This window comes from Alligator mississippiensis, chromosome 2 (assembly GCF_030867095.1).
Source record: "Alligator mississippiensis isolate rAllMis1 chromosome 2, rAllMis1, whole genome shotgun sequence".
Taxonomy (NCBI): Eukaryota; Metazoa; Chordata; order Crocodylia; family Alligatoridae; genus Alligator; species Alligator mississippiensis.
This window is the reverse complement of record NC_081825.1, coordinates 237483148-237888560: the sequence shown is the minus strand read 5'-3', so window position 1 is coordinate 237888560 and position 405413 is coordinate 237483148. Positions and strand designations below refer to the sequence as shown.

Here is a 405413-nt window from a genome sequence, read left to right as displayed (position 1 = left end):
TTTGATTGACAAATGCTTTAACTGAAGATGGGAGAAACACTACCATTAAATTGAACAAGCAAGAGTCAATGAAGAAAAAAAAAATCTTCATTTCAATCATGTGGCCTCAAAGTGAAGCAAGTTTGCACATTAAGCAAATGTACATTTTCTATATTTCCCTATTCATTTTGGTTTGGTTTGGTTTGGGGTTTTTTGTTTTTTTTGGGGGGAGGGGGAGGGGGGCAGTTCCATTTATTTGTTGCTTTTAGAAATGGAGGACTTAAAAGTTAACAAAAACGATAAACTAACTCATTTCTGAGTGAGACATCAGCTTCCCAGTATGACAGTTCAAATGTGGAGTCAGCACATTCAGTTCAGAGTAAATGCCGCACATGTGAACAGCAGAGATTCCCAAATACTTTGTTGTTTCAATTAGACTGTAGAGCAAAGTAAAGCAATTCCATCTCACATGGCAGCAGCATCTCACATTCATTTTATTTCTTCACATTTATAAGTTGCCTACATCTTGAGAACTAGATGCATCACAGACTTCCTCCAACACAAACACTTTAGTAAAATCATCTTATAAATCTCTTAAAAACATACTACCTCAAAAAAATCTAGGCAACTTTAAAAAACAGCCTACATTCCAACCTCCTTCAAACACCTTCCCTTCATCTTCCATAAGAAGTTCTGCGAAAGTAGATGAGTTCTCACAAAACCTGGACAAAAATCAAAGGGTCTTGTGGACCAGGTTGTAGTGGCAGGAGGGAAGCAATTTTCAGAGTCAAGGATTCTTTACCGAAAATTCCCAGCACCTTCCCCAACTACGCTAGAGGACTGTTAAGTGGAACTGCTCTAGAAACACCTAGGAAAGCACTCTCTGTTTGCTGACAAGGTTCCTTGGGTGAATTTGATATCTTTTATTAGACCCACTCAAATGGTTGGAGAATAGTTATTAAGCAAGCTTTCAGGTTCAAAACCCCTTTGTCAGGCTAAGGAAGTTTCAGCAGTTGGCGTGTGCTCTTCCTGGATGGAATGAAAAGTAAAGAAGCCAGGGGCTGGGCTGGGGAGTCAGTTGCCAGCATATTATAATGTATCAAAAATCCAATGTCTATGTTTAGTCCATGATCTCTAGTATCCAGCAGGTTGATGAAATGGAGCTCATAGGCTCGTCTCTGGGAAGTGCTGTGTAAGTTTCCCTTGAGGATCAGGACTGAGAGATTGGAGAGAGAGTGGCCCTCCTGTGAGAAATGTGCCCCCACCGGTAATTGGGTGTTTCTGTCTTTGATGGATTTCCGGTGTGCGTTCATTCTGGTGCGCAGTTGTTGTTTGGTCTCTCCTACATATTTTCCTTCAGGGCATTTGGTGCATTGGATGAGGTATATTACATTTCTGGAGGTGCAGCTGTAAGATCCTGGGATGCTGATGGCTCTTTTGTGGGGTGTAGTAATTGTGGGGGTGTGTGGGCAGGCTTTGCATTTCTTGTCCTGGCACGGTCTGGATCCTTTTGGTGTGTTCTGGGCTTGAGGAAGTTTGCTTCTGGTGATGAGGTTGGCGAGGTTCGGTGCTTGTTTGAAGGCTAGGACGGGTGGCTCTGGGAAGATCTTTTTAAGAATAGGGTCTCTTTCTAATATGGGTTGCAATTTTTTGAGGATTTTCCGTACAGGTTCAAGGGAGGGGTGATAGGTCATAACCAGCGGTGTGCGATTTGTGGGGGGTTTTCTTCTGTACTGCAGCAGTTCTTCACGTGGTACCCAGGTGGCTCTTTCAAATGTGCGATCTACCTCTCTGGAGGAGTGTCCTTGCTGGGTGAAAGCCTTTTTAAGATTGGTGAGGTGGCGATCCCAGGTGTTCTCTTCGGTGCAAATGCAGTGGTATCTGAGGGCTTGGCTGTATATCACAGCTTTTTTGGTGTGTTTCGGGTGATTGCTGGTTCTGTGCAGATATGTATGTTGGTCTGTGGGTTTCTTGTATACTGTGGTCTGTATTTTACCCTTCTGGATACTGATCATTGTGTCTAAAAAGGAGATGGTGGTGCTGGAGTATTCTAAAGAAAGTCGGATGGAGGGATGGTGACTGTTGAATTTCTGGTTGAACTCAATCAGAGATTGCAGGTTCTCAGTCCAAATGATGAAGATGTCATCAATGTATCTTAAGTATAGCAAGGGTTTGATGGTGCAGTTCTTAAGGAAGTCTTCTTCCAGGTGGCTCATAAAAAGGTTGGCATACTGTGGGGCCATTTTAGTGCCCATAGCTGTTCCCATCACCCACCCAACCTGTTTAAAGGTTTCATAGTCCAAACACTGAACACTTTAAAACATTACATGAAGCAGATATTAAAAAGAAATAAATAAAAACCTTTTAGGCTTAGATGCTTGAATTAGGCTGTAGAATAATAAGCCCACTTTATCTAGGCCTCAAAATATAGGACTCTGTTAGCAAACCAAATTCTTCCTCCATACCTTGCCATAGTGTTTGATTTGGATTCTATCAACATCTCACACCTGACATCCAAATGTCAACTCTTACATGAGTCACTGAAAAGAACAAATGTTTCTAGAACACCATTATACCTGTGGTTGTGGCAAACACCAAGAGAAAAATTGCATTCTCCCTAAAACACACATAGGTAAGTGAATCTGAACATGCATTTGGTAAAAAAGAACTATTACTGTTATCTCTTTGGGCTTTGCAAACTCTGTAAAGGCACAGAAGAGTAGGAGAGGGAGAGAAAGAGAAAGGTTTCCACCATATCTGTAGTAAGTTTTCAGTGCTATGCGTGCCTCTCCCATTCGAGGAGGTAGCTTGCAGCAGCCACAGCCTCAGTGTTGCTGTTTGAACCATATGCCTTTGGTGCATCACAGTCCACTTGTATCCCACACCAAGAAGATTCTTAGGTCCTGATGCCCTTCTTTAACTTCCTCCTGTGCAGAGCCAAATGGAGGGCTTTGAAGAGTGTGTCCTTGTTATTCAGAACATTGTAGCAGTTCACTCCTACCAGCCTATCAAAATCATATGGCTCAAAGGTAAAGTTTAGTGTACGATAGGGAGAATCTTTATTCTCAATGACAAAGTCACCAAAGGATCTCTCATCTTCTGACTCCCGTTCTATTCCTGTAGCAAGAGAAAAAAATGAATTCTGAAGGTTTTCCTCAAACCTTTTAATGGGATACAGCAGAGAAAGTCACAGAATAACTAAACATGTATTGAATCTGGGTCATTCTTCCGGCTAGTTTTGTCTCTCCTTGGCAGACAATGTCAAATTACTAAACTGTTACTGAAAGTAGTAAGGCAGACAAGATTCTTTGGGTAGATGTAATATCTTTTATTAGAACAATTAAATAGTTGGGAAAATTGTACTTTGCAAGCTTTCAGGCACAAACATCCTACTTCAGGCATAGAGAGAGAGTCAGCTGGTGAACTGTGTGCACTCCAAGGTAGAATAGGAGCCAATATGTAAAATGCAGGTCTTTAAAAATGCAAATGCATGGCAGTGAGGATCGGAAGGATGGGAGACAATAGGTGAGAGACAGGTGGGAGGGGGGGAATGGTGCACTAATGATACAGGAATATAGGCGGTAAATTGCAGACAGGTCACCTGGAGTTCAGTTATAATGTGCCATAAATCCAATCTCTATATTTAGTCCATGATTTTCTGCATCCAGTAGATTTATTAAGTGAAGTTTGTAGGCTTATCTACAAAAGATATTTTGTAAATTCCCTTTGAGGATTAGAACTGAGAGATCAGAGAGACAGTGGTTTTCTTGTGATAAATGTGCACCCACAGGTAATTGGGTATTTTTGTCCTTGACAGATTTCCAGTGTGCATTCATTCTGGTGTGCAGTTGTTGTTTGCTTTCTCCTACATATTTTCCATCAGGGCATTTGATCCACTGAGTGAGATGTATTATATTTCTGGAGGTGCAGGTGTAAGATCCAGGAATGGTGATGGTTCTGTTGTGGGGTGTAGTTATTCCGGGAGCCGTGGAGATGTGTTGGCAGGTTTTATACTTCTTGTCCTGGCATGGTCTGGATCCACTTGGTGTGCTTTGGGCCATAAGAAGTTTGCTTCTGGTGATGAGGTTGGTGAGGGTCAGTGATTGTTTGAAGGCTAGAATGGGTGGTTCTGGAAAGACCTCTTTAAGAACTGGGTCTTCTTCTAATATGGGTCAGAATTGTTTGATGATTTTCTATTTAGGTTCCAGGGAAGGATGTCAAGTCATAACTAATGGTGTGCAATTCATGAGGATTTTCTTTTTGTACTGCAGCAATTCTTCATTTGACAACCAGGTGGCTGTTTCAAAAATATCATCTCTCTCTCTGGAGGGTGTCATTGTTGGGTGAAAGCCCTGTTGAGATTTGTGAGGCGATGACCACAGGTATTCTCCTCAATGGAAATTTGATGGTATAGAAGAGCTTGGCTGTAAATTACAGCTTTTTTGGTGTGTTTAGGGTGATTGCTGGTTCTGTCTCACATCTATTGTCTCCCATCCCTCTGATCCTCATTGCCATGCATTTGCATTTTCACAGACCTGCATTTTACAGATTGGCTCCTATTCTACCCAGGAGAGCACACAATTCACCAGCAGACTCTCTCTATGCCTGAAGAAGGATTTTTGTGCCTGAAAGCTTGCAAAGAACAATTTTTCCAACTATTTAATTATTCTAATAAAAGATATCACATCTACCCAAAGAACCGTGTCTACCTATGTCCTTAGATGGACATAGCCAACACAGCTACAACCAACAACCCTAAAGCATAACTGAAGTAGTAACACATTTGCTTTTTAAAATCATAGTAATTAAAGTGTTTAACATCCCAGCAGTAAATCCAAGAGACCCTATTGAAGCTAGTGTGTAAGAGACATGTTAGTAATTATGCGTCAGAAGGAAAAAAAAAAAAGAGAACTTATAACCTAGTGGGCAGGGGTCCTTAGATATGTTTAAAAGAAAGCCCCATATTTTCTATGCTCTCTAAACTTGATTTTAAAATGGATCTTAGAGGGCTAAGTAGACAAGAAGTATTTGTATTCTCAAGTGAAATAATGGCTCATAAACCCTAAATTACAAGGTTTGGGGCAAAAGCTAAGATATTATTTCAGTCCTCCTAATGCAAATACAAGTACCATTATGCCACCAAATGAAAAATTTTAAACCATAAAGATTAGGTTACTGCTAACCATCATACAAGGCAAAAATATTCCATGGGGCAGCCACTAGTTCACAGATAAACAATTAAGTATCTAGCTAGATTCTTCCACCCCTTAACCAGCTTTTGAGACAGATAACAAAGTTGTTACTGTTCTGGCTGTAAGAAAATAGCAGTTTATTAAGTTAAAGGAAACTAACAATGGTAAAGAGTCGAGCTTTTACAGTTAGGAATGTCCAGGCAGTCCCAACACTCTGTCTAGCTAAGCATACCTGAATGCTGTAAAGAATCTGCACACACTTTCCCTTACCTGGTGCTTTGTATTTCTGGAACGTGTCATTCACCAATGGAAAGTGAAGCACTATAGGAGCCTTTGGGTCCTCATCATCCATAAACATATAACACTCCTTTGGCTTCTTTTCGTCTTCCTTGCTCAAGATGATTTTTGGAAAGGGGATTTCCCGTTCTTCACAGTATTTCTGAGTCAAATTTAAGACCTATGATCAGAAAACAAATCTTAAGAGTTATTTCAGCTACGTCTAACCATAATGCATAGAGGGAGGGCATTAGTGAAAAATTTCAGCCCCCTAGTCAGCAATGCTATCAAGTGCTAAAGAGCAAGGGTGTGGGGGGAGGGCTGGAAAGGAACATGCACAAGGAACAGGGAAGAAGACTGAGTGGCAGAGCAGGACAGTGCAGAATATGAAGAGTTGCTGCTGGTATCACCTCTAAAGCGGGCAGCCACAATTAGGGCTGGTGCCCCACTGATCCGGCCCTAGTTACACTACTGTTTCTGATACAAAACAATAGCAAAAGCATTAAAAACCAATCTATTCAGTGAGTTGTGTGCTCACTGCAATAGGACTTGACTCCTAAATGCTATGGAAACAAGTTTACATAGAAAAAATAGCTACTCCAGCATCAAAGTGACACAGCTGGAGTAGACATAAAACACACACTGGAATAACTTTTTCTGGAGTAAATATACATCTTGCCTCCTCAGAAGTAACTATATTTGAGAACAGCATTTTCTCTGGCATAAGTGCTACGTGTCACGTGTTATCTCCAGAGGAAATTGACAACAGCCCAGAATAAATGCATTGTATGCCTGCACCCTGTTTACTGCCTGCCTATCTGACTTTTGGGTCAGTTTCCCTAGATTATTTCTATCCCAAACATCTTTCATTCCCAGAATCTGTCTAAACAGATAAAATGATTAAAATGAGGAATGAATGATGTGGGAAAAGATTAATTTAGTTTCCTCAAGGAAACAGAACAAACAAAAGCCAAAATACAGCATAACATTTGAGACAGAGAAATATGCAAATGAGCAATACAGTATTTATATTGTATTATAAATTTTATACAATTTATACAATACTTATATGGTGAAATTCTAGCCCTTATTCCAGGCCTCTGAGGAATTTTAAGCTGTGTCTGCCTATACACATGCCTATACACATGCTTGGGGGTGGAGGAAGTGTTTTAATGAGAGCAGTTCCCAGAGAGCCACTCTAATTAAAATGCCTCACCGTTGCATGTATTATGCTCCCAAGGGCTTAAAAATGGCTGCAGAATGCTTTACCTAAACCTCATTCAACGAGGTTTAGATAAAGTGCTCCAGTGGCCATTTTTAAACACACGGGAATTGACACATATGACGATAAGGCCACGCTGGAGCTTTCTATTTAGAACACGAACCAGCACATGTACAAGCAGCCATTGGCTCTGACACAAAGGGGGGGAAATCTAAACAATAAGCTAATATCTAAACACTGCATCACCTTTAAAACTCTCTCAAAGGCACACTTCAATTTCATTTTCATTTAATTCAAACAAAGGAAATTCCCAGCTGGTGCCTGGGGTATACATCTGTTTTTCTAGAAGTATTATAAATGAACTACACACTTGAAAATTACAGAAATGTTGTATATCCACATTCACAGTTAAACTTGAAAGGAGACTTTCAGAAGACACTCTGATTTCTTTCCTCAATAAAACCAAATGATACAATGTTTCTGTAATTAATATGCAAATGTAACATTGGAATGTTAGAAATATATCATCTGACACATTTGTAGAAAAATGGGATACTGTTTTATTACCTGTTTCTAGCAATAAAATAAGTAGTTTGTTATGAAATGATGGAACAACTGTTATTACTGAATCTCATGGATCTCCACTTCTATAAACATATAGTGGACAGCCGCTGAGAAATGTCTTACTAGAACCAATATTTACATTGATGAGATAGTTGGAAATAAACAGATTATATCTAGCATACTTTGCTAAAAATTCAAATCAACTTTTTAAGCTTACATATGCTGAATTTGGCTATGTTAAAAAACGTTTTAAAACACACACTTGCCTGATCCACAAACAGCATGTGGAGAATAATAAACAACTATCCCCGTTGCTTGCTCACCTAATAACGCATTTTGCTGAAGAATTAGAGTTGCACAATTACATACTACATATACTGCCAAAAGAGTCTTCCATTAGATGAAGTAATAGCAGTTTATGCTTTTTTCAAGCAGAAAGAGTGGAATTCAAATCACCAATGTCACTGTGAAGTTCCAAATGTGGAGTTATGCTGTAGTATGAATTTCACAGTGAAGTGTGTGATGTGACAGTTGAAGATCTAAGTGACCATAAACTTGCTAAAATATGTATTTTCTCCATAAAAGAGCATATGTCAAAACATCTATGACTGCTTCACGTAACCATTACTAATATACGGTCCCATGCTTTTCCCTTTGTCTAACTGGGCTCAGATCTCACCTCAAATGGAGCTTCCCAAGAATAGTTGAATGAGACAATAACATCTACATCACGCTCTGACTGGAGCACCAATGGGAAGGGAGAGTTTATAGAAAAGCCACCATCTACCAAATACAGGCTGTCTTCCATGGGAGTCAGCTGGTTGGGGAAGGCGTCCAGATGAGTGCCTGAAAGGTCCCCAAGAAGTTACATTAGTTATCAAAACACTTCTAGTTACCCTTCACCTAAACAAGCAAATGAAGCAGCCACTGAAACTTTTAGAAAAATTATTTAATACACATGCTATAGTCCCACATCAAAATCAGGTCTGCCTTCTGGATATTGAGGAAGCAAAGCAGAAAGCAGATGTCTACCACCTGCTACTTCGTATCAGACAATTTTTCAGACTAACTGAGTCAGATCTTCTATTGCAGTATAAATAGGCAGCACTCCATTGATTTCAGTGAAGCTGAACCAAACTTATACTAGGAGGAAATTCTCCCCATGTGGTGAAGTAACACATGATTTTAAAATACTAACTGAATATTCAAAACACAGCCCAATTTCTTTCATGAATAGCTACCTTTCCAGGCCACAAACTTCTTGATGTTGACATAATCCCTGTGAAGATACAGCCCTTGCATGAAGTTGAAGGTTTCACCACTGGTGAAACGGGACTTGAAGAAATCCTGAAAAATTTGTAGCAAGGGTCCCCCTGGTATAACTAGACGAGTCTTTAACCGTGTTGGGTCCCGAAAATGGGATCTTCGGCAGTCATCTAGGAAGAACACAGAAATTATCAGAATATATTTCAAAGCATACTTATCCAAATCCAACATTAAGCAGCAAATCTATTCACCTACAAAAGTTTAATCTATTGATGGAAGTCTTTTCCCACTCCCCCATCTCTGGCCCCCACCCAAAGCATCTGGGCACAATAGAATGAAGTCCAATCTACTTAATTACATATTCAAGCTTCATAATATGCATATCTCATTTAGGTTGACCTGCATGAGTCATGCAATAATTTCTAACTCATTTCAGTGAAACCTTTGCCAACTTGTGATCTTACGGATTCTGTTGCACAAGGGGACAATGGTCACCATGAAACATTCAGAATTCACTATGATGTTCTTATACCTGCAGTGGGAAGTAGCGTGGTGAAATCGACAAACACAGAGAAAGAAAGTCTACCTATGGGACTTATATGGCCCCTATCATCAGGGTAAATGAACAACTGACAATTGTTAATGAAGTTATTCTCTTAGCACCCTCTGAGAAATTTTACATGTTGAGGAACTAAGGCACAGGGAGACAAAATGATTCAAGAGTTGTACACAATATCAACAGCTTAGTAGGGGAATGAAGTTAGGTCTTCCAAATAGCACTGGAGCATTCTTCTTGTCCTTTCAGTTGAGGCATTGGACTGGGATTCAGATCTGGTTCCGTTCCCAGATCTACAAACTTTCTGTGTGACCTTAGACAGGTCACCTAACCTCTCTGCACTTCTGAACCTCAGGTCCCCATCTGTAAAACTAAAACCTTGAGTAATATGTTCCTACCTCAAAGAGGCATTGCCAAAGATTATAGTCACAGTGTCACCTTTAAGAACAAATATTAAACGAGAGAGAGAATGCAGGTATTGAATAATCATTGTAAACCATAAGGAAAAAAAGGAAAAGGTGGCGGCCCAATGAGACATGGCAAAGCATAGGAGAGAGAGAAATGAAGAAGTATGGAAGAGCGTGTCAATTTTAGAAAGAAGAGAGGCTGACAAAGGAGCAGAGACACTTCCTTGTAGGTTCTATATGCTACACAGCATGAAGGACAATAAGCAGTGCATGTCCTTCCGAGAGATGCTCCATGATAGGAGACAGTGGGACTCGGGTGGTTTTAATTTTCCAGCTCCACCACCCCTACTCTTCCCTTGAAAACGATAAAGGACTTCTTCAATTTTGATATATGAATGTCATGTGATTTTGCTGAAAAATCAAGACCTCTGGAAGCAGCTACTAAACAGGTATTTGGACTTTCTTACCTATGACTTTGATGACATCTTTTAGAGGCTCTAGAAAGCTAAGGCCCATGCCAACTACTTTCAGACAAATATCATCTAGGCTTGCAGCAAAGGCACTTCCCCACATTCCTGCAGAGAGAAGGAGGGGTGAGGGCAAGAGAGACAAGGAAGCATTGATACCACAAATAAGCTTCCCAGACCCAGTGCATTTGCTGGAAAGGCCTAATGGGCTGCTGATCACTGCCTCCAGACAGGTCTCATGCAGGACAGCTCCTCCAGGCCCTCACAGCATGTGCACTACACAGCAACCTTCAAAAACATCTTTCTATAATAAACACACAAGTAGCTAAGGTTAGCAATAGCCCCTGATCTAAAACCATAAATTGCGGTTTTACGATTTTCATGGAAACTAGAAAAAACAACGGTTTCCACAATCACCATGAAAAATGGTGTTTTCTGCGATTGTATGTGGAGTCACACACAAAAAAAAAAGCTTACTGAAATACAAAGAAAGTGCAGCAATCCCTCTAACCCTAGAGCATGATGTTTGAGAGAGAGCTACTAAGAGGCTGAGCTAGAGACAGACTCAGTGAAGGTGCCAGTTGGGAAAGTGAAAGGGCTTCAGTGCCATCTTTTAAGAAGCCAGATGCAATGCTGCAGTCTGAAGATGACTGACTGGCCTCAGTCAATCAGCAGCAAGAGGCGGAGCCTCTGGGGCTCCTTAGCCAATGTGGGGGGAGGGGGGCTTGCCACAAAAAGACCATGAAATCAGCTCCACACAGCACGAGCAGACCATAAAAATTCCTTCGTCTCGCTGCAGTTTAGGTAGACCCCTACTCATAGAGTCACCACAGCTCATAGAAGCGTCCCTCTGACATCTGACCGGACTCTGACTATGTGGCATACTGCAATGTAACAAATGGGGAAAACATACCCTACACTACCATGGACACATTGCTGCAACATCTCCCATGCTCTAAGATAGGGGGAAGCAACCTTTTTTAGTAGCCATGGCACAAATTAGGCCTGCACCCTCCCCAAGTGCCATTCTTATCCCCTTCTCTTGCCAATCCACAGTTCTGCTTTGTTCCCTACCACATCTGCCACTGTGCTGCCTTCCTCCTCACCAAGCTGCTACACGCTACACACAGGGGCTGCCCATACCACAGGTTGGCCACCTCTGCTCTGAGATAAGATCCAAGAGACTGTACTACTGTTAAAATAGCTTAACCCTACTGGTTAACCTTGACTGCATCATGTGAAGAAGAATATTGTATTTTAAATAAGCTACAGCTGTTGAGAAGCACTGTTCCTCATATGTTCTTCATCTGGGGACTAGCAAATGTGTGAAACCTAGCAAAAACCTAATTTCTATATTTTCAATCCTGGCAGCCATTTACAGAAATTCATTCTCAGGAGAAAAACCATTTCTTATCTTTCAATTCAAGATCCCATCCCTCAGCACCCAACTGTCCTCAAACTTCTTGGTTTAAGCCCTGACACTCATCTGCATCCAACAGAGACCACAGTGCAGCCCAGAGGAATAAGCTTCCCCAGGGATCTTAGGCAACTGATTCCATTGGTCTCTTCTTTACACACAGAGGAATGGGGTTAGCCAATAATAGGTCACTTCTCTCTGCCAAGGATAGTACTCTTTTGAGCAGAGATCGTGCCTGAAAAGCAGAAAGTCAGGCAGAGAAATAATGCCACTCCAGTGTTGCCGTATATTTTTTAAACAGATAGCAGCTGCCAGCTGGTATACAACTACTGATTTGCACTAGCCCCAGCACTCCTAACCCTCACCACCACAATCACCAGTGAGCAAAGGATACCTTTAAATAACAGGGAGTAAAACAGTTAACATCAGGTTTCAAAATTAACTAATTGACATGAACAGTATAGACGGGGTATGTTATTATTTCATGATGTCTGCTTGCAGACCAAGGAAGTCTGGATTGTACTTGGTAACATATAGATGGACTTTTTTGCAATCATTGGAGAAGTTTGGCATATTTAACCTTTCAAATTTTCCAGCCATGGACAAAATAAGATAGGGGCTTATGTTCCTGAGTTTCTAATCTTCCGCTCCAAACCACTAATTTCAGATCATACCCTGTAGATAGCAAATCCTGGGCTCTGGACGTTTCTGGATTAGCTGGCCCATGAAGAACTCACTGTCAAAGTCTTCTGTGTGGACAAAGGCCCCGTACTTCCGGAATCCAACCTCATATGGAGTGAACTCACACCATTCTAAAAGCAAGGACAGCAAATCAATGGCAACCTCAGGAATGCAATCAAGTCATCTTTACCTCTGCACATATAAATGACTGAAGAAGAACATCCCTCTGTTTCTTCCAGCAGTGCTCACAGAAAATTTTTTCCCCTTCTTTCAGTGAATCACACATGCAGTGGAACTGGCAAAGCTGTTCTGCACAGGAACGTCACAGATTTCAGATGCTTCCATGAAGGATCCATGAGAAAGGTAGCCCCTGTCAATGAAGCTAGGAGCTAGGATTTCTTAGTGTCTATCACGCTGGTGGCAGTAGAAGCAGTATGACTGTCTAAATCAACATTTTTCAACCTTTTTAGATTTAAGGCACCTCTCCAAAAGTGCTAGTTCTTAGTTTCCACTCATTTTTTAACTATAGGAAAAGAACAGGGCAATTCTGCTGTTGCAAAGAACTGAAGATGACTTCAACAGGTCAGAATGCTTTAAAGTTATTGATGCCTACTTTCCTCTGGGTTTATCTTGTGAATTGTGTTTGCATACCTAACATTGCTAACATTGCAATGCACCCTTGAAAAGACATGAAGGTACCCGAGAATGCCATGGCACCCTAGTTGAGAATCACTGGTTTAAATGCTTAATAATGAACATGTAGTGAAGCACCTGAATAAGAATGCTCAGTAATTAGATGGTTTGATAAATACTTTGCAGTACTGAAGTTTTCATATATTTATTGATTGAATCATTAAGGTGTGAAACAGCTTGTGACTATTTTAAAACAGCAGCACAGAGTGTTATTGAAGCATGTCAGTACTGAGCAGAGTGCCACATCATTACTCATACCTTCAATCCATAATTAATTATTTATATTTCCAACATCTAAACTTTCTGAAATTTGTTTGAGCCATTTACTCAAGCCTAATATCTATTTTATCATGAAAAATGGATTAATTAAGGATGCTATAAATGTCCTTGGCTCCTGTTTAATACTAATCATCAGAAGATGTCATTTTACAGATAAGGAGACTGAAGCACAGAGAGTGCCCCAGGTCACCCAGCATTCCAGTGACAGAGCTGGAAAAAGAGCCCAGTCTAGCAATCTATGCAGAGGCCACATCACCTGCCAACTCAGACTAGTAGGTTTGCAAGAACAATCTAGTTAAGATAGTTCTAAACAATGCCATGAGTATTGCTAAAGATCAGTGGCACAGCAACACAGCTGGGCACTAGCAACTTCCAGTTGCCACTGGTGTTGCTGTGGCAACTGCAAGGCTGCCAGCAGCATTTGTTTTTTCACCCCCACACCTTCAGCTCAATGCCCAGGACAGTTGCCCCACTGGGGTTACACCACTGTTGAGGAGAGAAATATTGTTCTCTTTCCAGGTTCTCAGTTCCACTAAATCCTGCCAATTCTTCCTATATAACATTTTGAGAATATCGTCTTTTTATGTGTCCTTACCTAAAACTCTGGTCTCGTTATCTTGTGTATCTCAACTTCTTTTTCTCTTGCTTCGATTATTCCTCAAATTCAAAGTGACAGGTTCATCACATAGATTATGTCACCCTTTCTCCTTATAACCCTGCACTGAGATCTTCTCTATTGCAGCAAATACAAACTACTTGACTTGACTTCCACACCTTTCATAGGCTAGACTCATGCTAGCCATCTTCTTTCATTGACCCCTAGGAGGCTGACTGCCCAGAGAGCAGGCCCACAGAGCCAGCTTCCACCACCCCTCATTAGCTTTACATAAAAACCTTTGGGTTTGCTCTTTCGGAAGAAGCTCCTCAGAAACATCTGCACAGCTTCTCTGTTGCCCTTCATCAAATCTTGCATGCTTACAACAAGCCTGGTAGCAGCTCAGCAACTGCAGTGCTGGAACAACTGATTGGTATCATGCCATCATTTCCTTAAGCTTACCCTTCTATTGTTTCTTATCTTTTACTTTAGATCAGTGCTTCTCAGCCACAGTGCTGCAGCACCTTGTGGTGCCTTAAGATCCTTTCAAGGGTGCCACAAGATGCCATGCAATGTTAGCACTGCTGGGTGTGCAAACATGATTCATAAGATGAACCCAGAGATTTTAAACAGGAATTCGTTGTGTTAAAAAAAAATGGGGCTGCTGTGGTGTTCCTGAGTTCTTTGCAACAAAAGAATGGTTCTGTTATTCTACAGTCAGAAAGTGAGTGAAAAGTAAAAGCTGGAATTTTTTGAGGGGTGCCTCAAGCCAAACTAGGGGTGCCTTGAATCTAAAAAGGTTAAGAGACAATGCTTTAGATTATAAACCCTTTAAAAGCAGACAGCATCCTTCACGGCTGTGTTTGTACAACACCTAGCACAAAACAGTCCTAGTACGGTTGGGCCCCCTAATTTTGCTACAGTACAAATAATCATGGTATTATGTGTGAAGTGGGGTAGGATGGTAAAGAGAGTTAGATAACTGGGGCTCCAGAGGCATGCCTAAGGGCCTCACTCCAGATTTAGGAGGATGGCTGCCCTCAAGCAGTCCAGCAGTAAAGAGGCATGCAGTCATTTTAGGCTCAAAAGTTAAAAGATGACTGAACATCATACTAGCCACATCTCTCCTTAGCTGTGGAAATCAGTGAGCTTTAACAATGTTAGCCTAAAGGGCCACTACACTCAGAACGGACCTTTGAAACTTGTATATGCTGCCAACCTCCCAAAACACAGTAACGTAACTAAGGCAGGGCAACTGAGATCTCAGTCTTATTCTTATTCATTGACACGCTAGTCTCAATTTAGGTGGGGTGGGGTCAAAAAAATAGTTGCTGGCAGCACAGTGACAACCAGAAGCTGCCATTCTCTGGTCCCCGACTGCCTTGTTATGCCTCTTTCAAAACGTATTGTTATGCATGAATCCTACATAAAAATCAAACATTGGACACTACAGAAAAAGAACAAACCAACCAGGTCCCAAATAATAAAGTGCATCAATAATGATCACTTTATTTACCCTGTGCTAAGATCAAGACAAATAAAGTTGAACTATTTTTGTAGTGTACTGTTGTTCACACCTGCTGAAGAATTTTGGCACTCCCTATGAAAATATTTAGGGCAACCAATTTAATCAATCTTTGCTGAGGAAAATGTATGAAGATCCTGAAGCTGAATTACCACTTTTATCATGCTAAGAGTTAGGTTATGAACTACTGGCTGATCTCTCATTACCCAATCATCAATGAATCAGAAAAGAGTGGTTACATTTTGGTAGGAGGAAATGATTTACAGATGTTATAATTAGAAAAATAAACCTTCCTTGTTTATACCTGCAAAGTCATCACCACTAATATTGGGTCTCACATTGATAGCTGCATAGATAGGATAAGGATTCTGGGCCAACTCCACTGCTTTCTGTTGATCAGACAACTTTGATGGGTCTTCCTAGTTACAAGAAGGAAAGAAAAACATCTTTTTTGTTGTTATACTAAAGCACCTGTACCCACACTCCTGTATTCTGGGGCTCTCTCACACCCCACTCTTGCCCATAACTGTTTCACTAGCTCTGAAGTTCCTCTTCATTTGAGCGTAGCCATCATCTAGGTTTCCCAGCATACTTGGAACTAGCCAAGTGTTCTTCACCAGCCAATCACTGCTTTAATCAAAATCCAGTTTGCCATTTCATCTACACAGCAGTGTCGGCCTAAATCTTTTTTTGCAAAACTACACTGAATGCATCTTTCCACTTTTTTAAACCTTAATATAAAGTAAATGGCTAACAAAATAACCTCAAATAAAAACCTAACTTGCATATCATCTGTAGATCTCAAACTGCTTTAAAGGGGTGGTAGTATTATTCCCATTTTATAGATATGGAAACTGAAGCAGAGTGAGGTGAAAAACCCTCATGTTTGTGCCTTAACACCTCTCATCTCCAAAACAATTCTAAAAAATGTAAAGAAAGCCAAAGAGAAATAAGATTCTGGAAATGCACAATAAGTGGCTATGTTGAATTTCTTATTTGAAGGTAAGAAGACATTTCAAAGCCTAGAATTCTTTACCTTCTGCTGCAGAAAATATTCTACAATAAGGCCCCACAAGTCTGTGAAAGAGACTTTGCGTCTGTCATTCTCCATTGAGTTCAGTTCCTGGAAATAGTATTTCAGTCGTTCTGGAGAAAATGCCCCAGCTTTGCTATTTGATACATTATTCCGGGCTCTGATGATTGCATCTTGAAGATCCTTTTGGGACCAATCAGCATCTTGATACAGTGTAGACAAACACCTAAACATTTACATCAAAAAATCAACATGGAAATTAAACACTGGATTCAAGTTAGTTACTATTGCAAAATTGAACTGAAAATTAGAAGCCTGACATCTTAGAAGATTACAAACTGTTAAAAAAAAATGCAAAACTTAAGGCTCTCCCTCTGCCTGAAGAAGGGTGTTTTGTACCTGAAAGCTAGCAAATAACAATTTTTCCAAATATTTAGTTGGTCTAATAAAAGATATCACATTTACCGAAAGAACCTTGTCTGCCTCCGTCTTTAGACCAACGTGGCTACAACCAGCACCCCTGAAAGTTAAAAAGTGTAATTTTGTATTTTCAAATGTACTGGGGAAGATGAGACCAAATGTCACTGTATCACCCTGCTTGCTAACTGCTCACAACAAAGATGTTCAAAGACTAGATGAGCTGATGTGAATCTATTTATAAATATTACCTACCTTGCCCTCACAACAACCTCCAAGAGCTAGGTGAGCAACTAGTGTGACATCACAGCAGAAAGCAGGATACAAGTTTTGAACATCACAAAACTAAGAATACCAGTTCTGAAAACTTGCTTCTAACATGAGTAACTGGATCTTGTCAGAAGTCTGGCCTTGAGTCAGAAAGGTGTGGTCCAAATTATTGAGTTTGTGAAAGGACATTGCATGGGAAAGACCTAGATTACACCTAAGCCTCAAGAAAGGACTGCTCCTTCAGGTTGCACAACTCCTCAATGGCACTGCACAGAAGAGGAGTCCTGGTCTGTGTACACATACTGAAGGGCACCATTAGGCTTTGTGTTCTGAAAAACTAAGAGTTAAAGAGGACAGAATTCAAAACAATCTTGCTTACTAGGGATACCTCAAATGTGGAGAAATGCCAAAGATGGAGAGCTGGCATAGCCAAGTCCCATGTCAGTTATGTCCATGGCCTTTCATGCAGGAAAGAAGTGTAACCAGAGAGTTCTGCCCACTGGTTATCTGCAGCTGACAAATGGACATCAGGAACCACAACTAGTTGGCACATATTAGAGCAGCCCCCCAAATCCCTTCAATCCATGAAACAGCCCCCAAAAAAGAATCAGACAGAGAATAAGCATATCTAACTTTCTGACCCTCCTCTCAAAACAGCATTTGTCTCCATATATTTACGCTGCTATATGCAGTACTGTATGTATGTAGAGAAGAGGAAGAGAAAAGCCAAGCATTTATTTACATTGTCAATTATTTTCCATCAGACATAAAGGCAGAGAAGTTGGGAAGCGCAAAAGGCAGTTGGGCAATCAAGCCCTGATGTAACTCAGTGGAAGGTGGACATTTACTTCCTGACTTTGCCTTAAAAATGTCTCCCAAAGTATTTGCTTTCTACATTAAATTTAGGTATATTCTGCTCCCAGTTTTCACCCAGCTACTGTTGTTTTTAATTCACTGATAGTAACATGCATTTAAAATAGGAACAGATCTCTTTCTTAACTTCCTTTTCCCGCTATAATATTATGAGTATTGATATCAGGTAGAAAAATTATATTTTGGCCCTACCATTTTTCTAAAGAGAAGATGCATTCAGCTTAGTGTCCCTCTTGGATCTACATTAACGCATCCAGCTAAAAGTTTCAGGAACCAGCGTTGCATTTTACGTACCACGTAGAGCCTGAAATTCCACACACATATGTTGTGCTGTCCAGAAGGCCTAACTGCTGAAGGCCTGATAGGCTGCCATAGAGTGATGTCAGTGCTCTGGTCCCACCCCCAGATCCCAAAACTGCTACAACAGGAACCTGCAGAAATAAACCAAAACCAATATATTTACATAGCCTTTCTTGATTTGCTATTTATTTTTAAAATAACTTTTTACTTGTCTTAGAATAAGACCCATCAAGCACAGACACTTCTACTCCTATTAATATATCAATTAATTTTATATTTGAATTTAATCATTTCGGTCAATAGCTGTATTATAAAAATATTGTACTAGCCAAAGAGTCAGTCACTTGCTAAAATGAGGTGCAAGGTATACTGCCCACAGATATGGTCCTTTAAATGTGTGTCTTGTAACTCTCCATGAAACACAGTTACAAACAACAACAAAAACACAAGCCATTTCTACAGGAACAGTATTTAAAGACCCTAAGCAGTGATCAGAGCTTTATTGTATCAGGCACAATACACAAAACACACTCTTCCTGCTCACTCCTACATTTCTAATCCCATCAAATTGGCACAAAGGAAGCTGCATATATGGGCATAGTTTGGCCCAAAGGCTGATTTTATTTTAAGCTTAAAGAATTCAAAACATAAGATGCAGCAGCTCTAGATAAGAGAATCCAGAGAGAGTCTGACACCTTGAACATCTAGACATTTTCATCAAATTTTTGGAAAACTTTTAATAAAATAATTTTGTGCATTTCCTAAAAGGAAAATTTAATAAAATAAATGCAGATATAAAGAGATTCTGTAACCTGGAATTCAAACTTCATATTTCTCTAGTGAGAAACTCAAAATAGGACACGTTATAGGTGTCCCTCATGTATGAAGAAAGCTCTGTTGTTTATGTGCAGAGTCCTACATTGTTATCCTGAAGACTAATCAAGCATAAATGAGCCTGCAAACATCTCCAAAGTTATGCTGCATACCTCATCTTTCCCAGGGGTCTCCCTTAAGTTAAGGGCCGTCTTCAATGCTTCAGCAACTACTTGCTTCCTCTTGTCCAAAAATTCTCTCTCTTGCTTACAGAGGTCAAACCCAAGGCGTATATCCAGATCCCAAGGGCTGATGTCAGAAATTGGAGTTGGAAAGAAAAATCATTAAAGGGGACTTGAAAGCTCTAAAGCACCTCATGAAAAAGGTGCTTACCAGTCTTTTCTCAGCAAATATTCTAGACTTTTGGCTGAAACATGGCATCAGAACACAAAATCAACATTCACATAAAACCAGAAGTATATGTATCTACCAACAATAAGAGAGTCCCCTGGTTAAAAGTGAACTTTACCACTCTATTATCACTATTTTATTTTGTGACAAATTAGATCATACATAAATGCCAGGTTTCAGTTGTTTCATATAAGAGTATGAATTACAGTTGGGCTTCAGAGATTGCAGAGGAAAGAGAAGATTCTTGGTAAAGAGAGAAAGAAAGTCACTAAGAGGCTGGGAACACTGCGTTGAAGAAAGACAAAGGAGGTTTTGTCATACATAAGTGACTGGCTCCATACCTCCGGAGTTAGAGCACTAGTCTTGTTAACCAGGGATTGTGTCATAACTCATAAGGCAAGTTCAGCAAGAATTTTAGCAGATTCAGAAGAAAAAACACCTTTCTATTGGCTTGTAGAGGAGAGTTGGGGTCAGGAACTAATGGAAAGAGAAAAAGGTAATTTAGGCTAATTCGTATCTCTTTAAAATGTTACTAGAAAAGATATGGACTTAGCCACTCATTATCCAACTACTTTTGCTTCTATGTGCTATCCCATTCCACCAGAGTTCTCCTATTTCAGATTGTAAACTCTGTGCCAGGGATGGCATCTGCTTATTTGCCTGTACAGTGCTCAGTACTTTATGTTATTATATTTAGCTGCCTATTTATAGTCCTTGCTCCTTGGAACACATGAACATTTTGTTCAGGTTTCAGGTCTTTTCCCAATACCAGTGCAACAAAAAAAAAATGTTTACAATAAAAATTAAAATGGAATTTGACTAGCAGAAAAAAATCTCCAACAGGATTTTATTTTTAAAATCAACCTGCACAGACATCTGGCAAACTGAGTGTATGACAGAGATAAATTAGTCACCCATGTTGTTTGCTAAGAGAAAGAAGACCTTTCCTTAAAGGATATATCAAGAATATATGAGGCTCTGACTCACCTCACTTCAGAAGTCATGCTGAAATCCAAACACTGTCCCTGTAAAGTGCAACAAATTCCTTGTTTTACAAGGTCCCATTGAAGGGCATAGAAAATGTGTTCAACGTTGTCTTCAAATATTCTACAAGTTCAACATGTCTACTAGCAAAGCCAAATATATAGAATACATTTTTTCCCCAATATCTATTTTATACTTAGGACCATAGGGAAGTAAGAATGGAAGGGACCTCACAAGTTCATCTAGTCCACCCCCTGTTCCAGGCAGGATCATCCCTAATTAAGCCATCCAAGCCAAGAGTCTGCCCAACCTACCCTTGAAGATTTCCAAGGATAGAGATTGCACAATTTCTCTAAATTACCTGTTCCAATGCTTGACAACCCCCATAGTCAGAAACTTCCTCCTAATCTCCAACCTAAATTTCCCCTGCTGCAGCTTGAGGCCATTGCTCCTTGTCCTGTCCCCCGCAGCCACAGAGAAAACTCAACTCCATCCTCTCTATAATTGCCTATCAGGAATTATAATGAGAATGGAGATGGACTACATACACAAGTATTACCCTGAAGGAACATGGATTTGGAGAATATATACTTTTTCTGTGAACATTTTGCTTTACTCCCTTCTTGCAAAGCCTATTTGTTTCTTCCCTTACTTCTACAAAACGTACGAGCACTAATGTTTTTCTCAAAAGGAACCAGCCCCCAAAACACCACTTGTGAGAATGATTCTTGAACAATCTCTCCAAGAAGTGTCTTTTCTTGAGGTATTACATTTTAAATTTCAGTAAACACTAATCACTCAGTAATCCTTCAGTGAAGATAGTGTTTTTAAACCAAACTTCAGAAGTGCTTTTTATTAAATATTGGAACAAATGGCACTTTATTCCAAGATTATTAAAACATGCAAAAAAAATTCATGTTACCTCTCCAAGAGGAACAATCATGTCTACTTTCTGTCCAACAGGAAGTGACTTAACTGGTACAACCCCTGATCCCAAAACTGTGGTCTGCTTTTCTATGTCATGGCTCATTCCATCCTATTAGTAATAAAATAATAACAAAAGGGTAATGATTAAATAATGATAAACCATAATTATAAAATAATGATAAGAGATGTAATAAAATCTCTTATGATAAAATTATAAAAAATTATAAAATTATTAATAATTGTGATAAAACATAACATTATTCTAATAAATAGTTATAATTTCAAAAGTGTTTTCAAATTCACAAAAAAAAATGTTCTTGGAATCATTGATTTTATCTGTAAAAATATAAAAGGCAAATGAGTGTCACAAAATAGAGTTCTTCGCACCCTATGGCTAGGGACAAAAATTACACACAAACCGGTATAAGCGATTGGAAACCAGTTCAAATCTGTAACACAACGGAAGGTCAGTGCACATAAACCACTTTCAAAATGGCTGAAACCAGTTTAAGATAAAGCTAGAAAAATGTAATATCAGACTTAACTAATTTAGGTTAAATCAGTTATTGGACTTCTGTCCCAGATCCCTTCCAGATTCAAGTTCACTCGCAGTCCCCCAGAATCTGAGGATGCTTTGCACCTCCCCTGCCAACCCCACCTTGCAGGGTGGGTAGACTAGCCTTTGCCCAACTTGTCTTCTGCAATTTAGCAGGGAGGCATGCTCTAGCACCCCCACCTCCCCCAGCTTCTTGCCTGGGCCACTGCAGGCATTTCCAGAATCAAAACTGAATGTCTGTTCATTTGCTTATCAGTTCAATTTACACAGCTTAGACTAGCCTGTGAAAATTGAATCAATTCAACCTTGGGTTTGTTGACTGTCTACACTTAGCTCACAAGTTTGCTTCAGCTAAATCTTTATTAAAATAAGCCTTAAGTTGTCACCAACCATCAACCACCATACCTGTTCTCTGCCAAACCTTCTCTGCTATGACTTATTTCACTCATTCCAAAACCTTACATTACTTAAACAGTTTTTTTTTGGGTGGGGGGGTTTATTTACTTACTTTAAATCAACCTTCCACAAAAAATGTTCCCTTCATCCAAATGTGGAATTTATCTCCAAAAAATATATGAAGTCTAACATAAGCAGCAAGCAGTACTGCTTCATTAACAGAAAGAAATCTCTACTGAGAATTTGCAAACTTAGGGGTTCCCCCTTCCCCCAAAGATATATTAGAATGGATTTTCATGGGGATAGCAAAAGATATATTCCAAATACAAATTTCAAGTCCCTGCTTCAAAACCCAGAGGCATTAGAGCTGTTCAAAGAAAAGGCCCCCATATGTTTTGTTTTTAGGGGGGATTAAATGTTTTTTCCCTTACCTTGCTTTGAAAAAATCTGAATCGGGTATGCAGAAAATTAAGCAGAGAAAAGCACTAAAAGCACGTTTAGTGTAAGACAGACCCCTGGCCTGAAAAAATTTCAGTCTGAACAGTCAGTTTATAGGGGTGTGTGAAGCAGGCCCTATTTGATTTAGATTCAGCCCAAATCAGGGACAGTGATTCAATTCATTGATTGAGATCACTGTCCCTGATTCGATTTGGCCAAATCTGAAGATTCGATGAATCAGCAATTCAAACATAGACACAGCTTTAAATGTTTTTTTCTACATACCTCAAGGTTCCAGCATGGCTTGTGAACACTGCGATGCTGAGGTCCACAGAGCGTCCCACAGGAGTGCAGGGGGGGAGGAGGGGAGAGGGAGCCCTCCACGTGCTAGGTGGCAAACTCAGAAGTGGACCAAAGTACTTCAGGTCCACTTCTGGGTCTGCCAGGAGTGCACTGGAGGGCACCCCCATGCCTCCCAGCTCAGGAACTAGCCATGGGGGAACCCTGGGTGCCTCCCCAGATCCAGGAGGCACCAGTTGCAAAGCCAGAGAGGTGCAGGGGGCCCCCAGCATGCTCCCTGGGTGGACCCGGAAGTTGACCAGAAGGAAGTACTTCTGGTCCACTTCCGGGTCTGCTGCTGAGTGTGCTGGGGAGCACCCCACACTTCTGTGGGATACTCCATGAGCCCTAGCATCACAGCATTCACGAGCTGCCTGCTACCTAGAGAAAAAACATTTAAAGCTGTGTCTATGTCTAAATCACCAAATCTTTCCAAATCAATTCACAGTGTTCCGATTCGATTCAGAGAGATTAAAGGATCCTCTGATTTGATTTGGATTTGAAGATTCAGCCACCAAATCGGGCCAAATCTCTGCCAAATCGAATCAGGGACCGAAGCTTCGCACAGCCCTATTATTTTAGCAAAACTACGGGCAGCTTGAGAACAGGGCCTTATAGTTTTATAATAGGTAGCTTTACCAGCATCACACAAGCTATTTCTACTATTTCACAAGAAATTAATTTTAATGCACACTTTAACAATGGTATTCATTTATCTACCTAAAAGTGGTAAACTAGATTTTAATTTGCATTGAACTCTGGAGCAGTTTTGGGCCTGGTGAGTAAAATTCTAAGTCAACACAAGTTGCTCTCAAAGACATATCCATAAATCAGGACCCCAAGTTTCTGGAGAGGTTTGTTCCAAAAGTGGATTGCAACCTTACCAAGTGTCAACACATTTGCTTACCTGTAAGAAAGATGTGGTTTGTTCCAGCTCTACCTCCAGGTCTGGACACATTTCTTTGTCTACATGAAAAACAAATGGTATCCCACAATCTTGATTATCATCAGGTTTCAAGGGAAAGCACAACTGCTTCTCATATGCCCCAGGCATAGACAGCTTGACCTGACAATTCCCTGAAAACAGAAATGAGAAATTTAGACCTACAGCAATCACTGAAACATGGCAAAAGCCAGAAAATATTATTAAAAACAGTCAGACAAGAGAGACAAAACCAGAGCTTTTGTCCATGTGGCATTCCATAGAGGAGATATAATATAATTTCACGTTAATTCCAGATTCAGTAAAAGTCACTTTTTCAAAGAATCCAGTAGAAGAAAATATGTATAGTAATGAGCGAAGCCAAGTTCCTTAGAATTTGATGGCAAGAAAAACTCTCAGAAAAAAATTCAAGCGACCCCAAACAAAAGTAAACATCTGCCTTGACATTCACACACAGCCTTACCCTGGTCTTTCTGCTTTGACTTATCTTGGTTGATTGTGCCTTTCAGACAAAGGGAGGGATGAGCCTACATGAAAAGAATGACATCTCTGGTTATGAGGCTTGGTCCATTTCCCATTGAGATATAACCAGCAACTAAAGGAACTAAATTACACCTATAACCTGTCATCCTTTAGCTAAACAAAGATTTTGGAGATTTTCCTTCAAGCGGATAGAATTTGAACATTTTTTTCCTGGGGGGGAGGAAGGGGTTCCCATTTGAAGGCAGTGGGGTTGTTTGCTTTTGACCAAGTAGTATGCTCTTCTCCTAGCACTTATAACTTCCTCCCAACCCAGTCTATGTAGCTATAAACTCTCAGAATGCAAGCAGACTTTTTTTTCTCTCTTATTTAAATATGAACACTTGCTGAAATATATTTACATCTAAATGCCTGCCAAATATCAAACACTTTCTTGTCCTAGAATTTGGGAAAACTAAAAGCTTCCCTGATCTGTAGGGATCCCAGTGAGAATGGAAATTAAATACAAACAGCAAAAGCTGGTTTTGCACATGCCAGGGGAAAAATAGGTTGCTAACTGTCCTGAAGTTCATAGGTAGTGAACAGGCAGAGACTCTGCAAAGCACCTCTTATGCTTTATAATAAAACTCCCTCCAAAATTCAGAGAGACCACATAAAAATCAAACCTTCTGCCCCCAAGTTCCAGATTCAGCTCCCAATCCTGCTGTGATTTATCCTGTCTATTACTGCCATTCAGAAATGCATGAAAGGAATGAACACTGATACAAAAGAGAGGGCCTTGCAAGTGTCCAGCACTGGGGGACAGAAGAGTCCACAAAACACCCACCAATAGTTCAAAGGCATTGCCTTGAACAACATTTTTTTTGGCTATGATATTCTCATCCCTATCTTGGAATCACAATTTCCACAAATTCAAATTACACATTATCTTTACACAAATCAAATATAAGAGGGAGATGTGGGCCGTACAGAGGTATATGCATTTTGGTCATCTAACTTGGAAGTGCTCATGTCCTCTCATGTCCTGTTTAATCTACACAAAGTAACTATTCCCCAAACATAACCAACTGACTTTCACTCACCACAAGGACTCCATTTGTGAGGATCTCAGTAGGGGCATCTGAGCTGCAAAAGGAATGAGCTGTATGAACGTATTTATACTTTAATTTGCCCTTTGACCTTTATTTTGATGCCTCTCACTCCACTTTCCAAACTGGTAGTCTTTGAGCACCTGGAGCAAAAGGACTATGCTCACAGTCTATAGTCCAACACAAAGAATGACAGCTCATGGTCACACCTGTGGTGCCTGCCACTCAAAGAGCCTAAGTAGACAGCAGATATAGCCTGCAGGTGACTGTACTCCCCAATCAGGAGTCACAAGGCCAGGAAGAAACTGCCTGATTGGGGAAGAGGGCTCAGCTGCTAGCAATAAGAGCAGGCTTGAGCAGTAAAGATGGCAGCAGTTGCTGCAAGCAGCTGCAGGCAGAACATCACCTGGCTGAAGCTGCTGCTCAAGAACACCAGGAGGACAGGGTAGAAACTATGGGGATGGCAGGAGGTTCCTGGTCCTGGGGTATGACCTAAAACTACAACCTGCTAGGGTTGGATGGTGTCAGGGGCCTGCTTCTGGCAAAGAAACTTCCAGGAAATGCCACACCTGTGCCTACCTAGTGAAAGGCAAGTATGGGGCACCAGAAAGCCTCAGCCCCCACTGCCTTGTGGGTTACCCCATGGAGGGGAAAGGCTAGGGGAGCACACCCCAGCAGAAAAGCACAGGGACCCAAGCCCATCGAGTGGAGCCTGAGGCAGGGTCCAGGTAAGTTGACAGATGACTGAGACCCAAAGGGGCGTAATGCCCAAAAGGGTCCAGGTAAGTCGATAGACCCCAGAGGCCTGAACAACCATAGGCTGAGTTAGGAGAGCCCAGGTAGGTCAACAGATGCCTGCAGCCTAGAGGCCCCAGTGAGGGGCCAGAGTAGGAGGGACCCAGAAGCCATGTAGAATAGGGCCTTAAGACTGTCTAAAGGGCTGAACATAAACTGACCAGAGTAGTGGCAGCTAGCAGCTGTGTAAAGTAGGGCCTTAAGACGGTCTGAAGAGCTGCATGTGGGCTGACTGGACTAGCCGCAACTGGCAGCCATATAGAGTAGGGTCTTAAGACAGCCCAAAGGTCTGCATACAAACTGACCAGAGTAGTTAGAGTAGAGGCCCCAGTAAGGGGGCATGACTTAAGGCTCAGGCACGTCCAAGGACTCCTGAGGCCTAGCTGGACCAGAGTGGCTCAGTAAGGGGCCAGGGGAGCGATAGTAGAATTTGGATGTCATCTGCATGGCCTGGGACAAATAACTTATTGTCTACATCAAGGCATGGCAGGTTAGCGTAGGTGGGCAGACTGCTTAGTTGGGGAGGTGGGCCATCATAGCAACAGGTAGAGCTGTGCGAAATTGCAATGAGTGTTTCATTTCAATGCATACAGAGCTCAAAACAGTAAAAACAAAACAAAAGGCTTCAAAATAGCTGTGAAATGAAATGAGGACACTCGGAATGTTTTGAATGTTTCAAAACGTTTTAAGCTTCAAAGCAGCCCAGTGGTGGGAGGCAGGGGAGAGCTAGGGCTGCACTCGGAGCGGCTCCGCCAGCCCCATGGAGCTCAGCCCGGCGGCGAGACAGCCAGTGGCAGAGCCACTCCAAGCACAGCTCTGGCTCCAAGTGCAGCCTGGGCCAGTGACTCTTCCCTGCCTCCCGCTGCCAGGGTCAGCTCCGTGGGGCTGCGGAGCCTCCCACAGCCAGGCTGTGCTCACCAAGGCTGCCCTCTGAGCGGCTCCACCACTGGCTCTTCTGCTGCTGGGCTGAGCTCCATGGGGCTGATGAAGCCGCTTCAGTTGCAACCCTGGCTCTGAATGCAGCCCTGGCAAGCACAGCCTGATGGCTGGAGGCTCCACAAACCCACAGAGCTGAGCCTGGCAGCAGGAGGCGGGGGAGAGCCACTGGCCAGGGCTGCTCTCAGAGCGGCTCTGCCACTGGCTCTCCCGCCACCGTCCGCCGCCAACCTGAGCTCCATGGGGCTGGAGGAGCCACTCAGAGCACAGCCCTGGCTCTCCCCCACCTCTCACCACTGGGCTGAGCTCCATGGGACTGGCGGAGCCACCCGGAGGGCAGCCCTGGCTCTCCCCTGCCTCCCACCACTGGGCTCAGCTCTATGGGCCTGGCAGAGCCCCTTGAAGCACAGTCCTGACTCTCCCCCATCTCCCACCACCAGGTTGCACTCCAAGCGGCTCTGCCACTGGCTCTCTGCCACCTCCCACTGCCATGCTCAGCTCCATGGGGCTGCAGAGTCTCCAGCCACCAGGCTGTGCTTGCCAGGGCTGTGCTCGGAGCCAGGGTTGCGCTCCAAGCAGCTCCGCCAGCCTCACGGAACTCAGCCCAGTGGCGGGAGAGCCAGTGGTGGAGCCACTCGGAGCACAGCCCTGAGACCCAGTGGCAGAGCCACTCATAGCACAACCCAGCAGCTGGAGGCTCTGCAGACCCATGGAGCTAAGTCTGGCGGGAGCCAGTAGAAGGCAGTGGAGAGCCAGTGGCAGAGTCGCTCAAGGAGCAGCCCTGGCTCCGAGTACAGCCCTGGCTCATGGCTCTCCCCTGCCTCCTGCCACCAGGCTCAGCTCCATGGGGCTGCAGAGCCTCCAGCCACCAGGCTGTGCTCACCAGGCTACAATTGGAGCAGCTCTGCCACTGGCTCTTCCGCCACTGAGCTGAGCTCCGTGGGGCTGGCAGAGCCGCTTGGAGTGCAGCCAGGCAGCGGGAGATGGCGAGAGCCAGGGCTGTGCTCTGAGCAGCTGCACCAGCCCCACAGACCTCAACCTGCCCTTCCAGCGCTGCCAGACTCCTCCTGGGAGTGCAGGCCCCAGATCTGTATGTGGGGTGACAGGAGGCTGCCACTGCTGCCAGCAGCAGCAGCAGTCTTCCTGGCACTGAGCCCAGCACTGGTCCCAGGTGGCAACGGCAGCCTCCTGTCATCCCAGGCACAGATCCAAGGGCCCACACCTCCCAGGAGGAGTCTGGCACAGTCCCACAGGCCTACCAGGGGCACAGGCCCCCAGATTTGCATGTGGGATGACAGGAGGCTGCCACTGCCAGCAAGTGACATGAGTTTTGCTTTAGCAGCTTGAGATGCAGTTTACCAGAAACACTTGCAGCTATCTCCTTGAAACTTGGTAGGCTTTGTGCCCTCAGAAGGGGCTACCATCATACAATTTTCATCTGAATCAGGCAAGAAATGACAAAGTTATAGGCATTTTCATGATTCCCCATTATAGCCTATGGGCGAAACATCAAAACACGCTGAAACAGTTTCGACGAAACGAAACAGAACAGTGCTTCAAAATGACAAAACAAAACACTGTCCCTTCAAAACAAGTCGAAATGAAATGGTGCTGTTTCACACATCCCTAATGACAGGCCCCAATGATTTCCTTGTTACAGTTTTGCTCACAGAAACAGAAAATGTTCACTATTAAAAGAGCAATTGCTCCCTGGCTTTACATAACTGTCATGCATCCTCCCATTCCCATCACCAGCTAAAGGCTAGACAGAAGAGAAGGTAAGCTCTAAAAGAGGGGGATCAAATATACAAGAAAGTATTCTGTATAGGTACATGCATATCTAAACAGTACAAGACAGCACCTGGCAGGGATACTGGATCTAGCTCTGCAGACACTCTCCCCAAAGCTGGAAGCAAAGCAACCATGTCTACACAGAGCAGCATCCAAGCTAATTAGCTCTCTCAAATCCTCCTTCCATGTAGACATACACAAACTGTACTGTAAGGTTAACTAAGCAGGTAACTTTCAGCTGCTGATTAAGGCTTCATACATGCATTCAAATAATCTGGGAGAAATTCTACCAGGAGAAAAAACCTGAAAGTAAATGCTCAGGGACACTGGAACAGACATTTGAATGCTGAGCCTTTGAAGAGTACAGAGCTTGCAGTGTTGATGCTACACAGCCGGGGGGACCCTGTGCACACATCTCAGTGGGCTGTACAGGCTCCTTTGGTCTGCTCAGAGACAGAATAGCAGCAGTATACACAGTAGCCTTGATTGGCTGACTCAGACAGCCTAGACACCTTGCATCTCCCTCCAGCACAACATGGGCATTGTGAAGGAAGAGGGTGTTCTGCTCTCTGCTGGGCTAGAATAGTAGAGTCCAACCTGAGTAATACACTGTCTTGAAGTGGGGGTGGGGGAGCAGGGGAGAAGAGAAGAGCAGAAGCAAAGCAACCTGGCATGCTGGAGTTTTGTGCTGTGGCTTCTCTCAGAAAGGTAAGTTGAACAAACATTCACTCTTCCATGAGAAAATCTTTTAGAAGCGATTTAAGCCTGGCTGTTCTAAGATAATTTTTCTCCTGGAGCAGCCATTTTTGCTGTGGGACAAAAATCCTGAACATCCATATACATGTGATTTCTCCTGGAACTGCAACAACTCTCCCAGGCAACACTGACAGTATCTATGCATGTGCTCTGAGGTGGTGGGGAGGGTGCTTTAATTAGAGTGGCTCTGAGAGATGCTCTACTTAAAACACCTGCAGCATCACGTGTATTCAGCATCCTATGCTTCAAAATAGTGGAGGCACTTGAACTAAAATTCATTCAACAGGCTTTAGTTTAAACAACGCTACTGCCATTCTGAAGCATGGGGACACTGAATACATGCGACATGGAGGCTGCCAGAGCACGTTAGTTAACACGCTCCAGCAATCTCAATTAATTGAGTCTGCTCCAACGTGTACTGATTAGCAAACATCAGAGCAGACATCCAGCACGTATATTGGTGCCCTAAATATCTGTATGTGCCTTAGGCTTTATTTGTTTAGCTTTAGGCTAAACTGACTCTGAGCAGTCTGGGAGAGCCCATCAGGCTTACTCTGGACAATATGAGAGCCAATCAGGGCTGTCATGTGTACCATTGCCATCTGTTGCCATGCAAAATGAAGGAGCCTGCACAGCATGCTGGTGTGTGCACAGGGGGCCTCTGGCTGCACAAAATCGGAACTGAAAGCTCTCTGCTCTTCAGGGACTCAGCAATTTGAATGTCTGTTCAGACATCTACTGGAGAACAAACCCAGCAGAACTCTTCCAAATCACTTGAACATGTAAATGCATCTTATGACTCAACTTTTCTGAGCTTCACTACCCATTGCATGCTGCAATATAGGAATTCAAATTACTGGAATCTGTTGCGATGCTAGACTAAAAGAATAATATCCCTCATGTGTTGATGTCTGAAGGCTGAGGAAGTTGCAGCCTTGAAGACATTTGTTAATCGCCTTTGGTAATAAGCTCAAAAATAATTCATAGAAATGTAAAGAATTTCACCCACTCTTGTATGTGGGAGACTATTGCTGTACTATAGAAAATATAAATAAAACAATATATTAGCAATGATTATTTTCACTAAGCAGTGCATTTAGATTCAAACTCACCATTTTTCTAAATAGAACTCTACATCCAGCTCTTCATTATCCTTTAAAAGGGAAAAAGAAAAATCATACACAAGTTCATAATTAAAAAGGCAAGGCAAGGTTTTACCCAACAGCTTTACCTGCAAGATATCTGCACATTAGATTATGTATTCTCAAGATTCTAAAGTATAATTATCTTAAGTGTGACTAAGGAAAAATAATGAATTACTTGGCTAGCCTGGTATCTTTATGTCGTCACATCTGCTTACTTTCCTGGCAGGCAATTCCTACTTGTTTTGCATTAGCATTTTTAACTAATGCAGCAGTGATTGCACAAGTACTGCCAATTTCGTTTAAAAACCATGCATTAGAGCCTTAGCATCATAAGACTGGCCCCCAAATCATGAGTTTTTTAAAAGTTTATGAAGTGTTTTTCTCCTCCCTTCCTCTCTTTCCTTGTGTGGGTGCAGAAAAATGATAGGAAGTGTTGCCCATTCTCTCACATTTGACTGACATGATGTTGGCCTCTTCTACAGAAGTTTTTAACCCCAATGTGCCAAGTTCCCATCATTTTTCCATCCACATCTGCCCTAGTGCCTATGTATTCTGGCCCCCACCCTTTCCTCTGCTTCATTTGTTTGCATTATTAATCATCATGGTAAAAGGAAGGCAAGTATATATTCTGCCTGGGCTTGTAAGTTTTCAGATCAGTATGCAATGCTGCTGTATAATAATGAAGGGATAAGAATAAGGTAGAAGCAGGGTGACACAGATTACCTTATTTTTCCAGTGATTTGATTTACTCAAATAAAAGATAAGTCAGTCCATCCATCCCACATCAGCATGGAGGAAAAAGACCTTCATTTTACATTTGCATACAAGGAACCCTCATTAAATACACTGTCTATCATTAAACTGCTGCCAAAAGCAGCATGTGTTCAATAATGGAAGCCAACCATGAAGTTGATTAAATGTAGCCAGCATAACTATAATTTTAATGGCCCCATGCTGGGCAAATATGTTTCTGGGAACCTACCACGAGGATTTTTATTTTTATTTTTTTACATAATATATTTCATGTTCCAGGTCAAATCAGCCAAATCAATTCCAATCGTATCAACTGAGCAGAATGTAATCATTGCAAAAACCGTATCAATTGAGCAGGCAGAACTCAGTCATCCTAAACACCATGTATGGAGCTACCACCAGCAGGCTCTCACCTAGGACTTCAGATGCTTCCAAATCCTTTGGCAGGCATCCTACATGCAGGACTAAACCTGGATGCTTGGGGTTTGGATGCCCCAGAGTTTTGCTTGACCTCAACCGTATGACTTCAGGAGCAAGCTAGGGAAGAGTCTCCCATTTCCATAAAGTCAGTGTATAGCCAAGATCTTCCCACTGGAAGTGAAAGTGGGAGGCTAACTATGCATTACCTCGGCCAGGGGAGTACTCTCTGCCAAGTAGGAAAACCACCTTAGTGGTCATGGTATTTTCCCTTTGGGTGCTTGCCACTTTAAGGGCTGAGGCAGACAGCCAACAGGTGCCTGATTAGGGTGGCCATGTTAAGGCCCAGCTTATATAGGGGGAGGCAGCAGTTTGCTGACAGTGGCCATGAGAGAAACATCAGCCAGCAGAGCTATGGCTCAGGAACATCCTGGCTGTAAGGGCAGGAGCTATGGGGATGGCATTGAGGCTCCTGGTTCTGGGCATGACCTAAAACTGCCCCCTTCCAGGGTAGGTAGGCCTGGTGGGACTGCCTGTGGCAGGGCAGTCTCAACTAAATGCTAGGACCACTAACCTCCCAGGTAAAAAGCAGGTAGGGGAACCTTAGCCTCAGCCCCCACCATCTGGTGGGTAATCATGGGAGCTGTGGGAGTAGTAGAGCCAGGTATGGTCATTTCTAGGTGCATGAGCCCAGTGGGGATGCAAGATCCTGGAGGCCCCAGAGAGGGTAGTTGATGAACATGGTTTGAGGCCCCACACAGAGTAAGGCTGAACTGGGAGTAGGCCTGAAGGACAGTCCCAGGGGTACGCTGAGTAGGGCTGACCTGGGAGTAAGCCTGAAGGCCAGCACAAGGGCCAGCCCCATGAGTAGCTAGTTGTAAGTATGATGAGCAGACCCCAGGGTGGGGCATGGTATAGAGCTGCCCAGTGAGGAGCTTGGTGCAAATGCAGCCCAGCATTGGTCTAAGGCTATGCCACATAGAGTAGGGGAACTCATGGGAACTGAAGTTACTGTGTGGTGGTACCAGGGAGAGAGTAGCTATGCCTGAAAGCCGATGAGGGGTTGCTCAAGAGGAGCTAGGGCTGTGGAGCGTGGCCCAGGATGGGTGGTATGCAAGAGACCCCTGTGAAAGGAGGGACAGAGTAAGTGTGAGAGTGAATGGAGCCCATTTATGGACTGAGCTTCCCCTAGCCTCAGGCCAGGGGAAGTAATCATAACCTGGATGCCAGCTCCGAGGCATGGGTCATGGTATAGGGAAGGTTTGGAGCTATGGATAGTGCCCCTGGCATTGGGGCAAAGAATGGGCAGCCTCCCACTTAATAAATCAAGTTAACAACCAAGTTGTGGCAGATGAGACAGAGCAGACTGCCCTCGGCAGCTGGGCAAACTGCTTTGGGATCTGGCCTTGAAGCTACCCTGTCACAAATAGGTTACTACAAAGCATCAGAATGAGACAAATGATAGTGCCCATTGAGTGCAGCCCTCCCCCTCAGTGCCGACTCTTTTTGAAGTCATAGTGAACCGATACACCAAACATATTTTGACTTCCTCTTCACTCCCAGAGCTGAACTGCATCTTTCTTTCCCATTTCCAATTATTCCTGTTTTTTCACCAGCCTTAAATGTCTGGCAAACATCACCAAACCAGGCCCAAACAGTTCACCCAGAATCCCTCTGTCACCCTCAGTTTCTTGCATGTGATTAGTGTGGCCCTGTCCTCCGTGAGGTGGAGCTAGACCAGGCTGACCTGCATCTCATCTGCATATCAATTTTTGAAGGATCCCAGGACTCATGATAAGAACACCCAGTTCCGGTCATGAGTGGGAGGATAATTAGCCCATGGATCCTTTGTGGGGAGCTGAAGAGGGAGGGGGAGAGAAGAAGGGTATCTGGAATACACATACATACTGAACAGGGCTGAGCTGAGGGGTCATCATGGCTTGAAATGATGCTGATGCTGCTGGGGCCCAGCCCAGTGAACTACAGGAAACCCTCGCTATTCACAGGTTCAGCATTCATGGTTTCAAATATTCGCAAATGCCAAACCCGCATTTTAAATACACTTACAGGAGCTCCTCAGGAGCTCCGCACTTGCTGCTGTTGTGCTCCCACCGCTGCCGGAGCCGTGCCCCCCACCAGCCACCAGGGGCACCGTGTTCATGAACGCAGACTGCATTCATGAACACAGTGCCTTATTCATGGATTTTGCCATTCGCAGGGGATATGTTCTCGTATCCCCCGCAAATGTCAAAATCACCTATATATGGTAAATTCATGAGCCTTTTGGATTTGCACTAATACCATGGATAGCTTGTAATATATAGAGGTACAAAAGTGCTGCTTAGAAGTGTTTATGGAGTACCTGTGCTAAAACTTGCAGGGGTTTCAGAAAAGGCAAAATGCATCCATTGTGGATTAACTAAATCTATGGGTACCTGTAGTAATTTGTGAGTGTTTTCAAAATTGCCCCTCACTTCTGTCATGACCCAAAGGGTATGATTTTGTGAGTGCTTCGGCACTGCAGAATTATTTCCCTCCACATGGAGCTTTCTTTGCACGGTGCAATTCTCAGTTGCAGAGAGAGAACCCCGGTGCAAAGGAGTTCCCGCCACCCGCATGCAAATTTGTGTCCCACTATTGGCCGTTTCTAAATTATTCCCACGTGGCGGCTAGCGATTGGCTTGCTAGCCGTATAAGAGGCTAGAGCAGTTTCCACCCAAGTTGGAGGACTCCACAACCATCTCGTGGAGGAGGAGAAGGAGGACTTCACATCTCGTGAAGAACTCTAAGCGCGCTGTGGAGCTTAACGAACCCAGCGTGTGCCTTAAGAAGAATACAGGGGACTGATCAACCTCTAGCCTCTCCCCATCGCCACCTGATCCCTTGACGTACCCTTCCCTGCGCGCTTTCGTGGATAGTCACTTTTTGGACTCTCATCGTGGTATCCAGAGCTCTGTCCGGGTTTAAGAGGCTCGAGTTTTCTACGGGCCTTGTTCATGAAAGTTTTCTTTTCGTTTGTAACTGCAACGCAAGCAAGTTTTCCTGCCTGCACCGTGACCATCTACAGTGTAAGTAAAATAATCTTTAATCAACCGCTACGCATCCGTGCCTAATTCTAGTCCGCCGTGCCAAATTCCCCGACCCACGTGCTAGGGCTGCTGGCCACAGCCCACCGTGCGCCCCCCGAAACTCTTGGACCGCTCCCGGCCCGCACATGGCGACAAGGATGGGATCCGGGGAAAGCATGATGGAGCTAGAATTAGTTAAGAACTGCCCTTGGCGCAGTGGAAAACGCCAAGTAGAAAACTTCATGGAACTGGAGGTGCATATTGCTTACCACCAGGTGGGCAGAACGGGTGAGAGGTATATCAGCGGACGCCTTTCACTGAAGGGAGAAGAGGGAGCTTCCGAAGACGGAGCCCCAAGAGAGAGGGAAGCGTATCTGCACCCCGCGGCATTCGGGTGTATAATGAATAATGAACGGGTCCTGTTTAGGCCCCTTGACACTGTGTCCCTCGCCAGAGTCAACCCGGCAGGCGCAGTAAACCCGACCCTCACCCGGGAGTGTGCCAGTTGCCTAAGATGTGCTTGGGAGAGTGAAGAACCGGTGCTGATCGACCGGTTCGCCCCCTTTATGGTAGCGTCTAGATTGAGGGGTCGTGAGCTTCCATCCAAGCTCCGCGAAGACCTGGAAACGGAGGGACGTGCCGCAGATGAGAGGGCGGCCCCACAATGCGACAAGGGGGGAATGCTAACTGCAATTTTTCATACTGTAACTGATTTAATGCAGAAGAATTTAAGTTTGAAAGCCCAGCTGCGTATGACCGTTCAAGCGGTCAAAGAAGCGGCTGCGAAAGAAAATCTTGAGACGCCACGCCAAGATGGCGCCAAGCCAGAGGGAGACCGCGTGGAAGAACCGGAAGAGAAGGGTGGAGCTTCGGAGGAACCCACGAGAGTTCAGCCGGCGACCCCGCCCACCGATGCAGCGTCGTTTCCGGCGACCCCACCCACTGACACAGCGTTGCTTCCGGCGACCACGCCTTCTTGCCGACGGAAGGGAGAATCGAGCGGAGGAGTGCATCCGCCCCTCCTGCCTGAAGCAATAACAGCAGCAGTGACTCCCGAAGTAACAGATCAGCCTGTAGCAACAACCAGCCGAGTTGCTACTACCTATTACGCTCGCACCAGAACTGAACTGCAGGAGTTGTGCAGAGAATCAAGAATCCAACCTGAAGAAACTCTAGCTGTATGGTTGGGACGTTTGGGTGGAACTTGGGTCTGACCTGCTGAACCAGGAAGAAGCAAGCTTCTTGGTCAGACAAGCTTCATGGAGTAGAGGACATGTCACTGACATCGACATGGTGGCGTTTAACGTTCACTGGCCTATTCCACTGCCAGCGCTTGTTGCAGGACTGATCGGTCAAAAAGCCCATGCATGGCATGACGGACGGCCAGAACATACCGGCGCAGAGCAACTCATGCTAGCGATTATCGGAGTCTCGTACTGTGCCTGAAACCCCAGAGCATGTGCACTAGGACTGACATCACTCAAGTGAATAAGACCATGGCCTCACCGTCATCTACAGAATCCTGGAACCGTTCCAGTGACCATTCACAGCATAGATAGTTGTCTTGAGGTTTATGGGCAAAAGAACATCGCTATCCTCCAGATTCTACTTAACCCAATGGTGAACCAACCCGTGAGTAATCTTCTTCGTCAGTTGTCACGACTGCGTATCCTGATGGAGCCAAGAATACCTAGTGATCGGGAACATCGACACCCGACCGAGGCTCAAGGCGCAAGACATTGCGAATCCGATCTTCCATCGTTGCCACAGAGAACACCAGAGGAGCGATACATGTTTGGATTTCTCCTACAGCGTTCTGGACTCAATAAGTGGCAACTTTGGATTTTAGGGGACGCAGGCCAATGGCAACTGGCCTATGAGTTAGGTTTCCATTATCTGGAAGAGCTAGATGACGGCTCCTCAACGATTTCATCCAGTTGAGTGTGCAAGAGACCTGTATTATATGTTTTAGAAATGATAGTGTGGTTCCATGTGAACTTTGTAAATATTAGTGAAATAACTGTTTTAAGAGAATTCTTTTCACAGATCCGGAATTTAGAGTGCATGGCGGAGAGAAGCCCCAAGAAGGATAACATCATCGGCAGAAGTGAGGGCTTGACGCGCGACTTCGCCATGACACCCACTGAAGCCCTGATTGTGCAGTTTTTTGTTATGAATCTGGTTATGTGTGTATGTATTTGTGCCGGTTATTATTTGATTCAATCCCTGGAAGACGAACTTCTTACGTTAGCTGATTTTGTGTTTACCCTTTTAGTTCAACAACCCGTTATAAGAGCTACTGCCGACCCGAGTGACAAGCATGTGATATAATTCAGCTGTGCCTTCAGCAAGGGGGGGATGTCATGACCCAAAGGGTATGATTTTGTGTGTGCTTTGGCACTGCCGAATTATTTCCCTCCACATGGAGCTTTCTTTGCACAGTGCAATTCTCAGTTGCATAGAGAAAACCCCGGTGCAAAGGAGTTCCTGCCACCCGCATGCAAATTTGTGTCCCACTATTGGCTGTTTCTAAATTATTCCCACGTGGCGGCTAGCGATTGGCTTGCTAGCCATATAAGAGGCTAGAGCAGTTTCTGCCCAAGTTGGAGGACTCCACAACCATCTCGTGGAGGAGGAGAAGGAGGACTTCACATCTCGTGAAGAACTCTAAGCGTGCTGTGGAGCTTAACGAACCCAGCGTGTGCCTTAAGAAGGATACAGGGGACTGATCAACCTCTAGCCTCTCCCCATCGCCGCCTGATCCCTCAACGTACCCTTCCCTGCGCGCTTTCGTGGAGAGTCACTTTTTGGACTCTCATCGTGGTATCCAGAGCTCTGTCCGGGTTTAAGAGGCTCGAGTTTTCTATGGGTCTTGTTCATGCGAGTTTTCTTTTTGTTTGTAACTGCAACGCAAGCAAGTTTTCCTGCCTGCACCGCGACCATCTACAGTGTAAGTAAAATAATCTTTAATCAACCGCTACGCGTCCGTGCCTAATTCTAGTCCGCCGTGCCGAATTCCCCGACCCACGTGCCAGGGCTGCTGGCCACAGCCTGCCGCACACCCCCGAAAGCCTCGGACCACTCCCGGCCCACACAACTTCCATGTGCTCACAGACAGCAGGGTCTAACAGTAAGCAGGTGGGGGGGGGGGGGGGAGGGCTACAGGTGACACTAACATTGTTTCATTACAGTTCGGGATCAAACAGTGCTTTAAACTTGAAAGTTCTTAGTAGTGAAATTGCACAGAAGTGAACAATGAGCATTATTCTCAGAGATGTGTCAATCTGCTGTGAACCCAAACCCTTTTGAACCTCCATAACTATGTGATAATAATTTGATTAGTTTCTACCTGACACCTGCATTTGTTTAGATTTATTTATTCAGCAGGTCATACTCTGAACTCATTAATGCCTTTCATAACCTTCTGTAGACTTGGACCAATTTTCCTTTTATAGCAGAGCACCCAGAGAGCACTTAGATAATGGACTATGAACTGCAAGTCAGGAAACAAATGTAGCTTCTGACTCAACAGCACTGGAACCCCTACCTCCATTCTAACATTCTTTCCTTAACAGATTTAGAAAGTAACTGGTGACAGGGTGAGTGGGACTAACCTCTGGGTTTAGCTTGAAAACACGCTTTAAAGGCTGGCCTGGCTTTATACCTCCCACATCAAAGACAACAGAAGTAAGCTCATCGCTGATCAGAACATCTTTGTCAAAAAGGGTCAACTCCAGGATGTTCTAAAACAAAACATAATGCAAGGGATGAACAGAGAAACAGCAAGCAAGGCAGCCACAAATATATCTAAACAAGTAGTAATTAACACGCCTTATATCTAAGAAGCACATTGATGGATCAAAGCAGTCCTGATTCCTCTTTACTGGTATTTGCTTTACTATCTACAGTTTATAACACTCCTTTTAAAAGATGGTAAAATTTCCTGAAAAAACGTAAGTCCTTCCCAACAATTTTACGTTCTCCTATTTGTAGTTAAGCTGTGGTCAGCCAGAAGTAGTCAGACAGAAGTGTGTGTGTCAGGGAGAAGGATTTCTGCTCCTGGCCTTCTACCCTACAGGGATTCACAATGATTTCTATGCATTGCTCACATGACTTAGCAGAAGGCATTCCAAACAAGTTAGCTCAGTGCTGGTTTTCCTGAGAAAGAAACAGCAACTTCCTCCCCGTCTCAGTAATCCAGAATAAGTAAACAGGTAGAGCAACCAATCATTTCCTGATCATCAGTGCCACGGGACAGTGGCAAGCCCAGAGGATATTAATTGAAAGGTGCTTAGCTGATAAACAGCAGGTAAAAGAAGTCAAAAGACAAAGTCCAATTGCCTATTAAAGGTCTGAGCAATATCAGTTTCAAGAAAACTAGCCTGAACTCAAGATATATTCTGGCATAGCATTCTCACTTGACCTGTTATATTACCTGAATCACTGGGATGTTTGGGCAAGTACAGCCATGAGACGACAATAGCCCTAGGGTGAGAGAGTGTATATCCCACAAAAGTTAACCTGAGTTTGTTAAGGAATTTCCTGAAACGATTGTGTCAGAATCAAGCAGCATCCTAGCTTGCTCTTTTCCCTAAATTACATCAGGTTGGTGGGTGAGGAACATACCTTCTTAGCTGTGCTTTTCAAAATTTTGAGCATTGATGAATCATCTCTTGAGGTGGCTCTAGCTGATGATGTAGAATAAAATGGGTACTGAGTCAAAGGTGCCTACTGATTCATGTGAGACATTACATGCAATGGCCCCCTTTTTCTGGTAATAAAAGTCCTTTATCTTTCATAGCACCAAGTAATCTGACTTGCTCCATATCAAATGGCTCTCCTTACCTTGACAGCACTGTGGATTCTATATTGGAAGGTTTCATTCCACTCTGGATCACTGGAGTTGTCAACAACCTGAGTCTGAGAAGTGACTGGAGATGCAGCTGGTAGTTTCAGTTCCACATAGCAGTCTGCCTTGGATACTGGAGTAAAGGGAGCAGAAAACCAGCATCAGAACTAATGTAATCAAATGCATTTTTCCACAGCAGCTCACTGTTCTCCATACCTTTACATGTGCAACATTAAGAAGAAAACTGGATTGGAAGAGAGAGAGCTTTTAAGATGTAAATATCTTAAACAGCAGCAAACCTGTTTTTTTTCTATAAATAATTTACTTTTCAGACATATCCCTATACAAAGGACCTTCACACAAAGGAACACTGCTCAGAGAAGGACAAGTGCTCCAAAAAAATTTGCAACACAAGGACTTTTGTGGGCGAAATCTTTTACTCATATCATATTAGTTTATTTTATTCAGGATATTGATATATTTTATTGGAATAAAATTAGCAAGCTTTCAAATGCAAGACATTCAACATCATTCTAGCATCAATCCCAAAAAAAGCTTATCCTTCTGAAGCAACTGCACCACTGTTTAGCCATTAAAGCTACACAATTCCCACATTTTTTTAAAATATATCAGGGACAGTCAACCTGTGGCTTGTGTGTCACAAGTGGCACAGGCAGCCTGTGTGGCATGTGACAGATGGGAAGTGGACAGGCAACACAGTAACAGGTAAGTCAGGGAGCAAAAAACAGCAGCAGATGGGGTAGGGACACAGGGCAGTGAATAGAAATCAGAGCAGCTGATTAGGAAGAGAAAGGAGGTGACAGTGGTACTTGGAGAGGGTGCAGAGCTAATTTGTGGCAGGATGCCAAAAAGATTGACCCCACTCCCACTCCAAACCAATTTATATCATGCTTAACACACATTTGTATATGCAGTGGTGCTCAGGCCCCATCAGTATAATACCAGAACTAAAAAAAATGTTCAATCAGAGCTACATGATATGACGACACTACAACCAACACTCATAATGGGTAATATATACCAATTATCTCCTCTCCCTAACGTGGGCCATAAAGACTGAACCTGTCACAAAGAAAATAATACTACCACCTAGATCCAAGCTTATTGTGTATGAGAGAACAGACTCAATTCTGCCATTAAGGTCAAGGAATTACACACAGTGGAACTACAGTAAGTCACAGAGGAAAGTTAAAATACCCTGACAATCCATATTAAATCTATCTTACCAGATATGAAGACACAGGGACCTAGTTTTTACAAAAAAACTCTGAAAGCAGAATACGATAGAGAAAAACCAGTATAAACAACAAATTATTTTATAATCCCTACATAATCCAGTTTTAGGCAACTGCCAGCTGGCTTCATCCCATGGTTCACTCCCCATGGCACAGCTTTCTCAGATAGCTGCAACCTTCCATAGAAATTGCAAAAGATTTACCTTTCCCCATCCCCACAAATCATCAAATCTGTCCAAGAGAATAAAACTCTCTCTTCCCAGCCAGAATATCTTCCAGCTAAGCCCCTGCTGGGGTCAAGAATGAAAGTTAAACAACTCGCATTTCCATCCCCAAAATCATTTTTGGATCACTAATCTAATCTACTCTAACTGGACAGAGCCATAATAAAGATTTCTTTAGACTTTGTTATTGTGGAACTTAAGAACAGGATGGCAGTGGAATGGGCTGCCTGAATAATCTCTTTTACTGGAGGTTTTCAATAAGAGTCTGGGATGGTTCTGGAACAGCACATTTTGTTCCCAACCAGGAGTTAGAATAGATGAGCCTTGAGATCCCAGCCATATTTCAAAGCAGCAGTTCAGCAGCTATATAGACACTCAGCATTTAAATTCCCCTGGTTTGGGATGCAGCAAGAGATAGGTTCTGCTAGGATCAAAACCCAGACTCATTAGAAAGCTGACAATGACAGCCAAAAGAATCTTAGGGCACCTATACACATGCCCGGGGGGGGGGGGGGGGGGGGGGGGGGGGGGGGGGGCACTTTAATTGGAGTGACTCTCAGGAGCCTCTCTAATTAAAACACCCGCAATGTCTCATGTATTCAGCATCCCATTCTTCAAAATGGTGGCAGGGGCACTTTAACTAAAGCGTGTTCAACCAACCAGGTAGGTACTTCAGAGGTGCCTCAGTATCCCCAGGAGCACCAGCATACCCTGACCAGTCTCCTTGTCTCTAGCAGTAGCAAGCATCTAATGCTTAAAGGGAAGGAGAAAAATGAATGCACAAAAGCCAAGTTACACATCCAGGGGGAGAAAAAAATCCTTCCTGGTCCCCTACAAGTGACCAACAGAAGCCATAAACCATGGGATTAATTAATTTAATATAATATAAAATACAGTATGGACAGATGCAGGAAGGCTATTCAAGCTGCAGGAGCCAAAGGAGACTTATCCATTGCCACAGTGGTGGGACTGCATGAAAGAGCCAACACAAGGCCAGTGTAGGATATGTAGAGGGAGCAAAGAAATAAGAGGTCTCAAAGAATTGCATCTCATTCTTATAGATAGTAAGGTTAATTTCAACCCTGGTCTACTTTCAACCCTTAAAATGCACATGGAAAGGTTAAAATTAAAAGTTATGTGTAAATATCCACTGAAAGGCAAGTGAGCAGTAGGACTGCAGAGTTATAAACCAGAGGGAATGCTCACTGTTCTGTCTTTTGTGCTGCATACAACTTTAATCTGCATAATATTTGGTCAGGTACTTACACAGATCTGTACCCTTGATATTTCTGGCTCGGAGGATTTTTACTGTGAGATTGTAGTACGGGTGCTTTTCACGCTGAAAGAGACAAGCAGACTGTTACATTCAGCCCCAATCACCTTCCAGCAGCATGTTAATATCAAGCTGGCAAAACAAAATAGAACCATCAGCTCACACAATGATAACTGAGTCTCCCTCTTGAACTATGAGCTACCTGAAATAGGTTTTATTTTCCATAAAAGAGCAAAAGCAGAGCACTCCATTGGAGGGAGGCTGAGGATGAAAAAAAAAAAAAAAAAGAACTAAAGAAAAGCACATGGTTTTATCCATGAAAATGATCCTTACATATTTTATGTTGAGAAATTCTAGCACATGCATGCTTTGAAAGGGGAACTTGAAATTTGGTTAAGCATTGCCCAAATGCCAAGGAACAGCTTCTTGCTGTTCCTCTGAAAGCCTGCCCAACAATGGAAAATGTATATGGCCTTGCAAACTGTGATTCCGCCCCCCAAAAGTGCTCAATAAAAACCTTTGGAGTCTGGTATATCAGCTGGGAATGTATCTGGCACTATGCATGTTTAAGCACAGGGCTCAAGCTGGTAAAAGCCCCTGCCTCACTTGTATTGAGCTTTGAATTGACACAGGCATTGAATGAGGCATGGGGCTGGCATGAAGGTAAAGTATAGTGTTGTGATGCAATGCAGTCAAATGCTGCCCCAGAGAATAGGATTCAGTCATGGTCTCTGCCACTCTGCAAGGCAAGCCACTGGTTCAATCCAAACTTTCCAAAGGCAGTTGCCAGTTATGCATATCTGTCATTTTCTGGGTGCTCAATGTGAAATCCTGGGGTCCAATCTGAAAAAGTTCTACTTACATCACGTGAAGTCAAGGGAAGCTGTGCTTTGAATATACAAGTACTACATATAATATATATGCACATGTGCTCAGATATACATAGAATGTATCAAGTACTATGGAAAAAAGTGCCTACTTGCCATCTGATATTAATGGACACTTTTGATATTAATCTTTATATCTCAGTTGCCTCTCTGTAAAATGGGAATACTGCTACCCTCCTCATCTCCCAAGATTGCTGTAAAGATAAATCACTCAGTGCATGTGAAACACTCGGATGTTATAGTGATGAATCATAGAAAAACAGTGCATAGTAAATAAAGACCGGGACTACATATTGTATAAAGTAGGAGGAAACAAAATATTGAATAGCTGCTTATTAAATTCTGTGTGCACATGAAGGGGCCAAATTAAGGTTGTATAGACATCCTTAACTTGTGGGGAGGTGTAGGTTAAATGTTTCTCTTTGCAATCCTATGAAATTTTCTTGGTGCAAAATACACGCACATACACAGCATGCCACACACAGATCTCATCCCTTCCACCCAAAGGTCAAACCTTTTCTTTGAAGCTTTTCCTACTAGTTTATAACCCAAAAGTTATATATGTAAACCCAGCCTGTGAGACCTCTCCCCATCTCTGTAACAGACCAAATATTTGATCTAAGTTTAAGGAAGGATATATAAGGCTTCAAAGAAGGTTATGTTCTCCACCTTTCTGGTGTAAAATTGCTGCTGCCCTGTCAGCTATTAAATAGAATGAAGATTTTTTTGCAGAAGTGCCTGCCATTCACCGGTGACCGGAAATTTCCCATTTGTGTTCCATTGTGTTGACAAGAAGGAGGTCACACAATGCCACCACAAGAAGCAGTAACACCACACCTTGATGGCAGAACCCATATAACTTTCACCCCACCCTGGAAGTTGTTGTTACTGTATATTTAACCATAAGTTGCAATGAAAATAATGTTGATCCTTCCCCATTGTCTGAGAGAAAGGATATTTCTCAACTATCATCACTTAGCTAACACTTTCCAGTTCAAGGACCACAAAAGTCATATTAAAGACTGCAGTGGAGCAGAGAGATTTCAGTCCATTTCTAGTCCCGGGCTTTCAAATAAACAGGAATTTTCCTGAGACTATTCTAGTTAGACTTCATCTGAGGCAAAGCAGTGTCATAGTACATTACAAGGGGCGTTTGCAGAGTGAGGCTGCAAGGGGAGTGTGACGACATCAGGTAGGCACAGCCTGTGCCCCACAGGGTGGCAGGTATGGCAAGAACATAGGACTGCACATAGAGCAGCTGATCCATACGGGTCCTTGTGCAACAGGTGCAAGTGACTGACAGGTCTTGGAACTGAATTTGCAGGTACTTTCCTCAAAGATGGGGATAGTGCACAGAGGGTGAAATTCACCCTTTCATGAAGTAAAAGATCTTGTAGAGAAGACCACACAGCACCCTGTATTGAACATGTGCAAACACACCACATCCCGAAAGCAAAGAATGACTGTACCTCTGCACCCAGACTAAGGCTGGAAATCATGGGCAGTCAAGGATTGCATCCCAACCAGTGATTTACCACCACTGCAGATCTAGTGGCCTTTTTGCAGTATATGCCCACAATTCCTCTCTCTACTTAGTATACGTGGGATCAGAGCAGGGACCTGCACAAAGCAAAAGGGTTCTCAAACTGTTTAATATAAAGGCACCCCCCTTTTTCTTAACCTCTCTGAATTGAATGGCAACACATTTCAAAAACTTATTTCACACATTTTTTACTATGGAAAAAAATTATAGAGCAATTCTTCCATTTACAAATAACTCATTCTGACCTGGTGTGGTCTTTCTGTTTTTGACACTGCTGATTCCTGTTTGAAATCTCTGAGTTTAGCTTGTAAATCATGTGTAGGTGTTTATCATGGCCACCCCAGTTGAGAATCATTGTCATAAGGGCACAGAGGATTCCCTTCACACACACACACACACACACACACACTTCTCATCAGAGGCCAGCAAAAATTAAATTTTCAAACAATAATCCACACATAATCCTACTTCTTTTGGATTCAAACCTAAAATGTACTAAACAAGCAAGTTTATTTGAGGAAATTTTGGGTCCTGAAAATCTTTCATTCTTTAAATCCGTCTCTGGGTAAACAGTTTTTTTGGAGATGGAGTTTCATAACAAAACATGCAGCACATGGCCATGACAGATCTTGCAGGCTGAGTGAAAAGCTAAGCAGTTCAACAGCACTGAAAAAGCTGTCAGGTTTGCTCAGTTGCAGTTAGCTGGATTTGATTGAGCCTGAAAGTTAAATTTAGTAGGTCTGAACCTCAGGAAACCAGGAATATTAGTGTTTGTTGAAGCTGCGGACAAAGTCCAAAGGGCAGAGTCTCCACAGCTTTTATTCTTAACAGCATTTCATTTTAAGATAAAGTTTCTTTGGAAGCTATTTGATCAAATCAGTGAGCCTCTAAAAACATGACAGCTAACTGTCAACCATGCCCTTTAGTGCCTGCACTACCTCAGCTTTCATAGGCAAGAGACTAATTCAACAAATTATATTTTACTATAAGCCTTGCCTTTCACCTTCCTTAGTAGGCACCACTGTAAAGGAAACCAACTGCAGATCAGGTGAGGATTTAATCAGGTGAAGCCTTATCATACTTGGTCTAATTTAGATCATTAGTTCCTGTTGGCCTAGAAAGTAAGAAAAATGAACCCGATTCCAACCCAGAGCCTACTGGGAGAAAGTTGCAGCATTGTTCTGGTCAGCCAACACAGACTTAGGTGGGATTTTCAAAAGCAAGTCATCACCAAGCACTATTTAAAAATGTCATTGCAAATTTCCAAACAGTCTTTGATTTAAAAAAGCAAGAGCCTGGAATTTAAGAATGGTCAGTAAACCTAGCCACTAGCATCACCCCGTCATTATCCAGGCTCACTTTTCTTGAGCTCTTTCTAGAGATTATAAAGCACCTTTGGGGTTTGTTTATTTTTTTTTTGGGGGGGGGGGGGGTGTTGTGGGGGTGGTGTTATCATCTTAAAGACACAAGGATGATGGTATGTATATACAAGAACACCGAGTTGCATTTTAGGGATGCTTCTTAGGATTCTTAGGGTGGCCGTAGCGCTTCTTAGTCAGTGCGTAGAGAAGCTTAAAGTAAAAGAAATGCTAAAGTTTACCTTACCCTCCAGTGATACAGTCCAGTGTCCTTCCTCTTTTTCTTCTGGAAAAGCACAGCTGCCAGGAGTGGCAGCATTCGGGGTGACATTCGGCTAAGCCACAGTTCATTGAATATAGGAAACATAACACGCTCTACATAAAAAAGGAGCAAGAGCTAAAAATCACCAAGTCTAAAAATCACCTGAATTTGACTGGCTGCTTCTTGCTATAAAGGAGCCTGCTCCACCTTCACCTTGAATTACTGGCACATAACTATGCTCCAACTGAGAAAAGCAAATGCTCAGTAGGGGTGTGGCTTGGAGTTGCCAAATAGTCAGGTTCAGAGCCTCACTAGCAGGTTTTTCAAATACTAATGAGAGATAAGGACACCAAATAAAAGACTAAGAGGAAGCAGCAGCAGTGACTAAAACAAAAGTCTCAAAAGCCACAGGTCTGGGTTTTCCTTGTGACTTTGGGCAAGTTGCAACCCTGTACTTCAGTTTCTCTGCCTACATACTCATTGCTATCATTGCAGTAAAGTACTGTGTGACCTGCTAATGGATGGTGATGGTTATTATTTAGTCCTTTAATAATTATCCCAAAATACTCAAAGGGATAAGGTACATATTTACAAGTCTATTATGGAGATGAGAAAAACAGTATGTAGAGGAAGAAGTCATTGGTTTAAAAATAACCACTTCAATACCCACAATTCTGAAGTTTGGGATTTTAATAAAATTAATAGCGGAAAACAGAAACAAAGTGGGGAGGGGGGCTTAGAAACAGAGCAGAAGTCAAGCAAGATTCATTTGTCACAGTGATTCCAGGGAGACTGCTCAGGTAAGCAAGTCAAGTGCTATTTGACACCTACTCAGTATGGTCCCAATTCAACACGCACCGATTGCTCTCAAATTAGTAATGGTTGGGTTAGGCCTTATGAAAATGAGTAAAACGTCAGTATTGGAATAGTACCATACCAATGCCACATGGATATTAGTTACTTAATTTCCTGAATTACTGATAACCTTATAAATGGGGAAAAACAACTGTAATGCTAACTTTAAAGCCATCAGGGATAAGGACAGACATTACACATAAACTGATTTAAGTGATCAGAAACTGGTTTAAACCTGTAACAGAACAGACATTCAATGCACATAAACATTTCAGGGCACCATAGCCCCCGAGGCAGAGGGGGCAGGGAATAGGGTTAGTCTCCCCTCCTCCGCCACCAGAAGCCAGGTCTGCCTGCCGTCACCGCCACGCATACTCCCTGCAGTGGAATAAGCCCCTGCTGTCCCTCCACTGGATGCCAGAGGGAGGGGGAATAATGTGCAGCCCCCCAAAGGGCCCTGCCAGCTGGCATCTAGCCATGCCCCTGCCCTGCCACTGCAGTGGGAGAGGGCTGGGCCTTTGATGGGGGCAACAGCCCCTGTCATAATGTCAGGGAGCATGAGCCCCTTCCCAGCAGAGGTGCTGCACCATGGGGCTGGCAGAGCTGCAGCAGGCTGCATGTGGCAGCACCAGGGTCTGGAGAGGGCCAGAGCCCTCCCAGCCCACCCAGCACCATCGCACTCTGCTGCAGCTTCCCTCGACCGCAGTGTGGCTCTCTGCCAGGAAGGGGCTTGTGCTTGGGGGAACCGTGACAGGGGCTGCTGCCCATCATGGTCACTTGCCCCTTACTGCTCCAGTGGCCGGGGAGGGGCGGGAGCACAGCCAGACGCTGCCAGCAGGGCCAGAGGGGGCAGGGGAGGAGGGAAGGGCAGGGAGCGAGGTTATTCCCTGCTCTGCCCCCAAGACACCTCAGGTGGATCTGTCCGACCCGGCCACAGCTGCCACTTGGTCTGCACTTGAGGTCAGCCCTCCCCCAGCAGGAGGGGGTTTATTCCATTGGACACTGCCTCGAGCACAGACCAAGTAGTGGCTGCGGCAGGCCCAGGGGAATTAAACCCCTCTCTGGCCAGTTCAACCTGGACTGGCCACACTCCCACACCACTCTCCTGCAGCCAGGGCATGCTGTAATGCCCCCCAGATCCTGGCCTGAGCAACTGCAGGCATGTTTTCACAGCTCCTCAGTCCAGAGAGAATGTCTGTCCAGTTACAAACCAGTTCAACTTAGGCAGGTTAGACTAACCTGAAAAGGTTGAATCAATTCAGGCTCCGGCTTTTTGAATGTCTGTCCCTAGCCCAGGTGATTTGACAAGCCTCAAACTTCATTCTCTAGTTAAATAAAAAAAGACATTGGAGAGCTGTACTGAGAATTCATCCACTTGTTTTCTTTATAACCACAAGTAATGCTACACGGATAACAAAAGCAGGGCAAGCATTTTAGGTCTCGTTTTAGAAAACTTGTGGCAATATAACTACACCCAGTTCAAAGTGGACTGAGTTAGGTGTGTCTATATTAGAGAGTAAGCTATATTTAAACTTACCTAATTTAAAATGCTGAATTACTGATGAACTTTAAGTGCCTCAGGCAAAAACCAGAGAGGCAAGGGAGAAAGCATGCTTTTCCAAATGTTCATTACAAACTACACTTCAGACTGATACTTTTAAATTTGAAGAGGTCCTTCCCTTCTTGGTTTAAATAAAATGAGTTTATTTACTGTCATGAATTTCATCAAATCCATTTTACATGTCACAGAACCATAAAATACTAGGGTTGGAGGGGACCTCAAGAAGTGACCTAAGCCAACCCCCTAATTTCCATGGCATCTTTCACTCAAAGATCCCAGGGTGCTCCAAAAGGTACACACAGGAATTCCTCAATCACTGAACTTTTTCCTACATTGCTAAACAAAACATTACTAATGCTACTGGATTAGGCGTTCCCAAATAAACGGGCTGCTGACTGCTGTCATTGGTTTTAAGCATTCATACAGTTCCATTCAACCCCATCTAATCAACCCTGTTAAAAACACTGGTAGGCCATCTAAAAGCTCTCAAAATTTCTAAACCCTGTGGAGCTAAATCAATGTTGGCTACACTGAGAAGTGTTGAGACTAGTATAGACTGCACCTGCAACTCAGACACTCAGGCTCCTTCTACACATAACAGGAAGTGTGCAACTACCTAGTTAATTGCACAATTACTGGGAGACCAGCTACATGTGCAAAGTACCTACCTCGCCATAAAAAGCTCCAATCAACTACAAAGTTAGACCTTGAAAATGTGTATTAACTGTATAGCTGGTCACTAGCAAGCTTTAATTTGTACATCTAGCAGGGTCTCCCCTCCCAGCAGCAGGGGTGCGCCATGCCCAGTCAGGGGCGGGAGTCCCACAACAGAGGGGACTTTCAGCCCCACCAGCTGCTGACTCTGGGTTGAGGTAGCACCACTTCACAGAGTCCCACAGCTGCAGACGCTGGGTCCCAGAGGCACACCTCCTGGTGCTGCGACCCAGCTGGATCCCAGCAGCTGTTGGGTGTGGCTGCAGTCTCCCAGCCCTGAGGCTGTTCTGAAGGAAGGAAGGTACCTGGTAAGTTTTAATACCCTGTTGATTAGATAAGTGCTGTCTGACTCAGAAAAGGGTTTTTTTTTAATAAAATTAAGAGGTTCTACCATTAAACATTAGAAAAGTATCCAGGCACATAAGATTGATGGATGCTACTCTATTTTTCACCTCACAACATCTTCCTGACTAGGTAGCACACAGCCGCATTCAGGTCAAATTAAATTTCTCTAAACTAGTTTCCCCAGAATGGAGCATAACAGGCTTACATATCAACATAGGAACTGGTCCTGCATTAAAGTTCTTCCTAAAAATGCCTTTTAATTAGGACTGAGACAGAAAACTGGCTCAAATGTCAAGGGCCCATAACATTTCTATAACCTACACTTTCTTGGCTGCACAAAGAACACAATCTAAACTGCTCTGCCCTGGTCCCTGCTATCTTCTCCCCTTCTTCTACTTCAGCTACTTTCAAGGTCTGCACCTGCCTCTAGAATTGTGCATAAGAGGACACATGGCACCATACCCAAAAAGGTATTTTAAGTAACTAACTCAGGTGGAGTTTAGGCACCTAATACCGTTTTGAACCTGGACCATAGTTGTGAGATCACTCAAGAGTTTTGAGAACAGTAGCCAGAGCAGATCAGTGTATATAATCTTAACTGAAGAGGCATTTACATTAATCACCACACTGACTGGTGAATGGCTATCAGCCACAGTGCAAGGATTTGCATGCTGTGGGCAACATGACCAAGCTATGTGTGGCCTTGCTCTTGAGAAATAAGTAGTCACACAAATGCTATTTTTTACCAACACAAAGGAAATCGTGATTGACAAATAAAGATTCCACTCTTAATACATGGTAGGGGTGTGAGATTTTTATTGAATAGCAGTATGCAAAAGGGCTATGTCTGTGGAGAGAGGTACTTAGCCAGGTTAGTCTGAAGTCAGGCAGAAGGCAGAATAGATCTGCACCTTTGCTAGGCCTATGCCCTACATACCTAGACAAACCTTCAGACACAGAAAACAGATCCAGCCAAATCTTATTGTCAGAAAAAAACTAGCTATGAGAGAAGGTGGCCATGCAATCTGTGTAGACATTCCTAGAAGTACCAGAATCACCTATAAAGTATCATCCTACTGGGAGACTGTCAACACAGATTCATCTAGGTGACTTGACTTAGCTGTGTAATTGTTCGGAGATGGGCACAGAGTCCTGCCTAATAATGGCTGCAAGACAGTCCTACCAAAATTAGCCTTTGAGCTGGAGAACTCTACTGAGGAACAGTCTTTTTATAAATGTGTGAATGCAGCTCCACATAACTGCTCCTATATCTGAAATGTTGTAGAACAGCTTAAAAACAGGCAACAGATGCTGGCATGTTTCACAACACCTGCATAAAGCTATGTAACCCAGGAGTCTGACACATGCCTTCACGGATTTGAAGGAGTAGTGGCAAGACAGAGATGAACCTCACAGACTAAATAAGAGATGCATACATTTTCATGAGCCACAGCTCGCATCAAGACCACCTCTACCTTGACTTCTCCCTGATTTCAGACTAACATAGCAAACTAGAGGAGATACTAGAAAAGGAAGGGGGCATGGACTCTAAGGAAGGTGGAAGTTTGTATCTTCTGGCAGCAAAGAAGTCAGCATTCCCATGTGCAGTGGCTTGCCTGGAGAACAGATATGGAGCGCTAGCAACAGAGAAAGAACAGCACATTCCATTGGTAGAAGAGGCCAGGCCAGGAACACCCAAGGTGGGGAGTTTCAAGACCACTGCCACAAAGAGAAAGTGATGGGTGGTGGTGGTTGGAGACTCCCTTCTGCAGGGGACGGAGAGATCCATCTGCCAGCCTGACTCGTTGCCCTGGGAGGTCTGCTGCTTGCCTGGAGTCCAGATCCGAGATGTCAAGGAAGGATTACTGAAACTCGTCCAACCCGCTGACTACTACCCCATGTTGCTCATCCACATGGGCACCAATGATACTGCTAGGGGTGACCCTGAGTGGATCAAGAGTACTACAGGGCCCTGAGTGCAAGGGTGAAGGGGATGAGGGCTCAGGTGGAGTTCTCCTCTATCCTTCTAGTCAAAGGGAAGGACCCTGGTAGGAGAGGATGCATCCTCCAGATCAATGCATGGCTGTGCAGGTGGTATCACCAGCAGGAATTCAGTTTCTTTGACCATGGGATGTTGTTCCAAGAAGAAGGATTGTAGCAAGAGCTGGGGTCCACCTGATGAAGAGAAGGAAGAGCAGCTTTGTAGACAGGCTCACTAACCTAGTGAGGAGGGCTTTAAACTAGATTTGCTGGGGGATGGAGAACAAAGCCCTGAGGTCAGTGGGAAAGTGGGGGACCTGGAGGAAGCAGATGCAAGAGGGGGCAGCAGGGAAGGCCTCATTCTTCCTGAGAAAGTAGGGCAATCGTCTAGTCACCTCAGGTGTCTGTACACAAATGCAGGGAGCCTGGGAAACAAGCAGGAAGAAGTGGAAGTCCTTGCACAGTCATGGAACTACATTGTGATTAGAGTAAGAGACTCGGTGGAAGCTCACATGACTGAAGCAGTCATAGATGGGTACAAATTGTTCAGGAAGGACAGGCAGGGGAGAAGAGAAGGAGAAGTTGTGCTGTATGTAAGAGAGCTATATGATTGCTCAGAGCTCCAATATGGAACTGGAGATGGGCCTGTCAAAAGTCTCTAGGTTAAGGTTAGAGGGGAGAGCAACAAAGGTGATGTTGTGGTGTGTGGGTGTTATAGACCACCAGACCAGGAGAATGAAGTAAATGAGGCTTTCTTCAGACAACTATCATAAGTTCCCAGATCATAGCCCCTGGTTCTCATGGGAGACTTCAAATGCCCTGACATATGCTGGCAGGGCAATACAGCAGTACACAGGCAATCCAGCAAGTAGAACTGTGCTAATTTCCACCTAGTGAAAAAGTATAGTAAGTGAAAAGGGTCAAAACTAGGGTTTACCATATTTCTAATTCCAAAAAAGGGGACACCTGTCAGGGGGCACACCTCGCTCCCAAACCAAACCCCTTGGTACTGCCAGTGCCCATCAACTCCTGACCTGCAGCCCCCTGGCACTGCCAGTGCCTCTCACTCTTGACCTGTAGTCCCCTGCTCCCCACCCCAGCAGCATCGCCTGAGGCTGCCCATCCAATGCAAGCATGAGCACCAGCCCCTGTGCTGTTGGCCCAGCCATGGAGCTCCCCACCACCCTCAAAGGGCCCCCCCCACACCATTCCCTTGCTGGAGAGGCAGGAGCCTCACCCTGCCCTGCCACAGCCCTGGTGCCCAGATAGCTTGACCCTACCTGGCTGCTTGCTGGCCACTTGTGTGCGTGTACAGCCAGACAGCAGCAAGAGAGGGGCTGCTTTTCCCCAGCACGCACAGCTAGGCAAGCAGCAGCAAGGGGTGGGGGGGAGGGTGCTTTTCCCCCAGCACGTACAGCCCAGCAGCAGCTATTAATGCACCGTAAAAAAATAATGCACCCATTAATGGCGATTGACAGCCCTAAATTTAATGAATCAGGGCACAAACTTTACAGCTGGGGCAATGGAAGGAGTCTGTGTGGTCCTTCAAGTAAAACGTCTAAGAATGTCCGTCTACCACCCCCCAGACTGATGGGCTGGTAGAGCACTTTAACCACACTTTAAAGCATATATTATAGAAGTGCATATAGGGCAATCCCAAGAGATGAGATCAGCTCTTGGCCCCATTAATGTTTGCCATTCAGGAGGCACCCCAAGTCTCCATGTGCTACTCGCTGTTTGAGCTAGTTTACGGCCATCAGCCACGGGGTTTGCTCAAGGTAGCAAGAATGCTGGGAACAGAAGCCAGAAAGGGGAACATACATAGCAAGGCACCTGACAGAGTTAAGGGAACACCTGACCTGGGCGCAGCAGATAGCAAAAGAGAACTTGGGACATACCCAAGCCCAGCAAAAAGAGCACCATGATCAAAAGGCAAAGGAGCAGATTTTGATATTAGCAACTGTGTCTTGGTCTTTTTATGTGACCATAACAGTCGCCTACTGGCCAAGTGGCAAAGGCCATTTGAAGTGATGAGATGCATGGCCCCAGTTGATTATGAAGTCACATGACCAGGCCAACAGCTAGAGGCAAGTTTATCATGTTAACTTATTTAAACAGTGGCATGGCCGTGAAGGGTACCAATGACGCCATACCCTGACCAGGTAGAACTAGGGCCCTCTAAAGAAGAGATGGCATCCCCAGAAGGGGTGGTCTTTGGAAAATATCTGTCCCTAGGTCAGAACCAACTCCACAGACGTGTTTCATGCTGAACCCAAAGAAGCCAGGGGGAAAGTGCACCACATAGCCACACCTGAAGGGTGTGTGATACGCGAGAGCTGGAGTCGGATTCCCCAGCAGCTCCATGAAGCAGTGAAGTCGGAGCTGACAAAACTGCTAGACAAAGGAATAATCTGGGAGTCCTGGTGCCAGTGGCACCAGGCACTGGTCCCACTGGCCCACTATCGGGCGCTGGTCAGACCGCAGTTGGAGTACTGCGTGCAATTCTGGGCGCCACACTTCAAGAAGGATGCGGATAACCTGGAGAGGGTCCAAAGAAGGGCCACTCGTATGGTTAAGGGCCTGCAGACCAAGCCCTACGAGGAGAGACTAGAGAAACTGGACCTTTTCAGCCTCCACAAGAGAAGGTTGAGAGGCGACCTTGTGGCTGCCTATAAGTTCATCACGGGGGCACAGAAGGGAATTGGTGAGTATTTATTCACCAAGGCGCCCCCGGGGGTTACAAGAAACAATGGCCACAAGCTAGCAGAGAGCAGATTTAGACTGAACATTAGGAAGAACTTCTTCACAGTTCGAGTGGCCAAGGTCTGGAACAGGCTCCCAAGGGAGGTGGTGCTCTCCCCTACCCTGGGGGTCTTCAAGAGGAGGTTAGATGAGGATCTAGCTGGGGTCATCTAGACCCAGCACTCTTTCCTGCTTATGCAGGGGTTCGGACTCAATGATCTATTGAGGTCCCTTCCGACCCTAACATCTATGAATCTATGGCATAGCCCCCTAGTTGTGGTGCCCAAGGAGGATGGAACCTTGAGGTCACTCATAGACTTCCAGAAATTGAATGCGATGGCCAAGTTCAACACTTCTCTAGCATTTCATTGATGCTGGGCATCAGAAAAGGTGGGCCAGGCCTGGTTCATATCCACACTTGACATGACCAAGGGGTACTGGCAAATCCCCATGGCCACCACTGACCAGGAGAAAGTTGCCTTCAGTAAACCCTGGGGATTATTTGAACTCCAGCACGTCTTTCCATCTCCACGACATAGCAGCCACATTCCAGAGGCTCATGGACTGTCTTCTAGCACTACACCAGGCTTATGCATCCGTGTATATTTTTTCAGAGACCTAGGACCAACATCTGGAGGCTTTTCAGAGGGTTCCCAAAGAACTGCACAGGACAGGGCTAACTGCTAAACCCACCAAATGCAGATTAGCCAGTTGGAGACCTAATACCTAGGATTCCAGGTTGGGCAAGGTCAAAATATATCCATTACAGGATAAGGTCAGGACCCTAAGTTTCTATGAAAGGCTACAAACCAACGGGCAAGTCCGAGCTTTTTGGGGATTTGCCAACTATTACCACAAATTCATCCCAGTTTTCAGAGATAACCACACCCCTCACTGACTTGACTCAGGGCCATCAACCAGACCAGGGTCAATGGACAGCCGTGGCCCAGGAGGCATTTGAGAAGGTCAAATGGGTGTTGTCAGAACCCTGGGCTATACACCTCAAAACTTCAGTAAACCACTTGTTTCACAGACCAATGCCTCAGGGGTCGCAATAGGGGTCATCCTAATGCAGGGAAAAGACCCTGGGTACCGTAGCTTATGCAAACCGTAAGTTGCTTCCCCACGAGTGTTGGTACTCGACAATTGAACAAGAATGTCTGGCCATCCAGTGAGCTGTGGAATTATTTCGATATTATTAGTGCAATCCTTTGCCCTCATAACCAATCACACCACCCTTAGATGCCTAGTCAGCAAAGACGGATAATACTCGAATCACACAGCAAGTGTTGTGCTACAACAGTGATCCCCAACCTTTTTAAGTAGATGACCTTTGGCATTTGAAAGCAAGCCAAGATCTACCGTGTGCTGCCACCACCCTCTCCTCCCCACCCAGCAGATAAGTCTGTGGGAAGGGAAGGGTGGGCAGATCAAGGCAGAGGGAGAAAAAATTATTTGTGGGTGCGCCTCCCCAGCAGGTAAGTCCTACCTGGCTGGGGCCTCACTTAACTTATCCCTCCTCCTGCCTCTGCAGCACTGTCCCTCACTGAGGGGGCCTCAATCTAGCCCCAGCCCCTTCCCTTCCCCACAGACTGACCTGCTGGGCTGGACCAAATGTGTGCATGCACGCAGGCACTCAACCCCTCACCCCAGCCTCGGATTGACTCCAAGAGGGTCTGAGATCTACTCGTGGATCAAGATCTACTGGTTGGTGACCACTGTGCTACAAGCTTATTTTACAATCCAGCACCGGCCCAGCAAGCAGAACGTGGTGGAAGATTTTCTCTCTCACTGGCACCAAATCAAGCAGACACCCAGAGGACCAGAACCTGGGTTGGGGGGGGGGGTGTTTGCAACAGGCCCCCTCCTGACTTACCCTACTTACCTTGTTGCCGTCATGGCCAGCACAGCTGGCATGCCACAGCTGAAGGGTCCATCCCCAATTGGCCCAGAGCCTGGTGGCTGCATGCAAAAAGGCAGCCCAGAGACCAGAAGCCTGGTGGGAAGCGTCTGTGCACTGGAACCGGCACCAGACGTGCTCCCTGCCACCAGAAGCAACCTAGTGCCACCTCAGTCAGCCAGAGAGCCTGGAGCAATGGCCCAGGCCAACCTGAACCTGGAGACGACCAAAACTGAGGGGCATCCAGGCCCCAGCCAGAAGACTGCCTGGAGGGAGCTGGATGCAGCTTCGGCAGCACAGCCAGAGTCAGACGTACTCAGTGGGACTGAGCAATCCAGACAGGAGCAGCAGAGTCAGCCAGCCTGCATAAGACAGAAGCTGACACCGAGAACGGTCAGACAGGGATGGGAGAGGGCAGCCTGGCAGGCCCTGAGGGTAGCCATTGAGGGTGAACCCTGGAAGGACACCCCACTACACCCTAGTTGCCCTGCAGTCCATCCACACACAAAAAGTGCACCAGTGGGGGACATCTGCCTCATTTGGCCACAATCAGGCCCAGCGGGGAACATGCACAGCCCTGGGACACCTGGCCAAGAGTCTATCAGGGAAAGCCCCAAGGAAAAGAGGGCCCAAGTAAAAAAGAGGGAAGGAAGAGCCAGGGAAGCAGACGCCAAAGCCCTGGTGCTTGAGATCAAGCAGCTCAGTGCAAGGGGGACAACAGTGCCCTGCTCACCACTCCGGCTGAGCCACATTGAATTATATTTTCTTGTGTTGGTCTTTTTCTTAAAGTGTGACAGAATTGCAGAAAAAATGTATTTCTAAATACTTGGAGAAGGTGTTTAGGAACAGTCAGCATAAATTCACCAAGGGCAAGTCATGCCTGACCAACCTGATTGCCTTCTAGGATGAGATAACTGGTAGGAGTGTGTGAAGCAGGCTGAATCTCCGCCAAATCAAATCAGGAATCGAAGCTTCGCACAGTGCTAATAATTGGGTCTGTGGATGCAGGGAAAGCAGTGGACATAATATATCTTGACTTTACCAAGGCTTTTGATGCCGCCTCCCACAGCATTATTGCAAGCAAGCTGATGAAGAATGGGTTGGATGAATGGACTGCAAGGCAGACAGAAACCTGGCTGGGTTGTCAGGCTCAGTGGCTAGTAATCAATGGCTGTGTCTAGTTGGCAGCCAGTATCAACTGGAGTGCCCCAGGGGTTGGTGCTGGGGCCAGTTTTGTTCAACATCTTAATGATCTGGAAGATGGGATAGACTGCACCTTCAGCAAGTTTGTGGATGACACCAAGCTGAGGGTGTAGTAGATGCACTGGAGGGAAGGGCTAGGATTCAGAGTGACCTAGACAAATTGGAGGATTGGGCACCTATCACCTTGAAACTTGGCAGGCTTCATGGCCTCAGCAGGGGCCACCACCCCTGCAGCTTTGACCCCACTGTGGCTTAACACATACACGTGACATGTTTTGCTTTCAAGAATTTGGGGTGTAGTTCTCCCCGAACCCCTTCTCCTATCTCCTTGAAATTTGGCATGTTTCATGCTCTCAGCAGAGGCTACCAGCCCTGCACGTTTCATCCAAATCAGACAAAAACCAACAAAGTTATAGATATTTCATTGATTCCCCATTATACCCTATGGCCGGATCTCCGAGGCAGCTCTGAAGCTTTTCCGAAGCGGTTCCAAAGCTCCGAACCACTTCGGAAAGCCTAACGAAGCCAACACTTCGATCCAGACATGCTGCTTCAGATGCCAAAGCATCCAAAGTTTCTCCAGATCCGAAGCACGGTCCGAAGCCTTGCACAGCCCTACCAACTGGCTCTTCTGAGGAAACTTGATTTTTTGGAGGAGTGCAAACAACCACTGATGGTGATAAAGAAAGTCTAGTAAGACCAAGTGATTAATTACAGGCAGGAATAGTGCAGAAGCACACTAACCCCTCAGAATCCTCTTCTCATTCTGCCAATTACGTGACAGTAGACACAAAAGAGGCTCAAGCTTTTTGGCACCGTGACACACGTAAGAAGGTAGTACCTGTGGTCTCCAGTCATGTGGCATGGTCTCTTCTGGACTAAAGGCTTAGTAGGTAAACGGAAATGATTTAGCAACCCTACCTTTGAAGTCATAGATTCCTACAGGAGGAAAGAGAAGAGTCAAACCTCACAAATCTTGCACAGCTCAACCAGTTTCTATCACACACACAGTAAATGGAAAACAGGATGGTTTCACAATATTTATTACAATATATTGCTTTGAACAAACCTGCTGTATGGTTAGTAATTCCAAACCATAAGAACTGACAGAATTAATTACAGCACAAACCACATCTCTGCAGAAGGTATGCAATGAAAGTGAAGAGGCATATAACCTTCACTGTGAAAGAAGAGTACATTGAATGCCCCTAGTTTAGTGGCAGAAGATGGATCAATCAAACTAGTCTCAGCAATATCAGAAGTAATTGCTTCTGCATGCACACTGTAGGGCCTTAATTAATAACCTCCTTTCACTATCACTGATCTGTAAACACAACTCCCCCAAACCATCTTCCTCCTGTACCTGAACTAGTATATAAACATCTATACAGAATGTGCAAATTGAATACAAGTGTATTTTAGGCCCTCTTCTTCAAACAGAAGACAAACAAAGTTAAAAACAGTAACTCAGACTCAGCACAGGTATTCCCCCAATCCATACAGAAAGACATCACTAGCAGTAGTGCCCAAGACATCCAATACATTAGCAGCCATGACTGTGTAATAAAATATCCAGGGGAACATGGATAAGTTATCCAGGGAAAGCATCATTACATGGGGCAGGCTATTTAACTCCGTGTACAAGTTTGCAGTATCTACCACAGGTAATGTAGAATAGTTTGCATCCTACAAAAAAAGCTGCCTTCCTCCTCACCTCAAAAAATGTAAAAGTAACAAAGACTTAAGTAAACAAATGATGTTACTAAGATCCAAATACATTGTGGGCAGATGGATTTTTGCTTCATGCTTTTACCATCTTACTCTGCTGTTTGGAGAAAGAAAGATTTTAAAAGAGCAAGTGTAATAGTTATATGCCATGCTCCACATAATTTAATGGGTCAAATTTGTACAATATTGTTATGCTGGGACACTGAGTCAGTTACCCAGTTAATTGAAAATATGTGTCCTGCTGCCTTAGACCTCACTGCTGTTCAGATTCTTCCTACAGTAAATGAACAGTCTAGTACCCTTATATCAATTTGCTATAAAGTGTGTGGAAAAATAAGTTAGACAAAAATATTACCATCTATAAAGGAGTATGCTACAACCCAGTTTCTGTATTTAGAGACCTCTGGCCAAAGTGAAAAGGAAAAAAAAAAAAAAAAAATTCAAGAACAGTACCAGCCTGAGCAAAACTGGATTAATCTAAAGCACTCAAAATACTGCCAGAAATACAAACTGTATGTTACTTCAGTGCTGAAGTGTAAACTGGAGACTGAAGAACTTTTTACATATACAGGAAAAACAAATGCAATCTAGAAGCTCAAGCAATAGCTATAGTTCATTCCTTGTTAAAAGCATTACTTTCAGAGGATGCTTGTCTTGTTTCGGTACAAGTGCAGATATGAACTCTCCCTTTTTCACGTAGTCTCTGCTACTTTTCAGAACTTCTGCTCATGCTGGGAGTTACAGCATACAGTGCAAAAAGTACAAGTTAATTCTGTTTACATACCTCTAAACAAAAAATTCACCAGTGGAATCTATCATGTGTGACCCATCTCCCATGTAAAACTTCTGTAAATCAGAAGGTGAGAGCATACACACCAAGCTTGAAAGGTAATACTCCCTTGGCACACATCTAGTTATTCCAAATATTGGGAGAACGAGGAAGTTAGACATGCTAGTTCTAGAAGTACCAGGCACAAAAGCCTTTCCCCAACCCCAACAGACTTTGTGGATTAAAGTAGATTTCAATGCAACGCTGATACAGCTGCAATGATTTAAGGATATTTCCCCCTTTGAGGGATAGCAGTATGAGCCACAAACAAGGCCAAATCAAAAAGGTTTTACATTAAATAGAAAAAAATTACTTTAAAATTTGACCTCATTGGTAAATACTTAGATGCGCCTGAAAACTAATTTGAAAGATTCGGAGTGCAATACAAACTCATTGCTGGTCCATTTCCATTCTTCCTCATCTCCAAGCGTGAAGAGACGCAATACAGTTGCCAGCACTTTAACAATAAGCTTAAAAAAAAGTCAATTTTCTATTAAGTCTATATTGCCAAGTTATAGGTGTAGTCCATCCACAGATATTCAAGAGAAGTCATTTGTAAGTTGCTCCTGGCAATAAGCTTCAAAACTCCGGAAAGGCATCATTTCACTTCTGCATGTCAGATTAATATTGTGATCATGTAAGTCTACTAAATCCATGAGCACGTAGTCAGGTGTCCACTGCATTGACTTCTTTGGAGCAGAAATAATGTACAACTATTGCATTAGGATATCTGGCAAACGCACTGTGAAGACAGAACAGCATACAAGTTAAATTGTCAATATAAGCAAAACCCAGGTTTTTCTTTCTTCAGTATACAAATGATTGAAGTTTGATTTGTGCTAAGGGCAGAAAAATGCCCATGTAAAACTGGCACCTTCTTACTGGTCTAAGATTGCACTGTATTGGCAAAATCTGAACTAAACCAACTCAGCTGGATCTTACTGTAGTGTCACTCAAATTCTTCTCTTCAAAAGGTTCATCTGGGGGGAGTGGGGGAGGGAAGGGAATCACTGCTACAGATGGAATCACCCAATTATCACGTTTCTAAATCGAAACTGACCTTCAAAAAGGTTTAGCAAGGTTCAAGTTAACCAAAATGAACTATACAGCACATACTAACCCTAACAATATGGCATTACAGTGATCACCTAGAGGCAGCACCACCTCTGTACTTGAAGGGGAAAAATGGATCACACACGCCAATAAGTCAGTGATCTTTTGGACAACTAACTACACTCATTAAACAGCCTGTAATGAGATCTAGTCCCTATATGATTCTGAATGTCATGACTCAGAGAAAAGGAGCTTACTCCCACCAAAAGTAACAATAGCTGAAAGTAGTCAAGTAATGCAACTGACTTGAATTAGAGCTCAAATCACAGAAAGGGATGAAGAAAAAGCAGCAAGTGGAATGCAAACATCCACACCATACAGACTGCAAACGTAGTCCCAAAAACTCTAGGGATAAGGCAAGGAGCAAGAGACGGGAAATATTACCAGAGGTCTCGAGACCACTCAGATGCAATGATAACCATCAGCATCTGAAACGCAAGTTGGTTAGGGGGCAGAAGGCAGCAATCACCACAAACATGTTTCAGATTGCAGAGTATTTCTCTCAGACCATCACAGCTGTGCAACTCTCAGCTATGAAGAATTATGTAAAGAAACTATGCACTACCCCCAAGAAGGTCGCTGCATGTGAACTCAATTTATGTTCATAAAGAGCTCTGAGCTCCAAGTTCGGAAGTTACTTGTTATGCAGTCAACACGTTTAGTAAACCTACCATCTACTTGTTTCACCATCCTTGTAGGAACAGTCTCATGACCTCAGTGATCTATTAGAGATGTGAAAATCCTTTGGAAAATTCAGAAAGTGTATTTTTTGCACAAGTAGGAAGAACTTTCTCACAGTTCACCTTTGCTGCATCAAGAGCTTAGGCAGTTTTAACCACTGCTATAAATACTATTTCCAATTCATCATATGATCCTGGAAGGTCAACCCTGAGTTGTCTGCTCTTGATTTCTATGCCTTGACTTACTGGAGTTGAATCTATAAAACGAAATCAGACTCCTTTTTTCTGTACAAAGTCCTTTGAGAAACACATCACTCACCTATTCCCTATTTTCTTCTTACACACAGTGCACACCTTCTCCTCTGTGATGATACATTTTACCTGCTGATGCAAGATTCTCTCCTCCTGAACCTACAAAAGAATGAGAAGTTGGTTAGAAAACAATACTGCACCACAATCACCTTGCCATATTGGCCAATCCATCTTTATATTCCCCGATCTCTTGAAATGTGAGAGTTGTGATGTACTACTTAGCATGTATCTGCTAATTTTGGCTACACCATAGCATCATCTAGAGAACAGGTTTTTCCCATATCTAAAAGGAAAGAACTTTTTAGTCTTTACATAAATTTCTTGGAAAATCACTCCATAATACATGATGCATAGGTAGGTACATACCCTAAGGAATTCTGCATGGAGAAGATTCTTGAGTACTTGATTGAATCGCTTCTTCTGGGCATTTTCCTCAAGGACCTTTTCTAGGAAGATTCTAATTTCGCTAATTTGTGTATTTGCTGGGAGCAGATTTATTGCCTAGTATAGACAAGAATGAGTCAGAAAAGGAGCATAAAAGAACCAAATTGGGAGAGTCATTTTAGCCAGATTCTTTTAGGAACTGAACATACACCTATTCCTATATCTTTTATTCTGCTCCCCCATGTTGTACAGATATTCACACCACATATGCCAAAAGGCTTCTTTACCTTAGTGGTATCCAATTTGCTGTGGTGCAATTCCAGAACCTGCAAGGCAGCTGGGAGATTGGTTTCAGGCTTTGGCAGTTCCATCTTGATTGGCCCCACACAATGAACACTAGGAGGTGATAGATACATTCGGAGCAGAGACAGATACACCTGTTTAACACAAATAAAATGAATGCACTGAAATATGGTAAGCATATACTGCTGTATTCAGGCTATTATGAGAGACCTTTGCAAGACACCATAACACAAGTCAGATAAGAATTTTAACAAACAAGATGTTTGCTTGTGTAGCTCTTATATACTAAACAATTTTCAAGTCTTTTACTACTTGTGTTTTATGCTGTAAGGAAGATGCAAAATGATACCTTTCCTCCCTCCACATAGGCTGAGAGCATTTGGACTGAGCTATTGTCTTTAGACACCAAACCAAGGTACATGGGCTTTTTCTTTTATTTTTTTTAAAACTGCTTCATCAACAGGCCTCAGAAGTATGAGTTCTGGATTCTGCCCCAACTTGTATATCATCAGAATTTTGCCCAGATACTCCCAAACAGAAGATGCACAAAACGTACATGAAACTGTATTGAGGATCCTGCCTGCCTGAGTCATTCTAAGCAAACTTCTACAAGAGGCAGTATTTTAATAGGCAGTCAGATGACATTCAGACACTTATCTCATAAAAAAGCAAGAATTTGAAAATAAAGCTACTCACATCTTTGCTACCATCTTTGTTTCTGTCATAATGTTTGTGGCAGTAACTAGAACAGAGAAGAATTAAGTGTAAAGGAGAGGTAGTGTTAAAAGGCAAAAGCACATAAGGCTAGGGACAAACATTACACAAACTGGCTTAAGTGTTCAGAAACTGGTTTAAACCTGTAACAGAACAGATGTTCAGTGCATAGAAACCAGTTTGAAAATGGCTGAAACCAGTTTGAGATAAACCTGGTTGAACGTAGTATCAGACTTAACTGATTTGGCTCAAACAAGTGCTACGTCTCAGCTGTGTGTTCTTGGGAACCCTGGCACAGGATGCAGTCTGTCTGACTCACCCCCCCTCCCTCCCCTCCTCTACATAAATGAAACTGATCAAGATACAGTGAGAGACACACCTAAAACCCTCCAGATAAGGGTGACAAGAGTGAAACAATTGCCCTAGGTCTCATTTGCATCCGAGATGGAACCAGATGACCATTCATTTACATGAGAGATGGAGAACAGAAAGCCTGAAGCAGAGACTGCAGTGAATTCTGGGACCTGAAAAGCAGGGGAGCACTGCATGATGGGGAATCTGTGCTCCAAATGTTAATCAACCCATGTTCACACACACACAGCTCAGCATTTATCAGACCAGTTCTAATCTGGATTTACTAAGGACTTTCCCCCTCCCAGACGCGCACACACCTCTAAGTTTAATAGGCATCTCGGGCCGTACATTCCCTGGTCCCACTGTGGGAGGCCTATTTAAACTTGATTGACTAAAACTCGGTTGCCAGGTTAGGGAATGCTGAGGCAAGAGACTGAGTCAGAGGGGGTATGGGCAACATCTGAACAACGGTTAAGGGTTCATCACAGCGTCCAGCCCGTTTGGAGCCCTAATCTCAGGTGTTGTCATACTTTTCCCGAGACGACTGGTGGGAGTCCTCTCCACAAAAGGTTATGAACACCCCAATAATTGTCTTAAGTCTGTTAAAAGACTATAGTAAGATCTGGAAAAGTCATGCTAAGCTGAGGCTTGTTCACAAGTAAAAATCCAAAATCCTGATGCTGCAAGCTATCTATTGTTTCTGAAGAAACCATGAGATATCCCATCAGTATATCTGCCATCCATAGGAATTTCAAGCTGGCTCCCAAGTATTTGGGTTACTCCCTAATCTTAAGTGTTTCCTGATTATCAATCAGTTTCTTGAGATGTTCCAAACCAGATAAACCCCTTGTCAATAGAAAAGACAATGATTTACACAATTAAGGATGCTTCGAAGCAGCTGAACTGAGGGTATACAAATCTGTAAAAAGTGTGTGTGCTTCAAGAAAAAGAAGAGAGAAGTGCTTCAGAAGAAAGAAAGAAGAAAAACTCCTGTGCTGACACCATCCCCTGTTGTTCTTGGGACGCTGGAAGAACAGATCATCTCCCTTCAAGGACTGTGCCTGTCAGCTCTGCAGCCTGAGTACCTTGGACTGGTGAGATCCCAGCTCTTTCTCTCTCTTTTCACTCTAGGCATAAATTTCTGAACCTGAACTGTATTAGTTAAAGCTTGATCTAAGTTTCCCCAAATACTTAGTGAAACCAGGGTAGTATTGTAATTGTTTGTGTTTGTTTTTCTTTTACATGTCTATTACTATTAGTACCATTATATATTTCATATACTTTGCAATAAATAACTTTTATAGTCAAACTGGTAGTGACTGGGTATATTTTTCCTTCTCTGCATCTCTTTCCTCTCGTGGTCTGCAGCTACACTTCTTTTACCTAAACTAAAGATCCCTGTGAAGCCCCAAAATACTGTGGGGTCTGCTCATCCAGAGGCCAAAGATTGGGACGTGCTGAGTTTGAAACACTCAAGGGGATCAGCTTGTACAGGCTGATTGTCCCAGTTTGACTCAGACGTGCCCTTATGAACTGAATGCTGGCCCATGAGGGCGTCAGCTGGACACCCAGCCGGATTCAGAGGGATTCTGTTCACCTGTGTGCTTGTGTCTGACTGCAGTTTATTGTTGCTCTGATGAACTGATTCTTGGCATATGAGGGTGTCAGCCTGTCCATGCTGATCAACCCAGCCGGGTCAGGCGTGTCACGTTAATCTGTGTGTGTTTGCGTGTATGACTGATTTGGTGACTGGAGGAACCCAGTCCCATTGAAACTGAGTCCTGCAAGATAGCTCCACTGAGGGTGAGGGCTTGCAGAAGGGAGAGATACAGCTCCATATAGTAACACAAGCAGCACATTGACAGAATTACCAAGACCCTAGAAACTGTCCCTAGTAAATGAGCATACCCCAAAGTAATGGGCAAATCTGGTAACACAAGTTTATGCAATATCTGTCCCAGACCCCTTGCTGGTTTAAAGTTAAACCAGAGTCCCCCAGCATCCCAGCATGCTCTCTGGGCTGGGAAGGGCTCTCTGCTCCACAGCAGGGCTGGCCCCTCCCCTCTGCTCCCTGGCTGGAGCTCAGCACAGACTTGCAGGCACAGCAGGGTCTGCCTGGCTTCCCTGTGTCCCCCTCCCTTCCCTCCTCCCCACCACTCACTGCTTAAGCAGAAATCCCTTCCTCCTCTCTGCCACAGCAGGGACCATAGCCAGTATCCTAGCTAATGCTACAAGATGTCTCTGTGTGAGTCTCTCTCCAACTTTACTGGGATAGGCAGACAGAACAGTGACCGCTTAGGGCCTTTGGAGCTAATCAACAGGTCAGCCAGTAAGCTGTTTAAGAAGTTTGAAGTAATGAGGAGAGAAGCTATTGTTTTGCTAATCGGGTGATAAAGACTGTTATCAGCCCTCCCCCCCGCCCCCCACCCCGGTTTGCTTGCCTGTCAGTTTGCTGCAGACAGTATGTTGAAGCAGGGAGGGAGATTGAAAAGCTCTGTATCATCAACAAATATATGTATTGCAAACCCCCCTTGCCTCAAGAGTGCTAGCCTGGGCCTGGGGGCTACCAATACTCCCACCCCTTAAGCAGCCAGCAAGGAAAAGCCTGGGACTATGCAGGCAGACCTCCCTAATGAGAGAATCCTGCTAGAGCCTGGCTAGGCCCCTCTCAGCTCAGCTCCCTGCAGAAGGAAAGGGAGCACTGCTCTAGCACCCCCTGGCTTCTAGCTTGAGCTACTGCAGACATGTGCCTGAATTTCATCAGTCCAGAGAGAATGTCTGTCCAGTTTCAAACCAGTTCAGCCTAGTCAGGTTAGACTAACCCACAAAGATGGAATCAATTCAGCCTCAGGCTTTTTGAATGTCTGTCCCTAGCCTAAAAGTTATATGTACTACACTCCAGATAGCTCAGACTTGCTAAATTAAGTAATTATAACTAAATAATGACCAGTTAATGCCAAATGAAAAGTGTCTTTTTAAAAATGCTCTGGCTCCATGTGGTTCTGGAGAATAGGCAGTTTTAAGTCTAAAGTGCCCCTCATCTCAGCCCAAGCCATTACTATAGAGCCTCATTCTACAGAATAATGAAAACAAAAAAACCCAAACCAAAGAGACTCTTCTCAAGCTGGCTATGAAGACAGCCTGGAAAGAAAGATATCCTGGGGCAAAATAATCAGTAAATGGCAATCATTTCAAACACAAAGGAAAAAATAGAGTGATTATAACTACATGCTGCTTGATTGTTTCATACTGGGGTGAATGACTCCCAATATCTCTTCAGTTAAAAGTTACGCAAAGGTTTAAAATTTACCAGGCCCATTGTTTAGGTACCAAGGAACCCTAACCTGTTTGAAACATACCTACCAGTAATTAGGTGCTAGTTAATTTTATTTTCAGCAAAATTAATTTAGTCTATCCAAAAAAGATAAGATATATCTAAGGCCTATCGAGAACTATTCATAGCTAAATGAAGGCAAATAACAAGTAGACACCTGCTGAGAAACTGACAGAGGAGCTTATGTTCTACACAGTGAAAAACTGAAAGAGCCTATCAATGACATTAAACTACCTGTAATTTAAGATTGAGCGAAATCCATGTAACGACAGAAGATTCCCGATTGGGGCATTCGAACAAATGGAAGGCCAGTCCCTCAAAAAGGCTAGCAATGCAACTTTGATCAGACAATGTGTAAAGGGCAAGCTCAAACCAACAAGCAAGCAAGCAAGGAAGACTGCAGATCCCAAAGGGTTAGAGAGCCTGTCATGCTCCAACCACATGTCCAATTCTCTTCCTCCCACAGAGAAGAGAGCAAGCCAGACCTTAAGAAATTATATTAAGGGAGACTTACTTTTCAGCCATTTTAGTATCCTTCAGAATGTGGACATAAATGAAGAGGGCTTGTTCATGCTTCCCCATACGACCCAACAATAGGGCACGCTCTTCCAGGAGCCCTGGGTCAAGAGAATGAATGATTAATCTATCCCTGCTTCAGATATGACCAGACAACCAGCTCCGTTATGGAAAAGAACAAGCAACTGGGCAAGGTTGTGGACAGAACCAGCAACAGAGTTAGGAAAAGTCAGACCGATGTCTGAACAACGGGTGAAATGATACCGACTAGATCAGGAGTGGCCAACCTTTAGCACAGGCAGTTTGCATGTGTAGAACACAGCAGAGTAGGAAAGGGACAGGCAGCAGGGGTTAACAGGGGCGGGGAAACACAAAGCAGCGCAGCAAACTGGACAGGGGAAAAAGATCAGAGTGGTACTCGGGGAAAGCGTTGGGTTAATCTATGGCACACCTGTCAAAAAAGTTGTCCCCCACTGGACTAGATGACATCAGAGTTCCTCGACACATTTATGAGTTCCTCAAACTATTTATTTTAATGCTTAGCACCAATATTTTCTATTACATATATTCTCCCCAGCAACAAGCTTAGGATGCTCCAAACTCCAATGCTTGTTTGGAGCGAATGAAGATCACCTGTTTCAGAGGGAAGCCAGGCATTACCTCATCTCAGGCCAACACAGATGTAAAAGGGGAATCCCACTGTGCCCAGTACTTACTGGTAGACAAGCAGACTTTTGACAACTACTGACCTACTAGTTCTTTTCCATTTCTAGTTACCATGGTCTTTTTAAAGGAAGAACAATTGAGATTTTGCTGTGCAGATGAGAAACTAGGGTTCCGATGGAAAGAAACTAGCTTTGCGTGACTAACCACTCACCATCAAAAGGGAAGTCACTGATAAGCTGGCTAGGTTCATAGCAACTAGAAATCTCAAGAAAGGTAAGGAGCTTTCCCCGGTATTCCCCCAGTTCTCCTTCCTCTTCTCCAGCAGGCAGTGGAGTTTTATCTATAGAAGACAGACAAAAGAAAAAAAAAAAACCCAAAAGTTAGTATTGTACAACTTCGCCATAATAATGTGGAAGAGCAGCAAAGTATATATCTTCCCCAAATTAGTCTGAGTAAAGATTCAAATGCTGTTTAAACTGCCCTGGGGACGAGGTGCAGAAGAAAAGCTATTCATGAACTTTACAGAGCAGAAGAAAATAGACTTTGATTATATGCCATCAGAGAAGATAGGGCAGATTATGAAGTGAAGAATGTTTCCCTTTTTGTAACTTGTAAGGATTCATGTAAGTCATCTCAACTCCATAAGGCCATGACAATAGTACCTTCTATTTCCTAGAATTCCTTTAGCATAAGAAATTAAAACCTCCATATGCTTTCACTATTTGTGCAGTCCTTTCAAATTGCAGAACTGTGTTCTTTTTTTCCCCGTTGATGTGCAATAGTGAAGGGAATCTTTAATTTGGGAGATCTTAAGACTACTGTCCACAACTTCCCCTTCCTGTGTCATTGCCAACATGTTGCTGCAGAGAAAAGAGGAGCATAGAGGGATGTACCTGGAGGGAAGGTGCTGAGATATTCCTTCATTAACCCCTGCACTCTCTCGCAGTACAGCTGGATCAGGCAGTTGTGGAAGTCTGAGCCAGTCTCCTCCCAGACGTAGACGATGTGTTCCTATGAATGCACACACATGTTCAAGGTAAAAAAATGCTTCCTCTTTCTCCAGAAAGTGCTTTAACAGACTGTAGATAACAATTCTATACTCTTATAAGGCAGCTTATGGGCACATGTTGTTTGAAGCACTCCAAGGCTGCGTCCACACATGCATGGATGTTTGGTTCCCTGGGGACAACTAACGGCAGCGCACCTTGTGCTACTGCTAGTTGCCCCTGGGGAACACCCATGCCGCACATGCTCTGACATTAGGCAACTTACCCCAGGTGGGGTAGAGAAGGCTGAGGCCAGCACTGGGCTGGCCCCAGCAGCCTTACTGGGGGTTCTGGAAGCTTCCCGGAGCTACAACACTGGCGATCCTGCTGCACAGAGCCTAGCTGGCAGTAGCCAGCCAGCCAGGCCGGCCAGCAGCCAGCCGGGCTCCAACCTCAGGTGGCACACACTGCTACAGTGTGCGCCACTCCACCTTTTTCCCCCCCCAGATATCCAGAGGCCAAAAAAAGACACCCTCCATGCTGCTCCCTGGCAGCACAGAGAACAACTGAATGCCCAGTATGTGGTGCAGCACAGCCACACTCGTTTGGACGTAGCTCCAGTGTCTCTGAAGCACTACAAACACCATGGGTGTAGATGTTCACACCCAATTAACCACTTCAGTAAAGGCCACAGCACTTCCTAAAACATCTCAGCACATTCCAGAAGAGTGACAGAGGATTGCTTACTCTCCCAGCATCCCACACTGCCATCTCACAGCAGGAGGAAGATCAAAGCAGAGAAGCAATAAGCACTTCCCTGTGTGCTTGGCTCTCCTATGGCACCTCTATAAACCAGCCCAAGAGGCGCGCAGAGATTCCTGCTCTTCATTCCCCTGACGAGACAACCACTGCTATGTGCTTTCATGGACATTTTGAAGTGCGCTGGGGATTGGAGGTAAACGCATGGAGCTGAAACAATCCAAATACAGAGCAGGATTTGGAGCACTTCAGATTATTTTCTGTCCATATCCACAGGAGCTATTTTTAGCCTTCTCAAGTCCCACTCAACTTCCACTTCTGATTACCTGCATTTTTTTTGCACCTCAGGGAGAAGTTAGTGCTCTCCACACAAACTGCAATGTTCTGGGAAACTGAACAATCACGTGACACACAAAGCACTGAAAGCCATATCTTTTTACGCTCTTACCAGGTACGGAATAGCCAGATTTTTAAAGTTTTCTATCAAGAAGCTGAGCACTTTGTCCCGTGGCAAGGCTTCCACTTCAGGGAGGTCTTCTGTAAATATCTGCCAAAAACAACATTTCTACTTAGGCTGATTTTACATAGGTCTGTAGTCTCAGTGTTCTGCAGTGCAAGGATCAAAAATACTGCACTGTACTTCACAAGTCCACATCAACTATGGGAGGCAGTAAAGAACCAGAACAGCAGATTTAACCTCCGTTTCTGATATGAAATAGCGCACAGAAGAGCCACAATAATTGCTCTACTGCTGCCCAAGGTAAAACATAACACACCCTTTCATAAAGTTACCCACTTCTAACCAAGAACAGGAACAGGCAGCCCGTTCAAAAGCTGTAATAGACAGAAATAGCAAATGTCTCTTCTATCTGTATTTAAATATACAGAATGGAATTCCATACTGCATTCTTCTTGTACAAATTTTTTTGTAGCACATGTTCCTCTTTCAGATGACAATGTGGATAGAAGAGTTCCAGAACAAACACAACTATTCCAATAAGTTCATCCTTAAGACATCAAGACAAGGACATGAAGGACCACACTTCCTTGGTCCATTACCAGGCATGTCATTTGCTACAGGATCTATATTGATCATAAAGTAAAAACCTGAACTTTCCACTGAAGTTCTAAAGCAATAACTGGACTCTCACACCCAGCTCACCAAGCCGAAGGAAAAAAAATGATCAAATGCCACTGTTCTAGATGGGTGTAGGTAGTATCTGTGTTGGTCTAAGGATATTAAGTTGGTCTAATAAAAGATATCAGATTCACCCAAAGTACTCTGACTGTGCTAGATGCAATTTCAAGAAATAAGATATTTGCTGCAGCCATTCTTACCTTCAGCCCATCTTCAGGGAAGTCTCTGAGCACCCAGATAGAATAGGAGAATACCAAGTGCAAGTTCTCTGAGCCTACAGAACAAGGAATAGAGATTGACTACATGAAAGTAAAATTGAATTTGTCTTTATAGTTTGCATTTTCACAGCTTGAAAAAAATCACCATGAACAACGAATTTCTTTTAAAATAAATTAAATTATTTTCACTTTTAAAAAAAAAATTTTTTTTATTCTAATCTTAATGATAACCCTGATAAAGACGTTGGCTGTGAGAGGTAACTGTAAAGGAAGATGCAAAACCTGGAAGCAAAACACAGACCAGGTGTAAGGTGAAAATGTTTTCTACATTCTACTGCTTAAATGATATCCATCTAAGCAGAAGAAAAACTAACCTTCTAGGAGAAAAATGAGAGGACCAAGTTAAGACAAAGTTTCCTGCTTGAGGTACTCTGCAAAGAGAAGGCCAGTCAAAGAAGGATGGTGATGCTAGAGAGCCCAAATCAACAAGTGAAAGAAAGATGCAGGTCCCAAAAAGGTTACAAATGCCCATAAGCAGATCTAGAATTTTGAAGAAGGGGTGGTACATCTTCACATGTAACACAACACTTATTTTTCTCCAATTAGAGGGAAAACTAGAAGCTTTAGTGATATGCTAGGTGCCTAGCACTATATTATTCACTTTGAGATCAAAGCAAAACCAAATTAACTTTATTGGAACGTGCACTAATTTGCTAGATAATATATTCAGTTTAAAAAAAATAGAAATTAGGCAAAAAACCAGTCAACAGATATTATTCTACTAGGCCTTTGGTCATTATAGGTAAATGAACATCTCTTATTCAGGATTTATAAAACTAAATCTGGTAGGTCTAGAGCATCCTGACAGTGACTCCAATATTTAGTCAGTCTTGTTTACACCTGAGTTAGTAGTACCATACCCAAGTTAAGGTTTCTAGCTAGAGTCTAAAACAGACCAAAGGGCAGTGCAATAGAAGAGACAGGAATGGCTAAGACAGCACAATTTAAGAAGAAAGGATACTGGAACTTCCAGAACATTAAAAAAAGAAAGAGGTTCATTAATATCTGTGGAGTGAAATTAGCAGTAATCAGATAAGATTTTAATGAAGCATGAAGTCAATTAATTCCCTTTGTGCTGCCTAAATAGAAAAGCCACTGTTCCTCCTAGGCAGTTGGTTTTAGTTCAGGTAGAGCAGAAGTCAAGAGGTAGGGGTGCACTTGCACCACTATACCTGTCCTGGATCCCACCCCTGATGTTGTGTTCCACCTGCACATACCCGGCCTCCCGCTCACAGAGAAAGACGCAAGACAAGCTTTGCCAAAAAAAAAAAAAAAAAATCTTCTAGGGAATAAGTTGACTACACTAGCTGCAGTCCTTTGGGAGGAAAAGGAGAACCCACATACACAATGCATGAAGGGACATGCAGAGCAGTCTTTAGTATCCTATACACCAAAGCCAGGATGATTAAGAACTGTTTGTTGTTATCACGAATTCTCCCTGCTTGCTGCGACTAAAACCCTGAAGATCAGCTGGCCGACATGTTAAGTCTACGATTCTAATCTGTCAAGCAAGCACTAAGCAAGCAAAAAAGAAGGGGCTGCAACACTCACAAGTGGTTTCATTTGTGTCCAACCTTCTGGCAACTCAGATGCTAATAGTTCGATAGGAAACAAATCAGCGCTCTAACTGATTAAACACAGTATGACACTAGATCAGCATTACCCAACCAGTATGCCACAGCACAATGGTGTGCCGTCAGGCACGTCCAGGTGTGCTGCGGCATATTGGGCTGGAGCCGTCCCCCTGCCTACTGCTGCTGCAGACACAGAGAGACAGGGAACATGGCTCCAGCCCAAAATGCCATCCAGCTGGCCATGCGCCATGACCTCCTCACCAGCGTCTGGCTGGCCATACACCAGCCCTGCCCCTGGTCAGTGTCCAGCTGGCCACATGCAACCCCCCTCCCCGCCATTCTGCATCCGATGTGCCACAGTGCTTTTTTATTTAGGTAAGTGTGCTGTGGGACTTGTCTACAAAAGATGTTTTGCAAATTCAAACAAGCACCGAACCTCATAGTTTCATAGTAGCTAGGGTCAGGAGGGACCTGAACAGATCATCTAGCCTGACCCCCTGCCACAGGCAGGAATGAATGCTGGGTTCACAAGACCCCAGACTGGCGATCATCCAACCTCCTCTTGAATTTGCCCAAGGTAGGGGTGAGGACCACTTCCCTGGGAAGCTGGTTCCAGATTTTGACCACCCTAACTGTAAAATATTGCCTTCTGATCTCTAACCTAAACCTATTCTCCGTCAGCTTATTACCATTGTTCCTCATCACCCCAGGTGGTGCTGGGGAGAAAAGGGCTCTGCCTATTTGCTGTTGATCTCCCCTGATGAGTTTGTAGGCAGCCACCAGGTCCCCCCTCAGCCTCCTCTTGCTGAGGCTGAACAGGTTCAGGTCCTTCAGTTTCTCCTCGTAGGGCCTGTCCTGCTGCCCTCTCACCAAGCAGTTGGCCCTCCTCTGAACCCTCTCCAGGCTCGCCACATGCCTTTTGAAGTGCGGCGCCCAGTACTGGACACAGTACTCCAACTGTGGCCTGGCCAAAGTCACATAAAGGGGGAGTATCACCTCTCTGAACCAGCTTAAGATGCACCTTTGGATGCATGACAAGGTATGGCTGGCCTTGCTGGCTGCGGTCTGGCATTGGCGGCTCATGTTCATCTTGGGAATCCATAATGACTCCAAGATCCCTTTCCGCCTCTGTGCTTTCAAGAAGGGAACTCCCCAGCCTGTATGTATGCTGTGGATTCCTTCTCCCAAGGTGCAGCACCCTGCATTTCTCTACGTTGAACCCCATCCTATTCTCGTCTGCCCACTTTTGTAGTCTGTCTAAATCTAGTTGCAGCCTCTATCTCCCTTCAAGTGTGTCCACCTTGCCCCACATCTTAGTGTCATCAGCAAACTTGGACAGCAGGCTTTCCACCCCCTCGTCCAAGTCACTGATGAAGATGTTAAACAGTGTGGGCCCGAGGACTGAGCCCTGGGGTACCCCACTGCTCACATCTTGCCAGGTTGAGCAGGGGTCATCACGGAGCCCTTGGCCCGGCTGTATGAGCATTTGTGGTCATCTGGCCAGGTGCTGGGGGATTGGAAACTGGCTAATGTGGTCCCAATTTTCAAGAAAGGGAGGAAGGAGGACCCAAGTAACTATAGGCCTGTAAGCTTCACTTTGGTGCTTGGGAAGATCTTGGAGAGAATCATCAAGGAGCACATCTGTGGGGGGCCTGCAGGGAAGATCATGCTCAGGGGCAATCAGCATGGGTTCATCAAAGGCAGGTCCTGCCAGACCAGCCTGATTGCCTTTTATGACCAGGTAACTAAATCCTTGGATGTTTCTGTCGCCATGGACATAGTCTTTCTAGACTTTAAGAAGGCCTTTGACACTGTCTCTCACCCCATCCTCATCAATAAATTAAGTGACTGTGGAGAGACTGAGGGACCTGAACCTGTTCAGCCTCAGCAAGAGGAGGCTGAGGGGGCACCTGGTGGCTGCCTACAAATTCATCAGGGGAGATCAACAGCAAGTAGGTAGAGCCCTTTTCTCCCCAGCCCCACTTGGGGTGACAAGGAACAATGGTAATAAGCTGATGGAGAATAGGTTTAGGTTGAGATCAGAAGGCAATATTTTACAGTTAGGGTGGTCAAAATCTGGAACCAACTTCCCAGGGAAGTGGTCCTCGCCCCTACCTTGGGCAAATTCAAGAGGGGGTTGGACGATCACCTGTCTGGGGTCTTGTGAACCCAGCATTCATTCCTGCCTGTGACAGGGGGTCAGGCTAGATGATCTGTTCAGGTCCCTCCTGACCCTAGCTACTATGAAACTATGAAACCCATCCACCACTACTCTCTCGGTGCACCCCATCAGCCAATTTTTTACCCATCCAACTGTGCAGGCATCAATGCCACAGTCACTTAATTTATTGATGAGGATGGGGTGAGAGACAGCGTCAAAGGCCTTCTTAAAGTCTAGAAAGACTACGTCCATGGCGACAGCAACATCCAAGGATTTAGTTACTTGGTCATAAAAGGCAATCAGGTTGGTCAGGCAGGACCTGCCTTTGATGAACCCATGCTGATTGCCCCTGAGCATGATCTCCCCTGCAGGCCCCCCACAGATGTGCTCCTTGATGATCCTCTCCAAGATTTTCCCGAGCACCGAGATGAGGCTTACAGGCCTTACAGACCTCGCTAACCTCATCACGAGAAGCAAACTTCCTACAGGCCAAAACACACCAAATGGATCCAGACCATGCCATGACAAGAAATGCAAAACCTGCCAACATATCTCCAGTATCCCCACAATTACTACACCCCACAACAGAACCATCACCATTCCTGGAACTTACAACTGCACCTTCAGAAACGTTATACAACTCATCCAGTGCACCAAATGCCCTGATGGAAAATACATAGGAGAGACCAAACAACAACTGCGCACCAGAAAGAATGCACGCTGGATATCTATTAAAGACCAGAACACTCAATTACCTGTGGGAGCACATTTCTCACACGAAAACCACTCTCTCTCCAATCTCCCAGTCCTGACCTTCAAAGGGAATTTACAGAACACTTTTTGTAGACAAGCCTACAAACTTCACTTCGTAAATCTATTGGATATAAAAAAAAAAACTCATGGACTCAATATAGACACTGGATTTATGATACACTGTAATCTGCCCAACATCTGACTCCCCTGGGACCTCTCTACTTTTACCTGGCTGCTACATCCCCCTTCCCCCACAGCCCCAGCCTGTGTCTCACTCCCAGAGACCTCAATTTGCATTTTTCACTGACTAGCTTTCTTGCCTGCATCACATGCCAGCCTCTGGCTTCTTTACTATTCATTCAATTCAGAAAGAGCACACACACAAACTGCAGATGCTTCCTCAGCCTGACAAAGGGTTTTTGCTAAGATATACTTCTCCATCTATTCAGTTGGTCTACTAAAAGATATCAGACTGACCCAAAGAACCTTGCCCATCTTGTGTGTGTTAAGGCAGAACAGGATGAATGCAGCAGGGATTGTAGCCTGTAACAGGGGGCCTTCCCAATGCTGGTTAGATCTCAGCCTGCCCACCGGATTCTGGGCCAACTGCCTGTCCCTCTTTCACCTCCCACAACTTGATGGAAAACTGATTCAGATGTTACCCAGTCAGGAGGCTGCCCATTTACACCCCTGATGTCTAAGGGTGACATCCATTCTGCAGCTCCGTACCTCCCCCAAAATGCGACCCATGCTTCGCAGATGGCATCCCAAGCAGTTAAGCTCACCTCTCAAAGATCTGACAGGTCTGGGCTTTCCCTAGCCAGGACTGTGCGTGTGCGCGGTGGCTGGAGATTTTCAGGTGACCCCTGCCTGCCTTTCACCAGGGAGGTTCATGGTCCTAGCATTTCCAGGGGCACATGCGCATGTGTGCGTGTGCATAAAATGTCTTCTATCTGCTTACTATATCTTGTACCTGTAATATATTGGAAAGGTGTATCCAATCCTTTCCAAGAAGAGAGACTAGCAAGAGACTGACTAGGAAGCCAGCCACTGCAGCCAGTACCTCTCACACATTGTTGCTTCCAGACAGACAGCTCACAAGAAGGAGAGAAAGGTTTCACACAGAGCCTTATATGCTATTTCTACATCCCTCCCCCACAGCACTGTGATTAGAAGGGAATTCAGGGAAAGATCAATCACTGGCCAGCTACAGATGTCAATATCAGAGCAGTCTTTCCCTCTCTCCCCTTCTCAGTTTGTTTCCCTGAAGCAAGATCGCCTTCTGAAATCGCCAAATATTTTCCGAATCGATTCGGATGCTTCAAATCAATTTAGAGCTTTTAATGGGTCTCCCAATTGTATTTGGATTCAATGATTCGGCCACCAAATCAGGCTGAATCTTCTCTGAATCAAATTGGCAACCAAAACGTTGCACAGCCCTAGTAAGCACCGTAATCTTTTTTTTTTTTTTTTTTTTTGTACATGCCACTCCATTCACAAAAGTTATTGGAGGGTTGCCTTGAGTCCAAAAAGGTTGAGAACCACTGCCCCAAGACCTAGAAGTCCTAGTGAAGAACCAGGTCCACTGTATTAGGTTCTGTAAAACACAAACACACAGACCCTCCCTGAACTCAGTCTGCTTAGTTTGATTGTTTTCTTTACACAGAAGTGTGGAACCCAAACCCATGATATTTATTTGATGCTTTAAAAAGGGCCAGTCTAATATACTGAAAGTTATGGACCATATCAGCTGGGAGAAAGAATGAAAGAAAGAAACAAAAAAGAGCAAACAAACAAAAACTGAAATGCCAGGACTAACTGAGTACAGTCCAAGGAAATTTTCCAAGATTCCCCCAAACCTTAACTGTTTAAAAACAGCACTGCTAGCTGGAAAGTGAACGTAGTTTTAAAAAATAGTACCCAAAATGGGTAAAGGGAAGACACATAAGAAGTTAGCAGCTATGAACTATGAAAAGTAGGTAAGGGAAGTACAAAGATAAGAAGATCAGTGGACAAAACAGTAAAAGTCCTTCAGTAAGGAACTAAAGGAATCTAACAATGGAATTGATCTATTAAGAGAGAGTAATGGTCGATTCAGCAACACACTAAGGGCAGAAGCAGTAAACGTTTCTGTTCAGTATCTGGGGAAAATCCAAATTATATATTGCCATCATACGGAATCAAAAGAAACGCTTTCTATTCCAACAGTAACTCAAGAAAGCCAAGTTAAAATATTTGAATCAGCCAATTCAAATAATTTGTATCTGAAAGTTTTAAAGAAGCTGGGTGAAGAACAGTATGGATCACTGATTTTCAGTAAGTCCTGAAGCACTGAAAAAAAAAAGTTCCAAAGGCTTGGAAGAAAATTAAATATTATAATACTTCAAACGGCTAAAACGGATTACCTGGATAGTTAAGCCTGTCAGTGCTCCCAGGCAAAGGTACAGGAGGATTTATAAAGGACTTGATCAATCAAATCACAGCAGGCAAGTGCCAAATCAAGACAGATTTATAAAAGAGAGTTTTTGTCAGGCTAATGGTGAGATAAAGAGTTGTATTGACTCTATGTCAGAAAACAAGTAAACCTAAACTTCTGCAAGGTGGCTGACATGATAGTATGTGACATCTTAATTAATACACTGGACAAAAAATAAGATTTAAAAAAAAAAAAAAAAAATCAATATGGCACTGTAACAGGGGACCCGAAATCTGTTACTCAGCCAAGGGGAAAGAGAGGGCAACAGAGATCGAAACATGGGAACAAATGGTCTGGACTGGAAAGACCTGTGTCACAGAGCTCCTAGCCCCTGTGCAGGCTGAGGAGGAAACAGGCAATTGGATGGGAGAATGAGCTCAAAGCCAGAGAGGCTTTTCAGGGGGCAAGGGAAGCCACACGGCAGCTTTTGTATGACAGGCAACAGTTTTCCAGAGGCCCTACGCTGAGTGCTCAGGAGGCATCAGGTGTCACATGCCAAAGAGGCTCACTCTCGCCTGCCGTTTTTGTTTTCCTGGAGTAAGATGACTTTTGTTAAAGCAGTAGTTCATTTCCTTTTGATGTTGTGTTTACCCAGTGAGGAAAGGGGTTTTTTTTTTGTTAAAGCCACAGCTTACTTCCATGTTGAAGTTAATCAGCAGACTGGAAGTAGCAGTAAGGGGTGAGTGCAGAGGCAAGGCACCTGCTAGGGCAGGATGTGGGGCTGTGAGGGCCAAGGGTCAGAGCTCAAGGGGGCAAAAAACAGGGCCAAGACCCACAGTCTGAGAGGGGCTGGAGCTCTGGGCCAGTGCTATGGCCCTAAGCTAAAGGAGCCCAGCTAGAGAAAGGGGATAGAAGCCAGGATGGCCAAACTGTATATTGAGGCAAAGTGCCTCCTAAGACAGGTAACTGATGAAACTAACACCTGCAAGGCATGCACATGACTCAGCAAATGGGCGGATGAGAATCTGATGGTGTTCAATGCTGATAAATGCAAGGTTCTCCACCTTGGGAAGAAAAACCCGCAGCATCCTTATAGGCTCGGCAGTGCTATGTTGGCTAGCACTAAGGAAGAAAGAAAGAGACTTGGGGGTCATCTTTGACCACAAGATGAACATGAGCCTGCAGTGCGATGCTGCAGCTAGTAAAGCGACCAAAATGCTGGCTTGCGTCCATAGATGCTTCTCAAGCAAATCCCAGGACGTCATTCTCCCGTTGTACTCGGCCTTAGTGAGGCCGCAGCTGGAGTACTACGTCCAGTTTGGGGCTCCACAATTCAAAAAGGATGTGGAGAAGCTTGAGAGAGTCCAAAGAGCCACGCGCATGATCAGAGGTCAGGGAAGCAGACCCTACGATGACAGGCTGAGAGCCCTGGGGCTCTTTAGCCTGGAAAAGCGCAGGCTCAGGTGTGATCTGATGGCCACCTATAAGTTTATCAGGGGTGACCACCAGTATCTGGGGGAATGTTTGTTCACCAGAGCACCCCAAGGGATGATGACTAGGTCGAATGGTCATAAACTACTACAAGACCGTTTCAGGCTGGACATAAGGAAGAATTTCTTTACTGTTCGAGCCCCCAAGGTCCGGAACAGCCTACCACCGGAGGTGGTTCAAGCGCCTACATTGAACACCTTCAAGAGCAAACTGGATGCTTATCTTGCTGGGATCCTATGACCCCAGCTGACTTCCTGCCCTTTGGGCAGGGGGCTGGACTTGATGATCTTCCGAGGTCCCTTCCAGCCCTAATGTCTATGAAATCTATGAAATGACTATGAGGGCTGCTGGTGGTCACAATTATTGCTTGTAAGGCTCAGTTGAGGTTGTCTCAAAGGAGTCTCATCCCATAGGATTTAGGGGTAGAGTAGCGCGGAGGATCACACCCTGAGAAAAGATACCTAGACTACCCAGTCTCTGTCGACAGCATCCCTTATTAAAAACCCTAAAGATCAAGTCATGGCAGATGAGAAGTAGGAGGCAGAAAGAGAAGACCGAGGAGCACAAGCAGGCTGGTTTGAATGCTAGAGCAAACACTGAACAGATTGCCTTGAGCCTGCTACAGGAATGCTTTAGGAAGTCGAAAAGTTTGGTCTCAGAACCAAGCAGACATGGTACCAGTAGGCTCTGTCGGTCTGTCACTATTTACCAAGTGACCTAGAAGAAAGATTAGAAGAGTGGTAAGTAAGGAAGACAGGCTGCTGATGACAAAAGCACATCTGGATTCACTGGGTAAACTGGACATAGGTAAACAATATATGCACTGATGCAGCTAAAGCTTACCTCTGGGAATAGAAAGGTACCCTCTATCCTGGGAAAGTATTACACTGAACAAAACAACAAAACAAAACAAAAAAAGAATTATGTCATGGGCATAATTAGCTGAGCACAAGTTTTCAGAATGATGCTGTGGCCAATAGGACTGTAATCCTTGGACAGAAAAATACTGAGTAAGGGGAGAGTGGTTAACACTGCTGCTGCAGTTGGCTCTGCTGTGACTGTTACAGGAATACTGTGCCCAGTTCTGGTGCTAAGGTTTCAAGAAAGATGTTGAAAAACTGGACATATAGGAAATACAGCACATATAGGAAATACTTTACAAATGGTTCTTCAGTCTAGCAGATATACATACAGCAAGAACAAATGGGTATGAGCTCACAATATACAAAACAAGCAATAAAGCACAAATTTTAACAATGTGGACAAACAAACACTGAACAACTAAGCCAAGTCTGTGGTGAATTCTGCATCATTAGCAATTTCTAAAATTAAAATGGGATGTTTTTGAAAGAGAGACGCTAGTTTAAATTGTTTTTTTATTCACAGAAGTCCTGCGGCCTATGCAATGCAGGTCAAACAAGATGACAATGATCCCATCTAGCATTACAAGCTACAAAAATGTAGAACAGCAATACACAAAATTGAAGGAAAGAAGATGAGAAGTGTCCCTTTAAAAGGGAAATTCTCAGCATCCTCATGGTCTGCACTTACCCAAATGCTGTAGATATTGCACTGTCCTCTCATGACCCTTCAAAGGTGAGTTGGCTTTCTTTGACTGATCCACTAATACCTGCAAAGCTTTTAGCAAAACAGAGATGTCAGTTCCACACGAATTATCTTTCAGTTTCAGAAAGTTTCCTCAAACTGTTTCCAAAAGACTTGGGGGGAAGGGGGGGGGGGGGGAGATATTTTTGCCCTCCCCACAATGCCAGCAGAACACAAAATGTATGTTGGGAAGGAACATGCCTGTGCATACCTGCTCACAGGCTTTGTTGCACAAAAAAAAGTCCAGGTAATGGCATATGCCAGGCCCAACATGAATGAACACATGCCAAGCTGACTTAACAAAAAATAAACAATCAGTAGAGACTGACACTATGCAACCATTCACAAATACTGGCTATAAGTTTAAAAATGGATGAATGGGTTCCTGCCAGAAAGGAATTAAGATGCAAACATATGCTTCTATTCACTCCTCAATTCCACTTACCTTTTTCATGCAACCCCTTCTTCTCATATAGTATTATCAGTTCACTGTATTTATGTGCCTTTTTCAACACATGTTCACTCTCTTCAATGTGGCAGTGATTGTTCTCCAAGCGTAGCAATGGTGCCACAAGGGCTACATTTGTCTACAAGGAAGAAGGGGAATTGGGTACTTGATTCACATACTGGGTACACCCCAAGCTTATGGTTAGCAACAAGAGTCAATAGCATAGGAAACAAATATTTGATAGTAAGTCTTCTACTGTGTCCCTGTTGCATGCAATTCCACTTTGATGTCCGGGGGGAACAGAGGGTGGCCAGTGGCCGATACATCAGTATTACTTCCCTCCCTAGGTTGGAGGCCACTTTAAAGGAGCCTAGGGGGAAACCCAAGCAAACACCCTCAGGAGTAAAGATCTCCAATATTCATCTGGTTAGCTGCGGAAGATTTAATTAAATGAAAAATACACTTATTTCTCTCTGCAATCTGAAAGGGCCTTTTCCCACTGAAACTGTGTGTTCTTAATGAAGAAAAAGCCAAAACCAAATTAAGATTTACAGAGAGCTTTTAACTCATGAAGTGATCAAGGGTCAAATCTGAAATGAATTTATTCTTTATCCTAATTCCTCCATCCCAAATCCCCAGTGGATGTTGCATTTTACACACAGACACAGTCCAGGTCAGGCATGGAACTCACATGCAGGTAACACTTCAGCAGCGTGGTGTCAATTATCTGCAGCAGCTTCTTTTTTGATTTGATTGTGGGTGTTCCCTCCATGAGGGGTGAGGTGCTAGATTGGTGGTCTGAGTCATTCAGCTTCTTTACCAGCTGACTTCTTTTCTGCAAAACACAAGATAGGATTAAAAAGAAAGAAAATCCATGTACTTACCTGTCAATATCACTTGAAAGGAAAAGGCAGCTTACCTAAACCACCCTTATGATTTTCATCAGACATGCCCACCACTTCTCTTATTGTGCATCTCAGTATAGATTCAATATGTCAATTACATGACTCAATTACATGACTTGAACAACTGGAAATATAGTTAAAATAGCATTCTTACACCCACTGCCAGACCTTCTCCCAAGCCAAAGCTTAAGAACAAGTATTCTTTGTAGTATGTTCTTGTCAAAAGAAGGGAAACTGCAGTACAGAATTGATAATTACTTACTGCCATTAGAGAGGTAATCTCCAAAACATCAGTTTTACATTTTCAGGCAAGCACACTGTTAATCTACGTTAACTTTTACACTATAAAAGAAGTCAGGTAAGACTTCAAAACTGCCAATGGCCCTTGGTGGTATCCTCCACTAGATGTGACAAGTTAGCTAAAAGAATTCAACATAAATAATTAAGAAAAATAACTATTTTTCTAAATCCAGGAAACCTGAAAACCCACTTTCTAAAGGTTGATGGGTAATGGCACTTACTTGTGTTAGGTAGTCTATGAGTGCTAAGTGTGCCTTCTCAAGCTCAGCCCCAGAGAGCACTGGCAAAGGGTTGGGATACTGCAACTGCTTTCTATAATCAGTAGGAAGCAGATCAGGATACAAACCCATTACGTGTGTAGGATCTAAGCAAAAACACAACCACACACAATCAGTATTTGTGATTCTCACAAAATCTTGCTTTTCAAAATCCTGTATTTTTACAGAATTAGTGATTAGAGTTGTTCAGCTACAAACCTACACTACATAACACTTGTCAGACTGGCAACCAGCTATCCCCATATTACACAACAATGATGGATAAAACAAATGAGTATCAGTTTCATGGAATTTATTAACTCCCATTAGTTTACAAGAATTAGGACTCTTAGAGCTCTTAATCTTTTTCTCTAGACACTAGAGATAAAATTTTCAAAAGCTGCTTGCTTTTTTCAAAACTGAATCTGGCACTCATATCTCCTCAGAAGTCAATGGGTTATAACCCTCTTGAGTCTCCCAATAAACACTAGTGCAGGGATGCAGTCTAAAGTAACTATTCATTCATCCTTTTCTATACTCATAACTCAAAGAATTCCCCATGATTGTTGTTTGCTCTCACTCCAAGACCTCCACGTCTGTCAAACAGGAAATTGAGCACAAGGTCATTGCTTTTTTTTAGCAGTAGATGATGCTGAGACGGCAGGAATTGGAAAGCCTACAGACACCCCTTAGTAATACTTTTGATAGGGCATTAGGGGATTTCAACACCAAAAAGTATCTCTGCATAAGGAAGATGGAAAGATATTCTGAACAAGTGATGTGGATTAGGCTAAAGCCACAAAGGCACTTTTAATAAGGAAAAAGTGCACTCATACAGGAAGTTAGTACAGAAAAGCTATTCCAGGCTATTTCCCCATGTACAAAAGCCTGAATAAATTCATCACCAAGTTAATGACAATGGTGGTTTTCTTCCCCCCCTCCATTCTAAGTCAAATCCAGAAAGACTTACAGTAGCCTCCCCTTTCCAGAACTCCTCAATTCCAGCCCATACCAAGTTACCTGTACCAAGCTTGGCAAAAACTTGCATGGAATCATCAAAACGCTTCTGGCAAAAGAGGTTGAAAGCATACAGGTTCTTAATGTGATGAATTTGTTGCCGCTTCTCGCTATCTGAATCATCCTTCATTTCCTATACAAACACAAAAACTTATGAACATCAAGAGTTCTTGTGCTTAAATACAAGTTAGAGAAATATGGAGCAAACACTGACAGGTCTTGAAATTAAATTTCAGTGAAACCAGTCTGGGATTTTCCCAAGTCTCTTTCAGTCTCTGAAACAGAAATGCTTGCTGAGGACAGGCAGAACTAGTAGTAGCCTGATGCAAAACAGCCAAAGGGGCAAGTGATTGAGGAAGAGAAAGACATTTAATCACATTAGAGCTAGTGACAAATGCTTCAATAGCACCCAAGATCAAAACCTTATGATAGTGGCCAGAGCACTGCCTTCCCCCCTCAGTGTCTGAATGAATAATCTTCCCTCCATCCATGCTTAGGGAAAGAAGAAAGAAACACAGTCAAAGGCTTTCCATTTGCTGAGGCAAGGACCGCCACTGCCTGTGTTTATATCATGCTTAACACAGTGGGGCCCTAACCTAGTTAAAGCCTGAAGGCCAAACATGTCAAATGGACTGATGGATTTATTGCCAATAGGGCATTTCCACATTACTTATTTAAAATAGCAACCAAGTTTGGAGCCCAAACTGCATCTGGAAGATTACTGTAGCAATCTAGATAATAGATACACTGTTGTCTACCCTCATCCTCAGACAACCTGAAACAGTGGCCCAGGATTTAGAACTTTCCTGTCTATGCTACGATGCCTAGTGAAGTTAAGTTGCATATAGACATTTGTTTCTAAATAGGAAGAAATTTCTTCTGGTATAAAATAGCCCAGAAGCTGGAAAGCCACACAAAACCACCTATAATCCTCCTAGGCAAGACAAGTTTCGGTAAGCTTTGCTGCAGGGGCATCGCACTGCAGACAGGCTGACCCCGAGCAACGTGGGCCGAAGCAGGGTAATTTTACCAGGCAGCAAGGCTCCCACAGCAGCCTGCCTCACCCTGCACTGCTCCCAGTCAGCTGGACAGCAAGTGGAAACTGGCAGGGCCGGAAGGCAGACTTGGGGAAGGCTTCAGCATACCAGGCTCCGGGTCTTCCAGTTTTTCAAATTGTCAACCGGGCTGCTCAACTGAACAGCAGGGCAAGGCAAAATGAAGCCAGCACAGACCTGGCTTGACACCCCAGCCACTTAGCTGAGTAGGGGGCAGGTCACAGGTCAGGGGGGCCATGCTACCTGCACTCTGTTCCCACTACACAGGAACTGAGCAGGGGGAGTGACATAACAAAGCTCTTATCTACTTCTCATGCTGGGAATTTTTATGTAAAAAGCAGACAGGGAGCAGCTGGGACTGCTCCTTCTTTCCCCCAACTTCCCTCCAGTTTATGGGGAGGGAGTTTTGGGGGAGGCAGAGCAGCAGCTTCCCACACTTCCCTCTGCACTGGTCTCTGACTGGGTTGACCAAGCTCTCGAGAAGGCACAGGAGCCTCTCCTTTGGCTCCCATGCCTGGTCCCCAGGAGGAGTGAAGCCTGAGGAAAGGGTGCAGACATCTAGTCTCCCATGAGCACTGTAAATCTGGTTGCTCCTGGGTTATTTTTTTCTTGGGGTAGCCATTTTTGTTCTGGGAGAAAAAGCTTGAATGTCTGCACACTTCTGGTTTCAACAGGGAGAATGGCAATTCTCCATGTAGAAATGGAACATCTGTATGTGGCTTAAGTATAAGCACTAACTACTTGGTCGCTTAATTTTGCAGAGAAAAAGAAAAAGGATGGAGATCTCTCGCACAGAAAAGGACAGAAGCAGCAAAATGGGCATGAGGCAACATCTCTGTGCAAAACTAACTGCAAGACATTACTGAACATAACTAAGTAGTTTAGTGATAACTTAAAGGCCCATTTCCTGTCTTTCTCTATGAAATGCTGCATTTGCCATTCAGAAAAGTCCATATGAAGCAGGGAATATGTAATCCTGGTTATACCCTGGCCCAAGAATTATAATTGTAAACTGAATTTGCTTCCCCAAAGACTAAGTTTGACACTTTATTCTAGACACTACAACAATGTAAGGCAAATGAGGGTACACTTTTTTTTTTTATACCACAACATTAAAGAGAGTTGTCCCATTTCCCTGCCAATATACCAGCCTTGATTTAAAGGCTCAAAAGCAGGGGTACTCAACCCCTGGCCTATGGGCCAAATCTGTTCCACAGAACTGATGTCATCTGATCTGCAGTGTCCCATAGGGTCCAGAAATTTGACAGCAAGGAAGCAGTGGCAATTAGTGCCAGGCCACTTCTGCACAGTAGGATCAGACCCAGCTGGACCAGTGCCACATGCCCACAGACCAGATCCAGCCTGCACACTTACCTGTCACCACTCATCTAGCCCACAAAACCAAAAGGTTGGGCACCACTACTGTACGCAGTACACCAAGTCATCTAGATCTGTGGGCAGATGGACCAGGTTCTCTGTCTACTCAGATCAGATATTTCAAGAGACATATTGAGGAATGTAGCCACACCAGAAGTAGCCAGTTTGGCATATTTTTACCATGGCCGTGAAGTTGGAAGATATGTCACCTAGGACCTCTAAAAGGACCTCTGATCTCTCTTAGAAGAATAAATCAGAAAGGATTTAAAAATTCACTGGGTTTAGGGTTACACAAAGAAGAGGGAGTAACCTCTAGTCTTCTATACATACACTATACAGTAGGGTTTTTTGTTGGGGGTTTTTTGTTTTTTTTACTTATTTCTTTTAGTGCAATAGTGCTCAATATTTTGACCCTGCAGGCCAAATGAGTGGCATGGGGCCCATCTGTGGGCTAAACTGGGTGCTAGGGCCCAGTGCTGCCTCCCCTGCATCAAGATTGGGTTTCAGGGGCCACCCAGGCCTACATGTTTCTAGAGCCTGTGGGGAACCCTGCAAGCTGGCTGGCAATGCTGGGGGTAGATCTGTCCCATGGACTGAAGGTTGAGAAACCCTGCTTTAGTTGTATGTCACAGCACCCTGTCCTGCTTTGTTTTAGTGAAGCAAGGATGAAGTTATGATAGCCTTGGAACCCATACAGGCCATAGCATCTTAAGAAGTCTATGGCATTTTCAATGGATGGACTGGTGACCTGCACAACTGCTCAGAATAATCATGGTCATCTAAAAAGAGTCACAAAAATGGTTAAATGGTTTGAGTATAAGGTTTGGAAGCCTTGATTGACCAAAAGTCTACTGAGAAAATACCATGTTCTTTATAAAAGTCTAGGGGAAAAAATCATCATCATAGGAAGATATAGAACCCCAGTCTATAAAATCAGAGAACTGGCAACAAAAGAACTACAGCCAAGAGCCCAGGAGTTGCAACATAGCTAAAGAATTAGCCAAGAGGAAACAGTTTGTGCAAGGCCCACAATAGGGAGGTTAGATATCAGGATAGCAATAGCAGTTGGTAGCAGCAATACCAATCAAAACATCAAAGAGATTCTGCTGTATGCTTCTATACCCAGAAACAGAAATACACTGCATTTCACCCCACCTCCTTGAGAATAGCTACTTACTGCCAATTGTAGAGCCAGTTCAAATTGCTTGTCTTGTAAAAGCTGTTGTATCTGGGTTGCAATGGAGACTGGAATAAGACGCCAAACAAAGTGATTGCTGGCCACATATACAATATTCGTACTACAAACAGAAGAGGAAGAAGAGGCCAGTTACCAAGATGCACCAGTTAAGCATGAGTACTATCCCAGTAGACAGTTTCTCAGAACAGGTTTGATGCAACCTTGTCAGTGCTCACCTCTGACCAAGTGGAGGGCAAATATACTGTACACAAAAAATTACCAGGATAAACTAAATCAAAAAGAATTTAACACTGAGAAATGAGGATGCAAATGTGCTTGGTGTCAAACTGCTGCAGAAGGAAAAAGTACTGCAAAAACATACTAGTATAGTCTACAGAATGCAAGAGAATGGAAGAAAATAGTGTCACCACCTACCCAATAACTGTAAATGCAGCACAGCTTTTTTGGGGAGGGCTGATTATTAGGGCTGTTAACCACAAGCCATCAAGTCTGACTACAAATCTAGAGACAGAGTAATGACAGTACTCCTAACACTGTTTTAGTTCCAGTTTGGCAGGGAACAGTTCATAGAAATTGTCAAAGAGGAAAGAGACAAGGGATATGAATAGAATGAAAAAAAGAAATGCTCTCTTACCCTCCAGAGGTGATGAAGCGTGGTCTCTGCAGTTCGATACTCTGCACCAGCAGTCGTGGTTCAAAGGTACGGATCTCTACGTATCTTGGCAGCACTGCAATGATGTACGGAGGCTGATGTTCTATTTGGGAGATTAAACAAGCAGACTGATATTTCTCCAGTATATGCTGTAACAGGCTATGACTCACAGAATAACTTTTTATGAGAAATTTCTAGTAAATTGTGCCTTTTACCTCCCCCTTAATCCATCACAGAGAATGATACAAGAAATTAAAAATAATTTGTTGGTAGATTACAGGTGTTTCTCTCTTCACCCACCCCACTACATGGCACTCGAAAGCTCACAAAAGCCTCAGCAAGGTTTTACTTCCAGAAACACTTGGCACTTACATTCTGCCTTTCACATGTGAATTTCAAACAACTTTGCAAAGGAGGATTATCTCCATTTTACCATTAAGGAAACGGAAGCAAAACAAAATTGAGAGCAAATAGAAGAAACAGAAATACAACGCATGCAACTCTGCTCAAGACGGACAGAAATGAGGATATACTACTGAGCACTCAGATGTTCTTAATAAGAGAAATTGCAAGACAAAAACAAAAATCTTATACGTTAAGGCTGTTTGCAGATGTTAAAAAAATGTGCTTTAACAGAAGCAGCAAAGTGTAACCTTGACCCGGCTCTGCAGCACCTGTATCTATAAGGTGCTTCAGTGGGGCTTTTTGGCACTTTTATCAATTCAATCAGCTATTAGATAAAAGCACCAAAAAAGCCCTGCTAAAGCACCTGATCTATACAAACACTGGATGAGCCAGATCCAACTAACATGCTGCCTCTTCTGGGCATATGCTGGGCTCTGCGCAGGAGCAGGCCAAGTTTAAAATAAATCACCGTTTTGTTTTGGGGTGGGTTTTTTTTGTTTGTTTGTTTCTAACATCTACAAGCAGCCTAAGACAGTAAAACTTTAGTTTGGTTCCATTCATAAGGGACAGAAAGCTGATCTCTAAAAACCAGTCACCTTTGAATGTCTGATAAGGAAAGGAAAGAAACTGCTGCTAAGTCCTCACCCATAGCTATGGGAATATCTGTCCAATTCAAGGCACACTTCTGGGTACAGACCCCCTCTTCATTAAGAACTACTGTTAGATCATCTTGGCCAACTGCAACTTTTCTGTCTGCTAAAGGGGCAACCAATGGCTCAAGCTGCTTCCCTGTTGGGAACAGTTCTTTGATAGATCCTTTTCCATCCACCTATTAGAAAAAAAGAAAGCAAATAATGAATGCTATGGAATGGGCCTGAACTCCCAATTCTAGATAAAGTAAACAGACAAAAAATCAAAGTCTTAGTATAGTCATTAATAAGACACAAAGATAATTTTGAAGGCTACTATGACATTTCTTATGCCTCAAAAAAATCTTATGAGCACTCCATTTATAAAAAAGTTTTTTCTTCTTACTATGAAGAAGCCTTCCCCTATCAATACTGTCAGCAGCTGATGTTTTTCTTATAAAGACTGCAGTCTGATATCAGTACTGTTGTACTATATAGACATCAAAACACCTAAAGACATTCTACTTTAAAGTAACAAGATTTTTACTTGGTCTCCCCTCTAACACGTAAATTAAGCCTGAGTTGAGTCACAAATTTAGATACTTAAGAGAAACTGTCAAATTGAAACTGCAATTTTGACTTAAGGACTAAAATAATTTTGGTGCCTTTACTGTAGTTCCCCAAACACCATCACAATTTTAAAAAACAGTGTTGAAAAGGCTTTCTGGGTTACTATCACAAAAGATATTTCCATCACAAGCTAGCAATTTATACACACCAGATTTAGACCAACCGCTGCTCAACCAAAACGTGTTTCATCTACAGTTCAGTCACAATAATCTTCAGTGTTACTTGCAACAGTAAAAACATTTTCTCATTTTCTGATAGAGGAGAAGTTAACAGGAATGCAACTTAAAAACTTCCTTCCTCAAAAAACATTCAAAGCAAGTCAAACAGTGCGGGTTTCAATACTTGTTTACCATAAGACCAGGCACCTTCCCGAGACCTGTCAGTGTATTTTCCTTCAAGTGATTACTATCCCCTTACATATTCTGTTCCAATTCCTGTCCTTACCCTGATCAGATAATAATCTCTCTTGAAGCCCACACAAATAGAGTTTTCACACCATGCCATAGACTTGGGCACATCTGGTACACTGAAGTCCCCCTGAAAGGTAAACGGAAAACAAATTATATTGGCTGCTTCAGGACCTAATGAGCTTTTCCTTTGTGTTTTAAATTTGTGGTCAGAAAGTTTAATAGTCCACATTTGACTACTTTAGCATGAGGTATATAACCTTTTCTTCTCTCTTACTCAGTAGGAAGAGACTCCTTTAAGACTGAAGTTCTACACAGAGTAATGTTTATGTACACCTTACATCACAGAATCTCAGGGGAACTTGGAAGGGGCTCTGACGGTCCTCCACCCCAACCACCTGAGGCTGCAGGATGTGCTGATCCTAAACCATCCCAGACAGGTGCCTGTCAAGCCTCTATGCAAAATCACTGGGAGTTTAAGCTTCCTAGAGTAGCTTGTTCCATTGTCCTATCATTCTTAGATGTGATGTACTTTGAGATAGACACACACACACACAAATAATTCTAACATAATATTTAAAGCAGAAAATGGCAGAGTTAAATTCATTTACCCACTGAGATCTTCTTTAGCATCACTCCCAACCTTGGCTGCTCAAGGGAACAGCATCCAGCTAGATTGCCAGAATGCCAATCAAGGCCTAGCTCAACTGTGACTTTCTAGAAGAATTTACCTGGACCAACAGAACTAAAGGACAAGAAGTAGTACAGGCACATTTTGCCTTTATACCACTACTAATGATCTTTAAGAGTGGAGTCAGCCTTTTGGTTCTTGTACCTACTGTTTCCAATTATGCCCTTTCACTTTTAGTTATTTCTTCTTTGTTAAGCTAGCATCAGTGGTAGTTAAGCTATTCAGAAGCATAAGATAGTACTCATTGTGAATTGTACCAGGGATTATATAGCAAATATTGAAGACATTTTCTATCAAGGACTCTTCTACAGTCTAGTTACCGCCACCACAATCTCACCTGTAATTCATGGAATTCCCTGTCCTTCCAGAAATAAAGCTGTAGCTTCTTTCGTACTGCCACACACATTCTCAGCACCTCCTCCCCTGTATCAGAGTGCTATGAAAAAAACCAGCCCAACATGAATCAGTAGTGGTGAAAAAAAACAAGGATGAAGACAACAGGACCATAATCCTCAATTGAGATCACAACTGACAAACTGAAGAGCAAAACAGCAACTGAGCAACTAAGCAAACCTTCATGCTTCCTAGACAGCACTGCAGATCCTTTTCTCCTCTAAAAAGTTTTCATAATAAGAAATGCACTGGGACGAGAGTGCTGAATTCCAGCCAGAGACCAGAAACATTGAATATCAGCATCACAAGGTTCCCCCACTTGCTATTCTTTACAAACCTTATTTTGAGACCACCTGTTATATAAATAGACTGAGCAGATTGTACACAAACCTTTGGCCCAAAGGAACTATCAATTCTAGTGGTCATCTCTGCAATGTATGTAATTGCACCACGTCCTAGAAAAGATTTACCAATCCTTTTCCTGTAGTCCAGCCAACTTTCAAATCAATTACTCAGTTGTGACCCAAGCTATTCAAATTACCCAAATGATTGAAGCTACATTTGAACAGCTCATGAAAAATACCACTTTCCTTTGGCCACTATCCCACCATCTACTTCCACTATTTTTCCCCTGTAGCCCCCACACAGTATTTTTACAAAGGCAGGCAATTCCAAGTCCCAAAGACCCTTCAACCAATAAGATAAGACAACAGAAATACACAATTCTGGTGATGGCTTGCTGTCCCAAGACAGCCTTCCACCATTAAATGATTAAATAAATGAATGGCATCAGTGTAGAGTATGAAGGGGGAGAAGGGGAGGGCAAGCAGCAATCTTAATCAGTTCTGAAAAGCAGTTCCACATGCAGGGAAGCAGACAGCCTATTGTGTGATGCTGCAATCCCTCCCAGTCAGTATTATCTTCAGAGACAAGGACAGATAAACAGAAAACACCAGCATTAGCCAGGACCTTGAAAGCAAGGACAAGCTACTTTATGGGGAAGGAAGAGGGGCAAAAATGGAGTGATACAAAGAAAGGGTGATAACCATAACAATGACAAAAAATAACATGTTTAATGGCTATGCTTTCTATTTCAACAAGTTAGAAAAGCTTTTTGACAAGAGACATCATGTTCCAGCAAGTTCAACATCCACATGCAAAAACAAACACTAATAATGAACTCTACAAAACCTTATATTTTTTTTATGAGATTGGGTGTTATATTTAAACCTAGGAGTTAAATACCAGAAAATATTTATGCTTGCCTACAGAGGCCAAGATCCCTATGTAGAATAAATCTGCACACTAGAAAATACCAACTTCAGTCTCTTCTGCCTGGGATGAGGAGGGTGGACAGAAATTACACCGGTAAAGTGATGAACTGACTTAGGGGGGAAAAAGAGCACTTTTGAGAAGACCGTAGGCATACAGATGAAGAACCTTATTCTTATGGAACACTGTACAGGCTTGATCTGCCATCAACCAATTCCCAGAGGCTTACTGTATCAACAGTTTTGAAAAAAAACTTGTGGTAGGAAAATTCAGACAATAGATGGAATGGAAGTTCCATTCCCTGATTAAACACTACATGAGTCAGAATGGGGAACTGAAGAAAGCTCTCAAATAAAAAAAACCCTTTAATATTTTCATCCCACAATAATAGAAATTTAATTTTTAGAATTGTACTCTGTTATGAAGTGCAAGAAGCCAAGGTCACATTTTAAAACCTACTGCCTATGACTCTTATATCCCTGGTTAGGCACATGGAAGGGAAGCCTGATTTTCAGAAACGCTCAACCGTGAATATCTGTCATGGAGAAAATGTTCACAGAATATAAAATACAGCACAGCTCACTTTAATTTCACATGCAAAATCCTCCAAGCAATATGAAAGATAGTCCTCATTACAAAGCTGATCAAACATCTGTAACAGTAGCTGCCTGCATTTACCTGTAGGTCACAAGTGAAGAGAGATGCACCTTTTGCCTTAGAGACTGCAGTGATTTGTTGAAACGTCAACAGGTCGTGGACATAAATGTTATTTTCTGTTTTAAACAGAAGCAGAAATATTTTTACTAAGTTCATTTCTATTTCAGACAAACTATCACAGAAGACATTACAAATATAAACAAACAGCTTTACAAAGCAAATGAGAACTCGCTAGCAAAACTAAGGATTGCAGGATAGAAGGGGATATTTTTCAGGCAATCTGAAAAAAAAAGTGAGGCACAAATACAAGATGGCCACCTGATTGCATAAGCTCAGCTGCTGAAGAGAAGACTCTCGCACCACTTGTGACAGGATTGCATGAAGGAGCTGAAAACAAGTGCTAATTAGACAAAGAAAGTGGGAGAGAAACAGGAAGGCAGTGCAAATCAGAGTGTGTTCATGACAGAAACTCCTATAAATGCAAGCCATTTTGAACTAGCTCGAAGTTAGCAGACAGTGAAAAGTCAAAGGTTGGGTGTGTTATGGTCAAGATTTTGTACGCACGAGGACGCAGGCAGCAGCATTCTACACATGCTGGGGTCTGGAGAGCTGGGGCTTGGAGATCATAAAGAAGGGAGTTGCAACGTAAGTAAAAAAAGACACAGGAAGATAATAGGGTTAAATAAGCATAATAATGCCAAGCAAACTTAGAGCTTTCTCATGGTGGTAAACCAAGTCATCTACCTATCAATCCAAGCTGGTGTTACAAGTTGAGAGCAAGTTCCCCCCACCCTAGCGTACTTTGGACAAAGATATTGTAAAAAAGGATTGTTCAGTTTTGAAGTCAAAATCAATGAACCTTCACATACAGCACTAAGACGACTCAGTCGTGCATAAGTTACCCAACTGTCAGTGCTGTTTCCCCAAGTATCTTCGGCTGCTTAACAACAGAAAAGCTGCCTTTTAACCTATGCTGCACAATGCTCCCCATGACAAGTCAGAGGCCTGAATGCCAGAATCAATGGCTTTTCAACAATCAGACCATAATACAGGGGTGCAGAGGGGAACCCACTAGCCCAGAAGGGTGGAAGACGGTTTTACGCATGTGCCAAGGCTGATTCAAGTGTGAATTTTTCAGTTTTCTTACAAACACAATGCTGGATTTATATACAAGGGGCTGGGAAGGCCATGCTTGGCCAACTACACACACACACACACACACACACACACACACACACACACACACACTTCACGTAGTATTAACATTTTCTTCACTTACCTAACAAACTGATGAGAATTTTAAATTGGGAAACAACATGAATCTGAAAGACAGAATCTGTTTAAAGCAACTCCTTTACAAGCCAAATACACATATACTCACACACAAGCGCACATGCATACCCTCTGCTCCACCGGCCTTAAAAAGATGCAATTAGTCTAGGCAAATTGTTTGATATTCATTCTTTTTTAAGGGTAAAAAAAATAGAGATGAGGCTGCAGATTTTTTTTATGGAATATTCCTATATCTGCTGTGCAACCCTTCACCTACACCCAAGAAGCACCAGAAGACTAGTGTTTATAACCCACCCTGTCAAGGAAGCTCATGGATCCCTATGACAGGGGTCAATCATGTTTTAGTATCTTACCAACAGAAGGATGCACGTAACTACAAGATCATTTGCAACAAAAAGGTGGTGCTCTTCTGTGTAGTGATATAAGCAGTATGCTAACAGCTATGAAAAATTTAAATAGTCATAAAAAGTACATAACTACTACTTCTATACTAGCCTGTACTGGGAGGAACAACATGCATACTTTCATTGCATCTTTCATTCATGGTTCTCAACTGCTAATGCTTTTATCCATACCAGCAACATATTATTATTTTGCAAATGCATCAAAGTGACTGAACAATTTGTTAGCCATCACAGTGCTTTACTAGCAGTTGGAAAGGCTCCTGGCTTTGCCAACTCCCAGCTAACCAAGAGCTTAAACTCTCTTATACTGTAGGAAAAGGCTGAGGCAAGCTCATGGCTGGTCCTCTCTCCGCCACTCCCAGCAACTTTTCTTCTTTAAAAAAAAAAAAACCCTCAAGGGATTTCAGATGAGCATATTTCACTTCAAACCCTCTCAGCTGAAACCACTGGAAACTTCCCTCCCAGTACCAAGAACTGCTGTTTCATACCTGTTGAATTCTTTTTGAGAAGTTCTTGTTGGACTTCTCTAGTGTCACTTCAAACCTGTTGCAACCTACCAAGAAGAGGTTAGAGATCAAACAAAATCATACATGCCTTTTTAGGGCAAGAGTTTACAAAGTAATACATCAATCTCATAGAGTTTTAGTAATGAACAAACTAGACAGCTAATACCAGAAAAATTACTAAAGAAGTATATGCCTTTCTTTTACTTAACACTTAGGAGACCTGAGAGTTTCATATATATCCAGGTGATTAAGTCTGAGCGTAGTCAAAATTCATGAATATCCCACGATTAGCAAAATCATTGCCCTTTATACTCAAATCATGATAAAATTTACTATTTTAAAATCCCAAGATATGAAAACAACCATCAAGCACTTTTTATCCACACCAATTACCAGCAACTCAAATCTCTAGGGGACACATTACTGCAAAAAGGACAAAGAATAAAACACTTCACTACAAGGGTTTAAAAGGAGTTTTATGGATACAAACTTACAGCCACTTTCTGATGACATTCTCTCTCCTGGTATTGATGCAAAAAAGGGGGAGAAATTTACCAAGTCAGACAAGCACTAACAACTCACATCTAGCACAATGTGATTGGAACAGACTGCCTATAGCATGGGCAGAGCAACCTGAATTCAGAATTAGACATCCAACTGACTATAAAGAAGCAGTATCCTTCTAAGAGCTGAGAGTAGACATCCCAAGCCCTTTTGTTTAGTTCTTTGCAAAGCAAAACTGAACTAGGCTGAAGTGTTTAACTCTGAACACTGCCATGTAATTCGTAGATAATGTGAAATGTAGATGTTAAATTTGAGTAATATTACATCTGATAAAACATCCTGAACAAGCTACGGCAGTAGTTCTCAATTTTTTCAGGGCAATTTTCAGTGGTTCTCAACCAGGCGCCGCTGCTACCAGGAAAACTGCCCTGTGCAACTGCTGCACAGCTAGACTGGGAAGGGCTGTGGCCTGTACTCATGGTCCTACGGCATTAGGGTTCTCCGATAAGCCTAGCACAGACACAAGAGCTGCTCGTGCTGCCATCTGACCTGTCATCTCATGTCCCTGAAACAGACAGGCACACAACAGATGGAATTATTCCATGACCCTCAGACCAGAAAGAGTTGCAGCCGGAGTCAGCTCTCCTGCCTGCTTTAGGTTATCAAAGAACCTTAATGCAGGAGGAGCTCATGTACATCGGAGCCCTGTACATGAATCTGGCAGTCATGGCAATAGCACCTGCAGAACAGCACTCTCATTGAGAACTACTAGACTAAGGCCACCTGTTACCAATTCCCCGAAAGACAGAAAATGAAGTTCTTACTTAGTGTCCAGTAGTAAGATTCTGAACTGTTAGCTTTTGACAAATACTGACAAAATTAGTAGGCCTTCCTTTAATTCTGTTGTCCCTTTTCTACTTTGCCAATCTAATCCATTCATAACATGGAAAACGTATTGATCTGACTACTGATCACCAACAGACTATATAGACTCTGTTTGAGCTATACACAGGTGGTATTGTATTTATGTACGTATTACACTAATTTACTGTAAATTCAAATACGGGGAAAGGCATTATAGCTCAAGTATTAGATGATGTAATACTGGAAGAAATTCTGAGAAAGGGTCATTTTTTAAGTAAACATGAAGCTGTAGATGTCTCTTCCTTTTACATTTCTGTTACAGTACAGTCACACACCTATTCATTATGCTTCTATCAGTTAATACTAAAAGAATAAGACACCAGCATAATAAAACCAAGTGTTTAAGAAGAAAAACTGCACAATGTTATTTTGTTACTCACCTATATCCTTTCTGATCCTATAAAGAAGGAGATGTCCTTGCTTGGTGCCAACAAGAAGCCATTCCTCTACAAGAGAAGAAAAATCTTATCACTGACAGTGGGGTGGGATAAAACAAGTTTGTTTAATTATAAAGCCTTTGTCAAAGGTGAAAAAAACATAACAGTCCTGATTCTACTCAGGGAACTGTGCATGGCTCTTCAAATACTTTTGGGCAGAACTGTGGAAATATGTAGTAAGTTTCATTGTGAGAAACATTTCCAAGAATCAGGAAGCAAGTATGAAAATATGATCATGATATAGATAGCCACTTGCTCACAATCAGGGATCCTTGTTTTCAGTTTAAAAATTGCAAATTCTCTGATAAAAAGCAACCCTGATATGCCAGTGCCCTGCCCATGCCATTGCCCCTCACCCACAGCCCCACCGAGGCCTGTTGGTGCCCCTCACTCCCCACCCACTGCCCCCCAGGTCCTCCAGCCCTGCCAAAGGGGGGCCCCAGCTGCCAGGTCTATGGGGCCAGGGACCCAGGTCTGCAGCCCCCTGCAGCAGCACTGCAACTCTGGCTGCTGCCTGTGAGAGGCAGCAGGAGCAGAGCGCAGAGCCCAGCTCCCACTCCCCCATGAGCAGTACTGGTGGAGTGGAGCCTGTGGGGTTGTGGATGCAGCCTGCCCCTAGGGGCTCAGGCTCCTCGCCCTGCAGCCCTCCCACAGGGCCTCAAAAGTCCAGCAGACAGGATTCAGCAAAGCAGGACAAAACGGAGCTGGGAAGCTCAATACCATCACTGGGAGCTCCGTGCCACCCTGGCAAGGCGCCCCCTGCCCACCCGGCAGCAGCAAAGAGCACAACTCAGCACTACCACCCCCACTGCTACCAGGCAGGCAGGGAGCACTTTGCCATGGTGGTGCAGGATTCACAGCAACAGCATCAAGCTTCCTCACCCTGCTCTGCCCTGCTACACCAGGTCCCACCCACTGGATTGCAGAAGCCCAGGGAGGAGGGCAGCAGGGCAGAGAGCCCTGAGCCCGCAACAGGAGCCTGCACCCGCCCCTCACACAAGTCTGTGGGCATGTGCCCCCCCCATGTCCCCCATCTGGAAGTGCACACAGTAGCAGGAAGCCAGTCCCCTTCCTTCCCCCCACAAATGAGTCACCCATGGCTCCATCCCACTCCCTGGCCAGGACCCTGCAGTCGTGCATTTCAGCCCTGGACCCCAAGCTCCACGCACTGCCCAGGCTGGCCAGCACCCCTAGCCCTGCCCAGCTTCCTCCCTCAGGGGGCTCAATTCCCAGGTCTCCCCTCACCAGACTTACCCATGGGGAGCTGCTCTCCAGGCTGCCTGGCAGCCACGTGTATATAAACATGCGCACATGCACATGGTGATCACCCTCTTTCTGCTCCCCCCAGCCCCTTGCCGGCTGAAACTCTGACAGCCTGCAAGGGGAACCCCACCATTTCCTGTGTTTTTCTCTTCAAAATGAGAAAAATCCAGGTTTTATTGCATTTTTCTGTCATGAACAGAAAACCCAGATCCCTGTTCATAATGAAGTAAAAGCACAAAAGCTCTGCATCCTTCATATCAATGCACATCATCTGTGTTTAACTATTTTTCGAGCACTAGAGGAAGATTTTGGTGATGTTTAACCACTATATCAGATGGTACAAGGAGAAAAAGTCAGAAGACAAATATAGATTCAAAGTTGAATTTCTCAACTGTAGAAAACAGTTGTCAAACATATCTGAGATGAGACTTCATGAACTATTCAGTTATAAGATCATAGAAAAACAGGACTGGAAGAGACCTCAAGAGGTCATCTTCAGTCCAGAGGTAGCCAACCTGCAGCAAGCACATGTGCCATAGGCAGCACAGGCAGTCTGTGTGGCACATAGAAACCCAGCAGTAGAAAACTTGGGCGCAAAGCAGAAAACAGAAAATCACAGAGCAGGAAGTAGAAAGCAGACTCACAAATTGGGTAGGGGCACAGGACAGGGAACAGAAAGCAAAGCAGCCAACTGGGCAGAGGAAGGGATACAAGTGGCACTCTGGGAGGGCACTGGGCTCATTTGTGGCACCTTCCTAAAAGGTTGGCTCCCACTACCTAAGTTAAATCCTCTACCAAGGGCAGAATCATCCCTGTTTGAGCCAACACAAGCAAACATCTGTGTAGCTTGTACTTAAAAGACTTCCACTGACAGAGGTAATTACACTTCTTTTAGCAAACTGGTCCAGTGCTTAACCAACTTTGTCATCAGGCAGTTCTTCCTGACATTAATCTTAATTGTTATAATTTAGACCCATTACTTCTTGCCCAGTCCCCAATGGATGCAAAGAGCAACTAATCTTCATTCTCTTTATAAGCAACAGGGGTTTTTTTATATTTGAAGACTTCTTAAATCCCTCTCCCCATCTTGACTCATAAATAGTACAAATTCTCTCTCATATCACATTTTCAATGCCTCTAATTCTTTTTATTGCTTTCCCCTGCAGTCTACCACAATTTATCCATTCTCAGTATAGTGCCCAAAACCATGCAGTACTCCTAGTAAGACCTCACCAGTGCTGAAGACGGTAAAAGAATCATTTCACATCTTGCATACAACACTTCTTAGCAGCTTATTTTTGGAACAATATGACAGTATTGATACATGTTCAGTCTACTTTAACCCTTGGATCTTTTCTGCTGTACAGCAGCCCAGCCAGGTATTCCCTATGCAGTGTATGTGCATTTGATTCTTCCTTAAGTGCAGTATTTCACACTATTTGGGTTGGTCTAATAAAAGATATCAAATTCACCCAAGGAACCTGATTTTGGACAAGTTTTCCAATTTAGTACAGTCATTCTGAACCACAATCTCATCCTCTAAAGTGTTGCAAAGCCAACCAGTTGGTGTCATTTGGAGTCTGTACACTCAATTTCACCCCCAAGTCACTAGTGAAGGATATTAAACAGTACCAGCTCCAGCACAAACCCCTGGGTGGGGGGCGTCTGACATACTGATACCTCTTCCGGATTCAACACTGAGTCACTGCTGGCTACTCATAAGGCATGATCATTCAGCAATGTGCTCACCCTATGGTAGTTTTATATAGATGTTATTTATTTAGCTTACTTTTGAGAATGTCGTGGGAGACAGTGTCAAAAGCCCTACTTCAAGCTGAGGCATTTAAAAAAATACCCCCCCATCCACAAGGCTCACTTGCCTACTGTCGTATCTGAAGGGATTACATTAGCTGTACCAAAACAGTATTTAACTTGCCGATAACCCCAAAAGTAGAATTTAAAAGCAGGACTTTTGCAGAGGCTGCGACTGGTCTCAGGAGCTTTGGACGGGCTGGAATCTACTAGCAAGTCCGCAAAGCGTGGTTCCTCCAGGAAATCTATGTAAGCTTTACATTTCCACAGGCCCTCAGCTAGAAACCCCAGTTTATAATAGCAGAAACTTTTAGCGAGTGGCCAAATTCATCCCTTCCCAACACCACAAGCAGGTCACGCTTTTGTATGGCCTCCCTACTGTGGAGAGGGGTCATAAGGCTAGAACTAGACCTCATCTCCAGCACTGCCTTCCTTCAAAATAAAAACAAAACAAAACATAGCTATGACTTCAATGAAGAGATGAGCAACTTTGTTCTGGAGCAAAGCATTTCAGGATTCACGTTCCCTCTGCTCCACCATGCGGGACGCGGTCACAACCACCTCCCTGCTGACTGGAAGACCCTCCGCTCCCGCGCTGCGGCCCACTGGGCTGCACGGCGCGTGTTCGGCCTGGCGGCAGAGCACTCCCAGCCCCCCTTTAAAGCTTCGACAGGCCTGGGGGGTCCCGACCCGACCCGTCGGCAGCCCCGGGGCGGGGAAGCGCCCCCAGGCCGAGCTCGGGGACCGGCGCCGCGCCGCGCTCACCCCAGGCCGCCAGGCAGTCGATTTGCAGCGGCAGCTTCTCCAGGATCGGCACCGGCTCGAAGGCGTCGTGCATGGCGGCGGGGGGGGGCGGGACACGGGGCCCTGCCCGCTCCCAGCAAGAGCCCCAGGTGGGGTGGAGGGGGCCGGCGGGAGCGCGCAGCCCCAAGCACCCGCATCCGGGCCCTTCCCGGCAGCCCCCGCGGCCCACACGCCCCGGCTCCGCTTCCGCGCCCAGGCCCCGCCCACCCTGCCCTCAGGGCTGGAGGGGGCGGGGAGCAGGAGCGCCCCCGTCCCGGCCGCCCAGGAGTGACGTCACTGCGAGCAGCCCCGCCCTCCGCGCGCTGGGTTGCGGTGCGGCCGCCGCCTGGCAGCGACTGGGGCAAAGCCGGAAGTGTCGTGATGCCCCTTTGTAAGTCACCCGCCGTGGCCTGCCGGCAGTGCCCACTAGTCGCCACCTCTCCTATGCTGCTAACTCATGGTTTTTGGCATTGTTCTCAAAGTCTGCGCTTCGGGAACGTGAAAACCTTAGCTCTTTCATGTATATGTACGTGTATCCATACACGCATATATATATATATATATATATACACGCATGCATACACACACACACACACACACACACATATAAATAAAAGAAAGCTAAGTTTTTCACATTCCCAAAGCACAGACTTGAAGAACTGTACCACACACCATGAGTTGGCAGCACTGGCCCTCGCACAGGGCGCGCTGGCACCAGAGCAGGTCTGTGAGCAGGGGCATGGAGGGGCTCCCCTGCGAGGCAAGGAGAGCGGCTAGGCCTGCCCGGCTTAGACAAGAGAGGCTTGAGGGGGGCAGGATCAGGGTTACAGGCAGAGAAAGGAGAGGGGTTTTTTTTACTGACTCTCTTCCAAGATGAGTGAAGGGGTCACACCGTGAAACCCGTAAGGAGCAAGTTTAAAACTAACCCAAGGAAGTTGTGTTTCACAGGGCGCATCACGCAGTACAGAGCTCCTCGCTGTCCCGTCGTGGTGGGAGCAGGAGCCGGGTTCCAAAAGGGCTGGGACAGTTCTTGGTGGGAAGGGGCATCAGTAGCTATTGAGCATGGGAGTGAGGGGCACGGCCTCTGACTCAGAGCTTCCTCGACTCTAAGTGCTGGAGGATGCAACTGAGAGGGGAACAGTGACAAAACCCTGGTCCTTCCCAGATCACTGCCTTTCAGCATCCACTCTGCTGTTTTGTGACACAGGAGACTGGCTAAGATAGAGCTATAATCTGACCCAGTACATGGCAGTTCTTATGTTATAGCGCACACTGTCCCTTCTGCAAAAGCTGCACGCTGCCCTTCACCAACACCATGTCTGTTTTGGGGTGGCTTTGTGTGAACCAGAGGGAGCCACCCTTAAGCACAGCAAGGGAAGAGGGAGGTGCTGATGGTAATATGGACAACCACTAAGGCCGAGTCCAGATGTGTATGGCACCACTAGTTGTCCCTAGGGAATGCCTGTGCTATGAGTGCTTTGGCACATGACACGTTACCCTGGGTGGGGTAGGGGAAACAGGCCAGCACCGTGCTGGCCCCAGTAGCTTTAACTGGAGTCCTGGGGCTGCAGCAGCAACAATCCTGCTGTGCAGAGCCTTGCTGGCAGCGGAGTGTGGCTCCAGCTGCCCAGGCTCCAGCTTTGGATGACATTTTTTTTTTTTTGTCTTCTGCAAGTTTTTTTGATCCCTAGATATCCAGGGGGTAAAAAAAAAACCCTCTGTGCTGCTCCCTTGCAGCACAGAGAACAACTGAACATGCGGGATGTGATGCCTCAGAAACGTCTGTGATGCCACGTACCCCAAAGCTGCACTCGTCTGGACGTGGCCTTAGAGGCAGAAGATCAGTTAAATACAAAGAAACCAGTGGGGAAGGAAGCATGGGGCTGAAGTTGGATCTTTGGTCCCAGTTCTCTATTCCCAGTTCCTTTTCCAAGGTTTCTCTTTCCACAACTAGAGGTTGTTAGCAATGAATGATACATGGCTAGGCTTGGCAGGATTTTATTCTCATCAGTAAATGTTGATAAACGGCGATTTCACCTCACGCTCACTGACTGAGGAAAAATATTTCCATCATCAATAATCAGAAAGGGAGAAGAACAGAAGGGAGTCACAGGCCAGAGTACAGAGGGCCAGTCTCTTCAAGGAGGAAAACAGCGGGCAGCCTAATGCAGCATTTCTCAACCCATGGGTCACAACCGGAAAATGGGTCCTAGGAATATATGGAAGAAGGGTTGCAAACAAACTTTAAAAATGGATTCTCCTTTGAAGGAGAAAATGTGAGAAACCATTGCTTTTCTCTTGCAGGCTGACAGAATTCCAGCCTGCAAGGGGCTGCTTGGGGCACCCCATGCCCCACACACCTACCCCCTGCCCCACACACTTGGGAGCTGAGGGAAAGGGGGGCAGTGGGTCAGGACTGGCCTAATGACTCCTCAATTAAGCAATTAGCTGCTTGTTCACAGGTGCAGTGAAGCTGATTGGAGGGAGATAACAGGTTACTTAAACCCCACACCCCAAGGGGGAGAGAGTATTCCAGCTGGACTAGAAGCAGCAGCTGTGGAGGAAGGCATAGGGAAGCAGTGGTAGGGAGGCCCGTCACCAGAGTGGGACAACTCAGCTGCAGAGAACCCAGGAGAAAGTGTAAAAAGAGATGAAGCAGCCTACTGGTGAGATTGATACATGGAGAGAAAGACTCTCGTTAGAAAGAATACACGTTTTGGTGTTTTCTTGGCCTTTTCATTGTCTGTTTTTTTTAATTTTTTTAAGTTAAATTGTTTATGTTGATTTAATTTAAAACAATAAAAATCAAAATATATGCTTAATAAATAAGATTCAGTATCAGTCAAACTTATTAAAAAATAAAAATTGCATTCTGCCAAGCCTACACATGGTGGAGTCACATAATTAATTAAACATGTATATTTGCTAATAAAAATGGAATATTATATCACATATCAAGTACACGGTCCTAAATAAGGAACTGAGTAGGGCTGGGATTATAAGGCAATCTCCCCCTTGGGTCACCCCAAACCAAATATCTCTGTGACTGGGGGATTCTCCTAAAGCAGCCTGGGTAGGGTGCTACTCAACCAAAAGCTTGGTTGTTGAATGGCATGGTACCACATGGCAGGTCCCCAGGCCTATGTGCCATGTACATTGCACTGAATAAGGAGCTGAGGTTGGGCTGGCAGTTTGGGGCAAAATTTACACCCCAAACCACACATCTTTACTATCAGAGGGCTCTCATGAAGCAGCCTGGGCAGGCTCCTGCCTAACCCAAAGCTCATTTTTCAAGAAGTATGGTTGCCTTACAGCCCACAGGCAAGCATGCTATGTACATTACACAGTATGTTTGTCTGTGGGCTGTAACGTACTATGTACATTACACTGAATAAGAAGCTGAGGTTGGGCTGAGATTATCAGGATAAACTTACTTTGGGTCACCCCAAACAACACATCTCTACCATTGGAGGATGCTCATAAATGTTGAAGAGTCCTGAATACCCCTCACCCCTTTTTTGCTATGCTGGGTGTGTCATTATATTCCTCCTCCCACATACTCAGATCCCAGAAGCGGTTCAGTCTGAATATATATAAATTCCATTTCTTTTAATGCTAACCATTGTGATTCAGACTGAACTGCTTCTGGGATCTGAGTGTATATAAGTGGACAGAGATGTGTGGGTTGGGGGTGAACCAAGACAGATTTTATCACAACCCCAGCACAGTTTGGCTCCTTATTCAGTGCAAAGTAAATAGTACTCAGGCCTGGTCACTGTTAGGTGGCACCATGCAACTCAAAAACCAAGTTTCAGGTCAGGCAATCCCTCAATGGCAGTTCCTCAATGGTGTTTGTACATGCCATATCCATACACATCACATAGCACTATGTACACACATATCACATAGGCCTCGCGGGCTGTCAAGTGGCACCACATCACTTGACAGCCAGGTTTCAGGTAGAACAGCACACTGCCCAGACTGCTTTAGGAGAGAGCCCCTTGTTTGTAGAGATGTGTTTGGGGTGACCCAAGGTGGATTTTGCCCTATAGCCCCAGCCCAACTCAGCTCCTCATTCAGGCAATGTACTTGATATGTGATGTAATAATATTCCATTTTTATTAGCAAATACACATATTTGATTAAGTATGTAACTCTTTACAGTACTGTGTCTCATTCATTGCTAAAAACCTTTGATTGTAGAAAGAGACACTTTGAAAAAGAAACTAGTAACAGGGAACCAACTTCAGCCTCATAAAGGGAGCTCCACTAAATTGTGCTTTTTTTTTTATTTCGTGTTTGTGTCTAGATGATGTCTTTGCCACCAAAGCCAACCTTAGGAGTGGGCAACTGCCCAGGGCACCGCGGCCAAGGGGCACCACACACACACACGCATGCGTGTGAGCATCCCACGCTCACAACAGCGCTCTGACCCCACCCCACCATGGCCAATCTCTGCCCCAGGCAGGAGGAACAGTGCTTAGCCCAGCCTATCCCCACAACCTCCAGCCCTGGGGAGGAGCGGACCAGGCCCTGACAAAATACAAGTTAACCCATGCCACCGTTTTTCTTAAGGGTGGTTCTGCCTGCCACCCTTGTCTCCCGCATATGATCAGATTATAGAAGAATATATATTTTTTTTTAAAGTGACCATTTTATTTTATAAATATTTACATGTAAATAATTTTAGAGCCACAAGGTAGAAAATACCACAAAACAGTAAAATATCAGAAAGCTACTTCACTGCAAATAAAGGCAAAAGTGATCTGAAGAAAGCTGCATAAGAACATAAAATATCTCCTGCTAAGTAGTTAGTGCCCATTTGATTGGAGATCGTGCTTGGAAAACTAACTATGACATGCTTTTCAAACCCATTAAAAGCAATGCCCAAGTTCCAAATGACTCACTCCTGCTATTCTAAGGTAGAGGTGATATTTCTGTTTCAGGAGTTTAATTTTTCTTGGCTCAGAAATGATGCTTAGCAATGCAGGCAATCCTTCTTTCCTTATGATTTATCTTGTTGAGCTGTACACATAGGTGTCCCCATTATCTTTGGGGACAATCTCTACAAGACATTCTAAAAGACATTTTGTGATTCTTTTCCTGAAATTTCTGGGATTGGTAGCTTTGCTTCTGCAACTATGATAAGAAACATTCCCATGCTGCATTGTTGAGACCACTGATATAAACTATGAAGGCACGTCCAGATGAACACAAATGTTTGTTTCCCCAGGGAAAAAGTAGCAGCAGCACACCTTGTACCATTACTGGTCCCTGGGGAACACCCATGCCACATGCAATCTGGCATGTGGCAGGTGACCCCAGATGGGATAGGGGAGACTAGGGCCAGCAACTGTGCTGGCCCCAGCAGCCTTACCTGGGGTCTCCCAAAACTGCAGTCATGGCAGGAAGTCTGGCCAGCAGCTGGAAGATGGCTCTGGCCAGCCAGGCTCCAGTTTTGGCCCTGTGTGCACTGCCACCAAGTGTACCACCTTGCATTTTTTCACCGTAAGTTTTTTTTTGACCCCAGGATCTCCCAAGGTCAACCTGCCTCCTCCCTTCCTGCCCCCCCCCACTGCAAGATAGCAGCACAGGGTACATCTGAATGCATGGCACCACAGACAGGTCTGTGGCACCACATACCACATGTCTGCACTCTCCGGGATGCAGCCTGAGGCAGAAAACAGTACACCAATGAATATATATAGTGGTAGTGGATCACAGAAAGATGCAACCTCCACCATCAGTGAAAGGATCAGGAGAGAACAGGGAACAAAAGCAATGCACAAGGGAGAACATATCCTCCAAGCTTCTCCACTTTGCAGAAGCTGCAGATAATGAGAGCAAAGATTGGAAGGACCAAGGAGTGCAAGACAATATGCTCTAGAAACAGAAGGACAAGTCAGTGTGCAGCAGAGATCCTGTAGCTTTCATAGGTTTCATAGACGTTAGGGCTGGAAGGGACCTCGAAGATCATCAAGTCCAGCCCCTTGCCCCAGGGGCAGGAAGTCAGCTAGGGTCAAAGGACCCCAGCAAGACAAGCATCCAAGCATTTCTTGAATAAGTCCAGAGTAGGTGCCTATGCCACATCTGGAGGGAATCTATTCCAGGTCTTGGGGGCTCGAACAGTAAAAGACATTTTTTCTTATGTCCAGCCTAAAACATTCTTGTAGGAGTTTATGACCGTTGGTCCTTGTTTTTCCTTGGGGCGCTCTGGTTAACAGATGTTCTCCCAGATCCTGATGAACACCTATTGTGTACTTGTAGGCAGCAACCAGGTCTCTCCTTACACAAGCTAAAATATTCCAGGTTGGGCATTTTGTTTCACAACAAAAGCTTCCTCCACAGCTTCCTTTGCCTTCCACAGATAATTCTGTCTTTATAGCGCTATGTGTCCCCTACTCTTTCATCTCGAATGAAGGGGAGTCATAGCTAGGAGGCCTGTGCAAAGTGGCTAGTATTCGCTTCAGATTCGACTGATTCGGGGGACAGTGATTCGATTTGGTGATTCGAATCACTGTCCCAAAGCGATTCGGCCAAATCTGATTTGGAGATTCGGCTCCTGCTGAATCAGCAGAGTCTCTGAATCACACAGGCCCCATCCCCCGCCCACTCTCAATGGCTGCCCTGCCCGCCCCAGCTGCTGGCTCTTTGGGGAAAAAAAGTCTTGACTTACTGGCTGCTGCCAGGAGGGAGGGTGATCCCCGCTGCCCCATGCCATGTGAGGGCTCTACCATGAGCCCCCCGGACCCGCCCACTCTCCCAGCTCCAGCCCCCCCCAACCCCCATGGCTGCCCTGCCCAGCCCAGCTCCTTTAAAAAAAACTCCAACTCACCAGGTGCTGCCAGGTTGGGTGGGGGAATCCCCACTGCCCCATCTGCATGGAGGACTCTGCCATGAGCCCCCAGAAGCCCTGAGGCCACTGCAGCAACCAGTGAGTGTGGGGTTTTTTTGTTTGTTTGTTTTTTTTAAGGGCCAGGAGATGGGGCAGGCAGGGCAGCCATGGGGGGGGGGGGGCTGGGAGACTGGGTGGGGGTCAGGGGGCACTTGGGGGAGCTGGGGGAGCAGGCAGGGGATGGAGCCTGGCAGGGGTCCCCCCCATGGTCCCTTCCCTTCTCCTCCAGTCCCTCCTCCCCCACCTCCTACTTACCAGCATGTAGTCCAGGTTCAGCCACCAGGGACTGCCCAAATCTCCAAAGCTGTCCAAATCTTTTCCGAATCGATTCAGAGAGCTTCAAAATCGATTCAGACCTTTTAGTTGGTCCCCTGATTCAATTCGGATTTGGAGATTCGGCCACCTAATTGGGCCGAATCTCCTCCAAATTGAATCAGCACCCAAAGCTTCTCACAGCCCTAAATAGCCAGTATTCTCATCCATTCTGCTCCACACCTGGGGGAAAAAACACAGGAAACTATGAAAATCCATTGGTTATTACAGGCTTTGCAAGGCGCTTGCACATTCCATAACACTGCAAATTGTTTCAAACCTAAAAATCTGTCATATTTTTGCAAACTAACAAAATGCTTTCAGCATGCTTTTCCATATTTTAAAACACAGATTATTCTAACTTTGTTTGCAATTAATGACGTAAGTATTTAGGATATAAAAATACAATCATTAAAAGTACATACCAAAACATTAGCCATTGTTCCTTCAATGTATAAAATAGCTTATATACCATTTATAATAATAATTCCATATACTCTAAAAGAAAAATAAAACCAGCACGTTTTGAAACATTGCACACACATGATCTCTTAAGGACTCTCTCAGCCAAACATCTCTGCCCTAGGACTTAGTAACTACCCTTATGTCAAAAACAAAACAAAAAAAGAAAATCTAAATCCCAGCAGTTTGTCCATTTTCACCTGCCACCCTGCTAGAAAGGTTTTCTTTGCTGCAAATATATTGTGCAATATTTGCGAATTGCTGAGATCCAGCCTGATCCAAAGTCATCACCAGTTGACAAAACAGTCATTTAGCACCTGTCTAGATTCACCTGTTCTTGCTCTTGTCCAGGTATCCAGTGTATAGCTTCATAAGCCAAGACAGCAAATACTAGGGTAGGTCCCCAAATGCCCTATTGGAATTTCACCACCATGAATATGAATGTACCGCTTTTGAAAGAGCCCTATGCTCCTGAAGATGAGTCATCCTCTTTCCCCCCACCAGCCAATAGCAGTGTTAGTGAAATGTCCCTGGTGATCCACCAATGCTTGCATAACCATGGAACAGTTCCCCATTCTGTTCATGTACACAGAGGTTGTGTCAGAAAGTTGAAGATAGAATTGGCCTATATATTCCACTTGTAATCCCAGCCCAGCCCAGCAAGTCCATTGCTTCAGACCCCTGCTTCAAACTGATAGTCTTAGTGACCAGGAGCAGTCTGAGGTTACAAGTTTCCAGGGCATAATCACCACCCATTTTTCCATTTTCAAAGCAGCAGTTAATTCTGGAGGGACTGTAGCTCCAGATATATGTGGCTTCTCTCTTCCAAAAGTTTTGTAGCACCTGTTCATCTCCAATCTGCACCAAAATGTAGTCCCTTCACTTGGTATTCATTTCTAGGGCCCCCGTAATTCCCTGGGTCTTGCAGCAGCATTCCACAATGCAGGAAGCAATGATACAGAGCACATTGCATCAGAAGGTGGTTTTGGAACAATGGCTTTCGCCAACACAACTGCATAGAGGACAGATGGAATCAACATGAGCAAACAGCTGTGCACACACCAACATAGCCGTGTCATGTTCTTTCAGATCATAACGCACATGACTTTCCAGTGTAGACGCTGTCTAAAGACCTCAAGCCACTGATTACTTTCCCTCCTCCAAAGACATTTAGAGGCCCCCATCCAAGAGAAGGAGACAGAAAGGGACATGCACCACTATGTAACATTAGCCACTGGAGTTAGATATATTAAATATCTGTATAATCATGATCCAAGCGACCAGGTGCTAAAATCACAAGTTATCAAAGGAAATTGCAATACTTGCTCATTCCTGTGATCTGTCTCATCTAACATCTTGTGCCATTTCCTGCTAATAGTTTGCAGTGAGACACGAATATGGCATCAGGTTTAATGGAAAGATGATTACATTTTAGTAATAATAATCATTTTATCCCCATACAACTGTTGCCATGCTACAATTTACCGATGTGCAAATTACCTGTGAGGAATCTGCCTCTTCCACAGAAAAGTAGGGCAACTGTAGTGAAAGATGCAACATACAATTCCACTGCTTCACCTGGATCCTTATGGGTGCACTCTCAAGCTATTTACGTATCTAGGGTATTAATAAAACAATCGTGCCTAGTCGCACTGGAGAACATACTCTCTTCAGCATTTATACATGATTCTGACATTCTCTTTCCATCAAGCCTGTGATGTTTCTTCCAGTGTTACATGATCCCATACTCATTACTAGAACTACATTTCTGTACTTCTAGAACAAGCTTCCGTCAACTTGGTCCACTCGTTGTCCTCTGACACGTTGATTTTACACTATAACTCATATTGTGTTCCTGCCCATTCAGTGAAAGTTTCCCATGTATCATGCATTTGGCAAGATCATTATAGCATTGCTGTAAGGTCACAAACACCAGTTGCACCAGACACTGCCCTCCCTTTCCCACGCCAAAGCTCAACACCAAAGTGAACAAAGACTATCTCATCATTCTTTATAGTTACTGTAAGACCTGTTTAATAAATGTTACTGTGTTTAAAGCATTATTGCCATTTTACAAAACAGGTAAAAAGGCATGTATAATTTAAATAACTAGCACACCAAGTCTACATGTCTACACTGTGTTCTAATTATTAAACCCTTCTGCACTCAAATAATATTGGAAGAAAATTAATGTATTTGAGTGTATTGATGTGCTCTCTTCTCCCCACTCGCCCTCCCACTACTGCCTTTCATTTAATGATTGTTTTAAATTTGGCTTTTGTTTAAAAATAGAGGTGCTTTAGTTTTAAAAGAATAAGCATCATTTGTTTTCTAGTAAATTCTGCTTTCCAGTTAGATGTTCAATGCAATTCAAGCTAATTAACAGTTAAACAAGGTCTCAAGACACTCCTTCAAATTCATGCAATTAATATTGCAGTACTTATAATGCAAAGTGGCCTGCAGCACAATGACTATTCTCAAGTAAAAAGTTTCCCATAATAAGGCTGCAGATGAGCCAGGGGCATCATTGTGCTATTTTGCAACAGGCAATTCATGATAGTAAATTGTTTCTTCCCCACAAACATGCAAGAAAACCCCATCCACACACAAACAAAGACAAGTTAAGGGAGCAAGAAAGAGGGGTCTATTGTGCATGTGAGGAACAAGGTGTAGCAGCTGTCCACTGAATGAAAAGCAAACTTTAATATTGAATAAATCTATTAAAGAAAAAGGTAAGAGACAGTATAAATCTTACCCACCATCATGCTTGGCTGACCATATGCTCTCTCTGCTAAGTTTATTAAAATCCTATAGCTGTTATAAACCCAGCCAGTTTTGGAAGTTGTTTCGAGCCAGTCTTCCACTTTGGTTCAAAAGTTCAATTGCACTATCTTGATCAGCAACCCTATGAACTTAAGTGGCAAGTGACTTCCATTCTAACTAATGGAAAGAGGATGACTGTTAGAAAGGAATAAGATATGAGTGTCATAATTACTGGGTGTTAAAGAAAAGGAATTCAAAAGAGAGGCTACAAGCTCAAGGAAAATCTTCCAAAAAAAAGTAAAGACCATATCCTGTTTGGTTCTCTCAGGGCAGACCTAGTCAGCAGAAGGAAAATGACCAAAGAGATCTTCCTGTCCTTTAGCTCCCTTTGATTAGAAGTACATACAAAATCCTTCCCTTGATGCATTTCCCATGTCAAGTGATGTTTTTGTTCTGTTCACCTCTAAAATCAATAGGTGCTCAAATAAAATCAATAGAAGCGTCATGCAGTCAGTAAGACTAGAGAGCAGTTTTACTCTACAAAAGTTGTTATAAAAAGGATGAGTGTTTCCTGTTTGTAGCTCATCAATTTCTGAATCAAGCAAGCTGCTGGCAAGTAAAATCATATTTCTACTTAAGAGATCCTGGCATGTAACTGCATGTACATTAACACATTAACTAAACTTCCCAGAATCTTCAGAGGCAAGCAAAAAAGAATCTAGTGCTAATGATTTTTTTTAATTTGTCAGTGTGAAATAAGTATGTTATATAGAGGAGGAAGCTAATTTATGGACCAGTGTTTCTCTCATCTACAAAGTCCCAGTGAATAGTAAAAGGAGGCTCCCCTTGCTGGATTTCTCAATGTTAAACCTCTTCCAATTGATACCTTTCAAATACCACAAAAAACTAGTTTGGCCTGGTTTTCAGAGACACCAAAACACAGGTGTTTCCCCTATTTTCTATCTTGATAACATTCTTGATAAAAGCTAGACATGCACTTGGGAACATACTTTGTAAATAGATGGATCTGACGCCATTGTGCTCTGTGATTCGAGGGAAAGTAGAAAGAAAAAAAAAATCTTGGTAAGGAAATTTATGCCTTACCCTTTCTTATACTTTCTTCATTTCCATTAATGTGTTAAATATTAGTACTAAAGGTGCACTGATACATCGGTCCAATGTTGGATTGGTACCAATATGAAGAAAATTGTCTATATTGGAAATCAGCCCGATGGGACCGATAATATGGCTGATAAATGCCCGTGCTACGTGCAGCACAGCATGGAGCAGAGCCAGCAGTGTGGAGAGCTGCCACCAGCTGGTAAGTTGGAAGGGGAGAGGGGGGAGGGAAAAGGCATGGAGGGGGCAGATCAATGCCCCCTGCAGAGGGAGGGGGCAGGGGCAGGCGCTGCTCAGCCGGGGCAGGGGGAGCGTGGAACAGAGGCACAGCTCATGAGGTGAGGGCAGCTCCTGCCACTGCTTGCACCCCGGGAGGGCGGGAGGTGGGGGGAGGGTGTGCCCCTGGATCTGCGTGGCACAGGGCGGGCTGTGGCGCTCTGTGGCTCTTCTCACTGGGGGCTGGGCTAGGAGTGGGCTCTAGCGGTGCTGGTTGGAGGCTGCAGCCACCCCAAATTTAATAGCAGCTCCACTCCCAGCCCCGCACCACCACCCAGCGCCCGGTGCAGCCCCAGTTCAATGCCACACCTCCATCCAAGCGCCAGGAAAAGTCATGGCTGCAGCAGGCAGTGGCACAGGGCTGGGAGCAGAGCTGCAGCAAAATTAGGGGTGGCTGCAGCCTGCTCCAAGCCCAGCCCCCAACTAGAAGAGCTGCACAGCACCGGCTCCCCCCCAGCAGCTGCCCCGCCATGCAGATCCCACACACCCCACCAACACCACCCTCCCGGGGTGCAAGCAGTGGTGGGAACTGCCCCTTCCACGAGCTACAACTCCATCCCACACCGCCCTGCCACCCCGGTTCAGTAGTGCCAGCCCTTGCCCCCTCCCTCACCACAGAGGGCATTGATTTGCCCCCCCACGCCCCTTCTCTCCCCCTTCCCCTTCCATCCCACTGGACTTACTGCCTGGAGGCAGCTGTATCGGATCAGTATCAGCTGATATGCCTCCTTAAATATCGGCTACCGGTATTGGCCCCCAAAAATCTCTATCGGTGCACCCCTAATTAGTACTAATAAAGTCCACCTCAGTTGTCCAAACAGGCCCCTAATCTTTTAAGAAACCTGGCCATGGGGTAAATTAAGCAAGGACCAATTGCTTAACTAGCCAGTGATCATATAACTCATGCCTTTGAACAAAAGGATCTAATAAGTAAGTTTACACAGTATAAAACTCTGTCATGCAGGGATACCCTAGCTAGTCATGATTTATCTTGATTCTCAACACGGCTAATTAGCCTCAAAAAGTCATAGAACATCATGTCAGCAGAGTATAGTGTACACATATGGGCTCATTCAGAGCTAGCTCAGTTATCTGTACAGGACTGCAATACACCCCATGCATTTATGGGCCAAGCTGTGTTTCCTCCAGTCTAATTACAAACTATAATTAGCCTTCAGTCTTTACAGTCTCAGTGACACAGATACATTATCACCAAGTGGAAGTTTTGTGGCCAGACTATAAAATAAAAACAAAAACAAAAAGACACTTCAGGTATTTTCCACTTTAGGTGGGGCGGGGGAGAAAGGCAAGAACCTTTTGTACAGAACAGTAATCTGCAACTTGGACAAATACATTGATTAAACAAAGAGTACCTGTTGGTCCAGGGACTGACTGCACAGAAAAGCCCATCAATCAAACCACTTACATGAACAGATGGTTTTAAAATTTTTTAGACAGACACCAAGAGCAAAAATCTCAGCACCAGGTATTCACATCAAAGTCAGCACAGTGTCTGCCAGCATAGATAAACAAAAAACTTGCAGCCTCTGGAAGGTGGTGCCATCTTCTTCTCATAAATGGGTACAGATCTCTTAAAAAAAAGATACGTCACTTGCACAGGGAGGAGAGTCTGTCAGAAACATCTGTTTAACTTCTGCTTAACTTTAACAGTCAGACACACATTTGTAAAGTGCTGCAGGAAGTTTTTATTAGGCCACGCAACACTGAAGGGAAGGGTAATCAATTTTTCAGGCATTCACCACATTGCCGGCAATGAGATGTGCCACAACCACAAATGCTAAAGTTATGCAACTGTTGCTTCTAGGTAAATGACATTTAAAATAGAAAATCTTTCCTACACAGTGTTGTGAATAAAATTGCACTTGTTTTGTTGTTTGTTTTTAACTCCATCATCAATATCACTGTAACTTTTCCAAATATTCCCTTTTTGGTATCTTACTGGACTTCCTTCAACAACAGGAGCTTCTTTCTCTAAAACTTCTCCCTGCAAGTCAGCCAGTATGTGGTCTCCAACAATCACCCATTCACTTGCCAGAAAACAGGAAGACTGTTTCTTCAATAAATCTTCTTTGTCTTTTACCCTCCCCCCCCCCCCCGAAATAGGCACAGGCAGTTGACCTGTGAAAGTTAATTGCAACATTGAATTCACAGTCCCTCAGGCAGGTGTTAGGAATTTGAGTGACAGATTAAATATCTGAAAAGTTACAGAAGGTGCTGGAATAATACACATTTAAATTGCTTAAAAATCCAAACTTGCATCAACATTTTAATTTCAAAGTTTCCAAAGGTTTAACAATGTCCTTGTGCACCTCTTCCACAGCAAGCTGTACAAGACACCCTTCACTGCAGTACAGCAACTAACTCCAAAGGTTAAGATCAAGAAACAGATCAGCAGGATGCCCCTGATTCACTGGGCAGCCTAACGGAAACAGAAGCTCCCCCTCTCCTGACAGCAAGAAGCGGGTGCTTCCTCACTCCATTTTGGACCTTTCAAAGTGTGTAATCATTCTTTCCTGTAAGACAAAAAAAAAAAGGATTATACTGAAGCTTGCATTTTTTTTTTCTGTGCATTCACGTCCCCATAGTGAGAACCCATACTTCACGTGTTTATAGATACAACCATACATTGTAGAACAGTGATTTAACTTTGAAAAAAAGAACACTCTGATCATGGTAAGATATGAATAGATGCTAGTGCACATCTACCAAAATTACCCTTTTATGTAAACATGCCAACTCCTGGTCTCTGAGTTTAGGTCAGACTATTCTCACTTTCATAATCCACATTCTGTACTTTTTTAAATGTCACATAGGAAAAAAGAGTCATATAATTCCCGTTCTTGCAGAAACTGACATACTTCTCAAACAGAGAAAAAAGGGAATATGGCTCTCCTCCAGCAAACAGATCCATACAAGGCTGAATCGATCAGAGCTAAATAGCCTTTACACTGGATATGACAGATAAACTTTCTCACTATATTTGCTTTTTACTGTGTTCATTGTGGACCTATGCACAACATTTTTATAGATTCATGATCTGATTTATCACCATATTTGTACTTGATTATGTTAATTCTAGGAGTTGGAATAATTCTAATATTATAAAAGCCTTAGTCTGTCTGTCCGTAATGCTCTATTCGCACTGATTGGTTGTCTGAAACAACCAACCAAATCAGAGTGCTCCAAGAGCATTCCAGACAGGAGGCAGCAGCGAAGCACCACCATGACAGCAGAGACAGAGTCGGTGGGGCAAGGCCAGCACCCCATGGCCCTGCTCCCTGGGAGGTGGAAGCAATGGGGTGGGCTCCCCCGCTCCTTAGAGGTGGCGGGGGGGAGGAGGGGAAGAGTGAGGGAATGTGCCCAGACGAAGGGGTGGGGGGGCAACACAGGGCTCCATTCCTGCCCCCTCCCCCCAACCTCGTCATTCTTCACAAGTAATTTGCTAGTGCTTTTATAATGGTTGGCCCTATTTTATTATTATATTTGCATTTCTGTTATTTTTACTTAAATTTATATTATGGTTGTATGTCTGTTATGTTGTTTTCGGGAGCATGGCTTTCAGCCAAAATCCTTAATAAATTGAATTGAACTGAAATTGAATGTTATATAGAAGACTTCATCCTAGTTACAGAGAAACACACTCAAACACTGACACTGTTGTTTCTAACCAGGAGACAGTCAGGGTTCTTAGTTCTTCCCCAAAAAGACTTAAAAGGATACCTTTAATTAAGCCTTAAAGTTTGGAACCCTTATGATTAAATATATAAAAAACAGAAAACAAAAAAACAACAACAACCTGAAAAGTTTCTACAAAAGCTGCTCAAATACTCTGAATGTTCTACTAATCCATCTTCTCCCATTAAGGTTGCAGACACATAAATATATTGTGAACATGGAGAAGATATACAACAAACAGATCTACACTGGTATAAGTAGCTCCTTTCCAGTGCAAAGTTACACTTCAGAAAGTTAGGAGTAATTATACACTAATCTAAGTTACACTAGAATCGTTTTTGCCAGAGAGATTCCAGATATAAGCAGTGATAAATCATGCTGTCTACTATATCAACAGAAGAGCTGTTCCTGTGACATTTATCCATAGTGGAGACTGATTTTATATTTGAAAGAGGCACACTTTTCATATATAAATCCTTTAGTTTTCCTAAAAGCAGAATGCAAGTGGCAAATGTTAACAAAAAAAAGAAATAACTTTCTAAGCTAGGTACAGACCTTCAAAAAGCCTGAGGCAGAATCAATCTAAGTTATACAGTTTGCTATAAGCAGTGTATATTGGTAGCAAAAAAAACACACATTCACCCTTTGGGTGGTGTGGAGGGAAAGTGCAAATCTAAGACCAGGTTCCACCATTTTTAAACCAGTCCACGTGTGCTGAACTTCTGTTCTGTTACGGGTATAGACTGGTTTCCGATCACTTATACCGGTAAAAGTGTAATGTCTGTATCTGGCCTTAGAAACAACCTAGTTTGTGGAATGGCATTTATTTACAGAACAGGAAATCTGGCTGTACTTCTACAAAATCCAAACAACAATTCAAATGTGAAAGGGAATGGGGAAAATGCAGTTTTGTTTTCCAATTTATATAAATCCACACAGCATTACTGCAAGAAGAACAATTAAGGTCTCATGTGACAGTCTGCTGCTTAGATAGTACCACCCTTGAAACTCTCTTGACTGAGCACAGATTTGCAGTGCTCTTATTTAAGGCAAATTTGTCTTGCTTCTTATGCAATTTGTTCCTGCTGTGTTGACAAGAACAGAGCTCATTTCAAACAGGCCAAGTTGACCTCCTTAGTAGTTAACTCATGACTCCTTTGGCATGTCATAAGACTTTAATTGGTGCTAGAGGCATGTTTACTGACCTCATCTGAATCCAGAAGAGCTGGAAGAGCACTGCAGTAAAAAGAAAAAAAAGATTATTACAAAAATATGGGACACTTAATTGCTGTAAATAAGAAGGATGGATTTAACTTTTAGTATCCCTAGCTTTTGGGGGGGGGGAGGGAGAAGGAATGGAATGGAGAAGAGGACAGAGTTTTTTGTGAAATTAGGGAACTAGGAGACAATCACAGAGAGAAATGAAAAGAGCATGAAAAAGCAGGGCCCACAAAGCAGCATCAAATATTCAAGTCAGTTTTTATTTTCTGATTTCATTTTCCAGCTCTCAAGTACCCATTACCACTACAAACCAGCCATGAGAGTTTCTGGAAGGTGGCATCCAGGTAAAAGAAAAAGTATTTATATCCATACATACAAAGGGGATTTATTGGGATAGGAATATTGGTATGTTACACTGGCAAAAAGCTCTTAGTATGGATGTAAATATACTGGCAAAGCTTGGCATTGTCTTAATATAGTAGAACCATGCCACACCACCCAAATAAGTTTTACTCGTACAGTGCTGATCTATCAACATGCCTGTCTCAACATGAGGGGTTTCTGTATACCAGCAAATTCCAAGTCAAGACCATCAATTTTCTCTACCCAGACCAAAGTAGTTTTGCCAAAAGAATACCCTAGTACAAATAGTCTCAGTGTGCTGGGCAGGGGGGAACCCTACCTTTAAAAAGAAGTATTAACACAAACCCCACGAAAATGAGAAAAGTGTGTCTTTTTTTTTTTCTCTCCTCAGTGCAGTATACTAAAACTTCTGTTTGTTTCCTGACATGCATACACTGACTTGAATTTGTGCAAAGTAGATTAGTATTTAAATCTAGGCTCTGAGCCTCCTTCACTATCAGGATTTGTACTCCAGTAGAAATTATAGACTATTGCTGTTTTAGCACAGATAAATTTATGTTCCATCACTGACGTGTTTTCAATTGTAACAAACAACATATAAGCAGGATGGATACCATTTCTTCACATATGGCTTCCATATTGCCAACAAACAGCTACTGAACAAAAGGCCCAGATATTCTGACAGTTACAAAGCTTAAAAAGTTATTCACCAATTCGCATCTAGCAAAACACTTGTGTATACCTGTAGTGCATCATACAAAAGAGAAGCAGGTTTATTTTAACTTCACTAAACTGCCAACAAGTCATTAGATATTATAGGATTGAGAACAAAGATGATGAAAAATGACTTCATCCTATTATTCTTAGTAATGATATATGGTACGAGGAGTTCACAATAGAAACAGTTTCTATCATAAAAATATTAGTGCTTATATTCAATGTGTTACAACAACTTGTTCATCTATAGGATAAAACCTATCAACTATCCTATACCTGTCAGGAGTAAGGGCTAGGAATTTACCTACATGTAAAAGCTTCAAAAGCAAAAGAAAAGTAAACCCTTAAGGCTAAACATGTCACCAACATACTGTCTCAGAACAGAGACCTGATTATCTTAAAAGAAGTACTAATTTCTGGTACTGCTGAAAAACAGGACTGGCACCTGCGGTCACCTCCAGAAAAAAGGACTTTTCCCCAGTCAGATTATTATACATTGACCTTTGCCAGCTACAGTGAATATTTAAGATGTTCCCAGTCTATATTTCAAAGGACAAATTTAAGGATTTCTTCACCAAAGGAAAGAGGAGGAACAAAATACTACCAGGGGACCTGCAGTTTAACCGAGTATACAGCCTGTTAAATAGTGACTTGAGTATTATGCATAAAACTACAAGTGTACTCTTTGGGTATGTCTGCACGGTTGGCTTGCTTGGTGTAGCCATGCACACATCTCAATACCCCCTTCTCATCTTCACAAAGCTCTTATCAACATGCTCATGCATGCAAGTTTATGGGCCCATCTTGGGATATGGGATAAAGCACATTGTATGCTTTGAACTACACTCCTACTTGTCCACTTTGCATTACAGAGGCAGCTAAAGCACATGTACCTGAGGTTGTATTTAGCTAGTCCTCCAATGCCATCCAGCAGTTTCCTGTGCTTGTAGGTTCTGACCCTTACACATTCACTCCCTATTAACGCACAACCACCAGAAGCTAGTGGCCAATTTATATATACTCGTAGTTTATCGCCTTTATTTCCATGTTACTGGATCCAGTTTCTGCAAAGGTCAGCCAGAGCACTCTAGAAGATGCCTTCTACTTAGCATACTGCTAGCTAGCTGGATGAGCACTCCAGGATGAATACTATTAGGAGTATGGTTTTGCCAAAAAAGAAGGCAGGGCAGATTTGCACCTTATGGACTGAATAAATCAGAGATGCATAGCATATGCTTTCATAAGCAGCAGGTTTTGAGAGAAAAACTAAGCAAATCTGTACTTGAGAGTAACAGTGCTCACTACAGCTTAGACATACATACCAGTAAATACAGAGGCTCCAGAGTGAGTTCAGCAATTGCTAGATACGGCATTTGAAAATGCATTTCCAACACTGTTCCAAGTATTGGCTTACTTGCTACAGTAAGATACTTACACATCAGTCACTGAAGAAGGAACATTTTCTTCTACCCACTTCAGATCATCTTCTTGCTGGAAGCACAGAAACAGACAAGGAAACGAATAAAAAAACAGACAAGCTAATGAATAAATGCAAACATTAAGAAAGAAAGAAAGAAACCCAAAGAGTTCTCTAAAGATATTTGGAAATGCACAGCCTTTTTTGTTCCAAGCTACTTAAAACACAATAGAACTATAGTGGATTATCCGACAAAAACTCTGATTAATAATTCTGGATTAAGGAATCCAGATCCAAGGCTAATTATCACCATTAAGTTCAAAGCAGATTTCTAAACCTGGTAATTTGGAACCATTTTAAACCAATGTCTAATCAGTCAAGCCTACTCTCAAGTTCCTCCAATAAATTTACATAATACAAAATGTCAACAAATAAATATGGCATGATGTATACCCCATCTTAAATGTAATCTTGTTAATTTTTGTAGACATATTAAAACGTTTATGGTATTGGCAGGATTATTGATTTTCATGTTTTATAAACACATGACATTTTAATTAATACCACATATTTCTTTCAGTGTCTGAGTACTGACCATTTCTAGTAGTAGTGGCCTTTGTCACCTTTACTTGATGTAAGTATGCCCTTGCTACCGACTTAAGAACATCAAAGTCTGTGATATTGGCAAAGAGATTTCTGATGGCATAACAGATTCTAAACAATGTAAGTATTTTTTAACAAAAGTACAGTTCTCTCAGAAGCAGTTTTGGAATCCATTTCCCAAATTAAAAGTTTTGTAGAAAACTCAACTTATCTAGTGAAAAATGCAAATACTTTAGCTGGACCTACAAAAGATATAAAAGCACTTCCAGTGGCTGTAGATACACCAAAGTGGCTGACGAAGCATACAGGATTCGGAGGCATAAGCCAAATACCATAAATTCCTTCAAAATTCAATTCAGCCTCTGTACGGTCCATTTTTATGCAAATCTCAGAACCCAAGAGGTTAGTCACAGACTATATTAAGCAGAAGGTAGGCAGGGTAGCACCTTGGAGACAGTGAGATTCAGAGCAGCATGAAATTTCACAGGCAAGAACCTACTGCATCAGATGCGAGGAATACACAAATTCTCAAAGCACATGACAAGGTCTGACTTACCGGAAAACTAATTGCATGCTTACACTCTTTTCACAAGCACCACACTTGCTACGTTGACCCAACCCACCATCTTGGCAAGTCCATGGAATTTCTGTTCTCCTTCTGCCTTTCTTCTACTCTCAAAGAGATCCTACACAAGTGGCAGCCACCTAAAAGAGCTGGATTTGTCTTTACTGTGAAATCTTTACCAAGGTAGAAATGGCATACTCACAGCTTTGTTTGCTTTCACATTCCCATTTGGCTCTTGTTTTGTACTTCTCATTTTCATCCCTTCTGCAAAGGAAAGAAAAAATAAAATTGGGTGATTAAACTAGGCCAGCATATAGAGTATAGATGGATTTATGCTGTAGGAATAGCCACCTTAAGCCAAAGAATGACTTGGGAGAGAAAGGCATGCTATTTATTTAAAGTGGAGAGCCCCTTTTCAAGTCCCAAAGAATACCGGTAATTTTGTAGGGACACAGAGGGGGAAAAATAATGTATGTGTAGGATAAGCAAATAAGTTCAATGGATAAACACCTCTGTGCAAGAGAAAGATGGTCTGCTTGTTCAGTTTACATTGTACATAATTTCCTTGTTCCTGTAGTGTCAGTTTCCCTCTTCTCTTCCTTAGATCTTTCTGATAAGTGAAATGATTAGAACTGAAGGGCTCAAGGAATGACATCTAACATCTAATTCACATTTACAAAAAAAAGAAAAGAAAACTCAACCTTAATCTGTCTAGCAGTAGCAACAGAAAGACCCCACCATCTAAGGGAGGATGGCCTACATGAAGTAAATTGTTGGTTTCAGTCCAGTTTCTGGAAAAGGATTACACAAGACAAAACAACCATTACATTAACACTCTCACTAGCCAGGTTCATCTGAGAAGTCCATGGTTGGAAGATATGTAAGAGACTGAACTGAATACCTACTAGTTGTTTTCCTCTAAAGCTACGAAAAAGTATAGCAGTGACAGCATGGAAGTTTACACTGCTGTACCTGCTCCTGGTTTTACAAAAAACAGAAGACTTCACTCCCCAGGGCTGCCAAATCAGCAGTTAGATTTATCTCAAAAAACAGAAACATTGGGATTCTGTCCCTACCAAAGCTTTCCTTTAGCATTGGCTCTTTCTGTTCATCATCATCATCTTCCTCAGACAATGGTGAGAAAGCAAACCTTTAGAGGAAAAGAAAGAGACATCATAAGAATGATACTCAGAAAGTTCAAATACTATTACATTATTTTTAAGAGATTTCTCATCTCAACAATTTGTATCACTTGACTGCTCTTCACAATGCAGTGATTATAAATTAGATTAATGCTCAACTATAAGGTAAGCTCAGTATTAATTTCTCTTTTTAAATGGTTATGCCATGAGGGAGAATCCATGCATCCTCTTCAACTGCAGCTTCCACTTCTGAGATCAGGAAGGAATGACATTAAGCATATTTTTCCACCAATCCCTACACATATTGCTCAGGAACCCTGGAGATAGATACAGCAACTGGTTATACACCAAAAATTCTAGAAATGCTCTTTGGATAAACAGACATTGCTCAAATGGTACTAAAAAAAAAAAAAGTAAGAAAGAGGTAAGAGAGAGTAAACCTTTGGTTGTTGGCAGATGGCCTCCACAGAATCATGATGACAAAAAGTATCATTGAGAATAATAACCGCCAGATGGCATCATCCACCCACAGCTCCCGCCAGTCCTGTCAAGCAGAGGAGTGCCACAGGTTAAAAAAAAAAAGACCAGGAACAAACTGCATACAAGTCCTCTTTCCACAGATGGGCAAACACCATACAAAGAATGAGGTTGCATTTCTGTACTAAATGGCTTCCCCTAACAGTGTAAATATTGATGTATTAACACTTTGAGGTGCACTCCTCTACCTACAGAAGACTCAATAGAAAGAGTCCTTTTCAGTCACCACCCCCTCTTACCTAAAAGTACAAACTTATAAATGAAGTTATAATCATGGAAACCCACTTAATGACAGGTAAACTCACCGACTGACAATCCACTAGCCTGAACTTCATGGTGGTCCAGATGATAAATACAATGGAAGCTGAAGGTAAGAAAGAACACTTGGTCAAAGAACGTTGCTATTCCACTCAAATACACAAAAGCCTTATATCTCAAATTGTCTATCTTGAGTATCTGTATACCTATCACTAGAATACTGAGCACCAAGCAATCACTTCCTCAGGGTTTCATAAGCAAAAAGCTCTTAAACATCCACAGTTTACTATGTATTTTCTTTTTGTATATCTTTGTCTTCCATTCACAAAGAGCCAATGCAGTTCTATGCCAATCATCTCCCATCAGCTAAATGTAATCACTGAAATTAAGAGCTGAAGTCAAAATGTTCTTGTTTTCCCCAAAGCATACTCTCACTTATAATGTCTGAGACATTATAAGAAAGGACTCCCCTACTCCCTGTCTCCTCCCCCACTGGAGAAGCTTTTTAGTGGGTCACATCTATTTTTATGCTTCTAGAGAGAACAAAGAGTTTAAGTTTTATTTACTGCTTTTCCTGGTCATGAAAACCACAGCTCTTTACAAACTACACTTCCTGCCCAGTGAAGAAGTGACCTCAGGCATCCATGCCAACAACCAGTTAGGACCCCATGCACTACATGACCAGGTTGGAAGCCTCAATGAAGCATATAGAGAAATCAAAGAAACTAATGTTTCTACAGTACCATTAAGACCTTGTTTTTAAAAGGTTGTCTCTCACAGACCTCCATAGAGTATCCTCACAAAATTACAATTTGAGTTGACCCAGTCAGAAATTGGCTTTATTACAGGAAGGCGAGGTATTTCAAACCTGAAGCCTACATCATTATAGGTCAGCCGTCCTTCACAAACATAAAATATACTTCAAGTCAAAAGGACTTGGTAAAACCTCATACCTCCATTTTCCAGTCTCATGTTTCTTTCTATTATCTAAAGACAGACTAGGATCTTGGCACTCAAACACCAGAACTCTATGACCAGACGACAAGTAGAAATGATTTTTAAGTAACAATATCGCCCACCCCACTATTCCTGGAATTTAGAACTTATTAGCCTGACACACATTGAAGTTTTAATGCTGGAACTAAATGGGCTCACCCCATAGTAAGGTTCAAAGAATGGTTATTTTTCTTATTAGTTGAGTTTGCAGTAGTTTAGTCAGATGTTGCCAAGAACTTCAACCAAAGCTATCTAATGCAAGTAAAACACTTTATAAAACACCTTTGAAACAGCTCGTTCCTTAAGCAAGGAGCATTAAAAGTGAATATGCTCACTGCCTGGTTAAGGTGAGAGAGACTGAGGACCTAATAGCATTAACAGGTTTATCTTTCATATTCAAATGTTTATTTTATTTACTGGAAGTGGACACAAAGTTTCAGTTCCAGTTTTCCAATCCCAGACAGCCTGTTCAGTTTTCCAAACTGAACAGAAGAATTTTGTTTGTTTAATATCTTTTTCAGGGATCTGCTCTTAGCTTGACTGAGGAAGAAAGTATGGAAGCAAAGACTGTGTCAGGATTGTGGAAGCATACTACATCTTAAACTCCCCTAGCAAATCAGCACCCACTCGTACAGCAGTTTTGGAACAAGCTATTACTCATCTTGGGAGCAGACATCAGCCTGGGATGCAGCTGCCAACAAAGCATAAGGAAGCGTTTGGGAGTGGGGAAAGGGCCATAACAAGAACCGGCACAGAACTATTAATCTTACTTGTATCCAGACTGATCTGGAGTTAGTGCCTCAGGAAGCAAGAAAAGCCACACAGAAACTCAAGCCAAGTTTGAATATTAAAGAATAACAACCACAGAAATGGCATTACATATAAAAGACAGGCCAATATATTGAGGCACAGGCTAGCTTTAGGAAATCAAACCAGTCCTATAATACAGAAAGAGCATGCTATTTACTGAAAATAAAATCAGAAGCTCACCTGTTACTGCCAAGATAAGAGTGTTGGTGAAGTGCCGATAAAGAGAAAGTTTCACAACATTCCTCCGTAGTTTCAGCAGCTTCATTGTTTGAGTGAGGCTGATGAATATGTTTGGCAAGTCAAAGAAAGCAATCTCAAAAATCAAACTTATGGCAAATCAGTAGGATGTGGCTGTTATGCACTTCTCAACAACAATGGCATGCAAGGCAGAGTGCCCCCACACAACTTTAGTATAGGATTCTAAGGTGACCCAGCTTTCCCATACACTGGTAGAAGGCAGTTCAGAGGTAACAGTTCTGCAGTGGTTTGGGATAAACAGACTGTTTCCTTCACTTCTGTTTTTTTTTTTTTAAAGCCTCCCAGCTACCATAGCAGACTACTCTGACCAATACACTGACAGGACATCCAGATGCACATTTCAGAAATACGCATATGACAAACAGCAGCTCATACCTCCACATGATTTTTATATGAATTTTGAGATGTGGAAAAAAATTAAATTCAAGAGCAGATTCTAACATAACCTGTATCTTCACCAGTCTGCCTGCTCTTTTAATTCCATAATGATTCCACACATCTTTACACAAAGAGTAGCTATTGTACAAGGGAGGAAATTGAGACAAAACCTGCATGCTGTTTGATTTATCCTGACTTACTGATTGCTCAGCTCTTTCAAGAGTATACATGAAGGGTGCTCAACCCCTGATCCACAGAGCCGTATTATCTGGCCTAAGATACTCTCCAAGGGTCCAGAAATTTGGTGGTGGAGGAGTCGTGGTAGCATTACCTGATGCTCCCTTGCTGCTAGATTTCCAGACCCATGGTAAGCCTTGTTTGGGCTAGATAACATGGCCCTGCATGCTAGATCGTGCTGGCACAGGGCTCGATCTAGTAGGCTGGCAGCATGCAACTGGATAGGGGTGGCAGCTGGCCCAAGGCTGGATCAAGGAAATGAAAGGCATGCAGCTAGATCTAGTAGCAGACAGCGTACAATTTGAGTCATGGACCAAACCTGCGGCACTCATTCAGCCCACAGGGCCAAAAGGTTGGCTGTCATTGGTATACACCAAACCAAGGTAAAACCTGGACTCCTAAGAGCCAGAGCATGACAGACCCTATAAGGTGCAAACCATGAAAGAGAAGGCTGGGAAAAGGGTTTATACAGACACCATTCATGAAAGTTTAAAAGGTCTACTCAGTCCCATTTTGTTTTCAAACTATTTTGAGGCCTGTCAAAGTTGAGAAGGAAATTTGGCTCTAGTGTTGCTATAATAAGGTTGGTTTTTTTCCAGTCTCAAATGTGATAGTAAAACTAAGGCAGCCCATTTTCTGAAAGCTGCTCTTATCACTGCTGCATCAATATAATATTAGAGTAACTGAACTCATCAACAATCAGGACATCATACACAGTCTAAGCATTCAAAGGAGTACGGATAAAGAGTTGCTGAAATAGATCTCTGTTTCCAACATCATTTTTTCTGCACAAGCTGTAAAAGTAGACCTTACCTGAACTCTCAGATAGTGGAACCCAAGGTAAATTTCTCAACAGACAGTAAGTCACTGAACCTGGCAAAAAGTTTGTGCAGACAGACCCCTTGAAAACCCAAGCTCCAAAGAAAAACACTCCACCAAATCGACTAATGAAGGATATCCACCAGCAGAGGGCAGTATCTAGGAAAGCCAGGGGAATAAAGGCCAAGGAGGCAAGATCATTCTGTGCCTAGAGATAAAGAGAAACAGGCAGTGAGAACAAGATGAATGTGAAGCAAGGCACAGAAGAATCAAGAAAGCAGTCCCAGTGTATTTGTTTGTTTTTTTAATCAGAGGACACAAATATAAAACTGCAAAAGCATACATTCCTCTCTGCTTTCCTGCTGAAGCAGAGGGCTTCAATTAGTGTTCAACCCAATGCACAGAGAATTTTGTATCAGGGTATAAGCTGACAATGCCACTCTGCCACTATCAGTCATGACAGGTAAAGCTCTCTCCTATCAAAGACTGTCAGGGCAAGTGGCAGTGTTCCAAAGTAAGGTAAATCTAAGTCAATGAAGAGGTGGCAGCAACAACCTGACTGCTGTGATAGTGCACCCATGCAGGAACACCCCTTACAGAGAGCAGGTAGACAGTATGGCATACATCTAGCTAGTGGGTCTTCTGTAACACTGGCGTCAAAGATCAAATTTCTACTGTTAGCACTAAACTAAACCAAAATTAAATGGGACCCACCACCAGACAATAAGAAATCAGTCTTCTCTCATGTGTATGAATTAATTCAAGAGATAATCTGGCAAAGAAGATGACTTGTACTACCATACATACCAGCCACTGAATGTTTCCTAGAGAAACTAGTTATACCATGCAATTTCTGAAAGGATATCCACAACATTATACAGGCATCAATTACAGAGAGCGCCACATTTGCTATTGGAGCTGTAGTACCATAGAAAAACTGAAAAGGTACCAAATAAGAGACTAATGTCAAAATATACCATCCAAACAGTTCAAATGGAGAGCAAAACCAAAACTGGAACATACTTCTGCCAACCAGCAAGTTTCAGAATGAAAAAAGCAGCAGTGCCACTACCATACTGGTGCTGCCCCTGTGAAGTCAGCAGCCTCAAAAAGGTGAGTCTAATAAAATCTCAAAAAGACAAGTGCTAGTTAGGCTATTAAAAAGTGCACTTCCAAACATTTGCAAGGAGCATCAACTTCCATTTGTCAGTGTTTCTTCCATTTGTCAGTGTTTTCAGTGTGTGTATGTTTTTTGTCAATTCAGGAAAAATGTCTGCTTTTGCATATTTTAGTTACTAAAAACACATATTATTTAATGCAATTATTTCTAACTACATTTTGGGGAGCAAAGGAGGCATTTGATTGGCAAATTATTTGGAGAACAAAGCTTCCATACCCCACCTCTATGCTCTCCAGCTCAAAAGCTTAGAAATTTCATTCACCAAGTTTCCTTATTTTTAATGGAGCCCAGGGATTCTGCACTACAAACTGCAGTCATAATAATTATCTAAAAGATCCATAAATGCCACAGTTACAGTGCACCAGAAAATTCAAGCACTGGTTACTGACCCCTGTAACTCTCAAGACACCTTCCATGCCAGAAAATAATAGATAGAGAGCTCCAGCCATAACCACTTTGTGAAGAGTGACTCCAAGACGAGGCCTGTAGGAAACGCATAAAAGAAATATAAATTAAGTGAAAGAAAGCTAAAGCATGCCCTTACTTAGTCTAGAATGGGGCAAGAGGAACACAATTAAATGAGTTTCTTCACAATTATTCAGAGAGCTAGGAAATTATTGTGTTGTGATGCTCTACATGCACTGTTAGGTTTTGCCTAGGCTTTAATATAAAAGGTGTGATGTGCAAAGTGTTCATTCTTTCACCCTAATCATTATACTAATGAAAAAATGCAAAGTGTACTTAATGTGCTAAACTGCTTAAATTAAATTTAAGATGTCACCTAGGCTTTTATCATTCTAAAATACAATTTTTCTCATCTTAACCAGCTGAATGTAACATGCCTAAACAATGTTTTGTTAGATCAAGCTAAATCCTAATCTAAACAAAGCTTTATAGGCAAGCCTTAGTTCTGGTGAAGACTCTTTCCACCAGGTGTAGGAACTGAAGAAAAGCAGTCCTTTTGCTGTGGTGCTTGATGTAAGCATTGCCAGCAAAATATCTCTCAGTGGCAGTACAGCTCATAATTAACACTACTATTTACATGGGAGAGAAAAGAGCCCTATTTTAGGGAAGGATATATTCACAGAAAGAATGATTTCACTCCTAACATTAAACATAATTTTTCCCCTCTATACAAAGTAGATACCAATATCAAACTCTTACTGTGATTTAACTGCAGACTTCTATTCAGCTGCCTCAGTGATGCAGGGGTTCTCAAACTTTGTGATACTGTAACCCCAAGCACTGAATGGTAGAGGCAGGGGACAGGGAGCTCACATACAGCAGCTGCTACTGCCATCCACCACTCTGTCACCGCCATGTGCTGCTTCCCCGCGTGTACCCCCTAGGAAGTCTGCAGCCCCTTTTTAAGTTGCTCATGACCCCCCCAGGGGATCACAACCCATAGTTTGAGAACCCCTACCAGATGAAAATAAACCTTAAACATTTTCAAATTTCTACTCTAGTCAAATAGTTTGGGAGGAAAAAAAACATAATTTTCAATTACAGTTTTGTACAGCTGTTTAAACTTTTTCTCTCATTATGTTTTAAGTTAGCATTCTCCAAGCTCTTTTGGGTTTATGCTATTCCTTTCTGCAAATGATCTGCTTTGTCTTTTATTTCTATTTCTTTAGTCTCCCATGACCATTTGGAGCACTTCTGTCCAACTTCAGGACACAGTCACGTCAATACGCCACATATGAATCAGAACAGAGTAGATGAGTTGCCAAACATTTCATCTTTGTAAACACAAAGAAACACATGAGAGCAAAAGCACGTGTTCACTGCAGCTACAAAGGCATGCCTATTCCATGCTGTTCCAAATAGGATCTAAGCTGCAATAAGGAGCTCACAGCTGTCAATTTTCCCTAACCTGCTCATACTTCAAGTACAAACAATGGTTTTCCATGTGGCAATGGAAAGTGCCAGTTTGCTTAATGGTCTTCAAATGATCTTCAAATTGTTTAACAAATTTAAAAGATAAGTGCCTAATTTCTGCCATGCAGATAAGAGTCCATTACTCACTTGACTATCCCATATCCCAGGCTCACTATGATGACCAGAGTCCGAGCCAGTGAACGTTTCACAGCAGAAAGCAGTTCTGCAAGTATCAGTGCTCCTTGGACTATCAAGAACAAAGTACAGGAAACTAATTTACGTACATGTAATTTGGTTTTAAATAATACACAGCAACAATAGCAACACTACAGTAACCAAGATTATTTCCTGAAATCCAGGAAAGTGAAGTTTTCAATGCTTTCATTATCCCCTACTGGAACAAATTTCCAGAAAGTACCAAATACTACACTCAGCATTAAACAAGATAATGGGAAATTTATCCTCAAAAAAGGTGAGATACTCAGTCCAAATACCTTGGATTATGCCAGCCCAGCCTCTTTGCTGGAAGAGTGCATCCTCCAGCAAAGAGACAACCTGAAAAATGTTATTTTAGTCTCTTGCCTTACCCCAGAGTACACAAGTTGTCAAACTTAATTTCTACTTCCAGCTGTGTCAAAATTGTTAGCTATTAAATTTACCATGCTTCCCCATTCCTTCCTACAGCTACCAAAGTTACAGCCCATGGCCATCTCCTGGATACTAATGCCAGCCAATAAGATCCTTGTGGCTACAGAATTGGGTGGTTTCTTATAAAAAAATCATTATGATCTTATTAGTTTCACTTACTCACATCCTCCTTTATAATCTTCTGGGGCACCCTGTGCTAATCCATCTCATCCTAAAACCAATTTACCAGTGAACAGCTATGGTAGCAAGTTTTGGTTGTTACCAGCTGGTATGTATTAAATGAGTAAAAAGCAGACAACAACATAACCCTCCAACCCAGCTACAGTCACTGTACTTTGCTGAAAATCGGTCAGCTATTCATTCTCCTACATCTAGATACAGCATTTGAAACTACTATCCAGTATTCTAAGACCTCTTACTGTACCACAGTATAAGAGTATCAGCTTTGAATTTCATTAGTTAGGTCAGAGGATGTTAACATGTGCAAGAATATCATACACATAAAACAGTGCATTTGCAGTCTCAAAAAAGTGTCAGAAGACATCTGAAACAGACTTCAGTTATTCCTATGAAGTAGACAGCATAACGTTTTCACAGCCATTACAATAAAGACAGCAGTTAGCAATTTGTCAGAGGTTATATGGAGAATCTGTGACAAACAGAACCCCAAAAACTTTGGCTCTTGACTGCTTGTTGTGAAGCAGTTCCCAGCTATCAAACAGTTACTGTATTTTCATTATCAAATTAGTTAGCTATCAGAGCAAGTCATTACTGCCTTGTCCCACTACCACCTTTATAAGCCATCCTTGCTACATACCAGATTCTCCCTTGTAACGGATATTCTGAAATTCTGCATAGAAAACTGCTTTCTCCAGCATTCCCAGGAAGATGACGGCACCAATCCAGAACTGGATCCTGAGGAGGTCCCGCCAGTAACAGGCTGACCATGCAAGCCAGAGAACTCCAAAGAACACATACACAATACACATCACCATGAAAAACTATCATACCAGAAAGGAAGCAAGGGAAAAACAAAAATCAATAGGATGGTTAGATCCAACAGTATTTTCATATAAGAACAGCATGGCTTTAATATTGCTATATTTTCCTAGTATATATATATATATATATATATATATATCTCAGTACAACAAGCTAATGTGGAAAGGAGAGGGAGTCAAAAAACTTTACTTCTCTTTTCATCTTGGTGTTCTGTAAAATTTAGAGGCTTAATATACTTTATCATTACCAGCAAAAAGAATCAGTACTACTGGGTTTGTAAGTGATTTCACTCTTGTATAAGAGAAGCTTGCCAATTTCTTCTGAGTTGATTGATCCATTTGACTTATTCCTTTGGAGGCAAATTCAGAAAACTCAGATAAGAGTTTGGACTTGTCCAAATCATCCCATAACACCAAGAAATAGTGTCCCTTGGTATGACTATGTTTTTGTGGTTGTGAACTTTGTTATCTTTATGGTAATTTCCAGATATTTTCCTGAATATCTGGAAAGACTGCCTGAAGAACCAGGGTTACCATGGGAAGAGGGGGGGGGAACCCCCACCAAAAAACAACCCAACAACATTAACTCGACAGGTTGCAAACACCTCAACCCCAATAAGGATGTGACTGGCTTTCCATTATAGGTCATTTCCCTGACTCCTAAAAGTTGAATTTTAGTGCAGTTTTCAAACAAAGTCAAGGTAATTTAAAAAAAAGGGGGGGGGGGGTAGATAAGGGACCCTAGGAAGAAACCCAGAAATTAAATCATAAAAGACTGCTCAAACTAGCACTGTATCATGTTTTGAGCTTATCATGATCTTCCCCTACACGGTGCAGAAATAAACTTGACACATCACAAAACACATTTAATATGCTATTCAGTGACAAATTAGAAACCCTAATAGCCTATAACAACACAATAAATTTCCAAAAGAGCACTGAAGCTACGTGCACAAGAATGATGAGGGTGAAGAGAAAGGAGAAATACACAAAATTAATAACAATTTTATATACAATCAGGTTTAAAGTGGGATATCGTACAGACAACTGTGCAGTCTCCCTTACAGAAAATAGGCTTTTAAAACAGGAACACTGCAAACCTAACCAGGCAGTGCCTTGGAAGCTCCACAATCTTAACACATTTCTTCTCCAGGATAGAATTTCTCTTCCATAAAAATCCTATTTGTGGGTTACTCATGCAATTCAAACAGAAGGCCCTAGATACTGCAACCTGGGATGAATCCTTCCAGATCACATTAACTCTAGACTCAGGGGCCCTTTTCCTGAATCTGTATGTTTTAACATTCAGATATGTGAATGGAGTCTCTAGACATAAGGCTGGATACCTTCTACTGCTGAAAGCAAAGCACAGAGTATCTCAGTTTCTTACTGAAATGCTACAGCTTACCCCTGGTAGCAGAGATCACTCTAGCAAACGCAATTAGGATAAAGACTTTACTTTCTGTCAGCCTTTGTTTGTGGCTTCTATAACTGCATGAACATTTTGCAAAACTCTTGTCATGTCCTTTAGTCAGCAGGAGAAACGGCTAAAGATAGTATAAAAAAAGACTTGCTGACTCAAAGGAATTACAGTATGTCATTTAAAAGCTTGATTATCGTACTTCAGTGGTCATGAAGATCCATAAAAGAGTGGCTGGTTCAGAAGAGCAGAGAAAGCAATGATACACAAAAGAAGAGCAACAGATAAACACATTAAGTTTTCCCCAAAGATGAACTAAGGCGGCAGTGAGAGATTTAAGAATTTCAGTTCATGAGTGAGTAACTGTCCTAATAATACTGATATCCTCTGACATAACAAGTCCACAGCAATTATGTTATATTATTCAGACAAAAAAATTATCTGAATTTTGTAATATAGGAAAAAGGCATTAATAAATTTAATATCAGGAATGCTGCTAGAAGTGAGTTTGATTCTTTTTGAGCCAATATGCAAGTCACTGTATGACAACTCTACTTAATAGTTCTTACACTAGGTTTTGTGTCAATTCTGTGGATGAACTAAAAAAATTCAGTTTTACTTACGATCATGAGAGGATAGTCTGCAAGAGAGAGGTATTCATATGGACCTTGCAGCTCCACTGTCACTGTCAAAACACAACCCAATAGCTGATTTAGATGGGGATGAAAAAGCACAAATCATGGCAGACACCTAATTCTGACTTCACCACTTACACAAGATAATCCTTAATCCCTACACAGTGTAATAACTCTTATACCTAACCTGCACTTTTATCAAGAAAAAAATTAAACCTTGTATAAAATATTCAACAGCAAGCATGCAATTAAAATGGCATTCCTCATTATTCAGCAGTCCTTGGCAGTGTACAAACTAATTTGTGCTAAAGACTGCTAAAGACTGTATGCATAATAAGGCAAGTTCAAGACTGCATTTAAGCCTGTACTTTGAATTTCCATCTTCTTCCTAATTACCAATGCAGTGTATCCATTATTGCAAACACCATATTAACCAGTAACAATTTAAATTTAAAACGCCAAATTTCCATTAATGTATTTCTCAAAAGGTTGGATAGCATTCCAAAATACTGTTAGTTACAATGACAAGGTGTTAATCTTGATTTTGCAATGCCATACACCACTTGAGGCCAGGCTACCTAAGAGGGTCACTCATTCTATAGGGTGTTCTCAAATATATACCTATACATAGACAAGATCCTCAAATGAATTGCCTGAATCTCTTGTTCACTTCCACCATTAACCTGATCATGCTCAAAACTGCTAATCGTCACAACCCTGTGAAAGGATCATCTGTTTCATTAGGATGAAGGGAACTCTAGTGTAGCATATTTAATTCTCAATCATGTGAGAGATGCCTCCATCTCTCACATGACTGAGAATTAAACATGCCACACTAGAGTTCAGCTGACACAGGACCACAATCTCCACATTACAAAATTACACCTTATGTCTGATAGTACTCAATAAATCCATTCTTTTCTTTCTGAAATTGCCATATATGACTTACTTGTAAAGAGTTTCTCTTCAGGATTAGATGAGGGTGTACTTTTCTCCATCCTCTTAACTTTTGTACTAGACTCCTTTGAGGCCATAATCCCAATTTGCACAATAAAGATATATGGCCCATCTCGCCACGTTTTGATCACAGCATTCCTTGCCTAAAAATGAAATGCCCAGATATAGACAGAGGACAATACAGAGCAAATCAGATCAGTGCAAGAGTAAACACTTCTAGTGAGACTCCAGAAAATATTCTGACCAAGCACTATATTCATATCTAAAGCATATACTCATAGATTCATAGATGGAAGAGTCGGAAGGGACCCCGAAGGATCATCATGTATGACCCCCTACCCCAGGCAGGAAAAGGACCAAGGTCGGATGACCCCAGTCAGGTGCCTATTTGCCTCCTCTTGAAGACTTCCAAGTTAGGTGATAGCACCACCTCTCCTGGCAGTCCATCCCAGATTCTGGCCACCCTTACTGTGAAAAATTTCTTCCTAATGTCTAACCTGAATCTACTCTCCACTAGTTTGTACCCATTATTCCTAGTTACTTCTAGGGGTGCCCTGGTAAATAGTGCATCTCCAAATCTCTGTTGTCCTCCCTTGATAAACTTATAGGCTGCTACAAGATCTCCCCTCAGATGTCTCTTGTGAAGGATGAAGAGATCCGTATCTCTCAACCTCCCCTCATAGGGTTTTGTATGGAGGCCACTAATCATACAAGTGGCCCTCCTCTGGACCCTCTCCAGATTCTCCGCATCCCTCTTGCAGTGCGGCGCCCAGAACTGGTTACAGTACTCCAACTGCGGCCTAACTAGTGCTGCGTAGACGGGGAGCATCACCTCCCTCGCTCTGTTGGTTATGCATCTGCTAATGCACAATAAGGTGCGACTGGCTTTGTTGATGTCATTGTTACACTGTCTTATTAGCAACAAGAATGACCTACTTAGAAATAAGGAAGTTGAAAGACAGGATATGGGCAATAGAGTAACAGGGGACAGCTGCTATGAAGGGGTGACTGGCGGGAACCTGTGGCAAAACCATATATGGAAGCTTGTTAATCATACGGGGAAAAAAAAAGATGTAAAACCTAACAAATAGCCAAAGAACAAGCCTAACATTCTGGAAGCCAGAGAAGCAAACAACACCCAGCTACTGCAGTTGCAACCCTTGATGCCATGACAATACCTGGCCAACTGAGTCATTGTGCATCATTTGGAAGGCCTGAGTAAGAATACCTTTATAGATGGTTTCAGAGTTTTGATATTGCTTAAGTGTTTAATACATTTGCATTAAAGACTGGAATAGTCTCACCGATCAATTTATTCTGTCTATACCACACGGCCCTAAAATCAAGTACAACAGTACCCATATCAAAAAAAATTTCCTCTGACATTTGACAGCTCTTATGATGATGGCAAAACAGTCCCCAAATTTAAGGCTGCCTCAAGACATTTTTTAATTTTCATTATAGTTTCTCACTGAACCATTTTAGTATGGAAGAATTTCAAGCTTCCTCTCTTTAAGAAATTACTCAATTACAAAAACTAAAACCAAGAGAATGCTGTATATTAAAAACTATCTTGTGTTCATATTATAGATTATAGAATTGGAATTAAGACGCTTAATAGAAGTAGAAGAATATTAGGGCTTTGTTACAATTTACACTGTGAGCCACACAAATGTTGATCAGTGCTAGTCCAAGCCAGTGATGTACCATGGGTCTCTGGCAACCAGGACCCAATGCTTGCATTTGCGCCCTTCCCCCCTTCCTCCTTCTCATAGCAATACTTAAAAAGTCACATTGTGCAATAAGAACTCTGAAGGGCCTGGCCAGTGGCACCCCCCCCCCCCCAGGGCTGCTGCCTGGGGGCCCTGGCTCCCTCCCCAGCCCTGTCAGTCCGCCACTTGTCCAAGCTGGGAGTTTCATAGATTTCATAGACATTCGGGCTGGAAGGGACCCCAAAGGATCATCGAGTCCAGCCCCCTACCCCAGGGGCAGGAAGTCAGCAGGGATCATAGGATCCCGGCAAGATAAACATCCAAATGTGTCTTGAAGGCGTTCAAAGTAGGTGCTTGAACCACCTCCGGCGGCAGTCTATTCCAAACCTTAGGGGCTCAGACAGTAAAGAAGTTCTTCCTCATGTCCAGCCTAAAGCGGTCGTGGAGGAGTTTGTGACTGTTTGATCTTGTCATCCCTTGGGGCGCTCTGGTGAACAGATGTTCCCCCAGATCCTGGTGAACACCCCTGATAAACTTATAGGTGGCCACCAGATCGCCCCTGAGCCTGCGCTTTTCCAGACTTTTGTGTGTTTGTGTTGTATATCTAGAAGTGATTGCATAATAGCTCAAAATGCAGTCTTATTCTTGTACAGTGTGTGGGGTGTGCAGGGATTCGGTGGGGTATGGATGGGTGGGTGTGGGGTTTGTGGGGAGCTATGTGTGTGGTATTTGTGGGATGTGTGATTGTGTGAGGAAGCGGGTGTGGCTGTGGAGTTTGTGAGAAGGGCTTGAGGGTATATGGGGTTTGCATAGGGCCGGCCAGGAGCTTTCCCAGGCTTCTCACAGCCACAGGAGTATCCAGAGCAGAAAAGTGACCGCGGCCCCACTCCGGCTTCTGGCGCAGCCTCCCCACCAGGCAGTCACACCCGTAGTCTAGAAACCTTCTCTGAATGTCCCACACCTGCACAACTGTGACTTGCCACTAGATGCCTGGTAAACAGGGGCAGGACTAGGAGCTGGAGCTGAGTTTTCTGTAGGGGGCTGGTGAGCTATGGAAGGCTTCTATCCCTGCTCTACAGGTGTGGACATGAGAGATTCTATGATATTAGATTACTTCAACTTGGGCAGCACATCTATGAGGAGTATCTACATTTTAATGGAACAGGAGCTGGGTAGTGCAGATCAGAGAGAATCCTGCCTTGGAGTGGAATAACTTTGTGCAAAATAACAAGAATTTAATCTACTTTAAGGAGTTAACTGTGGACAATACAGGCGTTAAGAGCTCCAAAATTACCATTGCAACGAGGCCCTTATTTAAATTACAAGAAAACAGATAACTTATTTACCATATGCCAAACTTTGAAACAGTCTCCACAGTTTGTGCTGCATTTCAAATCAGTTCCACAAAGACTGAAAGGGCCATATAAACTTTAACTTTACTGAATGCAATCATAGTATTAATGGGTGTAAAGTAAAGCACGTGCATAAATATTTGCATGACAGGCACCCTTGAGGTTGTGGCAAAACAATTATATCTAGTTGGGGTAGAATGCAATATTCATTAAAAGTATTGAGCAGATTACACTTTTAATTATTAATCTAGTTTATTAGGTCTGATGAATCAGTGAATATATCAATATTAAATCAATATTTAATATCTTTGAATACTACAAATATTAAATCAAACTAAATTATCATTGATAAATTAAGTTTGAGACATACTTTATATTTCAATATTTACTGACTTCAATTTTTAAAAAAGCAGCTTGCATTTAATGCAGTTTATAACAGTCTAACCTTTCAGACACAAAAAGAACAATGAATAAAGTTAACAAATATTTCTTATGAAAAATGAGATTCACTCAGTTATTCTATAGTCACTAAATTATCACACATACTACATTTTGTCAAAGCTAAAACATAGCTATGTTTAATAGAATTCTGGTATTGCTATCTTATTTCACACACAAACTACAAGTTATAAAGAATTTGTGCAAACAGAAAAAAAGTTCACATGAGATTACTAGATTCCACACTACCCTTATACCCAATGTTCTCAGGATACTTACAGTTTTTTCTGCCATAGTCGTATGGTTTGCACTGTTCTCCTTTTTATCTTTTAAACTCTTGAAGGTAGAGAGGGGAAAAAAGCAAGGAGATTAATCAGGATGCAAAATTTTTTTCCCCTCCCCCTATTAATAAAAAAAACCATACATACCAAAGAAAAGTCATTACCTCCTGTTTGTTACCTGAGAGGGGTTCTGGATGAACATATTCTTTGTAGAACATCTTTAGGATGAAAAAAGTATTAATGAAAAATTACAACAGCATAAAAACTGTGGGGTTACAAAAAAGAGCACTTTGAAATTAGTGTTTGAGCCTTCTTCTCTATCTAGCTCAAATCCTTTCCCTACTAGAGAAAGCTCTGCATTTCTGCTTAGAAATGTCCTTGTGAGAGACTGTATTACTCATAGAACAGAGTGAGGGTTGTTGTATTTTTTCAAGAAAATAATTGGGATCATGTGTATTTTTTTATAGAAACCAATTGATTTGAAGGGTGGGTTTGTTTCTGCAAATCTTTTTTTCTGGTGGTCTGAATTTTTTTCTTGTTTTAATTTTAGAAATGTGGTCTTGCCTACCCAGAAAAAGATGCTGGTGACTAGAGAACTAATACAATTACTAAATAGCAAGATAATGAAAGCTGATCATCTGGGGAGGGAAAGTCTGTCAGACTATTAACAATCACTGCTTTTTAATTAATACTAAACTGCTATACACTTGGGAGAAACAAGTGTTCTGTTAAAAATTTAGATTGGGCTTCCAAGGAAGCCCAAGGAAATGCATCTTAGGGCCCCTCTACACATGCAGAGAAAGGCACAATGGGATCTTGTGTGGGATCGCATATTAGATCCCATCATGCTTTATGCTAGTGCAGGGGGAGTCTAGGAGTACAAGTCCGGGCTCACCACGCACCAGCTCCTGCAGCTGCAAGCCCAGAAGTTGACAGGGCTCAGTGGGGCTCACAGTGGAGGCTGTGTTCCTTGCACTGTCAGCATTGTTGGCTGCAGGGCTCCCAGCAGGGGCAGTGGGCTTGCAGGGGGGCAATGCTTCCACTGCTGCAAACCCTGCACCTCCAGAGACTCGCACCGGGGCTCACATCAGGGGCAGCATCTTCGGCTGTGGGGCTCACAGCTGCAGCAACAGGAAAAATACTGCTGCAACTACAAACCCCCTATGGTGTGGGGCTTGCAACAGAGGAAGCATTCCACCACATTGCTCCTGCTGTGAGCCCTGCACCTCACAAGGCTCAGTGGGGGCAGCATTGTCCCCACTGAGAGCCCTGCAGCCAACAATGCTCACAGCAGGGGCATTTCCTCTGCTGGGAGCCCTGCAGCACATGCCAGCTGTAAGGCTTGCAGTGAGAGTAGTGCAGGGAATGCTGCCCCCACTGGGAGCCCCAACTGTAGGGCTCACAGTCATGGGAGCCAGCGCAGTGGGAGCTCAGGATCGCCCCCTGCACTGGTGATAAGGCACAATGGGATCTAAAGCGCGATCCCACACTCATACTTCCTGCCATGTATGCGCAGCATGGCAAGAGTCAAGATTGTGTGGCTCACACATTAAATCCCATTATGCCTTTATCTGCACATGTAGAGAGGCTCAAAGCATAGCATCATGTAGAGATGCCCATGCTAACTTTGAACAAGGTGGTACATCTATATAGCACAGTCACTGCCAGGCAGAGAAGCCAGCTGAGGTTCTGAAAGCAGTATTCAATTGGAAATAGCTTGATCACCTTTGTACAGCACTGGATATGTGCTCTAAGACTACCTTGAAAATCCCAGTCTTATTAACTTAACCATAAATTCAGTTAAGATCTCCAGGCTCATAATACACAGCTGAGACCCTCAAGATCTCTTGAAAAGCAATAACAGGAAAAATAGTATTGGCATTTCTGACATATATAAAGGTGAAATCAGGCAGCATGTTACAAAAAACTCTCTCATGCTATTTTTATACAAAGCCAGAAAGAAACAAGCCCATTATTAAAAATCAATTTTAAGCCACCTTTAATTCTGCTTTTTTTCTACGTGTCAGAGATTATGCATCTATAAGAAGTTTCCTATTGTTCATTAGTATGTTAATCTATATGCCACACTGCACTTTTCTCCTTGAATGCTTTATGTCCAAACTCTTAAACAAACAGTGCATACATTGACTTTTGATATTGGTAGGATTGTATTGTTTCCCTTGGCAAGACACAGCTGGTCCATATCCTGCTATTTGTACATGCTCTCTTGATGCTCTTCTGCAAACCATATACCTCCACGTGTCATTTCCTACAGGGGCCCCTTCTTCCCCTTCTAAGTTGGTTTATGCTTCACATGCTCTTTTGTACCTTCTATTTTCTATTTTATTATCAGTATTTATATACTCTCCAGACCCAGCTCTTGTTATTCTTTAACCTAACTTAAATGTTAGTTTTGAACTCTCCCTGGCAAAAAGGAAGAGGACTTTATTAGCAAAAGAAGTGTAAAGCTCAGGTTACTGAGTGCTTCCCACAGCTCCCAAAGTGGCCTCCCACTCTAGCTGTGCATATGTGCAGCGCCACCCTTCCTTGCAATGTGAATTAGGCTGGCAATGTAGGACCAATGAACTGGATTGCCAAAATAAAAGGCATCACAAAACACCTTTTAAATCTGCTTTTCAGGACCTGATTTTAAACAGTGAACAACAGGTTAAACCAAACCCAAGAAATCATGGCTGTAATTGTTTTGGCTCTTTGTTACTTGTTATGCACAGATAAAGAAAAATAATCTTCTGAGATAGGTGTTTATCTCTTAATGTTACAAGTGTAGCTGCAACAAGCTCAACTATTCCAGTAGGAAACATATCAAATATGAGTCCCTCTCTGATCTGCACATGCTGTAATAGAAAGGAACAGTTTGAGAAGTCTGCACGGATACCTGTGGTTTGAAGAGCTCAGAACAGTTGGGGAAGAAGAGTGAAGCCATGGCATAGGACCCTGACCAACCAGAACGCTCCTCAGAAGTGGCCCCAAAATAATATTCCACTTGTTCATCCTGTCAGACACAGAACATGCCTTAGTATGGCATCTTGAGAGTTTAGCTCAAGAGGCATTTTTACATGTACTCCAGGAGGCACCCCCCCGGGGGGGGGGGCAGGGGGAGTTAGGGGGGGCTTTAATTAGCAAATACTTTTTATTAAAAATGCCCGAGCACCATGTGCATCAGCATCCCCCACACTGAAAAATGGTGGCAGGGGACTTTGGACTAAAGCTCACTGAACAAGCTTTAGTTCAAAGCACCCCACTGCCATTTTTACACATGGGGATGCTAATGCACATGATGCCAACCTGCTGGAGTGCATTTATTTCTGTGCTCCAGCAGGCTTGATTCATCAAGTCTAGATTTCCAGCATGTAGGATCCCACGGAAATGGAAGAAGTGGAAAGCAGCATAATTTCACTTGATATGCCAATATCCTTGAATAGATTCTAATAGGACAAATAAAATAACCATCTCACATTCTATCTAATCCATATAAGATGAAGTTTCCCTTCCCTTGTGTTACAAAAATGCTAACTGTATAAGCACAAACATAAGTATGTTTACAGTGGGGATTAAAAGACAGTTCATAACTGAAATCTCAATGATCTAACAACAGAGCTGCAACCCAGTTTCTCTATATTTTTTTAATAATCTCTGACATAATTAGCCTCTTACATAGTCTTGTAAATGCAGTTTTTAATGCCAGACAGCCCAAAAGCTGTACAAATGAAAGTTTTTCTACATTATAAAAATATAAACATTTACTATAATACATCAGAAGCACTGAATGCTTGTTGTCACATAAAAGGAATTTAAGTTTAAAGCTTACTTACTTTATAGTTAACTACTTTAGCCTTTGCATTGCACCTGAAACAAGACTGTGCTGCTGGCTAAAAATGTCAACAATGCTGCTTACTGACTGGTCAGTCCAGAAAACACATGAGTAATTTCAATCACAGGAATAGCTCTCATCAAGTCAGTGAAACAACTTACATGCTTAAAATGAAGCACAAGCCCGAGTCTGCATGCTTGAAGCCTAAATTATTAAAATCCTCACAGAGTTGATACTTTTCAGTATAAATTAGGTCCCTAAAAATACTGAGCCTGACAAAGAAAGTTAACTAACAAGAAAAACACATTATAAAAAGTTGTAAAAATAAGCTGTATGTTTAAACTGTATTTGAAAAACAACATGGCCCAAACCCAACTCCCTTTGGATGGAAAAATGGCACTTACGCAGCTAACTTTAGCTGCATGTGAATCATTTTGAGCTACTTCAATTTTTACAGCCTATGTATCCCTTGCACAACTTGGCAGGTCTTTCTGAGCTTGCTCAGAAAGATGCATTCCAGTCACTTACACTCCTCAGTGTATAATCTCCACCTATGTCGGGGAGGTGTGGGGGGAGGGAGAGGGAAAAATGGATATCCAGGTCAACCAAAGAGAATTTAAACTTACATCTCCCACTTCTCAGCAGTGTCCTAACTGCGAAGCTACAGGTGAGGTATTACCAAGTGCACTCTCTACTCCTCCTCCTGAAGCTGGTCCATTGGGGCAAAGAAGGGAAGGTATATAAGACCATGAGGACAGGCAACTAGCAGGACTGAGGCTCACATAGATGAATCCCAGGTTCCCACACCTATCCTCAATGGCATTTCTGCATTTTGCAGATAACAGTCATCAGAAGAAATAAACAAAAGCTATCCCACTGCTGTCTGCCCCATCTAAAATGCTACTTACCCACCTAAAGGTAGAGTTGGCTTTGGACCCATGTGTTTATATAAATTAAGACCACTGAAATGCAAATGAACTAAGGGACAAAATGAAAGTAGGCAAATAATGAAATTAATGATGTGCTCTTATTTAGAATGCTCACAAGTTTTCTTTCCTTTTTTTCCCTGATATGGGTTGGGTGTGGGTGTGAGTGATTAGATTTATGCATTTATTATTTTAAGCTCTGAATTTAGGGAGCTTATTGGTATAAACACACAAAACCTTCATTCAAAATCCACTGAAGTCAATGAAAAAAAGAAGTCTATTGACTTCAATGGACCATTTCTCAAATCAAATTTCCCCTCTCCAAGAGCTTGCCACAACCAGGGCAGATTAGAATGACAGGGATGAAGAAAAACAGCAACATACATAAACCCAAGTCTGAAATCATCTTTTTATAAAGTCCCAAACTGTTCTAGACAGTCCTTACCCCAAAGCTGAAGATTTCATTGTAGCAATCACAGTATCTTAAGTACCAGGTAACATTGTAACTTTGGGAAGGATTGCAAGCCTTCTCATCTCCTTCAACTACAAAGAATACAAGAGAAGGAAAAAAAACATAAATCCTATCCATGTCCAGTTTTCCCTCAGATATTACTGGACTAACACCACGCATGACAGAAGGGAAGTATATTGAGACTAGAATTCCAGTCATCCCTATTACAGGATTACACTACACTTCCTGAAAGTTGTTGTAATTATTTGTTCATGCAACTGCACGAGGGTATTAAGGCAAATAAAGAACAGTTCTTGTAAAATGCAAACTCAAAGAGCAACAGCACTGAGCCCCACCATTACAATTTTAAACTATAATGAAGGATATTTAGAGGTATGGGTAGTATCACTTAGTTTAGACTAAATATCAGAGCACAGCTCTGGTGACTCTGAAACACTTTAAGATGCTACTTTAAATATACTTAATCCATCCAGTTAAGCTAACATCAAAACCAATCTTTTTTTAAAAATGCAATAAGCTAACAAGCAGTCTGCAGATCTAATGATCCATATGTAGCAAAACCCGGTTTTTCTTTTTTTAATACATTCTCTCCTCTTCCCCTAACCATTTCTGACTTTCTCTCTGCCCTCTCTGTCCCTTATAAGTGATTACTAGTACTAGGTAAGCCAAGTTATTGTGTACTATTATTGTAATAAGCCCTTTTTTTATATTGTCAATAGTGTTCTGTTATGTTTGTATTGATTTTTACTGTTTTATACTGTGTTGTATTCCTATCATTTGTGCATTGATTTTTATTGTTTCATGTTAACATTGTATGATTTAGGCCTGCAACGTGGGTTGGCATGAGTGATGTCAAGTATTCATTTTGTGCGTCAGGTTCCCATCTTGTCCCCATGCCCTGTTGTGCAAGTATGTTGTAATCTATGACTCATACCTACCCCTCCTATGTAACTTGGTTCCTGAATGAATGGCGCTTGAGAGACAGTGGCAGTAGGTATAAAAATAGCTCCCTCTGAATGACCGAACCATCAAAACCAATACCTGGACCAACAACCCAGCCACTGGAACCACCTTCAGCATTCAAGAAATGAAAGATGAGGCAACCCACCATTGTGCCAAGGCTGCACATGCTCACTATGAACACCTGGAGCCCTCTGGAACAAGACTGACATTGCCTGGACATGCCCTCCCCATAGGAGATCAGAGGTAGTCTGCCCCATAGAAAGGGGTAGTGAAGGCTGACTCCTTGGGATGCCCTCTCCATCTGGACTAGCACCATGCCACACCACCTATCCACCCTGAGGCCCTTCTGGCAACCCCCCTCTGGACAACACCTGCTGGACAAAGAACCCTTTCCAGCCTGGATGGGTAGCTATCACCCCCCACCCTCTCTTCAACCAAGGACTTGGACTCTGTTTCTCTTCCCTACCTGGACTCCAACCCTTCCATTGAGTCTCTTTCTCCTGCTGCCATTGTGAGTGCTTGTGTGTGTGGGAACCAATAACTTCATGGGGCTGTGTAGTGTGTTGTCTGTTCAATAAACCTGTTATTTTGAAACCCCGAGTTGGATCTGTTTCCTGACTGTTTCCTCCTTGCCACCACTTATCTGCCCCCCAATCTCTCAGCTGTCTGCCTCAGTTTCCAGCCCCAAACTCCCAGCTGTCTGCCTCTCTATCTTTCCAGGATGTCTCCTCCTTGTCACCAGGCTTTTTTCCCTTGCACCAGTAACCTCCAGTAACCCTGGGGCCACTTGATGTTAAGTAACCCCAAGCCTCAGTTCCTCAGCCAGCTTTTCTCTAGTCTACCAGTTCTAATCCCAGTTCCAGCAACTTTCACTCCTTACACTTTCTTTCTCTCTCACCTTAACCCTCCCCCAGGTATCCAAAGTCCCCCACACACACATACATACCGTACCATCCAAGTTAGGAACTCACCTGTGTATGTGTGTAGGTAGGTGGTTTGTGTGTGAACTGGTGAATATATAGTCACTGTATGCATGATATACGAATTAGCGATCCGTGTATGTATGCTGAGTGTGTGGGTATTGACAACAGATTGTTGTCTAATTTTCAATGTGTATAAGCTTGAACTGGTGATAGGTGTGCATGTGCTTAGGCAGCAGTGTGTGCGCGCCTGGTGGGGGCTGTATGCACCTGGAGTGTGTGTGTACCTAATTGATTTTTGTGTATGTGCAATTGTATACCACACCCTCCTATCTAACAGTGTGAAATTGGGTTCCTGAACATTGGCCTGACCCCACAAGGCAACACATAACTAGACTGAACATTTTATTTTTTTAAATCAAAACCCTGAAAAAAAACCCCTCTCTTCCATCTCATTCTTTAACAGACATTGTCCTACACAAGTCAATAGTTTGACACAGTTTTGAGTCCTAAAATATGACTGTATGGTAAGAATGAAAGATAATACTTAAGACTTTATTAACCCAAGAAGCATTTTATCATATCCAGTCCTGTTTCAAATCCTGTTCACACAATAAACCCTGATAAACAGAATCTGACAGTATGAATACAAATAGAAACAAGATAGACAACAATTACTCTGTTTACTCATACAGCCACAGCTGTATTTGCCAAGCAACCAAGAAGCTACACAAGAAGGGGATAAAACAGCTATAAAACACTGTATTTCCTCACTACATTTCTCGACTTGTATCTCTGCCCTCATCAGGGCTGTTCATTTCAGATTAGGAGGGGGCAGATAATTACAAGCAAGACCTTTTCAGTTAGGAAAAAAAATATTAGTTTAAGGCTGAACAATGGAGCCCTTAAAAAATTAGTCACATGTGAAGCCATTATGCAAATGATCACCATGAGATAAGGGTTCCATATTCAAGGATGAAAACAAACATAATGCACATACTAAAATTAAGAACCTTATTATGGTTCCTTTGGGTAAGGGTGAAACAGGGCTATCTTCTGTTTCTGCTGTTTGGCATAGCTGTAGACTAGAGAAAGACAAAATCTCAAAGAAGCAGAACAATTTAAATCTCTTGAAAATGCCATACTAACCAATGCAGACCTCAAGACAGAGGTAACATCAAGAATAAAAGAGCCTTCCACAGCATTCCCTAATCTTAACAAGAGGTAGACAAGGTTCTTTGGGTATATCTGATATCTTTTATTAGACCAACTAAATAATTGGAACAAAAATTCTTAGCACAGTTTTGGGTTTAAAAACCCTTCATCAGACTGAGGAAGCATCTGCAATTGGTGTGTGCTCTTCCTGGATGGAATGAATACTAAGGAAGCCAGAGGCTGGTATGCATCTTCCTTCTATCCAGGCAGGGAGGGGTGTCAGTTTGAGTCCCTCCTTTGATCACAACTGTATTAAATATAGCACAAGAGGAGGTGGCCTCAAGTAACAAGGTTCCACCTCACTTAGGATATTATAGATCAAGTGTTAACATGGTTCCTGTGTAATCCTCCAACAGATTACAGATTGTAAAAATGGGTAACACAAGGTAGGGAACACACCTTTAAAGAAGGAAAGAACAGCTCAACCATAACATCCATTTACTTCTTACAACATATGAGTAGGGACCTACCTTTTCACCATGCCTCCCACCCTCAACTCAAGGGGCCACTTAATGTTGCAGTTTTTGCTTCTCAACCACTCAGTGGCAAGAGGGCAGGGAATGTGGCAAAAAGAGCAAAATTAAAGGTACTGCTGTGCTGTGAACTTCTGCTGCAATTTAGGTAGATCCCTTCATATGAGGTTCATCTCAGCTTTATCCAGACTGAGCTTTAGCCTAAAGCTCCTGTCCATGGACAACCTCCCTCAAGCTTTTGCCTTGACTAGCAGCAGCACTGACTGAAAAGACAGCAAAACAGCAGAGTGTCATCAGCATACTGAAAGTCCTACAGCTCTGTCCCTTCTCACCTAGACTACAGCCTGATACACATAGAGCCCAAAGAAGAAAGAAACAACTTCCCTTTATCCCTTGTATGAATGTATGTATCTCCAGGAAAGAAGGGAGCCTCACACCCATCAAGCTCCTCCAGCAATCGCCACTAAGAACCAGTCACCCACTTCAGGAGTTGCAATCGCCATCCCCCAAGGACTGAACCTCCGACCTGGCCTGGTGTTGTGCACCCAGAATAGGGCAGGGCAACCCTGCCACCAGACTCTGTATCTGAGGAGCTGCCCATTCCACCCCTCCAGATGGAAGAAGGGAGACCACCTCATCATGATCACCAGAAGTCATGTTATGGAGAAGCACCTTCCATCCCTACTGCAGTATTTATGCAAGTTAACACCCTCTCAAAAATCAATGGTATCCAAGGCATCTGACAGATCTAACAACAGACAATCATGGACACCCAATCTTCATCAATTAGCAGGAGATTATCTATCAATGCAACCAGTTCAATAATTATTAAACTGAGATACTGTACAGTTTAATGAGCACTTTCATCCAACTGTTTCCCCCTTGTGATAATTAAAAGTGGGACTGCTATGCCATGATCACCCATCAAATCCACTTACAATTCAGGACAACTGTGGTGTTGCTGAAGAGAATCTTCCCAAAGTTAAAAAATTTCTTCTCCTGCAAAGACCCAAAGGAAACAGTTAGGTGCTTTAGTACTATTACAGAAGCCAAAGGCGTAAAGAGAAGCCATGCTGTTCAGCATGTGCAACTAACCTGGTTGACAAGCATTTCCCCACTCCCAATTCCAATGGGACATGCAATTCCTGCTGCACTTTCAAAGGGGATTTGCCAATGTTATCTTTTGTTCCTGTTTTGCTTGGTTTTAAATCAGCCTGTGGCCCCCCCCCTTTTTTTTTTACTTCTTTATGATTGATAAAAAAGATCCTCAATTCTTTCCCTTCCCCCTCTACTCTTTGCCTTCCCCTTCCCTCCCCACCCCCACCCCCATGCGCCTGCCCTCCACTTCCCTTTGCAAACAGGATCTGTTCTTAAAACTAGCTGGACTGTTAACCTGGGTCATATCACAGTATCATAGTGCTTAGGGTCAGAAGGGACCTAAACAGATCATCAGGTCCGACTCCCAGCCCCGGGCAGGAATGGGTGCCAGGGTCATATCACTCCAGCCAAATATCCACCCAGCCTCCTCTTGAAGACCCCAAAGGTAGGAGAGAGCACCACCTCCCTTGGGAGCCCATTTCAGAGCCCGGCAGCCCTAACCGTAAAGTAATGTCTCCTGATGTCTGTCCGCCCTGAACCTGCTCTCGACCAATTCGTGGCCGTTATTACTAGTAACCCCGGGTCATCCAATGAATTTAAGCCACGACCTCAAGGGTGCCAGAGGGAGCGTGCGTTCCCCGGTCTCACAACTCCAAGCGACATCGAATCTTTCCCAGAGACGTCACTTCTTCCAGAGGATCCAAACACGTTGGTGGAAGGGATAAAACCAGGCCATGGTCTCTGGGGGAAGCCCTTCCCCTCCTGGGCTGGGCGTTTTCCTCCCCTGCACCGTTGGGACGTCAGCACCTCGCCAGTTCCAGGAGGCGAGATGTCACCAGTGGCACCTCACCCCGCGGTGGGTGCTGGCGCAGCCTCCCCTGCAGCCCACAGGTGCCTTCACCCCAGAGCCCCTCTCCCGGCGACTCCCACCTCGGCCCGCCCCGGCCCGGCGTGGCCAAGAGGCCAGAGGAGCAGCCTGGGCCCTTGCTCCCAAACACACCGGCCCCCGCGACGCAGCCGGTCCGGCCCAGCCCGGGGCGCGCAGGCCCCTGCCTGGGGGGCCGCACATGCGGGCTCGGCTGACTCGGCAAAGCTCGGCAGCCTGGCTCGGCCCAGCCTGGCCCCGCACGCAGCGGCCCCGGTCGCACTCACCAGCGGCACCGCGAGCCGCCACTTGGAGAGCTGCGCAGCGCCGGCCAGGCCCGGCAGCAGCAACAGCAGCGGCAGCGGGAGCAGCGGGGCCCGGCGGCGGCGGCGGCAGCAGCACGGCGCGGCCGCCATCCCGCAGCAGCGAGCCCGGCCCAGTCCGGCCGCGCTGGCCTCACCCTCTCGGCTCCGCGGGAGGCGGCGGGGCCGCTCGTGGCAGTGACGCGCGCGGGGGCGGTGCCGGGCGCCTCCCTCATGTAGTATTCGTGCGTCATCACAACATTGTGGAGTGAGGCGTGACATCACTTTCCCATTGGGTGACCGCGTCGCGGGGGCGGGGCCCGGCTCCTGCGACTGCTGTCGCGGCCCGACGTCACCGCAGTCGCGACAGCAGCCAAGAGCCTGGGCGGGGGCGGCTCAGTGTTGCGGGGCGTTGGGCAAGCGCGGCGTTTGGAGGATAATGTCAACCCTTATACCGTGTACGAGCAAGAAGAGCCCAAGTGTTCAAAATGTATAATCATTTTTGAGGGAGGAATGGATGCAGCACGGGCAACACCTGAGTCACTCTCGGGGAAGTTTAATTCTTTTGCGGATGCTTCTTTCTTCTTTTTTAAAATATATTTCTATATATTTATATAGTTACTAGCCAATTGTCCATCAAGAATGAGGAGGGGTGAGGGGGATGGAGTGCCGCCACCTAACGCCCCATGCTGGCGCTGTTCTGCCCCTTGCAGGGAGCAGGGTGGGGGAGCCAAGACCAACAGCACTGCTGGCTCCGGCTCCCCCACCCCCGACAGGTCCTCAACGCAGGTTCGGGATCATGGCAGTGCTGCCCTATGCCTAGAGCACTCTGATTGGCTGTTTCCATCAGCCAGAATGCAAAAAAAGCATTAGGGACAGACAGACAGATTTAGACTTTTATAATATTGAAATATATATACTAGCAAATTGCCCATCATGAAGGACAGGGGGGCAGGTGGGGATGGAGCGCCACCACCCAGTGCCCCACACTAATGCCATTTTGACTCTGGCCCTGTGCCCCCCCCCACCCACTCCCCCAACTCCCCTCCCCCAACTCCCCTCCCCCGCTGCTCCACCCTGCACCCCCCGCTGACTCCTAGAAACATGGGGGGGCAGGGAGCTTGCAATAAACAGAAGCTGCCAAAACCCAGCTGCATGAAACATGCGCTCCCTCCCCCTCTAGCTCCCTGCCGCCTCCTCTTCTCTGCCAGCTGCTGTCTGGGCTGGGTGGAGGCAGCAGCAGAGGCATAGGACATGGTGGTGAGGGGGGCGCTGCCACCAGAAACCCGCCTTTCCCCTTCCCCTCTCTCCCTCCCTCGCCACTGTCTTCCCCCTCCCTGCCAGCTGTTACTGGGGGGCAGAGGGACAGTGCGGTGGCTCCCTCACACCCTTTGTCCACAACGCTCCAGGCCCTCGCAACCACCCTCTCAGCAGCACACGCACAGTTGGCCCAGAGCGTTACAGACAGACAGACAGACAGGCTAAGACTTTTATTATATTAGAATACATCATCAAGCATAAGCTTTGCTTCACCCTTAAACCACATGTAAAGCCTGCGCACCTGTCCACAGTCCTTTCCCTAACTCAGTCGCAGTCTCTTAGGCGTAGCCCCCATTTGGGGTTTACATTCTCAATTCATTCACTGTCCTTGTCACTGTTGCTTCCACTACTGCTGATGCTGTTGATGTCATCCTCACTACTGCTGATGTGTTGCTGTCCTCTTTGTCATCCCTGTCCACTCCTCTTTTCAGGGGGACTTTGAACAGCCTGCGCTGAGTGTCTCTTTTCCAGGTGGAGGTGGCTGCATCTTCTCCATCCTCTCCCGCCAATTTCCGGTAGTAGGACTGGAGCTCACGCAGAAGCACATTAACAGTTTGTTTCCTCAAGTTCCATGTGTCCGTACCTCAGGAGGTTCCTGCATTTCCACAAGGCACTCCTAATGCAGGAACATTTTTAAAAAGTATATGTATCCCAGGCCAAATTAGCCAAAACTAATTCCAAATCCAAGAGTCTAGAACCGTAAGTGGCCCTACTACTGACAAACATGCTCCACCCCAATCTGGGGCTTCAGATGTTTCCAATTCCTTTGGCAGGCATCCTACTTGCAGGCCCAAGCCTGGAGGCTTGGGGTTTGAATACCCCCAAGTTTTGCTTGCCCTTAGCCATAAGGCCATCAGAGCAGGCTAGAGAGTAGACTCCCATTTCCATAAACTGGGCTTAAAGCGGCTATACCCCTGCAGGTACTGAACCATGCCAGAAGAGCAGTTCCCCCATGGTACGCTTTAAGAAAACTGCCTTCATGGACACAGATACATGTTATTTCCCCTGCCAGATTAAGAACAAGCACTACACTTGACCTGAGCTGACAAGAGGCTGAGAAGCAACACAAGCTGGTCTCTCTTATGACTGCTCACCTCCGAATAAAACAAATGCTTCAACTTTGATGACCCAGTTTTCACTCACTCACTGGTGGTTACAGTGAGCAATAGAAAGCAAATAAGAAGACAACTTATTTGCATACTTATTTGCTGATTTTTCCAGTGTACAATTGTCAGCAAATACGATAATTTTGAGCTTCCAATATGATAATTTCATATTTAAGACCTGGCAACACTGGTGTGGTTCCCCTGAGAGAGCAACCACAACTGCAGGGAGCCTCTTGGGGTTGCAGTGACTGATGCACAAGGAGGCTGCAATGCACTGAGGTGACGCTGTTAGTGCTGCTGCTGCTTGACACATTGCCACCTCTGATTGCGTCACTTGATGTGATGCAAAAGTCCAGCTGCGCCGGCCAGTTGGTGCAAGGCTATGGGAGAGTTCAAGCAGGTTTAAATGTTCAGGAACACCCAAGGGAGACCTGCCCTAACCTGGGAATGACAAGGTTCTTCCTCTCCAGAAATACATGTCAGGGGAAGGGACTGGTTTCACCATATCATTGTAGGTACAACCACATTCACTGCCTTTTCCCCTGGATTTTCATCAGGACACGAGTGACAATTTTTGTTGATTTACATGTTTGGATTGTTATTCCTCCTTACTTCAATGAACAGGGCTTAATAACACATTAAAATGTAGAATCCCCACAGGCAGGTCACCTTACAGACTTTGAGAATTAAATTGTCTTCAAGTGGGGATATGAAGTATAACTTAAGAACCCAAATCTTGTGCATTGTAAGAAACACAAGGGAGACATCTGCCATTCACAATAGATTATTTTTTAAAGGACAAGCCTGATAGCAGGAATCAAGTCCAACCCAGATCAGAAGTGACTGGAGTTGTTATTCTCAAAAAGGCATTTTGACCTAAGAGATGTGTGACAATGCCTTGCTCTCACTGGAGGGTAATCTCAGAGCCCTGGATCCATTCCCCACTGCCTTGTTGTGTATGCTCAGTGCTTTGACTTGAGCAGCATTTCTCAACCTGTGGGTCAGGACCCAAAAGTGAGTCACAAGAACATATGAAAGGGTGGTGAACTAGAGCTCTGCCAGCCTGCAAGGGAAAAGCCATGGGTTCCCACGTTTTTCTCCTTTAAAGGAGAATCCATTTTTTAAAGTTTGTTCATGACCCTTTCATATATTCTTGCAACCCACTTTTGGGTCGTGACCCACAAGTTGAGAAACACTGTTCTAGCATATCTCCCTCATCTAATTCTTTATGCTATTCAAGGAAGACAGAAACATTTATACCCTAGCGTATGATTTTCTTTCCTAGATGCACATCTGTTTGCCAAGTTTAGGTGTTTGTTATGCATCTGAAAGACAAGGATTTTTTATGGAACCAACTGCATGGCTGGGATAAAGTTAGACAAGTTTTTGAATACAAGATATTCTTTTATCAGGTCATTGTATTGGAAAGCTTGTCTAACTTTATCCCAACCATGCAATTGATCCAATAAAAGATATCACCCCAAAAAATCCTTGCCTCTCACATAACCGTTGGACTGTCAGGGCTACAACAGCACTCTAACACTAATGCATTTGGCCATTGTGTCTGGGCAGAAAGCTTACCACAAGAACTGGTCGTCGGCTACCTGTTGCAGGCTAGTCAAACAGGTTAGACTGTCAATAAAGTGACGACTTTGATTTTCCAGACTACTAAAACATATAACATTTTAGACAAACAACATTTTGCATATAAACCTATGACTGATACAAATGAACATAATTCATTGTTAGCTGTTGATAAGAGGTTAAACATAGTGATATTAGCCACCTTGGGGAGGATATGTGTGTGTGAAAACACAATGTACCCTCCAAATAAGCCACTGAAGATTTAGATCCCCTGTGACAAGCTGGTTGTGGGGGCCATCCATTTTCTAGTGGACAAGACTCATCCCAAAGATCACCACATTCACGGGCAAATCCAGGATTGCAGTGAGGGGAGTGAGGCCACATCCCCCTTTGGCTGCATGGCCCATGCAGGGTGAGCTCAGCATATGCCATACAGCCAAAGGCAGTGTGACTCCACCCTCCTTTCCATGATCCTGGATGCCAGTGAATTTTTTGAATTCCCTAGTGGCTGGTGCTCAGCCCCTGCTTTCACACAGCTCCAGAGCCCAAAGGTCCCCTCTTTTCCCCTGCTGCTGAATTCAGAGGAAGCTACAGGGGGAGAGGAGGAAGGGAGGGCCAAGAGTAGCACTCACCCCCTGGGCTCCAGAGGTGTGTGAAAGCAAAGGCTGCAGCTAGAGCCTGCACTGAGCAGCTGGTGAATCCACAGCTCACAGCACATTTGGGCCTCTGGCAGGAGCTGCACTAACATGTCAGTGAGCTCAGAGTGCTCACTACCCATGTCCAGCACAAATGAAATGGGGTATGGAAGTACCACTACACACCCTCTCCTCGGTATATCCCTGACTACATGTGTCCTCATCCCAAATGATATGTCCACGTCCTTGTTGTGAAACTTCTTTATCTTAAGATATCACCTCTCCCACGAGTTCTGATTCCTTTTGCCTCTAGACCAATACAGCTACAACCTGGATACCTGACACATGGAAGATACCAAATTTTGGCTGATTTTTTTGATGAAATCTTCATAATTTTACAAGGAAGAAACAAATTTTACCACCCGAGACCCTGCTCCTGCCTTTGCTCGAGGTAATTTGTATCATCATCAGAGATACATCACCACATATGAAATTCCTGCCCAAAAGAACACTCCATCCTTTTACTCTCCTGTGAAATATGAAACATCATAACCAGAAGGATATATGACTACATCTTGCTTGCCACCAAACAACTTAGAGGTAAACAGACTATTCCAACTTTTCTCTGAGCCTAACCTGCATAAAATGAACTGTTTCAAACAGGAGATTTTACCACACCCTTAACTCTCCTATAAAATATGAACTTTCATTTCTAACTAGGAGAACTTTTACAATCTTTCCTCCTATTCCTGAAGAAGGGTGCTTGTGCAATTAAAGATTTTTTTTTGCAAAAATCTAGTTAGTCAAATAAAAGATATCACCTCTACCACAAGTTCTGATTCCTTTTATCATAGGAGGTACATTTGCCTTCAGTTTCTGGGGTGAAGGGTGTCTTCCACAGCAAAAATGGGGACTAAGTCTCCTGTAGCTGCTTTTTAAAATGTGTGCATTCAAGAGCTCTAAGAAGGGCAGGCTGGCAATATTACTAACACTTAAATACAGGCTTATAAATAATATTGTTGCCAACTATTTGCTTCCAAAATGTCTCCAAAATTCCCCCACACAATAATTCTCTGGGCACCCCAGTGTTAAACCTGGCTCAAGCCATACTGTTGTCTGTGGTTCATCTTTTAAAATGAATTGGAAATCAGAGAACCGTACCTTGAAGAACAAGAACTCAATTTCCCAGAATCCTTCAAAAGAAGGTGGAGTAACAAGCTGTCATTGGATGAAGCCGGCTGTCTGCGTAGCACTCAACAACCAAGGAAATGAAATATTTCAGACAGATGGATCTGTTGAGAGCCTTGTAGTTCAAACAGGCTCTGGGTGTAATGGAACCAGCCAAGCATGAAGAAATCAGGTAAAAAAAACCAAAAAAACAAACCCAAAACAGGGTGATTCTTTAGTGGTTACAGATCTGAGTCTAGGGGCACAAGATTGTGTGAGGCTGGGAGGAAGTATGGCATTTAAAGTGTCTACAAGGAAACTTTTCTAAATTTTTAATTTTATTTTGCAAACTTGCTATCAATGGTTATCCTTTTGTGGGCACTTTTTCTTTAAAATACAATAAAAATCTATGTAAGCCAAATGTTTACAGTGGCATATTGCAAATAGCAAGCAAATCTTAGCAAGCAACAGAATGAAAGGAAGCAAAGAAAGAACTTGAAATGCAGATTTGTAAAAAGCCTTAATTTTTCCACATAGATATATATCTAAATGCAGCATGCATGTGTGTATGTGTCTGTATAAAGTAAGTCTGGCACCTAAGCAGGCTTAGTTTAATAGAAAGATACCAATCCCAGTTCTAAAGAGTTTACAGTCTAATTTTAGATGTGATGAGATGCGGGTAACAAGAAGCAGATGAAGAGAAGGTCAAGGGTGCAATAGCATTGTACGGTTACTCAGTTTAGGCATGTGCATTTCTAGACTGTTCATCTGAAGTTGTTTCTTATCCTAACTTTAAAATTCTTGACTTTGCAATGTAAACAACACTTTTTAAATACAGATTTTCTATTTAACTTCTACAAGAGGGGAGGGGGAGAGATGTTTTAAAGGGGAAAGGCAAATTCTGTTACATGCAACTAGAATACTCTTTCCCTCATATTGCGTTTGAACATGAACAATCAGAATCACAGGGCTAGCTACATTACTTGGTTTCAAAAGACTTCTTACAAGAAAAAGGTTGGCTGCTTGGTCCACATGCTAGGAACTCAGGCCTGCTCCCTGTCCTGCTCCAGAGGTTGTGGAGTTCCTGCTCTATGTAATGCCCCTAGAAAGAGAAGACAGAGCCACATGCTGGGTCTGGACAGAAATGTGAATGGTGGACTAGGAGAGGGACTCTGTCCAAGTTCTCCATCCTCCCTACTCCAGCAGCTGCTAAGTATCCCCAATAATGATTGTGCTGCTGCTTCAGTGGCACTGTGAACCTAGCACTTGAATGAATATAGGGCGTTATAACAACTAAAAAATGAAAAGATTTGGACTGAAAACTGTTAATCAGCCTAATATATGGGTTGCTACTAGCTCTCTATAATGACACCGATTTAATATACTTAGTTCAGTATAATATTTAAATCAAGCTGTAAATGTTGTATAGACATCATTTGCTATTTTATATATTGCGTCATGAAGCACACAATAAATAAGACCTTACTAAGTGGCAACCATTAGATACCTATAACAAATGTTATCAAGCCTGTCAGAAGACTCAAAGACCTCCTGTTCTTTGAAGTGTTAAAACCATTTCTTTTGTTTTTTAAACAAGTTAACTTATATGTAGCAATTACCCATTCAAATTCACTGCTTGCAAGCCAGCATCTATCTAGATTCTTGTGTCTCAGTTAAGACATTTTAGATGACTGAACCACACAACCCAGGGGTTTGGGGCTTGTAGTTGAAAGGGACTAGTGTGAGATGCTGAGCACGTCTTAGGATCAAATCCATTATGCCTTTTGGAGAAATCACCACCAGAGACATTGGGAGGCATGCAGTAGTGGAGCACCAGGACTTGTGGTCTTTTCAACAGATCCCACCAGCAGAGAAGGGGTGACCAGGGCAGCAGCCTACTTCCCTGTTTGATTCCATGGTTATAAGGAAGATAGGATGCAAGTCAAGGGTTGGGTAAGGACAAACTCTCCCTAAGCCTGAAGAAGGGCGTTTATGCCCAAAGCTTGCAAAGAACAATTTATCCAACTATTTAGTCGGTCTAATAAAAGATATCACATCTACCCAAAGAACCTTGTTTGCCAAGGGTTGGGCAAGACAGCCCACAGGCAGGACTGCTTCTGCTGTGTGAGCCAGAGGGAGCGGGGGAGGTGGTATAAACTGTAGACAGGGTTGGCAGGTTCTGAGTCAGGGATGAGGATTGGGGCTTGCTACAGCTCCCGGGGGGGAGCATCAAACCAGTGTATAGCTGGGAAAGAAAATTATATACAAGGATATGAATCCTTGTATATAATTATCCCTGGAGCTCAGGGGAGGGGTGGAGGATAGGATGAGGACCTGCTACAGGTCCAGGGACAGGGAGGAGGGAGAGATGTGGCCCTGGAGAGGACATCAAAACTCATGTGGCCCTCAAGAGCACACCAAAACTAATTAAGTGGTCCTTCAGCCAAACATTGTAAGTTGCCTCCATTTCAACAACAGGACTGGAACAAAGGAAGCAAGAAAAACTAGCCGCAATTTGCCTTCCTCTCCTTTGTCACGGCAGGGAGTAAACCACTTGCCACCACTTAGGGAGACCACCAAAGGACAGGTTCCCTCAGGTGCAGAGCCCCAAGTAGTACTTTAACTAAACTGCTGCTTCTAGGCAGAAGATTTGATGATTACCAAAATATATTTGAAGTAAAATGTTCTAGTCCTAAAATAGCACACAAAGAACTTCTTTGTCAAAGTACAATAGCTCACAATAGGTCAGTTCTTCCACTGTTTGATTTCAATGCCATGCAAACAGTCAGCATTTTCTTTAATCCCTGGTGCTGTGGTGCAGGGACTGCAAGCATTTGACCAACTAACAGGTGCTTAATGAAAACTTAAAACATTCCCATTTTTCTCTCTGCTCTGTTTCTAGTGTCCAAGATGAAACAATGGACAAAATGAAATTTAAGAAGTGCAGCCAGATCGCTTTTTACAGGTAGGGGTTTGGGCTCCAGCTCAAGTGTATTTCTCACACAGACCACATTTGATTTATTTTCATTTTACCATGTGGACCTTTATTACAAGGGAATATTTTTTTAAATATGATACTGAAGTTATGTCTGAAGTTATCATGCATCAGTTTTAAACTATCAAAAAGTACACAGTTTGTCAGTTTGTGAATTAATAGACTTTTCAAGGAAAGCTTCATATCTGCCTGCAATATCATTTTTGGGAATAGAGATTAGGGCTAAATCCAAGGCATTTCTCACCTTCCCCCCCCCCCCCCCCCAAGTTCCTGACAACTCTGGATATCTCCATATAAAGAAGCCCATACAGTTTTTAATTCTGAGTAGAATTAGAAAAGGCTTCAAGATCCAGAACACATCTGTGGCTCTAGATGGCAGAAAATTCAAGAGAACAGTTGGTTGTGTGGTATTTCTACACACTTGACACCGAAGTTTTGTGGAAGTAGCTAACAAAATTATAGTAATGTTGAACAGGAACTGCAGAAAAACAGTTTTTCTTCAGACCTGAACTCCATACCCTATTATCCTGATAGCGTACTCCAATATTAAATACCCTCTTCTAATCCCATCTCTAACTGAGATCTATTTGCCAGTTATCCACTCTTATCTGAAGCTTTCCCTAGTCTTACTAATTAGTCCCATATGTTTATGTGCTAAATTTTTAATCTTCAATGCCTGTTTCTCATTTACGAAAAGGTCCATTAAAGAAGCCCAAGTCTACTCCCATTAAGGGAAGTGAAATTTTTGCCACTGATAACAGTAGTAACCAAACTGGGCTTTTATCAGTGTGTTGTAACTTCCCAAGGAGTCATTTTCAGCTGTTACAGATATGTCAATTCCTTTCTGGGTTATGTTTTTAAAGACAGCATATGTAAAACAGTATTTCTTTGCAATTTAAACCTATACATTAATGAAATTAAGGCAGAGGAGGTCAAAACAGCTGAACAGAAGAGCCCATCAGCCTCAGAGATGGAAACATGTCTCAGCAGCTAATAAATTCTTGGCACTAGGCCTCAATAGGGAGTAGCCTCCTAACAGTTCAGAAAAATCATTGCCTCAGATAAACAGACACCATCAGTGTAATCAGGTTCAACTGTCACTTAAAACAATGATTACTGCCTGGGGCAGTCTAACCAGCTCCCTCCTCTTGTTTATCTAGCCTAACCCTAGGGTGGCACAGGACATTTCTTTGAGTACAGCCATACAGCTTGTGGGCTCAAGACCATCCCTTAAAGGCTAATATATTTGGTCACGTAGACAGTTGCTCCACTGCCGGTGGAATGCAGCAAATGTTGGACCCAAGGACACAGCCGTTTATGACAGGAAGTGAAGCTAGCTGTGCGCACTTGAAAACTGTTGGGGAAATTTAGGAAAAAAGAATGAAACTACACAACTTGAAACTCCACCAGGGCATTTGGGTTAATCTTGTTATTGCAGAATTAGGGTAGTGAAACTTTCAGTTTCTATGAGTGCTCCAAACCACTAATTTGCATTTTTCAGGGTTTTTTCTCTTTGCATAGCACCTGGCATAGCAGGGCCTCCTGTCCTGATTTTTTTCTCGGCGCTGTAAATAAATGAACAAAAATACCATAATTACTTGAACCCACAACGACCCCTGAAATTAAGACAACCCCTCCAATAATTAGATTATGTATATGGAAAATTTATAAATTTGATATAATTTTCCACATATGGAATCTAATTATTGGAGGATCATCTTAAATTTGTCCCATCTCTCCCCACTATAGCACAGCAAGCAGTGGCCAGGGGAGAAGGTAGAGGGGGGAAGTAATGGGGGAGGCAGTAGTGGCATAGGCAGTAGGGGGCAGGTGCTGGAAGGGCAGTGGGAAGGGCAGGTAGTAAGGGGGCCAGGGAGTCAAGCACCACTTGCCCCCGCCCCCCCCCCCCCCCCCCCAGTGCCTGCCCTCTGTGTATGTTCCCTCCCTGCCACTTGCCCCGCTATGTTTTCTCCCCCTGGCACCTGCCCTCCCCCTCCTCCTCCCCATTTATCTGTCCCCCACTGCCTCTGCCTCCACATCTATCCCCCCTGCCATCTCCCCGCATAGCTTCTGCCCCACCCACACCCACCACCTGCTTCTCCCGGCCATTTACCATCTGGCTTTGGCAGGCTCTGTCCCACTCCAGCCTGGGGTGCAAAGATCATGCTTGCTCTGGCCCCAGCCCAACTCAGCAGTAGCAGCTGTGGTGGCAGCTCTGGCGGGGGCTCCAAGGATCAGCTGGAGCTGTTGCTACAACAGCAGCTGTTACCAGCCAGGCTGAGACTGAAGCAAGCACATGCTCCGTGCCCTGAGCTGGAGGGAGCTGGATGGTAAGTGGTAGGGGGCAGCAGATGGGGGAGGGGGAGGGCAGTGGCAGGCAGGGAGAAATGGAGAGCCAGAGGCGACAGCAGGAAGAACAGACTGAGTGGGGCACAAGTGGGCTCAAAACCATCCCTTAAAATGAACAGGGCCAGAACCACAGCAGCCACCTGCCCACTATCTCGCCACTCCACCCCATACTTGATTCCAAGATGAGGGACTACTTTCTCCATGTGAAATGGAAGGGAAAACCTCATTTGGGAATTGAGTGCATATAGTCATATCTCTGATAGAAAGAAAAGTGAGCTGGTAGAATTCTAACAACATGAATATGATCACAATCTGTGTGGTACTATTTCTAAATATTTTTGTGACTTGAGCAGTATTTTGTTACATCCCCATATTTTTACAAATAAAGATGGAGCAAATTGAAGAAGCAAAATCTTAGTAGGAAAACCACATTCTTAATGAGCCAACAAATAGTTGGACTGGATTGTTCGCACGTGTGTTGTTTACAAACATTAAAGATAATGTACTTGCTATTGTTTAGTTGTAACCATATTGATAATTAGGCCTGTGTGAAGCGGCTAGTATTCGCTTCGGATTCGGGTTCAGACGATTTGGGAGACAGTGATTTGAATCACTGTCCCAATTTGATTCGTCTGAATCTCTAGATCAGCCAAGCCCATTCCCCACCCGCTCTCCCAGCCTGGCAATGGCTGCCCCATCTGCCCCAGCTCCGGCACTTGTTAAAAAAAAAAAGCCCCGACTCAGCAGGTGCTGCCCCATGCTGCATGGGGGGCTCTGTACAAGACCCCTGGCCCCCCCCTTGCACCCCGAGCCCCCCCCACAGGTGCCCCACCCAGGCCAGCCTCAGCCCTTTAAAAAAAAAACAAAAACGAAAAAACCCCAGACTCACTGCTCCTGCCAGCAGGGGGTGATCCCCACTGCCCCCATTGGCCCATGCCACATGGAGGGGGGCTCTGCACGAGACCCCCCAAAGCCCTGAGGCCTCACCAGGAGTGGAGAGTCCCAGGGCTTTTCTTGATTTTTTTTTTCTTAAAGGGCTGGAATGGCCTGGGCAGGGCACCCAGGCGGCCTGGGCAGGGCACCCAGGCCATTCCAGCCCTTTAAGAAAACAAGCAGATTAGCTGGCGCTGTGTGTTCTGACCCCAGAGGGAATATAAAGAAAGAGGAGGCTTGGTAAAACTTTTACCTCGTATTGTTTCCTTCAGTTTAGTGATGGCAGTTAGGATAAAGTCATTTTTCTATTTGGATTGTCTGAACAGTCCTCCTGTGATTTAAGTGATTAAATGACAAAAAGGTAAATTAAATATGTGGATATGTTTGATTAATATTTGACCATCGATCTGTGGATTTCCTTCTGCGAGCAGCTGGTTTACTGAAGAAAGCTAAGATGCTGCTGAGGGAAGATACAATTAAAAGTAGTCTTTATTCTGAAAACAACAAAATAGAGTTATGCTACTCAGTAAGCACGGCGTATTTCTGATAATGCTTCTTAACATCATGTAACCTATATGAGGCCAAAAACACTCTTCTGCCTCTGCAGACGCCAGAAACTCCTGCATCCTGGGAAGTCCTTGTATCGAGCACTTCTGGATTCAGTCACGTTATCCAATGACAATGTCAAATTTCAAATCATCAATGAGGAGAATAAGGTAAGGCCCCACCCATAATGGAACTGTGAATTAGGAACATGGATTCTCTCTCACCAACTTTTTGCATAACAAAGCTGATAATATTTGTCCACCTTTGTAACATGCTTTGAGATTTGTGGATGACAGGTAGTTTTGTGTTACAATGCAACACTTTGTCATTGACCCAGATACTTTCTTTGAGCATAAACAATGGCTTCTATACAGAGGTATAATGTTTTAAATAATATTTTCTATTGTGTAACATTAGAAATACTAAACAAAGGTCTTTTTTTATCTGAAAGGGGTTTTTTGAATGTATGATGGGTTTTCTCTCACATTCCAGAAAACAAATCGTAGTCTTACCCGAAGGAACAAGATTAAGCTGATTTCTTTTTTGTGCTATAGAGTGCATCGAGCGAAAATCTTTAGTATAGTGATACTGAATGTGTTTTTTTGGAAAAAATCTGTAGTCTTTAATATTTTCTCTGAAAAGTTTTCCTCAAAATTCCACAAATAAAAGTTTGCCTACAAGGGGAAATATCCCAGAATAGCTCTCATGACATACCTATTCCATAATGGCTTCCTATGGGGACACTTCTATTATGCATTAAAAATCCTTTTCTACAATTTAATTTAATCCACTCCGGAAACACAGAATAAAAGTGTCCATATGGAGAAAGAGTCTGGAATAGCTACTGTGATTTAAAGTTATATCTTAGCTTAGCCTGTAACAACTTCCCCATGTAGACAATCCCTAAGGAAATTAAATGAACAAGGATACCTGCTTGCTTATCATAGTGTCATAGTACACAGTATCATAGTACTTAGGGTCAGAAGGGACCTAAACAGATCATCAGGTCCGACCCCCTGTCCCGGGCAGGAACAGGTGCTGGGATCATATCACCCCAGCCAAATATCTGTCCAGCCTCCTCTTGAAGACCCCCAAGTTAGGAGAGAGCACCACCTCACCTCATTATGGTCCTAATGATTTTCTATATCAACCAAGTTCAGTCTTTTTCAGCAAAAGGGGAAATTGAGTTAGCCTCTTGAGTGAGGAACAGCTTTATTAGAATCCCTGCAGCCTGATAGAAGAAATAGCAGGAACATTCTTAGTTATCTTCCAGAGGTTGGTGGCCAGAACTCCAAGTATCATCAGAGAAAATAAAAAGGGAAAACTAGGTGAGATTTTCAAGGTTCTGCATCCAAAAGACCTAGTGGAGTCAAGTCATCATTTGACAGTGAGAAAGAGTTAAGTGGCTTTACATCTTCACTTTTCATGTCTCTGAATGTTAAAAAATAGCAAGTAATCAAACATAAATCTTGCTAGGTAGGTCAATACTACACTTTTTTTTTCCTTTTCAAATTACATTGATGCAGTTCAACCATTTTAAGTACCATTTTGAACTCTAGTGTAAATAGTGTAGCAAAGTTTCTATACAATGCCATGGACCCCTGCTCAGATCTTGATGGCACAGAAATAAACATGCCTGAGTTTCAAGTCCTGTCTACACCTGTTATACGGCTGTTGCTGTTACTGGAGGTTCTGTACAATGTTGATGATTCCTAGAAAATCTTTTTTTTTTTTTTTTTTTTTTTTAATCAGGCCAGTTTTACTTACAAACTAAAAGTATTTGTTTCCTGAAAATAGTATAAAAGACATACATGCAAGTGGGCAATGACTGCTAGTATGCAAAATTTTGGGTGGATCAAAAGGCATACATGGTCTTGGACAGAAAATAAATGCCTGGTGATACTGAAATCCTGGAATTCTGCATTAAAATGCGAAATGATGCTCTTATCCCAGTATAGCACAAATGGCTACTGTACCTGTTTGATCATTCCCAGGTTCCTCTCCTAGTAGAAATTTATGAAATAGAAGGCAACATTTTCAGAGTTAAAATTAATGAAGTGGCTCCTCTCAGAACAAGATATGAGGTGCCTGATGTTCTCATAAAAGAACCTACCACTAAGAGGTAAGTTATATATATCAAATTATATATGAGTTTATAAAATTAAATATCAGTTATATGTATAAGATAGTATAAGTATAAAATATACTGCATTTACATTCATATATGTACATTTATATAAAAGTACTGTATAGCAATCTAAGTTGCATACATATCTTCCCTCTCAAAGGTGTGCACCTTCCTCTCACATTTGGACAAAAATGTATTCATTCCCTGGAATATCAGCAAATAACAGAGATAGGAAAAAGCAATTAGCCCATGAAGGTAATTCTGAGAATTGGTAACAAAGTGAGGGAGACAAACAGCCTGTGGCAGAATGCCAGTTCTGTCTCACCCAAACTCTGCTATCAGGCAGATGACCAATCTGACAATTTGGTTACCATGGTCACTGCAGAGGGCAGACACCCTTGGCCCCATCAGCTTCAGGTAACCTTGAGTTGTAACCTAAGCTGGATACAATCCTGAGGGAGGGGAAAACCTGCTCCCTCTGCCTAGGTGACTGGCCTCACACACCTGGGTGGGGGCTTAAACTCCCTATTGTTCTAAGCAATGTCATCATGACTGGGAGGGGGCTAGAGACTCTGTCAGTCTACCTGGCAACCAGTGATGCATTTCAAATTGGTTGGCTGGCAGCCAACAGCTGCTGGCCTTCATTGGATCAGGTAAATTAGGTCATAAGGTCTATATGAGTTAAGGACTGCCCAGGAGGCAGAGCAGGAGCCATGATGAGAACTCTCAGAGAAGCTAGACCATCTGAAACTTGCACTCTCTCTTTAAACTCATGTTCAATGAACTGCTTGGCTCCAGAAGGGATCTCTACCTGCCTCTGGATGATACTTGTGAGTAAGCTACTTGAGATCTAATCAGATATATAACTTGCAGTAACTCAGATGTGTGATCAAAGGCTACCATGCTACAGTTTGCTCTAAGGTATTTCTCTGATATTGATCTACCCTGTACCCTATTCCAAACCTACTCCTTGTAACCAATAAAGTTCTCCTCTGTACCTAGCATAGGAGACTTATGGGGAGAGGGTCTAGATTATGCCTTAGGGCCCCCCTGGTTCAGCTGACTAAGGGAGACCACCATTTGCGCTTCAGACTGAGGGAAGCACCCCAAGTTCTTGCAGTGGGTCGAGAACCCCTCAAGGACTAAGCCTGTGTTTCCCAGGGGTCAAAGGGCCAAGATCAGTCCAGACTCTGGGTGGTGGCAGTGTTACCCCCCAGGCTTGCGGGTGTGCTCCAGGAAGGGGGTTGGCCAGACATGAGGCACCCCCAGGGAGGCAGTCAGAGCCTGGAAGGTGGTTGGGCACAGTGAGGTAGGTGGCTCAGTGCAGGAGCCCACCTACATGCCCACCACACAGCTAAGCTAGTGTATAACCTATAATTACATGGGACAGAAAATCAGCTACTTGTTAACATGCCTTATTTTTTCTTAAGATTTTGCATTGAGAAAATAAAAACTATTAAGAGTGTTTAAGGCAAACTTGTAACCAGGTATTACATCCTTCAACCTGTGGGCCAGACTGTGCACCTATTATACATCACACACTTATTGATGTGAATGGGAGATTTTGCTTCAATAAGAGCTTTAAGTTTTGGCCTTTTGTTCAATTATTCTTCCTTTCTTTTATTTATTGTTGTTCAATTATAATTAGGCAATATATTTTCATATGATTCAGTTATCATTGTTTTGAATTTGGTAGGCTCTCTATAACCCAGAAGGAGACAAACATTCTGGTACTGACAAGCACAAATGAGGACCACAAGCTTCACATCACAGCGAATCCGTTCCAGATAGAGCTAGAGTCCAAGGATGAGACCATACTGAGCATGAATTCCAGAGGCCTGTTGTACTTCGAGCATCTGCAACCACCACCCAAAAATAGGTGTGGGAGCTTCACATTCCACAGTGGGCACTGGCTGTGGCAGAGCTAAATGGCAACCATTAGAAATTCAAATCTGCAAAAATCCCCCAAGATACCAGAATCTGTAAGGCTGCTTTATTTGACATGCACTGGTAAAATTGTGTGGCTCTGACATCCAGAAGAATATCTGTACTAAAACTAAGGCAGAGAGTCAGCCCTGACTTACTCTCTCATCCTGTCCTTTCTTTCTGCATGAAAGCTTAAAAACAATGGGATCTCTTTTGGCAAATATTTTAGCAAAGTGAGGGAGACCCTACATTTTCATTTTCTTCAAACTTTAATGAAAGGATTCTGGAGCAGTTGAAAGGCCATTTGAAGCCATCATTCTGTCCCTTTTACTCCATTTAAGGGCTAGTTCTGTACGATGCTGAGTACCCTTAGGTCCCCTTGACCTTAATGGCATTACTTTGATAAGGTGCTCAGTTTCATCCACCTTCTCATAATAGTTAAACTGGTTTCTTATGAAGGTGTCACTCGTCATAAAATCACAACAGTTAGCAATTTAACCCCATTGCAAAATATTGGAAGAGTTAGGGGCTATAAGGAAGAGGTAACAAGAGTGTAGGGGTATTCTTCAGGGCTGGGAAAGCCTCATCCTGGGGAAAGAATTACTTAAAATTTGTTATAATTGACAACAATCCCTCTGCAAATATAATACACAGAAATAGCCAGTCTGAAGATCTCTTGTTTGGAGCTAAGGAGAAGAGAATGCTGATATTATTAGAACTAATGGTAGAAACCCAAGGGGACAGAATAATCCTAGCTAGCTCAGGTTGGTAAGACATTAAATACTAAAAACACTTGCCAATTAGGAATCTCAAGAGAGGCAATTAATTTGTAGAAATGTCAAATGCAAAATAGTTCTGCTATACTATAGAGCCTGTGCAGACAGTTCTTAGCATTTTGTGCCTGGAATCTTCTCATTGATTATTTCTATTAATTTGTTTTCATTAGCAAAACTGCAGCAGAAAACAAGGAGGATGGATCAGCTGACTCTGCTAAGGTAGCCTCTATTCAATGTATTATTCTGGCATTGGTACGCTATGGGAAGAATAATTCATGGTTACTAGCATGGGTTTATGGTATCTTCTAGTACAGTGCTTTCAGATCTCTGAACTGATGGCCACACTGCCAATTTACCAGGAGCCTAAAGCAGATTGTAACCCAGGTCCCAAAACGCAGTGCTCCAAACCAATCCCCTTGGTCTCTGTTGAGATCTCAGTGGAGCAATGTATGCCGAGTTGCAAAGGTCACACTACCACATTAGATATCATTTTGCAGAATTGTCTTTAAAGAGAATCTCAAATTTGGCAGTGGATAAAGACACTTCCCTGTTTTTTCAGAAGCCTCTTTAATTACAAGAGTGTAATTACAAGCCTCCCTTACAGGGGGCATTTATACACGTACTCTGCGATGTCTGGGGGGGGCGCTTTAATTAAAGTGCCTGGGGTATCACATATATCAGCATCCTCGCACTGAAAAATGGTGGTGGGAGCGCTTTATCTGAAGCTCATCATACACGTGATGCTGGAGTCTGCTGGAGTTAATTACCACGCTCCAGCAGACTCAGTTAATCGAGTCTGCTCTGATGTGCTGTAATTATAGACTGTTGGAGCAGCCTTGATGCATGTGTATAGGTGGCCCCTGTAAGCAGATGGCTGTTTACTTCACCATGTTTTCACATTTCACAAGAGTGAAGCTAAAGAGAAAGTTTTATTTCTCACCTAGTTTGAATAACTTTAATTTCAGCAGTAGATTTGCCCTGTAAGAGTCTTCCTGGGAGTGTCAGAATGGGTGTAGGAAGGCCAGTACATTTGCTGGAAGAGTGCAAAAGAAAACTTGAAAAGATACTGCAAAAAATAAATAAATCCAAAGAAAACTGAGTAGAAGGCCACAGGGCTCAAGAGCTGAGGAAGACCAAAGGTAATCATTGCATACACACAAGATTCCTATAGTGGTTAGCTATTTTGGGCAGCCTGTCCATTACCTTGCTTGAACTGGTAGTTCTGGATTACATACATGAAAACAGGTTTTGTAAATATGGACTGATATGTTTTCAAGCTCTCTGTGTAGACTTTAAGTCCCTATATCTCTGCCTCATAAAAATCATTCTATATTTCTTATTTTTGTTGTTTTACTAGACAAAGCACTGGAGAAAACTTTAGTTTTGGGGGAATGTCAGATAAATTAGATTTTGTACCAAAACAAAGAAGAGAGCAGGTTTCATATAGTGTTTCCCTTTTGCCAAGGTTCTGTGTTGTAGCAGACCACAGTAGTGTTGTATTGAAACATCCATTCTCCAAAGTAGCATACCTGGCCAAACCTGAAGTATTCTTTTGTCCAGGTACCAGTTATAGTCGACATCAAATCAAGTAAATACAGTAATGTCTCTCAAGACAATACTTGTTCTTTGCTTATAAATTAAATGTATGCTAAACATCCACGGTGTCTGTAGGCTAAATAATAATATTTTTGTGCATCTAGGAAAATCAAAAAGATCTGGGTCTCTGGCAAGAGGAATTTGGCAGTTTTTTGGACATCAAAGCCAGTGGTAAGACTAAGTGCAATACAATATTGAAAACGTCTTTACTGATTTGCATATATCTGTGCTTATTCATATTTCTGTCTTTTTCTTTGGTTACTTGTATTTTAACAGTCTCTCTTCTTACTTACCAATTTCTATGCCAGTTAACAAATTTGATGGAAGCATTGTTATTGTCTGTGTATATTTCTATTCAGAAATAATATATAAAAATAAAGCATTTTGCCACTCTTGCATCTCCCACGAGTGATTCCAATATATAGGAAGATGCATGATCCTATACACATTGGCTGAATTCATGCAATCAGTTAACTTTTTTACTCCAGCATACTTGTTTGTTTGTAGGATACATCAAATCATAATGTCAAAGAGTTAAATCTGGCCAAATTGGCAATAGCCAAAACTCATCTGTTGTCTCTTTGGTTACTGAAATGAATGGGCTAACTCAATCCCTTTCTGTTGGTCAACTCTTCACATGGCATACATATTTATCACATAAGCATGGCAGACTCAGTAGAGAAGTTAAGAGCTCAGTGAGGCTGGACACTGAATTGGCCCTCCCACTTCTAGAGTTGCTTCCTCCATTTCACAGCTGAGGCATATGGGTAAGTCAGTAAGGGGAAGTTCCCACTCCCGTCTGCCTAGGCCATACTTGTTCTATGGATAAAAAGAAAACTCCTGTCTTCAGGGTTGCCAACCCAAACCCTTTAACAGGTGTTAGGATCAATGTAAACACAGCTTTTCAAACCTGTGACTGCAAGTCCTGGATCTTACACTGGGTCAAACATTAAATCTGATGTGAAGAAAGATGCATGAGCTGACACAAAGTACCTGAGACCATGTTTTTGTCACAGCTGCCAAAAAGCTCATGGATTCCAGAATTTTTGTGTTTTTTGGAAAAACATTCATGACCTGACATCACGAGAAGCCTACATGTGGTCAAACCAGCTTCACTAAAACTCTTGAGAGCCGCCATGTTGACCCTCAGGAGAGGGTCTAGGTGTATGTCTACAGTGCAAAAAAAAGTTCTGTTTTTAATTTGGGTTGCCTAATCCTATCTCATCTTAAAATAGCAATGAAAACATGGTAACACCGTGTTTAACTCATTGTTGGCAGCTTTAGTTTAAGCATAAAAAAGAGATTAGGTCTAAATTTAAGGTGGTAATCCGAGTTAAAAACAGAGTTTCCCTGTCTTCACTAAAAGTTTAGTCTGAATTGGTTAATTCTGTCTAGTAAACTGGAATTATAAACACACCTTTCCTTCCAGTACACATACCCTAAAAGAAGGCAAAAACCTTCACAGTAAAAGATGATAGGTTGTCCTGAGCAAGAATCTTGGATTCTGTGAAATTCCTAGGGTAATAAAACCCGTACAAGTTAAATTCTAATTGTAGATTCACAGCATCAATCTGGAGTATCTCCACTGACCTAATTAAGGTTGCCCTGGATTTATAGGAATGTAACAGTGACAGAGGTGCCTACTCAATGCTGCATCCCTTGATGAGGTTGATGTAGGACAAACAGTGATAAAAAAAAGGGAGGATTGGGATTGTTACACACACACACACACACACACACACACACACTGCACTGCCTCACAACCTTGGGCCATTTTCAACTACAAATTTATTTTTCTTATTCAGTTTTTATAACCATAATATATTAAAAAAAAAAATCACCTTGTCACAGCACTAACCCCCATTATTTTTCCCCTATATTAAGAATTAATAATGGATGTGAACCTGAAATAATGTGAAGCAATTACTATTCAGGGTATATTTTTAAATGAGTGCACTCTGATCTATTAGTTCACACTAGGCCTAAATGAGAGCAGAGCTCAGTGCTGTTTTGTCTTATTACTGTTTCTACAGGTCCCAGTTCTGTAGGTTTGGATTTTTCTTTGCATGGATTTGAACATATTTATGGAATACCAGAGCATGCAGAAACACTTCTCCTTAAAAACACCAGGTAAAAAGAGAAGCACATTTGGTTCCAGAGAGGGCCATAATTCTGATGTTTGGGAGTAATTAGAAAGGATTCATAGATTCATAGATGCTAGGGTCGGAAGGGACCTCAAAAGATCATCGAGTCCGACCCCCTGCATAGGCAGGAAAGAGTGCTGGGTTCAGATGAACCCAGCTATATGCTTATCTAACCTCCTCTTGAAGACCCCCAGGGTAGGGGAGAGCACCACCTCCCTTGGGAGCCCATGTTTGAAAATCCAGTTGGAATAAGAGCACTGGCTGTTGTTCTTCTGTCACCTATGAAAGTTCAGATATGCACAGTAGTTTAACAGAGTACATTTGATGTCTTGTTAGGATGGCCACTGGAAGCCATAACGGCTGCATCATTCACTAGTGAACTGTAAGGAAATTCAAGAGTGAATGATAGTATAGTAACTGAAAACCTATTTTACTATGAGAGAACAGTGCTATAACACTTTCCAAGTGATTTAATGCAACATAAGGGTTGAGATGTGCATGCCATGTGTCATACCATGTAGTTTCTTTTTATTGTAGAGGCACATGAAATCATGGCTTCTATCCCTAGTGGGAAGACTTTTCTGCCTCCAGTTCTGCACACCTCTGCACTCCCCTCAGTGTTCTCCATTAGGTTTCCTAACAGCCTTATGGAGCAGTTCTGCATAAGTAGTTATCATTTTTAAATAGAATATACTTAATCAACTTTCTTAAAAAAGGTGATGTTGTGAGGATAAAACCAGAGTAACAGAAGTCTCATTGGCTGCAAGAGCTGTAATTTTATAGTTAGCTGTGACCAAAGCAAAAGAAACAATAATCCCTGCCAGCTCCATTTTGGGCCAAGTGATAAATGATAGGCCTTAACAAAAGATGTATCCTATTAGTTCCTGCTGTAACTCAGTGGAATTACAGCAGCCAAACTTGATCCAGTTGGGATGATTACAAGCAATGTGCACATTTGTTTGTTGCAGTGACGATGATGCCTACCGGCTTTATAGCTTGGATATCTACGGGCACAAGATCCATGACAAAATTGGCATTTATGGGTCAGTGCCCTTTCTCTTAGCACACAAGCCTAACAGAACTTTGGGGATCTTCTGGCTGAATTCCTCAGAAACTCTGGTGGATATTAGTACGAAAGCTGTGATGGAGGTGAGAGGTACACAGGGTTCCTGCTCAGGATTCAAAAATAAATTAAGTTATTTCTGAGTCAAATTTATGATGATCTGATAGCGTAACCTCCTGTGAATCAGAAATTGCAATTCTCCTCTTTCTATCTCCCCATCCCAACATTTATTTTGTGGAGTTTTGAAATGATTACAAGGATGGATTTGTTCATTACCGTGCCTCTTGTTATCCTTTTTTTTTCCCCATATGATGAAGTGAATATGACTATCTACTGTTAAATGGAAGGTTGTATTGAGAGTATGTAATAAACTTCCAGTATGTCCATCTGAGGCATGTTGAATGTTTTAGTAATACAATCTTTACCCCTCTGATCTGTTCTTTATTATTCAATAATGAATAGAAAGGTCTTCAGATTCTCTTGTTCCTTTCAAAGCATATACCATCCAGATCCCCTCCAGAAACCACTAAGCAGAGAGTGGTACCTCAGACTGATGTGCGCTGGATGTCAGAAAGTGGAATAATTGATGTTTTTCTGCTGATGGGACCCACCGCTTTTGATATCTTCAAGCAGTATGCACAGCTGACAGGTACTATGTTGTCTTAGTGAAGCAACAGCATTGCATTTTCACCAGAAGGGCAGATTCAGAGGGGATGCAGTGGCATGGCTGCACCCCTTTTTTAACTGAATTATGCCATAAGAACCTCTTGGGGGCTTTTTTCAAGTCCCCAAAGCACATAAGAATTCCTCCCACTCCCCTCTGTGCTCAAAGGCACACCACTTGACCTCCCTTTCTCTTCCTTCCCCTGTACTCTCCCTCCCTCCCCTGCCTGCACCTGCTGTTTACCCCACTGTCTCAGGGCACAGGGGCAGGGAGAGAGGGGAAAACTTCAAAGCTATTCCTGCCCTTGGGTCCCCTGGAAACAGATGTGGGGGAGGGGAACCCACCCTTCCACCCATACTCACTGCTGCAGGTGTGGTTATTTCTAGCTGAACCAAGTTGCTGCGCAGCCCAGCTGAAGTGAGCAGGAGCAGCTTTGAAGCTTCCCCCGTACCTGGGATAGTCAGGGTAGGCAGTGGAGGGTCTGTGCCTTTGAGCACAGAGGGGAAGGGTGGAAATTCTTACATGCTTTGGGGCCTTCAGAAAAAGTCCCCAGAGGCTCCTGCAGCACGAGCTGCCTGCACTAGTGGGTGTGGGGAAGGAGGCTAGGAGTAGAGGTGCAACCATCCCCACATCATAGGTGGCTGCTCCTGCACACCACTTTGCCAAATCCTAGATCCACTCCAGTTCACCAGTGAAGTTCCCTTCTACCACTTAAATTATGTGCAAATATACATTTGCTACATCTAAAAGTGGATTAGTATTTAATATTTAACTAACCCCAAACCACTGTCATTCCCAAACTATGGTTCACAGGGTCCTGACTGTGGAAAGCTGGTCTGCACCCCAGCTGCTTCTACAGGTACCAATGTCAGGCCTCATAATGTAATGGTATGGTAGATCTCGATTCCAGCTAGCTTGGATGCCAGAAGCAGTATAGCCACAGTACTGCAGCACTTTTCCTAAGCTAATTTACGTTCTCAGCAAGTCTAATGAGGCAGAGGCAAGCATCATGCTAAAAGACTTACACTGCTTCCATGCATGGTGTTGCCATGTAGACATACCCTAAAAGTAACTGGAATTGTAAAGCCAGTTTAGCTGTTGCTACTTGGAGCTACCAGTCACCAAAGGGACAAGGATGTCTGGAGGAGAAAGAATGAACTGAGTTGTGTGTCCAAGGGAATGGAAGAAGGAGGAGGACACATAGCTGGTCAGTGTATCCAATCAAAGAAGGGAATAATGTGGAAGGGAAATGTATGCAAAAGGAGAAGGAGAAAGAAAATAGGTTGGAAAAGGCTATGAGATAAGGGACAGGGAAGAGAAGAAAGCAGGGAAGGAAGAGCACAAATGGAGACAATATGACTAATGTTCCTAAAAAGGACAAATGTCATATTGCATTGAAGAGAGTTAAAAGCAAGACAATGAGTCCTAATATTACTTTTCCATGTAATGATCCTCTTAGTCATGAAAAGGAGGACAGCTCTTCACAAGAGATTCTGCCTAAACTGGAGCCCACACTTTGCAGTGATTTTGGACTGCAAAGTTCTGCTGGTAGGCAATAAATGCAGAAGTGTTTTTAATAAATTAAAAAAAAAAAAAAAAAAGAGTTCAGTCACTTGTGACCCTGTGATCTTTTGTCTCCAGTAGTATATAAGGGACTAATTTTATTTTCCATTTCTAAATAAATATTAATTTCTATTTAAATTCAGATGCTGTAATAAGGGAAGTACATGTCATTGCTGAGGTAAATTAGCAGGAGATTACTGAGTCTGTCTCCACTAAATTGGGTTTATCGAGTTATCCATGTCAATGAAAATTAAATTCACCAACAATATTTTTAAAAGTGTAGACAGATTTTAGAATGCAAAATGTCAATAGTCACTATAGAAATATTGACTGTTACCATCAGAATAGTAACAGTAGTTTTTTTCTCACCATCCTATAATCTTCTAATTACAGCAGCTCTGCTGTTTTGAAGCCTGTCATAATATTTGCTCTGAGCTTAGTTTTTGGGGCCAATAACTCAGGTGTGAAATATAGTCTGGACTAATAATTAGGCAAGGACAGGGCTGGATACAGGGGATTGTAATGGTGCAGTGGTACTCTGTCCCTTTTTTATTTCTGTTCCACCCAAATTTTAAAACCAACTGCCTGGGAGGGGCAGTACCATTTCTATTCAGGCAGTGCTAAGAGTCAATTGACTTCATGATTCCTTATCATCTACCTGATTCCTTCTGATTGCCCTTCACTCCACAGATGTTAATGACCCTCTCTCCTTTTTAACGGTCTTGAAGTTCCATTAATCAAGCTATCCTTTCTTCTGCAATGTTGCTGTCTGTTAGAAAAGTGAGATTACCAGAAATGGTTATTTCACAACCCTGAAGACTGTTTTTAGTTCTAGCTAAAAAGTTGAATTCAGGTGCGGTAATTTTAACTCGGGTGTGAAAATGAATAATTGAAGTGTTGGGTGCTCAAGAAGGCTAGATGTTGTATTATGAATCTGAATAAGAGACATACATTTAACTATTATGACTCCAATGAAACAATCTATTTCAACTATTTTTGCCCCATTTGTTGTATTTGTTAAATTTAATATAATCTAGCAAAGTAGTGCATATTCCAAATAAAGTTGTATTTAGTTTTGCTTTGATCTTAAACTGAATAGTAGTCCTGGGCCCCTAACATATTAGTAAATCTTGTTTCTTTTAACTGAAGAAAAATATAGTTTGTGTTGATGCATCATACCATCTGCATCCCTATTTTCGAAATCCTTGATTCACCCATAGGCAAGGACCATCACTCCTCAACTTCAAATAGCTGCCTACAGGTCTAGCCATGCCATTCCCGCTGACTTTTCAAAGACTAAGTAAAACCTGAAAGTCGATAACAATGTTGTGTCTAATAGCTTAGGTTCTAATTTCATCTCTCCTCCTAGGCACTCAAGCTCTGCCTCCATTCTTTTCCCTGGGCTACCACCAGTGCCGCTGGAACTACGAGGATGAACAGGATGTGAAGTCAGTAGATGCTGGCTTTGATCAGCATGACATTCCCTATGACGTTATGTGGCTAGACATAGAGCACACAGAGGGTAAGAGGTACTTCACCTGGGACAAGAAAAGATTCCGAAACCCCAGAAGGATGCAAGAGTTACTCAGAAAGAAAAAACGCAAGGTAAATTATACAGAAAGAAGAAAGAAAATGCATATGTAAGATTACTTCATAATCTAGGCCATAGAGTCATGACCAAGTGCATCACATTCCATATCCCTGACAGTGTTAGGCAGGGAAGGTCACCTGACATTTTGGTGAAAACCAAGGGGTGGGCTTCCTCCTACCCAGTCTCTGTCCCTCTTGGGGCACTGGGCTCCCTCTCACCCTATCTCTAGTCCTTCCTCTGCCCTGCTCCCAGAGCAGTTACCCTCTCTTCCCTGTTCTCAGGATCTGCCCTGCTCCCAGGACTTCTGAGATCCCCAACCTGCCTTGCTAGTCCCAGTCCCAAACCACCATTGTTCTCCAGGCAAGTCCACAATATTCTACTTGCCTGCCCTGCTCCTGTGCTCAAGTGTATCCCAGTGTGAATCAGTATCTCCTCTGGAGCCCTCCTGTTCAAGAGTCCTTCCTTCCACAGCCTCCAGGACTAGTCTGCTGCCCCAGCTCAGGCCCTGGGCTTTATATATTCTCTAAGCCCAGCCCCACTTCCCGTCAGGTGTCTTCCTTTGAGTGCCACCTGAGCCCTGTCTGCAGCCTTTCCCCTCTTAAAGTAACAGGAGGACTAAGCTCCCTGTTACACCGGATTGATAATTTGTTAGTACCAGTTGCAGCGTTTGCTGGGGAGGGAGAGTTCTCTTTCAGTCTGTTCCCCTGATTTTGCTTTTGGCATGTGTTTTTGTCTGGCTGTCTTCAAACTGGCAATAGCCATTGATGTGCTTAATATAAATGTCCTGTAAATCACACCTGATCTCACCCAAAAGTAAATTATTGAGTGAATTGTTGTGCATTTTTTTTAAATTAAGTTACACAATAGTTGTTCTTCTATCAGTGGAATCTGTGGCAGCAAGAGGTAACTATGGAAAATAAAATTTTGGCTGAATTTGAGAGTCTAGAAAATTTGATATTTGCTATATGGTTTGTACTATATTTACCTGAATCCAAGAGGACTTTGAATTCAAGAGGACCCCCACCAAATTAGATGCTATACATGTGTGACAGGAGGCCATCTCGGCGTCAGGTCTCAACATCAGCCCACCCACCTGTCTAGGGCAGCCTGCCCTGTCTTTCCTACCATGACTTGGTGTATAACTATCTGGTGTAAAAATGCAGGAGGCTGCCTATTAAATGCCCTAGTGCCTAGGGCATTACATATGGCTCTAACTGCCCCTATACCATATCCCATGTCTCACAGATGTCATCCAAAGTTCTTAACCTCTGACCCAAAACTTGGCCTCACAACATCTGAGGACTTACTGGGGTCTAACTGCGGTCTAAGACATCTGTAGACTTACCTTGGCCATACTGCCCCCTCCCTGGGACTTCAACTTACACCCTCATACTAGGGCCTCCCACTTATGCCCTCTCACTAGGGCCTCCTACTCATATTGACACTCTCGTGGGGCTGCCCCATATGCAGCCCTTCAAGTTGCCCCTACAACCCTACTCTGCACACCCCTGGTGCAGACCTTCAGGCCCACCAAAGCAGACCCTACTCTGCACCCCTCACGCACACGAGGCATGCCTTCAGGCCACCACCACAAACCCTACTCTGTGTAGGCCTCTACACATACTTCTGCCTCCTCACGGGGGCCACCGGGGTCTTACACTCCATGGGGCTCAGGTGCCTCTCCCTAGGCATGCCTGGTCCCCATGCATGTCTCTACATCTGGGTTACCCACCAGGTTGCGGGGGATGGGGCTATAAGGCACCCCTTACTCACTTTTCACTAGAGAAGCAACTGGTGTGGCGTTTCCTGGGGACCACCCTGCCACAGGCAGACCCACCACACCATCCTACCCTAGCAGGATGTAGTTTTATGTCATTGCCCAGGACCAGGAGCCTCCTGCCATCCTCAAAGCTCCTGCCAGGTGATATTCCCCCTACAGCTGCAGCCAGCAAACCGCTAGCTCCCCTGCTCAGGCCTACTCTCATTGCCAACAGCTGAGCCCTCTTCCCCAATCAGGCAGTCCCCTGCCAACCATGTGACTCCTGATTGGGGAATGCTGCCACCTGCAGGCTGCTCTGCTGCTTGGTCTTAGCCCTTAAAGTGGCAGGCACCAAAGGTGCTCTGCCACAATAAGGAAAATTATAAGAAATGTTGTGCCCGCCTCCGCTTGACCAGGTGCTCTCGGGCTGCTCTAGCCTGAGTGGCTGTTCTCACTGGCCACGAGCTCACGAGAGGGCCCTGGGAGGTGCCTCGGGTGGTGACGGGAGGCCCCCTAACCTCGCCTGCCACGACTTTGAATGTAACCTCAGTGGTGGGGGTCTCCGTTAATGCCGCCTCCCGGGGTCGTCGCGCCTTCAGTGGGCACTCACGGGGCTCTGACCTCCCCTACACCCCGGCCAATCGCCACCTGCTGCTACTGGTCTTCTAGTGGCCTTCCTCCGGCGGCCCCACCGCGTTTCCGGTCCTGAATCTCCCGGTGGTCCTTATTTTTGGGATCCAAACTACCCAGGCTGGAATCTGCCTAGGGGTCTCACCCCTCCTGGTTTCTCGGCTGCCCCTAGCCTGTATGGTCCCGAGGCCTTCGCAACACTACAACCACGAGCTAGTCCCAAAAGAAAGCGAATACTGAAACTAAAACTCCAACTCCTACATCACGCCTAGCCCAGGCTCTGACCCGGGTGCCTAAGCCCCGACCGATGAGCTCCCCCTGGCTACCGGCCTGTCAGGAGGCTTAAGGCCACCGACTTCCCCGGGTGCCTACTCCCTGGGCTTGTGGCTCCCTCTCTCTGGGAGTCTTGTTCCTGGCGTTCTCTCCCTCGCCAAGTCCACTGCCGGCTCCCTGCCAGCCCGTCTGTCACTTCTCTCGCGGGGTCTGCGCTCGGTTGCCTCACCGGTTCCGCCACCCGCACTCCTGCTACGACTGTAGCCAGTTCCTCCTCCTGTCGTGCTGCCGACGTCGTCTTCCTTTTTATCCGCGGCTCCTTTAAGAGCGCAGTCCTCACTGCTGTAGCCACAGCTTTCTCTCCCGGCTCCTTTAACGTGGCGGCTCTCTCTGCCGCGGCCGGTGCTGCTATCACCGCCGCTCTCCCGGCAGCTGCTGCAGTTAGCGCCACTGCCTCGGCTCACCCCGTCGGGCCGGTTCCGGGGCCGCCTTTTATCTCTGCCAGGCGGCGTCTCCTGCCGGTGTTGCCCGGCCCCAGCTGAATATAAGCGCGGCGCTCTCCCTGCGCACGTGTCCCTGCTTGCTCCAGCCTCTGTGTGGGGTAAGTAGGTGGTTACTTCCCCCCTGGTCCAGCCCCAGGGTACCCTTCTAACCCTGGCGTCCCTGGGACAAATGTCTTATAATATTCCATGTATTTGAATCTAATTATTGGAGCATTGTCTTAAATATGTCCCCTCCACTGTTGCAGCATGGAAAGCAACAACAGCAAGGGGGCAAGCAGTTGGGAGGCAAGTGGCAGGGAGGGCAGGCAGTCTGACCCCAGCCCCTTGCCCTCCCAGCACCTTGGTCCCCTGCTACTTGCTACCCTCACCCCATGTCTGGCCCCTATCCCATGACTTCCCTCATGGTATCTGCTCCCCCCTGTGTCTTCCCCCCAGCCACTTGACCCCCCTGCTACCTGTCCCCCACCCACTACTTACCCCCGCCTTCCCCAGCATCACATACTGTGCTTGTGCTGGATCCTTCCCTGCTCTCTGGCTGCATGCTGGATCAGCTGCACACTGAGTTCTGTGCTGCTCCCTGGCTCATCACTACTTTCCTCACTAGTCCCTGGCTCAGCACAGAGCCAGCGGGTAACCCTGGACCCAGTGGGGATCCAAAGAGCAGTAAGAAAATCAGCACAGAGCCAAGGAGTGGCAAGTCAAACAGCATGGATCCAGAGAGCAGTACAGGACCCAATGCTGATTCCCTTACTTCTTTCCAGTGGGGTCCTGCTGAGCTAGGGAGCAGCAGGAGCCAGTGCAGCACCAGGAAGGGAGTGGGAGTAGGTGTGGAGCCAGAGAGTAGCACAGGACACAGTGCAGCCTATGTTTTCACTTAGTATTCAATTAAAAGACAAGGCTTCATTTCCCACCATGTTTAATGGGGGAAAATACCTCATCTTGGAATCAGGTACATATGGTATATTAAGAAATATTTACATTTCTTTGTTTCATCACAGAAGTCATAAATTTGTTTACTGCCCTATGTATACAATCGGGGGCATTTTTTCAGTTGAAAAGGTTGCTTTTGGCTGAAAAGTAATGTTTCACATAAAGAAGCAAATTTCTACTATGGTCTTAAAAAATCAGTTATTTTATGTGTATGTGGAACTGTATGCACAAGATCAATAACTGCTTTTTTTAAATATGTGACAGTGCCTATTCTTGTCTCTAAATCAAAACTAAGCTCTGACTGTATTATACTGCATTATTAATGCTAATGGTATCTTCTACTCTCTGATCCTGGCAGCTTGTTGTCATTATAGATCCCCACATTAAGATTGATCCTGCATACACCATCTACTCTCAGGGCAAAAGCAAGGATTATTTCGTGAAAGACAGGAATGGGAAAGACTTTGAGGGTGTCTGTTGGCCAGGTAAGAAAACACTTTGCTTATATTTTACACAGTTTAATATGTTAATTTTAAAGTGTATGCCAGAATAAAATAAATGAGCCAAAAGTAGGTACCCAGTTGGACAGACCTTAAATTTCACAAGTAAAATATACTTGTGACAATCTTATTCCAGGTTACATTTCTAATATGCTTCTTAATCTTCCCAGGGCTGTGCTCTGAGTTATCCAGGGTAACAAAATGCAACTCTGTCTGTTATATTAAATTATTTTATAAAATTATTTTATTTTAGAAAACTCAGACGTTGCAGGCTGATGGACTGGTACAATGAGAGTTGTTAAAACAACTGTAATAAGAGGGCCTCAAGATTCATGGTAAATTCACTCAAGGTTTTAATAGTAATAATAATCCCTCACTCTCATGTAGCACTTCTCACCAGTAGATCTTATACTTCATATAGAGAAAGTAAGAATTATTGTCTCCTTTTCTCAGAAGAGTAGCAGAGGGAGAAGGAAATTAAGTACCTTGTCCAACATCATCTAGCAGAGCTGAAAATAGAATCCAGCTCTCTGGAGTCCCAATCCAGCCCATTATATCATGGGCCACACTGCCTACTGATGAACACTGTGCTGAAATAGAAGGACATGTTTATAGCTGAAGTCAAACAGATGTGATCATTTCAATGGGAAGAGGTGCTACTCTTTTTCAAAGGTGATTATGACACTGGTAGTAAGCCATTAATAACGTGGTATAAAGCCCCAGCCCATACCCTAATGTTTAATTTTGTACACATGAATAAAGGTTTTTATTAAAATTTTATTCCTTCTTGTGTCCATGACAGTCACCTGCACAGGGCGGGGTTACATGCTTCAGGCATTGTGGACACAGAGAAACCTGCATGCCTTGCATCTTTTAGAACTATGCAGAAAGAGACACCTTAATGGTATAAGGAAACAACAACAGAAGGATACTTGCAGTAGTAGTCAGAACAGCAAAACTGGAAAAAATGTTAAATCAAAGCAGAGGGAAAAAAGGCTGCAGAAGAAAATGGGAGAAAGAATTAAAATAAAGAGAAAAATGGTGGTGAGATGGGAGTTAATGGCATCAGGGCATCATTAAGGGCAACAGGTCCTATATTTATACTTTAAAATAACCCCTTATTCTAAGAAGCAAAACTTTTGACTGTGTTGCTTGTCTTAAAACTCTAGCTCCATGCTGGGCAATCTAAAAATGCAAAAGTCAAAGGGTTATAACGTAGTGGGGCTTTAAGTATATAGGTGTGTTTTGCTGCATTTTTGGCTAAATTGCCATTTGTGGCTTGCTAGAATGTGGAATGTAAAGGGAAAGCTTTCTGTAAACAAGGAAATAGCTGGGGATCCTCAGCCAGGACATAAAGTGACACCAAATTTGCACGCAATGTTTCATCCCTGTGATTCTACACTTATTATAGGTAATTAACTCAATATTACACTCCAGATCACACGTGTACCATAATACAGCCATCAACCTTCTGCGTGGCACTAGTCATTCTCTATGTCTACAACAGCAGTCACAATGCTAAAAAAACAAATCTGGCTGACCCACTCATGGTCCACATTCATCAACCATGGAAATCCGGTGGTAAAGATGTACAAAGAGGCACCCTTGGTTTCCATCATGCTCAAGAGTACTGTGCTGCGGTGTTGTAGATATCACTTAGGAGCTCATAACACCAAACTTCTGTTACTTTACTGCCTTCCAGTTTACTCCTGGGTATAGCTCAATGTGCTGGAAGTACCTTCAAATAGTGTGGAACTGAGTCCAACAGAAGTCAAAGCTTGATGGTCTTCAGAGCACAAAATAAAGTGTATTTTTCAGTTGAGTTGTATTTCCACTTTGTTTTGATCTTTATTCTTAGCATTTTCTATTATATATCATGCAACACTACAGCAACGGCAGGTTTATTGGTGTTGAAAGGCAGCATACCTGCATGTTACAATGCTAACACATGAAAGCAGTAAGCACTGTAGAAGTTAACAAAATAAGTGTAATGCTCCATACTTGCAGGTTCCTCTTGTTACCTGGATTTTACCAATCCTGAAGTCCGAGAGTGGTATGCAGATCTGTTTGCCTTCCAGACATATAAGGTTTGTATTTTTTTCTTTTATAATCTTACATAGTACATAAAAAGCCTGAAAACAGAAAAGAAAAGCAGGTAGATAAGATAAAATACTGGATAAATAAGCTATTGACGTTTCATATTTGTAGATTACTACTAAACTGTAAAGGCAAATATCCAGAATGTAGTAATAAACCCATAAACTGCAAAAGAATCTTCACTGCGGCTGTTACACTAGGAAAATCAGGACTCACCATTGAAGCAATGGTGGTAGCAACAGTGTAGACCAGTGATGGGAAAGGTGCAGCCTGTGGGCTAAATTGGGCCTGCGGTGGACTCCCTTTCCCAGCAGCCCCTGCCCATGTCGCTGTGGTCAGTGTCCATGGAGACCCCAGGAGCAGCAGCACTGTGACAGTGTGGGGCCATGTTTCCGTGGAGACCAGCCCCAGCAGCACGGCTGGGCAGGGAGCTGCTCTGGGGCTGGGATCTTGCGACAGTGATAGCGTGGTCCAGAGCTGGGCAGAGCTTTGATCCACTGCCTGTATGCCTCGGGCAGGGACATGCAGGCAGCAGATTGTGGCTCTGTCCCATCTCTGAACACTCTGTCACTGCTGCAAGATCCCAGCCCCAGCCCAACCGGAGCAGCTCCCCACCCAGCTGTACACCCTGCCAGCACTGTTGGGGCCAGACTCCATGGAAACCCTGGCCCTGCCTTGTCATGGTGCCACCTCTACTGGGGTCTCCTTGGAAACCGGCTGCAGCAACATGGGCAGGGGGTGCTGGGAAATGGAGTCTGACTGCCAGCCGGATCCACCATTTTGCCTATCCCTGGTGTAGACTGTGCTATGAACAGAATCACAGAGTTAAAAGGTTAAGGGTCACAGTCCACCATGCTGCACGGGTGTAGGATTCACCGTCCCTAAACTAACCCAGACAGATTCCTATTCAGCATCTTTCTGAAAACTGCAATGAAACAGATTTCACTTCAGTTAGGGAGTTTCTCCTGAGATCTAATCTAAATCTGTTCTGCTGCAATTGAAAACCATTACCTCATATCCTGCCCTCTGTTGCAAGGGAAAATGATCTTTTCTCCCTCTTCTTTTATGGAAGCTTTCCAAGTACTGTATCAAAAAACTGCTATAATGTCCTCTTCTCCTTGAATGCCTTTTCTCAAACTAAACATACTTCCTAAATGTAGGTCCTTCAACCATTTCTCATGCTCCTTGTATTCAAATCCCTTTCGCATCTTCATTGATCACCCCTACATCCTCCCCAGATTCTCCACAGCCACCTCAAAATACAGCACCCAAAACTGGATGCAGTATTCTAGCCAAGACCTAACCAGTGCCACCTCTCTTGTCTGGCACACAATGCCCAAAATAGCATTTGCTTTTATTGCAACAGCATCACATTACTGACTCACATTGAACTTGTGACCCACTAGAACTACAGATCCTCCTCGGCAGTGATCCTGTCCCCCATTCTTTGTTTATACATGCATTTTTCTTCCCTCTGTATAACACCCTTTCTTGTCTTTAGCCCAGTTGTCCAATTTCTCATGAACCTTTTGAATTTCAGTCTTGTCAGTGTTTGCAGCCTCTCCAGGTTTTGTCTTGTCTGCAAATAAGCAGTATACTCACTATACCTGCATCCAGGGTGAATCATTTTGCTACCAGTTCATCTAGCCTAGTGGTCTTATTGCTAGTTTTTTTCAGTATGAGTCCATGTAGGAAATAATAGGGATCAGCTGTCTTTCATGGAGCTCACAGTTACTTTCACTGTAGCCTCACCAGGAAGGAATACTTTTATGTATTAGCTATCTAGTGCGAGAGTCGTAGATATTCACACCTCACAGTCACATCACACCTAGCTTCCTCCAGGCTGAATCCAATGTTATGGCCACTGAACACTGTCAAATTCCTGCTTTTTTTTTCTTGGAGCCTCACTTAGCAAAGGGCTGGTAAACTCATGCCACTTGTCACCTCTCACTTCATGTCCCAACACAGCTTTTTCTGCCTCGTTTCTTTCTCTTCTCCTTTTCTGCTCTTATACCCTTGGCTGGTATTTTAAATTTCTCTTTTGATCTATCCTGCTTCTCATCCTCCTTCCCCTTCTCCTTCACCAGAAGACAGTAATAGCAGACCCATTTTAGTGAGGGTAATGGATGGCTGTAATAGGGAGATGAGAAAGTATTTCTCAGCACAGAGCAAGGAGAGCTGGGGCAGCAGCAGACATTTTGGGTGAGGAAGTAGGTTGCTAGCCCAAGAAGCAAACATTACTGGTTACACCTCAGGTGGCAACCCACTGTGCTAGCTATGCTAATTTGGTCCACTGGTCTTAAATATGTTGCCAACCCCTGCCTTAGACAAGTCCAGCACCCACTATATTAAAGTAATGACTTAAATATACCCTTAATGCTACACTGTACCTAGGGTTCTACTGACATCCTCTTTGTCTGGAATGACATGAATGAGCCTTCCGTCTTCAAAGGGGCAGAACTAACCATGCAGAAAGATGCTGTCCACCATGGCGGCTGGGAGCACCGGGAAGTTCACAACCTCTATGGATTTTACCAGGTAGGACATCCAACAGAAAAATCAACTGCTATGAATATTTTTCCTTTGGTGGCAATAAGGATGATTATAATTTTACTGTAAGAACTCCTGCAAGGCTCCTAAAATTAGGTCCTGTTGTGCTAGGCACTGTTTGATTGGAATCAGCTTCTCCATGATAAATCACATCTATAATAGCAATGACATCCGTTCACCTTTCTGCCACAACAATGTAATAACGTTGATGTATGATGTGTGCAATGTTAGTAAGCCCTTTATTTTCCTCTCCTGTAGTGTGTTGCAACAAATTATTTGTACTTTGACAATAGTTACTGTTATTTCTGGACATATGTTTCTTATTGTTCCTGCCTTGAAAGATCTAAAAGGGCAACCTGATATACAAAGAATATAATTAAGGCTACCTCCCTATCAGTTATCTTCATGCTTTTCAGCAAATGGCAACTGCGGAAGGACTCATCAAGCGCTCTGGAGGAGAAGAGAGACCTTTTGTCCTCACACGATCTTTCTTTGCTGGATCACAGAAGTATGGTAACTATGGACAAGTTACATGATGTTGCCAAATATACTGGTAGTGCTGATTTTTTTTTAATGCCTAATTTTGACGGGCCTAGTACTTGGTACCTCGGTATTATTAACCACAGCAGTGCATTATCAACATTAAAACAGCTTTGATATGCATCTCCCATATAATTGAGTGGATTTAAAATTTGACTGCTGCCTAATCTTTCAGAGCTGGCAAAAATTAAAGGTTGGGTAGCAAACCATGGTGTTCTATAACATGTGCCCACCATCTGTACTTGCCTATTCCAGTAGTATGCACACATCAAATACAAGACCTGAAATGAGTTTGCTAGCTTGGAATCCCCCTCTTCCTCCTTTCTTAATCAGACCTGTTCATTGACTTATGAGCCTGAACTCAGTATGTAAATTTAAAGCAATGCTATTGGGATTTCCAGGAGCAGTATGGACAGGGGACAACACAGCAGATTGGAGTTACTTGAAAATCTCCATTCCAATGTTGCTTACTCTCAGCATGGTAGGAATTTCATTCTGTGGAGGTAAGGTGTTTATTCTGAATTTTTCACCAAGAGTAGACCATCAACTGTATTAAGCTTGCGTTCTAAGGCCGATTTAAACACAGATAATGAAAAGCTAGTGTTTGAGCCCCAAAACAGCCCTCTTTCCTCTTACAGTCCAATGTATTTCAAAGCAATTTTATATATTTAGGTTAATTACAGCTCCAAGTCCCATCTTGAACTGCAAACCTCAAGCTGTCGTCTGTTAGTAGCACTATAATTTTATCTTGTGTCCAGAAGAAAGACTTACCACATCTCTCAAAGCAAACAAACCACTTCATCAATAGTTGGATGTTACAATTTTTTTATTTATTTTTTTACTTTCAGCAGGGTAGCAGGTGCATATTCAACTAACGCATTTAAGCATTTGGCATGTTTGTAATGGAATTCCACATTTTACAGAAACCTTTCCAAAAACTCATTGTCTGTCTCTCTAAAATCTAGCTGATGTGGGCGGGTTTATTGGAAATCCAGAACCGGAACTACTCGTTCGCTGGTATCAAGCTGGAGCATACCAGCCTTTCTTCAGAGGCCACGCCAGCCTGAACAGCAAACGCCGTGAACCATGGCTGTTTGGAGAGAAGAATACACAGATCATCAGGGAAGCCATCAGAGAGCGGTACAGCCTTCTTCCCTACTTGTATACACTGTTCTACCGGACACATGCTGAGGCTGAACCAGTTATGAGGTAAGATCATAATGGACTAAACCAAAATGAATTCTCTTGTTCTTTAAAGGAAAAATCCTTCTTCCAAGTCAGGAAGTTTAATGGTTATGGCAAGAAGGATGCATTGGAAGAAGAGTTAAATTACCATCACTTACTTTCATAATTGACATATATGATTTTTTTAAAGCAAAGAAAAGAAATGTTCACTTTCTAAAAGAGAAAGATTCAATAAATCAATTTACTAATATTCAAAAAGAATATTATCCCTTATTCTGATTCATATCTAAATATTACTAATAGACCCCTAACCTGCTGACCTGAAAGTGCTAATATCGGTATTTTTTTTCTCTGTTTAAATGCTTTTTGTTCATTTGGAGGAATAGGCTACCAGGTTACCTTTATCAGAATTAATTTTGCATAGATAATTCAAATATGAGGCATAATATGCTGTGCCACACTCCCTACAGCCATTTTTCCTTTAGTAGAATAATACTGTTTAGAAATTGGGTCAGGAAGCTAACTTTGCTTTGTTTTCCAGCCAATAGAGATCTCAATGGAATGGATCACAGCCGTCATTTTGGTGGAAGATAAAATTACTAAACACTCTTGTAGTTTTGTCTTTTACAGATAGCACTGGAATTGTTGTCTGCTCCTGTCAGATTTCCTCTCGCTAGCTGTGAAGCCAGTGCATCACAGATTTTTAGGAAAGATGAGGCCTGGTTTTCAATAGTGTTGAAACCCTGGGATGCACTCAGTTATGAACCTTATTTGTGCATGTAATGGTACAGATATTTACATATGCTAATGTCCTATTGTATGCATGGTCACAGTCACTGCATGGAGCCAAACACAAGTTTTAAAAATAGATCAAAACAAAATTACGAATCATAAATTGTGCATACCAGTTTGGGCAGCTCTAGTATGGTCGTCTGTCCAGCAAGAGGCTTGAGCAAAACATTCAATTAGCCTTGCTTTCTGCTTTTGTAGAGTAGCAGTATAAAAGTACCAGAAGTGCCTTAAGTCTTGTTACACAGCAGAGCTTAACAGGTGACTTAAATATGGCATTTAAAGGCACACATGGGTTACAAACTTATCCAGTCTTCCTGTGTTGGATATTAGTAGCTACAGCTTTAAAGTCGGGGAAAGGGAGACTGAGAACTCCAGGTGGGTCACAGAGGACTTTCTGGGAAAGAAGAAACTGAGCAGACCCAACCTTCTTGCTTCCCACAGGCCTCTCTGGGTAGAATTCCCTGAGGAACTAGAAACTTTTGGTGTAGAAGATGAGTACATGCTGGGTAAGTAGTTGTTTTCTCATCAGCTGGTATTTGTTTGAAAGTTAGGCACTTCTGACTTTAGCATATTGTAATAGCAAGCAGTTTGAAAACCTTGGCCAAGATTTTTAAGTGAATAGTGATACTAAGATCTCCAAAAGCAACTACATTTTCGGAAAGTGAAGTCCTTTAAACAACTCATGTGCAGATGCAAAAAATGGAGGCACCCAAAATTACTAGTCACTCCTGGCCCCCATTTCCCTGTGGGGCACATGGAAATTAGTTCCATCATCTGAGCACAGAACTAAGAGCAGAAATTCTGGATAAATGTCATCCAATGTTAATTGACTGTTGGTCTGATATTCCTGCCCCCACAAGCCAGTATTTCCAGAGATTATACTTAAAATATGAAGGAGCTAGTCTTATAGTTGTTGCAACCCCAAATTCAGTAAATTTTCTAGATCGTGCAGCACAGCACGGACTCCTAAACTGTGCTGTGTTTCCTGTGTGTTCGCAGTGAACTCCCATAAAAAAAGTTCCCTCTTTACAAGTGGGGTGAAAGACTGAAAAATCTACTAATATGTTTTCCTATTTGAACAAAACCCACTCTCCTATAACTAGGAGCAAGAAAAAAGGCAGCACCATTTGGCAACCACTTCACTGGAAACTGTGCGACTTGTAGCACCCTCTTATTAAAATTCTGTAACTAAATTCAAGGCTTTTGCTACCTCTGGTATCGACACATATAAATCACCCTTGTCCATCTTGCTGTTAGTCTGAGGCTGGAGATAACTGAAGAAAAAAATTTGTGCCTCTGAATGTGTCACGTTAGATCTTTAGAACTTTTTTGTACTGTTCCCACATCAGTTGCATATGTTGAATACAGCACTGCCCAACCAATATATATCTTTCAGGAACAAAGTGTAAATATTTCCAGTGAAGCACACTTTAGAGAAGCTTGTGTGCAAAGTGATGCTCTTTTTTGTTAGTTTGGATTATAGGAAAGTAGGCGGTGGGGGTTGGTTTAATAGGAAAAAATTAGAGATTCTCCAGTCCCTTGCCCTGATAGAGAAGGAACATTTTGGTAGGGGACCATTGTTAACAGTAAAAATATGCCATGTTCAGGATTCTGCACTGGTATTGCATCGGCATAACTCTTATGGAAGGGTGGATTTTCAGGTGCCTAAAGGAGCCAGGCATCTACCTCTTATTGACTTACAAAGAGAGTTGAGCGTTTGACTTCATTAAGTGATTTTTGAAGACCTCATCCAACAACTCAATAGTCTTCATCATTAAGATTAGCTCCAGAGTGGTATACTTAGGTAAAGTGTTTTACATAATAACCATGTACAATAATAAGATATATAATAATATAATCATAATTATATAATAATTTTAATTGACAGATCTCAAAGTGTTTTACCAAAGAAGTTGGTGCTATTAATCCCATTTTACAGATGGGGAAAGTGAGGCATATAGAAGAGAAGCTATTTGCCCAGCATCATCCAGCAAGGTAGCAGAGCTAGGAACAGAATATAATGGGTCTCCTGTGTTCTACCCCATGTCCACCTACCGCCACACTTCCTTTTCTATTTTTTAATTCAGGAAAAGCTTTACTGGTGCACCCAGTCACTGAACAAGCAGCCACTGAAGTGGGTGTTTTACTGCCTGGATCAGATGAAGTAAGGATAAGTAAGAACTTACAATCTCTGGTATTTAGTTCAGAAGAAATCATTTACTTTCATTTTTCTGTGACAGTGACACATCACACAGTAGCAATGACCTATTCATATCTTATCTTCTCAGAGGTCCTTTTCTCAAAGCCTCTCTCCCCCATTTTTCTGCTTGTCCCACAGCAGCCCCTGTGCTTTCTATACTTACCTATTCCAGACTGGTACATAAACCTCCAACCCCTTCCTAATTTAAATCACTTCTCAAGATGCACTCTTTCTGTGACCTCTGTACAAGAAATTAGCTGATGGCATAATCCATTTATTTTTCCTACAGTAAATTTTTAATTTACATGGAGGAAAAAATAAAAGAGGGAGTTGAAAGGTAATAAAGACACTAGAATCGATGCTGTGGGATTAGCGTACATAGATTGCTGCACAAGGAAGATGCATGTTGGTAGACAGATATGTTAGGAGAACTTTGGGAAAATATCTCATTTGTGTGCTATATTTCTGTCACTCTGATCATTGTGTGTGCATGTTATGTCCCATTCTCCCACTCCATCTTCACTGAATACAATTCAAAGTAAGGATTCTCATTTCAGGAACTAGTAAGTACATGATACCACATCTGTCAAGATAACAACATAAAGTACTGCAATGCAGACTGTTGTTCAGTGCCCTATTTAAGAACATCAAACACCAACACATTTAAGAAAATCAGTACTTCTCTGAAGTGGAAGTTATTTATCCACATGATGGCAGTGCAATATACTCCTACATAAATGACTTGGTTTCAAAAGCAGAAGTTGTCAAGGAGATACTTCATGGAGAGTGTCCTTAAATTCTAGAACATGTAACTTAAAGGACTTTCACTTCACAACACAAAATAAATATATAAATAATAAATTATATTAATGAATTCATGAGACATAGACTGTAAGATCATTTGGTGGCGGGGGCGGGGAGGGGAGGAAACTGGGGGAAACCTAGTAAAGTTTAGCCCAAAGCAATTACCTTATAATGCAAATTTCATAGAATCATAGAAAATTAGGACTGGAAGGGACCTCAGGAGGGCATGTAGTCCAACCCCCTGCTCAAAGCAGGGCCATCCCCAACTAGATCATTCCAGCCAGGGCTTTGTTGAGCCAGGCTTTAAAAACCTCCAAGGATGGAGATTTCACCACCTCTCTAGGTAAACCATTCCAGTGCTTTGCCACCCTCCTAGTGAAACAGATTTTCCTAATATCCAACCTAAACCTCCCTTGCTGCAACTTGAGACCTTTGTTCCTTGTTCTGTCATTTGTTACCACTGAGAACAGTGTAGCTCAAATTTGTGACAGGTGGAACAGTTAAATTTTATTACACTATTTATTACAATTTTTTCTCCACTGGGTTTTAATAATTTTGCATAATATACAACACATACTGTAGCTTTATAAATGACTCTATTACTTAATACCTCTAGCAGCTTCAAGATCTATTAAAATTAATGTAAGTCCTAGAAAAGGTCTTCTCCATTTTTTTTTACTAGATAGTGAGGATTTGGGTCATTGGACCCAACATTAAAAGGTACTTCTTACATCTCGAGAAAACAGTAAAGGATAGTGAGACCCAGAAATGAAATCACAAGACAAATATCCCTGCAGAGGTATCTGATCTTTCTCTGCTCATATATCATGCTTGTTCCTTCTCTTTTTCTTGGTATAGGTGTGGTATGATTTTAGAAGATTTATTCGAATGGAAGGTCCAGGAAAACTGAAGATCCCAGTAACTTTGGAGAGTGTATGTCGTTTGGCCTAAAATATTGTTTCCGTCTGTCTGATAAATTTAAAAAGTCACTTGCTCAAGCACTTATAAAATCAGGGAGATACAAGGCAGTAAGCAAGGATGTAAATTTACAGCAAAGTAGCTGCTCTGACCTAACTCCCTGTGGTGACACTCCTAATGTGTACTAAGAAGTTGAGCTGGCTACCTTGCATTTAGTATGCACTAAGGGTTAGACTGATTCCATTCCACCTATAAGGCATGTAAGTAGACTTCAGGTGCCTAAGAATGACATTATTCCACCCTGTTCATGTCCTGAAACATCTGTTCATGCATCTACCTTTGTAACATAGTGTCACCTGACCCTTAAGATGCAGCCACAAAAAACAGTGAGAAGGAGGGCCTACCCATCTTTTACAGTAACTGTTTTTCAAGAACTCGGGCAGGATGAAAGGAATCATATTTAGGCACCTGTGTCCACTTACATGCCTAAGAGGTAGACTAGAATCTGGCCCTGAAATTGCCCACAGAGGGAACTAGTGCATAGGAACTAATGAAATGTAAGTTCACACTCACCCTACCTTATTTCACAAAAACTTCCCTGGTAAGACCAGCCCCCTGGGAATGTTGGAAGCACAAAAAGTTTTTCAGCAGCATTTTAGGGATGTGTGAGCTCACTTGGCAACCTGGCATTTCTAGGTGGGACTGCTGTGGTCAAAACTACTATGTGCTTATCAACATCAGGCTTTGGTGACAATTAGCACGTAGAATGATAGCAGCTGTGTTTGCCAGAGCAGGCCAATGCGCCATCTTTGCCTCTCCTTTGCTGATTACACCCTGGCTGCTAACATGTACTCTTAATTGGGACGGGGACACTGCACTGGGTAACAATAATCATTGAATGTTGGTGGGATGAAGAGAATACAGGAAGATTGCTAGCACTCTTATTGTAAGTAGAACAAAGTTTATCCAGTCGCATGCTCTCTGTTGACATCTGGTAAGAAATATCTGCATTTTTCTCCTCAGTTAAGTTAAAAAATAATGATCAGTGAATGGCACTGAGATTTTCACAGCTGAGGTCTTCTGCTCTGGTTTTGCTGTTGGTAGATTCCAGTGTTCCAGCGTGGGGGGAGCATCATACTCCTAAAGACTGCAGTAGGAAAATCCACTGAATGGATGATGGCTATTTCTTATGAACTTCATGTTGCCCTGGACTCCAAGGTACAATGGGCCTGTGTATTTTTTACCCGCCTGTCCCTTTTCCCTTTTGTCCATCTCTTCTGGTACTGTCATGTTCCAGCTGCTCCTCACTTTCTGGAATCTTTTCCTCCAGCAGCAGGACCTGCTATATAGGAAACAGGTGGCTTTGTGCTGTCTGCCTCGCCAACACAGCATGGCTTAGGCCAAACACACCTGCTTGAAGAGGAGCCAGTCTCCTCCAATTTAGTGGGGAGAAGTTTGGCCACCTTCTCACTTTCCTGGGCTCTATTTCTTCAGCTTGGGGACCCTGATGGAGCACAAAGACTGTTCCTTTAGCACAAGATTGTAGGATGGCTGCAAAACTAGAGCAGTTCCTGGTTTTCCTTTTGCTCTTCCCCTTCTTTGTCTGCCAGCCTCCAGTAACCTGGAAAGAGGAGAAGAAAGTGGAGGATTATGTCAGGCCACGAAAGCTCCTCTCCAGTTGCAAAGATATTTTTTTCATGGTGCTGCACAGATAAGGAGATAAATTTACAAAGCCATAATATCCAGACATTCATAATACTGCATCATTCCTCACTGGAGTGTTTTAGTATTCCAGACCTTTTTAGCACATAGTAAGGTTTTTTGTATTTATTTCCAGTTTCATTGTACAACCCTATAAGCTGCTGTTAACTATCTTCTACATTTGGTATCTTCCATAGGACTCTGCAGTAGGTGAACTCTATCTAGATGATGGGCATTCATTTCAATACCTCCATAAGAAGCAGTTCCTGTACAGGAAATTCACTTTCCATGAGAATAGGCTCTCTTCCAGGTAACAGCAACTGACAGAAGTTTGTTCAGCTTCCCAAACTTATGGGCTACCAATAGCAATGCCTCTTACAGTTCATTCTACTTTGGGTCAGATCCAAATTGTTGTAGTTGCCTCCATTAGGCCTTTCACAGGAGAGTGATCAAAACCAACAGGTTTAGGCATCTAGGGTCCATACAACAGTGTTTCATGCCACCAAAGGGCACGATAGAGTATGCAGGTGTAAGCTGGGAGGCGCCTGGAGTAAAGCAAGCTTAGGGGTATGTCTGAGCCCCCACCCCTCCTCAGAGCTTAACCACGTATATGGCCTGCCAGGGAAGCACCTTCATTATCTCAGAATTCAGACTGCCCAGAGATACCTAACTGCCAGCACCACTTACTTTGGGACCAAGTATAGCACCTACACTGACTTTCACTGTCAAAGAGGAGGGGGAGCTTCCCCACCTGTTATATAAATTACCAAGTGATTAGAGCACTTGCCCTCCCCTCGCCCATGAAAAAGGATACCTGGCTTCTAGGCCCTCCTCAGTCTAAAGGAACTCAATCTTACATGCCATACCCTCCAGGAGAGTGCCCAACCCACCAGTCTACAAAACAGGCTAGGTACGGATACCATCCACTCTTTCTGTTGAAGCTGGGCAACTGGGGCAGCCCAATATACAAGAGGCACAGAACTATAAGAACGGCAAGCAAGAGCCCCTAACTCGGTAGCCTACTAAGGAGGGCACTCCCCTGGGAGAAGGGGAAACCTGTGTTCTTGTGACTTCCTGAGTCTGTCCATCTGTCTGTCCTTCCTTCCTGCAGTTTAACCAATGGTTATCTAATATAAAATGCATTAGTCTTGGGGGCAGGAACTAGAGGCAAGTACTGCTTTGCATAGTCCAGGTCTGAGTGCATCTAGAACATCAAGTTTGGTCCTAGTTTACACTATTTACAGACTTACTGAACTAAACACAATGAACGGCAACAAGGATCCCAGGACCAGAGAGTAAAGTGCATGGGAGGGACTGAGGGAGAAAAATCCAGTTTTGCAAAAAGCAGACAGATAGCAGATGGCCTCATTATATGGAAATCTTTGTGTTATAGGAACTACATATATATAAAGAGCATTATTGTAGCTACAGAAACTAGTAGGACAAAGTGCAGTTGTTCTTAGCAATGAAGCTAAGGGAAGAAATGTTAAAACATATTAAGAAACAATGTGATAGTTAGGGATCCTGGTTTTCTTTGATAAAAAAATCCCCAATTTTCGGATTTAAAAAAGTAACCCAAAATCCACATTTTTTGTGATCAAAATGAAACATCACTATATATATATATATATATATATATATATATATATATATATATATATATATATATATATATATATATTCATTTTTCCATGATTAAAATGAACCAGCACTAATATGTGTGTGTGAGCACTAATATATGTGTATGTATGTATGTGTATACATGTATGTGTGTGTATACACACACGCATACATATTAGTGCTGGTTCATTTTAATCATGGAAAAATGTGGATTTGGGGTTACATTTTTTAACTCCAAAATTGGGATTTATTTTTTTTTAATTGGAGAAAACCAGGATCCCTGGTGATAATACAGACAACCAAGGGGGTGGTAAGGGACATGCTAAATACTAGAAATATTGATAGCTGTTTATAAGCAGAAAAATGTCCCACTCCCAGGCCCCTACTAATGACTAAATGAGATCTGTTGTCCAGATGGGTAAGTAATATAGTCATGAACCTACCGGTTTTTCCTTGCTTCTTCAAACTTCTCAGACTGAGGTGGAGATCTATAAAATTTACCATGAAATGGGATCACAGAATGTTTTTGGTAACATTTTGTTAAAAAACACACTTTAAGTCCATCATTATAGGTAAGCCTGAATCCTGTTATGAGGTTTTAAGAGAGTACATTTTGTAGTGTAGATGAACACTTCACCATTTGCATCTGAAAAGTTGAAAAAATATATAATTTTATATTGACCTGAAGCAATGTTTTCTATATGTTTAGCATATTAAAGAGTCAGAAAAAAATCAATGTGCATTGAAAAAATATTTAATTTTAACATTTGTTTTCAGTTAATACTTTTTGAAGGATTTTAAAACAAATTTGAAGATTCAAACAAAAATATTTTGAATCTCAAATTGAAACATGTCACTTCAAAACATTAAAATGAAACATTTTAGCTTTTTTCCCCATCATAAGCATTTTGGCAAAACTGAAATGAATTTACAAAACATTCTGGTGTTGAATTTGTATTTTCTATCCCCCTCCCCCAAATTGGCTAAAATAAATCTCTGTTTTTGAAATTAATTGATGCATCCTAAAGGCAGTTAACAAAGGGGAAAATTATCCCTGCTATAACAAAAATTATATTAGGGGAAAAATAAACTGTTCTGGAAACGTGAAGCAAGAGAGTGTAGTTGTGGTTTGTCCCTTAAAGTTTTCATCCTTTGTTGCACTTCCACTGAGAAGCTGCTGTAGTTAAGATATTTTTTTCCAGCTGTGCAGATGGAAATGGACAGTACAGCACCGAATGTGGAGTTGAACGAGTACTAATTCTGGGAGTTCGACAGCAGCCTACATCTGTGATCATCAATTACCAGGGTAACAAACTATATTACATTTCACTTCAATTTTAAAACTCTTGCTGGTGCTCTTTAAAGGCAGCAAATTCAGAGCACTAAACAGAAAACAATTATAGAATGGAAACACTGCAAGCTCTATGGTGCTGCTCTGCCAGTAATTGCACCCATGTTCTTGAGGGATCTTCTTGACACATATTTAGTCATCAGAGCTAATTAATTTCTCAGGAGAGTCTCTATAAACCCAAAGCAAAACAAAGTCTAGTATAAAGTAAAAAGAGAGGCAGAGAGTGTTTCAGCCTGGGGATCAACCTAGCCTTTGGAGAGCTCCCCTGGCAGCAGACATTTTCTGCCAGTCTGAGCACTTATGCTAGGAAAAGTGAAATGGAGGCAGGAGTTAACTCTTTGGGTTTTAAAGAGCAGGTGGTGCCTATGCATGGTGCCAGGGAATGGAAGAGGGTTTTTTTTTCCTGCCCAGAAGAAGCTGCGCTGAAACTTAGGGCTCTGCAGGTCCACAGGAAAATCTGTGTTCCTCTTTCTTTGGCTGTACTTCGGAAACAAGAGATGAAGTTACAGCTTTCTCCCTGCAGCATAAGTCCCAAAACTGAAAATGCTTTGGATTTATTAATAACCTTCAACTACCTGAACAGTGGTTACAAAGAGGATACAGCTAAACTGTTCTCAGCAGTGGCAGACGACAAGACAAGGAGCAATGGTCTCAAGTTGCAGAAAGAAGTTGAAGTTAGATATTAGGAAAAACTTTCTTACTAGGATGATAGAAAAGCACTGGAACAGGTTTCCCAGAGAGGTTGTAGAATCTCCATCCCTGGAGGTTTTTAAGACCCAGATAAACAAAGCCTTCGCTGGGATGATCTAGTTGGGGCTGGTCCTGCTTTGAGCAGGGGGTTGGACTAGATGTGACCTCCTGAGGTTCCTTCCAACCTTAATTTTCTATCATTCTAATATAGTAGTTACTGTAACTGTACTTCTGAATTAACAGTTATTAACAGGCATTCATGTTCTTGATCATGTAGCAAGAGATACAGTTTAAAAGTAAAATAATCCTTTTCTACCCTCCAATAGCATGAGTTAAATCCATAAATCTTCCTGGCCTGAGTGAGGGTTGTTGGTTGTAGCCATGTTGGTCTAAGGACATAGGCAGACAAGGCTATTTGGGTAAATGTGATATCTTTTATTAGACCAACTAATAAAAGATTTCACATTCACCCAAACAACCTTGTCTGCCTATTGCCTGAGAGAGGAAATTTGAAGCTAAGAACAAAAATTTTCATGTTTCTCTCTCTCTCTCTCTCTCTCAAAAGAAGGTTCGTAGATTCTGACTATGGAACTACATGAGCAGAAAACTATGAACTTACACAGAGACTTTTCTAGGGAAAGCAAGTGGAATTTGCATGGTGGCTTTTTCCTCCACCCTGGGCGCATCTACACAAGATGCTTACTGTGCAGTAGCCTAATAACACTGCACAGTAATGTCACGGCAAAAACCATGCTAATGGCCTACTGCACAGTATTATTAGGCTAATGTGCAGTAAGCATCACTAAATAACCATTCACTGGTGCTTCTGCACAGAAACTCTAGGTACTGTGCATTTATTTAGTACTTTATTAAGGAAGTACTAAACTAAATGCGCTGTAACTAAGGTGCATTAATGAACGTATAAATGCACCCGCTGCTGTCCAGAAACCTCATCTTTCTTCCCCTTTAGAAGTGATGTTGATATTAACATGCTGCCTGTACCTGTTCACCTCTGAGGCACATAAAGCAAAAGTTAACACTGTAAAAATTGTTAACTTCTACAGAAGAGTGCCAGAGCATAAACGTTTAGTGGTAGCGTCCCCTTGAGAGACACATAGAACCCAAGTATGTTTGCAGGCTAGAAGAAAAGAAGTAATAGTCCCTTCAACTTTTGTAAAGCCTTCTGAGCAGAGCTTATTGGCCAGCTTTGGCCATAATTGCTCTCCTTTTCTCATGCCATTGTCTAGTGATGGAGGGAGTATTCTGATCCAATGTAAGTAAAAGAAATCAGACAGTCATATACAACTTTCTTTGGAAAAATGTTAATTAGGATGCATAGTAAATTCTCTCTTGTTGAAATCTAGATGGAAAAAACAAAGACGTTATTTTCACCTATGATGACAAGACCTCCACGTTGACTCTGGAAAAATTATTATTAAATGTTGGCACTAACTGGGAGATTTGCCTCAAGTGACAGGAGGAGCCACATCTTCAAAGAACTTGAGAATGTTGAAAGAAGGTGGTGTTGAAGGATTTAAGTTGCTCTTGAGTCCAGCCGTCTTGAAGTATGCGGCTAACCCAGGCTGATCTTCTATAATATTTGCTTTTGGAGGAAAAAAACCCAAAAATATTTTATTTATATTTGAAAATCTCATCCAAAGTCAGTAAATGGCAAAAATTACAGCAAATAAGCCTTGAAAATGGCTCATCACTGTCCTGCCCAGGCTGGCTTCACTTTGACAAACAAAGTACATTTTGTACTGGGTTAAGTTCTGCTCTCGTTTGAAGAAGTAACCCGAATGAGTGTGATTACTTCTATTACAAACAAACCCCCACACAACCCTTTTCCATCTTCCTAGGACAAGGGAAGGCCGTTCAGTCTGTCTAAAGGCCAGTTGCTGCAACAGTGAATAAAAGAGAGATGGGAAAACACTTTAAATGTTCACTCCTGAACTTCCAAACATTTGAAATGTTAAAATGTCCACATTTTTGTACAGAATTACATCAGTTTGGGGCGTTAGCTCAACTTCCAGAAAACACTTAAAATAATGATTCTCCTTTCTCTCTCCTGTCCCCAGATTTTTTTTGTAAAGAGTAAAGAGAGTTTCACTCTGAAGAGTGTGGGTGGTGAAATGCAGAGAAAAATGATCTCTAGCTCTTTCCACACTGAAGAGGAAATGCCACTAGAGTTGTATGCTGTGCCCAGTAATCCCACACAGTGCTGTCAGTCATTTCCACCTGCTGCTGCTTATTCTCTGGGGATTTCTGGAGGTGCCAAATTTCAGTCAAAGCATGCTCTGACCATTAAATTCTGACCTACTGAATATGATTGATTTAAGCCAACTCATTCTTTATGGGAACCAAGTATTTTCTCCCCTTTATTCTGTAGAACTATATTTCCTTTCACATGTACCCTTACAATCACATGCTCCTTCTAGCAGATGTGATTGGCAAATTTTCCTCAAAACACTCAAGGGGCAAAAACCTGAAAATTCAATTCTCAGGATATTTGAGCAGATCTCTGATAGGTGACCTCAGATGAATCCTTTGCTTCCTTGAGCTATGTAAGCTGGCGAGCTACTCACCAACCTAGGAGGGGCTGACCTCTCTGCCTCCCTTTCCTACTGCCCAAAACTCAGATCAAACCCTTTTCCTCAAAGCTTAATTCATCATTAAAACAAGCCAAAAATAATGCCTTGGCAAAAGCGGGTGAGAGCAGCAGACAGACTTTCCCCAAGATCTGAGATCCCTCTAGCTCTCTCAGATTTGACCACTTCCCAGTTTCTGATAACTGAACAGGACTGATGGACCTCACTGATGTGACTCTTCCAAAGGGCACAAATTACCCAAATATTGTCTTTAGTTATGCCAATGTATGTGCATCAGAGAAGGAAACACTAAGCAGACTAATAAAATCATCTCCCAACTCCAGAAATAGGGTAAAAAGCAAATGCCCTCTTCTACTAAGACCTTTTTTCTGCACCTGATGTCTCTCCTCTTCTGTTGATTGTGTGTAGTGTAAATCCACTGATTGCAATGGAATAAATACTGATGAAACACACATGTGAAAGGACAGTCAGGTCCTAGCTTTCTGTTATGTTGTGGGATTTATATAAAACTATCTCTGAAGACATTTATTATTAGTTCCTGCTTCTGAAGATAAAGGTGCTGCTGGTGGTGTGCAGTTAATGTGCCATTAGGATGCTGCAAACATTTTATCTTGATTTTGTGAATTGTGAAGGTAGATATAATACCATAACAATGATTGTTTTCATCATGAAATGAGTCATGTGCCTTATTTCTTCCAACTTTAAGCATCTTTTAAAATGTTCCAGTTAAGATTTACTGGGGGCTATACCTATCTATTTATGCTTATGCGTGTCCTGTGCCAGCAAGTCCAGGAATCTAGTAAAGTGATTTAGGGCCTGATTTTGAAAGAATTTTAGGTATGTAAGTTCTCTAGGAACTAGGTGCCTAAATACTTTGAAAACCCTTGTTCTTAAAAGTAACTAACTCTTTAGGTCTGAGAGCTTAGCTATCTAGTAGTTGCAGAAGAAACAATCATATTACTTTTATAGCAACTTTTATTATTTTCCATGTATTAATGCAATAAGTTGGGCAAGTCCAATAATAAACATGTTTACAAGCTGAAACATTTGTTATAACTAGAGATGAATAAAAATAATTCAGATAGGAAAATATTGCATGATTAGAGATGAAATAATGAAAATTATATAGAAATAATATTATGAGTATATCTGATTTAGTTAGTGCTTTGCCTAAGCAGTACATTTATTTTATTCTGCCTGATTTTTTAAATATATGTATATCAGAACATCCTCTATATTTTTTCCAAGGGACAGATATAATATTGGATTATTTCTCTTTGCAAAGATAAGCCACCGTTAAGTTTACTTTGTTCCAATTAGGCAAAGTCTTTCTTATCTAAGTTAAAAGTAGCCACAGGGCATCCATTCACACGTGTAGTAAATATTGTTCCTTTTTTTTAAAGAGAGAGAGAGAAGGAAAGAGGAAATGAGACCCTTCCCTATAAACAATACTTGTTTGTCTTCAAAAATGTCATGGAACTAGCTTTACAAAAGAACCTGCCTATTCAAAAAAAACAGCAGAGGGAGAGTGCACTCCTGAAGACATCTAACAGGAAATACTTCTGCTGACCCATGCAAAACAGGCTGGCATTAGTAGAAAAAACTTATGTCCGTGTGCAATGATATATCTGCTCATTACTACAGTCCACTAAACCTCAGTTTAGCTACTGGCTCTCCCAAGAACCAAACAGCCTGTAGGGACATTTTCCACAAATGGAATTAACCTTCTGCAAAACTGTATTTTCCCTATTGTGGAAAGTACCCTGGAATGTGTCATCCTATGACATCACAGCTACGATTGGTTTCAATGAGATGGTTGCTTGGAGATTGGGCCAGAGAATTTTACTCAGAAGGGATATTTGTCAAAGATAATTAAAATATGGGTATGTTTCTGTGCTGTATGTCCCTATAGTTCAGTTAATGAAGGCACTCAGCACATGGAAACAATTAACTCCATATCAACTTCCTTGTTGACTTCTTAAAGTTAATGGCTTTTTAGTTTGATCACACACACAATCATTGCATTTCAAACAATAAGTGATGCCAGCTGTTTGACTGTTCTGAACCACTTTTGATAATATCATGGAGAAAGAAAAATGCATCCCTGGCCAGGCTTTTCCATAAAGTCATATCAGAAAGAGCCCTACAACCCTTGTGACGCAATGCAGTGAGTAAATGACAAGGCTGTGCGAAGCTTTGGGTAGTGATTTGATTTGGAGGAGATTCAACCCAATTCAGTAGCCGAATCTCTGAATCCAAATCGAATCAGGGGACCAATTAAAAAGCCCGAATCAATTTGAAGCTCTCCATATCTTCAGAAAAGATTTGGATAGCTTCAGTGATTCGGGAAGTCCCTGGTGGCTGCAGCAGGGAGCTGCAGGTGAACTCTGAGCTGGTAAGTACTTGGGGTGGGAGAGAGGGGGCTGGGGGAGGGGAGAGGGGACCATGCAGGGGACCCCTGCCAGCCCCCAGCCCCTGCCTGCTCCTCCAGCCCCCCTGCCCCACCCGCTCACTCCCCCAGCCCCTCCATGGCTGCCCCGCCCGGCCCAGCTCCCGGCCCTTTAAAGAAAAGCCCCAGGGCTCACCGGTGCTGCCAGGTAGGGGGTGATCCCTGATGCTGTCCACTGCCCCACCCTGTACTGGGGGCTCTGCACGAGCCTCCTGATCCCCCCACACTCCCCCAGTGCCCCCATGGGTGCCCTGCCTGGGCCAGCTTTGGCCCTTTAAGAAAAAAAATGGAGGAAAGCCCCAGGACTCACCACTTCTGCAGCAGCCTCGGGCTTCGTGGGACTTGTGCAGAGCCCCCCATGAAGTGTGGGACAGCGGAGGGCAGTGGGGATCACCCCCCGCCAGCAGGAGTGGTGAGTCCAGGGGTTTTCTTGGGTTTTTTTTTCTTAAAGGGCTGGAGCTGTGGCAGGCAGGGCATCCATGGTGGGCTGGGGGGAGCAGGGGGGGCCAGGGGGCTCACAGCCCCCCATGCAGTGGGGGCAGTGGGGGCAGTGGGAGGCAGTGAGGATTGCCCCCCCCCCCCCCCCCCCGGCAGTGCCTGCTGAGTCAGAGCTTTTTTTTTTCAAGTGCTGGGAGCTGGGGCGGGCTGTGGGGCATGCACCTGGCTGATTCGGAGACTTGGCCAAATTGAATCAGGACAGTGATTTGAATCACCGAATCGAATCACTGTCCCCCAAATCAGCCGAATCCGAAGCAAATACTAGCTGCTTCACACAGGCCTAGTAAATGACGAGTTCTGCAGCTGGACAGTGCACCTTGATGCAGCTGCTTTCAGATTTTCAAGGACAGCTGGAGCTTTTTCAAATTCCTCTCCCTATATTGCTTAAGCTTATTAAGTACTTCTGATACTGAGCGGCTAAAAGGGAGTCCAGTGTTCAGACAGCAACTGCTACAAGCTGAGGGATTAATAGATTTGGAGGTTATAAACCCATTAGTACTGCACTAATTATACGTGATACAGTCTTGCTGGATCTTCAAGAGGTGTTCCATACTTTCAAGGATTGAATCCATATGATTTAAAGCATTTAATCTGGGTGAAGTTCTAAGAAACAACTGAATAAAAATCGCTGTGCTAACAAGTTATAAAATTAATACATGCACTGAAACCATAGACCGACCAATTGTGTCACAGTCCATTTATAAACCTGGATCTCTTGCGTAATTTAACACCTCCTGGTTAAAGAAAAACTTGATATTGCAGGTCTTTTCCAATTCCACATATCCAGATTACCATTTAAACAGCCTGAAGCTAGCAAAGAACCAGAAATAAGCAATGCATGTTTCAAACAAACAGCCTAATATCCCTTTCACTTATGTGAGTTTTAAACATCAGTAGATTTATTTCTGATTTACAACAGTGTAATTGAGAAGATAAATGGACCCAAAATCAGGCATTTCCTCCAGGATTAATAATGCCAATAATGGGCTCTTTTGACCTGGTAGAGAACCGAAGTACCAGGAACCCAATCGTAAATCCTTTAGGCCACAGTGCCTACCAAAAACAGCTTATTTTGGATTTGTGTAGAGTATAGGTGTTGACTTTTATTTTGGCTGAGGGGGACCTAAGATGATGGTCATGTAGAAAGTTTTATGCATTTCAGGTGACAGCCCTCTTCCCGAGGGGGGCCAGGGCCCTCAAGACCCCACGTATTCAGCACCTCTGGTGCAGAGTTTCTTGGAAGAGGATACATTTAGTTGCACAGTTATCACATGAACAATGCATGCCTATCACTGTGTAAGATGTTCCCTTTTTCACAAATGTGAAAAATCCATTTCCCATTGTGGTGGCAGGGGCCATCCTCAGGGTCCAGAAGTGCCAGAGACAGACCCCAACACCCCTGGTGGAGGGCTCAGGGACCCTGGCCCTGCTCAGAACTTACCTGAGAGATGGGACAGGGACAGGAAGGAGCCGCACGAGCTGGTGTTGCACCGGCTTTTCAAGCAGCTGTCAATCAAGCTGGGCAGCTGATGATGTCAGCTGTGACCGCCTCCATGGGAGATTTAAAAACCCTGGCAGAAGCCGGGTGCAGGAAGAGAGGCAGGAGGCGAGACGCCAAGCTCTCTAGAGAGTTGCCTGGCAGAGCTGACTCCCGGAAAACGCTGCCCTGCTGAGAACAGGCAGCAGCAGCAGTTGGGAGCCGGGCGAGGCGTCCACATCTCTAGTCCCAGGGGAAGGGACTCAGAGTCAGCCATCACCTCTGGAGCCCAGGATGGGCATATCCAGCCTGGAGCCGGCCATAGGTCTGGCAGACAGAGACCCAGCCTGGGGGTAGAGCCAGGAGAAGGGAGGCAGCAGTGAAGGGCTGGATGCAGCTACAAGCCAGCAGTTTGAGTAGAGGCTGGGGAGTCTGAGCCAGGAGTTGGCACAGCAGCCCAATGCAGCTGGCGGTTGGTGAGTGGATGGGGTGTAGGGGAGGCAGAGCCCCAGGACTAACTGCGACAAGTCTGTGAGTACTCCCGTCTCCAGGTGATGAAGGAGAACACCACTGAACCTCTCCTTTTAGTTACAAATTCCATCAAGTCGTGGCAGATGAGTTGGGGGCCCAATCCAGGGAGCAGGGGGATACCCACAGCTCCAGCTGAGGTCACCACATGCATACATGCAGTGGAAATTCTAGGTGTATGGCTTTTTCCAACTAAATCTAAGCATAAAGAAGCCACTTAAGTAGAATTTTCAGTGCCATGTAATTTAACATGATTTGGGGAATCTGATATGTCACATCTGGTCATGCAGAATGTTTTTGGCTAGGTTATTTCCTTTGAAATTGTGGGAATCCAGAATCTGTCATGTTAGCCATGTGTCACTACAAATGTATTTTTCCAGTAATTAGATTACAGACCAGCTAGGACCTTCAGTGATCATAAAATCATAGAAAGTTAGGGTTGGAAGGGGCATCAGGAGGTCATCTAGTCCAACCCCTGCTCAAAACACAACCATCCCCAACTATATTATCCCAGTGAATGCTTTGTCTACCTGGGTCTTAAAAACCTCCAAGAATGAAGATTCCACAACCTCCATGGATAGTCTGTTCCAGTGTTTTACTACCCTCCTCATGAGAAAGTTTTTCCTAACATCTAACCTAAACTTTCTTTGCTGCAATTTGAGACTATTGCTCCTTGTTCTGTTACTGACAACACTAAGAGCAGTCTAGCTCCATCCTCTGGATCCCCCCTTCAGGTAGCTGGAGGCTGCTATTAAATCCCCTCTCGGTCTTCTCTTCTCTAAATAAGCCCAGTTCCCTCAGCCTCTCCTCATAAGTCATGTACCCCAGAGCCCTAAGCCATTTTCATTGTCCTCCCTTGGACTTTCTCCAGTTTGTCCACATCCTTTTTGTGTGTGTAGGGGGAGTTGAGAGGGGAGTGAGAAAGAAAGCAAAACAGCACACAGTACTCCAGATGTGGCCTCACTGGTGCTGAACAGAGGGGAATAATCACTTCCCTTGATCTTCTGGCAATACTCCTACCAATGCAGCCCAGTATACTATTAGCCTTCTTGGGAACAAGGACACACTGTTGGCTCATATTCAGCTTACAGTATTGTCCATTGTAACCTAGGCCTGTTTCTGCAGAGCTGCTGCCTAGCCAGTCAGTCCCTAATCAAACCTGAATCTCTCCTATACTATCTAAATTTTCAGATGAATACAATTTATATTTTGCCATAAAATCTTGGGCATATAGAGTAACTATCATGCCATAATAATCTTCTAAATATACTAACATCTCAAATTAGTATCACATTAGGTTATTAAAGACTCAAAACTTATTTTTCTAAAATCTTTGCATTTAGGCCCCAATCCTACAAAAAAAATTGTGTTTAACCTTACACACTGCAAGTAATCCTATTGAAGCTATTGCCATGCCTTCACTGCAAAAAAGTGTTTTTGTAGATAGTTATCTTAATACAGAATCTTATTAGGGACAAATCACTGTAGTTTCTGTCTTGATGTAGATGAATAAATTAACTCAAGTGGAGAGTATATAGTTGCCCTCAACTAAAAATACCAAGGTAAAAACTACCCATTACTTTACATCAGAATAGTTTTTTTGAGTGTAAAAACCTACTTTTTCTGAAGACAAAAGTCAATTAGGCAAAATTAAGTATCTACATAAATCTTTGCAGTATCAGAGTCTATCTTAATTGTATGAAGTATAATAGGAAGTTAAACTTCTTAAATCCATATGTGACTGTTACTACAGTTTCAGCATTTTTGACTTGAGAAAAAAAAGCTACATGGCATCAGAAACCAGCCTACCTGTGTCTATCCTCTAGGAGCAAGCCCCAAATAGGAATAAGCTGTACATCAAGCTGTCACACACTTTCTTGCACAACCCCTCTCTCTCTCCCTGGGGCTATTTTTAGTTTTCCTGGATGAAAATTGTTTCTACAGGGCACTCACATGCACAGGGGACTCGCACACACATGCTAGAAAAACACCAAGCACAAACAGAAAAGGTACGCAATTTCTCTTGCCTCATGGCAGAGAAGGATTTCTGGTTTCTCGTAACAAAATGACCACAGGAAGTCATTCAAGATGGTGTATAAATTATTCTACATCATGAGCCTTCATCATTTTCAAATTTGACGGGTATTTGCTGCAAAGAGAAAGAACTGTTTGCTGAGCTGCCTGTTAAACAACTTCTTCTTTCGGGTAGTTTCCTTCCAGGTTGCACGATCTTCCTGTTTTTTTTCTTTCTTTGTTAATCTGTTTCAATTTGATTTCCATGCCGTCGGCTGTAAATGTTGCAGTGGCTCAACAGACTGAGGCTGGGTCAGCTCCTGATGCTACCGTTAATACAACCACTGAAGCAGGTGGAGGTGCAGGGGGGATCTACTCTGCTATTATCAGTCGAAACCAGCCCATTATTAAGGTACAGGAAAAAGCCTATGCAGAACTCCACAAGAAATGCCTGGAAAAGAAGATTCTGTATGAGGATCCCGATTTTCCACCTAATGACAGCTCCCTCTTCTACAGCCAGAAGCTCCCCATCAAGTTTGAGTGGAAAAGACCTCGAGTGAGTAACTTATCTACATAAACTTATAAATATAATGAATTCACTTACCCATGTAGGAAATGTATTTTTACTTGTTTTCCCAGCCTGGAAAATTACCTTCTAGGGATGGGGAAGTGCTGAGAGAGAGAAAGAAAAGTAGAGAAAGAGTATAAAAAATTAACTGAACATCAACAAGAGATTGGAATGAAGTTCTTTAGTCTTCTCTTAATGCATTTTAACTGGCTTTTACTTGTCTTGATTTGTTTGGAATTTCCTCATCTGAAGATACCAGTCAAAACAAGTTCTAACTCCTCCTCTTTCTCTAGCATAGGCAAGTGGGCTTATGAAGATTTATTTTTTCCACTTCTATTTTATTGATGACATTCTTAATTTTACTTTATTACATATAGCCACTTGGCTGCACTTATTCCTTTTTGGAAGTGCTAAGGTAGAACGAGGTATAGATAAATGCTGATCTACTGTTTTTATGTACTGTGAAAATAAGGGAACAAGCTTTACTCTAAGTTAGGGCCAGTGGATCCAGCAGATCCAGTGAAGTTGTCACTGGATCTAACAGAGCAGAATTGGGACCCTATTACTTAATTTTTTTGTCATCATTTATTTCAAGCAACAGTTATTTCAAATGCAAAGTTTGTTATCCTATTATTTGCCTGCCATGAATTAGGGGGTGGTATTAATAATTATTGCCATAAAAATATATTACATTTCTCCTCAGAGTGAAAAGTGACCCTTCAAAATGAAGGGCAGGAAAAAAAGATGATGTCATGTGATGTACAGGGGTAACCCAGACATTCTGGGATAAATGCAGTATGGATTTATATCTCAAGCAATTTATCAGAATTTAATGGTCAGAGACTGCAGCAAAACCAGTCTTGACATATAAGATAATTCAATCAAAACTAAGGCATGGATAGACATACAATTAACTCTATTTTAGAGGGACAGGGATGGCTTACAACCTCTGAGTATGTGTCTGCTGAGCCAATTCAAATGTTTTATCTGTCTGCTGTTCACTTGTGATAAATTAAGTTAATTGCAGTAATTTACTACTGATTGAATCAGATTTATTACTGAGGCTCAGCCTCACTTACTGTAGTTGTCTATGACAGGGGGGTTCAACCACCAGTTCAATGGCCAGATCCAGCCTACAAGGCCATGTCGGCCAGCCCATGGGTCTCCCCACAAGGTTGGTAATTTAGCAGCATGGGGAGCAGTGGCAACGTTAATTGTCCCAACCATGGGAAATATCCACCCCATGGATCAGCCTCAGGCCACTCATCCAGCCCAAGGATTAAGCACTACTGGTCTATGGCACAAAGAAAGCAGTTACATCAGGTTCAGCTGCCATGCAGTTCCCTCCTTTTTAAAGCAATTTTGTTCCCACTGCAAGAGGAAGAATTTACTTTGGCATGAGTTGAAAACATTTCAGATAATGTCTGACATGTCCACTGCACAGGATTTCTATACATACACATACTGCATTTGAAAAGGTCCTACTGACATGTCTGACAACTGATGTGCTTTCCTACCTTCCTTTTGGAGGCTGAGGCAGCAACATAGTGGATGAATGTCAGAGAAAAAAGTGACTGGAGATATACACAAATGCCAGTAGTAATATGGGAAAAGGTACCCACTCTACACAGATATAAATGACTGCAGAAGGTAGAAGGCACCGATACATCAAGCCTTTGGTATCTGGGCAAAATCAGACTTCTGGAACCCGATCCCCAAGATCATTCTTTGATGATCCACCTTTAAGAAGTCATCAGTGATGCAATTTCAAAAGGTGTATAATAATTGGGTTAGCACAAACGAAGCATTCAGGAGCCATAAGACTCAAAAGGGAGGCGGTAGTCATAGGAGACCTAAACTACCCAGACATCTGCTGGGAGACGCAGACAGCAAAGTCCCGCCAGTCACGCAGGTTCCTATCCTGTGTACAGGACCTCCATCTGACGCAGGAGGTACATGGGCCCACTAGGGGGAATGCCTTACTGGATCTGGTATTGGCAATGGGGGATGACATGGTAGGAGACCTACAGATCGGTGGTCACCTGGGGGACAGTGATCACCAAATAATAGAATTCACCATAAGACGTCGAGTGGGTAAGGTAACTAGTAGGATGGAAGTGCTAGATTTTAGGAAAGCTGATTTCAATGAACTCAGGCGTTTAGTCAAGGACGCACTGCAGAGGAAGAGTTTTAAAGAGATGGGAGCCCAGGAAGGGTGGCTGTGCCTTAAGGAAATGATCCTTCAGGCACAGAGGGAGATGATCCCGATGCAGGGGAAAAGGGGGAAAGGGGCCAAGAGGCTTCCTTGGCTGACCAGAGAAATCCAGAGCAGTCTACGGGCTAAAAGGGGGGCATATAAAAAGTGGAAACAGGGAGAGATTACTAAAGAGGAGTATACCTCCTCTGCTCACGCTTGTAGGGAGGCAGTTAGACAGGCCAAAGCTACCATGGAGCTGAGGATGGCATCCCAAGTTAAGGATAACAAAAAATTGTTCTTTAGCTATATAGGGAGTAAAAGGAAGGCCCAGGGTGGAATAGGACCTCTACTAAATGGGCAGAAGCAATTGGTGACGGACAGGGGGGACAAGGCTGAACTCCTCAACGAGTTCTTTGCCTCAGTGTTCCTAAGCGAGGGGCAAGACAAGTCTCTCACTGGGATTGTAGAGAGGCAGCAGCAGGGCGCCAGACTACCAAGTGTAGACCCGGAGATGGTGCAGAGGCACTTGGAGGAACTGGATCCATTTAAGTCGGCAGGCCTGGATAAGCTCCATCCAAGGGTACTGAAGGCACTGGCTGACGTCATTGCACAGCCACTGGCGGGAATATTTGAACACTCATGGCGCATGGGCCAGGTCCCGGAGGACTGGAAAAGGGCCAATGTCCCCATTTTCAAGAAGTGGACTCCAAGATGAACATGAGTCGTCAATGTGACGAAGCCATCAGAAAAGCTAATGGCACTTTATCGTGCATCAGCAGATGCATGATGAACAGAACCAAGGAGGTGATACTTCCCCTCTATCGGGCGCTGGTCAGACTGCAGCTGGAGTACTGCGTGCAATTCTGGGCGCCGCACTTCAAGAGGGATGTGGATAACCTGGAGGGGGTCCAGAGAAGGGCCACTTGTATGGTTAAGGGCTTGCAGGCCAAGCCCTATGAGGAGAGACTAGGGCACCTGGACCTCTTCAGCCTCCGCAAGAGAAGGTTGAGAGGTGACCTTGTGGCTGCCTATAAGTTCATCATGGGGGCACAGAAGGGAATTGGTGAGGCTTTGCTCACCAAGGCGCCCCTGGGGGTTACAAGAAATAATGGCCATAAACTAGCAGAGAGCAGATTTAGACTGAACATTAGGAAGAACTTCTTCACAGTTAGAGTGGCCAAAGTCTGGAATCGGCTCCCGAGGGAGGTGGTGCTCTCCCCTACCCTGGGGGTCTTCAAGAGGAGGTTAGATAGACATCTAGCTGGGGTCATCTAAACCCAGCACTCTTTCCTGCCTATGCAGGGGGTCGGACACAATAGGGTCCCTTCCGACCCTAACATCTATGAATCTATGCAATCTGCAATCCTGCTATATCATTTTCCACAGTTTGAATTCTAGTCTTAATGCACATTAATAAATTATATTGTCCATAGATTAGAACAGGGGAGTGAAGGGAGAACTGAATTCTAGTGCCAGAGCTTTTGCTAATGTGCTATGGGACAATGGGCCAGATGGATAAAGCCCATTGTCCCAGTTCTCAAGCTTGTCCACTTATTTGGGGTGATAGTTTGAATGCTCAACTTGAAGCTTCCTGGGCCTGATTTGCAGAGCCTGTGAGCTGTCAATGATAGATGGGGGTGTGGAGTCTGAAACTCAGGTCATTGTCATAAACTGGGTACCTAGAAATGAGACACTCAAGATTTGTGCATCCTTTTGGAAAAAAATATGCCTTGACCTCTCTATTCACTCATCTGTAGAATGGGGTTAATACCCACCTTCTTTGCAGAGTGCTTTGAGAGTTTGAAAAGGAGATATAATGCAAACAATAATAGATTATGGCCAGGAGAGCTTGTTTCCTTCTCACTAGGGGAAACTGTAGAGACACTATGCTGATGAGATAGATCAGCAGGGGCAACTTCCTTTTTAATCCAGTCCTTTTCCTTCTGTGCTTGGAAGCATGAGTTTCTAATAGTTCGTGGTGCTGCCTGCAGATTGACCTGAGACTTTGCTTCATTGGTATTTGACACCATAGGTCAAATCCTTTTGCTAAGAGAAAAACTTGTCTGATAGTATTACAGATAGGAATAGAATAGCAGCTATAAACTAATTATAGAATAATTACATAAAGACAACTGATTAGGATGGAGTAGTACTGCAGTCAAGAATATTCTGCTAATAATAAAAACATATATTGAAGCACTAGAATTTCACAGCTCAACTCCACAGTTACAGATTTTTGTAATACTTTCCATAAAGAGCTGGACATCTATTCTTTCTGAAATCACAAGAAAGAGAAACTTTAGTTGAACAGAGTTAAGACTGTAAATGAAAGATTTCTTTGCAACCATATTTTTTAAATATTGTGGTCATTTTAAAAACAGTTTGAATATCAGGTCATTTGGATGCCTTCAAAAACAAAACAAAATGCCAGAGAGTTTAGAATCACTGCGAGAATATTCAAATGCCACTATAACTCTTCTGCTGTTTCCTTACTACCAGACATACATACTACCAGACAAAAAAGCAAATACACACTCTAGAAAAAGCAAGGTCTCTTTTCCTGACGGACAGTGACCTACCGAGTTACCTTGGGCTTAAATTTTTATGCTTAAATTTTGCCTTAAGAAGAGCATGCACGAGAACAGATGTTTACACCTCACGGATGCGCCATTTGTTATACTGAACCATCTAAGATTCTTGAATAGCAAGTGCTGCAGAAGAGCTAACGTAGTATTATTCTGGCAATATAGAAGTGAAGAATTTTTTAAAATTAAGCTGATAGCAGTAAGGGATTTGTAGCCTGTATGCTCTATTATATCTCTTGTGTAAATGATAAATAATAATTAATAATAATACTAGGGCTCTACACCTAAAAGCACTCCTCTGCAGACCTCAAGGGTTTTTACAAAAATGTCTACATCTTAGTCCAATTTTATAACCAGCTTTTACTTAATGGCTCACAAGAGGCAGTGGCAAAACTATGAATAGAGTGCAGGTGGTAGACAACTACAGCGTGGATGATCTGTCCCAAGGGTCACCATAACACATTATGATTCAATAGTATACAGAATTAAATAGGCCAGAATTGGAGCCTGCTTCCCTTTTCATCCAATCAGCTGGTTGGATGGAACAGCCAGCCTGAAATGCCTCAGCTGGTTAGACCAGGAATGGCTGATGGTTAGGGCTTTTGACGGTAAGTCTCCTAACTCCCAGACCTGAACTTGATCCATTAGATGAAGACAGTGAACACAACCCTATATTCCATGTGTAGGTTGCAGAGAACTTTGGTGATTTTCCACTTATGCTGGTAGTGGTAGAACTGCAATTCAGGACAGGGTTTTTTCACAACACGCTGCATTGATACACCTTTGAAATACTTACAAGGACTGAGAAATATGTGCAGGTTCACAACTTAGTGTTATAAGCCATTTATCACATGAACCACTAACAACATAAAGAAATTCATTCTTTCCACCCCCCTCCCTCCACCTCCTAAATAATTGTTGGCCTGTGGGGTGAAGTCATGATAGAGTCAAAAGGACAGACTGTCATATGGTGCAGCTGTGAACCTTGTCAGAGGGCTGGGGGTGGAAAGAGAAGCATGGGATTCTAGTCAGCTGGTACTACCATAATATGATCTGAATGCACGCAGTAGACCAAATGCTTCATCCAGGCAGAAGTCCAAGTAACGTCTATGAAAGTTTTCCTCATGGAAGGACTGCAAAATCTAACCCAGTGCTTTAGTTCAGATCTAACCTAGTATAAATTCAACTGGTTTACATAAATAGCAAGAAGCTAATATCTCAGACTTAGAGCCTAAATCACCTGAGAATGGGATAGAAGAGAAACTCATGTGGTTACATTCTCTCCTCAACAAGTTACATTCAGACCAAATTGCAAATTGAGACTATTAAGGAGCAGCTTACAGTTCCCTGATTCTCATGCTGCTCTGGTCCCAGCAAAATTAGAGTACCTCTGCTCCCTCAGGGACCTTACATTAGCAGAGATTTGTCATAGGGGAGCAAAACTTTGTTCCACGCCGGCTTTTCTCCTGTCACATCCTCAACCTCCAGTGAGGGATAGTGGAGACTGGTTTATAAGCTGGCTCCAGTGGCTTCATACCAGTTGAATATAGTCAGTTAGTCAGCTGTAGCCAGACAAAATCTGCTTTCTGCAGATCAGGTGGGTCAGAAGAAGCAGAACTGGAGCTGAGAACTTGAGCCAAGAGCTTAAAAAAAAGAGGCTACACAAAGTCCCCCAAGGAAGCTGAGAGCTATCTGAAGAAAATAAACTGTATAATTAATATATATTAACTAGAGTTGTAACTTAATGTAATTGTAATTACAGTAAAAGAGTGGCCCAGTTAACGTACATTTCTTAGTTTTTTCTTACTTTTTAGGAGTCTTTATGAACATTACTTAGCTATTTTACTACCCCTTTGAAGTAGGTAAGCATTCTCATCCCTATTTTACAAGATGGGAAAACCGAGGCACAGTGTGGTTAGAGTAGGTTCCCTAAGGCTATAAAGCAAAGTAGTTGCAGAGCTAGCATTGGCACTCACAGATTCCTGACCTGCAGTTCAGTAGGGCTATATGAAGCTTCCGGTGGTGATTCAATTCGGAGGAGATTCGGTCTGAATCTCCAAATCCGGAGGAGATTTGGTGGCCGAATCTCCAAATCCGAATCAAATCAGGGGACCAATGTAAAGGTCCGAATCAATTCAAAGCTCCCCAAATCTTCAGAAAAGATTTGGAGAGCTTTGATGATTTGGGCAGTCCTGGGTGGCTGCAGCAGGGAGCTGCAGCTGACTCCAAACTGGTAAGTACTAGGGGCAGGGGAGTGGGGGAGAGGACCACGGGGGGACCCCTGCCAGCCCCCGACCCCCCCCTTTCCCCCAGCCCCCCATGGCTGCCCCTGCCTGTCCCAACTCCCAGTACTTTAAAAAAAAGCCCCAGTGCTCACTGGGTGTTGCTGGGCGGGGTGGGGGGGGATCCCCACTGCCCCTACTGCCCCACGCTGCATGGGGGGCTCTGCATGAGTCCCCTGACCCCCCCCACTCCCCCAGCCCCCCCACGGGTGCCCCGCCCGGGCCAGCTCCGGCTCTTTAAGAAACAAAAAGCCGAGTAAAGGCCTGTGAGTCACTGCTCCTGCAGCAGCCTCAGGGCTTTGGGGGCTTGTGCAGAGCCCATGGCACGGGGCAGTAGGGATTGCCCCCACCAGCAGGAACGGTGAGTCCGGGAGGTTTCTCGGGGGGGTCTTAAAGGGCCAGAGCAGGCCCAGGTGGGGCACCCATGGGGGGGCTGGGAGAGCGAGGGGGTTCAGGGGGATCATGCAGAGCCCCCCATGCAGTGTGGGGCAGTGGGGGACAGCAGGAATGCCCCCCCCTGCTGAGTTAGGGCTTTTTTTTAACAAGTGCTGAGCTGGGGCGGGTGGGGCAGCCATTGCCAAGCTGGGAAAGAGGGTGGGGGATGGGCCTGGCCTGCCTGATTCGGAGATTCAGAGATTCAGCAGCAGCCGAATCTCCGAATCAGATTTAGCCAAATCGAATCACGACAGTGATTTGAATCACTGAATTGAATCACTGTCCCCTGAATCGGCCTAATCCAAATGTGAAGTGAATACTAGCCACTTCACACAGGCCTACAGTTCAGTTCATGAATCCAGGCTCTTTCTAAACATGAAGTAACACAGCAAAATGCCTTCAAGATTCAACCATATGGTACTAGATGATTCACCAGACAAGCCCTGGATTCCCTTGCAGTTACAGAACACATCTCCTTGTTACAGATACGTTACTGTGATTGGAAGTCTTTTATGCATGAAACACATCTTTGTTACAGGGTTCTACAATGTTTAAAATAATAGAATTGGTGCCTCTGTACCCTACCAGAGTACATACAATAAATAACGATGGTTTATGAGCATGCATGGAGCATCACAGAGTAAGATACCATACTGTCTCATGAGGCTCAGAGTGGATCCTACTGCACTGCATTTTATAACAAATGGCATTCTGTAGTAAGAGAACACCCAGGAAATCATATAAAACATGGTGTGGCTTGAAGGCACTTCCAGGATTATATTGTTACACCATGCTATGCTTGTGGAGAAAGAATTACAATAAGATCCATAACATGTGGAGATTCCCAAAAGGCTTGTATTGTAATACATCATATGATGATGAGGCTGCTATAAGGCCCACATTATAATGCACTGCATGGTGAGGACATTGAGCGTTCTAAGCTCCAGTCTTTTTATAATACATTACACTAAGCCATGGATAGGCATCCCTAGATTCTAAAAAGGTCTCACAACAATGTGAAATTACCAATATTATATGAGTAATGGGACTTTATTCCAATACAATGAAGATTAAAAAGGGGACCTGCTACAATCCCAGCATGGTATGCTAACATTGAGAGCTTAATAAGAAAACATCATCACAGTACTATACTTCACATGCCCTATTAACATGATCTGGGCTTACTGCCAGGAGCTCATTAGAGATTATTAAGAGGCCTTTCAATGCAAAACACTATCTGTAAAATTTAATGGGCATGCCTCAGAGACTGCTATGATGGTGTCCTATCAGTAGTGAAGAAAATTCATAAGAGTGATGTTCTATATTTTTCATAAAGTGAAAAGAAAAATCTGGATATTTGCTTGGAGTTGAAGCATAGCCCTGAGTCATCTACTGAGTGTTCTGGAGGGGTGCAGTCTTTTGTATTTAAAACTACAGTATCATGTATTCATCATCATGTATAAGTATGTGGCCAGAGCACTTTAAGTGCTGAGAGCAGGCAGCCAGCAGGTGCTGGCCAGCCCTGATGAGGCAGCCATTTTAGATCCAGGTTCTCAGGGCTGGAGCAGCAGTCTGCTGCTAGCAGCTGATAAGGCAACACCTGGTTGAGCTGCTGCTCATAACACCTTGGAGGTAAGGGAAGAACTATGGGGATGGCAGAAGGTTCCTATGGACCCAGTGGTGCCCAGAGCCCCAGGAAGAAGGCTTCAGTCTAGTGTGAACAAGGCCCAGGCTGACAAGGGGACTAAAGGTTGTAGGCCTACAAAGGGGCCAGGCAAGCCCTGGAGTAGAAGAGGGCTCTCTGGTGGAACCTAGGAGGGACCCCTCTCTGGAGTATGAGGGCCAGCAGCTGATAAGTTGACTCTTTGATCCCTTGCACTGGTCAATGCAAGAGCACCAGGGCCTCAGGGCAATTAAGCCCAATACAAAGGACAGGCCAGGACCACTGTGAGCTATCTGGCACCCTGAATGGCCTGGAGGCAGGTCCAGAGCCCATATGGGTGGAAGGCCTCTCTGATGGGGGGCACATCACAGCCAAAGAGGGTAGGGATCAGCCAGCATGCAGGCTGTTATATTATTGGAATGGGGTCAGAATGAGAGCTGGGCCCAATGAGAGACAGCCCAAGGACATCATCCAGGAGCCCTAATAAGGGAAGTAGACCAGGGCGGGTAGGCCTGCATGGTCCTGGGCAAGACCTAAAACTGTACCCTGCTAAGGAAGGGTGGTCTGGTGGGACTGTCCATGGTGGGACAATCCCCCAAAAATCCCAGGCTGGTTACCTCCCTGGTGAAAGGCAGGTAGGGGCACCTGATAGCCCCAGCCTTCACCATCCAGTGGGTCATTCAGATGAGAGGGCAGGAGGGTCAGGTGTGCCTAGGCAGATGCATCTGAACCTGTGGGGGTGTAAGACCCCAGAGGATAGTGGGACCAGGCATGCCCAGGGAGGGGCATCTGAACCTGTGGGGTGTAAGACCCCAGGAGTAGTGGGGCCAGGTATGCCTATAGAGAGGCACCTGAGCCTGTGAGGGTGCAATATCCTGTGACCCCAGCATAGGGGCAGAGTGTGGACCCCAGAGAGGGGTGTGTGTTGAGGCCCTGGTGAGAGAGCAGGCATGTGTTGAAGCCCCAGGAAAGGAGCAGCTTGGCCCAGGTAAGTCTTTGGATGCCTGAGGCCACAAGCTGGAGCATAGAACAGCTCAAGGATGCCATCTGCAAGGCATGGGACACAATAAGGGAAGGTCAGAATTGTATGCGAACCCCTAACTATTGGGATCTTAAGTGGGCAGCCTTCCACTTTATTACAACCATTTTACTTTACATCAAAGGTGTGGCAGGAGAGATCGGGCAGACTGCCCTAGATAGGCAGGTGGACCAGTACTGTGACCAGGCCTGGAAGAATTGCCCACTGTCACAAAGGTAACAAAGATTTTTTTCTAGTTTCTGCAAAGGCTTACTTTTCAGACCAAGACAATCCAATAGAGGAACTCTCAAAGCTGGAACTTTATCCAAATGTAGCATGTGCTGCCTTCCAAAACCCTATTGTCCATAAAAGCCATGGCAGGATGGATACAAGCAAGATATAAATTGTTGAAAGTTGGAGGCTTTATTCATCTCAAACAATGGGCAAGAGCAGATGTCTCCTGTGCATTCATTAGTTTGCGTAGGATTAGTTTATAAAGTGAGTTCAGAATGCCCAAAGCATGACTCTATTGACTGTAGGTTTTAAAGGCATTAATGCTTTCTGCTGATGCTGGGTGAGACAAACTGCATTTATATATATATATATATAGATATCTCTATATATATAGAGAGAGAGATATATATATGAAAAATAAAGCTAATAAACATGTAATGACATTCAACACTGTTTTTATTAACATACACACACACACCGGCATTTTCTCATACTCTCTTACATTCCCACTCCCCTCACCCCATCAGGGAGTGACAAGCACTGCTGATGAATGAAACAAGTTTTCTTTTAGGATTCATAGCTATTGTGACAGTTAATATTCACTCTGTGATTATTTTTAGTTGATCAGGGATATAATCTAGATTTATAAAATGGGGAGAGAGAAACTCTTTGGGTTACTGCTAAAATTGCCTGGTTCAGAAGAATCTTACTGAAGGGTGATGCGTCTTCATCAGATGTGCAGGCATTTGGGCAGAATGCCACCAAGAAGTAAAATGAAGAACGTTACCTAGCTTGAGGTCCATCCAGTGATGAGTGACCCAAATGCAGGTGCAACCTAAGTACAGTTCATTAAACAGCTACTAGCAATACTGAAGGGAAAGTATACCTTTATACCCAGTCAAAAGCCATAAAAGTACAGACTATATGGAGATTTTGCAAGCAGTTATGCTGGAAACCTCCTTGGTAGAGGCTGCTGCCATTTGCCATCTGTGATGGCTGCTTTGCCATCACAGTTACCTTTCAGGTTTGTCTGCCAAACCTGAAAGGTAACCATGTTTTAGTCAATGGCTGACAGCCATACTATATCTGATGCCATACAGGGTAGTCATTTCCCTCTTTGCCTATCTTAAGAAGCCATAAATGAAAATATTCTAGGATGAAATTAATGTATGTAATGTATTGCCTCTAACAAGACTCTATCCTTGTCAGTGAAGAGAGCAATATGACCAAATAATGGATTTAAATTGATTCCCAATATTTTGACCTGTGCAGCTGAAAGTTCCTAACTGTTAGGTGACCTTCCTTCTCTCTCCTGTGAGACTGAAAGAGCAAGGAGCAAATTAAGGAAGAGTCTTGCAGAATCTGTGCCTAGTGGTTAGAAAGGGCTTAACACAACCATAAACTGAAGCAAAAAAACAAGTGAGAGAGCCTAAGAGAAGACTAAAGTTTCCTTTCCCCTGAGGGTGGGGCAAGAAAAGAAGAATCTTTATAGGAGAGGAGGTACTGGAGGAAAAATTAAGTGCAGAGGAAGGGCTGAAGAGGAAAAAGGAGTCCTGGAGAGGGACATGCAGAAGTCCCTGGTTGTGACAGATATGTTAACTTTTTGGAAGAAAGGTAGCATTCAGTATTAAAACATGATAGGCATGCTAAGATGTCTCCACTTAAGGACTTCTCTTGGTACGTAACTACATTTCACCCTTTTTTGTGCTCCTAGTTAGCTACCATTTCAGATTTTACCTTTTTTTTAAGCTTCTGGAAAAATGTATTTTAAATTAGGAAAGAAAGGAATGAAGGCTCAGAAGCAAAGCCACTCCAGACTGGCCTATATTACCTATACATCAAGGAATTTATACAGGCAACCCCTGCTTAATACGTTTTTGCTTAGCACTATAATGCTCATTTTAAATTGATACCTGATTTCACTTGGCGCTCGGCGCGTTTTGTTATAACACTCACCGTCACCACCTTGGGTCATTAAAAAGAATTGTGGTTGCCATCTTCGGTCATCAGATACTCTCGGTTTCACTTAACGCTTGTTTTGCTTAATGCTTAGTTTTTCAGGAACCAATTAAGAGCGCTAAGCGGGGGTTGCCTGTACAGCTGAGCGCTAAGTGAAATCAGGTATCAATTTAAAATGAGCATTATAGCAAAACAGCGGGAAGTGAAACAGCATTAAGTGGGGGTTGCCTGTATGTGAAAGGAACACCGTAAACAGAAATCCGATCAGGTTCTAATCTAATCTAATCCTTCTAACATACTACATAACAGTTGCTAGGAAATCTCATTGTACCCGCCTCCGTTCGATTAGGAGTTTGCGCGCCGCTTTCGCCCGGGCTCGGGATCTTGCGCCCCCGAGCTTCGTTGGTACGCCCCAGGGTTTACCCCGGCTGGTATTAAGGGGGACCCCAGAACTCTCCTGCCACGACTTTGATGACTCTCTCAGTGGGGGGTCTTCCCTTTGGGGTATCCCCTGGTGCCGGCACGCCTCTTCGCGGGTACTCTCGGGGCTCCGTCCTCCCCTACACCCCGGCCATACGCCACCTCAGGTCTTCCTGTCCTGGCCTCTAACCCGTCCTCGTCTCGTCCTCTCTCGGCTCGGTCACCCTAGCCACTACCAGCTGTCTTTGGACCGGGTATGCCCCTCCCAGTTGGGGGTGCTGCCCTGATCCCCCCTTCCTTGGGATGCAGACGTCCTCTCTGCTTCCCCAATAGTCCCGGCCGCAGTTACCCGCGCCGTTGGCTCTGTAATACAGGCTACAGCTGGCCCCACTCTCGGGATAGCTGTTGCCCCTCCTGCTGCCTCGGGTGCCGGGTTCCCCGCTGGCTGCTGCCCCACCTCTGGGGCTGACTACTCCCCCTGTCTCCTCACTTCTGGGTGCTCCGCTGCGCTGCTCACAGCCTGCTCCGCCTCTACCCGACGGCGTCCCGCACTCTGCGGGTGGCGGCTGATCCCCTGCTCGCTGGGGCTCCGCGCTCCAGCTCTCTCCCTTCAGCCACCCCGCTGCTTCGGCGGGGCCGCCTTTTGTTCCTCCCGGCCGGCATGCCCTGCCCCCACCGCTCAGCCGCAGCCGGATAAACACCCGGCTGATGACCCACGCCGGCGCTGCCGGCGCGTGGAGTTTCTTCGGGTCTTCCGGCCCTGCGGGAGGTAAGCAGACCCCTTGGCCGCCGCGGGGGTCTCCCAGTGCCCCCGTTCCCCTGGGACACTCATCATGATTTGAATCAGATCTAATTAAAGGGTTGGAAAATTAGTGAAGTAAGGTCTTACAGACAACTCATGCATTTCTTGATTACTTCACAACTAAACATACACACATTCTTTTACTTTTACATTATGTACAAAGGACATGTATGCCTCTGTCACTGGAGACATTTTGCAAACACTTCCCACCATTACTAAAATTGGTTCATTTCCACTGGCAGTAGTAATACTGGGAGGCCACACATCCACTGCCACTTGTATTTTAAAGACCATATCAGCTTTAGAAGGTACACTCATGGGCATATCGAGGATTGTGGCAATGGGGGTATGGCCACACCCCCTTTGGCAATGTGGCACATGTGCAGTGAAGACAGCTCACTGCACATGTCACACAGCTGAAGGGTTGTGGCAGGAACCTTCTACTGTGATCCTGAATGCTGGTGAGCTCTCAAGAGTTCCCTGCTTTCAAGAAGCTCCAGAGTGCAGGGGGAGACGGCCACTGCTTTTCACTCTTCCCCTCCCTCCTCCCACACTTGAATTCAGCAGTAGGGAAAAGGAGGGTACAGATGGTGGCTCTGGAGCTGCAGAGAGCTATATGGAAGCAGAGGCTGAGCATTAAGGGTGTGTGAAGCGGGCCCTATTCGATTTGGATTCGGCCCAAATCATGGACAGTAATTCAATTCGTTGATTCAGATCACTGTCCCCAATTCGATTCAGCCAAATCCAAATCTGAAGATTCGATGCTGATTCAGAGAATCAGCGATTTGGCCATAAACACAGCTTTAAATGTTTTTTCTACATACCTTGAGGTACCAGCATGGCTTGTGAACGCTGCAATGCTGGGGCACATGGAGCGTCCCACAGGAGTGCAGGGGGCCCTGCACGTGGTTGGTGGCGAACCCGTAAGTGGACTGGAAGGACTTCCGGTCCACTTCCAGGTCTGCTGCCGAGCGTGCTGGGAAGCCCCCCATGTGCCCCAGCATCGCAACATTCATAAGCCACCTGCTACCTAGAGGTGTGTAGAAAAAACTTTAAAGCTGTGTCTATGTCCGAATCACTGAATTGATTCGGAGAGTTCTGATTCAATTCAGAGAGATTAAAGAGCCCTCTGATTCAATTCAGATTCAGAGATTTGGCCGCTGAATTGGGCCGAATCAAATCAGGGACCGAAGCTTTGCACAGCCCTACTGAGCATGGCTTCCAGCCACTCCTCCCCCAGTGCTGGACTGGGGAGCAACAGGAGAAGAATGAACAGCAGCAGACTTTGAAGCTGCTTGAAAGTCAGAACTCCAGGCAGAACCTGTGCTTACGAGCCAGTGAGTTCATATTGCTCACAGCACATGTAGAGCTCCTAGCAGGAGCTCTATTGACATGCTGGTGAGCTCTGAATGCTCACTGAGTATGCAGTGTACAGTCAAAGGGGATTGTCACCATGGTGTCGCATCCTCCTGGATTCGCCCCTGGGCACAATGTTTAAAATAGGAGTGAACTGGGCTCCCAGCATCATTACTGCCCCTGAGAGTGAACTTGTGCCAGCAATGGACAAGGCCTCATACAGCAGCAAAGAAGGTGAGATGGTTGCAAAATGCTGATTTTTTATCATGAGCATAAAAGCATACGATATCCTAAATGGATCTGGCTGTGTGACCATTATACAACTTGTTCCTTTTGTTCTGTTGGACAACTTGTAATTGAACATAGTCTGTGGTTGATGTGTGCAATTACATTCTTAAGCTTTGTGTTTACATTGTTTGGTTTTTAACTGGTCTAGTTTTTACCTAGATATTTACATATCTAACTATATTTATTTAGAAGACTGTGTGCCAAATCCTGAAGCTATTACACTCAGCCATAAAAATATTTCCAACAGAGCAAGCAGATGCAGAGAAGCTGGAAGTCATCTCAAGCAGCTGACTTAACAGAATTTAACTTCCAACCACCTGACCATGGCATGAAATTACATGACACTTTCTCTTTTCCCAGCAGCAGGGGGGATAAAGTGACTATTACGGATTTTTGGAAGTATGTTTTTATCCTGCTATGGGGTTTACCCAATTGGTTCCATCGAAGCGAATGCATGACTAAGCTAACTACTTTGGAGGAGAAGAAATGGTCTTATGACCAACAAAACAATTAGATCCAAACGTGAGCTTGTGGAAGTCCAGCAGGAGGTTGATTGCACTGAAAAACGTTTAGGCTACATCTACAGCACCAAGCATTTGCCCTTCTTTTACTCCTAACTTGCTTGATTAGGTGTTCTTGATTTCTCTTTATCTTCATGTCCAGAAAATAGAGGATTCTTGAGCAAGAGCTCATCTTCCCTCTAATCCTCACAATTGCCCAGGAGATGGAGTCCTCAAGCTATTGTTCCTTTCTTTTTCTCTTTAGCACAGAAGATAGAATTGTTTGAAAGGTGTCCCCCTCATGCTCACATCCCAGGCATTTGGGTGCCCTTTTTCTCAAGTTTTGCCTGAAAGAGGCCTTGTCTCTCTCTTTTTCTTCCAGCCTTAGATATGGCATTCCCAGCATGGATCTGTGTCTCTTCTCCCCTTCACCTGTCCTATGAAGTGCATGGAAAAAATTGCTAAGATGTAAGGGAGTCTGCTCAGAAATAAGAGAGACTCTCTTCCCTTCTCTGTTTCACATACTATGGTTCCTTGTCCACAGTTTCAGCATATATGGAAATGGTCCTGTCTAGATCATATTACAGCCCAAGTTCCACTGGGGAACACATTATGCTGCTTGCTACCTCTGCAGGAATATAGTGAAGTGCTTTTTTATGCAGTTGCAAGCTGTTTTACAATCAGCTGATGAGAGAGCAATTGGCTTAACTTCTCCAATGTGGACAAACCATTTATCATTTATGTCTCTGCAAAGTGGATCTAAAATGTTACTGTTCTTCCCTAAGAACATTTTACATCTGCTTGCACAAGTGTAAATGCTTAGATGAGGTCCACAACAATAGAGAATCATGCCCTTAAGAGGAAAATTATAACAGCATTGCTTTTTCAAGTGTAGCACTGACAATTCAATACTGCAACAGGGGAGTGAAAGTAGGAAATCTTGAATATAAATTAAGGAATACACAACTCAGGAAGCCAAGGCTCAAAGTCTAATGGAAGAGAGAAAGAGCAGTTCTTACAGAGAGCTTTTCTCCATTGTCAATGCTCTACCTATCCCTGCCACCTCATCTTTACCTGGTTGTCTTAACCCAAAAATTGGAGTACTCAAAAGTAGAGGTGCACTGATACATCGGTCCCATATCACATCAGCACTGATATAAGGAAAATTGACAGTATCAGCAATCAGCTTTTTTTGGCTGATCTGGCTGATAATGTAGCTGATAAATGCCCCATGTATGTGTGCAGCCACAGCACAGCATGCAGAGGATCAGGAGCACAGCCCGGCAGTGCAGAAAGCAGCCGGGTCTGGCTGGTAAGTCTGTTATGAAGGAAGGAGTATGTGGGGGGAGATGGGAGCCCTCAAAGTCAGGGAGGGAGTAGGGCTAGGGCTGAGGCTGCACAGTTGGGGTGCGGTGCAGGACAGAGCCACCACCTGCTCCGAGCGCAGCCCCAGCCCAGCTCTCACTAGGAAGAGCTAGGTGAAGCCCTGGCTTCAGTCTGCAGCAGCAGCCTGCCCTGCCCCGCACACAGATCTGGGGGGCACACGGCCCCTGTGCCCTCCTGGGGTGCATGCAGTGGCAGGAGCCACCCCCCTGCCCCCTCAGATGAGCTGCTTGCAGCTCTGTCCTGGACCCCACCCTGGCTGGTCAGCCCCTGCCTCAGCCCCACTCCCTCCCTCACCACAGGAGCCTCAAGCTGCCCCCCTCATGCCCCTTCCCTCCCCCCTCCCCCCACAACAGACTTACCAGCTGGACCCCAGCTGCATATCAGCAATCAGATTGGTATTGACGGATATGGTTCATTTAAAAAAAAAAAAAATTGGCCATCAGTATCAGCCCCCAAAATCTCTATTGGTGCACCCCTACTCAAAACCTGTGGCCACTTTTGACAGTGGGGGCCTTGTTCCCAACTCATGTGTCTCATTTTCCAAGAGCCTGCCTTTTGCCCTCTTCAGAGGGAGTTGCGTTTCTCGTCTAGGCTTGATATCCTGCCTTTCCCCTCTGATTTTTCTTTCAACATTTTAATGTGCTTGCATGCAGCACCATGTTCCTGGTCTAGAAGAGGTCTCCACAGTGGTAGCTGCCAAGCCCTTCTAGATGTGAAGGTTCCATCCTCCCGAAGCTGTGCACACTTGGCCTAATAGGACCTGCTGATAACACTTCTAAAAATTGAAAGTGCGCAACACATTGGTCTTCTCTCAGAGCATTGCTGTTTTATTGTTATAATTCCTATTTTGTTCCCATAGGAAACAGACAATATATGACATGCTTTTCCTACTCATCTACTTGTTTTGCTTATTTTTGCCAGGAAATCTGCGAGAATCCACGCTTTATACTTGGTGGAGCCAATAGAACTGATATCTGTCAAGGAGAATTAGGTATGGAATTTTCCCATTGGCCCTGGATTTTTTATTTCTTGCACAGCACCAAATAGCTGCATAAGATCTAACTTTTAACTGTTTTTCTCACAAGTTATCAGTGCAAATCATCTATATTTTGTTACAATAACCTGAAGTCAACTGGTTCCTTATTTATATAGCTAAACCTAGGAACCTTCCTGTAGCATTGTAGATGAGGACTATGAGAGAAAAGCTCCTGTGTGGTGTTTTGCTATTCATCATGATTCAGTACTGTAGTATTTATTACAAGCAGAAGTTTGGAAGACCTACCTTTTCTCCCAAGCTTTCAAAAACAAGGTATATTAGGATGAGCATAAGGGTATGTCTGCGTAGTAAACTTACTGTGCAGCAGAACAAAGTCCTATTTAACTTGACCAAAGCACAGTAGGTAGATATGCTGCTTCCAGGGTGGAAAGCAGTCTGCCATGGGGTACTGCTGTGGAGTACAGTTACTTTATCATGCAGGAGACATTTTTTATGCTGATGTGTGAATAGAGGAGGAAGCATGTGTTACTGATTTATTCTGATGGATTTGTACTTGATGCTGTGATATGCATTACAGTAACCTGTAGAGGCCTCAAGCATACTGAGGCTCTATTGAGTGAAGTGCCATACACATACCTAAAGGAAATTGCAGTCTCTGCCCCAAAGAATTTAGGCTCTGATCTCAGTCCTTGACCCTACTGTCCCCAGCATCTCCCTGCTCATCAGCGGTCAGTTCATTTTGCACCAGGGGTTTGTATATGTTGCTAAGTCCATTTCTCTATGCATAAACTCCTTTTTGAAAATGCTAAACATAACCCAGAGCAATTACAGTTCATGCTTTTTCTCTATGCCACTCAGCTCTTTTTTACAGCATTGAAGCTCCAATAAAAAATGTAAACCACACTTTAAATAAGCCAATGACTTTAAACTAAGTCAAAACAACAAAACATGTTAACAGTGCCAGCGGGTCTTCATTAACAATCCACGTCCAGCTCCACTTCACTCTGGGGTTCCATATCTAGCTGCAACTGCTGGTAACGGAAAGGTCTACTACAGTGGTTCTCAACCTTTTTAGTCTCCAGGCACACCTCTAAATTTTCACTCATTTTTGGACTACAGAAAAATAACAGAGCAATTCTTCAGTTGTAAAGAACTCAGAAACACAACAGGTCAGAATGTTTTTTAATACTATGTACTCCTATTTGAAATCTCTAGGTTTATCTTGTGAATCATGTTTGCACACTTAATAGTGCACTAACATTGCATAGCATTCTTGAAATGATCTCAAGGGTGCTGTGGCACCCTGATTGAGAATCACTGGTCTAGTGATTCCTACTACCTGTTCAAATTTAAAGGTGCAGTAACCAGATACACACATGCATGCAAACGCACACAGGCATGCAGCTTCCACAGTGCTTACAAGACCAACCACCACAATGTAACCAACATTTTTTATCCAGTGAAAAGAAACAAACTACTAAAGCATTTTCTAGAAAGGTGCTAAGAGGCCTTCAAAGACTGTTTTTATAAGTGTCCTAGTTCCAAGTTGCTTCTATCTTCAAATCACATGGCTAACTGTAAAGGTCTGTAGGGCAAATACCACACAGGCTGTAAATAGATATTGCATTTGTCCTGGGATCCTGCAGATGTACAAGCCCACTGTCCCACTTTAAGTCCCTCTGAAGCTAGCACATTTTATCCTGCATAAGCCTTTTCCTGGGACACAGCTGTATGCCTGTACAAGTATTGCCAGTCAGTCCTGGGAAAAGCTGGGCAGGCTGCGTGCTCCTCTCTGGCAGAAGAGCCACAGTGAATGTAGGGGTCTGGGACAGACATTGCATAAACCAGTTAAGTCAGATCTACATTCAACCAGGTTTATCTCAAACTGGTTTCAGCCATTTTGAAACTGATTTATGTGCACTGAATATCTGTTCTGTTGCAGGTTTAAACCAGTTTCTGATCACTTAAACCGGTTCATGTGTAATGTCGGTCCCAGGGGCAACATGTGTAAATGACTGTTCCACACCTGTTTTGATCCAGGTCAAACCCCAGGACAGTCAGGTCCTCCTCAAATGAGACATCTATTTACAGCCAGAGAGGCAAGCATCAACCTGCATGTCACAACCCAAGGGTGTGATTTTTGTTTGTGTGCGCTTCGGCACTGCTAAATTATTTCCCGCCACTCGTAGCTTTCTTTGCAGGGTGCATTTCTTCGTTGCAACAGAGAAATGCACGTTGCAAGGAGTTCCCGCCATTTATATTCAGATTTGTGCCCCACTATTGGCCAGTTCTAAATTATTCCCACATGGCGGCTAGCGATTGGCTTGCTAGTCGTATAAGAGGCTTGAGTGGTTTCCGCCCAAGTTGGAGGACTCCACGACTATCAGGAGGAGGAGATCTTCACGTCTCGTGAAGACCTCTAAGCGCTGCAGAGCCTATCGGACCCAGCGTGTATCTCAAGAAGGCTATAGGGGTCTGATCAACCTCTCGCCTCTCCCTGTCACCGCCTGATCCCTCGACGTATCCCTCTTCCCTGCGCGCAAAGTTCCACGGAGCCTAGCAAACTTCGTGTGAGTGAATCCAGAGCTCTACCCGGGGTTCAAGTTCTGCAGTTTTTTTCTTCCCGTCGCCGAAACCCCATTGCGACGTACTCTCGAGGTTTTTGTTCATCTCCCGTCGCTGAAACCCCATTGCGACGTACCCTCATGTTCTGCAGGTTCGAGTTTTTTTGTTTTGTTTTGTAACCGCAACTCAAGCAAGTTTTCCTGCTTGCATCGCGACCATCTTCGGTGTAAGTAAAATAATCTTAAATCAACCACTAAGCGTCCGTGCCTAATTCTAGTGTGCCGCCTGTCTTCCCCGACCCAGCGTGTCCGGGCTGCTGGCCACAGCCCACTGTGCGAAAAAACCTCCTCGGACAGCTCCCGGCCCGCACACTACAAAGGTAATTTTTAGTAGCTTTTAAACACCTTAATGCCATACGAGTAGTATTCAGTATAGTGTAGCCTTCAAGTCTGTCTTTCTTTTCCATTTGTTGATGAATAGTTAAGTCCGCAGTTGCTCCCAATGCAGATCCCCATTACAGTGAAAGTATAGGAACTAAGCAGTATGGAGTATTTTTCTTTAAAATGCTTGTCTTCCTCCTGCCTGCATCGTACAGTGCAAACAGGCAGCAGTCAGGCAATTGAATTCCTCCACTCCCAAAAGGAACTGTCCCAAAGACAGGCACTGAGGGCTGCAGCTCACAGACGCAAGTCAACAAGGCAGAAGCCCATGCTTTCATGAGTTTGCAGAAGCCCTGAAAACACTACCCTGGGAATCCACAATGTAGATACATTTCCAAAATCAATATAGATTGCTTTCTGTTTTAACTGATTGTCTTATTAAAATTATTTAGATCTCCTAGTATTCTGCTATTTTCAAAAAGAACAGAGAGCTTCTGACTATTATTTGTTATACATCACCAATACATTCCATGCTGAACCAGACATAGAAAAAAGACAGTCTTTGCTCCCAAGAACCTTATAGGCAACATAGTATTCAGGAGGGGCAAAAAGGATTGTTCTATACAAAACATATATTCTTTAATATAATGAGCTGGGGGGTTACAGTTTGGGAGCTTAACAGAAGAGTAGAATTTTGAGGAAAAAATGCAAATAAAAAGGGAGAGCCTGGTGCCCTGGGATAGAGAAGTTTACCTGAGAATGGGTGGCATGTGTTTGAAATTGTATAGGCAAATTTATTTTGTCATATAATTTATACCATATTTTATTGAAACCCCCCTTCCCCCGCACCCCCAAGTAAGGTGTGCACCTTTTTTAGGGAAGACAGAATGAAGAAAAAAAAGATTTTTTAGTCATGGCTGAATGCTGACTCCAGGGGATCCTAAGTGCAACACCTGTGGCTGCGAGAGGTTTAGTACTGCAGCTATGATCCTGAAGGGTAAACTGCTCCCCTTTCTCCCAGAGGCTGGCAGAGGAAGAAGCATGATAGGCAGCTGTCATGGTGTGGGGTCCCCAGGGATGGCCATGACACCCCTAGGGCTCCATGACCATGCCAGTTTTGCCCAATGGGCATCCTTTTCCTCTCCTGCCACGTCTTGCTGGTAATTATAATAATTAGGGAGGCTGCCCTCAAGTTTGTGTTTGGACACAGTCCTGATGGACACCAGTAAGCCCTGTGGGTTCTTGGATCCCTTTTGGGTCCCACTCAAAATGGATGCCTCACAGGACACCCTCAGCCTTAGGGGCTGGATGCGTGGCTCCAAAACCAGCCCTTTACCACACCCCAAGACTTGCAGATGGTATTTAGATGTTGTCCCTCTGAGGCCTTAGTCTAGTTCGGCCTCCTGTCATCACCGGGCTCTCTGCAGCCCTGTCTCGGCACCCACGCTGGTGCTGGGCTCTCCACAGCCCTTTGTCACTGCACCCCCTGGTGCTGCGCCCGCTGGTACTGGGGTCTCCACATTGTAGTGTGCCCCAATGAGGCCTCCTCCTCCCCCAGTAGCCTCATCCCAGTCCACCAGTTTATAAACAGCATCCAAAATATGAGCCCCTGGGCTATTACATAATACAACCAGTTCAGGGTGCGCTCTGTCCCTTTAAAAAAGTCAAACTTCCCCCCCCAGCATTAAGTGTTTTGTAGGCCAGGGACCTGGTGAGTTCCTGGAGCCCCATTAGCCCTACATGCAGCATATCAGGTGGCAACAGTATCTCTGGGCAATTCTTCTCTGCAGGCTCCTTCCCCTGGCTGTTGCCAGAGAGCTCACTCCTGCTGGCCTCAGCCCTGGGGTTTATATGTGCCAGGGCCCCACCTTCTTCTGGTCAGCTGACTGGGTGCAGGTGCAGGCTAATTCCCTTGTTAGCCTGCTGCCATAGTAACCTGCACCTGTGGGGTTTCTGTCTGGCTCCTAGGCCCTCTCCCTAGGCAGTTTCTGCTCTTAAAGTAGCAGACACTTTAGTGCCCTGCAACACCAATTTACAGCAGTGTCTCCCTGCTTCTATTCCAGCAAAGAAAAATCAGCTTCCCTGCTTAAGACACACTCCAATTCTAGGGGGCTGATTTTTGGGGGAAGGGTGTGTGCAGCATGTGAGTAAAAATGGTATTTCAAATTTATATTACAGATGACAGCTTAGGAGACCTTAATCAAGGTCCACTGTGTAGTAAGCAGTGTAACATCCACCACTAAGGTGGTAAATCCTTCCATCAGCTTTATTTTAAAATGTATTGTTTTAAAATAATAAAGTTGTACAAACATGGATGTAGGCCTAAAATAAGGAAAAAATTCCAGAATTATAAAGCAACAAATAAATGGCACAACAATAGGATAAGTTGAACTGGAATGTTATATTGAGAGTGGAAAAATCAAAACCTAAAATACTGGGTATGTCTACAGCAGTGATTCTCAACCATGGTGCCATGGCACTTTGAGGTTCCTTGAAATCCTTTCAAGGGTGTTCCAGGGTGGCACACAATGAGATATGCACCGTGAGATATGCAAACATAATTCTCAAGATAAACCAAGAGATTTTAAATAGGAATCCACAAAAACATTCTGACCTGTTGAGGTATGAGTTTTTGCAGCAGAAAAACTGTTCTTCTGTAGTCAAAAAATGAATGAAAACCAAGTTTTAGCATTTTCTGAGGGGCACCTCAAGTCTAATGAACGGTGCTTCAAGTCTAACAAGACTGAGAACCACTGGTCTACACTATGGATTGCGTTATTGTGTAGAGATACCTGAGCTAGCTCACATACTGGAAGGAGTCTAGCTGCAGCACCATGAAATGCCACATGTGGAGATCCATCACATGAGTTATTGTAAGCCAGCAGACTGTATCCTGCCATTACCATGCTTTACCATGACGCAGAGGGGTAATTGAGCAAACGGCTACTCCTAGTAAGCTGCAGACACACACCTACACCTACAGTATCTTAAACAGATGTAGTTTTGCCCCTCATTTTCTCAGAGGGGCAAAATTACCTCAATGTAGGAGTTTATGGGCACATCTACACATCGTCCTACAGCAACATAGCGATGTGCTAGCTTGCCATATGGTGCACTACAGCGACATAGCAATCATGTGTGTCTACTCATGATTGCCAGCTACATCTCTGTAGCAGCTCACACCCCAGGTGTAGCACGCCATTTCAGTGATATACTGTACTGTGCTTTAGTACTTCCTTTTGGAGTATAGTGACATGCCCTATGTTGCCTGTCCACTCCTTGTTTTACAGTCATAAAAGTGTATTATACCACTGTTAAAATGTCACCTGTCCAAGCCCAGATTTCCTATACTCTGCCTGCCCTTAGTCTCTGTACTGACACAGTAGGTATTCTGGGCTCAGTGGGTTGCGGCTGGACCACAAAACATGGTCTGGAAATCCTGAGCTGGCAAAACCTACAATACATTACAGCAAGAATGGGATATAGCAGCTCCACAGAGCAAAGCACTACTTAATGTGAGTGCATGTAGTAGATCTGCACCCAGAGTGTTTGTAAATTTGTATAGCAAACTCTGAACAGGGCAAGAGAAGGTGTAAATTACATTAACGTGAATACACTAGGTTCTTTCAAGTGAGGACCATATCTGCCTTCACCATTTGCCCCAATTCCGATTGGTGCTAACAAGCACTTCCAGAAGACAAGCACTGGGCTATACGTGCATTTAAATACACTTAAATGTACACCAAGCTCTCCAGTGATTTGAGCAGATGGAACACTTTCCTGGTGGGATATGGTAAACCCTGATCACCATTAAAAGGTATTTTGCAGAAACTTAAAGTTTTCCTTTTCCCTACTGTCTCTGACACTTTACTTTGTCTGCTGCTTTTGCTTGTTAACAGGTGACTGCTGGTTCCTAGCTGCCATTGCTTGCCTGACACTGAATAAAAACCTACTTTGTAGAGTCATACCTCATGACCAGTCCTTCATAGAAAACTATGCTGGGATATTTCACTTCCAGGTGAGTATTTTCAAGAATGGTGTATACAGTAGGTATGGTGTTATTTGTTTAGATAAGCAAAGCAATTATTGCTCCAAGTGCCTTGGCAGAATTTCTTTCTTTCATCTCTTTTCCATGAAAGTGCAAGTGACAGTAAAGGAAGCATGGGGCTTAATTCCTTCATTGTGCTGGGGCAATCGTTAAACAGCCTGCCTACCACAGTAACCGAGAAGCATTAAGCCATCACTCAGACATTTGAAAATTGTTATGACCCATCAGTAAGAGATAGCAACAGATGTCCCTTCTCCCTACTCAGCTGTTCCACTTCATGGAATATAGATTTGCTGTTAGCTGCCAAGGGGACCTATTTTTAGTCCCTCAGATTGTTGGTCTCCCTTAAAGACATCCACAAGCTGATTGATTGTCTTCTTTCTTTCCATAATCCTACCTCTTGACTCCATCCTGAGGTAGGTATATTGAATGAGGGAATTTGTTCAAGCATCTGTATTTCTACCATCATCACTGTTTTATATACTGCTAAACATAGATATTAGGGCTGTGTGAAATGGCGGCGTTCTGTTTCAACCAGCGTTTCGATGCTTTGACGGCACAGCATTTCATTTCAAATTTTGTTTTGATTCGAAACAGCTGTTTCATTCCATTCCGTCAAAACGGGCGAGACTGTTTCGACGGTTCACCCATAGGATATAATGGGAAAGGACAAAACAGCCTATTACTTTGTCATTTCTGGCTTGATTTGGATGAAACTTGCAGAAATGGGTATTCCCTTCAGAGGGCATGAAGCCTGACAAGTTTAAAGGAGAATGGGTGCACTTTCCCCAAACTCTCTGCACCTAAGTTTTGAAAGCAAACCTTGTGTCACGTGTATGTGTTAAGCTGCAATGGGGTCAAAACTGCAGGCGTGCTAGCCCCTGCAGAGGCCACAAAATCTGCCAAGTTTCAAGGAAATAGGTTCAGGGGTTTGGGGGAAACTGTACCTCAAGCTACGGACAAGCAAAACTCGTGACATGGGTGACACTGTGTGTGTTCAGGCGCAGCAGAGTGAAAGCTGTGTATTGAGCTCGTCCCTGAGTGAATTGTGATTGATTGTGTAACACAGTGGCTAGCTAGGATAATGAGTTAATGAGCAAGGATTAACACCTACAAAACCACAGACTAAGGAGAGGAAAGAATCGATACAGAGCCAGAAACTGCTTCTGTCCCGAGACAGACACAGTCAGTTGCACAAGCACCCATGTCATGAGTTTTGCCTGTCAGCAACTAAGGATGCAGGGCCCCAGAACCCAGAAGCCCCTGCACCGATCTCCTTGAAAGCTGACAGGCTTTGTGGCCACAGCAGGGCAGCTTTCCCTGCAGCTTTCACCCTGCTGCACCTTAACGCACGCAGTGTCACCCGTGTCATCGGTTTTGCTTGTCCGCAGCTTGAGATAGGTGCAGGGGTTTGGTGGAAACTATCTCCTTGAAACTTGGCAGGCTTTGTGGCCTCCACAGAGGCTAGCATGCCTGCAGTTTTGACCCCACTTAATACATACACGTGACATGAGTTTTGCTTTCAAGAATTTGGGGTGCAGTTTCCCCCAAACCCCTGCATCTATCTTCTTAAAACTTGGCACTTTGTGGCCTCAGCAGGAGCTAACATGCCTGCAGTTTTGACCCCGCTGTGGCTTAACACACAAACGTGACACAAGTTTTGCTTTCAAAATTTTGGGGTGCAGTTTCCCTGAACTCCCTGCACCTATCTCCTTTAAGCTTGGTAGGCTTCATGCCCTCTGAAAGGGCTACCATTCTTGCAACTTTCATCCAAATCAAGCCAGAAATGATAAAGTTATAGTCTGTTTCAACCTTCCCCATTATACCCTATGGGCAAAATGTTGAAACAGCATTGAAACTGCGAAACGTTTCAACTTGCTTCATTTTGTTTCAAGGCTGTTTCAACTATATCTGTTCCATTTCATTGTTGCTGTTTTGATCTCAAAATGGGTCAAAACAAAACTGGTGGCAAAATTTTGCACAGCCCTAATAGATATCTCTTCACAATATTTCCCCTACTTCCCTGTTTGCACTAACTCACACCCTTTATCTGAAAGCTAGTGCAGTGCAAGCATCCTCCATGCTCCTGCCGCACAGAGCAGTAAATGTAGCCTTAGCAATTTTTGCAGTGTTTGGAAAGGAGCAAGTTTGCAAGATTGTGAAGGACCCACAACTGGTCCAAAGGAAGGAGGAGCAGATTAGAGACACCAGAAATTAGGTAGGAGAGACCAGGAGGTCAAGAAAATGTGGAGTGGATTAAAATGGATGGGTTGGTAGAAAGTAAAATGGGCTGGGCAAGTGAATTTATCAATAAATATTACATTTCTTAGCCTTCTAAGCTCCAATGGTAGAGGATCCACAGCCCTAATACATAAACTGTAATGGGAGGTACTTGGCACTTGTGGGAAAAAAATGAAGCCTCAGGGACATAGCAGAGACCTACAGTACAATACAATATTTAGGAAAGGTACAAAATTCATAGTATTGATTAGTTAGCTTTGGGACTTTCCTTGCCTCATAGTCTTGTTATAGTTCTGAAACTAGAGTTCCCTCCCTTAGATGCACTAATAAATGTTTCTGGTTGCCTTTATTCAGTTCTGGCGCTATGGAAACTGGGTGGACGTTGTCATTGATGATTACTTACCGACATATAACAACCACCTGATCTTCACCAAATCCTCTCAACGCAATGAATTCTGGAGCGCTCTGCTGGAAAAGGCCTATGCAAAGTAAAGGAATGCTTAGAGCTTGCAATACACATATAGCAGCCTCAAAGTGTGTACCACTGGTTGGGAGGGAACATGATTTCTACGTAAATAAGTCAATGCAATGATCTTGAAAGTAATCATAGAGAATGTAGTTGGACTTATCTTGCAGGCATCCATCTCCCTTTGAATATGTTAGGTGCAAACATTTTTATGTAATTTTCACGTAGCTTACTCTAGTGGCTCCAACTTTTGGGACAAGAATAATAAAAACATTTCAGAGCTTGATCTGCTGTTTATCAGTACAAACAGCTTGTTATTAAAAATATTTTTATCTAAGTATTTAGTTGATTCATATTATTAAAACTTTGAGCATGACCTTCACCAAGAGGAAGAATTGTAACAAGAATTCCTTATAATATAACTTCTTTTTCTCCTTATCAAGACTCCATGGGTCCTATGAGGCTTTAAAAGGAGGCAACACCACAGAGGCCATGGAGGATTTCACAGGAGGAGTGACAGAGTTCTATGAGATAAAGGATGCACCCAGAGACATATACAAAATCATGAAACATGCTATTGACAGGGGATCGCTCATGGCCAGCTCCATTGATGTAAGTCCATGTGAACCTTGCAGACAAACTTACAGATTTGTAGATTGTAAGGCTAGAAGGGACCTCAGAAGATCATTAGGTCCAGCCCCCTGTACCAGGCAGAAAAAATAACTGGGGGTCAGGTTACCCCAGCAAGGTGACTGTCCAGTCTCCTCTTGAAGATTTCCAGGGTAGGTGATTGTATCACCTCTGGAGGGAGCTTATTCCACAGTCTGGACACCCTGACTCTGAAGAAGTTTTTCCTAATGTTGAGTCTGAAATGGTTTTCCAGGAGTTTGTGACCATTGCTCCTGGTCTTCCCCAAGGGTGTCCTGTTGAACAATTGTTCACTGAGCCCTTGATGTATGCCCCTGGCATAGCAGTAAGCTGCTACCAAGTCCCCCCTCAGCTTTCTCTTTTCAGGTTGAAGAGTCCCAGATCCCTCAGCCTTTCCTCGTATGGCTTGCCATGCAAGTGTCTGATCATACAGGTGGTTCTTCTCTTGACTCTCTTGAGCTTTACCACGTCCTTGTTGAAGTGCAGCACCCAGAACTAGACACAGTACTCTAGCTGCAGTCTCACCAGTGCTAAGTACAGCGGAAGAATCACTTCCTTGGTTTTACTGGAGGTGCACCAATTGATGCATCATATTGAACTGCAGAGGAGAGGGAGTCTTTGAATTTTAAAAAAAGTTCTAAACTGTTTTCTAAGTGCTTTGCTAAATTGCCAAAATCTATATGCAGAGGAAGAGGAGCTTAGCTAGATCTGAAACTAAACCAGGAAGGGCAGGAATTTCATCCATATTACTGGCTGTGCACTGGGGAAAAGTGAACAGAAAGGGCGTGTCCAGACAAGCGTGGTGGTTCATTTCTCTAGGGAACACCCATGCCATGCACGCTCTGGCATGGGGCAGGTTACTCTGGGTGGGGTAAGGGAGACTGGGGCCAGCAACTGTGCTGGCCCCAGCAGCCTTACCTGGGGATCTGGGGACTTCCCAGGGCTGCAGCCAGAACATGGCTATGGTGGCTGGCCAGGCTCTGGTTTTGGGTGGCATGCACTGCCAACACATGCACCGCCCCGCTTTTTTTTTGGTGTGGGTTTCCCCAGGATCTCCTGTGGTCACCCCCCCCCCAACCTCCCACACACTGCCAAGTAAAAGCTCAGGGAATTCCTGCATGTGTGGTGTGTGGCACCGCATCACATACCACACATCCGTGGTTGTCTGGATGCACCCGAAGAGTTCATATTTAGGTCAATTCCTAGTTGCAATCAATTGGATTTAATTGAAATATGGCTTAAAATGAAAACTTCATATTTTGCCCCAAGAGAAATAAGGAAAGAAGTGCTGTTTGTTGATTGTTGGAGTATATCCAGGGAGAGGGATGGGGAGGTAAGACAAGAAATGTGGGTTTACTTCATGATGATGTTACTCCAAAACCAAATCCTGCAAGCTGCTCTGTACCAGTGGACTTTTAGGTCCAAATAGACCTCTACTGAGTTCAGCAGTGCTCCACAGGGGAAAGAGACTGTCATGCACAGCAATTTTCAGGTCTGGGCTCAGCTCCTTGCCTTGGGACAAGACATTTTACTTCCCTGCACCTGGGTTTGATAACACCTTCATCATAGGGGCACTGTAAGAACAGCCTTATTAATGTTAACATAATACTTTCAAAAGGCTGGATTTGAGGACATGTACAACAGCTGTATTCAACACAGTATTTCTGAAGCTTTCATCTCCTTAAAGTCAAAAAAGATCAAATGGATGGAGAGCAAAAGGAAGAGGAATCAAATTAATTATTTTATACACAACCTGTTCTCGTTAAGCAGTTTTTCCTAACGTATTCTCCAGAACCATTAGTTGCAGGAGTTAAAATAGAGAAGAAGGAGGAAGTGTACAAGTGTTGGTGAGCTCAATCTCACTTATAGACATGGCTTTGTATCATGATGTGATTCCATTGCATGGTGATGCAATTTCACTTCCCTGAAGGAGAATAAGCAGATAGGAAGCTGCCATATCTTTTTGGAAGGAAGGGGTTTTTTGTGATTTTTTTTTTTTTTGGACTGCATGTATAATTAGGAGAAATGTTATACAAGCTTTTGGGTACAAGGGCAATTCTTCAGGTCTGGGCATCATAGGTACAACAACACATCTCTACTTCTTGGAAAGAGACTGAACTGTTCTCACAGGAGTGGAACAGAAGTAAAAAGTAAGAAAGGTGGGTTGAAGAGGGGGAGCAACCTGTGGCTTCTAGGAAGTAGGTGGAGCTGTGTACCCTTTGATTACATGAAACTCCAGTTTCTCTTGGAGTTTTGTATAGGATTGGTTGCATTACAGCCTAATTGGAAGCATAGCCAGTCTCAGCAAGAGCTAGCCACTATGGAGCAACAGGACCAGCACTATGGTCACTGGCCTCTAAATAAAAAAACAGATTCTCTAGCTGCAACTTCAGTTGTCTCATGTTATCTAATTAAAGTTGTCCTTATTTTGGTCAGCTTCTTATCTTTCTGTTTTAATTTTCCCTTTCCCCCTTCCATTCTCTCTGCTTTACTTCCTTCTCTCATTTTCTGTACTAGGACCATTTGGGTTTTTCCTATGGGAGTGCGCCTCAAAGTGATATTGGGGAATTAATTGCTCGAATGGTGAAGAATTTGGATAACGCACAGATGACCCACTCTGATGTAGACTACCAAGGCACAGATGAAAGGCCAGCCTGGGTTTGTATGCCTCAAACAATGACTGAACCTTTGCTTCTTACTTTGCAATTATTCTCCTTGTAACCATGCTAGTTAGAAAAGCAGAGAATCTGAGTTTTTATGCCCTTAAGGCACTGAAGCAGGTTAGACATATCAGCTTGAGATAACTAAAGATTTGTTCTAAAGTTTTGAGCTTGTTAGGTACTAAATTGTTTCAGCCCTTTCAGACACAGTAACTGACAGTTCACCTTAAAAACTTCATTAACATCTAGAGAAACATCTGTTAGCTAACATCACAGACAGAAACTATCTGAAACTCAGCTGAACAGCTTGCTACTACTAAAAAGACATAGAAACTGGGAGCCAAATTACAAAAACTTGTTAGGAAGTCTGTGTTCAAGCTCTCCCATTAGCAGTATTGGTCAATGTTCAAGTCACTTTTAACTAAGTAGTATTTAGACAGGTTTTTGGGTGACTTCCATTAATGCACCCACAAAAGGTGCAGGTGCATTCATTTGCTTGTGTAAAAATTCACAATTTTTGCATACAAATGTAGCCCAGGTACACCCAAGGGTGTGCCCTATTCTCAGTTGGATGGGATGGGTAGGCAGGAGGGGTGCTGTGAGAGGGATGCCAGAATTTCAAGCAGATCCCTCTTTCCTCTATAGAGTTAGCCCAAGCCCAAAGTTCTTAACTATATACAATTTATTAAGTTATAATATACATGAACATAAAACTAAATATCATATGCATATATTTACACAGTGAACATTAACCAATAACCAAGGTCAAACCCTAAATAACACTATTTACCCATCACAATAAAACAATCTCAGCAGCATCAACACAATACAACATTTCAATTACAAAATATAAGGCGCAAACGGGAACAATCTTAATAACACCTATTCCTTAATATAGTCCCTGACTCATGGCAAAAGATAGTCCTCCTTCCAATGGGGTCCCTTGTGGGGTGTCCAGGAAGCACCAGGGGCCCCTCCCCTTAGGGTCTTGACTAGGAGGGGGTGCTGCTCACCCAGCCCCTTCTCTGGGTTTGCCCACCCCAAACGTCTTTCCCCTGTGGGACCCAAGCTCTGAAAGGTGAGCCTGCTACACCAAGTAGCTAGTGATTTTTGTGGCCTATTTTACGTAAGGAATTGGGAAGTTTTGTGCAAGCAAAATGATGTGTGGATTCATTAATAGTGTCTTTATTAGGAAGGAGGAGAGGGTGCAGGCCCAAAAGTGAGGGGAGCGAGGGGGCAATGGGGCAGCAGCCTTACCTAGCCAGGAACTTCTAAGCCGAGGTGGGAAATTATTTTGGGCAGAGGGCTGCTTACTGTGTTTTGGCAAGCCATCGAGGGCCGCATGACAAGCAGCCCAGGGCAGATTAATATTTATTTTCTAAATTTTTTAGGGGCCCCACAGGCCAGATAGAATGGCCTGGCGAGCCGCATCCGGCACCCAGGACGCATTTTGTCCACCCCTATTCTATGCAGTCCTGGCTGAACTGCTGCTGTTGTGTGTGCTTTGCTTGCCCCGGTTCTGTTGCTCTTAAAAGCAGCAGCAGCCAGGACTGTTTAAAGTTCCTGCCACGACACGGATTCTGTGGAGGTCAGGGGCAATTCCAGTGCCCTTCCTAACTTAGTGCCCAGGGTGGATGCCCCTCTCACCTACCCCTAGCTATATTACTGGGTAAATCTCCTATAGATTTCATTTAATTTTAGGAGTGGTATAAATTCTGCACATAGGTAGAAGGCTCCTTAGAGGGAGCTGGGGTAATGGAAGAGAGATGCATTGAACAATTCCAGATGAGATTACCATCTTTTAATGCTGTCACTTAGAAAAAAAAAATATCTGTGTGTATGTAGCACATTAAGGACTTGAAGAGTGATGACAGAAGTCAGAATACAAATATCCAGTGGGGTGAAACAAAATCGAGGAACACTCCAAAAAAGAAGTCAGGGATGCTAGAAAAGTTGCAAATTTAAAACATTAAGGGGTTTAGAAAGTTCTAAAGAGAGATTTGGTGTCTTATCTCATCTCAGTGTTAAATACTTGTCCTGTATCACTCCTTAGGGTTCTGCATTTCAGTGGTAGATTAAATTATTCCCGCTTATTTATGTGAGAAAGTATTATGAAGCCTAAAACTTTTGGTCACAAGATCTCTTGTAAATGCAGAGAAGAGAAGAGAGAGAAAACAAAATTTCCTGCTTTCACGTCAATTTTAAGTCTTACTAAAAGCCAAAATGATGCAATTTCTTAGGGAAGTACTCTCCTGTTTTGCAAGATATAAACTGTCCAAATTGCCCCATTTATCTTCCCCTAGTACAATGTTCTTGTGTGGTACAGTCCTTTAGGCTAGGGACAGACATTAGACATAAACCAGTTTAAGTTATCAGAACTGGTTTAAACCTGTAAAAGAACAGATGTTCAGTGCACATAAACCAGTTTGAAAATGGCTGAAACCAATTTGAGATAAACCTGGTTGAATGTAGTATCAGACTTAACTGATTTGGCTGAAGCTGGTTTATGCAATGTCTGTCCCAGACCCCTTGCTGGTTTAAGATAAACCAGACACCCCCAGCATCCCAGCATGCTCTCTGGGCTGGGCTGGGCTCTCTGCTCCCCAGCAGGGCTAGCCCCTCCCCTCTGCTCCCTGGCTGTAGCTCAGCACAGACTTGCAGGCACAGCAGCATCTGCCTGGGTTCTCCCTGCTAAGCAGGGATTCTTCCCCCCTCCCTTCTGCCTTATGCAGACACCTCAGCATTAGCTAGCAGATCACATGATGATTATAATCCGTGCTGTGGGAGACGACAGGCAGACAGGCATTTTGGAGCTAATCAACAGGTAGCTTAATGTCCTTCCTTGGAAAAGCTGTTTAAGAAGAGCTGTTTGCTCCTCCCCTCCCCCTCACCACTCCCAGCTAAGCAGGAATCCACCCCCCTCCCCACCCCGCTCCAAGCCTTGCAGAGGAGGTGTCTGTGTATTAGCTAGCAGACCACATGCTGGCTATGGTCCATGCTGAATCAACAAGTAGAATCAACAGATAGCCAGTAATGTCCCTCTATTGTTTTCTTAATGAGGTGATAAACACTGAATTAGGGGGTGATAAACACTGTTATCATCCCCTAATTAGCCCCTGTTATTAGCCCCTGGTAGACTAATCAGAGCATCCTGCAGGGGCCTGGCCATGGTCCCCCTCATCTCAATACTGTACAAGGAAAGGGAGGGCTGCTCTAGCACCCCCCAGCTTCTAGCCTGAGCCACTACAGGCATGTGCCTGCAAGTCTGGGATATCTGTGCAGTTACAAAGTGATTTAGCCTAGCCAGGTTAGACTAACCTGCAAAGATTGAATCAATTCAGGCTCAGGCTTTTTGAATGCCTGCCCCTAGCCTTATTTATGATTTTTTTTTTTTTTTTGCTTGATCTAGTTTGGTAGCTGCTGCTACACCGCTAAGCCAGCACCACCAAAAGTCATGATACTGGCTAGACAGTAGGCAAGAAGTGCTGTCTGCAGAAGAGTCAGTTCAGCAGAGATGAGGAGCAGTGTACTAGTGGCAGGAGCAGCATGACAAGTTAAAACTTTAAAAGAGGAAGGGTGAGGGGAGAAGCATAGAGGAGGAGACATGAAGAGGAAGAGGAAAGGTTGTTAGAGAAGAAGAAAATTAAAACCAAGGAAAAAAAGAGAGAAAGAAGAAAAAGGGATAGAAGGAAAATAATGGAAAAGGTTTAGATTGATTCTGTTTTATGTAGGTTTGTGGCTTATCACTATGGTACCTGACAATCTGCCTGTGTAACATGACTAACTCTCCATTTCCACCTCTGCCCATCTTTCCTCTTCAGATCTGTTGTCAAACAGGCATAGTATGATTTTTAACAAGGTCATGCAGTAATCTTTTAGTGATCAATGGGTGGATTAGAAGGCAAAAATCTCCAATTTATTTTTCTATTTATAAGTTTGTTCACTTGAGCTTTAGTTTTATTTCCAGCAATAACCTGTATCCACTGTAAACTATATATGCTATAATCTTGCTTTCAGTTTGTTCTATTTCCAATAAATGGAGATCCTCAACTTTGGGACTAAAAGCATGTCAGGTTCCTGGGTTACTAATTGCCAGGACAACAAGCATGTTTATACCTCAGCAAAGTCTCTCTCAGGAGATGGAAGATGAACTTAACCTCTTTAGCATCACACTCTCGATACTCAATTGGACAGAAACTGTTGAGAACACATCCTCTCTAATTTGTTATTACGAAATGGGAATGCAAAAATTAAGTAAGTAATGCAAGTAAATCAATAGGAATTATATATATAAGGCACTTTAATGCATACAATATAATAGCTCAGGAACATATAAAGTTAAGAGAATTATAGGGTATAGTACTGGGTCTCATGTTTATAATACATACGCATTAGCTGCTTCTAATTCCATATAGAAAAACTGCCATTCTGGCACCTCAGCAAAAATTGACTACCACTTATGTTAATATGACTCCATATACCATAGAAAATATACTAGTGCAATAGAAGATGTTGCCATAAACCAATTAACTAAACTACAGTGGTAAAAATAAATTAACAAAGTACATTTTGTGATTCAGTATTAGTGCTTTTTAATGTTTTAATTCACGCACTGATTCTTACTAACCAATTAAAAAACAGTTACTTTCAGCTATCCCTCGAAATTAGTGTGAAAAGCCTAGGATTTGTGAGGGGGCAGAACACAATGAGGTATTATGTCACTGCTTGCATGCTCCAGTTTCAAATCTGGAGCCACACAGGCCACGTCCACATGAGCTTCAACATTTGTTTCCCCAGGGCAAGAAGCAGCGGCACACCTTGTGCTGCTGCTAGTTTTCCCCGGGGAACACGTGCCATGCGCCCTCTGTCATGTGGCAGGTTACCCCAGGTGCGGTAGGGAAGGCTGGTGCCAGCACTGGGCTGGCCCCTGCAGCATTATCTGGGGCCCTGGGGACTTCCTGGGGTGGCAGCAGTGGCAATCCTGCTGCTTAGAGCCTGGCTGGCAGCTGGAGTGTGGCTCCAGCCAGGCAGACTCCAATTTTGAGTGGCACATGCTGCCCCTGTGGGTGCCACTTCACTTTCTTTTTTGACATTAATTTTTTTGACCCCTGAATATCCCAGGGTCAACCCCCACTCCCCTTTCCCCATGCTGCTACCTTGCAGTGCAAAGAACAGCTGAATGTGTGGTATGTGGTGCTGCAGACATGTCTGCAGCACCCCATACTGCAAGGCCATGCTCATCTGCATGTGGCCACAGGGTGCATCTATATGTGTGCTTTACTACAGTTGACTAATTAGCTCTGCAGTAAAGCATCACCATCTACTCATACCAGTATTAGGGCACAGTAAACTAACTCTACCATATCATAGTACTGTTGGGGACAGTACTATCTTACAACAGTGTCATTAAGTGCAATAAAATCCATGTGTAGATGGTGACAGCCAGGTGCAAATTGGGTCCAGTCAGCCCAGCCAGCCCCCCAGCTCCTCCCAGCCCCTCTGCCACCCAATGCCACTGGAACCCAGGGCTGACCCCCAGTGCCCTCAGCCAGGTCTGGCATGGATGACTGGTGCCTCCTGAGTCTGGGGGGGCACCCACAGAAGCCAGTGGTGGGGACGGGGCTGGGAGCACCCACAGAAGCCACTGGCAGTGTTGGCAGTGGGGACGGCCCTGTCGGGGGGGCATGTGCCCCTCCCCTCCTCCCCCAGTTGCTTATGAGCCCAGGACTGCTTCACCCCGGTTCAAAGTGCTTCAGTCCCGGGCACTCATGCAGACACAGCACTCACAAAGAGCTTCTCAGAGTTTATTGTGTCACATTTACTGCATATGTAGATGCACTGACTCAGGGGTGGGCAAAATACGGCCCCGTGGGCTGGATGCAGCCCACCAGGCCATTCTATCTGGCCAACAGAACCTCTAAAAAAATGTAGAAAATTAATATTTATCTGCCCCAGCTGTCTGCGAAAGGGGGTTCTGGCCTGGGACTGTGGGGCTGTTCACGCCCTCCTGCTCTGAGCGGGAAATTCAGGTAAGAAGGGGTGGAGGGGTAGGCAGGAAGGTGGGGAAAATGATGGCAGGGGCAGGGGGTAGTGGAAGCGAGTGGGTTTTCAGGTTTCCCAGGGCTAGCACTGGCAGGACCCAGATTGGGGCGGCAGGAGCACAGGACATGGGCTGGAAGGGGTCTATGGAGCCCGGTTGCACTATGCCAGCAGGGAGAAGGGGGAGATTGCCTGACTCTATAGAGCAGCCAGCTGGGACCCTGAGCTCCTGCTGCCCGCTCTAGACCCTGCTGCATGTCCACTTGTTCCCAGCCCCACCTGTCAGTGGAAGTGAGCAGGAGTGCAGGAGCCTGGTGCCTGTGGGGCCCAGAGTGGGGTGCTAGGAACATGGGGTGTGGGCTAGCCGGGGTCTATGGCAGGGGTTCCCAACCTTTTTATATTGTGGACCTGCAAACTTGTTTAAATTTAATTTGTATGGGGGGAGTAGGGTTGTGAGGATTGGATGGGGTTGGGGCACTGGGGGACCCTGCAGGGGAAGGGGCTGCGCAGGTAGGGGCCCAGGGAGACCCAGTTGGAGTTGCCCAGGAAGAAGGTGATCTGCTGCCTTTCCTAGGAGCAAGCAGCAGAGCCACCTCCCCATCCTCTGCCCAGGTCATTTCCCATGCACACCACACAATATACAAGTACAACTGCATTTTGAGCTTTTATGCAATCACTTCTACATAGACAGTACAAACGCACACAAATCAGATCAAAAATATATTTTTAAAACTAAATTAAAATATATGATTATGGGTGTTTGATTTTTAGTATATAATTTGGGTTTTTTTTCCCCTTAAGAGGGCAAACCCTCTTCCCCAAAGGAGTACTTCCAGGGGTAAGGGGAGGGACTTCTGGTTGCAAAGGTCAGAGGTTAAGAGGGTGGAACTTCTGGTCCCAAAATGGTGACCAGGGGGTGGGGCACCTGTCAAGGGGTGTGGCTACTCACGCGGCCATCAACACCTTGCCAAAACTCAGTAAGCAGCACTCTGCCCAAAATAATTGCCTGCCCCTTTCTGATTGATACCTTTCGGAGTATACATCTTTGTGACACTATCAGAAAGTATATCTGGACTAGAAATTTCCCAGACCCACAACATGCAGATGAAAATCTGAACGTGACCAAAGATTGTGAAGTGTTCAGATCTAAGATTTGGTTTGAATTCCTCCTTAACACACTACTGTGTTCATGAATAAGATTCTTTGTATGACTATGCATTGAGATACATATTCAGTCATCTCAGCGATTAAGGGAAGAGTTTCCAGGCAGGCTCCCACTACCTGATCAGATATTGGATTCTGGGAATTATTAGTATACTTTAAAATGGTAGGGTACTCCAGCCACTTATTTCTGGGAATAGGGCATGAAATCTAAATTGCTGTACTTTGTTACACTTGTCTGTTAGGTGGAGACTGGGATGCACTGAAAAAAACTGAGGAAGGAGACAGCTTGTGTTATCCTTAACTTTTATTTTTCTCTGTATCCTGATTAGCCTGCTACTTTCACAAACATAAAACTTAGGCTAAAGGGGAGAAAAAGCTTTGAAGAAACTATGGTCCAATCTCTATCTATATTAACTTTCCTACTGGAATTATATATGGAAACATATGCACCTTATGCAGTATAGTAAGAGGAGAATGATAGGGCTGCTTGTAGACATACAGCACTTTGCATAAATTTCCTCCTCTATATACAGCTTTACAACCATTTTTTTCTTCCCATTTGCCCTAAGATCCCAGGCAGATATTCCCATGAGCCCAGCTTTCTGCAGCATTTGATTGTAAAAGACTCCACAATATACCTTATAAAATGTAATTCAATAAAGCCTAGCAAGGATCTGTATTAAGATCTAGTTCTCCTTTCTTCATCAGTTTCTCTTTGTCCTTTCTAAATGATTTGCTTCTCATTAATATGTTGGCTGTCACCAAGTAATCCACTAGCTTCCCACAAATGCACATAGATTTGAAGGCCAGAAAGGGCCATTTCAATTCTTTTGGCTGCCCTCCTATATAACACTGACCAAAAAATTCTACCCAGGAGTTCAGACAAGAAGTCAAAATCTTGTGGCGGAGTTATAACACACTTTTAAAGAAAAACCTCCAGTATTTATTTTAAAACTTCTTATGATGGAGAAACTACCAGGTCCTGTTAAGTTATTCTGTATCTGGTACAGCCTCTCTCAGGGAAAGACCATAAGCTAACCTTGCAGATAAATGAATTCTATGATGTATAAGTCCCTTCTAGCTCTTAAATTCTTCCCATTAAATAGTAAGAAGTGACCATTTTTTTCCACCTTCCAAGTGGTCTAACAACCTAATGTAATACAAAATAAAGACACTGGCTGCCTTAATCTCCATAGTTCTTTTCTGTGCCTGTGCCTGAAATGCCTCTTATTATTTTTATTTAATGTTTTATAGACCATAATGCCAATGCAGTATGAAACACGTCTGGCTTCTGGACTGGTCCAAGGTCATGCCTATTCAGTTACAGCAGTGGAAGAAGTAAGTCAAGATCTTTTCCTATAGATAATAAGGGTGATTTAGGAGAAGCGAGCAACACATACTGCCATCAAGACAGGGAGAAAATAAGGTGGCTTGTGAGCAAAATAAATATTAAACAAGTAGAAGATTTCTTGAAAAGAAAACCCATAAAAGTCTTGGCTCTGTGTGTGTGGGAGATATATAGACAGCAAGATCAACTAAGGAATATTTTGGTGCAAAGGGAACAGCATACACTTGCACCCAAATCACCTCATGCTGGGAATCCATCAGATCTCTCAGACTAATCAAGGTCAGGCTGGGTAGAAGACCTCTAAGGCAGTGGTTCTCAAACTTTTTTTTCTGCAGACTACTTGAAAAATGCTGAGGGTCTCAGTGGACCACTTAATAAATTTTTTTTTGTTCTACAAATCAAAGCACACAACTCATATTTTAATATCAGTAGTCTTACCTTACAAGTACAGATATTCCCGATTGCTCCACAACCTTTCTGCAGACCACCTGAATGGAGCTCATGGACCAGTGGTGGTCCACGGACCACAGTTTGAGAACCTCTGCTCTGCATGGACTTGCACCAATGATTCAACAGAAAGTGTATTCCCGTCTAAGCCCATGCCAGGCTAAGTAACTTACACAGTTCTTTGTGATTTCTTCTTCAACAAGACAGCATTTAAAGAGGACAAGATAAGGCTGGTGCGGCTAAGGAACCCATGGGGACAGGTGGAATGGAACGGACCCTGGAGTGACAAGTGAGTGAAAGACAAACCTAAGAATTTACAGGCAGTAATAAAAAGCATAACTGTGCGTGCATGCATTTTACATTTTCTGACTGTGTCCTAAGACTCAGGATAAGCCACATGCTTTATTTAGGCTCCAGCTTTACTTGGAAGTTTAAAATATCTATTGTTCTGTAGGCTGCATTGAGTGCTTAACTGGGGAGTTAACTTAGGTCCGAAAGAACTGTAAAAAAATAGAAAGATAGTAGGAAGAGAAGCCTTAAAGAAAGGGAGAGGTAGAAAAGCATGACTTATCAGTTCAGCCAATAATTCCTCTGCTTACTGAATTGTACATCCATTCCTCATGAAATTTAGTCTAGACTAACAGCTGGAATGGAAGGTCATCTTTAAAGAACTGAATAGCAGGAAAGAAAGGGATATAAGTGAGAGAGAGCCAGAAAGAAGAAACGAGACTTCTTAGTCAGTTTTATGTAAAGGAACCTCTTTGGCTCTAAAAATAGGGTTTCTCTCAATATGTAATATGTTCCTCTCTGACCCAAATAAAGCAATGAGAGTTCCACAGATTTCTAAGTGCTACAAACAGGAAAAGGAAAATCAAAGACATTAGAAGAGGAAGTCTGAAGGGAGGGCAGGGAAGAACATGCCAACTATGATGAAGGTGATAAGCCAAAATAAGAGAAGTGAACCAAACTCTATAACCACTTCAGCATGTACAGGGGGCAAAAAGAGGCAAACTGTATAGTATGATTTCAGAGCTTGTGAAAAGAAAGCTTTTCCATTCACAGGTGAAACATGCATATTGTGTCAACAGTTTGCTTTGTATATAACCAAGCTAGCAATAAAACTGTAGCAATGTCTTTGAACAACTTGTGCATTGCAAAGACAAAATACCCATTTTTTTCTCTTGCAGGTCAGATGAATGGAATTTAATTGACAAATCAGAGAAAATCCGACTGCAGCACAAGATTGCAGAAGACGGGGAATTCTGGTAAGGACACCATTTCAGAGAGGTTGTCTCTTTCCTCAGCAGTTCTGTATCTGTGCCTTAATGTGTTTGGACATCTGAAACTGTCTAAAAAGGGGAATGTTTCAAAAGGGCAACAGTCATAACATTCTAACTGTTGTGTGTGAACAAGCCAGGAATGATACAAATGTAGCAAAACCACTCCAGAGTTAACACTGGATGAAGTGCAGTTAAGGTTGGCACAGTTTAGCTACATTTGTACCATTCCCAGCTTGTTCACACACAGTAACTGTAATGTAATTGCTTCTGCCCTTTTGAAATATTCCTCCTCTGAAACAGTTTCAAATGTGTGTGTGTCTATACACACTAAGTACACGTGGTGTTTCTTAAAAATGTTAAAATAACATGAGGTGGCAAAGTCAAACTCCAATATCTTTAATAAACAATATTGCAACTTTGCACTGAATACAAATGTATTAATTTCCACATGGGCTGTTTTGAAGTGTTCATCACTATAGTATTTAGGTGCTTTACAAACAATAATTAATATTCAGAATGGTGGTATTATTTCCCTACATGTATAATGAGTTGAGATAAACAGAGAAAAACACCAAGAGTATCCATTCATTTAAGATGCTGCATGTGAGATGTCAAGGGTCTGATTTTTCAGAAATATTATATAGCACTTCTCATATGCAGAGCACAGTGTCTCCTATTGATTTCAACTGCAGCTGTGATAGTAACAGTTCTGCCAGTCAGATCCCAAGGTATCAAACTGGCACTCAGAAAATGAGAAACACACAAATAATGACTGTCTGTGAAAAGCCTGGTTTAAATAACTTGTCTACCATCACACGGGGATGCTGTGGCAGAGGCAGAGATGAGATCCAGTTCAACTTGCTGCATTCAATTGCCTTTAACATGAGACTGCCCTTTCTCTTTCTGTGGTGCCCTGACTCATTCCATACTACCTTCCAGTTTCTGCAACTAACAAAGCAGGGGTCCTAACAAACATTTTCCTTCAGTATGGAGCACTGATTCATCACAGAGCAAGCGCATCCTATACAGTGAATGGCACAGGGCTTTTGTGAAATAACAGTATGTAACTGGGTGACTGAAGACTATAGATAATGTACACACACAAGAGGTAAGAGTTAAACTTGCACAGGCAAGCTTACTGCTATTCCTCTACTTAACAAGGTGTACTCAGAATTCTTGAGGTTGAGGGGGCCAAACTGATTCAACAGGATCTATTTTCAATAGGAACTTAGAATCAAGCGCAAGATTTTTTTTTTGTTTTTATCTGCCTACCTGTACCATTTGAATTTATGCTGTTTTCACCTTTTCCACCCATTGTTTTTCCAGGATGTCATTTGCGGATTTCATGAGCTACTTCACAAAGCTTGAAATCTGTAACCTCACACCTGATACTCTGGTGTCTGATAAGCTCCAAACTTGGACAGTTTCAGTCAATGAAGGGCGCTGGGTAAGAGGCTGCTCAGCAGGAGGTTGTCGCAATTATCCAGGTGAGTAATAGAAAAACTGTAGAAGAACTTTGATCTTATTAGATTTCAAGGGCTAACCAGACTTACGCAACAGACTAAACAGTAGGGCTGTGCAAAGCTTCGGTCCCTGATTTGATTCAGAGGAGATTTGGCCCGATTTGGTGGCCAAATCTCCAAATCTGAATCAAATCAAAGGACCCTTGAATCTCTCCAAATAAAATTCCAACCCTCTGAATTGATTTGGAGAGATTCAAAAAGATTTGAAGATTTGGACATAGACACAGTTTTAAATATTTTTTCTACATACCTCTAAATAGCAGGGGCTTGTGAATGCTGCAATGCTGGCGGGTGTGGAGTGTCCCACAGAAGCATGGCAGCAGACCCAGAAGCACTTCTGGTCCACTTCCGGTCCACTCCCCAGTGCGCTCAGCAGCAGATCCAGAACTGGACTACAACCACTTATGGTCTATTTCCGGGTCTGCCAGGGAACACACTGGGGGCCCCCCATGCTGCCCCAGCTTGGCGACTGGTGCCTCTTGGGTCGGGGGGGGCCACCCGGGGTCCCCCTGCAGCCTGTCGCTGAGCCGGGGAGCACACGGGGGGGCCCCCTCCCCGTGTGCTCCCCGGCAGACCCAGAAGTAGATTGGAAGTACTTCCAGTCAACTTCTGGGTTCACCGCCGAGCATGTGGAGGCCTCCCCCCCCCCTCCTGTGGGATGCTCCATGCGTCCCAGCATCTCAGTATTCACAAGCCACACCTGCTACCTCAAGGTATGTAGAAAAAACTTTTAAAGCTGGGTCTATGTCCGAATCGCTGATTCTCCTAATTGGCATCAAATCTTCAGATTTGGATTTAGCCATATTGAATCAGGGACAGTGATCTGAATCAATTAATTGAATCACTGTCCCTGATTCAGGCCGAATCCAAATCCAAATCAAATAGGGCCTGCTTCGCACACACCTACAAAACAGCATTTGGCCTAGCACAAACCTAGGCCTTCTACAAGCAGCAGTGCTAATGAATTGATAATTGGCACTCTTCTGAGTCTATACTGAGATAATGTCACAGAACGGTAGTAAAAGGCAGTGGGTACCTTGAAGTTCCATTTTAAGAGAGATAAATGTAAAAAACTTGACCATTTGTTGTTTCTCTGAACCTAAGGTAAGAGAGCAGGTGCTAAGTCCAGTGTGTCCAGGAAGTTTCATTTTAGAGGTTTGCATTCTACAGGTTTCATTTGGTTATATATTCTCTTTGGTTACTTGTCATCACCTGCTGCAGAACAACTGCACAGTATCACCATGAGTTGGCTGTATTACTATCCTAAGTCATTAAAGGCCAGTAGGGTTTTTAAGGCAAAGTTGGCTTCTGTTTAACAATGTCTGGACTGCAAATCAAAATGGAAGACCATAAATAATCTTACACTTATAAGATTTAAATATTCTTTCTTCCTTATTTGACTTATAAATTAATTAGTGGGGGAAGAGGTCAGCTGGATCAGGGCAGCTCTAATATCCAATTTAATAAAATGGTATCTTCCCTAGCAGAGGGAACAAGGCATTATATATCCAATCATTTTCTGAGCCAACCAGGTTACAAGAGAGAATAGAGAAGGACATATATCACAGCTGGTGGGCTTTGGTATTTTATTACATTTTTTTAAAGTGAAACCAAAATATGCTAAGCTAAGAAAGACTGGTGACTGCAGGATTCTTTTAATACTTAATGCAGACAAAGGATCTTCTTTCAAGTAGGTTGGGAAGCTGTATTACAAAGTATAGCATAAAAGGGCTTTATAATGAAAAATAAACTCTGCACAGTCGATACCAGAAATACCATCAGTGGTGTGATTATATGAAATAAAAACAAAGCCTCTTAAAGGAGTTAGAGTACAGTCACATGAGGTAGCTGCTGTACCTGTTTGCAGAAATCAACTTTTTGCATCAGAAATGTATAAAAAAGGAGATTAATTCAATTTTTGACTTTCCATCAAGAACTATAAAATGGAAATAGATATAGGAGCTAAAAGATGATTAATCCACAAATATCAACCCAAGGACTGATATGTACATTTTGGGGGCTACTGGGGTTTTTGCAGACACCTTTTGGACCAATCCTCAGTATCGTTTGAAGCTTCTGGAGGAAGACGATGATCCTGAAGATTCTGAGATTCTCTGCAGCTTCCTGGTTGCACTAATGCAGAAAAACAGAAGGAAAGAACGCAAATTGGGAGCCAACCTCTACACAATTGGCTTTGCCATCTACGAGGTACCATTATTAAAAACATAGAAATGGAAAAGTCTCTTGGGTCATTGATTCCTGCATTCACAAGCAATCATTAACCCCAGGAATCCCCAAATGACTTCAAACCCTGACTCACAATTCCAATGCAGAATTAAAAGGGCTCTGCACACTGTTCCAGTGCTACGCTATTCTTCACAAATAGTACAAAACTGTCATGGTTGGCAGCTGATTTTAAAATTCAACCTGTGTTCATGAATTGTATCTTTGTATTAAAAATGTTTTCCAGTTTTCCTGGAAGAAGTAAGTGATGCTCTTCTGGAAACTAAGAGAGTAGGGAAATCCAGTTCTCGGTATTGATTTAATTCATATTAATTTATTTGTTTTGAGTCACCTTACCTGGAAACGCTCCCCTTTTCAACCTCCAGGTCCACTTCACTCCAGGCTTCCCCACATTTCTTTTCCCAGATTGCTCAGTAGCTTCCCAAATGGCTCTTGGGTCAGGGGATTTATAGCAGTCAAAAATAAAACTTCCCATTGGCATTGGCAGAACTCTTGCATGGTGTTAAGCAATACTGGTTTATGACCTCTGTACTCTCTGACCTATCTTCATCCCCTCATGGAAAGGAAGAAGGGAAAGAGAAGTTCGTAGTTTGATTTTCAAAGGTGCTTAGTAGCCTCTCCTCCCATTGATTTAATCTGGAAATGGATTTGCTTGGCATCTCCCCAAGCCATGTTTATTTAGTCAAAACTATGATTTATTTTTATAATCTCCAAGAGAGTTTGAAGGGAAGCTTTTCTTAAACAAAGGGTTGAGGTTGGTTAAAATGTTTATGTATTTGGCTGGGGCTGGGGCTGGGGCTGGGGCTGGGGCGGGGGTGGGGGGGTCTTTCATTGACTTCAAGATGCCTAGAAACTTGCACAAACACATTTTATAAATAAATAAGTGAACTGCCACAGCATCCCTAATTGTCTCCCTACTTTGTTTCTCTCCAAGGTGCCACAAGAGGTATGTGGAGTGGAGGAAGAGTTGACATCTTGTTGTAGAGTCCTCAGATATTGTACTTTTGTGTCTGTGTAAGCCAGTTGGAAGCTGCCCACTTGGGTTTGTTTTTAGTGCTATACAAAACTCTCACTTGTATCTCCCACTTGCATTGTGAGTTCAAAACTCCACTAGGCCCTGCCCCACCCTGCCTATCTTTTCCCCAGCTCTTCTTTTCTGTTCTGTTCTCTATTACCTCCTAAATTCATGCCAAGGGTCTCTGCATTCTACAGTCATAGGATAAAACGTAGCATAGAATTTGCTACAGAATAAATTGCAGAATTCACTTCTTGCTGCACAACTGTTTTCTGGAATCTGTAAGTTTTCATCTGAGAGAAGACATTTTGTTCCCAAGTCCTTTAATTACAAAGAAAAAAACCCCCCAAAACAAACCCATGAGCCAAGTGTAAACAGATGTTCGGTCTTTGAGACCCTGCAGAGATCCCAAAATTATATTAAACACCAGAACTGCAAACTCCCGTGGGTGAATTAACTCTGAAATGTAAAGATAACAGTGTGAGTGTTGTCATTGTTAAGTATTTTACAGCTGAGCTATTGTGCAGAAAACAGCTAGTTTATATGCTTAGTTTAACATTTCAAACAGCCTTCAAAAAAAGTATCCTGCTGCACTGCAGAACCTTCAGCTTTCCCTTGATGACTACAATGCAGTGATTCATTGCCAATAACACAAAGTCAGTAATGCACCAAAAACGGAGATCTTTAGAGGTAATACAGTAAACTAAATTCTAACATGAAAATAAGCTTTGGCAGTATAGTATAGTAGAGCCTGTTTTACTGATTTTCATATTTAATTCAGTACAAAAGACAGATGTTTAATTTATCAGAAGCTGCTGCAGAATTCCCATTTTGCTCCATCAGGGTGCCACAGAATCTAAGCGACTCTGCTTAGACTATAGGATCAGATTGCCACATAGGATCAGATTGCCACAGGGGCCTGTATAGATTTTCTTCTATATCATAGTCACCATCCAGTATCATTATTTTAATTGTGTATGGTGATCATAGTTTTTTCACAAATATATCTATATTTCTTTTGTTAACTGGGTTGGTAAATCCTCTCTCTTCCACCCTAAACCTACTGTATTTTCTTATACTGCCATCCTGGTGCTTACTAATGAAAAAAGAATCATTTAGCAGTTATTTTTTCTGCTGTTTACCTCAAAAGAGAGGCCCTACTAGACTGTGGCCCATACAGGGATATCGGAAATGAAATATCACTAATCCCAGGGCCTGTAGGATTGGAAGGTATACTCTATTAGCAGCATAAATTAAAAAAAAAATCTCACCAGGAGACTCAAACAAGTAGGGGCTAAACAGTGATCTTGTAAAGCAGTGAGATGGAATCGTTTTATCAGCAGAATAGGGTTGTAAAATGAAGATGTTTTCAATATGCAGTTTAGCAAAAGTTACTGGAAATATAATTTTCAAAAATAATACAAGAATTCTCTTGATTATTTAAATTATATTACTTTAAACTGAATTTAATGCTGGTATAAGACAGCTCTGGAAAATGAAAGCCTCTCTTTTTCTAAAGAGCATATATGCAGCATTCCCTCTAAGCTGCATGCATGCGCGGCTGCACACAATAAAAAAATCATGCCACACAATAACTTTTTAATGCCACACACACAGTGGTGTACCAATGGGGGGGTTAGTAGGGAGCCATGGCTCCCGGGCGCTAGCCTGGGGGGGGGGAGGGGGATGCCCAGTGCCACAGCAAGGGGGTGCCAACGCTCCCCCGACCATCAGCTTCGCATCCAGCCACTTACCACCCGCCCCAACCCAGCCACAGGCTGCTGCAGGAGGGGTGAGGGGCAGGCACACTGAGATACCCGTGCACTCCCACCCAGGATTGCTCACAGTTTGCTAAATCTTAGAGGGAACATTGCATATATGGACAGGCATGGTCAGAGGGAAGGTACTTGTGTACCCTACAAATGTCCTTCAGACCTTTCCAGAAGGGGCAAAGTGTTGGGTCACACAGGGTGTATTCTTCAGGCTCATTTAGACCCAGTTTCCCTTGAGAATTTCAGTTAGTGCCTTTTGTGATTTGGATACCATTGCCTTAACAGCATAAACGTGTTCAAGAATTGATTTCAAGAGGCCATCCAGCAGCTACAAGTGCTAAAAATGTCCTATTGATGGGGACCCGGTCAGTGGCTTAGCAGATGCAGGAGATTATTTCTGTTGCTAGTCTCCTGACTCATCCAAGTTTTTGGATCTTATATTTCAACCAAACTGTTTGATTTCATTGGCATTTTCTGTCTATATTGTGTGCTGCCTTGCTGGATCTGCCCAGGAACCATACAACATCTTGCTGAAGAGAGCTGTTTGATTCTTTTGTTAACAGATGCAGGGCAACAAGAAGCATTTACAAAAGGATTTTTTCCTCTATAATGCCTCCAAAGCTAGGAGTAAGACATATGTAAACATGCGAGAAATCTCTGAACGCTTCCGGCTGCCTCCCAGCGAGTATGTCATCATCCCATCAACTTATGAGCCTCACCAGGAAGGAGAGTTCATCCTGAGGGTGTTCTCAGAGAAAAGAAACCTTTCAGAGTAAGTCCCAAGATATGCTTATTTAACTCTAAAGAAAAAGAAAGGCCCCCTTGTCTGTTATAGTTATAATTTATGTCCCCAACCCCCCCACAGCAAGAAAACACAGCATTAAACATTTTCTTTTCTACCTTTCTTCATTGCTCACCTCTCAAATGGATTCAACTCCCTAGATCATCCTGTCATCTCCAACTGCTTTGCTCAGAGCCAGTTGAATTAAACTTCTTGACATTGCCAGCCTCCAATCCAGGACAGTGCGTATGAGCAGTGGCATTTTTAGAAACAGTATTTGGATACCTGGCTCAAGGTTGTTAACATGGAGCTCTGCCTTATACAAGTAAAAAAAAAATTTTACAACAGCGAAAACAAGTAAAAAACAAGTAGACCTTTGCCCTATACAAATAAAAAACAATTCAAGCCATAACTTTGTTCCCTTTTGAAAGATCAACAGGTTCTCTCAAATCATCCACAGGAACAAGCCATGTAGAAACATGGTCATGTTTGCTATTTTCTTTTTCAAATGTATTTGCCTCCCTCTTGCAGGGAAGTTGAAAATCTGATTGAAGCAGACCGTGCTTCGGTGAGTACATTTTGCTTCCAGTTTACTTTGTACACCTTTTTAAGATTTGTAACCACACACACAGAGTGGCTGCTGCCATGCATGGAAGAGTATCATAGCCAAGGAAAACAGTAACAAGAAGCCAAGTGCAAATACCATACTCTCCCAATAGTATTGGTTCTTTCTCACTTAAGCAAGTATATTATCATTGGCTGTATATAATTTCCCTTCTGACATGGATAGACTACCAAATAAGGTAGGACATTATGCTGGACTTGAAGCTTGTTATCAAAGGTGGAAGTTTAGCTATTGAACAGCACAGGGAGTTTCACTATTGTATCTGTTCTCATCACCTCCTTCATTTTGCAGCAAAACTGATCATACAATAAAAGCCTTATTGAAAACTTTGTTTGCAAACTGGCTTTCAGGACCTGAATTCTAGGGCATTTAGTATAATAAAGACTTCTCATTTGACAAAGTCAAAATAACATTTGTTTGTCACACCTTTTTATTAGGTGTATGACAAGGACCTGAATTCTACAGATGTACTCAGATAATAACTCTGATTTTTAATAAGCATGCATTACAACTGCATGCTGTTAACTTTCATTTAAGCTGACTGCAGTATGTTCAGAAGGGAGAGGATAAGGACTGATATAGAATAATTTTAAAAAGTTGTTGGGCATACTTACCAATTCACACAGAATATAATTTTGTTGATTTTTGCCTGGCCTTCATTTGCTGTAATGTTAAATGAAGACTCAAAATTGGCAGGCTGAAGTTACTGCATCCATAAACAAGCATCTCTAGTATGTCAGTCTCAATGACCCTGCCTGCTGAAAAGTATGGGATAGTCAGAGCTGAAGCTACAGTGGATGTTTCCTAATTTAAGAAGTCAGAATGAACTGAACTCTTGGTTTGATTTGGTGCAGCATTTCCTGTTTTCCTATATTTGACTCTATTGCTCACATACATAGGATCTTTCAGATATGAAAGAAGGTGGAATAGCGATAAATGGGAAAAGTAAGAGAGAGTTTCACAGCGTAACAATAAAATCTGGATTAAACATACAAGCATGCCTATTAAACACTATTTTTGGTTTGGTTTTTGTACAGAAAAAGAAGAAGGTCAAGGTGGGTCTCTTGATAGCTAGCCAACATGCTGGGCTTGTTTAGGATAAAGTGCACGTGCAACTGATACAACAGAAGCTTGAGTTCTTTGCTGATGTTAGAGTGAGTTGTCTGTAGCCGAGTCCTTTGCATTTGGGAATTGCTTGTCAATTGAGAGCATTGGATGAGAGGCTGCTCATAGGCAGCGTCTTGTCTTCCTGCGTTGTAGCTAATAAATGCTTGTCTCACCCAAGGGAAAGAATATCTTCAAAATTTTCCATTCTTATGGGCCTGATCCTGTAATGTGATAAACATCCCTAAATCTCACCGTCTCTAGTGGAAGCTGAGGGTGGCCGAGGCAACTCATGGAACTGTGGCTCTGTTTTAGACCTATTGCTCCATTATTTCATGTGCCATCTCTTACTGCCACCTCCAGAATCATCTCTCTATATAGGCATCTTAATCACCCTTTCCAGCACAATTGTCTCCTGCCAAAATAAGTACCCATCTTCTATAGTCTGATGCTGCCGCTCTTCCCTCCATACATTTGTACCCCTGCCTGACCCACTGCATAATCCACACATAATTTCACTTCATCAGTGAGCACCTGGTATTTACTTCCCATCCCTTATAACAGCACTGATTACAAATTGAATAAAATTAACAAATAGCATCTGCTTTGAAATTAGGTAGCAATATGATGATTACAGTGTTTTTCAGTTAGGGGGATGCAAAAAGACACAGTAGAAACATACCAGAGAATTAAGTTGGTAAACTCCAGTTGGGATTGTTATTTCCAAATAACTGTTTACAGTCACATTTCTAATACAATAACATCCCCAAGCACATAGCAGAAACTGCATTTCTTACTAGGACAGTGTCAGATGTTTTTAAGTCAAGAAGGTTGGTTCCAACTGATACCACTGCCAGGCACGAATTCATGACCTAGCATCCTTCATATCTAGAAGAGAATCTTTCTTTCCTTTGCTTAGCTTTTAATATTTTTTTTAAAAAGCATTTACATGTTGCCCCTTAAAACCAAGTACTGCACAAACCAACACAAGGAAAAGATAAATGCATGCACTCTACAAAGTCAAGTCCCCATACTAGCAACTATCAGCTCATTTTCTGCTGGCTATTGCAGGACAGGTAGCCTTTGTTGGTGTTACAGTAATGCTGTCTTTCTGTGGCTAACAAAAAAGAACATGGATAGCCTCTCTTTTGCTCTTAAAAAGAGAGATTGTTTGCAACCTGACTAACCTTTCTCTGTGGAGGAAACTAAAACCCATTTTTGCACAAGGAGCATTTGCACAAGAAAGTGAGCACAGATAAGAGATGGTGAGGTTTCTATCCCAGTTGGCATGGAGAAAATGGAGCTTGGTCTGGCTAGCATGAGTCTCTCCGGTGAGCATAATGAGAATGACAACTTTAGGGGCAATGTTTGTGCAGCCCCAGTTGCTATAGCACTTGGTGCCCTTTCTGGGATGGGCACTGTCATGGCAGGAGCTTTGTGAAGGAATGGATTTTTTCAAACACTGCTCTCTTCTATTTCCTAACTTCCACTTCTCTTCTCTTCCCTTCCTTCACCCTCTTCCTTCTCTTTCTAGCCAATCATCTTTGTTTCTGACAGAGCAAACAGCAACAAGGAGTTGACTGCTGATGAAAAGGACAATCAGAAAGTGAGCACAGATGAGAAAAATGAGGAGGTTTCTATCCTAGTTGGCATGGAGAAACTGGAGATTGGTCTGGCTAGCATGTAGAAGTAGCTGGGCATGTGCATGGGTGAACAATGACACTGGAAATTAGGAGATGAAGGAATAGCTTTTTATAGTTAATAACTGCTTAAGTCTTATCATTCATTTATTTTTATTTGGGACACTGTAAATTAGGTGGATATAAGTAATTTTAAGGGAAATGAATATCACTTCAGTTATTTAATGTCTTATGTTGGAGAGTTTCATAAGTTTACATTTTTACAAAGGTTGAGGCTGTGCAGGAAGACACCTTTCCAGTTAGAAAAGTGATCCCACCTATTACTGATGAGTCTCCCTGTAACAAAAGCTGTCTTACATAGTGTTCACAAAACCAACCAAGGCTTCAAGAGGTTTTTCTTAATTACCACTGCTTCAGTCTGCTACAGCTTCTTCTATGGTGACATCAGCTTTTTATTTTACAATGCAGGAGTACCTTGACCACATGATAACATTGATCCCTTCTGTAGGCCTGAATAAACTGTGCTAAAACTTGCTAATATTGTATAAAGACCCAACCTGTTCCTAGTAGGGTTTGCATGCGGTCAGTGCTAGCGTAGGTTAAACAACACTGTTGCTAGCGTGGTTTGCTTAGGGCAGGGGTGAGCAAAATGCAGCCTGGGGGCCGGATGCGGCCCGTCAGGCCATTCTCTCTGGCCCACTGGGCCTGTAAAAAATTTAGAAAATTAATATTAATCTGCCCTGGGCTGCCTGTCATGGCTTGCCAAAACTCAGTAAGTGGCCCTCTGCCCAAAATAATTGCTCGCCCCTGGCTTAGGGTCTCCTTGTTCAACATATTCAGTGATATTTTCTTGAGGCACATGCTAGCCAACCTTTTCTCTAAAATTCCTCTGAGTAGCCTATACAACAGATTCTCCAGCATAGGGTTATAAAATAATTCTCTGAAATCCTCTCATGGGCCAGGAAGGCTAGCATGCTGCTACTCAAATCATACATACGGTAGTTGCTAAGCGAATGTCAGCTGTAGGATACATAGGTCTATGCTGCTGTTTACACTTCAGCACTACTATTTTGTGGCTTGGGCTGCACCACTTCAGTTATCATGTGAAATAGTTTGAAGCTGCATTGTACACTGGAAATTAGTTGGATGCTTTGGAAAACCTGTTTTAACCTAATATGCTCCAGCCTCGGACTTTATAAGGTTCCACTACAATTCAGGAACAAAACTAAAACACGGTTCAGTTTGATTTATACTCCAACAACCATGTCATCTTTTAGCTGTATTGCAATCAGGTCACCCAAGACAGTACTTTTTAATGTGTTTGGGTTCTAAATTGGCCTATTTCTAAAAATAACTCCTAGATACATTTTTATTAGAGTGCTCAAAGAAATGCTAACAGAAAATTTATATTTAATGTTCTTCTGACTTTCCCTTCCAACCCTTAAACAGTGACAAAGATAGGAACCTGTCAAGTGTTCTCCTTTGTGGTGTCATCATTTCCTAATATAATAGACTTTGCATTGCTTTGGTTTCAGAGTATAAGGAAGAAAGGCTTATTAAACAAATAACCAAGAAATACAGAGAAAACCTGAGAAAATGGTCCCATGCATGCATACCCTTAGATCTGAGTTGGATTTTCTGTGCTGAAATACAGACTCTTCCAGATCATTCTGTAGGGAATGGGACAAGACTGAGTGGGACCAAATCTCCACATTTCTTTTCACTCTCCAGCTATTAGAGAAAGAAATGTTGGGGATTTAGTTTACATCCACCAAACATCTCTAATTTCAGCCCCCATATAACAGTAGAGAGGAACCAGAATACCAATGCCTAGATCTGGAACTGGAGGTATTGAGAACCAGGGTGTTGATTTTTCTGCATGAAAAGTGTGTCTGTTTTGCTATGAGATTTTCAGAGTGCTGTGTAATTAGTGGAAGCAACATGCTATTTTTCTTCTGAACACAACTAGAATAAGAAAACTCCATTTAAGATAACAGGTGTAATTACTAAAACTCAATAGGAGATGCATGATAGCTAAAAGGTAGAATTTTTAAATACATTTGAATAATTTGGCCTATGTAGTGCTTAGATGTGTTGTTTGCATGTGCAAGAAAAATGAGAGAAGATGTTACAACACTGGATATTCTGTGTCAGGGGAAAGGTGGAGAGTGGGGGAGAGTGGGGTCAGGGGGAGTTTGCTGCATGCAAAATGCATCAAATTCTTCTGAACCCTATCTGTATTCTCTACGAGCTTTCTGGTGGATAGATAGGTTAAGGGCAGTCTCATGATCAAATCTCATCCCATAAAAATGAGTTTGACCTTAAAGCAGATTTCCCTCTTCTATTCCAAAGTCATCTTTCATAGTACATGAAACCAAAGTACTGCAAGCTAAACATCAAGAAGCAAGACTAACTATTTAGGATTGTTCAAAGGGGAACTGAGGAGGATGAAGTTAAGCAAATGCAACTACAAGATGGTTATTAAATCAACTAGGCATTAGGAAAATTTCTAATGGCCTACTTGCGCTGTGCAATAGTCTGCTGGGGGAAGGGGAAAGCTTTCATTTAGGACCCATAAAACTAATTTTGGTAATGTGCTACAAAATATACCATAACAAGCTACTACCTCCTGGTGACTGGAGTGGATGACCCTGTACATGCATAACACATAAAACTAGCCAGCTATCTTCCAGAGAACTGACAGAAAGATGGAACATTTAGTCAGCTTCACAAACCACTGACAAAAAGGATGAACATTAGCATCATAACCATTTTCCTTGCTGTAACCATTCCTTGCTCTCCAGAGCAGTGCCTAACAGAGTGAACCTGAAATAGGTATTCTGGTAGATGAACAAGGGTGTTGAAGTTATATTCAGATAAATTCTGAATTCATTGAGTTTTCAGGTGAAATGGCCTGTTTCTCAGTGGATCACACACTGCAGCACCAGCTGGGCAACTTTTGTCTGTCTCTTTGCAGCCCCCTCCAGTGACTGCTGACAAAGAGAGTGAAGAAGAGAAGCACTTCAGGAATATATTCCGACAGATTGCTGGGGATGTAAGTACACCAGGCCAGTCTAAGTGTCAGCCTAACCTGGAGAGTGTTTAAGTCAACGCTGCAAATTCCAAACACACGGAGGCTAGGTAGACATTACACATAAACCAGTATAAATGATCAGAACCCAGTCTAAACCTGTAACCGAACAGAAGTTCAGTGCATGTAGACCGGTTTAAAAATGGTGGAACCCAGTCTAAGATAGACCTGGATCAATGTAGTAATAGATTTAATTGGTTTAGGTTAGACCAGTCTATTGAAGTTCTTCACCAGATCCCCTCCCAACTCAACTCAGGAAGCTGTCCTCCAGCATCCCAGGCTCTTTGCAAGCTCCTGTTAACCCTCCCCCCCCACCCCCTCCTCACAGGGCAGGTGGGCTAGTTTCACCTGTGCTGTGCTCATCTCCTCTAGTCGCACACCAGGCCAGCCCCGCCCCAAGGCTGTCAGAGCTGAGGAAGCAAAGCCTTTGCTCCTCAGCCCTTCATCTTGCCAGAGCCTGTCAGCTGGGACAGACAATTGGTGGGGGGGAGGGGTTAGGTGGGAGGAAGCAGGGAAGGGAGCCCCCGCAGAGCTCAGGCAGAACCTGTCCAATCCCTGGCATATTGGGGGATTAAAAGGTATGTGTACAAATGCCATGGCACACTGGGAAGCATGCAGGAGCGCCCCCTGCCTTCTGGCCTCAGCCAGTGTAGGGATCTGCATGCCTCCCCCAACAACCAAAGGGTGAATGTGTGTTCTGCTCGCTTCTGATCCAATCTGTGCATCTTAGAAAAACCTGTGAAAGCTTAACTGATTCTGCCTTGGGCCTTTTGAATGTCTGTACTTAACCTGAAACTCTGCCATTATCTTCTGTGGGATCTCAAACGAAACAAAAGCAAATCATGACCCACCTAAATATACTGAAGTCAGGCCTCAATATAGTTTTGAAACCATATCTTGGTAGTGTTTTACTCTCTCTGTAGGAGGGAGCTTTATTTTAACTGGCCGTTATTCCTCACTAATATGTGAGATTGTGGGCCCATCTACATGTCACTGCATGGTGATGTTGCTATTGTGCTGTGCTTTAGTATTTCCTTTTGGAAGTACTAAAGCACAGCTCTGTACAGGCAGTTACTGTGCCATGCATGCGACATGCAGGTACATTTTGCTACTATATCACGGTAGTGGTGCACTATACCCAGGGAGTGTGCCATTATAGCGACATAGTTGGTGATCACATGTAGACACATGTAATCGCTATGTCGCACGTTGCTACGTTGCCAGAGGGCAATGTGTAGACGTGTCCCATATGGAGTTTCTTGAGCACCTTTCCTTAGCACGTACACATGCTAAAAATAAAATGCTGTTGAGTGTGGTTTTAATTGCAGAAATTAGAAATAGAAACATATCTGAAGATTGCATAGCATAGGAGGGTCTTTGGTTCAGATCTGGCTCATTTTAATTACATTAAACTATTGATTCTTCATCCATTTAACACCCATTTAACAGCCTACATGAAATGGGTATGGTGGCTCCAATCTAGCTCCCAAAGGAGGGATGTCCTTAATTAGCACAGTTCATCCCCTGTAACTCAGCAGCCAGACAACTGTTTGAACAGTATAGTGTACACCCTCTTACATTTCTACAGGCAGGTGTTCCCATAGAAGGGTTGCATAACTTCCTAAAGGAAACTTGTACTGCTGTTTCTGGTTCTGTACTTATTCTAAAGTGGAAGAATCAATCTTCTGGTTGTCAGTACAGCACCAGAAGACAATGCACTGTAAAAAGTTTGGAAAAATAAGTTTACTTATTTCTGCCTAAGAGAAATTTTAGAATTTGCAGGGAAAGGGAAACTCATTGTTGCCAGAATAATTAAAAAATATGGTGGGTTCCTTTAGCAGGTTTTTACTTATTCCTTTATTGCTATTTTTAAACGAAGAGTTAAGCAATAATAAACAGGAAGGTAAAAGAGAAAGGAATGTTAGAGACAAGAAGCAAACAAGAATCTGTCTGTGTGCACACAGTCTCCCTTCATCCCAGCTTTAAGGCATCTGTACTGGATTTTACAGGTATTGAACTTAGTACGATTCAAAGGTAGAGCTTTTCCTGGACAATGAATATGACCCTGCCTACTCTGGCCAGTAATACACCTTTCCAACTAGCCACAGTCAAATAGTTGTCATTGTAAGGATGCTGTCAGCTCCTCTGTCCAGTGTACATGGAGCCAGTGGCCCCAAAAATTCTCTTATTATGTTCATTAATTTACACAAGTGCAACTCCATTTGACTTTAGTGAAGTTACTGTTGAACACATAGCACAACTCATATAACAGGTAGATTGGGCCATCTGTAAGCTGATCCCATCCCCACCCTAAGTTAGATGACAATGGCCCCCAAGCCAGAGCAGGATGTGGAAAGCGACACAGTAAATAAGACATTAGATCCCTGTGCCGGATTTAAGTGGCATCATCCTTCAAGCACTCCCGTACAATAGCTTTAGGGTTACTTTTATCAATGTTGTGGCCACAGGGCAGCCAGGGATCTTGGCTAATATCTATGTTATGTATGAAAATACACCTCTCTCCTTATTAAAGCATATTTCAGTCCCTAAGCTCAGCAATTCACAGGTTGTATACTTATAAGAATATCTATCCCTGAAACCCCTTGTAATTTTTTTTTTTTATGTATGGTATTCTTTCCACCTATCTGACCAGGACATGGAGATCAGTGCTGAAGAACTCAGAAATGTTCTCAATAATGTTCTAAAAAAACGTGAGTTTCATTTTTTCCCCCTCTTTCTCCATCATTCTTTGAATAATACTGAGCAAGGAAATCTCTAGCTATATCAGCTGCATAGAGTATCATCATAACTCATATCCCCTTATACCATGTTTACCCAAATGCAAGATAACCTTGAATTTAAGATGATCCCCCAACAATTAGATTTTATACATGGAAAAGTTATACATTTTTGTAATTTTTTTAGACTCTAATTATTGGAGAATCATCTTAAATTAATCTCTAACACCAGTGTAGCTGCAAAACTAGTTGTAAGGGGAACAGCAGGAGATGGGCAATAGGGGGGACAAAGCCTCCCCCTGCTGCTTCACACTCAGTTCCAAGACAAGGGGTTTTTTTGCCCCCAAGTTAAATGGTGTGGGAGGAAGAACCTCATTTTGGAATCAAGTAAATACAGTATATAGATATATAGATAGCTAGCTAGATGTAGATCTATAGATAGATATATATACATACACAAACACATACCATTTATGGCTTATGGTCCAAGAACTAGCAAATAAAACTTCCTCATGCTGTGTCTTTGACATTTAATCTAGGGCTGAGTTCTCACATCCGTTAAAAGGCTCAAGAATGTGAGATTAATTTAAAGCACTGAGTGGGATAAATTAATATAAGAAAAGTGAAGAAGCTCTTGCTTTCAGTTCCCAAACGTTGTAAAAGTAGGATTTGCCTTGTACTTTGAATGGAGCCTCAAGAGGGAAGAGGCCCCTGCTGACTTGTATGACAGTTTTTGCATTCAGAATCATTTGTTTCAGACAAAAATTTGAAGACAGAAGGATTCGCACTGGAGTCCTGTCGCAGTATGATTGCTTTGATGGATGTATCCTTCTCAAATTTTAGATGATTTGATACACTACTATTTTAGATTGTTTTTGTTTTTGCATTATTTGCTGAAGTGCCTCAAATACAACTTTGTAAATCAAAGAATCAAAATAATACCTTATTTTTTATAAGCCTGGACCACAGCATTTCTGTTTCCTGACAATGGCTAGTCTAGAAAGAAGAAGAAACTCCAAAGTGAGCACTCAGAGTAAAAACACCTCATTACAGAAATTCTCCCTATCCCAATCAGTAGAGGCTGGGCTTAAACTCTGAAGCAAAAGGAGTACAGGTTTTGGGGTTTTTTGTTGTTTTTTTTTTTTTTTAACTTCCAATCTAATGTAGCTATGGTTTATACAAGAAAACTGTAACTTTTTTCTTGTTGCAATTACATGTTAAATATATTTCACTATAATAAACGTTTAATGTTAAAATGTATTTTATGGGAACTAAGAGCATACACAATAAGACATACTACAAGATATTGTACATGTTTAGCTTAAGCAGAAAATCTGATCATTATTTTTATTGCATATAATATCATTATGTAATTAGAGAGCTGCAATCCCCATAAATAGGACAGAGTTAAGGTTACAATTGCACCCTTAGTACATACCTATGCAACCTGCATATTATTATACAAAGAAGTCCTAGATTGCTTTGGTATTTAAGGATTTTTTTTGTTTGTTTTCATTTTAAACAGACACTTTCTAGGATGAACATTATCTGACTTTAAAAAATGGTAAATTTCATGTTACCATGTTTACACTTTGTGTATAAATTTCTTTGTGTGAAAGGATCTGGAAAAATTCACTTAAACACCTGATTTTGAAAACGTTATTAGAAGATCTACAGGGAATGAGTCCCCTTTCCTACAAAAATGGAAAAGCTGTTTTTGGGAGAAGGCACTTCACAAACATTGAATGAAATACAATTCAAAATTTAACCAAAGCGTTCATAAAATATGTCTCTGTACTGCTCAGCTAGCTCTCAACTGGAGGGAAATCCTGACTTCATATGCTCAGAAGTGGACACTGAGTAAATGTAGCTTTTTCTCATTTTCTATGTTGTTCCCCTAAACTCTTATATCACAGACAGATGGTTCAGGAAAGATAAACTTTGATGAGTTTCGACACCTCTGGGATAAGATTAAAAGCTGGCAGGTATTGTTAAAAACTTCTTGCATTTTTCCTGTTCTGTACATATTCCATAGTGCTAACATTTACATAGGAACATGCCATAAGATATCAACATACACACAATATCATAAAATAACAGAAATGCAAAGCATTAAGTACCAATCATTAAAAAATAAAGTGAAGGCCAAATCCAAAATAAACATCAAAATTATCTATTTTTATGGGAATTTAAGAACCTATCTACCATTCTGAAACTGGTCCTGATAGATTATCCTTATATTATGCCTATATGCAACAGGAATACAAACCTAGTCAACACAGAAATTAAACAGCCTCAACACTAACAAAACCATCAATTAAATGGTTATTTATTAAAGGTAAATAAAAAATGATGACATGTAAACCAAAGGGGGGGAGGGGAATAAAGGTGAATGTGCCAGGGCAAGACCTCAACAATATTATGGAGAAAGCAACCAAGAGATAGCCTTTGCACTGTAAGTTAAGGGCAACCAATGTCTCTGGTAGACTGCCAGAGAGGAATTCCCCAGCCTTCCCCTAGAATGAGTTGAATTTGACAGGGAAACAAAGCCAAAGGGAAATTACACAAGTGCTTAAAGTCTGTGGTGCAAACATTAGCCAAGTTAGTGAGCGTTCTTCTGCAATAAACCAAACTTGATTCTGATACTTATTTTTTTCTCTTTTGCAGAAGATTTTCAAAAATTATGACATGGACCATTCTGGCACCATTAACAGCTATGAGATGCGTAACGCAGTCAGGGATGCAGGTATCCAACAGTATCGAATAACCTGTATTTCTGGCAAAGGGGTTTATCTCAATCAATTCAGTTACAACTTCCAGCTGCACCTACCTTTTCCTGTGCTATGCAGTGCAGCATTTCAAAGGGGCACTCCCTAAACAAAACCTGGGTATCAAGCTTACCTTCCACAGATTTTCATGTGTCCAAGCTAAAAGCAAAATATTTTGTTTTGCAGACTCCATTTTATGTTCAGTCAATTCTGCTTTTAGGTAAATAATACTTTGCCTCTCCTTAGCACTTTGCATCTAGGTTCTTGGGGTTTTACAAATATGAATGCAACCCTTTGCTTAGCTGCCAGGTTTTATGCCGTTTTGTGTATGAAATTTCAGATAGTGAGAGTCACTCGTTCCCCTGCTCCCGCCCCCACCATTTCTGCAGACAGTGGCAAGCAGTGTATTTGAAGCAGGGACTGACCAATTTCCAACATTCCTAGGAAGGCTGGCAAGAGGAGGAAAGCAGCCATAAGTACAGGATTCTGAAGGGGAACCCAGGCTGGAAGCCTGTTGGTGAGGAGGACAGAGCCTGGCATGGCTGTTGTGCGTGGAGGGGGGAGGGTGCCAAAATCCAGGACAGGCTCCCTTGTTCTCTCTTTCTTCCCATTAGAATCACACTTCATCCCCTTCCATCTGCACTGCCATTTTGGACCATCTCATCTCTCCCTCCTTACTACCTTCTGCTGCTCTTATAGTCACCTCTTCTTCCTCAGTGGGGGCTCCCAGCTGGTCTGATGCTGCCAGGGAAGAGAGGCAGCTAGATGGGCTCTCTGCTTGAGGTCAGATCAGCTCCTGGTGGCTGGGCCAAACAGCAATAGCTCTGCCCACCGCCTGCTGCAGCTGTGCAGAGCATTAGGCCTGCCAAGGACCAGCCAGGCATAAGGCATGGGGCACATAACCTGGACAGCCTTGCCCTTGGATATTAGGCCATTGTAAGTGTTGAATGCAGGATCTCCTATCCAATTTATATCTACGGGGGGGGAGACAGTTTGTAGCACCTTAGCCTTTCAGTGCTACCTGACCTCGGTAAAACAGCCTAGCTTCTCATGCAACCTGTATTTGTTTACTGTGGGACTCTGTCCCTATCTAGGACAGGAGGTTACAATGGAAGTTGACATACTAGCATTTTAAGTTCAAGCTGTGGAATCAGAAGTGCCAGATTCAACACCTACCTATGTTGACAATGCACCCTAAGGTGCTATGTTATGTTTGTCTTAACTCTAATGCTCCTCAGGTGGGTTCTGAGGAAAGGAGCAGTGAGGGGATGGCTGCACAGTGAGAACCATCCTGCCAGGTGCTCAGTTTTCACTGTTCTCAGTGGTGGCAGATGACAGAACAGGGAGCAATGGTCTCAAGTTGGAGCAAGGGAAGTTTATATTGGGTATTAGGAAGAATTTTCTCACTAGGAGGGTAGTAAACACTGGAACAGTTTACCCAAAGAGGTGGTGCAATCTCCATCTTTGGAGGTTTTCAAGACCTGGCTAGACAAAGTTTGGCTGAGATGATCTAGTTGGGGGTGGTCCTGCTTTGAGCAAGGGGTTAGACTATATGACCTCCTGGGCTAGGGACATTCAAAAAGCCTAAGCCTAAATTAATTCAATCTTTGCAGGTTAATCTAACCTCGCTAGGCTAAACTGGTTTGTAACTGTATAGACATGCCCTCTGGACTGAAAAAATTCAGGCACATTCCTGCAGTGGCTCAGGCTAGAAGCTGGGGGGGAGGGAGGGGGTGCACTAGAGCAGCCCTCCTGTCTCTTCTACAGTGTTGACCGGGAGGGGGCATGGCCAGGCCCTGGAGGGAGGGGTTCCCCCATCCTTAGCAGCCTAACAGTGAATATTTATCACCCCTAACTCAGTGTTTATCAACCCATTAAGAAAACAAAGCTTCTCTCCATTAGTTCTAGCTCTTCTTAAACAGCTTTTTCAAGGAAGGAACGTACCAGCTACCTGTTGATTAGAGGGTGTGGTAGGATTAGGGGGATTTACAGGGTCCATGAGGGCCTCAGGAGTGGGGAACAGGGGCTATTTTTAGCCCTCCAAACCCCCCCAGTGAACCTACCCCCCATCCTGCAAATTGAAGTGGGGGGCAGACAAGGAGCCAGGGGCTAAAAATGGCCCAGTGCTAGGGGGTTGGGTAGGGAAAGTGCAGTCCTGGGGCTGAGGCTAGTGAGTGGGCCCAGCCCCAGAGCTGCAGTTAGCTGTACTGAAGTTCCATGCCCTGGTCTAACCTAGATTTATTAAGTTTGAGTGTACATTGATTCAGGGCTATTTTAGACCGGGTTTCACCATTTATAGACTAGTCTATGTGTATGGAACTTTTGTACAGTTTATGGGTTTAGATCGATTTCTGATCACTGAGACTATCTAAGAGTAAGGGCCATACCTATAAATTAGATTGGGCAGCCCTTTTAACCCAATCTAACTTCTCCCTATTCCCCCCAACTGTCTGCACTTAGCCACAGGGGCATGAAGGACCTTCTGTTCACATCTAACATGGGAGGTAACAAGTACGCTTTTAGGCTACTCTTAAACAGTAATTCTAAAACAGATTTTGCCTCTTGAAAGTGTAACCTGACTCTTATCACACTTGTTGAACTTTATCTTTCTTGTGTCACTCAGCTTCAGCTGTGGTTAGGCTCAAGAACTGCTAACTGCCCCCCAATTTATTTTACTTGGGCAGGCAGGTGGCAGAAACATGCCATAAGCTGAAGGAAAGTTGTCTTCCATTTCTCTTCCTCCACAGGATTCCGCCTAAACAATCAACTCTACGACATCATCACAATGCGCTATGCTGACAAGAACATGAACATTGACTTTGACAGCTTTATCTGCTGCTTTGTGCGCCTGGAAGGAATGTTCAGTGAGTGTCTCTCATGTTTACGCACTTCTCTCACCGAGACCACATAGTCATTCCAGAGCAAAAGCACTACTGAAAGGTTAATGCTGATGATCATTATGAAGATTAATTATATCAGCAAAGATCTTAATTTGTTCAGTAGTGCTTTTCCATTTTTTCCAGCTATAAGCCTCAGGGTCTGTGAACTCCCTCCTCCCAGCACCAACTATTTTAAAATTTCATAGGGCTATAGGCAACATAAGATTTTCCTTGAAACAGAGCTACCATTGAAAGATTTTTGGTACTGGTCTGCATCACTGATCCTTAATGTTTCTAACTGGATTTTTCCTAACACTGATTTTTCAGCACACTCAGCTACAACATGTGTGTATATATGGAATGGGAACCAAAACAGCCTCTCACACTTATGTACTGCCACACTTCCCAGCAGATAATCTTGCAACATGGCCTGGAAGTGTACATCCAGGGCATAAAAGCAGTAGGGGCCCCTCACTGCTGGAATTCATTTCCCTGTGCCACTTGAGGCAGGTGGGTCACCCCAATGTTAGGCTGCAGCATGTAATAATTAAAGGATCTTATATCTCAGCCTTTCCATTTTGGGTTACAATTATTAAATTTACTGAGATAGCACTCTTATACATGCTGTTGGTCAATATGAAGTTAAGGTTTTTGCACATATGCTCATGGACAGCAACATGATCAGCCTATCCTAAGGAACGACAAGCCTAAATCCCAAGGAAAATAAGCCACTGTCCTTTGTTGGCACCAGTTGAGAACAATACTGCAGGAAAGCACCTTAAGCCAAATAAATAATTATCTACCCACCATTAGGCAAAACACTGGGATTGCACCTTGGTACGCTATAAAGTATAACCTTTACCTAGCCATAGTAATCATATCCATTTTATTTCCATTCCTTTAGGAGCATTCCATGCTTTTGATAAAGATGGAGATGGCATCATTAAACTCAATGTCTTGGAGGTAAATAATCTTATTTTGACACTTTACTTGGGGATATAGGCATAAATGGTCTTTTTATTCTTTTCCTTCACCACCGCTACACTTGAGACCCTTGCCAGAGTTAAGTTGAATCTGCTGTCCAAATGGGAAGATATTCCATGAAGTCAGCTAGAGATTTTATGTGGAATGGATTCATTCCATTGTTAGGGATGGGCAACTGTATAAAAGCCTTTTCTACTCAGTTACACTACTAGCATGCTAACAAATACGCTTATATGGTCATGTACAATGCTTTTAGGATTTTACATTGCTTTGTAATAAGCTTCTGAACAGAAGTTTATTTCTTCCCATTTACAAAGGTAAAACTCAAATTTATGTTTGCTTTTTGAGGCTCTGTTAACTAGTTGAGTAGTCTATAGTTTTAACATGCTTCAAGTGTCCTAAACGGCTTGAGGAAAAAAATATACAAAGTAATAGAGAAAGGAAACAAGAGAGACATTGCTAGCTAATCTGCCTATTCCCTGAGCCAGCTCAGGTGAGACTTAAGTGTACTCTGGTCACACAGTTTCAACAGATGTTTTTATACAATATACAGAATAAAGGCAGAATAAAAGTTCTGATCCTACTGAGAATTTGATTAGCTGTAGTAAAAGTATAAATTTTTTCCCTCTATAGTGGATACTCTCAATCAAAATGTATAGAGCTATAAAGTTTTATTTTATCCTGAACAATTAAATACTAATGTTCACACCATGGGTATGTCAATAGGTGAAGTCCTTTTGCAGTTGCTCTATGGACTTCTAACAAATTGTTCCTTTTGTTTAAAATACTTATGTCCCCTATTATTACTTTTTCAAACAATAGCAGAGTAAATTTACCCCTTCATCCTTTAACAGTAAATAAGGTGAGATCCATGCAGTTTACTCTATACAAATCTTTTCCATGTCTTTAACAAGATGTACATATCTTGAAGAAGCATGCAGAATTTTATGACATTTTTCCTAGCAATAGGAATTTGAGCAGGTGTCCTGGGACAAAATTTTACCACCATCACTAGTACTTTTGAGGAGAGTTGCTGCCTGCTAGAAGCAATGGCTGCATTTCTGCAAAACTAGATAACTTGCATACCATCCATATGAAGCACCATAGGCTATACAATGGGAAACTATGACAGTACACTGGAAACCAGACCTGAAGAAGGGCATTTTGTCTGAAAGCTTATCTAACATCTCTCCCAGCTAATACAGTACTTCCAATAAAAAGCATCACCAGGGAGCTCCTTAGGGTTACTAGGAGCCAACAGCCATAAACTGATGGAGAGCAGATTTAGATTAGACATCAGGAAAAATTTCTTTACAGTGAAGGTTGCCAAAATCTGGAGCGGGCTTCCAAGGGAGGTGGTGCTCTCCCCTACCTTGGAGGTCTTTAGGAAGAGACTAGACAAGCACATAGCTGAGGTCATCTGACCCCAGCACTCTTTCCTGCCCAGGGCACAGGTTGGACTCGATCTACTGAGGTCTCTTCAGACCCTAAAAAATCCATGAAATCTATGAATAGCAACAGCTTACTGTTCTCTGTTAGTGGTCAAATTACTCAATCACTCTAACACTAATTCTTTCAGTGGCTGCAGCTCACCATGTACGCTTAACATCAAATGGCTGGCCTCCCTCTCTTCAGCTGTGAATGCTCCCCAAAATACTCAGGATTTGTTAGAAGCAACTGTATGAACAAGAAACTCCCAAGGCATCTGTCTCACTTGATGATAACTAGAGCAAGGAGGCTCCAGAATATGCAAGTTGCTGTGGCAAGTAGTAGGAGGGATAATGTAGGAACAAGCAGAAATATCTTTCCAAGACTTTGTTATGGATATCTAATTTTACCAATAAAGGTTAACTTATTGATGACTGAAATCTTTTCCTTCCTCTCCATAACTAGTAATCCTAGGCTGACAAAGTCTGCAGCAAGACTGGGTCTATAGCTGAACTCAAAGTCATAGCTGTCACTGCTATCTTTTTACTCATCAAAAATTAGTCTTTGGCTCTTCTGCTCCAATTCTGATTTAAGCATTATTACTGGTACTTCTTTACAACTTCCTCCTTGACAATAACTCACAGACTGACCGTACTTTAAACTTTCAGTGCGATGCACAGTATTGTATTTATGAGAGGTCACAGTGGAGCTATGTTGAAATCTGTACAAAAGTGTAAGTAAGCTAGACCTCTGCTGAAATTTTTGTTGTATCAGTTCTAGTTACTATATGTTCTTCAACACAAACCTATGCAAGCCCAAACCAGTCTCAGCTTTAGCACTGATTTGATGTACAGAAAGGAAAGTTAGGGATTTGAAGATCTTTTTTAAAAAGGGCATATTTAAGCAATTGCTTGCCACCAGCTTGTGCTGCAATCTGGAGATCTTCCTTCTCAGTACTTTGGCTTCCTGCTGCTGATTAAGATGCAAGAGAAAAACAAGCATATTGAACTATCCTCAAGCACCCCTCTAAAACAATGAGATGAGAAAACATTAAGCTTACAGCAATACCCATCCAGATGGATTATTGACAGCATGCCTAAAACAGATATAAAAGAAAATATCACTTCCTGCAAGAGTACTGTAAACTCAGTTTTGCCTTTTATTGTCTTAGAAGGTGATTCCCAGACTATTAACTAATTACAAGAATCATAAGCACTTTAATTCATTGCAACTATTTTGAGGAATTTGTATTATTGTAATTTGGATTAAAAAATAAATTGTACATGTGCACTCTAAAAAAAATACCTGTGCTACTTGTAGTTTGTCCCTTCATTTCTCAGAAGTGGAAAAGACTGAAGTGTTTAGTCATGCTCTTGTACATTAGAAAATGGGATACTTGTCAACACTAAATCAACACAGAACCTGAAGCACCCGCATATTACTTAGGATCTTTGCAAATTTGAAGAACAAGAACTTTTGCTTAGTTTATCCATTTTCAGTATCTTTGAGGACAGCACAAGTGGGCCATTGGTACAAAGCTGTGGATGAAAGAAAAAAAACAACAAAAAAAACACATACAGGAACAAACCAAATTTTAAGGACATTAAGTTTTGTTGGGATTATAGCCTCTTTCTTTATATGCTGTGGGTAAACTATGGCCTCAGATATATAATTGGGACAGAAGAGTTTTACTGTAGAATTCATTAAATACCATGCCAAATACTGTATGTGATCTATACTGATCTTATGAAAAAACAAAAAACGTAACAAGCACAATTTAGATTCAAAAGGAATTATCGAGATAAGAAAAGGATGAACCAAATAGGTTGTTTTTCTTTCAGCAAAGAATCCAGGCCAACTTATAATGTAATAGAAATTCTGGTGGGCAAATGACTTTTTAAAACTGGTAAGAGTGGAGGAAAAAAATGCCTGCTTTGGGCTGATAAACGTTCTGACAGTTTGGCAAAACTTTCTTAGAATATTTTGAGAAGGGGACAACATTTTTAGTTGTGTCTGTGCATGGGGTTATTCAGGAATAGCTACTGTACTTTAAACTCAAACTCTACCTTAAATTGGAATTCACTATCAAGCACACACAAGCCCAAAATCAAACAAACAAAGTCTCTCCTATACACATTAAAACATTTGTTAGATGCAATCAGTTCCTTAGATTTACTTTCAAACTAAAAGGCACTTATTTGCCCTACCCACCAAAATATTTTAAATGAAATCAACCTAAAAATCATCAGGTGTGTAGGCCTTGGTAAAGGAAGAAAAGAAGATATTCAAACTTATTATTTTTAAATACCAGAAGGTATTAATTATTATGAAAGAGCATGCAAATCCAGCTAGTTTAATCTCTTGGAATTATATTTAAGAATAAATTTGAATCCAAAACGTCTAGATAGGAAGCCCAAAATGATCAACTTTCAGACTGCCCCAACCCTCTTTTTCTACCAGAAAAGTGTAATATCAGGGGAAGAATATTAAAATAGTGGTGCCACAAGGCACAGCAGCAGACAGAGATGGTACTTGCACACTTCTTCCATGTAGCTCCCAGTTTAGTGTCTTCCTGACAAACACCCTATGTAACCTTGGGATTTTTCTTTTTGTAGACTGCATTTTTTAATGGTCACAAATAAAAGATTCTCTTATACAACTTGCTTGATACATTGCCTCAACTTTGGCTTTCAAGACAGCCATTTATATGCATCTTTTTTACATGGTTTTTACCCTGCTGATTTAGCTCTTTTTTTTTTTTTATTTCTACATGGCATATGCCTGTCAAGAACCTGAATTTTATCTTTCAACACCTTTGAAAATTTTAAGTAGGAGCTCAATTTCAGCATGCACATGTGAAAATATTGGCATTTATATTCAAGGTACTAAATGAACATTTACCCATTCACATTATCTGTAAGAGACAGTTGAGTAATAAATATCCCCATGTGATGGACTGGAAAATGGAAAGGTTAAGTAACTTGCTTAAGGTCACATAACTCTAGTACAGCAGACTAAAACAGAAGGATGAGTGCATTCTAACCCTGCCCAAAGCCCAGTAGACTACTACCTCCCAAAAGAAAGTGCATGCCAGTGTCTTATTTCAGTTCATTCCAGATAAGAGAGAATCAGTTGCATAAATTAAAACAATTTTAAATTATCCAGTGAAAAATAAGTCCATTCAAAATGAAGATAAGAATTAAGACTACAAACAGAATGTCATTATAAACAACTTTTATTTCTCTCCCCTCCCAATATTTTATTCTTTATAAAGTTTCATTAATAGGTTCACAGCTTTGTTACCAAAATGAGAGGAAAGGCCAACTCAAATCTGTGCACATGATCTACACAGCTTTACTTTTGAACTACTTAAAACCCACATTGTTTTATTCCACTTTGATTCTTAGAAAGACTAGATTTAACATTTCTAGTCAAATGAAATTTGAAAAGCTGACAGGTGCATATTACACTTTAACTACATGGTTTGCTCTACATTTTCGCTGAATAAATATTTTATAGACAATAGCTGAAACAATTTTCCTGATCTTGCTTACATGTTCTACATTGTTTTGGGGTTTTTTCTCTTTTGTTCTTATTAACATTAATTCTTGAGTTTCTGATCAACTACAAGAAATAAATCATCATGTCCTGACCGCAGAATTATCCACAGGAACCACATTTTGCTAGAAATTAATCTGAATTTAGAGGTTTTGTTCTTCCTTGTTCATGTTGATCCAGAAGTGTTGGACTGTGCAGGTCTTTAAACTCCTATATAGATCTTCACTTCTTGGACAAAGCACTATACAGCCAATCCCTTGCTGTTTTGTAACAAGCAACATACACAACTGTCAACTGTTCTGCTGGTGAATATGTGCAGTCTACATATTTGTCACAAGGGGGCAAGCAGAAGCTGGGGTATTTAATGCATCTTGGTACCAATGAACAGGTTTTCTTTTGGCACTGGTGGAAATTATTCCCGTCTACTTCAAGATGGCCCTTACTGACCAAAGCCTAGTAATTAATGTACCTTGGGAAGGTAGGGGGAGAAGGGGACAGATTTAACCTGTATTCCAACATCCTCAGTTAACTATCATTTCTCCCAGTAAAGTTGTATAAATGGATGGGAAAAAGATGACTAAAAAGATAGAAAGATTGCTAATATGTGACCTAGTGATTTATTTGTTTTCTGAGAGCACTAAGTTGTGATCCAGGATACAGGTATAAAGTTTACCTAACATTTGGCAGAATTACTCCACTTACATACACTCTCTCCCTTGCTCTGAACACTTGCACCATAAAAAAAGTCAAGGCTTTAAAATTTCAATATTGCTTACGGAAAAAAAATGGTGATATAACAAGACCACCATATGTTAGTTACACATAGAAATAATTCAATCCTTTGTGAAGACAGAAATAAAAACAAAAAATAATAATAAAAAACAAACAAAAGCCACATTCTTGTCATCTCCCTTCTCAACTTCTCCTTTCATGAAAAACCAAACACCGTCTTTAATACAGGCTTCAGACATGCAATATTGCTTTCAAAGAGACACCTAGTCTCTTTCAAAACTCAGTAATATTCCCCTCTTACCATACAATTTCTAGCTCTTTTCTGAGTGCATGGATGTTAGAAGTCAGACTTTATATGGGTTGAGACATGGGGAGTACATTTACTTGTACCCTAGGCTTTAATTTAATTAACTAATGTTCTATTAACTTTAACTACTGTACCTGCAGCAGTTTAATGTCTAGAAGAAGCAAGTAGCCATTAAATCAACCTTGCCTAGTTCCAGCTGGATAGCACATAAAAGCAGACTACAGATGGGCCCAGAAGCAAATCCCAAGTCCCTGACAGTTTTGTCACTTAGCCTCATCTCTAATGGTTTGCTGCAACACAGTGAAATGTTCTGACACTCTTTTCTGGACCTCAGAAGCAGCTACAAGTTTATAAATATACAGCCAAATATTTTTAAAGGCCCATCCAGCTACATACCTCCTGTCCCACCACTAGTCCTAAGGTTCTTAACATCAGTGTCTGGTGGAAGCTATCAAATAAAGACATCCATAGGGGAGCCGTAGCTAGTTCTTACCCTCTGATGTACACTATAAAGCTACATTTAAACAATTCCAACTACTTCATAAGGATAGCTTAAACACCAGCAAAAGAAAAGGTCTCTGATGTCTTGAAATGGATTCAAAAGGAAGTCATTGTTCACACCCACTTTAACTAAAAAGAAAAAAAAAAACAAAACAACTTATAAATCAGGAAGCCAAATTAAAAATAGAAAAAGTAAGAAGTATATCCCCCGTAATGCTTAACATAGTGAAAAGGACAATTACGTTCTTTCAGTCATCAACAGTTTCCCAAATACAGTGAAAAACTTGGGAGAATGTGAAATGTCACAAGAAAGAGCAATAAAATCCACATGCACATCACTTCTCAGAATGGGAACAAACACTACATACTGCAGGCTTGTCCCTTGATTACATGGCTCTGCGCCTCCACTTCAAATCACATTCTACTAACAATATCCTAATTAAAAAAAACAAAAAAAACAAACACACCTTTCCATTTCCCTTGTCTGTGGTTCAAGAGCTTTTGAATGTCAATAGTTTAGAAATTATCTTTTAGGCTTTCCACAGCTTTGTGTTTTAAAACTGAAATAAATCTTATCTTCTTTCACTGTGAGAGAGGTGGCCCAGATGACACTACAACATTACTGACTGCATCACAAAATGAATACCACACTGCTTAGGGATCTCCCTGAATTGTACTTAAAGTACTCTATCCAAAGAATATCTTGGCTTAAGATCCAAATCACAGTTTTTCACTGGTGAAGTCTCTTCGACAGAAAACCTTAACAATGTGGAACCTATTAAAGAGCCTTTGGCCCAGAAGCTTTCCCCTACAGTTTAGGGAATAGGGTGTCAATATATTCTGTACCTAAGGAGAGATACAGAGGTAAAATTGAAAGAAAAAACACTGACCTTATGCAATTAGAATTTTTTCTAGACAATATTAAAAGAATTAATCTCAAAGAGACTCCAAAACACCTTAAGTGAAACCTTCACTTTAGTTTCATTGAAGATTACTAGGTGGGCAGCTTGTTATCAAAGAGTGAGGCCATAACATTAATTTAATTTGTATTTGGCATATCTAAGTATTGATCAAGTAGCTGAAGAGATGTTGCATGGAACTCTGAGCCTATTCAGACGCCCACAGGGTTCTTGCTCATGGGAAGAATAGTCTTAACACTGCTGGGTGGTTGTTGGTTTTTGTTTTTTGTTTTTTTACTTTCTGTGCATAGCTGGTAGGAACTCTTCCTGTCTTGTCTTGAGCTGGTTATTAAAACAGGAGAGAAGAAAGCCTCTGCTACTTTCAGTCCCACTGCCTAAGAGAACAAAGGAACTATCAAATGAATAAAGAGCGTTTTTTTTCATTTTGTTGTTCCAAATGCACAAATGAGATTTCAGTCTCCCTGAGAAGCAAATGAAAAGGTAATCCCTCAGAAGCATTTGTAGAAACAAGCTTTATATAAATGATATGCACTTGATACCCTCAGCTTCTGCTTGAAATCCTCAGACTTTAACATCCTGCTCCAAAACCAGCAGCCTTCTTTATTGCACAATCCCATGATAAACTTGAGTTAATGTGAACCTGATGCAGTCTGTGTTTACAACATAAACAAAGCAACACAAAATGACTGTCATTAGCTATGTGGTGTTTGTGCCTATCTTTAATAAGTTGAGTTTCCATAAGTCAGCACAACAGTGCCACCGGCTAATATTCCATACAAGATCTCAACAAAAATAAAATAAAATAAAATAAAAGTCTGGCAATATTAGTTACTTTGTCCCAAAATTGGAAAAAAAAAAAAAGAAAAAAGCTCTACTGCCATATCAACACAATAATGATTATAATTATACTGTGCTGGTGTTTAAATGCAAAATAAAAATTGGTGTCACTCTCCATATTGTCTGGTAATGAGTTGCCTAATATTCTGACAGATTAATGGACCCAATAGTTTGACTGTTTTGCTGCTATAATACATTTCAAACAGTGTCTGTTCTTATCTTACTTTCTCTTACGGAATATAATGTGTAGGACAATAAAATCCAGTCAGTCACTGTATACATTTTTACCAGTTAGAGCAACTTTTAGACAAAATAAGAATAAAAATATTAAAGTATACATTTCAATTCCTTAAAAGAGGAACTGTTCATTTATTTCAGTCCCGTGTTAAAAGGCCAGACAGTTTTATGAAGATAGCCAAAATTTGTACTGGAAATTAATTTAAACTCTTTGTAAAACATGCGTCTTTCTTGTTAGCAATATTTTATTAAAACTGGCAAAAACCAAAATTGAATGTATTTGTGGGACTTAGATACAACGTGAAGCAGACATGTAAACAGTACCCACCTTGGTTAAATCCTTACAGATTTTAAGATAAAGTAGCAAATGCTGGTACCTATTTTTAATCTGGGTACTGAGCACCCCCCTCCGAATGCTCAAACTTACACATACAGAATATGATTCTTCAAATGGCAGACAAGAGATGGGAGATTTTCTTTGTGTTTTTTGATTAATTAAAACTTGAAAAATTCTGCTGTTTGGTCTGAGTCTCAATGGACTATTCCCATTTCTACAAGGCTGCATGAGACATGCAATCTCTGTAATCAAGCCATCAGGCCCCACTCCCTTTTTGCATTCCAAGGAGGAAAAGCATGGGAAAAGAGGTGGGGTAACAGGCAGATGATGCATGGAATATTTCTGATGAATAAAATTACTTCCCAATGTGGGAGACAAAAAAAGCTTCATGAGTCAATCCTGCTGTCCTCCTCAGCATGTCTTTCAATGTGCCCTACAGCATCCTGGAAGGAGACAGAAAAACATCCATTAAAAATGTGGTATAACGGGTTCTAGAAGCTGTCAGTGTGCAGCATTCAGAGCAGGATAAGACGTTGCTGCTTTAACCTCCTGAAATTTATGTCAAGATATTCGGACATGAATATGTATAATATAAATGTGCAAAAAAATGAAGTTTGTTTCCCACCTATGGGGGACTTTTTATCATCTCTAATTTTCCCAGAGCCTGATGAATGGCGTTTGAGCCCGAAAGCTTGCAGAAAAAAGATAATTTTTTTGCAACGTCCTAGTTGGTCTAATAAAAGGTATTATTTCTGAACCAAGAGTTCAGAAATTTTTGCATTTCTTTTTGTCTCAGACCAACATGGCTACCAAAAACTTCCCATAAAATTCAAGTGAAATTATATCCATCTTTTTTCCAGTATTTGTTTTAAGTTGTGTGGAAATAACTGCAACATATCCAATCGGTGATTTAAACATCATAAATGTCATTCATAGCTTTGAAAAAGCACGCTCTTGTTTCTTAATTTGAAGGGATCTACTTCTTTTCAGGGCTCAGACAAACTTCCCTCCATTGTGTTCTTTCTACAGAATTCAGTGAGAATTCAGCCACTAACAGCCTGTACCACACAAGAGGTGAATGTTTTTATTGACCAGTGCGATAAGTTCTTAAATTCTAATCTCTAGGGAGATTTTCACCTCTAACGGTATGAAAATAATAAAATAAAATTCCATTAATTTTGTTTTTCCTTTAAGAAATGCAAATACTCTTAGCTTTCTTCCAGAGAAAGAGGTCAGCAGCTTTTTATGGCAAGCACTGGGGCTTCTTTACTATTTTGACACAACAAGCAGCAACAGAAGTGTCTCAGATTTGAGACCATTTCAAAATGATCACATATCTATGCTATCAGACATAGCTGAATTGCTTATTGTATATTGAACGCCAAGCCCTTTTGGTCTTATATGAATACTTGTCCTCAAATCAATTAATCCTGTTTCCATAACTAAGACTAGCAGGATCTGAACACTGCACCTCAGGGAACCCTCAGTTGCAGTGTCCAATGCTACAAAATCTTCTTTCTTAGCTCTCTACTTTACTACCAAGTAAATAAATTACTTCACTACATACCTGCTTAGAACCCTTCCTGGATGTGAAGAAAGCATCACAGTTCTTCCAGCGACATTTTAGGGTCTGAAAATTTGGGTTGGTGTGATCCGTTAGCAAATGTTGTTTCAGGTGGTTCACAACTCCAAATATTAGTGAACATCCATGCCACTGATGGAACAGAGTACAGAAACAACAGGTCAGGGGATGGAGGGATAGGAGAGAAAGAGAGAGAGTTGGATGATGCTTTTATTCTGTTAGCCCAAAAATATGCTAACCAAGAGTTTTGCACATATAAAACTTTCCACCTCCCTTATATAAACTATGGAGGAAGCTCCTGCCTGGAGCCCTGACCTGTAACCTGCCAGCAGTGTCAGCTGTGGAGCCAGGCAGAAGCTGCTTCCACGCCAGGCAGGTGGCAGCATCAGCTGTGGACACCAGCAGAGGTTCCATGCCAGGGCTCTGGAACTTATTAACTGTGACCACAGCTGATGCAGCTGCCCGCCTGGCAGGGAGCAGTTCCTGCCTGGGTCCACAGCTTCTCGGTCAGGGCTCCCAGCACACTGGGAGGACGATGTAGTCAGCTGTGGATGCCGCTGGCATCCCCTGCCATCTGCCTGCTGTGGTGAACTGCAGTATCAGTGGGTTTTGGAAGGGGGGGGGGGGGAAGGGGGGGAAGGAGAGAGGGGAGAAAAGGGAGCGAAGGGATGGATGTGGAGATGGACAGGTTTGCAAAACTGAAAAAGTATTTCATATCCTGAAAAATGAATGCACTCAACCCCCTCAGCTCTGTCTGGACACAGGAAACTGATCAAGGAACTCTAACAAGTCATACAGAAAAAATGAATGCTAGAAGTGCCCCGTTCTTTACCCAGCAACGGTAATTCTGCATCAGGTTAAGCCGCACAGCTTGGACACTGCCATCGTAACAGCCAGTGTAGATCTGCAAAGGAAAAATTGTAAAGAAAAAGGAGGAAAAATACTCTTAAAATGCTACAAAAAAGGCCCTACCATGAAACACAAGTATAAAACACAGCATGCAAGACCTCCAGTTTTAAAAGCATTTAGCTTAGACATAGAATGTGAGATTTTAAAATACTTCTTACACAACATTAATAGAAATGTTTTCATGTTTTTTTAAACAAATATAATTTGATTTTGATCTCAACTGAAGCATGACCCAAGAACCAAAATAAGAAACAGCCTTTTCTAATTTCCATCATCCCAAATAAATTTTAAAAAATGGTTTTGTTATTTATAATAAATTCTCTTGCTCCAAAAGTCTTTTCACTTTTAATATGAAAGGCAAGTTAAAAATAGTGACAGGCAAGTTAAAAATAGACTCCATTAAAAGTATCTTCAGGATTTGTTTGTTAAAATTTATAACTAAATTTCTAGAGCAAAAACAACAAAAACAAAACCCTGCTTCTGCAACCTGCAGTCTGTGGGCAAGTTGGAGACATTTTATTCAGCCCACTATCCAGGGTGGTAAGAATCACCAGGCCATGGTGCATTAATTTGGCTCATCATTGCTGACAGATTACCAACCCGTGATCTGGGAGGAAAAACGAAGGGCATTCATTCATTTGTTGTTACAACACTAAAAACCAGAATTATTCAGATTAAAGTAGAAAACGTGTTAAGAGATTAGGATCAAAACTGCAACCATGTGGCACAAGAATATGCTTTCAAGCTGTGCAGCAGCAGGCATGTACCCAAACCCTGTGCATAAACCATAATTTGATTGTGCACTGGGATATTTGTAATCCCCAGTTAATTAACACAAAAAATGGCATACACCTTAACACGTGTTCATTTGCAGGTTTGGTCCTGAGAGTTAGAAAATGTTTGACTGTGGTGATTCTACTGACTTTAGTCATGTAAAGACTACAGACAATTCTAAAAACAGGACAGACAGACACAGTTTTGCTATTTCAAGAATACCAATTGCAAATAATGCACTGTAATCTTAAGACTATATCCTTATTTAGGAGACATTGCTACAATCAGAGAATGCAGCTTTTCCCAAAGTAATCAAGAACATTAACTTTATGAAATTACTAAATAGCTTTACTTATCTGGATATGTAATAATAATTTTTGCTACCATTTTAAGAGCTCCTTTCTATAGTACTTAGTCTGGAAACAGATAACTTTTATAATAACCAAAATAATCTAAAACTGCTGAAAAAAATTTAAAAATCACCAGTGGCCTCAGCATCACAAACAGCTGACAAATAAGACTTTCTACTTGAGATCAATAAAAGGAGGAACATTACCATGCTCTTATGAATAGTCATACACATGATCATATCTGTGTGTCCTCCGTAGACTTGCAAACGGTCATGAGACTTGAGTGGAAGAGACATGGAAACAGATATTTAATCATTTGACACTGTGCAGGAATTTTATTTTTTCACATAACCAACATACAGTGGACTATTTAAAGTATACACACAGACTGGCAAAATATTGATCAGCTCCAGGTGAGTTCTGCAACCAACCACCACAAAGTGCATTTAATCATGGGTTTTGTTTTTTGTTGGGGTTTTTTTTAAAATAGCTGCAAAGATCCTACCATTTTGCTCATCTTTCTATTATTCACATCCTTCTAGCAATGGAAAGCTAGATTGGTCTCCTTTCAGAAGCTGCCACCACTATTAGCAAAAATAATTTAACAATGAAAAGCATTCCTTTTGATAAAGCTGGGAATGGTTTTGCTTTGAGCAGGGGGTTGGACTACATGACCTCCTGAGGTTCCTTCCAACCTTAAATTTTCTATGATTCCTTTTTCAGGGTAAAGACTATAGCCTTGTTGACCCTCTCAGCTTCTGCCAAATCAAACATGAAACAGACTAAAATGAGGGCCCTGGTCACAAGAGACAGGACCACCGTGCTGGTCCAGTTTACATGGATTTATAAAATAGAAGACCAGCCTTTTAACAACCCCCTTTCCCTCCTCCCTCAAAACCTAGATGCTCAGACACAGACATAAAACTAATTAAAATTCAAGAACCAACCACCTGCTGGAGCCAGGCTCTCTTGTGAATTATTTTTAAAAGACCAGAATTCTTTGGTCAAGAAGGTGGAGTATGATGGAACAAGAGGAGAGGGAGGGCTAGAGACCACTAAGTGAAGGTAACTTTTATAGTATTTTGCCATGAAATCTCAAGCACACACAAAAGTAATAGGTAAATTTTGTTACTGGGCAGCATCTGCTCTCTTACCTGTAGCTCATAAACACGGACAAATTTATCCAGACAGGCTGTCACCATCACCTTCCCCAGAATATTAACAACAGTTACTGCATGATTGTGACCTTTATAGATTCGTACAAGCTCTCCTGTCTGTGGCAAGACAAAAGTAAAGAAACTGTTCACTAAAACATGTAAACAGCAAGATAATAGGTTTCTTGCTCATTGTTAGGAATTCAAACTCCCCTACTAGTATTCTTAGAACTACTTTTTATCATTAGTTATATCTATTCTATTATCTGATTGACTGGAGGGCCAAGTACCAATTGTGCAGGACACTGCACAAAAATGGGAAGAGAAGTTCTATCCTAATGAGCTTACAATCTAAATAATGAAGCAAAGTATGGAAAGCAATAGATTATACCCATAGAATAATAACTTGAAATACCACATTGCTATCAGACTGATTCTGATTTGTAGTTTCAAAAGAAGGGAGTAGCTAAATAGAAAGACAAAGGAAGACATGGGTAATGAGGAAAGCGATAGAGCTAACAGCCATGTAATCAAGAGGGAACAATGTTCAAAGTGAAGTCTGCAGCAAATATTCCAGGAACTCAGGCATCAGCTTTCACAATTTAAGGGTGTGCTTTTTTGTTTTGACAGATGAAATCATGTGTATGACTTACATGTATATTGTGTGCATGGACAGACTGATCACTAGAGCCACTGAACACCAGATCATTCACAACCTTTAAAAAACAGAGTTAAGTCCTGACTTTAGTATCATATATTTTCAAACATGCAAGTAAAACAAGTATGCTCTACCCCATTTATTTTAAAAAGTAGCAATATAGTGTCACGTTGCCTATCCTTTATAACTTAGACAGTCTTTAAAGGTATTGTGAAGAACATCTTAAAAATGAAATATCCACCAACGTTACCAAACACATTAAAATGTTGAGCTGACAACATTTACATACACACACTACATATGTCACATGGTAAATTATAGCTTTTAGTTAGAGTAAACCATTATCCGGAGAAAAAATGTCACATTCTGTGCAACTGGGTGAATTAAAATGTGTGTTTATCAGCTTTATTTTCATGATCAATTATTTTCCCTAGAGGTTAGTAAAGTATTAGCTATACCTGTTCTAACCAAGACCAAGAAAATAAATAAAAAAAAACAAAAAACAAAAAACCAACTTTCACCCCAAAAATCACTCGTTCAAATCCAGCTGGTAGCAACTGAAGCACATAATGAAGAATTCAAGATTATGGGGCGGGGGGAAAGAGAGAGAGAGAGACGCAGTTACACACACACACACACGCACGCGCGCGCACACACACACACACACACACACACACACACGTGTACTGTGTGTTATACTGGTCTGGTCACATGATAAGAGATTTAAAGCAAGTACACATTATTTATGCCACTAATTATACCAGTGTAGTTGGGTGATACAACTTTCCTAATGTGAATGTAGCTATAGCTGCTGAAGCATATTTTGTGCAAGAACAATTCTAGTTTCTAACTAAAAAAAAGTTTGGGCATCTTTATAAAAGTATTACTACATCCATGCTAGGCTGGTTGAACCAGCATTACAATTTTGGTCATAAAGAAACTCCAAAAGAATCATACAGAGTACAAAAAAATTGTTTAGACAAAGATTAATGAGGAAAAAACAATTTCTTAAAAGTTGTTCTTCATAGTGTTTTGAACTTTTTTCAGAGTGTGTTACAGTTAAGACAGGCAAAAGTCAGCTTTTCTTTATAACATCCACCTACTTGGCAAGTTAACATTAATTTACCACCTTAGGTTTCTAGCAGTTTTAAATCAATATGCCTTGTGTGTACACCGGCAGCAGTGCTGGGAAACATAACAGCTGCGATAGTGTGAAAAAAGAGCTCAAAGTTGGATAGTCTGTGTAACAGATTAATTTTTATGTTTAGTTAAATGCAGAGAGCATTTATGTCACATTACATTTTCAAAATGTCAGTCTATTGAAACAGTTAAAGTAAACTGTTTTTAACAAATTTAGTTTGACAAATGAAATAATCCTACATTTTCCAGGACACTTGCCTTCATGCATAGTATTGTTTTACTATGACCTTCAAGGGTTCGGAGAAGCAGTCCATTTCGAGCATCCCGCACACTGATGGTACAGTCATAGGATCCCACTACTAACAATTTGCGTGCCCCTTCCTGAGCTGTGGCTAGACAGCTCACTGCTCTAGGGCCATGGCATTCAAAGGTATCCAGTTGCTTGTTGTTCTGGAAAATAAAAATACAAATTTCAAATGTATTAACCAAATGCAGTTAGAGCTTGAAATGAATTTCAAGATACCTCAACCATGGGGTGTTTCAGATAAAATGCTTGATCTTGGCTAAAAAGCCAGAAAAGATGCAATTCCTACCACAGATGGAATATTATTAGATTGCCCTCTTGGATTAAAATTAAGACTGCAAAACAAATTCTTAGTTCCCAATGAGCTACTTCCAACAAGCAAGTCTTTTACATTTCCCAATGCTCAGTTTGCTTTTTAATTTCACCTCCATTTAAACTTCCTTCCAGTGAGTTTGCTTACACTTAGAGCTATAAAAATAAATTGTATTTTTCTGCAGTGGTACTTAGGAACTGAATGATTATGAAGCATGTTTTTTCACATATTCAGGGTGAGAATTATGTGAAAGTAATTTAAGTTTCTCTAATAAAATGCTTTTGCTTTTTATCTCAGAATAGGGTGGTCCAGCTTTTCAGTGGCTGGGGTTGCATACCATGCACACACCTGGGTGGGCAGGTAGGCACGCTCATCCAGCTATAGCTACAACTCTGCAGGCTCTCCTGCAGCACCATGCCATACAGGTTCGTTAGGCTGCTGGCTCACCAGGAGGCTAGGTCAGGCAACAGAAACTGCAGGATGCAAGTGAAGGGGAATGGCAGGGCCAGGGAGCTATGGATGGGGAGCAAGGGGCATGTTGAGGAAAATGGGGTCTTGCTGAGGAAATGGGGACATAAATGGGGTCATTCCAAGGAAGAGTTTGGGAAGCACTGATGTAGGGAGTATTAGCAGCTAAAGCAAAACATGCCTTTAAATCACATAAGCCATGAAGATTCAGAAAAATAACATCTTGAGGTAGGCCAGGAAATTCTTCTGAAAACATATTGAAACAATTTCTTAAAAGCAACTGAAAGGAACTGCAGGGGAAAAGGCTTCAGACAGGGGCATGCAAGGCACTTTTCATTTACGCATTAATGCCTACACAGACATATTACATTTATGAGTGTTCTTGCTGTTGGAGAGAAAAAAAAAAAAGGGGAATGTGGTGGGAAGAAAGAATGAGATTTGATCAAATGCCTCAATGTGGAGTTCACTTGCTGGTTTTCTAACATACTGACCTTTATACTGAAAGTGACCACGCTGCCATTTGCCAAGCCCGCAAAGAGAATTCGCCATCGACTATGTAGACAGAGCACCCGATCTTCCAATTTAAACTGTTCTATGCATACTCTAGTCTGACAGAAGGAAACAAACAGTTACATTTTGCCATTAGCTGAGCTGAAAAGTTTGCGGGCAGTGGGGAAGAATATTTCTAAATAACTGGGACAAAAAAGGGTGTCATTTATCTTATCAGAAAATTGGGAGATTTTCTTGGGGAGACACAGTCTGGGACTGATACCGGTTTTATTCCAGCAGCGGTGTAGTCCCTCTATCCAAACAGAACTCACCTCAACTGGTCTTACTTTAACAATTAGCTACACACCTAAAAGCTGTAACAACCATTAGTGCATGTGCATGTAAAAAAATACAAGCAATAAATATGAAATTAGCCCTGAAATAGGAGGCTTCATTAATTTTGAAAGTTATGTCATGTGGACAGATTGCCATATTTGCAGTCCTTCCAGAAACACCTTTACTTGTTAGGAGGGGATAACCCTTCCTTTCAAGGTCCAGCTCAGAACTTCTCTCCCAGTTTGACCCCCTGTCTCAAGTACAAAAGGTACAGCTTCATCCCTCAGTATGGAGTCAATTCCTATAATAGCTATGCAGACTGTGATGCCAAGAACTGCACCTTCCATAGCCAGCTGAGAATAATAAGTATCACAAGTTAACTTGGATGCACACCTCTAGATGGCAGCCTCTCTCTTCAGTTATCTAGCCCTACTCCTCATTTCACTTGATGCACTGCCTCTGTACTGATCAAAAAGCAGTTTACTGAAAAATGGATATTGTGAAAGAGAGAGGTTTCTCTGGGTAAACTAGTTGCAGTTACCTGCACCAAGCCCACTATTTCACCTATGCCAATGAATATTAAAAATTCCAAATATTTAAAAAGCAGTCCACCAGGGACTGTGCATCCTCTCTCTCACATTTACATTATTTATGTCTAATTTTCTATCAAGGCCACAAACATGACTTCAAACAGTCCACAAGCTGAAAGACACTCATTTTCTTAATGAGAGATATATATTCAAGGTTCACTAGATTTTTAAGAAATTTGTGACATGTAGAATGGGAATAATGGCTAGCACACAGGAATTTGAAAGGTTCAACTTTTTGGGGTTTGGGTTTTTTTAATGCAAATTCCCTCAAGACTCTCACATATAAGGTGGTTATAGTTTAATACAATGCTTATAAGTACCTTAATATTGTAACAGTTGATATTGTGGTCACTAGAGCCAGTGTAGAGGATTCCATTCTTTCCATATGTCTGAGTAACCAGAAGGCAGTTCACTTTTGAAGTATGTCCTTCAAAGACACGGACACATTTTCTGCTCTAAAGCAAAGCACAAAGTCTGTTATCCAGTTTAATATCAATACCCTACCCTATGTTTAAACATATACATACACTGATTCTAGTGAAGGAGCAGGACACTACAATCCAAATCCACCCATTAATTTCCTGCAATGAATTAGCACCCATTGCAACAAAAGACAGATAAACCAAGAATAGAAACTTTTAATGCAGAATTCCTATTTAACAAAATATTCCTGAATTGTAGTCCAAATGAAATCCAAAACACATACATAGGCCCACACAGACAACCATCTATGTTGTGTTAAATACGGTCATGCTAAAGAAAGTTTTAAAAAAAGGTAGCATCGTGCAGTGCATACAGAACTTGCAATAAGGAAATCAGGGTCATGACCATTTTTGTAATGTACTTTGAAATTTATGGATGGAAAGCATTAGAACAATTACTAGGTATTTAATCCTGGATTAAAAAACTAGCCATAAAAATTTTGGGTGGTATGATCTTTTTAAAAGTTTTCCTTTTTATGTACCTGAATGTAGTCCCCATATGGCTATCCATTTTTAGCACTTTCATGAGTTCTGATGACTTAGTGCTTATATAGGATTAATATTAAACTTGCTGATATATTAAACAGTAGATACAATCAATCAGTCCGAGTAAATATTACATTCGCTCTGGAATATTTTTTTTGGCGGGAAGGAGAAGGCTTTTGAAAGTACATACCACACACTCAGGCCTGTAAGAAAGAGCTACAGACTTACATTTGTCCATTATCTAAAAAACGACTTCTTACCTCAACTAAAAATAGCAGATTGCCTACTTTCCTGTGGAAAATAAAGGTACATGTCCTCAAAAACTCCCCTTGCCATCTAGCCAGGAAAGGCTTGGTTTTCACTTCTTATGCCAAGTTATCAATTGGATAAGCAAGGACAGTTCTGGAAGAAGTCCAGAAGTCATGGTCCCTCCCTACTCCCCATAGCAGATTGGGAAACTTGTACATCTGACAAGTACGGTGTCCAGCACACACTAAGTATTTTCAACAGACAGATCAAATTTCTCATCAAGGTAACTGATTATTTTAAAGTCATAATTTTATTCTGAAAGCAAGGGTACAAAATCCATAATGGGAAAATTTAGATTGATCAACAGTATGAAAGTTACTGCATGCTCTGCAGAGATATAGACAATGACACACAAAAGTTACTGTGATTTCTGATTCCTTAAGATAGTTCCTTCAACCCACAGAAAAAAAAAAATGCAAAAAGAAAATGGAGTTGCAAACCACATAACTAGCAGGATGTGAACATGAAGACTTCACTTACAACCAAGTTGTAGGCACGGACAGTTTTGTCTGCTGAGCAAGTATATAGCAAATTCCCAAAAATCTGAATAGCGTTTACAGCAGCTTCATGTCCTTCAAAGTTCCCTTCTGTAGGTTCTTCATCTTCACCTGGCTCTGAAGACACTTCTATAAAAGAGAAAGATGTCAAGGCATGTACTTTAAATAAGGCATCTGTTCAAGTAAAAATACTTCATGAAATCAGACCAGTAGCCACTTAATTACAGGTGCAGCCAGCATAACAAACAAAAGGTCTCAGCTACTTACAAATTAGCAGTTCAGCTGCAGTCTTCAGGGGGGAAAACACACTCATGACAGAGGGATCATACCAGATAATGTAAAAGTAGGCAGCCTTCTCTCAGTAGAAGCCAGACATACTGAGAAGGGTCTCCAACAGTAACCCAGGGAAAAGGACTGAAAATAGGGCTTGGTCTGGAGAGCCTGGGAAGGCTAACACCAAAAAGGTTCAATGTAGCCAATATCTGGCTAGGAAAGCTCTTCAGAAGGGCACAGGTAAAAGAACATAGAGGGGAACTGGCAGAGGTTTGTTCAAAGAAACAGTTGGGAAAATCCTATGCAGGTATTCATGAACCAGAGAGGTACAACTAGGACTGATAACTATGCAATTTAGGGTTCTATGATCAGAGGCGAGCGAGAGAAATCCATGGACTGACAAAGCAACGAAGACGATTTAGTGCAACTAAAAAGCTGATATATATACCTACAGTGGGAGACAAGTGAAGAAACCCTATGATCACCAAGGAGCTGCATTTTTTAAATAATCTGAACAAGTTTATCTTCAGACGAATTTACTACTGAAGGGTTATCCCCACTATTTCCAAATCACCAAGTTTTACCCCAGCTCCCACTGGAGACCGAACTGCAGAAGGGAAAATTAAGTATAGTACACCTTGTGAAAGGCAGGATGATAATATACTGAAGACTGCTATGCAGTTAGTTTTTCTAATCTTGTGCATGTCTTAAGTTTTAAAGATCCAAGAACACTGTGCTATTTTAAAAGCATGTTTGGATTGGACTTAAATTTACCATTAAGGAGAAAAAAATATGCCAACAATATACCTGAAGAATTCTTCGACCCTCTTATAGATGATATAGAAGTCTGGGTCTCAGCCACACTGTAAAATAAAAAGGAGGAAAATATAATTTTGCCTGTTGTTATAGTAGAGCCCAGACACTTTGCAAGGTTAGGTTTCTTGCCAACCCCCTCACAAAGATGAAGATTTACAAAGTAATATACGGCAGCCACAGTAAAAAGCTGCACAAGACCACTGAGATGTTTCAGCTGTTTGCTGCAGCATTTATTTTGAAGGGTGCTGCTTCCTAAATCAGCTGTGCAAGATCTCTAATGAGCTCCACCGCAGTGGAGAAGAGGCACCAGCACTGCAACAGAACACTGTGACTGTTCATCCTTTACTCAGCACCCTTCTGCAAATCAAGCAGATTGCAAACCACTAGTAAGCAAATGATTCTGGTTCTCCTGTATTCAGACAATATAGTTATATGCACTGGTTCAGCAGTACTTCAGAAGTCCAATAAAACAAAACAAAGTTCCTATAGAAAAAGGTTCTGGAGAAGTTACTATGGAATGGTGCATGAAGCAACCAATTCAATTTGTGGCATGTAAAGGGATAAATAGTCCTTGACTTCAGTGCTGAGACGGATGTGAATGACAAACGTGCCCCCAGGAACCCACATTAAGATTTTTGCATAGGAAAAAGAAAGGGAGGTGCTTGACTAACTATTATGGAAGACAAATATTTTATGCAAGTCTGGCTTGATTTATTCTCTCACCTTCTCTTAACACCATCTTTGCAATTTGTGCCAATCTCACTGGTGGAACTCACTTCATCATAACCAGAATGAGGTGCCTCCATTAATGCTTGCCCACAGGAGTCCCTTTTGGATGGACTGTCTGGTTTTTCATTTCCTGACTCTGATGAACCTATGGCCACTACTTCAAACTGAGGGTTTGTGATTTCCACTAATTCAAGAGAAATATCACTGTCATTTTCATCTTTGTTTCTCTCTGCTTCTTGAGTACTGCCTTCATCCTCTTGTTTTGGAGGAGTGGACGTAGTAACTTTTTCACCTTTGGGTCCCTTCCCAATCTTCACCTTCCTAACAGGTTTAGAGTCAATTACATCCTGTTCAGTGTCACTATTCTCAGGTATGTGGGCTGCACGGAGAGTTTTCTTCTTTCTTAGCCTTTTCCTTCTCCTGTTCCCTTTGCTTTCTGCAGACACAAGAGTAGTTTCTGCCTGTTGCTCAGGCTGTTCTTCTGATGGTTTGGAGTCTTTATCTAATGATGTTTCTAAAGGAAATGACTTATTTGGAAGGGAACTACTACATGGGTCAGGTAAAGTGCTTTCAGTCAGGGTTTCATTTGCCCCTCTTCTGCTGAGAGCAGATGGTGACTGGGAAGGGGAAGGGGTCCCATGCAGCCTGGTCCTTCCCATGTCCATAGCAGGTTTGGAAGCATCTTGATTAGGTTGCTGGAAAGCAGCAGTCAGTTCTGACAAGGAGATAGTTGCAGAAATAATTGGGTACACTGAAGTTTTCTGGCTGATCTCCTCTGAAGTAAATAAGTAAATAAATATTGAATATATTGCAATCTGTGCAGCAATTTTTACACACACACACACACACACACACACACACACAGGAAGTCTTGGGTTTAAAAAACCCCCCAAAAAACACTAGCAGTGGTGATAGAACATGTGCATGTATGGAGAGGCTGGGGGCAAGTGAGGTACATGAACAGGTGGAATCAGCGCAATCAGTACCTGTGATTTGCAAGCCTCCCACCCCAGGGAGTACACACCACACTTTGGGAAATGCTGACTTATGGCAGCATTATACCGAGTTTCTACAGAAGCAGCTGGAGCACTGGTGGAATATGCTCTCATCACCAATGTCAGGCCCACCTTGACAGTCTCAGAGCATAGTTTTATACAGTCAAGATTCATGTCAGTCTCTTGTCCAATACTGCTGTGCTTTCAGATCTCTCAGCAAGATACAAGCACTTAAGACGACATTCTTAGTGGCTTTGTCAGGTGGCTTTGTCACAAACTAATGAATGCCCTCTTCACATTCAGTGAACACAGAAAAACCTCTGCAAGGAAAGAATAAGACCTTGGAAGTTAACTTGCTATTCCAAATGACCATCTAGGAGGAACATGGGATGAGTTTTTAATAGTTACTTTATCTGGTATCTCTATATAGAGATATACAGACATATCTATCTATTTATCAATATCGATAGAGATGTTGATAGATCAATCTCTTTCTCTCGCTCTCTCTTCTCTCCCCTTATGCCACCTGTTCCAGGAGCCATCAGTCCAAGCTGAAGAGCATGCGGTTAGCTGGTTTATACTGGTCAAGCAAATGTCAGATTTGCTGTTCAGTGGTGGCTACTCCATGCACTGGAGTGTGTGGTGCAGCAGGATGCTTCAGTCTGAGATCTCGGCCACTTTTAGGAGGGGAGTAAGTTTTCCTTTTCAAATTATAGGCTGCAGCAGAGGAACAGAAATGAAAACTGGAGGGAAATAGGGCCCCTTTATATTGTGTAGAGTATTTGAACCAGCACGTGTACAAGGGGGAAAACACTCTCGACTCTCTCGGGCCTTTGCAAGCTTTCAGTCCTCGAGCTAAAGGAAGCTCCATGCCCTTACAAGGGAAGTCTTTTCTTCTATCTTTCCTTGGGAAAATCTCATTCCTGAAGCCATGGTGATTGGCACATGACTATCGTAAATGCTATGGTGCTGGCTGTGATGTCTGCTGCATCCCTGCTTATAGGATTGTCTTGGTCACTAGATGTTTTTCTTAGTAAGAACATATTTTGTCCGGAGACCAAGAGTATCTTTTAGGTCCACCAACTTCTCACAGATCTGAATGTCATAACATGTTTCAAAAGCCTGTTAAAACTGGCTATTCAAAACTGCTGGCCTATTCACCAGCTAGCCCTCATGAAACTGGTCTAGCCTCTTGGTTTCTCTTTTCTTTGTCAACCTGGTTTTCTCATTTGTGGCTCCAACAACCAGAGAGAATTATTAGATTCCTAGACTGTAAGGGTCTGGAAGGGACCTCGCAAGATCATCAGGTCCAGCCCCCTGCACTAGGCAGGAAAGACAACTGAAGTCAGATGACTGTCCAATCTCCTCTTGAAGATTTCCAGAGTAGGTGATTGCACCACCTCTAGTGGGAGTTTATTCCACAGTCTGAACACCCAAACTGTGAAGAGGTTTTTCCTAGCATTAAGCCTGAAACGGTCTTCCAGGAGTTTGTGGCCATTACTCCTGCTTCCCCCCCCCCCCCCCCCCCAAGGGTACTATGGTGAACAGTAGTTCGCAGAGCCCTTGATGTATTCCCCTGATGGAGCAGTAAGCTGCTACCAAGTCCCCTCTTAGGCTTCCGTTTTTTAGGCTGAAGAGAAGCAAGTCCCTCAGCCTTTCCTCGTCTGGCTTGCCTTGCAAGTCTCTGATCATATGCGTAGCTGTTCTCTGGACTCTCTCAAGCTTTTCCACATCCTTGTTGAAGTGCAGTACCTAGAACTGGATGTGGTACTCCAGCTGCAGACTCACCAATGCTGAGTAAAGCAGAAAAATTATTTCCTTAGTTTTGCTTAAGATGCATCAGTTGATGCATGCCAGAGTATTGTTTGCCCTGCTGGCTACAGCACTGCACTGACGGCTCATGTTCATACAATGGTCTATTATTACCCCTAAGCCCCTTTCAGTTGTGGCGCTAGTCAGTTTGGTGCCACTGAGCCTGTAAGTATGTTGGGGATTGTTTGTCCCCAGATGGAACACTTTACACTTTTCAATGTTGAACGTCATCTGGTTCCGATCTGTCCAACTTGCAATCCTGTCTAGGCCCGCCTGTATCTGCAGCCTATTTTTAAGCCTATTTTTTAACTTGGTGCCATCTGCGAACTTGGCCAGTGAGCTCTTCACCTCCACATCCAAATCATTGATAAAGATGTTGAAAAACACTGGACCAAGCACAGACCCTTGAGGGACATCATTGGCCACTGCTTGCCAGAAGTGATGTTTGAGATGAAAATAAAACTCAATGGTGCCCCAAAGTGGCACTCTACATGCGCCTGCCCATTTAATCATAATGTGACAGGATGCAGGGGTTTGCCATATCATTTTGACTAGGTCTTTTATGGCCTCTTTGACTGGCAGGGCTAAACTTGTTGCAATATATCTGCCAGGGAATTTGATTGTTCTGAAACTTTTTCTTGGGAATTTTAGTATGTATTCAACACTCTTAACGAAAACTTGGAAGCCTTCTGTGTCCCCTAAGAATTGGAGCATCAATTTCACCGAAGGTGCAAAGAAGAATGGATCTCTGGATTCTTCCATTATCTTATCAGTATTTGCAACCATCTGGGAAGAAGTAAAAGTGTCCCTAGACACGGGTTCTAGATGTCAACAGATCCTCTGAGTATCAGAACTGTTGGAAGACTACATCAAATTGGATAAAGTGGCACTGCCCAAAGGTGCTGAGATCTGTTAGCAAGTCTGTGTGGTGCTGTTCTCTAGGTGAGAAGCCATGGTGCAAAATTGGCAATCTGGCACCTGAGACTATTAACCAGGGTTTGTATGAGGAAGATTCAGCCAATACTGAGGATTACAGATGCTCCAGGGGCAGTAGAGAATCTATATACCAGGCCTGGAATGCAGAGAGGTTCACAAAAGTGAGTGATGCTTAATCCTAAAGTGGACTGTATCAAGAAAATGACATCAACGTGCCAAACTGACTGAACTTGATAGAGCTTTCTGGTTTACTATCATCATAGATGAGTTTTGCACTGCCATAAAGCTCTTTGGCTAGCTGGGTTATTAAGGAATAATTACTCTTGAGTAGCTATGCGCCTAGTTGCCTCCGCAGCATTTATCACAGTTCAGCCAAGGTGTTTTCTGGAAACAAAAAACTTCCAAAATTAAATCTGTGGACTTTTTCTGAGGTTCAAAGGCTGCCATGAACTCTGAAGGAGTGCTCTCTGCCTCTAGCTAGGCAACTGTGAGGAACACAGTAGTATCAAATGCATATCACCTTTTATTCCCTCAAAGGGTCATGAGGAGAGGTGGGTTAAGAACACATTATATGATTATATGTATACAATTAAGGTACAAAAGAGTCTCTGGTCTAAGCCCAGGTGAGAGACATCCAGCAGTGAAATTAGATACGTGGGACAGCTGTCTTAAAGAAGTTACATTTACCTTAAAAGCTAGATGTACACAGAAGCTAGGTTGCACTTACAACAACTTTTAGACCATTTTATTTTGGATCCATTTGTTTCACGTGAAAGGTGGGAATCCTCAACAAAAAGCTAACTTGCTCTAATTGTGCGTCTCAAAAGAAGCAAGATAAAACTAGTATAATCTGCTTAACAAAAATCAACAATTTTGTCAAACATATCACACAAATCTGATTCTCTGGAATGACCCCTTCCAGTATGCTAATTTATCTGTGCTGCAAATCAGTTACCACATACCTTTTAGCTCTATATTAGGACAAGCAAATACTTAAGCAAGGTTAAAACAATTCTGACCACATCAAATGATAATACCAGGGTGGCAAGGGTGCATGCAAAGTGTCAGCCATATCCAGGATGTAATTGGTGTAACTGAAATCTTCTGTTGGGACAAATGCAGGACTTGTGTTAGAACAATAAATATGCTTGCCAAATGGAAAACACAGTGTGACGCATGTTTAATTTAATAATACAGTCCAGTTTTTCTCCTAATATTGGTATCTTCCTCCTCAAGTTGTGGGGGAGCCAAACCTCTGGCTATGCCTATGTTAACCTGTACAGTTAAATAAAGGTTTTTTTTATTTTTCAAGTAACTCAGAAACTTAAGTTTCAAAGAAAGGTAGTGGGATTGATGCTCTAGTCACCCCTGAAAATGGGGCATGCTCACATGCAGTTTTTATCATCTAGTGAAATGGTTATCAAAGCAATTTTTGCTACATGACTACAGTTTAATGAAACTAAGTATTTGCCAGGCCAAAAGTTATGCATTTGCTTAATGCTCTTCATGGCACTCATCCCAATGAGTTCTTTGCATGCAAGTGATGGCAGAAATAACATCGATAAAAATGTATCAAAACTCTTGGAGTAAGTCAGACTTTCAGAAATAGAAAGCAGGTATCATTAATTTTATGTGGTCTTTGAATTAAGATTTTGAATTTCTTCAGCAATTCAAGACAAGGATCTTATCTTACACTAATTATTACTGTTTTTAAGAAGCCCATATGAGCTTAAAGGATTCAGAGGGGTTTTAACTTAACTACTCATAAGAGTGTTTAAATAGTTTGCTTAAGCTGTTGTTTGTCCTTTGTGGATGGATCTCAGCTATCAGTGCTGTATTGCTGCCTGTCATAATACAGAATAAAGGAATTATGTTTATAAAATAAAAGTAACAAAACAAAATTTGTCATTACAGGTTTTCTCCCCTACCAAATGGGATGTAGCATGTAAAATCTGGATCCATTCAGTTCTTGTAAAGCAAAACTAGAGGCCCTTTGAATCCATGATTTGCATGTACCCAATTAAAATACAATAGGCAGGCCACTTAACCTGCTTACAAATCAAGACCCTGATTACTGCAAAATTATTCACATGGGTAAAGCCCCACTGATGTCAACTGGAGCTCATCCCTGAAGAATAATTGGCAGATTTGAGGCTCAAATTACTTTTATTTTTTTCAAAGTTATTGCTCCTGTTTTACCTGAACTACACCTTCCTTTTAAAAGATATATCAAGTCAACATTACCATTTTTCTGCTGCACTTCTGCTTCAGGTACACGCACAGAGCAAGGAAGTTCAGTATTCATGCTCTCTTCTCCATGTTCCGCAGGCACAGGCTCTTTCTTAATTTGAACTGATGAATCAGGAACAGTGGTGGATGCAATGCTTGCAGAGGTGCTTACATGGGCAGGGGCTCCCAAGGCAGTACTAGAAGGGGAAATGTGGGCAGAGAGACATGAAGTATCCAGCAGGGGGAAGAAGGGGCTTGGAGGAAACAGGTCATCTGCTGTCGTCCGTGTTCTGCTATTTCTTCTTTCATTTGTGATGTTGCATGTAAGCTGCTCTGACTGCTCAGAAGGTTCAAATGTTTCTAGAGAAGAGGGGGTGGAGAAAAGGATGCTTATGTGTCATATTAGATATTTATGGAAATCACACAGATAATCACCAGAGCGCCCCAAGGGATGATGAGGTAGAATGGTCACAAACTACTACAAGATCGTTTCAGGCTGGACATAAGGAAGAATTTCTTTACTGTCCGAGCCCCCAAGGTCTGGAACAGCCTGCCACCGGAGGTTGTTCAAGCACCTTCAATGAACACCTTCAAGATGAAACTGGATGCTTATCTTGCTGGGATCCTATGACCCCAGCTGACTTCCTGCTCTTTGGGCGGGGGGCTGGACTCGATGATCTTCCGAGGTCCCTTCCAGCCCTAATGTCTATGAAATCTATGAAATAAGTAACTTTGATAAACAATTCCCAAGGAAAGAGACTAGAGTGAAAAAATATTGCAAAAATTTACTGGGCCACTAGATGGCACTCTAATTTAAAAAAATGGATCAGGTCCATTTGGGAACTTGGAACAAACTAGTAGAAATGAATGAGGAGGGAAGCTTGCTAAAACATTCTAGTCTGAATTGTTCCTGGAAGTGCAAAGCAAAACCAAACATAGAATCTCTTCAAGGCTTGAGCTTATAAAATATACAGCAGAGTACAAATCCAGCAATTTCGTTATATCTTCATACCTTGTAGCCCCTGCAGGATCTGGATTCTGTGACTCCTCAATGTACTCATCTCCATTGTTATCTGTGAAATAAACGGGATGTAAAAATCAGCCCTATCAAGGCAATTCTTGAGGCTATTCATTTCTCAGACAACTTAAAGCCGAGTATTACCTGCTGTTTTAATACAAGGAACCGCTGAACTTCAACATAGGCTGCCTGTAGAGCTGTCCGAGCTTGCAAGAGACTATTGTCCACACTGTGCAAGGACTTGCTCAGCTCTTCTTCCCTCAAGGAAATAGCCAACAATTGGTCTACCTGGGAACGCTCTGTCGGAGAAAAAAAGCATAATTTAGAGTACAGCTCAAATTTTAATATTAGTTTTAATAAGTCAGTTAGGGAGACATCTTAGTAGATGTTTTCTTATCACAATATTTTTCGGAAAGTACTCATAGTTCACTAGATAAGAAATAGTAGGCTGTTGCTTATGAAACCTTATGCTTGTCTGAACTAAGAAGCCACTCTCCCCTGCTTTCTGCCTTACTAGGTAAGTAGAAAATATCAGTGTTTGGACAAAAGACTGCAAAATGAAAGAAAACTGAATTAGATATCCCTATGAGAACTTTTACCTTGTTGTCAAAGCACTCTGAAATTATGTAATAGAGTACAATCAATGCTAACTTAATTAGAAAAGCCTGGCTTGGCAAACAGCTTTCAATAAAAATGGATGTGCATATACATATACATATACATATACACACACACACACACACACACGACCTTAACATTATATAGTACATCAGTTAATGAACAGGTGGGACCATGGCAGTTTGAGCAGTGAGAAAAGTATACTGGGCATCTCAGTTCAGTGTTTGGGAAAACCTCTATTCCAGGGTTCAGTTTCTTAGACATAAGAAGCTGAAGATCCTCAGAGATTAGCCAGCTTGTGCTTCTGCACAAGGTCACTGCTGCCCCTGAAAATCTCCGATACTGTTGGTAGTTTCAACCTGTACATTATACTTGAGGTACCCCAAAGTGGGCACATTATGCAAGAGTAATGCTGAAGCAGAAAGGCTTTCATGTTTTGTGCACTAAAAATGGAGACAGAAAGATCAGCTCACCAAGCAAAATGCAGTCTGTAAAGGATCCTTTACGATACAAGCTAATAAATAAAGTCTTAATTCCTACAATAGGAACTAAGACTCCATATATTAACTGTGCTGCATTTTGCAAACACCTGTTCTAAATACAGAAAGAGACTGAATATTAAGATAAAGATCCAAAGACTAGAGAACCTAACTGATGGTCTCAAACTTCCATGATATGCCTACTGTGATTATTTGATTCCCAAAGGTATGTGTTGTCTCAATAAAACAGGAATAAATGATAAGCTCCCCATATACAGCAAGGAAAGTGTTAGGGATACCTGTCAAGCTACAAGTTAGAGGTGCCCTTCATTTATGAAGGAAAAAGGAACTGGGCATGCTACTACTTTTCCAGCAGGGGAGGAGGCAAGGCAGAAGGAAAATAAAAAGCTGGAGGTAAAAAAACAAACCAACTGAACATGGTGCAGTAAAATACCCAACCAAGATTAAAGGTCTCCTAGCAGGGTTGCACACAAATGCAAGATGCTGAATTGGTGAAGATTAATAGGTACTTCTAACCTTTGGATTTCATTGAGGGTTGAGGTAATCATAAAAAGTTTTCCCATTCTTTTCTATGCAAGAAAAAGCTGAAGGTTCACATTGGTATGGCTTGGGAAACAGATGCGAGAGGAAGTTCTCTCACTGATAAACACTTATAAAGATCAAGTCTTAAACTCTTAAAAGATGCATCAAAGAGATAGATCAGAAATTTATTTCTGCCCAATAAATAAGTCTTTCACTAGGTCAGGGTACGGACAACTTTTGTTTTGGATGTTTTTAAAAAAGTCTTAAGGGAGATCACTGATGACAAACAGCAGCTACTCGTTTTAAACAGACTGCCATAGCAATCCAAATTCTCATGATCTTGAATTATCATTTAATGGTTTCTTCTACTTTGCTATTGGGGTTTCACAAAAAAGGCCTCTAAGAAAAATAAAGGCAGAGGACATAACAAATAGGTCTATTTCCAGGTGGAAGAAGGGAATCATTTTTAGAAAACTGGGCCTTTACAGAAAGAATAGCAAGGGACACTGATATAGAAGACTGTCTCATCCTAACCTGCTTGCTTTAGGAGATTCCCTATCCAAGAGCAAACAGAAAGAAGACTTCACATACCTTACAAAGAGTCCTTTGAAAGAGAAAGGAAGCAGAGTTCTCCTGAGCTTCTCTGAAGCTTTTATGAAATTAACTTTGTGATAGAAAACAGGAAGAAAACAAAGGCTATTTTTATCTAAAACATGACCTTTGGATGAATAAATTCTTCTTTGTGAGTAAAGATTGCCACCTTTTCTGAAGGGAGGGTTTCTTCTATTTCTAGGAATAAAACCTTGCAAACTCCCATCTGAGCTTGGTTGGGGGGCCAGGGCAGGGAAGGAGGGAAGAGTTTGGAAGTTATTCCACTGATTCCCAGAAATCAAAAAGGGGGTTCTGAGATTGACCGTAGCAGCCTGATACAGACAAACTCCCAACCTTGATTAGTCCTGGCTATAATGGTTCCACCCACAAGGCAAAGCATGAGGAATGGGATTTGCAAAATAGGCCCACTACCAAGGGAAAACAGCCATGAGAGGAGCATGTGTGCCTTCTCCATCTCATAATTTTGCTAGAGCCTAGGAGACAAGCTGACTTCCAGAAAAACCCAGAGAAGAACCAGCAAGACAGAGCAGAAGAGACCTGAGTGCACATCAAGAGGAGGAGCTGAGTACAAATGTTCTACAGTTAGAATGATCCATTACCAACTTGACCTGGGGAGGAGAGGGAGTGAAATTATCTATTAGGTCATACTAACAATCACATTATGCAAACCAGCTCTCCTTTGAGACATTCATGTTGGTAAGAACAGGTAACTGGTAAGGTACGTGATCAAAGTAACAAACAACCTGCCAGGTATAGAGCTCTGATATCCCAATTCCAGCACATGCCTTAATACCATCCTTCCCCTCCACAAACAGAAAATGTAATTAAAAGTATTAAAACAAGATTCCAAAGGGGACAAAGTATTTTACCAAAGATTTTTCTTTTTAAGATATTGCTAGCATTCAGCCCACTCAAAATTACTCACCTCTTTTGCCTTTAATTTTCCTCCTCTTATTCTTTCTTTCTAGACTTGGAATTTCAGGAGAGGATCCCTCCTAAAAATTAAAAATAAAATTCTTCATTAGCTAACATTAGAACAGCATGTTGGTAATTTAGTTTTCATTCTATATGTCACAAGAGCCATGTCAAAAAGCTAAATATACACCAAGTCTTTTCAATTCAAGTCTTGAGAATATATGCATTCTGTTAATATCATTCACTTATACTGTGGTAGGACAAGGTATATTAAAGAGAGCAGACAACGAGTTTCCCATTTCTACCCCACAGTATGAGATATTATACAGCAAGCCACACTTCACATTGTCAGGTGTCCAAGTGTACCAAACACTTGGCAGCAGAAAATTATGAAGTAGAATGCGTTGCCCCATTTCCTGTGGTAGGACCATGAATGGGAAAATAAAACTAGTTATAATAATGAAGGCCAAATGGGAAAAAATGGATGTAAAAATGTGATCAGGTCTTAGAATACTCAAATGTGTGAAAGTAGAGAAAAATTTTAGATAAGCTGGGGTGAAATTTCCCTTTCTGATGCTTTTCTACCCTTACAAAAGGTAAATCCAGAGGCTGTGTGGTGACGTGGTTGTACCTTCCCCTTTTCCACAGTATCGCTTGATGTTCCAGCTAGCTCACTGGAGCCCAGATACCTGGGTCCCCTGAGGCCTTTAAGTCCTTGAAGCAGGTAAGATTCCTGCCCCTGCTTTCAGAACCCCCTTCTTTTCCCTCTATGCTCAGCAAACCTCCCTTTCCCTCTCACCCTCTCTATTTAAGCCACTGGATGCAGAAAGGGGAGACCTGTCCAATGCTGCTGTCCCCAGCTGACCTAGGCTGTGGGAAGCCCCCAAGCCATTCTTCCTGTCCTGCTCTAGCTAGGGCTGTGAGGAACAGTTGCAGAGACAGCCTGGCTCAGCTGGGGAAAGCAACAGCAGCAGTGGGCAGATCTCCCCTTTCTGCATCCAGAGGCAGGGGCAGGGGGTCCCTCTCCCTGCCTGGTCTCCCTGGGTGTTCCCTGATAGAACCAGGAAATAAAGTAGGCAGAGGGAACCCACCTGCTGCCACCACCGGTGCTATCCCTGGCTGAGCCTGGCTCCTTGTGCAGTTACTTCCTGCAAACCTAGCCGGAGTGGTGCAGGTATGACTAGGACAGCAGCTGTGACTGAGCCTCCCCTTCCTGTACCCAGAAATGTAAGTAGAGAGGGAGAGAAGAGGAAAGGGAGAGGACAGGAGGTGCCAATGAACATGGAGGGGAAAAGGGATGCTGGGAGGTAGGCAGGGCAGGAATGACACATTGATTCTTACCAGATTCAGGGACTTAAAAAAAAAAAAAAAAAAAAAAAATCTTTGGCTATTGTTCCAATGACGTGGCCTGTCCACAGGTTTAGGGGAGGCTGAAGGCAGGAGGTACAGCCACTCCTGAAGCGATGGTTGCTGCTTCTGCACTCTGCCCCTCCCCTCCTTTTCAAAATCTGGGATTTACCTAGGTATCCTTGCAAGATAACTGCACTTTAACAAGTTCCTCCTTTTAAAGGTCCTTTCAAAGAAACCATAACCCCAGGTAAAACACTACTGGTAACATGACAAAGATGCAATGAACTACACTTACGCCAGTTGCTCTTCTTTTCTTTCCAATTCCCTGGCTGTCATTCTGCTCAGTACCAGATGTACAGCTACTGTCTGTAGCTGCATCTACAGAGTTGGATACTGCAAGCACTGAAGATCCACTTGAAGCCAAAACATTTCCTTCTCCTGTGATCTCTAATGTATTTTGATTTTCAAGAGGTGATGTTGTATTTTCTGGGTTCTCTGGGTCTTGTTTTGCAGTAACTGTTGTGGGACTTGAAAGACCAGATAGATTCTGTAGGCTGTCTCTCCTTCCATTGGAAATGGTTTCACTTCTTTCAGACAAGAAGGGTGACAACGGAAGATAGCATGCCTCCTGTCTATGGTCAGCTACAGTGTCAGCAGTTTCTTTAAACCCAGACATTATGTGATGTGAATTGATCTGCCTTTGCTCACATTCTTTTGCTGTGGCTTGGTCAGCGAAGAAGCCATAAGCAGACACATTTCTGTCTACAATCACACTGCTCTCAGAGAAGCTGCGTTTCCTAGCTGATCCGGTTGCCGTTATAGAAATCCCTTCCCAATGAAATCCTTCTAGAGTGGATATGTCAGGTTCTTCATCTAAATCTAGACCTTCCTGTTCATTTTGAACAAGGGGAACCATCTCTATGCCAAACCTGAAAAGCCAACACAAATAAATAGCAGGACATAGTAAAACAAGACAGTGGAAAGGGGGGGGAGCAAGCATTTGTTTTAAATGCACTGCCATTTGCACAGATTGTTAGATGACAGCTCTTAACAGTAGTTGCACAAAACAGAATTTTCATTAGCTATGGGGTTAAGCAAGAGTCAGTTTGGCATCTCTGATCCTAGTACCTGAAGTCTTGACAGGTCAGGCAAGAACTATACAGAAGTCCTTCGGCTGCACTAACCTGATGCATGTGCTAGAGATATCTAACCTTTTATATAGGTTAGATATAAACCAAATAGAATTTTATAAACACAAAAGTAAACCTTATATCAGGGACCTGCAACATTTTTGCCTAAAGGACCAAAAACACCCCAACACTGACTTGTAAAATGTTATTAGGCCAGAGGCAGACATCAGGGAAGCTGCTAAGGACCCAATCCTTGTTGTGGCAGCACAGTTGTGGCCCCTGCCCCACCCTCCACCTGGAGGTACACGTGCACCCACCACCAGTAACAAGCCAGACCGGGGCTCCACAGACCTTGGTGCAGTGGCTTGAAGCCTCCCTGCTGTGAGCAGCCCAGGCTCTGTAGTGGGTGGCAGGGGCCTACACAGAGCCCAGCCTGACTTGTTGCTGGCAGTGGGTGCACATATGCTTGAGGGCAGATGGTAGGGGAGCTTTGAATAGTCTGATCCTTGTTGTGGCTGCGCAGCCCCAGCCCCTTTCCAATGTCTGCCCTAAGGCACACATGCCAAGCAAAGTGTCTTTGTGTAACACACTCTGGAACACATGCCAGACATTGCTGACCCCTGCCTTATATGGCTTTCAAACAGACAGTCATTACATGATTGCAACATTTTACAGTCTCTCCAACCTTGGTGGAAGTAGTCTCAAGGGACATTTAATACTAGTGTCCATATAAGGTTAAGAAAAAGCTTCGGTATATATTTTAGAATTAGTTCGTCTAGAAACCCTGTAAAAACTGCCCACACAAAATAGAAGTTGACTGTTAAAGCAAAAGGAAGCATTAAACTTGCCTGTGAAAACAAAACGGTCCTCATAATTTGAATGCATGCTAAAAACCTACAAGTTAACTAAACAATTATAATAAAAGTACAGTTCAAATTATCGCTGTATACTACCCAAGTTAAAAGAACTTTAAAGCAATCAAAAGTTATAAATGTTAGACATCCAATATTCAGCAATACTGTCACAAACTTGTAGAATTCTTGTTTGAAGTAGCAAGAATAAAAGTCTTCATTAATAGACTAAAGCCATTCACTGTTACCAAAATCAGTTTACTAATGTGTGTTAATAAAAATGTGTATATATTCTGTGTCTGTCCAAGAAAATATGGTATGGCAGAATTCACTTCTGCCGTTTTCTAACTTTAATCTTTGGAATTTAGTAATTGGACTCGATAGAGTCATTTCAGACTTGGTATGAGAATATATATATTTTAAAAGGTGAAGAAAGGCTACAAACCTTGGTAAACCCTTGCCAAGCTCTTGTTTCTTCTTGGTTACCTGCTGAATGACTTGCTCCCAGTTTACGTGTCTTCGGGACGCACTAAGAATCTGCCTCAAGGTTGGTTTAAGTCCAGACTCCTTCTCAGTTTCACTCTTTCTATGACCACTGACATTTCGAATGCGACGTGCACTGTTGAGATTGGGCTCAGGAAGATGTCCCCCACTTTTGCTCTTCAAAGTAATGTGTCTGGTCAGGTCTCTTTGAAGTGAAGCAGGGAGGCCAAGTTTGCTTAAGTCAGGAAGCAGGGGGCCTGAAGATTGGTTGCCTCCTTTTTGAAATTCATGATCTGAATGGTTTTCAAAGCTTTCCATTTCAAAATGCTCACTTGACTTAATAGGATTCTCATCACCTTCACCCCCATGAGAGGCTTTCAAATCCAAATCCAAGTGGTGTTTATGGCCTGATGGAGACACTGCACTTTCCATTTGAAATTCAGAACCTTTCTGATTATCAGTGACAATATTGGAATTGGGAGATTTACCTAATGCTCCTGTGTCATTTTTCTTTCTAGCACTAGCATGTTCACACTCCACAGGGTTACCTGGTAAACAAACATTGAATTTTTCAATTCCCAATTCAGACTTTTCACTCTCTGCTGGTTCCTCATCACTCACTTCATCTAAAGTAGATTTATCAGTTTTTGAAATACCACCTGTGTTTTGATCATCATTGTGTTTGATCTCTGTATCTTTGTAGGAGCTTAAAGAATTTTGCAAAGAATGACTGGATCGCACATCATCTTTAGCTTTTTGCTGTTTTTCACTCTGAATATTAATAGGCTCATTCTGATCACCGTCGAGCACATCTCTGTTGCTTTTTAAGCTATGAGTACACATACTATGCAGCTTGGATGTGTAAGAGGAGCAGTTAGTTTCCAAGTTTAGTGCATTCAAATGATTCTCACATTCTCCAGTGCGTGATAAGAGAATTCTGACATTCTTCAAGAGATTTTGTGTCTTTGGGTCTTGATTTTGTAAAAAGGACTTAAGGCCTGGAAGATTCAGGAGAGGGGATTTCAGTGATGGCATCCTGTTACTTTTGCCATCATCCTGATCAGGTCTTCCTTCACTGGTAGAGTCTGTCAGCATTTTGTGAGTATTAAGATGATCAGAGGTAGCTTTATAACAAGAAGATTCTGTCCATTTTTTCAGCATAGCTACATTATTTTCACAATCCTTCATTTTCATAGGTGGCTCAAATAGAGGCGTGCATACTGTATCTGTTTTCTCTAAGGTTTTAGAAACACTGTCTTCAGGCCCTGGCTGCTGATCTACAATTTTCTGTGATGGATACGGAGACCAACGATGCATTTTATCTCTGGAAGGGCTACCACTTTTGCCACTGATCTTGGAAATTTTGCTCTCAGGTTGCTCAGACATTGCAAAATCCAGTAAACTTCCTTCAGAGAGTGCATCACTAGTAAAATCCAGTGAATTACTCATATTATCTGCTGAACCACCACAGGGCAACACATTGCCAGTGCTGTCATTTTTCTGCGAAAGCCATGTGTACTTTTTTGGGGTATATTTATTTGGGGTTTTCCAGGTAGTGCTTACATCTTCTTGCTTGGAACTAGTATTTGCAGCCCTGTTTCTTACTAATGCATATTTATCCCCTGAGCCACCAAAATTCCAGCTATTTCCACTATGAGAATTAGATTTCCAGTTTCCTCCACAGTTGTTAGAATGCCAAGTTGAAAAACCACTTGCTCCTTCAGAATGCCAGTTGGAATTTCTTCCCGGTGCACCATGCCAGCTCGATGCATTTCCTCCTGCATGCCAAACACTTCCAGAATTCCCAAGGCCATGATGCCAATTAGAAGGGCCTCCGGAACTATTTTGGTGCCATCCAGAGCGCCCTCTTGGACTATTAGGGTGCCTGTTTGTATTAAGATTCCTAACAGACTGAGGGAATTTGCTTTGTCTAGGATTAATAAAGTCATCAACTTTCCATTTCCAGTTGTTCTGTGATGGGCCATGATGGTGCCACGATGACTGATCATAATCTTCTCTGTCTTTATAAGTAGCTCTTTCGTTACTCCTTCTTTGTGGTCTCCTGTCATCAGGTTCTATATCCTGGTTTGCACAGCAAGTTTCAATTTGCCTATAGGGCATAAGGAAATAAAGGTTTGTTTTAGCATTCATTAGTGATCTTTGCAGAATCACCCACAAGCTAATAAAATCATTCAAAATCTGGAGTTGGTGAAAATTAAATTTCTATATAATAAAAGTTAAATAGCAGCCTAACAGGCAATACCATAATCACTACTGCCTAACAGGAATACCACAACTATAGAAGATAGTAAGGTTAGGCCACATTGAAGGATCAAGTCTGGACATGGCTATGTATAAATCTGACCCGTAGAGCAAAATGTCTCTATCACTTTTACAACTTACCTATTTTACTTTCAGTCACTGATGCCTACCTACAAACTGCAAAAATTATTTTAATCTTTTTTTTTGTAAGTCCTACACAGAATGAAAACACTGGCAACTCCTTTTGAGAAGGGACACAGGTGTAGAGAGGAAAATACAGGCTGGTTTAACTATCTGACATAAGTAGCAAGACTCCCAGAATCCTCTTGGGTGAATGGGAATAACCCTGACTAGCAGACCAACAAATCAAAGCAAAAAGTCCAATTAAAGGCAAAAGAAGAAACCAACTTTGGAAATAAGGAGCAAAACAGGTTTGTAACATCTAAAGTTGGCATAAAAAAATTTTAAGTATTGCTTAGAAAGATAAAACTTCCTAGAAAGATAAAGTAAGGTAGCAACCACCTAACCTACAGTGACAACACACCAGGAGATATAGAAAGACAGTGAAAAATAGATGTTCTGGGTAAGTGATAAAAGATCCTGGTTTTCTGTTTAAAAATCCAAAATTCTCCGATTTAAACACCGCACCAAATACCGATTAAAACCCCCAAAATCCATGTTTTTCCATGACTAAAATGAAACTCCACTATATATATATATATATATATATATATATATAGGTATCAGTTGAGCAGTGCTTTATTAATATATTTACCATTTTAAAGCAATTTGGAAGCCTACCAATGCCTCAATCATTATAATAAAATAAAATTCTAAATATCTATAAAAATGTTGGTGTTTAATTTTGGGTTATTTATCATGGAAAATCAGAGCTCCCCCTGCCTCCTTCACTCACCAAGGCATAGGTCCAGCTAAGGCTCACCCCCCCCCCCCCAACTGCGTGTGGCACTAAGCAGCCCCGATATGCTGGTCCCCCTCACTCCTGACTCACAGCCCCCAACACCCCCAGTGTCCCTAACTCCCAACCTACAGCCCCCTACCCCCTCCAGCCCTGCTAGGGTCCCTCACTCCTGACTTGTTGCCCCCCAAACCCAGCCCCCCCCCAGTGTTTGGGGCAGGAGAAGTGTGTATGGGGCAGGGGGGATGCCTGATCATAGGTGATGCTATAGGCAATGTGTTGAAGGGGGTACAGGAGGGCATATGTCCATCCCCCCCTCCCCCAGTTTGTGTACCTACAGCACTTACACCTGGCCAGACTGGCACTGGGCTGCCTCCGCAGCTCAGCAAGTGGGACCCTGGTGCAGGAGGGTGGCAGGAAGCAAGGGCAGTGCGGCCCTGGTCAAACAGCATTGAGGTGAATGGAACCAGTTCACACGTCAGAACTACCATTTCACATCTGCATTACTTAGCTTTCAAGGGTTGCTTATGGCATATTCAAGTGACCTGCATCTTGAGTTTGTTCCACTGGTTTAAAAACAAACAAAAACAAAAAACTTACCCAGAAGTGCCTGGACAGACATTCAAATTCTGAGCCCTTGAACACAGAGCTTGCAGTGCTGATGCTGGCAGCAAGAGGGTCCCTGTGCACACAAATCAGCATGCTCTGTAGGCTCCCTTAGTCTGCCTGGCAACAGATGATAGCAGTGCACAGTGCAGCCCTGACTGGCCAACTCACACTGCTGTTCAGGGTCAGCTTGTATCTCCCTGCAGCACAATGTGGGATTGTGAAGGGGAAGTTTCTGCTCCCTGCATTTCTACTACTCCAGCTGAGCAACCCAAGCAACACACTGTCTCTTGTCAAAGAGAAGGAAGAAGCCCCTTGGGGTGCTGGAGGACTGTACTATGGCTTCTCTCAAGAAGGGTAAACTTTGCTTTCTCAGGACATTTGCTTTATCAGGATAAACTTTCCTGGGAGTGATTTAATCCAGGTTATTTTCTTTCTGGAGTGGTCATTTTTGCTCTGGAAGAAAAATCCTCAACACCTGTTTAGTTGTGGTTTCTCCTGGAAAAGCGCAAGTTTTCCCAAGAGAAACTGAATAACTGCAGATCAGCAAAATCTGAACAGTTCCTTTATTAACATAGGAGCTACATTAAAAAAAAAAAAAAGCCTTAAATTCCAAAGCACACATATATACCTAAAGGAAAAAAATACTAGCTTAACTTCTGCAAACTACCACAATCCAGCACTAATTCTCTTCTACTAAAATAAAACAGAGTACTACCCCTCCCTATTTTATATATAGCAAATAGAATGATCAGTTCAGTTAGGTTCATTTTTCCTCCCTACTGACTCTCACCAAGCTTGTGAAGCAAGCACAGTGGAGAAAGCTGAACAATCTACTTTCATTCAAAACTCAGCTTCCAGATTACTAAGTAACAAATTAGCTTTCCATTCTCATAAAAAGAGAGCTGATATTTTTTAGTTTTAAAAGCCACCACGAACATTTACCAGCTTGAATGCAAAATACACTATTATACCTTGGCTATTGTGATCAAATGTTCCCCATCCTGATATTTCCTTTATGAAAAACAATGGATTTGCTCTGGACAAGTAGAATTTCACAAAAGATGCTTTACATTGGTTACCAGAAGAGTAAAGAAAAGACTTACTTGCATTTATAGTTAAGTCATTATATCACACACAGAATCTTTTTACTAAAGTTTACAAAGAGAAAACTTAGATTGCTTAGATGTTTATCTTTGTTACACAGGGAACTCTAAGAGTGAAGGAGAAAACACTCCATTTCAGTTTGCTAGCGATTGGACTGTAGAAGTTATGAGCAAAGCAGAAGTTACTCCGTGTTGTATATCCTCCCTTTCCCTCCCACATGCCTCAATAACTCTTTAGGAGGCATTTGAGAAAACCTTGTTAGAGAAGAAAAATCTGAATTAATGAAGGATTGACCTGAAAGAGTATCTATCCATTAGGTGCTATGTATTACTAATGCTGATGAACTGATAAAGAACAGAAGGAAAACTAGATTAAAGCTATTAATCAAGACTAATTGTTGGAGAAAGAATGCAACATATTGATTTCTAGAACTTTAAAAAAGATATTTAGGTATTAAAGATGAATGCAAACTTTGTTTCAAACATAAGAAACTAACTATTTTTCTAGTTTGGGCCATATAGCAAACTGCCCATGATATGTAGTAATTGTTACAGAAAGATTTTTTCTCAAGCATGTATCTATTGCTCTTTGCATAATATTCAAGCTTGGCAGGAAGTTACAAATACAGTAAACAAAGGAAGTTTGCCTAAGAACTGCAGAGTGAAGGAACAGATCAGTAGCAAGATTAACTTATGGGCTGTTTTTTGCGGTGACAGTATACTTGTCTAGTCTGTTTTGTAGCCCTGTCTAACTATGCATTTGCAATTGTGTGCAGAGTGGGACTTGTGGAGCTGACTGAGGGCCAGGTGTGAACCAGGCAGGCTCAGGCCTAGAAGCTTAATAAAAGGCAGCCTCCTGCAAATATAAAGAGAAACCAAAGGGACTGCAGGACTCCAGAAGCAAATAGGAGGTTGTGTTTTTTCTTTTTTCCCTTCCCATTGCCCATATGCCAAGGAGTAAGGGGACAAAATAGATAATAAATTGGCAATTGTCATTTTCATTAGACACACCATGTTTACATTCTTCCCTGAGGGACAACATGACTTCATCTGCACCAACTACAAGCTGTTGTCCATCTTGGAGGAAAAGGTTTAAGAGCTGGAAGTACAAATATCCCTGCTGTACAGTATTGGAGGAAAATATTAAGGACTTCCTCAATCAGAAGCATGAGAAGCTGGTGCAGAACATGTAAAAGAACAAGGAAGAGAAGCAGCAACGTGTTACTGCCATACAAAAGAGCCCCCAGAATCCACAATGCAAATTGAGGCAAGCAACCACTTTCAGATACTCTGCATTGGAACAGCTGGAGAATAGGCAGCAGAGGAGAAACCGATGGCAAAAATGAGACACAGACTCTGTAGACCAAAAGGCAAGAAATTAATTGCCTTAGGGAGGGAGGTTCCAGGATCACACCACCAAGAAGAAGGCTGGTGATTATGGACTGTCCTGAGGAGGATGGAGGCACCAATTTGTCAAACAGATCTTGGACTCTATGAGTTGTGCTTCTTGGAGCCTGTATTCAAGATATTGGTAAGCAACTGCTAGGGGTCATCTGTCCCTCAGACCACTACTCATTACTGCTTGTCCTGGCAGTATCAGTAGTATCTACATGGACAAGCAGAAACAGGTGGTGGATTCTTTGCTAACAGGCAGATATCATGGATAAGAGGCTTGCTATTAAGATGGGATCAAACCTCTTGGCAGCAAACCAAATGAAAAGAGAACTTGGAGAAGAAGCCTAATTCTGGAGAAGGGCAGAAGGTAGAGGAAAAAAAGGTGCAAGAAGAAAACAAGTAGATCAACATTTAAAGCTTACCAGTGGTGCCCAACCGTTTGGCCTTGTGGGCCAAATGAGTGGTGTGGGGTCAATCTGTGTGCTGCATCAGGCCCACTGGCCTGGCCCAGCCCAGACTCATGTGCACCCAATCAGGCCCATCACCCCAACCATGTTATCTGGCCCCCAGGGTTTGGAAATTGGGAAGGGGGGGGGGGGGGCAGTAACAGTGCTAATTGCCCCCAATCCATCACTGCCAAAATTTCCAGACCCCTGAGAAGCCTCACAGGAATGGTCCCATGGATAGATAGACTGAAAGGAGGGCTGCCAGTTTCTTAGAATCATAGCAATGTTGTACCATCCCTTACAAAACACTTCATGGGCTGATATAGAAAGTAATGTATTTGTAATACCTTGCTTAAGGTCAGTGGTCCTAGATGATCTGTCACCCTATACTCCTATTATAAATTAAAAGCTTATGAATGATAATTTAGCAGTCAATGTAGTCTCTAGTAAGAGTTAAAGGAAAATAAGGTAAATGGCATAATTATTTTGCAATAAAAATATGTATTTTTAACTCAAACAGTGTATATGCAACAAACCCGTATGTGAAGCTCAGATGTTTTTCAATACAATCTAAACAGAAAATCTATTTTACTCATTTGCCAACTGAGACTGAAAGGACACACTTTGATTCTATCCTTAGCTAAGGGTATTTTATTCAAAGCCTCTCTCTCTCTCTCTCTCTCAATGAACCCTGCAGTAAAAAAAAAGTTTCCAAAGCTACATACGCTAAAACCTAAAGGAGAGATTTCAGTACAGAATGTTTGGAAGCTAGTGTTAAGCTGTATTCAGTTCTATTGTCCTCATATCTGTATGTGTTATGCATCTTTTCAGATATGGTGATTTACTAATCCAATATCTGTCCCTCTTGTCATTTCCCCTCAGTGGGAAAAGTTCTTACTGTATTTTGGTGTTTCTTCTTTAAAGTATAAATTCATCCTTGTCTGGCAGGGATTATTTAAAAGCAAATAACTCTTGTCAAATAAATGCTAATTCTACTATTGTCTTTTCTAAGTGTGAACAGCTGAGGGCTGCTGGAATTAATCACTACCTTTCTAAAACAAAATTGTCTGTAATATAAAGATATATCAAAATTGCATCAAATACTTTATGTGCTCCTGGACTTAATTGGGTAAGGAGAGATTTATGATCTGGTAAACATGTACCTTCAGGAGATTGGGGGGGATGGGACATGACACAGGGGCACCAATATGTTACTGGCATAGTGCAAGTCTCCCTAGAAATGAAGCAGTGATGTAAGTTAATGGCCAGATAAACAACTGTATTTAAGTCTCCCGTAAGGGCTTTGCTTGGTCATCAGTTTTTCCCAGACAGGCAAATGCTGGAGGCCCCCAGCTGGTGAGCTGGGTAGAAACCATGTCCTTGGATTTAAGGTACAGGGTAAGAACAATTATTGTTCTATTTTCTTTGGTTTGTTTACTCTTGTTTTTGTCTGTATTTCAACATATGGTTACTGATTTCTTATGCTAGGTCTTATTTATTTCTTATATTTGTTCTTTGTTATCCCTTTTAACCCACTTATTGCCATTGATACTTGTGAACCCAGGATATCTGACCAATACAGGGCTTGCTGTTCCCATGGGAAAGGGGATCCATTTTTTCCGAGCACATGACCAGACAAGGATATGATCTATCTTGCTGGCAAAATCCTGAGTGAGAGCAGTAGGGCTGAAACACCACAGGCCAAGGAGTTGGATTCTGGTGCATTTCAGCTGATTCTCAGTGATCAAGCAGCAGACAGTGGAGACTGATTTGGGGCAAAGTATGGCACCACCCTGGGAGTGCATCTCAAGGATGCACCCAGGCCATATCTGGGGCCAGGGCATTATCACACAGTGATTTTGAAGAAGTCCCTAAAACATTCACCATGTTTACTTGAATCCAAGAAAAGGTTTAATTCCCCATTCAAATTGGGAGAGGCGGAAAGAAAAAGCCTGTCATCTTTGATTCAAGTACAAGGCAGAGTGGGGGGAGGACAGGCAGCTGCTGTGGCTTCGATTCCAGCTCCACTCCTGGACTGCAGCCGGAGTCAGCTGCTGCTCTGCGGCTGGGCAGGGGCCAGAGCTTCCATGTCCCCAGGAGGAATGGAACCAGAACTGTATGTGACAGTAAGCACGGGTGGGGGGGGGCACAGAGGATGCAGGAACTGGCAGAAGCTGCAGGAGGCAGCCAGGGGAGAAACAGAGGCTACAGAGGAACAGGGGCCAAGGCACCACAGGGTGGCAGAGGCAGGTACAGGGAGGGCATACTGCCCTCCCCTCCCCAGGCACACCCCTATGCCACTGCTTTCCCCGTTACAGCAGTAGGGAGAACAAATTTAATATGATCCTTCAGTAATTATATTCTCTACATGGAAAATTATAACATATTTATAAGTTTTCCATATGTAGAATCTAATTATTGAGGGATCATCTTGAATTCAAAGTAGCCTTGGATTCAGGTAAATACAGTGTGTAGATTATCACAAATTGTACCCCAAAATGTATTTTTATTATATGGCTCCCATATATATGTTTTTGATACAGTTTTGTGGCTACGTTATTGAAAGAAAAACTAAACAAAAGGAAAAAGGAGGACCTGGAGAATTACAGATTGGTCCATCTTACTTCAAAACCTGGGAAATTACTGGAACAATTTACAAATTAATTTAATTCGTAAACATCTGGAGGAAGAAAGGCAATCACAAGCAGCCACCATGGATTTGTTAAGAACAAATCATGTCAAGTCAATCTGACCTCCTTTTTGCAGTGAACAGTATATTCTCATAGGTAAATTGGGGGAATGTGCTCGGGATAAAATTACTACAAGATGGACACATAATTGGCTCAAAAGTCATATACAAAAGGTAATTATAAATTGACTATTATAATAAACAGAATGGGCAGAGGCTCTGAGTAGAGCTACACAGGGGTCTGTCTTTGCTGTAGCGCTACTTAATAAGCTTACTAATGATTTGGATGCCAGAATAGGGAGCCTCCCGAGCAAGTTTGCAGAGGATACAAAACTAGGCAGGACTGCAAACACTTTGAAGAATAGGAGTAGAATTCAGAAGAATCTTGACAGATTAGGAAGCCGGGTGAGGGACGAAAGTATGAAATTCGATGCAGACAAATGTGTTGTACACAGAGTAGAATAATCAAAAGCATAACTACAAAATGGGAGATAACTGGATGGATAGAAGCTTTGCTAAGGCATTTGGGTTTTGGTGTGAAGCAGTTGCAGGGGAAAAACCAGCAAATGAAAGTTTGGGTTGCATCACCAAAACTAACAGGTGTAAAACATGGTGGTGATAGTGCAAGTCTAGTCAGCACTGGTCAGGCCTCATTTGGAGTAGTGTGTGAAGTTTTGGGCTTCGTACTTTAAGCAGGATGTGGAAAAGTAAAAGATGGCCCAGACATGGACAACAAATGAAAGAAGGGGGTGGATAGCAAGCCATATGAGGAAAGGTTGAAAGAAACAGACGTGTTTAGCTTGGTGTAAAGGCCAATAATGGGACATGCAGCAGTTTTTCAAATATTTGAAAGGCTGCCATAAAGGAAAGAGAACAATGGTTCCCCGTTCCTACAGAGGACAGGGTACAAAGCAATGCCTACATATGGCAGCAAAGTAGATTTAGATCAGATCTTAACAAAAAAACAAACAACCCTTCCTTACTAGAATAATAAGGCAATGGAATAAATTGTCCAGGGAAGTTGCAGAAGTTCCTTCATTGGATGGTTTTCAAGAGAAGGCTGAATAAGCATTGGACTGGGATGATTTAAAAGTAGCACTCCTGCTTGTGTGTAGGTTAAAGCAAACAACCCTTAAGATCCCTTCCAACCCTACAATATTTGGTGAATCTATTCTATCACATACGCATTGAGGGTTAAATACTGGCAGTTGAGTAGGATCAGAAAGTTCAATACTAAAGCTACTTATCCTGTAAGAAGAGTCTGAATGTAAGAATCTTTGATAGAAGACTATAGAGACTTTCTTGACTTTAGAGAAAATGGATTTTATAAGTTACTGGAAAGACAGACCAGAGAATGTTCATACCTCAGCATCTGCTTACATAATACTTGGTTGTCAACAGACTGAACTTCATATTCTCTCTCTATTAAATCTTCAAATAATTCAGATTTTTCTAAGAGCCTTATAATTGACCTCAACCTACTACAGAATAGATCTGAAATAATCATATGCTTCCAGAGTAAAAAGAGTTTTAGAGCAGGAAACCATAGGAATGTTGCCTCTCTGATACTATCTCTAAGTAAAAAACTGATATGGGTGGGAGGGACAAAGGGAGGAGGTTGACACCCCTGCATTATTTTAAATTATATATCTCTGTACCAATTCTAACATGTTAACAATGTGTACTCAACTGCAGGCCAAATGTGGAAGCAGAAATCTTATGCTTTATGCAGTATTACTTTTCCATGTGAGCAGCTAAAGTTATCTTTAACTAATGTCAGGCAAACAAAAAACATAATTCAAGATTCAATGCATTTCACAATGACATTAAGACAGTCATCCAAAAAAATTCTGCTTCATTTTAGGATTAATAACTCAGGACTCTCTAACTGGTGGCCTGCGGGAAACAAAGTTCCCGAACAATTAACATACAGCATGCTGGCTCCTGGCATGTCTACCACTGCCCCCACTCCCACCATTGCTTCTGCCATGGCAACTGGGTTCTTTGGGCACTGCCCCATTCCCACCTCTTCCAGCTTCAGTGATGCAGCAGAAGGGGGCTGGGATGCACAAGCAACACATGCAGTGGGGGAAGCGGCCAGGCTGTTCACACCATATGCAAGGAAGGAGCCTAGGCTTAATCTTCCAAAGACAATGGCTAACTCTAATTATCAGAGCATGTTGGAGGGAATATTTGCATTTGTACACTGCAGTTATATCTTATGAATTGTTCTCTTAAATACTCTTATGATGAGCATATTGATTGCACACACACTGCACTCCATAAACACTTGCCCCTCAGTTAAATTTCTCCATAAGCAGAGCAGTAGTTAAAGTAATTCTACCACACAACATCTAAGACAGAAGGAAACTCACCGGTTCTGTTCTTTCCTTTGCTTGATTAATTGAATTAGTTCCTTGTCAAAGTATTCTCCTTCATCTTCTTCTTTCCCTTCTTCTTCTTTCCTGTCATAGGTGTAGACATTGTCTTTGTGTAGCTGGCTGGAGATGTGCTTGGCATAAGCTGATAAGCCCACCACTGTCACCCTGCACACACGACACTCATGGTTGCTGTCCCTGGGGAAAAAGGCAGAGGGTGGACTTTCAATTCTGCCCACAGGCATGACAGACAACTCAGATCTTACTATGTTTCCTCTGAATATGCCAGTTTCTTTATCAATTGCTTCTCTATGAAGCACTAAAATTTTGCTCGATACATTAAAATTATTTGATTTTTCTTTCTTTCAAAGAAACTTTTAGCCTTTTGGATGGTCAATTTTAAAAGGTTCTTTTCCAACAATCAAGAGGTAAAAATCTTGGGAATAAAGCAGCATAAATTAGGACAGGGGATTCTTCTTGAATTGTTGTACTCAAAACCTTTTCAGAGGAAACATAATGAGAGCAGAGGCAGAGTGAAGGGCCTCAGAGCTAGCAAAAGCTGCTCTAAAGCACATCCATGGTGCCAGCTGCACTAGGGAAGCCTGGTGACAGCTTCTGGATTTAATCTGTGCCTCAAGCCTTGCCCCAGTGAAATCTAACAGAGAGAGGAGGGAGTACATTGCTGCAACCAATCCTAACACAGTAACCTAAACTGGGACAGCTGAGACCTCTGCCTGGAATGCTAAGACTCCACAGTAGAGCAAATGATGGCAGGGTGTCTTCAGTTCACTGTACTTTATTTGGTTCAAATGTGCACGAGGTCTGTTTTCTGCTTTAGAAGGCTTATCTTAAAAAATACATAATTATTTCAGGTGGAGGAAGCCGACAGCTGAATTAGGCAAGTGTTTTTACTCATGTTTCAGAGAACGCTGCAGTATAGCAACTACCAAATCCACCCCCAAAACACTCCAAGTCCCCCCCCCCACCCCCAAACACTCCCATATACTGCTATGACCAATCTTTAGATCATTTCATTAAAAAAATGAAGAGAAAATTAGGTCCAGCAGGAAAAGTGAAGGTCATGTAGGAATCCCACCCCCCCAACTCAAACACGTGTATGTGCGTACTACACCAGATTAATAGGACCAACTTGGTTATGAGGCTAGGCCTCAAAACTAGCATTGATAATGCTTTTTTGTACCCCCAAACACCTAATTATGAAAGCAGAAGTGAATTCTCTTATGTTCCAAATGGAGATAAGTGCATGTAGTGTGGAATTTAGAGTCAACAGATAAAGTTAAAAAGCAAAGCCGAAAAACCCATCTAGACAAGTTCTTTGGACAAATGACTCCTTAAGCTTTACCCCACAGCAGAAATATGTAATAAGTAGTGTACTAATGAACTGAATACACCTAGTATTTTTTTAAAAACTGAATATGAACCATCAGAAGTTCAATACCAGATTATTTGTTTTAAATATTCATATTCCTATATCAATTCCCTTAATTCAAATGATAACAAAAAGTCTATCCCATGGATCAGAATATCACTATGGTGTAAAGTATTTCAGTCAAAGGAAGTGGAGGCCAAAGAATCTTGTTTCTATCTCCGCTACTTTCCAAACAAAACAAATCTAAAGAGAGAAAGAAAAATCTCCCAGCCACAAGACTTTGAGGTGGTAACCTTATTTGAACCAGGCCTAAGTCAGGGTCACCAGCTGGCTTTACAAAAGAAAAAAAAAGTCTACATCTTTTTTTAAAAGGCTTTCGAGTGAAAAACAGATTAAAAAAAATCCTCCCTGCTTTTCTATTATTTTTTTCTATAAATAAAACTGGGACTAAAATTCAACACAGTTAAGACACTTAAACAATCAGCCAGTAATTTAGAGGTAAAATTAGTAGAAATTTAAGTTAACATACAACGTTTACATGTTTCCAGTTTCAATCATTTTCAGATCAAGTGAGCAGATCACAAGTACAATTATAATTTCCCTAACACTGGTTTGGCAAACTCAACCTGGCTTGTGTGCGCCAAGCTAAATTCTCTCTTTTGTACTATTTGCTATCAAGAATAAGGATTATACAGGACAAATTCTGCTGTGCAATACATGTACTATTACCTCATTATTTTCAGTGGGTTAGCATAGATTTAATCAACACATGGCAAACAATTTTGCAGGGAAAGTTGTGCAGGGACAACATTTGTACACTTTAAGCTATGAATTGCCAGTGGGTCTCTTGCTTGAAAAAGTACTGCTTATATGTAATTTCTTGGACAGGAACTATACTTTAAAGACATTTTAGCCAGAAACAACAATCTCCTGGGTGCCTATAATGCATGATACCGCTGTAAAGTATTTCAAAATCCTTTGCAAGATTTAAATACAGTGCAAGACCAGTACTGTATTACTTTCCTGTTACCAACTGGTACGTTAAAACCAACTCTCAGTCCTTCCAATTTCTGAACCACCAGTTCCAAAATTGTCTCCTGAAACATTTGACAGACTTAAGAAATAGGTAGGACTTGTTTCCAGCCAGAAAGTTCCAACAAACAATTTCAACATATATCAAATATTTTCTTCATACTACCCTTCCATGGAAATGATTGTGTAAGTTACCACTGGAAAGGTTATTTATTCAACAGTAGGAGGGTGGGGAGGAGACGATATCGTGACAAAATAGGACAAAACCCATCCATACTATAAGAGTGTTTAAGAATCCTAACCTTGAATTCCTGTTACGAATTTCAGTATGCACAACTGATATCACTCCCCCCATACAGAAGCACTCTTAAATTTAAAGTTCACAGACCATCTTTCCTTAGAGTACTTTTATCTCATTCCCAATAGTTGTTATGGTATTACTTATAGAACTACATGTCAGACACATTACATCTACGACTACTGCTGCCGTTTCTTATATTCCAATTTAATGTTCTCAGAAACACAGAAGAGCAAGTCTGGGATAAGAGCCATAAGCTCAATGGCTTAACAAGTATCTATCGAGTTGATTATTTTGTCTATTTTGTCCTGAATTTAAGTTTTCACTTAAAAATTGAAGCAGTGGTTTTTAGGACAGAAAGAAGCATTACTCTTTCAAGCAAAGCAGCACAGGGATAGAATGGAACCAACCATATGAATCTTTCCAGGTTATGGAATCTTTAATGGCAGATCCTGTATCCCAGACATGGAGAATGAGAAATTTGCACAAAAGCTGAAGTTAGACCAATCTCTGATAAGTGATAAAATGCCAAAAATAGACCACCCACCAAGAAAAACTCCACTTCCAAATCTAATGCCCATACTCTTGTTAAGATGCAAAGGCTCAACATGAGTCTCAAATCAAGACAAACCACTCAGTTTTTTTTTACTTATTGGCCCAAAGAGGTTCCTCATAAAAACACCCTGATTTCATAAGACAGCTGAATTACAATCAGGGTCCCATATTCTTAACAGGAGCAGAATATATGATAGACTTTGCCTTGTGCCAAGGAAGCATGCTCAAGCACCAAAGCTTTCACTTAAGAATTTCTACCCTATACAGTTACGTAAATTAGCTTTAAAAATGTGACCAGAGTATATGCTGATATGTCTTCTTCAGTCTACAAAAAGTCTGAGAGGTGTGAACACTTGGGAAACGTTAAGATCATATTTCTCTGGTGATTTAAAAAAATAAAAACTAAAACAACATTTTTGACATTTCATAGCATCAACTTCAAAGATCCCTCTTTCAATATTTTCCTGTTTCACATAAAATAATGATTTCAAAAGACTCAAGTTGAAGACTAAAGGAGTTCAATAATGAACTCAAAACAATCCAACCTTCAGCTGGTGTAACTAGCAAAATGTAACAAAAGAAGTCTAAACAAAATCTTGGAAAAATCTGCTTAACAAGGAGGATATCTGTTAGTACAAACAAGTTATGCACTTTGAAGTAGTTTTTATGTCCAGTATCTCTCTTCAAAGAATTAGCAAGTTAGCTGGGGAATGAAGAGACTTCAAAATACAGAAGTTATTGAAAGGAGTGATAAATTAGAAGGCAAGTAGTGCCTCCGCAGTTCAAACTACAAAATACAACAACTGGACTTTAAAGCTGCCAGCTGCACCACATTCACCCCCTAAATCTAATTTCAAACTCAACAATTGCAAAAGGATTCAAAATAACTACCATTTTCAAATATTGTAGAAGACATCCAAAAAATAGCCAGAAGACAGGAGGCCCGCAACAACTGCTAATGTTAATGTTGATGACATACTGGTTTCAGAGCAACCCCTTCTCAGCTGTTCAGCCACGGAACAAGTGTCTTCTATGGCTGAGTGAGAAAGATGACAGCAGTACTAAGATACTTTTGAGCTCAGGCACATTTTCAGATCGCTCGCAGCCCTAAAGACAACAAGGTAAAGTTGAGCAGGAAACTACTGGTAATGAAGTTTGAAAAAAAGCAGCAATGAAAGTTCAGGTCTTGTCTACACTCGTATGGGTCTGTTGACAGAAGTTCTGGCAGCAGACAGCAGCCACTACTGCCCACACCCATTTACACCCCAATGTGCTTCTGGTAGTTCTACAGCTGCAACTGTGCCACCAGAACACAAAAGTACATCCTGGAGTAGACTGCTGAAGAAATAGTACTACCTAGCAGAAGGCATAAGAGTATCTACACAACTGTCCACTCCCAGATGGCAGCTAAAGCTGTCTTTCACTCTAGAGAGAGGGTATGGCTCTCCTGATAGAAAGATTTCCTGATGCCAGAAACCAATGTGCCCAAAGTTTTGCAAGCAGAATGCTGTAGCATCAGCCAGGCCTAGGCCTCAAAAGGATGGTAAGAACAGAAACAAAAAAACCAAGAAACAAATGTAGAACAAGACAACGGACCGGAGCGGGAGACAAGAAGTGTGGCTGTGAAGGAGCGAAAGCCATTGTATACTGAACTGCGCTCTTTACTGTGGAGTGAGGAAGAAGTAAACAGCCTTCCTTAAAAAGCTATAAAACATCCCTCAAGCACATTCTCTGCTCAGGAGAATATCAGTTTTGACATCAGAAAATCTGCACACCTTGCATGTATTTATCACCATAAAAACATGGCTTGGAAGCCATTAACCTTTAACAATCAAAAGATCATCTGATTTCTGAATTTTTGCTTTTAATACGATCTGAGATAGTATCCTGAAGCTGGAGGCTTCATAATCTAGTATACTTCTAGAACATTGACTGGTCTTAAGAGACCTAGATTCTCTTCCAAGCTCTCTCAACTTGCTTAGGGCAAGTCTCTTCACCTCTCCTGGCATTTATACACATGTTCTGGGATGGGGAACAGGGGGACACTTTAATGAGCCCAGAGCGTCATGTGTATCAGCATCCCCATGCTGAAAAATAGCGGCGGGGGCTCTTCAACTAAAGCTCATTCAATGAGCTTTAGTTAAAGCGTCCCACTACCGTTTTTCAGCGTAGGTATGCTGATATAAGTGACGCTGGAGCATGGTAATTACCACGCTCCAGCAGACTCAATTAATCGAATCTGCTCTGATGTGCAGCACATCAGAGCAGCCTTGCTGCACATGTATAGGAGCCCTCCGCATCTATTCTTACTCCCACCCTACATGCATGTTCTCTTAAGGTAGGGAATTTTTCTATCTAAATCAACAGCCTTTATACCATCTAGCACAGAAGGACCAAGCTCCCAGTTAGCATATTTCACATACTATGTACGTATTATGGGGATGCGTTTCACATTAAAGTGAAATTATGCATAAATCAGAATGTCTAAATCTAACATAGTGAAGTTTTAAAATACCTTGTTTTGCAGGATGATTAAGAAAATGTTTACACTGTAGGAGACAGTGGCATATTCCTCTGGTGCAGCTTCTCTAGAGGATTTAGTCCAACAGCATATTATCGAGTTGATTCAGACTATACCTTTCACTCACCCGTAACAACATTGTAAGGCACTAAGAAAATTAAGTCTGACCTAGACAAACAGCTGAAACAAAATTTAGGGACATTTCTATGCTCCTAACAAGGGCTTTTCCTCATAGTATTTCCTATTAAAGAAAGTGCATCTCAAAACTAACACATTACACATAATCTATGCACAAATTTGGTTTCCCCTAAATTTGCAAAGACATGAAATAAAACAAACAACAACAAAAGCCACAGGCTGAAGTGTCCAACTGAAATTGAAAGAGACACAACTTAAACTATGTTATTAATGCTCTATCTATTGTGCTTGGTTTCATTCTACCTTCCTAAGATAGTTAACTCTTAAGACACATCTGAAGGATGCAATGCAACCAACTAAGAACGTAGTATTTGACAACCACAATGATGAAAATAAGAACAAGGTAAAATTCTTGTTCTCAACAAATCCACAACATGCTTACTGACAAAAGTTGATTTTCCCCCTCCTTCCCTTTCACAAATTGGGGGAGGAGAAGTGAGGGTGCGGGTCGGGGGGAACTGAGAACACATCCACAGCTTTAGATGTGATATTGGTCTCCTTTAAAGCACAGTTAAAGCTTTTTTTAATATAGTCACAAATATGATGCAATAACACAGTTTCCATTTGATTCTTTAAGAGATCTTACATGGTTGACTTGTATTCAAAAACTTAAGTTTCCTTTAAATAAAATTTGAAAAAAGGTTAACAATTGCTTTTGCGATCTCACAATCTAAGCAACACATGGAAAGTGAACAGGTTTATATGGTGAAATAAATTAACTTTTAACATTGTTGCAGTTTCAATCCTTCATGCTGATTTCCAGAGATGGTGAAGATAAGCTGTACCCAGATCTTAAAATCTTATTAGCAAGGCACCTAAGAGACCCATTCTGTAAGCAAATAACTAATTTGTCACTTTTTAATTGAGCTGAATTTAGTCTTAAGGCAGTTTTCATGATCACTCTCATACCTCCCTTTCAGGTTTTCAAGTTCTCTGTGATGAAGCATGCTTCTCATGTGTTCATTCATCTCCTACAAGGAAGAAAAAAAACCATAACTCATAACTAGTCCAAAGAGCATCAGCTCTGAAAAGTACTTTCTTTGGGAATTATGTAACCTGCTCTGCAGAAGGGTGTATTCTCCTCCAATAGTTTTGTATCTGACATATGACCACAGAAGCAAAGAGAAAAGTTGCACTCTCTACCCTCCCTCTCTGCCTAAAAGACAGATTTTTAGGATACATATGGAAAGTGATACATCTCTAGAGGGTGTACACAGGTGCATAATGAGACAAGGGCTTCAATAATTACAAACACTGTGCAGTACAGAGTATTCCATCACTTTCCTCAAATAGCTGTAAACAGTAATATATTTTAACTATTTCATACAAGCCATAATGTGGGTAATACTATTAAGCACTCAGAAGTAAGAATATTTATAATTTTAGAAAGATTGCTAGAGCAATCTTAACTATATCTTGGTACATGCATGGCACCTATAAATTGCATCATTATCTGATATTTTGCTCTGCAGGACCTATTCCAGCTTCCACTTCCTGCCCCCACACAGGGGGTGGGGCAAGGCAGTACAGCCTGCAGGACCAGAAGACTGTGACCCAGGGCACTGTGTGGCATTGTGTAGTGGGGAAACCTACAGCCTGGAGCTGAGGGCGAGAGCTGGGGTGCCCACACAGTGCAGCACACTGCAGCAGAAGATGCCCATACAGCCTGTGGCCCATGCTGTTGTTGCCCCTGTCTGCTTAGAAGTTGGACAGCCCTAGTCTAGAGCAATCATGATTCTCACTGCATGCACACAAAGAAAAAGTATGCAGCTACTGGAGGTGGGAAAAATACTTATTGTTAAGGAGCTGGAAAGAACCCAAACCCTCCATTCTTTCCTTGGCCTCAGCCAAAGACTTCTTGTGAGAGATGCTGCCCCTCAGATCCTCATGTACAAAACAGGAATAGCACCTTCCACCATTGCAAAAGCATTATGGAAAAAAAAAAAAAAAGATTCATGCATATTTATGAGGTACTCTATTATGCAGTACAGACATGTATTAAAAAATACAAATTCATTTCAACACAGTAAACAAGGTATAGGTATAAGTATACTGTGAATGATGATGTTAATGAGAAAATAAGTTGCCATGATCTCTGAGCCTTCCATAATGAAGAGGCAACAGTCAAGGGGGACAGGTAGGAGTGTGTTTTCTAATACTCTACACAGCAAATAATTTTTACTTAAAAATATCAGCATCATGTATATATAACTAATTTAATTTTTTTTTTTTTTTTTTTTTTTTTACCTTTTTTGAACTGTAGACAATATGACATAACATGCATCTTCGTTGTCGCACCATAATGATTTCTCTGGAAAGATCTTACCCTGTACCTGGAAACAGGAAAGAACATACAAAAGCTTTTTTCCACTAGTCTGACTTTTTTTAAAGACATTAAAACAAGTTATTTCTCACCAAAATGCTGCATATTAGAATAGTCTCTCTCTCTTTTCCTCTTTAAAAGAATACCTCTCTCTCATATACAGGCCTTAAACTATGCTCCAGATTAATACTTCTATTTTTACCTAACCACTGCACAACAAAAAGCAATTTTCTTCCAAGACAAGGTACCTGCTCCATAGGCAAGCAAGTAGTGGAAACGGTGAGTTCACCTCACCAAAGAGGAAACCATTATATTCAGTTGAAATGATCACAAAGGATATTTAAGAAATTTAGGAGACAAGTGAAATTAAACCAAATGAAACTGTGATGAAAATTTGCACCTCGAACATTGAAAGTAGTTTTGGTCCTCCGCCTCAAAAGGGATCTAAGAACAGGAGTTGGCAACCTAAGACCTGCAAAGAGGTTGGATCTAGCCTCATGCGACACAGAGAATCAGCAACACAGGAGACAAAATGATGTCTACGTAGCAGGTTTAAAACTAGAAAAAAATTTTTTCCACACAATGCTTAATTAATTTGTGGGACTCTCCCCCAAGGAGTTGTGGAGGCTGATTGTTTAACACATTTTCAAAGGGACTGGAGAAGTTCATGGAGGAAAGATCCATCAGCCAGTACTGAACATAGTAGATAAGGGTATATAGTCCATGAATCAGAACTTCCACTGTAACTACAAGCATTCAGAGGTTGAGGGAGGAAAATTCTGGACGTGCCCCATTTACCCTCTCCCTCAATAACTGCTCTCCGCCATTGAAAGAGACGCGTCTATTTTTTTGTGCCATGACAGTGGTCCTAGGCCCACCAAGAACCACAATGCCTGCCCCCGCAACTCCCTTCAATGGCTAGAGACAGGCCACTAAGGGCATGTCTACACATTGCACTGTCACTATATGGTGCGGTACAGCAATGTAGCCATTGCATGGGTCTACACGCAATTGCCAGCTATGTTGCTGTAGCAGCAAAATCTAACCATGTGTCACATGCATGGTGCAGTAACCACCTGTACTGTGCCATGCTTTAGGACTTCCAAAAGATAGTATTAAAGCATGGCATGGTAGTAACGTCGCCATACAGTGATATGTAGACACACCCTCTGTGTACAACATTATCATGTCTTGGGACACCGGGCTAGATAAACCTATGGTCTGACCCAGTAAATTGCAGGTTCTTATGAAAAACAAAAAGTCTTCCAAGACTGACAACAACTTTCAAGTATAAGAAACTTAAAACATAAAGCCTGTCAAAGATCAAGGAACCCCAAGAAGCCACAGACAGAAAGACAAAAACATTTATTCCAACACAAAGTACCAAAAACCAGGTACTAGCAGCATACTTGACATCGCTATATAGCAAAGTTTAATGAAGGCATGAAGTGTGTACGTGCGCACACATAGCTATTATAACAGTGATTCTTAAATCAGGGGTCATGGCACCCTGGAGTGCCTGAAGATCTTTTCATGAGTGCCCCAGGGTGCTACATAGTGTTAGCACTATGAGGTGTGTAAACATGATTCACAAGATAAGCCCAGACATTTCAAATAGGAACCCATAGCGTTTAAACATTCTGAACTGTTGTGGCCTTTCCAAGTTCTCTACAATAGAGAAACTGCTCTTTTATTTTTTCCATAGTCAAAAAATGATTGAAAACTAAGAGAAAGCATTTTCCTAGGGGTGCCTCAAGTCTAATGAGGTTGAGAACCACTGTATTAGATAACCTGTATGCCAAATGCTCTTGCCAATATTTGATGTCAAATGCCTGACAAATGTGAGGTTTTAGACTACGTGGTTCTAAGATTATTCAAAAGATCTGCACAAAAAGGAGGTTTTTAAAAAACATGAAGCATGACCATGAAGAAAACTGCTAAAATGTTTTTAATAGGCTCTTCAAACAGAATTCACAATACAAGTCGGAGAAATTTTAGCCCTAGTTTTCCATTATGCTATAAAAGACATGGAAACAGGAGCTCAGAATGGCACACTTTCTTCTACAAAGCAGCTACTGTGAATCCAAGAACAAAGGTTTTTTTCACCCTTGTAAAAGGCTTCTGTAAGTGTAAAAATCCATTCTGCTTCCCCAATATCTTTGAACCAGTGCTACTTTGTAGTTTAGTGGAGTAATGCCCAGCATGTGTTTAAGATATTGCTTAATATTAGCTGAGTATTCACAGAATTCACCATGCACGAGTGTAAAAGAGCAGCGTGGGACTTGATGGGGAGAAATAGGTCAGTGGAACATACATGGCTATTAGCACCCGTTAGCATGTAACATTAAAATGGCTTTTAGCATGTAGAGCTAATGTTACACCTGCTTTGGCTAATTAAAACATATCATAGTAACTATAGATGATTACAGGAAAAGTTTTACTGCCCAATCAACTGGGTACTGCTTGTGACAGGGTACTAAAAATACTAAGTGAATTGAACTGCTATTGGTTGTCGCTATGAAAAGCAAAAACCAGTTTTGTCTCTGCAAAGAGCATGTGAATCTCTCAGCCAGAGCTCTTAGGCACCCAGATATAGTAAACAGCATGAGTGACAGAGGAAAGGCCCAAAGTCTATTTCCAACTCAGCCACTGACAGACTTGGAAAAGTTTGTATTCGTCACTGCATAAACTTCCCTTCTCTGTGCTTAGTTCTCTCCCATTTACCCCTATGAAATTTTAAGAGACTCAACTTTGTAAACTACTTTGCAATCATTAGAAAAAGTACAATAAAATTCAAGGTGTTTGCTTAGTGATTACATAACAGACCCTTTTAGATTTTGAATACAAACCCTAAATGAGTCACTTTACTCAGAGCATAACTTTAGCCAAGACACTTGACCATCTCTGTACCTGAGCCAGTCCAGTCTAAAGTATCTGAAATAAAAAAAAAAGCAGGCTCTGACTACTCCAGCATAAGCAGAGATTTCTGTGTATATATGCCAAAATGTTTTAAGAAGGTAAAAAGAAATACATGATACATTTTAAATTCTGAAAAGCCTCCTGGCACAACCAGGTTAAAACAAGTTTTGTCTTGGATACTACCAGCCTTCTGAATGGCTTTAGATCCCATAAAAAGCAAAACTGTATGTGAAAATGGAAATAGCGTAGATCAGTCATGGCAAACAGCAAGACAAGATGGATGTTTTGCAAGTAGTATGTAAGATGCCTGTATACTTCAACGGCAAAAGTGCCTCCCTTTGTTCTATAGACATTTAAAAAAAAGAGAGGCTTCGGATTTTAGGAAATTAATCTGGCCAAACTATGGGAACGTGGGTATATTTAACCACATCTGAGGTAAACTTAATTGTAATAGTGGCTCCAGTGTGCCTGTGGCTTACAAGTTAGTGATACTGTGCATAAATAATGCATGAAAACTACAGTCAACTCCAGTAAACTCATTATGCAAAGTGTTTGGAACACATTTCTAGACAATAAAAATAGTCTAGAGAGAAAATATGAGGCATTAAACTACTTCCTGGCACAACATTCATTAGCCCACGGCTATTACTCAGATGTCCAACCCTACCGGATAGCATACATTAAAAATGTATGTCAGGGCTAAATTTGCTGCAGATCAATGGCGGGACATTCTGACTATATAAAGCCACAGCTGAAGCAGAGCATGTGAACTGCCCAACATTCCAGCTGCTTGGAAATCCTCAGGACTCCTCAAACAGATCTTTGGTTCGAGCCCCACATAAGGACATCAGACTTTTGGACAGGCCTAACAGTACTGTATGTGCTATTGCTTGAGAAATTTGGGAACCTAGAAATTAATCCAGGCAGACTACATAGAAGAGATACTGTTCTCAGCTTATTATGGGGCAGAGCTTCTTTTGTTTTAGCAGCAGTCTCCTCTGCCTTCTCAATAACTGATCACACTAGGGTCCAATGGAAGCAATTCCAAGCTGAAAGCAATTGCAACAACTGTAACAATTACAAATGCAGCAAAACAAAATGGAAAGGGCAGAATTGCATGGAAGAGAGAGATCATTCATTATCCGGGATCCTGGTGTTCCCCGATTAAAAAAAAAAATAAAAAAAATCTCAAATTCTCTGAGAAAAACCTGAAAATCCATGATTAAAATGAAAGGTCATTATATACATCTCTCAGTCGATATATATATCAGTTGAACACAATGTTTTCTTGATATATTTACAATTTTAAAACAATTTGGAAGTCTACCAGTGCTTCAATCACTATAATAAAATAAATTCTAAATACCTATAAATTTTGGTATTTGATTTTGGGTTTTTTATCATGGAAAAAATCAGAGCTCCCCTTGTCCCCTTCACTCAACAGGATGCAGGTCCAGGCCCCTCACTCCCAAGCCATAGCTCCTCACCCCTGCTGGTGCTCCTCACCTCCCCCCTCCCCCACAAAGGCCTCGCTGGTGCCCCTCACTCCCCACCACTCTCAGCCCCCCCAGCCCTGCTGGTGCCCCTCAGCCCCGACCCACAGCCCCGTCCCCCCAGCCCTTTGGGACCAGGGTCTGCACCCCACTGTCCCCCCACAGCAGTGCACCTGAGCCTTGGCTGCCACCTGCAGGAGGCAGCAGCTGCTGCAGTGGAGCAGAGCATGGAGCCTGGCACCCCCCCCCCCACTGCTGCCTGCTCACTGCACGTTCAGGCAGGGGGTGGGGCCGGGTGCCTACCACTGTGAACACTCCTGGGGGGACCCATGCCCCCCAGATCTGTGTGCAGGGTGAAGGCGGGCTGCCCACTGTGGGCTCAGACTCCCTGCCCTGCTGCCCTCCCCCGGGCCTCTGCAGCCCAGTGGGTGCAACCTGGAGCTGTAGACCAGATCAGGCAGGCAGTGCAGAGCAGACGAGGTCTAGGCTGTGCCTGGGTTCTGGCTGATCAGCTCCAACGGGGATGAATCTGGAGCAGGCATGGGGCGGTTCCATAGAGCATGAGGGCTCCAGGCTGTTGTGGGGCAGGTGCAAAACGGCTTGCGGGGCATGTGTAGGGGCTCCCATGCACACCCCGCCATATCCGCAAGCCCCACAACCACGCCCCACAAACACCGCATCTACCCACACCTTCCCCCACCGCACCCTTGAGGGGAGTCCTGTGCTCCACAACACTCACACCCCACCACACACACGTGCCCACAGCCCCCACCACGACAAAGTCTACCAAGATACAGAATCTTGGGTATGGAAGGGGCCTCAAGAGATCAACTGATCCACTGCTCTGCTCTGGGACACGATCAAGTATATCTAGACCAGTGCTTCTCAAACTATCTGATGTGGCAGACAGGCAATTTTTTTCCAGTGGGCCAGGGACTGGTGCCCGGTTCAGTCGGTGGCAGCAACTGCGTGTAACAGTGCTACACAAATGCGCGACCGGCTGTTTCTCTCTCTTTCCTCACCTCGTACGTTGTGACATCACCTGGAGTGTTGGAACGTACGAACTGTGGTGCTATGACATATCAATGTTATGCTTCTGAAAATACATTTCATTCTTTCCTGGCAACTCGCTCCGGACCGGTGACTGGCCGCTCTGCGGACCACCACTTTGAGAAGCAATGATCTAGACCACTCTGACAGGTTTTTGCCTAACTCAGTGGTGCTCTGCAGTCCAGATCCAGAGCTTGGGGCCGTCACCTGGCCCACAGGGCTGGAATTTGACAGGCGCAGTGTTATTTCTTGTGGCTCCCAGAGCTGCAGTAGTCGCTGCTCCTTCCACCACAAGATGCTTCTCAAAGGCCTGGAAATTTTGTGGCAGGATAAGTGGCAGCAGCATTAATTGCTACAGCTCCTAGAACTGTATGAGGAACTCTATGGCTGCTCTTGAGCCAGGTGGGACAGGGCAGGTGGCAGCGCTGGGAAGGCAGGGGTGCTACGGTGAATTTTGGGGTGGCTGCTACCCACCCCGCCCTACTGGAGCACAGCCACTGGGCAGAGGCTGGAGCAGCCCCTGCCCCAAGCATGCAGCGGCAGCCCACCCTTGCCCTGTGCACAATTCCAGGGGGACACATGTCCCCCATGCCTCCTCCGGGGATGCAGACAACATTGGGAGCCACTTTCCCTTCTACCCACCCCCAGATGAGCCACCAGCTCAGTCCCATGCCCCGTCCTGCCCTGGCTAGAGCACCTGCTCCTGCCTCAGCCCCGTTCCCTCCCTCACTGCAGGGGCCTTGATCTGCCCTCTCATCCCCCCCCACTCACCAGCCAGATGCTGCTCTCCACACTGCCAGGCTGCACTCCTGGCCCCATGCATGTTGTGGCTGCACATGTGCATGTAGTATTTATCGGCAACATTATCGGCCACATCAGCCAAAAAAGCCCAGTTGCCAATAATGTCAATTTTCCTTATAGTTTCATAGTTGGTAGGGTCAGAAGGGACCTGAGCAGATCATCAAGTCCAATCCCCTGCCATGGGCAGGAAAGAATGCTGGGGTCAAACAACCCTAGCAAGGTGTCTATCTAACCTTCTTTTGAAGACCCCCAGGATAGAAGCGAGCACCACCTCCCTTGGAAGTTGGTTCCAGATCCTAGCTGCCCTGACTGTGAAGTAGTGCCTTCTGGTATCTAGCCTGAACCTACTCTCCATCAACTTATGGCCATTATTCCTTGTTGCTCCCAATAGTGCTTGGGGGAAGTGACTCTACCATTGCCTGCTGGTCTCCCTCGGCCAGTTTATAGACGGCCACCAGATCCCCTCTCAGCCTTCTCTTGTGGAGGCTGAACAGGTTCAGGTCTCGTAGCCTCTCCTCGTAGGGCCTGCCCTACTGCCCCCTGATCATCCAAGTGGCCCTCTTCTGGACCCTCTTGATGTTGTCCACATACCTCCTGAAGTGGAGCCCAGAACTGGACGCAGTACTCCAACTGCGGCCTGACCACATGTCATATAGAGGGGGAGGACCACCTCCTTGGACCTGCTCGTGATGCATGTGTGGATGCATGACAAGGCGCGATCAGCCTTCCTGACAGCGTCCCCACATTGGCAGTTCATGCTCATCTTGGAGTCTATAATGACTCCAAGATCCTTTTCTGCCTCTGCACTGATGAGAAGGGAGTTCCCCAGCCTGTCGGTATGCTGCTGGTTCTTCCTCCCTAGGTGCAGTACCCTGCACTTGTCAGTATTGAATCTCATCTTATTCTCATCCGCCTACTCCTGTAACCTGTCCAGATCCAATTGCAGCCTGTCCCTCCCTTCTAGCCTGCCCACTTCTCCCCAATCGGTGCCAATCCAATAGGCAATCAATATATCACTGCAACTCTACATTAAACCAGTGTTGCTCACAACCCTCATGTAGAAGTGACAAACTGACTACAACCCTCTTTGCAACAAATTTTCACATGTAGGAAACTTCTGCCTCATATCCATCTTCTTTTCTAATAAAAAACCCAAACAAGCAGTTCCTTGCAGATCATTTTTTCTATGCCTGAATAAGAATTAATTCTTGTTGTAGACCATTTGGAGAGAGTCCAGAGGGATGCATCTGTCTTAAAGTATAATGCCCAATACAAGACACTGAGATCTTAGCAGGATCAAACACAGACAAATAACTGCACCCTGCATTTTAAGGAGGAAACTATTGTTTAAACTTTATATAATCCAGAACGTTATTTACTTTTGTCACAATGGTTTCACACTGCCAATTCACTTGCATTCAGTCCGTAGTCCACAACAACCTAAAGATCCTTTTGTGCAGTACAGCTGGATAGGCAGATAGTCACTAACTTGCATTTGACTTAATTTATTTTCTTTTTAAACACAGTACAGCACTGTACATTTGTTTTTGTTAAGTTTCATTTTTTCTGTTTTGGACTTCTCCATATTATCAAGGTCATTGCAATCCTGATCCTGCCTTCCAAAGTACTTGAAATCCTTCCCAGTCCATTCATAGCATCTAACTTTTTGGGCTGCTGTCTACAAAAAAATCTATGTCTCTCTACCCCCGTTAATCTCTATGGGGCCACCTTCCACCTGATTTCAGGCTAACATAACTAATCATCATTCTCCCAGTTTTGGGTCATCTTCACATTTAATACCCCTACACCCTGTTTTGCCAAACAAGAACAGGGCCTGGGACAGAACAAAGAGAACTAGACTCAGGATAGATCAGGTGGAGGGGAAAGGCTTCAACTGAAATATTCTCTCAGTTTGACAGTAAACCATTATTATTCTGAGAACAATTTTGTAACCACTATTACAGAATCATAGAAAATTAGAGTTGAAAGGGACCTCAGAAGGTCATCTAGTCCAACCCCCTGCTCAAAGCAAGACCATCCCCAACTAAATCATCCCAGCCAAGGCTTTGTCTAGCCAGGTCTCAAAAACTTCCAAGGACGGAGATTCCACAACCTCTCTGGGTATCTTGTTCCAGTGCTTTACTACCCTCCCCATGAAAAAGTTCTTTCTAATATTTAACCTAAACTTTCCTTACTACAACTTGAGACTGTTGCTCCTTGCCTGTTATTTGCCACCAATAAGAACAGTCTAGCTCAGGGGCGGGCAATTATTTCGGCCAGAGGGCCGCTTAATGAGTTTTGGTGAGCTGTTGAGGGCTTCATGGATAGTACCACACCTTGACAGTTGCCTTGCTCCATGGTCAACATGTTGAGACTGGATGTCCTGTGCTCTAACCTCTGACCTTTGCCACCAGAAGTCCTCCCCTTGCCCTCTTGGAAACACTTTTTTTTTTTTTTTTTTTTTGTGGGGGAGTGGCAGCTGGCTGGCTGACGATCATCTTGGAACCAGAAAAAAAAAACAAAAAAAAAAACATACGCTAAAACTCAAACACCTACTATAACATACTTTAAATTTATCACAAAAAAATGTCATGATTTGTGTGGCCAGCTAATTGAGGAAAGTGATTTTTCCCCTCTGTTTGGCAGTGATGAGGCCACATCTGGATGATCTGTGTTTGCCTCATTAATGTAGCCCAGTATTCTGTTAGCCTTTTTGGCAACAAGGGCACACTGTTGACTCATATCCAGCGTACTGTCCACTGTAACCACCAGGTCCTTTTTTGCAAAGCTGCTATTTAGCCATTTGGTCCCAAGCCTGTAGCAGTGTGTGGGATTCTTCCATTCTAAGTGCAGGACTTTGGCACTTGTCCTTGTTGAACCTCACGAGATTTCTTTTGCCCAATCTTTATGGCAATTTTGCCTAGACCAAGGGTGACAAATTCACTTCAGGCTGCAGGCTGGACCCAGATTGCAGGGGCTCCTCAGGCTGTATCTGCATGACCAGCAACAATTACAAAGGATCCATATTTGGAAGATGGCAAAGGGCCAGGACCTGCCACTGATGCCATGTCCATCAGGGTTCAGGGACTATGAATTCTGTAACAGGGCACACCTCCCAACTTGTGGTAGCATGACAGGTTACCAGATAGAATGGTCTGGCATGCCAAATCCAGGCTGCAAGTCATGTTTGACAAGTCATGTTGATCTAGACCACACTTCCCTAGTTTGCTTATGGGAATGCAATGTGGGACAATGTCAAAGGCTTTAGTAATATGGAGATGTACTGCATCTACAGGTTCCATCTCAGCCCTGTCAAAGAAAAAAAAAAACCACATCATTTTTTCTATTACCTTTGGTCAATAAGCCACACATGATGCAGTACATGCTATAGCTTATATGCATCTACACCAGCAAGCTCAAACATTTAAACTGAAGAACAAGAAATCATCCACAAGCTGGACTGTGTTATGCATAGCTTAATATAGACTCTAAATTCTTATCCCATGATCTAGACTATCTTTATATAACCCCTACGTCCCTCAGTGGGTTAAAAGCTTTGTTTAACCGTTTCAACCCTCTTCAATCCACTTTTCCCTCACTCAGCAGTGTTCTCTTCTCTGCTCCCCTTTCCTTATCTCTTGTATTTAAATGACTTTCTTCCTTTCTATTTGGTACCCCTTGTCACAACCCAAGGGTGTGATTTTGTTTGTGTGCGCTTCGGCACTGCTAAATTATTTCCCACCACGAGGAGCTTTCTTTGCAGGGTGCATTTCTTAGTTGCAAAGAGAAATGCACGGTGCAAAGGAGTTCCTGCCACCCGCATGCAAATTTGTGTCCCACTATTGGCCAGTTCTAAATTATTCCCACGTGACGGCTAGTGATTGGCTTGCTAGCCGTATAAGCGGCTTGAGCGGTTTCCGCCCAAGTTGGAGGACTCCACAACTATCAGGAGAAGGAGAACTTCATGTCTCGTGAAGATCTCTAAACGCTGCGGAGCCTATCGGACCCAGCGTATACCTTGAGAAGGCTATAGGGGTCTGATCAACCTCTGGCCTCTCCCCGTCGCCGAACGATCCCTCAACGAACCCCTTCCCTGCGCGCAAGTTCCACGGAGCCTAGCAAACTTCGTGTGAGTGTATCCAGAGCTCTTTCTCCGAGTTGTTTTCTTCGGTTGACACGATGGGCTTGCGTGTTTAGAGCCTTCAACCGGATTGGGCTAGAGGTTCGCGTGGAAGGAACTCTCGTCCGCTTTTCTTCTTTTCTGTCTGTAACTGCAACTCAAGCAAGTTTTCCTGCCTGCACCACGACCATCTTTGGTGTAAGTAAAATAATCTTTAATCAACCGCTAAGCGTCCGTGCCTAATTCTAGTCTGCCGGCCTGCACTCCCCAACCCGCGTGCCAGGGCTGCTGGCCACAGCCCGCGCCGCGCACCCCCGAGAATCTCGGACCGCTCCCGGCCCGCACACCCCTGCTCACTGGGTGGACATTTGTTTGCCTGAGGACAAGAAGCAGCAGCACACCTTGTGCTGCCTGAGATAAACCTATGCTATGTGCCCTCTGGCTTGCGGCAGGTTATGTCAGGTAGGGTAGGGGAGGATTCCAGCAGCCTTACTTGCGGCCCTTGAGGAGTCACAGCTGTGGTGCTCCTGCAGCTGGGAACCTGGCTGGCAGCCAGAGAATGGTTCCAGAAGGCCAAGATCTGGTTTTGGGGGGCACATGCTGCCACCACATGCGCCACTCCACTTTAAGGAGCAGGTTTTTTTGATTCCGCTGCAAGGTAGACAGCATGCAAGTCCATTCATAGTATCTGACAAGGATGTTGTAGCCAACAAAAACTCTATGAACAAGTAAATCTATAAGGTACCACCTTGTCCTGCATTCAAATAAAAGTTAAGTACATTCAGAAGCACCCTAATGAATTGGGGCCTAAAGGGACTATTTTCTCCTCACCTTGTGAGGACAACAGCTAGCCAACTTCTCATACCTGTTATCTCTGCAGTGGTTTCCTGCTTTAATAAAGGTCCCAGCTTCTTATGTTTTCAAAAACAAGCCTCTGATTTTCTCTTAGCTAGACTGAAGAATATTTTAATTACTAGTATAGATGGGGCACAGTAACTTTTCAATACCAAGAAAAGAACAGAAAGGTAAATGATGATATTAGCCTAATGATGCACATGATAGCTATCTGGTGTCTCTTCCATTTTATCTGAAAACAGACTCTTATCTATGGTAGTAGGCTTTTCAGCACCAGTTTGAAAGGATAAAAGAAAAAAAAAATCTCATCACCTGTAGCTACAAATAGTTATGTAATTCAGCATGATCTTGTATATGAGCAAAAATACACATGCCACCTGTAATGTTTTAAATAAAACATACTTTTTTGTAGTCTATGTTTTCTTCTATTGCTTTCAATAACTAGTCCTAAGCAAGGCAACAGGCAAGCAAGAAAAAAAAGTCTGTATCACCCCCTAGTGGCAAATCCATTGCAGAAACATGCAACCACTTAATGATTAAAGGAATCTTAATTAATTCAAATATGCCCCAATCCCCAAGTCCCAATCCTGTAGAGACAAACTTTTAATAAAAAAAATAAGGCCAGCAAGAACTGACTCAGTTTAAGTCTATTTACCTACTCTGTAGGAATGTTGGAAGAATTTATATTTGTAAACAGCTTAAACACAAGAAATGCTAAATATTATTCTATTATTCTAAATATTGCATAAATCAAGGTACAGGTTGATGGCACCTCCTACGCACATATTGCTTCACAAGCAAAATGGGAACTATGAAGTTAAACAGTATTCTGGAAGCTTCAGGACAGACCATTGATTTAACAATACCGTACATATGGAGGGGGAAGAGATGATGCTAAAGCTGTTGTCTTTCACACTTCTTACCAGTACCAAAGGCTAATCAGCAAATAGGCTATGGAGAATAAGTTACCATCTCATCTGTTGCAGCCAATTTCTCCCTACATAAAGTAATGAATGGAGAAATAACAGACTTGACTAGTAAGGGAGGTCCAAGAATAACCCCAGAAACACTTTCCCAACATAACATACTATTCCTCCATGCTCATTTCCTTTGATACGCTCCTCAGAACACATCCGCACCTTGCAATCTGCAAACTTACTTTACACCTTCTCCAGAAAGCATGAGGAAGTGCTTGCTGCATGTAACATTGCTATTTAACTAACCTTTGCATCAACAGAGCAGGTCTCATTCTTGTTTTCTGTGGCATGTGCTTTTTTAGGTTAAGATGTTGGTGTGACAAAGTACAGCTGTAGCTGTGATGGCTTAGACCAGTGATGGTCAACTTTCTGGCAGGCATACCACAAATAAGTCCTGCATCTTTCCCAAGTGCTGCTCCAATCCCCTCCTATGCCCAACCCACTGCTCTGCCTTCTGCTCTCCCCATCCTGTGTTCCCTGCCTGGCTCGCGGCTCCACCCCCGCACACCGGGTGCGGTGTGGCCCGTGGTCCCCCAGCGACCCGCGTGCCACACACGCGCTGCCCGTGCCCCTGTGCCACAGGGACCACCCCTGCCTTACAGAAAAAGCGAGGCGAGGCATGTGTGGGGATCTCCTCCCTAGCCGCCCGCACAGCAGGCAGGGAGGGCCGCCGGGTACGAAGCTTCCTCAGGGGGCGCTGGGGCAGGCGCCCCGCGAAGCCAAAACCCCCGCTTTCCCCAGGACGGAGCCCAGCCGGACCCCGCGCCCACAGCCCTGGCCCCATTCCCGCCAGACTCACAGGCCGCGTCCTCCTCGTCCCACAGCAGAGCGGCGGCCCAGGCCGCCATCACCCGGCGCGGTCCCCAACCGGCGTCTCCCCGCCGCGCGGTGGCGGCGCCGACCCAAAAGGGAACCGCGGCGCGGCGCGAGGAAAGGCCCCCATTCGCTCAGCCAATCGGCCGCGGCGGCGGCGCTCTGCCTGCCGGGATACCCCAGCGCCCGCTAGGAATTGTAGTCCCGGCGACAGGCTGCGTACTCGATCGGGGACGGCCGGGAGGCAGAGGTGACCCGCCCACAGGGCGTTACCGCCAGCAAGCGGGTCTCCGGGACAACGCGCCCAGGGCAGCTCCGGGCGGGACTTCTTGAGCTGTGCCACGTGCAACGATCCTGCGCGAAAGGGGAGGGAGGGAAACAAGAGGTATTGCAGGAGCAACCGGGGGCGCATCCTCATAGCACGAATGGCCGAGCTCTTCTCGGGGTGGGAACTCACGCCGTTCAGCTCCGATCAGGTTCTCCTTGTGCTGGGCCTGGGAAGCGCCACAAGATCATCCCCGCCTGCGGGCAGCCGGCTGCATGGGGACACTGGCGCCTTACTCTGGGGAGCATTGGGAGGGGCTCGAGGACCGCAGGAGCCGCGCACAGCTGAAGGGCGCTCCCGAAAGCGACTGACTGGTGGTCTCCCGGGTCACGCGCTCCTCACAGCCTGCCAGGGAGGTAGGGGCTGAAGAAAGTTGGGCCAGGGATCCCTGGGACACACAGAAAAGCCTTCCAGAAAAACGTCCTGATGCAGCGTAGAGCCGCTCGTTACAGACCAGGCAAAACAGCAAATCGAGTAGCTAGAGCGCAAGTACAGAGGGCTGGGCGCTATATCGGGTGTGGCTTTGGGGCGGTTCCGCCTGCCGCGATAGGCCCCGCCCAGGATGGTGCCCCTCCCTGCCCACCATGTTGAGTGCGGCTCCTCCGAGTGGGCGGGGTTTCCGCTTCCGGCAGCGGCGGTCTGCGACTCGGTGCGGCGAGCGATGGGCTGTTAAAGCGGTGGCAGTGGCGGTACTTTCACTTACGGCCCAGCCTCGAGGGCGGCAGCGGTAGGTGAGAGGTGCCTGTTGTCGGTGGAGCCGGGACCGGGACCGGGGTTTGCCTTCCCGCCTGCTCCGCCGGGGGGAGGAGGCGCGGAGGTGGCGGGTCACGCTGCCTCGGGCGAGCAACAGCCTCTGGGCTTGGGCGGGGGTCGGTTGCGGTTCCGCCGGCCCCTGCTGCGGTGCTTTTGCGCGGGCTGTGAACGGGTCGAGCCGTCCCGGGGCCCGTGCGGGCTGCTGGCCCCTGCGGCGCGCCCCCCGTCCCGTGTACTGGAGAAGCCGAGCGGCCTCCTGTGCCTCCGCCGTGGTGGGAGCGCTGCTGCGCCCACACCTGCTCCTCCGCCGCCACAGGAGAGGGGCTGCCGGGTCCCCTCGGGTCTGTAACCTCTCTGGTGTTGCCTTCGGGAGCAGGCTCCAGGGGACGTGATACCAGGGATCCCAAGCCTGCTCGGGCCAGTGTTTCTCTCTGCGCTCTTGAGCAGCAGTTCCCAACTTCTTTTTTTTTAAATGCCAATGGCTGGTGCCCCTCACTCCCACCCCCCTGCCTCCATCTCCATGTGTGGGCACAGCCAACCCTAGGGGGATGCGGGCCCCGGGGCAAATCAGCCTGTGCGGGGCTGTTGGACCCCTGCAAAGGTAGGGCACAGCAGTGCCATAGCAATTAAACTTGGCGCTGGGGCCAAGCAAATCCAGAGCGCCTGGGACAAGCCGCTTTTCAGCAGAGGAGGAGTCTGCAGGGAGGGTTGGGGGTTGGTGGGTAGTGGCCAGATGCTTCTTCTGCGGCAGGGGGCTGAGCCACCAGCTCCAGGCAGGCCCTACGGGAGACGTGTGGTTGCTCTGCCCAGCTCTACAGAGCCCCCCAAAGCATGGGGGTCAGGGCGGTTGCCCTGATTCGCCCTACCCAAGGGATGGCTCTGTATGTGGGGCACAATGGGAGGTGTAAAGGGCTGCCTGGGAGCCCTCCATGCCCCACAAGCTGGAGCTCTGCCAGCCTGCAAGGGAAAAGCCACCGTTTCCCATGTGTCTTTCCTTTAAAGGACAATCCAATTTTAGAACTTGTTGGTGACCCTTTCATATATTCTTGTGACTGACTTTTGGGTCATGACTCATAGGTTGATAAACGCTGCTTTTGAGGACCAAGCAGCTCCTTAGGAAGGCTTATCAGGACCAAGGGAGAGGGCCTGCCCTAGGGCTGCCTGCTGCTGAGGCAGCTCTTTGGCCTGAGGTGTTCTTCAACAGGGGCTGGCAAGTGGCGCAAAGACATTCTTAATGGAGCTCTTGTTTCTAAACTTGAGCACCATGAGCGATGGTCTTCACTAGTGCGTTTTGAGGCAGCAACAGCAGCTAGCAACGTGTGTAAAATCCTTGTGTAATGATTGGATACCAGCCAACTGGGAGAGGACTCTTGACGCAAGTTATTGGCTTTCCCAGCAGCAAACCTTGACTGGACACATGTGAAGCTGAGCACATTAACGTGTTACCCGGAAGAGATGGCATTACCAGTGCCTATTCTTCAAGCTCTCTACTCTGTGCAGTGTGTTCAGGAAATGAATAAGTGAAGCCTGGGAGGGTGCAGAGTAGTGTGTGTGGTTTTTTTGTGTTGTCTCAGCTGTCCTGTCTGTTTAGATAAGGGACAGTAGCTGGCATGGGGGAAGGGATTTTAACACCTCGTATTACCCATATGGATATGAGCAGAGGACTGAGGTTTTTTTTTCTAACAAAAGCAGAATTCTTCTAACTTCAGTTCATGCAGGAGTTGAGCCTCCTGCTCATGTGTACTGGTCATGAAGGACCAAGGCCTAGGCCCTCTGTTGTCAGTTGAAAATAGGTGATTGAACTTGTAGTAATACTTGGCATTTTTAACTTCAGATCTGTCCAGACATCAATTTGCTGATTCATTGTGCATTTCTTTGAGGAAGGGTTCTTTACTTTGCCGGAAGGGAAACTGAGACATGGGTAGTTATGGCACACCTGAGGCCATAAAAACTTGCTGAGTTTTACCCTTTGGGAGGCCCTGGCTTCCACTCTGTGACTGGAGCAATTAGATCATGTTGGTTTTCTATTTGCTGTCCTTATTTTCTAATGGGAACCCTTCTCTATAAACACAGGCTGCATCTGTCAGTCATACCTGTAGGCACACCCATCAGGAGGTATTGTTTAGACTAGTGGTTCTCAACCTTTTTTGTACCAGAAACCATTTGTAAACATTGATGGCCAAGCGCCAGGCCCCTGTGTGTGGGGCAGGGCAGGTTGTGTGGGAGGCATGGGCATCAGGTTGGAACTCTGCAAGGGAAAAGCCAAGGTTTCCCACGTTTTTCTCCTTTTTGAAGGAGAATCCATTTTTTAAGTTTTTGTTTATGATCTTTTTTTATATTCTTGCGACCAACAGATTGAGAAACACGGGTTTAGACTTTGGTGTTAGCTGCCTGTTTCCTTTCCCTTTTCCTTACCTCCTGGTGCTTTCACAGAATTTTGCTGGAAATCAACAAGTTAGTCTCTCAAAGAACCCTATTTACTCTTTCAAAAATTGTTTATTAGAAAATCCACCAGATTAAACAAAGGTTAATTGGTTGTTTTCATTTAAGCTGGTCCAATAACTATACAATAATTCCATGCACACTTTTAAATGTGTTAGTAAGCCCTTCTTTTCTTTCTTTCCCAGAATCAAGGGAGAAATCATGCTTACTTTGGACTCCTGAAATTTTTCTCTGTCTAGATGTATAGTTGATGCCTTCGAAAGGGACAGTTGGCTGAATGAGCCTGTTTCTGTTTTGACAATTTCTTAGTGTTATAGCTCCTTTGGCAATCTCTCACAGTCGAGGAGCATTGTCTTCCGTGATTCTTGTGTGTCCAAAGTTAGCATTATAACTGGTATGAAACCCTTGACTGCTTTTTACAAGCTTTAAGACCATAAGACAGTCTGTTCCAGCTCTAAGTGACATGGCCAGCACATTATTCCTTTTGAATTTTGTTTTTAACTTGATCATCAATAGAAGTATAGGTTCTTAATGCTTGGTGACAAAGCACCCTACCAGAAATCTCTTTACATGGGTATTTTTTGAGTCCTGATCAAGTCACTTTCTTAATCTTCTTTTGGGTTAAGCGTAGGGCTTTTTTAATAACGTGATGCTATAAGGAAATCTCTGCAGACCTTGAATCATTATTGCGGGTTTCTTAATTTTTTTCAATTCAAGCATCCATCTGAAAGTACAGACACAAGACATAAACAGTATTTTAGCAATGAGCTCATTTAATACTGTATGAAGAGGTATTACCTCCTTTCTATTTGACATCAATCGGGGAAATAACTAAGTAGTTCCTGGTACACAGGAAACTTTTAACTAAAAATTAGTCATAAAACTGCCATTATCTGAAATGTACATGAGACATCTGACCAGTTGCAGGTTGCCATAACCTTTCAAAGCCAGGACTGTCTAGGAATCTGGTACCACAGAGTATCCAAAAAGCACCATAAGACTGTAGCTTGAGTATATAACTCTAGTTCTGGGTTGTGACAAGTTTTATATAGCTGCTCATCATTCTGATTTTTGTTTGGACAAATATTAACTAATATGGCTTTTCTTGGATAGAAACTTATTTTCTGTTAAGAGGGGAAAGGCAGTACTTGGATAGGAACAGTTAAGGAAAAAAGACTCTTCCTGAAGACTTAAACATCTGTTTTAGTGTTTAAAAAAAACAAAAAAAAAACCAACTTGAAGAATGAGCCAACTTTTTATTAGGTAATTTATGAGGTTGAGTCATTTAAAGATGTAAAAACTTCCCTTGCAGTAAGTTTTAACAGTGGTAAACTATGTGTCTTTAGAATTTTTGCTTGTCAAGGTTGATCAAGTAATTTCCTTAATTTTATAATTTTCTGAATTGAGCAGATTTGGTTACACCAAAAGGAAACCAACCATAAATCCAAGTCTCTAGAAATATGTACATGGTGAATGCATTTTGTTGAACTTTTGTGTTGGATGCCTAACAGATTTAAAGCTTGTTGGCATTACCTTATGATAGTCTGATGGCCTACGAACAGATTATTCAAAATGCCCTTGGCTTCTGGAGTCTCGGAGGAAAAATGAGGAAACCAGTTAGACTGTAGTAAGTAAATAGCAGCAGCATCCCTGGTGAATTAAAGAGCAAGAAGGACTACATCACTAGGTATCTAGTAAAGTTGGATGGGATTTTTCTCTCTCTCAATAGAGGCCAAAAAGAGAACTTCTTAGTCTCGTATTTTGGAGTAGTGTGTTGCTGAGGGAGAATTTCTCATCTCCCCTTCCCCTTCTCCCCACAGTCATTGGGATCCTGGTGTTTCTAAACACGGAATACTATTTTGTGATACCTAAAATAGGTGAAAAATCAAGTCTGCCAAAGCATTCACTCTTAAATTAAGAAGTAAAATAACAAAGAATTTGCATGGAATACTATCAAGCTCTCCCAGAATACACTGGGACTACAATTTCTGACTATTTTTGTGGGTCAGAATAAGCCTGGCAAATAAATTATTTGAAACTTTAAATTATGAGAGGAAATAGCAAATATTAACTTCTAACATTATCCATGACAATGTGGGATATATAGTGTTCTTTGTGAAGCAAAACATTGCTTTAACATCAATTAATAATAGTAACAGTTTTTTGTTGGGTTTTTTTTTTTTACAAAAGGGGGGCAGCATGTTTGTGCATGCAATTTTAACCCTCTCCTATTTTACCAATATGTTTCAAGTGTAACCCAGCAGGGGAACTTCTTCAGATAAATATTTTAATTCTCTCATGTTTACCTTTTTTATTTATTATTCACTTCTGTTGTTGTTCACTAGGAATTCAACTGTCTTCCCCCATCTATTGACTGCTGAACTGCCATTGGAAGCTCAAAACTTACTGATTACTAGTAACCTGGCTTTGCACTTGAAATTTATAACCAGAGGTGAAAATCCCGTAGCCAGCCCTTGAGTATGGAGTGTCTCCTTGCAAGATCATTCTGTAAGATTTCCCAACTGAGAGAGACTAGGCCAGTGGTTCTTGACCTCATTATTAAGGTAACTCCTAGAAAATGCCAGCTAGCTTTTGGGGTTATTGGTTGTAGCCGTGTTTGTCTAAGGACATAAGCAGGCAAGGTTCTTTAGGTAGATGTGATATCTTTTATTAGACCAACTAAATAGTTGGGGGGGGGGAAAAAGTTCTTTGCAAGCTTTCAGGCACAAACACTCTTCCTCAGGCAGCTAGCTTTCACTCATTTTGGGACTACAGAAAAATTATAGAGGAAAGAACTTGGAAAAACTAAAACAGGTAAGAATGTTTGTTGGGTTTTTTTGATTCTGTGAATTCCTACTTGAAATCTCTGGGTACATCTTGTGAATTGTATACAGGCATATGTCTGCCTAACTGTCCTAATACTGTTTGGTGCACTGGTTGAGAACACTTGGTCTAGGCAAATCAATTTATACTTTTGGAAATAGTGCTCTCATGCATGGCAAAGTTACTAAACCTTATGGTTCCAGCATTAAGAAGCTGACCGCATTGTCTTGCTCCACCCTCCAACAGCTGTTGTATTTCTTGGACAAAAAAAATCTTCCTTTCCCGTCATGTTGGCTTGCATCTAGATAATGGGTTCCCTTTTCCTTGCTAGGAAATATTCTTGTTATGTTGTTGTGCTGTTATTGTGGAACAAGTATAAAAGTATGGCTTGTTCTCTGCTCTTGGTGATTATCAGTGGGGGAGGAAGAGCCTGTGATAGCTGCATTTCTGGTGAGGACTATCAGAGCAGATAAAGGTTGGAGGGGGGAAGAAGAATGTTGGTAAGAGGCTTCTTATCAGAGGCATGGCTTTGAGGAGGAATGTGGCTAGGGAACTAATGTGCTAACTGTCTTGCTTGAATCTGTAAGGTTTGTCCTAGAATGGAAATGCATAACTGTTGCAACCTAAGGTGCAAGGGCAATCGGATGTGACTTAATGTGTGACTGCAGTTGCACAAAATCACTCTTAATAGGCTTTCTTAGCCTGATTGGAATATGGATTTGCAAGGATCTATGGGTTAGAAAATTAGCAGAATTTCAATATGTAGGATAAGCTGCTTTATGTTTTGGACAGCACAGTTTGAGTTTGCTCTTCTAACTAGCTTTCAAAGACCAGGGAGTAAGGGGTTGGAGAAAGGGTTTTAAGATGCACTAGCATTGAGCAGATCTTGTGCAATTGTGAACACAGCTACCCATAATGTGGAAGCCCCTTAGTTTGTATGCCTCAAATGCTTACAGTGAATCAAGATTAGCCTGGGAGGACTGTGTAGTAAACTCCCTATTTCAAGGTCTTTCAGTACTTGTAGGTGGTCTATTATTTAAGACAGCAGCTCAATTGAGATTTGTCAAATGCAGTTTTGGAAAATCAACTGAGAATTTTCTGAGTCTGATTCTGAAATAGCAAATCCCTAGAAATTTAGATCAGGGACTAAGTGAATTGGGAAAACTACAGTTGTGGAAGTTACGGGAGGTTAGCTTTTTTGTATTAACTAAAAATTGTGTGCCCATGGACTGGAAACAAGCAGGAAAGATAACAAAATACTACCCCCAATTGCATAATAAATAATTGACATCTGGCTAAGCAAAATGTCATTGTCAGTTGCTGAAGTTGAGAGTTTAGCAGGGAAATGCCCATCTGGGGGGACTCCAAAATGCTGCAAGGATGGATGTTCTGATATTTGAGCATGGGATGGAAGAAATCTCCATCACAAGCTGACACCAAAGTTTAAGTAGAAGATTTATATCTATAAGCTGCTATTGGTATTGGTCATGTTAAATATTCTTGTCATGCTGGATTTACCTTATGAAAGTAGTTTTTTAGTTTTGATCAATATTTGAAGAGCAACTCCCTTGTTACACTTCTGAACTTGATCAGTTACTTGTAGCTGGTCTCATCCATGAGATCAAGCTCTACATCTTTATGAAAGTTTGAACAAGCTACATTACTGATTATTATTCCAGGGCTTGGCATACAACCTATATACTCCCTAATGTTAAATACAGTGGCAATTTTAGATGTGGCCAAAAAAAATCTTTCAGGTGGCTTCTGATCTGTAGGTTTTGAGAGCCCCAAAAGGAGGACTTGCATCTAATATCCAGAAATGTTCTCACAACTTTAATTTTCACTGAATTCCTTTAAATATTGCTGTGCTAGCATGTAAAAACCAGCAAATGAAAGAGTAGCCTCTTAGCTGAGTGAAATGACACTAAAATATTCCTAGGTGTTTTTTTTTCTTTAAGTGGGTGTGTGTGTGCATAGTCATGCTTTTGTAGCCATGCCAATACAGCTGTTCATAGAATCAAGGCTTACGGGAATTTAAATGTAGTGTTACACACTCCCTTTAGGAAAAGATGCCCAAAAATTGCCAGCTAGATTTGGCTTTAAAAATCAGCTTAGTTCTGGTTCAAATTCTTTCAGAACCAGAGATTTGAGAGTTGGCTTAAATGTGAGGCTTCAGAATTTGCCTGCCTGGAAACTGGAGTTCTCATGCTGAAGCATACACACAAAATTAAGGGTTCTAGGAACAGAATAAAAGATGTCTTATTAAGCACAGAATCTAATTTACCATTCTAAATATGGAATGCTGTTTAAAGAAACTTAATTACTGCTGCCTTGCTACTTTAGTGAAATATAACTGTAAAATGTTTGGGTTAGTACAATATATGGCATTTTATCGACATCTTGGAGGCCATTTTACTCAGGTTCTTTCAGACTCTAAGGGATAGAGGTCATATAAGATATTTTGGCACAGGAGAATTGATTTAATGATGGCATAGCTTAAGAGGCTATGTGGATAGAAGTTGCTACAGGTCAGTCGCATAATACATGCATTTAACTTGCGCAAATTCAACTATAGGCGGGGTGGGAGGGGCGGCAGGGCTTGAGTTTACCTGGAGGCCCATTACAGCGGTGACAGCCGCTGCCTCCAAAACCTCCCGCTATTGCCATGGAGCCGTGCCTGGAGCTGTGTGGCCGGCCACCAGGCGGCAGTGGCAGTGTGCTGGTAGCCGGGTGACACGCAGCCATCCACACCACCACCCTGCGCTGCGCTGCTGCTGCCGGCTGCACAGCTCTAAGTACGGCTCCGCAGCAGAGGGAGGTTTTGGAGGCAGAGGCAGTCACCGCTGGCAGTGTGGTGGTGGCCGGGCGGCACGCAGCCATCCTCACCACCACCACACACTGCACCGCCGCTGCTGCCGGCCGCACAGCTCTAAGTATGGCTCCGCGGCGGCGGGAGGTTTTGGAGGCAGAGGCAGTCGCCACTAGTCAAATCACCGGTACAGTAATACGTGATTTGACTATACATGATTTTCGCGTTACGCACTGACTTGAGAACCTAACCCCCGCGTAAGATGCGACTGACCTGTATACATTTGATTGATTCTATACCACTTCTCAAACAAGGCTGGAGGCAGTTTATAATAAAGCTGCAAGGAACAGATAAAATAATAAACTATAATAAGAATTCATGAATTCTGTCCTTGGGCCCATATTGTTCAACATCTTCATTAATGATGTGGACATTGGATTCAGAAGTGGACTGGCCAAGTTTGCCGATGACACCAAACTTTGGGGTAAAGCATCCACACCAGAAGACAGGAGGGCAATCTGGGCTGACTTGGACAGGCTCAGCAAATGGGTGGACAAGAACCTGATGGTGTTTAACACTGAAATGCAAGGTTTTCCACCTTGGGAGGAAAAACCTGCAGCATCCTTATAGACTCAGCAGTGCTACACTAACTAGCACGATGGAAGAGAGAGACTTGGGGGTCATCATTGACCGCAAGATGAACATGAGCCTGCAATGTGATGCTGCAGCTAGTAAAGCGAGCAAAACGTTGGCTTGCATCCATAGATGCTTCTCAAGCAAATCCCAGGACGTCATTCTCCCGTTGTACTAGTCCTTGTTGAGGCTGCAGCTGGAGTACTGCGTCCAGTTTTGGGCTCCACAATTCAAAAAGGATGTGGAGAAGCTTGAGAGAGTGTAGAGGAGAGCCACGCTCATGATCAGAGGTCAGGAAAACAGACCTTACAAAGACAGGCTGAGAGCTGTGGGGCTCTTTAGCCTGGAAAAGCACAGGCTCAGGGGTGATCTGATGGCCACCTATAAGTTTATCAGGGGTGAGCACCAGTATCTGGGGGAATGTTTGTTCACCCCAAGCGCCCCAAGGGATGACGAGGTCGAATGGTTACAAACTCGTGCAAGACCATTTCGGGCTGGACATAAGGAAGAATTTCTTTACTGTCCGAGCCCCCAACGTCTGGAACAGCGTGCCATCGGAGGCGGTTCAAGCACCTACATTGAACACCTTCAAGAGTAAATTGGATGCTTATCTTGCTGGGATTCTATGACCCCAGCTGACTTCCTGCCTTTCGGGCAGGGGGCTGGACTCTATGACCTTCCAAGGTCCCTTCCAGCCCTAATGTCTATAGAAAAATCTATGAATTCTTATTAATTTTGCTTGACTGTTTAGATTTACTTTTTTCAGGAATGAAGCAGAAGCGCTTATCAAAACTCCTGCTGGAACTTTTTTTTTGTAAATAGCTTTTCCCCATCTAAGGAGTGAGGGAAGTTATACTCATTAGGCTTTTCAGGTTTCATATTTTCTCATCTGTGGAAAAGTGATTGATTAGGAAACCTGTTAAGAGAAGAGCCCTCTTTCCATGAAAGAGCTAAAGGTGTATGTATATACCAAACCATACACACAATTTATGTAGTTTCTGACTGAAATTAGTTTTTATTTGACATAGTTTAACCTTGAAAATAAAGTCCTGTTCAGTTGCATAGTAAACATGTTTTCTCTAACCTTGTAGCACATGGACGTTTTGCTGCCTTTGAAGAGAGATGTACAGGTTTCCCCTTGCTTTATGCGGGTTCTGTATGTGTAAATTTGCTCTTACGTGATGACCCTTTTTATACCAAGAAGTCGTTATATGCAAGGTGAATTCAGTCTTATGCGATCGGTGTGGTGGAAGCCCGCAGTCAGCTGCTTTGTGCGCTGCACTGTGGGAGTGATGTGCACCAAAATATAGTCTCCTGTGTGGATCTGTGCTTCTCCTGTTATCTGCAATGTGTTTCTGTAGTTGCCATCCCCACTTTGATAGTTCCCTGTGCTTGTGTGAACTGTCTGCTGTTGTGAGTACCAAAATTGTTTTGTAAAAGTGGTAGGCATGGGTCTGGGGGTCAGTACGGTCAAGGTCTTGAAAAGTATCCCTATTTGTTATGTTGTAAAGTGGGTTCCCTTTATGCATATTTGAGCTATGCACCGTTATGCTGTACATGTGTTCCTGCAAAAAGTGAGGGGAAACCTGTATTGAAAAAAACTGAACAGGTTAAAAGCATATTTCAGTTTTTGTTCATATTCTGTACTTAAGCCAAGATGAGAATTTTCTCTTTCAGCAGTTGTTGCCACTTACTAAAGTCCATCAAGGGCTTGCTCTTTGTGAAGTCTTCAAACTTTTTGTGCAAAATAAACACTTATGACTAGAGGTGCAGCGATGCATCAGTCTGATATTGGCTTGGCACTGATATGAAGAAAATTGACTATATTGGAAATCAGCCAGATGTGGCCAATTAAATTCAGCCTATAAATGCCTGTGCCTGTGCACAGCTGCAGCGCAGCACACAGGCAGCGAGGAGCAGAGCGTGGTTGGTAAGTTCATTGTGGGGAGAGGGAAGGAGTGGGGCAGATCAACACTGCCTACAGTGAGGGAAGAGAGTGGGGCTGGGGTAGGCACTTCCCAGCCAGGGTGGGGTGGGCACAGGACTGGGAGTGGCTTGTCTGCTTGTCCAGCAGTTCCTGCTGCTTGTCTGGGGGGGGCATGTACTCCATGATCTGCATGGGGTGGGCTGCAGCTATGGGCTGGGGGCTGCGCTTGCAGCACCTCTGGCACCTGCACCGAGCACAGCAGTGTGGCCCCCATCCACAGCCCACAGATGCAGCCTGCCCAGCCTGCCCCACACAGATCTGGGGGCACACAACCTTTCTTTCCTCCCTAGCTGGGCAGAGCCTACTCCAGCCCCACTCCTCGGTCACCATGGGGGGGTGTTGATCTGCCTCCCCTCCCCTTTCCTCCCCCTTCCACCACAACAGACTTGCCAGCTGCACACAGCTGTATCAGAAATCAGTTTGGTATCGGCCAATATGCCTCCTTAAAAATTGGCTACTGGTATTGGCCCCCAAAATCTCTATCAGTGCGCCCCTACTTATGACCCTTGAAAGGCTTTCTAAGCATCGAGTCAACCCCTAAGATTTAAGGAATTCATTCCTTGTGCTTTATGGATGTCTGGGAACTTTCCTCATCTTGTGTTCAGAGCTAATCATTCCATTTTCCTTCTGAAAACAGCAATGTGCTATTCTGATGTAATAGAAGTATCTGTAGTTTGTGTTTCATAGTTGGTAGGGTCGGAAGGGACCTGAGCATCAAGTCCGACCCCCTGCTATGGCAGGAAAGAGTACTGGGGTCAAATGACCCCGGCCAGGTGTTCATGCAGCCTCCTTTTGAAGACCCCCAGGGTAGGAGTGAGCACCACTTCCCTTAGAAGTTGGTTCCAGATCCTAGCCGCCCTGACAGTGAAGTAGCACCTCCTGATATCTAGCCTGAATCTACCCTCTGCCAGCTTGTGACCATTATTTCTTGTCACTCCTGGGAGTGCTCCGGGGAACAGGGACTCCCTCCATTTTTGAGAGGGCTTGAACTGTAACATAGAAGGTGCTGAAAATGGATGTTGTGCATCAGCATTGCAAAAGTAAGTAGCTGCTTGGTTGACCAAGCAGTATAAACTGGTATAGAATTTTTTTTTTTTTTTTAAGACGTAGTCACTTAAATAACATTTAATAATTGAACAATTAGTTGTGTGACTTTTTCCAGTCCAGGAGCCTAACCTCATAGGTGCAAAGTCCATTTTGTTACCTACCAGCCACCTTTTCACACTCCTATCTCAGTGGGGTTCCTTATTTTGTCAGAGTTGAGGTACAAACTTACTTCCCCATGTATATTTCTTCTGGGCTTCAGTAGATATTAAAAAAACAACTCTGACCTTCAGGTGACTGCTGCTTACACTAAGAGCCAACGTTAAATAGTTAAAACTCTAAAAGCCAAGTTTGTCATCTTATACTTAGTTCAGTAAAGAAATCTATGCTTTACCTGCTAAAACCTAGATTGGATCACTTATCAAATAATTTTTTTCTATTTTGAAAACATATCTGAGGGGTTTTGTGTTCTGTAACTTGTGGGTTGAAACTAAATTGCTACAATATCTCTAATTAGAAATGGTGTACTTTGTAGTACTGTTTGTTCATTGGAGTTGCAAAGTGAGGACATCACTATATGGCAGGGGTATCAAACACACAACCTGTGAGCTGGATCTTCCCTTTGCCTGCAGAGGTGGGTCATGTGGGCCATGTAGCTTCACAGGATGTCCAACCTACGTGTTCTTTTCCTTCTCCCTCCCCCTTCTCTTTCTGAAAACACTTACTGTCTCTTTGTAATGATTTCTTGTGGATAGTTGCTAAATGTGTCATTCAGTGTAAGGTATGTACACTTCAGGTTCAAAGGAATCTTGGAGAATACTTGGATAAGGGTGGAATGGGTGATTCCCTTGTTAACGCTTACTTTGGAGAAGATGCATAGCATTTTTGGTGTGCTCTGGGTCTGTACCACAGTAATAGCCTGCCCTGCTTCAAATGCAGAAATGTGGTGATGTTGCCTTGGGTTATCCCTAGTAGCTGTTCTCAAGTATATAGCCACTCAAGGCTTTGATCTGCAACAGAGGAACTCCCTGGAGTATCTACCAAGCATATTTTCCAAGTTGAAAATGTATTACTAGCGCTGGGAGGGGAATGTCCTTGCTGAGTCTCACTGCTGTATAGGTATGTCTACTATATCTTCTTTTTTTTTCTTTAAAGATTGGATTTCCTTGGTGTCAAGTTTGTTAGGTTAGTTTCCAGTTGTTTTGGAATAGATATGTTTGTGGTGAAACTATGGGAACTGTAGGCTATTACTCTAGTTCTGAGTTACTCAAATAAGTAGGCAGAGCTGAGGAAGCTGAGCTCTGTTGAGAAACCACTTCGTTCCCGAAGTAGCTATGGCCAAAGCAGGAAATAAAGTTTGCCTAACAGCTGTTACTTTCAAACCATTGTCTAGTACTAAATACCGCTCTCAATTTCATCCCCTATCGGCAAGCTAAATCAGAACCTCCCTCTTCACAGGAATGAGGGAATAACTAGGTTTTGTTTTGTTTTGTTTTAAAGCAAGTTTTAGCATTGCAAATGGAAGGCTGTCTCTTTAGGGTGAGGGATTAATCAGGTTGTTGGGCAGACCAGAACTTGCAATTGAGTTTTGACTAAGAGTTGACACAACTTTAAGTTTAAGAAACTGTCAGCAATCCATTATGTAACATTAAAGGGGCATTGGCTCAGTGCTGTCTGGGGGAGAGGGGGGAACCCCCAAAAAACACCTCTTTAGTTTGACAAAGATAATGCTTAAAACTGTTTTAAACCAGCTAAACTGACTTTCAATAAGAAAATGTTACAATTAATTAAAATGTTACAAAAAATAATGGTCTCTAAATTTTTTTTTAATATTCCACAAAGGTCTCAAACTAAGTTGAATTTTCATGCTTCATATAATAAAAACAGCCATCAGAACGCATGCTGTTAGTGTAGCTGAGGCTTCTGAAGAAGAAGCTTACATTTTTTTAAAGTTTGGTACTTGTATTCAAAGAAAAAGTAAGCTGAATATTTAATTATTCACACCACTTTGGGTTAAATTTGTAACTTTCAATATTGTATAAATAGTTTTACCCTACAGTTTCCCTCTACTTTAAAGCCCTGCTAAGTGCCCATGACTACTTATTTTGTTCAGGAATGTGTCAGTCGAAAGAGTAATGACAAAAGTTCATAGCAGATAATGTTACATTTGCATATCTATAGTTCAGAAGAAAGAGAGACCCAATCCTGCAGTTCTTTGAACAGCAAAGAGGGAATTTTTGGGACACGAACAAAGTGAGGGGGCAGTGGGAAGCCATTTGAATGAGATGTCACGGGGAAACATGCAAGGGTAGGAATAACCAGGATGAAGACTTCCTTGATTCTGAATGAATGACAAATGCAAATTACTTCAGAATCAGAAGTAAGGAATCATGTCTTATCACAGATTTGAAGACTGTTTCTTTTCTTTATAATAATGGGTATCACATGCCAAGTATTCCTTCAGATCTGGTAGGACTTCCTCAACTGAAAATTGCAAAGCATATGGTTTAAAAACTTAAAGTGAAGAGAGGGAAAGATGAGCTAGACCTACATCAGTATTCATTCCTTCAGACTTTTTTTTTTTTTTTTTTGAGGCTTGAATATAAGCCCCCTTCTAGAAAGAGGCTAGCCCACAATCTGTTTTAAAGGTGAATGAAGTTGAACACACAGCACAGCAGGACCAAAAAGGAGTGATTCATGATGGCTGGTCAGTTATTCCTAATAATCCTGGCATAGTCCTTTTGTATATCAATAGGATAGATTTCCCACCCTAGTCACCAGGGGACACTGGGAGTAATCATAACACCTAAAAATGCCTTGCTCTAGAAGCTAACAAAGAAGAAAATTAAAGTGCACTTTGAGAAGAGTTTTCTCGGTGACCATGTGGGAAGTTCTACAAGAGCCAAGAAGAAGCAAAAGATCATGACTCTTCAAGCTGTTGTGCCTCACTTCACGAACTGTTGGGAAAATGGTGTATCTAATTCTGAAATCTACTGCTAATAAAGTTGTACAGCTTGAGGAATACTTACCAAAACACCAGGCTCTACTTCTTGCAGTCTCTTTGCAGCATTTGACTAGGCTGTTGTTTACAAGAGCTTGTGCATCTCTGATTTTAGTTGATCTATAACAGCAGTGTATGGCCCATGGGCTGGATCATGCCTTCAGCAGCTCAGGGAATTTGACCCCTTGACTGGAGCATGCTACCAAGGAGGAATCTCCAAGATCTTATTGCCTGCCATATTCAGTTAATTCTCTGAAGCAGGGGAAGTGCCCCCAGGGTTGCAAGAAATGACCCTCAGTGGCAAAAGGTTACCAATCCTTGGTTTGAGATGCAAATTTACCTTATCTTCTGTCCACCTTGACAACTGTAAGGCATCCCAACTGCCAGGGGAAACAAGATGGGGACAGCCAAGTGGCATGCCTTTAAATCTTTTTTTAGTTTTACATGGAAAAATTTAAGTTCGACTTTCAGAACAACATTTTCAAAATTATCAGCAAGACAGCTGTACAAAGAGGCAAACCACCTGTGTTGGCAACTAAAACCAAGAGCAGTTGCTTTCAACTCGCTTCAGATTAAGCATGCCACAACTAGAGATATAGCATGTGACTACTTGTATATAACAAATATCTACCAATGGTTCTCAGTCTCATTAGACTTGAGGCTGGGAAGTCAGAGAGACCACACAGTGTTCTTAATACTATGGATTCCTATTTGAAATCTCTGGCGCATCATGTGAATCATACTTTCACACCTCACAACACTGTGGCACTCTGGGGCATTCTTGAAAGGATCTCAAGGCACCCTGGTTGGGAATCATTGCCATATGTGAAGCTGATCAAATCTGTATTTAGCAATTGCCTGACCCTAGCACACTTGCTAGCCTCACTTCATCCTCAATACACTGGGGGGGCGGGGTTCATTGCAAGACAAAATGCTGCTTTACAGCAGATTTTGTAAGAAATTGATTGTAACTTGCCCCGATAATGCTGTTTCAGGTATATAAAAGTGCTTACCCTAATTATTTTTGTTGGATTATGAGGATGAATATAAAACTAGCAACATGGTGGTCTTTTTTTTGACAAAGTGTCTAGAACTAGAAGTCTTATATTTGACTCATCTGTGAAAATGCTACAACATCTGTTTGAGTAGAAAGAATTTTCCAGTTCTAGTTTCATCCAAGATAAATTTAAGGACCAGGTTGGGGATCCAGAAAATGAATAAATTTTAATACGCTATAAAATACTTAATGCCAAAGTAGGTGAAAGAGCCAGCTTCTGAATCAGAGTTTTGAAGAATAAAATGTAATGTACCATGAAACTTTCTGTTTTACTTTTCATAGGTTACATTTATTTAAGAATATTGCAAGCAGGACTTTCTTTAAACATAACATGGTTTGGTTTTTGTTTTGTTTTTAAATCTGTAGTGGTCACTTTCACTAAACATTGTATCTGACTTTTTTTGGCATTTTGATTTTTGAGTATGCATGTAGAATATGATACAAGAAGAATTGGTTTGATTTCTTTAAGTTGTACCTAATACCTATACAGAACTTTTGTATTGTCATTTGGCAATTCAAAAAAAAAAAAAAATTCTATGTAGACCTGGATACACATTTTAAAAACATCATTTATATAACCTTTAATAATGACATCTGTGTTCCAAAGTAGAACAGCCTTTTAGCAAAGCTTTGAAAGACATTTGTCCAAAATTCAGTTAAAACCGTGATGGTTTAAATTGGGGTAAGCCAGTAGTTTAAAACCACAGTAGTCAAAACTGTCCAACCCCACATGGAAATGCCAGGGTACAAAGAACATTAAGATGAAGTTGCTACTTTATGCCAAAGCTTATTTGATCTAAATCATCCTTTAGATTACTCTGAGCTTTCCTCATTAAGCGGCTTTTTATATTATGCATGCCTGATGGCTGGATTGCAAAGGCTGTGCCCACTCTTTCACCCATTCCATTATTTTCTCATAATAAAAGACTACTTTGGGTGGTAGAAATTATGTTTGGCAGCATGCTGAGTACCTTTTCATTTACCTAGGAGAGAGAAGAATGTTTTTTGATTAAGGGTTATCATCTCCTGTGGGGAAAGAGGTACCAGAATCTGTTCCAAAAAATCTGTCCAGTAGTTTGAAAGCCCTATCATTTGGCAGTTACATATTTTATACATATAAAGCAAACCATTTGTTTGTACAAACCAAATACGGTAAATTTAAGGTCTAAAGCAACAAATTGGGAAGACTTGGCAGCAGTTAGTTGGCCTCTGCCCTGTAGTGGAATCCAAATGAAATCTGGTTATCACAAAAAAAGTCAATACCCCCAAGTCAGAATGAAAAGTTAGTTAATTGGGACTCTAACTTGGAGTTAAGGTTGTTCTTCTGTAATTCTTTTCCTTTAGCTAAAATGTTGCAACAGAAAAATACTCTGCCGTTACTCTTCTTTTTTTACCATTGTTGAAACTTTCAATCTGAAAAACAATTCAGAGTAGGAACAAAGACAGTGTATACTGCTCTGCTCTTTCAAAAGAAGGATGGGTTGGTTTGGGGTCTTTTTTTCTTTTCCTTTTTCTTTAAGGTTACTACTAGAACCACTGCAGATGGAGCTAACAATGTTCTCCAAGTATGTCATATCTTGGATTAAACTGATGAAGAAGACTGTAGACAGCCTTCATAGGCAAAGCTTTTAAAGACTTGGTGTTATCTTGGTGGCTTAGTTTGTAGGTAAGAACCTGTAACAATTTAAATTTAGTTGACCCTGGGGGAAACTACTTGCGCAACCTGTTGTTCAGCATTAGTTGGGGGAGATGGATATCATGTAGGGGTAACTACTTATGAAAACATCATCCAGTATTTAATATGTTCCTTCCTTGTAGGGCTGAAATCCAGTGGCAGTGGAAATCTAATAATAGTACAATTTTGATAGTGGCTAGTTGTAGCAAAGAGGAACATGAGGGTGGATGGCAGCCCTGTTTCCTGACTTGTCACTCTTTCCAGTGTTGGAGCACATAAATTAATACCTCCTGTTCAGTCCCTCCTAGTCTAAACAAATGCTGTACTGTGCAAAAGGAAGTAAGGAAACTTTTGGTCTTTCACATGTACTGCAAACACGGAGGTCAAAGAGGCACTTTTCAGTCCTCTCTTCAGCTGAAAAGTCTGTGGAAGCAGCCTGTTGTGACGAATCCATATCATCTGCATACATTTGCTTTCTTATAGGTAAATGTTTTGTTTTTATTCTTGCAGAGAGAAAACAGCCCTTCTTAATTCTTGATCAGCTGGCTATAACATAACATTTTACCATGGCAGAAATGTCTCCGGAAGAAATTCAGATGAGGGCCAACCAGGTCACTGATGAGGTAAATGACTTGCCAAGACTCTTTTGGTAATGATTTGTAATCTCTGAGAACAGTAAAATCTAGATCAGTAAGATGAGCTTTGAAAAGAGCGGGCAAGGCAAAATCAAATATCCTAAACTTGCAGCTTACTTACCTGGTTTGGAAACTTTAGCTGCGATGACCAAAATATTTCTTAAACAGGTGCCTGAACCTAGGCTCCTAACTTGCCTCTTGGAATCTGCCTGACTTTAAAGAAATAAAAGAGCAAAGCCCCCAACAGCTGTCACAAGGGTGAGAAAAGGCTCAGCACTCAGGCTGGTAAACTAAGCTGGTTCCTAAAGATAAAATTTTAAAAGCCTGGATTTTGAAAGCATTTGTTCTTGAAAATTTTGGTTTAGCTGTAGTGTAATCTTCATCGACTTGCCCCAAAGTGCAGCTCTTATTGCAGAACATGGCAGTAATCAATGCTGTCTCTGACTTTAGCAAGTACTAAGAAATGAGCTTGACTCATGGAAAAGGACTTGAAATCATTATAATCCTGACAGGTTCTTAAAGTTGCTTTTTACATTGGCAAAGTTATTGAAAGTTGGTGTACTTGACTATTATGTTGTAGTGAGCTGTTTAATGTTTGAATAATTTGTTAATCCTCTTACAACATGAGCTTGACCAAATGAAATTTGCTTTCTTTCTAGTCTTTGGAAAGCACGAGGAGAATTCTTGGCTTGGCTGTTGAGGTAAGAAAATGTTCAAGTTAATCCAAGGAAACACCATTACTCTAGAAAAATGAGGTTATTTGGAGAAAATGTTTGATAAGCTTTTGGGCACAAAGCATTATTTGGGTAGCTTTATGTAAAAACAAGCTCATGGGCCACATGAAGCATTTGAAGCCTATGAGCTTGTTTCTTCCTCCTTGTCAAATCCATGCAAAGTGACAGTAGTTTGAGAGAGACTTCATTACTAGATATTTAACAACTTGGATATGGAGAAGAGAAGGCTCTATATACAATCTACTTCTCAGCATAGGTTTCATGTATGCCTAACAGGTTGAAGAGATTAACTTCCTCCTAGCAGACTTCCTGTTCTGCAAAGTGGTTTGTGCGCTTGAATATTGTAGATTGTAAGGTATAGGCAGCTCCCTGTTTTGGCTGGGTGGATCTTGTGTGAATGATCATTGTAGTTGACGCATATCATTCCTTTTGTTTCTAACTGCACTGAAGTAGTTTACTGCTTTGTGAACAGGTTTGGTTTTTTTTTTGGTTTTTTTTTCCATTCTGAGATGATGGGGAGACCTAAAACAATAAAGACTTGAAGATTTTCTTGCCCCCATGGTTGAGAGGAGCTATAAAGATGACTCTTCACTGTGAGGACCTGAGTTGAGATTCAGGAGATGATACAAAATGGGGACCTATGTTGGCAGTCTCGTGCTGCCAGACTTCGTAGGAAAGAGAGGCTGGCACCAGTTCTTCTGATTTTTACGCTAGTGCAAGATGTTGAGTACTAGAATCTGGTACTGATACCAGACTTCTTCTGCACTTGTAGTTCAAAGTTCCTTTTTAAAAAAAATACCTTTTTAAGCAATCATCAGAAACCTAAATTTGCCTTGGCATAGTATGTTTTAGCCTAATAAGCTCATGCTAAGCTATGGTTACTTAAAATTACGTGTCCTTAATGTCCACTTTTAGACACTGATCCCTTCAGACACTGATTTCTCCAGTGCCAGGACTGTTCTTGAGTTTATCTGGCTCTAAAATTGAGAAGAGGATGACTGATCCTTCAAACAGCTGATGCAGGGTCCAGAGACTGAACTTAGATTGGGCAGTTCTCTTGCAGCAAAATTCAATTTTTTCTTTTTCTGGTCTCAGTGAAGGCCTCAAACATTAAGCAGTAGTGGAAAGTGAAGGTTATGGGGGTAGAATACGCTAAAACCAACTTTCGAAACACAGTGCATCCATGTTTCACACTTTAAAAGAGTGAGTCAGCATGTTTAAGAGAAGAGGTGAGGGAGGGCAGATCAAGTTCTCCACAGTGAGGGAGGGAGTAGGGCTGGGGCAGGGGCTGCACAGCCAGGGCAGGGCACAGGACAGTCATGGTTGCTCGTCCAGGGATGGAGGGAGGGGGGTGGCTCCCTGCTGCTGTGCACACCCCCGGAGGAGGCATGTGGGGGGGCCCCCTCAGATTTGTGCACAGACTGAGGGTAGGCTGTGGGATTGGGGCTGCACCAACTTCTTCCTGGCTGGGGGAGGGCTGGGCTGGGGTGCTGCCAGGAGGAAGGGGGTATGGGGTGGGCTACATCCACCCCAGAATTTGCCATAGCCACCCTTGCAGCCCCCACCCCCACTGGGAAGGAGCTGGTACAGCCCCTGGCCCTGAGTCCGCAGTGGGTAGCCCACCCTCGCCCTGTGCCCAAATCCATGGGGCACATGCCACCCTCCCCCCCCCCAATGCTGCCTGTGGGGGTGCACACAATGGCGGGAGTACCCCCCTTCCCTGCTCTGCCCCACTCCCTCCAACACCATCAGGGCCTTGATCTGCCCCCACCATGCCGTTCCTCGCCTACAGACTTACCAGCCAAATGCTGCTCTCCAAGCTGCCGGGCTGCATACCGGCTATCAGACTATTTATGTCTGGTTAATAATAGGCCATTGGTATTGTCCAAAAAAATTATTTATCAGTGCATCACTGCTTTTAGCTCAAGACTTTTAAAACGCTGCACAAATATTTGAAGAAGGCTGGTAATAGCAATGCCATTTCCACCAAAATTTACAGCATTGTCACTGCAAAAATGTACAGATTTAGAGGTCATTATTTGTCAAGTATGTGTGTCTCATGGAAGTGATGTAATTCTTCAGTATAAACTTCTATAATCCAGTGTTCTGTTGTAGTTCAAAGATGGATTGCATTTTTCACTGGCACTAGAGTGTTTTTACTTTGTACTTAAAATAGCTTTTTCTTTACAGTCCCAGGATGTAGGAGTCAAGACTATCACCATGCTGGATGAACAAGGAGGTAAGTTCTTGGACACAAAATGGAATTGTGAATATGGCGTCTTGCATGGCTTGCAAAAATTGGTACTAATGTTTTTATGGTGTCCACATTTATCAGCTTTTGGCTTCCTTAATTCTAATTGATATAGAAAGGCAAGTAGGATATTCCTGTGTTTTTGCTTTTGGTTTAAAGTTAGCCAGGGATAACAGCCAAGTAATGGTGGTGTGATGTATCCTTCCTGAGAACAGGAATTTCGTGCAACTCTTAAAGTAAACACAAAATGACAAAAATACTATGCTGTGGGGGGGAAGACTCTTAAGCAAGGAATTCTAGAAACCTGCAAGCAGCATCTGTTGTGACATATGCCACTAGCACTTAACCTTTCAAAGAAGTGCGTTTTGTGGTGGGGGGGGGAGTGTCAGTGTGCAAATATATCTTGCAGTTTAGATGCCACCCTTTCAAATAGAATTCTCCGGTAATGTCTGATCTCCTCAAGCTTTGTCTACTTCCTTTTAGAAAAACTAGATCGTATAGAAGAAGGCATGGACCAGATAAACAAGGACATGAGAGAAGCTGAGAAGACTTTGACAGAACTCAATAAGTGTTGTGGTCTTTGTATCTGTCCTTGTAAAAGGTCAGTTGGTTCATATTTGGGTGCAAGTTCTAGGGGCCTACAAAAAATATCCTACTGGGGAAAGGGAAAGTCGACACTAGTAGTTAGAATTTCTTAGAGGCATCTGATACTTATGAATAGCTTGCTGAAAAAGTACTCTTCATATACTAGTAGCTAAAACGTGCCTGTAGTAACCATTTGTTATCTTGACTTTTTGGATGATGATAGGTATTAACATATTTGTATAGCGTCTTGCACAATGGAATGCTAATCTGCTTTAAGCTAATAACTTTGCATTGGAAGGTGGCATCTAAAAACCATTCCCTCTCCAAAATATTTCTCTGCTGAAGGCCCCCCCCCAATCCTCCTAAGTGGAGGTGGGGAAAAAGGTCTAGCATTTAATGGAAATTGCATGTTGTACACTGCAGTGGGAGCAGAGAAAGGAAAAGAGGAATAAGCTTTGGTCTATCGGTTTTAATCTTTCTCCAGTTTCATTTGTAATACTTCATCTGTTCATCAGTGTTGCTACCAACCTATTAGAAAGTGTCAGGTAATAAAAGGCTTTTTCTGAAATTGGCTAAATGGCACTTCTGTTTGCTTAAACGTTCTACAGCAAAAAGTGAGGTGAAGAGCAGAGCATTGCTGACTCTAGGTAGGTTAATTGGTATTTAAAAATGTGTAATTGAGTTGAAACTATACAAAGAAAGTAGTGGTAGGGGAAAGAAGAAATTCTCATGCATATTCTTCCAATGAACTTGTGTATACAATCTTCATTCTCATGGTCCATTGATAAAAGCCAAAAGAAGCCCGATATGAAAGATTGTGAATCAGGTGGATTAACTCCAAGTTAAAATACCTCAAGATAACAGCCTGTGCTCATTCAGATCATAAAGTTAAGTGACCATTCTAGATTAAAATGGAGAACTATTTCCAGTTCTGAAGGTTCACCTTATTTTATAAATCTGAAATTAATAGCTCTGGCCTGTAGTTTAGGTCAAAGTTGTTGTCTCAAAATATGATTTCACTTGGATATCTTCCTTCTTGGCAGATTTCTAGGTTTCACATATGTTGCTCATTGCAGTCATAGGCAGTGAGCTGGTATCTTTTCACTCACATCCTCTGTTAAATACTATCTCATGCTGTGTTTAAAGCATTTTTGTAGCAGTTCCAAATATATTAACTGTGTAAGATTACTGACCTAATGAAGTGCCTTAGGTTTTGGTATGTGTGGTGAGAAATAGATTAAATGGAGGAAGATAAAAAGCTATCAGCTCTTCAAATCCACTTGGTACAGTCCTTTCATCCCAAATTCCACTGAGTGATAGATTTTGCACAGATATACATCACTGGGAATAACTTCTCTTTTTCTCCTTCCCTCACTTGAAGACTGCTTTATAAATATAATTTTGTTTTGTTTTGTTTTCTTCCAACATGGAACCTTAGCTGTACTCTGAAAAATCTGTGTCACTAACAACTGTTTGCTTGTTTGGTCTTTACTGTCTCTTTTCTCATTCTCTCCTAACACCCTCACTTACTTTCTAAAAATGAAGACTAAGTACCAGAAGCTGGATTCGATTAACTGGTGAAAGTGGATTTTAAGACAAGGGCACCCTGTACTCTTAACCAGCTGTCTAAGGTGATGTTCTAATTGGATGTACACTTGCATGTGCATGCTGTATGCATGCAAGAAGTCTCGTGTCTGCTTTTGTGTTGTAATATTGATGTTTGTTTATAGACAAGAATATATGCTAGGGAATGGGTCAGTCATAGCAGCCTGTTAACCCTGATCCAGCTGCCTGAACCTGGGCTGTAAATGCTAGAGTTTTACTGTATATCACTACAGATCTTGAGCATATTGGCTTTCTTCAGTAACTATAGTAGCTTTTTAAAGGATGTTGGTTAGGTTGTTATTTGTTAACTGCAGACTTGCTCCCTCTCAAGTTCCTTCAATGAACACAGTAAGTTTTGAGAAGAAGCTGCTTTTTCTGTCGGCCCCACAAATCAAGGAAAATGGTTCCTGGACTCTTGCATGATCTGAGAGACACTCTACCCTTCTGAACCCTATACCATCCCACTGAAGAACTAAAATGTTAATTATCCCTTTACCTAATATGTGCACCCCCATGCAGAAATGAGTTTCTTCTTATATGAATAGGAATGAATGGACGTCTTAAAGTGAATCAGAGTACAAAAAGGGATCAGATTTGTAGGAGGGCTGCATCTCAGTTTGGAGGTAGTTACCAGTTACTGTGTTTTTATTTAAGTTTCTTTCCACTGTTTCTGTTGAAGATGCATGGTTCTATTAAGGGTTTGTCTTTGTTTTGTTTTTTTTATACCAGTTAGACTATTTCTGAACATCATAATTTACTCCTTGATCCAGGAGTAGCAAATAACTCAAGTCCATTCTGTTTGACATAGGCATCTGCTATCATAAAACCTTAAATGAATTGCAGAATCAAGGAGAAGTTGTGAAATGGAGTAGACTTCTTCATTTGGACCAGATTTGGATTCCCAAGTTTGCTTCTTGAAAAGATATTTTTGATCATTCTGACTTGTTCAGGGTCATAGCCAATGCAAAATAGGTTGTTGTGTGTTTTGTTTTTTTTTTGGTTTTTTTTTTTTTTGCTGCTTTGCTCATCTGCAGTCCTAGTGTTGTTACAGCAAACAGTAATTAAAATCTGAGGGAGGTTTTTGGTTGGTTGTCTTTTATTTTTGGGGGGAAAAAAAAAAATTTAAGGCCTGATTTCATAATAGCTCTTCTTTAGATTAAAGGGCTGCTTTCTCTTGCCCATCTCCAAATCTCTCTCCTTTATTCCAGTGCAGCACAAAGTGTGGATGCAGTTTAAAATGCTCTTATGTCAGTTATAGCTTATTCTTTTCAAGTATAAGCATTTCAGTCTGCACTGATGGAAGTCTTACAATCTGTATTAGCCTGATCTCTTGTCTAGATGGTCACAATTGTTGCTTCTGGTCTGTCTGATTGCACTGATTTTATAATTGTTATATTGGGATAAGTTATAGTGCTTTCACTTTTTTATTGCTTTCACTGCTTTCTATGTTGACAGGGTGGAAGTGACTTAGGGGAACCAGGTCTATAAAAAGTTAACAATCCCCTGGCTTGTGTACCTAAACAAGGAGGACATTCAAAAAAAACTAGAATTCTTAGTTCCAAAATTATCCCTTTTTATTAGACCTAGTGGAAAATGGCAAGAAAATTGTCCTTTTCTGCAAGCTTTTGGGATCAAAGTTCTTTTGTCAGGCTTCTGGGAAAAGTGTAGATGGTACAAGATGGTAAAAAGTCCCCATAGGTAGGAAATAAACTTCATTTTTGCACAGAGGGAGCTGAAGATGGAAGGCTGTCCCTTTGGGTCCATGAGAGTGTCTTTGTGAGCTGTGTTGAATAGCTCTTTGATGTGTTGATCAGGTAGAATTCCTTCCCTGAAGGTGTCAGATGGCAGGCAGGGAGGCAAAAAATGTTCTGCAATGAAATTTAAAATACAAAATCAAGAAGGATGCAGCCAACACTTCCTGTACTAAATCAACACCTTTTTTTTTCTTGTAAGGACAAAGAACTTTGAATCTAGCAAGGCATACAAAACAACCTGGGGTGAAAGTTCAGAGATTACAACAGATAATGTGGTAGCCAAGCAACCAAGACGTGTAAATCAGAACCAACAACAGACGGCTGGAGGAGCAAGCGGGGGATATGTTACACGGTATGTTTGTCTATCTCTACATGCCCAAATGAATTCAAGTAGTGACTAGACATGTAACCTAGTGCAGGGGTCAGCAACATTTTTGGCCAGAGTGCCAAACACACCAGCCTCCACACATGCCTTGATTTGACATGCTGGAGGCAGGTGGCAGGGGAGCCACAAGGGGCCCAATCCTTGTTGCTGGCAATGGGTGCACACATGCCTCTGGGTGGATGGTGGGGGAAGGGCCAATTTTGTGCTGCCCCAGCCCCATCCCTGACATGCACCCCAAGAGTTGCATGCACCTGCTGCTGCCCTGGATCAATGCAAGAGCTCCAGACCTTGCTGCAACTGTTTGCAGCCTGCCTGCCACCTGCTACAGGTGCCCAGAGCCCAGGGCAACTGCGGCAGGCAGCTGGAAGGCTGCAAACAGCTGCATCAGGCTCTGGAGCCCCAGCCAGGCTCTATGGTCGTGTGCATGCAGCTGTGCTGCCACCGTGGAGCCTGGCTGGGGCACCAGAGCTTGGTGCAGCTGTCTGGCTAAGCAGCCTAGGTGCCAGCCATGGAGCCCAGGCTGCTTGTAGTAGGACTTGAAGCCTTTCTGCTACATGCTGCAAGTAGCCTGGGCTCCATGGTTGGTGGCAGCTGCCCAGAGCCTGGGCTAGCTGTGGCATGCTGAACAAAATGGCCTTGCCCTGCCATGTTCCTGCATGTGTGCCAGGGGCTGCCGACCTCTGTTCTAGTGCTGATCAGAAAGGGGTTGCTTTTGCTTGATGACTTCCATATAGTTTCACTTTTCATAGCATTTGAAATAAAGAGAATACCAATTACTGTTCTCCTGTTTCTGGATGGAGAGGATCAAAAGCGCAGTGCTCTAATTTTTCTAAATGTATAGCTACTATTGTAATGCTTAGTCTGAGGATTGTCCTTTTGAATTTTGAGGAGTCTTTTAGTGAAACTTTGTGTCCACTTTAGCAACATGAAATCAAGAATGAGGTTGAAAGGTTGATTGCATGGTACTAGATAATTACAGACCCCTTGACTTGGAAATAAAGTTTGTAATGACTCGTGTGTTTTTTTTAGTGGGCAATCCCAGAATAAAATCTCAGGTGGGGAAGCAATTTCTTGGTTCCTGAACAGTTTTCTCTCTTGATAATCAATAGGATAACAAATGATGCCAGAGAGGATGAGATGGAAGAAAATCTGACTCAGGTGGGAACTATCCTAGGGAATCTAAAACACATGGCTTTGGATATGGGCAATGAGATTGATTCACAGAACAAGCAGATAGACCGGATAAATGAGAAGGTAAGAGCCAAGGAGTCCTGTCCCTGCCACCTTCACCTTTTTGACCTAGTTGGAAAGATAAATAATAAGGAACTGTTTAAGTAAATAGAATTACCTTTGTGCTTTATGATGCATTTTACCACTGCAAGCATCTTGATGGTAGCACACTAAACTCTTACTACCAATCCCTGAACATAATCTATAACTTGTAACAATGCACTTCCAAACTGTGTGCTGTCAATGTTGGGATCAGCGTTCTAACTGATGAATCAAAATGAAGTACTTCCAAGAGTCAAACATCAATCAGACTGTAGAATTGGATGCTTAGAGAGCTGTTCATCCACACTTAAGTTGGGAGGAAACTTGCTACAGTGGGGGTTTTTTCTTGCAGCAGCATGAAACTTCTAATACAATTTCTTTGCAATGCACAAAACTTGCTCATAGTCCTCTAACACACAATATTACTCTTTTGAGTGTGTTCTTGTTGTTGTTTTAAACATCATTTTCTCTAAATGGCAAAGAGAAAGTAAATGGGGACGTCTTATTTACTGTTTCTACCAAGATGAGAACTAGGGGTCATAAGAAGAAACTAGTAGGTAATGCATTTAAAACTAACAAAAGGAAGTCCTTTTTTCATACAGCATGTAATTCAGATGTGGATCTTCTTGCCACCAGACATTGTGGAAGCTGGCAGCGTAGCCAGATTCAAAAGGATTGAACAAATTCTTGGAGGAAAGGAGTATCAGTAGCTGTTGAGCATGGGAGTGAGGGGCACAAGCTCAGAACTAGAATTTCATAGACCCTAAAAATGCTGGAGGCTGCAAATGAAAAACAGGGCGAGGGGGAGCCCTGCTTATACCCGGTTCGCTCTCCCTTTTCAGCATCCAGTCTTTACCACTGACACAGGAGACTAGCAAGATGTACCTATGGTCCAACCCAGTAAATGGCAATTCTCATGTTCTTATTAAGATGAACTGATGATGAATTTTAAGCATTTAGTAGCTTTTATGGGTGCAAGTTAGGATGGCGCAAGCTGAGTGTTCCAAAAATAGGAAGGTGTTGAGCTCTTAATTGGTGCTTTAAAGTTGCACCACCTCTTTCTCCCTGCACTCCAGTTCAGCAGTCACCAAGAAGTGATGGATTTCACCCTTTAAAATCCATGCTAGCTAAAAAGGGAAACAAAAGTAATAATAATATTACACACAAATATATAAAATAAACTGAAAAGGGAAGCTGATAATTGCTTGCAGCTTGATTGCTAGCTAGCAAGAAGGGAACCTGAAAGTCCTTAACCACAACCAAAGGGTCTTAATAGTACAAGAAGAAATACGAAGGTGACTTACACCAATTACAGGTTTTGTACCCAGGGAAGAATTAAAAAAACACCAGTCAACCTGGTTCAATATAATGTGGCTAACAGTAAATACAACTCTCCACGTTCCCTGCTTTATACCTGTAGTATAAGTTTTGGCAGTATTGCCAGTATGCAGCTCTGACTGGTGGTCAAAAACATGGCTAGTTCAAAAAGTGTTTTAAAATAGCTAGGAACAGGAAAGGTTTGTCCTTCAGTGAGACATGAAGGAGCTGTCTTATGGCAATGACCTGTTTACTGTCTGTTTGGGGAAAGATTAGTTATTTATAAAACCTAAAAGTGTTTCTTTAATTTGAGATGGTCAGAACAAAAACCAATGGCTGGACAGTGAGGCTAGAACAACTTTTTGGAGACCCAACACTTTAAATCCTGATTTGGATGTCTAAGTATCTTCTGGACTATAGAATTTCATGGGCTCCTTGTAGGCCTCGCTGATTGTAACACTTTGGCTTGTGTGTGTGGTGTGGTTTGTTTTTTGGGGTTTTTGTTTTGTTTTTAAATCCAGGTGGTTAGGTTAGATTAAACTTGTGTCATCTGACAGTGACTTTTAGCTTGTGGGTTTTTTTAATTGGTTTATAGAGTCCAAGCCCCTAATATGAAAAAAGTATGTTTTTAAACAGTGAAGTTCTTGCAAAATTATTTCCTAAACCCTATCCTACCTCAGCTGCTATCAGAGAAACAAAGTATTGTGGAAAGCCACTTACCTTACTAGTCACTGAAGTAAGCTTAGAGGAAAATCCTTGTCAGATTTCCCTATATAATTTCTCCCAGCTCCTCTAAAGCCTCAAGAGGATGGCTAGAGTGATGAAAGAGAACTAATACAATCTTTCTGCCCTTTTGCAAAACTACAAGCCACTACTGAGTCGTCAACAACAAAGGCTTCCCATTTCCCTTCTACGAATCCAAATAGTAGCACAGCGCAGTTCTGTGGACCAGCCTATGGGGTAGGGGTGGACTTTGAATTTAGTATGTTAATTTTGCTTGGCATAAAGTCTTCCAGTTGCCTGTTGTTCTTAAACATGCTTTTTATGTTTCAGGCGGATACCAACAAAGATCGCATTGAGCATGCCAATGTCAGAGCCAAGAAACTCATTGATAGCTAAAGCCTGCTGCCATTGTCCAATATCTTTCTCCAGCTGCAAGCCACCATTTTCATGGATCTGTGAAACTTCCTGTATCTCAGAATAAAAAGGGCTGTGAAGAGTGAAAAGGAAGCTGCTTCATTAGGGTTTCCCTTTTCTTGGCCTTGTATTCAGACTTGGCTTTGACTTCTCCAGCAAAGTTGCCAACCTAGTTCACTCTTCCTAGAGAAGAATTGATCCTGTTTTAATCTAATTTTAATTCGGCCTGTGCAGGGCTTGCTTTCACAGCTTTCGGTTTTTGGTTTGGTTCCCCCCCACCTTTTTTTGTTCTTAATATATTCCTCATCCCTTCCACTGCACAAACTGTTCTGTTCCATTTGGGGGAAAATGGTGGTGTAACATGAGTTAACACTTGTGGAAAGGTTGGACAGGGCACTTCATATGCTTTATGTTCTTTTGAATTACCTCAGTTGTCTACCCTCACTAAAATAAGGGCTTGATTCTTATGTCTGGTATTCCTTAATTTAGCAGGCTAATCCATAGTTTTGCAGGTGGTCAGTTTAACTTCCAAGCAATTTATGAAAGGTTCTGGGGGGCTAAGTTTGAACTACCAGATTTAACAAGTTATAGTCCAGTGGCTACTACATTTAGGTTGAGGGCTTTAATACATATTTAAACACAAATTGTAATGTTAAATTAAATTGGAGGGGTACACAGGCTTTAATCCATCACTTTACATTAAGGAAAAAATAAATGGCATGGTTAGCAACTTCTGCTGCATTTTTTTTCCTAGCAATTATATCACAACTTTTTTTAAGTAGCCATAAAGCTTTGGACAACTTCAAAATGAATAGAACTATCTGAGCTCACAAGAGGGACTTTAGACTGAATACATAGTAAAGCAGACATCTTGTACTTGTATACATCTGTGTCAAATGTAATCCAGTGCTGTATCAAAAATCTCAATCGGGTTTATATAAAGGCTTTTGTTCCCCTGCAGTGGCTCTGGGGCAGCTTTTTAAATCTCTGAATCATTATAATGGAAGAAATATCTTCTGAAGTCTGACAGACTTGTTCTTTTTAAAGCCTGTGTAAGAAGTCATCCTACTGAAGTATGTATGTGTTATCTTCCCACCTAACCTAAATGATAGGTAATAGCTGTCACAGTCGCAACTGCTTTTTGGAGTATAATCAGGCTGAATTGTTACTTGGCAACAAATTTACAATAAGTGACTAACATTTTAAATCTTTAGTTTGTAGCAATGTTTCTTGAAAGAACAAATATTTCATGAACTACTTTTCTTTTCTCCCTTGTTCTGGGAACAATTTGCTTGCTCTAGTTCTGCTGTAATAAACCAGCTTAGTGATCAGCCTTTAAAACGTATAGTGGGAAATGAACCAAATCCAAGTGGCTTACAACCAGAACGTTCCAGTTTTTCTGTAATAGAGGAGTAGCTAGCTGGGTTGGAAAGGGATTTGTTCTTCCTATGAACAGATTGTTTTGCAAATGCATTTAATCTGCTCTTCCCAGTGTTCTCCTAAAAGTTTAAAACCACAAGTGGATTGTTTCAGTAGTAGAGAAAGCTGTTATAAATCATTCATAGACTGAAGAAGTGGATGCTATATGTAACCTAAGCTGTGATATTCAGTGCTAGCACTTTGCGGGAAAGGGAAGGTTCTGCACAAGTCACTTGAGGATTTCATACGAAATGCTTTTTCCAGTAATTGAGTATTTGCAGCCTTTAGAAAATTCTGGGCTAAACCTAATGTGCAAAAATGTCACAAGATGGGTAATTTTGGTCACACATTAACCAAATATTAGGTATATAACATACTCTAACTAGCATTTTTTAAGCCACTTCAGGGACATCTTGCTGCAAACAAATCCTGGCCATGAAAAATGAAAGCGAGATGTAACTAGAAGGCTAGATAAAACACTATGGAAAATCTAGTATTAGCTTGGTTCATGATGCCAATTTTCACTGATAATGGATACTTCTTGTGGTTGTATGTTGACTTCTGATAGAGCTGGAAGGATGCCCACATGGGTAGCAAAGTAGTACTCAGAAATACTGCAGGCTCCTACAAGCTCTTAAACAGCGCATGGGAAAGTGTTGGGTTTTTTTGTATTTGTGTTGCTTTATTTGTTAAAGGGATTTGAATACCTAAGATCCTCCCCCCCCCTCCACTGTAAGTCTGTTAGTTGGAAAAAAACCCAAAACATTTCATGTAAACAACATTTTGGGCTTTTGTTCACTTCAGCAATTATGTTCTGCTCGGGATAGGAAACTCAATAGTTTCTTTAGTGCAGGGCCACAGATCACAGGATTCCCTGTGTACCTGTGAGCTGGATCTAACCTGTAGGCCAGGGGTTGAGCACCCCTGTCCTAGAACTTCTTCTATGATTCCTTTGGAATACTCTACTTCCCTTTTCCCCTCCCATCCCCCACTACTGAAAAAAATTTTTTTTTTTTACCTGTTTGACTTCCCATGCTGCTGTTACAGAAACTGAATATGTTAGCTATGAAGACTAGTACCATCAGTGATGCACAAAAATGTAATATTGCAGGTTAAAACAGTTTCCCATGTGACACTGCTTGTGTTTATACAGCTCACCTGGGACCTAATTACTGTACAACCCTTGTGCCAATGTGACAGCACATGGATACAGCTTGATTAACTAACAGAATATCAGTGTTTTCATGTTGTACAGAACTGGGGCCTTGAAGGGGTTAGGGCACTGATGTGTCAAAGCTATCTACACACCAATGGTTTGCTTCTCATTTTTGCTGGCCTAAATTGTAATAAAATTTCATCGTATGTACTAGATAGAATAAAAGTTATTTATGTGCATATTTTCTTTTTATGTTAAGTACAATTCTGAATAGCATACAGAATTAAACTTCTTTTATGGTTGGTTTGCATCATTAAGCCATTATGTATGACAAAATACAGAACTTTAATCATCTTACCTTTGGGAAAACTTGGCAGAACCAATTCCCAAGGTCTCACTCCTTTTCCTGTCTCGCATGATTCTTGTTTTAAGATGCTTTTGCACAGCTGTAGCTGGCTGTGGTTACTTAAACAAAATATCTGCCTCCACATCCTCAAAGGTTTGTTATACAATGATGAAGCAGAGCTAAACCATTCTATTTACTTGCTTGATGAAGATGCATGCATAACAAATGATGCAGTTCAGATGATGCCTAATAACTTACCTGCCTTCCTATACATCCTTGGAAGTGATCCACACAGCTGCATGACTTAAAATAATTGCAAAATAGTATACTGTTTTAGTGGATTTCTAATGCAATTCTAGTTTGCAAAGTTTGTTGATGTAACAACAAATGCAGAGACAATAAGTAGCTTCATTAAAAAAGAAAAATGGTGTGAAAAAACTGAGGTAAGGTGAGAGCACAAGAGTGCATAACTAACTCTCCCCTCGATATTCCCACTGCAGAGTTGTTTGCCCTACAAGCCACAGTTAGCACTTGAGGTGGTGTCACAGCTAAAATAGCAACATATTGGTTAAATATTTTTATGGGTAAATGTATGACTGTAAAGTAGCTGCAGAGCAATGAAAAAAGGATAAGTGAAGTGGGTCAAAGAGTGGGGTAGGGGAAGAATGACCTGAGGCACCCATATAGAGTAAATACTCTTATTAAGATAATGCAGTATATGCTACTGTAATACAAGGATGTACATAAGTCTAGGGCTGGACTTTTTTTCAACAGCAGGTAGCATACCTAGAAATTCTTCAAGTATCTCCAAACTTATGAGAAGGGCTGTTTGCCTTTATAATAAGATAGCTTTCTCTTGCCTCCTGTAGGAAAAGTATTTATGTGAAATTGCCAGAAAATGAGTTATTTATATTTATGCTACTAAGTTCTGCTACTTGAAAACTTTTTCATGTGGTTGCAGCTATATTAATTGAAGAGGGATTCTCACAGCTTTTCTGGCAAAAACAAACAAACAACCCTCCACTAGCCTATGGGGGTGCTAGCATTAACACTACAGCTCTCTGTGATAATACTTAAAGTAGAATATACCTGAAAAGAGGCTTGCTTGAGTGTTTTCTGACTATCATCTATATATGACATAATGAATGTTAAAAGAACTCCGCTGTGCTTCAGAGCCACACTTATTCCTCCAAAATTGACATGTATGAGTCAAGTAGCTACTGGACTGAACTGCTGAGCAGTAGAGAAGATGGCAGTTGCTTCACTTATTGACATGCTGTTTTTCTGACCAAAGAGATTAATCTATTTTCTTATCCTCTGTGATCAACTACATTTAAGATTCCTTGTTCATAATTTTATGAAGAAAGTTAAGGAATGATGGGCTGTCCTCTTACCCATTTTCTCCTGCATAAGTAATCCTCTTTGTCTCAGCATGAACAGCTGCAATTATAAGTTAGACAGTTAAAAGAGCAATGATGCCCAGTTTTGGCCCCATGGGCCAGCTGAATGGAGTGGGGCTAGCCTGCAGGCTATCTGCTGCACCAACATGCCCCTCACCACCTCTGCACCAAGCAATGAAACTACCTCCTACTTACCTGAAGTTAACAGCTTGCTTGAATTACATGCACTTATTTTTAAAAGGGGCTGGAGGGGGAGTTGTACAGTATTTCAGCTGTAGCTTCTGTATTTAACCCTAATAGTACTGGTATGGTAAGACTCGATTCACCCCAATTAACGCTGAGTTTTTCCAATCTACCTGCAGATTAATTAAATGAGTTTTTTTTACATGAGTTACAGCAGTTACGTACTTGTCACCCAACAACCTTTTATCACTAGTGCTTGTAGAACTTTTATTATTTCATAAAATACATAGCTAGTACTATTCTCTCCATTGCCTTTCATACTTCAAGTTTGCTTCTTAATAGTTTTACACTGAGAGCAAGCAATTTTCCTTGTTAAAGGACAGTATGAATTTTGTCCCTTTAAGCTACAGCACTGGTAGCACATACTTAAGATGGAAGGGAATGTGGATTTCAGGGAACACTGATTAGATACTAATTCACGCTTGGAATAAATCATACAAGGACAGTGCTCAAATTTCCCCTTAGTGAGGCACTCCTGAAAAATTAGTGCGTATTCTAAGCTTTAAAGGGCAGGGAATTCATGGTAGCACCTGACTTTTTTTTTTTTTTTTTTTTAAAGATGACTACCAATTACATTTCAGTCTACCCACCTATCCAAGCAAGATTAACTGAAGTTCACTGCTGTTTTAACTTTCTATGCATTTTTTAATTCCTAACTAACCTTATTTAACAGGCTTCTGAGAGGACTTAAATATTGCCCATCATTTGCACTGTGCCTGTCCCTCCCTTTAAGTGCAACTAGTTCACAGCTGCAGAAGTAATATTAATGTCTTACTATGAAAAATGTGCTTTGATGGAATACCACTTCTGTTTCTACATGCAATAGCAGTTAGTTACTTGCTACTCAAGCTACAGTTAATATCTACCAATCGTTTTCTCTTTTTGAAAAGCATGTCTATTTTGTCAGTTTTAGGTGTAGGCTTCCTTCAAGATTGGGTAAAACACAAAAACAAGTACCCTTCAATAAAAAGGGCTTATAGATAAGTTTGTAAAAAACATGCATTGAAGTGGGAGATTTCAAATGGAATTAAGACATATAGTTTTTTTTAAAGGGTTTTACTAAAATAAGCAAATGCATAGCTATCATTTTAGTGCCAGTTACATACAATTGCAAGTTCTTGCCGAGTGCTTTTGGTAGTAAGGCAGCTGTAAAAAGGTGAAGAAAAAACTTGACATGGCTCTGCAGAAAGTATTAAATCAGTGCAAGGATATCAACTTTTCTGGCAAAGTATATTTTACTAAAGATATTGAGAATCTGTCAAGTAATCATTAAATACTGCTTAAGAAGAAAGGAACCATAGTGCAATTCTATTAGGTAGAAGAGAATCTCTACAACAGTTTAAATGACAGAAAAGAATGCTAGAGACATCATTTGATTTTAAAAAGCAATTAATATAAAATACTTTAAATAAATTAACTGCATTAACTCTTTGTGCTTCATAAAGTGTACACAATTTTAAGAAGTGTTATGACATGTGAAAGTTAGCTTTATCCATACCAGTAGACATTTACAGCAAGTATGCCACTTTGGAGTTGTGTTGGTAGTAGAACTTCAGCTCATTCCCACACAAGTGTTTCAACAGAAGTAGCTCAACTAACCTAAAGCAACACCTGAAAGGGGAATTAATAATTATTGTGTAAAAAAAACTTATGACCAACACCTGAGCTCAGCCACCAGTGAGAATTGCATTCCCCTTATCTCCTGCTAAAGTCATTGTGTGCCCTGAAAAAGGAGAATAAAGTGAACTGAAAGCTATAATAGCCCAGAAGTGGAAACCAGCCTTTAGGCAGATTTACCAGTTCAATGCCCATATTTGTTTGAAGCATCCTTGGCAACAACCTATCATTTCAGTGTGAAGCTAATATGGTCAGTCTTATCTCCAGTCTTGGAAGTCCTCTCCTGCCAGGCAGCCAGCATTGCTGATTACACTGCTTCACTTGCTGCCTTCTTCTTTCTGGTGACAAACCCGGAATGGCAAACTATCACGCAAACTTCTTCTTTGTAGCTGTGAACCGCTCCATATACTAAAAAAACACAGAGAAGAGATCAAGTTGTTTGTTCTGAAAGAAGAAAGTATGGATACACAAAAAAAATAAATCAGTCAATTTGTAAGAGGCAGAGGGATTTCTTGGCTATTTCTGGATCAATTCTATATAGCTGGGAAGAGATATTAGACAAGTTTTTAAGCATAAAGTGCCCAACATGAGGACTGCCATAGTTAGGAGCTTGCCTAACATCTCTCCTAACTGTGCAGTTGGTTCAGTAAGAAAGTCCTGATTTTTGTTTATTTCTTAGACCAGCATGGTTGCAGCATTCTAACCCTACCATAGTTAACATGGTCATTCCAAACAATACAGTTTGAGGTAACAGGTAAACAGCTTGCTTGGATAGCAGTGACCATCATTGTTTCTTCAAGTTAAAAAAAACCCCATATGAACATCAGAAAAGCTCCATAATACCTTGTCCTTAGACTAACAGATTAGAGAGATGCCATGTGCAGATTTTATTGATGGTGAACACCAAGAGCAATATCTCATTTACTTAGCAAGGAAGTTGTAGTCATAATTTTTCTAAGGAATCTGTACATGAATAAATACAACCTGCAGGCTCCTTGCCAAAACAATATTCAGTGTTGCAGAGACCAAGTATTATACTATCAGGTACAAAGCAATATTATTTTAATGACAATTATCTGAAAGCATCAAAGCTCCTTCCATTGAAGTGACAACACCTCTCCCTTCTATAGGCAACTGGTTGCAAACTTGTTCTGTCACCCAGACAATGCAAATCAGGAGATCTACATGTCTGAGATAAAAAAAAAATGTGCACTCAAAAGTTTAAGTCACTCCAATTCCCCCCCCCCAATTTTATCTACAAGGTTAACTTTATCTACAAGACTACCTGGTACAGGTAAGGACTTATGAGAGTCAAATTTCCTGCAATAAAAATGAAAGCAGCAACAGGACTAATACACTCTGTTATAAGAAATTCTATAGTACAACCATTGTGCAGAAAATTATATTACACACAAAATCACACAACCCAAATTCTTTCCAAGGAAAAAGCTATAAAATCTGAGGTCAATTAAACAACTAAAGCCCTCCCCTCCCCTTCCATTTTTCCAAACTTGATGCCCCCTAGTTTCAGCTTCCTGTGTCAGGAAACCCAAATAAATAATGCTCAAACTTAGCACTAACTAGAAATATCACTATTGCTCCATTTCACTACTACCACTGTGTTAAAATTGTAGCTTTCAGTCTCCAGACTATGCTGTATCCTTTCTGGCATCACCTAATTACTGGGTTAAGACTACTGTAACTTAAAAATAAACTGGCTTAAATGCATGCTACAGTGCAGTTTGATGTATGCCAGATCTGAAGGGATAAGTCTCTCTGAGGCATAAAAAAAGAAGACCACTCAAGACATGCATCTTACAACCTGTTCCTGTGACACCCACAAACAGGTCCTTTGTTATGGTCTATTAAGCTCAAAAGGAAGATAGGTCATCCCCAAAGATTGTCCTTGCTAAAACCAATGGACTGTCTGAGCTCTCATCCAGCAGCATAATTAACAGGACAGCCCTCACCTCCCCCACCCCATATTCTGAGAATACATTTTTGGAACAGGGGAGGTGAATGGCATTCACTGGATTTTTAACTACAAACCTTGTCATAGCCCTCCAGTTCTCTGAGCTTCTTGATTTCAAAGAGATTGCCCTCAACTGCAAGCAGTGAGATTTGGGAATCACTGAGGATGCTCTGAGGAAGCATGCTGAGTTCTAGACAGTTCTCTTCTAAACGCAGAACCTTGAGTCGTGGACAGTGAGAGATCTGCACAGAAATTTGGGAAATCTGTTGGGTAGCAAAGGAGAGAGTAAAAGAAGTTTAAATTAAATACTGTTAATTAATTATTTACTTGTATACCAAGCAGTGTTTTGCAAACTATTATTTAACAATCTGATGTTGAATTATCCAAATACAAGCCACACCAAAAGTGCTACTGCTTATTCTATAGACCAATAGTTCTCAATGCTTTTAGACTCAAGGAACCCTCAAAATGTCAGCTCTTAGTTTTCATTTCATTTTTGACTACAGAAAAAAAAAAATATTAAAGCAACTCTTCTCTTGCAAGGAATTTAGAAAGACCTCAACAGATCAGAAAGTTAACACTGTGGACTCTTATTTGAAATATCTGGGTTTAATCTCATGATTATGTTTGTATATCTTGCACTGCTAACATTGCATGGCACCTTGCGGTGCTGTGGTACCCTGATTGAGAATTACGGCTATAGATTAACTGGGGTAATGAGATAAACTAAGAATCTCCTATTTTCCTGACTTTCCTAGTTCTGTTGACAGTTCAAATTAATTTTTTTTTATTTTTAAAAGGGCCTGTTATGCTTTTTTAATTGAACCTTAAGAGCAAGACTGAATATTTCTAAAATAAAGAACCTAACAACAAAGCTTACCTTTTATTTCTAATACTGTCCTCATGTGACAATGATAACACTATTCCAAATCAACTTGGCGTCTGGCAAGTTAAACAGCCAAAGAATCCAGAAGTTCTACACAGTCAGTAAACACTTAAATCCTTCTATTCCAAGCTTCATTCACCATGGAATTTTCTGAACCTCAAGCCACCACTATCTGGATACCCTTCCCAAAACAGGGACCTACTAAGAAACAAAGATAAAAGGCTAAATGGATTGGTGGAGTGGAAGAACACAATGGGGGGTGTCCAAATTATTTCTCTCATAAGGTAACTATCTGCTCTTCTTGAAGAAAAAATATCGTATAGAAAACCTGTCCTTTAAGAAAGGCCATTCTTACAATCCTGCAGTCAAACCAGACAGTAAGAGATATCAGATCCTTCCTTGCGCCCACCTACACTACCATACTTAAAACAAAAAAGCAATTCTTTCACCCTAGAACTTCCGAGTATCCCATTTTCTGATTTGTAGGGAACACTTGCTCTTTAAGAATGAAATAATCATGCTTCAAGTCCACATGCCTATCAACCCTCAGTTTCCAGACCTGGTTCTGATTCAAATTGAGTTCAATGGCCTGCAGTTCCTCTACTGCATCTGGCACACTCTGGATCTGGTTTTTGGAGAGATCCACCACATCCAAATGACGAAGACTGCACAACTGGGTGGGCACAGTCCGAAGCTGATTTCCAGAAAGGCTCAGGGTCTTGAGAGCTGAGAGTTGTCCAAAGCCAGCTGGCAGCTGTCTCAGCTGATTGCCATTCAGGTGCAACGTGTCTAGCTTTTTCAGTTTACACAGCTCCTCAGGTAGAGTAGCTAGAAAAAAATTATGAACAACCTAAGCAACTAGAAAAAAACCAAGAGTGTCCATATTTAAAAACAGCCAGGACTAGCATTGCTGTATTCCACACAGGAGTATTCTGATAGGATTTTATACCATAGGATTTTAAGGCCTGGCTAGACAAAACCTTGGCTGGGATGACCTAGTTGGAGATGATCCTGCTTTAAGCAGGAGGTTTGACTAGATGGCCTCCTGAAGTCCCTTGCAACCCTCATTTTCTATGATTTTAATATAAAATTATTCTCATGATTAAGCTAATTGGCTAATGTATTCTAAGAAACGTACAGTAAATTTAGAAGTAAAATATGAGTTTAGTTTTTCCCATCCCATGTTAATTTGATTAAGAGATGAGGCAGAGCACCTTGCATCCATTAAAAACAAAACAAAACAAAAAACACATACTTTACTTTTATCACTCATCCAAAACAACCCTAGCACCTCCAACAACTTTTAGTATAAATGACCAAAGATCCCCTTTACATTTTGTCATCAAATTTAACTTCTGATCAACAATAGAGATATTCTGGTTCATTATGCTTTTAGAAACCCGTTAAGTTATTAATTAGTTGTCATACTCAGTTTGTTGTTGTTTAGAGAAAGACTCTTCAGAACCGAAAATTTTCCTATCACTGGTGTCAAGATCTCAATTTTGTTGCTTGACAAATCTATTGTTCTCAAGTTGCTTGCTAGCTTCTGCAGGTCTTCAGGAAACTGGGTGGGAAAATACAAAGGAAAGAACAAATAAATAAATAAAAGAGAGACAGAGTTGAGATACCAGTTGTTTTAAAGGCTGTATTACATCACACCAGACAGTGTAATTTCATGCGTAAGTCTTTCAGCTATTTACATTTTGGTATTAATTTTTTAGTAGAATAATCGTGTGAACTAATACCACAGAAAGTGATAGTTATCAAATTCAATCCAAAACAGATTTTAAAAGATAATTTTGCATTTGACTATCTCTGAGAAAGGCAGACCTTTTACAAACTCCTAGAAAAAATCAACTCCTAGCTCGGACAACGTGGGATGATACAGTACACTATGGTTATAAAAACTCAAAAAACATTTCCTTTGTGGGTTTTCCTTATTGTGCCCAATTTTAAATAAAGTATGGCTAATTGATTACTTCATCATTTTTAACATGACAGGAGCAAAAAAACCTTCTCTATCCTACTAGTTTCTTCCCTCCACCATCAAGTAAACATATAAACAAAAACAAAAATTTTCTTCCATCTTGCCACTATCCTTGCCTAAGTGGAATCCACTTCTTTTTACTTTCATCCCTGACCACTTCAGACCACATCTGGCATAACTGTTTTTAATAAGCCAATATAGCAAGAACCATCAAATGTCTCCATACAGCTTAATCCATGAGATGATGTTCTGGTCTCCTACAACACTTGATCTGAGCCTTCAAGAGGCCGAGAAGCAATGGACACACACAAACCTTTAGAAGAGTTTAAATGCAGGTTAAACCTAAAACAGATAGATGTACGTTCCAGTTTAAACTAATTTAAATTCGCTGGAAATAGTTCAAAAGTGTACCTGGAAAAATTGAGCGCTATTTAAAACTGGTTCAGTGTTACGTGTGGACATCAAGCATTCTGTGATATGGGTCTGGTCAGTCAAGTATCCCACAGTGCATTGCTCCCCCCCCTCCCCCCACACTGCTGCAACTGGCCACTCTAGTATGTGGCTACATCCCCTTTTTCCCCCTTTTGTTGGCACTTTTTAATCAATCAATGAGCTCCCTTACACTGTATGTTCAATAAAACTATTTTTCTGGCAACCAGCTGTGCCCTTACTCCCTGCTCAGCCACAGCCTGTCATCATGCCTCTGACCCCTCCAAAAGCACTTTCCCAGGATGTCACTTTTCTGCTTTCCGTTGTTTCCCAAGCATGAGTTCAATTAACTTCAGTAGTCTGTGTAAGAAACAAAAGAAAGCAGAAAAGTGACAATGCTCACAGCCACAGATCACTTACTCCTGAGACACCTAAATGGGTGCAAGCACTCCTCCCCAGTTCATCATCTACTGAGAGACATGCTGGGCTGGGTGCTCACTCCCACCCCCTCATGTTCAAGCCACAGTACTTCACATACCCATGAACCAGCTCCCAATCAGTGACATCTGGGGCCAATACAATTGTTACACATGTCCTGCAACAATTGTGGGTCCCCAAACAGTGACATTTTGGAAAGGTTCGACTGTTCTGCTTGTTTGCATCCACAGTTATAAGCAGGCATGCGCATAGATTTTTGCAGCCGATACCAACAGCCAATTTTTAAGGATGCATATCGGCCAATACTGATCCGATTTCCGATACTCAGCCCAGCAGCGTGGAGAGCGGCCTCCAGCTGGTAAGTCTAGTGTGGTGGAAGGAGAAGGGGGAGGGGAGGGGCATGGGGGGGCAGATCAAGGTCCCCACACTGAGGGAGGAGTGGAGCTGGGTCAAGCGCTGTCCAGCCAGGGCGGGGCAGGCAGGGCACAGCCACAGCTGCAGCTCATCCGACAGGCACAGCTCTGTCCCAGGCCCACTCCCCCCTGGCTGGACAGCGCCTACCCAGCCCCACTCTTCCCTCACCATGGGAGGCGTTGATCTGCCCCTTCCACTGCAGCTGCGTGCGCACACAGGCTATTTATCAGCCAAATTATTGGCTTGATATGGCCGATTTCCAATACAGTAAATTTTCTTTATACCAGTGCCGATCCAATATCGGACCGATGTATCAGTGCACCTCTAGTTACAAGTCAACCGCCGTAAGCTCACAAGGATCATTTCTGGTGCATTCACTGTTAAATATTCTGGTTTCAAAATTTGTTTTTATGCTAAAAGCAAATGTATTAAAAGCATAAATGCTTCTTGGAAAAGACATCCTGCTGGCTCAGAGCACAGCACATGGCATGAGCATATGCTGCAGATGGAGAGATACATGAAATGCTTTTGAAGTGCCATGTGCATTAATATTACACAAAGACCGGGAATGGAGTCCCTCTCCAGAAGAATTAATCACGTGCACATGCAGCCTAGTCCATTACCTCAGAGAGTCCCTTTCCTGTTAGCTGGAAAACACCAGTTTTCTGGGCTGTCTCCAGGTGGGCTTTTAAGGCACTATTTCCCATCCTGCTGGTCCTGTTCCAATGATTTTGAATTCTGTTTAAAAGGCTTGGTGCTCCCAGGGTTGCTGCACTGGATCACATGAAACCAAACTGCCTGCTAGAAATAAAATGTACATGTTAATCCCAGCTTCTCAGCACACGCTGCATGTCATGCATCACACACGCTTCTCAGTAAAACATAAATCTTAACTGAATTAACCCAAGTGACTCTCCGGGCTGCAAGCAGAGCTGCTGGCCGGGAGGCTTGACAGTGGGGCCGGGAAAAGTTACAGTCACAGAGAAGTGAGGCTGGAAGGGAGCTCCAGAGCTCATCTAGCCTGAGGCAGGATTATCCCTACCCAAACCATCCCACCTGAACTCAAAAGAGCCCTCAACCCTGACACAACACGCACCCAACACCCTCAGCCCCGCAGAAGGGGAGGGGACCGGGGCAGCCTACGCCCTGCTGCTGCAAAAGAGGTCAAAGTATGCCAAGAGGCACAAGGCAAAGGGCCACCCCCAGCTACAGAGGAAAGGCAACCAACACCCCAACCCCCGCCGTGCCAATCTAATCACGGGGAAAATTCCTTCCCGACCCAAATGCAGCCCTGGTGGGGGGAGGGGGAACCAGACCCTCTAGCCAGGAGCCTCCGGCGCTGGTCCCAGCAGGATACTGGTGCAGCAACACCCCGCGCCTCTCGCGTGCAGTAGCAGCAGCAGCGGGCGCGGCCGGGCGAGAACCCGGACGACCCTTCCCGGACCCTCCCGCCTCGCCCGAACTGGAACCGCCCCGCCAAGCAGCACCTCTAACCCCTCATCACCCGCCTCCTCCGAACCACAGAGAGTGGCCGGGCGAGGAAGAGCGTCACCGCAAGCGGGACCGGAAGTGCGTACCACTCCCCTCGGCCCCCGCACGTCAACGCACTCAATGCGGCGGCGCCCGCCTGGCGGCCACACCCAACATGGCAGAGGGGGGAGGTACCACCCCGTGCTAAGGCTGCCGCGGGCATTGGCTGTCACACCCAACATGGCGGAGGGGAGGTGCCAACTGGCGGCTGAAGCGGCCATTGGCTGCAACACCCAGCATGGCGAGGGCGGGAGGGAGACCTCACCCGCCTCCTCAGCAGCTATGGCTGCCTCCAACCCTTGGGACCCGGCGCAGCCCACAGCGGCGGGGGCGCTGCTGGCGCGGTGCGTGGCCGCGGGCGTGGTGAGCCAGGTGAGGAGGGGATGAGATGGGAGGGGATGGGGCGGGCCGTTAAATGCTGCGGAATAACGGTTGGAGGTGCCGGGCGCCTCGGGCCCCAGTGGGTGGGGGGCTGTCGAGCCGGGCTGCTCCGCCTCACGGCTCTGGGGCCGGCGGCGGCGGCGGCAAGCAAGGGTTTGTGATCAGGGTGTGCAAACGGCGAAAAGAAAGGAGATACTATTTATTAACTGAATAATGTATTTATTATTGTTATCATAATTATTTGTTTTACTCTCTCTCCCAAGACAAGAGCGAGAGGTCACACACTGAAACCAGTAGGGAGTAAATTTGGGACTAACCAAACATGAACGAAGTGCCCCCGGCAGCTGGTGGGGGCAAGGCAGTGGCAAGCGGGGGATCACCCGCAGATGCTGCTGGCACTTGAGGTGGCGAGCGCCAAATAAGGGCAGCAGCGTCGTCAGCAGCCAGTGGGGATCACGGACCACCTGCAGACACGGCCGGCAGCGGGGTAGCGCACCGCCGACAGTGTCAGCAGCATGTTTTTGAAGGGGGCACACTACCACGCTCAGGGGGTGCACGTGCACCTGCGTGCACCCCCTAAATGTCGCCCCTGTAACCCAAGGAAGTTCTTTGTCACGCGGCGTCTTGCTCAAGTGCGGAGCTCCTCGCCCCCACGTGCGGTAGAAGCCGGCAGTGTCCACGTAGCCAGATTCCAAAAGGGATGGGACCGTTCTGGGTGGGAAGGAGCATTGGTAGCTCGGGAGTGAGGGGCACAGCCTCTGAATCCGAACTTCCTGAGCCTTAAATGCTGGAGGCTGCAGGTGAGAGAGGAACAGTAGGAAAAACCCTGGTCGTACCCAGTTCACTGTCTTTCCCTCTGCCCCGGTGTGACACAGGCCTGTTTGTTGCCTAGGGAATGTAGGTCACTGCCCACAAGGAAACACTATAAGTCTCCCTTAGAAAGGGAGGCCACTAGGTAGACAATGGCTCATTTTTGGGGACAAGTAAAGACAGGGGTGGGAGTAAGGTCAGTGGCTTAAAACTAGTGTGCCGAGGGAGAACGCCGAGCAGAGCACGCTAGACAGAGCCCCCTGACCCTCAGGCGAGTCCAGGGAACCAGTGGACACTGCCCAGTGATGCTCTGCCTGGAGACGAGATCACGTGAGGGATAGGCAAGTGGCCCCACAGTCCCAGCTAGAGTGTCCTTCCTGGTGCAATATACTGCTAATTTAGGGCCAGGAGGCGCTTGTCCAGGAAGTCCCTGTAATTGGTGGGGCCGTAGATGGGGAACACCTAAATAAACAGGTGTGGGGAGGAGTGCAGTGAAAACCTAAGCAAGAGGGTCTGGGGGAAGTGGCAAAGGGGCTGAAGCCTGGTGTACTCCAGGTAGGCATGTGCCAGGGTCTTCCTCTGCTTGCAGAAGGCTAATTGCTGACAGGCTTTTTAACACATGAATGGGAAACAAGGACCCAGGAAACTATAAGTCCCCTTTAGTAATGGGGGCCACTAATGATGTGTTACTGATTCCATAAAACAAATAATGAAGAAAACGGGGACAGGAGTGGAGGTCAGAGGTTTATAACTAGTGTGCCAAGGGGGGACATCAAGCAGAGCACATTGGGCAGCGCCTACTGGCCCTCAAACAAGTTAAAGGAACCAGCAGACACTCCCGGGTGGTACTGTGCCTGGAGACAGAAAGAAAAGCAGCCCCACAATCCCTGGGGATCCTCCCAACCAGAGCCTCCTTCCTGGCTAGATATATAGCTAGCTTAGCCAGGGCCAGAAGGAGGTTAACCAGCAGGTCCTAAGACTTGGTGGAGCCACAGATGGGGAGTGTGTAAATGAGCAGGTGTGGTGAAAAGTGCAACCAGAACTTCAGCAAGAGGTTCTGGAGGAGGCAGTGCAGAGGCTATAGCCTGTCACCCTCTGAGTAGGCATGTGACAGAGTCTCCCTGTGCTCACAGAATGCTAATTGCTGGCAGGCTACTGGGTTAGATGGACCATTGGTCTGACCCAGTATGGTATATCTGATATTTTTATGTAGTCCATAGAGAACCAGAGCACCCATCCCCATAGAGAGGAGTAGTTCAGGGTCTTGAGCTGTAGCATCACCTTGCCCACTGCATAAAACTCTGTGAGGTGTGGTTATTGGCATTGTTTATCCGAACAACAGTAGCACCTGGAGGCTCCAGTTAAGTCTGTCCAAATATAAGAGAGTCTCCAAAGAGCCCAGAATCAGCAGGAGCTGGAACTGTTTCATCAGCTGGCCCAAGATTCTGGACAACAGTCAGTCTAAGGAATTAAGAGCACTGACAGAAGTGACATTTTGTCACCCAATTGGACCCAGAAGTGACATTTTGTCACCCAATTGGACCACTGAAAACGCTCATTCCAGGAAGGCACAAGTGAAGATGCTCCAAAGCAGAGCACATTCATTAATTTCTGTTAGTCCCTCCACGGGAGCAGGGTTGAATTAATGCAGCTCAGCTCTGCTGCCAGTGCTGTCTGCAGGATGGGATGGGAGAAAGGAAGGGGAGGGAGCTGCAGCCTGGGGTTTGCCCAGCCTGTGCTGGGGGGAGGGGGCAGGGCAGCACCCTCTTCCTCACTTCTCCCCCTCCCATCCTGCAGATGGCATTAGAGCTGGGGGGTGGGGGGTGGCTAGGGTAGAGTGGTTGAAGGGTGCTGACAGACATGGAGTTTGATTTCCCCCCCCCCCCCCAAAAAAAAACAAAAAAACCCCCAAAAAAACAGCAAATGTCTGTTGGTGGGGGTGGAGAGGGCAGTTGCTATAACTCATGGCATTTGCTGCACGTCTGGGCAACCTCGTAAGGGCCAGTACAAACCTCACCACCTTCCACTCTAACTGCCAGACTTGATTCTTTTTTGTTTATCTTGCCTTCTCTAATATAAATATAGCTGTGTGCGCATTTTAAACTACTCCACATATTTTTTCCCCTGGGGCAGTGGAAGACAGAACAAATACATGAAACACATTAGTTTTGTTCTTTAAGGTGCTACTGGAAGGTGCTCAGATATTGTGGGGATGAGTTCCATCTAGAATCTACATAAGACAGCTAGGGAGAGGGGGAACTGAGGTGTTACTGTGAAGTGCTTTGTCTAAGGTAATCCTATCAAGATACCTGTGAGATCCTAGCCTTCCTGATTCCTAAATTAATGTTTTATCCACCAGTGCTGGGTTCTTAAACCTCTTGATTATTCTCCCCACCTTTCACCCCACAGCCAATCTCTTTCTAGGTCTATGGCTGTGTGACCAGACCTGCCACAAACATTCCAGTGCTTGCTCAGACATTTCAAGAGTATCTGTATGATACTGCTGCACCTAGGGTAATCAGCTTGGAACCTCGGTAGGAACACTAAGGTACCTTTGCTGCTTCCCACTGTGGAGGCAGCAGGCACGTAGCAAGTAGCCCAGGCTTTTGGTACAACGCTACATGGCTTTGAAGGTCAGCAGTCTTATGTACGTTATCCCTCAAGGGGAAAAACTAATTAAAAATCTGAAACAGTGTGGGTCAGGAATAAGATTCCCTTTGTGATGACAAATCCTACTTTTGTTGGTATAAATAATGTTTAATTCGAAAAGAGAAAATGTGAAAAAAACCTCCTGGCCTGTGATGAACTTCATCCCATCTGGGGCATTATTAATCTTCCACATAAGGTATAACTGTCCTTTCCTCAAGTTTATACTTTTGAAAAGTGAGCACTTTTCATTTTGTCCCATCTCTTGCATTCTAGTGCATGAATTTTATAGAGCAAATTATGAGTGGATACTCCCAGACTGTCCTGCAATGAGAAACCTGTTTTTCTTGCCTCTTGAAAATGTCTTACTAGCTTAGCTGCCTCTCTAAGATTTATATTTCTTGATCCACTAAAGTCAGAAGGAAATGCAACAGAGACAGCAAGGGGATGGCCACACATGATGCAGGCAGCCTCTGTGTGTGGCTCACTGCCAAATGGGGAGGGGACAGGCAGTACAGTGGAAGATGGGGCAGGGAGCAGAAAGCAGAGTATCAGATCAGGCAGGGAGCACAGGCCAGAAAGCAGAGCAGCAACTTGGTCAGGGAGCATGGGCAGGAAGCAGGGCAGCAGATCAGGCAGGGTAAAGGGATGCAAGTGGCACCCTTGTGGAAGGTCCAGGGCTAATTTTGTCTGTGCTTGCCAAAAAGATCAATGAGAGATTGGCAAGATCGGCCAAGATCCCACTGAATTATCAGAAGGCTTTCAATTTCACTACAGTTTTGCTCTTAGGAATTTTCTAATTGCTTTTGACTGATGATTTCTGTGGACCTTGTGCCTTCATTTCTTGTTCTTTTTAAATAGGAAATGCTGGATTTATCTCGGAGACAAACCCCCTGCTTTGTGAAGCTCTCAGAGATGGAACAAATTGCAGATCTTGAAGCTGAAATTAATCAGGTAAATCCCTCTTTTCCACAATTCATGGGGGGGTTGTTTTTTATCTGACACATAAGGCAGTACAGTATCTCTTCTGAACCTTTGCACTTCACCTCTTTGCAGAGGTTCTTACCATTGCACAGTAGAAAACATACACAGTGATGAAAATTAGAGAGCAAATGTAAAATACTACGACAGATTTTACTAGTTACTTGTGTTTTAGTTTCTTACAATTGACAGCTTTGTCACAACAGAGAATAAATTGTCATAAAGGAAAAAATTGCATTATCTTTCGGTCTTCTGTAGTAACTGGAAAGAGGCAACTCTTTACGTCTGGTGAACCAACATTGTCTGAAGCTTCTTCAAGAAACTGTGACCTAATTGAACCAAAATGTTGGTGTTCCTTATTCATAACCAACTGGACAACTTTGACATGAATAAAATAGGATTTAATTGTCAGAACTTCATCATTTAGACTCCTACTAGTGTCTGAATTGACTGCTTGGATACATTTCTATGGTAATGTATTCTGAGTCTTCATTTGTTAGTCAAATAGTTTGGTGGTAAATTCTACTTACCTACTATTCCAGTATGGACATTAACAGCTGAAGAGTCATGGTACCAAATAATTTTACAGATGTTAAGGCTGCACGTTGACTTTAATGGAAAAGAGGTCAGACAGTTTTCATGACTCTGTTACTTCAGTAAAGGATATTGTAATCTCCTGCAGTTTATATCAATGGCAGGTAAACTGGATCCTTTTCAGTCAAACTTCAGAGTAGGGCCCATTACAGAGGAAATGCATGCTGAATTGATAGATAACTCTGGGTTTCATAGTTTCATAGTAGCTAGGGTCAGGAGGGACCTGAACAGATCATCTAGCCTGACCCCCTGCCACAGGCAGGAATGAATGCTGGGTTCACAAGACCCCAGACAGGTGATCATCCAACCTCCTCTTGAATTTGCACAAGGTAGGGGCAAGGACCACTTCCCTGGGAAATTGGTTCCAGATTTTGGCCACCCTAACTATAAAATATTGCCTTCTGATCTCTAACCTAAACCTATTCTCCATCAGGTTATTACCATTGTTCCTTGTCACCCCAGGCGGTGCTGGGGAGAAAAGGGCTCTACCTATTTGCTGTTAACCCCCCTGATGAGCTTGTAGGCAGCCACCAGATCCCCCCTCCGCCTCCTCTTGCTGAGACTGAACAGGTTCAGGTCCCTCAGTCTCTCCTCACAGGGCCTGTCCTGCTGCCCTCTCACCAAGTGGGTGGCCCTCCTCTGAACCCTCTCCAGGCTGGCCACATGCCTTTTGAAGTGCAGCACCCAGTACTGGACACAGTACCCAACTGCAGCCTGACGAAAGTCGCATAGAGGGGGAGTATCACCTCTCTGGACCGGCTTGAGATGCACCTTTGGATGCATGACAAGGTATGGCTGGCCTTGCTGGCTGCGTTCTGGCGTTGGCGGCTCATGTTCATCTCGGAGTCAATACTGACTCCAAGATCCCGTTCCACCTCTGTGCTTTCAAGAGGGGAACTCCCCAGCCTGTATGTATGCTGTGGATTCCTTCTCCCAAGGTGCAGCACCCTGCATTTGTCTACGTTGAACCCCATCCTATTCTCATCTGCCCACTTTTGTAGTCTGTCTAAATCTAGTTGCAGCCTCTCTCTCCCTTCAAGTGTGTCCACCTCGCCCCACATCTTGGTGTCATCAGCAAACTTGGACAGCATGCTTTCCACCCCCTCGTCCACGTCACTGATGAAGATGTTAAACAGTGCGGGCCCAAGGACTGAGCCCTGGGGTACCCCACTGCTCACATCTTGCCAGGTTGAGTACAACCCGTCCACCACTACTCTCTGGGTGCGCCCCATGAGCTAATTTTTTACCCATCCAACTGTGCAGACATCAATGCCATGGTCGCTTAATTTATTGATGAGGATGGGGTGAGAGACAGTGTCAAAGGCCTTCTTAAAGTCTAGAAAGACTATGTCCATGGCGACACCATCATCCAAGGATTTAATTACTTGGTCATAAAAGGCAATCAGGTTGGTCAGGCAGGACCTGCCTTTGAACCCATGCTGATTGCCCCTGAGCATGGTCTCCCCTGCTGGCCCCCCACAGATGTGCTCCTTTACTCAAGTTTATCTGGGTTTCTGTAAAACATTCAGTAGTATTAATCATCAGATATCTTTTTCCATCTTCCAGGATAACAAGGGCTTTCCAATCACCCCCATAAGTGGCCTCAGGTCCTTCTTTTCAAACTAAACTGAGGTGATCAACTGTTTCTTTGCCTCTGGAGCATCAACTTAGTCCCGCAAGGCCCAGTTCTCTCTCTCATTTAACATCTGTATGAACCCTTTACGGGAGCTGGTGGGACAATTTGGATGAAATCATAGACATGAACAGAACCTCAAGAGGTCATTTATTCCATCTGTTTCCCTCCCCCCTTTTCTGCTTAGAGGCAGGATCAAGTATACCATAATCTAAACTGGGGTGGGCAGTTATTTTGGGCGGAAGGCCACTTACTGAGTTTTGTCAAGCCATCAAGGGCTGCATGACAGGCAGCTGGGACAGATTAATATTACTCTTCAAAATTTTTTAGGGGCCCTGTGGGCCGGATAGAATGGCCTGATGGGCCACATACAGCCCGCAGGCTGTGTTTTGCCCACCCCTGACTCAACCATCCCAAACACACATTTGTCTCATCTGTTCTTATAAACATCCACTGAAGGAGATTTCATAACCATTACTGTGCTTTAGTAATATCTAACCTAAGTCTCCTTTGCTGCAAGTCAAGCCAATTTCTCCTTGTCTTATTCATAGCGGACATGGGGTGTCTCTAGGCTGTGATGGTGGAGAGCGGGAGCCGCGCAGATGGCGAGAAAGAGGACCCAGCCCCCCGCAACCTATTGGGGAACTCCACCATGTGCCAGAGGGCCCTGCTCCGTGGGCTGCTAGGCATTAGGTCTATTGCCCCCAGATCCCTTTCATTTGTGGTGCTAGTCAGTTTGGTACCGCCAAGCCTGTAGGTGTGTTGGGGGTTACTCGTCCCAAGGTGGAGCACTTTACATTTCTCAACGTTGAACTTCATCAGTTTCTGATCTGCCCAACTTGCTAACCTGTCTAGGTCCACCTGTAACTGTAGCCCATCTTCAAGCTTCCCCATAACTTGGTGTCATCCACAAACTTGGCCAGTGTGTGCTTCACCCCACACCCAAATCGTTAATAAAGATTAGATAATGAAAAGTACTGGACCGATAATGAAAAGTACTGGACTGAGCACCATCCCCTGCGGGACCAATTCTACAGCAATAGTAGGAAGGCAATTATTTCTACTGTGTTCATCCTCTTCTCTACCTGGCATGGTTTTCCCTTTGGTCCGGTGAAAGACCAAGGCAAAGTGGTCATTCAGGAGTTCAGCTTTCTCCTGGCTGCCAGTAACCAGCTCTCCTGAGTAGTTGAGCAATGGCTCCACACTCCCATTTGTTTTCCTTCTGTTCCCTATGTACCTAAAGAAGGACTTCTTGTTGTCCTTGATTCCTGTTGCTAATCTAAATTTGGTCGCCGCTTTAGTCTTTCTTATCTGTTCCCTGAAAATGCGGGCTGTCATGGAATAGTCCTTCTTGGAGCCCACCCTGAGCTTCCATTGTTTATATCCCTCTTTCTTATGAGGACCATGATTTCCCTATTTAACCAAGAGGGCTTCCCAGCTCTTCTGTTACCTTTTCTCCTCATGGGAATGGACTTCCTTTGTGCTTCAAGGATCGTGTCCTTAAGGAACAACTAATCTTTGTGCACACCTTTCGCCTTCGGTCCCTAGTCCCATAGCACTTGCCCTACTAGTAACCTAAGCTTGTTGAAGTTTGTATTTTTGAAGTCCAAGACTTCAATCCTACTATCCGATTTGTCTGCCTTACACCAGACAGTAAACACGATGGTTTGATGATCTCTGTCTCCCAGACTTCCCTCTATATTTAAGTTGGTCACCAGGTTGTCTCCTTTGGCCAGGACCAAGTCTAGCAGAGCATCACATCTGGTTGGCCCGTGTACCTCCTGACTCAGGAATTGCTGCTTGACACAGGTCAGGAAGGATCACAACTGTTCCAGCTTGGCCAAGTGTTCCTCCCAGGATACGTCTGGATAATTAAAATCGCCCATGATGACCATGTCATGTGCATGTGCAGCCTCAGTCAAGTCTCGGGTGAACTCCAGATTGAGTGCCTCCCCCTGGTTTGGTGGTCTGTAGTATAAACCCACAGTTGGGTCTGTCTCACTCCTACTCCCCCCCACAACTTGACCCAGAGGGTTTCAAGCTGTTCATTTTTTGGAGCCTATGTTGGCATCCAAGGAGGTGTACTGCTCTTTCACATAAAGAACAATGCCTCCACCTTTTTTCCCACCTGGTCCCTCCTATGCAGGGTGTTAGCCCACTATAGCTACACTCCAGTCATGTTTGGAGTCCCATCAGGTCTCTGTAATCCCTACTAGATCATAATGCACACTAGAGAGTAGGAGGGCTAGCTCCTCCTGCTTGTTCCCCATGCTCCTGGCATTAGTATATAGGCACCTGAGTCCTGCTTCTGATGCCCTTGTCTTCCTGTCCTGCTGATGGAGAACTATTCCCTCAGCTCCCACAAGAGTGGCTCTCCCAGTGTCCCTATCTACTGGGCTTACTTGTATGTTGGTCCCTGGGCATGTTTGAATTTGTGTATCCCTGTCCCCCAGCAATCTTAATTTAAAGCCCTGTCCAAAAGATCGGCCATCTTGGCCACGAACAGGGACTTACCTTCCTCACGAGATGGATGCCACCCCTTCCCAGGAGTCCTCTCTCCTTGAAGTGTGTGCCGTGGTCAAGGAATCCAAAGCTTTCTCGGTGGCACCAGCATCGGAGTTGCCGGTTCACTTTCTCAATGCATCCTTCCCTTCTGGGACCGCAGCCTGCATCGGAGCACAGAAGAAAAGACTACCTGGGCTCCCAATCCCTTAAGCCCAGCCCCCAGAGCCCTGTAGTTGCTCATGACCCGGTCTGGATAACTCCTGGCCATGTCATTAGTTCCCACATGGATGAGGAGTATGGGGTAGTAGTCAGAAGGCCGGACAAGGCTGGGGATCCTCTCTGCTACATCTCAGATGTAAGCCCCTTGGAGGCAGCAGACCTCATGGGCTAGGGGGTCTGGACGGCAGGTGGGTCCCTCAGTGCCCCACAGGAGGGAGTCCCCCACCACCACCACCTTGCACCTCCTCTTGATGGTGGCAGCAGACTGCTTACCTTCCTTCTCTCTTGGTGTCACTATCAGAGCCGCCTCGTGTAGGGAGGGGAGTGTACCTGTTGTGCAGGGCCAGGGAAGGAGCAACCCTGGCCTTGGGTTTCCTGGAGCATAAGGTGACTGTCTTCCAGGTTGCTCTGGGTGGGTCTTCTTGGTTAGCCATCACACTGGCCACCAGTAGCCATCAATGAAGTCTTCATGGGCCTTGATGGTGCATAGATGACATATCTCCTCTTCGAGCTCCCGCACCTGGCCCTCCAAAAACTCCACCAGGGAGCACACCCCACAAGTGGGGTGTCCCCATGCTCAGTTGCCAGCAGCCACACCAGGCATCTCCTGCAGTCTGGGGCCTCAGGCTGTGTCTGGGTGAAGGTCTCAGTGATGCCAAGATGCCTGTGGATACGATGAGTCTGCCATGACCGAGAGCGATTGTGTGGTAATAAGCTATGCTACTACCCACGAACTGGCCTGTGAACTGCCTGCAAACTGCTTCCCCCATTTGCAGTCCTGTTCGCTGGCTCCCTGGTCACCTGGGGAGTCTGCTTTTATACCCTTCTGGGCCTGGGCTGATGCAGCCCCTTTGTTTGGGCTTCTGTCAGGCCCAGGCAGCAATCCTACAGCAGTCAACAATCCCTCAGCAATCAGCACTCAGTCAGCAGTCACTCCCAGCTTCTCAGAACACACACCCCAGACACAGTCCACCAAACAAACAGTCAGCAAAAACCAAAGGTACAGGCAGCTGGATCACTTATCTTTCCTGGGCAGGATCTGGTGCCTGGCTTCTCTCCTCCTTCCTCCTCTTGCCTCCAGCAGCTGCCTGCAAACTGCTTCTCCTGCTTGCAGTCCTGTTTGCTGGTTCCCTGGTCACGGGCTCCTTGCTGCAACCTGAGACTGTTGCTCCTTGTTCTATCATCTGCCACCACTGAGAACAGTCTAGCTCCATCCTCGTTTGAACCCCACTTCAGGTAGTTGAAGGCTGCTATTAAATCCCCTCTCAGTCTTCTCTTCTCTAAACTAAATAAGCCCAGTTTCCTCAGCCTCTTCTCATAAGTCATGTGCCCCATCCCCAAACCATTTGTGTTGCCCTCTGCAGGACTCTCTCCAATTTGTCCACATCCTTTCTGTAGTTGGGGGCCCAAAACTGAACACAAGTACTCCAGATGTGGACTCACCAGTGCTGAATAGTGAGGAATAATTACTTCTCTTGACCTATTGGCAAGACACCCACCAATGCAGCTCAGTATGCCTATGCCTGTCTAAGCTCAAGTAGCTGCTCCTGAGTGGCTCGTGGCTGGGTGATCCTAGTGCCAGCTTTGTCTTTATCTGGTGCTAATGTCCACCAGGCGCCGTCTCCAAAAAGAAGGCTCTGTGTTTCACCTGCCACGTCTTGTTCTTAGGAACAGATGCAATAGGTTTCCTTTTTAACCTGACTCACTTGGAGGTGCTCTGTATGGATGTCCTTGGGACTCCACGGTCTCTATATCCCTTTCACGCGCCAACCTTGTGTTCTCCACTGTGCAGCTGGTGACCTTGGCTCTTCGGGGTTCCAGCGTGCAGCGTCACCCTGATTGGGTCTTTAATAGGTATCTGCTAAGATGGTTGGTTTGTGCAGCAGCTGCGAGCACACTGATAGATGCCTGGTTGCTCTGCTGCACTCAGCCTACAAAAAACTCAAGAGCTGTTTTGTCTGTGCCAGGTAAGCTTCCCCAGATAATGGCTTTTCCTGTGCCTTCTCCCTGGGTCTTTGGGCTTTTCCCACCACCATTCTGCTCCCTGGCAGGTGTCTCCAGCTTCTTGGGCTTGTTGCTCTATGACAGTGCCATTAGCCTTCTTGGCAACAAGGGCACATATGTTGGCTCATATTCAGCTTATTGTCCACTGTAACCCCCCAGGTCCCTTTCTGCAGAACTGCTGCCCAACCAGTCAGCCCCCAGCCTGTACTGGTACATGGGATTGTTCCATCCTAAGTGAAGGACTTTGCACTTGTCCTTGTTGAACCTCATGAGATTATCTTTTGGCCCAATCCTCCAATTTGTCTAGGTCACTCTGAATCCTAGCCGTACCTTCCAGCATATCTACTACTCCCCCCAGCTTGGTGTCATCCGCACACTTGCTGAGGGTGCATTCTGTGCTGTCTTCCAGGTCGTTGATGAAAACATTGAACAAAACCTGCCCCCTGGGGCATGCCACTTGATACTGGCTGCCAACTAAACATCAAGCTGTTGCTTACTACTGTCTGAGCCCAATGCTTCTGCCAGTTTTCTATCCACCTTACAGTCCATTCATCCAGATTTATAGCTTATTGTTTCTAAATAAGAGTTGTAATGATCTCATCACTTCATTTTCAGCTTCTAGAGTTTTTCAGTTTTATATAGTTTTAACTTTTTTGCTCATATTAAAATATAGCATAGCACTTCTAATATTAAAAAGCTTTAAAGTATTTACATGACTATATATTTGAATGACCTAGAATTCCAAAGATGAAACATCTTGGGGAAGAGAAAAATAGCTATTTCATCTCTTCTCTGCTCGTGTATTGGGGAGGGGGTTAATCTGATTTTAGAGCTCCTTGCTTCCATGAAATGCCAAATAGTCATGATCGTAATGAACCAGGCAGTCACAAACATAAATGGGCTTTTTTTTTCCAATTCATACACAGGAAAGAAGCCTGAAAAGGTTCTTACTGAGGCTGTTGCAGTCTGCACATCTGTCTAGCTACTCAAGTCATGTAAAGATATTAGTCATTCTCTATACTGGTTCATCATTGAATAGAATCAAATTAAAGAGGTCTAATCACCTCTCTCTTAACAGACATAGTGCACCTAGATCATAAAAGTATTTGCCTGTAGCAGGAGACTTGTAATTCTGAGACGCAGACCATTTATCTGGACCTCAACTATGGGTCCTATTTTCAGGAAATATGTGAATGACTACATGCTGCAACACATTCAGGACCAAGTGCAAAAATCTTCCTTGGCATATGTGCAGCAAAGCTGTCCCAACTGCTGATTTAAAAAATAATTTCTTCTACAGGCATGAAAGGAATGAAAGTATGTAGCATTAATCATTTCAGATATAAAGGCACTCCAGTTCTCTGGTGATGGGGAAGTAACACGTGTAGGTAATATATTAAATTGTATAAAAATCAAGTGTAGCTATTTATGTCTATTGCAGAAAAACCTGGAAATAGAAATCCTGCAATTGGAAAAGGAGACAGCAGATATTGCTCACCCATTCTTCCTGAGTAAGTTGCTTTGTTTAATAGAACAGCTATTAATATTAGGCTGTTTGATCAAATGTCAGCTAATGTGTTTCACTTCTCTTGAGTCCCCTGTTTCTCATTACCACTTTGCAGCTGCTGTTGCATCTGTGGATTTCTCCTGAGAGCGGGTTTTGGTGCTTAATCAGCCAGTACAAGATGCTAGCACAGCCATGGAATTTGTACCCTCCGTATTGTACGTGTGTCTTTTGTGATGCTTTCTTGCATATCTTGGGCCCCAGAGAGCAAAGTTACACATTATCCAGCTACTCTCCCAATAACTCAACAGATGTATCTTTGTTCTTAATGTATAACATGCTTCAGAAGAATTGTTGGGACTTAATTTTAATAAGCTGAAAAAGAGCACGTGGAGCAATTCCTTCCATGTTTCTCTGCCCTTTTGCTTTGTCATTATCAGTCTTTTTCACAGCACCACATAGCCCTATACAAATGATCTCACTCATGAAATATAAGATGCAGGTTTAAAGATTTTAACTAGAATTGTCTAACCCCCTGAAGCTGCCTTTGTTCATAAAGTGATTTCTTGAAGGAATAAATGCCTTGAGCCTCCTTCTGACATGTTCTGGAACTACTCAGTCATCCAGCAGGGACTATCTGGTTATTGCTGTTCAACCAGAGTATAAGCCTGTGGCTTAAATAATGTATAGGACTGCTGAAAAGTCCTAGTCATCTGCTATATAGAATGAGTTTTTGCTTTTGCTCCATTACAACAGTGATTCTCACTCAGGGTTCTGCAAGATCCTTTTAATGGTGCCAGGCAGTATTAACTCAGTTAGGTGCTACACATGATTCACAAGATAAACCTGGAGATTTCAACTAGGAATCCGTAGTGTTAAAACCATTTTTACCTGTTGCAGGCTTTCCAAGTTCTTTGCAAGAAAAGAGTTGCCTTATCTTGTGTCTGCAGTCCAAAACGAGTGAAAGCTGAGAGCTGGCATATTCTAAGGGGTGCCTTGAATCTAAAAAGGTTAAGAGCTCACTGCCTTAGACATTCCATCTCAAATAATCATTCCTCTTTGTGTAGACCAGAAATATGAAATTTTGCAAGATATGAACAGACACCTGGAAGCAGTACTGAAAGAGAAGAAGACTCTTAGGCAGAGGTTAATGAAGCCTTTGTGTCAAGAAAATTTGCCTATTGAGGCAGTCTTCCACAGGTGAGCTTTTAGAAAATAACCAACACTGATGTGACCTGCACTTTTAACATATGCAAACAGTGCTGAGCAACTGGTAATGAAAATATTTTCAACATATTATTTATTCCTTCATTACCAAGAAGAATGGGAAGAAAAATTTATGGGTAACCACCACATCTGAAAAACTAAACTTTTTTCATACCTGTACATTTTAAAAGACTTATTGCTTCTCTGCAGTGAATGTTTGTTCATTTTTCCTTCCAGCAGATCTCCTTTTTTTCACTTGTACCTTTAAAAAATAAATTAAATTCTGGGTTTACAATGCACCTTAGTTACACTGAGAACACTATTTTTCATTGCCAAAAATATTCTAGGATAGCACAAGTCTTCTTCCTTTGCAGTGAGCTCAAATTCCACACATGGATAAAAAACCCATGGACATGGTATGCTTTTTTGCTCCTGTGGCCACCAACAGGTATTTATTTCTAGCAGGGGAAACTTTTGAGAAATTTCCCCCACTATAAGTTGTTCCAGAAGAGGGAACAGTACAGGCATTCATTCTGAAGCTGCCCCATCTCCCTTGCTCCTGGTGCCTTCCCCAGACCAGGGTTCAGTCTGCAGAAGGCATGGGGGAGCAGGCTGCTCCATTCCTCTTGGTCCCAGGTAGGAGAGCAGGGTAATGAGACAAATCTCCCTATCTGCTCCCTGGACTGGGACTAACTTTATTTGATTTTTCAACCCTCTTCCTTTACTCCCCACCCCCCCCCCCCCCCCCCCCACACACACACACACACACACACACACACATATATCTAAGGCTGGTGCTTGCAGCCTTGTGTGTGGGGCTGTGGGGTCAGGGCTCTGCAAGTGCTGAGTTTGGCGGGGGGGGGGGGGGGTCTGCCATGTGACACTTCAAAACTAGTGCCCACAACACTTTACCTCCCCTCCTGCCCAGGTCTAGGGAAAAGGTGGGGAGCATTGCCCTGCTGTTCCCCTCTATTCCAAGACTGGTACAGGAAGGGAGGGGTGCAGCATTTTAGAGCCCCCATGCTGAGATGGTCTGCACTGCTCCCCTTTTTTTCCACACCCAGACTGGGAGGGGAATGTGCACAAACATTCTTGCAAGAGAAACTCTGTCACAAGGAAGATCTTCCAGGTTGTACCCTGGAAGATCTTTGAAAATAGGCAAGTTTCCTTCAGGAGAAATTGAATGAACACTTTTGTACACTTCTTTCATTTCTGTTGGGAAAACTGTGATTCTCCTGGTAGAAATGTAATGCCTGCATGTGGCCTATATGTGTAACTTACATTCTTTTGCTACCCAAGTGAACACTTGCTGAAAAAATGTAAATAATAGTGCTGCTTCTGGCAGATCTGCCCTCTTGCGCATGGCTGATACTCAGATCTAGTGGTGCTGAGGTATTCCTCTCCATGGAGCAAGTCAAGAATTCCCATGAAGGCAGTATAAGTAGGGACTTACCAAATTTGCAATTTTCACAGAAATCATGAATTTGGTAGGTCCCCTGTGAAAAATGTTGGTCCCTGCAAAAAAGTGTGGGGGCTGCAAAAAAGCTGGAAGATGACCAGCAAGCTGGGTGTGGGGGAAGGAGGGAGCTGCAAAAAGGTGGGAAGCCCTGGCTTCATGACAGTATGGAGGAGAAGGGGTGCCCTACACCTCTGATTTTCACAGCAGACCACAGGGGAGAGGGGTGCCCTACACCTCTGATTTGGCCAAGGGGCCCTGGAAGTCCCACTCCTCCCCAAAGATTGACAGATGGCCATCTGTCAATCTCTGGGGAGAGCCAGGACTACTGCCCCCCCTTGGCCAATCAGAGGTGTGGGGGGCCCTGGTGTGCTTCGCTGTGAAAATAGTGACTGATGCCATTCTCAGACCATCTAATTGCGTTGTAGCCCTCACAAATTAGGTAGGTTCCTATGTGTAAGTGAGTCAGTTGACTGGGGGACACGAATGAGAGGATAAAACATTAAATTCTAGTTGTTTTGAGCTGCCTTTTGGGGTTTCTTCACTAATTACAGGTATGTAGTAGAGTTCTTGACTCTGGCAGTGTCCTTTATTGAGAAACTAGAAAGCCATCTGCAGACGGTAAGGAGCATCCCTCAAATACCCCAGACCATGAAAAACCTGGTGAGTAGCAAAAAGACCTATATTTAACTATCTCCTGTAATACTGTCCTTCTTAAAATGCAGTGCTGATTACTTAGACCACCTTCTTTATCTCTCGATAGTATACTAAGGTATCTAGTTTGAGGGAGTTTATTTCTTCATCTCCTATCTTGTCTTCCAGGATAATGCTTTGGCAAAAATAGATTTGCTGGTAACAGAAGTGGAAGAGTTGGCAGAACAGGTACTGAAGTGGAGAGAGCTGCAAAAAGGAATCCACTGTGACAGCTTCCAGAACTCCAAATCAGACCATAGCTTCAGCAGCCTAAATCCTATTTAATACATCTTCTTTCTCTGACAAATAAGATGCCCAGTTGCCAATTTCTGTTCTTATATGTCCAATGTGATAATGTGTGCCTTAGTCTAACAAGAATTTTGCTTGGGTATCTTTCTGTTCTAGAAAGGGGAGTTGAGTTGATAACAAGTATTATTTAAAAATCAAAATTGAGCTGTAAATAATAGGTTTTATTGTCTAGGTATAACTCCACTTGTTTATGCTGACATATTAAGCATTCCGACAGAACTGAATTATGGCCTACCCTAGCATGTGTAAGATGTCTTAATATAGCTAATGCACATGCCATGAGGACTAAATCTGTTTCTGTGGATGTTTTGCTATATTTTGTATTACAGGAATTATAATAAATGCATTTGATTATAAATGCTGTTGTTTTCATTACAAAGTAGTTATGGTTATACAAGAACCAATGGGTGTAAACTGTCTGTAAATAAATTAGTCTGGGAATTAGTGGAAGGTTTCTGACTTTTGTAAGAGTAAAATTTTAAAACAACCTGCCAGGAGTTTTATGAAATGGGTTTTATGATGTGGTTGCTAGTAATAGCAGGAGATGAGACTGGATGATCCAGGAGGTTTCTGTCAATTCTATAGTTGATGTTCCTGTGATAGAGCTCTAAGAGTGTGTGTGTGTGTGTGTGTGTGTGTGTGTGTGTGTGTCAAAAAGCCAATTATAATTTGGACAGCTATTCCTGTGCAATCTTGCCTGAATGTCTGACTTTTTTTTTAAAGTACTCTTTCTCTCTAATTTTTTTTTTTAAATGTAATTGTTTAAAATTGGAGAAAGAAGCCAGAGACAAAGCACAGTAGTAAAGAGTAATTAGTCCTTTTTAAAGAAAGGCACGGTTAACACAAGATTATAGCCAAGGATTATAAATAAACAGCAACTATGTGGTAAAGAATGGAATGAAAATTGAGCATCAAAAACAAATGTACTGCCTTTCTTATTGTTTCAAGATTTTAAGTGGAATGATCTATCATTTAAAGCACCCCAGACAACTTTCTGATTCCAATATGTAAAGAATAAATGTTACATATTTTAAGATAACCACTCTAGGAGTTTTTGCACAGGATGTGTTTGAAATTATACTTGAGAGAAGCAGAGATGCTCTCTTACAGATTTCATTAATTGGTTGGTTTAAAAAGTCTAGTAGAAGTAAATAATCCAAGTTGCTTACAGTAGTAGGTTTGATAAAAGATTTCATGGCTTTCTTTCACTCCCAACTTGTATTATCTACCCTATACTTCAAGCTTTCTTGCACCACTAGTCATTGCAGCTGACTACCTTAGATCGCTCATCATTAAATTTTGAGTTAAACACAAAATATTTTAATGGCATTTTGCAGAGAGAAGGAAGTATGGTTGTAAATATTAGTGTATGAAAGTATAAATACTGTTATTTGACTGATTCTCCAATATCATATTCAGTTTTACATGAAAGGCAATAAGGGTCAAAGGGCTGAACACATGGCTGGAGGCTGTTTCCTGGATTCCAGGCATTTGGTAGGTTGGCTACTGATGAGAGGGAAGAGACAATCTGTAGCCCAACCATTTGTGTATACCCTAAAGGACAAGAATAAACATTCTTATATCTACTTGGCTTCTGTGACAGCACAATATAGGTTCCCATATATATCGCCTGGAGAGGCCCCAGAGGGGGGGGGAGGATAGCAAGCAGCCCAGCAGCAGCTTGTCTTGAATTTGCTGGGTTCTCAAATTTTCCCTCCAGTCCATGTCCTGTATTTATGCAAGCCTTACTCCAGCAAACATTCTCAGATTGGTTTATTTCATAGGAAAATAGGGCTGTGAGGGACCTCATGAGGTCATTTAGTTCAGCCCCTGCTCAGGGCAGGATCATCCCTGAGTAAACCATCCCAGCCAAGTGCAGTGGTGACACGTAAGGGGTGCGTGTGCACCCCCTGAGAATGCTGGTGCACCTCCTGACAGGCAGTGCTTAGGCGATGGGCTTAGGCAATGGGCGGGGGGGCAGGCAGGAGTGCCAGTGCCCCCCCTGCGAGCACTGGCTGGGAAGTGGGGGTGCCAGGTGAAGGAATTGGCCGCGGGCCCTCCCTGCAGTCAGCAAGATTGGCCCCTGTCACTGACTGGCCACGGTGGGGGCACGTGCCCCCCCTGACTCAAGTGGCACCAGTCACCCATGGCCAAGTGTCTTGTCTAACATGCTTTTGAAAGTTTCTAAGGATGGAGATTCTGCCAGTTCCAATGCCTGATCACCCTTAGTCAAAAAGTTTGTCCTAATAATCCAGCCTAAATTTTCTCTGCTGCAGCTTGAGGCCATTGCTCCTAGTCCTGTCCTCTTTAGCCACAGAGAAAAGCCTACCTCTGTCCTCTCCATAATCACTCTTCAGGTATTTGAAGACTCTTATTAAATCCCTGCTTAGTCTTCTCTTGGCTAAATAAACCTAATTCAACCTTTCCTTACAAATCTGGTCTCCCAGGCTCCTAATCATTTTTGTTGCCCTGCACTGGACGCTTTCCAAACTGTCCACATCCTTCTTGAAGTGTGAGGCCTCACCTATGCTAAACAGTGAAGAATCACTTTCCTTGATTTGCAAGTGATACTCCTGTTAATACAACCCAAGATGCTATTGGCTTGTTTTGCAACAAGAGCACATTTTTCACTCATTCAGCTATGGTCCGCTATAACTCCCAGGTCATTCTCTGCAATACTGTAGCCTACCAAGTTGTTCTCCAGTCTGTATTTGTACATAAAGTTATTCCATCCCAAGTTCAGGACTTTGCACTTGTCCTTGTTAAATCTCAGCTAACTTATTGTGGATCATTTCTCCAGTCTATCCAGGTCCTTCTGGATCCTAGCCTTGCCCTCCAGAGTATCTGCAGTTCCACCCAACTTAGTGTCATCTGCAAATTTGCTAAGTGTGCACTGAATCCCATCATACAAATTATTAATAAAGATGATGAACAAAATCAGAACCAGAACAAACCCCCTTCACTGAGACTTTGGAAACTGGATGAAACCAATTGTTCTGTGATCTTGGAAAGTGTCATTAGGTGTAATTTTCAAAAGGGTAAACATCCACATTTTTATAGGGAAGATTTCTTATTTCCTTCCTTCACCATTGTGGAATGCTGCTTCCCACCATCCTGCTTTCTTTTCATCTTGGTTTATGGTCTTCACTGGCAAGGGTACTTAGTTATTACAACTTATCTAAGAGACACACAAAATGTGCCCTTTCAACA

General features: G+C 42.8%; 9 protein-coding genes across 24 annotated transcripts; 4 read left to right on the top strand and 5 right to left on the bottom strand.

The window, feature by feature from the left end:
- Window positions 1-453: 453 nt before the first annotated feature.
- LOC106736657 (cytosolic phospholipase A2 zeta-like) lies at window positions 454-46900 on the bottom strand. The gene is made up of 20 exons (XM_006263379.4): window positions 46686-46900; window positions 42644-42716; window positions 39894-40030; window positions 38663-38791; window positions 30778-30818; window positions 25382-25424; window positions 24283-24346; window positions 23784-23953; window positions 21143-21256; window positions 20224-20261; window positions 18999-19134; window positions 18007-18143; window positions 16156-16378; window positions 15424-15538; window positions 12021-12158; window positions 9930-10037; window positions 8475-8669; window positions 7913-8079; window positions 5442-5628; window positions 454-3096 (listed from the first exon to the last, which is right to left on the bottom strand). Exons 1-20 carry the CDS (start codon window positions 46803-46805, stop codon window positions 2876-2878), a joined length of 2556 nt encoding a protein of 851 aa, XP_006263441.3. The 5' UTR covers window positions 46806-46900; the 3' UTR covers window positions 454-2875.
- A 12127-nt stretch (window positions 46901-59027) lies between these two features.
- On the bottom strand, window positions 59028-102508 carry VPS39 (VPS39 subunit of HOPS complex). Of its 5 annotated transcripts, XM_059722952.1 has the most exons (27): window positions 102296-102506; window positions 98399-98464; window positions 97085-97111; window positions 96573-96637; window positions 95667-95709; window positions 94952-95002; window positions 94409-94503; window positions 92403-92501; window positions 91412-91504; window positions 90354-90537; window positions 89286-89406; window positions 88631-88751; window positions 85025-85154; window positions 83969-84111; window positions 83234-83377; window positions 82540-82681; window positions 82041-82127; window positions 72017-72090; window positions 71127-71225; window positions 69827-69944; window positions 69145-69273; window positions 68266-68368; window positions 64046-64091; window positions 63334-63483; window positions 63029-63163; window positions 62670-62761; window positions 59028-61299 (listed from the first exon to the last, which is right to left on the bottom strand). In XM_059722952.1, the coding sequence occupies exons 1-27, from the start codon at window positions 102366-102368 to the stop codon at window positions 61224-61226; spliced, it is 2706 nt and encodes a 901-aa protein (XP_059578935.1). In that variant the 5' UTR covers window positions 102369-102506; the 3' UTR covers window positions 59028-61223. The 5 variants fall into 5 exon arrangements, with proteins under 5 accessions (XP_059578935.1, XP_014450997.1, XP_059578936.1 ...); XM_014595511.3 differs by lacking the exon at window positions 94952-95002; XM_059722953.1 differs by lacking the exon at window positions 97085-97111.
- A 13314-nt stretch (window positions 102509-115822) lies between these two features.
- TMEM87A (transmembrane protein 87A) lies at window positions 115823-150886 on the bottom strand. Of its 2 annotated transcripts, none has more exons than XM_059722951.1 (20): window positions 150711-150886; window positions 149399-149459; window positions 144863-144960; window positions 142556-142672; window positions 139824-139877; window positions 139658-139714; window positions 135869-136019; window positions 134908-134969; window positions 132681-132864; window positions 131363-131462; window positions 129727-129820; window positions 129023-129094; window positions 126646-126754; window positions 124707-124765; window positions 124305-124408; window positions 123799-123872; window positions 122925-122986; window positions 121573-121628; window positions 119042-119072; window positions 115823-116674 (listed from the first exon to the last, which is right to left on the bottom strand). In XM_059722951.1, the coding sequence occupies exons 1-20, from the start codon at window positions 150837-150839 to the stop codon at window positions 116633-116635; spliced, it is 1716 nt and encodes a 571-aa protein (XP_059578934.1). In that variant the 5' UTR covers window positions 150840-150886; the 3' UTR covers window positions 115823-116632. The 2 variants fall into 2 exon arrangements, with proteins under 2 accessions (XP_059578934.1, XP_019352113.2); XM_019496568.2 differs by lacking the exon at window positions 129023-129094 and adding an exon at window positions 128297-128365 and having other exon boundaries at window positions 150711-150884.
- Window positions 150887-156574: 5688 nt separating this feature from the next.
- On the top strand, window positions 156575-201131 carry GANC (glucosidase alpha, neutral C). Of its 2 annotated transcripts, XM_014595516.3 has the most exons (24): window positions 156578-156730; window positions 159440-159502; window positions 163422-163530; window positions 165355-165482; window positions 167185-167367; window positions 168361-168409; window positions 169891-169957; window positions 171820-171916; window positions 172899-173079; window positions 173489-173642; window positions 176590-176825; window positions 181265-181391; window positions 183414-183493; window positions 185898-186041; window positions 186470-186566; window positions 186995-187096; window positions 187559-187802; window positions 189012-189076; window positions 190658-190734; window positions 192433-192507; window positions 193597-193710; window positions 194391-194503; window positions 197016-197119; window positions 199219-201131. In XM_014595516.3, exons 1-24 carry the CDS (start codon window positions 156702-156704, stop codon window positions 199326-199328), a joined length of 2748 nt encoding a protein of 915 aa, XP_014451002.1. In that variant the 5' UTR covers window positions 156578-156701; the 3' UTR covers window positions 199329-201131. The 2 variants fall into 2 exon arrangements, with proteins under 2 accessions (XP_019352110.1, XP_014451002.1); XM_019496565.2 differs by lacking the exons at window positions 185898-186041; window positions 186470-186566; window positions 186995-187096; ... (6 more) ...; window positions 197016-197119; window positions 199219-201131 and having other exon boundaries at window positions 156575-156730; window positions 181281-181391.
- Window positions 201132-207293: 6162 nt separating this feature from the next.
- CAPN3 (calpain 3) lies at window positions 207294-275300 on the top strand. 2 transcript variants are annotated; one of them, XM_006258487.3, is made up of 24 exons: window positions 207294-207984; window positions 226043-226112; window positions 232963-233081; window positions 235707-235840; window positions 236262-236430; window positions 238984-239124; window positions 247584-247667; window positions 248328-248413; window positions 249312-249389; window positions 250731-250891; window positions 252966-253135; window positions 254106-254117; window positions 256522-256730; window positions 257271-257307; window positions 258402-258419; window positions 260003-260074; window positions 263086-263163; window positions 265853-265910; window positions 266696-266760; window positions 267854-267922; window positions 268605-268683; window positions 271453-271569; window positions 272489-272547; window positions 274148-275300. In XM_006258487.3, the coding sequence occupies exons 1-24, from the start codon at window positions 207694-207696 to the stop codon at window positions 274172-274174; spliced, it is 2403 nt and encodes an 800-aa protein (XP_006258549.1). In that variant the 5' UTR covers window positions 207294-207693; the 3' UTR covers window positions 274175-275300. The 2 variants fall into 2 exon arrangements, with proteins under 2 accessions (XP_006258549.1, XP_019352112.1); XM_019496567.2 differs by lacking the exons at window positions 258402-258419; window positions 260003-260074 and having other exon boundaries at window positions 207295-207984.
- Window positions 275301-277213: 1913 nt separating this feature from the next.
- Window positions 277214-341428, bottom strand: ZNF106 (zinc finger protein 106). The gene is made up of 22 exons (XM_014595517.3): window positions 341188-341428; window positions 328098-328183; window positions 326760-326821; window positions 319854-320054; window positions 308018-310165; window positions 305887-306520; window positions 304252-304321; window positions 301219-301373; window positions 301069-301129; window positions 300072-300416; window positions 294079-294859; window positions 293347-293402; window positions 292250-292395; window positions 290813-290947; window positions 289569-289685; window positions 288251-288442; window positions 286848-286910; window positions 286195-286314; window positions 285247-285318; window positions 283840-283911; window positions 282993-283139; window positions 277214-281868 (listed from the first exon to the last, which is right to left on the bottom strand). The coding sequence occupies exons 2-22, from the start codon at window positions 328149-328151 to the stop codon at window positions 281812-281814; spliced, it is 5688 nt and encodes a 1895-aa protein (XP_014451003.1). The 5' UTR covers window positions 328152-328183; window positions 341188-341428; the 3' UTR covers window positions 277214-281811.
- A 69-nt stretch (window positions 341429-341497) lies between these two features.
- SNAP23 (synaptosome associated protein 23) lies at window positions 341498-374302 on the top strand. Of its 4 annotated transcripts, none has more exons than XM_019496509.2 (8): window positions 341498-341586; window positions 360261-360373; window positions 361045-361086; window positions 363310-363358; window positions 363854-363971; window positions 367514-367666; window positions 368809-368953; window positions 371342-374302. In XM_019496509.2, the coding sequence occupies exons 2-8, from the start codon at window positions 360317-360319 to the stop codon at window positions 371405-371407; spliced, it is 630 nt and encodes a 209-aa protein (XP_019352054.1). In that variant the 5' UTR covers window positions 341498-341586; window positions 360261-360316; the 3' UTR covers window positions 371408-374302. The 4 variants fall into 4 exon arrangements, with proteins under 4 accessions (XP_019352054.1, XP_019352055.1, XP_014451009.1 ...); XM_019496510.2 differs by lacking the exon at window positions 341498-341586 and adding an exon at window positions 341792-341882; XM_014595523.3 differs by lacking the exon at window positions 341498-341586 and adding an exon at window positions 342130-342253.
- Window positions 374303-377205: 2903 nt separating this feature from the next.
- Window positions 377206-385330, bottom strand: LRRC57 (leucine rich repeat containing 57). Of its 6 annotated transcripts, none has more exons than XM_059722949.1 (6): window positions 385310-385330; window positions 384356-384533; window positions 381893-382028; window positions 381024-381292; window positions 379656-379841; window positions 377206-378014 (listed from the first exon to the last, which is right to left on the bottom strand). In XM_059722949.1, the coding sequence occupies exons 2-6, from the start codon at window positions 384437-384439 to the stop codon at window positions 377973-377975; spliced, it is 717 nt and encodes a 238-aa protein (XP_059578932.1). In that variant the 5' UTR covers window positions 384440-384533; window positions 385310-385330; the 3' UTR covers window positions 377206-377972. The 6 variants fall into 6 exon arrangements, with proteins under 6 accessions (XP_059578932.1, XP_006258553.1, XP_019352051.1 ...); XM_006258491.4 differs by lacking the exon at window positions 385310-385330 and adding an exon at window positions 385220-385309; XM_019496506.2 differs by lacking the exon at window positions 385310-385330 and adding an exon at window positions 385220-385303 and having other exon boundaries at window positions 384356-384530.
- A 164-nt stretch (window positions 385331-385494) lies between these two features.
- On the top strand, window positions 385495-402561 carry HAUS2 (HAUS augmin like complex subunit 2). The gene is made up of 6 exons (XM_006258494.4): window positions 385495-385634; window positions 389961-390053; window positions 398477-398546; window positions 399607-399739; window positions 401756-401864; window positions 402024-402561. The coding sequence occupies exons 1-6, from the start codon at window positions 385545-385547 to the stop codon at window positions 402177-402179; spliced, it is 651 nt and encodes a 216-aa protein (XP_006258556.2). The 5' UTR covers window positions 385495-385544; the 3' UTR covers window positions 402180-402561.
- The last annotated feature ends 2852 nt before the right edge of the window (window positions 402562-405413 follow it).

Excerpts from the sequence above, each read along its gene's own strand:
- LOC106736657 (XM_006263379.4), bottom strand. The coding sequence starts at position 46,805 with ATGTTTCCTATATTCAATGAACTGTGGCTTAGCCGAATGTCACCCCGA. Across the intron at positions 10,038-12,020 it reads CAGGATTTGCTATCTACAGG|GAATGTGGGGAAGTGCCTTT; the intron begins GTATGATCTGAA and ends TTCTCTCTGCAG. Across the intron at positions 3,097-5,441 it reads CCAGAAATACAAAGCACCAG|GAATAGAACGGGAGTCAGAA; the intron begins GTAAGGGAAAGT and ends CTCTTGCTACAG.
- CAPN3 (XM_006258487.3), top strand. The coding sequence starts at position 207,694 with ATGCCGTCGGCTGTAAATGTTGCAGTGGCTCAACAGACTGAGGCTGGG. Across the intron at positions 260,075-263,085 it reads ATGAAAAGGACAATCAGAAA|CCCCCTCCAGTGACTGCTGA; the intron begins GTGAGCACAGAT and ends GTCTCTTTGCAG. Across the intron at positions 263,164-265,852 it reads TCCGACAGATTGCTGGGGAT|GACATGGAGATCAGTGCTGA; the intron begins GTAAGTACACCA and ends CTATCTGACCAG.
- SNAP23 (XM_019496509.2), top strand. The coding sequence starts at position 360,317 with ATGGCAGAAATGTCTCCGGAAGAAATTCAGATGAGGGCCAACCAGGTC. Across the intron at positions 363,359-363,853 it reads CATGCTGGATGAACAAGGAG|AAAAACTAGATCGTATAGAA; the intron begins GTAAGTTCTTGG and ends ACTTCCTTTTAG. Across the intron at positions 367,667-368,808 it reads AGCGGGGGATATGTTACACG|GATAACAAATGATGCCAGAG; the intron begins GTATGTTTGTCT and ends GATAATCAATAG.
- VPS39 (XM_059722952.1), bottom strand. The coding sequence starts at position 102,368 with ATGCACGACGCCTTCGAGCCGGTGCCGATCCTGGAGAAGCTGCCGCTG. Across the intron at positions 95,710-96,572 it reads TCTCAAAAAGAATTCAACAG|ATTCATGTTGTTTCCCAATT; the intron begins GTATGAAACAGC and ends TCTGTCTTTCAG. Across the intron at positions 71,226-72,016 it reads TCCCTGAAGATGGGCTGAAG|ATATTTACAGAAGACCTCCC; the intron begins GTAAGAATGGCT and ends TGTTTTTGGCAG.
- GANC (XM_014595516.3), top strand. The coding sequence starts at position 156,702 with ATGGAACCAGCCAAGCATGAAGAAATCAG. Across the intron at positions 186,042-186,469 it reads ACCTCTATGGATTTTACCAG|CAAATGGCAACTGCGGAAGG; the intron begins GTAGGACATCCA and ends CATGCTTTTCAG. Across the intron at positions 192,508-193,596 it reads TCCCAGTAACTTTGGAGAGT|ATTCCAGTGTTCCAGCGTGG; the intron begins GTATGTCGTTTG and ends TGCTGTTGGTAG.
- ZNF106 (XM_014595517.3), bottom strand. The coding sequence starts at position 328,151 with ATGGTGCGACAACGAAGATGCATGTTATGTCATATTGTCTACAGTTCA. Across the intron at positions 290,948-292,249 it reads TCCGTGCCTACAACTTGGTT|AGCAGAAAATGTGTCCGTGT; the intron begins GTAAGTGAAGTC and ends GCTTTGCTTTAG. Across the intron at positions 281,869-282,992 it reads CCAGGAAGGGTTCTAAGCAG|GATGCTGTAGGGCACATTGA; the intron begins GTATGTAGTGAA and ends GTCTCCTTCCAG.
- HAUS2 (XM_006258494.4), top strand. The coding sequence starts at position 385,545 with ATGGCTGCCTCCAACCCTTGGGACCCGGCGCAGCCCACAGCGGCGGGG. Across the intron at positions 385,635-389,960 it reads CCGCGGGCGTGGTGAGCCAG|GAAATGCTGGATTTATCTCG; the intron begins GTGAGGAGGGGA and ends CTTTTTAAATAG. Across the intron at positions 398,547-399,606 it reads TGCTCACCCATTCTTCCTGA|ACCAGAAATATGAAATTTTG; the intron begins GTAAGTTGCTTT and ends CTCTTTGTGTAG.
- TMEM87A (XM_059722951.1), bottom strand. The coding sequence starts at position 150,839 with ATGGCGGCCGCGCCGTGCTGCTGCCGCCGCCGCCGCCGGGCCCCGCTG. Across the intron at positions 144,961-149,398 it reads CACCACAGTTGTCCTGAATT|TTGAAGGAGATGAGAAGGCT; the intron begins GTAAGTGGATTT and ends TATTCTTTGTAG. Across the intron at positions 126,755-129,022 it reads ATGCCTGTATAATGTTGTGG|ATATTCATCAGCCTCACTCA; the intron begins ATATCCTTTCAG and ends GACTTGCCAAAC.
- LRRC57 (XM_059722949.1), bottom strand. The coding sequence starts at position 384,439 with ATGGGAAATAGTGCCTTAAAAGCCCACCTGGAGACAGCCCAGAAAACT. Across the intron at positions 382,029-384,355 it reads CAGGAAAGGGACTCTCTGAG|TTTCCTGAAGACCTGCAGAA; the intron begins GTAATGGACTAG and ends TTTCCCACCCAG. Across the intron at positions 378,015-379,655 it reads AACTGGAGGGCTATGACAAG|TATATGGAGCGGTTCACAGC; the intron begins GTTTGTAGTTAA and ends GTGTTTTTTTAG.